Source organism: Phyllobates terribilis, unplaced genomic scaffold (assembly GCF_046119375.1).
Source record: "Phyllobates terribilis strain yellow unplaced genomic scaffold, ASM4611937v1 Scaffold_3__8_contigs__length_932513732, whole genome shotgun sequence".
NCBI classification, from domain to species: Eukaryota; Metazoa; Chordata; class Amphibia; order Anura; family Dendrobatidae; genus Phyllobates; species Phyllobates terribilis.
Window position 1 is genome coordinate 775,919,204 of NW_027362763.1, and position 576,716 is coordinate 776,495,919.

Genomic DNA, 576,716 nt, shown 5'->3' on the forward strand with positions numbered 1-576,716 from the left:
TACTGGCGCATGCTACGTGTCCTAGCAGAGAAAACGGAGGAGAGGAGTGCGTTTTTTATTTTATGTCCTTTATGCCGGCTCACACTATTATGGGGCCGCTAGGGCAGACGGACACTATTGTTAGGGGGGTACTCGGCCTGTTGTTACCCTCCAAATGGTCCAACTCTGGAAATAAAGGAGTGCATTTCTTCCATTTAGACCACACAAAGTCACAGTGAGGCCTTCATCCTTATTTTTGTTTTCTACCAGAGCTCCTGTCCTTATTTCTTTATTGATTTTTTTTTAAAAAGAGGACTTTCTAGTCGTCCTGACATCTGCTGCATTTTTCTCTGAAGCGTTCCTTTACAATGTTTTATTGGTCTTTCTGATAAAGCAAATTCTGTTAATTCCGTCCACATGGTTAGAGACTCTGGCCATGAGGATTATCTATATGACAGATATATAACTGCCGTATGCCACACAGTACATAAATAGAGGAATAATTTGATGATTGGCCAGATTTGCCCTCATTCAAGATGGCCGCCAACTGCATCGCTCACAGAGGCTGCACAAAAACTACAACTCCCATGAAGCAGCGCGACATCGACTGACATAGACGGTGGCCGGAGAGGGTCAGTGTCGGAGTATTGGTGCAGCAGACAGGTCAGACTGCGCTGCAGGTTGTAAGGATCGCGGAGATTCCAGGGACCAGACATGGACAGCTCCGGTAAAGAGCGAGAAGCCGTGCAGCTGATGGCCGAGGCCGAGAAGAGGGTGAAGTCCTCGCAGTCCTTCCTGAGGGGTCTCTTCGGGTGAGAGCAGGGAGGAGGAGGAGATGGGGATGCTGGCTGGATGCATGGGGGAGGGGGAGGGAGAGGTGTTTCCCAGCCTGAGTCTGGGATACCGTGTCAGGCCTGTCATTTATCCAGGGAGGACACTGCCCGGGAGCTTCTATCACGGGGGTAGAGATATTTCCTAGTGGATGTCTGTTATGTCCTTATGTCATGACCTGTCACCAGCAGACCGTCCTCCGGCTCCTGACGGTTGCAGCGGTCGCTGACGGTTGTGATCACATCTCGTCCGGTTCCGTGTAAATACATTGGTGGAAATCTGCGGCACTTGCATCATTCACTCTGCAGCTTTTTAATGAAATCCATGGATGAGAGTTGGTATAACGTTGAAATAAAAAAAATCTGGCAAGTGTCTGTGTGAACTCAACCTTAGGGTAGGGTCTGACGCTGCGGCTGCCATGTGCATCCCACATCCGCGCCTACCTCCATGGATGAATATGTGCACACGTTTGCAGTAACACTGGCGTATTACCTGTGAGCTCCTGCGTTCACCTCCGCTAGTGGATGTGGTGTTCAGTCACATGTGGCAACCCCCCTTTAGTGCAAGTGACGCGCCCCCTGGGCCTGTGCTGCTTCTGCTGCGCAGGGGGATACCCGGAGCCGGATCTGCTGGGGATAGTAGTCCTCGTGGCGGTGACCCGGTCCGTGCCCAGGGTGTCAAACTAAGCGGCGGAGTTTAGTATAAGATGTTATAGTGTTCGACTACGCCACCCGTTGAATGCGGTTATGAAACCGCCGCTGCAGGGCAGACCGCTGAGGCCGGTGGTACGGTTGTGCAGCGTGGATAGTATAACCCCCAACGGGAGGGGTATGGCCTCAGGGCAGCGGACGTGGATTATGGGGATAGTAGAATTGCTCGCAGGCACCAGGAACCACTCAGACGGTGCGGTGTAGTTCAGGGTCTTTACTGGTGGCAAAGGTAGACCCTCCCGGGAGTACTGGCTAGCGATCGGGGCCTGGTCAGTCCGTGAGCAGATAGGATCTCCCCTGGCCAGGCGGAGTTGTAGGCCTCCCCACTAATTGTACTCTTCCTGGCTACCTTGCTAGAAGCGGGTAAAAGTAGCCCACGTCCCTGAGTGTACCGTGTGGTCCTCACCCGTATGGCCGGTGACTCGGGGCCTTCTGGTAGCCTCCGCTCCACGACAGCGGTGCTGGTCCCTTGCGTGTGACCGTGCCTTCGGGTTTCTTGGCCAGAGGACCTGAAATCCCCTGCCGGTCGGTTTCTGCTGCTGGGTATGGCTCAGTCCCCACAGCCTCGGACTCCGTGTCCGGTGAGATCTCTTCAGTCAGGACGAGCTCTACAGCTTCCAGTCTCTGACCCCTTTTATCACTGCTCCCACAGAGCTCCTGTTGTCACTTTCCCTGCAACTGCTCCACACCAGACCAGACTGTGTCTCTGTCTCTGTCTGTGTTATTTTCTAACCCCACCTCAGCCCCAGTTTATATAGGGGAAGTTCTTCCCCTCCCAGGACTGGGCAGGAGGTGTGGCATGCACAGGATCCCTGACCAAGAGACCTCCCACCTGCTCTCAGACGTAATATTGCTATTACTGTGGTAACCAGACCCCTGGGGTTCCACACAAGCACTTTGAGGATGGGTCCACACAACCTCAGATTGTTGCCAAGATTTTAATGAAATTGTATAAGCAATGTATAATTTTTGTTACAATTTTCCAATATTCTGGCAAAAATGCTATGATTTTTCATTGATTTTGGAAGTACATGTGGGGAGTGGGGGGGGGGGGAGATGAACCATGGACACAACGTGTGAACACACCCTGAGAGCAACAGGACAACATGATGAGATGGAGCATAGCTGTCTTGTTTGTTATACCGCTGTAGCTTTGAATGTGACCTTTTGACCCATCTGCCTTGGAGGTTTCACTGCAGAATTAATAATAAAAATAAATAAATAAAAAAAAAAAAACTAGAAGAAAAAGTGCAGCACATCATGTTACTTTTTCCATTACGATGGTAGACACCAGTATTGTCAGTCCATTGAGTGCTGTTATTTTCCATCATGTGATGGATTCAGTCATTGTGTTCAGTTGTGAACCTAGCCCAAGCTATTGCTGTTCCTAACAAACTGACCATACAATCTCCCCTCTCCCCGTACTGTGTGACTGCCATGAGTGGTGTAAGCCGCTGCCAGGAATCTTTGGCACCATCTTATTTCCAATGAGCACAAAAGCTCCGCTTTCTTACCACGTCATACATGTTGTATGGTCGGTGGCTTCAGCTGATGTACCTCTGATGTATATGGCCACCTCTTCTCATTATTTATTAGGCTTTGCTTATATAGCGCCATCATATTCCGGAGCGCTCTACAGACATTATGGGCCCTGTCCCCATTGGGGCTCACAATCTACATTCCCTATCAGTATGTCTTTGGGTTTTGTAACTCAATCCCAGGTTTCTCTCTGATCTTGTGACAGTCTTTATATACAGGGATATGAGACCTTCCATGATTTGCTATGAGCCATTCATTTTCCTCTTCTGCCGCGTATGATCACATAATGTAGTCACGTGCTGATTATTTTTATAAGTGAAGCCCCTATCAATCTATTCTCTGGATATTACATAAAAACAGGATTATTGTGATGCAATGATTTCTGATGAGCGAAACGCGTTTCCAATCCTCCTTCCAGGGCGAAGACTCCTGCCCCAACCTCAGTAAGCACCGGGGATGTCAGATCTGTCTAGGGACACACAACCAATCATTATTCTAGTAGATTGTTGTTAATCCAGACTTGTAAATATACAAGCTGCTGATTTCATAAAGACGATTGAGGTCAGGAGTCAGTTCTGCTTCCATGGTGCCACCTGTCCTCACACTGAAGCTGGTGAATTTATCAACAAACTGGTGATTTTTATATATATATAGTACAGACCAAAAGTTTGAACACACCTTCTCATTTAAAGATTTTTCTGTATTTTCATGACTATGAAAATTGTACATTCACACTGAAGGCATCAAAACTATGAATTAACACATGTGGAATTATATACTTAACCAAAAAGTGTGAAACAACTGAAAATATGTCTTATACTCTTGGCATTCTCTTGATGAGCTTCAAGAGCTAGTCACCGGAAATGGTTTTCACTTCACAGGTGTGCCCTGTCAGGTTTAATAAGTGGGATTTCTTGCCTTATAAATGGGGTTGGGACCATCAGTTGTGTTGTGCAGAAGTCAGGTGGATACACAGCTGATAGTCCTACTGAATAGACTGTTAGAATTTGTATTATGGCAAGAAAAAAGCAGCTAAGTAAAGAAAAACGAGTGGCCATCATTACTTTAAGAAATGAAGGTCAGTCAGTCTGAAAAATTTGGCAAACTTTGAAAGTGTCCCCAAGTGCAGTTGCAAAAACCATCAAGCGCTACAAAGAAACTGGCTCACATGAGGACCGCCCCTGGAAAGGAAGACCAAGAGTCACCTCTGCTTCTGAGGATAAGTTTATCCGAGTCACCAGCCTCAGAAATCGCAGGTTAACAGCAGCTCAGATTAGAGACCAGGTCAATGCCACACAGAGTTCTAGCAGCAGACACATCTCTTCAACAACTGTTAAGAGGAGACTTTGTGCAGCAGGTCTTCATGGTAAAATAGCTGCTAGGAAACCACTGCTAAGGACAGGCAACAAGCAGAAGAGACTTGTTTGGGCTAAAGAACACAAGGAATGGACATTAGACCAGTGGAAATCTGTGCTTTGGTCTGATGAGTCCAAATTTGAGTTCTTTGGTTCCAACCACCGTGTCTTTGTCCGACGCAGAAAAGGTGAACGGATGGACTCTACATGCCTGGTTCCCACCGTGAAGCGAGGAGGAGGAGGTGTGATGGTGTGGGAGTGCTTTGCTTGTGACACTGTTGGGGATTTATTCAAAATTGAAGGCATACTGAACCAGCATGGCTACCACAGCATCTTGTAGCGGCAGGCTATTCCATCCGGTTTGCGTTTAGTTGGACCATCATTTATTTTTCAACAGGACAATGACCCCAAACACACCTCCAGGCTGTGTAAGGGCTATTTGACCAAGAAGGAGAGTGATGGGGTGCTACGCCAGATGACCTGGCCTCCACAGTCACCAGACCTGAACCCAATCGAGATGGTTTGGGGTGAGCTGGACCGCAGAGTGAAGGCAAAAGGGCCAACAAATGCTAAGCATCTCTGGGAACTCCTTCAAGATTGTTGGAAGACCATTTCCGGTGACTACCTCTTGAAGCTCATCAAGAAAATGCCAAGAGTGTGAAAAGCAGTCATCAAAGCAAAAGGTGGCTACTTTGAAGAACCTAGAATATAAGACATATTTTCAGTTGTTTCACACTTTTTTGTTAAGTATATAATCCCACATGTGTTAATTCATAGTTTTGATGCCTTCAGTGTGAATGTACAATTTCCATAGTCATGAAAATACAGAAAAATCTTTAAATGAGAAGGTGTGTCCAAACTTTTGGTCTGTACTGTATATATACACATACAGAATGCAATATCAGACAGCAGTGCTGCTGTTTGTGGGCAGAAGGCGACGATGTTATTTTAATTTTATACAACCCCTTTAAGAAAACAGCAGCATAGATCTATAGAGAGCATAGAAGGAGGTGAAATGTAGAAGTTGCGGTTCCAGCCATGCTCCTGACTCTGGGGACGGCCCAGGCATGTCTACAACTGATGGTCTGTTTCTATCAAGATGAAAGCAAAGAGCTTTTCCAGATGTAGCTCCTGTGACAACTTACCATACATTATTATTATTATTATTATTATTATTATTATTGGCACACTGAACCTAAAAAATGAGTATGTGTATACTCTGTCATGTATGCTGGGTTCTCTTTGTGGTTTTGTAGGTATTGGGGGTGCACAGCTTGGTGGGTGAGGATGGGGCTCAGGGGATGGTGTATCTGGTATGTCATATTAACTTAAAAAGTGAATTCAAACTGTATTATTAAAAAATATTTAAAGGGGTTTTCCCACGAACAAAAGTTCATTTTAATCAATAGATCTTGGAATAATAATAACTTCCACAATTGGATGTGTTTAAATAAAATGTTCCTGTGCTGAGATAATCTTATAAATGTGCCCCTGCTGTGTCCTGTGTAATTTCTGTGTCTGACCGTACAGGAACATGGTCTGATCATACCACATCTCCTGGACAGGGAGGAAGCAAAAGAGTATACACACATTACAGCAAAAGAGTATACAGACATTACAGCAGGGGATCACAGCTGATTCTTTTTGTGAGGTAAAATATTGTTTAAAAACAGGCAGTGAAATATTTTACCTCACAGAAAGAATCAGCTGTGATCCCCTGCTGTAATGTCTGTATACTCTTTTGCTGTAATGTCTATATACTCTTTTGTTTCCTCCCCTGCCCAGGAGATGTGGTATGATCAGACCATGTTCCTGTACAGTCAGACACAGACATTACACAGCAGGGGCACATTTATAAGATTATCTCAGCACAGGAACATTTTTTTAAACACATCCAATTGTGGAAGTTATTATTATTCCAAGATCTATTGATTAAAATGAACTTTTGTTCGTGGGAAAACCCCTTTAACATAGGTATAACTGTCCTCGTTTTAGTCTGCAGCATTTTCTTTGGGATCGTGAAGCAGTCAGTCTTGTAGACATCCTGCGGAGAACTCTGAGTAAGGCCTCATTCACACTTCAGTTTTTCACGTACGACTACTCTCCGTTATTTTCACGGATAGCACTCATATCTATGACAGTCTATGGGGCTGTTCACATGACAGTGTTTTTTTTTTTTGTTTTTTTTTAAGATCAAGTGTCTGATCAAAATCATCAATGCAAGTCTATGGGTCAGTGAAAAAAAGATGCCATCCGTGTGCTGCCTGTTTTTCACTCTTTGACTGGCTGATAGATAAATAGGAGAAGGTGGAGAAACTTTTTTTTTCTTCTCATCGTTGAAAGAAAACTGACCAAGCTCTGACGAAAATCTTATGGAAATCACTGATGAAACTTGGTCCATTTTTCTCAGACATAAAAAAAAACACGTCTGAATGAGGCCCAAATCTCCATTTTTGCTGGTTAACTACTTAGTCCAGGCCCCTCTGGCCAGGAGAGAGCACCTAGCAATCTGTTGTCCTACTGTAGAGAGGGAGAGAGGGAGAGGCTTCTCCTGCAGACATTTCTCTTAGGTCACGGCCCCTCTATCAGTATTTGGTCAGTATTCGGTCAGTATTTTTTCTCTGGAGTGGGAGCCAAAACCAGGTGAGGAACAATCAGAGAAAAGGTATAATAGAAACAGGTCACCAATTCTGCATTTATCACCCACTCCTGGTTTTGACTCCCACTCCTGAGAAAAAATACTGACCGAATACTGATAGTGGGGCCGTGGCCTTACAGTCACACACATATCAGTAAAATTGAGGATGGGGGACGTGACTGAGCTCCTGAAACACAGAGAACGTCTCTTTCATTGCAATATGATGCAAAATAAGATAAAAGAAAGGGGGGAGATTCAGGGAGGATGTGCTGGAATTATTTATTTAATTTTTTTGTACATTTCCTGTTTTAAGTGTTTCTTTAACAAAGAGGACTCAAAAGGTAAAATAAAACAATAAAAAAACGCAAACCTATTGTTCTTGAAGTATGTGCTAAAGGAAACCTGTCACTTGATTCTTGCTGCATGAACCACTAGGCTGTGATCAAGGTCTGGGACAGACTGAAATGTTGGCCTTCCTTTCTATCTCCATGTGCTGACACCTATAATTACATATTCTAGTGAGTGTCGCCATATTGTGCACTGTACTATGGTTTTTCATACTATGTCAATCAACCAGCTTTGAACCAAGATCAGCATGAATCTTGTGATTGGTACTCTTAAAGGGAATCTGTCAGGAGGTTTTTGCTACCTCATCTGAGCGCAGCATGATGTAGGAAAAGAGACCCTGAATCCAATGATGTATCACTTAGAATACTGGGTGCAACTGTTCTGACACAGAGTTTTAAGTTTAGCAATGCAGCAGAGCTGAGAACTTCCCCACCCACACCAGGCTCTGTATGTACATTGTCTGTAGACAGTGAGCTGCTAATCACAGGAGGGGGCGGAGTCAGACTAGCAAGCGTGTGCCAGCTAGTCACCGCAATGATAATCACCAGGTGATAAAACCTTCATTGTAAGTAAACCACAGCACACAGCCTGACATGTGATACATAGTTGAAATCTGTCTTTTAACGCATACCTCATGCCATCCTCTTATTACATAGCAAAAACCTGCTGACAGATTACCTTTAAATCTAACCTGTCAGCAAGTAGTGGTCAATAAAACATGTTTTTTAGATGTTCGATGTATCAATCATGAGAAATCTAGTGTAGAAGTCACCTGCAAATCATTCTGGAAGTGGGGGCTGGAAAATGCACTTAGAAGAAGCTGTCTGAGTGTATTGACACTCCCTCAGTGCACGTCCAGTCTAATTTGCATATTAATTCTATTCTAGTTTTCCTATGATAACCATTTTTAAAGGGGGACGAGTGTATACACAGCCATACCACTACATCCATAAGAAAAAATCACGTGGACAGGTTCCCTTTGACTAATTCATCGGATTGTTCCAAAACTTTCTTATAAGACAACATTGATACAGAAAGATCTGGATAAATTAGATGCAAAGATCAGACCTATATCTACAAGAAATGGTCATTGCATATTCCCATTTTTTTTTTTTTTTTACTTTTTCAGCGGAAACACAAAGATTGAAGAAGCGTGCGAAATGTATGCTAGAGCTGCCAACATGTTCAAGATGGCCAAGAACTGGAGTGGTGAGTGTCTTTTTCTGTGTGGTTTACTTTAAAGGGATTGTTAAAACCTACTTTCCAATCATGTAAGTAGGTGGAGAACTGTGTCCGAAATTTCTGGGCCAGATACTGAAACTCATTGAGCGCCATCCGTAATTATTATTACCTACTGACGTCCCTTACCATGCGATACAGTAGGTTTCTTACGTTTGTGACATTTGTTTTGTGTTTAGCATCATTTACCAATATAGGGGCATGTTTAGGGCATCGGGAGTGCGGACACTTTCTTAATAATCAATCCCCTGATTGGGAATCTATCAGAAAATGCTTTACCATTGGTTTATCGCACTGTTTCTAATCAGAAGGCTGAAAAGAACTCTTCAGATCCACTTGAGAAAACGCTTTGTGAAAAGGAAAATAAAACTCTCAAAAGCTCCACCAAAAAAGAGCATATCCTGGAGGAGCAGTTTCTGCCTGAAAAACTCTGTGTGAACTTAGCCTTAGGCCCCTTTCAGGTCATGTTCAGGAGATCTTTATACAGCTGCATCTCACTAAATTAGAATATCATCAAAAAGTTAATTTATTTCAGTTTTCAACACAAAAAGTGAAACTCATATGTTATATAGAGTCATTTCAAACAGAGTGATCTATTTCAAGTGTTTATTTCTGTTAATATTGATGATTATGGCTTACAGTCAATGAAAACACAAGTCATTGTCTCAGTAAATTTAGAATACTTTATAACAACAGCTTGAAAAATGATTTTAAAATCCAAAATGTTGGTCTACTGAAATGTATGTTCAGTAAATGCCCTCAATACTTGGTCGGGGCTCCTTTTGCATCAATTACTGCATCAATGTGGCGTGGCATGGAGGCGATCAGTCTGTGGCACTGCTGAGGTGTTATGGAAGCCCAGGTTGCTTTGATAGCAGCCTTCAGCTTGTCTGCATTGTTGGGTCTGGTGTCTCTCATCTTCCTCTTGAAAATTTCCAGGTAGACCGCTGCGCTGACTTTGGTCTTGATAACACAGAGTGGACCTACACCAGCAGATGACATAGCCTCCCCAAACCATCACTGATCGTGGAAACTTCACATTAGACCTCAAGCAGCTTGGATTGTGACCTCTCCACTCTTCCTCCAGACTCTGGGACCTTGATTTCCAAATTAAAATTGGAACTCTGGGACCTTGTGGGGTGTGTCAATGACTGCCTTCTGGACATCTGTCAAGTCAGCAGTCTTCCCCATGATTGTGGAGCCTACTGAAACAGACTAAGGGATCTTTTTAAACGCTTAGGAAGCCTTTGCAGGTGTTTTTTGTTAATTATTGTGATTTACTGAGATAATGACTTCTGTGTTTTCATTGGCTGTAAGCCGTAATCATCAAAATAAACACTTGAAATAGATCACTCTGTTTATAATGACTCTAATACAAAAAGTGAAACTCATATTATATAAAGAACTGAAATAAATTCACTTTTTGATGAAATTCTAATTTAGTGAGATGCACCTGTATGCTGTAAGCTAGAACGTGCAGGAACATTGCAGGATAGCCATGATGGAGGACATCCGAAAATGTCTGAGGAAACAATTCAAGATGTGAAACGGTGACTTCTTGCATCTCCACATAAATTGTTGCACAGGCTTTCCCAGGAGACAGGCGTGTCGTATTTCACATGTTGGCGAGCGGCCAAGAAAGGTTGTGTTTGCCCGTACAGAGTCACGGTCATTCAGGAAATGAAAGGGCCTGACCAAGAGAAAATAATTTGTTATGGTCAGTGGTTCCAGACCTTCATTGCTGAAAAAGAAAACAGTGGACTATATGTGGTATACTGATGAAGCCTGGTCTCACCTACGTGGCTACGTCAATTCACAAAACGCCCGAATTTGGGGAGCTGACAACCCACACATTCATCACGAGACGCTTCTTCATCCAGAAAAATGACAGAGAATCTCCAAGGGACTGTGGCCACCAAGATCTCCTGCTGGATGTTTTTCCTTTGGGGCCATTTGAATGGTCGGGTGTACAGTAACAAGCCATGAACATTACAGGCACTCCGAGAGAAATTCAGGCTATGACCCCAGACGTCCTGCGCAATACATTCAACAATATGGAACGGTGCATGCCGATGTGCAGGGATGCGAATGGTGGACATTTTCAACACCTCCTTTAAAACTTCAGTTTCTCATGAACCAAGGTATGTACAGCCCAAATTTCAGTACAATAGATATCTCTTAGAAGATAAAAGCCTCTGTCAGGACTGCACACATACTGGCTGGCGACCAGTCCATGTATTATCATTTATCCTATTCAGTATATCAAGGCTGCATTATACAATATATGTACTTTTTACCTTTTGTGTCTCCCCCACTTCCTCATAGACTGTAAGCTCGCGAGCAGGGCCCTCACTCCGTTCGATATGAGATATGCTTATTCTGTATTGTCTGTATAAGTCCCCCCTAAAATTTGTAAAGTGCTGCGGAATATGTTGGCGCTATAAAAATAAACTATTATTATTATTATTATTATAGAAGATTCTTAGAAAATGTTTCCCCTCTTCCTCCTGCTGCAGTCCAATCGTCCTTCTAACCAGTCACTAACCAATATAAAAAACTGAACTGAGCTCTAGCATTTTTCATTTCACTAGTACTGAATATTGTCGCTCTTTAAGTTTCTGTATCTTAAATGACATTTTATGTTATTTAACACTTAGAAGAATGGAAAATGCCACATATGGGCAGCACGGTGGCTCAGTAGTTAGCACTGTGGCGTTGGTGTTCTGGGTTCAAATCCCACCAAGGACGACATCTGCAAGGAGTTTTGTATGTTCTCCCCGTGGTTGCGTGGGTCTTTTTGATGTGCAGTTTTATCTTTGCCCCAAATTACCTCTTGGAATTATGACCAAAAAGTTAAACCTTGGTCTCATCTGACCATAACATGTTTCCCACATGCTTTTCACAGACTTTATGAAGCTTTTTTGCAAAACCTAGCTGGGCTAGGATGTTGTGTGTTTTTTTTTTTTTTTTTTTTTTTTTTTTTAAAGTAAAGGCTTCCATCTTGCCGTATTACCACACATGCCAGACATATGAAGAATACAGGAGATTGGTGTCACATGCAGTTACAACCAGTACTCACCAGAAATTTCTGCAGCTCTTTTAGTGTTGCTGTAGACCTTTTGGAAGCCTCCAAGATCAGTTTTCTTGTCGTTTCATAAATTTTTGAGGAATGTCCAGTTCACTGTAACGTCAGTGCGTGATACCCGTCCTCAGTGTTCCATGATATATCTAATGCCTTGGAAAAAAATTTTCTCCCCCTCTCTTGACTGATAATTTTTTACAATGAGATCCCTTTGCTGTGTTGTAAGCTGTTTATGGACCGTGGCTTTTGCTGTAAAATGCAGCTAAGAAAATGTCAGGAAAATCCTACTAGAAGAGCTAAACTTTATATGGGGCTAATCAGAATCACTGCAAATTATGGCAGCTGTGTACTGACTACTATTTAACATGAGTTTAATGTGATTGTCTAATTTTGAACACAACAACATCCCCAATTATAAGAGGGTGTTCACACTTGTGCAGCCACATTATTTTTAGCCAGAGACTGTTTGAAAGTGAAATCCGGACTCTGAGTAAAGGCTTCTGAATATAAGTATTTGGTGATTCCAATGGGCACAATTTCATAGAATGTATTAAAGAAGCACTCCTCCTCCTCCCATCAAAATGTTTATCCTCTTAATATATTGTCATCATATTTTATAGCACTGTGCACTTACAATTGCTCATTTTGTTCTTCTACCCAGATAATTCTTCACTTTTCCATTAGGTCTATGACATCATGGGATTAAACACTGACTAGCTGAATCCTTCTAAGCTCTTTGTAGAAAGAGGAGGTCAATTTTATTTGTATGAGTCATAAGTCACTGCAAAAGTCAATGGTAGAGGGGAGGAGGGAGCATCTGAGTCAGCTGTTGAAGAGGGGAATGATAAATGCAGGGACAAGAGACTTTCTGTTTCTACATAAAGCCGAGAAAAGAGAAGAATTAATTGAGTAGAAAAAGAAAATGAGCAATTGTAAGTACACGGTGCTATATAATATGATTGAATATATTACGAGGATAAAAACTTTGACGGGAGGAGGAGTGCTTCTTTAATTTGCTCCTTTTGTATCTTGTCAATATCATGAGTTGATCATTTGTAATTTTGTAGGTTTCATATATTTTGTATTTTGTTGTAATAACTTCTATTAGAAAGGTAACCTTTTAGGCTCTGAGGCCTGTAACCAGCAGCAATGTTATTCCAGACATGCAGCCGGCTCCAACCTACCTGAGAGATTTCCTCCATGAGAGCACACTTTGCACTGACGAGGGGCAACACCCTGAAACACCATGTCTGCAAATTGAGATTCTGGTTTGGCTTTTATCCTAAGTCATATGGCAAGGCTCTTTAAAGGGTCACTATTGACTTTTAGGATTGCTACTTCCTGTAGGTAGCACTAGATTTCTAGTTCCCTTCCTCTCTGAAGAGACAATTTGCATATTTAATCTCCCAGAGGAGCATGCATGGTGTATGAGTCTCCTCACTCTGACACGCAGGGCCTGGCTTGTCACTCTCCACAAGAGAAATGTTACCCCTCATCTCCCTGAGAGCAAAAACATGATATCTTCACATACATTCAATCCCAACCTTTCTACCGCTGATGATTTATCTGGACAGAAGGATTGTCCTGGGGGATGCTCCAGCAATATGTATAGCTACAGAAACTTGGACCCTGTGCGCTGATAAACCATCTCCTCCTATTGTGAATACATAGGATGTCCTCTAAAAAACAATTTATTGAAGGGCTCACACAGAAGTCGGCCATTGCCCTCTGCCCACTATCTTACTTTGTTTTGGTGGATTAGTGGAATGGTTTCATCTTTTAACATCCATCCAGTTAATATTGCTAAAAAAATCCCTGATTGCAGATTTCTGTATTCACGTGTAGTCTAGTACAGTTTTATGAAGAAGCAGAAAGATGACTAGAAAAGGGGCTGGGGTCACGTGTCACACCAACCGCACGAGAATCCCGGGACCACGAGTGCCGACACCGATGGAACTGCGCTGGCACGGGAGGTGAGTATAGGCTTTTTTTATTTTATCGGGGCCAAACATTTAATTCAATAAGTGGTTGTCCTAGTAGTGGACATCCCCTTTAAGCCCCCCATACACTTCAGGTAACTGTTGGCAGAACAATTGCTCTGCCGAGTGATCCTGTGTTCTATATGAGGGTTGTGAGTTATCTCTTAAAGGGAATCTTTAACCAGGTTTTTGCTTCCTCCTTTGAGAGCAGCATGATGTAGGGGCAGAGACCCTGATTTCAGTGGTGTATCACTTAATTACTGGGTTCAGCAGTTGTGCTAAAATCAGTTTGTTTTCTCTGCTGCAGATCTACCAGAGCTCTGAATGCTGAGCTCTGTATAACCCCCCCCCCCCCCCCACATCACTGATTGACAGATTTCTGTGTACACTGTGCATAGGCAGGAAGCTGATAATCAGTGGTGGGGGGGTGAAGTGCCTCCTGGTCAACTGTTGTACAACAAGACAACTAGTCTTGTAGTGATAATCTCCTACTGTAAAAACACTGATTTTATTGAAACAACACATAGACCAGTAAGTGATACATCGCTGGAATCAGGATCAAGCCCTACATAATACTGCTCTCATATTACATAGCAAAAAAAAAAAACTGCTGATAGATTCCTTTTAAAAAACAAAAGCATCATCGGTGTGAAATCAGACATACTGGATCCTTATATCCCTAACATCATCTGTTGTGGGAGAGTTTGGTGTTCTCATACACATTGGACTGTCAGCTGAACCCATCGAAATTGCTGGGTTTGCCCGACTATAGTATAATGTGTTTTGGGGTTTTTAGATATGTCTAAATGGTCTATACTGATATCTAAAATAATCATAGGAACAATGCGAGGGGGCTAAGGTTCTATGCACCCCAGTAGACCAAAGCAATGTTCTGGCTCCCTGCAGCCGTCCCTAGAGATTGTGTAGGAGTTTACTGCATCCGAGCTAGAGCTGGAACTCAATATGCCACTTATGGAAATATCAATCCTAAAAGTCAATAACGACCCTTTAACGAGCCTTGCCATATGACTTGGGATAAAAGCCAAATCAGAATCTCAATTTGCAGACATGGTGTTTTGGGGTATTGCCCCTCATCACTGCATCTTATGAGATCTGATTTGGCTGGGTGAGAGACTTGGATAACTTTGGCACTTATCATCCCTAAGAACAAAAGTATTGATCACCTTGGATTCCTATTACCTGATCCCTAGGTGTCCTGAGGGTCAGGAGGCCTCCATTCACATTGGATAATTGGTACGTTCACATACCTACTCACAAGAGGCACATGCAGCTTGTAGGGTGACCATTGTATAGTAATTGGATATATTCGTATCACCAGATCACTGAATTTTCTGAATGCCCTTATTCTTTTCTTGGAGCCGGCCAGATGCAAAACCCTTTACCGCTTCAGAGCTCTTCTGCTTCAAAATTCAGAGGTTTTACTAGTTCTCACCAGTGAATATGGCCTTCCAAAAAAAGGGGTAGAAGAAAAAATCCCTGATGACTCTCTTTTGTTATCAATGACCTTCTGAGGCTTGGGTGCAGTTGTACAGGTCGTGCTTGGTCCTGGTCAGCTCAACTCTTCTATTTCCAGAATTGAAATGTTATGGATTTGGGTCTTCAGGTTTTCTTTGGTGTTGATTTATAAATTAGGGAAGGGATTTTATTTTGCGCTGCTCTTGTAATCCGTGTCAATCTGTTTTCCAGCTGCGGGAAACGCGTTCTGTCAGGCGGCCAAACTACACATGCAGCTTACGAGTAAGCATGACGCGGCCACCAGTTTTGTCGATGCTGGGAACGCCTACAAGAAAGCTGATCCTCAAGGTAACCAGCGTGAAGGGTTCATCACGTTACCGCGTTCATTACTTATGTTGCATCCAAGGCAAGGCCGTAATACGACATAGCATGGAGATGAACAGGGCCCACGTTCTTGAACGTGGGATGGACCCTATACAAAAGCACCGGGATTAATAAACTTGGGCCATCTGAGGTGCGCTGTCCATCCCCCAAGAACCAGTCATTCTAGGGGAGGGGGTTTATGTTTTCGGGGCTTCGCTGATGCTTGATGAATTGTATTCAGCTCCTGGGCCCTTATACAGAACCTGTAACAGGGGCCCCTCATCTACCATTACTGAATATGTCTACGTCCCAGGTTCAAATGTCTTGTGTCCTGGAGAATGCATTAAAGGGTCTTTTTGTCTTAACGGGTGATGACATACCATTGGGGAGGGTCTGATCTGTGCTTCCCGCTGTCAGGGAATCGCAGCCAGTGACATTTTCTACTGTAAAAACTACGAACATGTCTAGAACCATTCCCCTATATCTGAAAGAGACTATAACAGTTGTTCTATTTGACGATGTGGCAAAAAGTTGTAGTAATTAAGACTCCTGCTACAATGTAGCAAACATTGGCATTAGCAACTCCTTATTGTGGATAATTAAAAGGATTTCCAGTTTCGGAAAGCCCTTCCTTTCTGGCACAGTTTGTTTTTAAACAAAAAACAAACAAATGGTGCTTTACTCGCCTCCCCAGGTCCAACATTACAAAACCCAGCGCTGAGTCTCTACCACTGGTTCCCTGGCTGCAGTGCTAGCGATGTGACAAGTCACAATCACTGAGCTCAGTGGCTTTGAGTAACTTGTGCAGCCTACCTGGTTGGAGCCACTGAAAGCACTGATTGGCTGCAGTGCTGTCGACATGATGTCAGTGCTGCAGACAGTGGGAGCAATGGCAGAGACTTGGTGCTTGAACCAGGGAAGGTGAGTAAAGAGTTTGTTTTTTTTATAGTGTGACTGGACAGAAGTGGTTTTCCAAAAGCAGAAAAAACCCTTTAAGGGGAATTTAGCATAATGATATCAAGCGTTTCCCATAGTGAGAGACCTGTCAATCACCTAGAGCGGCACTGGGAAGACCCGGCCAGACTAGTCTTGTCTAAATTGCGGGCAGCATGACTTGAACAGCGGATTCCCTTTAAAGGAGTTGTCCAAATTTATACACTGCTCAAAAAAATAAAGGGAACACTTAAACAACACAATGTAACTCCAAGTCAATAACACTTCTGTGAAATCTACCTGTCCAGTTATGAAGCAACACTGATTGTGAATCAATTTCTCCTGCTGTTGTGCAAATGGAGCAGACAACTGGTAGAAATGATAGGCAATTAGCAAGATACCCCCTATAAAGGAGTGGTTCTGAAGGTGGTGACCACAGACCATTACTCTTTTCTCATCCTTTTTGGCTGTTGTTTTGGTCACTTTTTCATTTTGCCATTGCTCTCACCCCTAGAGGTACAGTAGCATGAGGCGGTGTCTACAGTACAACCCACAGAAGTTGCTCAGGTAGTGCAGTTCATCCAGGATGACACATCAGTGCAAGCTGTGGCAAGAAGGTTAGCTGTGTTTGTCAGCACAGTGTCCAGAGCATGGAGCAGATACCAGGAGATGTGGAGGGAGCCATAGGAGGACAACAACCCAGCAGCAGCTACCTCTGCCTTTGTGCAAGGAGGGACAGGAGGAGCACTGCCAAAGCCCTGCAAAATGACCTCCAGCAGGCCACAAATGTGCACATGTCTGCACAAACGGTTAGAAACCGACTCCATGAGGGTGGTATGAGGGCCCGACATCCACAGATGGGGGTTGTGCTCACAGCCCAACACCGTGCAGGACGCTTGGCATTTGCCACCGAACACCAGGATTGGCAAAGTCGCCACTGGCGCCCTGTGCTCTTCACAGATGAAAGCAGGTTCACACTGAGCACATGTGACAGACGTGACAGAGTTGGGAGACGCCGTGGAGAGCGATCTGCTGCCTGCAACATCCTTTAGCATGACCGGTTTGGCAGTGAGTCAGTAATGGTGTGGGGTGGCATTTCTTTAGAGGGCCGCACAGCCCTCCATGTGCTCGCCAGAGGTAGCCTGACTGCCATTAGGTACTGAGATGAGATCCTCAGACCCCTTGTGAGACCATATGCTGGTGTGGTTGGCCCTGGGTTCCTCCTAATGCAGCACAAAGCCAGACCTCATGTGGCTGGAGTGTGTCAGCAGTTCCTGCAAGATGAAGGCATTGAAGCTATGGACTGGCCCGCCCGTTCCCCAGACCTGAATCCGATTGAGCACATCTGGGACATCATGTCTCGCTCCATCCGCCAACGTCAGGAGATCCCACAGGAGGCCGTCTGCAACCTCATCAGGAGCCCAGGCGTTGTAGGGAGGTCATACAGGCACGTGGAGGCCACACACAATACTGAGCCTCCTTTTGACTTGTTTTAAGGACATTACATCAAAGTTGGATCAGCCTGTAGTGTGTTTTTCCACTTTAATTTTGGGGGTGACTCCAAATCCAGGCCTCCATTGGTTGATAAATTTGATTTCCATTGATGATTTTTGTGTGATTTTGTTGTCAGCACATTCAACTTTGTACAGAACAAAGTATTCAATGAGAATATTTCATTCATTCAGATCTAGGATATGTTATTCGAGTGTTCCCTTTATTTTTTTGAGCAGTGTAGCTATCAATATCATATCGGTGGGTATCTGATAACCAGGACCACCACTGATCAGCTGTTGACAGGTTCGGCTGCTGCCAGATTTAATGAGACGTACACCACCACTCTCATACAGTTCCCAGGTACTGCTGATCAGGTCCATTAATTTGAAGTATAATCCTTAATGTGAATAAGAAGCGGCCACTGAATAGTGTGATAGTGCTGTGGTGTACCCTCCGTACACTGTTTACATCCGGCCGGAGCTGATGGCAGTTGATGGTGGGGGTGTCAGACCCCTACTTACCTGATCTTAATGACGTTTCTTCATCATTGTCTAAGAGATGACCACAGGTGGTAGTCTTTTGTTTCTACCTGGTATATTATTGTACATTCTATATAACAGCTCTGTTTCATTCTGGACATTTCCATTTTGACTATAATTACTTTATATAAGTGCATTATTTTGGTCACTTTGCTTTTCATTGTCTTTCCCAATTGCTAACATCAGAGGCCATCAACTGCTTAAATGCAGCCATCGATATTTACACAGATATGGTAAGGAATAATTCTATAGCTCTCCCACTGCTCATATAGATATGGGGGAACATGGGGTGTCTGTACTATAGCTGATGACTGTGTCCCCATAATGATCTGCCGCTGCCAATGTAATACGGAACGTAAAGTGCAGCGGTATGGCGATCATCCGAAGCCGGCCCGTGTATAACCTGGTGTTCACCCGAAGCCGGCCTGCGTGTATAACCTGGTGTTCACCCGAAGCCGGCCTGCGTGTCACCTGGGGTTCACCCGAAGCCGGCGTGCGTGTCACCTGGGGTTCACCCGAAGCCGGCCTGCGTGTCACCTGGGGTTCACCCGAAGCCGGCCTGCGTGTCACCTGGGGTTCACCCGAAGCCGGCCTGCGTGTCACCTGGGGTTCACCCGAAGCCGGCCTGCGTGTCACCTTGGGTTCACCCGAAGCCGGCCCGCATGTAACCTGGGGTCATGCTCTGCTTCCGAGGTGCTGACCAATATAAGGGTTTCTCCTGTAGATCACATCTGGTTTGCATGATCTGTGGTTTCTTTGTGTCTATGGTGTGTGGTTTTCATCACATGCACAGGCCGTTGCATTATAATTCAGAGCAAATCTAGAGAAAGTAGCACATTTCATCCATTATAAATGTGCTAAAATCGCGTAGGACGACGCGCCTGTTTACTGCACAGCAACACACCATATGGCAAAGGGGTTTTCTTTTAATAGCTGCTGGCCAGTATAGTATTAGAACCTTTATTTTCTGCTGGAGCTAAACCAACCTAGGGACAATGTGTGATGGGCCTAAAGGTCCTAACACACATCAGACTAAAGTCAACCAAACTCATCGATTTTGAGGGGTTTGGCCAACGGTCTAATGTGCATGGGGACTCTGGCCCACTCATGATTGGGAGAGATGGTAATCGTGCATGTGCGATTTTCGATGGTCAATCTGATGGTCGGGTGAGATGTTGATCGAGCATGTGTGATTTCAGGCTGCCGGCCGAGCGGTCAGTCTGCGGTTTTCTCTTACAGAGGAGTGCACCTGTGCTCTCTATGTGAGGGTTGGTGAAGGTGGCCGTTGGCAGATGTATGGCCAGTAATAGATTACAATTATAATAATTCCTCCACATCAATGATGGCTAAGTAATTGATTGCAGTCAACCGGTAGACCTTAAAGGGGGCAGTAGATCCAGTGAGGGGTCAGTTATGGGCTTCTGAGTCTCTACCATTAGCTTTTTGACAGCCATTATACACTCTGTAGTCTCTACTATCCTGCACTGTATTGTTTTATGTTTTCATGTTGTATAAAATCACCCTTGTGTTTTGTGCATAGTACTACATCATACCGCTAGGGAAGAGAATAATTAGCTTTGGTCTATATATACGTTTGTACTATGCAGTTTGAACCTGAACCATGTCAATGTTGCCTTATGAAGCCTATATCAATGAATATCTGCTCTTCTCTTCTGCAGGGAAGGTTTACGATTGCTGCTAAGCATCACATTACAATTGCAGAAATTTATGAAACCGAACTTGTAGATATTGAAAAGGTAAGAGCATTCTTCTAGAAAGGTGGATATGTCATCAGTGGAGAGCGCTTAGACTGTACTTACACAAGGTGGAGACGTCATCAGTAGAGAACACTTAGCCTGTACTTACCCAATGTAGCGATGTCCTCAGTGGAGAGCGCTTAGACTGTACTTACACAAGGTGGAGACGTCATCAGTAGAGAACACTTAGCCTGTACTTACCCAATGTAGCGATGTCCTCAGTGGAGAGCGCTTAGACTGTACTTACACAAGGTGGAGATGTCATCAGTGGAGAGCGCTCAGACTGTACTTACACAAGGTGGAGATGTCATCAGTAGAGGACGCTTAGACTGTACTTACACAATGTAGCGATGTCCTCAGTGGAGAACGCTTAGCCTGTACTTACACAGGTGGAGACAACATCAGTGGAGAGCGCTCAGACTGTATATTACTACAAGATGGGGACCACCAGGAAGGGGCACATTACCGCAAGATGGGGACCACCAGGATGGGGCACATTACTGCAAGATGGGGACCACCAGGATGGGGCACATTACCGCAAGATGGGGACCACCAGGATGGGGCACATTACCGCAAGATGGGGACCACCAGGATGGGGCACATTACCGCAAGATGGGGACCACCAGGATGGGGCACATTACCGCAAGATGGGGACCACCAGGATGGGGCACATTACCACAAGTTGGGGACCACCAGGATGTGGCACATTACCGCAAGATGGGGACCACCAGGATGGGGCACATTACCGCAAGATGGGGACCACCAGGATGGGGCACATTACCGCAAGATGGGGACCACCAGGATGGGGCACATTACCGCAAGATGGGGACCACCAGGATGGGGCACATTACCGCAAGATGGGGACCACCAGGATGGGGCACATTACCACAAGTTGGGGACCACCAGGATGTGGCACATTACCGCAAGATGGGGACCACCAGGATGGGGCACATTACCGCAAGATGGGGACCACCAGGATGGGGCACATTACCGCAAGATGGGGACCACCAGGATGGGGCACATTACCGCAAGATGGGGACCACCAGGTTGGGGCACATTACCGCAAGATGGGGACCTCCAGGTTGGGGCACATTACCGCAAGATGGGGACCACCAGGATGGGGCACATTACTAGATGGTTGCCGGAATTACTATATGGTGCTAATTGTAAAACAATATTACTGTATGTGGCCAATAGGGGGAAACAAAATTTGTAACAATTTAAAAAAAAAAATTAAAAATAAAGCATGAAAAAATATTTTGCCACTAAAAATGCTGTTTTATATATAAATTAAAGTAAACACAAAGCATTTTTATTATCGCCACATCCGTAACGACCCAAGCTATAAAAAAAATAAAATAAACACAGCAAAAATGTTCAGACAGTGTATACAAAAAAAATGGTATCACTAAAAATGTCACTTTGACCTGCAAAGAATGCGGCCCCCCAAATTTAAATTTTTTCCATGTGCGGCCCATATACCCAGCTGAGTTTGAGACCCCTGGCTTAGACTGTACTTACACAAGGTGGAGATGTCATCAGTAGAGGACGCTTAGACTGTACTTACACAAGGTGGAGATGTCATCAGTGGAGAGCGCTTAGACTGTACTTACACAAGGTGGAGATGTCATCAGTGGAGAGCGCTTAGACTGTGCTTACACAAGGTGGAGATGTCATCAGTAGAGAACGCTTAGACTGTGCTTACACAAGGTGGAGATGTCATCAGTGGAGAGCGCTCAGACTGTACTTACACAAGGTGGAGATGTCATCAGTAGAGGACGCTTAGACTGTGCTTACACAAGGTGGAGATGTCATCAGTGGAGAGCGCTCAGACTGTACTTACACAAGGTGGAGATGTCATCAGTGGAGAGCGCTTAGACTGTACTTACACAAGGTGGAGATGTCATCAGTAGAGGACGCTTAGACTGTACTTACACAAGGTGAAGATGTCATCAGTAGAGGACGCTTAGACTGTACTTACACAAGGTGGAGATGTCATCAGTAGAGGACGCTTAGACTGTACTTACACAAGGTGGAGATGTCATCAGTAGAGAACGCTTAGACTGTACTTACACAAGGTGAAGATGTCATCAGTGGAGAGCGCTTAGACTGTACTTACACAAGGTGGAGATGTCATCAGTAGAGAACGCTTAGACTGTAGTTACACAAGGTGGAGATGTCATCAGTAGAGAACGCTTAGACTGTAGTTACACAAGGTGGAGATGTCATCAGTAGAGAACGCTTAGACTGTACTTACACAAGGTGGAGATGTCATCAGTGGAGAGCGCTTAGACTGTACTTACACAAGGTGGAGATGTCATCAGTAGAGGACGCTTAGACTGTACTTACACAAGGTGGAGATGTCATCAGTGGAGAGCGCTTAGACTGTACTTACACAAGGTGGAGATGTCATCAGTAGAGGACGCTTAGACTGTAGTTACACAAGGTGGAGATGTCATCAGTAGAGAACGCTTAGACTGTACTTACACAAGGTGGAGATGTCATCAGTGGAGAGCGCTCAGACTGTACTTACACAAGGTGGAGATGTCATCAGTAGAGAGCGCTTAGACTGTACTTACACAAGGTGGAGATGTCATCAGTAGAGGATGCTTAGACTGTACTTACACAAGGTGGAGATGTCATCAGTGGAGAGTTCTTAGACTGTACTTACACAAGGTGGAGATGTCATTAGTAGAGAACGCTTAGACTGTGCTTACACAAAGGGGGAGATGTCATCAGTAGAGAGCGCTTAGACTGTTGTGTGCGGGAGTAAAAGCAGCAGATCTATAGTGACTGCACAGAATCCATAATACCTGGTGCAACACTGCCCTCTAGTGGTGTAAATGAAAATAAGGCTGATCCTCTTGATTCTGCATCTTGACATGTAGAACTGATACATATGGCTAGTGCAGATTCATGGTGCACGGTGCATGACATACAGTATCTTGCATGCGTGTTCACACCCCTTGGCATTTTTACCTCACACCTTGGAATTTCACTGTTTTTCTATGAGGGTTGCATCAGTTCATGTAAAGATCATGCCTACAACTGTGAACATTTTGGTTTTCTTTTTCTTGTGAAGCAAACAACAAATAGGACTAAAATAACTGAAAACTTCAGTGTGCATAACTATTCACCCCCCCAAAAAGTCAGCACTTTGTTGAGCCTCCTTCTGCTGCAGTTACAGCTGCAAGTCGCTTTGAATAAGTCTCTGTGAGCACTGGGCTTTTTGCTCATTCCTCAAGGCAAAACTGCTCCAGCTCCCTCAAGTTAGATGGTTTTCCTCTGCTGAACAGCAATCTTCAAGTCTGACCACAGATTCTCAAATGGATTAAGGTCTGGGCTTTGACTAGACCACTCCAAAACATTTACACGTTCCCCCTTAAACCACTCAAGTGTTTCTTTAGCAGTATGCTTTGGGTCATTGTCATGTTTGAAGGTGAACCTCTCTCCAAGTCTCAAATCACTGACAGACTGAAACAGGTTTTGCTCAAGAATATTCCTGTATTTCGCACCGTCCATCTTCCCCTTGACTCTGATCATTTTTCCTGTCCCTGCTGCCGAAAAACATCCCCACAGCATGATGCTTCCACCACCATGTTTCACTCTGGGGATGGTGTTCTTGGGGTGAGGAGCTTTGTTGGTTTGGCGCCAGACATAGCGAGACCAGTGCTTGGCCATTCTGCAGCTCCGTCAGGGTTACCTCTGTGCTACCTGTCTGATTAATGCTGTCTTTGCCCTGGCTGAGAGTATTGGTGGGCGGCCCTCTCTTAGCAGGTTTGTTGTGGTAGCGTGTTCTTTCCATTTATTGATAATGGATTTGATGGTGCTACAGGGGATCATCAGAGATTAGGATATTTTTTTATATGCCCACACTGATTTGTATTTCTCAACAACTTTGTGCCTGACTTGTTTGGAGATCTCCTTGGTTTTCATGGTGTTGTTTGGTTAGTGGTGCCTCTTGATTAAAGGGACTCTGTCACCCCCCCTGGACGTACCTAACCTATTAATACGGCCATAAAGGTTCTAGAATGCTTAAAATAGTCATAGAATCATAGAATGGTAGAGTTGGAAGGGACCTCCTGGGTCATCTGGTCCAACCCCCTGCTCAAAGCAGGATTCACTAAATCATCTCAGACAGATGTCTGTCCAGCCTCTGTTTGAAGACGTCCATTGAAGGGGAACTCACCACCTCTCGTGGCAGCCTGTTCCACTCATTAATCACCCTAACTGTCAAAAAGTTTTTTCTAATATCTAATCTGTGTCTCCTCCCATTTAGTTTCATCCCATTGCTTCTAGTCTTTCCTTGTGCAAATGAGAATAAAGATGATCCTTCTACAATGTGACAGCCCTTGACATATTTGTAGACAGCTATTAAGTCTCCTCTCAGTCTTCTTTTTTGCAAGCTAAACATTCCCAAATCCTGCAACCGTTCCTCATAGGACATGGTTTGCAGACCAGTCACCATTCTGGTCGCTCTTCTCTGAACTTGCTCCAGTTTGTCTATGTCTTTTTTAAAATGTGGTGCCCAAAACTGTACACAGTATTCCAGATGAGGTCTGACCAAAGAGGAGTAAAGACCGATAATGACTTCACGTGATCTAGACTGTATGCTTCTGTTAATACATCCCAGAATTGTATTTCTTTTTTGCTGCTGCATCACACTGTTGACTCATGTTCAGTCTATGATCTATTAGTATACCTAAGTCTTTTTCACATGTACTGTTGCTTAGCTCTATTCCTCCCATTCTGTATATGCTTTTTTCATTTTTATTGCCCAGATGTAGTACTTTGCATTTTTCCCTGTTAAAAACCATTCTGTTGGTTGCTGCCCACTGCTCCAGTTTATTTAGGTCTTTTTGAATCCTCTCTCTCTCTTCTCTAGTATTAGCTATCCCTCCTAGCTTTGTGTCATCAGCAAATTTAATCAGTTTACCCTCAATTCCTTCATCTAAATCATTGATAAAGATGTTGAACAATACAGGTCCCAGGACGGAGCCCTGTGGTACCCCACTTGAGACATTCATCCAGCTGGATGTGAAGCCATTTACAACCACCCTTTGAGTCCGATCACTAAGCCAGTTATGAATCCACCTAACAGTTGCCTGGTCCATTGCATACTTGGTCATTTTTTCAATAAGGATGGTGTGAGATACTTTGTCAAATGCTTTGCTGAAGTCAAGATATACTATATCTACAGCATTTCCCTGATCCACCCAGTCAGTGATTCTGTCATAGAAGGAAATTAAGTTAGTCTGACATGACTTGTTAGTTACAAACCCATGCTGACTCTGGTTAATCACTTCATTCTTATCCATGTACTTACATACATGTTGTTTAATAATTTGTTCAAAGATCTTTCCTGGTATAGAAGTCAGACTCACCGGCCTATAGTTCCCTGGGTCCACCTTCTTCCCCTTTTTGAAGATAGGAACAACATTTGCTCTTCTCCAGTCTTCTGGGACTTCTCCTGTTCTCCAAGAATTTTCAAAGATTATGGAGAGTGGTTCTAAAATTTCTTCTATGATCTCCTTCAGTACTCTGGGGTGTAATTCATCTGGACCTGGAGACTTGAACTCATTTATGTTAGCTAAATATTCCCTCACAATCTTTCTGTTTACAGATAACTTGGATTCCTCTATTCCTCTAAAAGGACAGTGAATATCAGTTGATGTTACATTTTCTTTCTGAGAGAAAACAGATGCAAAATAGGAATTAAAAAGTTTGGCCTTCTCAACATCCTCTCTTACCATTTCTCCATTTTCATCCTGTAAAAATCCTATAGCATCTTTGACTTTTCTTTTACTTTTGACATACCCCCAAAATCCTTTTTTATTGCTTTTGACATCTCTTGCAAGCCTTAATTCATTGTCAGCTTTAGCTAACCTGATACGTGCCCTGCAGGATCTGCAGACTGCATTATAATCTTCTTTAGATATGCCTCCCTCTTTCCATTTAATAAACATTTCTTTCTTTCTTTTTAGCATGTGTTTAAGTTCTGTGTTCATCCATCCTGGTTTCCTTAAATGCTTCCCATTCTTCCTACTTTTCGGGATTGTTAACGATTGTGCTTTGAGAATCTCATTTTTAAAAATTTCCCATCCTTCCTGGACATTTTTGTCCTTAAGGACATCCAGCCATTGGATCCCTCCTATTCTCTTTCTGAGTCTCTTAAAATCTGCCTTTCTAAAATCTAACCTTGAAGTTTGAGTCTTCACATGTCTTCCTCCTCTAGTTATCCAAAATTCTATAATAGCATGATCGCTGCCTCCTAGCGTCCCAGCCACCTTTATCTCCTCAACCATTTCCTCCCTGTTTATAAGGATTAGATCCAAAGTAGCAGATCCCCTTGTTTTCTCCCCTACCTTTTGGAAGATAAAGTTGTCAGCAAGAGAGGATAAGAATTTGCTTGACCTGTTAGTTTTACTTGAGAGAGATTCCCAACAAATGTCTGGATAGTTGAAATCTCCCATGACCACTACGTCATATTTTTTGGAGAACTTGGTCATTTGATACATAAAGAGTTCATCCATATCTTCAGCTTGCCCAGGTGGCCTGTAGTAAATGCCTACAATGGTGTCCTTTCCGTTGTTCTCTCCTTGTATTCTTACCCAAACAGTTTCCACAGAACTCCCAGTCTCTGAAGCTTCAATCTCTGTGCAGATATACGCTTTTCTAACATACAATGCAACACCTCCTCCTCGTTTATCAAGTCTGTTTCTTGCAAATAAGTTGTATCCTTTTAGCCTTTTATTCCAATCATGTGTATGGTCCCACCAAGTTTCAGTGATTCCAATAACATCATATTCCTTTTCCTGCGTTAGTAGTTCCAATTCTCCTTGTTTGTTGCCCATGCTTTGTGCATTTGTATAAAAACATTTTAGTTTGATTGGTTTCTCTTCCTCCCATATTTTTATTATTTAAATTGTTTTGTCTTTGTTCTTCTTTTCCACTTCCAGTAGCAGAGATCTCAATAGTATTTGTCAGCTGTATGGCTTTTTCTGGCCTTTTGCTTCCCTTCCCACATTGTTCTAGTTTAAAGCTCTCCTGATGAGTGTAGCAAGGCGACTTCCAAATACATGTTTTCCAGTCTTCGTAAGGTGCACCCCATCTCTAGCAAGTAGTCCATCGTATAGGTAATTCATTCCGTGATCCAGAAATCCAAATCCTTGTTGACGGCACCATCGACGTAGCCAGTTGTTCACCTGTAGAATCTTATTCCACCTCATTGTTCCATGGCCATCCACTGGGAGGATGGATGAGAAGACCACCTGCGCTCCCAATTCTTTCACTTTCTTGCCTAAGACTTCAAAGTCACTGCAGATGGTTTCCAGGTCCTTTCTTGCGGTGTCATTTGTCCCCACATGTATTAGCAGGAATGGGTAGTGATCTGTAGGTCTGAAGAGTCTTGATATCCTGTCAGACACATCTTTAATTTTTGCTCCTGGAAGACAGCACATTTCTCTTGAGGTTATGTCTGGTCTGCAGATAGCGGCCTCTGTTCCTCTTAACAGGGAATCCCCCATGACCACCACTCTCCGTTTATTCTTCACAACATTCTTCTTTCTCCATCCAGGAGGATTCTGAGGGCTTACAAGGTTATTCATTGCTGGCAAAGTCTTATTTTGCTGTATTTCTTCATGGTTCTCCTGCGTGAGAGCCTGGTACTGGTTCCTGAGCAGTATGGGTGCTAACTGCCTCTCGATCCTCCTGCTTCTGTGGGTCACATGCTTCCATTCCTCTGTTTCGTCAGGTGCAGTTCGAATTTCTTCTCTTTCTGAATCATGAAGAGATAATTCTGCTCTGTCTAAGAACTCTTCACCTTCCTTAATGATTTTCAAGGTAGTTAACCTCTCTTCTAGATTTCGCAACTTTTCCTCCAACAGGGACACAAGCTTGCATTTCTGGCATGTGAAGTTTGGCTTTTCCACTGGCAAGTCTGTGAACATGTAGCAGGATATGCAGCTCACCAAATGGCTCCTGGACTCTTCCATGTTCTTACTGTTAATGTTCTGAAAACAGTGAAAAAAGCTTTAAAAAAAAAAAGCTTCAAAATGGTTTACCGATGTCCTCTTTTCAGCTCCAACAGCCAAAATCCAGTGTTCTTTGAGCTCGCGGAGACTCTTCACTTACCCCAAAATGCAGTGGGAATATGCAAATTATCTCCTCAGGACTCCTCCCCTGGTTTACCGATGTCCTCTTTTCAGCTCCAACAGCCAAAATCCAGTGTTCTTTGAGCTCGCGGAGACTCTTCACTTACCCCAAAATGCAGTGGGAATATGCAAATTATCTCCTCAGGACTCCTCCCCTGGTTTACCGATGTCCTCTTTTCAGCTCCAACAGCCAAAATCCAGTGTTCTTTGAGCTCGCGGAGACTCTTCACTTACCCCAAAATGCAGTGGGAATATGCAAATTATCTCCTCAGGACTCCTCCCCTGGTTTACCGATGTCCTCTTTTCAGCTCCAACATCCAAAATCCAGTGTTCTTTGAGCTCGCGGAGACTCTTCACTTACCCCAAAATGCAGTGGGAATATGCAAATTATCTCCTCAGGACTCCTCCCCTGGTTTACCGATGTCCTCTTTTCAGCTTCAACAGCCAAAATCCAGTGTTCTTTGAGCTCGCGGAGACTCTTCACTTACCCCAAAATGCAGTGGGAATATGCAAATTATCTCCTCAGGACTCCTCCCCTGGTCATACCTGTATGCTTCATATCTGCAGTCTTGTTCTTCAGAAATCATCTTTTAATCCTTTATGTTAATGCAATTCCTTCAGGCTTTGCGGTGCCTGGAAGGGAACTCTGCCTCCGGTCTTCAATTGCGTGCCTCCCATCAGCGTCACAGGAAACTGTGACGTCTAGTGGTTGTCCCACGCCTGCACCCTGCAATTGTGATTTTCCAGTTTATTTTTCCACTCTTCTAGGGGCATTGGCTTCTTGTTTCTACTGCACAGGTGCCGGCATATACAGTAAAGGAAATAATTATTTGATCTCTTGCTGTATTTGTAAGTTTGCCCACTGACAAAAACATGAACAGTCTATAATTTTAAGGGTAGGTTAATTTTAACTTTGAGACATAGAATATCTCAAAAAAATAAATCAAGAAAATCACATTGTATAAATTAGATAATTTATTTGCATTTTGCAGTGAGAAATAAGTATTTGATCCCTCTGGCAAACAACACTTAATACTTGGTGCAAAACCCTTGTTGGCAAGCACAGCAGTCAGATGATGAGGGTTTTTGTAGTTAATGAGTTTTGCGCACATGTCAGGAGGAATATTGGTCCACTCCTCTTTGCAAATCATCTCTAAATCATTAAGATTTTGAGGCTGTCACTTGGCAACTTGGAGCTTCAACTCCCTCCATAAGTTTTCTATGGGATTAAGGTCTGGAGACTGGCTAGGCCACTCCATGACCTTATTGTGCTTCTTTTTGAGCCACTCCTTTGTTGCCTTGGCTGTATGTTTTGGGTCATTGTCTTGCTGGAATACCCAGCCACGACCCATTTTAATGTCCTGGCGGAGGGAAGGAGGTTGTCACTCAGGATTTTACGGTACATGGCTCCATCCATTCTCCCATTGATGCGGTGAAGTAGTCCTGTGCCCTTAGCAGAGAAACACCCCCAAAACATAATGTTTCCACCTCCATGCTTGACAGTGGGGACGGTGTTCTTTGGGTCATCGGCAGCATTTCTGTTCCTCCAAACACGGCGAGTTGAGTTAATGCCAAAGAGCTCAATTTTTGTCTCATCTGACCACAGCACCTTCTCCGAATAACTCACAGAATCATCCAGGTGTTCACTGGTAAACTTCAGACGGGCCTGCACATGTGCCTTCTAGAGCAGGGGGACCTTGTGGGCACTGCAGGATTTTAAACCTTTAAGGCGTAATGTGTTATCAATGGTTTTCTTGGTGACTGTGGTCCCAGCTGCCTTGAGATCATTAACAAGTTCCCCCCGTGTAGTTTTAGGTTGAACTCTCTCACCTTTCTCATGATCAAGGATACCCCACGAGGTGAGATTTTGCATGGTACCCCAGATCGATGTCGATTGACAGTCATTTTGTATTTCTTGCATTTTCTTACTATTTGCCCAACACTTGTCTCCTTCTCACCCAGGGTCTTACTTATGGTTTTGTAGCCCATTCCAGCTTTGTGCAGGTCTATGATCTTGTCCCTGACATCCTTAGAAAGCTCTTTGGTCTTGCCCATGTTGTAGAGATTAAAGTCTGACTAATTAATTTAATCTGTGGACAGGAGTCTTTTATACAGGTGACTATGTAAAACAGCTATCTTTAATGCAGGTAACGAGTTGATTAGGAGCGTCTAACTGGTCTGTAGGAGCCAGAACTCATAATGTTTGTAGGGGATCAAATACTTATTTTTCACTGCAAAATGCAAATAAATTTATCTAATTTATACAATGTGATTTTCTTGATTTTTTTGGGGGATAGTCTATCTCTCAATGTTAAAATTAACCTACCCTTAAAAATTATAGACTGTTCATGTCTGTCAGTGGGCAAACTTCCAAAAACTGCGAGGGATCAAATAATTATTTCCTTCACTGTAGTAGGTATGACTATTAAGTATTCTAGAACCCGTATGCCCATATTAATAGGTTAGGTACATCCAGGGGGTTGACAGATTTCTTTTAATGGTGTTGCAGTCTCTGTGGCCTTTCAGAAAAGCTGTGTATATACTGACAGACCATGTGACACTTTATTACACACAGGTGGACTTCCCATCTCTAAACATGCAACTTATGAAGGTACCGTATTTTTCGGACTATAAGACGCACCAGACCATAAGACGCACCTAGGTTTTAGAGGAGGGAAAAAAAAAATTTAAGCCAAAAATTTGTTCATGATGCACTTTTAAGGAGGAGGGGGTCTTCTACTGACACTGGTATAGTGGTAATGTCCCCCAATTCTGACAATATCCTCCATCCTGGTATATAGGCCCCCCCTTCCTTTTATACGTGGTCCCCATCCCCATCCTCTTATGCCTGGCATCCCTCCATCCTGGTATGCCTGGCATCCCTCCATCCTGGTATGCATGGAACACCTCCATCCTGGTATGCATGGAACACCTCCATCCTGGTATGCATGGAACACCTCCATCCTGGTATGCATGGAACACCTCCATCCTGGTATGCATGGAACACCTCCATCCTGGTATGCATGGAACACCTCCATCCTGGTATGCATGGAACACCTCCATCCTGGTATGCATGGAACACCTCCATCCTGGTATGCATGGAACACCTCCATCCTTACCCTGGTATGCATGGCACCCCTCCATCCTTACCCTGGTATGCATGGCACCCCTCCATCCTTACCCTGGTATGCATGGCACCCCTCCATCCTTACCCTGGTATGCATGGCACCCCTCCATCCTTACCCTGGTATGCATGGCACCCCTCATCCTTACCCTGGTATGCATGGCACCCCTCATCCTCATCATGCTGCACATAAAAAAAAAAATAAACACTCCTACTCACCTTTCTTCTCTCCTCCAGCGCTGCGTCCTGTCTGCCCGCACTGATCTCTACATGTGAGCTGCGCATGACATCACTGCCATGCGCGGCTCACAAGGAGAGATCAGCTGCCGGAAGTCCCTGCTCCCCACGCCGGGACTGTGTGCGCGGGGAGCAGTGACTTCACTCTCCTTCATAGCTGGCACACAGCGTAGCCACGCTGCGGCTCCTGCTGCTGCCGGGCTATAGCATGTGCCCGCTTATTAAAGGGCATGAATATTCACCCCCTCCCCACGCCCATGGGCGTGGAGAGAGGTTGAATATTCATGCCCTTTAACAGCGGGCACAGGCGATTCCGCCAGCAGCAGGAGCCGCGCTGCGGCTACACTGTGTGCTGCTATTAAGGAGCATGAATATTCAGCGCTCCCCACGCCCCGTGGGTGTGGGGAGCAGTGAATATTCATTTTCTTTAGCAGCGGGGACAGTGTAGGCTGCAGCGGGCGGCTGCTGCCTCCTGTGCCCCGCTCCTCCACCGCTACCGCTTCCCCCACCCCCCACATATATATACACCCCCTCAACATTCGGACTATAAGACGCACCCCCCCATTTTCCTCCAAAAATTTTAATTTTTCTTATAGTCCGAAAAATACGGTAATTGTTTGAATCAGAAATTTTTAGGGGCTTCATAGCAAAAGGGGTGAATACATATGCACATGCCAATTTTTAGTTATTTGATCCCATAAATTAAATGTATGCCTATATTTTTCTCACTTCACTTCACCGACTTAGACTATTTAGTGCTGATGCATCACACACAAACTGGATTACAAAAATATTTAAACACCGGTTGTAATGTAACAAAATATATAAAAAACCAAGGGGGGTGAATACTTTTGCAAACCACGGTAGATGGCACCCTCAGGCCTTGCTCCAGTCACCATCATTGCCCTAAGGTCCCATCAGCAATCTGTATTCTGCAAAGATTAGCGGATCACGTAAATAAACTCTTTCTACGAAGAGTATCTTGGTCTGTACTGGCTAGTTACAGCTTCCTGTTGAAATAAATGTAAATTAAATTGCTAAAATATAGAAATGAATCAGGTAAATGCGGTGCGATTCTTACGTTTTTTTTATATCTTTATCTAGGCTGTTGCACACTATGAGCAGTCAGCAGATTACTATAAGGGGGAAGAGTCCAACAGGTAAATGTTGTTATGGGATTTGCTATGTTCTTGCTTCTGATTGGTTCTACTAGATGTGTACAAAGCAGTTTTTTTGTTGTACTGTAGCTCCTAAACTGGAGTTAAGGCAGAAACTCACTGCTTCTGAATACTAGCTTAATAGTAGAATGGGTGACTAAATCTTGCCATGCAGTATGAGCTTCCACATAGCCTCCCATGTACAGCGCGAGCCCCCACATAGCCTCCCATGTACAGCGCGAGCCCCCACATAGCCTCCCATGTACAGCGCGAGCCCCCACATAGCCTCCCATGTACAGCGCGAGACCCCACATAGCCTCCCATGTACAGCGCGAGACCCCACATAGCCTCCCATGTACAAATATCCCATCCACATGAAAAGAAAAAAACATATACTCACCTCGCTCCCGTTCCCTGGGCACTCTGCTCCTGTCTCCTGTGCAGTGAGTCTCAGCAGCAGCTCAATAAAATGACATCATCTCTTCTGCTGTTTCACAAGCTGATTGGTGGAAGATGGAGCTGGCGGCCCCATCCTTCACCAATGTATTCACCGCTGTCTGCATCCTGAAGATGCGGATAGCGGTGACAGCGGGCGGCGGATGGACTATTGGCAGGGGAGGGTGACTGAGAAAGACAGAGGCAGGATGTGGCCCAAGGGACGCAGTTTACCCAGGTCTGCTGTACCCAATGCCAACAGATATGTTTCTTAATACCCCTATCTTTGCACCCTCTACATCCATTTTTCCAAAAATGTTGAGACAAGAAATATAATATGTAGACACCTGAACCTTGGGTCCAAGGCACATCTAGTGAAGAAACCAAACTTCCGCTGGTTTAACAACTGATTGACATTTTTGTAATATACCCCAGGATAGAATCATCTTTTATTATTATAGCCCTTGATTCATGATTTTAATTTTTATTTCTGTATATGGTTGGACTCCAATAATGTATACTCCACGGTGACCTAAGGTGAACATTAGCTTTTAGTACATTGCATTACTTTACAGTCAGAATCATAAAGCTCAGATCAGCATCAGAGCTGCCTTCACAATTCTGCATCTTCAGGGCCTTCATCAGTGTCTGCACTAAACTCACGCTGAAGAAAAAAAAGTATTGTAATGTCTTACATCTCTTCAAATTTGTCAAAAGTGCATCTGTTGCCTGGTTTGACAAATACATACATGGTTATAGCACAAAAATTTGGATAAAATATTCCGTGTTCAGTTTCTTGTGTATTTGAAATTGAATAAATCACTGTTCCCCTACCTCCTCCCTTACTCGGGTCCATAATTACACATTTGGTTATGTGATCAGATCACCTTCATATTTCAGCTAACAGACGTTGTTTGTGTGTAGAAGCTCCATTACATTTTCGATTTATTCTTTTTCATACATTATATATGAAGTCGACTAGTCCATCTTTTCAAAAATACTTTTCTGATGGCTCTTTGGGATGAGTTGAAACGTTTCCAGTAGTAGATTTTTTTTTTTCCAGAATTTCTTTTTGTACTAATAATTTTTGGACTCTCCAGTTAAAAAATTTATATTTTCTTCTTTACATTTAAACAGCCTAAGGGACCAATTCATCAAAGCTTTTATGACACAACAGTGGTGTAAACGTTTTGAAAAGTAGAGTTGTGCAAAAATGTGACTGTTTTTTTGGCATTTTCACGTTGTTTTGGATCAGCGCCGCCAAAATGGGCAGAGCTGGGGAGGGACAGGGCATGGCTACACCCCCTTGTCTAATTCATCAAATTTGCAAGTGTTTTCTATGCCATAAATGCTGACACTTACTAGAAGCGCCAAATTCATTAAGAGGCGTGCACCTCTTAATGAAGCCGTGCCATGTAGTCCGTCAAGACTGGCATAGTATCATTGTGCGCTACACCTGTCTTGATGAATCAGCCCCTAAATATATCTTCTCAGTGTCCTTCCTGACCCATACGCCCCAAGATGTCATAATGGAAGATTAACAACCAAGGATCATTATTCACTGAATATTCCAAAATTTAAAAAATTTATCTTTTCACTTCATTGTAAAATAACCTTTTTTGGGGGGCATTCCCATAATGTATAGAATAGTTTAGCCTTAAAGCCAGGGCTATGGAGTCTGAGTCGGTGCCCATTTTGGTGGAGTCGGTATAAAATGGACCGACTCAGACTCCTAAAATATATAATAAATTGGCTACAGTAGTTCAATGCAGTTTGTGGGGAATATTTTTTCATAAGAATTTGGGAAAGTTATGAAATGTCCTATAAATGTCTGTCCTATTCCTGATCTAAGGGTCTAGACTTTTAGCTGAGAAAAATGTGTCCTACCGTAAATTTATCACTTAAACATGAGCCATGTATGAGGGAGTTGTGGAGTCGGAGTCATGGAAATTGAGGAGTCTGAGTCAAAGGTTTGGCTTACCGACTCCACAGCCCTGCTTAAAGCCCCCATACACATTGGATAGATGTCCCACAGCTCTCTCCCAATGTCACCATACATGGGAATGTTTGGCTTTGCCAAGTTCTCCTTTGTTCTTTATGAGACAGTCACTGTGAGAGTCTTCTGGCAGCGGCTTATCTCTCAGAGAGAAAAGGGAATGGCTATGGGAAATCCAACGTGCCAGATCCTTCAGATGATGTTGTGGGAGAACCTGCATGTACCCATACACCTTAGACTGTAAGACTATGTTATATTCCACTGGACCCTTTGTGCTTTATTCTAATACATCTGCTAACGATCTCAAGCCCCTTTTTGAGCATTTCTTCCTCTTTCATATACAGTGGGTACGGAAAGTATTCAGACCCCTTTAAATTTTTCACTCTTTGTTTCATTGCAGCCATTTGGTAAATTCTAAAAAGTTCATTTTTTTTTTCTCATTAAACTTTACTCTGCACCCCATCTTGACTGAAAAAAAACAGATGTAGAAATTTTTGCAAATTTTTAAAAAAAGAAAAACTGAAATATCACATGGTCATAAGTGTAACATACCTGGCGGCGTCCTTGCATGGTGGTCCATCTCCCACTGTGCAAGAGGGCGCACTTGATCTCCTGTCCAGAATGTCTCTCTGGCTTCCCTCCATGCTGTCTGTTTGTGTCTGTTTCTGCTGCTTAAGGGCGGCGCCCGATCACTTCCTGCCTTTTGTACCTGCTGTGGGTCACACCCCTTGTGCGTCCTCAGCCTATTGCTGTCTGTCACTTGGTATATAGCTCAGCAGCTCCCTTCTATCCCTGCCTGAGCATAGTGTTTCCTTCAGTGTGTGCTTGCACTCTGAAGGTGCCAGGTCCCGTCTCTTGTCTCCTGCTTTTTGTATCAGTTCCCGTGTCTGAACTGAGTCCTGTATGTCTCCTGCTTTGCGGTATCAGCTCCCGTGTCTGAACTGAGTCCTTTCTGTGTTCTCTTGTCTGTCCTGTCTGAACACGCTCCTAGCCTGTTCCTCCTGCCTTCTAGGGGCCGATTACCTAGACCCGTTCCTGTATCTTGTCTGACCTGTCTGTACTCGCTCCTAGCCTGTTCCTCTCGCCTTCTAGTGGCCGATTTCCTAGACCCGCTCCTGTGTCTGGTCTGTCCTGTCTGAACACGCTCCTTGCCTGTTCGTTCCGCCTTTTAGTGGCCGATTTCCTAGACCCGCTCCTGTGTCTGGTCTGTCCTGTCTGAACACGCTCCTTGCCTGTTCGTTCCGCCTTCTAGTGGCCGATTTCCTAGACCCGCTCCTGTGTCTGGTCTGTCCTGTCTGAACACGCTCCTTGCCTGTTCGTCCCGCCTCTCTGGGGGCCGTATTCCCAGACCCGCTCCTGTATCCCTCTGCAGTGTCGGTCTCCTCCGTACACTCAGTTCCAGTCTGAACTCTCTCCTGTCCTTTACCTGTTTTGCCTCTATGTCCGTTCCCTTCCTTTTTCTGCAGAGTCTGAACTCGTACCTAACTCCTGCTTGTTGTCTCTGCAAGTACTGTGTGAGTATCTGGCTCTGTCTTTCCCTTCCTGTCTGTTCCGTGTGAACAGAGCCCTGTCCTCCCTGCTCAGCCTTGTCTGCACTCTAGCTGTGCTTGCCTGTAACCCTCTGCCTGTATTGTTCCTGAGTCCCGGTGTGTACTGGGTCCTATCCCGCCTGTGTTCCTACCTGCTAGTGCCTCCCTGTCTGCACTCTAGCTGTGCTTGTCTTTACCCCCCTGCCTGCATACCCGCCTGCCTGCATACCAGTCGTGCCTGCCTATACCCACCAGTCTGTGTGCCAGCCTACCAGCCTGTTCCTGTATTCCCCTGTGTGGGTCAACAGCCGTGTCCGGGGTCTGTCCTGGAGTAGCACCTGGTCCCTCTGCTCGGTTCCTCCTTGGTGCACTGGCGTCGTATGCCGTCGTGCGACCCTGGTCGGATCGGGTGAATACTTAGTCACGCCCCTCCAGGCATTCACTCTCCGGCACGGTCCAGTGGAATCACTACCAATCACACGCACACGCCGCTTAGCCCGGGCGTGTGCATAACAATAAGTATTCAGACCCTTTGCTCAGTATTGAGTAGAACCTACCTTTTGAGCTAATACAACCATGAGTCTTCTTGGGAATGATGCAACAAGTTTTTCGCACCTGGATTTGGGAATCCTCTACTATTCTTCCTTGCAGATCCTCACCAGTTCCATCAGGTTGGATGGTGAACGTTGGTGGACAGCCATTTTCAGGTCTCGCCAGAGATGCTCAATTGGGTTTAGGTCAGGGCTCTGGCTGGGCCAGTCAAGAATGGTCACAGAGTTGTTCTGAAGCCACTCCTTGTTATTTTAGCTGTGTGCTTAGGGTCATTGTCTTGTTAGAAGGTAAACCTTCGGCCAAGTCTGAGGTCCAGAGCACTCTGGAAGAGGTTTTCATCCAGGATATCTCTGTACTTGGCCGCATTCATGTTTCCTTCAATTGCTACCAGTTGTCCTGTCCCTGCAGCTGAAAAACACCGCCATAGCCACCACCATGTTTCACTGTTGGGATTGTATTGGGCAGGTGATGAGCAGTGCCTGGTCTTCTCCACACATACCGCTTAGAATTATCACCAAAAAGTTCTATCTTCGCCTCATCAAACCAGAGAATCTTATTTCTCATAGTCTGGGAGTCCTTCATGTGTTTTTGAGCAAACTCTATGCGGGCTTTCATATGTCTTACTCTGAGGAGAGGCTTCCATCGGGCCACTCTGCCATAAAGGCCCGACTGGAGGAGGGCTGCAGTGATAGTTGACTTTATGGAACTTTCTCCCATCTCCCTACTGCAGCTCTGGAGCTCCGCCACAGTGATTTTGGGGTTCTTCTTTACCTCTCTCACCAAGGCTTTTCTCCCACGATTGCTCAGTTTGGCTGGACGGCCAGGTCTAGGAAGACTTCTGGTGGTCCCATACTTGTTCCATTTAAGGATTATGATGGCCACTGTGCTCTTAGGAACCTTGAGTAATGCAGAAATTCTTTTGTAACCTTGGCCAGATCTGTGCCTTGCCACAGTTCTGTCTCTGAGCTCCTTGGTCAGTTCCTTTTGAGCTCATCATTCTCATTTGGTCTGACATGCACTGTGAGCTGTGAGGTCCTATATAGACAGGTGTGCTCCTTTTCAAATCAAGTCCTATCAGTTTAATTAAACACAGCTGGTCTCTAATGAAGGAGTAGAACCATCTCAAGGAGGATCACAAGGAAATGGACAGCATGTGACTTAAATATGAGTTTCTGAGCAAAGGGTCTGAATACTTATGACCATGTAATATTTCAGTTTTTCTTTTTTAATAAATTTGCAAAAATTTCTACATTTCTGTTTTTTTTCCAGTCAAGATGGGGTGCAGAGTGTACATTAATGAGAAAAAAAAATGAACTTTTTAGAATTTACCAAATGGCTGCAATGAAACAAAGACTGAAAAATGTAAAGGGGTCTGAATACTTTCTGTACCCACTGTATGTTTTAGGTCTTCTCTGATCTGATATAAGAAATATGTACATTGAAACAGTTTGTAAGAAATAAAACTTTGGAAGAAGCTGGACATTTTTTCACATTTGTTTCTCATTTCAGCTCTGCAAATAAGTGTCTGCTAAAAGTGGCTGCTTACGCCGCTCAACTGGAGCAGTATCAAAAAGCAATAGAAATATATGAACAGGTTTGTACCAGTATATCATGAAAGGGTTGGTCCACAAATAACATATATCACCTATCCACAGCATAGCTGATCAATGTGATTGCTGAGGGTCCCACTGCTAGAAAGTGAGAGCAGTGGTCCCATGTTCATTGTTGGAGTAGAGCACAGTTCATACATGCTCTTTGGCTCTCTATTGAGTGTATAATGCTCAGCTTTCCTCGTCAGTCCAATGGATGGTCATCAAGATAATGAGGTACATCAGTAATTAGTGTTTGAAGAAGTTGAACAAAGTCAGTGAAGTAAAGCCACCATTATGAGTTACAACGACACCTGTAAGGAGAAGGCCACCTTCATAGACAGAATGGGGCGTAAATACAGGACGAGGGTTGACCACTTAGGGTAGCATAATGGAGTCCCAATGATGCTACCAATGTCTATAGGAGACATTGGTAGTTGGTGCAGCGAATTCTATGAAAAAGCTTCAATCTGGAAGTTTATTTATCTCTAAAGTGAATGGTAGGCGTGGGAGAAATAAAAAAAACAGACCAATGAAACCAGTCAGGGAGCAAAAGTGTGATTCTAGCTCGCCCATACACAGGAATGGGTGCGTGGATGTGCTGGTAATATTTATGACTTTATTTAATCTTAATTAAAAATTAGGATACAGACAAGATCTGCCAGGTTTCCGAGCATAAACGGTTTTAAACTGGCTCTTATTAGTCAAAATGAGCACTGATCTCTGATACTACTAGTATTTCAGTCACCAAATATACTTAATAGGGTATTGTCATAACTTATTGTTCCCACAGGATAGGGGCTAACTGATGGCTGCCGTTCTAACACCTCCTCCCTCAGCTATCCTGAGACCTCGGCTCTGGGTCCCAAGAACGTCTTGAAGACAGTGGAGGACCGGATGCCCAAGTGCTCAGTTCATCGTCCATGTCTGCCAGAGCAGTCGGATATCTTTGGCGGTCTCATAGACAGTGAATGGAGCAGAGATCTAGCCTTCTGATTAATACAGCCCTGTTCTCAGGGTTTGCTGAGGGTCCCCACACAGCGCCATTACTCCTTAGCAGTATACCGTCATCTCAAATGCGCGAACACGGACATCTGCAATCCGATATCTGATGAAGTCCCATGAGATGATGGAGACTGAACGTTGTATCCTTGTATTGTGTAATCACATGGGATGATTCACTGCCGACAGCTTCTGTTGTATTCACTTTTTGTGTTTTTGTTCTCATATCAAAATTCTAATATTTCCTAGATCGGCACAAGCACGATGGATAATCCCCTGCTGAAGTATAGTGCAAAAGAATATTTCTTCAAAGCTGCCCTCTGCCATTTTATTGTAGATGAGCTGAATGCTAAGGTGAGGCGTACATCCCATGTATTCACTGAGGAGATCAATATAGAGAATGACCTAATGTACAGACTGAGCTGAAATTCAACAAATTCTGCCTTTCTGTTATCGAACAATGTGTGACAGTGGGGGCGAGTTACCAAAACTGTCTGAAAGTGAATCTGGCTTTGTTCTCCATAGCAACCAATCAGAGCTCAGCTTTTATTTATTTAGCTGCTGTGGAATAATGTAAGCTGTGCTGTGATTGGTTCCTATCAGATCATGTGATGCCATACTAAAGCTATATTTTCAGTGATGAGACTGACCATTGCTGGCAATATTATGGGTCAACCCTAAGTGCTGAAGCCTTGTGACCCCCTCGCTTGTTTTGACTTACTTTGCTCATAATTGAGATATTGAAGCTATTAAGACCACTGTAAATATATTTATTAACAGTATACCTCTTTATAAGGTTTTGGGACTGTCCTAAGTCAGAAAATAAGAATTTCAGTATAAATTTATGAAATTTTTTGGCCTAAGACTTAAAGAGAGTATGTGGGAGTGTTTTTCCCCGCTATGGGGTGAAGCATTTATCGTCAGTTAGCTGCTATCTATCTGCCAGTTCTGCCCTCCGTTAACCTCTCCCAGTTCAGAGCTGTCACGGACCACCCCTGCTATAGATATCCCTGCTTGCTGTGACGTCACATTGACAGAGCAGTTCCTTACTAAATGCGAGTAGTCAGCTGTCAATCAACATTACATCGGCCGTGACTCCCCGTCGACAGAGCAGAGCGGAAGAGAAGGAACTGCTCTGTTGAACTCACATTACTGAGAGCAGAAGAATCGCTGACAGGAGCGGCCTGGAGAGGTCATTGTAGGGCAGAACGGGTAGGTAGTCAGATAAGTGCTTAGTCTCATAGGGGAAGAAAAAAGTCCCATATAACTATTTTAAAAGGGTCTTCCGGTAAGTAGAAGTTACCACCTATTTACGTGATAGGTGATAACTTCTAGATCATTGGGGCTCTGACTGCTGGGACCCAAATCCATCACCAGAACTACGCACGTTTATCCTCATTAGAATGGAGTGCCGGTGCTCGTGCTCCACCGTCGCTTCATTCCTTGTCTGAGACTGCCGAAGAAAGCGAAGTACATAGGGAATGAATGGAGCAGTGGTCAGGCATACGCACTGTCACTGCATACTAATGAGGATAAAAGCGCCCCGTTCTGACATTTTATGTGAGTGCCAACAGTCAGACCCTCCCCGATCTGGTTATCACCAATCCAATGGATAGCTGATAACTTCTTCCCACTTTTAAAAAATCTGTCTAAAAGTTGTTAGCCAACCCCCTCCTGGTACGTTGAACCTACTTTTTCAACTTTTGGTGAGCATGAGGTCAAAAGTGAAAAATTTGCAACTTTTTTGAAAGTTTTTATTTAAATTTTAACTTTTTGGGGCAAAAATTGGGGTAAGATGAGTATCAAATGATGGTCACTGTTTGCGCAGCGCGGCACATATAGTACATAGCAGGGCACTTATATCAATTTATTTGCCTTTGTTAAAGCACCATTCCAGCCTTTGTTTGTTTTTCACCGATGGAGTGGCGCTTTAAATGTAATTCCCTCTCCCGGTCATTTACTTGCCCTCCGGTGGCTTCACCATTTTTCGGCACCGCTCCTGTCCTCCTGCCATCTTGTGAGTGCAGCTTCTGACTGGCCAGGAGTCAGAAGTTACATCACAAGCTCTCAATGCAAGTCTATGAGAGCCAGAACAAAGCTGTCATAGACTTGCATTGACCAGTGACCTTCATGAAACACTGGAGCAGCGAGAAGGTCGCAATCTGCAGAAGACGGACCGCAGCGGCAGCGAAAATAGATGAAAATTCTAGAAGGTGAGTATCAGACAGGGTGAGGGGACTTAAATTTTCAGCACCACTCCAACGATGAAATGGAAAAAATTGTTGGAGTGGTGCTTTAACATAAAGCCAACATATTACACTGTTCAGTGATCACACCATTCCCAGCTCCTGCTCCTAGTTTGGATGATGATCTCTCTTCCCTTTGTCAGACACATGTACAACACAGCCAATTCTATAGGGCATCAATGATCATATTAGTATGGGTTTGTGAGTGTGAAACCAGAGTACAGTGAGGAAATCCCACAAGCAGCGTCCATACATTATACAGACATGGCGGTACATTTCAATATACAGTAATGACTATACAGTACAATCACATTGTGCCATGCACTTGCTCATCTTGCCGCCTTCTGTTAGTTTTCAAGCTGAATTTTTTTTTCTTTCTTTTTAGCTTGCAGTGGAGAAATATGAAGAAATGTTCCCAGCATTTACAGATTCAAGAGAATGCCAGCTAATAAAGGTCAGTGTGCGCAGACGTGATGAGACTGGTGGGACAGATTGGGGGTTAGGATTGGGTTGGCACATCTGATTTGCAGTTAAGGACTGGTAGGGAACGTATAACCTTGCATGAACTTATCTTGTATATTTCTTCAGAAATTGCTTGAAGCTCATGAAGAACAGAACAGTGAAGCCTATACTGAAGCTGTACGTAACATTCATTAAAATAAAAAAAAATATATATGTGTGTGTTTGTTTATATATAGTAATATAGTATATATGTGTTTATATAGTACAGACCAAAAGTTTGGACACACCTTCTCATTTAAAGATTTTTTTGCTTTGATGACTGCTTTGCACACTCTTGGCATTTTCTTGATGAGCTTCAAGAGGTAGTCACCGGAAATGGTCTTCCAACAATCTTGAAGGAGTTCCCAGAGATGCTTAGCACTTGTTGGCCCTTTTGCCTTCACTCTGCGGTCCAGCTCACCTCAAACCATCTCGATTGGGTTCAGGTCTGGTGACTGTGGAGGCCAGGTCATCTGGCGTAGCACCCCATCACTCTCCTTCTTGGTCAAATATCCCTTACACAGCCTGGAGGTGTGTTTGGGGTCATTGTCCTGTTGAAAAATAAATGATGGTCCAACTAAAGGCAAACCGGATGGAATAGCATGCCGCTGCAAGATGCTGTGGTAGCCATGCTGGTTCAGTTTGCCTTCAATTTTGAATAAATCCCCAACAGTGTCACCAGTAAAGCACCCCCACACCATCACACCTCCTCCTCCATGCTTCACGGTGGGAACCAGGCATGTAGAGTCCATCCGTTCACCTTTTCTGCGTCGCACAAAGACACGGTGGTTGGAACCAAAGATCTCAAATTTGGACTCATCAGACCAAAGCACAGATTTCCACTGGTCTAATGTCCATTCCTTGTGTTCTTTAGCCCAAATAAGTCTCTTCTGCTTGTTGCCTGTCCTTAGCAGTGGTTTCCTAGCAGCTATTTTACCATGAAGACCTGCTGCACAAAGTCTCCTCTTAACAGTTGTTGAAGAGATGTGTCTGCTGCTAGAACTCTGTGTGGCATTGACCTGGTCTCTAATCTGAGCTGCTGGTGACTCTTGGTCTTCCTTTCCTGGGGCGGTCCTCATGTGAGCCAGTTTCTTTTTAGCGCTTGATGGTTTTTGCAACTGCACTATTAAACCTGACAGGGCACACCTGTGAAGTGACTACCTCTTGAAGCTCGTCAAGAGAATGCCAAGAGTGTGCAAAGCAGTCATCAAAGCAAAAGGCGGCTACTTTGAAGAACCTAGAATATAAGACATATTTTCAGTTGTTTCACACTTTTTTTAAGTATATAATTCCACATGTGTTAATTCATAGTTTTGATGCCTTCAGTGTGAATGTACAATTTTCATAGTCATGAAAATACAGAAAAATCTTTAAATGAGAAGGTGTGTCCAAACTTTTGGTCTGTGCTGTATATAAAAAAATATATATATAGATAGATAGATATAATGCTTTTTGTTTCTTGTCTTGATGTGGTTGGCCAGTTTTTCAATGAAGCAGGAAATAATTTATTCTACTTACAAGTACCATATTTGATTCATAGCTTCTATCACTTGCTTATGTGCGTAGAAGAGCTGCATGCTAGGATAGCGTACACCAAAACGGCAGCTCAGGAAAAACCTCAAATATCTAAAATTTCACAATTAAGTGCCTATGAGTTGCTGGACGATGCTATTATAGGTGCCCTTATACACAACGAACCAACACGTATATAGCACTGGGCAATAATGCCAGTGCCACCAAAGATAAAATAATCAGTTATTATCAGATAAATAACAAGATGAAAATGATTCCCATGATAGGACAGGCGGACTAATTGGGATTTTAACTGCATTATCTGCTTAAACATAATAGCGTATACACAATATGGATGCAATTTTTCCCTTTTTATTCCAGCACTAAGCACTTTTTTTTTACCTTAAAGAACAAATACAAAATTGGCTAAAGCTAATCAAAGGGTAAATGAGATATGATGGTTGTAGTCAAGAAAACCATTATTAAACCAAAATGTAATAGGAAGAAATAAGAAGAAATACTGCCCCCCAGTGCTGACACCACTCATCCGACGTGCATTTCGCCAATGCTTTGACGAGGAAACGCGTGTCGGATGAGTGGTGGCAGCGCTGGGGGTCAGTATTTCTTATTATTTCTTCCTATTACATTTTGCACATTGCAGGTTTTGCACAATTGGTTCATCTATTTAATTACTTATATTTATTTCAATAGTGTATAGCATTGATCCTTGTGATCATATTATATAGCACTTTGTACTTTATTATATGCTGCTTATACTATTTGGCACCTTTTGGATTGTACCTCGCTTCTTGGTAACTGTAATAGGAAAGCTGTGTACTATTTATATCATTATTCTGGACCCTCATATGCTCCCCTTTTGTTGGACACCCTACCCTATTTCTCTTACCTGGTTTTATTGTATTTGAGAAATAAACTTTATATTTTACTTTATATTTAGCTGATGTGTCCCCCTTCTTAGGCTGTACCCTATCTTAGAGTAGGGGTATAGACCCTGATTCAGCGATCGGTCACTTCATTTACTATGTGCAGCAGTTTTGGTACAATCACTGTTTTCTCTGCTACATATCTAGCAGTGTTCTGAATGCTGAACCCTGTGTAACCCCAACCACACCACTGATTAGCAACTTTTTGTGTACACTGTACATTGACCGAAAGCTGCTAAACAGTGGTGGGGTTACGCGAAGGAGGCACGAGGCAGTTAGTCTTGTAGTAATCTCCTGATAAAACACTGATTTTATTGAAAGAGCAACACACAGCCTAGTAAGCAACACATCGCTGGAATCCGGCTCTCATCATGTTGCTCTCAGATTATGTAGAAAAAACTGACTAGAGATGGGTGAATAAATTTGAGCAGAATTGAATTCTACTCAAATTTTGAAAAAATCCACAGATTTTGTGTAATTTGCTTCCGTGCAGATTCTGCAAAATGGCTCGCCTCTCCAACCCCTCTGTAACGCCGACGTCCCTGCACACTGCCTTCTACTTTGGCAGGGACGCTGACATCGGTCTCGCTGCACCTCCTGTGTGCCAGGGCCTGTGCATGCCTCGCAGGTCTCCTGGCAGCACGCGCTCACTGTATCTTAGAGACAGCGCGCATGCGCTCACCTGACGCGTCCCCAGCCGATGGCTGGGAGGCACTTAGTACTTAAGGCACCTTCACCTGTTGGAAGGTGCCTGAGCAACATTAGTATTTAGTTAGTCTGCAAGATGCTAAGTCTCTTTTCAGGTCCCTGTTCCTGCCCTGTTACCCAGAACCTGAACCAGTTCTGCCTTCCTGAACCTGACTAGTCTGAAACAGTACCTGCACCTGCTACCATCCACCATCCTGTATGAACCTGTACCCCAAGTCCGTCCTGTCTGATCCCACCATTTGGTTCTGCCTGAGCCAGTCCTATGGTCCTGAATCCGCGCCATCTGAACCAGCTTCAATATCCGTTCTGGCCGTAATCTTGTTCCTGCTCTACCAGCTACTCCGAGTCTGTACCTTTGTCCCTGTCTCCTTGGGGTTAGCTGCTGTGGTTCCGGGGTCTGTCCTGGAGTGCTATTTGGTGACCACCTGCAGCTCAAGTCTAACCACTTTGGCTTTAGTGAAGAACCAGGTGGTCATTTAGTTATTCTCTTCCAGGCTTTCCCCGGTCCCCAGCACAATGGGTCCACACCCACCAGTGTGAAACCCTCCACTACTCACCGCCACCCATCCGGTCCTCTCCGTATCTTCTGATCTCCTGCTGATTACGAAGGAATCTCCGGGCCTCTCGCACTGTGCCAGACATTCACATGTCAAGTCGAGGGGACCAGAGAGGTCAGCGGAGTATAACAATTTTAATAATCTTTTACATATTACGTTTGTTATGCTCTGGGGTCGAAATAGACATCAGAACACAATAAGAAACGTATTCTCAGAGAATAACTTCCTTGCAAAACAAATTTCCTGGGAAAAAATGCGTGAACAGAATTCAAATTTTGCCTGATTTGCTCATCTCTGCTGATGACAGATTCTCTTTAATATAACTCTTTAAATAACGATGCATAAGATGTGATTTTTTTTTTTTGCACATTCTCAGGTGAAGGAGTTTGACTCCATATCTCGTCTGGATCAATGGCTGACAACCATGTTACTCCGCATCAAGAAATCAATCCAAGGAGATGGCGATGGAGACTTGAAATGAAGAAGGGAATTACAGTGAATTCATGTCTGGTCCTTCTTTGCTTCGGTCTCTGCAGTTTCAATTTACTTTTCCATTTCAGTGCCAGTCTAGTCCGTAGTACAACACGATGTTAATGGCTGCATGTCATCGAGCACTGAAGGGATTTCATAGCAAATTAATTATGTAAAATGTTAGGAGGATGGAGGGAGTTCTTGTGTAAAGTCAGTAACGGAATGAGTAGGTGTAATTACTATTCTTTTAGAATTTATCCCTGGTCTCTGCACAGTGGAAGCAGCCATTATGTGGACTGTCCTAATAGTTCCCATGCCTAAAGATTATTGGCCGTGGGTTATGAACATATAAGTAGAGGAACGCAAGATTGTCGTTCTTGAAAGTCCGTTTATTACAGTACCTGGGTGGTGATATGGATGTCATTTGAGATGGTTCTTTAGCAAAATTTTATTTTTACAAAAATCTGATTACTAATGCAAAAAGAGCCAGAGAATGGGAATGACTGCTGCCAACACGATTTTCCCTCTACTGTCAGAAGAACCAGTCTACTTAAGTTTTCGACTTTTTGCTGGTTTGGATCTGAGCCTAGAGTAGGAAATTAGTAATAGAACACTCTTTCTTCTATTTTTGTTTTTCCTGCACTACTATTGAGATTTTTTTTTTTTTTTTTTTAGAAATAGATGGTAAATAGATTGCTAAAAATGAAGCTGCTTTAGGCTAGGTTCACACTGGAGTTCTGTAAGAAACAGGTTTGTCCACTGATGGACACAAACGCCATCACATGGACCCCGGCGACTATATGTGGGTCCGTTTGGTTTCTTCTTGGGTGTCCGTCACTTTTAATAGTTAAAAAAAAAAAAAAAAGCACAGAAAACAGATCTTGTGAACGTTAAGCAGTCTGACACCAGTGTGAACCTAGCCCTACGTAGGCAATGTAGCACCACAACATAGCTCATGGGTCAGCTGTGGCTACTAATTCTAGATTGCATCACTTAGAAGACATAGCTATTGTCTTATCAAGCCTTAGTCATATTCAGTATAAGGGCTTATCTGTTTAATATTCCAAATAAGTCTGTAAAATAAGATGTGTAATGTGGATATCTCCATATATTGTATACGGTCATATATCTGATCAAGGGGAGGTATGATTTTCTTGTATTGTGTTCCACTTTCAGAGTACTGTAGGTCTTACTCATGAATTAGTTTGTATTTTCCATACTTTATTTGGAAAGCTGTTTCCATAAATTTGGTTGGACTGAAATGTTGTAGAAAGGCTAATGCTATATCAAATATTAAAATGCTAAAATGAATTATATAATTATATTAAAGAAGATAAAGGTTCAAGTATAGACTTTAGGTAGAATTGTGTCTTTGATAGTATGTTGTCGGTATGTATTTCTGAATTAGACTAGGGCCGCATGGCATATTAACACATTTCCCTATAGAAAAAGTTGGCAGCAAACTTGCAGCTATTGCAAAAACAAACTTGCTTACTATAGGAAAAGATATGAGCCAATCTTTACCAGGACTCCCAAACCTTGCCATGGAGCCCAAGCCCAACCTTCTTTGTGGTGTTGAAAGGTCCTCATGGATTAAGCTGCTCTCAGAAACGCTAATCCTGTCCATAGTAATCTGTCCGCTGTAAACAGAAACCTTCGGGGAGATTTCTAAGCTAAATGCGCCATAATTCAGGCTCAATTTGTGCCAAAAACTGGCGGAAATGACTTGCACCAGATTTATTCTGTTTTAGATATTGTTCACTTTGATAGATTTAAAAAGTTTTTAGAAACATGGAGTGTTGCTTAGACAAGGGTATGGCTTAAAGGGAATCTGTCACCAGGTTTTTGCTACCTCATCTGAGAGCAGCATAATGTAGAGACCCTGATTCCAGCGATGTATCACTTAGTCTACTCGGTGCAGCAGTTGTGACAGAGTTCTTAGATGTAGCAGCGTTTAGAAAGCTACCCCACCCACACCACAGCTTTCTGTGTATATTGACAGTGAGCTGCTTATCAGAGGAGGGGGCGTGGTCGGACCACTTGGCATGAAGGAGCTAGTCTGGGCAGTGATAATCCCCTGGTGATAAAACATTCATTGTATGGAAACAACGGCACACAGCCTAATAAGTGACACATCCATGAAATCTGTGTTTCTGCCTTTATCTCATGCTGTCTTTAGACTAAATAGTAAAAACCTGCTGGCAGATTCCCTTTAAATGCCCCAAATTGCGCCATCATTTGTCACAAAATCTTAAAGAGAACATGTCGCCATGTTAAAAGTGGCCAGTTTTTGCTCTTACTTTATTCTCACTGCTCACCATAGTATCAAGTTCCGTCCTCCTTTTATAGTCTTTACGAAGGGGGCTTGGCTCGCTTGATTCTGTAGGGAGAACATGAAGAGCAGCTTAAAGACACAGCTCAGAGAATCTTGTGAGAAACGCCTTCTTGGCAAATAGATTAGCACTAAATAAAAAGGCCATATCTCGAACGGTATGGCGGATTTAAAAATAAAAAAACTTGATACTCTCTTCCACTTCTCCCCATAGTAAGAGCAAACTTTTGACCTGGTGACATGTTCTCTTGAAGGGACTTTGATGGCACAGAATAACCTTTCAAACCAAGTACAGGCTCTTGGGGCATCATAGCGTGGACAAACATTTAAGTGCATCTTCCGACTTGCTTGTTTTCCATCTATCTCCTCCCGTCTTTAGTTTGATCAAGCCAGAGCTGTCAATCAAAGAGAAGGTGGAGATAGAGGGACGACAAGCAGGTGGGAAGGTGTAATTAAATGTTTGGCCCCGTCATGATGCACTGACTGAGTGCTTATACTTGGGTTCAACAGTCATCCTGTGAATTCGGAGTCCCTTTAAGAGTAATATTTTGTGCCAAACTATGGCGCAATTTGGGGTATTAGTTCATATCACTGGAACTGTATGGAGCAGCGAGAAAAAAATAAGGGCAAAAATTGTCATCTTTTGACCTGGTGGCAGATTCTCTTTAGGTAAGCGGTGGCTTAAGGAATAGAAAGATTTCTAATATATCTAGCAAGATGTTTCATTGTGATAAATCTGGCACATGTTCTGCCTTCCTGGTTTCATTGTGATGTCCCCTATTGATAGTTGGATAAGTGGGCCGACATTATATTAAAGGGGTTGTCTTGTTGTTTTCTTCACCTCTCTCCTGCTTCTCAGCTTTCTGCTTACACTGGGCTGGTGCACACCTGACAGTTCTGACCAGCGGCATTGTCACGTCCCTGGCACAAACTCTGCACTCTTCGGTGTTGCAAGCAGAGGCAGCTTTATCTTTGCAGCATCGGAGGAGTGCAGTGACACTGAATCTAGTTAGATTCAGCCAAATTCAGAGAAGGGCTTACAAGCTTTAACAGAGAAAGCTTTCAAATGCTGCGCTCCTTGCCTAGGAGACCAGGAACCACAGATACATTGCAGAGGTGGCTGGTAACCTAGACAACAAATGGTAAACAATAAAATTAAAATTCCCCATGTTCTTAAGAATGGATAACATTTTCAATAACAAGTAAATTGCAAAGTTATTTAAATTCACAAGCAGTTTGCAATTTTTCTCCTTTAAGATGATGGGACAACCCCTTTCTGTGTGCAGTGGATAAGTCAAAGTATTTGGACATATTGATCAGGGTCCTTATAAATTTTAGAGGCAGAGCTTTGATTTTGCTTGAATTGTGCAAACCTAGCCAATCAGATCACCAGATTTTTTTTTGTTTGATAAATATTGTCTGCTTTCACTGTGCATAGGCAGCAGGCAAATTTGACCATGTTCATATGAAATTCTTTCAGGATACAGTCATTGCTCTATTATTTTATATGACCTGATTTACAATATTGCAGAGTATGTAATAAGATTTTATTTTTATCTTCTAGTATTTGTATGTGCGTTTTTCTTATTTGTTTTTGTGACCCGCGTAGCACAGCCCATTTTATACTTGGGACGTCAATTCTGAAGCCTCTTGACTGTTTCGTACTTTATTGACTTTTGTGAGATTATTTTCTTTTATGTGGTATTTTTTCATTTAGGATGATCAGAAAACAGTATTTTTGCACAGTTGTGAGAATATGCATACTACTCCGTGTCACAGTAATATGATGCAATAGTTTTTTTGTAGTCTTGTGTCTCGTCTTGTGTGTCTTAATAAACTATTAGATTTTATGGATATCTTATTAAATAGTTGATGGCATGTGTCAGCTGTTGTGCAAAATGTCATGTTGCAGTTTCCAACCTATATAAAGGACAATCTGTCTTCCTTCTCGGTGTATAATTCTGTAACCAATATCTAATAACGAAGCAGGAAATACTGTCTTTTGTGTGCACATTGTACAGTTAATAAAGTGACAGTATGCAACAGCAATAAACTGTGTTTTTTCTTTCCTTTGCTTCCTAGACACAAATCAAGCATTGAGCATAGAAAATATTAGATACAGAAATGACATAAATTTAAAGGAACATGTCATGTCCCAAAACACTATTCACCTTCAGATACAGGGGTAAATAGGGTTTAAGGAGGACCTTCTCAACTGGACATAGGATGTAATAATGGCTTCAGAGCAGAATAAAACATTTATTTCTTGTTTTTTTTCCCTCTGTTGCAGGGAGATTTTAGCAATCAATTTAATGAGTTAATTTTCGTGAAGTACAAGTGTGTATTATCAGATAGTTTTCACTGGGGGCGTGTACTTCTTCCCCCTGTATGAGGCTGACCAATGCTAAGCAGACAACAACAATCAGGGGAAAGAACACGCCCCCTCGATAGCTTAGAGCAGCCCTTATCTCCTGGTCTCACCTCCTGCATGTGTCAGTGGGGGAAAGGGGCAGTGCAGCGGAGTTTAGCTGTGTCACATTGCAAACCCTTATATCAGATCTCCTCCTTTCATAACACTGTCACCTCTGCTGTACTTCCCCCTCCCCCATACTGCCTTTCTGTCAGTAATCTCTCTTTTATATCTGCTGTGCTCACCTTGTACTCACTCCGCAGTAAGGTCAGATTAGGGTGTTGGTTGTGGCATTACAGTGATTGGCTGGCCGCACAGCATCATCAGGTCTATATCAGACCTGGCGCCGCCATGCTCATCACAGTCGCTTCAGAATCAGACAGTGTAGGGAGAGGTGCTGCTGAGCTAGGGAGAGATTTGCTTGTTTCTAGTTAGTGTAGGTGTTCCAAACTATATTAGAGACATATATCCATCTCAACAAACAGTCCTTCTGAGGACTAACCCATCTGCAGAGATATCAAGCAGGCAGTATATGTAGGCAGGCAGGGTATATAGCAGACTGCAGTGCATATAGCACAAAGGCTCTATTTCAGTTTTGTCTGCTGCTGCTGTTAGATATTTCTAGAAATAGGCCCAGGTTTCAGGGGCCAGGAATAATTTTTTTTTGGATCTTAATCCTCATTATTTGCTTAAAAAGCAATCCAGAGAACACAGTTTTTCTGCGCCATTTGCTTGTTGGCACTGCAGAATACAGCCAGGTCCTTTCCATATTACAGCGCTAAAAATCCAGCTCTATAAAACTGTGGTTTGTCCATCACATGGATCACATATAATTGTGCTGAAAATACTGCCGTTTCTGGCCTCCATTAAAAAAATTTTCAGTGTGTCAGTGAAGCAATTGACACCAGTTTGCTGTTCAAAATAGTTACTTACCAGCCAGGTATTTAAAACTGTGGTTTGTCTGTCACACAGATCACATATAAGTTCGCTCCAAATTCAGTTATTTGTAGTGAGCGTGGAAGATGTTGTCCTCCATTTAAAATGGGCAAGGCACGTGGCAAGGGACGGGGAACTGGACGAGATGGTGCATGCAGAGGCCGAGGCCGTGGGCAAGCTGAAATTGTGCCACAACAAACACCCACATCTTCTCGCTTGACCTTCCTGTCCCAATTAATAGGGGACCACAGAACACCACTATTGAACACACAGCAGTGTGAAAAGGTTATTGGTTGGATAGCAGATAATGCTTCCAGTCACTTAGCCACCACCACCTTGTCTTCCACACGGTCAAGTCTCAGTAGCTGTGAGTCTGGACCGCATATTCCTCACCCTGAACCTCCTTCCTCCCACCATGGCGAGTGCCCAGAGACAACTGATGCCACACTTGGACACTCCGAAGAGCTGTTCACTTTTCCATTTATAGACTCGGGCCTCTCGCCCAGTCCACTTGAAGTGGGGCAAGAGGAGATCGCATATAGCGATGACCAAATATTTGAGCAGCCACGGTCACACGAAGGCGACGGTGGGAAAGTGTCACAAGAGGTGGATGTTGATGAGACACAATTGCCAGAAAGTCAGGAGGAGGGCCAGAGTGCGGAAGTGGAAGACGAGCTGGTGGATGGTATAGAAACTGAACCAACCTGACAGGAGGACATGCAGATCAAGGACAGCAGCACACAAGGGGAGGGAGGCAGAGCACCCCAACAGGCAGGAAGAAGCAGTGTGGTGGCCACAGAAAGAAGGCAGGGAACCGTTCCCTGTAACACCAACACGAAGGAAGTTCCCAGTACAACTGTTAGGTCTTCCCGAGTCCAGTTGTTTTTTAAAGACTCTGCCGATAACACCAAAAAGGCCATTTGCACTACCTGCCAGGCCAGCATCAGCAGGGGCGGCAAAACGGCCAGCCTGACCACCACCAGCATGATCAGGCACAAAACACCCGACTTTGTGGGCCGAACCCCAGGGTCCAGGAACAGTGTCTGCGGGAGGCAAAACTGCTTCTTCCGCTGTTGTGCGTGTAAGGCAATCCCCTGTCCATGGTGCATGCGAAGATGCCTCCTGCCTTGCACCTGTCATTGCACACTCTCAAGTAGCAGCATCAGGAAGCACGTCCACGTCCTTGTCCCAGCGCAGTGTTCAGTTGTCCATACCCCAGTCCTTGGAATGCAAGCGCAAATACGCAGCCAACGCCCCACAGGCCACACTACTAAATTCCCACATTTCGCGACTGCTTGCGCTAGAAATGTTGCCTTTTAGGCTCGTGGAGACGGAAGCATTCCGCAACCTGATGGCGGCGGCCGTTCCTCGGTACTCGGTCCCCAGCCGCCACTATTTCTCCCGGTGTGCCGTCCACACATTACACAAGCACGTGTCCGAAAACATTAGCCGTGTCCTCAACAACGCAGTTACCAGGAAAGTCCACCTAACCACGGACATGTGGACAAGTGCTTGTGGGCAGGGACGGTACATCTCGCTGATGGCACACTGGGTTAACATAGTGGAAGACGGGACCCAGTCGGACCTTGGGACTGAACATGTCCTCCCAACGCCAAGGATTTCGGGCCCTAGGTCTATCAGGGTTGCCCCCACAGTCTACAGCTCCTGCACCTCATCCTCCTCAGCCTCCTCCTCCACTTCAGCCTCCATCTCCGAAATTACCACATCAGTCACAAGCTGGAAGCACTGCAGCACTGCCTCGGCCAATCGGCAACAGGCTGTGCTGAAGCTAATATGCTGTGACAAACCGCACAATGCTGAAGAGATGTGGACAGCTCTGAAAGAGCAGGCAGATCTGTGGCTCACACCGCTGAACCTACAGCCAGGCATGGTTGTGTGTGACAATGGCCGGAACCTGGTGGCGGCTCTGAGGCGAGGCGAGCTCACACACGTACCATGCCTGGCCCATGTGGTTAACCTTGTGGTTCAGCGGTTTCTCAAATCCTACCCATAGCTGCCGGATCTGCTTGTTAAAGTACGCCGCCTGTGTGCCCATTTTAGAAAGTCACCTACACCTTCTGCCGCCCTTGCCGTGTTTCAGCAGCGTTTGCAGCTTCCGGCTCACAGACTGGTAAGTGATGTCCCCACGTGTTGGAACTCTACACTGCAGATGTTGGGAAGGATTTGTGAGCAGAAGAAGGCAGTTGTTGAGTACCAGCATCAACAAGGCCGTCGGTATTCAGTTCAGACGACACACATAAGACCTCAGGAGTGGACATGGATGTCAGACATACAGTATGTACTATCCTCCAAAACTTTGAGGACTCCACCAAGATGGTGAGCGGCGATGACGCCATAATTAGCGTCACCATCCCGCTTCTCTGTCTTCTGAAATGCTCTCTGCTGACAATCAAAGAGGATGAATTGCAGGCAGAGCACGATGAGATGGAGCAAGTAACCATACAGGGTGATTGCACACAGCCCAGTCTCATCTCATCCCAACGTGGATCGGGTGACAATGAGGAAGAGGAGGAGGAGGAGGAAGAACAGGAACTAGTTTCAGGCGCTATGACTGTATTACCTGCACAGCTGTCATACCGTCTGTTCAGCGTGGATGGCCAGAGGACAGAGGCGGAGGAGGAGAGCATGGTCAGTCATCCTCTTGGTGAGGACATGGAAGTCTTGCCTGTTAGCAGTCTGGCACGCATGGCTGTGTTTATGTTACGCTGCCTTTCCCATAACCCTCGCGTTCTCAAAATTTTGGGTGACAGTCATTACTGGTTGGTGACACTTCTAGACCCACGCTACAAGGAGAACTTTATATCTCTTATTCCTGAGGCGGACAGGTCTACAAAAATGGGGCAGTACCAGAAGACTCTTGTTGCGGAACTATTAAAAAAATTCCCATCTTAAAACGCTGGCGGCAGAGGTCACAGTTCGTTGGACAACCAAGGAGTACAGGTGAGAGAGACACAAATGCAATCCAGCAGAGGCAGGGGAACACTGTCAAAGTTCTGGGACAGTTTTCTCAGACCCTCCCATCGCACAGGCCCTGAGGTGCAGAGTACTCTCACAAGGAGTGCAAAGTTTGGGAAGATGCTGAGAGAGTACCTTGCCGACCGTACCAACGTCCTCCGTGATTCCTCTGTGCCTTATAACTATTGGGTATCCAAGCTGGATACGTGGAATGAACTGGCTCTCTACGCCTTGGAGGTCCTGGGCTGCCGTGCCGCTAGCGTTTTATCAGAGCGGGTTTTTAGTGCCACTGGTGAAATTATAACTGATAAGCGCATCCGCCTGTCAACTGAAAATGCTGACAGGATGACTCTTATAAAAATGAACAAGGGCCGGATTGGGCCAGACTTCTCAACACCACCGAATGATAGCAGCGTAACATAAACTCAAATCCAGTGTTTTTTTTTGGGAGGTGTATTCCCATGCAATGGTAATACGCTTGGGTATACGCTTCCTGATTTTGACTATTTGCTCTTGTCCTCCTCCTTCTCCTCATCCTCATCCTCCACCACCATATCACCAGGGTGACCGTGGTCCATGATGCTACACCCACATAATTTTTTTAAAGGCTGTTTATAATGCCCGTAAAAAAAATAAATTATACAGTATGTTCATGTATACCCCCCAGTGGTAAATGTTTGTCAGCCCATACACTTAGTGCATGGGCATTACAAGTATATGAAACCCGCTCCTTTCTAATGAGAACATTTTTTTATGAGACCCTCTAAGTCTCTTCCAAGGGGCATTGGAGTGCCTCCCAACTTTTGGCAGCCCTTGCATTCACTGCATAGGCCAACACTATGGGAGACCCTCTCCTTTCTAATGGGAATTTGTCGTTACTGTGGCCCTGCTCTATGTGTCTTTAAATTGTTAGGGGGGGTTTTCCTAAATTTGGTCAGCCATTGGACTCACTGCATACCCTATAACTGTATAACAGACCCTCTCCTTTCTAATGGGAACATGTCGTACTTGTTACTGTGGCCCTGCTCTATGTGTCTTTAAATTGTTAGTGGGGTTTTTCCCAAATTTTGGCAGCCCTTGCAGTCACAGAATGGGCATTACCACTATAGGAGACCCGCTCCTTTATAATGGGAACATTTTTTTTACTGAGACCCTCCTCTATGTCTCTTCAAAGGGGTATTGGGTTGCGTCCAAATTTTTCGGCAGTCACTGCATACACAATAACAGTATAGGAGACCCACTCGTTAATAATGGGAACAACAAAGCATAGCCGGCTGATGGCTCTCTAACAATAGCGAGGGCCAACTGCTGGCCTTTTAAGAATAGTAAGGGCCGCCTGATGGCCCTATAAAAATAGGCTTTGTGACTTTCAGAGTCCCTCCATCATAAATGAAACAGGATGTGTCTGATGATAAGGTTGTAAAATGTTAAAATGACATTTCCCGGTGAATGCATTTGTCTTAAAAAATAACGTAAAAAAAACAAAACAGTAGGATCTTTTCTTTAGTATAAAAAACAGTCGCCAATGTAACCTCAATGTAATCACATTGTTCAGCTCCTGCACCTCCTCCTCTATCTCCGAAATGACCACATCAGTCACAAGCTGAAAGCACTGCAGCACTGCCTTGGCCAAGCGGCAACAGGCTGTGCTGAAGATAACATGCTTATGCTTATGTGACAAACCGCCCAGCGCTGCAGAGTTGCTGAAAGCTGTAACACAGCAGCCTGATCTGTGGCTCTCACCGCTGAACATACAGCAAGGCATGGTCGTGTGTAACAATGGGCGGAAGCTGGTGATGGAGAAATGACAGCCGGAGTAGATACAGTTTCCCTCTATGCCAGTCCTTTCACCGAGCTAAAGAATATGGCTGTGGTGAAATACAACTCCCACTGAGAAGCTGTTTCAGATTGAAAAACATTGTGCCCACCAGAGGATTTGATTCTGAGGGCTCACCTTTCTCTCCCGCTCAAGAGCCCCATAGCAGCTGCAAAGTTAGCGCTATCATGAACTCTCCTGATGTAGAAGCCAGGGCACACAAGAGGATTCTCTGGTGGGACTGTCCAACCCTGCCGAGAAGCAGTCCTGGCTAAGAAAAGTGTGGGGGAAGGTTCCCCGACACTCTATGGCTGTTTTCTTAATGTGGATAGGATGTTATGCATGTTATTTCTCAAAACGCATTGCAGATCAGGCCATTCCCCAACTCTGTAGTCATGAAATTAAATGCACAAAGAAAGATGTTTGTGTGTCAAAGCACCACCAACAAGTGCGAGTTGATGTTGGACGGGCTGCCATTGCTTCTGCAACAAGCTGCATTAGAGGACTTCCAGGGAGAAATGACACCCAGAGTAGATACAGTTTCCCTCTATGCCAGTCCTTTCACCAAGCTAAAGAATATGGCTGTGGTGTAATACAACTCTCAGCAAAAAAAGCTGTGGACTGGCTCCGTACCGTCCCTGGCCACATTCACCTGTCCACGTGTTTGTGGTTAGGCGGTCTTTCCCAATAAGTGCACTGGGGAGGGCACGGGTAATGTTGTGGGACCCGTGCTTGTGGAAGGCGGAGACGATACTGGGAGAAATAGTGGCGACTGGGGACCGAGTATGGACACCCGGCCGCCGCCTGCATGAGGTTATGAAAAGCTTCCGCCCTCTGCAGACCGCCGGGTGGAGCCACCTGAAAAATGCTCGAGTTTCCCATAGACTTACATTGGGGTCGTTGCTCGGGTCCAGCACCCGAGTATTCCAATTTGCTCGACCCGAGCAACGAGTACCCGAGCATTTTAGTGCTCGCTCATCACTACAAAGTATGCTTCCCCCTAAAGCACAATTCTACATGTTTTGGAGATGTAAATGGGCCCCTTTACCGCTTGGGTCCCTGTTTGACTACACAGGTTGCATCAATGATATGTCTGGTCCTGGTTCAGAAATGATGCTACTTATGACAAAGTAACAAACTTGGTGGCTCCAAAGGCTTTCAGAGGTTATGTGTTTGATGGTCACACAGAATCTCAGATGAGGCAAGAACTTGAATAGAGGTAGACAGTTTGTATAAACATTGGTGGAGATTACCTCTCCTATATTTTACATAGTCTGCTGGTAATCTCAGGGAATTCAACCTTATAAGGTCACAGTGTCTTTGTCACTCACAATACACCACAGCATATTCTGTCTAGAGTCAGGGGCGCTATAACATTGGTGGAACCTGTGCAGCCGCACAGGGGAGAGGTAAGGAGGCCCGTTTACACCTCCAAGCAGTTGGAATTATGCATTATGATGAGCTATTGACCAGCACAGGGGCCCTCTTCTGTCTGTGTCAGCCTCTGTCTAGAGTGCTAGCTCAGTCCCTCCCTTGGCTGGCCTTTCTTGATGGTAAAGCATTGAAGTTTTGTGCACTTCTAAGTCCTTCTTACTTATTGCCTATCTGACTCTACACCAGGCACCAGTTTTCCTTACATCTCTGTTATAGCACACTTCTGCACAGTCAGATACAGACCGTGGAAAGAGGAGTGCTATTTTAGCGGAAAAGAGTAGACATTTTCTAATCCAAGACAACCCCTTTAATAATAACCTGTCAGGTCCCTAACCGATACTATAGTTGTATAAATACAGATAACTTTAATCTGATAAGGTGTTATATGTAACTTACTAATAACACTGTAGTATTTGAAGAATGGACTAACCCTCTTAGCCTCTTCTATCGGACTAACAAATAAAGTAACACTCTGTAGCGCTAAGTATGCAAAATATATGAAACCTGAATTGCATTACTGCTCAAGAAAAATAGAAATAATTGAGAGATCTTAGCGCATAAATTGGTCAATTCATGTGTACCCGGTAGCCATGGTAAGGCGTTTCTCATTACCAGGACCTACCTAATGTGAATCCTCTCTTAGAGACTAAAAGTCTGTGTATGGGAAGGTAAGAACCTGTTGTAACCTGTTCAGTTTTCTCCTGTAATCCTACAATATCTGAATGTTGATGATTATGATGATTATGATGCAAGCTGATAATTTTCAGTAGGTTATGGGCCCAGACCACAGTGATGCAAAAAGACAACAGCTCAGCATGTACAACAGTCCGATACACAGAATTTTCTAGCGGCTCTCTGGAATATTGATGCTGAATGCTTATTATTCTGCTGCAGTCTGAAAATCTGCAACAACCCGATTCCACTTTACAAAGTATAAAAATGGGATATATTGTTCTACACACCTGAAGGGTTATTACTAGTGTTGAGCGAGCTTGCTCGACACTGCCATGTACTCGCGCGAGCATCTCACTACTCGGGATGTTCGGCGAGCACCGAGCATTTTCGGGTTACTCGGGCGGGAGCTCGGGTCTCCGCCCTGCATGTTTGGCGCTCTTTACAGAGCCAATGAACATGCAGGGATTGCTAGCCAGTCACTATAATGCCGCAGCCATGTTGGTTGTGGGCATTACAGTGATTGGCTGGCCGCACAGCGTCACCTCGAGTATTTAAAACCGGGCGCCGCCATCTTGGACACAGTCGCTCCGGATCAGACAGTGTAGGGAGAGTGCTGCTGAGCTAGGGAGAGATTTATACTGCGAAATAGGTAGTGTTGGGTCTCTAAAGCCTGCAAAATCAAACAAACAGTCCTTCTGAGGACTAATATCCATCCCAGATATCAGGCAGGCAGGCAGGCAGTATAGGAGACGCAGTGGTTATACCAACAAACACTGCATTACAGTCCTGTGTGCTGCTGCTGCTCAAATTGCTAGACTTAGCCCCAGATCTCAGGGGCCAGGAAAATTCCTTTTTTTTTCATCTAAATCCTCTTTTTTTTTTTTTTCCTCAGTCAGACTGTACAAATACCCATCTTATTAACCTTTTGGTATCCCCCCCCCCCAAAAAAAAATTGAGTGTGTCTGTGAGTGTTCAGACACAAATATATCTGTTTAAAAGAGTCTGGTTTCGGCCAGATAACTAGAACTGTGGTTTTGCAGTTCCATGGTTCAAATCTCTGTATTATCCACTTTTTTGCCTTTTTTCCATAAAAAAAAAACAGTTTGAGTGTCTCGCTGACTGTTCAGACACAAATATATCTGTTTAAAAGATTCTGGTGTAGGCCAGAGAACTAGAACTGTGGTTTTCCTCTTCCACGGTTCAAATCTGGGTGTAATCCACCTTTTTGTCTTTTTTACATAAAAAAAAACCAGTTTGAGTGTCTCGCTGACTGTTCGGACACAAATATATCTGTTTAAAAGATTCTGGTGTAGGCCAGAGAAATAGAACTGTGGTTTTCCTCTTCCACAGTTCAAATCTGGGTGTAATCCACCTTTTTGCCTTTTTTACATTAAAAAAAACAGTTTGAGTGTCTCGCTGACTGTTCAGACACAAATATATCTGTTTAAAAGATTCTGGAGTAGGCCAGAGAAATAGAACTGTGGTTTTCCTCTTCCACGGTTCTAATCTCCTTTTTATTACCCTTTTGCCATTGATAGTGCGAGTGTAAGCTATTTTACTTCATTTACAATGGGCACGGCGCGTGGCAAGGGACGTGGAACTGGACGTTCTGGTGATGGTGCGTGTAGAGGACGGGGCCGTGGCCAAGGTGAAAATGTGCCACAACCAACAGCCACATCTTCTCGCTCCCAGTTCTTGACCGAATTACTAGGGAAGCACACAACAACACCACTATTGCGAACTGATCAGTGTGAACAGGTTATTAATTGGATAGCAGATAATACTTCCAGTCACCCAGGCACCACCACCTCCGGTCTGTCTTCCACACGGTCATGTCTTAATAGCCGTGAGTCTCGACCGCATACTCCTCCTCACCCTGATGCTCCTTCCTCCCACCATGCCGTGTGTCGTCAGACAGCAACTGATCCCACAGTTGGACACTCTGAAGAGCTGTTCACTGGTCCATTTCCATATTTGGGCCCCTCGTCTGCTCCGCTTGAAGTGGTGGAAGAGGAGATCCCATGTAGCGATGGCCAAGTATTTGAACAGCCACGGCCACAGGAAGGCGACGCTGGCAATTTGTCACAAGAGGTGGACGATGACGAGACACAATTGCCACGAAGTGAGGATGAGGACCGTGGTGCGGAAGTGGAAGAGGAGGAGGTGGTGGATGATCTAGTAACTGACCCAACGTGGCAGGAGGAAACGCAGAGCGAGGCCAGCAGCACACAGGGGGAGGGAGGCAGAGTACCCCAACAGGCAGGAAGAAGCAGTGTGGTGGCCGCAGACAGAAGGCAGGCAACCGTTCCCCGTAACACCAACACGAGGGACATTGCCAGTACAACCGGTAGGTCTTCCAGAGTCTGGAATTTTTTTAAAGACTCTGCTGATAACCCCAAAAAGGCCATTTGTACCACCTGCCAGGCCAGCATCAGCAGGGGTGACAAAACTACCAGCCTGACCACCACCAGCATGATCAGGCACATGTCAGCAAAGCACCTGACTTTGTGGGGCGAACCCCAGGGTCCACGACCAGTGTCAGCGGGTGTCACCACTGCTTCCTCCGCTGTTGTGATTGTAAGAGAACCCCCTGTTGTGCGTGCAAGGCAATCCTCTGTCCATACTGCATGCAAAGATGCCCCCTTCTCTCAGTCTTCACTTGTTATGGCAGTTTCTCAAGAAAGAGCATCAACGTCCACGTCCACGTCCCACCGCAGCGTTCAATTGTCCATATCCCAGACCTTTGAACAAAAGCGCAAATTCGCAGCCAACACCCCACAGGCCACAGTCCTAAATTCGCACATTTCACGACTGCTTGTGTTGGAAATGCTGCCTTTTAGGCTGGTGGAGACAGAATCCTTCCGCAACCTTATGGCGGTGGCCGTCCCTCGATACTCGGTCCCCAGCCGACACTATTTTGCCCGGTGTGCCATCCCCGCACTACACAAGCACGTGTCCCAAAACATCTGCCGTGCCCTCAACAACGCAGTTACTGGGAGAGTCCACCTGACGACGGACACGTGGACAAGTGCTTGTGCCCAGGGACGGTACATCTCCCTGACGGCTCACTGCGTAAACATAGTGGAAGCCAAGACCCAGTCGGACCTTGGGACGGAACACATCCTCCCCACACCGAGGATTGCGGGCCCTATGTCAGTCAGAGTTGCCCCCACAGTGTACAGCTCCTGCGCATCATCTTCCTCCTCCTCCTCATGTTCAGCCTCCATCTCAGATATCACCACATCAGTTACAAGCTGGAAGCACTGCAGTACTGCCTCAGCCAAGCAGCAACAGGCTGTGCTGAAACTCATAAGCTTAGGTGATAAATCTCACACTGCTTGTGAGTTGTGGACAGCTGTGAAAGAGCAGGCAGATCTGTGGCTGAGACCGCTGAACCCACATCCAGGCATGGTCGTATGTGACAATGGCCGTAACCTGGTGGCGGCTCTGAGGCGAGGCGAGATCACACACGTACCATGCCTGGCTCATGTGCTTAACCTCGTGGTTCAGCGGTTTCTTAAATCGTACCCCGAGTTGCCAGATCTGCTCGTCAAAGTACTCCGCCTGTCAGCTCATTTTCGAAGTCGGCTACAGCTTCCGCCGCCCTTGCTGTGTTGCAGCAGCGTTTGCAGCTTCTGGCACACTGACTGGTGTGTGATGTCCCCACACGTTGGAACTCTATCCTCCACATGTTGCAAAGGATTTGTGAGCAGAAGAGAACAGTTGTGGAATACCAGCTGCAACAAGGCCGTCGATATTCAGGTCAGACTCCACACATAAGACCTCAGGAGTGGACCTGGATGTCTGACATATGTACCATTCTGACAAACTTTGAGGAGTCCACCAAGATGGTGAGTGGTGATGACGCCATCATTAGCGTCAGCATCCCACTTGTCTGTCTTTTGCAACGCTCTCTGCAGAGAATTAAAGAGGAGGCATTGCAGCCAGAGTATGATGAGATGGATCAAGAAGCCATAGCGGGCGATTACACACAGCCCAGCCTCATCTCATCCCAACGTGCATTTGGAGACAATGAGGGAGAGGAGGAGGAGGAGGAGGAAGAACAGGAGCTGGTATCATGCGCTGTAGACGGTAGTACCTGTACAACTGTCATACCGTCGTTTCAGTGTGGGTGGCCTGAGGACAGGGGGGAGGAGGAGGAGGAGGAGGAGAGCATGGTCAGTCGTCATCTTGGTGAGGACACGGAAGTTTTGCCCGTTACCAGTCTGGCATGCATGGCTGACTTTATGTTACGCTGCCTTAACCGTGACCCTCGCGTTGTCAAAATGTTGGGTGATAGTCATTACTGGTTGGTGACACTTTTAGACCCCCGCTACAAGGAGAACTTTCACTCTCTTATTCCTAAGGTGGAGAGGTCTACAAAAATGGGGCAGTACCAGAAGGCCCTTGCTGCAGAACTGTTAAAAAAATTCCCATCTGAACACGCTAGCGGCAGAGGTCACAGTTCGTTGCCCAACCAAGGCGTACAGGCGAGAGAGACGCAACTCCAATCCAGCAGAGGCAGGGGAACACTGTCAACGTTCTGGGACAGTTTTCTGAGACCCGCCCAGCTTACAGGCCCTGAGGCGCGGGGTACTCTCACAAGGAGTGGAAAGTTTCAAAAGATGGTGAGGGAGTACCTTGCCGACCGTACTAGCGTCCTCCGTGATTCCTCTGTGCCTTTTAATTATTGGGTATCCAAGCTGGACACTTGGAAGGAACTCGCTCTGTACGCCTTGGAGGTCCTGGCCTGCCCTGCCGCTAGCGTGTTATCGGAGCGTGTTTTTAGTGCCGCTGGGGGAATTATAACTCATAAGCGCACTCGCCTGTCAACTGACAATGCTGACAAGCTGACCCTTATCAAAATGAACAAGGGCTGGATTGGGCCAGACTTCTCATCACCACCAAATGACAGCAGAGTAACATAAAGTCAAATCCACTGTGTTATTTCGGGAGGTGTATTCCCATGCACCGCTTCACACCCTCACATGGGTATACGCTTCCTCATTTCGGCTGTTTTTTGCTCTTCTCCTTATCCTCAGCCTCCACCACCACTATACCACCAGGGTGACCGTGGTCCGTGTTGCCAGCATTGCAAGTTCCTCCATCCTAATTTTTGGCAGCTTTTGCTTGGAAGGCATAGGCAAAGACTATGGGAGACCCACTCCCCAATAATGGGAATAATGTTTTTAATATGCTGTACTGCATGGCTCTTGTAAGGGGCATTGCAAGTTCCTCCGTCCTAATTTTTGGCAGCTTTTGCTTGGAAGGCATAGGCAAAGACTATGGGAGACCCACTCCCTAATAATGGGAATAATGTTTTTAATATGCTGTACTGCATGGCTCTAGTAAGGGGCATTGCAAGTTCCTCCATCCTAATTTTTGGCAGCTTTTGCTTGGAAGGCATAGGCAAAGACTATGGGAGACCCACTCCCCAATAATGGGAATAATGTTTTTAATATGCTGTACTGCATGGCTCTTGTAAGGGGCATTAAAATCGTCTTGTTAAGCTACTGTGACCCCCACGTCTCTTCCAAGGGTCATTGATATTGTCTTTTTATTCCACTGGGACCTCAACGTCTCTTCCAAGGGGCATTAAAACTGTCTTGTTAAGCTACTGTGACCTCCACGTCTCTTCCAAGGGGCATTAAAACCGTCTTGTTAAACCACTCTGAACTCCACGTCTCTTCCAAGCGGCATTAAAATCGTCTTGTTAAGCTACTGTGACCTCCACGTCTCTTCCAAGGGTCATTGATATTGTCTTTTTATTCCACTGTGACCTCCACGTCTCTTCCAAGGGGCATTGATATTGTCTTCTTATTCCACTGTAACCTCCACCACTCTTCCAAGGGGCATTGATATTGTCTTTTTATTTCACTGGGACCTCCACGTCTCTTCCAAGGGGCATTAAAACAGTTTTGTTACGCTATTGTGACCTCCACGTCTCTTCCAAGGGGCATTAAAACCGTCTTGTTAAGCTACTGTGACCTCCACGTCTCTTCCAAGGGGCATTAAAACCGTCTTGTTAAGCTACTGTGACCTCCACGTCTCTTCCAAGGGGCATTAAAACCATCTTGTTAAACCACTCTGAACTCCACAGCTCTTCCAAGGGGCATTGAAATGTTGTTTTTAATTACCTCTAACCTCCACGACTCTTCGAACGGGCATTGCATTTCCTCCTAATTTTAGTCAGCTTTTGCTTTTCAATGCATAGGCGAACACTAAGGGTGACCCACTCCCCAATAATGGGTAGAAGGTTTTTAGTACACTCTAATCCACGTCTGTTTCAAGGGGCATTGCAGTTCCTCATAATTTTTGGAAAGCCTTCCATTCACTGCTTAGGCTAACAGTGTACAGGAGACCCAGTTGCTATAAATGGAAAAAATGGTTTAGTTAAGGCCCTCTGACCTCCATGTCACTTCCAAGGGGAATTGGACTGCCTTCCCACTAAATGCACTGGGGAGGGCACAGGTAATATTTTGGTATGCGCACTTGTGTATAAGGTGCACCGGGACAAATAGGGGCGGCTGGGGACCGTTTATGGACACCCGGCCGCCCCCAGGAGCTGGGGACCGTGTGTTGGCACCTGGCCGCGGGGTGGCTGGGGACCGAGTATGGACACCCGGCCGCCCCCTGGCGGCTGGGGACTAAGCGTGGACACCCAGCCGCCGGTAGGCTGGGGACTGAGTATGGATACCAGGCCGCCGACGCAGCCATGACGTGGTGGCCAGATTCTGCCTCCACATGCCTAAAAGGCCCAATTTCAAGTTCAAGCAAGCAGTATGGTATTGCAGCCTAGGGGTGGGTGGGTGGCAGGCTGCATACTTGCGTTTGCATTGCAAGGAATGGGGGAGGTACAATTGAACACTGCCCTGGGACAAGGACTTGAACGGGGATAATTGCAAGTCTGCAGCGACAGGTGCAGGGCAGGAGGCATCTTTGCATGTGCCATGAACAGGGTGCTGGCGTGCACACACTACAGCGGAATAGGCTGTCCTTCCCACTAAATGCACTGGGGAGGGAACAGGTTATGTTTTGGTATGCGCGCTTGTGTATAAGGCGCACCGGGACAAATAGGGGCGGCTGGGGACCGAGTATGGACACCCGGCCGCCCCCTGGCGGCTGGGGACCGAGTGTAGACACCCGGCCGCCAGGCGGCTGGGGACTGAGTGTTATGGGTCCGGGAGGTGGAACCTCTGTGCTACGGTGCAAGGAGGGACCCAGAGGGGCGTAACTAAGTATCAACTCGGACCAACCCTGGTCGTACGGCGGCTAACGACTCCGTGACCAGGGAGGGACCGAGCAGAGGGACCAGGTGCTACTCTGGGGATGACCTTGTAAGGGAGCAGGTGACTCCCACGGTACAGATGGCAGGGACTGACTGGAATAGCAGGTATGCACAGCAGGCAGGCTGGCGAGCAGAAGCCTCCAGGTAGGCTATCAGGTAGACACGGCAAGTGACGGCAGGAGTCTCTAGGTGGGCTGGCAGGTGGTCACGGCAAGTGACGGCAGGAGTCTCTAGGTGGGCTGGCAGGTGGTCACGGCAAGTGTCCGCAGGAGCCTCCGGGTAGGCACGGCAGGTAACAAGCGGGTAACAGGCAGGACTGATGGTCAGGCTAGCAGCGGGACCTGAGGGCTGAAGCAGAGGTAAGAAACACTGTGCAACAACTTTTGCTCGGGCACCTCCATTTTGGAGGAGGTGCCTTATATATGGGCGGGGACTCCTTAGGATGGCGCGCGCCCCCTTTAAGAGAGAGGGAGCGCACGCGCGCCCTAAGCACAGTGCCCGGGAAGCTGCGCGCGCCGGCAGCAGCAGGAAGAGGAGCGCTGGAGGACGCCGAGCGAGGAGCGCGGGGAGAGAGGAGGTGAGAGGGACGGTGTCTCTGCCTGGCAGGGGGCAGAGACGCCGATGCTACAGTACTCCCCCCCCCTTTACGCCCCCTCTTTTTTAGGCCAGAAAAAAAAATTTCAAGAAGAGGGGCATGAATGTTCTCCCTGAGTTCCCAAGTTCTCTCCTCTGGGCCAAACCCCTTCCAATCCACCAGAAAAAAGGTTTTTCCTCTTACCCTCTTGGTGGCCAGAATATTTTCTACCTCAAAAACGTCCTCAGTGGAAACCGGAGCAGGGGGAGTACCTAGATTGTTGGAAAAAGAATTAAACACATCTGGTTTGAGGAGAGATACATGGAAGGAGTTGGGAATCCGTAAGGTGTCCGGGAGTTTTAACTTGTAGGCCACTAGGTTGCTTTGTTTGAGAACTTCAAATGGACCGATGAACCGATGACCCAACTTGTAGGATGGTATTTTGAGTCGGACATGTTTGGAAGAGAGCCAGACTTTATCTCCCGGGCGGAATTGAGGCAGATCCAGACGTCTCTTGTCAGCATGTTTCTTCATCAGCTCGGAGGACTGAAGAAGTGCGGACCTAGTATTTTCCCAAATGGTGGAGAATTCGCTGACAAGAGCCTCCGCGGCAGGGTTGTCCACAGAAGCGGAGATGGGAAACGGAATCCGGGGAAGTTGACCGTAGACCACGAAGAACGGGGATTTAGAAGTAGATTCGCTCTCATGGTTGTTGTAGGAGAACTCGGCCCATGGTAGGAGCTCCACCTAATCGGTATGGTGAGCGTTAAGAAAGTGCCGGAGGTAGCTGGTAAGGATTTGGTTGATACGCTCCACTTGGCCATTGGACTGTGGATGGTAGGCAGAGGAAAAATCCAGGGTGACATCCAGTAGCTTACAGGTAGCTCTCCAGAAAGGTGAGGTGAACTGAACCCCTCGATCCGACACAATGTGGAGGGGTAGGCCATGGAGACGGAAGATATGATGGAAGAAATCCTTGGCCAGCTCCGATGCAGACGGGAGACCAGGCAGAGAGATGAAGTGGGCCATCTTAGAGAAGCGGTCGGCGACCACCCAAATGACTGTACAACCAGCAGAAACAGGGAGATCAGTAATAAAGTCCATGGCAATGTGCTGCCACGGGGTAGCAGGTACGGGAAGAGGCAGGAGGGGTCCCGCTGGAAGATGTCTGGGAACTTTGTTGCGGGCACAGGACGAACAGGCCGAGATGAAGTCTACCACATCCTTGCACAGGGTAGGCCACCAGTAATGCCGGGTAATGAGTAGGAAGGTTTTCTTTTGTCCAGCTTGGCCGGCTAGTTTAGATGAATGACCCCAGTGAAGAACCTTCTCACGATCTGGTACTGCTACAAACGTCTTACCGGGTGGAAGACGAGTCAGATCCAAGGGGGCCACATTCATCACTTTGGAGAGGTCGATGATGTGCATAGGCTACTCCTCTTGATCGGAGGACAGGAAGGATCGGGACAAGGCGTCGGCTTTGACATTCTTGTCCGCCGGGCGGAAGTGTAGGACGAAGTCGAAGCGGGCGAAGAACAAAGACCACCGGGCCTGGCGCAGATTGAGTCTTTGGGCATTCTGGAGATATGCCAGGTTTTTGTGATCCGTATAGATGATCACCGGGTATAGAGCTCCTTCAAGCAGGTAACGCCACACCTCCAGCGCCAATTTAACGGCTAACAGTTCTCGGTCTCCTATAGAGTAGTTGCGCTAAGATGAGGAGAAGAGTTTGGAGAAGAAGCCGCAGGTTACCATTCTCCCGGAAGAGGACTTTTGGGTGAGCACCGCTCCGGCTCCGGAGGAGGAAGCGTCAACCTCCAGGTAGAACTGTTTGTTGCAGTCTGGATGGTGCAGCACTGGGGCAGAGGAGAAGGCTTGCTTTAAGGAAAGGAAGGCCTCCTCAGCTTCGAGCGACCATTCCTTGGGATTTGCTCCCTTACGGGTGAGCGCAGATATGGGAGCAGTCCGGGAAGAGAAGTGCGGGATGAAGAGACGATAGTAGTTGGCGAAGCCCAGAAATCGCTGAATCGCCTTCAACCCCTCCGGACGGGGCCACTTTAGGACAGCAGAGAGCTTCTCAGGATCCATTCGTAGGCCTGTCTGGGAGATAACATAGCCCAGGAAAGGAAGAGAGGTCTGCTCGAAGAGGCACTTCTCGAATTTTGCATAGAGGTGATTCTGCCTGAGCCTAAGCAGGACCTGACGAACATCCCTCCGGTGTGTGGGAAGATCCGGAGAGAAGACCAAGATATCGTCCAGGTACACCACCACGCAAGAGTAAAGAAGATCACGGAAGATGTCGTTGACCAATTCTTGGAGGACGGCAGGAGCATTGCAGAGACCGAAGGGCATCACACGGTATTCATAGTGACCGTCCCGGGTATTGAATGCCGTCTTCCACTCGTCTCCTTGACGGATTCGGACCAGGTTATACGCCCCACGTAGATCTAGCTTGGTAAAGATACTAGCTCCCTTTAGATGGTCAAACAACTCGGAGATGAGCGGCAGGGGGTATTTGTTCTTTACCGTGATTTGGTTGAGTCCTCTATAGTCAATACAGGGGAGTAATGAACCATCTAAATTCTTGACGAAGAAGAATCCAGCTCCAGCCGGGGAGGTAGATTTCCGGATGAATCCCCTGGCCAGATTCTCCTCGATGTACTCCAACATGGCCCGGGATTTGGCCGACGACAACGGGTAAATGCGCCCACGGGGTGGAGTGGCGCCGGGTACCAGGGCGATTGGGCAATCATATGGCCTATGAGGTAGCAGTGTCTCTGCTTCCTTTTTACCGAAGACTTCTGCATAGGACCAGTAAGGTGCCGGTAGACCGGGTAAATTAGCCGGGGTAGGTGGAGGACGAGCCGGGCGAACCGGAACCAGGCAGGTCCTATGGCAATCCTGACCCCACCGGAGTACTTCACCGGATTGCCAGTTCAGCACGGGTTCATGTGTCTGGAGCCAGGGTAGACCTAGCAATAGGGAGTGAGAGAGTCCGGACAGCACATGGAAGGAGATCTTCTCAGAGTGCAGCATTCCCACCTGCAGGGTTATGGGTTCAGTGACGAGCAGGATGGTCACCGGAAGGAGTCTTCCATCCACGGAGGCGACTGACAATGGTTCAGCCAGAGGTTTGGTGGGAATCCGGTATCTCTCTATCAGGGACTGGGAAATGGGGTTTCCAGCAGCTCCAGAATCCAGGTGAGCAATTTCAAAGTGACGGTTCTCTCCCCAGGAGATAGAGACAGACAAAGTCAGGGACGGAGAGTGCTTACTTTTGCCTAGGATGACCTCTCCGAGCGGTCCTAAACACTGGAGTTTCCCGGCTTCTCCGGGCAGGAATGGATGAAGTGCTCCTTACTGCTACAATAGAAACAGCTCCCCTCGGCTCGGCGTGACTCTTGGCGAGATTTGACCATCTTGGTCTAGTCGATCTGCATAGGTTTGGGCGAGTGTGCCCGGGGAGTGACTCGTTGAGAGGCAGGTCTCTGGAAAGTAGGAGCAAGGCGAGGAAACTTTCTCTCCCGGGTAGTCTGTTTGGTACGTTCTTGGAACCGGATGTCAATCCGGGTAGCTAGTGACACCAGGTCATCCAGGGTGGTAGGAATGTCCCGACTGGCTAACTCGTCCTTAATCCGATCGGAAAGACCCTCCCAGAAGACGGACACCAGAGCCTCGTTATCCCAGGCAAGCTCAGAAGCGAGGGTACGGAACCGTATGGCATATTGGCCCACGGTGAGACTCCCTTGGCGGAGACGTAGCAGAGAGGAGGCTGAAGAGGATTTTCGTCCTGGCTCATCGAAGACTTTCCGGAAAGCAGCGAGGAAAGACGATAGCTCGGACACCAGGGGGTCCCCTCTCTCCCACAGGGGATTTAGCCATGCCAGTGCTTCCCCAGTGAGATGGGACATGATGAATGCCACCTTGGCCCGGTCGGAGATGAACTGATGTGCCAAGAGTTCAAAGTGCAGGGTGCACTGGTTTATGAAACCCCACGCTAGAGCGTGGTCGCCTCCAAAACGAGGAGGTGCAGAAAGCCGGGGCCCTGGGTTGAATGCCGTGGTATTGGTGGGCAGTGGCGCTGCCAGAGCGGGTGTTGCTCGACTTGGGGCGGACACAGGTGGTACAGACAGCGTGTCCAGGCGAGTGTTGACAGACCGCAGGTAGGTCAGGATGGTTTCCTGTTGGGATCTCTGACGAGAAACCTCCTGGTACAGGTCAGCAAGCGAAGGGGCCTGGGGGCCACCGGGTTCCATGGTCCGAGCAAACTGTTACGGGTCCGGGACCCGTGCTACGGTGCAAGGAGGGACCCAGAGGGGCGTAACTAAGTATCAACTCGGACCGACCCTGGTCGTACGGCGGCTAACGACTCCGTGACCAGGGAGGGACCGAGCAGAGGGACCAGGTGCTACTCTGGGGACGACCTTGTAAGGGAGCAGGTGACTCCCACGGTACAGATGGCAGGGACTGACTGGAATAGCAGGTAGGCACAGCATTCAGGCTGGCGAGCAGAAGCCTCCAGGTAGGCTATCAGGTAGACACGGCAAGTGACGGCAGGAGTCTCTAGGTGGGCTGGCAGGTGGTCACGGCAAGTGACAGCAGGAGCCTCCGGGTAGGCACGGCAGGTAACAAGCGGGTAACAGGCAAGTCGCAGGCAAGTAACAGGCAGGACTGATAGTCAGGCTAGCAGCGGGACCTGAGGGCTGAAGCAGAGGTAAGAAACACTGTGCAACAACTTTTCCTCGGGCACCTCCATTTTGGAGGAGGTGCCTTATATATGGGAGGTCCTCCGGCAATTGGCCGGGGACTCCTTAGGACGGCTCGCGCCCCCTTTAAGAGAGAGGGAGCGCACGCGCGCCCTAAGCACAGTGCCCTGGAAGCTGCGTGCGCCGGCAGCAGCAGGAAGAGGGGAGCGAGGAGGTGAGAGGGACGGCGTCTCTGCCTAGCAGGGGGCAGAGACGCTGATGCTACACTGAGTATGGATACCAGGTCGCCGACGCAGCCATGACATGGTGACCGGCGTCTGCCTCCACAAGCCTAAAAGGCCTCATTTCAAGTGCAAACAAGCTAGCAGTATGGTATTGCAGCCTGGGGGTGGGTGGGTGGTAGGCTGCACACTTACGCTTGCATACCAACAAAACAAAGCAGATGCTAACGTCTATCATCATCATAATGCTCCTCACCTTGGCACTCTCAACTCCCCTGATGGAGAAGCCAGGGCCCACCGGAGGAGTCTCTGGTTGTCTGGTGGGCTCATCCAATGCTGCCCTAAAGCAGGCCAGGCTAAGAAAAGTGTGGGGAAGGTTCCCGGGACAAATAGTGGCAGCTGGGGACTGAGTATGGAGACCTCGCCGCCGACGCAGCCATGAGGTAGTGGCCAGCTTTGGCCTCCTCCAAACTAAAAGACCCCATTTCAAGTGCAAGCTAGCAGTATAGTATTGCAGCCTGCGGGTGGGTGGGTGGTTGGCTGCATATTTGCGCTTGCATTGCAAGGAATGGGGGAGGTACAATTGAACACTGCCCTGGCACAAGGACTTGCACGGGGATAGTTGCAAGTCTGCATCTTCTGACACGGCAAGGATCACTTCTGATGGGCACACTTTTAGGCAGTGACCTTGGTGTCAGAGATGCTTCCAGGGGTCTTCCCCATGCTGTTCCCATGTCTTTTCAGCACTGTATGCATGTGTCACACAGCACATGGCCAGATAAGGTTGTAAAATGTTAAAATGACATTTCCCGGTGAATGCATTTGTCACGGTTGAAAGCAATACAAAAGTGCAAAAACGCATAAAAAATGCTACTTGTGAACATAGCCCAAGGTGTGGAGGAGTATTTTTGTTTTTGGTTATTTATTTTACCTTATACACAAGTCTTTACCCTGGAAAGGATGTTCCTTAACATATTTCACAGCAAAGCAGTTTCAGTTTCGTTTTTGAACGTTTTATTGTGAGCCCGTAAAAGTGGCTTAATACCTCTGACCACGTTGTTGACAGCAGTGACCTGGGGGTCAGAAATGCTTCCTGGGGCAATCCCCATGCTGTCCCCATGTCATTTGAGCACTGTCTCTATCGTTTTGTGCACTTTTTAGGCTTTCTACAGACTGCCGGAGGTGCCGCCGCAAAAATGCTCGGGTCTCCCATAGACTAACATTGGGCTCGTTGGGCTCGTTGCTCGGGTATCACGGTGAGCTCGGCCCTAGCTTCGAGCACCCGAGCATTTCAGTGCTCGCTCAACACTAGTTATTATGAATACTTGATGCAAACTTTGTGATGTGTGATTATATTTCTGTATTCCAGAATTTTGTTAATGTTTTCAGAGACTTTAGTAACAAGTTGTTAGTACTTTATCTATAACATAATAATTTATTTTTACCAAAGATTTACTTTCTCACAGATCACATGAACTGTTTTCCTTAAGTGATAGGAAAGTTTCTTGTGTACCAAACTTAAAAAGCTTGTTTTGGAGCTTTAGTAAATGTATTTTATTGAGTTTATTATACAATATCTGTATATCTGCAAAAGGATGTAAGGACCCAACCAAGGTCCAGGCCACTGTAGAATGGATTTGTAAGGAGTGCAATTGACTGTTGCCTTTCCTCCATCACAGACAGTTAACATATATATATTGCATGCTTTTTTATGAAGACACATTTGGTTTTAATTTGTTGTGTCCACTAGGTCCGGACTAACAATCTGCTCCTCTGGGCAGATTCCCGATGGGACGCTAATACAGCCTGGCCTACCTCCTTATTATCTCGCAGGTCTGTGTTCAGCAGTGCAGATGTGATTCTGTCCTCAGCACCTTGTATGTTGAGCTCCATCCTGTGCACCAGCCTCAGTATGACTGACTCCTGCTGGCACTGAATATCTCACTGGATGCAGCTGTAAGTTTCTCTGTAATTGGGGCCTGGGAGGAGGAATAGCCGCCTAAACATGGCGCCACTTCATACTGGGTTGGGCGGGGGATAGGCACACTTTTAATAAAATTACAACTTTTGTGTGGCCGCTTTTCTGCCCTGGGTTTGGTCAATAAATAACCGGGAGTATCCTGCAGGAGAACACTGGCCAATGAACGCTTTCACATCAGACTGATAAAAGAGCTGATTGGCCAGTGTTCCTGTCTTCCTGCACGGAGATCCTGTGTACCTGCTGAGCATTTGTTATATAGCGTGTGTGTACTAAGTGTAGCATCGGCGTCTGCCTCCTGTCGGGCAGAGACGCTGTTCCCCTCACCGCCGTGGTCCTGGTCTGGCGTCTTCCTGCTCCCCTGCTGCTGTGGCGCACACCGCACGCTGCTTCCCTGGCACTGTGCTTAGGGCCCACGCGCGCTCCCTCCCTCTTAAAGGGCGCGCGCGCGCCATCCTAAAGAGTCCCCGGCCAATGGCCGGAGGACTTCTCCTATATAAGGCACCTCCTCCAAAATGGAGGTGCCTGTGCAAGGTTGTTGTTCCGTGTGCTAACACTTGCTTCAGCCCCCAGGTCCCGCTGCCAGTCAGTCTTGCTCGCCAGTCTGTCTAACAGTCCAGACCGCCAGTCTGTCTACAGTCCAGCCAGCCAGTCTGTCTAATAGTTCTGCCCGCCAGTTACCTGCCGAGCCCGCCAGTCTGCCTACCAGGTGCACATGCCAGTAACCTGCCGTGCCCGCCAGCCTGCCTACCTGAAGCACCTGCCAGTTACCAGCCATGCCCGCCTACCTGGAGCACCTGCCAGTTACCTGCCATGCCCGCTTGCCTGCCTAGCCGGAGCACCTGTCTGGCTATCCGCCGTACCCTCCTGCTTGCCTACCCGGAGCACCTGTCTGACTATCTGCCGTACCTGCCTGCTGATCTACCCGGACCACCCATCTGCCTTCCTGCCGTGCTCATCTGCTGTACCGGTCAGTCCCTGTCATCTGACCCGTGGGAGTCACCTGCTCTCACACAAGGTCGGTCCCAGAGTGGCACCTAGTTCACCTGCCCGGTCCCTCCCTGGTTCACGGAGTCGACTAAGCCGCAGTGTGACGTGAGTCAGGCCCAGTAGGCACTTAGTCACGCCCCTCTGGTCCCTCCATGCACCGAAGCACAGAGGTTCCACCACCCAGACCCGTAACACTAAGTACATGTATGATGTGTATGGAATAGGCATTTGTTGTCCAGAATATGTGTGCTGTGTACTTGTATATAATGTATGTCTAAGGCCACGGCCCCACTATCAGTATTTGGTCAGTATTTTTTCTCAGGAGTGGGAGCCAAAACCAGGCTTCCCCCTCTCCCTATCATCCGGGCTCCCCTTTACCAGCTCCCTCACCCCCTCCCTTTGCATCACACGCCGGGCATCATTCAGTCATAAGATGACTGAATGGGTATACACTCGGTAAATGAGGTTTAATGTAGATTAATGCAGCTAGGACGGAGTAATCCTATCGCTGCTGCTGCATATACAGGGTGGGGCATTTATATGGATACACCTAAATTAAATGGGAATGGTTGGTGATATCTACTTCCTGTTTGTTGCACATTAGTATATGGGAGGGGGAAAACTTTTCCAGATGGGTGGTGACCATGGCGGCCATTTTGAAGTCGGCCATTTTGGATCCAACTTTATTTTTTTCAATGGGACGAGGGTCATGTGACACATCAAACTTATTGAGAATTTCATAAGAAAAACAATGGTGTGCTTGGTTTTAACGTAACTTTATTCTTTCATTAGTTTTTTACAAGTTTATGACCACTTATAAAATGTGTTCAAAGTGCTGTACATTGTGTTGGATTTTCAATGCAACCCTCTTCTCCCACTCTTGACACACTGATAGTAACACCGGAGAAAAAATGCTAGCACAGCCTGTTTCAGATGCTGCACATCTCGTATCTTCACAGCATAGACAATTGCCTTCAGATGACCCCAAAGATAAAAGTCTAAGGGGGTCAGATCGTGAGACCTTGGTGGCCATTCAACTGGCCTGACACCCATAATATGGTGGTGCACCATCTTGTTGGAAAAACTCAGGGAACGTGCCATCTTCAGTGCATAAAGAGGGCAGCACATTATCATGTAGCAATTTCAGATATCCAGTGGCATTGAGGTTTCCATTGATGAAGAATGGCCCCACTATCTTTGTACCCCATATACCACACCATACCATCAAGATACGAGATGTGCAGCATCTGAAACAACTTGTAAAAAATTTAGGCGTATCCATATAAATCACCCACCCTGTACATTAAATGGGAGCATACTCAAGACTATAGAACAGGAGAAGGACTTAGGTATTCTGGTTACAAGTAAGCTGAGCAGCAGTGCTCAATGTCAAGCAGCAGCCACAAAAGCAAACAAGATTTTAGGATGTATAAAAAGAGAGATAAAATCCCGCGATCTCAATGTATTGTTACCCCTTTTTAAATCACTGGTGAGGCCACATTTAAAATATGGGATCCAGTTTTGGGCTCCACATTTTAAAAAAGATATTCATAAGTTAGTCAGTTCAAAGGCGGGCAACTAGATTATTACAAGGGATGAAAGGCCTCTCCTATGATGAAAGGTTGGAAAAGTTGGGCTTTTTTAGCTTAGAAAAGAGGAGATCTCATTTACATGTATAAATATATATGTGGTCAGTACAAAGGACTAGCACATGACTTATTCCTTCCAAAGACCATACTAAGGACCAGGGGGCACTCATTATGGGTGGAAGAAAGGCGATTCCGGCAGCTAAACAGGAAAGAGTTCTTTACAGTCAGAGCAGTCGGACTGTGGCATGCTGACCACAAGAGGTAGTAATGGCCAACACTATAATGGTTTTTAAAAAAGAGCTGGATGTTTTTCTCAAGACACATAACATTGTGGGTTATAGTTAAATTTGTGACAAAATGTACAATTGGTGGAGGAATGTTGAACTTGATGGACCTAGGTTTTTTTTCAACCTATGTAACTATTAACCTGCAAATTAACCTCATATCTGCAGGTTGAAAGAGTTTTTCACATGACAAGTTCCCTTTAACGATACAGTATATGGAGATGTTAGAGTATAGAAACACATAGGCCCTGATTCATCAAAGTGTTTTCAGCCTGAAATCAGGAGTAAAACACTTTGACAAGTCGCAAAATTTTTGCACAACTTAAGGTTGTGCAAAAATATTGCAACTTTTTGCGTTTTCATGCCAGTTTCATCCACACTCGTGCTTGAATTATCAAAATGCAAGGAAGCATGTGAACTTGTGCTAATTGTGCAGTAACACTTTGTCATCTTTGTCCTGTCCTGTCTTCCAGCACAGGGTTAAAAATGCTGATTCCCAAGAAAATCAAACCAACCCAAGATTGTGAAAGAAATGCACAAAATACTTTTATTGGATGTTAAATTGACCTAATTTTATTACAAATCACATTATTATTATTTCATTCAGTGTCTGAAATTTAGAATCAGCCATTTACTATGGAAAAGACACTGAAAATGGCAAACCTCCGACACACGAAGAATCATGCTTCAGCACTCAGGAGAGGAAAACCCCCTGTGGAGGAAACCTCTAAGGAACCATGGCTGAAGGACTGCCCTTCCCTTGGGCTTAGAAGGTTAATGCCAACAACATGTAACAGCAAATTGTATCAGAATTTGTACATTGTATCATATTTACAGTGAGACATGATATATATCCACTATAGATTTGATAGCAGTGACATCACATAGTCACACAGGTTACACATTACATCAGCAGAAAACAGACAGTAATGAAGAAGGTCAAAGCAGCTGCCCTGTGCAAGCACCGTATGGAGAAGCCTAATACGACCTCTCCAGGCCGTACACATAAAGGTGAAGGCGCCAAGTACCGGAAGTGGAGGAGATCTGGCTGCCACATCTGTCACCCCATTGATCGCTAGGGTTAGTTTGATCTGGCTGGCTGGGCAGGATGGCTGATCTGGCTGGCTAGGTGGTATGGCTGATCTGGCTGGCTAGGCGGTATGGCTGATCTGGCTGGCTGGGTGGATATCCCCTTCCTCCCTCACATTGTGGAGTGATGAAGCTCCAGGTCTCCAGACACATCAAGTATGGTGCCTCGTACGGCTGAATGACTTGTGAATTCAGCCAGAATCTTCTTTTAGATCACAGATGTATGTGTTTATGACATCAGCACAGTTGCCATAGTCACCACAGTTGTTTATTTCTAATGCTTCATTGGCTAGAATGTCCCTCTCAGTGTTCCAAAGAATTAACCTTTGAATGACTGGCATTGTGCTTTCTCCAGAAGCTTGTAAAATAAACTTGTCACTAGGCAGGACCATTATCATTATCATATTTTAAAGTTGCCTTAACCAAAGTCTAATTAGTAAGTGCGTTTTACAGATTTAATGTGTAACAAGCACAATAATTCCCTTAAGCTGTTCTAAATGCATAAATGCACCATATGAGTACAGATCAGTCTCATAGAGAATGAATGATACAGAGGTCAATGCAGTTAGATAGAAAAAATAGAAAACCAAACAGGGGTGTTTCCTGTGACGCAATACAGCGTACACTGCAAATTAACCCTATATCTGCAGGTTAGCGTGAAAAACTTCAACTGCCACTCAATGGTTAAAATCGGTATGCAGCACTTCAAAGAGTGTAGACTAGACCTAACTGACAACTGGGCGTCACTATTCCCCTTCTCAAAGGGATGTGTTCTTACACAGTCTGATATTGGGTGGGATAATGGTACACTGCCAGACTGTTGATAGAAGAATAGTGACAATTTATTCAATTAAGGCAGCATTCACACGTCTGTGTGTCACAGTCCGAGTACACACAGTCATTCACGAACTGGCCACAGGTCTTTAGACCCGAAATTGACCTCAAGTATATACAGTATGAGGCTGTAAAGTTCAGGTCAGGAGACCTGCGGTTGGTTGGTGAATACCTGTCTGTACTCAGCCTGTGACACATACATGTGCTGCTCTCTCTCTTTCTTTGGATTTATGTGATACGTCCGTAGTAATAGGCTAAGTGCCCACGATGCAGAAATGCTGCATATTTTTTCTGCTTCTCCCTGGCAGGAAAAACGCATGCGGATTGTACATGCTTTTTTCCTGCCAGGCAGAAGCGTTTGTCAAGCGCTTTTGCATGCGGGTTATCAAGCGCTTTTCCAAGCGATTTTAGCATCACTTGGAAAAGTGCTTGACAACTTGGTCACGCTATATAAATCCATGCAACCGGCATGGATTTATATAGAGTGACCAAGTAATAGTTAAAAAAAAATAAGAATGCTAAAAAATAAAAAATAAAGATTGTACTTACCTTCCGATGGCCCCCGGTTTTTTCTCCGCTACGTCCGGTCTGTAGTATGGGTCGCGGTGGTGTGAAAGGACCTGCCATGACGTCATTTAGTCATGTGACGTCAGCGGTCGCGTGACCTGTCACATGACTAAATGACATCATGGCAGGTCACCACACCAACGCGACCCATACAACAGACCGGACGCATCGCTGAGGAGACCGGGGGCCATCGGAAGGTAAGTATAATCTTTATTTTATTATTCTTTTTTTTACAGGTACTATGGTACCTGGGTCTGGAGGTGAGTCTCCTCTTCTCCAAACCCGGGTACCATCCGCACAAAGAAACGCATATTATCCGTGTGTGCAAATGTGCTGACACGGATAATATGCGTTTCAATGCAAGTCAATGGCGGCAATTACGCTGTGTGTCCGCAAAATTAATGGACATGCTGCGTATTTTTCCGCAATGATAATCCGCAGCGGAAATTTCCGCAGCATGTGCACAACACATGCGGATTATCATTGGGGACCATGGGGCACGTATTACCAAGCGTTTTTTAAGCGTTTTCGCTGCAGAAATTCCGCAGCAAAAACGCTTGAAAAACGCACAGTGGGCACGCAGCTATAGGTGCAGCTTTGTGGGTGACCTGCTGACGAGACTCATTAGAAGATGATACCTGTGACCAAGTTGATGGGCCAATGTCTGAGATGTAAGGGTAGCTAAATGGATTTCTTCATGCAGATAAACCCATAATGGTCCTTTACTAGGAAGGCATAGTCTTTGTAGTTTGGCAAAAGTACTTCACCCTGACCAAGTTGCTACCACTTGCTTGTGTGAATCTTTACGAGTATTGTACCTCTTTGATGAGAAGCCATAGTACCAAGTCGATGTTTGTTTCCTACATAGGCTGCTGTTGTGCTTCTGTCTGATGCGTAACACCACCACAGTCGGGGAAGAATGGGAATTACTCACGATACCAACCCAAGATAAACAGTACGGCTTCAGATTTACAAGGGGGCTTTGTAGAATTCTTAAGCCATTTCACAAATCTTACTAGGATGGAGGCAATTGTGTCTGTTTATAATTCAGAAGCTTCAGATGCTTTAATGCACCACTCCAGTATTTTTCTTTACTTCAGCATTGAAGTGGTGCAACTAATCTAAATTCCCTGACCCTAGTACTATACTTACCAACTGCTGTCTTCAGCTGATCCCGGCACCGCTCTGGTCCCTCGCTGCCATTTTGTAACCACAACTTCTGATTGACTGGAAGTCTGAGGTAACGGTCACAAGCTCTCAAAATAAGTTTAGGAGACCCTCGCTCTGGCCTCGTTCCGGCTCTCGTATACTTACATTGAGTTGTAACCTCCACTGGAGAGACCCGGCAGGTCACAACCTACAGAAGACGACCAGGGTGAGAAGAAGACGGCGGCTGGTAAGTATAAGAATAGGGGCAGGGAACTTGGATTAGTGACACCACTCCAGCTCTGCAATAAAAATAAACACCAGAGTTGTGCCTTAACATTTGAGGTCTTTAGATTCAAGATCCATTGAAAAGTATCACAGCAAGGACTGTTGCAGGTTTATATGCAGATCTGGAATGCAGCCAGTAGAGGGCACCATTGTGTGAAAAATGCCATCTGGTTGGGAATTAGTATATTTATGACATACTGTATATTTGGGTTTTCATATGCAGTACAGTAGTAGTAGTGGCAGTTTCACCTCAGTGGGAAAGAAATTTACCCTAACACGTTTAACAGCTGGATACTGTGTTTTTTTCCCTTTAAAAACAAGTGCTCCAAAATACTTTAATAATCCATAGTGATGACTCTTTAAAAGCTCCTTATACATTTTGTACCATGTATGTTTCGAGGGTATGTGGTCTTTAATAACCACTGGCTAATTTAAAATTTTGTTGTAGGAAAATTCAGCAGGGGTCGCCCTGATATGGAGAGATATTCACCCCGATTTATGAGAAATTCTTGAGTGTTTTCTATAAACTACTTTCTAAGAGGTAAAGCGCTCAACCTGGATTCATGGCAGTTCATACTTGCTTAGAGCCGCTGCAGGAATAATAAGCAGCTGATCACCTGGGTCACTTATTTTATAAAAAGAGCGGTCAAGGTGAGATTATCCCTTTAAGGGATAACACATAAAATACATATTGGCCTCGATTTAACAGTGTTTATATTCTGGCGTAAAACACTTTGAAAAGTTGCAAAATTTTTGTGCAATGCGAAGCTAAACAAAAATTCTATGACATTTGGCATTTTCTCGCTAGTTTCAAGTAGCTCTGCTAAATTAGGTAGAGGTGGGAAGATGCTAGGAAAGTGTGTACATACGCCAACCTGCCAAAATCATCAAAAGTTGGGACATTTCTTATGCCAGAAGGGTTATTCCAGTCTCTGATTGGAGTAACATTTCTGTCGTGGTGCCCAGAGGCACATGCCATTGATAAGATGTGTTATTCATTAAGTGGCATGCGTTTCTTAAAGCACCACTCCAGCGTGTTTTTTTTTTTCATTATTTCACCATCAGAGTGATATCACTAATGTCTGTTCCCTGCCTGTAATTAAAATACTTAGGAGGCACCTTCTGCTCTTCCTGGCATCGCTCAGGATCCGTTCTGCCATCTTGTGACCACTGCTCCTGACTGATTGGAAATAAGTGCTAACGGTCACAAGCTCTCAATGTAAGTCTATGGGAGCCTGGCCTCGTTCTGGCTCTCATAGAATTAGATTGAGAAGAGCAAGGCCAACACACATTCTGCTTTGCTTTGTGAAAGCATGAGTCATTCTAAAGAGCCCACTGAATTTGAACATAGTCCTGTAGTACTGTAGTAGGACGCCACCATTGTAAGAAGTCAGTTCATGAAATTTCTTCCTTCCTAAATGTTTCATGGCATAACTGTGAACAGTGTAACTGAGACATGGATGCCTTTAGGAACCACAGCAACCAGAGGAGTACATAGAAATCATGGGGCCTCATAGCAGAAGTTTTAATTGGGACCCCCCCCAAAAAAAGGCAGGGTCACAGAAGAGCATATCTCACAACTTTCCAGCCTTTACATTGTAATTTTCCTCCTGCTGAACTGCTGAAGTTCCAGATACCTCTTTCATTGTCCCCATAAAGTATGATGACAACAAAAGTGCCCTCCAAACACTGTATGATACCCTCATGGTGAATTCCTCCACATGCACAGTATAATGACCCTACTGTACACCACCTCAACTCCTAAGGCAAAGTATGGTGACCCCAACACGGTATGATCCCCCATATAGCCCTACATGCAGTAGAATGGGCCTACATACAGTATAATAGCCCCACACTGTATAATGGCCCGCATTTGCCCTCCAAACAGTATTGTCACGGGGTTACCACAACGGGGTGGAGCCAGAAGACCGCAGCGTCTGAGGGCTCCTGGTCCGGCTCCGAGAAGAAGCACTTCTTCATTTTAAGACATGTTTTATTTCTTCTGGCAGAACAGGGGTTAAACGGCCATGTTGGAAATCTTGGTGCTCACAGCTGAGCTCGATTAGCCACTCCTTTTCCCTTTATAACCTGGGCTCTGATTTTAGTCCTTGTCAGAGCTAGCTTTTGCTGCATGGCTAACGGAGAGAGAGAAGTTATTATGAGTTGGAGGGATTATCAGAGACTGTTGTTTGGTTTGTGCGCATAGTAATTCCTTATCCTTCTCCATTTTGGTTTATTCCCCTACCTTCATACCCTGGTGCTTCTCTCTGTTATATGTGAGTGAATATTTTGTGTGCTTGGAGTTTTCTGTTTACCCCTGTCTGTGTAGCCTTGTTTGTTGGGTGGGTGTTCTATGGAGCACAGTAGCGCCCCCTTCCCTGGGTGGGGGAGGAGAACAGACAGAGGGCTAACTCAGGAGTTAGGGCGAGGGCAGAGGCCCTGGCATCCTCACCTTCAGAGGTATCCCAGGGAATAGGATGAACTAGGGCCCCCCATAGTGTTAAGGACAGGGTAGGAGCCCCTGTTCCTGGTCACCAACCAACCGTGCGGTGACAAGTATAATGGCCTCCACACTGCCCTACACACAGTATGATGGACCTCACACAAAGCTCTGTATAATTGCTCGCATACAGTATAATGACCACCCACATATTATAGCCTTCCATGTAGTATGCATTATACCCCCATAATCCTACATATAGTATAATGCGCTCCCCATGGTCCTCCATATAATAAATTGCTTTCCCCATGGTTCTCCATACAATAAAATGCACTCGCCATGGTCCTTCATACACTATAATGCACCCCCCATAGTCCTCTATATAATAAAATGCACTCCACATAGTCCTCCATACAATATAATGCACCCCCATAGTCCTTAATACACTATAATGCACCCTCCCATGGTCCTCCATACACTATAATGCACCCTCCCATCGTCCTCTATACACTATAATGCACCCCCCATGGTCCTTCAAACAGTATAATGCACCCTCCCATGGTCTTCCATACACTATAATGCACCCCCCCATGGTCCTCCATACAATAAAATGTACTCGCCATGGACCTCCATATAATGTAATGCACTCTCCATAGTCCTTCATACAATATAATGCAGCCCCCATGGTCCTCCATATAGTATAATGAGCCCCCCCATAATCCTCCATATAATATAATACACTCCCCACGGTCCTCAATATAATATAACGCACTCCCTATGGTCCTCCATACAATATAATACACTCCCCATGGTCCTCCATATAATATAATGCACCCCCCATGGTCCTCCTTACAATATAATGCAACCCCCATGGTCCTACGTAGAATATAGTTCACTCCCCATGGTCCTCCATACAATATAATGCACCCCCATGGTCCTCCTTACAATATAATGCACCCCCCGTGGTCCTCCATAGAATATAGTTCACTCCCCACGGTCCTCCATGTAATAAAATGCTTTCCCCGCGGTCCTCCATACAATATAATACACTCCCCATGGTCCGCCATACAATATAATACACTCCCCATGGTCCTCCATATAATATAATGCACCCCCATGGTCCTCCTTACAGTGTAATGAGCCCCCCATAATCATCCATATAATATAATACACTCCCCATGGTCCTCCATATAATGTAACGCACACCCCATGGTCCTCCATAGAATATAGTGCACTCCCCATGGTCCGGTCCTCCATATAATATAATGCACCCCCATGATTCTCCATACAATATAAAGCACCCCCAATGGTCCTCCATACAATATAATGCACCCCCATGGTCCTCCTTACAATATAATACATCCCCCGTGGTCCTCCATAGAATATAGTTCACTCCCCATGGTCCTCCTTACAATATAATGCACCCCCGTGGTCCTCCATAGAGTATAGTTCACTCCCCATGGTCCTCCATATAATAAAATGCTCTCCCATGGTCCTCCATACAATATCATGCACCCCCCATGGTCCTCCCTATAATATAATGCACTCTCCATGGTCCTCCATACAATATAATGTACTCCCAAGGTACTCCATATAGTGTAATGAGCCCCCCATAATCCTCCATATAATATAATACACTCCCCACGGTCCTCCATATAATATAACACACTCCCTATGGTCCTCCATACAATATAATACACTCCCCATGGTACTCCATATAATATAATGCACCCCCATGGTCCTCCTTACAATATAATGCAACCCCCGTGGTCCTACGTAGAATATAGTTCACTCACCATGGTCCTCCATACAATATAATGCACCCTCCCATGGTCCTCCTTACAATATAATGCACCCCCTGTGGTCCTCCATAGAATATAATGCACCCCCATGGTCCTCCTTACAATATAATGCAACCCCATGGTCCTCCATAGAATATAGTTCACTCCCCATGGTCCTCCTTACAATATAATGCACCCCCCGTGGTCTTACGTAGAATATAGTTCACTCCCCATGGTCCTCCATACAATATAATGCACCCCCATGGTCCTCCTTACAATATAATGCACCCCCATGGTCCTCCATAGAATATAGTTCACTCCCCATGGTCCTCCTTACAATATAATGCACCCCCGTGGTCATCCATAGAATATAGTTCACTCCCCATGGTCCTCCATATAATAAAATGCTCTCCCTGTGGTCCTCCATACAATATCATGCATCCCCATGGTCCTCCATACAATAAAATAAATGCACTCTCCATGGTCCTCCATACAATATAATGCACTCCCATTGTCCTCCATACAGTGTAATGAGCCCACCATAATCCTCCATATAATATAATACACTCCCCATGGTCCTCCATATAATGTAACGCACACCCCATGGTCCTCCATAGAATATAGTGCACTCCCCATGGTCCGGTCCTCCATACAATATAATGCAACCCCCGTGGTCATACGTAGAATATAGTTCACTCCCCATGGTCCTCCATACAATATAATGCACCCCCATGGTCCGCCTTACAATATAATGCACCCCCGTGGACTCCATAGAATATAGTTCACTCCCCATGGTCCTCCTTACAATATAATGCACCCCCGTGGTCCTCCATAGAATATAGTTCACTCCTCATGGTCCTCCATATTATAAAATGCTCTCCCTGTGGTCCTCCATACAATATCATGCACCCCCCATGGTCCTCCATACAATAAAATGCACTCGCCATGGTCCTCCATATAATATAATGCACTCTCCATGGTCCTCCATACAATATAATGCACTCCCATGGTCCTCCATATAGTGTAACGAGCCCCCCATATTCATCCATATAGTGTAACGAGCCCCCCATAATCATCCATATAATATAATACACTCCCCATGGTCCTCCATATAATGTAACGCACACCCCATGGTCCTCCATAGAATATAGTGCACTCCCCATGGTCCAGTCCTCCATATAATATAATGCACCCCATGATTCTCCATACAATATAAAGCACCCCCCATGGTCCTCCATACAATATAATGCACCCCCATGGTCCTCCTTACAATATAATGCACCCCCGTGGTCCTCCATAGAATATAGTTCACTCCCCATGGTCCTCCTTACAATATAATGCACCCCCGTGGTCCTCCATAGAATATAGTTCACTCCCCATGGTCCTCCATATAATAAAATGCTCTCCCATGGTCCTCCATACAATATCATGCACCCCCTATGGTCCTCCCTAAAATATAATGTACTCTCCATGGTCCTCCATACAATATAATGCACTCCCATGGTCCTCCATATAGTGTAATGAGCCCCCCATAATCCTCCATATAATATAATACACTCCCCATGGTCCTCCATATAATGTAACGCACACCCCATGGTCCTCCATATTATATAGTGCACTCCCCATGGTCCGGTCCTCCATATAATATAATGCACCCCCATGATTCTCCATACAATAGAAAGCACCCCCCGTGGTCCTCCATACAATATAATGCACCCCCCATGGTCCTCCTTACAATATAATGCACCCTCCCATAGTCCTCCATACAATATACTGCCCCCCTATGGTCCTCCATACAATATAATGCACCCCCCATACACTATTATGTCTACCAGTCACTGATTTAAAAAATAAATACAATACTCACCCCACTTCTCCTCAGTATGAGGTATGAAATGCTTGACATCTCAGAGAAGTGGGCACCCTGTAATGACTTCATCGTGCCCGCTGCTCTGACACGTCAGATGCCGAGGAAGAATGATGGGGGAGGAAGTGTCAGCTGATGCTCCCTCCAGCACCATCATTACTCGAGCTGATGCCAGAGCTCCAGCTGTCTCCGCGCGCAATGATGATGGAGGAGGGAGCGTCAACAGACGCTTCCACCCCCATCATTCTGTGCGGCCAGGCGGTGCGGGTCCTGATGGGCGGAGGGGGGGCCCGGTGCGGGCGCTGACACCGGGCCCCCCACCTCACGGTCCCCATAGCAGTGGCGTGGCCTGCCACCATTGGTGGAAAGCCACTGACAGCAACTCAGCCTTGAAATGGCACACCACATGAAGTTACATAGTATACTCTGGCTCCATAACTAAGCTGCAAGTGTAAGGCCCTTGAGATACTATTTCTAGGCTGTCTCCTTCAACTGTTACTCACACAGAGTGATGTCCTCAGATAGCTTGAACTCGACTGTAGGTGGCACGTATGAAGATTCCAGAAGAAGGTTTATTTTCCAGCTGAATTCTCTAAAATGGCTGATAGACAGTGAATGAGGAAGAAGGGAGGGGTTACTGACATCAGAGCTGCATCAGAGAGAGACAGGGAAAGAGGAAGGACAAACTTCTAAAGAGGGCAAACCTTATTAAATAGCAACAAAACAGCACACTATAACAACACAATGATAATACAATACTGTCTGTATGATTCCCAAATCATGGGACATGACAGAGTAGGGTCACAGAGAGCTGAGGTGCAAAGGGCATGCAAGTTGCCAATGCTCTTCTGTCTCAATTACTGAGTTGTAAAGGGCGCAATAAGTGACAAAAAGAAAGCATTTTGAGAACTAAAGCAAGTAGGTAGTGATGAGGCATTAAATAAATATAGAAAATTAAATAAATTATGTAAAAAACAAATCAAGGCAGCAAAGATTGAGACAGAGAGAATCATTGCCAGAGAAAGTAAAAATAACCCAAAAATATTCTTTAACTACATAAATAGTAAAAAACTAAAAAATGATAGTGTTGGCCCCCTTAAAAATAGTCTGGGTGAAATGGTGGATGAGGATGAGGAAAAAGCCAATATGCTAAATGATTTTTTTCAACTGTATTTACACAACAAAATCGCATGACAGAAAACATGATTAGTGATAGCAAAAATTCTCCATTAAATGTCTCTTGCTTAACCCAGCAGGAAGTACGGCGGCGTCTAAAAATCACTAAAGTCGACAAATCCCCGGGCCCGGATGGGATACACCCGCGAGTACTGCAGGAATTAAGTAACGTCATAGATAGACCATTATTTTTAATCTTTAAAGATTCCATAATAACAGGGTCTGTACCACAGGACTGGCGTATAGCAAATGTGGTGCCAATATTCAAAAAGGGGACAAAAACCGAACTTGGAAATTATAGGCCAGTAAGCTTAACCTCTACTGTGGGTAAAATCCTGGAGGGTTTCCTAAGAGATGCTATACTAGAGTATCTGAAGAAGAATAACCTCTTGACCCAATATCAACATGGGTTTACGAGGGACTGTTCCTGTCAAACTAATCTGATCAGTTTTTATGAGGAGGCAAGTTCTGGACTGGACCAAGGAAATGCAGTGGATGTTGTGTATATGGACTTTTCAAAAGCTTTTGATACGGTTCCACACAAAAGGTTGATACATAAAATGAGAGCAATGGGGATAGGGGAAAATATATGTATGTGGGTTAAGAATTGGCTCAGTGATAGGAAACAAAGGGTGGTTATTAATGGAGCACACTCAGACTGGGTCTCAGTTAACAGTGGGGTACCACAGGGGTCAGTATTGGGCCCCCTTCTTTTTAACATATTTATTAATGACCTTGTAGGGGGCATACAGAGTAATATTTCAATATTTGCAGATGACACTAAACTCTGCACGGTAATCAATACAGAGGAGGACAATTTTACATTACAGGAGGATCTATGTAAACCAGATGCTTGCGCTGATAAATGGCAAATGAGCTTTAATGGGGATAAATGTAAGGTAATGCACTTGGGCAGAGGAAATAAAATGTATAATTATATGCTTAATTGTAAAACACTGGGCAAAACTGTAACTGAAAAAGACCTGGGTGTATTGGTGGACGACAAGCTCACGTTTAGTGGCCAGTGTCAGGCAGCTGCTGCAAAGGCAAATAAAATAATGGGATGCATTAAAAGAGGCATAGATGCTCATGAGGAGAACATAATTTTACTTCTATACAAGTCATTAGTGCGACCACACTTAGAATACTGTGTACAGTTCTGGTCTCCGATGTATGAGAAAGACATAGCTGAACTAGAGAGGGTGCAGAGAAGAGCGACCAAGGTTATTAGAGGACTGGGGGGTCTGCAATACCAAGACAGGTTATTACACTTGGGGTTATTTACTGTGGAAAAACAAAGGCTTAGGGGTGATCTTATTACTATGTACAAGTATATGAGGGGACAGTACAAAGACCTGTCTACTGATCTTTTTACTCTGAGGCCTGAGACGGGGACAAGGGGGCATCTTCTACGTCTGGAGGAAAGAAGGTTTAAACATAATCACAGACGGGGATTCTTTACTGTAAGAGCAGTGAGACTATGGACCTCTCTGCCGCATGATGTTGTAATGAGTGATTCACTATTAAAATTTAAGAAGAGCATGGATGCCTTTCTTGAAAAGTATAATATTACAGGTTATAAATACTAGATTCCTTGATAGGGCGTTGATCCAGGGAACTAGTCTGATTGTCGTATGGAGTCAGGAAGGAATTTTTTTCCCCAATGTGGAGCTTAGTGTTTGCCACATGTTTTTTTTTTGCCTTCCTCTGGATCAACATGTTAGGCTATGGGTTGAACTAGATGGACTTAGTCTTCCTTCAACCTTAAAAACTATGTTACTGCAGAATCCAAACCTCCTTTGGCATGAACATAAGCACAAAATCTGTGCACCAGGAACTCCATGACATGGGTTTCCATGGCCGAGCAGTTTCATGCAAGCCTTACATTAGCAAGCACAATTGCTAGCCTAAAATGGAGTGGTGTAAAGCAGGATGTCACCAGAGTGGAAACGTGTTTTGTGATGAATCACGCTTTTCTAATCTGCAGTCTGATGGCGCAGTATGGCTCTGATGAATGTCAGGAGATCATACCTGCGTTGTGCCCGCCGTAAAGTTTGGTTTGAGGCTGCATTGATTATGGTGAACTGTTTTATGTCTAGTCTGTTATGAGGGGCACTTTAAGCATAAACTATAGCAACTAAGGCCACACAGCTAGCAAATAATAGAAGCAGTGAAATGTAATGACAGGAAAACAATCACAGCCTTGGGGGTAGGCTGAAATTTCTCTGACTAGATGATACTTGGCTTATGAAACATTGACCTATACTGGCAATTCAACAAGAGAAAAACAGATGCGTGCAAAATGGTGAGGTTTCTTAGATAAATATAGAATTTTGTCAATACAAGAACACACAAGAAAAATAAAAACATTTACAATTGACCCCAAAATTAAAAAAAATATACACAGGGTATAGTCACAATAGACTGGACTACTATAACCTTCCGCACACTTATTAATAAATAACTGCCATGATTCCAACAATATGACACCAATACATGATTAATAAGAATCTATAATGTAACAATTCCAAATAAAGTGCATGGGTGCAACAAAGATATGTGCCTACAAAAGTATATAAAGAAAGTAATAGGCAAAAGTAACAGTGCAATCCAAATGCAAGTAAAGCAAACCCACAAGAGAACCAATAAGGAAGAATACTTAAATAAAGTTATGCGCACATAACCTGGACCAGGTGCAGTGGGAACAGCAAGAGGGAGAACCCCTCACGTGTTTCGCCACCTCCAGTGGCTTCGTCAGGGGAAATAGGAATGTATCATTTGTGCATCTTTAATACTATATTAGATAAAGAGTAATGATAACAATTTGTGCAGAGATCAGGGAAATATACAGTACAGACCAAAAGTTTGGATACACCTTCTCATTTAAAGATTTTTCTGTATTTTCATGACTATGAAAATTGTACATTCACACTGAAGGCATCAAAACTATGAATTAACACATGTGGAATTATATACTTAACAAAAAAGTGAAACAACTGAAAATATGTCTTATATTCTAGGTTCTTCAAAGTAGCCACCTTTTGCTTTGATGACTGCTTTGCACACTCTTGGCATTCTCTTGATGAGCTTCAAGAGGTAGTCACTGGAAATGGTCTTCCAACAATCTTGAAGGAGTTCCCAGAGATGCTTAGCACGTGTTGGCCCTTTTGCCTTCACTCTGCGGTCCAGCTCACCCCAAACCATCTCGATTGGGTTCAGGTCTGGTGACTGTGGAGGCCAGGTCATCTGGTGTAGCACCCCATCACTCTCCTTCTTGGTCAAATAGCCCTTACACAGCCTGGAGGTGTGTTTGGGGTCATTGTCCTGTTGATAAATAAATGATGGTCCAACTAAACGCAAACCGGATGGAATAGCATATATACTGGAGATAGGTGTCTGGAAGTTATTACACATAACTTAATTTATGGACATCTATGGTTGATTTCATTGCCTGTGTGGATTGGATGGGTCATTACCAACATCTGGTGAGAATTTCATGTCAATAGCACCTTTAGAAATATACAGTGTTTACTTAGAAAATTGGTGCTGTATTGAATTCTTATTTCACCCGCTGTATCAGTACGTATATCACATTTTTAAAAGGTGAATTGATATAGTCACGAAAAACAAAATGTTGAGTGGACACCGGATTATAAAAAGTATCCATGTGGACAGATAAGGCAATCACCGCACAGGAAAGAACCTAATATGTGGGCTAAAGGTTAGGATATTCCTGTCTATTGTGACCATACCCTGTGTCTATATTTTTGTACTCTGGTGTGCTTTTAAATGTTTTTTTTTTTTTTGTGTGTGTTCTTGAGTTAATAAAATTACCGTATATATCTAAGAAACCTCACCATTTTGTTCTGTTTTTCCCTTGATGAATTGAATACATGCAAATTTATGTGTACAATTGAGTGTATTCTTTTCCGTTCTGATGGTGCAAGATTTGTACTTTTGGTTTCATGCCCTATACTGGCCCACCCATCCTCTGTACCTCTATGTGTCTCCATCGCAGATTACCAGCACTATACTATGCCTTATAAAATACCCCCTAGTCGGCCCATTTCTGCAAGACATCCATGATTGTGTCAAACAGAAATGGGTGGAATAAAAAAAGAGACTAGTTTGAATCAGATATAGCTATGTCTGTAGAAAGGAGGTGTCACACTGCTGATGGCTTTGTGTGAAGAAGGGCACAGTATTTCTCATCAGGACTTACCGGTATTTGACCTGATCAGAAATACTGTGCCCTTCTTCACACATGCACCATTGGCATGTAAAATGAAAAGGGGAAGGCTGTTTTCTGGACTCAAGGTTCTAATTTTCTACAATTCTGCCTATTATTATTTGAATGAAGAATTATTCTAATAATAGTGTCCACGGTTGTTTTGCTCAACACACCGACTGAGGTACATCCATTGTCAAAAGCATACAATACAGAGATCATTGCAGTCACTTTAAAAGCCACTTTCTGCAAGGAAATAGTTATATTGTTATCATACATTTTAGGAAAGCACGCATCTTAGGAAGGCTATTAATCATATTCACTCTAAGGTTGAACTACATAGACATTATACATGAGGGCGACAATCAGATTTTACAAATTCTGATGTTTATGGCTCATGTACACAACCATATTATGGCTCTGTACAAGTTCCAAATTTGTATGTAATACATCAGTCATAGCAGTGTATGGGTCCATAGCCTGTTACGGCTCTTAAGGGTTTATCCAGGACTATTTTTTTACTATGAGCCTAAAAACTAACAGGTAGTAACTAGTTGCTTGTTTTTTTTTATTTATTGTCAGTACTTGTGGAGGACATGATGCCTTGGGGGATGCATCATAATGTGGGGGAGGGCTGCAGGACTATCAAATTGTGAGTGGAGGTCCCTATACTGTGGTAGGGACCCTTACACTGAGTGGAGGGCTGCCAGGGCCATCATATTGTGTGTGGGCTCTGGGTGACATTGTAGTGTGTGTGGGGGGCCCTCACACTGCCTGGCGACCTCTGGGGGACATCATATTGTGTGTGTATGCCCTCATATGGAGGATTGTGGAGGCCGTCAAACATACATGTTGCGGTGGGCAGTGGGCAGGGCCAGTTTTAGACAAAATGGGGCCCTAGGCAAAAGTTTAAAGTGGGGCCCCAAATGCTCACATATTGCACCATCTCAGACAGAAACATTTCGGTTGTATTTATAATGCACACCCCATAGTCCTCCATATTGTATGATGCACACGCCATAGTCCTCAATATTGTATAATGCACACCCCATAGTCCTCCATACTGTATAATGCACATCCCATAGTCCTTCATATAGTATAATGCGCTCTCCATAGTCCTTCATAGAGTATAATGCACCTCGTAGTCCTTGATAGAGTATAATGCAGTCACCCCCCAGAGTATAATGCAGCCCTCCAGAGTATAATGCAACCCTCCAGAGTATAATGCAGCCACCCCATAGAGTATAATGCAGCCACCCCATAGAGTATAATACAGGCACCCCATAGAGTATAATGCAGCCACCCCACAGAGTATAATGCAGGCCCCCCATATAGTATAATCCAGGACCCCATAGAGTATAATCCAGGCCCCCATAGAGTATAATGCAGCCATCCCATAGAGTATAATGCAGTCACCCCATAGAGTATAATGCAGCCCTCCAAAGTATAATGCAGGCCCGCAATATAGTATAATTCAGACCCCCCCATATAGTATAATCCAGGCCCCCCATATAGTATAATCCAGGCCCCCCATAGAGTATAATCCAGGCCCCCATGTAGTATAATGCAGCCTCACCATAGTATAATGCAGGCCCCCATAGTATAATGCAGCCCCTCCGTAGTATAATGCAGGCCCCCATAGAGTATAATGCAGCACCCCCCAAAGAGTATAATGCAGGCCCCCCATAGTATAATCCAGGCCCCATAGAGTATAATGCAGCCCCACATATAGTATAATGCAGGCCCCCATACAGTATAATGCAGGCCCTCCATAGTATAATGTAGCCCCCCCAGAGTATAATGCATCATAGATGCCGATACAGTTGAATGCGTGATGTGGAAGGAGGGGAGGGGGGCCAGCGCTGGCATCCCCCTGACTCACGGGCAGTGTGCCACTGGTTGGGGGCCCCTGGGTGAGTTGGGGCCCTAGGCAGATGCCTATTCTGCCTGCCCCTAACGCCGGCCCTGGCAGTGGGTGTCATTATTATGACTGTAGGATCTGTTGGGGACATCATATTATGTGTGGGGGCCCTCACACTGTGTGCGGCAGTAGTGGGGACCATCATATTGTGTATAGGGGCCATAATGCTATACATAATGGAGTTGTGGGGCTGTCATACTGTGTGTAGGGCACTTTAGGTGCACTATTCTGTGTTGGGGTTACTGTGGCGGCATCATACTTACCTCCTTACCCTCCTTACATTATGATGACACCACAGTACCTCCAGCAAAGTATAATGTATTCTCCAGTGTGGCGCCCCTGAGGGTTCAGTCGCCACAGAGGTACTGCACCTCACCCAGAGATGTGGTGTCTCCTTCTCTCAGGTAAGGAGGGAGTGCTGCCCGGAACCCCAACACCCACATTCAACACTACACTACTCCAGGCCGGCTGGAAGGGCAAGATGCACTGTGTTTCCTGCTGAGCCCTGTCCCTGGCTGGAGTGGGGGGAACCAAAGGTAGGGGGAACCAGTAGTGGGTGTGGGTGGAGGAAGTAGTGTAGGGGAGCACCATTGTAGGAGGTATATAAAAAGGGAGGCCATCTTAGGGTGGCAGATGAGTGAGAGAGGACAGTCAGTCAGGGAGAAGAGCCTCGTCAGGAGCTCTGCTCCACAAGTGGGGCCTAATGATAGAGGCCCAGGAGGGGAGCAGAGGAGGAAGGCTCCGTTCTATAGAAGGGATCCCAGGGGGTACGGCGAGTGCAGGACGGCACCCGTACGCCCCGAATCTGCCAGGTGTCAGAGGGATCAGGCCGCAAGAAGGGGACCGGCCCCTGGACCAGCCGTGTTACTCCAGGTCTCGGCTGGAAAAACTGGAGGCTTCTGACTTTTATAGTGCAGTTGCCACAGCCTCATCTTAGTCACCATGAGGGTCAAGTAGGTCCGGGAACTCCAGGTTGCCCAGAGGGACTTCAGAGCACCTGAGCGGGACTGTGAGTGGGGAAGCGCAGGGCAGGAGGGAGAAGACCCAGCGTGAGAAGTCGGTCAAGGAAAGGAACATAAGGAAAGCGCGGTTCCGTCAAGCACGCCTGACTCATCTGAGGAAGAGCCGAACCACTGGTCTGGTGAAGGCAGCGCGACGTGGGAGGCTGACACCCGTACAGGGCACCTGTGGAACTTACATAAGAACTGTGAGTAAAAACTCGGATGACTGCACTGCACTGCCTCCGTCCATTATTTCAGCTGCGCCATCTCTCCCTCTGCACTACAAGCCCCAGCATCACCACCTACCATGAAACTCCACACTGCCACGGGGGCTTGCTCCACCTGTGGGAAGCCGAAACACCTCAGCTGCCATCCCATCACCCCCCGGAGGTCTGCAGCAGCACTTGTAAACCTTACCAGGTACCACAGGTGGCGTCACGAATTCTATAAATCCCCTATAAATAGAAAGCCCCTTTTTATTGACCGCCCTGGGTCACGGACCGGGTCACCGCCACTGTGATATCACCCCCTGCATCTATCGGCCCGGCACCGAGTACCCCACGGCCCACGGGTCGCGTCAGCTTGGCGTCACGAACAGGATTTCATGCCCGTTGCCATCGGGTACTGTGCGCCTTAAAGAACTGTGTCGCATACCGTGGTGAAGTTTTCCTGCCAATTGCTGCTGTTTCCCGCCATTGTCCGCCATTTTCGAGTCGCTGCGCGGGAAGAAGAGGGGCGTAACCACGGGAATCGGAGAGGCGTGACTGCTGGAAGCGAGCGAAGCTCAAGCCCCGCCTCGCGCTCTGATGCAGCACCAGGAAGCGTCAGGTCCTGGAAGGAGACCGTCGTCTGCAGAGCTGCGGCCTACCCGATTAAGGAAACAGGAGGTAGGCTACGGTTCATTAGGGAGGCGCAACCATGGCCGACGACCAGCAAAACGCCAGAGCACCGGTTAACGTTCCTGATGCTCAACTCGCTCCCGGCGCTGCTCAGGCCGGAGCGGCTGCCCCACCAGCAGGGGTCGCGATTCCAGTCATGCCCATGGCCCTGCCGTACTCCACCAGAGCAAAATGGCTTCCCCAGTTCGACAGAGACATTTTTGTAAACCGGCGGGATGTTGAGCCCTATCTGGAGCAGGGCCATCCTGACCGGAACTTGTACCCCGGTGACCGTGTCACCTACACTCAACACCACGGGGAACGCGGGTGGTATGCCCTCCAGGTATACCGCATGATTGAGGAAGGAGATGACACGCCCCCGCAGTTCATGGCTGATGACCCGGCTGGGTCAGCCAGCAAGAATCAGAAATACCCCCGGCGGGGACCCCATTACTAAGTGCAGTAAGTGGGACTGGACATTGTGTAAATAGTCACCCGTAAGGGTACCACCAGTAATTTTTTTTTTGTGTGCATAATTACCCGTCAGGGTATACAGACTTCAGGCTGAGGACTGTGAGCAGCCAAAGACTGACTTTGTACATAGTTTTGCACTTCTCAAAGTGCTCTCTATTGGTTTTATAAATGCAACCAAGTGATCTCAGAACAAAAACCCGTTTGGCATGGCGGAAGACGTGGTCCAGCACCAGGATCACTTATGCCCTGCAGCCACGCCTAGGGCCTACGTTGAGGGCTTGCGGACGGGTCCCTCATGCTGCTGACTTTGCACCTTACTAAAGAAAATGGACACCCGGTTACAGAATGTGCTGTAACCTGTTAAAGAATGTTATTAAAAGTGTTTTATAACGTTATAATAACCTGTAACGTTTAAGTGATGTGCCTCCCATAAAGGGAAGATAGTTTTATAATCTTATATGCGAATGCATTCTAAAAAAAATTTGCATGTCTAATATACCGTGTTTTGCTCAGTTCCAGCCCGCGGACGTGCTGAGGGTTCAGTCGCCACAGAGGTACTGCACCTCACCCAGAGATGTGGTGTCTCCTTCTCTCAGGTAAGGAGGGAGTGCTGACCGGAACCCCAACACCCACATTCAGCACTACACTACTCCAGGCCGGCTGGAAGGGCAAGATGCACTGTGTTTCCTGCTGAGCCCTGTCCCTGGCTGGAGTGGGCGGAACCAAAAGTAGGGGGAACCAGTAGTGGGTGTGGGTGGAGGAAGTAGTGTAGGGGAGCACCATTGTAGGAGGTATATAAAAAGGGAGGCCATCTTAGGGTGGCAGATGAGTGAGAGAGGACAGTAAGTCAGGGAGCAGAGCCTCGTCAGGAGCTCTGCTCCACAAGTGGGGCCTAGTGATAGAGGCCCAGGAGGGGAGCAGAGGAGGAAGGCTCCGTTCTATAGAAGGGATCCCAGGGGGTACGGCGAGTGCAGGACGGCACCTGTACGCCCCGAATCTGCCAGGTGTCAGAGGGATCAGGCCGCAAGAAGGGGACCGGCCCCTGGACCAGCCGTGTTACTCCAGGTCTCGGCTGGAAAAACCGAAGGCTTCTGACTTTTATAGTGCAGTTGCCACAGCCTCATCTTAGTCACCGTGAGGGTCAAGTAGGTCCGGAACTCCAGGTTGCCCAGAGGGACTTCAGAGCACCCGAGCGGGACTGTGAGTGGGGAAGCGCAGGGCAGGAGGGAGAAGACCCAGCGTGAGAAGTCGGTCAAGCAAAGGAACATAAGGAAAGCGGGGTTCCACCAGACTCATCTGAGGAAGAGCCAAACCCCCGGTCTGGTGAACGCAGCGCGACGTGGGAGGCTGACACCCGTACAGTGCACCTGTGGAACTTACATAAGAACTGTGAGTAAAAACTCTGATGACTGCACTGCACTGCCTCCGTCCATTATTTCAGCTGCGCCATCTCTCCCTCTGCACTATAAGCCCCAGCATCACCACCCACCATCAAACTCCACACTGCCCCGGGGGCTCGCTCCACCTGTGGGGAGCCGAAACACCTCAGCTGCCATCCCATCAACCTCGGCCCAGGGGTCGCGTCACCAGCAAAGTATCATACTGTGGGGGGTATTTGCTGTGGGGGCATTTTTTAGGGCATTGTACTCTATATAACGACGATGTAAGGGGTATAGTGGTAGTTGAGAAAAGGAGCTTCAGTATTGGCATAATTACTGTGTACCTGCCATAACACGTGTCTCACCCCGATTTTAAATGTTGGGAGGTATGACCCCCACCTACTATGGCAATTTTTTTTTTCTTTGGGTGGTGGGGGGGTGAGCATGTAGAGGAGGACTTTTACTACCATGATTTTTTTGTATGCCCCCTGCTCACTGCTAAGGTCTCAGTAGTAGATAACGGATGACGCATTCAGAAATGTACATAACACGTTTTGGTCATATTGTGTTCTGTCTTATAAAAGATAAGAAAAATAAAGTGGTACTATGCTTCAGTTCCTGTTATCTGAGTTTTATAGAATTTATGAAACATATAAACCAATTACACACAATATTTCCTTAAAATTAAATAATGTAACATTTCTACTAAAATTCCTTAGAATAGATACATAATGCAGGATACAGATGATAGGGTGCGACTGGTACATTAATATGTAGGGAGTGCTTTATGACGGAGGGCCAACACAAGGTCAGTCAGGAGTTAATGTATGGCTGAGGTGCGGATCTGGATCATCTTTGGGGGGAGGGGTATATAAAAAAGCTTTTCCTGCTCTGGGCTACTAACACTGTAGGTTTTCTGCACTCACACATCTTTCCGCTCCCCTCCTCCCTTTTTGGCACATGGTCCTGTGAGACTGTAGGGTTGTCTAGATGGAAATTACATTACACTTTCTTTTTCTCACTTTTAGGGGATTCTCTAAAAGGTATATTAAAATAAAAAAAATAAATGACCTAAGGGCAATGCTATATAGTAGACAATTAATGGAGATGATGTCATGTCCCATAGGGGGTCCTCTGGCACAACATTATTCCTTGCATTATGCACCAGCATTGCATTAACATTTTGCAGTTGACGGTTGGGTGTGTGTGTGTGGGGGGATTTACAAATATAAAGGTAGCAGTTTCCATATAGACAGAACATCTAGTTATAATTAATACATTTTTATTGGTGCTTACAGCCTGCACATAGAAATAATGGAGGTGATGATTTGGCTATGTTGGAGGAGGGATCTGTCCTCTGCAGTGGATAAAGTAAAATAATAGGGAAGAGGTGCTTAGGTGGCGGAATGGCATTCTACAGGGTGCTAATCTGTATTTCCAGAGGACAGAGACTGACCCTTGTGAATTAGTAAAATCCGCTACTTTGTAACAGCAGACAGGAAAAGGGGAGGGGTGCAGAAGGGGGCGCAGCTCATGGAATAAAATACCGGCTAGCAAAAATCCTTTGTTTTCTATAAATATAAAATATTTGGCACAAAGTCACCAATTCTGTTGCTAGTCACAGTCATGAGTGATAAGGCACTGTGATAGAGGAGGAGCCACAAGCTGCCAGCTATACCCTGTACACAGGGTTTGGGTGGATGTAGAAGGAGCTTTTCAGCCCTTGCTTGTATTTTGCCTTTTTTTCTTCCTTCCAGAGCTGCTGAAGACTAGAGTCCTTTTTCCCATTTCTCCACCCCTCCTCTTCCTCCCCCTTCCCAGTCTCCAGATGATGCCTCCCACTTGTGCTGCATGCAGACCCTAGTTCTGCACCTCTGCAGAGAAGGGAGGGAGGGGAAGCAGGGCTTTTATTATATTGAAATGTATTTTATTTATTAGAGGATCTCCGAATTGGACCTAGAAGACTTCCACAAGGGCTTCCTATTTTGGATTTGTAACGTTATTTATTTTTTTGCCTTTTTATTTTTCCGCTTTTTTGTCTTTTCCCTTTTTATTTGCCATCCCTCAAATGGCATTACTACATCACGAACACTGGATTACACTGTTGTGTTAGGAATATCATCTGGATTGTTTATTTAATATCTAGAGGATTATCCAAAATATTTTATCTAAAAAATGGAGAATGATCTATTTACTCCACTCCTGGAAAATTTCATGAGCAGTCCTCTAGTGAGCTGGGTAAGCAGTCCTCTGTCTTTTCCTCCACACTGATCCATGTGCTGCTATTCCTCGATTAACGTGTTTTTTTTTTCACCCCCCCCCCCCCCCTAGATTAAGACTTTTGGATCCTTGGTGAAAGGAAATGGGACTCTGCTGGATGAATATGTAGCTCTTGTGGATGGCGTTTTCCTCAATGAGGTCATGTTTCAAATGTAAGTGAAAAATTGGGGGATTTGAGCATGGGTGATAGGGTCAGAGGAAAAACTGCAGCCGTCTATTGTAGGCATAGCTGCTGCAGAGCCTCTTTTGCATGACAGCTAGGATTTGATTGTGACTGTAGCTGAATATAAGCTGTATTTATTTTTTTCTAGAGGTTCTGCAGCAGCTTTATCTAGTATTCTCTACCTTGTGGGGGAAGTTCAATCGGACTAATGCAAACCAGCTCTAGTGGAAATTTAAGAAATCTGATGCCTCCAAGGCTTCACTGTCTGGAATCCATGAGAAAAAAAAAATCAGATGGTCTATTTGCAGGTTACTTTATTGGGAGCTATACTGACAGCATTACAAAAAAAAACACCAGGAGCCTGTACCACTAAATGGGAGGATAAGAATGCTGTCATCTCCCACTGCTGACAGTGACTGCCTGATTGACTTTGACACCCATATACAATGGCTGAGGATTGAATTAAATGACCCCCGCCCCTTCTAGTTAAGCCTACAAGTGAAGGAATTAAATGGGTAATGATGAGTTAGTACTGAGGGCATGGCCGCGTAGGACCATGATATTGTGGAAAATTGATGTATGGAATTGTTATTTTTAGGAAGAATAAGTAAGGTAGGATAATCTTTATCTAACGCACAATCAGAAAACATGTGGAGGGTGAGATGGCCTGCGCTGAAAGATAAGGAAGTCCTGTGCTTCAAGCCTAGTCATGTCAGGAGGATGTGGGGGTCTCAGTTCATAACCACTGTTGTCTGTTCTTCGAGATTTATAGGCCACAGCAAAAGGGAACTGGTGAAAGTGTATGTATTGTGTTGTATCTTTTTATTAGTTGGACTCGTAATCACCCCACCATCCGACACCACCTAGCAAACATAAGTGCTAGCCTCTATCACTTCAATGGGTATTCTCACTTGCTTCTCTCTCCATTGAATTGCTTGAGATTTCTGAAAAGAGCTTAGAAGCAACGTAATCTGTTTGGGGTCCCATCAATATTGAGAATAAGGCCACGGCTCCACTATCAGTATTTGGCCACAGCCCAACTATCAGTATTTGGTCAGTATTTTTTCTCAGGAGTGGGAACCAAAACCAGGAGTGGGTGATAAATGCAGAATTGGTGACTTGTTTCCATTATACCTTTTCTCTGATTGTTCCTCACCTGGTTTTGGCTCCCACTCCTGAGAAAAATTACTGATAGAATACTGACCAAATACTGATAGAGGGGCCGTGGCCTAAGTTTGCCTCTTTCAGCATATTGAAAAATCCATCAGGTGTCAGAGCATGCTGGTACTTGTAGTTTCGCAACATATTTGAAAATATATGAAAGCATGGCCATGTGTATAGGAGAGTTAGTGGTCTGCCAAATGATTGCGTGGCTGATCGCTACCACGTGTATGGCCAGCTTAAAATGTTGAGCAGAATCCCATTGCCTGACATCAACAATGGCACACTGGCCACCCTGCCACCCCACAAAGACAACGGGGCCAATCAGGTCATTTTTACCTGAAGCTATAAATTACTCAAATTACTGTCCGCTCCACTGACCGTTTTGGCAATCAATCTATTGACTGGCTGAGTATCTTGCATTAGGTGACAGCACCATATGATGCATTATTCCTTCTCCAGGACCTCGTTGACCTTGGGTCACATCTTACTGGTAAATATTATATTTTCTACTGATTTATAATAGTGTGTTAGATGTCACCATATACAATGAATCAGGTTTGTATTTGGTTTTCAGGCCTATTTTATGTGTAATCAACGTTTTGCATACAGTCTCACAAAACACAAGCATGTAGTATAAATCAAAAATTATTAAGCCCTTTAATTTAGTCTTTGTATCCACAGCCAGCAATAGGGAGATATCTAGTACATAGATATTATTTTCCTGAGAAAGCCATACAATAAGTGGAGGAAATATGACGCTGAGTAGGACCATGCTTGTTTATTCACAGTTCTTAAAATTTTGCTTCCTTTTTCTTACGAAGGTCTGGTAGGAATTTCAGTGGCCATTTATGTATTGAGCTGCTGCCTGGGGCACTTTTGGCATTCCAGGCAAATCCTTTTGTTAATTTTTGTACTGCTAAAGGCCATACAGGTGATTTTTATTTTTTTTTAAGTAGTACAGAAAATCTACCAATAAATGACCTTTCCTTCATTAGGGCTGTATATCAAATTTATTTAATGGCCAAACCAAGGGTGGCTCGATCAGAACTAAATACATCTAAGGGCACAGTCAGACAGCCGTATAAATCGGACCAGAATGCGATGACTGGCCGCGGCTCTCCCGACCCGAGCGTGGCGGCTGCATAGAAATATATGAAGCTGTCATCCTCTGGTCAGGAGCGCCATCGGCCAGTTCGCGCATGCTGGTCCGATTTATACTGCCGCCTCACTGCGTCCTTAGGCATATATTAGTTTCTGTCACAACATCCGACTGTGATTTGCAGATGTAATACTGATGAGAAAAAATATATTTCCTATATGGTCATAAGTTTTAGCATTTTAGGCTGAAGTCACACCAATGTATGGCATCTGATGCATTATGCTAATGAACCTCGTCTGCTGCGAGCGGGAGCCGAGTGGTATGCTACTGTGCTGCGATCCTCTCGCATGAGCGGAAAGTAATTTCTCCATCTCCTCCATGGCGTGACTCGGCGTATATAGGACTGCACTGGGATGACATCCAAGTGCAGTCCAATGTTTCACAGGCACTCATAGACTTGTATGGGTGAGAGTGAATCGAATGTCGCTGCAGATCGCAGTATGCCGAATCAGCATGAGAAAATAATCGCTATTCTTAGCAGCCCCATAGAATAACACTGGGCCAAGTGCTATGCGATGTTTTATCGCATAGCACTCGTCCGTGTTATATGGTGTTGTGACTCCGACCTTGGATGAGTCCACATGCAAGTCATCATGACTGTTTTATCTGGAAAACCACATGGCCTTATTAATCAAACAACTGTCCAGATTTGCTGTAGAACCACATATCAATTTGATCTCTACTTGTGGACTCACCCCTGGGCTTCATTCAGATGTCGAATTTTATTTTTTCTGTATACGAGAAAAGCAGACCATTTTTTTCATCCATTTTTCTTGTATGAAAAAAAAAAATATCGAGCTTCTCCTACCCATTAAATAGTAAAAAAAAAAGGAAACAAAAAAACCCAGCCTGGATGGCATCCATGTTTTTTTCAAGGACTCGTTAATTTGAATGGACGTGTTTGGTCTGTTCTACAACTCAAGAAAACAAATGTTTCCATGTTGTATTTCTTTATGGACTTTGGTCTACTTAAAAGACAGATGTGAACAGCCCCATAGACCATAATGGGTACGCTGTATACAGACCGAACACGTATATGAAAAAAGATATCTGAATGAGGCCTACGGCCTGCTTTACAAAAGCATAGTCCATATAAATGTCTGTGTCCATGTTACAGCCACAGGTCCAGGCCTTACCATGGGCTTAATGACCAAAACTAAGGGCGCAACCGGACCTCAGTGCTCTGACTGGCCGCGGCTCACCCGACCCGAGTGTGACAGCTGGATAGAAATATATGAAGCAGTCATTCTCTGGTCGGGAGAGCCGCCGGCCAGTCCGTGCATTGCGGTTCGATCTTAGTACGGTTTATACGTCCGTCTCACTCCGCCCTAACGGTGGTATAGGACTCAACGATGTCATTTCGGACATTTTTCACCTACATATGGTTTCATTATTCTTGGCATCTTTGCCATGGTGTTTTTCAAAACTGCGATTTTTACCGCAGTGTGTGAATTTAACCTTGCATTTATACACGGAATTGGCTGTTTTGTTTTCTAAGAGATGAAGCCTCCTCGGTGCAAGTGAAATAAATATCTTCCACATCTATATTCAGCGTTGTTAGTGTCAGCCTGTAGATGAAATCATGTGAAAACTCATGATGCAAAGGCCACATGACGAACATGGAGATCTACAGTCTGTGCACAACAAGCTTGCACTTTCTTATAGGCGTTTCCATGGTGACTGGAAACCCGGGGCAGTGAATGCATCCATGAATTGATGTTGCACAATATACTAGTATATGGGAATGCGTTTATCCACCTCATTTATAGTTTTTCCTTCTTGTATGAGGTCTGGGATTTTTGTCTAAAAAGAAATATCTAAGTTTGATTGTAAACACGATTTAAAGACAATTTTAAGTGGTATTTTGGTATTGTATGGACAGGAAATGTATATTTTTATTATGATCCTTAGATCTCCAAGTAACGCTAAAATATAATAAATGTAGGTAAATATTATATGAATAAAGCTGGCAAACCATCGGCCCGTTGCAATGTTGTTAGAAAGACACTACAGCAGACATTACTCTTGCTCGTGGATTTAAAAAGACGCAGACATTGATTTGGCAGTAAGATTCACTATCAATACCCTATTTCTAAGGTATCAGACTTTGTTGGAGGCTATACGTCATCCACAGCTAAATCTAAACCATTACTGATGTGCAGTTACTGCCTTTTTAATTTTTCGTTTCAATTGTGATTTCACACACAAATTAAAACTGACTGTGTTGCTCATAACAACCAATCACAGCACAGCTTTCATTTTGCCAGAGCTGTTTTGAAAATTAAACCTGAGCTCTGATTGGTAGCTATGACCTAGAAAGGCTTTGATATATGAGGCCTACTATTGTTTATTTTAGGCCACGGCCCCACTATCAGTATTCGGTCAGTATTTTTTCTCAGGAGTGGGTGATGAATGCAGAATTGGTGACTTGTTTCTATTATACCTTTTTCTATGATTGTTCCTCACCTGGTTTTGGCTCCCACTCCTGAGAAACAATACTGACCGAATACTGATCAAATACTGATAGTGGGGCCGTGGCCTTAGCCAAAGTCTTGTTTCACACGTTACATATTTAGTACAGATTTTACATGTAGATTTTTTACAAATAAAATACCCAGCAATTTAGAAATATTACAACCCCTGGCAAAAATTATGGGATCACCGGGCTCGGAGGATGTTCATTCAGTTGTTTAATGTTGTTGAAAAAAAGCAGATCACAGACATGGCACAAAACTAAAGTCATTTCAAATGGCAACTTTATGGCTTTAAGAAACACTAAAATAAATGAAGAAAAAAAATGTGGTACTCAGTAAGGGTAATTTTTTCAGACCAAGCAGAGGGAAAAAATTATGGAATCACTCAATTCTGAGGAAAAAATTATGGAATCATGAAAAACAAACACACAAAAGAACACTCCAATACATCACTAGTATTTTGTTGCACCACCTCTGGCTTTAATAATGGCTTGCAGTCTCTGAGGCATGGACTTAATGAGTGACAAACCGTACTCTTCATCAATCTGGCTCAAACGTTCTCTGATTGCTGTTGGCAGATCAGCTTTGCAGGTTGGAGCCTTGTCATGGACCATTTTCTTCAACTTCCACAAAAGATTTTCAATTGGATTGAGATCTGGACAATTTTCAGGCCATTACATTGAACTTATGTGTCTTCTTTCAAGGAATGTTTTCACAGTTTTTGCTCTATGGCAGGATGCATTATCATCTTGAAAAATGATATCATCATCCCCAAACATCCTTTCAATTGATGGGATAAGAAAACTGTCCAAAATATCAATGTAAACTTGGGCATTTATTGAAGATGTAATGACAGCCATCTCCCCAGTGCCTTTACCTGACATGCAGCCCTATATCATCAATGACTGTGGAAATTTGCATGTTCTCTTCATGCAGTCATCTTTATAAATCTCATTGGAATGGCACCAAAAAAAAGTTCTAACATCATCACCTTGCCCAATGCAGATTCGCGATTCATCACTGAATATGACTTTCATCCAGTCGTCCACAATTGCTTTTCCTTAGCCCATTGTAACCTTGTTTTTTTCTGTTTAGGTGTTAATGATGGCTTATGTTTAGCTTTTCTGTATGTAAATCCCATTTCCTTTAGGCGGTTTCTTACAGTTCGGTCACAGACATTGACTCCAGTTTCCTCCCATTTGTTCCTCATTTGTTTTGTGTGCATTTCCTGTTTTGGAGACATATTGCTTTAAGTTTCCCGTCTTGACGCTTTGATGTCTTCCTTGGTCTACCAGTATGTTTGCCTTTAACAACCTTCCCATGTTGTTTGTATTTGGTCCAGATTTTAGACACAGCTGACTGTGAACAACCAACATCTTTTGCAACATTGCGTGATGATTTACCTTCTTTTAAGAGTTTGATAATCCTCTCCTTTGTTTCAATTGACATCTCTCGTGTTGAAGCCATGATTCATGTCAGTCCACTTGGTGCAACAGCTCTCCAAGGTGTGATCACTCCTTTTTAGATGCAGACTAACGAGCAGATCTAATTTGATGCAGGTGTTAGTTTTGGAAATGAAAATTTACAGGGTGATTCCATAATTTTTTCCTCAGAATTGAGTGATTCCATATTTTTTCCCTCTGCTTGGTCTGAAAAAAATGACCCTTACTGAGTACCACATTTTTAATCTTGATTTCTTTTAGTGTTTCTTAAAGCCATAAATTTGCCATTTGAAATGACTTTAGTTTTGTGTCATGTCTGTGATCTGCTTTTTTTCAACAACATTAAACAAAGAATGAACATCCTCTGAGCCCGGTGATTCCATAATTTTTGCCAGGGGTTGTAGAAAAAGTGGATGGGTTTAACATAATCTCATCAACATGCTGCATTTTTGTTTAGTGTAACATTTCTTCTAAAATTGACTTTTATTATTACTATTAATATTTTTTGACCCGTGGCATTTACATTTCTGTTGCGGAAATGTACCTTTTTGGCATTCATATTACTCATTAAATACAATGGGCTGACTTGGCACTTTTTGCTGCATTTCCCCATGAATAAGTACTGATTTTAGGGTATGTGCCCATGATCAGGCTATAGCAGCGCTTTGGATGCAACGTATATTCGCTGCGTCCAATCACGCAGGTGAATCCGCATGTGTTCATCCTATACATTTTATCGGGGAATTTCTGTTGCGGAGACTAGCGTCTCCGCAATAGAAATTGACATGCTGCTGTTCGTAAAGCCGCACCGCCGATGAGTTTACGCGGTGTCAAATAGAAGCACCGTGGGCATGGGACTTCTATAAATCCATCCACTGTTCTCCTACTGTACAACGCAGGGTTTTGGACGCAGCACAGGTGAGCTGCGTCCAAAATGCTGCTATTATGGACCGTGGGAACGTACCCTTAGAAGCGGAAATGCAGCAGATTTCAGTTTAGAAATTTGCACCAAATACTCAACGTATAACTTATCCAAAACAAGAAGTATTATTTTTCCTTCATTTTAATTTTCTATTCTTTCTGATTCTTTTGCTTAAAAAACTGCCCTAAAAACTGCAGCTGTGTTTTTCCAAAAATACCGTGACAGATTTATCAAGATTTTATATGCCAGAATAAAAAAACATACATTGGAAAAAAATGGGCTTGGTTTATTAAAACATGCATGACACTTAATAAATTTGGTATGTTTTAGGCCTCATTCACACGTCAAAGATTTTTCTGGTATGCAAATAACGGTCAGCTGTTTATCAGTATTTTAGCTCCAATTTTCATCAGTGTTTGGTCATTTTGTCAATTGTTACCATCAGTGTTTCATAAGTGATTTTCTCCTATGAAAAAAATTAATTGCAAAGCTCTTCCTACCTACAGCAATGTGAATTACAGACAGCACATGGACGACAATGTGTGTTGTCCGTGATTTCTCACAAACCCATACACTTGTATGGTTAGTTTTGATCAGCGACTCGGATAAAAAAAATGGACATGTCTCCGTTTTTTTTTTTTGCGGATCGCTCAGTCCACAAAGAAGCAGACATGTGAATAGTTCCATAGAACATATGCCAATATAGTATATCTGTGAAAAACACTGATAGAACACGTGATTCACGGACGACTGGATGGGGTCTTATTATTCTTAAGGTTTCATCCAGGCGTACATTTATCACAAACATGTTCTATCACTGATAAAACATGTACCCATTATAATCTATGGAGCTGTTAACGTGTCCATATTTTTTGAGGATTGTATGCTCACAAAAAAATCAAAGAGACATGTCCATTTTTGATCCGAGTCATGTATCAAAATTACCTATACAAGTCTATGGGCCTGAGAAAAATCAATGGCAGCACACATTGACATTGTGTGCAATTTGTGATTAACACTGCTATGGGTAGGAGAAGCTTAGCAATTTTTTTTTTCATACGGGAAAATCACTGATAAAAATCAGATTGTAAAAACTGAGATGCTGGCCAAGTTCTGATAAAAATCGGAGTCAAAATACTGATAAATATTGTACTGTTTTTTTTTTTTTTTGTGTACCAAAAAAAATCAAGGATGTCTGAATGAGACCTAAGTCAAAAACTAAAGTCTACTCCTCCTATGAAAGGATACAGATTTGTGCCAAAATGTGCAACATTTTCTTGCAACAAACTTCACCATTCCACTTCTGGCTCCCCCAAGTCCACTTTTTCAATTTTTGACAAATATGGTGTAAAACAATTGCATAAACTACTTGATAAATGTAGGCCAGTGTGTATGAAACTGCCTCGTTTACATGTACATGGAGACTTTATGTGCACGCAGGCACGGTCACACAGGCTCAGCCTTTAGATTTCTGTCCTTGTGTGTATATAATTCAGGGACATCCTTGGTAATTTATAATGTCATTAGTTACACTGTTTCTAGTTTAACTATAGACAATATATTTGCTGATGAAGGGTATCTGTAGCTGCCTAATGTGGGGGAGGTGATATAGCAGATATTCTACAAGTAATGGTTCATTTCCTAAAATATCATTGTGTCTAGACGGGTTGTACAATAGCGCCATGCTGGTCTACAGGTGCTGAGTGGTATTGCAGCACAACCCTATTTACTTTACTGGGGATGAGCTGCAATACCAGACAAAATCCTTGTGCATTTGTACTGCTTTTTGTAGCGGACAGTAGCTATGTTTTTATAATTTTGTACTAACTTTATGATGGCTAGAATCTGATTAACAAAGATGCTTTTACTATATGTTTGACTCTTGACAGCCAGAAAGGTGTATGAAGTTCTTCCGGAATTTACAACACCCTTACAATTCTGGACGGTCACAGTCTTCCATTGGTGAAAAGTCGCATTCATTTCCTTTAGCTGTTCATTATCAGGGTGTGTTGTTTGCACAGACATTTTTTATGTGTATTTTGAAACAGATTCTACTCTAAAATCTACATCAAAAGCTTAAAATACTGTTTGAATAAGCTTCCAATTGATTTCAATAGGAAAACCCTAATATAGTGCACATTGACACCCCCACCCCCCTTTTGGATATCTACCATTCAAATCAATCAGAAGTTTATACAAAGCAATCCTGAAAACTGGGCTCTAAAACCTGGGAACCCTCATTCTTGAATGAAGCAGAGGTGGACCTCCGCTCAATTAATTGTCAAGAAACTGCCAGAAATAACCGAACGCTATACTATGCTTTCTCCAACAACACCATGGACCATTAATGGAGTGCCGGTCAAACATGCACTCCTCTATTTCATTCATGACGGGGCTCTGCAAAGCCCAGATCCCAGGTTCCAGAGCTCTGTTCTCGAGATTGCTGGTGGTCCCAAATTTATCATTTTTCAAGAAGGCCCCTTTACATAGGAATACTTTTACATGCCATGAATCAGCCTGCATTCAAGGTTGGCTGATTGCATTTTTTTGCTACCTAAAAATCATTGTTGGTCAGCAGCAGAGTTGGACATATCATCGGTGCAACCTGTGCAGATGCGGAGGGGCACAAGAGTTGAGGAGGGGCCGCTTCCACATACAAACCAGGTGGTATTGTGCATTATGATGAGCTATTGGGATGCAAAGGGCCCAAATATTGTTCTTGCACAGGGCCCTCTTCTGTCTGTGTCCGCCCCTTATCTGCAGCACATCATCCCATGTAAACGGAGGATGTGTTCCTGAGAATATCTAAAACTGTATGGGGAAAAGTAATGATTATTTGATTCCATACAGTTTGCCAAGAAAGATAAAATGGAAGTGTAATGAAGCTGATGTAGGGTGTCGATCGGCGTTTGGCACTTGTTTCGGGCGGATTGTTAGCATGTGTAATAGGATCCTTTGTATATGTCTGGCAATTATCGGGTAATCTTCTTTATTTCACAGATGGTTTACTAGTTTGTACTTTATATTATTTTGTCTCTGTTGTAACAGGAAACGGCTCTCCCTTCACTGATTTCTTGTTGAGATTTACAACAGGCAATATGAAAAAGATAGAAGCACAGATGGGAGAGGAACAGCAGCCTGAACCAATGATGTGACGAGAGAGATTTCTAACTACCTTACACCCCCTGTAGATACTTTAGTTAAAGGGAATCTGTCAGCTGGTTTTTGCTGTGTAATCTGAGGGCAGCATGATGTAGGGGTTAAAACACTGAATTCAACGATGTGTCACATATCAGGCTGTGTGTTGTTGTTTACTTACACTAAAGGTTTTATCACCAGGACATTATCATTGCTGTGAGTGGCTGGCCCGCGGGCACTCATCTGACTGTACCCTCTCCTGTAATAAGCAGCTCACTATCTATAGGCTATGTACACAGAGAGCGGGGGCAGCTTTCTCAACCCTGCTGCATTGCTAAATCTGAAAACTCTGTCAGAACCGCTGCACCCAGTAATCTAAGCAAAACATCGTTGGATTCAGGGTCTCTTTCTCTACATTATGCTGCTCTCAGATGAAGTAGAAAAATCCTGCTGACAGATTCCCTTTAAGCTGTGGTCTTGAATTATGGCTCTGCTCTATTACAGCCCAGCTGAAAACCAGCCAAGGCACAAACAATGTGAAAAATTTTTTTTGTTAATATCAGCACTGATAACGTGTAAGCTTTGAGCTAATGACTTAACACTTGCTTTTAAGGTCAACACTATTTTTTTTTTTCCTATGCTGTATTTTAAACAACTTTCTCCACTTTTAAAATGTATCCCAATAAAATTCTAACGGGAACCTGTGACCAGGTTTTCTCCGTATAAAGTACAGCCACCACCAATAGGGTGTCTTTTACAGCATTCTAGAATGCTATAAAAAAAGTCCCCAATTCACTCTGCAGATCCTAAAAAAAGACCTTTTATTATATTCCCCACGATCCTGTCCAGTTCGATGGTAGTCTCTTGTCTTGATTCAGCACCTCCTGTCTTCCTACCATATCCGTCCTCCTTCCCTGCTTCGTGTGGATGACGTGCCCTACGTCATCCACAGGGTCCCCATCGCGCTCCTGCGCAGGCGTACTTCTTTCTGCCCAGCCGAGGGTAAAGCAAAGAACTGTAATGTTCATGCGCTGGGAAAAGACAAAGAGTGCCGATGACCCGTAGTTAAAGCCGATGCATGCGCACTACAGTACTTTGCTCTAAGGGCAGAGGAAAGTGGGCTTGCGCAAGAGTGTGATAGGGGGGCACTGTGTGAATGACTTAGGACACAACATGCACATGAAACAGGTAAGGTTGACAGCGATCGTAAGAAGAGAGGAGGCGCCCGATCAAGACCAGAGATGCCCATTGAACCGAACTGTCAGTCTGTGAGTATAATAAGAGGTCTATTTTGGGTTTTGCAGAGCGGTTTGAGGACTTTTTTTTGCAGCATTTTAGTATGTTGTAAAAGAGTCCCTAATGGTGGTGGCCGTACTTTATATGGAGAAAACTTTTTGACAGGTTCCCTTTAACTAACTCATTTCTAGAGCAGTTGGTCAGTAAGCAGGAGAAAAGTTCTGACATCCGTCTCTCATATGGAACTGTGGCACCCTGCTGTTCACAGGTACCACAGGACCCAAAAGGGTGCATGGATGGACTTCTCAACAAGAGGCCCTCGTTACAAACAAACACCTCCACCCTTCCACCTCATACCACCAGAGGGAGCCCAGATAGGGATATATATATATATGGAGGGTGGAGCCAGGCAGTCAGTGAGTTGTTTAGTCAGAGAGTGTGCTGCCACTGAGAGCAGTGAAGATGCAGCACGTCTGCTGCCGTATTGAGGGCCCCGAGTGTGGCCGAAGGCAGAGAGGAGAGAGGAGTTGAGGGGGCAGAGGAGCATCATAGGCTCACCCCCGAGTATACAAACCGGACACCGGGTCCACGCCTACAGGGTCCCTTTATACCCAGTAGGGATCACCGACATACCAGGAGGACTACAAGTCCCTGGCCGACTTGAAGCTAAACCCACACAGGACCAGGAACCATGAAGGCCCCAGCGCCCAGGGATAGTGGTTGCCAGCAGAGGGTCCTACTACCAAACAACAGGTGAAGGAACAGCACGACACAAAAGCTAGGCCCAGTTGCAGGCTGGCCAGGAGCTTAGAGAGAGGGAGACACAGACCAGGAGGCCTTATACCCGCTCACTGGGGAGAAGTCCTGAAGTGCACCCTTCCTACCGAGTACCCTGGACCGTACCTGACATCCGCACCAGTAAAGGTATTGAAGTGAATCCCCTGTCTCTGTCAGTTACTCCTGCTGCACCATCCCTCCTCCACCACAAGTCCCAGCATCACCACCCACCGTCAAACTCTACCCTGCCCTGAGGCCCGCTCCTCCTGTGGGGAGCTGTTCCATCCTAGCTGCCCATCAACTGCCTCAGAGGTCTGCAGCAGCGCTGGTACAAATTACCGGAAACCACAGGTGGCGTCACGATCAAACTACAAATCCCATATAAACTATCCCCTTTTTGTTGACCGCCCTGGGCCACTTACCAGGCCAGCCACTGTGACATATTCCCCCCCAGCATCCATAGGCCTGGACACCGAGTACCCCACTGCCCTGGGGGCGCGTCAGAACCAGACTCCAATTCTGTTACATTTCTGCAATGCAAAGCAAAAGTAGAGCAGTGGCCCAACCAAACCTTTCACGTCACATATTTATTCATTCATTTATTTTTTAAATATCAAAAAGACCTAAGAAAATGATGGCTGGAATCCGACTAACAAGTCAACTTTTCCTTCGTACAAGTTTTGATAAATCATTGACTTAATCATAGCTGGAATCTGATTGGCGCCTCTACTTTCCTTTGTACTAGTTTTAATAAATCCTGTTTAGTGTAAGCAATGTGCATCTTTCACATATTAGAATTTTAACTTTTTTTTTCCCCAATTTACACCATGTGGTTAGGCATCTCTTTACAGTAAAGCAATGATTAATGATTCACATAAGTTGAGTTTACAAACTAATTTTCCTTTAGACAGACAAATATACACCCGGGACCATATATATGCTGCAAACAATTATCCAGCTTGTTTGTTTCTGGCATGTGAGTGGAAACTGGGGTCTCAAAGGAAATTCAGGAAAACATAAGTAAGAGGATTTTAAATAATTTGCAGTAGACTTAACATAGTGCAGTCCTAAAATCTCTTTAGTCTCTTCCAGCTATACAATGTCTATCACAGACCTATACAGTGTTGACTATGTGTAGTTATGTTTTAATTACAGAAATGCTACTTATATTGAAACTAAATGGAAAAGGCAAGATAAAAGATAATCAGGCACTCTCTAAGGCTAGGTTCACATTGATACAGTGCTCTCTGGCGAGTGCTACATCGGGGTTTCTGTCGGAATACAGTTTTTTGTGGATTCCAATGGGTACCCCAATAGATTCCTAACGGAACCATTCACTTTAATGAAGCCAACAGAGTCACTGTGAACATTGTCTGGCCCCATCCTGGCAGTAGTCATCTTTTTCAGACATGCACAAAAACATCTTTATGCAGGATTCCCACAGAAACCCCAATGCAGCGCTCAGTGGAGATGACTTTATTAATGTGAACCTAGGCCTATTTACAACATTGCTCCTCTTTCTCCAACATTTGAACCAATGTTTTCAACCTCAATTCTTATTTTTCCAGACAACTTCTCCCAAAAATAATGGAAAGTCTTTTTTTAATTTTTTTTACAATTTTTTTTAAATTTTCTTAAGAGAAATACTGGAAAACCAAAATAAATGGTTTCTAATCTCAATGATTCTGCTTGTATTTCTTATATGCCCAGCTGAGTTGACTGTCAATGATACACTCGAAGTCGGCTCTTCACTCCCATTGAGTAGAATAGCTCTGTGTTTGCAAACTGTGAACATACTCACAAGCGTAACTTGGAAGGTCCTGGGCTACAATGTAAAATTTATAACAGAAGTCCCTTAGGGAGCACTTGCCTTGTCTTGGTAAGTGGCAGACGTACCTTTTTAGAGCCCTCACGCAAGACTGTCTGGGTGCGACTGATATCCCTGCACCCTCTATATCTATGACCTTGGGCGTACTACTGAGAATACTGATTGGCCACTGATTGTAAAATGAATGACTTCTCACAAAGATGCTTGGACTCTACTACATACAGTCATTGGCCATACATATGAGAAAGTCTTAGATGTGGATTATTTTTTCCATTATTTTTAATGTACAAAAGAAAAATCTGATAACGCTACACTTTTACCAGCATATGTAAGGTAAGAATGCAGAGTGTGCGGTAAACACCTTGATAAAATATTCATGGAGACTATAATTCACAGGGAAGGTCTGCATGCAGTCATGCATTGAGAAGAACGTTGCTATGTAGCAGGGGAGCATGTTCATGGGTCACACTGTCCTTAACGCACAGAGGATGCTGCTTTTATGGGGTCATAAATGTTTTATGGTGAAGAAACTTTAGAAATAATGGCGCATTCCTGTAGGAATCTGGAAAACAAATGGCCGGTGTCAACATGTCAGAATTTGTTTTGTGCCTCTTTCAGGACACATACTTCTATGGGATTATAACCAGCCTATTCTGTATAATTGTACATTAAAATGTTATGAGGCAAGCAGGACCGAGTTTGCCTTTTTTCATCAGTTTTGTGTTGTAAGTTCTATGGTGTGTCTTGTGGTATAGAATGTACAGTTACCTTATTTACCTCTAAAATACCCTGTGTTTGACGGCTTCCACACCCGATCATAGAAATATATCAGGTAATTGCAGTATATACACATCCCCATAAGCCAAGTATGTGCGTAACTACAATAGGTGAAGGGGTTGCAATCGCACCTGGGCCCTGGAGCCTAGGGGGCGCCAATGTTCCCTTTTGCTTATATAAATAGACCAATGCAAGTAAATACTTGCAATAATTGGGGGCTCCGTTGGAGCTTTTGTATTGGGGTCCATGAGCTTCAAATTACGCCACTGCATGTTATGTATGTAATCTTGAAAGGGGCTGTCCAGTACTGATGACCGATCCTTCACATGTTATCAATATCTGATCAGTGGAGGTCTGACTCCTGGCACCGGCTCCACCAATCACCTGTGTGCAGCTCCCATGGTTCTGGATGTATACATTGTGCAGAGCTGTAACAGCTCCGTTCAAAGTGTAGTGGCTGTTCTAAGGTACTTCAGCTCAGCTCCCATTCACGTCAAGCTGAACTTTAGCATCCAAGAACAGCCACTACAGAGTATATAGAACTGTGCCGTCTGGTCCGTACACTATGTATATCTGTCCTCCATCATAGAAGCTACAAATAGCTGATGGTTGAGGATCCCAGGGGTTGGACCCCCACCAATAAGATATTGGTGACCTATCCTATGGTAAGGCAATCAATAACTAACAGTTGGCTTAATACAGACATTCTCTTATAAGATTTTCTAGCTATAAAGAAATAAATAAATCTAGAAATAAAGCTCCTGTTTAGATGAACGGCTGGGGATGGGAGTCGCTGATATTGGTTCTCCATTTTGGCTTTTACAAAGGTTCCCTACTGGAGAACCCTCTGTGACATGTATATGTATTTATTTCTGTTACTTAGGCTAAGTGCCCACGATGCAGAAATGCTGCATATTTTTTCCGCTTCTCCCTGGCAGGAAAAACGCATGCGGATTTTACATGTGTTTTTTCTGCCACGTAGAAGCGTTTGTCAAGCGTTTTTGCATGCATTTCTGCATGTGGGTTATCAAGCGCTTTCCAAGCGATTTTAGAATCACTTGGAAAGTGCTTGACAACTTGGTCACACTATATAAATCCATGCAACCGGCATGGATTTATATAGTTTGACCATGTTTTTATTTAGTAAAAAAAAAAAAATAAAATAAAATGGTGAAAAAAAACAAAACAAAACAAAAAAAAAAACATACTCGCCTTCCAATGGCCCCCGGTCTCCTTGTCCGGTGTCTTCGGCGACTCGCGGTGGTGTAAAAGGACCTTCCATGAAGTCATTTAGTCATGTGACAGGTCACGCGACCGCCGACGTCAGTGGTCGCGTGACCTGTCACGTGACTAAATGACATACAGTAATCAGAGCCCCACATTCCAATCAGTAGAAACCATTTTGTTCTAGTTTAGATACAGGCTAAAGTAAAATGTTGGCGTGCATACAGATTTTCACTATTGAGCACATATTGATGAGTCTTACTCTCTCGGTATCTAATTACTTATGGCTTTGATGGTCACTAATTCTGAGATAAAAAGGGACAGTTTTCTTATGTAGTTTATCCCAAATACAGTGTCACTCCCAATCAAGCATGAGGACTACTAAACCTGATGCCATGTAGTTATCTATATTCATGAGCTCTGTATAACCCCTCCCCTGCCACTGATTGGCAGCTTTCTGCCTATGCACAGCCAATCAGTGGTGTGGGCGGGGTTAAAGAGAGCTCCGCATTCAATGAACTGATACATGTGCAGCAAATAAAAGTGATATTATCAAAACTGAAGCAAGCAGTCCAGTAAGTGTTACATCGCTGTAATCAAGGTCAAGGTCTCTGCCCCTTCATCCTCATTGAAAAAACCTGGTGAAAAGAAATGACACGGACTGTTTTTAACTAGTGATGAGCACAAGTGCCCGTTATTGGAGTTTGCCTAGGGTGCTCGGGTATGCACAGAGTATCCCGGGTGCTTGAGTGACATGTCCAAGTCCCCGCAGGCACATGTTTCACGGCTGTTAGACAGCGACAAAACATGCGGGGATTGACTGACAAACACGAGCAATCCCTGCATGTTTTGTGGCTGTCTAACATCTGCAAAACATGCGGCCCCAGGAACATGTCACTCGAGCATCCGCGATACTCTGTGCATACCCGAGCACCCTAGGTAAACTCCAGTAACGGGCACTTGCGCTCATCACTAGTTTTAACTAGTCCCACAGGTCTTTACTTCCTAGTCTGTCAACGCAAAAAAAGTATCTGAAAGATGTTCACTCAGCCAACCACTGGCCACCAGGTGACCCTCCTCAGTCTGTGATTGGCTGGGCATGCATTTAATTTATGGTAATTTTTGATGTATAGAAACCTATTGACACTTGGTGTGAGAATGGGAGCTGTGAGGAGAAGGATGAGGATTACATCATTTATTTATTTTATTTTTTTAATGAGTGTAAGTCCTATAATTTATATTCCCTGGAAAACCCCTTTAAATGCTAAATTGTTAATGGCGGTGTCTCTGTACTAGAGATAATGGTAAAGACTGGTCTTCATATTTTTTTTTTCTTTCTACCCTCTGATTAAAAATTACATGAAATTAATATTTGGTTATATAGCAGCATCATATTCCGCAGCTCTTTACAGACATCATTCTCTGTCCCCATTGGGGCTCACAATCTAAATTCCCTATCAGTATGTCTTTGGGGTACCCGGATTAAACTGGAGAACCCGTAGGAAACCCGCACAAATACGGGGAGAACATACAAACTCCTTGTAGATGTTGTCTTAGGTGGGATTTGAACCCAGGACCCCAGCGCTGCAAGTGCTAATCACTGAGCCACCGTAAAACGAATATCAATTTAATTAATATACATCATGAAGCCTAAAATCAAACACAATTAAGTGCATGAATAATTGCAATTTACATTTTAATGTAGGGTTTATATGAATAGTAATTGTGAATAATAATACTGATAATTTTCTGACTTTCATATATTTTGTTGTCAAAGTCCCTTTATCAATGTCAGTCACAGGGCACCTTGTAAGAGGAAATCTACATCGGATGTTGGGTGTATTTTCTAGAACGTTTTATCTTTTCTACCTCTTATCCAGTATAGAAACTATGCCAAATATGTCAGGTATTTCCCCTGAAGGTACCTGGCACCCTTACACCATGCTTTGATAAGAACTCTTGGCTTTCACTATCGGGAAGGTTAATTTTTACTTTATGGCTCGCAGCCAGGAAAGGGCATCTCTTGGCATCCTCTGGTAGACTGGCTTTGTCTGCTATTCTTAAAAGGCTCACTGTTCAATAGTGTGCAGCAGGGAATTGATTTGTCAAGACACAGTGTTCCATTTATTAATCCCTGCAGCCGCTACAAAGATCAATTGATCTCTTTCCTTTTGAAGAACCTCTGAATAATCATGATTGGGTTCCAGGACAATAATGCTCACGTGATGGGGAGTGTGAAGCATTGCTGAAAATTGAGTACATAGATAATAGATAATGATTAATAGAAGATCATATTATAATAATAATCCATTGTCTTGTCATTATTACTTTTAATCCTTTTGTTCTTTATGTCCATAAATGATCCCTGAATGATTGGTGTTGTATGGTATGTTTATATGTTCATATCTGGGGAAAGCAAAGATGTTCCTTGTCCCTCTGCTGGGATTCGTTCCTGTATTAGCAAAACGAAAGTTTACGTCAATATGGGTCTCGAATGTGCCCAAGAAAATGATCCCATGTGGGTGATCTAAGAATGAAGGAATATAATTCTATTGTTTTAATTCCTCAAACTTCCCAGTTTCAACAACTTTTATAGGGGTTGCTTACATTGACCAGAAAGACTCATAACTAAAATTAGTTATTCTTTCTTGTTACCATTTAAAGGATAACTACACCTCTGGGGGGCACTTTGTTTTGTAAATGCATGTATTCTCCATTTAAAACAATTTTTGCAATTGGGTTTCATTTAAAAATTGTATCTGTTGTTTTCAGGCTCTTTCTTGCCCATCGCTGTCTGCTGAATGAGTTAGCTGAGAATCCGTCCGTCAGCTTGTTCTGATTGTTTTTAATTCCTTTATCTGTCTTCCTAGCTGACATACTGTATGATCAGCTCATTTTTCCTGTGTCTGTAGTCATAAATTGGCTAAGAAGAGCTCAGAAAAAGACAGTTATTACCTTCCTGTTAGAATTTGTCAGTAAGCTTGTTCTAAGATAACTCATTATGCCAGGAATAAGCAGAAGCTTTAGAGACAAATAGTGCAGTTTTTAATGTGACACAATTGCAAACTTGAATAACCTGCAAGGTGTCCATATTCTTTAAGCCAGCTCACATACCATGCTTATGAGAGTCCAACCTTACCGTTAATGTAGAAGACAATGCTGATGTAACTCTTAGGCCATGGCCCCACTATCAGTATTTGGTCAGTATTCGGTCAGTATTTTTTCTCAGTAGTGGGAGCCAAAACCAGGTGAGGAACAATCAGAGAAAAGGTATAATAGAAACAAGTCCCCAATTCTGCATTTATCACCCACTCCTGGTTTTGGCTCCCACTGCTGAGAAAAAATACTGACCGAATACTGACCAAATACTGATAGTGGGGCTGTGGCCTTAGACAATTCGCTCTTCCCTTGTTCTGAATCAGGATGGGGGTGCACCTAAATTCTCACCATTGAACCGTTTTACAGCCTCTATCTATGGGGTGTATACATTCTTGTGCTATACATTCTAGAAAATACCTACCTAAAAGAGAATAGTAACTACTATGCACATAGTTTTTAGATCATTTAGCCCTGCTTGTGGTGAACTTCACTTAATCACCTGGTGTTATGTTAGAGTAGCAACTCACTTGGGATAATAGGTAAAGCTAAAAACTACAACTGACCCTGCCGGTTCCTGTACAGACTAGAGATCCTGACCCCGCAGTCCCTAGCGATTACTGTGTGAGCTGAGATATCCTTAACCAAAAACTAGAAGATGGCAACTCAGGCCTATGCTGCCTGAAAGTCCGTCGAGTGCTTCACATTCCTCCTAAAGAACCGGAGGGCAGAGCAGAGTGTCAATTACTTACAAAAAGGAAAGGGTGCTGAAATAGGAAAGATGCCAGAGTGAGTCAAATAAACCACAAAATACAAAATTAAGTATAAAGTACGTACTGTTAGATAATAAGCAGCCTACATCCTAAAATGAAATAGAAGATGGGTATAGAGTACTGAACAAAAACATAAGAGATAAACCCTAGCTAGAATTTCACTGACGGGCTTTAAACTACAGCAGAAAGTCTTTGGATGTTCAGCCAATCACCAGCAGGATATATCAGCAGGTGGGGACAGAATATAAAGCTGCACCCGAAAGGTGATAGGACATACAAATGAAAACACCTGTGTAATGCTAATCAGACTGCAGCCAAAATAACAGAACCTAAACACCCAGAGAAAAGTTGTCTGCTGTGACTCGGAGGACAGTGAAGCCGACCACAAAACAACGACTCAAGAGTTCAAACCCAGGATCATGACACCTGGTTGCTGTCAGCTGCAGCACCATGCACTGTCACAGCCAAATGTATGGCAATGTGCCTGGCAAACAATACAGAGAACATGGCAGGAGTACCATGAACCCTTCATTTAGCTGAATGGTGCATTGCCCAGAATCGAGACTGCAAACTCACTCTTATGGACAGTTTTAAATTATGCAAACTACACCATCAGAAAATGTGATCTCTGGTATTCGTAAGCGTTTTGATGTTTTCTTTATCAAATAATTCAACATTTCATATACAATTAATAATACAGGATGATGGATCCTATATATAACTAATATGTGCTGTCACATTTCCAGATTATTTTAACCTATATGCCAAGGTGCTTTAAAAAGAATGGCGCAAAGTTATATCCATAACGGAGAGTTCTTAACACACTATCGATCCAAGTTTATCTATATGCTACAAATGCTCAATGTGATTTCCCTTGGTGACACAGAAGATGTCTAGGCGGTAGTACAGTTCTGTCGAGACGCGAGCATGCATATCCTCGGATATGGACAGCTGTTTTTGTGATGCATTGTCTCAGATCGATTCACTATTGTGTGTGCCGGCCTCCAGGATCACCAGACTTAACACCCTGCAACTTCTTTCTGTGTTGATACATCAAGGACCATATTTTTGCCTTCCCCCGCCATAGGATCTGAATGACCTGGACAATGCATTACTGAAACAGTGGAGTCCATATCCGAGAATATGCCTAAACATGTCAATAATGGAAACCACTTTGCACATTTATAGTGTATTGATAAACTTGGAAAGATAGTGTCTTTTCATGTTAATACATTTATGTGCTGTCGGTTATGAATACCGAGGCTATAATTTTGCACCATCCTCTTTGAAGCACCCTGTATATATTCAGATCACAGAGCTCTGCGCTCAATTTACTTTTGTACCTGGTTGTACCCATTTTACCTCCTGTCCTAAAATTCCAAGTTCATTGTGGAGTTCAGCTGAACCTTATGTCTGTCTGGATCTGATTTCTATTTAAGGTGTGCACGCCTGTCCCAGTGGGATTGCACTCGGACGTCTTGTTTCCACGGAGATTCACAATTACCAAGGTCTTAAATTAGTTTAATTTAGGAAATGGAAGCAGAAAAACCATCTAATTTACCAGAGTGGAAGAATAGTCTGGACTCGGATTTATTAAAACATAACGGCATACTTGCTTGTATGTCTTCATATCAACTGTTATTGTATTAGTTTATGTGGATACGGAAGTTCCGTTATTACGAGTTTATGAAAAATTGTGCTCATTCACCGTCCTGCATTTATAGCGTATCTTTAATATATTGTTGTTTTTGTGTTTTATGTCTATTATTTGTATTTAGAAGCTGTGTCTCCACTTATGCATGATCCAACACTTTTAGGCTGGGATCACATGAATGTATTTCATGGCTCATATACAAACCGCAATGCCCGGAATTACATAACCCAAGCTTACAACCTAATAGACACATATGACGCTGGAGACCTGCTGTCAGGCCAGTCATTGCAGTATGTATACAAACCATGGAATACGCTTGGGCTTATGTTACACGCACGCCGCCTAAGTTCAGATAGGGGCGAGACCCGTTACATGAATTCTTTGGAATCTTGGGGGGAACCGTTACTCAGGGTGACCATAGGCTGCTGCTTCTCTCAGGCACACGATAGATTCAGTTGCTGACCAGACACATCTGACAAGAGTCTTCATAAATGGTAGAACAGTAACATTTAATGAGGCACAGCCAGTGCAATGCAAGTGTGTCTTTGAGCAACAGGCTCCAGTAATAACAGTACAATCTCCTTTACAGCACAGCAGTACACAGTCTATTATCTGGTAGCACACTTCTAGACATACACAACCACAGGCTTTTCCTTCACAAGGACTCAATAGTACACAGCATTCTTTATCCTGCATGGAGATGGAGGTGGGGAAGTGTGTGATGAGGGAGTTGATCTCTATGACAGGCTTTCTTACAGTCCTATTCTTCCTGGCCGATAATACTCCACACTGTTAGCTCAGGGAGTCTAACTGACCTTTGTTTTTCTTCCTTCCTGACCTGAATTCTGTTCCCTTGCCTTGTGTGAGATACAGATCATAAGCCACATTTCTCTTCAGCTCTGGCCAGACAGTAAACAACTTCCCCACAATCCCCCTGGGGCTCTGCTACAACACTCCCCTTCTCCTGTCACTGTGTTAACCCCTCTAGTTGCTGGATGCTTCTGGAGCACAACACTTCCTGTCTCCTGTGCTTGTGTTGCTTCTAAGGCTATGTGCCCACGTTGCAGAAATGAAGCAGAAAATTTCTGCTTCATTTCTGCAAGTCCTCTCCCGGAAAAACGCATGCGGAATTCCGCACGCGTTTATCGCGCGTTTTTCTCGCGTTTATCGCGCGTTTTCTACATGCGGAATTGCCTTGCGTTTTTTATGCATTGGACAAAGGCAATTCCGCTTGCGGAAACGCAAAATTAATTGACATGCTGCGGATTTTTGAACGCAGCATAAACGCTGCGGAAAAATCCGCAGCATGTGCATAGAACTTGCGGAATCCCATTGGGGACCATGGGGTGCGGATTACCAAGCGTTTTACAAGCGTTTCCGCTGCGGAAATTCCGCATCAAAAACGCTTGTAATCCGCAACGTGGGCACGCAGCCTTACAGTTGCTGGATGCTTTTAAAGCAGCATCACTACTTCTGCATGTCACACTGTGCAACAGCACTACTTCTGCATGTCACAAATGTGTATCTAGCATAACTTGGCTTATTTGATGTGATTCCTCATCACTATCTAATGCGTCTTTTTAGGCTCTGCCGATACGAAAAGTTTTTTTTTACCCTGAAATGTTGCAGCGTTTAATTGACAACTTACAGCTTGAAAACCAAGGTGGCACTGGGAGAGGAGGCTCCTTCCAGCTTCTCCCCTCCTGGTTGATCTTCACTGGCAGATGTGTCCCTATTTGTATGAAGAGGAGACCTGTCAGTCATGATAAACAGGTCGAGGAAAAACTGTAAGGAACTTCTAGTGGACTCTCCCCATTTTCGGACTGTTCTCTTTGTGCCAGACTGTATTTTTATCTTATTTTGTTTTCTCTAAAATGCTGCAGAATAAAATTTGGCTTTATGTAATGAGTGTTCCGGTCTGGATTTTATGCTCCTTGTGGCTCTGATAGTTTCCTGTAATAATTGTGGGCTAAATGATGTCACCAGATATGGTTGCATCCTGTAGCACAAGTCTCTCTTGTTTTGATGTGTATATCCTGGGTAGATCAATAATGTGAGAATAGGCAATTGGTAATTGATTTCTATGGGGGAATATGTTCCAGAAACCAGTTAATTCATTCCATCAACTCTATAAAGCTTTTTTTTTTCTAACAGTCCTTGGTTCTCATCCTTGAACTGGCTCTCTGATTAATTGGATGGATGACCTTCACATTGCATCTGAGCATTGTGTTAATTAACTCTTACTGTGGGTGGCACAAACATTCACTTCCACTTGCAATGATTCTGCAGAAGTCTGATCACCTCAAAAGTCTATGGCCCCTTTGCATCTATTTATTTATTTTTTTTTTTTAACAGGACCTATTTTTTTTTTGTCTAGTTTTATGCCTTCTTATTTTTATTTGTTTATTTATTCATCCAATTCATTATTTTTTTGCGTTTTTTATTTTTAAGTCTATTTTGTTTGTGCTCATCTGTGATTTTTGTTTTGTTTTCCACTTTGTGGGCAAAGTCTAGCAAGTCTAGATGTTTTAGCCTGATTCATCAACTGCAACTTTTTAAAAAGTTGCTAAATTTGGTGCAGTTTTAGGGTCCGTGCACACGATGCGTTTTTCAAGCGTTTATGCTGCGGAATTTTTGCAGCGTAAACGCTTGGGAAACGCTTGGTAATCCGTGCCCCATGGTCCCCAATGAAATTCTGCACTTTCAATGCCCATGCTGCGGAATTTTCCACAGCATTTTTGATGTGCAGAGAAATCCGCAGTATGCCCATTATTTGTGTGTTTACGCATGCGGAACTGCCATCTACAATGCATTAGAAAACGCAAGGCAATTCCGCATGTGCAAAACGCTTGAAAAACGTGCGAAAAACGCGTGTCAATTCCGGGCAAGGAGATGCAGAAATTAAGCTGAAATTTTCTGCTTCATTTTTGCATCGTGGGCACATAGCCTTACTCCAGTCCTTTCTCTGGTGTTTTTTTTTAGTTTAACAAAATTTTGGCGCAATTGTCGCGACTTTTGCTGCCAATGTTCGAAAGTGTGCCAAGTCCATTTTTGACTCTGCGCCAAATTCATGAATCGCATGCGCCATTTTGATGAATTTGGTGCCAAAAACGACAACTAATATTACAGAACAAAAAAGTGACTTTAAAAAACCCTGCAAATGATGAATCAGGGCCTATGTATTAGTCTCTAACCTAACATCCATGTTAAAAATGAGGTGATCTGTCATATCTAGTCTTTCTGTTTTTTTTTTGCCCCCTAAACATCTAAAGATGTTACAAAAGAGCGTTCAGCTGTGCAGCATTAAAGGGGCATTCCCATTTCCAAGATCCTATCCCAATATGTAGTAGGTGTAGTAATAATATTAGCAAATTAGATATGTAGTATAGTTCTTCTGATAAGCCATGCCACTTACCCCATATGCAGGACATTGCAGGAGATTGGGTATCCCCCACGGTCACACTATCAGTATCTGGTCAGTATTTTACATCAGTGGTTGTAAGCCATCACCAGGAGTGGAACGATGAGAGGAAAAGTATAATAGAAACACATCTATTTTTGACCCACTTCTGGTTTTGGCTTACAAATACTAATGTGAAATACTGACAGTGTGACTGTAGCCTTAGGGCTCATACCCATCTGCGTTAATAAAAATGGTCCGATGTTGTTCCTGAAAAGTCGGACTAGTGTCATGCGAGTACAATGCGATTTTTCTTACATAGTATCCTGAATGACATCCGATTGACATGCGAATGCAATCCGTATGCAATTCGATTTTAACATTAGTTTTCACATACAGTAATTCTGTATGTCATTTAAAGATGATAGTTTTCAAACTAAATATTCTTAAAAACATACGTGTATATAGAAATATGTGAGTGCTTTTGTCATTGCTTTGCGTGTGCAGCTTACTGTACATGTATTTAAGTAATAAATAAATGAAAAAAAATGGCATGGGGTCCCCCATAATTTTCATTAAGCTGCTGAGGGAAAGCCGACAGCTGGGGGCTGATGTTTGTTTATAGGCTGGGAAGGGGGTAATACACATGGAGCTTCCCCAGGCTATCAATATCAGCTCACAGCTGTTATACTTGGTCTTTACTGGTTATTTAAAAAAGGGGACCCTCCAAAAAAAAAAAAAAAAAAAAAAAATGACATGGGGTCTCCCCAATAATTAATAACCAGCAAAGGCTAGGCAGACAGCTGTGGGTTGATATTAATAGGCTAGGAAGAGGCCATGGATATTGGCCCCTTCCCGGAGTAAAAACATCAGCTCTCAGCCTCCCAGAAATGGGCGTCCATAAGATACGCCAATTCTGATGCTTAGCCTCTGCTCTTTCCACTTGCCCTGGTGCGGTGGCAAGAGGGGTAATAGGGTTGGGGTTGATGTCAGATTTGTATTGGCAACTGACATCAAGCCCAGGGGTTATTAATTAAGAGAAATGTCTATAAGATGCCCCCATTACTAACCTCATAGTCATATTGTAAATAAAAACACCCAGAATAAAGTCCTTTTATTTAAAATCTTGACACAAACTCTGTGAAGAAATGGCAGCAGAGAGACCCCTCAGAATCCCACCGCTGCCACCACTTGTGATGGATCCACACCTCGCCACCCACCTGACGTCACTATTACGTCAGACAGATCACGTTATACGAATCTGCCCTTTGCACCAATGTGACGTTCTGCACTCTCTCAAGGATGCGAAAGGTCAGATTGGTACACTTCTACACAGACATCCCCTGTCTACACGGGTACAGGAAGGCACCAGGGAGTGAGAAGAGGTGGCTCTCTCAGTCACTGCCGTGGCACCACACTCGCTCACACCCCTGACAGGCTGAGAGGCTCTTTCAGTAGCTCCAGTGAAACAGAGCCTAGTCGGCCTGGGAGAGCTGTCACCAGTTTCTATTAGATATAACGGAATTATATCGGGCTAGAAACCAGCCCGGTAGCGTGTTCGTTGGACAGAACAACGGATGTGAGAGTTCATGAATCGAGATAAAAGAGCAGCCCAAGGTTAAATTATATATTTAATCACCTTACGGGCACACTAGACAATACACTAATTGCATAAAGGTTATACATACACAGTGGTCAGAGTTGCAAACACAATAGTAGGGGTACAAAAGAGAGAAAGCAGTTATTAAGAGTCAGTTACCAGTCAGATGGAGGACCTGGCTTTCGGGGGAAGGGCTGCCACATGGGAGGCTTGTGGGGCCCTCTCTCTTTGTTGCAGGACTTCTCACACACGACGTGATGTCACGACCTTCCAAAGAAAGACACTGGGCTCTAGCTGCAGTGGCTCTTAACCTCTCTGGGTCACTCTCCTTACTACCTTCTGGTTGAGCCTAAGTCTCCACCCCTGGTCTCTCTCGGCTAAAACTCCCAAATACTAAAGTGGGCTATATCTCATTAATGCACAGTCCTAGGGAGCTGGTTCTGGTGTCATTGGATCCAGCCGGGCCCCTGCTACGTGTGGATACCTAGCACCGGGGCCCTAGGGGCTCCCACAAGGCTGTGCCATGTATGTCCCTTTCCCTATGCGCTGGACTGTACTGAAAGCCTGGGTAACAGTCCCCATTCCAAAAATCTACTTCGTGTATCACTGGGATGTATCGTATTCCTATAACTCGGTGTTGAATTATAATATCGTACACAAAGGAAGCCGCATGGCTGGGTCCACAGGGGGGGGGGGCATCCTGTGCAGCTCACAGCTGCTGTGAGGTATGTCACTCCTTGCCTCTCTGCCCCCTCCCTTGCAAGGAGTGTCGAATTACACTGTGCATTGAAGATCTCTATAAAACCCGCCAAATAGGGCACAATGATTGACATGGGATTATCTTGAATATTCTTCACAGGCTCCTTTATTGAAATAAACACTCCTCGTCCCCCTTTTACTCATTTTTTTATGGAAAAAGGAAAAATAATAAACCACCATATTCCTCACGTGTCCAACGAGAAGATAATCCATTTGTCCCGCGACGCGTCTAGCTCTGCTACATCTAGATCACTTGCTGAATGGTTGCATGATGCAACTATTCAACCTGGCATCCAGCAGAGACACTGAGCTGTGCATGCTAGCGCAGCCTCAGTGTCTTGCGGTGATGGGAATAAGGTGAGCGGAGTTCATAGCCAATGAACTCCGTTCACCTCACTAACGTCAGCGTGAGCACCGTGACAACTTTCTCATGCTCACGGCGCTATGAGAAAATATAGATGTCCTATTTTGGTTCTACAATATAAGCACTATAGATAGTACATGGACACTGGTAGGGCTTTAACAATGTCATGGCAGCAAATCATATACCTCCTCAGCATTGCCCCACTCACTGTGCAGTTTCTCCTCATGGCAGGCCGCACTTCACTGAGTTTGTTTCCTCCTGCACGCCTCATGGGGAATCCATCTAGCCTTAGGGGCTGGTGGCCGGTCTCTACAGGAACTTAATCCTGCTTTGCCCTGGAGAGGTCAGGTTCACCGACCTATCCTGTGCAGGGCCTTTATTAGGTGGCTCCTTCCTCCACTTCTTGCCAGAACGTTGGTTCCTACCACTGTTAGTTCATTTTTATGCTTGTCTCAGTATTCCGCTTCTCGTTAATGACCCGGCTAGTTTTCCCGCCCTCCTGACCTCTTCGCTCCTGACTTCGGCTACATTTACTGATCATGTGCTGCCTGCCGTGACCTCGGACTGCCTAACTATGCCTCTGTTTTGTCCCTCTGTACCTCGTACCATGCCTCTGACCTTCTGGTCAGCTGTTGCAGTCCCGGGGACTGCCTTGGAGTGGTGCCTGGTGACTACCGGTGGCGAGGCCTATCCTCACCATCAAAGGTTTTAGCGAACACCCGGTAGTCACTTAGTTACGCCCCTCCTAGATAAGCCCAGCCCGTGGCGCAGTGGGTCCACACCCACCAGCGTCACATAAAATATATGACAATTTTAAGTGTGGGAGGGGAGTGTAATGTACTAAGTTTGTATTAGGGTCTCAGATTTTCTCCTGCTCATCTTACGTTAGCCATCGCCTTTCTCTGCAAGGTCACATTTAGATTACAATTGCTGCAAATTTTGCAATCTAAATCTGTACTAGCTGACATCCTGCGAGACACACAGGAGTAGCTTGGCACGGGGATCCCTGCTATATGATATGGTTTCTTGTACACTATAAGACAGAACACCATATGGAGGAGGGCTCTGACAGAAGGTGCCACCGAGAGTCCCATCCATCATAACACTTGCCCTGTCTAGATGTGACTTGTTGATTAATGTATGCAGTTTAATATACTGCTATATAGTCATAAAGCATGGTTATTTTCTACTTGAAATTCTTATGGAAACTCCCGTCGAATAGAAGTACAGTGTCTTGTTCCTATGGAGAAATGTAATTATAGGGTGCAGAATGGGTTTGTATGGAAATGATTTTATTTTAGTCTTCAAAACAAACATAAACCACAAATCAGACTCCATAAAACAACTAAAAGAAAAAGAAAATTTTATACATATATTTTTTTACAATACATCAAATTATAACAGAATATGGTGGGTATAATTTAAAAGGGGTGTATGCAGTGTACAGACTCTTATTTGGAGATTTACAATTTTACTTTGTGGCAGCACATGTGAATTTGTTACTATTTGTGCAATTGTCTGCTGACTGGTGATTGGCAACCGGTAGTCTTTAGGTCACACATGTCAAACTCTGGCCCGTGGGACAAATCTGGCCAGCAGGGTGGTTTTATTTGGCTCGCGACACCAGAAACACTACCCCTATGTTGGGCCATTATTCTTTATGGAGGACTGTGTGGGGCCATTGTACTGTTTGGAGGACTATGTGGAGCCATTATTCTGTATGGAGGATTATGTTGGGCCCATTATACTGTATACTGGTTTGCCCGCGACTTTGTCCAAGTTTTTCATTTTGGTCCTCTGTGTGTTTGAGTTTGACATCCCTACTTTAGGTGGTCTTTTAGTTGCCTGTGATTTCCGGCACACAGTGCAGCAGGGTAGCAGAGAATATGTCCAAAGCTGTGCACTGCCTGTGTATTATAACATTAGTATCCAGGACTCAATGTATTTTTTGGATATGATACACATGCATGATACAAAGAGCACATGCAGCCGCCTCAATGCTTTGAACCATGGAAAGCCGCAATATGCAGGGCTCGGATGAAGTTAAACGTTGTACCTGAGGTCTCCAGCTTACTGACCTCTGTTTTAGCCTGGATATGTTTTCGAAATTGTATTCCCACTGACTCTAATATGGAAGACTGACTTCAAACTCGTGAAATTTGAGATGAAAGTGAAATCTGATCACCCATTGCCTGACTGTAATCACTCATACACCTACCGTACATCTCTAAAATATTGGTTAATATTAATTTGTACCAAATGTAATTTATTTATAGAGTGTCTGTCAGCACAAAATGACTGTTCAAACCAAGCACAAGCATTTGGTGCCCCGTGGCGTGGCCAAACCGTTTTAGTGCAACCTTCCCAAGTACTTTTTTTCCATCGATTACCACCATTCTGTGGTTCTTGTAAAGCCACATCTGTCAATCAAGGAAGAGTGCTAGAGAAAAACGAGGAGGACCATACAAGAGCAATAGGGTTTTATCCGATATATCAGTGAAGGATAGAAGGATGCGATAACTGCTCACCTTGTGAGGTTGTGTGACCTACAACAAAGTAAGTGCTTTAGGAAGTCATAGTACCAACTTCTGCAAACCCAACAGGTTGAAGAATCCAACGTAGTAATCAGGTAATGGAGAAGAGTGGGTAATTCTGCGCTGCTGGCTCTGAGTTCACTATAAAGGTCTCAATGCGGGTTCAGAATGTCTATGCAGTTTTATTCACAACGTGTTTGGAAGTTGGCAAACTTCTTCATCAGGAGAACCATAGGTGAAATCGATTTTGAGACCTTTATTGTGAACCCAGAATCAGCTGCGCAGAATTACCCACTCTTCTCCAGTACTTTAATCAAGGAAGAGTGGGCAGATACAGTAGATGTAAACCAAGTAGGTGAGAAGTTACTCTGAATTGGTTGGTCACCACACCAATGGAGTATCTAGTGCCAGTGCTTGGTGGAACAATAATCTTTTTCTAGAAGTAAAGGGAGAAACCACAAATATAGTTATTATTAATCTCGCAGGAGAAAAGACCATTCATAAATATGAAGATGTGCCCCCATAAATTGTGATTTCGGAATGACAGAAAGCTGAGTGAAAACCCGAGCGGCCTACCTATGATGGACAGACTAACAGCTAACGTTCCCTTATTTATAGCAGAAATATCTATGGATCTAGTTGGCTTGAGTAGTACAGAGGGACTTGTTAGCACCTTTTCCCCAGCACATGTGCCCCACGATGACTGCACCCTCCTTGTCTATGAGCTGATAATGATAAAAGTATCGACCATCCTCTCGCTTTCTAAGAACCTGTGAATAGAATTTTTAATAACAAGACAAAAGCTGACTCAAGGACTTCTATTTTCAGGTGATTTTTCAAGGAGAAATGCTCATTAATTGTAACAGCATTCGAGCTGAAGCCGTCTACTCGTCCTGGAAATGTTGTTATGATCAAAGAGACCTTTAACACATGTCAGGAAATAGCAGCATGATATCTTCTTTCTATAACCGGAGTAATGTATGCAAAGAAATGAAGGATTATGTGTTTCCTTAATCCCCACAGTTCTCCCCGGTATATATTAATGATTTTGTAATATCTGTGGACAAGTCATAAGAATTTAGTCAGCACTTTAAAGGGCAGTTATTTAACCCGAACCTTGTGCGGAATAACTTTTGATTTGCATATGTTCTTCTCCTGTCAATGGTGGTTGCATTAAAAATACATTTGCTTCCTAATGGAAAATGGGTATTAAAAGTTTTAAGTGATTATACTTGGGAATGAGCTTTGAAGGTGAAATAAGTGCATCTTTCCTGATAAAGAGCGAAGCCTTAATTTTTACTTAGGCTTTAATATTTCAGAATTTCATTATTAGTGATTTCCTAGTTTTCTGTTAGGTATATTAATTCTGCAAATAGCAGGCATAATCTAAATGCAATCCATCTTTGTGTGCACAGGAAATCTAAATGTCTTGCAGCTGACTTTCTATAGACTTTAAGCCTTTAGATGACATCACAGACCTTTTAGTTAGCCATGGTGAAGGGGCATAGCCAGGGTTGTGGAGTCCGAATCTGTGTCCATTTTTTCCCACTCCGTCTTCTAAAATATATAATAAATTGGGTACAGTAGTAGAATGCAGGATGTGCTGTAAATGTTTTCATGAGAATTTGGGAAAGTTATGAAATGTCCTATAAATGTCTGTTCTGTTCTGGATTTCAGCTTTTAGTTGAGATGAATCTGTGCTGCACTTTATATACATGCTTCGTAGTGAGGAAGTGCTGTGGAGTTGAGAGTCTGAGTCGGGAGTCAGAGAAATTGAGGAGTCGGTGGTTTGGCTTACGAACTCCACAGCCCTGGGCATAACTATAGTGGGTGCAAGGGGGATGCAGTTGCTCCTGGGTCCTGGAGCTAAGAGGGAGCCTAAATTTTTTTTTTGACCCATATTAGAAGACTAGAGTTGAGCAAAACAACTTGCAGGACCCTGGTCCAATGGACCCAAAGCATTGCTAGCTTCCGACTACCTGTCAACAACCTGGATTTTTCTTCTGATTAGTAGGCCCCACAACCTTATGATGTCTCGACATAGTTAATATGTCGCAGCTCATATCAGAAAGGCATCAAGGATACCAGCAGTTAGGAAGTTTGTAGTGATCTGGTTCAATTGCCATGGAGTACTGATGTGGCCACTAGGGTCTCGCAAATATTTTTTCTTTATTCTAAAAAGATCAATACTACTAATCATTTAATTACCTGGGAATTTCTTGTTTTTCCTCTCTTGTTCTTTCTTCCCTTGTACCAAAAGCCATAGCTTTTTTTTTTTGGCGACGTAGCCATATAAGGGCTTGTTTTTTTGCAGAATATGGGGGAAAAAAAAACACATTCTACTGTAAAAAATGACTTTATTCTCCCAAGTTAGTACAATTATCGCAATACCAAACTTGTCTAGTCCTTTAAAGAGGTTGTCCATTATTTTTACATTGATGACCTATCCTTAGGATAGGTCATCAATGTTTAATCGGCCAGGGTTCAACACCCGACACCCCCGCTGATCAGCTGTTATCGGTGGCGGCGGTCGCCGGCTAGAAGTACTCACTTGTGGAGCTGGCCATCTTCCGATACTGCACATCCGCCTCTTATTGATTTGAATAGGAGGCAGATATGCAGTACCAAACCTCTGCCACTGCCAGATGACGGAGCAGCTCGGCAATTGAGTATTTCCGGTCGGAGGCCACCGACACCAATAACAGCTGATCGGCGGGGGTTCCAGGTGTCGGATGCCGGCCGATCAGACATTGATGACCTATCCTAAGGATAGGTCATCAATGTAAAAGTAGTGGACAACCTCTTTAAACAAACTTAAGAAGTTGCCAGGAATAATAAAAAAAATTCTTTCAGCTCTCAAAGATAAAACATTCAATGGTTTATTTAAAGAATGTTAAAACGGAATCTTCACTTGAAGTAAAATGATTGAGAATATAAGGCATTTCAAAGGCTTCTTTGTTTTTAGTCACAACATGCCAGGGGCTATATTTCTTGTGGCTCCCCTAAGTGATCTTTGTAACCATTCTGTACATGTTACACCTAGGCTTTTCCTTATACAGGCCAAAGTTTTGGTGCCATTGTCCTGTATCTACGGTAATTACCCATGCAGAGTGGACTGTTGGCATTCCCTATTGCACACAAAACCCATATAGTGCAATTCCCAAGTATTTACAATTGAATACTCCCAACATAAAGGTATGCTTAAAGAGGATGAATAACTAAGAAATGGAAAAATGCTAGTGGTTACCTTGAATTGGAAAAGTAGCAATAATTTACACCTAATCTAATTCAAATTTAAATCCCGTTTGGAACCTGCTCCTGGTTTTCTGACAGTTCTCATGTGGGGTAACCCTTCCACTAAAACTAGCTGGATGTGTGGGCTTTGTGTCCAGGATGCTGCTGCCTCCAATATCTTACATATATCGGCTCAGCTTCATTCCTGGACTGACTTCTCCTTCCACAGCCCATGAGGGATCTCCTCTCCCTTGTGCTGACAGACACTGATCCTGAGGATGCAGTGGGAACTCCTCTTTCTCTCTACACTAAATTACAGCATATGTGATTCACCCACTCCTCCTTCTGACGGCCTTGTTTGTGATCTCCTCCCTACAATATCTACATGTATTGCAGTAGAAGTTGGTTGCCACTGTTTTTTTTGTTAATTATTGGCTTACTATCTTACGTTTGTAGCACCAACACATTTTGCTGCTCTGCCTTGTCATACTAAAACATATTAGTCTTTGAACTAATTTTCATTTTATCTGCACAAAACATATACTGTACATATGGGACTGTTTTATTAAGGAACCCCCCCATGTAGATTTAAAGATTTAACTTTAATTTGGTCTAATAGGTTAATAAGTATATTATTTATTTCTCTCTCAAAGAACACTTTTGTAGGTTATATGCTCAGTGTTTCATAAGTGAAATAATTTTAACCCCTCCACTGGTCCAGTCTGCTCAATCAGCCTTCTTAATGAATGTCCATTAATGAGCGCGCCACAATTGGCTGGCACAATTCACTTGGCTGAATTTCCAAAGGTTGATTATAAATTCAAAGTTAAAACTAAAGCAAGAAAAGTAAAGTCTTCCTCCTACTGGAAGAGGTATTAATCAGTTGAACAAAACGATGTAGACCCTACTAATCAGAAGAGGCGCCCAGGTTCCCGGCAGGGAGTAGGAAGTTCACAGTGCTCTGGTCCGGCTGTCACAGACTACCAGAATTTTGAATGACTCTGTATTACACCATTACCTCCATGAGCCAATCAATGAGCCAACACATTAAGTCGTGGAAAAACCTGGCAGCAGCTTCATCCACTATAGAGCTTTATCAATATATAGTCTTACGGTTCTGAACTGACCTGGCTTAGAGTAGTGGTATTGCAACCACTAGGGGCTGCATCGGCAGGTAGCTTAGTAAGGAATAGCCAGTGGTCGGTACATGGAAGCTGCAGTATAGTCTTGGATGAAGCAGCAGGTGAAAGAAGAGCTTGACTAAAGGCTGGGAGCTCAATAATCTCGCAACGAAGGAGGGGCAAGACCAGGTTTATATAGGGTGGCTTCATCCTGTGATTTCCTGATTGAACAATCGGGAACAACACTGGGCGGAGCCACTCAGGAACAAAACAGGTACTATTATCTAGGTTAGCAAGGAACTGTCCAGCGAGCTGAATAGCTCAGAGTGAAGAGCTGCCGCCTGGTGCACAAAAGCTGCTGGGTTTGAGTCCTGACATTTTGACACTTGCATAGCTTCTATTGGCCTGTATAGGAACAGCATGCTTAAACACACAGTATGCACCAAAGAGGAGAGAAAGCGGCTCACAGAATTTCGACAATATTTCAACAAAAAGTCTAGAATATAGACCGGATTTAGACTTCTGAGTATTAGCGAATTCCTTGCAAATACTGAACGACAGATTGACCACTGATCTCTGCTGTCATGGAAAACAGGGTATCAAAGAACCTTGTTCCCCCTTATAAAAGAAACCTGAAATATCTGATAGCTGCCTATCGTATGTCCTATAGAAATTACATGTTCTCACAGTGTTTGGTAGCCATCTTTAGCATTGTGACCACTCAGGCCATAGCATGTCATAGGTCAACAGCATATTTATTTCTGTATTTTCAGCAATATTTTTGCCAGACTATTCCTTATCTTTTTCCACACTGTATATCAACACCAATTGGTTTATTGTAAATTCTTTAAAAAAAAATCCCCTGCTTTAGAGGAAAATACACTTTTTAAAGGTTCCACATTTTCTATAAATAGGTGTCGTTCAAATAAAAACATGATGTAACCTTTTCCTACATTGGAGAGCACAGCTCTACAATTACTCTGAGGCGTCATGCCAGTAGTCCGCTTACTAGTATTTTCCAGTTCAGTCTATTGGTTGGTTTTGTGGACATTAGTGAGGTTTCAAATTCACAAGCTTAGCTTTTTCTGGCAAAATATATATTATAAAAAGCTCTGCCTTGTTTTTTTGCTGAATGTTATTTTCATCAGACATTAGCTGGGTTGTCTTCTTTGGACAGTTCTAAGTTATTACAAGAGTCCTTTGACAATAAACGTTGACCCTCAAGGAAATATCTGTTACCTATGGGGAAAAATAAGCATTACACAATGCTCGTTAATATCAATGGGCTGAATGTGTGACACGGGACAGGTCCTCTATAGCTAGACATACTTCTTGTAACCGCTTTATCCTCTGACCAGGAGATGAGGATCCTAAATAAGGGACCCAGATCTATTAATTCAGAATTGTCTAAGGATATATGAAATGAAATTATCTAAAATGTGCCCAAAGAAATCTGGCCTAAACCATTTCTCCATTTGCCTTTGTTTTTACATGGAAGAACCAGATTAAAATGAAGAATTCTGGAAAAACGCCAATATGTCCATAGATTTAATAATTTAAATCTCTGCTCCTTCTGGGACTTTCAGTCCAAAGGGCGGTCCTATCGGTGACTGACAGCTTTCCATGTGTAAATGTGCATAGCGGGATCACTGTCAATCACAGACAGGACCGCCCACTGGACTGAAAGTCCCACAAAGTGCAGAGGCTTAAATGATGAAAACACAGGATATACTGAATCTTTTCTTACAAAACTATATATCAATCTGCTCAGCTCCTCCTGCAGATTATACTTAATTTTCATAGTGACAGGTTCCTTTTAAAGATGAAGATAATTTATTTGAATAAAATAAAAGTAACCATATAATATATGCACAAAATGTGAACTATTAAGTACACATTACCAATTATAGATTATGGCCCATAGTTTTACCACATCTTAATAAGCATAATCTGATGATACCAAAACTTTAGTACATAAATAAGAACAAATACTTAAGTTACATGGACTGGCACGTCAGAGAGCCTCAATTTTCATTTTGCTTCTTTATAAATTTAGTGCATTTTTATGCCAGAAAATGAAATATCTGCCAGTAGATCTGTGCTATAATTTACACCAACTTCTGATATAAATTCTAATAAAACTGCCGGGCCTCAGGGGAGGGCTTCACCTCTCCTGCTAAACCCCTCAAACTTTTCTCAATAGCCTTGAAAATTTGAGAACTGAAAAACCTCAAAAATCACAATTTTTTTCCCCCAAAAAATTGTGTTCACCTAAATTTTGATATTTTTATGCTATAAAAGGTGGTGAACATCACTAAATAAATTCTCCTTTGTGTATCAGTGTGGGTATGAAGAAGTGTTAGTTTGAGATGTGTAAACAAGGTACATAAATTAACATCTTAATTTATGGAGCGCATTTCTAACTCTTTAATAAATGTAGTTTTTATTTTGTAACTGCCATCGCAGGAAATCAAAGGAAGTGTTCACAGCTGGGGCTCCATGTATTTTGTAGACTACACTGAGTTCTTTGCTGCTATAACTCAATCCATAATTTGAATACAATTTTGCTTGACTTTCATGCCTTTGGCACAAATATTACATCTGTTGTACAGATAATTTCAAAGAAGAAGTAATAGGATGATAAATGCCAGAGGGAACAAATAAATGAATGCTTCCCCCAGGAATGTCCATCCGGAGCAAAGTCTTTGTATTTCAGCAGATATTACTAAGTTCCATTTGCTTCGCTATTGTGATGCTTATTGTCAATTCAGAACACCTTTTATTTGAGTTTTTAAAAGAAAAATCATGAATTAGGAAATTAATTTCACGAGGTTTTACTGGTTGCAATTGATCCACTGTCCAGGGAGAATGAAACAAAGTGTTTGTATATTCGGAAAAATGATGCATCTCAGGGCTCAGGCACATGACCCATATATAGCCCATAGATTTTAAGCCTTGAAAAGGGCCAAATCTTGGGCCGAAACATTGCATCTATGGGCTAAATAAACAGCCACACTCTTTTCACTGGACTTGTTAGTCTGCAGTGTGGCCATTTTTTAGACTATATTGTAACAGTTTATTTTTTTTTTTTTGGGGCGGGTGAGAAGCGTGGAGGCACGAACCCACTATCCATATTTGCATATTCATACAGTGTATATGGATATATTTGTCTCTGGAAGTAAAATGTTTGCATTTCTTATAATTGTTATTTTCTCCAATCCCCTCCACGACAGCACCACCTGGAGGTTGCCTCCCCATCCTAATTAGGGACAGGGAACACAAGAGGTTAAATAGCCCCTCCCCTATACTATCCCCAGTATTTTCAAAGGACCACACAAGATGAATGCTTCAATAATATTTTATTAACACTAAGGGTTTTTTTCCATAAATCAAGAAAGGGCGGGAATTACCCATGCTGTTGTGGAGGGTCTTAGAAACCGAATTACCGGTAAGACATTCTATTTTCTCCAATCCCCTCCATGACTGCACCACCTGGAGCAATACCAAAGAATGAATTTTAGGGAGGGACAACCACCTGAAGGACTTTCCTTCCAAATGCTAGGTCTCTATTTGACATTACATCCAATCTATAATGTTTAGCAAAGGTATGGATGGATGACCATGTAGCCGCCCTGCAAATCTGCTCGACGGATGCGCTAGCCTTTTCCGCCCAGGAAACAGACATAGCTCTGGTGGAATGAGCTTTCAAGGATTCTGGAAGAAGTAAATCTTGATTTTTGTATGCCTCACAAATTGCTTTTTTAATCCAATTTGACAGCGTGTTTTTGGAGATTTTCTTCTCTTTTTTGGGGCCTCCATATTGCACAAATAGGCTCTGATCCTTTCTCCAGGACTCAGTCTGACTTAAGTAGAAGATGATAGTCCTTCTAACATCCAGCAAGGGAAACTCCTTTTCTCTGCTATTTGATGGATTCTGACAAAAGGATGGAAGGATTATAGGCTAAGAATTCAGATGAGACTTTGGGAAGAAATGAAGGCTCCAACTGGAGGATGATTCTCTCTTTCAACCTCCAGGTGGTGCTGTTGTGGAGGGTCTTAGAAACCAAATTACCGGTAAGACTAATTCTATTTTTTTGTCACTATATTATGTGTGGGTGCTTTTATTTACTTAATGGAACATTTGGTGTCGCAATTAAATGTAGAACTGAATTTGCAAGGATTTACTTGGAGGTAGCCGAGTAATGTAACAAATCCTCTTAGAGCCCAGTTGTCATAGATTATAGTCACAGGTTATTAATACACATTTGCAAAGAAGTGGCATTATCATTCCAAGTATAATATTCACTGAAACAGGACTGGTGTACACTGTGTCTTGTGTTACCAGATAGACAACTGTTTGTCAGCTTGTTTTTTTGATTGTTGAAGGAGCGGATATGTGTCCGGGTTTCTCTCCTGTGTTAAGGGCTCATGAACTACAATGTGCAAACCTTGAGTAATCTGAACAAAAATTAATGGGGGCCAGATGAAGTGTAATTAGAGGCGAAACAGCCGTCGCCCAGTTTGTGTCTTCACTCGTTATTCCCATGTGATCCCATCGCATCCTCCAGTGGTATGTACAGTACTTGCAGCAGAGGCAGTTTGCTGATCTTTTGAAATGGATAACAAAAAATCATGGTCAGCTACTATCAGTGCAGAGATTGTTTGGTGACGTAGGATGTATACCTGATGATGCTCCGCCAGTGCTTACAGAAAAAGCAGATCTATACTGTTTCACGTCATGTGAATATATGGGTATGGGGGTTCTGAGTGTACTGTTAGAAGAGGGGTATGACAAAGTAGGGTGCTGCATGGGTGTATTTGCCCAGGCCATTATGCCTTGATACACTGGGGTGGCTGGAAGGTCGGAAGTTTCATTCTTTATGGATGAGGGTTATGCCAAGTGTGTATGTGAGGGAATAATGCTGCCCAGATCATGAGCTACAACCACACCAGAGGTATCCTTGGAAATGTGCACACAACATTTTTTTCAGACCAGTCTGCTCCAAAACCCACCTGAAAAAGGTCCCAGAAAATGCTTTAAAGAATGAACATGTGCACTTCTATGTAAAAATGACTTGCTGTTCATATGTTTAGTCTTTTTAGTACCTTAATTACTTCCGGTTTCCAAAGAGGCCAAGCGGTTAAAGGAAATGAGCGGACCATTCTTCAGTAGGTTTCCGCACTGAAGACACTTTATACTTTATAATTCAAGGCAATGGGATGGGTCAAAATACACGTGGAAAGGTGTCTTTTTTTTAGAGTTTTGCCAGCTTTTATGATTGAAAACGGTTGTCCCTTTCTACATTGTTGAATGAAGTTAAAAAAAAAAGTCTGAAAATTGTCAGTAAAAAAAAAGATGACACAAAAATGCTCCAAAAAACCCACAGGTGGTCAGAAATGTAGACAAAACGCTCAGGAAATTACCAAAGAAACGCTAAAAAAGATGCTACAAGAAAATTACGCAGAGGTTTCCTAAAGTGTCTTCATCTGGAAAAACTCTGCTGGTTCACCCACCCGAAAAAGACATTGTGTTCACATAACCTAAGAATTGAGGCCAAAAAGTGCCACTACAGAGCTAGCCATGAGAAGGACCCCCTAGGTTTGAGGAAGTTACTGTGGCTGCTGAGAAGGGTAGGCTGTGGTGAAGCGCAAATATTTCTGTGGACCTGTGCCAGCAGGAGACGTACTGCATGGATAAAGAGACACAGCAGCTGGAATCAAGTGTGAGAGGGTTATGTCGCCCACCCGTGAATACAACTGTACCGGTTCTTTTGACATTAAGACTGTTGTGACCATATGTTCGATACCTACTGAGATGAGCTGTAACCACCAAGCTTTATTACCTCCAGGAATATAATAACTTTAGCTGCCACCTACTTGTGTCTGAGTGTAAAATAAAACAGAAGTGAGCACCAGTTTTACGGAGTCTTTCACTGTAAAACTATATATTAATTTAGTTGGATCCACCTGCTCAATGGGTTTTCAGTCTTTGTCTTGCAAAGCAGGATGGTCGGCCACGATGGAATGCAAAATAACACTAAATATATTCCTTGTTGAGTAGTTTCATATCTACAAAAAAAGTTTTCATTCTTTTACAGCTGTGTTGGTGACAAATCTTCTACTGAGAGGTCTTGTCACGGGTGTGTCAGAAGTGACAGTCGCCCTGCAGTTGGTTGCAGGAGATCTCTACATTTGGCATTACAGACAACTTCTTAGAGGCTGTCTCTAGGACCCAGCGGCTACCTCCCTCTGGCTAATTAACACCCTGGCCTGGGTGTATAAATACCTGCTGTGTTTCAGAGGAAGGTGCCGGCGATATTCATTACTACTGGTGAAGGCTTTATTAAGAGCAGTACTTCGTCCTCTCTGGAGCTTGAGGATGTGTGCGCATTTGTCTGGAGTCATCTGAAGCTAAGCAATTTCCCCCTGTTTGTCTACCCTTGTTGTCTATAGAGTTTATAGACATACATATCTGCCATTCAGGACCCTACCTCCTGCTTTCTTCCTCTAGATAATGTAGTATTTTACATTTTATGACTTGGTGTTTTCAGTGGTTACCCTACACTGTAGACCTTTAAATTTATGGTCTTTACGACATTATTAGATCAATGGGAGTCTGACTCCTCACTGATCAGCTGTTTTGCAGAGGCCATAGCAGTCGGGTGAACACTGCAGACTCTTTATTTGCACCTATTTATACACTAATTTTCATTGGACATATTGTTCTATGTGTACCAGCTGTGCTTGGTATTGCAGCTTTGTCTTTTTCACTGATCCAAAATTGATGAACTACATTAAGGATGGATCATCAGTTTTAAGAAGCTGGATTTATTATTTAACGGCCTTCGGCTCAATCTCGTGCCATAGCGACTTGATAGATGAACGATCTGTAGGAAGATCGATCTTGTGCAAGCCTAGATAGGTCCACCAGGTCTTCTCCGCTGTTATTTTGACTGTATCAAGCCATTGGGTTGCTGGTCTTCCTAAACGCTTTAAGAAGTTGTTAAGAAGCTGGATAGCCCATTTTGATCTGTTTATGGGTTAGCTTGACAACTGTATACAGTATACATAAGACTGATTACTTAGAATCCACAGTTGTCAAAACATAAAAATCAACCTTAAAGGGACTGTCTGATAAGAATATGACCTCTATAAGATGTAATAAAATGCCACTATGCAGTTACGGGTCCATTTGGACAAACTTGGCCAATCCGTGTAACCGTCATTATTTATTTGATATGTATTGTAAATTTAAAGCCAAGCTCTATTAGAACTAATGACCAGGGATTAAAGAAGCTGAACCCACAGCAATCAGCTGATCATTAGTCCAGCTTATAGTTAGGCACATTAAATATCTGTATTTCTTTGTGTAATAAACCTTATTCTTTCATTTTTCATCCATATTCCCATCTGTATGTCATCAATATGTCATCCACGTGTCTTTTTGACATCTGTATGACATCCATTTTTATTAATCAAAAATTATGCAAGACCAAGTAAAATTTCCAATGTTAATAAATGCTTTGAATTCATTGAAAACCAACGCCAGACGGGTGGTGTCCCTATGGGTTTCAAATTTTTATGTATCCATTGAATTTAATGGATGAGTCTTATTTGAAAAACTGATTAGATAAGTGCATGCTGTGATTAATTTTACACGAGGACCATCTCTTCATCTGAACTACCCCATATACTTGCATTAGTCCATGTACATCCGCGTGCAGTCCGTTTGGCACACGGTCACCACATGGACTGAAGGTACACTCATCTGAAAGAACTACTATAATGGGTTGTGGAATGGAGACTCACCAGGTCCTGAGACTCTGAGTACGGTCATGCATACATTTTACTCAAAAGCTTGTAGAGAACATGAAACTCATTAGGAATTGCTAAAATTAAAATGTAAATATTCTAAAAAATGTGAAATTAAAATAAAATGTCAGTCGAGTTCATTTATGATTGAATAGATCATTAGGAGTAAACACAATAATTAACAATGTTGAAATGTCATATAGATGTAGCAATGCCCAATTTCAGTATCATTATATGAGTTTGAACAATCTGGCTGCTTTTATTCTTTCCTTGGTGGCTCCATAACTACTAGGATCATCTTGGTAGTACACGAGATGCTAGAAATGTCTTCCAGATGGTTTCTGCTCTTGTGTGAGACTATAATTAGCGGTCTATCCATTTTGGTTACATATGGGGCCTCACTATTCATACTACCGGGACCATATGTTGTGTTTTGTTTTGTAAAGATCTGAAGTACAGTATTAATCCTGATATTTCCTCTATAAATCTGTTACTAATTATTTCAGTTATTATATTGGATTATTTCAGTTGTGTGAGTGATCATCATCTATACCAAAATACTGCAGTTAAAAGGGTTTTTCAACATTAACATCATAAATGGTTAAAATTTAAAAGTAATTATAAAACCAAGCAACGTTGTAATTTACTTCTTATTGAAAATCCTCTGCTTTCTTAAGAACAGATTCTATGGTGTACAGCTCGTTCCTATCCGAGGTGGCCAATTTCCTAGGTAAGGAGAGCAGTGCTTTCAAGATCTTTGCTATAGGCTTGCCAGTGCTGCTCTGAAATTTTCTGGATTGTTAGGCTATGTTCCCACGAGGCAGAAATGCTCCGGATTTTTCCTGAGCGTTTCTGCATCTCCCTGGCAGAAAAAACGCATGCGGATTGTACATGCGTTTTTTCAGCCAGGGACAAGCGTTTGTGAAGTGTTTTTAGCATGCGATTTGTCAAGCGCTTTCCAAGAGATTTTAGCATCATTTGGAAAGTGCTTGACATCTTGGTCACACTATATAAATCCATGCAACCGGCATGGATTTTATATAGTGTGACCAAGTTAGTTAAAAAAAAGAATAAAAATGGTAAAAAAAAAAAAAAAAAAAAAAAACATTCTACTCACCTTCTGATGGCCCCCGGTCTCCTTCTCCGGTCTCCCCGGCGGCTTGCCATGGTCTAAAAGGACCTTCCATGACGTCATTTCGTCATGTGACGGGTCAGGCGACCGCCGACGTCTGCGGTCGCGTGACCCGTCACATGACTAAATGACGTCCTTTTAGACCATCGCAAGCCGCTGGGGAGCCAGGACGCATCACTAAGGAGACCGGGGGCCATCAGAAGGTAAGTATAATGTTTTTTTTTTCATTTTAAATTCTTTTTTTTTTTTTTTTTTTACAGGTACTATGGTACCCGCGTCTGGAGGAGAGTCTCCTCTTCTCCAGACCTGGGTACCATCCGCACATTGAATCGCTTAATATCCGCATGTTCACATGTAGTCATGCGGATGTTATGCGATTCAATGCAAGTCGATGGCGGCACAAAAACGCCGCGCTTACGCAAAATAATTGGTAGTGCTGTGGATTTTTCTGCAATGATAATCCGCAGCGGAAATTTCCGCAGCATGTGCACAGCGCATGCGGATTAACATTGGGGAACATTGCAGACCTTCTACCAAGAATTTTTTAAGTGTTTCTGCGACGGAATTGCCGCTGCGGAAACGCTTGAAAAATGCATAGTGGGCACACAGCCTTAGATTCAGCCAGCTCCAGTGCCCCTGCCCCCGTGCTTCTCTGGTTCTTCAGAGGTAAAGCTGCCTCTGTTTGCAGCCGGTGTGAGCACATTGTTTGGACCAGCGGCTGAACCATGCCACTGGACTGAATGGTAAATCATTAGTAGCACCTTGCTGAAGACTGAAGGCTGTTTAGTGGTGCACTCCTGGACTGTTATGTTGAGGCAAAGCCGTTAAAGGGAACCTATCATCAGGATTTTGTACCCTAAAATAATGGCATGTATGTAAAGGCCCTTTTAATGCTGATTAAACCCTTAACTTGCTTGTAGAAAACCGTTTTGAAGTTTTAGAGGAATCCAAACCTGTGGTGGCGCACAGGCAGATCGTCTCACTGGATCTTGTGACGTCATGAGGCTCTTGCTGCACATTGCATCGCTCCATGTGCCCTAACACTGGTGTGGGATCCCGGTAGGAAAAGCAATTCACTAAAATAAGAGTGGCCTATCAGTCAGATACAGGAGGTCGGTGGCGAGCGAGGAATAGAGAGAGGCAGGAGAGTTGCAAGTGCATTGTCCCTCCCAGCTGCACTTGCAGGTCATTAGCATGTAATTTCAAAGTTGGAGTTTTCTCGAACATCAAAGCTGTTTTCTACAAGCAAGGTAAGGATTTAGCCAGCATTGAAGCACCTTTACATATATAGCATTAGTTTTGGGGTATAAAATCCTGATGACTTGTTTTCTTTAGTTTCCACTAATGTTTCATAGTTTTAAGGGTGAAGGTAGGCATACGTAAGTCCATGAAATTCAACCTGTAAGCTAACATGTTGATCTAGAAGAAGGTAAAAACCCTAGAAGGCAAAATTGCCCCCTTATTTGAGCGCAGTCAGACGGCCGTATACATCGGTCCGAGCTCAGAACGCAGTGCATCGTGTTCACTGACTGGCCGGCGGCTCTCCCAACCCCAGCATGACTGGTGCATAAAAGTATATGAAGCTGTCACACTCGGGTCGGGAGAGCCGCCGGTCAGTCTGTGCACTGCGTTGCGATCTTGGTCAGATTTATACGGCCGTCTGACTGCACCCTTAGGGAAAAAACTCCTTCCCAACTCCACTTATGGCAATCACACTAGTTCCCTAGATTAACATCACAAGATCTAGTACCTATAACCTGTGATATTATATATTTCAAGAAAGATATCCAGGCCCTCTTAATACTTATTTAGTCAATACACCATTACAACATCCTGTGGCAGAGAGTCCCATAGTCTCACTGCTCTTACAGTAAAGAATCCGCGTCTGTGATTATGATTAACCTTCTTTCCTATAGGTGTAGAGGATGCTCCCCTTGTCACTGTTGCAGGTCCAGGTATAAAACTGCACTGTCCCTTTGTAGGTTTGTACATTGTAATAAGATCTCCCGTATGCCTTCATTTTTCCATATGTGTCTATCGGCATTACCATAGGTCTGTTTTTTATTGTTTCTTTAGTCATAACTATGTAGTCAGTTTTCAGATTGCATAGCAAAGCATTAAGGGATGGGGAGAGCATGCTTTGAGGATCCATGTCTCATTTTAAAAACTATTTATTATATGGAAAACACTAATGCCTGCACAGTGAAGCAAGGTATGCTGGAATTGGGGTCAACTGGGCACTGTGCATGAAGTTGCTAGGACTGTACGGGTACTTGGTTAGACGAGAGGGCCCCCATGACTATTAAGGTATCTGCACATGTTAAGTATTTGGTACAGAAATTTTTGCATCGCTTGGCAGCAAAAACGCATATTTTTTGTTGTGTTTTTTCTCGAGTTTTTGGGGCAGATTTTTCCCCACTCAATTAATATACGTTAGGTGACCTCTGCAGCAAAAACACTGAAAAAATTGACATACTGCAAATTTAAATCTGCACTTGCAAATTTGCAAGTCAAAAATAAGCAATGTGTGCATGAGACTCCAGGAATCTCATTCATTTTGTTGTCATCAGGAAACCGTTCAGTTTTTGTGACAAGCCTGCACTGAAAAATGGAGCAAAAATGCAATGTCTGCACACAGCCTTAGGATGCTTTCACATTGCATTCCGGCACCCGATTGGTGACCCCGTCAGGGCTTATGTCTGAACCCCCTGCAAAATGGGATTCGGGGTCATAGACTATAATGGTGCAGGCAGAGTGAATGTGCGCCCTGCCGGTATCATTAAAGTCTATAACTCCATCGGCGCATAATCAGACGTTTTCAGATGTAAGCCCCGGTGGGCCACCAAACGGGTGCAATGTGAAAGCACCTCTAGAGCTAGCGTACTCTGCTTGATTATTTTCCTAATGCTGTTAGGGAAATTTCAGAGACAGACTGTATAATGTTACAGTGGTGGTTTAGAGTCTGTGTTTCTGATGATGGGTTCCCTTTAAAGAAAGATTTGTATTTATATAAATCTCTATAGAGAAAATGTTTCCAGCAAGAGAAGTACTGCATACAGTATAAGAGATTTCATCTATCTGACAATGTAGAGCATTCATAGTACAGTATATAAATATTTCATGGAGGTAAGCCACTTAGCTGAGACTCTGGATGAGCAGACAGCGTTGCATTGAGTGCTAGAGATAAGTGTCTGCCTAGCACAGTTCATATTATGACGATCTAAGCGAAACGGAAGGTAACTTTATAGTGATGTAACTAAAAATTAAAAGTCGCTGAAACTCCATAACCTAAAAAATAAAGATAAGCTAAAGGTTAGTTTATAGAGCTGCCAAGTGATAAGTATCATTTCTAAAGGGTATAATTACCATTTTCTATATAAAGTAAACTACATGATCTGCAGAAATCTTAAACTTCTCAATTTTAGGAAACATTGTCTTTGTAATATTGTGTGCAGTGGCAATATGCGTGCCTGGAAAGGAGCAGATAAGGACAAGCGTCAGTGTATAGCCACCATGTTCTGATATGAACTCTGATATTTTCTATCTTAGAACTGGAGCGTATTACTCAGTTGCCTGAGGATATTATATTTTTCGACTTAACATTATTATGTCATATTGCAAATGGTCATATTTGAGGGAACGCAGCGTTTTGTCTTCTATTCACTTACATTAAAGAGGGTAATTCATATCCATATTGTCACGATATTGCAGTAGGATTTACAGGAACAAAAGTCTCCCACCCTGTCCCTCAAGCTAGGAGGATCCTAGACTATCCCTGTTCTCCAGCTTACCCCTGATGGTGGAGATGCCGGGATCTCGTACCTTGCTATGCTCCAATATGCACGCTTATCTGTTTCCTCCCCCACCCAGGGAGGTATGGGACAGAAGTGTATTGAATAGCACAAACCTGACACACAGGGGAAAATAGACAAGGATAAAAGAAAACCACAATCCTACAAATGCACACACAAAACGACCGAGTGGGAATCAAGGGAGGAGAAGGTGGGACAAGGGGAAATGCACACAAACCAAATCCACACAGAAATCTCCTGACAACTCCAACTGACTGCTCCTAACTCTGAACTCTCCTTCAACTCCAAACCAGGAAGTGGTAAGCTATCACTGGCAAGGAAAGAAGCAAGGAAGAGGGTTCTTAAACCGCAAGTGTATGTGTGACCAGACGCCACGATCGTCTGACCCCACTCTGTCGCGGTATCTCCGTGACACATATCTTCTATTGAACTTTTAGACATCATGTGGGGATTCTTTTGTTTGGAATCCTTCTTATGAGCCAGAGTGGAGAGACTTTAACAAACTAATTTTGATGAACTCAGCCTGTCCATGTGTTACATGATTGGCCATCCATATCAATACCAATTTAAAGGGAACCTGTCGATTCATGCTGTCTGAGCCATGGGAAACCTAAATCAGACAATTGGCAGGTTTATTGCAGCTATGGCATGAACAAAAAGATAGATTTTCACATCAGCTCACCAGATCCAAACAAGGAGCTATTCACCTGTGAATCGGCCCAAGGCTTCCTCCGTGAACAATGATAATTGTAGAAAAAGGATATCCATTCCTGCAGAAAAATATTATACTGTACATCTATGAAAAAAATATTTTAATGGTATGCTCTTAAAAAACAGGTTAAAAATGTGAAACATTTGGCCTCCGTATTTCTAACGATATACTTAATCATCATAGCCTGTTTTTTAAGAGCATACCATTAAAAATAATGTTTTAATAGATATATAATATTTTCTGCTTGAGCTGGATATCCTTTTTCTACAATTATCATTATTGCAGCTGTGCACGGTGAAAAGCTGCTCCAATTTAAGGGAGCTGGAGTGTGGAGAAGGTGTCGGAGACCTGCCTCAGACTTGGCGTCCAATAGGCATTATTGTAAGGTGCTCAGGGCGGTAGTCATGGGCGAGGGGTTACTGTGTTCCCACACCCTGGCACCCTACAAGTAAATAGTGTCCCGTCTCCCTTGTGCTCTGTGTGACTTGGATAACACTCACATTTTGGCCAGAATCCTCCGCGATCCCGGATCCTGGAACAGCCGCACAGTCAACAGGAGACGCTTTGTTCTTTTCAAGTAGTTTAACTTTACTGAGCAGTCCAAGTTCAATTGTTCTTACAGCACAATACGTTGTCACCATTACGGTACCTTCAGCCTAAGCTATCCCTCTCCTCACTGGCATCTCTGGCCCTGCTGGGATACTCCACCTGGCTCCGCAGCTCTCATGAATCCCGTCCCAACTTATGTCCGTGATTTCCTGTCCGGCTTCCCCTTGTGGGAAGAGAATAAGGCAGGCTCCTCCATGCCTAGTTCTGGCTGTAGGCACGGTACTTCCCAGTAAGGTCCACTAAAGTTTGACGCCGCTGTTCTCATGCTGTCCACACCGTCTGTAATCATCCGTGCCCTCTCTAAAGCCCTGTGGCCTTGAACTTCTGCTATATATACTTACAATCTAATCTCATCTAGCACTAAGCAGGAAGTGTTCCCCGCTTTAACTAACCCTGCTCCTCCCATGTTGGGACTGTTCCCGAAAAGTTTAACCGTTACTATACTGTACCTATCTACTTCCTGAATCTATTGTGCCCTCCCCTGCACTATTCCCAACGCTAGCTTATAGCTAAATCTAAACATATGCCCTATACCTTATCCTTTTCCTATATCTAACACAACAGTACATTATATCCACATTACTTAAGTATTTATAAACCTATATAAAATTACACATCTAATATCATTCACATTACCATACATAAACTGTTAACATTAGTGGCCATAATATTCTATGCACTTAAAATACATTTTTAATACACAAAAGCACACCTGTTTTATTAGAGGGGGAAAAAAGCATGATTCTCCCTGACACACTCTAAGGCTATGTGCCCACGATGCAGAAATGCTCCGGATTTTTCCTGAGCGTTTCTACATCTCCCCTGGCAGAAAAAACGCATGCGGATTGTACATGCGTTTTTTCTGCCAGGGACATGCGGATGTGAAGCGTTCTTCACATGCATTTCCGCATGCGGGTTGACAAGCGCTTTCCAAGTGATTTTAGCATCACTTGGAAAGTGCTTGACAACTTGGTCACACTATATAAATCCATGCAAACGGCATGGATTTATATTGTGTGACCCCAAAGAATGTAAAAAAAATAAAATAAATAAATACTATACTTACCTTCTGATGGCCCCCGCAGTCTTGCTTTTCTCCGTCCTGGCTGCCGGCAGATCGTGGTACACTGAAGGACCTGTCAACGTCAGCATCGCGTGACCCATCACATGACTATGACGTCAGCGCAGGTCCTTCAGTCCACCGCGATCTGCCGGCATGGGAGGACGAGCGCAGCGGGGGGCCGTCAGAAGGTAAGTATAACATTTATTTTTTATTTTATTCTTTTTTTTTTACAGGTTCTATGGTACCCTTGTCCGGAGGAGAGTCTCCTCTCCTCCACACCCGGGTACCATCCGCACATTGAAACGCTTGGATTCCGCATGTACATATACAGTGATGGGTAATCCATGCGTTCTAATGCAAGTAAGTGGCGGCGAAAATGCAGCACTTCCGCAAAATAATTGGTAGTTCTGCGTTTTTTTCCGCAATGATAATCCGCTGTGGAAATTTCCACAGCGTGTGCACAGCACATGCGGATTATCATTGGGGGACATGGCAGACCTTCTACCATGCGTTTTTTTTAAGCGTTTCTGCAGCGTTTTTGCCGCTGCGGAAACGCTTAAAAAACGCATCGTGGGCACACAGCCTTACATTATCACTAGCTAGCTTTTCAAAGTATGTTTTTTTCTGAAACACTACAGAATTTCAAAGTAAAACATAGCTTAAAATTAATTGTAATAGGTATGGCTACCGTTCCAGAATCGGCACTTCTCCTATCCTTGGGCTGTCACTGGTATTGTTTAAACTGGTATGTCAGCCCATATAGAATAGTAGTGCTGTTTATAGAACAAAATACCCTTTCATCTAATCCTAGACAACCCCCTTTCAATTACCATCAATAAACGTGACTTTATTTACATTTATATTATAAATATAAAATACTCAATAAATGTATACATGTGTGTATGTATGTATGTATGTATGTATATATATATATATATATATATATATATATATATATATATATATATATATATATATATATATATATATATAATCAATATTATAATTTACTTCATTTATTTTTTGCAAGTAAAGCTCAGGGTCACAGGTCCTTTTTAAGCGCAGTCAAAAGTATAAACTATCCAAATAAAGGGTGTCCGCAATAGACCAAGCGTACACATTACTATGAATGCACTTATCTAGCACAGGGTTAATGTGGTTTTAGGCTTAAATGTCTGCTAGCTAAGTCTTATCTGTGGACAGATGGCTAGAAGTGAGACACAACTGGTGTCCAGTCTGGTTGGGCTCAAAGATGAAGCCATTAAGTTATCAAATTTCTATCTGGGAGATGTTGGTCAATAGGCTACTAAATATACATTAGCCCAAAGCCAAATGAGTCTGTAGGATTACATAGATTTGTAATAACAGAATTTGCCGTATTTATAGGCTGTGTTTTGTTTGTATTTTGTATGGTAATGTGCTCGTGTGTATTGGATACAATGTTTTGCTTTGTCTCACTTGAAATTGATGTAACTTGCCATAAGTAGGTTGCTCCTAAATGTAAAATAGCTGAAGGCTACGGCTTTGCTGCTGTGCAGCCTATTGACTGCTAGACAGATTTGCCCTATTTTACTAGGCTATTTGCCAGTGAGGCATTTAATTTTGCATCCACAAAAGGAACTATTCATTGCAGAGTGTGACTTGTAAGCAGGACTGGGATACCTGTTATTTTGAGGAACAGGGACTTTTGTTTGAGAAATCCTATGTAATGATTTATTCAGTTCAATCTGCAATGGCTGCAATTCACAATTTATCAGTGTGAGTCACTGTGTGTCGTGTGTGAATGGCCGCCTTGATTTACTACAACAAAATGTGTCAGTGTGTCATGATTTGCATAGCTCATTTTTGCAAAATGTTTATTCTCCTGTTACTTTGATGATGGATGCCAATCTTTTTTTTTTTTTGTATATAGTAAGATACTGTGTTTTCCCTGTATATAGCTTTGCCTTTCAGTGAGTTTTCTTGCCAATAAAGGCTGACTATCCACATTCAACAACAAAGATGACCATTAAAATCATTGTGGTGAGTGTTTGGCGGATCTATACAATGTAAATGTAGAACTCTGAACACAGATCTACTTGGATTAATGAGATTTAATGATTTAGTGTGTCAAAGAAATCCACACTTGTGTAATGTTTCAGTCCATAGGGGATGTTTCTCAAACCATGTAAATGTGATAATGACACATTGTCAAATCAACAACGTATTTATTAACAATTTCCCATGTAGAACAATCAATAATAAGTACAAAAGAAGCAGCAACCTAATTAGCACAATACACCGTGGTATTCATAGAAGTTAGGCACTGTTCACACTGCATTTGTACCACCTAAAAACAGGATTAAGATGAACCCTAGAAGAGGTCATAGGTTGCAATGACATAAATGTAGTTGAAATTAACTGGGTTTTTTTTCTGATAGTGTCTGACTTTTTAGAAGGGCACAGAAACGTATCAGACCATGTTTATGTAAAAAGAGACACTTTCAGGAAAAAATGGTTTCTCTGAACTCCTTTCGTGTCTTTGCAGTCCACTGGGGGTTCCTTCTGAATCCGTCTCTAATCCTGGAACCCTTGAATGTGCTACAGAAATGCAGTGTACACAGTGTCTTAGGTTAAGTGCACACAGTGCGTTTTTTGTGTGTTTTTTTCAGCACAGAAATGGGCCAATAACGCATTGTATACCTTATCCCATGACTTTCTAAGACATTTTGCAAGTTCTGTGTACATGATTAGGAATTTTCCTGACCGGATTTCATGTGCGGAAAAAAAAACGCAGCATGTCTATTCTTTGTGCGTTTCCGCATGCATTTTTGCCTATACAATGCATTGGAAAAAAATGAATGGAAAATCTGTATGCAAAAACGCATGGAAATGCTGTGGATTTTCCGCAGCGTTTTTGCTGCCAAGAGGTGCAGAAATTTCTGCAAGCAGTTCCTGAACATGCGCGCACAGCCTTAGTCCTGAATCTTCCCTATTAGGTATTTTATGATTACATATTCTGTTCTCTTAAAGGCAATGACCCCTTTTGATATGAAAAAGTAAATAAGTTTCAGTTCCTTCTTATATTTTGAGGCCAAATGATGTGCAGTACACAACCTGCTCCTAGTTTCAGGCATTTCCCATGTGGTCTACAGACCAAATAATATATGCATGATATGAGGTCTGTGTGTCTAGGAGACTGCTGCCTTCACTAGTTCTCATGTATTAGTACAGCATCATTTCTGTACTCAATTCCCCTTCTTCCGCCCAAAAGAAATCTCTTCCACCTTGTACTGACAGACATTGAGCAGGAAAGTGTGTGATTTTCGCCTTCCCCTGCCAAATCTGTCAAGGGTGCTTTTCTCTCTGTGCACAGAATAAACTACTAGTGCACTTCATCCCTTCCTACTACAGGATGCCATATGTGTTGTTCCTCCCCATCTACACTCATGCACACACTTCCCTCCCTCTCCCCAGTCTGATCTGCTGTGTGTTACGGTGGAGGACGAATGTAACACTGGTGAATGTGGACTCACTGCGCCACGGGCCGGGCTTACTCTGGAGGGGGGTGACTAAGCGACTATCTGGTGTTCATTAGTGCCTCTGGTGGTGAGGATAGGCTTGGCCGCAGATAGTCACCAGGTACCACTCCAGAGCAATTCCCGGGTCTACAGCAGCTGACCGGAGGGTCAGGGGTGCGGTACAGGAGGGCAAAGATAATGACCGTCAAACGGTCCGAGGTCAGAGCAGGCAGCACAGGATCAGTGTGAATAGCCGGGGTCAGGAGCGGAGAGGTCAGACAGGACGGGTAGGCAAGCCAGGTCAATAATGGAGAATCAATACAAGCAAATGCACAAACGGGACACTAGCAGACTAACTAGGTAGGAACCAACGTTCGGGCAGGAAGTGGTAAGTGGAGCTGCCTGATATAGACCCTGCTAGCATGGGATAGGCCAGGGAAGCTAATCTCTGCAGGATACAGCAGGACTAAATTCCTGCAGAGATCACCCACAACCCCCTAAGGCTAGAGTGAAGCCACATGCAGGTGCAGCAGTTCTGCATAAAGCAGCCTCGGTGGGACGACCGGACATGAGGAATGACCACATGGTGAGAGCGGCACTGGGAAGACTTGTGAGTCACAGCCATGACATGGTGGATATGCTTCCGCCACCACTGAGGGATGTAAGGGGGAAAGCAACCACATCTAGCAACAGTGTTCTGTTGGATCAGGATCAGCACAGCCAGTTGTGGAGGAGTTACACAGAGTCTACAACAGGAAAATGTTAGGAATTTTTTAAATGAAAGACAAAAAAAATTAACTTTTTAGGTAGTCTATGTACCCATGGGATGAAAAATCCCCTTTTGTATTACAAAAAAAAGTTGTACTGAAAAACTAGAATAAAAGATATTGACTCATCGAAAATTCACAAAGTTTTTTCATGTGGAATCAGGAGAGGAATCTGCTCCAGAATTCACATCAAAAACAGCTTAAACTAATCTTCCTATTTGTTTCAATGGGAAAAGACACCTATAGTGCACATGGTGCTGTTTTTGGCAAGTTGCTTTTTCACTATGGAAAAAAAAGAGCAATACAACAATTCTCAAGGTGTTAAATTAACAAAATCAGAAAAATACTTCCCAAAAGCAGTTTTTAAGAGGATTTTTTTTTACCTTATCCTTAAGCTGTCCATGAGTAGAAAAAATAGCTTGCTATTCTCCATGGGGTTTGTGTAGCATTTTAGTTTAATTGAACAGGGTTGATTGGCAATTCCAAACACGACCCGAGGACAATGGTGGCAATGTTTTAGAAATAATTATAGTACCGGTTTTCAATTGTACAGTTTCCTATTCTAGCCATGCTGATGATACTCTTTCATCATTATCTCAATACTATTGATACATCTTTCTTTCTTTTCATCACGGCAGCAGCGTTTTATTAGGTCCTGTATGTGCTGGAAAACATAACTTTTATTGGTTGCTTATGCATGTTTAAAGGGCATCTGTCAATAGGATCTACCCTCCTGAGCGGTCTATATCGGCATGTAGGTTAAAGGAAGTTGACATGTGATGACTGAGAGTCTGCTCTCATCACACACAGCTCTGCAGTGAGGTCCAAAATAACACAGTGCAGCAGAAGTGAACTTTGTCTCTTTACAAACACTTTTACATTGTCTTCTCACAATGTTTCAGCTTCCATTCACAGGCAGCCAGTGTAGCGGGAGGGGCAGCACTTGAGAGCTGACAGCACTGTGAGAAGACAAATGCAAATGTGGTTGGAAAGAGACAAAGATCACTTCTGCTGTACTGTGTTAGCTCTGCTGTACTGTGTTAGCTCTGCTGTACTGTGTTAGCTCTGATCTCACTGCAGATCAGCGCGTGATTATGAGAGCAGACTGTCAGTCATTACATATCTCACACTGATAACACCACCTTTTATTTAAATTAAGCTTTGGAGGCAGATTCTCAGGGAGATTTTTGTCCCACCCATAGATCTTATCAGCTCATTCATATATAAGAAAAATGTGGATTTTTCTGGGCTAAGACATTGAGTCGCAGATGCCCATATACACAGCTTTAGGAGGGTTGATCCTACTGACAGATTCCCTTTAACATTTTTTTTTAACGTCCTTGTTAGTGTGCTGTCTTCTGTTCTTTATTAATGTGAGGAGAGCCAGCTATATGCAATAAATAATTCTCTTAGGTATAATAAGCGATTGAACGAGTAAAAATGTACTAAAAGCTGCTCTGTAATCAATGTCCCAGTGTAATGTAATACATCTGTTTAGCTATGTCTGGCTACGTTAATTCATGAATTGACAATGACAATGCCAAGACTGCTGGATCCGCTCTCTCCGGCTGCAGATCTGACCTTATATGGTACCTGCGATTCATTGTGTCTGGGATTCGGGTCTCGGGAAATGCATCCTCTGCTATAATCACTATGACAGTGTATGGAAGCTATTTTATGTGCTGCGATAGCAATAAGAAATATTATTTATTGTGAGATATATCTTAAGTTTCAGGGTTTTTTTGTTTGTTTTTTTTATAAAGAAGTTTTTAGTAGTAGATTTGATACAGGCTTATAACATGACAACAGTAAAGGGTTAAACCTTAAGGATCATTAATGAAAATGTAGATTAGCAAGCCACTAAACTATATTTCAAATATCTCTTTATCTCCCTCCCATTTTTATGTCTCCAGTTTGGAAGAAGTGTAGCCAATCAGATGGAGATTAATCTCATTTTGTAATTAAAGGGAAGATTTGACTACAGCTTCTAAAATTAAAGTGTGTAAATTATCCAAATGGGCAAAGAAGAGCCCGAAGTGTGACTATTGCAGTAACATAACTAAGCTTGAAAGACAAGAATAAAGGAGAACCATTCTGCATAGAGTTTTCAATGGTCAGCAGTACCTGTAACTTCCTGACCCCCCACTTACATTAGGTGGGATGCTCTGGGGCTCACATTTCATCTCCAAGTTGTATGTTGTTTGAGATCATTGAATCCTTGGTGCTTTGTAGACCTTGGCTACAGAGAGAGATATTGACTTGATTGATCAAGAAATAGTTACATCCCGCAAGATCGCATGCAACTCAATGGTTTCTATTGAATTTCATGATTGCACGGAGACCTGAGAGCAAAAGGAGCCATTTTACTAAAGCGTGTGGAAGGGTTGTCTAGCCAAGCACTTTTTTTTTTTTTATGGAAAAAATTAAATAAAATTAAAAAAAAAAAAAAGCAATAAATATAAAAATATATAAAAAAGCAAAACTTTCCGACCTCCCACTGTTATTATGCTCCCTAGATTTACACTACTCTCTATTTCTGGTCATTTTTGACACGTAAGAAATGCTGCTCAGCCAATTGCTCAGTGAGGCAGGCTGCTGCTGTGGCCAGTGATTGGCTGCGGGCCGCTGCTGTGGCCAGTGATTGGCTGCGGGCCGCTGCTGTGGCCAGTGATTGGCTGCGGGCCGCCGCTGTGGCCAGTGATTGGCTGCAGGCCGCCGCTGTGGCCAGTGATTGGCTGTGGGCCTCCGCTGTGGCCAGTGATTGGCTGCGGGCCTCCGCTGTGGCCAGTGATTGGCTGCGGGCCGCCGCTGTGGCCAGTGATTGGCTGCGGCCGCCGCTGTGGCCAGTGATTGGCTGCGGGCCGCCGCTGTGGCCAGTGATTTGGCTGCGGGCCGCCGCTGTGGCCAGTGATTGGCTGCGGGCCGCCGCTGTGGCCAGTGATTGGCTGCGTGCCGCCGCTGTGGCCATTGATTGGCTGCGGGCCGCCGCTGTGGCCAGTGATTTGGCTGCGGGCTGCCGCTGTGGCCAGTGATTGGCTGCGGGCTGCCGCTGTGGCCAGTGATTGGCTGCGGCCGCCGCTGTGGCCAGTGATTGGCCGCAGGCCACCGCTGTGGCCAGTGATTTGGCTGCAGGCCTCCGCTGTGGCCAGTGATTTGGCTGCGGGCCGCCGCTGTGGCCAGTGATGGGCTGCGGGCCGCCGCTGTGGCCAGTGATTGGCTGGCTGAGCTTGCGTTGTATGGCAGTTCCTGGGTGTTGAGACTGGACCAGGGAGTAGTGAGCAGCGGTGGGGGGGTCAAAGGGGCAAATTTTTCTTCTTTTCTTTTTTTTTATACTTAGAAAAACCTTTTTTTAATTTCTTTATTTTATAGAAACCGTTCTTCTTTTGTCTACGGTCTAGATCTGATCTGGTGTTACAGCTCTTCCTCATTTGATACCATAAACAGCCTATGGGCGAGAGTATTGCTGCTCCTCCAAAGAAAAAAACAGACCTGTTTTTCTAATCCTAGTCACACCATTTTAAAGCTTTTTCTGTTCTATTAAATCTGTTCTCTGCTTTACTTGCATTTGCTGTGACATTTACAGTTTTTCCGACCTTAACAAGCATTCCTTGGTCCTATTAATGTAACTATGTACATATTGGCTCAACAAGTGAAGGAGGACAAATAATATGGACTGATTTACTATTTCACTTTACCCTGAAAATATAATTGCCTAAACAGTATTTGTGCAACAAAGAAGATCGTTGTGTTACATCATGGAACTTTCTTTTATTTTTTTTCTTGCGTTCAATTAAAAAGTCCAGTATCCAAGGAAAGTATGTGTGGAGAAGGTCCGTAGCTTCAAAGCTCAATGTTCCAATGCAAAGATTTGTGCCAGGGCTCCCATATACAATGTGCTATTTTTAAAACTGGTTCTTTGTGTTGTAAAAGAGTCTTTAGCCCTCTTGAGGCCTCATGTCCAGGTAAAACTGCTACCACTAGGTCATTTATCTTTCTATGACTGGGGTCACGCGAGCATATATTCTCTCATCTGATTCTCCATTATGTAAATCGGAGTGTGGTCTAATTCTCCTGTATGAAGAAAAGAAAACATTCTCCATCATCTTCATTGCGTTAGTTTGCGGAAATCAGACTGCACTCAGATGTCATTCAAGTGCAGACTGATGGTTCCCACTCACCCATTGACTTGCATGGCCGAGTGTGATCCGAATATTGGATCAAACTCGTACATGCTGCAATTTTTTCCCCCGAACCGGCTCTGTCCATGGAGAAAATCAGACATGTGCACGGCCCAAAAGAATAACATGGGGATGAGTGCTATCTGTCAAAACGATGGATAGCACTCATCCGATTATTACGGTCGTCTGCGCGAGCCCTAGGAAGCAGTATTGGTAGGAGATATGTTCTAATGCAATATCCTGAACTGCCATAACTCATTTTATGAGAAATACACTTCTATATAATTTATATAAGCATTTTGACAACACAAATGTGAATTTTCATCAGCTATTGCGTTAGCCAGCACCTAATAAAGGGCTTCATGTGTATGTTTAGCTCATTCTTCCCTTTTTCAGATGAGCATATTTTCAGTCTCTGTGCAAAACGGATAGCACAGGGACAGCACTGTGACCAATGCAAGTGATTGGGGTAGATGAATGTTCTTCTCTTTTCCGGATGGTACTTGCCCAGAGAACTCCAATAGGTGCTTAAGAATAACAAATGGTATACTGACTCCATCTGTACGGTATCTGTTTTCAATGGATCATTGTGATGGTAAATAAAAAATTACCGTATATTGTAGTACCGTGTTAGCCAGAAAAATCTATGCAAATACTTTTTTACTTTTTTTGTCTTTTCTGTCCAAAAAAGACAAAAGTATTCTAAGAGTGATACCTTTATTGGCTAATGGATTGATTACCAAGATTGCCTAGGAAACTGGAGTATGGCTTTTATTTTTAATTGTGGATGTAAAATTGGATGTAATATGGATGTGAAAAATGGAACCCATATGAATGAAAAAGCTTTCATTTTTCATATGCTCAACTGATCTCATCAATGACCACCTTTGATCAGCAGAAACACTGGTGAAACCTATTGCTGATGTGCCACCTGCGTCCACCTACATCCATAAGGCAAGAAGAGATGGTCACCAGTCCCTCGTGCTGGGAGCAGGGAGGTCTCGTCTTCCCGTGGTAGGGAGGAACAGTGCTAGCTAGTGTAATTTGTCCTTGCCAGTATTCTTTAATTTGTTCATAATTTGATAACAATTTGAAAACAATACAGCGTGTGCAGCCTTTACAGAAAACGCATTGGGCCTCATTTATCAAAGTGTCAAAAACAAAATCTGTCCTTGATCCCTATAGCAGTCGTAGCTTAGCTTTATTTCTTAAAGGAATTGTATAGTTTAGAAAACCTATTTTCATTAATCATTCTGAGGATCGCATAGTCATAATTGAGGTCAAATGTAAAGAGGGGTCTCTTGCTCTAGAGCATACATGTCAAAATCTGGCCCACAGGGTGGTTTTATTTGGCCCACTACATCAGAACCGCCAACCCCTATGTGGGGCCCATTGTTCTGTATGGAGGACTATGTGGGGCCCATTATTCTGTATGGAGGACTATGTGGGGCCCATTATTCTGTATGGAGGACTGTGGGGCCCATTATCCTGTATGGAGGACTGTGGGGCCCATTATTCTGTATGGAGGACTATGTGGGGCCCATTATTCTGCATGGAGGACTATGTGGGGCCCATTATTTTGCATGGAGGACTATGTGGGGCCCTTTATCATGTATGGAGGACTATGTGGGGCCCATTATACTGTATACTGGTTGGTCCGTGACTCTGTCCAAGTTTTCAATTTTGGCCCTTTGTGTGTTTGACATGCCTGCTCTAGAGGATTTGTACTGCTCAGCATTGCATTGCATTAGGCAACCTATTGATTGGAATGGTAATTATGTAATGCTTAAAGGTGTTGTGTGGTTTCATGATATTGATGACTTATCCATTTGATTGGTCATCAATATCAGATTGATGGAGGTCCGACGTCCAGCACCCCCACCGATCAGCTGCTATAACCTCCAACAACTGCCGGATATAAATACATTAAACGGAGTTGCACTGCGGAGTACTGTGGAACAGTTATTAAAGAAAGGTCATCCATATCTTAAAACCAGACATTGCCTTTAATTGTTCCTGTGGTGGCACTCCAGGGAAACTGGACACTTGTTTGCCAGGTTTCCACACCGATTACATCTGATTGCCCCATGTCCCAGTGGAGGGGGGACATTTTTGTGATCAGCATATTGGCAAAAAAATCCTTTTTAAACTGCTGTGTAAAGAGGAAAGCTGTACTCTTTCCAAAAAAACAAAATTTTTGTAAAGTAGCTATAACAAAACCTCTTCTACTCGCATTTGTTAGCATTTCTCTAACAGCAGACAATGGCTTGCTCACATATGGCGGAGTATGGCACTTATGATGGATTGATGCATACAGTACAATACTCTTGATTATACCGCACTGTGGTTATCGGCTCATGCACGCTCATGCTTCACTACCCAACAAGGTCTGTAATCTGTTTCATTATCTCACTAGTCTTCCAGATTTGGCGAAAATGTCTTTAGAGGATGGTCCCGTGTCGGTGTGCCATCTGCTCAGCTCTTAGATGGCAAGTCTGAGCAGCATATTGGCATTCATTTCTTCCACATCAAGCATATCTGGTCTTCACAGCAATGCTGTACTTGGCAGTAATTCCCTGAACCTGTGGATGGTATACGAGCCGTGCTACAGATATATCTAGAAGCCAAGCACAATCTTTGTCTTTATTGTGTTTCGTAGTCATTGTTTTATTTTAGCCCAAGTTATACATTTGTAGTGTGTGTTATGTGGTCATGCACAGAAGAGAATTTGACATCAGTCGATTGTCCGCCATTATATGCCAGTTTATTTTTTATTCTAAGTAGGCAAAATTCTATAATTATTCAATTTTAATTATTCAATATGACTTTCTAGTAGCCATATTTTTTGTCAAGTATAGGCCTTCATCTTCATATCTGGTGTAAAGACCTTGTAAGGCGGCGGTGTTCACACCGTGCAGTAACTGAGGCAGTGACACAAGCAAGTCCAACATAAGCAGCTTTTATTCAGCAAAACTTACAGGTAAACAGAAAGTCCTCCGGTTCGCAGCCGGGTTAACACAAGTCCATAACAACAGCCGGGCCGCTCAGAGCCTGACTGATGCAGACCCTTCCCAGGCGTGGGTTCAGCTGCTCACAGGCCCGCTGAGCTTTCCTGCTATGCTCCTAGCAGGTCCCAACACTCAACACTAATCCTTAGTGCAGAGTTTTTAAAGGACCTGTGGCAAGAGCCACTAGAAAACCCAGGTTGGAGGGAGGAGGCCGCCCCACTGCCTTCCTGTAGCCTCCTCCAAGAAATGAAGGCCCTGCCGGGTTCTACTAATCTGCCTTAGCCAGATAGCCTGACCAGGTCAATGCTCACCTTCATTCCTGCATTGCAGCCGCAGGTGAGTTTGTGACTGCAATGCACTCCAATGGGTTTAATAGGTCTCTGTACACATCCTGGGGGATATATAACGTCCCTCGTATACGATCCCGGTCACTGCCTCACAACCTATAGATAAATGGTCACTGTACTTTCAGATTTGATCGTATTCGATTATGTTGTATTACCCCTGAAAAGTCAATCCAGATCACCAGCCACTTGTCTCCCTTCTAACTTTCTATACACTGCCTGATAAGTGTAAGTCATCTCTAGCATCTGAGACACCAAGATGAATTACAGCAAGTGGGGACAGGTCTTTTTCTCTGTTCTCCTATTCTGTCCGTCAAGGCTTAATAGACAGTCAAGCTGTCAGTTTTGAGCAGGAAAGCAGGCATTAGATAATGACAGGAATAATGCATGCTAAGAAATGAGGGCAGAGAAAGTTCTAGCACGTATAGTACTAGCAGAATGCTTATGTAGCGTGACCACGCTAAAAGAGTGGATGGCAAGTTACAGAACATGTCGTCTTGCAGTATTTTTTATCTGACAGTAATCACAGAAATCATTGTTGACGTTTCCTAGACAAGACAATTGGTGCAAATATGAAATTGAGGAAGACTATAAACAATCTGTAAACTGATTCATCCATTGTTTTTGGCACCTGGAGAATATTATATGAGAATAAAACATTGAACAGTCTGCAAATTCAGGTAGAGCAGGGCGATTAGAGGAGCGACTACTGAGACATGTGCATGGCTTCCTATTCAATGTCACATGGATCCTAAAAACAATAAAGTAGAACTCTAATCGTGAGATGTACAGTGTTTTCTGTTATATTTCCATAATTACAATTGTCATTTTCTCATATCCTTTTTTCCTCTTTGGACGAGAAAGACATCTGTTTTGTATGTTATGTTGTAGGCCACAATGGGCGTTCTGCCAGTACTCCATTATAGTACAGCTTCCTTCCTGACAATGAATGGACAAATACTTGTGCAGACACTCACTCTTCATAGTCCAAATCCTCTAATTTATCCAAATGTTATGAGTGTATGTGCGATCCTAATAAAATAAGCCATATAGCTGGGTTTAGACCAAGGGACAGTATCATTTCACTGAAAGGGGTTTTCCATTTAATCTATATTTTACCTAATTTGTTCCATATGATTTTGTAGAACTTATTAATATAAATGTTTTACAAGTTCTCCTCCTCTGTTAAGTGCTGCCCGCTCTTTAGTGCAAAACAACAGCGCTCCTGTTCTCAAAATTGCAGTTGATAGAGGAGCAGGTGCCCAGACCTGTCCATCCACCACCTTATTTTGAAACACACATTGAAAAGCTGTTTTTGACCCATTCTCGACTCATGGTGTACACGTACGTCACACGTCAGGTGGAAGTGTACGGAGTAGGCTCAGGAGTGGAGTCCACTCCATAAAGGCAGGTACCGACTGTATTATAGAGTTGGCTTCAACTTGAGCTTCCACTTAAAGAAGCTTTCCTCCACCCATCAACATTTTTATCCTCTTAATACATTGAATTCATCACATTATATAGCACTGTGTACTTACAATTGCTCATTTTGCATTTCTACCCAGCTAATTCTTCTGTTTTCCATTAAGTCTATGACCTCATGTGATTAAAAAATGACTAGCTGAATTTTTCTAAGCGCTCTGTAGAAACAGGAGGTCTATTTTTCTGTAAGAGTCATCAGTCACTGCAAAAGTCTATGGCAGGGGGAGGAGGGAGCAGCTGGGTCATGAGGTGAAAAGAGGAATGATTTCTGCAGGGACAAGAGACTTCCTGTTTCTACATAGAGAAGAGAAAAGATAATAATTAGTTGAGTAGAAGGGCAAAATGAGCAATTGTAAGTACACAGGGCCATATAATATGATGATTGTAATATATTAAGAGAATAAAACTTTGATGGGAGGAGGAGTGCTTCTTTAAATGTACTGTCAATCTCAGGGGTCACGGATTGCCATGAATACTGAGGGTCTACTGAAAGCTCACATCGCTGCCATTTTTGTACTCCTATGAAGCCCTGCCACTAACTGGGCTTCATAAGAGAAGGTAATTTCTACTATTTGTAGCAATACTGTAGTATTGCAATGTATACTACAATTTCCCTAAGGGGCTAAGAATAAAATAAAAACGCATCCTAATTCTGATCTATGAAAATAGAAAATGAATTTACCCATACTATAAACACAGTAAAAAGAAAACCGTTTGAAAAGCCTGAATAGCCATATTTCAGTCACCACACCTCCCCAAAAAAATAAAAGTACTTTAATGGCTGTTTAATAAAACCCTTTCACTGCATTCTTGTTGCTCTGACAGCTGGGTTGTAGCACAGCTCAGCTCTGCTACACATGCAGGAAAGAGCATGATCATGTGTACTAGAGCAGAGGTCCCCAACCTTTTTTGCACCAGGGACCGGCTATAAGGAAGACCAGTTTTCCATGGCCCGGTGGGGGTGGGGGCGGGGCTTTGGTCATATGGGGGTGGGGTTATGGAGGGGTGGAGCTGTATGGGGAGGATGCTGGCGGGACCTCGGTGTACAGCGCTGCTAAGTAGCAGCATTGTACATTGAGCGTCAGTGTATACAGCGCTGCTGCTTAGCGCTACACACTGAACACCGGTACCGGGAGCCGCGTCACTGAAGCCAGTCTGCTGCCCCAGCACGCCCCACATAACATGTTCTGCCGGGGGCGTGTCAGTGAGGAGAGCCTGCCGCCCCACCCCGTCAGGAACACACCATGCTGTGCTGTGGAGGGCCGCGTCACTAAGACCCGCCCGACGCCCCACCCCGTCCTGCATAATGTTCTCTGCCAGGAGCTGCGAGCTGTCACGGCTATGGCAGAAAACATTATAAATCCACACAGAGCGAGCTCTGACCAGGCGCAGGGCCGCGGAGCTAGCTGTCAGCGGCGCCGCGGACCGGCTGAAAAACCCCAACGGCCCGGTCCTGGTCCGCGGACCGGCGGTTGGGGACCTCTGTACTAGAGGACACTAGAATATACAAGGGCGTATTATAAGTGCAAAATGTTTTACACAATGTTTGCACACCAACCCATCAGTCTGATTAACCATCACATTGAGTATTTGATGTAGATATATATTTTTTAAAAAGTAACCTTACAAAATGTTTACGTAATCATATTTCCACTAATAGCAATAACTGAGTACATTAAATAGTATATTACACTACTTCTGTTTCCCTTCTTTCCCTCTCACTCTCCTCTCCCTTCTCTCTTTTGTGTATTTTTTTTTCTTCTTTAACTCTTTTTCTCTTATTCTCTTTCGACTTTCTCTCATATCACTCATTATTTCTATCACTAATTCCCTCTTTTTCTTTCTGTCTATATCTCTCATCTCTTCATCATGAATTACACAGGAGAGCGGAGGGAGGGACCAGCAGCAATAAGGAGAAGCAGTGTGCTGCTAGGAAATGTAGTTTTAGGACTAACAATAGGATCACCCATTCAGCTTTATGGAGCTGGATGCACAGATGGGCAGAATAACATGAAAAAAGACACAATTGTAGAAGACTTGGGCTTGTACGATATATTTAACAATAGTCATGTGTCACATGCGTCTGGGTTTGAACCCTTTAGCCTATACTTTGTGGTCAGCTTCTTTGTCTCCCGAGCCACATCATATGCACCTTTTCTCCAGTTGTTTAGTTTCTGTTACCCTGAAAAGAACGAAGCAAGGATAACAAGTGTTTTTATTTACTTATTTGTCTGCCTTCTCACCTTTGGGGTGCGGCTTTATATACTTTCCCCCCCTGCTGGTATTTCCTGCTGGTGATTGTCAGTGCGTACTTAATCCTTTAGGGTATGTGCACACGATGCAGAAATGCTCAGGATTTTTTCCTGAGCGTTTCTGCATCTCTCTGGCAGGAAAAAACGCATGCGGATTGTACATGCGGTTTCCTGCCAGGGACATGCGGAAATGAAGCGGTCTTCACTTTCATTTCCGCATACGGGTTGACAAGCGCTTCCCAAGCGATTTTAGCATCACTTGGAAAGTGCTTGTCAACTTCACACTATATAAATCCATGCAACCGGCATGGATTTATATAGTGTGTGATGTCAAAAAATAAAAAATAAATCTATACTTTACCCTCTGATGGCCCCCGGTGTCCTGCTTCATCGGTCCCGGCTGCCGGCAGTGAAGACTTTAGGACCTTCCGACGTCAGCGTCACGTGACCCGTCACATGACTCTGACGTCAGCGAAGCTCCTTCATTCAACCGCGAAGTGCACGGGAAGCCGGCAGGACGCAGCGCGGGCCGTCAGAAGGTGAGAATATATATATTTTTTATTTTATTCTTTTTTTTTTAATGGTACCTGGGTCTGGATGAGAGTCCTCTCCTCCACACCCGGGTACCATCCGCACATTAGACCGCATGAAAAGCGCATCAACATATACAGTGATGCGGATTCCATGTGGTCTAATGCAAGTCAATGGCGGCAAAAGAGCAGCGTTTCCGCAAAATTAATTGACATGCTGCGGAAAAATCCGCATCATGGGCACAGCACATGCGGATTTCCATTGGGGAACATTGCTGCCCTTCTACCATGCGTTTTTCATGCGTTTCCGCAACTGCAAAAACGCCGCGGAAACGCATGAAAAACGCATCGTGTGAACTCAGCCTTATTTTGTATTTTGTAGCATGTGTTACTCTGGTATCTTTCTATTTCAGCACACTTCCCTTCTGTAGATAATTTGCACTCTGTTGTGCCCTCTGGTTCTTTAGGAAGAACGTGAAGCGCTCGACGACCTTTCATGCTCTACAGGTCTGAGTTGCCATCGTCTTGTCTGTGGTTAGGGCTATCTCTGCTCTTGCAGTAATCGCTAGGGACTGAGGGGTCAGGATCTCTAGTTTGTACAGGAACTGGAGGGTCAGTTGCAGTTTTAGTGTGTTACTAGTGTTGCTACACTATTATAACATCTTGCAGATATGGTGCTTTGTAAAAATATTGCCATTGTGGAGATTACTAATGTGTTAGGTTCACAGAAACATACATTTTTTTTTATTTAATAAACAGTGCTGCTCACCATTATTGGCACCTCTTCATTTTTTTCATAGACTTTATAATATCTTCAGAAAAATATGGAACTGTACCAAAGTTATATCCTCAGGATTTTTTAATTAGTGGTCCAATGTAATACAACAATGAAACATTGTTTTTCAACTTCCATGTTGCAATTTCAAAAAAGGAAACAGAATAAACAGCATGTGCAGCAGTAAAGTCACCCCTAATTAATACTTGGTTGCACACCCTTTTGCATTGCTGACAGCCTCCAAACGTTTCTTGTAGACATCTATAAGCTTCTTGCACTTCTCAGCTGGAATTTTCTCCCACTCTTCCTTTGTTTCCTCTGTCCACAGAACATTTTGCCAGAAGGATTGGGGTTTGTTAAGGTACTCTTTGGCAAAGATGAGTTGTTTCTTTTTTATGTCTTTTCTTTAGCAATGGTTTCTTCCTTGGCCTTCACACACAAAGCTCTGCTTGGTTTAGTGTGTGGCGTATGGTACTTGCTGTAACCATGACGTCAGACTGTTTCAGGATGGCCTTCAGGTCTTTGGATGTTTGACATGGTGTTTTTTCCACCATTCTCACCAACCTTCAAAGACAGCTCTTGTCAATTTTCCTCTTTCCTCCACATCCAGGGAGGTTCTTGACTGTTCCATGCTTAGAAAACTTCTTAATAAAATTGCGCACTGTTGAAACTGGGATACCAAGGTCTTTAGAGATGGCCTTATACCCTTTGGAAGTCTTGTGTTTGCTAATAATAGCAGTTCTGATGTCCTCAGACAGCTCCTTTGTCTTCACCATTGTGACAAAGGAAGAGGGCCTACCATGTGGCTTTTTAAAACACTGAAGTCATCATTCATTGGCAAATTTATGTAACATGGGCACCGACAATTAATCACAGGTGAATCTTTTTTGTGATTTACCACAGGCGAGTCAAAATATGTTTCCAGACTAAATTAATGTAAAGGGTGCCAATACCAGTGTTACAGCAAGCTTTAGGTTTTTCTATTTTTCCCTCCCATTGTTTTTTGTTTAAAATTATTGTTTATCATTTGCTCTTTTGAATTTAACACGAGTGCCCTATACAAAAAAACGATTTCAGTTGATTCTTTTTTTTTCAGGAGATATTCCACATTATGTACTTGATCTTCATGGGTGCCAATAACGATGAGCTGGACTGTATGCTTTTTAAATTATTATGTTCATAGCTTTTTTTCACAAGTGATCATTGTATATTTTTATATAATTTTCCAATCAGGAACATGAGTCTCTCTAGAGGAATGTTACGGATCTGGGTGGTGGAACCTCTATGCTGCGTTGCAAGGAGGGACCAGAGGGGCGTAACTAGGTATCAACTCGGACCGACCAAGGTCTTACGGCGGCTCAATCGACTCCGTGACCAGGGAAGGACCGAGCAGAGGGAACAGGTGCTACTCTGGGGACCGACCTTGTATGAGAGCAGGTGACTCCCACGGGTCAGAAGGCAGGGACTGACCGGTACAGCAGATGAGCACGGCAGGCAGGCTGACGGGTGATCCGGGCAGACGGACTGGCAGGCACGGCAGGTTACAAGCAGGAGCCTCCAGGTAGGCAGGCTGGTAGGCACGGCAGGTAACAGGCAGGTGCTTCTAGGTAAGGGGCAGGTGCTTCCAGGTAATCGGGCGGACAGAGCCCATAGACCGACTGGCGGACTGGACTGTAGACAGACTGTCGGGCTGAAGAGTAGACAAGCTGGCGGACTGGACTTGTAGTCAGGCTGGCGGACTGGACTGATAGTCAGGCTAGCAGCGGGACTTGAGGCAGAGTATAACACACAAAGCTACAACCTTGCACGGGAACCTCCATATTTGAGGAGGTGCCTTTTATAGGGGAAGTCCTACGGCCATTGGCCGGGGACTTTTTAGGACGCCCTAAGCACAGAGCCGAGGAAGCTGCATGCACCAGCAGCAGCTGCAGGGAGGCCAGAAGACGCCGGAGCAGGACCGCGGCGGTAAGGGGGACGGCGTCTCTGCCCGGCAGGAGGCAGAGATGCCGATGCTACAAGGAATAACACAAAAGATAAATATATTCAGAGAGGTGATGGAGAAAATATATTGTATACTTCCGAGCATGGGGTGAATAGAGAGTCTACACCAGAGTGACTGAATATACTTGCAAATGCCTATCCCCAACTACAGTAAGGTGCAGCTCAAAAGCAGCAAGTGCTATTTTGACAAGGGAGACAGTGCAAAAACTATGATTCATGAGCACAAATTGTTACTATTTGCTTAATGATGGTCTTTTGGTTGACTTGAGTCATTGAGGTAGATTGATACTTTGCCTTCTTGACCAGTTGGATGCAAGACCATTTCTAATGACAAAACATGATGGGATGTTTATGAAACCTGGTTAGTCATGGCAAGTATATTATAGTGGAAATTGTGAGTTTTCCTTTCGAGAATTCCTACTTTTGCTGTTTTGTTTGTATAGTTTAGTTGTGATCTGGCACAATCTGTCAAACAGAAAGATGATACAGATATAGCTATGACAGCTGCTTTTGGCATTTGAAGCTATGATCAAAGGAACTAAAATCAAATTCATAGGTCCTTTTACACAAAGCGATGACACCAAACAAGCTTTGCTGGAAATTTGTTCCCAATTTTTTTCCCAGTGAAAAATTCCCCTATAATTTTTATTTATTTTGTAGCACCTTTAATTCCAGTGCTCTGTACATACAAAAAAAAATTACACTATTTAGCCATCTTTTGGCAATACACAGCAGGGCAAAAATAAGTTTAACCAAACATGGCTAAGTGACAGATAGGTACGACGGGATTGAAGACCCTGCTCGTGAATATTTACAATCTACAAGGGAATTGGGCAGGAGACAGTAGGTGAGGGTAGAAGTTGCAGATATGACAGTGTGGTGGCAGCAGGATCATTGGAGTTTGCAGGCTTTCTTGAAGAGGTAGCTTTTCAGGTTGTGTTTCAAGGCTTCATATGACGCGCCCTGGGCCTATGTGATGTAGCGTTGCGCACGCAGGGACTACCCGGAGCCGGATCTGATAGGGGTAGTAGTCTCGTGGCGGTGACCCGGTCCGTGCCCAGGGAGTCAGACTAAGTGGCGGTATATTAGCAGTAGATGTAGGACGACTACGCCACCCGTTGAATGCAGCTATGGAGCTGCCGCTGCAGGGCAAACCGCTGAGGCCGGTGGGAGGATGGTGCAGTGTGGATGGTATAACCCCCAACGGGAGGGGTATGGCCTCAGGGCAGCCGACGTGGATGATGGGGGTAGCAGGAATCACTCAGAGACGATACGGTGTAGTTCAGGGTCTTTACTGGTGACAAAGATAGACCCTCCCGGAGTACTGGCTAGCGGTCGGGGCCTGGTCAGTCCTTGAGCAGATGGGATCCCCCTTGGCCAGGCGGAGTTGTAGGCCTCCCCAACTAATTGTACTCTTCTGGCTACCTTGCTAGAGGCGGGTAAAGGTAGCCCACGTCCCTGAGTGTACCGTGTGGTGCTCACCCGTATGGCCGGTGACTCGGGGCCTTCTAGTAGCTTCCGCTCCACGACGGCGGTGCTGGTCCCACACGTGTGACCGAGCCTTCGGGTTTCTGGGCCAGAGGACCTGAAATCCCCTGCCGGTCGGTTTCTGCTGCTGGGTAGGAGTTAGTCCCCACAGCCTCGGACTCCGGGTCCGGTAAGAAATCTTCAATCAGGGCGAGCTCTACAGCTTCCAGCCCTGATCTCCTCTTAGCACGACTCCCACAGAGCTCCTGATCTTTCTTTCCTATCACTGCTTCTCTTCTTCTCTCTACTCTTCTCCCTAACCCTGCCTCAGCCCCAGGTTTATATAGGGGAAGTCCTTCCCCTCCCAGGGCTGGGCAGGAGGTGTGGCATGCATAGGATTCCTGACCAAGAGACCTCCCACCTGCTCTCAGACATAACATTGCTGTTACTGTGGAAACCAGACCCCTGGGGTGCCACATTCCCCCCTAGTGAAATTTAGTACTCCGGGACTAAACATATTTTAGAAAAACATAACCAATACAAACAGAAACGGTACAATAGAAAAAAAAAACATATTAGAATGGTCACGGCGTGTCCGCAACCGGGTGCAGTTTTTGAAGCAAAGCAAGGTGTCCATTTCACCAAAACAGGGAGACGTAACCAGGTAGGGGTCTGTCCTGCCCCGAGTCCTTAACAGTCTTTAGTCCATTCCTAAGTTACGCTCCAACCAATTGTACAAGGATTCCCGGTAAATCCACCAAGGACTCCTAAAAATAACTAGAAACACATAATTATTTACAAGTAACAGACAGGTGACCACAAATAAAACAATTTAAACACTTCAAATTCTCCAACGTGCGGGTAACTGGCCTTTAGTGGCCCTAGTGGACCTACGGAGCTGACTGTCTGGCCCTGAACTACAGGGTGTAGGAGCTGTCAAGGGTAAACTGGGCAGCTGTCTACAGGCTTTTTGGCTCACTAGGGGTATGGCAGGCTCACTATAAGCAGAGGGTTGATCCTCCTGATCTGCTTGTGTGGAGTCTTCTGCCTCCTGGACCGGCTGTTCTTCCAGCTCTACTGGTTGCTCCGTGAGTACTTGGGATGCTGGTTGGAGGAACGTGAGGACGGGTACCACAACTGCACCATTGACTTGAGTCCAGGACCGAGGGAAGTCTCCGAGCACAGTACTAACCACATCTTCCCTTTCCTCTACGGGTCGAGGGTCTTCAAGTTCCTCTTCAGGATTCCGTAGCTGTTCGGGACACCTCTTCAGGTGATCCCGGGATACAATGGTTGTGGTTTCCCCTCCGTCTTTACTGATGGTACAGACCTTCGGGTTGTCGTGGCTTGAGGGCAGTACGATGTACGGGTCCTTCTCCCACTGGTCGTCCAACTTGTGGAGCCGTCTTTTCCTCTTCAAGACCTGCTCTCCGGGTACCAAGGGAACAGCGGGAGCATACTGGTTGTAAGTTTTCTCTTGTCTTTCCCTAGCTAGACAGAGACTTCGCTCCACGCTCTCCTGTACTTTCCGGTACTGCTGCTGCCTCTCTGTGTCCCAGTCTGCTTCCGGTGAAGTGTCCTCGGGTGTCAGGACTCCCATCTCCAGGTCAACAGGTAGCTTACCGGGTCTTGCCCTCATTAGGTAAGCCGGGGTACAGTTGGTGGAACCTACAGGGATGTAGTTGTATAGGTCCACCAGGTCGGGCAGCTTCTCAGGCCACAGACTGCGTTCTTCCAGGGGCAATGTTTTTAGAAGATCTATCACCACCTGGTTCATTTTCTCACAAAGTCCATTAGTTTGCGGATGATAGGGTGTCGTCCTGATCTTCTGGCAGCCATACAGAGTACAGAACTCTTGGAAGACCTCCGCTTCAAAGGCAGGTCCCTGATCCGTCAGCACCTGCTCTGGGTAGCCGTGTGGACGGCAGAAGTGCTGCTGGAAGGCTCTAGCTGCTGTTTGAGCCGTTAAGTCCTTGACGGGGACGACAACCAAGAACCGGGAGTAGTGATCCACGATGGTTAATGCGTAGACGTAGCCACTTCTGCTTGGGGTCAGTTTTACATGATCCAAGGCAACCAGTTCCAACGGCTGCCGGGTGACGATGGACTGAAGGGGGGTCTTCTGGCTGGCACGGTCCTTCCTTCTTAGGTTGCATGGGCCACAGTCTCTGCACCACCTCTCGATGGTTCCTCTCATGCCTACCCAATGGAACCGCCCGCGCAGCAGGAACGCCAGCTTCTTCCATCCGAAGTGCCCAGCCCCGTCGTGGTATGCCTCCATCACCATAGCTGCGTCCCTTCTTGGCACCACTACTTGCCAGATCAGTTCATGCGTCCGGGAGTTAACCATTCTGCGGCACAACTTCCCCTTGTAAAGGAACAGTCGACTCTTCTCTGCCCACAGTTGCTTGGCCTCCTCCGGAGCGTCTGGGTCAAGGCGAGCTTCTGGCTGAGTCAGCATCTCCTTCACCAGCCGGACGGCAGGGTCACTGTCTTGCGTTTCCGCCCAGTTGTAATGAGGTAAGGGGTTGAACGTAGCGGCTTGCTTACCCCTTACACGGTGGGAATACTGGATAGTCCCATGACGGTGGAACGCAGGGAGTTCGACCTCTTCCAAATCTTCTGAATCCTCACCCTCGTCCGGTAGGTTTGGCATCCTGGACAGGGCGTCCGCGTTGGTATTGGAGCGTCCTGCCCGGTATTTGATTGTAAACTCATAGTTGGACAAGCGGGCCATCCATCTCTGCTCTAGGGCACCGAGTCTTGCAGTGTCCAGGTGTGTCAACGGGTTGTTATCCGTGTACACGGTGAATCGGGAAGAAGTGAGGTAGTGCTTAAAGCGTTCGGTGACTGCCCACACCACTGCCAGGAACTCTAGCTTAAATGAGCTGTAATTCTCAGGATTTCTTTCGGTGGGTCGCAGTTTTCGGCTGGCGTAAGCAATTACCCGTTCTTTCCCCTGCTGGATCTGGGATAGTACGGCTCCTAGCCCGATGTTACTGGCGTCGGTGTAGAGGATAAAGGGTTGGCTATAATCAGGGTACGCCAGGATTTCATCCCCCGTGAGGGCCATCTTCAGCTGGCGGAAGGACTCTTCTTCCAACTTCTCCCATCTGAAGGGCGGCTTCTGGTTCTTGGCCTTCCTGGACTGGCCTATCAGGAGGTCCTGCATAGGAGCTGCCTTTTTGGTGAAACCGGGTATGAACCTTCGGTAGTAGCCTACCAACCCGAGGAACTGCCTCACTTCCTTTACACTGGAGGGGCTTGGCCATTCCTTAATTGCGGTGATCTTATCAGGGTCGGGAGCCACTCCGTCAGCACTCACCACGTGTCCCAGGTACTGCACCTTTGGCTTCAGGAGGTGACACTTGGAGGGTTTCACCTTTAGGCCGTAACTTGCCAGAGCTTCAAACACTTCCGCCAGGTGCTTCAGGTGGTCCTCGTAGGTTTTGGAGTAGACGATGACATCGTCCAGGTATAACAGGACCGTCTCAAAGTTCCGGTGTCCCAGACAGCACTCCATCAATCGCTGGAAGGTTCCTGGTGCGTTGCAGAGTCCAAACGGCATGCAGGTAAACTCACTAAGTCCCATCGGGGTGGTGAATGCGGTCTTTTCCCGATCCGCCTCTGCTACAGGAACCTGCCAGTACCCGCTAGTGAGATCCAAGGTGGAGAAGAAGTTAGCAGATTTTAAAGCAGCCAAAGACTCCTCTATTCTTGGTAAGGGGTACGCATCTTTGTGTGTGATACGGTTTATTTTCCGGTAATCTACACACATTTTCATGGTGTTGTCTTTCTTTTTGACCAAGACTAGTGGAGCTGCCCAGGGGCTACAGCTTTCCCTGATTACCCCAGCCTCCTTCATGTCTCTAAGCATCCCCTTGGCGTGTTGGTAGTGTGCAGGGGGTACGGGTCGATACCTCTCTTTTATGGGAGGATGGTCTCCCGTGGGGATGTGATGTTCTACCCCCTTGACTCGCCCGAAGTCTAACGGGTGTTTACTAAACACTCTCTCGTACTCTTGAACCACCCGGTAGACTCCCTGTTTCTGGTGAGAGGGAGTGGAGTCAGTACCCAAATGTAGTTGCTGACACCAATCCTCCATTTGTTGTTTAGAGCCGTTACCTTCCTCCGGAGAAGATGGAGGCAAGGGTTCTACGGACTGTATAGAATTCTGATTGATGGTATACAATTTGGCTAGTGTGGCATACCGGGGCAGGTACACTTCCCTCTTCCCGATATTTATTATGCGAACGGGCACCCTCCCATGGCGTACATTGACCACCCCCCGTGCTGTCAAAATGGTGGGCCTACTGTCTGAGTAAACTGGTTCTACCATTGCCTGGTAATCTCTACCTCTCAGACCAATAGCCGCCCGGCACCAAATCATCATTTCACTTTTTGGGGGCATGGCAATAGGGAAAGGGTCACACATTCTCACGCTACCAATCTCACCGCCGGAGAGTTCCACCTGTTGCCGTCGCATCAGTGCCCGGATCTCTTTTTGGAGCACTCGCTGCTGGCCGGAGCTGGCGTTCTTGGCAACCTGCTGTAAAATAAAAATCACCTCTGCAAGACAATTTTCAATTACATTAGTTCCTAGAGTTATCTTAGGGTGACTCTCGCGCTTATCAATGTCCACAATGATCAGTCCCTGGGCTGCCAGCTCGACTCTACCGATTTTTAATGGTCACCTCTTTAAATCCGATCTGTGGCACGGGCTGACCATTGCTGGCGATGATACTCAAGTCGTCGTCAGGGTAGCGGGTTATATCCGAGTCATTCCAGTACTGCTTGAAGAGCACGTACGGGATGGTGGTGACCTGTGACCCAGTGTCCAGTAGGGCACTCATAGGAATGCCATCCAGTACCACAGGCAAGACTGGACGTCCTCCCACATATTTGTCACGCCAGTTTGATGGGCCTGATGATCTTTTTCCTAGGGGTTGGCCCTCTACTCTAGGTTGTGCCAGTTTAAAGGACAGTACCTTGCCATATGTCCGGGTTGATTGCAGCGGCGGCAGATAGGTTGTCCGTCCTCGTTGTAGCGGTCGCTGGGTCTTCCTCTGGCCGGTGGGGTCCTCCTTGGTCGGCGCCACGGGATGTCCTCCGGTCCGGATGCCAGCTGGATCTTCCCTGGAGTAGAAACCTGTAAAGACTGCACAGTTCGGGTTAGCGCAGCAACGCTTTTAGCTAGCTCTTGGACCTGATGGTGCAGGTCGGGAGCCGGGTCATTGTTCAAAGCCTGCGCATCAGCTCCCACAGGCCCTGCCGACAAGGGCGCCGCCTCTTGGTGGTAAGTGGTAGTGGGGCGTCTGTGGGTCACAACTCCACCTGGTGCCGGTTCTCGGAGCACCCGGATGGCTCTGTCCTTGAACTGTGCAAATCCCAGATGAGGGTCCTGTAAGGCCATTGCCCGCAACTGGGTTCGGTGGGCATTGCAATATAAACCCTCTATAAATTGTTCAGTCAACAGCCGGTCCTCGTCTCCCACGCCGTCAGGGTCGGTCTGCTTAATGGCTCTCAGGGCCTCTTGTAGGTTTAGTGCATAGTCCCTTATACTCTCTTGTGCTCGCTGCTTGCACCCGTAGAATCTAAGCTTGATCTCGGCTGAGGTGCGGGTATCAAAGGTATCCTTCAGCCGGGTTAGTATCCCTGCGACAGTCCTTCCCCCAGGTGGCCAGGACTTTACCTCCCTTTGGGCTGCCCCAGTTAATTGGGCCACCAGGATGCTCACTTTTTGCTCTTCTGTGAGGGGGTACACCTGGAAGAGGCTATCCAGCTTTTCTCTAAAGTCATGCAGAGTATGTGACTCCCCTGAGTACTGGGGTAGCCAGGCCGCTCCCGGGATATAGGGCATGGTGAAAGGCATGACTGCAGCAGCGGTGGCGCTGGCGGGGGTTGAGGCAGTGAAGCTCTCCTCCGTATCCGACATCTTCCTCCCCCCTAGTGGACCGTGGCCTACCTTGCGATGATCCTCTTCCGTAGGCCGCGGCTCCGCAGTGGATCGTCAGGGTTGAGGACCTTCCGTCGCGCTCCTGTGACGTCGGCGTCTGCTGGGCTCCTTCCAGGACCTTACGCAACGTCCGGACGTGAGGCGAGGCTTCAGTTCTCGCGCGCTTTCGGAGTCCACGCCCCTCTTCTTCCCGCGCGGCGTCTTCAAGATGGTGTCCAAAGGCGGGAAAACTCCACGGATGGCGGGAAGAAGGCAGAAGATGGCGCCGGATGGCGGGAAAACTTCGCGGATGGCGGGAAGAAGGTAGAAGATGGCGCCGGATGGCGGGAATCTTCACCACTGGTAAGTTTGAACAGTCTTTTTCAGGCACGCAGTACCCGGTGGTTGCGGGCACGAGATCCTGCCGACTACGCCAAAAGTTGACGCGCCCTGGGCCTATGTGATGTAGCGTTGCGCACGCAGGGACTACCCGGAGCCGGATCTGATAGGGGTAGTAGTCTCGTGGCGGTGACCCGGTCCGTGCCCAGGGAGTCAGACTAAGTGGCGGTATATTAGCAGTAGATGTAGGACGACTACGCCACCCGTTGAATGCAGCTATGGAGCTGCCGCTGCAGGGCAAACCGCTGAGGCCGGTGGGAGGATGGTGGAGCGTGGATGGTATAACCCCCAACGGGAGGGGTATGGCCTCAGGGCAGCCGACGTGGATGATGGGGGTAGCAGGAATCACTCAGAGACGATACGGTGTAGTTCAGGGTCTTTACTGGTGACAAAGATAGACCCTCCCGGAGTACTGGCTAGCGGTCGGGGCCTGGTCAGTCCTTGAGCAGATGGGATCCCCCTTGGCCAGGCGGAGTTGTAGGCCTCCCCAACTAATTGTACTCTTCTGGCTACCTTGCTAGAGGCGGGTAAAGGTAGCCCACGTCCCTGAGTGTACCGTGTGGTGCTCACCCGTATGGCCGGTGACTCGGGGCCTTCTAGTAGCTTCCGCTCCACGACGGCGGTGCTGGTCCCACACGTGTGACCGAGCCTTCGGGTTTCTGGGCCAGAGGACCTGAAATCCCCTGCCGGTCGGTTTCTGCTGCTGGGTAGGAGTTAGTCCCCACAGCCTCGGACTCCGGGTCCGGTAAGAAATCTTCAATCAGGGCGAGCTCTACAGCTTCCAGCCCTGATCTCCTCTTAGCACGACTCCCACAGAGCTCCTGATCTTTCTTTCCTATCACTGCTTCTCTTCTTCTCTCTACTCTTCTCCCTAAGGCTGAGTTCACACGATGCGTATTTCATGTGTTTCCGCGGCGTTTTTGCAGTTGCGGAAACGCATGAAAAACGCATGGTAGAAGGGAAGCAATGTTCCCCAATGGAAATCCGCATGTGCTGTGCCCATGATGCGGATTTTTCCGCAGCGTGAACGCTGCGGTCAAAAATCCGCAGCATGTCAATTAATTTTGCGGAAACGCGGCGATTTCGCCGCCATTGACTTGCATTACAACGCGCCAATTCCGCAAGACAGCATCTGTACTTGCGCTATTGGCGCGTTCTAATATGCGGATGGTACCCGAGTGTGGAGGAGAGGAGAGTCTCATCCACACCCAGGTACCATTAAAAAAGCTGTAAAAAAAGAATAAAATAAAAAATAAATGTATTCTTACCTTCTGTCGGCCCGCGCAGCGCTCCCGCTTGGTTCCCGGCACTTGCAGTGAGTTGTAGGACCTGCGCTGACGTCAGAGTCATGTGACGGGTCATGTGACTCTGACGTCGGCAGGTCTTTCAATTGAAAGTTGCCGGCAGCCGGGAACTTTGTAAAGCAGGACAGCGCGGGCCATCGGAGGTAAGTATATACACTCTCTCGGGTCACACTATATAAATCCATGCTGTTTGCATGGATTTATATAGTGTGACCTAGTTGTCAAGCACTTTCCAGGTGATGCTAAAATCGCCTGGAAAGCGCTTGTCAATCTGCATGCGGAAACGCATGTGAATCTGCATGTGGATCCGCATGTATTCTGCAGGAAAAACGCATGCACAATCTGCATGCGTTTTTTCTGCCAGGGAGATGCAGAAATGATGCAGAAATTTTCTGCTTCATTTCTGCATCGTGTGCACATACCCTAACCCTGCCTCAGCCCCAGGTTTATATAGGGGAAGTCCTTCCCCTCCCAGGACTGGGCAGGAGGTGTGGCATGCATAGGATTCCTGACCAAGAGACCTCCCACCTGCTCTCAGACATAACACTGCTGTTACTGTGGAAACCAGACCCCTGGGGTGCCACACATAGTTTAAGGAAAGTCAGATGAGTCGGGGTAGTGGGTACATGGTGGCACAGGAGAAATCTTAGAGACTGTTATGTGAGAAGGAGAAAGTAGAAGAGCAGAGCAGGAGATCTTGTGAGGACTGGAGATTATATATGGGGAGAGGTCTGGAGATTAGGTCAGAGATGTGTGGAGGGGGTCAGATTATGGTTGGACTTGGAATTCATTGTTAGTACTTTGAACTGGACTTTTTGGGCAGTGGGGAGCCAGTGGAAGGATTGGTAGAGGGGAGATGCAGAAGCAGAACCAGGGGAAGGGTGGAATATTTGGTTTGCCAAGTTGAGGATTGATTGGAGGGATGCAAGATGGAAGGTCACAGAGGAAAATGTTGCTGTACTCTAATTGGGAGAGGATTATGGCATGTAACATTTGTCATTTCTAAATCAAATGTCAAATGAGAAAACACTTATTTGTCACTGATCACATCTTTAATGTGGGCAAAAAAATTAAATGATTATTGGTCGGCAGCATATCCCTTCGTGTAATCAGGAACGTGCTCTCGACTATGCAAGGGAGACGGAAAGAAATGACTTCTAAATCCTCTAATGATCATTGTTACATGTTAATGAAAGTAAATGAGCAATGATTAACTTCCTGCATTATCAATCAGTTCTTGTGGGCAATTTTTGAGCGTATTAGGAGGAGGAAAGGAGAGATAAGGAGAAATCTACCTGGGAAATGTGCCTTTCTACTAGTGCAGATTTTGGCGCCATCTCACTTTATGATTCATGAAATTAATTATAGTAAACCAATGTGTGCTTTAATCAAATCTTTATATAAATACAGATCGTAACCTTTTATATAGTGCCAACATATTCAACAGCACTTTACAATTCAACCCTTTTAAATAACCAAAACTGTGTCCCTTCTGGAAAGACGTGTCTTAATAATAGGGCATATTTAAATAATAAGGTTGGGAATTAACCTAATTATCCGAGGTAGAGCATAGAATCGTAGAGCGTGAGTATGTATTTTTATATAGTATCAGCCTTCCAGGAACTAGATCTTATATGTAAAGGGGAACAATGTTAATTTTGTTTTCAATGTGAATATACTGGGAGCAGTAAAAACGTAAAGTAGTTTGTGATTTGCTATAAATCTCCCTCCATACGTCAGCAGGTTTGTTTCACATTGAGAGTATTAATGATTGTAACCTGGCTTTGATCCTTCTTGCCAATTTGGCTTCTTCTTTGTATCCTGCTCTTGTTGTCCCTTTGATTTGCTGCTGTCAGGCGACCACCAGACTGTGTGACAATGCCTCCTGCTGACAAAACACAGTCTGATCCTTCCCACCTTCTTCCAGAATAACAAGTCTTTGTGGCTAGATGCCTTTAATTACATATAAATGATCTCCAATCACTGCATTATTGCCAGTAGGACCCAGTCCTTTGAACAGGCCAAGTAAACTAACATTTATAGATGTCACCAAAACTGGATTAAGGATTGTTCTTGTGTTTTTGAAAAATCAAATGCACCGGATAAGGGAAATATTTAGAAAATATTACATTTTTTTAAATTTTAGTTGCTGAAAAATATTTATTCTGGGTTTACTGGATTATAATAGCATGGTGGAATCATAATCACCATTTTTCAATTTTATAATAAAATACAACCTTTATCATTCTAATCCACTTTGGTCAGTGATATTATTTTAAGAATGTGGATCTATTGATTTGTATTAGGTCCTATTTTTGATATTTTATGGGATTATAATATCAGGCTCGCTGGGCATGGGTAAGCGTCCCACAATAGATACAAAGATAAAAATGTGTTGTATTAGGCTGTGTGCCCACGATGCGTTTTTGGTGCGTATTTGCAGCGCGTAAACGCTCCAGAAATGCATTGCATACCTTATCCCATGACTTCCTATGACATCCTGCAAGTTCTGTGCACATGGTCCGTATTTTTTCTGCACGGATTTTACTCGCAGAAAAAATACGGACATGACCAATTCTTGTGCGTTTCTGCATGCGTATTTGCCTATACAATGCATTGGAAATACGCATGCAAATACGCGTCAAATACGCGTCAAAAACGCATGTAAAAACCGCATGCGTTTTTCTGCCAAGGAGATGCAGAAATGCTCAGGAAAATTTCTGCTTCATTTCTGCATCGTGGGCACTAAGCCTTACTTGTAGCTTTTGATTCAGTGATTCATGCTCATGCTGCCTAAACCGCAGGCAGTATGAATTATAGCCTGGATGCATGATTGCAGCCAGATGTATTCTTTTCTGAACTGCTCCTGTGTTTCAGAGAAAATATACTTTAAAGATCCATCGCTGACCAGCACTGCAGCAGGTAATTGACACGTTTCTCCCTCGCATGTACATTGGGAGATAGGAAGATCCAGCTGGGGGCGGAGTCTGGTCAGCCTTGTCTCCAGCTATGGTACCCGGCCAGATCTTCAAAGTATATTTTCTCTTAAACGCCAAAGGATACCTTGCTGCAATCGCATATTCAGGCTGTGATTCATGCTGCCCTTTCGTTTAAGAAATTGAGTGAAGATCAGATGCCATGTTTTTGGGCCCGTCTCACACCCTGAGCTTTACAAATGAGCCTCAGACTATATTCAAATATTCTTTTCCGAGAGGAAAATGACTAGACGGCTAGTCTCACCTATTAGCAACTCGAAAAGTCCATATCAACCTTTTTAAAAAGGTTGTCCCCTACTTTTACATTGATGGCCTAACCTTAGAATAGGTCATCAATGTCTGATCGGCCGAGGTCGGACACTCAGCTGTTGGTGGTGGCGGCCGCCGGCTGTAAGTACGGTACTTTCTTGCGGAGCTGCTCCATCTACTTGTAGATGGCCAGCTCCGCAAGTAACTGCCTCCGGCCGGCTGCGGCTGCCGCTGCCACCGCTGCCGCTGACAGATGATCAGCGGGGTGCCAGGTGTTGGACCCTGGCTGATCAGACATTGGTGACCTATCCTAAGGATAGGCCATCAATGTAAAAGTAGTGGACAACCTCTTTAACAAGCTTTGACATATGACAGGATAAAAAGTCAAGCCAGGTGACTGGACATGTGTTCAATACTTATTTCACACTCTGTATCTAAGGCAAAAGTGACAGCTCTTACTGTTGACTACTGGGTATTTGCACCCTACTTGAGCACCACTTTTAAGGTGGTTATCAGGATGTATTGGGTAGTGTGTGTTGACTGCTTTATTATGTTTTCCTCCATATGTATCTCATTTTTGGTATTATTTTAGGCAATGTACACATAAAAATCCTAATAAAATGAAATTAATGCTATTATTATTTTTTTTTTTCAGAAACCCCAAAGCAGATAATCAAAAAATTTACAAAAAGATCAATAATGATCCTTCCCTCAGAATACAAAACGTATCCGTCCTGGTGAAACAAATCAAGTCATATTATCAGGTAATTATTTTTTTTTCTTCCTTACATTATTTTGTTGGCAGCTATCCTTGTCTTTGTGCTCTGTATAATTAAAGGAATTCTGTAATCTTCACACTGACTTTTCATATTAGCATGGGTACAGTTTTAGAACCCATTGGAACCTGAGTGGACCCGGTCCATCGGAGCAAGAGAAACTTGTTGGATAAAGCTTGGGATAAGATTACCCCTTTAATGTCCTACATACAACTATTTGCAGTTTTTCTATTCGTATGCACTTCAATTTTCAGAAATTCAACTTATTCTATAAGATGCTAAAAAATTATGTCAAGTTGACTTCTCAGAAATCCTTGAGGGAAAATTTTAATCTGAAATTTAAATGTTTCTTTTGCTTAGAATTTGAATTAAAAAATGTTTCTTTAAGGTGAAAATGGACGACAGTATTATAGTTTTCATTTTTCAAAAAAAACGGATTTGTAGGAGAAAAATTTTAAAGGGGTGCTCTCCATTTCCTATTTGTGAACATATAAAAAGGAGCCTTTTTTTAATGGATACACATGACCTAACATTGGCATCATGACTCCAAGAAACCGCCCATCATGAACCACCTTGTAATTCCTCCTGATGAACCAGTTTTGTGAATGGGGAAACACGTCGAGGTTGCTGTATACTGGTAGCTATAGGGGGTGTCTCCTGTTTAAGTGACTATCTGTATCTGGTCTGTGCCTTTTTGTCTACCTTGATTACCCAATATGGGTTTAATGTTATAAGTGTATACCTATATAAGAGTCTGATTAACCACAAACTGCACTTTATCATATGCACAGAAACTTTTCTTAGCAAAATGCATTAGGTAGTTGTATGAGCATTTACAAATATTTAATTTGGGAATGTATACACTTTTATAGGCATTGTACTGGACCAGAGTCTCCCCTCCAGTGAGACCTCCATCCACTTTTCTGGATGTTCTGTCTTCCCTTTCAGTTGCACTGATACCAGGGATTTATATTATTCAGGACTCCCTAGGGTCAACTATGGCAAGGCGACGGTGAGCGGGGGCGACATAACTTGTGTGCTTTTTCTAAGGTGCCAACCTCCGCGCTCAGGCAGGGTTAATCTCTAGGATGCATTATTTAGGGAAAGTATTAGGGCACCTCTCTGCCTGATCTCCATTAGTCCTGTCTTTGTGTGGTACATTATTAGGATGCCGTTAATATATTTTGGCCACTATATAGATATGTGTTTGTCGGGCAGGAATTGCCACTGATATTCCTTTTTTAAAATATTATAAATAAAGGTATATTTTGTAACAATAGGGATTTGTTCATATATCTTAGGCATGCTTTGCAAAAATGCCCCCTTTATGGTCTCTAGTAAGGGGGCTTGTCTCACAGGATCCTCTGGGGAGGGGCTGTGTTTATGCTGCTTTCCATAATTACCTTTTGAGCCATGCCCCCTTGGTAGAGACTATAAAAATAAGTACTAGATAAAAAGACCCATATCTCTGGAACCATATGGTGGATTTGCAAAAAAAAAAAATTCAAGGGAGCAGTAGAAATAAAATAATAGCAAAATTGGCCACGTTTAATCTGGTGGCAGGTCCTCTTTAACTTGGTGGCAAAAGCTTAAACTGTTTATGTGTGTGTATATATATATATATATATATATATATATATATATATATATATATATATATATATATATATATATATATATATATATATATATAAAAGTGTTACAAATGGTACCTATAAAAAAAAAAGATTTTGCAAGTCCATTTCCTATGGCCCATAAAAATGAATCATTCTAAGATTTAACGTCTGTGGCCCAGAATCTGAAGTGACGGCATGTTCCTTGTAAATAAAGTAATTTCTTTTCCGTATTGTTACATTGAAAGGCATATCTGTACGATAAATGTGGGGAAGTGAGAGGAAATCTGGACACCAGCCTGCTGCGGGGAATAGTACAATCTATTACATTACATACCTATCCAGTCTCACTGGTACATTTTCTATAGTCTGGGAATGGATATTACTGGTAATTTAATATACTTTTTCTTTTCAAGTCTAAATCTGTTTTGCTTCTGAAGCCTATGTTTTCAGTTGGGTTTGTTCCACCAATTTTAGGGTTATAAATTGGTCATAAATTAAATGCAGTGGTGGCTGCAGGGGAAAAGCGGTATTATAGAGGATTGAGTAGATTGGATTCACCCTCTATGACGTCCATAAGCCTCCGACCAACACCGCCTTAAAAGTAGATAACAAAGTTTGTAAATTACTAAATGAAAAACCATACTTAAAGGATCTGTCATTAGAAAATAACTTCCTATTTAAATCAAGTTTTTGTGTTGCAAGTATTTTTTAATTAAAAAAAGTGGCAATGTTTTTTTCACATCATGATCTGTATTAAAAAAAAATATATAATTATTATCTTGCAATTTTCCCACTGGCCACCGAGACTTTTTTAGATTCAGACTTCCTGTCCTTTCAGCATACTCATTATCATCACAGGCAGAACTACAATGATAGGTAATGGCTCTATACACAGCTGATAACACAAGATCCACCATTCACAATGGGTCATGTCATAACTCTCCTTGCTCCTCCTCCCTTCACAGTAACGTTTACACACGCTCATTAGATGCTTCAATACATAAGATAGTCTCTGAGTCAGTCTGTTGCTACAACAGGGATTATGTGTTTAGAATAGCCCCAGTGGCCAGTATGAAAATTGCAAGATTTCTCATTTTTATTTATATTTTAGATAATATGAAAAAAAAAGTCTTAATTTTGACACATTTCTGTTATGTTCCTGGCAGAAGACACTTACAAGTTAACAGATTTCTTAAGTTTTTTTATTGGTTAGAATGTATTGGTAAGCATTTATTGTACACCTCTTAAAGGGGAAGTCCAACCCTCTGCTTTTTTTTAATTCCAAAAGCATATAATGCTATAAAATAGTAAGCCTAATAACACCTTACTGATAGAGATGAGCGAACGCGAACTGCAAAGTTCAGGGTTCGTACCAGACTCCTCGTGTCCTGGAAGTTCATTTTAGAGAGAGAGAGATTTCAGCTTCAAAGTTTGGGTCACCACTGATTTATGCAAAAAAGTAAGAGGGGATATTGGGAGAGGAAAGTCAGCTCACCTGATGTATTGCAGTGTGGCATCAGTTGTATGGACAATTGCATGGAAGCGCCAGGGCAAGTATACCAATGAAAAAGAAAAATTCCAGTGTACAAGTCCTTTTTTCTTTTTGGATAAAACTTCACATTTATTTCATAGATTAAAAACGTATATACATAAGACAGGCCACGGATATGAACAAAACCAATATTTTTCTGCTGTCTAGCCTTAATCATGGTCTTGACAGCCGGCCTGTCTTATGTATATACCTTTTTAATCTATGAAATAAATGTGAAGTTGTTTTCAAAAAGAAAAAAGGCCTTATACTTTGCTGGAATTTTTCTTTTTCATTGATTTCTATGGGGTTCAGGTTGGGGTACAGTCCTGGTACCCGAACCGAACTTTGGACTAAAGTCCGGTTAAACCCGAACTTCCATTGGTCTGCTCATCGCTACTTACTGATGCCTCAGTGCTCTGGTGCCACCACATCCAGGGTCCTCTGTTCGCCTCTGCATCCTGGCTTCCCCTGATGACATTTTGACATGGACATATGCAGCAGCAGTCAGTGTGAAGTACAAACTCATCTATTGTTCAGCAACAGTAACAAACACACCAGAAGTATAAGAGGATATATAAAATATAATACAGAAGGAGGTATTCCCCTCTGGGTACATTCCTATACACCTTAGATAGCTGTCGGACGAAGATGCTTGTTATCGCTCCTGACTTCTCTACACCTTTTAACGTGTATCCAGCTGGGAGATTGGAATAAGTCACTGACAAATTCCTCTGGCGGTAGCTTATTTCCAGTAGCAACGAAAAAAGTTACCGTAGGTCTTTGAACTCAAACTAATTCTTATCTGTCCTGACATTATCTGTCTGGGGAAAGTTTGGAGGTCCCCGTACACATTAGCTGGCTCCGGGGAAATCGGCACAGCCGACATTAAAATCTACCATGTGCGGGGGTCTTTACACATCCTTATTGTCAAAATGAGAGAAGAGATGAGCACATCAATTTGGATCTAGCACACACTCCTCTTCCTGGATGGACAAGGCTTTGGGCATTTTAAAATCCACTTTAGATTGCTGTCAGAGTCCGCTGACCTCAGCAAGAATAATTACCTAATATCTATGTCCAGCAGGGTGGGCAAAGTAGAAGGTCATTAATCAGTTGGAAGAGTGCAATTTATGGATTAAAAATTAGGCATTTTCTGCCTTTTACTTTTTCATATACAAGTTATTATATAATGTAAAAATAAGAACTTCATGGATCGTGGGTTGTGAGCAAAGCCAACTTTAGGGGGAAAACTGGGCATTTGCCCAGGGCCCCACTTTGTCTAAAACCGACCCTGGTTGTGAGCGCATTTTAAAATCAGTACCTGAGGAACCAACGGAGCTGCTCTTGCTCCTGACCCTCAGGGTACATTATTCAAGCATTATATGACGCTACTACCAGGTTCAGGACCCTGACAATCGTTCTTTGTAACAGTCCTACGTCAATGATTGATTCTCCGTGATTAACTTTGGTAGAAATGCAACAAAATCAGCCCTATAAAAAAACACTCAGAATTTATTTCACCAATTTTATTTTCTATATTAAAGAATTAAAAAAATCCATGTGATTAGCAAAATGTATAACAATGGAAGATCAGAGGACTATAGACAGGAAGCGAGTGATGACAAACTCTGTAATCAGTAATGGGCGCTGTGTGTTATTCCTCTAAAGCACCTCTCTGCTTACTTTCCTGGTAAATGTGGTAAGCTGCATGAGTCACGCCAATTACAGCTGAGGGTTGGAGCTTTAAACTACAGGATACGGTTTATGATTACTGCCGCTTTTAAACCGCACTGTAATATTTAGCGCAATCCTCAGTGCTCCGGATGAAGAGCACCCCCATAACATATCATTCAGTAGTGGTAGCTAATGAATGTTCTTCATGCATCTCTGCAAACATTGGGTCCTATTAATTATTGATTTGCGTTCGCCTATTTTTCATTTCCACCTACCATGTCTGAAATCTATTTTATGTGTTCACTTGTGTTTTTTTTATCTTTGCCACTATGGGTGAAGTTTGGGGTTCTCAGATGTTTTTGGTTGATAATTCAATTGCAGTTATTAAAAGTGTTGCTGATGTATCCAGGAGTGATTCTATGTTTGGCATTTATTTTAGTCCTAATTTTGTCACATTTTACTAAATCTATGCCTTTTTGAGCAAAAAAGTTGCAAAACCGGTCATAGACAGAAAACAAACCCTTTTTTCATGAAATTCTTGAATCACAAGCACCATTTTGAAGAATTTGGCACAAGAAAAACAGACATGACTACCACAAGACAATAAAAGGAAAGTAATTAAACTGCAAAGAAAATATATATTTTTGTACCGTGTTAGCCAGTAGATAGAATAATATTTAGATTTGAGAGTCCTCAGTGGTTGATACCTTTTAATGGCTAACTGAAAAGATGGTAACAAATTGCAAGCTTTCGAGATTACTCAGGCTTCTTCAGCAGGCATAGTATAAGACAAAATCTGAAGAGTCACATATTTATGCACAATAAGACACAGAAATAATGCAATAGATGAGACAAACAAACCTCAAATGATGAAGTGGGAGCATAGTATATAGAAATATGTGATTTACTACTGACTTGGGCATGCTGTTTTTCAGTTGTATGTTACTATATTCAGCTTGAGAGGTCCTAAAAAGTCCAGTCTTTTCAAAACGGAAATTTGTCTAAGGCATGGCCCCACTATCAGTATTTGCTCAGTATTTTTTCTCAGGAGTGGGAGCCAAAACCAGGAGTGGGTGATAAATGCAGAATTGGTGACCTGTTTCTATTATACCTTTTCTCTGATTGTTCCTCACCTGGTTTTGGCTCCCACTCCAGAGAAAAAATACTGACCGAATACTGACCAAATACTGATAGTGGGGCCCTGAGAATTTTTAGCTGGACTATTGGGGTATGTGCACACGTTAAATATTTGGTACACAAATTTCTGCACCATTTCTGCATCTCTCAGCAGGAAAAATGCAGCGGCAAAAATGCACATTTTTACTTGCATTTTTGGTGCATTTTTTTCCCATTCATTAGTGTGAGTGAAATCTGCAGCGGAAACACTGAAAGAATCAACAAGCTGTAGATTTAAATCTGCACCAAATCTGCAAGTCACAAATAAGCAACGTGTGCATGAGACTTCAGGATTCTCATTCACTTTGCTGGCATCAGGAAACCCTTCAGTTTTTGTGACAAATCTGCACTGAAAACCCCCCAGCAAAAACGCAATGTGTGCATACAGCCTAAAATAGCAGATCATTGGAGGTTTAGACCTGGGTGACAGATATAGTAAAAATGCTTCCTGTAGTGGAATGACAGCAGGAACAGCAGCTTGATGTGACAACGCTAGTAACATAGAGCAGGCACTACATACCGTAATTACTGCTGCTACATTGTATCTTAGCGCTAGGCAGTAGTGATCCAATAGGAGGTTGCAGAAATTTGAAGTCAGTAAATTTGATTAGTCCAAATACCCCAGGGCCATAACAATTTAATAATGCAAAAACAAACACAATTACGAGAATGAAGTGTCCCTTATTTTAATAGTGCAGTAGCTTACTGACGAAGATTTGCAAAACGCGCGTTGGGACGGGGAACACACGGCCAGCATTACTGCCATTAAGTATGTATTAGAAGCTTGTGTATGATCAGTATTAGGCAATATATTATATCACTTTAGTATTAATTACCATTTACTGATATCACAGTTTTATGCTTCTTGTCCTAACTTACTTTGCACTATATTTTATATGGCCGTTATCCGTGTCCCCATTGTATATTCTACCCTGTCGTCTTTTAATTAATTAAAGATTATATTTATTTGAGACACTGTTCCACTGTTTTTCTGTGGTGTTATGTATGATATATACAGTGCAGTCTCCAGAATTTTCTATATGTTCTATTAGAGAGTCATTTTGTTTTGCTAGACTTTAAATGGAACAGCAGACCACATGGCTGACCACAACTCTAATTAAACAGGGGACACAAGACCCACGATTCCATGATTGATGGGGGTACAAGTGGTCAGACACGTATCACCTATGCTGTAGAAATGTAATAAGTGTTGATTATGTATGTAAAGCGCTGCGGAATATGTTGGCGCTATATAAAAAAAAAGATTATTATTATTAAATGAAGATTATGGGAAACTCCTTTAAGTCGGACTGTATAGATTGCATGTACGCTATACAAATTTGTTAGTGTGGTCTGATGGGTCATCATTACCCCATTATAAGTTGAAGTATTCATTAAAGTACTCTTAAAGTGACCAGCTGAACGTGCTCTATGGGAGAAAAGTATGCAAATTATAAATGCCAATCCACAAACTTGTCAACAGAAAGCCTGTTTTGGGGTATTTGTTCCTGATCAGTGTAGAGCACAGTTTAGATGGTTGAGTGGGATGCCTTTGATGAAACTTGGGGGAAGTACTTGTTCTCCTTAAAAAGACAAGCAAAGTATAGAGCTTTCTAGGCAGTGCTCCATGGCAGAAGAGCATGCAGATGAGTTTGTTGTTCTGAGTGAGTGAGTTGTCTTACAAATGCTGCCTAGGAGAGGTAGCTACTTGCTATGTAGGTTCTGTCTTGGCATTTTTCTCTGGCCTTGTTACAAGGCTCAATAAAGGGTCAGACATTGACTTACAGGGAGCTACCACTCCTAGGCAGTTCTTGTAGGGTAGCTTCTTTTTTTTTTGGTAATAGAGCAAATTTGGATATTCCATTGTTGTTTTGTTCTGGAGCATCAAAACAATAGTTTTAGAATGGAAAACTCCAAATTATAGAAGAGAAGTTACTTCAAATCAATCCCCACATTTACATGAAGGAGGCTGCACTGCAATACCAGGCACAACCTATGGAGAAGAGTGGTGTGGCACTGATTCTGGGGTCATAAAAAAAGCTTTATAATCTACAATCACTTTTAGGTTTAATCAAGCTTTCCAGTGACCACTTCTTAGTATTCAGTAGCAAACATTCACAAGGAAAACCAGACTCAAAATGATTTTTTTGGAGGGGGCAGTTACTGTGAGCTTTCTAACTCAGGACTAAAATGTAGATTCCTATACCCCTCCCGTCTTATAGTGCTGTGTGTGAGTAGAGACGCTGCTTTTACTGCGGATTTCTTCCTGCATGATGTTCCAGGAAACAACACAATAGACAAATGTCTTGTTAGAGCGACATGGGTTGCAGTGGGGTCCCCTGAGGCTTGTGCTCCATGACTTCCATCCCCCACTAGGTCATGAAATATACGCTTTACGATGAGGAAGTTAATTATTTTTTCTGCAATTCCATGTTTTTTTTTTCCAGTACAAAAAAAATCAGCTTTGCTGCCGAATAGTTTTGTGGGTTCAGTGATTGGAAAAGACAGTTGTTCTCGTGAGAAGATTTTATGGTTCCTCTGGATTTCACCTTCATTCTCCTTCATCTGTAAATGACACTGTGATTACTGCAGAATGATCAGATGTGTTATTGAACCCTATCGACTCCTCTGCCCCCTTCTGAGCAGGAGACTTTCCAATAATTGATCCGCATCAGCAATTTTCTAGCCGAACTATTTCCTCTGCTTTGTCCTCTTTCTGGATGAGCTTCACACAAGTCTGTATAGATGACGAAGCTTCCGTTAGTCAGTCCCCAAGAACAGAGCTGGCCCAGTTTTTATTTTTGTAGCATCACATCCTTTATCAACAGGAATCTGGTTATTCATCTATGACTGTATGCATTAGCTGGTACTTACTGGATTACACTTGTCCAATTACTACTGCATGATCTGCACGAGGGCCGAGGATAGTGAGAAAGAGACAATGCATTGGATTCTTTATCTCAAATTCCCCTTCACTTTCTTTAATGTGTGGGAGCTAAAGGTCATTAATTTGGTCTCATTTTAAAGGGTTTGTCCGGTCTTAATCTACAAGTCTGCAGTCACTCAGTGACTGCAGACTTGTGAATCCTTACCTGCGAGGATTCCGGTGCTGGGAGCGGCTGACATGTGATTTACATGGAGTTACGTGCCGACTAGATGGGTACAGCCTCGCTCAATGCGAATGTATTGAGTGAGGTCTGACACAGTCTAGTCGGAATGTGGCCGGATGTATGCAAATTACATACTTGTGGTCACATGACCGCCAGCACCAGAGATTCCTCACAGCGTGCAGTGCTGCGCACAATGTGAGGATTCACAAGTCTGCAGTCACATAGTATGACCGCAGACTTGTAGCCTAGGGCCCGGTAACCCCTTTAAGGTGGGCCTTGAGCATCCATCGAATCTATCTTTCTCTCTTTAGTGCGCATCTGTATTTTTTTTTCTCTCTCTATCATATCTATCAGACCAAAGTGGACTTTACTGAATGTTTCAGGAGTTCCTTGATGGCCAAACTATGATTCTATCCAGACAAAACAGTTGGAGATGAATACGTCTCACTCTCTTTTTGAAAATTATGGGAGTCACTGACTCTGTCCATAAGGCTGGGGTCACATGAGAGTGGAAAAAACTGGTCCGATTTTCATCCAGAAAAGTGGGACGATTTTTTTTCTCACTTGTCATCTATGTGCAGTCCATATGCAATACGTATTTTTATTTAGCAGCTATTAATCATTTCCAGGATAATTAACAGTTTCCTATGCTGCAGGATTGTAATGTATCTGTAAACATCGGATGCCGTACTGATGGTCCAATATGGCATCTTTTTTTTTTATTCTCGTACCCATCCGATTTCGGAGTCAAATGGCAGCATACTGCGATTTTTTATTTTCATGCCAATACAGCTGAAAAAAAATAAGCCGATCTGCACTGCCTCAGTGAATGACATTGGTCCGAGTGCAATCCCTTTATCGGATTGCACTCGTCTGGTTTATACGCTGTTGTGTGCGAGCCCTAACCCCCATAGAATTCAACGAAGAGGACAACTGACATGTCTACCTCTCCTGTATGTGGCTTCTAAGAGGGATCAGTTTCTCCATGTTTAAGATGTGAAATCAATTCTGCCCAGTGGCTTCACCAATTTAATATTGATCTGCAGGGATGTGTCTGAATCGGGAATTTTTTTTACTATGGATCTGAATTGGAAAACATTATCAGCACTAATTGGACAAGGGGAATGGTATCATCCAGTTGTCAATTTTATATATGCATTTTCCAGAAGATTGAGGAAAAGCACAAGGAACAGCAAAAGCTGCACTAAAATGCTATATAGGAAAAACAAGTATTTGCTAAAGTAGACATGCAAGGAGACCGCAAGCATTAAAGGGGTTTTATACTACTATAAGGGCTGTTTCAGATGTCCGTGATAATCGGTCCAATCGCAATGCACAGTCTGGCCGCGAATCTCCCGACCCGAGCATGACCGCTTCGTATATTTTTATGAAGCTCTCACACTCTGGTCAGGAGATGCGCGGCCAGACTGTGCTTTGTGATCTGACATTGGACTGATTATCACCACATCTGAAACCGCCCTAATATTGATGACCTTTACTTAGGGTATGTCATCAATATTAGATCAGTGGGGGTCCGACAGTCAGGAACTCCACGGATCAGCTGTTACAAGCTCTTGCAACAGCCAGATGTAGACATTGTTCGAGCAGAACACCACCATTCCATCGCACTGTGTAGTGGCTGCTCCCAGTTACTGCAGATCAACTCCTATTCATACTCTGAATGTTCTGTAACTGGTATCAGCTGACCAGTAGGGGTGCTGGGTGTCAGAACACCACAGATCTGATATTGAGGACCTTTCTTAATTCAATTTTAGATAGGTCCTCAATATCGTAGTGGAAAACTCTTTAATACGTGTAATATTTCCTCCTTTCATCAAAGTATCTATATCCTTAATGCAGATCTTATGCAGTGGCTGTACGCAGCCTGTATCCAGCTGTATGCCATTACTTCACATCTGTAATTGTGCTATTTGACCATCTTGCTCTCTCTATAACTCTTCTACAGATGGAATATGGTGGGTGTTGGGTATTTTGAATATCGCAGTGGAATTAGAGGAGGCTAAATCATTTGTTGGATGAAGATGATCTATAAATCCACGGCCGGGTGGTTGAGTCATTTTATTGTTTATCCATGAAGACAAAGAATAGTGTGAGCTCAAATGAACCTATCCATAAGGAAAAGTTTGGCAGCTTTGATTTAGCGTTTTGCTTTAATAGTAAGTTTTTAAAACAAGACTTTGCATTATAGACCTTTAAAATATAGTAGACGTTAATTAAACACAGAGCACAATGAGCGCGCGGTCCAGCTGCTTCACGTATCCAGTGAAGGAATGTTAATCTGTGGAATTCAGAAAGTTTTTTATTGCTTTTTTTTTTTTTTTTTTGTTTTACTCTAGTGCATTTTAGGACGCACTAAAATGATGGCTAGGGATGATATTGTGTTTAAATATATTGTAAGAATTTGATGAATAATTATTTGAACGTTCACCAGGCTACCAAGTTGTACCAGTGTGTTTATTGTCTCTAGAACAGTAGTTCTCAACTCCAGTCCTCAATGCCCACCAACAGATCATGTTTTCAGGATTTCCTTAGTATTGCACAAGTAATAATTCCATCACCTGTGCAATACTAAGGAAATCCTGAAAACATGATCTGTTGGTGGGTCTTGAGGACTGGAGTTGAGAACCACTGCTCTAGAAGTAAGTAGTAGCAGGTCAGGACTATTGTCTTATCGCCATGTTCAACACAGCTGTGCCCAATCCAATCATGTAAAGAGGGTGCATAATATTACAAAAAATGTGGGTGCTGTCTATGGGCTGAGTGTAGTAATGCATGGCCCGGTGACAAGAGTACCATTGTTTCTGCTATAAAAAAAATCCAAGATTAATTTTAAATCCTATACAACTTCTTTCATACACACGTGGTCACAATTGTTGGTACCTCTCGTTTAATGAAAGAAAAACCCACAATGGTCACAGAAATAACTTGAATCTGACAAAAGTAATAATAAATTAAAAATCTATGAAAATGAACAAATGAAAGTCAGACATTGCTTTTCTGCTTCCACAGAATTTAAAAAAAAATTAAACTCATGAAATAGGCCTGGACAGAAATGATGGTACTCTTAACTTAATATTTTGTTGAACAACCTTTAGAGGCAATCACTGCAATCAAACGATTCCTGTAACTGTCAATGAGACTTCTGCACCTCTCGACAGGTATTTTGGCCACTCCTCATGAGCAAACTGCTCCAGTTGTCTCGTGTTTGAAGGTTGCCTTTTCCAGACGGCATGTTTCAGCTCTTTCCAAAGATGCTCAATAGGATTTAGGTCAGGACTCATAAAAGGCCACTTCAGAATAGTCCAATGTTTTCCTCTTAGCCATTCTTTGGTGTTTTTAGCTGTGTGTTTTAGGTCATTATCCTGTTGCAAGACCCATGACCTGCGACTGAGACCAAGCTTTCTGACACTGGGCAGCACATTTCTCTCTAGAATCCCTTGATAGTCTTGAGATTTCATTGTACCCTGCACAGATTCAAGACACCCTGTGCCAGATGCAGCAAAGCAGCTCCAGAACATAACAGAGCCTCCTCCATGTTTCACAGTAGGGACAGTGTTCTTTTCTTGATGTGCTTCATTTTTCCATCTGTGAACATAGAGCTGATGTGCCTTGCCAAAAACTTCCATTTTTGTCTCATCTGTCCATAGGACATTCTCCCAGAAGCTTTGTGGCTTGTCAACATGTAGTTGGGCAAATTCCAGTCTGGCTTTTTTATGATTTTTTTTTCAATAGTGGTGTTCTCCTTGGTCATCTGCCATGAAGTCCACTTTGGATCAAACAACTACAGATGATGCGATCTGACACTGGTGTTCCTTGAGCTTGAAGTTCACCTTTAATCTCTTTAGAAGTTATCCTGGGCTCTTTTGTTACCATTCGTATTATCCGTCTCTTTGATTTGTCATCAATTTTCCTCCTGCGGCCATGTCCAGGGAGGTTGGCTACAGTCCCATGGATCTTACATTTCTGAATAATATGTGCAACTGTAGTCACAGGAACATCAAGCTGCTTGGAGATGGTCTTATAACCTTTACCTTTAACATGCTTGTCTATAATTGTCTTTCTAATCTCCTGAGACAACTCTTTCCTTTGCTTCCTCTGGTCCATGTTGAGTGTGGTACACACCATGTCACCAAACAGCACAGTGAGTATCTGTAACCCTATATACAGGCCCACTGACTGATTACAAGATTGTAGACACCTGTGATGCTAATTAGTGGACACAACTTGATTTAACATGTCTCCTTTGTCACATTATTTTCAGGGGTACCATCATTTCTGTCCAGACCTATTTCAGGAGTTTAATTTTTTTTTAAAGTTCTGTGGAAGCAGGGTTGAAAAGCAATGACTGACTTTCATTTGTTCATTTTCATAGATTTTTAATTTATCATTACTTTTGTTAGATTCCAGTTATTTCTGTGACCATTGTGGGTTTTTCTTTCATTAAACGAGGGGTACCAACAATTGTGACCACGTGTGTACATTGAACAGGGGTGGGCCAAGCGTAAAGCTCTTCTTTTGTCATGGGCCTATTGAAAGTTGTATGTGTTAGGTCTCATCCTGAAATAGGGTTTTCATGGCTAAAACACATACCTATTTTAGTCAATGTGGCTGAGTGGCCTGCATAAATAAACGGACCTATCCATTTTTTCCCCCTAGTCATGGATCAAACTCGCCCATTTAAGTATATGGGTTCTTGAAAAACTCAGCACACAGATTGCATCCGAGTGCTGTCCCTTTTTCATGTTTGTTTGATAGGAGGAACTAGAAAATCTCCATTTTAATCTTTCATTAGTTTATCTATTTCAAAACAAAAAAATGTTAGAAACTGACTAAACACTGATGAAAATCTCATCCAAAATATTGATGAAAATTGGTCTATTTTTTGCATATGAGAGCATTAACTGACATCTGAATGAAATCCTAAGACCATGTTCACATGTTCAGTTGCTGAAGTGGTGATGTGTTTCTGTTATATTTTTCCTCTATCATAGAACCACGTCACTACTTCTGGTGTCACCACTCTTGGTTTTGGCTTACAAATACTGATGTAAAATGCTGAGCAAATACTGAACGTATGAATGTGGCCTTAGGCTAGGGCTACACAGCGAATTGTGGCCGCTCAGCATTAAAGTGGTTGTCCGCTACTCAAACTACCCCGTCTCAATTCCTATGTTTCCCCCCACTAAAATAGTAACATCTATATTCACTGTTCCAGCGGTGTTGGCACTGGATCTCCTGATGCTCACGTGGCATTATGTCACACGATCCCTGCAGCCAATCCGCGCTGGCTTCACTCTCCCCTCCTTTGTACAAATCAGGCATCTGGAAGAAGGCAGAGCTTTGGCTGCTCTTTCAATTTCTCCAGATGTCAATTGCGTCTGTAGGAGAGGAAACTGAAGCTAGCGTTGATTTTCTGCAGGGATTGCATGACATAATACCACGTGAACTCCAGGACAGCCTGTAGCGACACAGCTGGAACGGCGCTGGCACTGGAGGTGAGTATAGCGGTTATTATTTTACTGAGGGAAACAGAAGGGTTGTCCAAGTAGTGAACAGCCCTTTTAAGATTACAAATCTTGTGCTCATAACTAATGATTGTTAATATTGTCCTACAGAAATCCAGGAAGCTTAGACTTCTGCAGACTATCGGATCACAGCCAATGCTGTTTGTTTGTTGCAACAAAATCATATTCACTATCCAATGCATGGGTTGTAGTAGCGAATCATTGAGATATTTTGACGCCAGTGTGTCAACATTTACTAATGGCGGTAGCTTCTACAGTGTATGACACTAATAAGTTTCATATATAGTTTGTGGTGGGTTCAAAGGCTCTCACAAGTAGTATGAGTCCTCTTCTTGTGTCTCCAGCTTTTGACCCTATAGGAAATTGTAATAGGATTATGTTGTAGTTAGGAACTTGTAGACCTGCCCATGTCACCCATCTAGGTAACCAGCTACATAGTCCTGTACAAGAGACTGATAACACAAACACATCTTAGAGACATATTGTCACAAGTGTGTCAGATCTGACAGACAGTCGCCCTGCAGTTGGTTGCAGAAGATCTTTTCGTTTGGCATTAGACACCTTCTTAGTTGTTTCACTCTAGAACCCAGTGGCTACCTCCTTCCTGCTAATTGACACCCTGGCCTGGGTGTGTAAATAGTTTCTCTTTGCTGCAGGATGGTGCCGGTGATACTCACATGTTTCCTTGTGAATGCTTGGAGCTATGACTGCTATCTTCCTCTGTGATGCTAGGAGGCGCTTGGAGTTATCTCTCAGAAGTTGGCTTAAGCTAAGCTACTTTCCCCCCTGTTTGTCTCCCTTGTTGTCTTAAGTTGTTAGTGGGCTTCGACTAGTGTTCATCCCCCTTTCCCTATTCAGGGCCAAGCACTAGGGAAATAAAGGGTTTTAGGTTCATGCACGGCGATTGCTGAGAAACCAATATAGGGACGTTAGTGGAGACAGGGTGATATCAGATCAGCCTAGGAGGTCTCCACTCCCCCTTTTCCTAGATTCTAGGCTCACACCTTGCGTGACACATATATGTACTGTGTGTGTGTGTGTGTGTGTGTGTGTGTGTGTGTGTGTGTGTGTGTGTATATATGTATGTATACATATATCTTTATGTAAAGTTGTCAGAGATGGATGTTAAAGGGAATCTGTCAGCAAGTTTTTTAAAATCTCATCTGAGAGCAGCGTAATGTAAGCAAAGAGAAGCTGAATACAATGATGTATCATTTAGATTACTGGCTGCAGCAGTTCTGACACAATCAGAGCTTTTAGACTTCTAATGAAGCAGAGCTGAGAAAGCTAACCCCGCCCACACCAGGCTCTCTGTGTACAAAGTCCATAGACAGTGAGGTGCTTATCACAGGAGGAGGCGTTGCCGGACTAGTGTAGTGCAGAAAGGTTAATCTCTTAGTGATAAATCCTTCGCAGTTAGTAAACTACAGCACGCATTTTGACAAGGGGGACATCCATGAATTCTGTGTTTCAGCCTCTATTTCCTGCTGTCTTCAGATTACGTAGCAAAAACCTGCTGACAGATTCCCTTTAAAGGCTTACAATGTTGAAGACCTATCCCTAGAATAACTCATCATCAGTATCAGATTGGTGGGAGTCCAACCCTAGAAACCCCCACCGATCAGTTGTTTTCAGCTGAGGCAGTACCCGAATTTAAACAGTGAGCATAACAAAACAGCACAGCTCCATACACTGTGTAGTGGCCGTTTTCAGGTACTATTGCTCAGCTCTTATTGAAGGGATCTGTAGTACCCAAAAGAGGCCGCTACAGAGGGCATGGAGCTGTGCTGTTGGGTTATAGTCACAGTTTACATTCATCCACCACCAGTGCTGAAAACAGCTGATTAGTGGGGGGTGCCAGGTGTCACATAGGTCAAGATAGGCCAGCAATATAGTAAGTCAAGAAAACTCTCTTAATGCATATGTGAGTGGTTGTTAATTTTGTCAAACATAGAGTATAGGTCACTTATTACTGAGTGTATATGCTCAAAACTACCCTACCCAGATGTATTGGTCATATGCATAGCCATTTCCAGGAGGAGGATCTGACTCACTGCATGGAGCTGTGATGATTCAGTCAATGAAGATGTAACATTTATGAGATTGTTATTTCATGTGATGAAAACACAATGACTCGCTTTTACTAAGAAATACTGTGAAACATTAACAAACGCTATCAATCAGCAAGTGTGAACATAGCCATGAAGCGCACTGCACACAACTGTGTTCTCGGGATTTCGGCTCTCATACATTAGTGAGCTAAAGATGCCTAAAGCAAAACCCCGAGCAAAACTGATCACGTGTTACATATAGTGCATGGCCTGAGGGGGAGAGCATGATACAGGGATTCTCTCTCTGGTGGACTTTGTGTCCTTGTGTTGTGAATCACTCTTTTAGCCCCATTACTCTACATAAAACCGCGCACACATTGTGCCAGGAATCTTCCCAGTTTATGGCTGTTACTTAAAATACATCTAGAGGCTTCAGATCTGTGAGGAACATCCTAGTAATCTCACAATAATGTAGTGTCATAGTTCTCCTCAGAGGCGTACAGCCATGAGGAAAACAAAGTGCTATCCTGTCTTTTTACGTATCACATGCAGTGAGGAAAATATGTATTTGATACACTGCCGTTTTTGCAAGTTTTCCCACCTACAAATAATGGAGAGGTCTGTAATTTTTATCATAGGTACACTTCACCTGTGACAGACAAATCCAGAAAATCGCATTGTATGATTTTTAAATAATTAAATTGCATTTTATTGCATGAAATAAGTATTTGATCACCTACCAACCAGCAAGAATTCTGGGACACAGACTTGTTAGCTTTTCTTTAAGAAGCCCTCCTATTCTGCACCCATTACCTGTACTAATTGCACCTTATTGAACTCATTGCTTGTATAACAGACACCTGTCCACACACTCAATCAATCACATTCCAACCTCTCCACCATGGCCAAGACCAAAGAGCTGTCTAAGCACACCATGGACAAGGATTATAAGCACCTTAACTGATACCCATTTTCTCAGGCACTGAAAGCTGTTATGGGTATAGGTGGTGGAACCTCTGTGCTTTGGTGCAAGGAGGGACCAGAGGGGCGTGACTAAGTGCCTACTCGGCCTAACCAAGGTCGCACGGTGGCTCAATCGACTCCGTGAACCAGGGAGGGACCGGACAGGTGGACCAGGTGCCACTCTGGGACTGACCTTGTGTGAGAGCAGGTGACTCCCACGGGTCAGATGGCAGGAACTGACCGGTACAGCGGATGAGCACGGGAGGAAGGCAGACGGGTGGTCCGGGTAGTTAAGCAGGCTGGTTCGGCAGATAGCTAGACGGGTGCTCCGGGTAAGCAGGCTGGTGGGCACGGAAGGTAACAAGCAGGTGCTCCAGGTAGGCTGGCTGGCGGGCACAACAGGTAACAGACTGGTGCTTCCAGGTAAGCAAGCTGGCGGGGAAGGAGTGTAGGCAGACTGGCGGGGAAGGACTGTAGGCAGACTGGCGGGGAAGGACTGTAGGCAGACTGGCGGGCAGGACTGTAGGCAGAGGGACCTGAGGGCTGAAGCAAGTGTTAACACATGGAACAACAACCTTGCACAGGCACCTCCATTTTGGAGGAGGTGGCGCATATAGGGGCAGTCCTCCGGCCATTGGCTGGGGACTCTATAGGAGCGCGCGCGGCCCCTTCAAGAGGGAGGGAGCTCGCGCATGCGCGCCCTAAGCACAGAGCCCGGGAAGCTGCGCGCGGTGCCCGCCCAGCAGCAGGGGAGCGGGAGGACATCGGACCTGGACCGCAGCGGTGAGAGGATCGGCGTCTCTGCCCGGCAGGAGGCAGAGACGCCGATGCTACAAAAGCACTTTGTTTTGTACTCTTTAACGGATGATTCAATACTATTACTCTTAAATGGAGAACTGGTCTTCCTTTAAAATCTCCCAATAAATGGTATTTTTTATTGCTATCTCACTTCTGGTTACTGGGTAGTTAAGTGAACCCAGTTTTTGTGATAGATTTTGATGTTCACACATGCCTGAATGCTCCAAAACCGCAAACTACCAAATCTTCTGCTTTTATAGAGGTGGTCAGTCAGCTTGCCAATGAACAATTAATCAAGGGCATCTGGTTGCTACTTACACTCTTAAATCCTATGAGAGGGGTAAAGGTATACTTCATTTTTTGCACATTGTTTTTTCATTTTGTCTTAGTTTTTGTAAAATTAATTAATAATGATGTAATTTGCAATGTGTTGCTCATCTGAAGTTGTATTTATCTAATTTTAAAACTTTCTAAGGACCAGATGTTTTTTATTATTCTTGATACGTAAAATCAGTTTTTCTCATGACTGTACATGTGAGAATGTGTTGTTGACCAGATAAGCAGTGAGAAAATAATTTAATATAATGGTCATGTGAATTTTAAAAAGTGAATGTGCAGTAAGTATCCTTCAGCTAACGGATTAAACAGGTTGTCTATTAGCGTAAAATAACATAAATGTACATCAGCGCTTGGCTCACCATATGCGTGGGGGGCTCAGGACCTGAGCTCTCTCCACAGATGGTAGATGCCAGCTATGTCTCTCACAGCAGCGACCAGAGCTGAGCTGTTAACCATATAATATAAAATCAAAAATACAGTGGGGAAAATACGAACCTTATTTTTTGGACTATAAAATGCACCAGACCATAAGACCTAGGTTTTAGAGGAGGAAAATAGAAAAAAATATTGAAGCAAAAAATGTGGTCATGAAGCCCTGTTATGGAGGAGGGGGTCTGCTGCTTACACTGTTATAGGGGTAATGTCCCCCAATTCTGTACTAATATCCCCCATCCTGGTATACATGGTCCCCCGTCCTGGTATGCATTGCTCCCCCATTCCCTTCCTGGTATGCATGGCATCCCATCCCCATCCTGGTATGCATGGCATCCCCATCCCTATCAAGCTGCACACACAAAAAAAAATTACCGATTCTACTCACCTTCCTTCCCTCTGCTGCCAGCAGCTGATCTCATCATGTAAGCAGCACATGACGTCACTGCCATGCACCCTCACAAGCCGACATCAGCTGCCGGAATATTCCCTGCTCCCCACGCCCGGACTATGGGTGTCGGGAGCAGTGAATATTCATTTTCTTTAACAGTGGCATAGTGTTAGCTGCAGCATGCGGCTCCTGCCTCCTATGACCTGCTCTTCTGCCGCCGCCACTTCCCCCACACTCCCGACCATCCACAGCAAGACTGTACATCTGGACTATAAGACGCACTCCCCACTTTCCACCAAAATTTTGGAGGAAAAAATGCGTCTTATAGACCAAAAAATACGGTATTTGATACACTGCAGATTTTGCAAGTTTTCCCACCTATAAAGAATGGAGAGGTCTGCAATTTTTATCGTAGGTACACTTCACCTGTGAGAGACAGAATCTAAACTCCTTAGTTTGCCTGGCTGTGTGTTTCGGGTCATTGTCATGCTGGAAGACTCAGCCACGACCCATCATCAATGGTCTTACTGAAGGAGGGAGGTTGTTGGCCAAAATCTCTACTTCTTCCTCCAAACACGGTGAGTGGAATTGATACCAAAAAGTTCTATTGTGGTCTCATCTGACCACATGACCTTCTCCCATGCCTCCTCTGGATCATCCAGATAGTCATTGGTGAACTTCAAACAGACCCGGACATGTGCTGGCGTGAGCAGGGGGACCTTGCGTGTCCTGCAGGATTTTAATCCATGACGGCGTAGTGTGTTACTAACGGTAATGTTTGAGACTGTGGTCCCATCTACCTTTCGGTCATTGACCAGGTCCTCTCGTGTAGTTCTGAGCTGATTCCAGACCTTTCTCAGAATCCTCTTTACGCCACGAGGTGAGATTTTGCATGGAGCCCCAGACCGGGGAAGATTGACAGTCATCTTGTGTTTCTTCCATTTTCTAATAATTGCACCAACAGTTGTTGCCTTCTCAACAAGCTGCTTGCCTATTGTCCTGTAGCTCATTCCAGCCTTGTGCAGGTCTACAATTTTGTCCCTGGTGTCCTTCAACAGCTCTGTGGTCTTGGCCATGGAGGAGAGGTTGGAGTGTGATTGACTGAGTGTGTGGACAGGTGTCTTTTATACAGGTAACGAGTTAAAACAGGTGCAATTAATACAGGTAATGAGTGCAGAGTAGGAGAGCTTAAAGAAAAACTAACAGGTCTCTGAGACAGAATTCTTGCTGGTTGCTAAGTGATCAAATACTTATTTCATGCAATAAAATGCAAATTAATTCTGTAAAAATCATACAATGTGATTTTCTGGTTTTTATTTTTAGATTCTGTCTCTCACAGTTGAATTGTACCTACGATAAAAATTACAGACCTCTCCAATCTTTGTACGTGGGAAAACTTGCAAAATCCCAGTGTATCAAATACTTATTTTCCCCACTGTAGATATTTCAATAATTTTTTATAACCAGTTCCTTTTTTTACACATTGTGTGAAGTGTTTTTTTTCTTCATTACTTAAGGATTTTGCTGCATGTCACCTCTAATCTGCGGCAAAATTCTGCAATGTTGACAGGCTGCAAATTTTAAATGTCAGTTTATGCACAGATAGCTTTATAGATTTGTTAGATCTCATCTGCTTTGCTGCTACTGTAATGTGCTGCAGATTCTTTGCTTGCAGATCTTTATGGCAGCAAATCCATTCTGGTGCAGATTTATCAAGCTAAATGTGCTAAACTTGTAGCATAATTTGTGCCAAACGGTCTTTCATGACCTGCACCTTTTGAATTATGTTGCCACGGGTTTACCGTGACAGAGAGGGGCCAAAAGACCGCATTGTCTGATTCCACATACTCCTGCACTGATTAGAAGCACTTCACCTTCATATTAAATGGTGCAAGTTTCTACTAGCAGTGCTGGGGTTAAAACTGTTCAGTTGAGTCTCTGAAGCTTTCCTGCTTTGATGATCTCAGCTGCTCAGTGTTGGCCACTCCCCTCTGCTATTTATACTGCCAATCAGGATTTCCAGTCTTAGTTTTATACTGCCTGGTGTGGAGTTGGTGCTGTATGTTGAGGAGCCATTTGGAGTGTTGATTTTAAAGACTGTTGCTTTGTGATTTGTCTATGTGCATATCCGCATATCCTCATCTATTTTTTTTTCCTGTTACTTTTCGGTATTGCACTTTGCTTTTTGGAGGTGCCTATTTGTATGATTGTCATTTTCATTTATCCATGTACGTCTTCCCTTATTAGTCTGGTTTGTGTATTCTTATGTACAACTACTCCCCACTTCCCTGGGTGGGGAAGGGGACAGATAAGGCTGATTCAGGAGCGTCTTCATTAGAAGTAAGCTGGAGATCAGGGATAACTAGGACGCCCTTGGTTTTAGGGATAGGGAAGGAGCCTCTAGCCCCGGGATATCAAACTAGAGTCATTGTGACATATGTGTTTTAGACACTTTCTGTGCCTTGCTTAATAAGGTGGTGTGGCTTTGCAAAAGGGACATGGCTTATTGAGAAAGGACTAAGGCATTCCATGTAAAAGAATGCGCCAAAAAATGGCCAGAATAGTGGCACATTTCTGGTACAAAGTTAGTCGATTAAAAAGTGTTGAAAATTTAGGGGCTGATTCAAAGCCAGTCTTGAAGAAGGGTCTTGGTGAAGTAGGATGCTGCCAAATTCATTAAGATGTGCACACCACTTAAAAAAAGTTGTCCGGTACTTTTTTTTAAATTGCCCAATGTATTCAGCATGTGGGCATAAGTATATCTGTAAATACCTTGTGTTGCTGATAATGCCTGTGAGAGGCGCTATCGGTGGCCGCTCACAGGCATCACGTGACCCCACGCTGACATAACGACAAGTGGGGCTTGACTCAGCGCTGGGGTCCCTGCGGTTGCTGCTGGGTTGTGGGCGAGGTTACCCCCCGTGTCACACCCAGCATCCACCGCGCGCTTTCCCAATGAATGGGGAGAGGGAGAGAGAGCAGTGGATGCTGGGTGTGACGCAGGGGAATAACCCAACCCACAACCCAGCAGCCACCAGTGGAACGAGGGAGAGGGACTCTCGGCTGCCGCCTGGACTAGTCGTGACATCAGCGGATGTCAGCGCCGGCTGCAGCTGTGGGGGTAACGTGATGCCAGTGATAGCGCCGCTCACAGGCAATATCTGCAACACAAGGTATTTACAGAGATACTTATGCCCACATGCTGAATACATTGGGCAACTTAAAAAAAAGTACCGGACAACCCCTTTAAAGAATTCAGCACATCCACAGTGGCGTGCTCCCCTGTGTGCTTTGCAAAAAATGCTGCTCCAGTCAAAAACTGGAGTAGTATTTCTGACCTAAGTTATGGCGTAACATTTAATGAATTCGGCGACCTGAAATTTGTTGTAAACACTTTGGTTAATTGGCCCTTAGTCTTAAAGTTAAACAGATTTATAAAGCAGCATGAGCCACTATAATACATCTGGTGCAATTTAAGATGGTCGAATCTAAGTTTGCACTAAGAATTAGACAGTATCTGCCCCTATGTGTGTGCATATTACCATTATTTTTATATAGGTAATAAAAATTCTGCACTTGATTTCCATCTGGCATGTTAATGTAATTGATTAGGAGTTTGAAATTGTATTTTTAAATAATATTTGTTTGCAGATATTTTACCAAAGTATCCATTACATATGTGTAACCGCTTCTTCTCTTCCACAGGAATCATTACAACAGTTAGTCATGATGACTTTGCCAAATGTGCTGATTATTGGAAAAACTCCAATTTCTGGTAAGTATACCAGTTTTCCCATGAATTATATTGAAGGGTTATTTGATAATAAATAAAAGTGTGTGTGTATGTATATATATATATATATATATATATATATATATATATATATATATATATATATATATATATATATATAATAATACACGAACAGGGACTGTGATCTAAACAGCAGACGATCTTCTTCCGAGAACGATGATCTTTTGTGCTGAACAAAATATCAATTCACCCGACAAAAAGTAAAAAGTATTGTGCTCATTGTCAGGTGATCGGTAGCTTGGCAGGAAGATTATCATAAAACGAGCGTCCTATTAACATTTATTCAATATAATCTTTCAGTTGAAATTCCAACTCCCCGATCCTTCTCTCCTCGACATTATCTGTCTAGATTCGGGCTTACAGCTTACCCCCGTGTGCGTGTCCGTCTTTCCTCCGGGACCGTCCTGCCGTCTCTCCCCTGCACCACCATCCATTACACCCCACGCTGCCCTGGAGCTAGCTCTACCTGTGGAGAGCCACACCATCCCTGCTGCCGTAACACCCTCTCCAGAGGACTGTTCCGCAGCGGCAGCTCCATTTAGCCACAATCCACAGGTGGTGTCACGAACACTTTCCCAAATCCCCTATAAACTATTCCCCCTTTTACCGACCGCCATGGGTCACGGACCGGGCCAGCTACCGTGATATCCCCCAGCAACCAGAGGCCCGGCTGCCGAGTACCCCACGACCCAGGGGGCGCGTCACAGCCTAAAAAAAAAATATTTTATATTTTTGCGTGCGTTTTTTTTTTATGCCTTTTTTTCCCAGTCAGTAGAATATAAGGCATAAGGATGAAGTTATCATCCATGTTTCCTGCACTAATTTTTCATCAGGATCATGAAAAAAACCCTGCCGTCTGACAAGACCAGTTTTGACAGCCCTTTCTCTGGGTTTCCCCTCTAAACAAATCTAGAATAATCCAAACACTTTTTAATGAATTTTAAGAATTTTTTTTAAATTCATATTAAAGTAATACAAACTAGTCACAGCAATTTATCACCAGTATTGTATGAGTGACTATTTCTACTTTTATATTTCTGGATAACCCACCCAAGGCTGGTGCTGCACGGCAACATGTCACGTTATGCTGAAATCTGTGCATCTAATGATTTCCCATGGTCCCACATTGTGACCTGTGAAAGTCGCAAATGTTTCCAAATGTGTTGGATTTTCTCACTGTCATTGTCCAACTTCTATTGCTACTATTTTAGAGCTGTGATTTCACGGTTGAAAAAAAAAAAAAGTCCAAATCGCAGATAAGTTGCAAAAATATTTTTGGTCACGCAATTTGTCTGAGAATTGCTGTCGCCAGACACATCTCGTCGTGTGACCCTAGCCTAAAGCCGACACCTAATTTGTTCCTTTATGTCATATCCACTGTATAATAGATTTTTTTTTTAAAAGCTATGAACACCCATGAAATTATTATTTTATTTCACACATTGCACCTTTTAGTTAATGAGCAAACATGGAGATAAAAGTGGATGTAAACCTACGTTCCTGAGGATCCAATATTATCATTGTGGTTTGTCCTGATGGAAGAGGTATGATTATGGATCCTCGGCAGCGCAGGTTTACATCCACTTTCAAGTTTGCTTACTATCTGTTTGCTGGATCTGCAGCAGTCGTCTTTTCTTACAAGCTAACAAAGGGGTTGTGACTTTCACAACTTTTCCAGGTGAGCAAATCCTGTTTTACGCTTTCCTCTGTGATCCAGATAAGACCCTATTGCACTTACTGTCATTTTTTATCTACATATGTACCTTTTAGTTAACAAAATTGCAGTTTCAGACTTCCTGATATGTGTTTTGCAGCCTGATCAAAATGTCAGATTTTTATCTTGTTGGAGTGCCTCTCCCTTCAGTCAGAAAAAAACCGTAATGCTTTGTTAAAGTAGAGTCCAGACTTTATTGCCCAGTGGTCGGTCCCTGATTGTCCACATCAAAAGATAATCGAAAAAAGCAAATAGCAGTCCAGCACTGGTGGATTAAAATTTCTTATAACTTTATTCTCATTTTATTAAAATCTTCATATTAATAATCATGTCAAATGTGCAAAAACTCCCAACGCATTTCAGCTTTAAACTTGCCCTTTTTCACAGTTTTTTGTAGTGTACTTAATTATATGTTCCAAATGTCCAACTGGGGGGTCTTTATGTTAGGGAGACAGGGCAAAAACTTAGGACAAGGATGAATCATCATCGCCACACAATAAAAGAAAAAAGAATAGATCTACCTGTAGCCAAGCATTTTTGTTCCCCTGATCACAGCATCAAAGACATGAAATTACTGGCATTAAAAGGTAACTTCAAATCTCAAAGAGAAAGAAGAATCTCAGAATATAAACTGATGGTGACCTTTGACACTTTCAGAGCAGGAATGAATGTGTCGCATGGATTTATGTCATTCTACATCAACTAAGGAATTTGCCCATCAGATTTGTGAGGCCATCACAACACTGGACCTAGTCACAGGACAATAAAACCTTCACACTTCTTATCCTTTAACTGCTAAAATATTTATAGCCAGAACTGTTTATCTCTCCCATAATAACTCTGCTTTCCGTCACCTATCTCATCTATTGCATTATTTCTGTGTCTTATTATGTATAAATATGTGACTCTTCAGATTTTGTGTTATACTAGCCTGATGAAGAGACCTGCGTAGTCTTGAAAGCTTGCAATTTGTTACCATCTTTTCATTTAGCCACTAAAGGGTATCAACCACTGAGGACTCTCAAATCTAAATATTCACACTTCTGCAAACCGTGTATTTAAAGCAACACGAGCCAGTCAAGATTGCAAACCTGACACGAGACGAGCTAGTGCTGAGGTAGAACATGGCAAATATAATAAATACAAAAGCAAGATCAATATTGTATACAGGATCCATTATACATAGGTCTATATGTGTGGAAAATATACTAGTATAGACAATATAATGAAGATTTCCAATCTGCTGGCTCCAATACTGTACTTTTCTGAGCTTTGCTTCTTGTCTGTAGCCTGTTTTCTGCATCCTCCAAAATACTTTATCCCCTCCCCACTGCAGATTTGTGTACATGCCCCACCCTGCTGCTAATTCTAAGGGCTCATGCACACCACCGATTACATCGGACAAGTGCTATCCATGATTTTCACAGATAGCACTCATACCCATGTTATTCTATGAGGCTGTGCACATGTCCGATTGACCAAGTAGTCCAAGGAAATAAATCGGTGACGTGTCCAGATCTAAATTGGCAAATCAAGTCTATAGGTCCGTGGAAAACATCAGACTGCGCTTGGATGTCATCCGAGTGCAGTCCGATTTTTATGGACTGACATAATGGAGAAGGTGGAGAAACCGATACCACTATGATCAAACTCTGATCAGAAAAATCAGGCCATTTTTCTCGGATGTAGAGGAAACGGTGATGTGCAACTACCATGGCATTAAGAGGTGAGAGGGAAGAGCAGACAGCTGCCAGGAGCAATTCTCACAGACTTCTAACATTTCTGCAAAAGCAATCCACTAGATGAAGGGCTTACAGACACTTATCAGTGGCAACATTTTTAATGACGACTAAGAAAGTTGCTTAAAGGGTAACCGTGATTTTAATATTTTTTAAATAAATTAATAGAAAACATGAAAATAAGAAACTTTGTAATATATCTTATTAGAGAAATCCGCCATTTTTGTTTCTCCTCATAAACTAATCATTCCTTCTCAATCAATAGGTAAAATGTGTCTTCAGTGAATTACTTAGATAGGAGATGACAGTTGGTGCTCATGAAGTTCTGTGGAGACCTGTAACAGTCGTTTTAAGAGAACTTGAAGCAGAATGTCTGTCTCTGCCTCCAGCTCCTCCTCCTTCCATCTCCATAGAATTTTAAAAGCACCAACTGTCACCTCTTATCTCACTAATGGGTAAATTTGTTTTCACTAAATGCAGATTTTACATATTGTACCCATGAATTGGGAGTGTAAGATCAATCCAGAAGGTGAAAGAAGCATATTTCTCTGATAAGATATATTACATCGTTTTTTATTTTCATGTGTACAGTCCATTTATGAAAAACAAAATTAAATTGATTACTCTTATTTTTGATTACTATTTTATTTTGCCTTTTTTCGAATCAAATAAACAATTTGAAAAACTCTGTGGCAAGGTGTACATGCCCTTTAATAATACATGTCCCCATTTTGCTTTAAATCTATAAGGCCTCATTTATCAAGAAACTTACAAAAATCTGTCTTTGTTGCCCATAGCAACCAGTTAGAGCTCAGCTTTCATTTCTTAAACCTCTCTGGTAAAATGAAAGCTGCACCATGATTGGTTGATACGAGCAACAAAGACCTTATTTTTTTTTAGGCAGTTTTGATAAACCTGCCTCACATATACATTACGTACAGTGATGATCGTGGACTTGTTTAGTATCTGAACTTTGCTGAATGAATCCGGAGCAGAATAAAACATATAATAACACATTGCCAAATTGGCAGCATTAATAGAGGGCTGTTTTAATGAGGAAGCATATTTTATTAAATGAGAAAATGTCTGCCAGATTGAGGTCATGATTCTAAAAGCTAATGATGGCGAATCTGCCAAGATTATTTAGGAGTTGAATCCAACTGATGTGACAAAGCAAAGACTGCAGACATAATTCAATAACTCTCTCCCTACTTCTCAACATAGCAGATTACATAGCTGTCAGGCGTTTGATGGTGGTAGAAAAATCTACTAAACTTATCGTATAACTAGCTGATCTGATGAAGGATTACAAGTTTCCAAGCAAACACAAGACTTCCAAAGGGTATAAGGCCATCTCCAAAGACCTTGGTATCTGAGTTTCAACAGTGCACAATGGTATTAAGAAGTTTGCCAATCATGGAACCGTCAAAAACCTCCATGAACGTGGGTGAAAGGGGAAAATTGATAAGAGAGGTCTTCAAAAGTTGGTGTGAATGATGGAAAAAAACACCATGTCAAACATCCATAGACCTGAAGGCCAACCTGGAATAGTCTGGGGTCATGTTTTCAACAAGTACCATATGCCGCACATTAAACCAAGCAGAGCTTTATGGGCGAAGGCCAAGGAAGAAACCAGTGCTGAAGAAAAGACATTAAAAGGAACGACTGATCATTGCCAAAGAATTCCTTGACAAACGACAATCCTTCAGGGAAAATGTTCTGTGGACAGATGAAACATAAATAGATCTTTTTGGCAATGCAAAGGAAAAAAACACCTTACCAACAGTTAAGCATAGTGGGGGATCAATAATGCTGTGGGTTTACTTTGCTGCGTCTGGTACTGGAGGCCTTGACCGTATTACAGGAATCATGAAATCAAAGAATTATCAAGAGATTTTAGAGCAAAATGTCCTACCCAGTGTAAGAAAACTTGGTTTGAATGGAAGATCATGGGTCCAGTAAGACAATGACCCAAAGCACACCTCCAAAAGTACACAGGAATGGTTGAAAAAGAAAAAATGGATTGTTTTAAAATGGCCAGCAATGAGTCCTGACCTAGATCCCATTGAAAATCTTTGGGGTGAGCTGAAGTCTGCCATTGTGAAAAAGAAACCTGCAAAAATTCAAGAGCTTGAACAAACTGCAAAGGAAGAGTGGGAGAAAATTGCAGCTGAGAAGTGCAAGAAGCTTATAGATGGCTACAAGAAACGTTTGGAGGCTGTCAGCAATGCCAGAGGGTATGCAACCAAGTATTAATTAGTGGTGCCTTTATTGCTGCACATTCTGTTTATTCTGTTTCTGCTTTGAAATTGCAGCATGGAAGTTGAAAAACAATGTTTTTTTGTTGTATTACTTTGGACCACTAATTAAAAAATCCTGAGGATATAACTGTGGTACATTGCCATTTATTTCTGAAGATATTGTACAGTCAATGAAAAGGGGTGCCAATAATGGTGAGCAGCACTATATAGTTCCTTGGACTGGCCAGAATTATCAGAAACAATTCCTGCAAATACAGGCATGTCCTGGGCAAGAAACGGTGGGATTTATGTAATTAGCACCCAAGAGGGGGCATTCCTAACAAGTTTGTGGCGCTTCTATAGTGATGGCGTAGCATGGTTTTCAGGTGCTCTGGTTGTGCAAGTATTGTACCCCCTAACCCAGTATTAAAACCTAGAGTGCTCCTTAAAACAAATAATGCCCCATGAGTGCCCCTTTTAGAAAGTATTATTGCCCTTAAGTGCCATCTTAAAAAGTAATGATGCTTCGTTAGTGCCTGTTTGAAATGTAATAATGCCACTTTTGTTCCCCTTTCTGCAAAAAAAATAAAGTTGATGCCTAATCTGATCAACCGAAACCTCTTCTCCCCTGCACACAATCGGCCGGCACTGGCAGCGCATCACAGTAATATCATTGGGCAGCACGGTGGCTCAGTGGGGTCCTGGGTTCAAATCTCACCAAGGACAACATCTGCAAGGAGTTTGTATGTTCTCCCCGTGTTTGCGTGGGTTTCCTCCGGGTTCTCCGGTTTCCTCCCACACTCCAAAGACATACTGATAGGGAATGTAGATTGTGAGCCACAGTGGGGACAGTGATGATGATGTCTGTAAATTGTCTGAATTGTAAAGCGCTGCGGAATATGTTGGCGCTATATAAATAAAAAGATTATTTAAAAAAAAAATATCATTGCCCTGGGAAGCTGGAGCCTTACAAGCCTACAGGAGCCTATGGCCTACAGGACCAAGAGTGGTGAGGCCGGAAGCCTATGGCTCCTCCTTTACCATAGGATCTAGCTGTATAGGTGTCATGTTGATGCCGATTTAGTTAAGTGTCACTTACCTGAATCTTTGGCTGTACTGACCCCACTTCTTAGAGGCTCAAAATTTCAAAAGAAAGAAAAAAAGAAGAGTTTTTTTTTTTTATACATATATAATTCTGTGCTCCTAAGAATGTTAACCGCCCATGTGGCTCTCTCCATGCTATGCCACAGTCCTGGAGTAGGCATGGCTCTGGAAACTAAACATCTGTACTTTTATCAGCAGTAATGTTAGTAACTATGAGCTCGAGGACAGAGTTTACAGACAATAATATTAAGGAGAAATTCAATTGACCTTCTCATATTGTCATAGAAACATTTGCCACCATCTCATTTTGTGTCTCAGGCTGTCGCTGATTTCCAGAATGTAAAAAATGAAGAGAATGCCGTTTACATGTGCCCGAACATTGGCCCGTGTACACATGGCAACAAAATGCTTGTTTGCAGCTGTTCGTATATTTTCTGCGGGCTAAGAAATAATTGTTGTTGGCAGCACATTTCCCTGTGTACACGAGGGGTTGTGCTGGAGATATGCAGCCTGTATGGGACTGAATAATTATATGAACATAATGTAGTTCATACATAGCTTGCATTGGCCCTTGTAAAATGCCCTTTAAATAAAGTGGTAGTCGACTTGTCCTAACAAAGGCCCTCTTCTGGTGCTGACTGACTGCCACCACTTCGGAAAGGAGGACTTGGTGCTCATTTGTTTCCATCCAAGGGTAACTGCACGGTTCTCAACATCTTTTTAATACCTCATTCCGGCGTCCGTGTTGCACATAATCATTGTATACATTCCTTTCACGGAAACCATACATACCCATTATAATCTATGATGCTATTCACACGGTCCATGTTTTTTCACGGATCACGTCCATGCAAAACACACCCAGACATGTCCATTTTTTTTTCCGGTATCAATGATTAAAAGGGCCAATACAAGTCTATGGGTTCATGAAAAACACGTACAGCACACCGATGGCATCTGTGTACTGTCCGTATTTAACATTGCAAGATATCGGAAAAGCTTTGTAATTTCTTTATTTCTTTATCCATCCATGAAAAACACAGATGACGCAATGATGATAAAAACGGACACACGGACTGTACACTGATGACACTCTGTTCCAAAACACTTATGACTCCGGTACCATTTTTTTTATGTGTGTTTAAACACCAATGTATGAATGCCTAAAAATAAAGAATCCAGCCAATTTAATTTAGATCTTAATGTGCACTCATTCCTTTTTGGTCCTGTCGAAAAACATTCTTATGGCCCCCACACACATTAGATACCTGTAGGATGAATGATCGTTTGAGAACAGTTATATTTCCCTGACACCCCATACAGCCAAGCCGAAAGCTCCTGTGCTCTCTGTGAGAGAGCCACTGCCAGGCTCCTATGGTAGCGACTTACCGTACATCCCGGAGAACATACGGATCAGCTGTTGAAATCCGGGGGATAGTCCGGAGGCCCCTTTGCACCTAAAACTGTTGGACGATATTGATGGGTTTAGCCTCAGTCTAATGTGTACAGGGCCTTAGTGGCTTAAATAAATTTGCATAGAGTTATTATTCTGGATATAGGTGATCAGTGGTGGTCCAAGATTACAGACTTCACCAATTGTCCTATGATATAGAAAAAGATAATCATATTCTATACCGATAGATGGAATGAATACCCGGAATGTTGTACCACATTTTTTAGTCTTGGATAACACATCCATTGGGTATTCTATGCTTGCATCTACAAGTTTTGACACCATTCCCCCTTACAGAGGTATTTTGACTACAAAGCTTTATGGCATATCTGTTGGGAGATTAACAGTCTCAATCCTTGTTTGGCAATCAAAAGCTGCCAGTATCAGCTGTATACAGGAGGAGGTATAGAAAGAACAAGTCTACTCCATTAGGTATCCCAGCTACTTGGATTTACTGAACGGAGAGTAGGCCATCCCTGTTCTTTTCAAAGGTCAGGTTCTTTGAGCTGAGACCCCCACCTAAGACATTAATAATGGTATATATCAGACATAATTTGAAATACCTCCTAACAAAATATTTACGTGCAAAATGTTAACACAACTCACTTTTTTTGGCAGAGAAAGGTACTGAAGAAATGAAAAAAATGCTTCTTCTATTGCTTGGATGTGCCGTTCAGGTAAAATTTTTCTATTCATCATAATATCAAGTGCTGCGCACAAAATTAGAATACAAATTGTGTTATATCCAAAGAACATCCGGTACATAAATCCTTCTTCTACGCCAGCAGAGACTTGGCATTAATAAGATGTGGGGCAAGGCAGATTTGTGCAAAAGTTTTAAGACTTTGGTGTCGGCTCCAACACTTGTGTTAAAAGTTGACATAGTTTAGCAAAGGGGTTTAAGCAACTGCCACATGAGACATTTACCGTTACTTACTCCAGAAATCTATGCCATGCCAGATTTGGTGTAGATTTATTATTCTGGCACACAGACAGCACAAAAGATTTATGAAATGTGTTAAGGGTTGTGTGCCTTTTAATAAATTTGGAATACACCGTATTACTCCTGCTGACTTTTTATTTAATATGAAATGCCAGTCTTAGAAAATTTACAACAAAGCTTGACTCGGCAAAGGGGGATTCTGAAAGTCGATCAGTGTCCTCCCTCAGTATAGAAATAGAAATTGCAATGAGGAAACAACAGACTTAAACTGGCCTCAATCACATTTTATATCTGCAATATAGCTGAAAACACAAATCTATTTGTAGTACGAGTTTTAATAAGTATTTCCTTCTTATAAACTTATGATCAGTCTGTTAGCACTGTGCCTCCTTCACTGGTTTTCCATGCACAATCCCCCAAATAAATGGAGCCAGATGGTCGGGAGTGCTTCTGTGCACAGAAAACATAGAAGGGGAAACAACACTATAATCAGCAATTCGGCCACTCCTTTCTCAGCATTGGTGATGGTCCAAGAAGTTTATAAAACCCTTTTATCTAAATCAACTACTCCAAAAATTAAGAGAACACTACACATCACAATATAACCCCAAATTAATTAAACTTTCGAGATTTCAATCTGCCACTTAGCAAGAATAAGCAATTGTGAATCAATTTTGCCTGCTTTGGTGCAAATGAAAGTGACAACAGGAGCGGTGGAAGGGGTAGCAGCAAGACAACCACCCATAATGGAATGGTTAGCAGGTGGTGGACATGGACGCATACTCTCTCGTTGTCCTTCCTGACTGATTTTTCTTGAGTTTTGCATTTCGCTAGTAGCATGAGGCAGAACCTGCAGGCCCGTTCTGGTTGCACATTTAGTCTGTCTCCTCTAGGATGTCTGATCTGTACGTGCTTTTGCAAGGTTTGCGGTATTTATCAGCATAGTCTTAAGGACATGGAACAGACCCAGGACATGGGCCATCACACAAAAAGAGCCAGATATGGCTGTGGTTGGGTTAACTCCTGTAGTAGGACTGGTATCTGCTCTTTTCTGTGAGGATGAACATGAGGAGCACTGCCAGAGCCCTGGCAACGGATTCAATGAGGGTGGCATGATGCCCAAACATCCTATACTGTGATCTATGATCCCAACGCACTACCATTCAACTTGATTGCCATTCACTAGAGAACACCAGAATTGGTAAGTTCGCCTTGGGGCCACGGTCATTTAACAGATGATAGCAGATTCACTTTGAACACGTGTGACAGACATGAAATAGTCTAGAGGTGCCGTGGAAAATGTTATGCCGCCTGTAATATCATCTAGCATGACTGGTTTTATGATCGGTCACTGATTGTTTGGGGAGCTACATCCTTTGTAGATTGCACAAGTCTCCAATCTCCAAAGGTATCCTGATCGAATGGCTGATAGGTACTGAATTAAATCTTGAGACCTTACTCTGGTGCATTGAGCCCTGAGTTACTCCTAATGCAGAACAATGCCTGGCCTCAAGTGGCCAGAGCGTGTAGGCAGTTCCCGAATGACGAAGGCATTAATGCCATTGACTGATCTCATTCACCATATCAGAATTCAATTGAGAACCTCTTGGACATTATATATCAGCGCATCAGACAACACCAAGTAGCCCCACTGACTGTGCACGGGCTGATTGATGCTCAGATCCAGGCTTGACAGGAGATCACTCAGCATACTATCTGCCGCCTCATCAGGAGCATATCCAGACAGTGTTAGGAGCATATACAGGCATATCGGGGCTATGCACACTTCAGAGTCATATTATGAGTTGCCATGATGAAACTCTTACACAAGTTCGCGATGCCTTTGATTTAAATTTTTTTTACTGAGATTTTTGGGGCGATCTGGGAGCCAGGCCTCAATTGGTTGATCATTTTGGTCTCTGATGACTGCTGAGAATCTCATTTTTGTTCTTAACCAGCGACATAATTTATGAGTAGATCAGTGAAGATTTTCATCTTGAATCTTTCAATATCTATTGTTTTATGATTTAAAGTAATAATGTGCCTAAGATACTTGTGGTACCACAGAATAGTATAGTGAAACATATTTCCACCGATATCTATTCTGTCGTTACCTAGTGCTCCATTGTGCCGAAAATCCCATTTTATTGATATGCAAAATAGGCTCGCTAGTGCACTGGTGTTTGTATCGTGCACTTGCAGTTCTCAGCTCCTCTTCTCTTTTCTTCATTGACAGTGAAGACAGAGGCTTTATTGTACAGCGTTACCTCTGCTCTCCACTGTAAATCAAGAATCTGGGGTAGCGCCGGTGGAGAAAAGGGAAAAGGAGTCGATGGTTGCCAGTGCACTTGTAAGTTTAATATGAATAAACATAAATTTCGTTACAACCAGGGCTGTGGAGTCGGTGTCCATTTTGGTTGATTCTGAGTTGGAGTTCTTTTGAAATGGACCGACTCCGACTCCTAAAATATATGATAAAATAGGTATAGTTGGAAATGTGTTTCCCTACCATATCCTGCAATACCTCAAGTTTCTCAGGCACATTCTTGCTGACAGGTTCACTTTAAAGGGAATCTGTCAGAAGGCTTTTGGGTGCAGCATAATATAGAGCAAGAGAGCCTGATTTCAGGCATGTGTCATTTACTAGGCTGTGTGTTGTAGTTTCAATACAATTAGTGTTTTATCAGCAGGAGATTGTAACCAGAGGACTACATCTCCCATGCAGGCAAGTCCCGCTCATTAGTGTAACCCTGCCTCTACCACTAATTAGCAGCTTGCTGACAATGTACACTGTACACAGTAAGCTGCCAGTCAGAAGTGTGAGTGGGCTTATACACAGTCCAGAAGTTTTTGCTCTTCTACATCAGACAAAACAGGGATTCTATCAAAACTGTGCCAAGCAGTCCAATAAGTGACGTATCACTGGAATCAGGCTCTCTTCACCTATATTATGCTGCTCTCCGGTTACATAGTGAAATCCTGTTGACTGGTTCGCTTTACGTGCTGCCTTATTTTTTTGAGCATTATATATAGCATATACATACCCTTTGCTGTTGAGGTGAAGGCCCACTGCCCACCACCACTGATATTATACCAGTATTAACAATGCTTCCCCTTTATTCCCCAGCATAGCCAGAAGTTGAATTGCACACGTTGTACCTGGAGGAATCGATAAATTATATTTGTAAATGCTAATATCACTCGTTTGTGTTGCAGTGCGAAAGAAAAGAAGAATTTATTGATAAAATTCAAGATCTGGATTTTGACACTAAAGCAGCTGTGGCGGCTCATATCCAGGAGGTATCATCTCGCACTTTCACGCTTCTTCTTATGTTTTCATGTTCTTCTGCACAGACTTTTATTCTGAAGCGTCTGATAGAAGTTAGGGCGCCGGACGGTCGCTATCCATTAGCTGGCGGGGTATGAAGATCACATGAATGATGTATAGAGATAAACAGCTGTACCCTGCAATTCTAACCAGTAATCTTAATACAAATGATCTGTTTAGCTCCGATCTTCAAGCACGAGGATTTGGGTTAGTTACAGGACAGCTGCTATGAATAATTCCACAACATCCTGAGGTTATGACTCGGCGCTGGCTTATTATTGCTATTGCTTGTGCCAACAGTGTAATCACAATCTGAAAAAAAAAAGTGGAAATTTATCTAGAACTAATTGAATACACTGGGCCATTGTGCCTTTAATAGCACTTATCTTGATTACGAAAAGGGAAAAAGACAAGGCAAGATGTTTTTATTTAGTAGCTCAGTTTGCAATAAGACTCCTTACAATGCTATGTGTGAATACAGCCTGAAGCTGTTATTGTCCGAACTGCTTTTCCCTGTGACACATCTGTTTTACTAAATATAATGAAAATTCTGTACAAGATTTCATTAGAACTCTGCAAAGTGATGTCCCCCTGACCTTCCTCCTGGATATTTAAAGCGGCTGTCCACTACTTTATCATTGATAGTCTATCTTCAGGATAGATCATTAATGTCTGATCGGCTGGGATCCGACACCCGGCACCCCCGCCAATCAGCTGTTATCGGTGTAGATGGCGGCAGCCGCCAGCCGAAAGTACTTGCTTGCTGAGCTGGCTATCTACTTGTAGTGGCCGCCGCAGGGTACTGCACGTCCTCCTCTTATTGATTTGAATAGGAGGCGGATGTGCAGTACCAAACCCCAGCCACTACAAGTAGACAGCCAGCTCGGCGGGTCAATACTTCCGGCTGACGGCGGCTGCCGATGACACTGATAACAGCTGATCGGCGGGGGTGCCGGGTGTCGGACCCCTGCCGATCAGACATTGATGACCTATCCTGAAGTCATCAATGTAAAAGTAGTGGACAACCTCTTTAAAAATAAATTATTGATAGTGGGGCCTCCCATTTTCTTATCAATAGAGTGTGTCTAACACTGTCATCACTGGGGAAATGGTAACCCTACAGGGTCGATTCATCATTTGCGTGTTTTTTTTGGTTATTTTTTGTCTTGCGTTTCTTTTCGAGTTGGCAGATTTTGGAACAAATTCATGAAAATGGGTGCATAATATTTGGTGAATTGAATAGATGATTATTTTTCGTTCTTTTGCTTTATTTCATTTTTTTGCATTGTTTTTAGAGTAAAAATTTGCACAATCCTTTCAATAAGATTTAAAATATGAAACATTGGAATCAACTGCTCAAAGAAAGAAAAACAAAAATTCTTAGATTTTGTAGTTTACTAGGGTACTGGAGTACAATCGCACAAAAGTTGCAAATGATTAATCAGGCTAAAACATCAGGATAACAGAAAAAAAATGCAAATGTAAATACACATAGTGTATTGCATGGTTATGTTATTGAAGGAGTGTGTTTCTCCTAGATTCTGTATATAGGGTCAGTGTACAGGTAATACAGTAATCAGCACGGACATTATACACAGGAGCTCTTTATATAGTGTTAGTGTACAGGTAATACAGTGATCACCAGTGACATTATACACAAGAGCTCTGTATATAGTGAATAGTGTACAGGTAATACAGAGATTACCAGTGACATTATACACAGGAGCTCTGTATATAGTGTACAGGTAATTCAGTGATCACCAGTGACATTATACACAGGAGTTCTGTATAAAGTGAATAATGTACAGGTAATACAGTGATCACCAGTGACATTATACACAAGAGCTCTGTATATAGTGAATAGTGTACAGGTAATACAGGGATTACCAGTGACATTATACACAGGAGCTCTGTGTACACTATATAATGTATAGTGTAAGTGTACATGTAATATACTGACTCACCAGTGACGTCTCTAGGTGAAGTCTTTCATCTTCGCTTTTCTTCTTTATCTGGCACAGACCGCCATCACTTTTTCCATCCGGGACTCTTCTCTGCAGAAAATAGCACACAGTTATCAATAGCTGATCACTTCTAGAGCACATTCCCCACTTTTTCCTCCGATTTCTACACTACTGTAGATGAAGAAAAAAAGTGACTTAGTGCCGCCCTGCACAGTAACAGGACCTCCCTTTTGTTCCTCCATGGAAGACAGTATCCTCAAAAGTAAATTATATTACAGCAGTAATGTCCCCTAATTTGCCCCTACAGTAAGTCCCCACTTGCCACCATAAACTAATAATATACGTACCTCATTCCGGCCTCCATACTGTAATTGTCACCCATCCTGGCCCCATTTATTTAATAATATCCCCCATCCTAGGCTCCCATGTATCCCCATCCATTCTGGACACCTATGTATCCCCACCCATGCTGAACCCTATGCTGCCCCATCCTAGGTCCCTATGTCCACTCACTACCCTGCCCATTCACATAGGAAAAAAATTCTTCTCACCTTCCTGCGCTCCCCTGCCGGCATCCTCTTGTGGCTTCATACTGGTGTGGTTTTTATCATGGCCGCCGACCCATCAGAGGCCTCACGCTTACGTTGGTGTGCTGCACATAGCAGTGACATTTAAAGGCCGCCAGCCAGTTGACATCACTGCTATGTGTCACCTACTGACGACAGCGACCGGCACATAGCAGTGATGTTCAATGTCCGCCTGCTTATCAGAGACCGCACGCTGACGCTCGAGGCCTATAAACATCACTGCTATGCGCCACATGACAATGTCAGCCCGCGGTGCATAGCAGTGATGTTCCCGGCGGCAATTTATGACGAAGGTTGTATGCGCCATGCGCTGAGCGTGCGGGGGTCTACCAATAAGTTAATCTACCAACATGTAGATATGAAAAATTATCTGTATATACACCATATATTTTCCAGTTAATGAAATAAGTAGCCATTCTAATACTGATGCATTTATCTGACAGTGATGTGCATATGTATATCTAGAAAATACTTATGTTATACGCACGCCACCTAAATTTTTATATACGGGCGAGACAGGTTTCATGAATTCTTTGGAATCCTGGGGGGAACCATTACTCAGGGCGACCACAGACTGCAGTTTCTCTCAGGCAGACGATAGATTCAATTGCTGACCAGACACATCTGACAAGAGTCTTTTTCAACAGTTTAACAGTGGAATTTAATCTGAAGCACGGCCAGTGCAATTCAGGGATATTACAGCAGTAATCTTCATTACAGTACAGTCTGAGTTTCTTGAGCAACCGGCTCCAGTAACAATACAGTAGTTTCTTCACAAGGCACAGTATTACAGTCTCTTCAGTAGCATAATTCAGCATAGATTTGATCTCTTAGCAGCACACTTCTATGCATACACAACCACAGTCTTTTCCTTCACAAGGACACAATAGTACACAGCATTCTTTATTCTGCATGGAGATGGAGGGGGGGGTGTTTGATGAGGGAGATGATCCCTATGACACGATTCCTTCCAGTCCTTATCTTCCTGCCCGATAATACTCTGCACTATTAGTTCAGGGAGTTTTTCTGACCTGTGTTCAGTTTCTCTCCTGATCGGAATCCTGTTCAGTTGCCTTCTGTCAGATCCAGATAACACACCACCTTTCTCTTCGGCTTCAGCCAGACTACAATAACAAGGTCCCCACAATCCCCCTGGGGCTCTGCTAAAACACTCCCTGTCGCCCGTGACTGTGTTAACCCCTCTAGTTGCTGGATGCTTCTGAAGTACGACACTTCCTGTCTCCTGTGCTTGTGTTATTTGTAACAGTTGCTGGATGCTTTTGAAGCAACATCACTACTTCTGCATGTCACACTTATATTGAAGAATAAGGATGGACAATTATATTTAATTATAGATGTTATAATCAAGTCCACAAACTTTCAAAGTGCAAGTACAGATTATAAATACATGAGACTTTGAATACATAGGTACATGATTGGAAAGTATAATAAATGTAAGGTATAAATTCATGAAAATTCAACTATGTACACACATGATTAGAAGTCATAACAAAATGCTAATTCATAAGACTTAAGATATGAGTATGTAATTGGATGGCACAACAAATGCCATGTATAATTTCATAAATATATAACAGAAAGACGCAACAATCCATAGCATGAAAGGTTGAATGAGGACATGCCACAACCCTCTTGCACCACTTCAATGCTCTTTCGCTACTGCTTCATCAGAGATGCTGACTACAGGTCTTGATGAGTTGCACCTGGCTAGTTCTGTATATAACCAGCTGATTGGAGAGGAGGTCGATCATAAGCACTGTCTCTCCATTCATTCTAAGGCTAAGTGCCCACGTTGCGGAACTGAAGCATATTTTTTACGCTTCTCCCTGGCGGGAAAATCGCATGCGGATTTTACATGCAGTTTTTCCGACAGGTAGAAGCGTTTGTGAGGCGTCTTTGCAGCGTATTTGCATGCATTTACGCATGCGGGTTATCAAGCACTTCTCCAAGTGATTATTTAAGCATCACTTGGAAAAGTGCTTGACAACTTGTTCACACTATATAAATCCATTCAAACGGCATGGATTTATATAGTGTGACCAAGTAATAGTTAAAAAAAAAGAATCAGAATGGTAAAAAATAAAAAAATAAAGTTTATACTCACCTTCCGATGCATTCTCTGCCCCGTCCGGAGTCTTGAGCGGCTCACGCTGTTGTGTGCAGGACCTGCGGTGATGTCATTGAGTCATGTGATGGGTCACATGACTCAATGACGTGGCAGGTCCTTCACACAACAGCGCGACGGAGGGAAAACATCAGAAGATAAGTATAAACTTTATTTTATTCTTTTTTTTTACAGGTTATTTGGTACCCAGGTCTGGAGGAGAGTCTCTTCTCCTCCAGACTTGGGTACCATCCGCACATTGATTCCGCATGCGGAAACGCAAAATTAATGAACATGCTGCGGATTTTTGACCGCAGCATATACGCTGCGGAAAAATCCGCAGCATGGGCATTGACATTGCGGAATGCCATTGTGGACCATGGGGTGTGGATATACATGCGTTTTACAAGCGTTTACGCTGCGGAAATTCCGCAGCATATATGCTTGTAATACGCAACGTGGGCACGCAGCCTAATAAGAGCGCCAAACATCAACTGAGCGCTTTACTTGGCAATCTTTGGGTCTCCCATTAAGAATGATTGAAGTGGTAGTGCACATGAGCAACCTCTGCTCCATTCAGCCAGGGCCCTTCAGAAACCCGGTTCTCTGGATTGGTAGGGGTCACGGTGGTCAGACCCCCATTTGCCGTGGATAGGTGTTAACCTTTTAAACTTGAGTTTAAGTTAAACTAACATTGATTGATGTGCTGAAAGGTGTAAATTCCACTTTTTTGTGCTGTTATATGCGTTAAGGTGAACTAGGCTACATCAGTACATATCTGTATTTGCATAAATAGAGCATAGATCCAGCGGCATAAACTGAGCAATTATATATTGTATTTGTCACAAATATTAACATGCAGCCCCTAGATGTCATGTGCATAAGGACGGGCATGGACCGCATACTGGACTCCATGTGGTGTCCCTAAAGTACACTGGGTTTTGAAGTATGCTATAAACCTCAGCATATTTACCTATAAAATTAGTGGTACGAGTCCGGTTTATAGAGCCCTATAGAAATTGTATTTGGGATCCATGAGAGTCAGATCCTGAATACAACCAAGTGCACATGTCCGAGATCTGGCATTTTGGTGGCCACATTTTTGTACTCATTGAATATTTAAATTCTTCTTCTTTTTTGGTCTCCCAAAGGTAACTCACAATCCAGAAAATGTATTTGATCTGCAGTTATTAGAGCCCGTTGATCTTTCCCCCGATGACCTGGAATCTCTGTTAAAGAACACGGCATTCCACTTAAAGAGGCTAGTAGATGAAAGAGACGATCAGTCGGAGGTAAGAATCACAATATACAAGTTACTTTATATAAACGATACCCAACCTATGGCTCTCCAGGTTTTACAAAACTACAACTCTCCCCATGCCCTGCAGTGTTTGGCTGGGTGGGCATGCTGCGATATGTAGTTTTGGAAAATCTGCACAGGGTATGCTGTCTATGGTTTTGAAATAGTTAACACCGATCCAATGACTTGTTAATAGGGGGGCTGTCATATAACAGCTGCTATTCCGATTCACTGCTTTGTGGAGCTTTGTCCTCTTCAGTCCAGTGATTCATTCCATACCGCTGGGTGGAGCAGAGCTCTTACTGGAGGTGCTATCATTGCACAGCAATAGACTGATATCTGCTCTTCTCCCTCTTCAGGGCTTAATAAAATGAATATTCACCATGTTATTGCAGCCATATATTTATTTATTTTTAAATTTATTTAAATTTTATTTATTTATTTATTTATTTTTATATATTAAACAATACAACATGTTGCATTAAAGTAGTTGTCCAGGACTTATATATCGATGACCTATCCTTTGGAATAAGTCATCAATCTCAGATTGATGGGGGTCCACCACCTTCCATCCTACATTGTTCTGAGCTGAGATGCAGTACCCAGGAATGGCCACTGTGTATATCCAGCCACAGCTGCTGCAAACAGTTGAACAGTGATGGTGTCGGGTGTTGGACTCCCACAGATCCAATATTGATGAGCTATGCTATGGATAAGTGCTGGACAATTCCTTTAATTAAAGGGGCTGTCTGGGCTTATCACAAAAGTCTGCATTTTGTCTATGTGACTGCAGATTTGTGAATCCTCACATTGTGTGCAGCGCACACTGTGAGGATTTTCTGGAGCTGACTACAAGACTGAGCTGTCATGTGACCACAAGTATGCAATATGCCACACTTCTACTAGACGTGCGTGGCCTTGCTCACTTCAATGGCATTGAGCTAAGCTGCGCATGTCTAGTCAGAATGCATATCACATGATGGTTTGGACTCACCCGAGAATCCTCACAGCGCATGTTGCGTGTGATGTGAGGATTAACAAGTCTGCAGGCACATAGTGACTGCAGACTTTCAAGTAAATCCCGGACAACCCCTTTAATGTCCTGATGATTGGTGATGTATGAAAAAAGACCAGAGGTGAAGCTTTAGGGGCTGAAGAGGTAGCAGTTGCTGCTTAGGGGGTCCAAAGGTCCAAAGGCCTCTCAGTCACATGGGAAGACACCTGTATTATAAGTGGCGCATGGTAGATGGGGACCCGGTTACAGATTTTGCATTGGATCCCAAGAGCTTCAAGTTTCAGCATTGCTAAAATCTCAATCCATTTTAGGCTCCCAGGAGCAAAAAGTCAGGAGTGAGAAATCCAGTCTTGTCTCTACCTTCAAAATAATTATGCAAAAGTATATTTTTGACTTCATTGATTAGAGGCATTAACGATATTTCAATAACGAGACTGTATTGCCTGTGGCATTAGATACTCGGACCCCTTCAGTGCCAGACTGGAGTAAAGGGTATGTATGCCAGATGCCTGGGCTAGGAACACGACTGATAGTGCGCTGGACCCAGCAGCACCTTCTACATAGTGAATGGAGCTACGATTTTCATCAAAGCAAATAGCAGTGGATGGTTGGGGGCGCTGTGTGTCAGACTGGGGGAACTGATATTGATCTATGCAATATTTCTGAGAACAGACACTGCACTTCTGGGTTTCTTTCGGTGCACAAGTAGGACCCCAATCCGTAGATAGTAAAAAAAAAACTTGACACTCGTATTCTTTGTGCAAAACAAATTAATTTTTAATTATTCAAAGAAATTCCAGAAATAATAAGACATTTCAGTCAATCAGACCTTAATCATCAGTCATCTGGATATGGTCGTGCTGCCTGCTGCAGCGCTAGGGATCTATTCAATATGACTGGATAACACCTTTAAGTCCAGCATGATATAAAAGAAAGGATTTCATTAAAGTGTTTTCCTTGTTTCAGAAAATCCCTGTCCCACAGCTGTAGTTTGTTTTTAAAAAACAAACTGTGTTTTACTCATCTAAATAATACTGTAGATGAAACTATTATATGGGACTTTTTTCACACTTTCTTTCAGACAATTATCGAGCTGACCGAAGAAAGGGACTCTCTTCACTTCACACCTCTGCAGCTATCTGCACAGTCTCCCTCCGGATCCCCGGGCATGAGGCGGACTGAGAGCCGACAGCACTTGTCAGTGGAGCTGGCAGAAGCCAAGGCGAAAATAAGGGGACTGAGGCAGGAGCTGTGAGTATCCATGAGATTGCGAGGAATTTAGTCATATATTGTTTTTATCATATTGTGTTATCAATTTTTTCAGAAAGAGTAATACCTGTAACCTGGATCCTTGGCGGTCCCAACCATATCAATACTTATATACAGCTATTTACTTTTTAAGATAAATCTAAATGTCTTATCTGTAGGATGTGAACTCCATAGAGGTGCCCAATCGCCCCTTCCTTCACAGGTCTTGTCCCTCTCCTTAAGAGTAAAATGGAGATATGGCTTGAAGATTGATTTGATCTCCATGTAAAATGTTATATATATATATATACAGTGGCGGCCAAAAGTATTGGCACCCCTGCAATTCTGTCATATAATACTCAGTTTCTTCCTGAAAATGATTGCAATCACAAATTCTTTGGTATTATTATCTTCATTTAATTTGCTTGCAAGGAAAAAACACAAAAGAGAATGAAGCAAAAATCAAATCATTGATTATTTCACACAAAACTCCAAAAATGGGCCAGACAAAAGTATTGGCACCCTCAGCCTAATACTTGGTTGCACAACCTTTAGCCAAAATAACTGCGAACAACCGCTTCCGGTAACCATCAATGAGTTTCTTACAATGCTCTGCTGGAATTGTAGACCATTCTTCTTTGGCAAACTGCTCCAGGTCCCTGATATTTGAAGGGTGCCTTCTCCAAACTGCCATTTTGAGATCTCTCCACAGGTGTTCTATGGGATTCAGGTCTGGACTCATTGCTGGCCACCTTAGAAGTCTCCAGTGCTTTCTCTCAAACCATTTTATAGTGCTTTTGGAAGTGTGTTTTGGGTCATTGTCCTGCTGGAAGACCCATGACCTCTGAGGGAGACCCAGCTTTCTCACACTTTGTCCTACATTATGCTGCAAAATTTGTTGGTAGTCTTCAGACTTCATAATGCCATGCACACGGTCAAGCAGTCCAGTGCCAGAGGCAGCAAAGCAGCCCCAAAACGTCAGGAAACCTCCGCCATGTTTGACTGTAGGGACCGTGTTCTTTTCTTTGAATGCCTCTTTTTTTTTCCTGTACAGTCATGGCCAAAAGTTTTGAGAATGACACCAAAATTATATTTTCACATGATCTGCTGGCCTCTGGTTTTTATTAGTGTTTGTCTGATGTTTATATCACATACAGAAATATAATTGCAATCATATTATGAGTACCAATAGGTTATATTGACAGTTAGAATGAGTTAATGCAGCAAGTCAATATTTGCAGTGTTGCCCCTTCTTCTTCAAGACCTCTGTAATTCTCCCTGGCATGCTCTCAATCAACTTTTGGACCAAATCCTGACTGATAGCAGTCCATTCTTGCATAATCAATGCTTGTATTTTGCCAGAATTTGTTCGTTTTTGTTTGTCCACCCGTCTCTTGATGATTGACCACAAGTTCTCAATGGGATTAAGATCTGGGGAGTTTCCAGGCCATGGACCCAAAATCTCTATGTTTTATTCCATGAGCCATTTAGTTATCACCTTTGCTTTATGGCAAGGTGCTCCATCATGCTGGAAAAGGCATTGTTGGGCGCCAAACTGCTCTTGGACGGTTGGGAGAAGTTGCTCTTGGAGGACATTCTGGTACCATTCTTTATTCATGGCTGCGTTTTTAGGCAAAACTGTGAGTGAGCCGATTCCCTTGGCTGAGAAGCAACCCCACACATGAATGGTTTCAGGATGCTTTACAGTTGGCATGAGACAAGACTGGTGGTAGCGCTCACCTCTTCTTCTCCGAATAAGCTGTTTTCCAGATGTCCCAAGCAATCGAAAATGGGATTCATCAGAGAAAATGACTTTGCCCCAGTCCTCAGCAGTCCACTCCCTGTACCTTTTGCAGAATATCAGTCGGTCCCTGATGTTTTTTCTGGAGAGAAGTGGCTTCTTTGCTGCCCTCCTTGAAACCAGCCCTTGCTCAAAGAGTCTCCGCCTCACAGTGCGTGCAGAAGCACTCACACCAGCCTGCTGCCATTCCTGAGCAAGCTTGGCACTGCTGGTAGTCCGATCCCGCAGCTGAAACAGTTTTAAGATACGGTCCTGGCGCTTGCTGGTCTTTCTTGGGCGCCCTGGAGCCTTTTTGACAACAATGGAAGCTCTCTCCTTGAAGTTCTTGATGATGCGATAGATTGTTGACTGAGGTGCAATCTTTGTAGCTGCGATACTCTTCCCTGTTAGGCCATTTTTGTGCAGTGCAATGATGGCTGCACGTGTTTCTTTAGAGATAACCATGGTTAAATGAAGAGAAACAATGATACCAAGAACCAGCCTCCTTTTAAAGTGTCCAGTGATGTCATTCTTACTTAATCATGACTGATTGATCGCCAGCCCTGTCCTCATCAACACCCACACCTGTGTTAATGGATCAATCACTAAAACGATGTTAGCTGCTCCTTTTAAGGCAGGACTGCAATGATGTTGAAATGTGTTTTGGGGGTTAAAGTTCATTTTCTGGGCAAATATTGACTTTGCAAGTACAGTAATTGCTGTTAAGCTGATCACTCTTTGACATTCAGGAGTATATGCAAATTGCCATTACAAAAAATGAAGCAGTAAACTTTGGAAAAATTACTATTTGTCTCATTCTCAATACTTTTGGCCATGACTGTACACTCTATGTTGATGCTTTTTCCCAAAAAGCTCTACTTTTGTCTCATCTGACCAAAGAAAACATTCTTCCAAAACGTTTTAGGCTTTCTCAGGTAAGTTTTGGCAAACTCCAGCCTGGCTTTTTTATGCCTCGGGTAAGAAGTGGGGTCTTCCTGGGTATCCTACCATACAGTCCCTTTTCATTCAGACGCCGACAGATAGTACAGGTTGACACTGTTGTACCCTCGGACTGCAGGGCAGCTTGAACTTGTTTGGATGTTAGTCGAGGTTCTTTATCCACCATCCGCACAATCTTGCGTTGAAATCTCTCGTCAATTTTTCTTTTCCGTCCACATCTAGGGAGGTTAGCCACAGTGCCATGGGCTTTAAACTTCTTGATAACACTGTGCACGGAAGACACAGGAACATTCAGGTCTTTGGAGATGGACTTGTAGCCTTGAGATTGCTCATGCTTCCTCACAATTTGGTTTCTCAAGTCCTCAGACAGTTCTTTGGTCTTCTTTCTTTTCTCCATGCTCAATGTGGTACACACAAGGACACAGGACAGAGGTTGAGTCAACTTTAATCCATGTTAACTGGCTGCAAGTGTGATTTAGTTATTGCCAACACCTGTTAGGTGCCACAGGTAAGTTACAGGTGCTGTTAATTACACGAATTAGAGAAGCATCACATGATTTTTCAAACAGTGCCAATACTTTTGTCCACCCCCTTTTTTAGGTTTGGAGTGGAATTATATCCAATTTGGCTTTAGGACCATTCTTTGTGTTTTTTTTCATTGAAGACAAATTAAATGAAGATAATAATACCAAAGAATTTGTGATTGCAATCATTTTCAGGAAGAAACTAAGTATTATCTGACAGAATTGCAGGGGTGCCAATACTTTTGGCCACCACTGTATATGTGTGTGTGTGTGTGTGTATATATATACACACACACACAGTGGGAAAAATAAGTATTTGATACACTGCCGATTTTGCAAGTTTTCCCACCTATGAAGAATGTAGAGGTCTGTAATTTTTTTCGTAGGTACACTTCAACTAAGAGACACAATCCAAAAAAATCCAGAAAATCACATCCTATGATTTTTACATAATTAATTAGCATTTTATTGCATGAAATGAGTATTTGATACAATAGAGAAACAGAACTTAATATTTGGTACAGAAACCTTTGTTTGCAATTACATAGGTCAGACGTTTCCTGTAGTTCTTGGCCAAGTTTGCACACACTGCAGCAGGGATTTTGGCCCAATCCTCCATACAGATCTTCTCCAGATCTTTCAGGTTTCGGGGTTATCATTGGGCAACATTGAGTTTTAGCTCTCTCCAAAGATTTTCTATTGGGTTAAGGTCTGGAGACTGGCTAGACCACTCCAGGACCTTGAAATTCTTCTTACGGAGCCACTCCTTAGTTGCCCTGGCTGTGTGTTTCAGGTCATTGCCATGCCGGAATACCCAGCCACAGCCCATTGTCAATGCTCTTACTGAGGGAAGGCGGTTGTTGGCCAAAATCTCGCGATACATGACCCCATGCATCCTCCCTTCAATATGGTGCAGTCATCTTGTACTCTCTGCAGAAAAGCACCCCCAAAGTATGATGTTTCCCCCACAATGCTTCACGGTTGGGACAATGTTCTTGGGGTTGTACTTATCCTTCTTCTTCTTCCAAACATGGCGGAGTTGATAGCAAAAAGTTCTATTTGGGTCTCGTCTGACCACATGACCTTCTCCCATGCCTCATCTGGATAATCCAGATGGTTATTGGTGAACTTCAAACCAGCCTGGATATGTGCTAGCATGAGCAGGGGGACCTTGCATGCCCTGCAGGATTTTAATCCATGACGGCGTGGTGTGTTACTAACGGTAATGTGTGAGACTGTGGTCCCAGCTCTCTTCAGGTCATTGACCAAGTCCTCCCATGTAGTTAGGGCTGATTCCTGACCTTTCTCAGAATCATCCTTACCCAACGAGGCGAGATTTTGCATGGAGCCCCAGACCGAGTAAGATTGATAGTCATCTTGTGTTTCTTCCATTTTCTAATAATCGCTCCAACAGTTGTTGCCTTCACACCATCTGCTTGCCCATTGTCCTGTAGCCCATCCCAGTCTTGCGCAGGTCTACAATTTTGTCCCTGGGGTGTCATTAGACAGCTCTTTGGTCTTGGCCATGGTGGAGAGGTTGGAGTGTGATTGAGTGTGTGGACAGGTGTCTTTTATACAGGTAACAAGTTCATACAGGTAATGAGGGCAGAGTAGGTGGGCTTCTTAAAGCAATACTAACAGGTCTGTGAGAGCCAGAATTCTTGCTGATTGGTAGGTGATCAAATACTTATTTCATGCAATAAAATGCAATTTAATTATTTAAAAATCATACAATGTGATTTTCTGGATTTTTTTTAGATTCTGTCTCTCACAGTTGAAGTGTACCTACAATAAAAATTACAGACCTCTCCATTCTTTGTAGGTGGGAAAACTTGCAAAATTGGCAGTGTATCAAATACTTATTTCCCCCACTGTATATACATACACACACACAAGCTTGGACTGGCCCACAGGAAAACAGGAGAATCCTCCAGTGGGCCATCACCCTCTAATATGAGCAGTACTTGGCACAATATACTTGAATCACTTGAATTGTGTTCATTTATCAATCTACCCAGTTCATAGTTATATAAATTTTTAATTGAGGATAATGTCACATTTGCATGTAGGTGAACAGTGGGGCCCTGGAGTTGGTTACCGGTGGGTCATTGGCTCCCCAGCCCGACACTGCATACACATACGGCATATATATAGTATTTTAAACCTGTATTTGCCACATAGGCTGTACAGTGGCCATACTGGCAGAGTGTAGTATTGCAACACACACAATCCAGGGTGGTACACTGGGTACCATATGTAGGCTACTATTCTCCATAAAATCTACATACATGTGGCATCTGATGGAGCTGGCCACAATTTTTTTTTCCAACAGATTAGTACATAAAGAACTTACCTATGCCTCTGTATATATAGTACATAAAAAGTTACCATATAGGAGCAACTTCTATGGGATCCCTATTGCAGCTATATACAAATTCACCTCTCCATTGCTATTACTTATTGAAAACAGCCAAATCCCTGTGAGTCGATATGAACAGGAATGACTGGGAAGAGCTGAATAAGTAGGTCTGAGGCCCTATCTCTTATGTTGCTTTTCGCCACCCTCCCTACAAATTTTGCACACAGCTGCACTTGGGAAATTAGCCCGAAGATTGCAGTTATTATGTTGATTGACACTTAATAGATAGCCTAAACATTTAACGCCAATGTGCTCTTCGTAATTTGGCGCAGGCCTTCATAGTCTGGAGATAAAAACCTGCAATTAGACACGTAAACGAATGCTGGATTTTTCCACCGCTTTGAAATCTCACCCTTTCGGGTCTGTGAGTTCAGCGCTAACTCTTGGTTTTTGCATTATTGCAGCTTTCTTCTTACGCAGTGAAGGAGTTACATTCTTGTAATCAGCCCCCTACTGTTATTCTGAGAAGGGAATATTAAATCTAATGGCCTTGTTTGTTCTCTAGAAGTCAAAAATGTATTCATTTTACCGCGCGCTTCCTCGAGCTGACCTTGAGGAGTCCTGGATTTTGTTTTCTTTTCGGTTATTATTTATTTAGTTACATTTTAGTTGATTTCTTTTGTCCTCTATAGCCGGCTATATAGTACTAATTCCCCTGTAAAATGTAAAGCTAATCTGGGAATACAGCATCTTGTTCAAGTATGGCCCCTACTTGCTTAAAGAGGACCTGTCCCCAGGTCAAAAGTGGCCAGTTTTTGCTTTTATTTAATCCTGCTGAGTATTCTGTGTTTTTTGTTGCTGTTGTTTTTCTTTTTTTTTTTTAAACCCGCCATATGGTTACAGAGATATGGGCCTTTCTATGTTAATTTTTATTGTCTTTACCCAAGAAGGCGTGGCTCACACCCGTTTGATAAAGAGCATTAAATTAACACTAAATAAACAAGCCCATATCTCTTTTTTTTTTTTTTAAATCAAATGTTTTTTTATTGATTTTCATAAGGATTTACACAAAGGAAAAAAAAAGGGAAAAAACAACAACAACCAGACAAACATTGGAGAAACCCAGTTCTCCACCCCCCAACCTTAAGAAGCATTAAACATCAGTTATTTATACATCTTGGCTCTGCAAAACCAGCAGAATTAGATGAACAAATATTTGAACATAGTAACGGCCCATAACTCTAACACCATATGGTGGATGTAAAAAAAAAAAAAATAGGGGTGCAACGGAAATAAAATAAAAGCAAAAACTGACCACCTTTGACCGGGTGATGGGTCCTCTTTTCAAAAAGAACACAACAAAACCTTGTTTTATTGAGGACAAAGTTACATCATAGAACAAAGAAACAAATCGCATTTCTCACTTCTCATTAATACTGTCTAGCAACAGTTTTACTAATTCATTTAATACCTGAACAAAAAGACAATACTCTACCGCAGACCTGGCTGTGCTCAGACATATCACACTGCTTCCATGGCAGAGTCACACTGCTTTACATGAGCTGCCAGCTACCTAGTGTTTTTCAGTTGTGCCCACACAATACAGAAAGCCAAACAGAAGCATCAGAGTTAGCCGACGATATGGTAGAACGCTCAATCATCGTAGAAAGGATTTTTCAAATGTGGTTGTTGCAAATGTAACGTGTTCTTGTGGCCCAAAAAAACAGATGTTTTTTCTTATCGCTAGTATTTTTTTTAAATACAAACAGTCCTCATATCACCCGCGTAATTCAATGCACTGTGGTATCTTTCATGTGGGATTACTGAGCACATTAGTAATATAAACAACATGGATATTAAAAGCCTTAATGACCTGTTATATATATTTTTATCATAGCAGGATGTATGGAGCGGACTCAGGAGCTGAGCCTGCTCCATACCAGGCAGATGTCGGCTTTGTTTCACTCTTCACAGCGATTTATTCCAGAATTCTCTCTTGATTATTCAGGGTCATACTGATAATCTGAAATATTTTTACTTTTTTTTGCCATTGAACAAGTGAAGAAGTCAATTAGAGGTAGTAATTGAATAATTCAGGCCCTATCCTGCTTATTCTGTATTGTCTGTATAAGTCCCCCCTAAAATTTGTAAAGTGCTGCGGAATATGTTGGCGCTATAAAAATAAAAATTATTATTATTATTATTATTATTATCCATACAAGTGTTTTGTATCTGTCAGCTTGTGACCAGAACACCGTCTGGTCTGAACTACAAGAATGACCTGATGTATATTTATTAAATGCTCAATAGCATTTCTTGATTATTGTATGTTGTACACCTGTTCTGTGTATATGTGATAATGACTCGCCCCCTGGGCCGTGGGGTACCCAGAACCGGGCCTTCTAGTGTACGGTGCTGATGGGGGTAGTAGTGGCAACCCGATCCCGTGGCTCAGGGTGGTCAGACCAAATGCTGTGGCAGTCTATTTATAGATTTGTGAATGTCCGACTACGCCACCCGTGGATTGCGGTCAAGGATGACCACCGCTGTGAGGCAGACCACTGAGGCTGGTGTTGGTGTGCAGCACAGGGGTAGGACAACTCCCCACGGGAAGAGTGTAGCCTCAGGGCAGTGTAGGTGAATGCTGGGGGTGATAGTGCAGGCCGCAATAGTAAGAGTTCAGAGTCCGCTTCAAACAGTCCAGGGTCTTTATTGTAGGGATTATTACTGACCCAACAGTAGTACCGGTTAGGAATGGGCCTGGGTGTCTGGGAGCATTCGGGCGAGCCCCACTGGTCAGGGTGAGTGTGTAGGCCTACCGTTCTCTCTCTGCCCATGCTGACTATCCCCCTTTTCGTGGTGTAATAGCGCACGTCCCTGAGCTGGCCGTGTACTTCTCGCCTGTATGGCTAGCGACTCGGGCCTTGGGTACCTTTTGCTTTCTCCTCGCTGTACTGGTCCCTCGGTGTGGCGGAGCCTCCAGGCTTCTTAGGCCAAGGGACCTGAAATCCCTCACGGGTTGGTTCTCTACTGCTGGGCGTACAACCCTGACAGCCTCGGACCCCAATGTCCGGTTGTGTGATTCTCTCAGCCAGGACCGGCTCTCGTCGCCTCTGTCCCTGGCTTGCAGTTTCTCCTCTGCCTCACGGACTCCTCGGCTACAGCTGAACTGTCCCTCCTTCTCTGGGACTAGTCTCAGTCCTGAGCTAGGTCGTCCAGTTCTCCCTAACCCTGCCCCCAGTTCCAGCTTTTATAGGGGCAGCCAGCTCCCCCTACTGGCCTGGGACAGGAGGTGCTGTATGCTAATTGTCCCTAACCAGGGAACCTCCCTCCTGCTCTCAGACACAGCCTTTATTACTTGTGACATCCAGGCCTGGGTTGACACAATAACCTTTACTAATATCCTTAGATAATATATGATCGTGTGACGTTAATGTTAATTAGGAGGAGGGATGTTGCGGTAATGCTTGATTTTAAAGGCACGTGTTTGGTACGCTAAGTTATACCATGAGTAAAAACTCCATAGTTCAAAACGCGTGGGTTTTTAAGCTTTGCCTCACACCATATCTCTCTTTGTATTTGAATTTTTTAACTGGAGTGAAAAAATAAGTATATTAGCTTTTAAAGAAGCCACTGGAGCGCATAGTGGAATATATTTTGGATAGAAGTATAATCAGTGTGTTAATACCTGCAATATACTACTACCTAAGCTGTTGATACAGATTGTTGATACATTGTACAGATACTGTACAATGTCCATAAGAAGTATTCTTCTGTATATATGACAACTGATGGAACAAGTTATTGTTAGTCCATATACAATTTGAGTCTCATAGAGATACAGTAAATGCCCCGTGCACTAGAATGGGGGACGGAGACTTATTTCAGCTCCCGGCATATGACCAGCCAGATGCCTCTTTCTATCTCGGCAGGCATCATAATGACCCTTAGCCCCCGATATCCAGAGGTTGCAGTACATATCTATGTAAATTTCTCTCTTATCTTTCAGTTGTTGGCCCTGCTAGAGTCAATAAGTGAAGTATTGTAAATTCAGATTAAAGAAGCACTCTTCTTATCAAAGTGTTTATCCTCTTAATATATTACAAGTATCATATTATATAGCACTGTGTACTTACAATTGCTCATTTTGCCTTTCTATCCAGCTAATTATTCTCTTTCTCTGCTCTATATAGAAACAGGAAGTCTCTTGTCCCTGCAGAAATCATTCCCCTCTTCAATTCCTGACCCAGCTTTGTCACCCCCCCTCCCGCTATTGACTTTTGCAGAGACTTATGAGTCATATAGGGAAAATTGACCTCCTGTTTCTACATAGAACTCAGAAAGGATTCAGCTAGTCAGTTTTTAATTACGTGATGCCATAGACTTAATGGAAAAGAGAAGAATTATCTGGGTAGAAAGGCCAAATGAGCAATTGTAAGTACACAGTGCTATATAATATGAGGAGTGCAATATATTGAGGATAACATTTTTGATAGGAGTGCTTTTTTAAAGAAGAAAATGATTATAAAGTTATAAAAGCTGAGTGCTGTGATCAGACTGCAGATGGAGTGTTCAGAATACTAATATGAATTTCTATGAAAAACAGGTCAAAACAGCAGAAAAGCCCAATACTATCATTTATGTGAAATAGGCCCAATGTTTTGGGTAGATCCAAGTTTAGTATTACGGCTATGTAATATTAAACTGTATAGTACAGATATGATTTATTCACTTTCTGCTAAGTGATAGACTTGCAATTAACACCTATGTGAAAATTATTTTCCAGTGATTTATTACTACCTATAAAATGTGCTTGGTTGGTGTCCCGGGAGGCCTGTGATTGTCTGCCGCGGCTTTTAGAAGGCATTGATTGCCAGCTACAGCTTTGTGTGATGCGAAGAATATGGCCGGCTAGAACAGTCATTGTATGTTTCCTCTTGTCTCATTTCCTTCTGAACTGTTCATTACTAAAATGGTTATAAAATAGCAGAAACGAGATCAATATTCATTTTTTTTGGATTAGAATACACAGTAAGCCATCTTATATAAACAGCATATAAATATAAGTTGAAGTGAATGCGGCTAGATGTTTTGTATAGTCATTATATCAATTTTTTTTATCAAAACCTAAGAATAAAATGACAATGTGTATTTTGGAATAGCTCTCAATTGTCCAAAAGGGGATATTCTCCAGCACCAAAGGAAGGTAATTAAACTTAGCCTTTAATTATACAGTATGACAAATTTGGCAAAATGTGCACACATAAAAAAAAAGAAAACTATAATATTTACGCGTTTCGGGTAGAAAAACCTTTTATCATAGCTATAATTTTTTTTTTTTATCCGAAACGCATAAGCATTATGTTTTTTTTAATAGGTGCACATTCTGCCAATTTTTTTATCCTACATGATTAAAGGCTACGTTTTAACTACTTTTGGTGCTGGAGAACATCCCCTTTTGGACCATTGAGAGGTGTTTGACCTGGAAGCCAGACCAGTGCATACTCCGTGCACCACACCAGACCACAGACTGTCTACTGTTTCCTTGGATACTTATCTCTAACACTGGAGTGGTGAGTTGAAATGAGACTTTTTCAAATTTTGTGTCTTTTGGGATAGTTATCCTAAAAATATATAATTATAAACCAGGAATCATTATACAGTAAAGAGAACCTGATGGGAGATTCATCCTGCTCAAAACATGACTCTGAGACCATCTGCGTCGTTGCAGTCGTGTACGTTTTACTCTGAAATGCGTTTGAGAAAACATACTTTGAAAATGCGACCAACGACTAAAAATCTGCGATGACTAGTCCGGAGCAGGTTATTGGAGGCCCCACCCTGCGCTTCTAAACTGACAGGTCTCACTACCTGTGTGTAGAGGGAAATACCTGTAAATCTAGGGGAGCCGGGCGGGGAGAAGATGCTGCAAACCAGCTTTGGACTAGTTATCCCAGGTTCATAGTCCTCGACCGTCTTTTCAAAGTATGTTTCCTCTAAAAAGCCATAGTCAGTTTCTGATTCATGCTTCCTGTGGTTCGGGCGGCATGACTCTCCCCTCAAGTTCCCTGTGAAGTCTGTGAGCGTACAGCCCTGACACAGTGTGAACTATGTCTAGGAAATATGATGATTGAAAATCTAAATTTGTTTGTTTTATTTAAAGGGAAGAAAAGACTGAACAATTCCTGGATAGTAAGCAGGAGGTCGCCCAACTGGAAGCCGAGCTCAAAAGACTGCAGCAAGAGGTCAGGGTTTGGATGCATTTGTAAATCTATTCATTAATATAATGGGGGTCAAATTTATCAAAACTGTTCCACCAATATGCCCCTTATCCTGGGTGTGGTTGGTAGGGTCGTGCCGGCAAGCCACTCTTGATTTAATTGTACGAATAGAAGGAAAGTGAACTTGGAGGGGTTGTGTCGAGAGTTCTGGTGGGCATTCGACTAGATGAGGAAAGGAGGAGTGGCCGCACATTTTCCAATGCAGGTAAGGACCTTTTCTCAGCTCTATTAGGATCGCCTATAGCAATGAATGGAGAGACCTGGCACATGCACAGCACCTTTCCATTCACTGCTTGTTTGACGCCAATTGGAACTGGGGATCAGGGAGCACCATTTTCGGAGATAGGTACGGTTATCAGAAGTGGGAACCACATCTATCAAAAATGTATGCATTATTCCAAAAATATGGCAAAAAAAGTCTCTCCTGAGACGACAACCCCTTTTTTATCTCAGGATGATAGAGAGATTATATAGGACCCTAAGGGCACATTCTTGGGACTGAAATTTTTAAGCACATTTCAGCAAATATTCTGTAGTAAAATTCAAGTAAAATTCATGCCCCATTGTTTTCAATGGGGATCTGCACAATATAAATGTTGATTTTCTTCCATAAGTGGATTTGAAATGTGCGTTATGAAAAAAAAAAAAAAAGAATTGTAGACTCTGTGGAGAAACTATATGGACTCCATGGTGGGAATTTACACACTGATTAGTCTCATTGAATTGGAGAATCCACGTGTAAATCTGAGGCAAACATCCTAGGATCAGCCTGAAAAATCTGCCCTAAGGCCACGGACCCAAAAACCAGGTGAGGAACAATCAGAGAAAAGGTATAATAGAAACAAGTCACCAATTCTGCATTCATCACCCACTCCTGGTTTTGGCTCCCACGCCTGATAGTGGGGCAATGGCCGAAGAAGAAAATCTGGACGTGTTTAATTCTTTTAGAAGACCAGGATATATATATTCCTTTTTATATATGTGTGTGCGTGTGTGTGTAATACATATATATATATAATGTGTAATAAATAAGTATATATATATATATATATATATATATATATATATATATATATAAATATAAATATATATAAATAAATATATATATATATAATATAAATAAATATATATATATATATATATATATATATATATATATATATATATATATATATATATATATATATATAAATATATATATATATATATATATTTTATATATATATAAAATATATATATATATATATTTTATATATATATAAAATATATATATATATATATATAAAAAAAAAAAAAAATATATATATATATAAAAAAATAAATAAATATATATATATATATATATATATATATAAAATATATATATATAAAATATATATATATATATATATATATATATTTTATATATATATAAATATATATATTTAATATATATATATATAATAGGAAAATGAAGACAAAGACTGAATAATGATGTAAAAAAAACAATAGTGTTGCAGAAATCCTAATTTGAACAAGTCATCCTCCTATTAGGTAATGAGGATACCGGGTGATCATTATAATGTTTAGTCATTAGTTAGTGAGGTCACAAGATGATAGAAATAGAGCACAAACCTGAGGCTGCAACTGAAAATCACTTTGTGTTATCACATTAGCTGGACTCTTAATTAGAATTAAATTATCCTATAGGGAGTTACAGCAGTGTGCAAAACTTTTAGGCACGAGTGGAAAAAATGCTGCACAGTAAGAATGCTTTCAAAAACAGAAGTTTCAATAGTTTATTTTTATCAATTAAGAAAATGCAAAGTGAATGAACCAAAGATAAATCTACATCAAATTAATATTTGGTAATGTATAAAGGGGTGGATCAGTCAGGAAATTTGATCTTGATATCTATATCTCTTTCGGCAGAACATGAAACTTCTGAATGATGCTAGATCTGCTCGACTCTACAGAGATGAGCTGGATGCACTCAGGGAAAAGGCAATCCGAGTTGACAAGCTTGAAAGTGAAGTGAGCCGGTTCAAAGAGCGGTTACATGACATTGAGTTTTACAAGGCCAGGGTGGAGGTAAGTGTGTAATAAATTCAATCAATTCTTAGATCCATTTTCTTAATGGGTTAGTAAACCTCACAATTAAATATGTACACATTGTGAAAAAAAAAGTAAATCCAAAATTTAGACATAGAGAAACAAAAAAAATCAAATCTAGAATTATAAACCTACGCTGCAAAAATGAAGAACACCATATATCTATAGTATATAAAAAATAGCAAAGATCTTTAGACTAGTAATTACTGCTCACCATTGCAGTATTACAAAGAATTCCACTGCTCCTTTACTTCTAAAATTATTTCCAAGATCTGTTTAATTCCAAAACTGGTGTACTAATACTATCTGTTGTCAATGTGACAAATGCAGATAAACTAAATCCTTATTCCATTGTATTCAGGCTCATTAACTCCTTAAAGAAGCACTCTTATCAAAGGTTTTATCCTCTTGATATATTGTAATCATCATATTATACAGCACTTTGTACTTACAATTGCTCATTTTGCCTTTCTACCCAGTTAATTCATCTCATTTCTCTGCTCAATGTAGAAACAGGAAGTCTCTTGTCCCTACAGAAATCATTCCCCTTTTTAACTCCTGACCCAGCTGTTCCCTCCTCCACCCTGCTATTGACTTTTGCAGTGACTTATGACTTGTGCAGAGAAAATTGACCTCCTGTTTCTACATAGAGGTAAGAAGGATTCAGCTAGTCAGTTTTTAATCACATGATGTCATAGACCTAATGGAAAAGAGAAGAATTAGCTGGTTAGAAGGGTAAAATTAGCAATTGTAAGTGCACAGTGCAGTATAATATGATGATTGCAATGTATTAAGAGGATAAAAATGTGATACGAGGAGGAGTGTTTCTTTAATGACTGGACTAATATATACATGTGGATTATTAGTTAAAATTGATCTTGCTTTGTTGATTTTTGTTACAAAATTACCCATTTGTAAACAAAAAGCATCCCAGCAATCCACTGATCGCTGCAGGTCAGACTCACTCATATGTGAACAACTCTAATTACTAGGTTAAAAGACATGCAGCCAAATATTTCCTTGCAGCAAATATTACATGCTAGCCATTTGAATGAATAGCCAACCATTCAACACATGGATGGGTGGGGACTGTCGGAGCAAGGACCTCTTTGTGAGAAGCTTTGGCTCGTAGAGTGAGACTCCCCTGTCAATAATGTGCATACGCTTTAACAAGGCATATGGAAGGGGGGTTATCTTGTAAAGACTTGTGGGACCCATGCTAGTTTCTTAGAAGGATATAGCTATAGTTACACTATTGAATTATATATATTCCAAATTGAGTCACAAGCCGAAGAAATTAGAGAGTCAGTTCCGTCGTCCAAAGCAAATTCTTTATCAAGAATATTGGTTTTAGGCATTTTGCTTGATAGCATGCCTTTTTTGGCCTTGTTACCTTGCATCTGGTTACCAGTTTAAAGGGAAGTTATGATTAGAAATCAGTTTTTTTGTGATAAATGTATTTTTTATTTTATTTTATATATTTACTTTTTTTACATATCACAATTTGTATTAAGAAGAGAAATCACATTTGCCACTGGGGCTTTATAAGACTCATACTTACTATTGTTTAAGGAAACAACACGTGCACATAGTCACAATGGCCAGATCCCAACTCTATCATTTGTATTGAAGTGTCTAATAATTGTGTGCAAAGGTCATTGTGAAGGGATTGGGAGCAGGGTCAGCTGTGACATCGCCTATTGTGAATGAGCTGTGTATAGAGGTGTTACCTGCCATTATAATATTGCCTCTGATGATATGGAGCATTGCTGAAAACTCTTCCTGAAAGAACAGGAAGTATCAATCTAAATAAGTTCTAGGAGGCCAGTGTGGGACTTGCAAGATTACTAATTTTGTATTATTAATTCAGATTGTGATATGTCAAAAAATAAAACATTGCCATTTTTTTAAATACATGTATCACAAAAACATTGAAACCATAGGTCATTTTTTTCTTATGATCACTTCCCTTAAACATTACATAATTTATGAACAGCTTTGTTATATGCCAGTCAGGTGACAATGTTAGACATGTTCATATATTGGGTAAGTAATTCAATGACTCCATGTAATTGATTTAGGATCAGTGATGATTGGCTTGATCGATCTGGAAATGTTTCACTCTTGACTACAATATTAGGGGGTATGTAATGAAAGATGATCATATACCTTGCAGATGCTTATTTGGCCAACATCATCTTTCTTCTGACATTTGCAATTGAGGTGGCGTGAAGACACCCCCATACACATAAGATAGAAGATTACATGGGTGACTATTCATTTGAAAGTCTGCCACATCATACTTCACTAGTAGTACAGCAGAGAATGGTCACAAATTTCCCTGCCACCAAAAGGGTTCCAGAAACCAGACCAACAGTGATCAGCTTCTTTACTAAAAGTGTTGACCTGATCAGACAACCCTTCATAAGATTTGTGTATTATTGTGTCTGTGACCAGGGCCGGCTCCAGGTTTTTCTGGGCCCCGGGCGAAAGAGTCTCAGTGGGCCCTTTTAACACATACACGATTCATGATGCACAGATACGGCGGAGAAATAAATATATATATATATATATATATATATATATATATATATATATATATATATATATATATAATTTATTTATTTATTACACATGGCCCAGCCTGCCCCCTCATCCTTCACATACGCAGACATATGCACATGCACACACGGTACGCAGACATATGCACGCACACACGGTACGCAGACATATGCGTGCGCGCACACGGTACGCAGACATATGCGTGCGCGCACACGGTACGCAGACATATGCGCGCGCGCACACGGTACGCCGACATATGCGCGCGCGCACACTGTACGCCGACATATGCGCGCGCGCACACGGTACGCCGACATATGCGCGCGCGCACACGGTACGCCGACATATGCGCGCGCGCACACGGTACGCCGACATATGCGCGCGCGCACACGGTACGCCGACATATGCGCGCGCGCACACGGTACGCCGACATATGCGCGCGCGCACACGGTACGCCGACATATGCGCGCGCGCACACGGTACGCCGACATATGCGCGCGCGCACACGGTACGCCGACATATGCGCACACGGTACGCCGACATATGCGCGCGCGCACACGGTACGCCGACATATGCGCGCGCGCACACGGTACGCAGACATATGTACACATACAGACATACACATAGATAAAACAGACAAATATATATACACAGTCATATACACTGACATTCACATACATGCACTCACACAGACCCATTACTAATATTTTTAATATGGGGATTGGGGAAGCCTCACTCACCTGTCCCCGGTCCAGTGTCCTGTCCAGCAGCTCCTCGGGTATGGGGCAGTGCAGGGCCCCCGGCGTGTCACAGACTTCATGGCCCTGGAACATCAGAGGGGCCCACTTGCGGTCGGGTCCGGGCCGCTCCCCCCCATCTGTGCAGGTCCTCCGACGGTGCTTGATTGCCGGCACTCCCCCCAGACATGGCTGCGCGCTGTGCGGCTGTGTCTGCTAGTAATGACGCGGCAGGAGCGACACACAAGCACAATTAAAGGTGCAGTGCCGTCGACCCTGCCGTGTCATTACTAGCAGACACAGCCGGACAGCGCGCGGCCATGTCTGGGGGAAGTGCCGGCAATCAAGCAGCGCCTGCGTCCCTGAACAGGTGCCGAGGAAGCGGCCAGGGCCCCGACAGTGTGTGGGCGGGTGGGTGTGTGGGCCCGGCCCCGACAGTGTGTGGGCGGGTGGGTGTGTGGGCCCGGCCCCGACAGTGTGTGGGCGGGTGGGTGTGTGGGCCCGGCCCCGACAGTGTGTGGGCCCGGCCCCGACAGTGAGTGGGCGGGTGGGTGTGTGGGCCCGGCCCCGACAGTGAGTGGGCGGGTGGGTGTGTGGGCCCGGCCCCGACAGTGAGTGGGTGTGTGGGCCCGGGCCCCGACAGTGAGTGGGCGGCTGGGCCCCTCTGATTTTCCAGGGCCCCGGCACTTGCCCGGGTACGCCGGGTGCTGACGCCGGCCCTGTCTGTGACATGCAGAGGTAGTGCTGTTGCAGAGTGTGACATGCAGAAGTAGTGCTGTTGCTTTAAAAGCATTCAGCAACTATTAGAAGTAAAACAAGCACTGGAGGCAGAAAGTTTTGTGCTCCAGAAGCATCCAGCAACTAGAGGGGTTAACACAGTCACGGGAGAAGGGGAGTGTTTTAGCAGAACCCCAGGGGGATTGTGGGTGAAGTTGTTTACTGTCTGGCTGGAACTGAAGAGAAAGATGGTGTGTGTCTTCTGTATCTCACAGGAGCGCCACTGCAAGTGAAAAGGATTCAAGTCAGGAGTGAAGCTAAGCACAGGTCAGGTAGAGTTCCTGAACTAGCAGTGCAGAGTATTGTCAGGCAGAAAGATAAGAACTGGAAGAAATGGTGTCACAGGGATCATCTCCCTCAGCAAACCCACCCCCCCTCCTCCATCTCACTGTGCTGTAAAGAATGCTGTGTTCATTAATGTTCCTTTGCATTAGAGCTGTGCTGTCCTGTACTACTGGGAAGACTGTGAACTGCTGTGCTGCTAAGGAAACTGTACTGTTTGTCACTGGAGCCTCTTGCTCATAATACTTAACTTGCACTGGCTGTGCGACTTCTTATTAAATGCTACTGTTCTACCGTTTATGAGGACTCTTGTCAAGTGTGTCTGGTCAGCAAGTGAAACAACCTATGTGTCTGTGCCTGAGGTTCAATTCCTCTGTATGCCTGAGAGAAGCTGCAGCACATGGTCTATGGTCGCCCTGAGTAACGGTTCCCCCAGGATTCCGATGAATTCATGTAACCTGTCTCACCCCTGTCTGAACCTAGCGGCGTGCGTGTAACATGTCACTAAAAAAAATGTATCATTTGGGGACATTTTAGGAACTAAAAGAAGACAATCAAGTACTTCTGGAAACAAAGAACATGTTAGAAGACCAGTTGGAAGGAGCTCGAGGACGTTCAGATAAACTACATGAGCTGGAGAAAGAGAATATACAAATGAAAGCTAGATTCCATGATTTGGAAATGGTAAGATGCCCGATTATTTTGGATAGTTTTTTCATAATAATCTCTTAATGTAGAAATTATACTTTAAGAGCATCGAGCTGGATTTATAGCAGATGACTTGTTAGATCTAAATGTATAAATGTGGCTCTGTGATCTACACTGTTACCTTGCAGCACTGGGGCCCTGATGCCAAGGAAATCATCTACATTGAGTTTGTATTTTCTTCTCATGTTTATGTGGGTTTCATTTGGTCACATATTTTCCCCAAAACCCTGCACACAAAAAACATAGTGAGAAGGAAATTGGTTCTAGTATGTGCTGTGATATGCAATGAATTTGGTATCCCAACTGGCTAAACAGACCAATGTGAATTGTCATGCTATTGGTGCTATGTGAGCAACATAAATAAATGTGGAAATAATGGATAAAGAGTATGATTCTACTGGATCAATGATCAGCAAACAAGAAATGGTAGTAACATTCAGGTAGATTCTCTTCACATTTCCAGTAGAGATTTCCGTTTTTGGTTCCTTTTTGGGACTATCAAAACTTAAACAAAATGATCCAGAACTGATTTCCGGTACTAACCACTGGACACGGACTTCTCCCGGAAGTCCGTTACAATGTTTGGAGTACCTGAGGAAGTCTGTTGCAGGGAGAGAGAGTTTTTTGGATTAAAGTTTTGGTCGGGTACCAGAACCCGAAGTTCCATGGGTCCACTCATCCCTAGTCCCTAAATTTCTTTGGTTTGACTACAGTCCATCTGCAATCTGTTTTTTTTCATATTGTTTTTCTTAGCCAGAACAAAAACGTAGTCTGCACAACTTTATTACCCAAACAGAAAAGCAGATGGCAACTAGATCTGTTTTTTAAATTTTGAAGTCTATGGATCAGAATTGTTCTTCTGTTAATGAATCAATTTTTTAAGCACGGTGAACGCCCAAAACACTATATGTGTTCATAGCAACCTTTAGTAATATCAGATCTGTTACAAACAGAGCAAAAACGGATGCAATACGGAAATCGTAGTGTGCATCTGTTTTTGCTCCTTTTGTAATGGATCCAGTTTTTTTAAGTATTGGATCCATTACACACAAACAACTGGACATGTGAACAGAGTTTTGGGGCACACAAAGTATGAGACAGTATGCTCAGGCAATGACCATTCCTGGCATTCTAAAAATAAAGAAGGCTGGTGTGCTTGATGTAGCTTTTTTATTTGTCTCAAGGAAGATCTCATCAGATTCTTTATGACCTTCCCATTTTGTATCTGATTTAGAGAAATCATTTTTATTTTTTTTAGTTTTTTTTAAATAATTTTATAGTTTTAATGTTTTCAACAAAAGGGATTAAATGCAGATGTTTTTATCAAGTGGTGGCTGATAGACGAAGAATGACAATGTGATCATTTACTAAATACTAATATAACACTTTGGTACATGTTGTGGATTGCTAAGGAAATGCTAAGGGTGAAATCCACAGTGAAAATCCACACCAAAAATTGATATGCTGTGCTTTTAATTTCTGCAGTTTTTTACTCAAAAAGTGGATGAGATTAATTCACATCTCATCGCTCTTACTATATTGTGGCTCTGCACCATGCGCCCCGTCATCCTCGTGTTATTTTATGCTTTGTCAGTTTTGCTAAATACCGTACATTTTTTATGATTCGGTAAATAATAAAGGATGTAACTCTTTCATTTCTTATTCTGTAGAAGGATATGTGAAATTATAGTATAAACCTTTTATCCATAATGACATATATACTGTGCATATTTTCTCTTGTTTTCTGAGTGTAAAACAGTTTTATATATTTTTAGGAACGAGACTTGGACAGGAAGAGGATTGAGGAGCTTATGGACGAAAACATGTCCTTGGAAATGGCTCAGAAACAAAGCATGGATGAATCCCTACATCTTGGCTGGGAACTGGAACAGCTGTCCAAAACCAGCGATCTCCCAGAAAGTAAGACGCCAGTCTACCTAATATTGTATTATTCCGGCAAAGCGCATAGGGTTCCTCAGCTTCTTCCAGCAGTCTCTAATGATGTATTGCAGGGTCATGATACTTGTAGAGATACTTGATGGTTGGCTCTTACACAGACATGTTCCTCTATAACTGAACATCTCTTTATCGCTAGTGAATAAAATATTATGGATTGATCAGCTGTCAGTCATTTCTGCAGTGGAATATTTTGATAATCTAGGGCTAGAGCATTGATATATATACTAAAAGGCAGCCATATTTGATAAAGTAAACACCCTTAAACACATTAGAGAACTGTTTTCCAAACCTGCTGATTTTCTCGCAACCAGCCAATCACTATAGTGTATGGGGGCCTCAAAGTGTCATCTGTTGGCGAGAAAAGATGGTCTGACTTGTTGAATTTTAATACATGATTCACTTGTTCTTACTGGATATAAGACACCACCAGAGGAGGCTTACTCAACCTTCCCTGTTGAAGACATGTGTGATCTTGACTAAGACAAGCATCCATGTTTATAAGGGAATCGGAAGAGATGGCTGTCGGCCAACCGAGCGTTTAGCCGATGGCTATCTAAGGTGTTTGGGCTCTTTATATACAATGTATTTTCTTGGTTAAAGAATTTATAGTACTCAATGTTCCTTATGGAGTGTTATCTATCGTTAGAGTAAAAAATGTAATACATGGTTGCATTTAAGCTGGCCATACACATACCACAGCTGTATTCATCTGACAGCTATCTATCTTGCTTCCCGCATACACATGAATGATTGACTATTATGAGTGTCGATGTGTTTTTAATAGAGAGTGTGTAGAAATCCGCTGCCAGGCGGCTCTGGCAGTGATTCTGGTGTATTGATTCAAACTGCTTGATCTATCACTCTTCCAACATCATCTTTCATGACAGAGATGGGGAAACCCCCATGCACATACATTAGATAATCAGCTGGTTCGTCCATCTTTTATCTAAAGGGTGCCTCTAGCTCACCAAATCTATATAAGGAGTTTTCCAGGACTATTTTATTTTTATTTTATGAGCCTAAGAATTTAAAGGCAGGTAGTTGCTATCTACCGGTGTGTGTGTCCGGAGCCAATCACTGCCGGCTCAGAGCGGTCATAATTGTGGGGAGCAGGCTGTCAATTGACATGACGTTGGCAGTTACGCCTCATCAACAAAGCAGCCCGGAAGAGGAAGAGCTGCTCTGTCGACGTGAAGCAACAGAATCGCCGGCAGGAGCGGTCTGTGATCGCTCTGAGCCGGCAGAGATTGGCGCGGGGCAGAACAGACAGGTAGTTAGCAACTAATTGCTTGTCAGGTCTTGGCCCCATGAGCAAAATTAAAATTGTCCTGATAAAACCATGAATACCTTGCATGCGCCTATATACAGCGCTGCGGGAGCTGCGTTCCCGCAAAGTGCCGTGATCACGTGGGCTCATGATGAGGGCCGCCGCGATCAAGTGCAGGTGTCAGGTCTATGTGAGAGCTAGCACCGATCATGGCCATTTAACCCCTGTGATGCCGCTGTCAATAGTGACTGCAAAATCGCAATGCATCGCAAAGGGATTGGGCTCCCTCTGTGCTCCCATCAGCACAATGCGATGCGATCACGTTGTGCTAATGGTCTCAATGGTTACCCCCGGTTCCAAGATGGCCGCAGGGTCCTTTAGGAAGGTGGTCTGTCAGCGCCTGCTCAAAGAGCAGGAGCTGAGATACCACCTCCCTGCCTGTCAGACGCCGATCTAATGCCATGCAGTGCAGAAACATTTCAGAGTATTAGGTCCACGATCAGGGCAGAGAAAGTTGATGTCCCATAGTGGACAATGTAAAAAAAAGTTAAAATAAAGTTAATAAAAATCTTAAAAATATTTAAAAAAAAAATCACTAAATAAAGAACAAAAAAAGAAAAAATATTAATCCAATAATTACATTTATCTGTGTAAAAAAAACTAAATAAATAAACAAAAAGTACACATATTTGGTATCTCCCGTCCTGAAGACAAGACCTATAAAACTGTCCCACTAGTTAACCCCTTCAGTGAACACCTTTAAAAAATTTTTTTATGAAAAACAAGGCAAAAAACTATGCTTTATCATCATACCGCCGAACAAAAAGTGGAATAAAACGCGATCAAAAAGACGAATGTAAAAATTATATCTCTGAAAACGTTATCTTGTCACGCAAAAAAACAAGCCGCCATACAGCTTCGTGAAAGGAAATATAAAAAAGTTACAGCTCTCAGAATAAAGCAATTAAAAAATGATTATTCTTTCTATAAAATAGTTATTGTGCAAAAGCACCAAAACATAAAAAAGGCTACATAAATGTGATATCGTTGTAATCATACTGACCCGAAGAATAAAGCTGCCTTGTCAGTTTTACCACATGCGGTACAGCATAAAAAAAATAACCCCCCAAAATTCCTGAATTGCTGTTTTTTGTTCATTCTGCCTCCCAAAAACCGAATAGAGAGAGATCAAAAGATGTAATTTGATGGCAATAAAAACGTCAACTCGTCTCTCAAAAAACAAGGCCTCACATGACTGTCGGTCGAAATATGGAAAAATTATAGTTATCAAAGTATGGCGAAGCAAAAACTTGTTTTTACAATAAAAAGCGTCTTTTAGTGTGTGACAACTGTCAATCATAAAAACCCGATATAAATCTGGTATCGCTGTAATCGCACCGTCCTGAAAAATAAAGTCGTCTAATCACTTATATCATATGAGGAACGGTGTAAAAAATAAATAAAACTAATTCTTCATCTCCTGTTGATTTGTTCATTCTGCCTCCCAAAGATCGCAGTATGTCTCTGCACACATTTATCCTGCGCTCTACGCTGAGCGCTTATACCGGTGTAAATCTCTGAAATACCTGATTCAGACAGAACCCCGACGGAAGATTCCCTGTAATGAGGCAGATGGAGGCACTGTGGATGCCATCTGACCTGTGATCCAGTGGTGTCCATCTTTTTAGGTGTGCATAAAAGCGCCTTCGGCCACAGTTTTGTGCACTTCTGAAAAGAAAGACACTGCTGAACATAGACCAGATGGAGTCCAGAGTATCGCTGCTGCCTCATTATAGTGAATGGATCCCCCAGGGGTTTCATCTGATCACGTCACTCGGAGATTTAGATGGAAACCCCGATGTAAGTGCTCCGCGTAGAATGCCGGATAAATGTGATCTAAAATGTTATATAAAATGTCCCAATAAAAGCTTCAACTCCATTCACAAAAAAACAATCCCCACTCAGGTCCATCATCTGTTAACGGAAATATTACTTCCATATTACTGGCAGCACAACGGCTCTGGAAAAGCGAAATGACTTCCCGTCCTCCAAAAGAAATCCAGCGACTTATGCGCTCCAAAAATCCAAATGCGCCCCTCCCTTCTGAGCTCCACAGTGTGCCTAAACCACATTTAGCGTCCACATGTTTGACATTTCTGTAGCAATGAGAGCCCGCCTGATTTATGGGTGCGTATCTCCAGAAGCACGAGCTGGCCGTAACGTACTGGTCACTACAACGTACTGGTCATTACAACGGCAGTTTGCAATTTTCACTCAGCAGCATCCACTGCTGCTTGTTTCTGGAAAACACCCATGGAGTCAAAATCGTCACTACACCAGTAGATACATTCACAAAGGGGTATAATTTCCAAAATGGGGTCACTTGAGGGGGATTCTGCTCTTCTAGCACGTAGAGTCTATGTATATGGAGTCCGCAAACTATTCTAGGAAAATCTGCCCTCTAGGAGGCAAAAAGTGCTCCGTCCCTCCCGAGACTCGCCGTATGGCTAAGCAGTACTGCACAACCACATATGGGGTATTTCTTCATTCAGCAGAAATTATGGGACAGATTTTGGTGCCATTTTTACCCATTTCCCAGTGTGAAAATGTAAAATCTGGGGCTAAAACAAACCTTTGGTGGTAAAAATTGAATTATTTGTTTTTCACTTCCCAATGGTATAAAATGCTGTGACCCACCTGTGGTGTCAATATTCACTGCATCCCTAGATGAATTCATTGACAGGTGTAGTTTGTAAAATGGGGTCTCTTATGGGGGTTCGGCTGATCTGGCACCTCAGGGGCTCTGCCAATGTGACATGGCACCCTCAAACCAGTCCAGCAAAATCTGAATGCCAATATGGCGCTTCTTCCCTTCTGAGATTTGCACTATGACTCAAAAGTAGTTTTCGACCACATATGGGGTATCTGCGTACTCAGGAGAAATTGCACAACAAATTTTGGGGTCCATTTTCTCCTTTCACCCTTATGAAAATGCAAAATTTGGTGCTAAAAAACATTTTTGTGGGAAAAATGTGTATTTTTTTTTCTTTTTATTTTCATGGCTCAATGTTCTAAACTTCTGTGAAACACCTGGGATTTCAAGGTATTCATCACACATCTAGATAAGTACCCTGAGGGGTCTATTTTCCAAAATAGTGTCACTTTTGGGGGGTTTCCACTGTTTAGGCACATCAGGAGCTCTCCAAACACGACATGACGACTGCTATATATTCCAGCAAAATATGCATTCAAAAAGTCAAATGGTGCTCCTTCCTTTCCAAGCTCTGCTGTGCAGTCAAACAGTATTTTTCCTCAACATATTGGGAATCTGCATACTCAGGAGAAATTGCACAACAAATTGCTTGGTGCAATTTCTCCTGTTACCCTTGTGAAAATGCAAAATTTGGGGCTAAAAAATTTTTTATGGGAAAAATTTGATTTTTTTTTTTTATTTTCATGGCTCAATATTATAAACTTCTGTGATGCACCTGGGGGTTCAAGGTGCTCACTACACATCTATACAAGTTCCCTGAGGGGTCTAGTTTCCAGAATGGTGTCACTTGTGGGGGGTTTCCACTGTTTAGCCAAATCAGGGACTCTCCAAATGCAACATGACGTCCACTAATTATGCCAGCAAATTTTACATTCAAAAAGTCAAATGCCACTCGTTCCCTTCCGAGCCCTACCGTGCGCCCAAACAGTGGTTTACCCCCACAAATTGGGTATAGGTGTGCTCAGGAGAAATTGCACAACATGTTGGGGTCCATTTTCTCCTGTTACCCTTGTGAAAGTAAAAAAAAAATTGGGTGAAAATTTTTGTGTAAAAAAAAAAAAAAAAGTAATGTTTATTTTTTCCTTCTGCATGCCATTAATTCCTGTGAAGCACCTGATGGGTTAATAAACTTCTTGAATGTGGTTTTGAGCACCTTGAGGGGTGCAGTTCTTAGAATGGTGTCACTTTTTGGGTATTTTCTGTCATAAAGGCCCCTCAAAGTGACTTCAAATGTGATGTGGTCCCTAAAAAAAATGTTTTTGTAAATTTTGTTGTAAAAATGAGAAATCGCTGGTCAACTTTTAACCCTTATAACTTCCTAATAAAAAAAATTATGTTTCCAAAATTGTGCTGATGTAAAGTAGACATGTGGGAAATGTTATTTATTAACTAATTTATGTGACATATCTCTCTGATTTAAGGGCATAAAAATTTACATTTTGAAAATTGCTAAATTTTTACAATTTTCGCCAAAATTTCCAATTTTTTTAAACAAATAAATGTAAGCAATATCAAATTTTTTCACCACTATCATGAAGTACAATATGTTACGAAAAAACAATCTCAGAATCACCGGGATCTGTTGAAGCATTCCATAGTTATTACCTGGTCTGGCCTGGTCAGGAAGGTGGAAACAGGCTTTGGTTTGAAAGGGTTAAAGTGTTATGTCCCCCTCCCCACAAAAAAAAAAGAAAAAAAGTAATCACCTATCCATTGATTTTTTTAAGGGGGAAATAACCCTTTGATAGAGTTAGACCTCCAGTGGAATATCTCTCTTAATGGTGTCCAAACTCCTTATTATTGCATATGGACAGATGTTATCCAAGTGTATTGAAACCTTTAAAGTCTTTACAAAAATATTGTTCAACAATAAATTTACTATTTTGTTAAAATATAATGTAAAAGTGGGAATTACATTACAATATATTTATTTTACATTAGATTTAGTTTTCCAACTTTTTTTCATATTTTTCTTAAATTGAATGAAGCCTAAAATGTTTTGGATACTGTGATTATGATATAATTTTATTTACATTTTTTCAATTGTGAGGTATTTTATTAACTATGCATTTAGGTTAATGTGCTATATGTGTCAAAGTGCCATTCAATTGTTCTTTAGCTCCACAGAAGTCTCTGGGACATGAAGTAAATGAGCTGACCTCCAGTCGCCTACTAAAGCTAGAGATGGAAAACCAAACCTTGCTGACTACTGTAGAAGAGCTAAAAAATGCCATGGGCTCTGCAGAAGGTGCTAGTGCCAAAATACTGAAAATGGAAAAAGAAAACCAAAGACTATGCAAAAAGGTGTGTTGTGTATGAACTGAAAAAATCGGCCACATTCAGCCTTCAGCACCAAATGGGTCTTGCAACACAAAAATGTCCTTGTTGCCCATAGCAAACAAAAATGATTAATGGGCCGGTTCATCAATGCTTTTACACCATAAAAGTGGCATAAAAGCTTTGAAAAGTCGCAAAAAAATGTTTTACGACACAGAGTTGCATAAAAATTTTGTGAGTTTGGAGTTTTTACACCACTTTGGATCAGCTCTGCCAAAATAGGTGTAACTGGGGAGAAGCCAAGCGGGGTGTGGTCACATCCACCTGTTTGATTCATGAAAAGTGCTGGCGTTTTTTATGCCAGAAATGCTTATCCAATCACTGACTGGAGTAGCTTTTCTAGAGCTGCTCACACTACTCAGAAGAGGTGCCGAATTCATTAAGTGGCATGCACCTCCTCTATTCCTTCAAGACTGGCATAGCACGAGCGTGTGCTACGCCAGTCTTGATGAATCTGCTCCTATATCCTTAATTATTTCTAGTGTATTTTTAGAAACCTAAATGGAATCTTTGATATCATGATCAAATGTGTGTTAATTTTATGAATGTATAAAAAAATGCAGTGACCTTTTCATTTTTTTTTTAGCTTGAGAAAATAGAAGCTGAATTAAATCACGAGCGACAAACCATTGAGAGCAGCCAACATCTAAGCAATGACCTTATGAAGGAGAAGTCACAGCTGGAGAAGATCATTGAGACACTGCGTGAGAACTCGGAGAGACAGGTATAGAGACAGACCACACAAGACCGGATAATCTAACTTACAGATGTCTAATAAATTTAATTAGCGAAACAAAAAAAGCATCTTATCTTGCCCCAAAGATAATTAATGACTGCTAACAATAACCATTACTAGAACTTCCTGTTAAACCTTTTAATGTTGCATTTGTCCTTATCATAGTTAATGACTGTCATGTGGCTTTCTTCAAGTTTTAAATCACAGGAAAGGATCAAATTTTTCAATAACAGAGAAGGACATTTTTAAAAAAGAATCAATATTAGTTGAGTATTATACCTTCATCACTATAGCTGAAGAGTAAAGGGAATACTTTAAAATTTTTGTAATTGCTTAACTTCTATTCTACAGGGTAAGCAATTCTTTAGCTTTTATAGAAAAATTAAACATTGAGAGTCCTCACTGGTTGATACAGTTTAATGCTTAACTGAAAAAGGGATGACAAAGAGCAAGCTTTCAAGACCACTTGGGTCTCTTGATCAGGAATGCTTACCAAAAGCTTGCTATCTATCATTACATTTTCAATATGCCATTAAAAGGAATAGGCCACTGAAGTCTGTCAATTCATATTTTTACTTTCTAGTATTTTGTATTTTCCCAAAAGATCTTACCTTTTACTAATATATTGATCATTAGTGATTAAGTCCTTGATATTTGCTCTTAATATCCCTTTATGGTAGCTGTAGTACACACTTGTTCCATTTTGCCGCATTATGGATATATAAAATTAAAGAGGGGGTGTCAGTCACGGCACATATGACGGTGAAAAAAATATAGTCACTATATTATAATGTATAAGTGCCGGCCTACCTACATGGAAAAAGTAAATGGTTAAATTTCAAGAGAATCAGATCATATAAGAAAATATACACAAGAACTGCATATAGTGAAAAAAAATATATAACTCTTTATTTGTAGAACAATACAGAAATTGCATAAAAGACTGATAAAAAAGTAGGAAACCACAAGATAGCGCCATGCACCCACAAGCAAAACTAATTAGGGAGATAGTCACAATGTGCTCCAAGCATAGCAATAGATCAATTGAATATACCCTGATACTAGTATCCTAAATCTGTGAGAACAGGATAATTCACAAACACAAGTAAAGAAGCATATGTGATGCAAGTCCTTACCTCCTGTGAGTGGTGCTGCCTGCCCCAACGCGCGCTTTGGCACACTGCCTTCTTCTGGGGGGGTCTGGGTTCTTGTGTACATTTTCTTATATGATCTGATTCTGGATATATATTATAGTATTCATATTTGTTTAATGGTCCATACTGTCTCTCCATTCGCTTGATTTCACAGGACAGCAAATATATTAAGAAATATCAAGAACATAAAGTAAATACGATGGTGCAGACTGCTATGGATGAAATACAAGACCAAACAAAGCAATTCCAGCAGCACACTGCAATCATGAAAGCATGCAATACTTTCTTAGCTCTTAGTGCACATCTTGATCAAATTGTATAAGCCCATCTGGCAATAACAAGGGAACCTCATCAGATGAGACCCTACACTAACAGACTCACCTCATTCTTGCCTTTTCTAGTTACTCACCATTATCTATAATATATTGCCTGTATATATCTATAACAATGAGGTAATTGATTTGCAGGACCGTGGTCCAGTGGTAAGGTCAGTATTCCAGGGCCACTGAAAGGCGGCTTTCAAACCAACTTCTTCCTACCGGTATCTCCAGCTCCTCTTTTTCTTAACCAGATTGGCGCAACATGTTGTGATGGGACACACACCCGACGTTGTACCAGGCCATCTAAGAGAGGAGCTGGGGATGCTACCAGGAGGCAGATTGTAGGGCTTCCTTACAGTACCTAGGTAATATTGACCTGTCTGCTGGACTAGGGGCCTTTGAATTTATTCACTCATCTCTAGTCCATACTGTCGCTCCAGATGCTTTTTCCAAGGATCTCAAATAAAATCCCACAGAGGAACCAATGGATGACAGAGTGCCTATGGCACTGTAATGAAATAATAGGAAATCCCCACACCACTTTATAGGTAGTGCATAACATATCTAGTTTTATGTTCGTGATTACTCCACTATTTTATTTTATACTTGAACTGAACACCGATCCGCATTCTATGTTTGCCTTTCAGATCAAAGGGCTCGAGCAAGAAAATGAACATTTAAACCAAACCATTGCCTCATTGCGACAACGCTCACAGATTGGGGCTGAAGCAAGAATGAAGGACATTGAAAAGGAAAATAAGATTCTTCACGAGTCCATCAAAGAAACAAGTAGTAAATTAAACAAAATGGAATTTGAAAAGAAAAAGTTAAAAAAGGAACTGGAACACTACAAAGAGAAAGGCGAGAGAGCAGAGGAACTGGAGAAGGAGCTGAACAGAGTAGAGAAAGAAAATGAACACTTACAGAAGAAAATAACCAGTTTAAACATTGTCTGTGAAAAGACAGAATCCTTAGAACAAGAGAATGTGAGCTTAGAAATTGAAAACCGAAAGCTTAAGAAAACTTTAGATAGCCTCAAAAACCTCAAATATCAAATGGAGTCGCTGGAGAAGGAAAACAACCAACTTGAGGAAGAGAACTTGGACCTGAGGAGAATTGTGGAGTCACTCAAAAGCACAAACATTAAGGTGGCTCAGCTGGAGCTAGAAAACAAGGAACTTGAAAATGAGAAGGAACAACTGAGGAAAGGGATGGACCTCATGAAAGCATCTTGCAAGAAGATTGAGCATTTAGAAGTCAGCTACCAAGGACTAGACACGGAAAACCAAAGGTTACAGAAGGCCCTGGAAAATAGCAATAAAAAAATCCAACAACTTGAAAGCGAGCTGCTGGATGTAGAGGCGGAGAACCAAACATTGCAAAAGAACTTAGAAGAGCTAAAGATATCCAGTAAGAGATTAGAACAGCTAGAAAAAGAGAATAAGCTCTTGGAGCAAGAGACCTGCCAGCTAGAAAAGGACAAAAAACAACTAGAGAAAGAGAATAAAAGGTTACGTCAACAAGCTGAGGTTAAAGACATCACACTGGAGGAGAACACTGTGAGGATCTCAAATCTCGAAAGGGAAAATAAGTTACTTTCTAAGGAAACAAGTGCATTTAAAGAGTCATGTGCTAGACTAAAAGAACTGGAAATAGACAATAAGGAGCTTGTAAAAAGAGCGACCATTGACAAGAAAACACTAATTACACTAAGAGAGGTAATCTAATGTCTAATAACATTTGTGTGCTGTACTGTAATTATATACAAGGAAAACTGGTATTTTCCATAAGGCGGTACAATGGTTAGTCTCCTCAGCACAATCGGAACCCTACTCAACACTGAAAGCAACTCCATCGCTGGCTTTGGCCATTAACCTGAGTTGTCATTCAAGTCTCCATAAAACTTTGGACACTAACTTATAGGGTGGTCACTTATAGCTGGCACAACAGAACATTTTGATTTTACTTTCTAAAGCACAGATATTTTGCATTGTATTAAGAACGTCATGGCTTTTATTTTTCTATCTCCCCATATGAATCACCGTAATGCTATTGAAAAAAAAAAGAAATTATAAGGCCAGATACAAAGCTTTTTTTTTTTTCTCAAAGATTTGTGTTAACAATAAACCAATCTCACTGAATCTGTCAGGAGGATTTCACCACCAAATCTATTTATATGCACATGTAGCTCATTCAAAGACAAGTCTAGAAATACCTTTAGCTAGCCAGTCCATTCTTCCGTTTTCTAGAAATATGCATTTTAGGCAATATACTGATGAGGGAGAAGTGCTTTCATTGTGTGGAAGCTCTTCCCAAGCCTCTGTCACTCCGGCTCTATTCCCCGCCCAGCGCCGACTCCTCTTCTTGCTTGTCTGACAGCCTCTATGTTGTATGACTTCCAGTAAATAAACTGTCAAGTCAAGTAGGATCAGGCAGCGTTGGACACGGAATAGAGCCGGAGTGACAGAGGCTTGAGGAGAGTTTTCACAAGTCCAAAGCACTTCAGCCTCATTTACATATCGATTCACACACAGATTTCTTGGTAACGGATAAATGGACTGTTTAGCTGAAGATTTAACTTTTAGTTTGAAGGATGGAATCCTGCTGCCAAATTCTATTTAAGGTGACCCTCCATCATGGGACTGAAGAGTCACTAAACACATTTAATCCTTACATCTACAGTAATAGAATCATAGAATCATAGAATGGTAGAGTTGGAAGGGACCTCCTGGGTCATCTGGTCCAACCCCCTGCTCAAAGCAGGATTCACTAGATCATCTCAGACAGATGTCTGTCCAGCCTCTGTTTGAAGACGTCCATTGAAGGGGAACTCACCACCTCTCGTGGCAGCCTGTTCCACTCATTAATCACCCTAACTGTCAAAAAGTTTTTTCTAATATCTAATCTGTGTCTCCTCCCATTTAGTTTCATCCCATTGCTTCTAGTCTTTCCTTGTGCAAATGAGAATAAAGATGATCCTTCTACAATGTGACAGCCCTTGACATATTGTAGACAGCTATTAAGTCTCCTCTCAGTCTTCTTTTTTGCAAGCTAAACATTACCAAATCCTGCAACCGTTCCTCATAGGACATGGTTTGCAGACCAGTCACCATTCTGGTCGCTCTTCTCTGACCTTGCTCCAGTTTGTCTATGTCTTTTTTAAAATGTGGTGCCCAAAACTGTACACAGTATTCCAGATGAGGTCTGACCAAAGAGGAGTACAGACCGATAATGACTTCACGTGATCTAGACTGTATGCTTCTGTTAATACATCCCAGAATTGTATTTGCCTTTTTTACTGCTGCATCACACTGTTGACTCATGTTCAGTCTATGATCTATTAGTATACCTAAGTCTTTTTCACATGTACTGTTGCTTAGCTCTATTCCTCCCATTCTGTATATGCTTTTTTCATTTTTACTGCCCAGATGTAGTACTTTGCATTTTTCCCTGTTAAAAACCATTCTGTTGGTTGCTGCCCACTGCTCCAGTTTATTTAGGTCTTTTTGAATCCTCTTTCTCTCTTCTCTAGTATTAGCTATCCCTCCCAGCTTTGTGTCATCAGCAAATTTAATCAGTTTACCCTCAATTCCTTCATCTAAATCATTGATAAAGATGTTGAACAATACAGGTCCCAGGACGGAGCCCTGTGGTACCCCACTTGAGACATTCATCCAGCTGGATGTGAAGCCATTTACAACCACCCTTTGAGTCCGATCACTAAGCCAGTTATGAATCCACCTAACAGTTGCCTAGTCCATTGCATACTTGGTCATTTTTTCAATAAGGATGGTGTGAGATACTTTGTCAAATGCTTTGCTGAAGTCAAGATATACTATATCTACAGCATTTCCCTGATCCACCTAGTCAGTGATTCTGTCATAGAAGGAAATTAAGTTAGTCTGACATGACTTGTTAGTTACAAACCCATGCTGACTCTGGTTAATCACTTCATTCTTATCCATGTACTTACATACATGTTGTTTAATAATTTTTTCAAAGATCTTTCCTGGTATAGAAGTCAGACTCACCGGCCTATAGTTCCCTGGGTCCACCTTCTTCCCCTTTTTGAAGATAGGAACAACATTTGCTCTTCTCCAGTCTTCTGGGACTTCTCCTGTTCTCCAAGAATTTTCAAAGATTATGGAGAGTGGTTCTAAAATTTCTTCTACGATCTCCTTCAGTACTCTGGGGTGTAATTCATCTGGACCTGGAGACTTGAACTCATTTATGTTAGCTAAATATTCCCTCACAATCTACCTGTTTACAGATAACTTGGATTCCTCTATTCCTTTAAAAGGACAGTGAAGATCAGTTGATGTTACATTTTCTTTCTGAGAGAAAACAGATGCAAAATAGGAATTAAAAAGTTTGGCCTTCTCAACATCCTCTCTTACCATTTCTCCATTTTCATCCTGTAAAAATCCTATAGCATCTTTGACTTTTCTTTTACTTTTGACATACCCCCAAAATCCTTTTTTTATTGCTTTTGACATCTCTTGCAAGCCTTAATTCATTGTCAGCTTTAGCTAACCTGATACGTGCCCTGCAGGATCTGCAGACTGCATTATAATCTTCTTTAGATATGCCTCCCTCTTTCTATTTAATAAACATTTCTTTCTTTCTTTTTAGCATGTGTTTAAGTTCTGTGTTCATCCATCCTGGTTTCCTTAAATGCTTCCCATTCTTCCTACTTTTCGGGATTGTTAACGATTGTGCTTTGAGAATCTCATTTTTAAAAATTTCCCATCCTTCCTGGACATTTTTGTCCTTAAGGACATCCAGCCATTGGATCCCTCCAATTCTCTTTCTGAGTCTCTTAAAATCTGCCTTTCTAAAATCTAACCTTGAAGTTTGAGTCTTCACATGTCTTCCTCCTCTAGTTATCCAAAATTCTATAATAGCATGATCGCTACCTCCTAGGGTCCCAGCCACCTTTACCTCCTCAACCATTTCCTCCCTGTTTATAAGGATTAGATCCAAAGTAGCAGATCCCCTTGTTTTCTCCCCTACCTTTTGGAAGATAAAGTTGTCAGCAAGAGAGGATAAGAATTTGCTTGACCTGTTAGTTTTACTTGAGAGAGATTCCCAACAAATGTCTGGATAGTTGAAATCTCCCATGACCACTACGTCATATTTTTTGGAGAACTTGGTAATTTGATACATAAAGAGTTCATCCATATCTTCAGCTTGCCCAGGTGGCCTGTAGTAAATGCTTACAATGGTGTCCTTTCCGTTGTTCTCTCCTTGTATTCTTACCCAAACAGTTTCCACAGAACTCCCAGTCTCTGAAGCTTCAATCTCTGTGCAGATATACGCTTTTCTAACATACAATGCAACACCTCCTCCTCGTTTATCAAGTCTGTTTCTTGCAAATAAGTTGTATCCTTTTAGCCTTTTATTCCAATCATGTGTATCGTCCCACCAAGTTTCAGTGATTCCAATGACATCATATTCCTTTTCCTGCATTAGTAGTTCCAATTCTCCTTGTTTGTTGCCCATGCTTTGTGCATTTGTATAAAAACATTTTAGTTTGTGATTGGTTTCTCTTCCTCCCATATTTTTATTATTTAAATTGTTTTGTCTTTGTTCTTCCTTTCCACTTCCAGTAGCAGAGATCTCAATAGTATTTGTCAGCTGTATGGCTTTTTCTGGACTTTTGCTTCCCTTCCCACATTGTTCTAGTTTAAAGCTCTTCTGATGAGTGTAGCAAGGCGACTTCCAAATACATGTTTTCCAGTCTTCGTAAGGTGCACCCCATCTCTAGCAAGTAGTCCATCGTATAGGTAATTCATTCCGTGATCCAGAAATCCAAATCCTTGTTGACGGCACCATCGACGTAGCCAGTTGTTCACATGTAGAATCTTATTCCACCTCATTGTTCCATGGCCATCCACTGGGAGGATGGATGAGAAGACCACCTGCGCTCCCAATTCTTTCACTTTCTTGCCTAAGTCTTCAAAGTCACTGCAGATGGTTTCCAGGTCCTTTCTTGCGGTGTCATTTGTCCCCACATGTATTAGCAGGAATGGGTAGTGATCTGTAGGTCTGAAGAGTCTTGATATCCTGTCAGACACATCTTTAATTTTTGCTCCTGGAAGACAGCACATTTCTCTTGAGGTTATGTCTGGTCTGCAGAGAGAAGCCTCTGTTCCTCTTAACAGGGAATCCCCCATGACCACCACTCTCCGTTTATTCTTCACAACATTCTTCTTTCTCCATCCAGGAGGATTCTGAGGGCTTACAAGGTTATTCATTGCTGGCAAAGTCTTATTTTGCTGTATTTCTTCATGGTTCTCCTGCGTGAGAGCCTGGTACTGGTTCCTGAGCAGTATGGGTGCTGACTGCCTCTCGATCCTCCTGCTTCTGTGGGTCACATGCTTCCATTCCTCTGTTTCGTCAGGTGCAGTTCGAATTTCTTCTCTTTCTGAATCATGAAGAGATAATTCTGCTCTGTCTAAGAACTCTTCACCTTCCTTAATGATTTTCAAGGTAGTTAACCTCTCTTCTAGATTTCGCAACTTTTCCTCCAACAGGGACACAAGCTTGCATTTCTGGCATGTGAAGTTTGGCTTTTCCACTGGCAAGTCTGTGAACATGTAGCAGGATATGCAGCTCACCAAATGGCTCCTGGACTCTTCCATGTTCTTATTGTTAATGTTCTGAAAACAGTGAAAAAAGCTTAAAAAAAAGCTTAAAAATGCCTACCGGCGCGCGGTTTGCCGATGTCCTCTTTTCAGCTCCAACAGCCAAAATCCAGTGTTCTTTGAGCTCGCGGAGACTCTTCACTTACCCCAAAATGCAGTGGGAATATGCAAATTATCTCCTCAGGACTCCTCCCCTGGTTTACCGATGTCCTCTTTTCAGCTCCAACAGCCAAAATCCAGTGTTCTTTGAGCTCGCGGAGACTCTTCACTTACCCCAAAATGCAGTGGGAATATGCAAATTATCTCCTCAGGACTCCTCCCCTGGTTTACAGTCGCCCTACCCGGTCCTCAGTATTTTCCTACTGCTGCCTCCTCCGCTCAGATTGGTGTTTTGTTCTTACATGTATTATATTTTGCTTCAAGATGGCTACCCCTATGATATGGGGAATGCGTTGGTAGGTCTAAACCATGACTTCCCTGACTTTCATATCCCACATTACAAGAACACTGATCACTGCCCTCCCCATGCTGCTGCAGGAAGAACCGAATGCCAATCTGAGCGCAGGAGGAAAACCGAGGGCACCAGGTAGGGTGACTATAAATGAGAAGTGTTTAGTGACTTTTCATTCCCAGGATGGAGGGACGTTATAATTTTGTAGGAGAAAGGAAGCACTAGTTTGAGGGATGACAGGAGGGTCAGATTTCATGGTTAACCAGAGGATATTACTCATTAAAGGAAGGAAGACAACTGTTGTCAGTTTTTGTTTTCCGTCCTTCATCTGTTTAGGACACAGCTGTCTGCTCCTATTTATTCCTCATTCTTCATCAAAAGACAAAAAAAATGAGTAACATTAATTGTGGAGAAAATACACAATTAGGCATTAGGACTTGGGTAGCGTACACACAGGGTAGCATGTGCAGTTTTTATTACTTTTCACAGGTTGGAAAGCCCTAAAACAAAATCATAACCATAAATCACAAGTCTTGTCCAGGTGCTAATGTGACGGACAGTCTCCGGTTGAAGCCCTCTTAGTTTACCCTGGGTGTTGGGGGACTCGGAGTCGGGTCCTGTGAAGAAGAGATGGAAGGCAGCCGTGGCCCGGACCCGACCCGTGCTCAGGGCCGTCACATTAAAAGGAGATGGTGTGGGCTTATCCGGGTTGAGTGGCTGGTTAACGACTACGCCACCTGTGGTGCCTGGTGAAGGGCCACCAGCGCCGCCGCAGTCCGCTGAGGCATGATGTTATGGCGGCCAAAGTTATTACTACTCCCGACAGGCGGAGCAAGGCCTCAGGGCAGAGGGACGCGAAGGAGGGGGTAGTAGTGGAGGAGAAAGGGATGCCGCGTCCCGCGGTGTGGCGCAGAAATAACAGTCCGGAGGCCATAGGGGTGAACTTCCAAGGCTTTACTCACATAGCTGGCAAAGGAAGGCGACTCCCTGCTCCCCGCGGAGTCCTGCGCTCACCAAGGACGGGGGTCCGACAACCTCCGAGTAAGTCCAGCATTTAGTCGGGACCCTACAGCAGAGTGTTCCTGAACTACAGACCGATTCCTTTCCTGTCCGTGTGTGTGCAAATAGGCCGGGTCTCCCTCTGAGCTCCTCTCAGAACAAGGGCACGGGTGGCAGCTCCACTCCGTCCGATGCCCGGTGGGATCCTCAGGGCCTACCGGGCTTTCCCGACCAGGACATGGAGTAGCAAGGTTGGGTGTCGAGGGCCGGTACCCCTCTTGCAGCCGGAGTCCCTCTGAATATATCAGGTTGGCGAGGACAGGTGGCGTACTCCGCTCCGTCTGCATCCTGCCTCGGATCCATTTGATATGGAGCCACACTCTTAGGCTCCGGGCCTTCTTGATTATGGTCCTTGACCGGGTTGAGACATTCTTTATCTGCAACCTGCCCATCGACCCCAAGGCTAAGGTACGAGGGCCGTGCCTCCCTCCCCTGCAGGTCCACACAGGATCCACTTTCAGGGTGGGAGATCACAGTACACACAGTACTTGACAGCACAAAGACCGCGTGACAGACTAAAGACTAGCCAAAGACCAAGATCAAAGATGGCTTTCTATTAAATATGAAATCTAAAGTGTAACTAACTTGTAAGTCCTCCACCCTCACCCACTAACTGGTTCCCCTAACTCTTGGTTCCCCAATCTCCCTGTAACCAGGGGAGCAGCACCTAGTGCATAATGGCTCCCTCTGGTGGAGAAATGTGGTGTTGGATGCAAAGGTTGGGTCACGACTATCACACTGGCCTTACCTCAGAGGAGGAACACCACACTCCATTAGAGAAGTGCAGCATCCCTGTGGCGGTCGAACCCTCAGGGGCGCCACACTAACTAAACAGAACAGACCCTGGCTACTCATATACAGCTGAGCTGGGCCTGACTCGGTCAAATAAAACAGCTATTGTCAGGGGCGTACATAGAAATCAGGGGGCCCCATAGCAGACGTTCTAATTGTACCGCCCCCCCCCCCCCAAAAAAAACCCCCAAAAATATATATATATTCGGCGGCCTCACAGAAGAGCATGTATAGAGCTATGTATAGCAAACACCACGATCTCCTATGAACGTCAGCTGGCTTTCGTAGGAGAATCGTCATGACAAGCACGGAGGTCTTTGACGCGCCCAGGGTATGGGGACAACTCGGCGCCCGGGCCTTGTTGTTGCCTCATCTTGGGGGATGTCACGGTGGTCGGCTCCCGGGCCCGTACACTGGGGTCACTCTTAAAAGAAAGGGGGAAGTTGTATGGGATAGGGATGTTCGTGACGCCACCTGTGGTGTCTGGTGAGGATCACCAGCCCTGCGACAGTCCTCTGAGGCTGGTGTTCAGGCAGCTTAGTTGGTGCGGCTCCCCACAGGTGGAGCGGGGCCTCAGGACAGTGTAGGAGAAGGATGCAGGACAGAGGGGACCCAGGCGGGTCAGAGGAAGAATAGGCACACTCACAACAGTTCACTTCAGTACCTTTACTGGTGGTGTTTCTGGCACGGTCCAGGGTACTTCAGGGTGAAGGGTGCATATCGGGACTCTCCCCAGTGAGCGGGTGTGGGGCCTCCTGTTCCTTGCCTTTCCTTGATAAGTTTCTGACCTGCCTGGAGCTAGGCCTAACTTGGTCTTTGTCTTGCACCTGCTGACCTGGTGGTAGGGCCTTCTGTTAGAGATCACACTCCCTGGTCTCTTGGGCCTCCGTGACTCCTGGCCCTGGTATAACAGTCAGCTCCTGGTGAACCTGGGATGTAAAGTTCTCCAGGGGTTCCAGTTATTCCTGCTGGGGATATAGGCCCCCTGTAGGCGCGGACCCGGTGTCCGGTAAATGGTTTTGGGGTGAGCTGGTTAAGCTCCTCTGCCCCCTATGTTGCTTGCTTACTCCTCTCGCCTTCGGCCACGCTCGGGGCCCTCACTAGGCTTCACACGGGCGGTAGGCCTTGCTACTCTTCGCCGCTCTCTGAGCGTCGGCACGCTCCTGGCTCACTAATCTGAGCTCACGGAGTCTGAACTCTCTCTTGAGGAACTGTCTGAGCTCCCCTGCAGACTGACCTCTCTCAGGCTCATCTTCTGCAGGAACTGGAACTAACTCTGTCCCCTGAGGAAACTGTTCTCTAGAGTCCTGACTGAAACTAAGACTCCACTCTCTGTAGACTCGGCTGCCTAGCTCCACCTTCCCTTTTTATATCCCTAACGGGCTCCCTCTGCTGGTCTGAGGTGGAAGGTGGAGGTGTATGAATGTAGTGGGGGCCTCTTGTGGAGAAGTCCATCCATGCACTCCTCTGGGATCTGTGGCACCAATGCGCAGCAGGGTGCCATATCTCCAACAGACCCCTGGCTGTCCTGTGAACCCATCAGCGTCCCGCGATCACATCACCGGAGTGCCAATGGCTGCATAGAATGACACGCCACCCTGCCAGCACGTATTTAATGGTGCTTTCAGAGATTGACAGCGACATTTAACAGTTTAACAGCCCGGCTGTTAAAGGCACATGATGGCTTAATAAATCAGCCATCATCAGCCGGAAAAAATGCAGCCTCGACTTGTGAGCCTGCATCAAAGTCAGGGACCAGACATATGACGTAAATGTTTGTCATATGTCGTGAAGGGGTCTAATGTAAAAAAGTCATTGGAATTCCTCCTTTAATATTCACCTTTAACCACATACAAGTAGTTTTTCTGTTTACCTTAAAATGTTATCAACATTTTAATTTTTAATTAACAAATCAGCAGTACACATGAAAATATGCAACTTTTGTAATATATTTTTATCAGAAAAATCCGCTTCTTTCTCCTTCATTTTTAAAACTCTCATTTCCCAGTACAGTGTGTATTCGGTGAATACCGATTTTTACATTACTGAGACAGGAGATGACATTTGCCACTGATCAGACTCTATGTAGAGGGGAGGGGGAGAACCTCTGTGTAAATTAAGATTTACATACTCATAGATCGCCGTCTTCTCCAGTATCCAGCTCCATTCCAGTCATTTTCTGAGTCACGTGACGGGAATACAGACTCTCCGGATCACGCTGCTGTCTGTGACCCAGAAGTGGATTTCACAATGTAGACCTGGAGCATCAGAAAGCAACTCCATAGACTTACATTGTATAGAGACTTCAGGCTGACACACAGAGTGGAGCAGTGGTGGAACACACTGACATTACACTATACTAACATTACACAAGTTTAGGGAATATGAAAAATTTAGGGGAGCACTTCTTTGAGAAATGCTCTTTGGTGTCTAATTAGATATTGAAAAATTGGCTGCCTAATTCGGACAATGTATTAAAAGGCAATAATTCTCCAGTAAGGTAGAAAAAGTCACTAAGATAATTGGTTTCAATCGTCTTTACCTACTAGTCAGTACCTATTGAATTACATAACTTCTTTAAATGTTTAGGATTTGGTGAATGAGAAGTTGAAGACCCAACAAACTAATAATGAACTGGAGAAACTCACCCATGAGCTGGAAAAGATTGGCCTGAATAAGGATCGACTCTTACATGATGAGCAGACAAGTGATGACAGGTGAGCACAAAAACATTTGCTTTATTTTTAAATCAGATCATATTTTTCATTGAAAGTTTTAAGTCCTTTACAACATATGCAACAAGAAATAAAGAACACTTATCTAGCGATCCACCATCAACAAGGTAAGGAAACAAAGAAGGGGTTTAAATATATTTGCCCAAAGGAGTTGTAGTCCACCCATTCATAATCCCCATCAGTTCTGCTTTGCTAACTATTATTCCATTTTTCAAATCCTCGATAAAAAACATTTGTATGTATGTATTTTGACAATAGTGTAGAGTTTTAGCTGCTATCGGGAAAGGAACAGGATCTGTTAGATCCATTTTTTTTCCTATTGATCCTAGGAGAACTCGAGAATTCAATGGATGCTGCATTATGGAGGTGTCGCCTTCTAAGCAATGCTTCTAGTGGAGAATGTGGAGCCTAACTGGTGAAATATATGGCACGCAAAGTAATTAAAGAAGTTGGCCACTATTTATACATTGATGCTTTATCCGTAGGATAGGACATCAATGTCTGATCGGCCCGGGTCCGACACCCGCACCCCCACCGATCAGCTGTCACCAGTGGCAGCAGCCGCCGCCGGGCCGGAAGTACTTATTTGTGGAGCTTGGCTGTCTACTTGTAGTGGCCGGGTCTGGGTACTACACATCCACCATTGAATTGGAGGCGGATGTGTAGTACCCAGCCCTGGCTACTACTGTTATGATCTGCAACAAATACTAAGGAAAGATAGGGGAAAACTGCCCCTACAGTAAGACTAAGCTGAATCCCTACGATGTAGCGGGCTGCCTGTTCCTAGCGAACAGACCCGCCTTAGTCCTCGGCTAGTCTGAACGAAGACCTATAGAATAAGGGGAGGGGTCCCTAAAAGAACTAAGGACTGGAACAAAAATGGGACACCTCCTAAACAGAAAAGCTGTTGCAGAACACAAAAAGACAAACTGACAAAAAGGTACTAGAGGTCCCAGAAGAACCAAGCGAACTGACAGAGAAAGGCACCGAAGCACCTGGCTAGCAAAACAGTCAAACACTGAAGTCCAGCACAGCCAAAAGGGCAGAGCTGGAATATAAAGGCAGGTGGTCACGTGACCGCAAAACACAAGATGGAAAAAACAAACAGGAGGGTTCTAACAGTACCCCCTCTTTTATGAGGATCCTCCGGATCCTCCAGGCCCAGGCCTATCCGGAAACCTCCTGTGGAAAGCTCTAACAAGCCTAGGAGCAGAGACATCATCCACCCTTACCCAGGAGTTATCTTCGGGACCAAAACCCTTCCAGGAGACAAGATACTGTAATCTCCCTCTATGCCATCTAGAATTCAAGATACGAGAAATTTCATATTCGCCGTCTTCCACCACAGGAGGAACTGTGACAGTGGAATCCCTATCTTATACATCAGCCTTTTTCAACAAGAAAAACATGAAACACAGGATTAATCTTCCAGGAAGTAGGGACATCCAACCTAACCGCAGACGGGTTAACAACCTGAAGCACTTTAAATGGACCCACGAACTTAGGATCCAGTTTTTTAGAGGGAATCCTCAACCGCAGGTTCTTTGAGGACAATCAAACCATGTCACCCACAGTAAACAAAACCTCCTTACGTTTCCTGTCAAAATACTTCTTGGACTTCTTGTTAGCCTCTTGAAGGTTGCAACGTACATTAGTCCAAACTCTTTCCAAATCACCGGAAAAGTTCTCCTCCTCCGGCACCGCCGATCCCAATTTGGAGAACGAACCAAAAGACTGATGGATGTATGATTGTTAAGAGCAAATTCTGCGAGAGGCAGAAACTCAGACCACACCTCTTGATTGTCCGCCACAAAACAACGCAAAAACTGTTCAACATCCTGGTTCTTTCTGTCCATTAGACTCAGGATGATACCCAGACGAAAATGACAAATGGACTCCCAACCTGTCACAAAAAGCAAGCCAAAAACGAGCCACAAATTGAGGTCCTCTATTAGAAACAATATCCCTGGGAACACCATGAAGCTTGACAATCTCCTTAACAAACGCCGTAGCGAGTGTCTTGGCGCAGGGCAACTTAATGAATGAAACTAAATGACACAACTTACTAAAACGGTCCACGACCACCCAGATGACAGTAAAACCCTCGGACACAGAAAGATCAGTAATAAAATCCATTGTGAGATGTGTCCAAGGTGCACTAGGAACCTCCAGAGGGCAAAGCAACCCCGCAGCAGGAGTATGTGAAACCTTTGACCTAGCACACACTGTACATTGACGCACCCACTTGATGACTTCCTTCTGCCATCCAGGCCACCAAAAACTGCGACTGATATGTCTCTTAGTCTCCGAAATTCCTGGATGACCTGCCAACCGAGACTCATGACACTCCACAAACGAATCTCTCCTAAAGATTCTAGGCACGAACAACCTCCCATGGGGAGTGTTAGATGGAGCATCATCTTGAGATTTCAGAATCCCATTCTCCAAAACGGAGTCCAATGCCGCCACCACAACTCCATTCTGTAAGATGCTCTCCTCCTCCTCGGCACCGACAATAGAAAAGAAGCTGCGAGATAAAGCATTGGCTTTAACATTCTTAGTACCAGGGATATAGGTAACAGAAAAATGTGCCCACCTAGCTTGACGGACATTCAAGCGCTTGGCAGCATCCAGATAGATCAAATTCTTATGATCTGTGAAAACCTGAATAGGAAATCTAGCGCCTTCCAAAAAATGACGCCAATGTTCAAACGCGAGTTTAATAGCCAGCACCTCCCGATTTCCAACATCATAATTCAGTTCGGTTTCCGAATTTTTTTTCGAAAAGAAGGCACAAGGATGTACTCCATCCCTGTTCTCCTGATACAAAACTGCTCCGACCCCCACCAATGAAGCATCGACCTTGACCAAAAAAGGCTTGGTTTCATCAGGCTGCATAAGGATAGGGGCAGAACTGAACCTCTCTTTGAAATACTCAAACGCTTCAATGGCCTCAGTAGTCCACTGGACCATATTCGCACCTTTCCTGGTGAGAGTGGTTAGAGGCTTAACAATTACAGAAAAATTCTTAATGAATTTCCTGTAATAATTGGCAAAACCCAAAAATCTCTGTATAGATTTCAAACCAATAGGCCTAGGCCATTCCTGCACAGCCTGAACCTTTACCGGGTCCATCTCAAAGCCCTCGCTGGAGCCCAAAAAACAAATTTTCTGCACAGCGAACTCACATTTCTCCAGCTTAGCAAAGAGTGAATTATCACTCAACAACTGCAAAACTTCACGTACACTCTGCCAATGGGACTCTAGATCTGGTGAATAAATCAAAATGTCATCCAAATACACAACCACATTCTTACCAATCAAAGGTCTCAGGATGTCATTAATAAGGTTCTGAAAAAATACAGGTGCATTGGTAAGACCAAAAGGCATCACTAGATTCTCAAAATGACCTGCCGGAGTGTTAAAAGCAGTTTTCCATTCATCACCCTCCTTCAGTTGTAACAAATTGTATGCCCCCCGGAGATCAGTTTTAGAGAACCACTTGGCCCCCACCAACTGGTTAAACAAGTCAGGAATTAACGGCAATGGGTAGGAATTGCGTACGGTAATCTTATTAATTTCACGAAAATCCAGACATGGACGTAAACCCCTGTCCTTTTTTTTAATCAAAGAAAAATCCAACTGCCACAGGCGACTTAGAAGGTCTAATGTGACCAGCTGCCAGGCTAGTCTGTATGTACTCCTCCAAGGCCTTTCTTTCAGGGATAGTCAGATTAAACAAGCGACTCTTGGGAAGAGTAGCTCCCGGAACAAACTCAATGGCGCAATCATAATCCATATGAGTAGTTAAAACTTGCGGCGACTCCTCCGAAAAAACCCTCCAAAAATCTTTAATAGGTACCGGTAATTCCCCTTTTTCCACAGCCGCAATGCGACCATTACAACATTTATCATAGCACTTCGGACTCCAAGACTTAATCACATTAGTAGACCAGTCCAGTACAGGATTGTGCAGTTTTAACCAAGGCAAACCTAGAACGACCGGAGAGGGTAAATTATCTAATACAACAAAGTCCAACATTTCTTTGTGAACTCCATTGATAGTGAGGGGAAATGCAGCAACCTTGTGAGTAATACATTTCAAGGGAGTGTTATCAATTGCAATCACAGAAATAGGTGATAACAAAGGTTTGGATTTCAATTTAAGGTTTTCCAAAAACCCTTTATCAATCACATTAAGTGTTGAACCACAATCCACAAATACCTGAAATTCAATTAAATCTCCCTGCAAAGTAGTACTCCCTGAAAGAAATACTCCTGCAGAGCATAAACAAACTATACGGGCGCAACTGACCTTTTTTTTTTCTTTACTTAAACGGAGCTCACAATTAGTGTTGAGCCACCCCCGTAGTGTTCGAGTTCGGTTCGGTTCGTCGAACACCCGTGTGTTCGCCGAACTGTTCGTCGAACTGTTCGTCGAACACCTTGGAACACCGTTAAAACCAATGGCAGGCAAACAAAAACACATAGAAACACATAGAAAACACCTTCAAAGGTGTCCAAAAGCTGACAAACTGCTCAGAAGACACAACTAACACATGGAAAAGTGACAAGTACATATAGTCATGCGAAAATAAAAGAGGTGGAGGAGTAAAAGGAGGGGGAGACACAGATATAGGCATGTCATGCCCTTCTAAAATCCAAAAAGTGAGAAGCCGACACGGCCAGTCCGCTCCTGCCCGTGCCACCTCCGTGTCGCCGGGTTTGTGCCAGAGCCGCGGTGAACCCTGATGTCCAGCCCCCCTCTCCCAATACTGGTGCCTGTCCGCTGGTGGGTCGAGCGAGCCCCCTTGTGGTGGAGGCAGCTCTAAGCTTTTTAATTTAAATTGTCTCTCTAATTTGAATGAATACACTTTAAATCCATTTACAAGGATCTATTGGAGGGCATGTCACATGCAAGCAGCCGCGTAATTCCAGCTCCAGTAGCGTCCACTAAAGCTGCTGCAGTTAAAAAGCTTTTATAAGGATCGAGCTCGGCTGTCCACCGCAAGGCATCCTACTGCCAGTCCAAGCCCCTATGCCTTAGGGTGCCTCCTGATGCTCTTCACTGAGTATCCCATGGTCCCGAAGCATTTCCTTTGAAAAAATTAAGTGTCTAAACTACAGGTGGTGTAGCTTGCTTAACAGCCGGGATAATCCGCTGACTAGCAGACACTGCTACTAGGCACAAAGTATTTCCTGGGCTAGATGCAGTTAAAAATTTGTAATTAGATACTCTCGTTGGATGCTGAGAAAGCATTCCATAGAGTCTCCTGGCACGCCATATATGATTCTCTTAAAAAGCTTGGGGTAGGGGTCTAGGGGACCCTTTTATAGCCAAAATCACGGCCCTGTATCGCAATACGTCACCTAGGCTGAAGATAAATGGAACTGTAGCACCCTGAGGGCTCGGTTGCTACAGACGTATTGCACCTCACCCAGAGGTGTGATATCTCACTCTCAGGTAAGGATGGAGTGTGGATCAGGACCCGACACCTGCATGCATTACACCACATTGCCGTGGGGCAGGGCGACCAATATGCCCCTGAGATGGGCACGACAGTCCCTGTCCCTGGCTGGAGTGGGGGGAGGGAACACTGAGGAAGGGGAACCCTGTAGTGCAGGAGCAGGGAGGAAGCAGTTCCTGGGTGCATTGAGAAGGGAGTATAAAAGGTGGGCACCATCTTAGTTCAGTGCAGAGAAGTCTGAGCAGAAGTGGCAGGGAGCAGGGGCTCTGCATGAGCTCTGCTCTGGAGGCGGGCCTAGTAACAGAGGCCCAGGCCTGGAAGAGGGAGAAGGAAGGAAGAGGAGCGGAGAAGGCTCCAGGAACGAGAAATGAAGGAATGAAGGGATCCCAGGGGTGCGGACGGGCGAGTCGCCACCGCACGCCCGAATCCACCTGCGTGGAGGGGTCAGGCCAAAGGGGGAGACCGGTCCCCGAACTAGTGGAGGCAGGAAACGACCCTCAGCTAGAAACCGGAGGCTCTGACATTTTATGTGGCGCAGCCCCTCGCTACACCCGCTAGGAAGGCACCACATAGGGTCAGGGAAACTGGCGCCAAGTTTACCAAGAGGAGGCCCGAGGCAGCCGGACAGAAGTGTTGGTAAGAAAGGCCAGACAAAGGACACACAAAGGGGGTCCTGTGAAGTGCTCCAAAGTTATCTGGGAGTTGTCTGAGCCCCTCACCTGGTGAGCACAGTACGACGTGGGCAGCCGTTACCTGCAGACGTGGTCTGGATAATAAGAACTGTGAGTAAAGGCCCTGGACTGCATCACTGACTCCGTGTCGTTACTGCTGCTGCCCTGCACCATCACCCCCATCCTCCGCATACACTGCCCTGAGGCTATACTCCTCCCGTGGGGAGTTATGCTACGCTCTGCTGCACCCACAACACCAGCCTCAGCGGTCTGCCCTGTAGCGGCGGTTCACTCTGACCGCAATCCACGGGTGGCGTAGTCGGACATTTAAACATCAAAACCACATAAATAGTTCCGCCACTGGTTTGACCGCCCTGAGCCACGGAACCGGGTCGCCGCCACGAAGACTACAACCACCAGCATCCACCAAAAAGGGTCCGGCTCCGGGTGTCCCAAGGCCCAGGGGGTGCGTCAGAACATTTTCATCACCTTTCACAATCACCAATGGGACAAGGCAGGGATGTCCTCTGTCCCCTCTCTTATACATCCTAGTGACGGAGCACCTGCTCTCATCAATTCGCCATAACCCCAATATTAGGTGGATTGAGGTGGGAGGCACCGAGTACAAGTGCTCTCTATTTGCTGATGATGTCCTAGTATATATCACTCAATCACATATATCCATCCATGCTGTTATGGCTGAAATAGATCACTTTGTTACATGGTAAAATTTTAAAATCAATGCAGCGAAGTCTGAGGCCCTCGATGTCTCCCTCCCCAAATCCATATAGGATTCCATCCAGTCCAACTTTCCCTTTGCCTGGCCCTCACAGGGTATCAAATACTTAGGAATTCCTATTCATAGAGACCTCTCCCATCTATGTTATCTTAATTTTGGGCCCTTTATTGAACAATTCCATACAGACCACGGTTGGCAAGTTAGAACTGTAAGATTCACTACGTGAACCGCTGGTGTTTTGTGGAAAAGCACATGTACACCGCGTTCCAAATTATTATGCAAAAAGTGTTTAGGAGTGATAAGGGAAGAATTTGTTTGTTTGTCAGTTAAACTCATTGATGGTGATGTGTGTCAGGGCTCTTTATATCACTGTAAGCAATTGCAGACACTTGTGCTAATTAGTTTGGCAGGTGTGTCCAATGAAAGGCAAGACTACTTAAGAAGGCTCTCTCACATTATTAAGCAGCCTACATTTTCTGCCAAAATGGGAAAGAAAAAGGATGTGTCGGCTGCTGAGAAGCAACAAATTGTGGAGTGTTTAGGTCAAGGCATGACTACAATCAACATTGTGCGATGATCAGGATGAAGTGTCTTGGCAATCAAGAAGTATGTAGCTGATTCACAGTACACACGTGTGCGTGCTGATAAGGGCAAATTGAGGACTCTTTCCTACAGGCAATTACGTCAGGTTGAAAGAGCAGCGGCAAAAAAGCCTTGTCATAGCAGCAGACAAGTTTTTGAAGCTGCTTGTGCCTCCAACGTCCCCCGAACAACAAGATGCAGGGTCCTTCAGAGGTTTGCAGCTGTGCATACGCCATCCTGTCGACCTCCTCTATCCACTTCACACAAGCAGAAACGGCTCCAGTGGGCCAAACATTACATGAAGACTGATTTCAAAACTGTTTTGTTCACGGATGAGTGCCGTGCAGCGCTCGATGGTCCAGATGGATGGAGTGGAGGATGGCTGGTTGATGGACACCCCACGCAAACACGGCTACAGCGCCAACAAGGAGGAGGTGGAGTAATGTTTTGGGCTGGAATCATGGGGAGAGAGATTGTCGGCCCCTTTAGGATCCCTGAAGGCGCTAAAGATGAACTCCATAATGTATGTGGATTTTCTCAAACAGCACTTCCTGCCATGGTTCAAGAAGAAGAACCGTGTATTTCACAGCAAGATCATTTTTCTGCATGATAATGCACCATCTCATGCTGCACATAAAACATCTGCATCTCTGGCTGATATGGGCATAAAAGGGGACAAACTTATGGTGTGACCCCCATGCTCCCCTGACCTCTACCCCATTCAGAACCTTTGGAGCATCATTAAAAGGAGTGTCTATGATGGCGGGAGGCAGTTCACATCTAAGCAACAGCTCTGGGAGGGTATTCTGTCCTCATGCAAAACAATTGAAGCAGAAACCATCCAAAACCTGACAAATTCAATGGACGAGAGAGTTCAGAAGCTCCTTTCGAACAAGGGGTCCTATGTGAAAATGTAACATCACCTAGAATAAAGTTTTGAGTTGAAAACTGTTTGATTTCAGTTTCTAACAACCTGCTAATGCTTATAATTTCAAAAATGACCATTTTTTTGGTCTTTATTAAAATGAAAAGGTTGATCGAAAAGTTTGGGGGATCTAAGAGTGTGGCAACCCAGTAGTCATGATTACTTCGAATTCTGACAATATGAGGGTCATGCTGCAGGTAGTGCAGCAAGAAGGCACTTATGTGTCTTGCGCATCTCGGAGCCCCAAAATTATTTTCCGGGCTAGATGCAGCTAAAAATTATTTTTAATTTTAAATCTGGTGGAGCTTATTATAGATGGCCTAATAGGATCAGTGCTGCACACTGCTACAAAGCCCAAATTATTTTCCAGTCAAGATACAGATAAACATGATTAGTAATTTGAAAGCTTAAAACGTTTGGTAGGGTGATTTTAACCAATCATCAAGCTTTTACTCTCCCCAGGATGACACAGGGGTAGAAAAGTCGTTTCGGATCCATGATTTGTTCATCTTTATGAACGTGAGTCTGTCTACATTATCAGTGGAGAGCCGCGTGCGCTTATCTGTCAGCACACCACCAGCAGCGCTGAACACACGTTCAGACAGAACGCTGGCTGCGGGGCATGACAAGATCTCCAAGGCGTAAGTGGCTAGCTCCGGCCATTTATCCAGATTGGAAGCCCAAAAAGAGCAAGGGTCCAGTGACACAGTCGTGGCTTCAATGTTTACTTGGAGATACTCCTGTACCATCGTCTCTAGGCGTTGACTATGTGTCAGACTTCTTGTCTCCTGTGGCCTTGCAAAGGATGGGCTAAAAAAGTGGTGAAATTATTCCGCAAAATTGATGTTACCAGCAGATACTGTGGTTCTGTTACGGTTTGAGTGCTGAACACTTGACGGTCCCACGGTTGGCAAGTTGGAACTGTGAGATTCACTACGTGCACCACTGGTATTTTGTGGAAAAGCACATGTAAGATTCTGCAACAGTCTCTGCTGATACTCCTGCATGCGTGCATCCCTTTCTATGGCAGGAATAATTTCTGCAAATTTACTTTTGTACCGGGGATCTAACAGTGTGGCAACCCAGTAGTCATGATTATTTCTAATTCTCACAATTCGAGGGTCATGTTGCAGGTAGTGCAGCAAGAAGGCACTTATGTGTGTTGCGCATCCAGGAGCACCAAGTCCCTGTTGTGTTGGTGGCGAGGTAACAATCATGCTTCCTTCCTCTGTCCTCTCCCCCCAACCTCGCACAACAGAAATGTGATCAAGGTCTCCCTCATCTGATGAGTCTTCCATCAGTTCGTCCTCCACTTCTTCCTGGGCTCCTGCACCTTCCTCACTAGTTTGGCTGCTACCATGCGCCCTGGTAAAACCATCTCCCCCACCCTCACATGCCTGCCGCCTTGGTGCTGCCGACCTTCTGGACCTTGCAGATGTTAGCCCTTCCGCATACAACTCCTCCTCCTCTACTTCCTCCACCTCCTCTTGTGCCACCACCTGACTCCGAATTCTGTTTAACATGTGCTCCAGCATGTAAATCACCGGAATAGTCATGCTGATAATGGCATCGTCAGCACTAAACATCTTCGTCGCCATTTCAAAACTGTGCAGAAGGGTGCATAGGTCCCTGATCTGAGACCACTCCTCCAGCGTGATTTGCCCCACCTCTGAATCTCGTTGGCCCAGGCTATACGTCAGAACGTATTGCACCAGGGCTTGTCGGTGCTGCCACAGTCGCTGCAACATGTGCAGAGTTGAATTCCACCGGGTAGGCACATCGCATTTTAGCCGGTGAAGTGGCAGGCCCAACGACTTCTGTAGAGATGTAAGTCGCTGAGCTGCGGGATGCGAACGGCGGAAGTGAGCACACAGCGACCGTGCCCTCTGCAGAAGGCCATCTAGTCTGGGATAGTGGGCTAAAAATTGCTGGACAACCAGGTTCAACACGTGAGCCATACAAGGCACGTGTGTGACATTGCCCCGGCGAAGGGCCGCACCCAGGTTTGCAGCATTGTCGCACACGGCCTTCCCTGGTTTCAGGTCCAGTGGAGACAACCATTCATGAAATTGGTTCTCCAGAGCTGACCACAACTCCTCAGCTGTGTGACTCACATTTCCCAGACATTTCAATGTAAAAACCGCCTGATGACGTTGAGCCCTACTGCCAGCATAGTAAGGAGGTGTGCAGGATCCCTTCTGTGCAGTTAGAAAGCTTGTGGCATGACCAGACAGGCTTTGGGTGCAGGTGGAAGACCGAGAGGAGGTTGAGGAGGCAGAAGCGGTGGAGGAACTTTGACATAAAGAGGATTGACGCACAACTCGTGGGGACGGCAAGACTTGGACAGCAGCCCCTTGTACTGCTGTCACCATAGTTACCCAGTGCCCAGTCAGCGACATGTAACGCCCCTGTCCATGCCTACTTATCCAAGTGTCTGTGGTGAAATGCACCCTGTCACACACAGAGTTTCTCAAAGAAGCGGTGATGTTGTGTGTGACATGCTGGTGGAGCGCAGGCACACCTTTCTTTGAGAAGTAGTGCCGACTGGGCATCTGGTACTGGGGCACTGCGACGGACATAAGGTCTCGAAAATCCTCTGTGTCCACCAGGCGGAAAGGCAGCATTTCTGTAGCCAAGAGCTTGCCGATGGTGAAATTCAACCTCTTAGCTTTCTCATGGCTAGGAGGAAATGGTCTTTTACTTGTCCACATCTGAGGGACCGAGGGCTGGCTATTGTGCTTAGACGGGGTTGATAAGGGTGTCCCCGGCAAACTGCCGGTCTGTGAGGAAGATGCAGGCGGACATGTTAGGTTGCCTTCATCCAAAGGTGGTGCTATCGATGTCGGACAGCGCTCCACACCAGCTGGTGTTACCACCTCCAAAGAAAATGATGACCTGCCAATCACGCTGGCTGTTGCGGGTAAAGAGGTGGCAGGTCTGCGCCCCAAAACAGGTGTGACTGCTGTCCCCCCAGTTACAGAGGATGAAGAGGCCGTGGATGCACAAGATATGGCAGACGGTGGTTGGCCCGGCCGGCTAGGCCGCATTGTAGCACACTGAGCTTCCCACTGCAACTTATGCTTCATGTCCATGTGCCGGTTCATGCATGAAGTACTCAAACTATGTATTTTTTGGCCTCTACTTAGCTTTTGCTGACAAATGTTACAGATAACACGAGTTGGGTCATCTTTATCGATCTGAAAAAATGCCCAGGCTATGCAAGGCTTAGCACCCATGCGACCTGAAGAGCCACCACGACTTGTGGTGAGAGGCAGAGTTGTGTTTGAGGATGCAGTTGTTGACGTGCTTCCAGTACTACGTCTCTGTCCAGGAAGGCGCAACCTGACCTCGTCGTCACTAGCATCTTCCTCCACCTCCTCTGCTGACCTCATCTCTTGGCTGACTGTGGGTTGACAGTAAGTGGGATCTCCGACCTCATCATCATCACCCTGTGCGTTATCACACCCGTCGTCCTCAGAGCCAACCTGTTCCTGCCCTGACAAAAAACTAAAGTTGTCGCTCCAATCAGGTATTTGAGTCTTATCATCGTCTTCCTCATTGTCTCCACCAACAGGAGTTACAGTTTGGGAATGAGGGTCTACATTATGGTCAGAACCTTCTGCGTCTGGTCCTGGATCCGACTCATAAAGATTCTGGGCATCAGTGCAGATCATTTCCTCGTCTGGATTCACAGAAGCGCTGGAGTCGACCTCTGATTCCCAGGCTATAGTATGAGTAAACAGCTCTGCAGACTCAACCATCTGTTCTACCTCATACTCAGACGGGCAGCTGGAGATTTGGGAGCTGTGAGGAAGCAAGTGCGATTTGGGTGACACCTTTGAGGACTGGAGTATTTGTGATGTTGAAGTTGATGTGGAGGAGAGCCCACTTAAAGGAGCACTTGATATCCGTTGAAGCACCTGCTGTTTTTGTGCCTCATCTGGAATTTGTAGCGATTGGCGTGGCCGTAAGAAAGGGATCTTATCACATTGTCCGCTAAAAGAAGTAGACATTTTAGTTTGGCTGGAAGATGGTCTTTCTTCTGCAGATGTTACTGTTGCTTTAACACCTACCCCACGGACACAACCTTTTTTCCCCTTCCCAACACGCCTATTCCCCTTTCCACCAGCAGCAGGCCTTTTTCCACTCATTTTGGTGGTTAACTAATTCACAACTCTGGAGTTGTTTGCACAAAAAAACAATGGATGGTAACCGAGCAGAGCTGAGTGGCCAAACTGTGGTATTAGGCCAAAACTATTGGCTGGGTTAGATGCAGAAAAAAATTATTTTGAATTTGCAACCTGATGGAGGTCAGTATAGATGGACTAATAGAGAAAGTCCGACACACTGCTAGAAGGCCAAATATTTTTTCAGAGGTAGATGCAGAAAAAAATATATTCAGTTTGCAACCTGATGGAGGTCAGTATAGATGGACTAATACAACAAGTCCCGCACACAGCTAGAAGCCCAAATATTTTTTCAAAGGTACTGTAGATGCAGATAAAAATTATTTTTAATTTGCAACCTGATGGAGGTCAGTATAGATGGACTAATAGAGAAAGTCCGACACACTACTAGAAGGCCAAATATTTTTTCAGAGGTAGATGCAGAAAAAAATATATTCAGTTTGCAACCTGATGGAGGTCAGTATAGATGGACTAATACAATAAGTCCCACACACAGCTAGAAGCCCAAATATTTTTTCAGAGGTACTGTAGATGCAGATAAAAATTAGTTTTAATTTGCAACCTGATGGAGGTCAGTATAGATGGACTAATAGAGAAAGTCCGACACACTACTAGAAGGCCAAATATTTTTTCAGAGCTAGATGCAGAAAAAAATTATATTCAGTTTGCAACCTGATGGAGGTCAGTATAGATGGACTAATAGAGAATGTCCGACACACTACTAGAAGGCCAAATATTTTTTCAGAGGTAGATGCAGAAAAAAATATATTCAGTTTGCAACCTGATGGAGGTCAGTATAGATGGATTAATAGAACAAGACCCACACACAGCTAGAAGCCCAATATTTTTTCAGAGGTAGATGCAGAAAAAACTATATTCAGTTTGCAACCTGATGGAGGTCAGTATAGATGGACTAATAGAACAAGTCCCACACACTGCTAGAAGCCCAAATATTTTTTCAGAGGTACTGTAGATGCAGATAAAAATTAGTTTTAATTTGCAACCTGATGGAGGTCAGTATAGATGGACTAATAGAGAAAGTCCGACACACTACTAGAAGGCCAAATATTTTTTCAGAGGTAGATGCAGAAAAAAATATATTCAGTTTGCAACCTGATGGAGGTCAGTATAGATGGACTAATAGAACAAGTCCCACACACTGCTAGAAGCCCAAATATTTTTTCAGAGGTACTGTAGATGCAGATAAAAATTAGTTTTAATTTGCAACCTGATGGAGGTCAGTATAGATGGACTAATAGAGAAAGTCCGACACACTACTAGAAGGCCAAATATTTTTTCAGAGGTAGATGCAGAAAAAAATATATTCAGTTTGCAACCTGATGGAGGTCAGTATAGATGGACTAATACAACAAGTCCCGCACACAGCTAGAAGCCCAAATATTTTTTCAGAGGTACTGTAGATGCAGATAAAAATTATTTTTAATTTGCAACCTGATGGAGGTCAGTATAGATGGACTAATAGAGAAAGTCCGACACACTACTAGAAGGCCAAATATTTTTTCAGAGGTAGATGCAGAAAAAAATATATTCAGTTTGCAACCTGATGGAGGTCAGTATAGATGGACTAATACAACAAGTCCCACACACAGCTAGAAGCCCAAATATTTTTTCAGAGGTACTGTAGATGCAGATAAAAATTAGTTTTAATTTGCAACCTGATGGCGGTCAGTATAGATGGACTAATAGAATGATGCTATGCCCAAAAGATTTTACTTCACTAGGTGCAGTAAAAAAATTGATATTCTATACACAGGTGGTATATCTTGCAACACAGATAGGCTACTCCACTGACTAACACACTCTGCAATAGGCCAAAAAGGATTAGCTTTGCTAGATTCAGCCAAATGCTGTGAAAAAAAACTTGCACAGCACTGGCACAGACCTGCCTGGCAAAAACTGATAGGAACTCATGTAACCTAGTACTGAAAAGGACTCCATTTACAATTAGTCTTTACTCCCACAACCTATCTATTTAAGAGCACAGACCTCCCTGATAAAAGTCGTAGGAAATGCTGTAACCTAGTCCTTAAAAGGACTGCAATCACAACTATTCCCTACTCCCAAGCTATCTGTATATTTGTGCGAAAATTGGCTTGAAATTAACAAGGTATAGCGCACACAGCAACAGCGGTGCCGTCTAACACGCAGCTGCAGCAGTGAGAAAATGGTGGCAACGGGGAAAATGGCTTGGTCTTATAGGGCAAGGACATGTGACATACACTGCCAATGACACATGCCCTTGCTTGTGTGAAAAAAAGCACTTCGCTCCGTGTGTGCGCTGCTGATAGGCTGACAGATTGCACCTCCCCACTGTAAATGCGGGAAAGAGAAAAAAAAATGGAGATCTTCATTGTTCCTGCAGAGATCCATCCCCTGCCCCTCCCCCCACCCCGCTGTACACTCAAACTGCGTATTAACATTAATTTTCATCATTACTGAGAAAAAATCCAGTTATGATTTTGGTGCACGAACAGTTATCGAACATAACCTCGAACAGCCGAATTTTTCTCAAATTGTTCGTGTTCGCCGAACGGCTCGAACACCGCCCAAAACAGCTCGAATTTGAGATTGGCGAACAGTTCGAGTAGAACAACGCTCATCTCTACTCACAATACTTAATCAAATGGTCAGCTTTAACACAATAAAGACACAATCCCTCGGCGAAACCTCCGGTCACTTTCCTGAGAGGAGAGCGACTTCGCCCCAACCTCCATCAGTCCTCCGCCGTCAGAGCAGATTTTCTGGGGACTAGGACCTGGTACTACAGGATTCTTTACCTCATTCTGCCTAAATTTCAGTCTCCTATCCACACAAACAGCTAATTGCATGGCATCCTGCAGAGTCTCAGGTGTGGGGAATGCAATTAGCAAATCCTTAACCTTTTCACTCAGACCAGCAAGAAATAGACATTTCAGAGCAGGATCATTCCATTTGACTTCTGAAGCCCATCTTCTAAAGTGTGTGCAATAATTTTTAACATCACCTGACCCCTGATTCAAACGCCTGAGTTTTGCCTCAGCAGATGAGATTCAATCAGGATCGTCATATAATAGACCCGTAGCTGAAAAAAATTCTTCTACAGACCTTAAGCATGGATCATTAGGTTGGAGAGAAAAAGCCCACCCCTGTGGTTCTTTGCGCAAAAGTGACATAATAAAACCAATGCGCTGTGATTCATTCCCAGAGGACCTTGGTCTCAAACAAAAATATAACAAACAAGCATTTTTAATGGAAAAAAAAATCTGAATTTCTTTCCTTTAGTTTTTTTGGGCTGGACATACTGTTATGATCTGCAATATGTACTAAGAAAAGCTAGGGGAAAGCTGTCCCTACAGTAAGACTAAGCTGAATCCCTACGATGTAGCGGGCTGCCTGTTCCTAGCGAACAGACCTGCCTTAGTCCTCGGCTAGTCTGAACGAAGACCTATAGCATAAGGTGAGGGGTCCCTAAAAGAACTGAGGACTGGAACAAAAATGGGACACCTCCTAAACAGAGAAGTTGTTGCAGAACACAAAAAGACAAACTGACAAAAAGGTACTAGAGGTCCCAGAAGAACCGAGCGAACTGACAGAGAAAGGCACCGAAGCACTTGGCTAGCAAAACAGTCAAACAACACTGAAGTCCAGCACAGCCAAAAGGACTGAAGCTGGAATATAAAGGCAGGTGGTCACATGACCGCAAAACACAAGATGGAAAAAACAAACAGGAGGGTTCTAACAACTACAATTAGACGGCCAAGTTCCACAAGTAAGTACTTCCGGCCGGCTGCCGCCCCTGACAACAACTACTCTATTAGAATAGGACAGGTTCGCACCCTATTCTAATGAGCTGAGTGATGCCTTACGCTCCTGCACCTGAGTTGGCTGATATAGGTAGGCATGACGTCACCAGCATGTCACCCATCCTTTTAAGAAGAAAAGTCACCAAAGTATGGTTTGAAGATGGCCAAACACCTCAACGAGACCTAACTGAATGTTCTATTGATAATGAAAATATTGAGGAATATAACAGAATAAATATAAAACCATAATAGTTCTGTCTGCAGTAGCCAACCAACGTACTGATGGTCTCCAAGAAGCAATATTCAACGTTTTTTTTTCCCTCTATAAAATGCAGTTTAACAACAAACTAATAATACACTATATACATGGTAGGTTTTATATCGAGCGACTATACACTGTATCACCGATGTTAAGTGTTTAAAGGAGGGTAATGGTATTTTGAGAAGGGTCTTAAGGCATTTAGTCAGACAAGTCCCCTGGTGATATTGGGGTTGAGGTGGCATTTATCTCATGTTAAATCACACGATGTCAAATATGTAAGAACGAACATGTGTTATTTGTGGTTCACCATTTCCCATTCTCAGAGCTCCAAACTTTCGGCCTTTTATGTAGTAACAAGGTCATGGGGTCACTTAATGAAAAGTTAGCATAATAATAAAAGCTGACTCTAATTACATGTAATCCTGACTCCTTTCATGTAGCCATTCCAGTCATTCCAATGGTGGCAGGTGAAAGTACAGATAGGATATTTGCATGAATAATAGAATACTGAATGTTTTATAATAATAAAACCCTTAATAACCCGGCACATTCACCTAGCATTTGATTTTCTAGAATTATTGCCATTTAATGCAGTAAAATAGTTAAATTGGTTGTCCCACCAATGATTTTTTTATGATCTATACCGCACATCTGCAGTATAGATCATATAAAAACAATTGGCAATTTACAACTGTTAAAAAAAGATCCAGTAAGTTATGATGTTCTTACATAGTTTGGCCCCACCAGGTCCATCTAATGAGCATTATTCTGCTGGTCGCACATGCTCAGTCACTCTTTCTACAGCCAGTTATATTCATAGAGAGTCACTGTTCACATAGCAGAGCAGCCAATAGAAATGGGTTTCTGGCAAGCCAGCAATTCCTATTGGCTGCTCTGCTATGAAAAGTGACTGAGTACACAGAGGATTGGCTGTGGGGAGAGTGACTGGGCATGTGCATGTGTTACCAGAAGTACTCAGTCGGGTGCACCTGCACTTTGTTATACACCATGAACACCAGGTGGCGCTATACCATGTAAGAAAATGTCATAATGCTTAACTGCATAATTTTTTTAATAGCATTATTTATCATAATCTATTAAATGGATGTGATACGTAATTAGGGGTTGGGAGGTGGAGTGTGGAGTTAGTGTATATTTTACATTGATTTTTTTTTTCTACTTTTTTTTAAATTAAAATATGTCACATGACTGCTGATCACTTAACTACTTGCCGACTGTCCAGCATTTTAAAAATGTCAGGGTGGCTCACTTACAACTTTGCAAGGACATTTTGAAATGTCCTCACAGAGATCGTGCAGCAGCTGGAAATCTTTTTAGAGAAGGCAGAGATGATTTATTACCATCTCTGCCCTCCTGATCCCTGTGTAAACAGGTGCTGTGTAAACAGTTTAGCAAGCAGTAAAATCTCCCCCCCTCCCATCCTAGTGCCACGTGATCGCCCGGAGGATGCAGGAGCTACTGAGTCTTAGCAGACCCAATCCAGCTGTAAAACACAGGCAGGACGCTGAATTTGCCCTCTAACTGGGGTCGATATGACTGTGAAAATCGGTAATAAAAAAATATCAATTTTAATGATAAAATGCCCCCCCAAAGGTCTTTTATTACATTTTTAGGAACACAATGTGTGAAAGAGTATGTAATATTAATAAAAAATAAAAGATCATACAGGGAAAGCTATCACATACTCTCCTCCCGCAGTGGCGCAGTTACATTACATGACATTGTTGTCAAGTGGTCATGTATCTAATTCGAGGCTGCTGATTGGCTGCAGCCTTTACTATTCCATCAGCGTGGAGATCCACTCTGAAGGAGTAATGAAGGGCTGCACCTGATCAGTGGCCATTGATTGGTTGTAGCAGTCTGGTGATATAACAATGTGTCACGTGACTCGCCAAGCGTAGAAGAGTCGACATCACAGTAACTGCGCTACTGCAGGAGGTATCGATTGTTTTTATTTTATATCGGCCACTGAGGTGATCAAAAAGTAGGCAACCCCTTTAAAGGGAATCTGTCACCAGGTTTTTCCACATATTCTGAGAGCTGCATAATGTACAGATAGAGACCCTGATTCCAGCGATTTGTCACTTGGCTGCTTGCTTGATAAAATCATTTTGATTAGAAGGAAATTATCCCTAGAGGACTAGTAAAACTGCTGCCATGTAGTCCTCCATATTCATGAGATCTGTAAAACCCCTCCACTGATTGGTAGCTTTTTGCCTATGCACAGTGTACACAGAAAGCTGCCAATCAGTGGTGTTTGCGAGGTTATACAGACCTCAGCATTCAGAATACTGGCAAATCTGCAGCAGAGAAAACTGTTTTTTTGAAAACTGTAGAATGCAACCCAGTAAGTAATACATCACTGGAATCAGGGTCTCTGTTCCAACATTATACTGATCTCAGATGTGGTAGCAAAAACCTGGTGACAGATTCTCTTTAAGACACAGAGTAGTTTTGGTGGTAAGGCTTTTGAGTACACGGTCACATGGAAATTTTTAAAGATCTTGTCTAGCTTTGAACAGCGATTCACAGTTTATGTATAGAATTATAGTATACGTTGTTTGTGTTAATAAGCACCGATGCAAAATATGTATGAGCACCAACAGGCAGCCATGAGACATTTATAATATTGGTGATGTTTTTATGTGGCAGAGGGGTCTATGGGTTCTGGCAGGCACCAGGGGGATGTGTTCTGCGCCCACCATATGGCTAAGATAGTGATAGTCCGGAGCCTTTGAGTATAAAAATAGCCACAAGTTCGTAAATTGTTTTTGATCCTCACTCCAGCGTAACTTTTTTTTGCACTTTACCCACTATGTTTCCATGTCGGCTGTACTTTAGTCTTCTTTTGCATGTGGACAGACAGGAGAATGGAGGCTTTCATGTGCTTCTGGCCACTTGTGCCAAAACAAGTAGAGTTCTAGTGTACACAGGCCCAACACTACAGGGGCGCCGAGCAAGGAATTCTTACAGCCTTGCAGATGGAGAAGGTGGGGATGCTGTGTATCAATGAGGCTGCTGTGCTTGGCTGGCTGTGAAATTGACCTTTCTTTGAGAAAATGCAAGAGATAAAAAAAAAAAAAAACCTAAGCACTGCGACTATCAGTATTAGTTATAAACATGTGTCACATAGATTTGCATTATTACTTTGAGTTCATGTTTGTTTCCCCAACTTGTATAACTTTTTTTTATGTATGTGACTTTCCATCTGGGTTTTGTACAGTCAGGCAATCACATCCTCACTAGACGAAATTAACAAGCATCCATGTTGTTAAGCAGCAGGTACAAGCTCCTGGAATCAAAAATAGAATCAACCTTAAAGAAGTCACTTGAAATTAAAGAAGAAAAAATTGCTTCTCTCGAGGCTCGATTAGGAGAGTCGGCTAATTTTAATCAACAGCTTCGCCAGGAACTGAAAACTGTGAGTGGAATATTTTCACAATTGCTAACAGCTCTGCAAAGGCCAATTTATCTTACATAAGGTTTCTTGAGTTATTTTAGGGTTTTTTCTGGGATTGGGTAGGACTGAAATTGAAGAACGATTTGGCCTTGATAAATATATGATTGTAGATTTCATTCACAGCCTGAGTTTAATGCAGCATATCATAGATTGTAAAGTTCATATGTAGTATGGGTCATAGGCTTTAACAACAATGACGTTTTTCATTGTTCTGATTAGTAGGGTTTCTGGAGGTCAGAACTTACATAGAAATCATGGGGACTCCTAGCAAAAGTCCAAATTAACTCCCTTACCCCCAAGGTCACAGAAGAGGTTACCTAGAAATGTCAGAAGATGTAACAAGCCAATGAGCAGAGCTTCTCCTTACAGTAGGTCAGCTGAAGCTGATGACATTTCTGACCAGGCCTAAAGAAGTAGGTGGATGCCAAGCAGAGGGTGGACTCTTGGTCCCCAAACTCATACGCCCCATAGGAGTTGTAATGTCTGCCTCCATTGCAGGCTTGCCAATGCTGCAGCTTCCACCTTCAATGGTCTAACTTTGATGGACTATCCTCAGGATTGACTATCAAAGTTCAAGTCCTAGAAAACTGCTTTAATATAAATATAGGGGTTATCCAGGATTAGAAAAATATCTTCCAGGACCAATGCCACTCCCGTCCAGAGATTGTGTTTGGTGTTGCAACTAGGCTCCAATGAGGTGAACACACCATTGAGGTGCAATACCCAATCTGCGGACAGGTGTGACACTATTCTGGAAAAGAGCAGCCATATTTTTCTCAACATGGACAACTCCATTAAGGACTGATACTTTAAGCTACTGTTTTATTTATAGAGAATATGCTCTTTAGGCACACAGCCCCCCACATCTACTACATAGATGTCTGTTGGATGATTGGACTCAGTTTTTCAGATTCTTTCTTAGTCTAACAAATCCTAGTTAAAGATAATTCATCTACCCAAACCACCACCTAGATTGATGTATGGCACCTCATCTACATTTATAGATTTTGGCTAAATGTTATTTTTCATCAGGTGAAGAAAAACTATGAAGCACTGAAACAGAGGCAGGAAGAAGAGAGGTTGGCGCAGAGCTCCCCTCCTCGGCCTGGTGATGACACTGGACCTGTGAATAAGTGGGAGAGGGAGAGCCAGGAGACCACCAAGGAGCTGCTGAAGCTCAAGGATCGCTTGATAGAAATTGAGAGAAACGTAGGACGTGTTTTTGGGTTTGAATATAATAGATTAATGGTGTTAATTATTAAATAGGATAATTATTATGTATGGTTCATGGGCAGCATCTATCATGGTGGATGCATGTATGTTGTATTCTAATCAGCGCTTCCATCATAGCTTGGCTTACACTAGCAGTTAGGAATATGATAAACCATTTATTAACTGAAAACGATTAGCATTAAATGCAGGGCGAGCTCTTCTAGACTGTTGCACCATGGTGTGTCACAGAATAAATAGACATAAAGGGTTCCACCTATCTGTAGGAGATAAGTACCCTAAGACTATGCTCACATCTGCATTATAGGTCCCCGTTAGCCTTCTTATCAGATTCTGGGATACTTGATTGAAAAGGACTGGTGCATGCCGCACTTTTTTTCCCAGGACAATGACAGACACTGTGGCAGAATCTGACGGGCCCCATTATAAGTTGATGGAGTCTGTCTGGTGCTATTGGGGTCCCTTCTGTGACTCTCCACTGTATTGTGGTTTCTGTTATAGTTGGAAACCATAAGGGACTCAGCCTGACTACTAAATATTAAAACTATTAGAAATCAGATTTCTATATATGACTAATGAACTTTTCACTAATTGATATTCTTACGGTTTACAGTAGAGATTGCATTATTACTAGTTAATACACTTTATTTTACCAATGTCTACATCTGAAGTCAGTCATCTTTGTTTCTTCACTCATCGTTATCACCTTCTCGGTATATCTCTGACAATTTTAATCTCAAGAGGTATTGCGGTTACAAGACGTTATCACCTATCCACAGGATAGGCAACCTCTTATAGATTTGTGGGGTCTGGCTGGTAAGACATCCCCCGGATATCACTTTTGTCTCCTCTCTGAATGGAATGGCAGTGAACACAATGTCTTAATTTTCTGCGGAGTACGTTGCTCTTCTTTCTATTACAGTCCTGTAGAGGATGCATGGAGCGGATGTGCACTGCTGCTCCATTCAGGCGGAGGACAAAAGTGCCCGTTCTGGCTATCTGTGGGAGTCTCTGCAATTGGACACCACCAATCTAGAAGTGGTCACCTATGCACAGGTTAAGTGAGAACTTCTTATAACTTGAATACTTTGTCATTACCCAATTTTTTTTTTCCTTTCTCAGAATGCCACATTGCAGGCAGAGAAGCAAGCCCTAAAAACACAATTGAAACAACTGGAAACACAGAATGATAATTTACAAGCACAGATCATGGCTCTTCAGAAACAAACCATTTCTCTGCAAGTGCAGAACACAACTCTGCAGACTCAGAACGCCAAGCTTCAGGTAACTGATAAGAATTTACATCTCGGATCATCAGGTGTCTTAGTCTCCGCTTTCTTGTCTATATCTTTAAAATGGATGTCTAAGGGGTAAAGTTTCTCCTTCTGGAAAGTGCAGAGTCGGCACAAGGAGCCATACAATACAATGCTGGGAAATTAAATATGTAAGTAGCCTCTTAAGAGGAACAAAGGACTGGAACTCTAGTGCCCCCTATTGGGGGTAGCAGTTCTTAACATTAACATCCACCCCATTTAAAGGGTCGGTATTGACTTTTAGGATTGCTACCCCTATAGGTGGCACTAGAGTTCTTGCCCTCTTTCTCTCTAAAGGGGCTAGTTACATATTTAAAATGGATTATCTGTTCTTAAAAAATAAAGCAGAACATTAATGTACACTTCTGCCCCCTACAGCTTATTCCTTGGCCCTTCCTGGGTGTACCCCTTTCACTCCAACATCACTACAAGTGCCTAATTACCATATCGATATGCATAATTTACTTATTTATTGTGTTCATATGTCAATTTTGCTTCAGCAGGAACTTTCAGACCCCTTTACTAACCTTCTGATGTGTCCTAATGCTCAGCAATCACAAGAATAAAAGTGCAAAAAACACTCTCATGAGTGTTGTGCCCATTGGGTCCTTCCAAAAAATCATGGTGTATGTGATATTGCCATGGGTGTTATTACCAAATATACACTCATGTTAATATTACCTTCTTGTGTTTTTCTATTAATAATTTAATATGCAAATTGTCTCTTCAGAGAGGAAGAGGACTTAAACTCTAGTGAAGGGTCGATATTGACTTTTAGGATCGCTGCTTCTAATAGGTGGCACTAGAGTTCAAGTCCTCTTCCTCTCTGAAAAGACAATTTGCATATTTAATTTCCCAGAGGAGCATGCATGGCTTTTAAGTCTCCTCACTCTGACATGCCAAGCCTGGCGTGTCACTCTCCACAAGGACCCCTATAAATACTTTAGGAATCTCAAAGTTACAGGGGTTGTCCGAACTTTAATAAATTGTTGAAGGAGTCTCCAGTCAGCTTAAATAGCTATTCCTGTTAGAGCTAATTATCATCTATCCACAGGGTAGGTAATAAATAGTAAATTAGGTGGGGTCCAGCCCCTTGTTCTCCCCTTGTCCTGTCATTTCAATGGAATGGTGGTTGAGCATGTGCACTGCTGATCCTTTCAAGGCCTACAGGGCTACCTCTGTCCGTCCCATAGCCTTTAAGTGTCACTGTTTGGCCACAGCCCCACTATCAGTATTTGGTCAGTATTCGGTCAGTATTTTTTCTCAGGAGTGGGAGCCAAAACCAGGAGTGGGTGATAAATGCAGAATTGGTGACTTGTTTCTATTATACCTTTTCTCTGATTGTTCCTCACCTGGTTTTGGTTCCCACTCCTGAGAAAAAATACTGGCCAAATACTGATAGTGGGGCCGTGGCCTTTAAGAAACACTCTTTTCAGACAGGCAAGCTTGGGTTTCCCCGGCATTTACCACCCATACCATCAGTGGGTGACAATTGCTTCTAAGTAGACTACAATAAATACTTCATTTTTTACAATGCCTGCGGTGCATGTTCCCAGTCACCAACATCCAGTAGCCCATCCAATTGCATCTGATGTCATCATCAGACAACTTCTTTAATTCTAATGTTACCTATGTAATTCTTTGTTTTAAAATTTATTTCCAGGTTGAAAATTCTACATTGAACTCACAGAGCACCTCACTTATGAACCAAAACTCCCAGCTCCTGCTCCAGCAGTCAAGCCTCGAAAGTGAGAACGAATCTCTAGTGAAAGAACGGGAAGAACTGAAATCCATGTATGATTTATTAGTAAAGGATCATGAGAAGCTGGCACAGGTTCATGAGCGCCAAGCAGCAGAATATGAATCTCTTATTTCTAAACATGGAAACCTGAAGTCTGCACATAAAAACCTTGAGGTGGAACACAAGGATCTCGAAGACAGGTATCTATTTTGTCAGACTTTGTACAATGCCAAGTAAAGGACCATTTACACTAAGAGATAATCATGAATGACTGTTCCTAGGAAAGCTCCTTTTTACGTTAATTATGGAGTCTAAACAGGCAGCAGATCACCCGACAAAGATTTTGCCCAAAAAATATATATATAATTCTCGGCGGTGCATCGTTATTGGTAAATGGGACCTGAGCTGCCGAGAACAATGGCAGCCTATGTGCACTGAGCATTCTATTACAAGGTTTTAAATGACCACCGAGTAGTAAATACTTACAGGTCAGCAATTGTTTAACACCGCAACATCGTCTAAGGGTGCTTTCACATTGTGTTTAGAGACATGCTTGGTGGCCTCGACGGGGCATACTGCCGAACCCTCCACAAAACGGGATTTGAACGTATGCGCCGACCGGGCCACAGACTATAATGGTGACCGCAGAGCGAATGTGCACTCTGACGTGCACCATTTTCAGGAGTGTACGCCTCTAGTAGTCATACATTCGGTAAATGGATCATTACTTGGATACAAACTATTGAGCAGGATGATAATGACCCTAAAACATGAGCTTGGGGAAGTTTTTCTATTTCTTGACAAAATGCTATATGCAATTTTATTAACATTTTGCAAAAGCAGTCTATTGCTGACCTATAATATTTTTGGATTAATTCTCTTAAAGGGATTATCCAGACTTTGAAAAAAAAGAGAAAAAGTAAAACAGATGTGATAAAATAAACTAAACTCTCCTCCTCCTCCTACCTGCGATACAGCTCAGACGTTCCAGGGGTGCTCCCAGTCTTTTTTTACAAAGTACATCTGCTTGTGCTCAACATTGCATCTACATTGCACTACATTGTTACCAGTTCAGCAATTCAATGGCCTCAGTGGTCACTTGCTGTATCATTGGCATCACCACTTGGCGAGGAGAGCCATGATGCCAGTTGTACGGCATGTGAACACTGAGACCACTGATTTGTTGCGGTGATTAAGTGCCGGACACTTGTAAACTAAGTTTGGGAACATTACAGAAGTTCCTCCTGGTTAGCTGGGGGAAAGAAAAGGCAAGTATGGCGTATTTTTTTATCTTATTACATTTGTTGTCATTTTAAAATTTCTAAGCCTGGAACCCTTTTAATAAAATAGCATATGAAATATCTTAATATCCACCCCCAAACACCATTTTTTTTAAATCTAATTTGAATATTCTGCGTAGATTATCCTTTATATTCTGTATTTCTTTATAACAATCGAATCTCTGCTTTTCTGATCTCGAAAACTTGGTTACGTTTTGTAATTCTGACTTCCTGCAGCCACCACTAGAGGGAGTCTCTTGCATATGGTGTATATGACGCGCCCCCTGGGCCAGTGCTGTTAGGGATACCCGGAGCCGGATCAGATGGGGGTTGTAGTCTCCGAGTGGCTGTGACCCGGTCCGTGCCCAGGGTGTCAAGCTCAGTGTGTGGCAGTCCTTATGATGTTACTAGATGTTCTTTTGTGTCGACTACGCCACCCGTTGAATTGCGGTCAGTACGGCCGCCGCTGCAGCAGGGTCCACTGAGGCTGGTGATGTGTGTGCAGCTTAGGTAGTATAACCCCCAAGGGGTATAGCCTCAGGGGGTCAGTTGCAGAGGATGGGGGTTGTGGTGGTGCAGCGGGGATGGAAATGAGACTCAGAGTCGGGCTGTGCAGTTCAGGGTTTGTTTACTTACTGCAGTTGTTCTGGTCACTCCGGCCTTAAGTGTCCACCCGAGCCGTGCTGCGTCCACCAGGTCCTGGACTCGGCCAACCCCCAGGTGATTCTGGAGCGTGGTCCTGAGCTCCCTTTCTGTCCTGTCCTCTTCTCTGGCCTTCCCCACCAGGGATCCACCTATGTCCGGCTCCCTCGGGCCTCTTGGTGGTAAACCCTTGTCTCTGGGTTCCCTGACCCTATTCCTGGTCTGCCTTCCGGGTGGATTTAGTGGGTGATCGTGGCAGATCGATCCTGCCCACGACCTCCGGTTCCTGGCTAAGGTGTGCTGTAGCCTCTGCCAGCTTGGGATCCGGTACCCTGTTGCCAACTCTTCACCCTCTGGTCTAATTTGGGCTCTTGGAGTTCCTTCTTTCTCCCCCTCTGGGTCTTTCTTTCTCCTCTCTCTCTCTCTTGGCCTTGGAGCTGCTCTTCTCCTCTGCTCTGCTTCTCTGACTCAACTCTGACAGACTGACTCTGATCTCAAGATGGTGCCCACCTTATATACTCCCTCTATGTGTGAGCTCAGGTGACCAGCACACAATGAGCTCCTAACTTTACCCAGGCTGCTCCCCCTATCTGCCCCTACACTACTGGGATGTTCCACCCCCCTCCCACTCCAGCCAGGAACAGACACTGTCGTACCTGCACATTTCTCTAGTGGGAGTACCATCGGTCTGTTCCCCGGAAATGGGATGTGTGTAGTGCATGCAGCTAACTGAGCTCAGTTCCACACTCCATCCTTACCCGGGAGTGGAATACCACACCTCTGGCTTGAGGTGTAATACCCCTGTAGCAGCCGAATCCTCAGGGTGCTACATTCCCCCCTGGTAAATCACAGCACGTCCTCGGGCTGTAAGATATAAACAAAAACATCCACAAACATACATTTTTTTTTTCCATAAACATAAACATATAAAACATATAAAACATCATCAGCAGCAATAAACTTTTCATATAAACATTCTTGTTTCTGGTTCCTCCGGTCACGGTGCAACTTGTGACCGGGTAAAGTGCGACAGTCTCTCTTGGAATAAAACAGTTTCCTATAAAACCGGTAGGGGGCGCTTTAGGAAGCGCAACTATATACAAGGGGATATGGCCGCTCTCAGTCCTCGGCCAGGTATTAGGGAGGATTGACCGCTCTCAGTCCTCGGTCAGTGGGAATAGGGACACACGGGGTTAACAGTTCACTCTTGGCTGGTCCCAACGGGGAACATATTTTAAATAAGTAACAGTTCTTGGTACCCCGACGGGCAACTTTATACAGTCTCTCTCTACCGTACTTCAACGACGGCGTCCTCCTGCTCCTTCTTTAGATTCTTCAGACCCGTCCGGGTCCTCTTGCTCCTCCTCACACCGCAGCTCCTCCTCCGTCAGGCGATGCACATGGAGGGCGTAGGGTCCTTTGGCACACTTGTGCCGGGTGAAGGTGACCTCGTCCCCTACATACAGGTCACGACCTCTGTGTCCCTCCGGTAGGTGGGACTCAACGTCTCTCCTGGTCACGAAGACGTCGCCTGGGGTGCGGTGATCCCTGATGAAACCCCACCCATGCTGCAGATTGAACTTTATCACAGTCCCGATGGTACGGGGACCATGCGCTGCACGGGGGTTTCTCCTGGTCCGGCTCTTCTGCTCCGCGCTCCTTATTTGGGCTTGTTGTTCCCGGACCCGCCTCTCTCTCCGCTCCCTCTCAAAGACCTCGAGCTGCCGGCGGCAGCACTCTGCACGCTCCGCTGCGGCCGCCCGAGTCTCCTGAGTGAACCCCATGAGGTCTTCTCCGGTGGGATCCCACTCAAACTGGGTCTCTTCAAGCGGGGGCGAGATCCTCTTTATGGGCTTTGGAGCCGGGATCAGGGGTTCGCACATGGCCCTTGCTTTTTGCAGCTCCAGCTGGATGTATTCCTGGGGCCATACGAAGGGCTGCCCATCCGGGCACGTATGCTGGGCGAACAGGTCCTCACCCAGGTGCGGTACTTTAGGTGTTATGGGCGCCGTGGTGGTAGCGGCGCCCGGGTTAACCAGGCCTTGCGACCAGGCCTGGGGCACCTTGAAAGTAAAGGGCACCGTAAGAACGGCGGCGCCCTGTGTTACTTGGCCCTGCGACCAGGCCGGGGGCTCCGCGGAGGTAGGGGGCGCTGTTGGTATTGCGGCGCCCGGGGGTACTAGGCCTTGCGACCAGGCCGATGGTACTTCCTGCTTGGCCACGCTCGGGGTCGAGGCGTGTGACGTCACAGGGGTCGCGGCTTCCGTTTGAGGCCTAGTCTGCGGCGGTGACGTTGCAGCGACGGGCACGGCAGGGGGTACTTCGGGCTCTGCGACGGGGAGCTGGGGCAGGCACGCGGTTTCCCGGCTCGGGGTAATGACGTCCCCTTTACCTGCCTCCATTCGTTCGGCTCCCTTCTCGGCGCCGTCTCCGGCCTTCAGTCCTCCTGCGCCATCCTCAGAGGCGGTCTGTCTCCTCGTCTCGGGTGGCGTGCTCCGCTGACGAGTCTCGGTCTGCTGGGCCATCTCTCGGCTCCACTCCGCCAACGTCTCTCGTTGCACCCGGGCCAACCTCTGTGCGAGGCCCTCCAGCGCGGTCTGTGCACACTCCCGGTCTCGGGGGAGCTGTGTTAGGATCTCCAGCAGGCCTTCTGGAGTGGCGACCTGCAACAGGCTCCTGACCACTGGGTCGGTGCTGCCTGGAGTGGCGGCCCGCATCAGGCTCCTGACCACTGGGTCGGTGCTGCCTGGCTCTCCCTCCATCTCCGGGTGTGCTTTCTCTGGACTCTCTTCCAGACGTCTTGTCTCCGGGTGCGCTCTCTCCAGACTGCTCCAGGCGACACCCATCTTTGCTCTCTTCTTCTGTCTCCGCCCACATTGAGGGTGGTCCCGGGGCAACTTTGTGATTGTCAGTTCCAGGGGCAGTTCTCTTACGCTGATGGACACTTCCAGCATCACAGTCTCTGTTGGTGGGCGCGGTTTCCGCTTTTGGCGCCATTCTTCGACCTGGCCCACGATGGGAGGTGGCCTCTTGCCACCCTCTGGCACGCCCATAATGGCGTCCGCTCCCCCAAGGCGGGAAATCTTCAGAAATGGCGGGAATTGTCTCCCAGTGGCGGGAAACTCCATGGATGGCGGGAAAAAGCTGCAAATGGCGGACAACCGGCGGGAAACGACCTGTGATGGGGCCCGATGGCGGGGACCCTCCGGAACCGGCGGGAGACTTCTTTTTGAGGTAACGGTGAACTTTTCTTCAGGCACGCAGTACCCGGTTGTTGCGGGCACGTTATCCTGCCGACTACGCCAAAGTTGACGCGCCCCCTGGGCCAGTGTTGTTGGGGATACCCGGAGCCGGATCAGATGGGGGTTGTAGTCTGCGAGTGGCTGTGACCCGGTCCGTGCCCAGGGTGTCAAGCTCAGTGTGTGGCAGTCCTTATGATGTTACTAGATGTTCTTTTGTGTCGACTACGCCACCCGTTGAATTGCGGTCAGTACGGCCGCCGCTGCAGCAGGGTCCACTGAGGCTGGTGATGTGTGTGCAGCTTAGGTAGTATAACCCCCAACGGGAGGGGTATAGCCTCAGGGGGTCAGTTGCAGAGGATGGGGGTTGTGGTGGTGCAGCGGGGATGGAAATGAGACTCAGAGTCGGGCTGTGCAGTTCAGGGTTTGTTTACTTACTGCAGTTGTTCTGGTCACTCCGGCCTTAAGTGACCACCCGAGCCGTGCTGCGTCCACCAGGTCCTGGACTCGGCCAACCCCCAGGTGATTCTGGAGCGTGGTCCTGAGCTCCCTTTCTGTCCTGTCCTCTTCTCTGGCCTTCCCCACCAGGGATCCACCTATGTCCGGCTCCCTCGGGCCTCTTGGTGGTAAACCCTTGTCTCTGGGTTCCCTGACCCTATTCCTGGTCTGCCTTCCGGGTGGATTTAGTGGGTGATCGTGGCAGATCGATCCTGCCCACGACCTCCGGTTCCTGGCTAAGGTGTGCTGTAGCCTCTGCCAGCTTGGGATCCGGTACCCTGTTGCCAACTCTTCACCCTCTGGTCTAATTTGGGCTCTTGGAGTTCCTTCTTTCTCCCCCTCTGGGTCTTTCTTTCTCCTCTCTCTCTCTCTTGGCCTTGGAGCTGCTCTTCTCCTCTGCTCTGCTTCTCTGACTCAACTCTGACAGACTGACTCTGATCTCAAGATGGAGCCCACCTTATATACTCCCTCTATGTGTGAGCTCAGGTGACCAGCACCCAATGAGCTCCTAACTTTACCCAGGCTGCTCCCCCTATCTGCCCCTACACTACTGGGATGTTCCACCCCCCTCCCACTCCAGCCAGGAACAGACACTGTCGTACCTGCACATTTCTCTAGTGGGAGTACCATCGGTCTGTTCCCCGGAAATGGGATGTGTGTAGTGCATGCAGCTAACTGAGCTCAGTTCCACACTCCATCCTTACCCGGGAGTGGAATACCACACCTCTGGCTTGAGGTGTAATACCCCTGTAGCAGCCGAATCCTCAGGGTGCTACATATACATGGAACACAACACTTGTATGCAGTAAGATTAGGATCTTAGTGGGAATTTTGCACCTTTTAATATGACCTATGTTAAAAAAGTGGACATCACTTTAACAATAAACAATATAATTCTATATTTTCTATTAAGTTTGTGTATCTAGTATATAGTCACACTATATCAATAATAATACTGTTATTTCTTATTGAAGTCCACAAGAAGTTATATAAAAACAAAACTTTTGACTATCGAAGCATAAAGTATGACGTTAGCTTCGGAGCATTAGGCTATGTTCACACTAGGCGTTTTTCACCCATTGAAAGCAATGGGCAGTGCAAAAGACGCTGCAGAAATGCAGGTATCAGGTTTTTCTGTGTTTTTAGTCAAAAAAAGTAAGTACAGCAGTATGTGAAACCCATTTATTCTTGTGATTTTCACCTGAAATGGCAGTTAGGATTAGTACAGTTTAATTAAATTAGTGATGTGTAAAAAGTAAACATTGGCTGCCCAATGTGTGCGATTGAACAATACCGGTGGCATACCAAGGTGAAATTTAAATTCAACTCAATGGCTGACCAAAGTGTGAAAGTAAACATTGTCCTACAAACTCAATGCTCTGCAAATGTTTTAGGTAAACAATTCCTGAACAATTCACCTCTCCCCACTATTACATTTGCAATTCTGGTTAATATGGTTTCACATATGTCTTGCATTGGTGACCTGTGTTCATGCTTCTGTGGTGGAAGGAAAGCTGAACTTTGGGATGCTGAAAAAAGCACCAAAACCTGCGTTTTTGACGCTGCTTCTTTTCTGCCATGAGAGCAGGTTTTGCTGCAGAAAAAAACCGCACCAAAAACTTCCTGTGTAAACATACCCTTAGTTCATTTTTTAGTTTATGCTCTGTGATTTGGTCAAATGCAGTATTATGTCTGACTGTGAGTTTGTTGGGACTGAATATGATGTTGCAGACAAGTATTACATTGTGAGGTTTCCAGAAAGCAAACTGGAAATATTTGCTTGGAAATGAAGCAGAACAAGCAGTAACCCTCCTGAGAGCTTTTCCTTCTACCATAGAGAAACCTCATATGACTACAGCAAGTGTTCAATGTCACAAAATATTGCACACACCAATATGAGCATGTAATACCTCACTGTCTTCCAGATACAATCAGTTGCTAAAACAAAAAGTTAATTTAGAAGACCTGGAAAAAGCTTTAAAAGAGGAGCAGGGAAAAATGTTCCAGGAGAACAAGGAGCGTGAAATGCTGTCGTCAGATTATCAGCGACTCACTGAAGAGCATGAGAGGTAATAGCACCAGTAAACTATTTGTTGGATACAAATTCTACACAAGGTACAATAATAGACGAATACCTGACGATTAATAAGCATGCATGGTCCCATTAGCTATGTTCTCCAGGGACATAGCTTTAGGGAGTGTAGGACCATACCCTCCCACTGTCACATATTCTTTGCAAGTGACCTGTGAACCAGGGCACAGAGTAGGCCGGACTTGTGCAAATTTTCATCATAACTGGAATTCATGGATTGCTTGGTGGACGTTCTGGGCAGATTAGAGATGAGGCCTATTAGTATGTTACAAATGTTGGGAAATAGGAGAACGGTTCAATATTGACTAAGCAGGAGCAACGGCCACACATGATACCACAAGTCTCACAAAGGGCAATCGGGTCGCACATCAAGTTACACTATTGTCCAAAAAGACTATTATTAGAGATGAGCGGACCTGTGGAAGTTCGGGTTCTGGTACCCTACCGAACTTTAGTCCAAAGTTTGTTTTGGGTACCAAAACTGTACCTGAACTTGAACCAGAAGCCGAACCCAATTGAAATCAGTGGGGACCCGAACTTCATAGCTGTAAAAAAAAAAAAAAAAAAAAAAAAAAAAAAAAATATATATATATATATATATATATATATATCTCTTCTCCTGAACTGTAAAGCCGACTTCCAGGAGACTTCTAGGTGGGTGGCATGAAGCCCGAACTTTGCAGTTCAGGTTTGCTCATCTCTACCTATCATACCATATATGTATAGTGTGTGTTTGTGTGTGTATGTGTAATATATAAGCACCTCCTTGTGTGAACTGGTGCCAGCTGCCGTAACTATAAAATATATCAAAAGAATGCAGCAGCACTCCTTATGGCCAAGATACGTCTTAACAATGAAAATATTAAATTAGCAACAAGTACTTACAAACAATGAAGGTTTTTTAGCGTATAAATTGGCCAATTCATGTGTGCCCATCAACCACGGCAAGGTAACCTCCCCCTGATGGGTAACTACTCTGCCTAACATGCCACTTTTGGGCTACAAGGCTACAACTACACGGACAAACATGTCTTCTTCTGGGCTAAAAACACCTACATTTAAAGGGCAAGCAGAGTTGTTTATACAACACCTGCTGGTTAATGGGAGGAGTGCAGAATCAGGCAAGAGGCAGTTACACCCCCTTATAGTAATGCAAAGCTTGTATCCCAAAAGTGTCATGTTAAGCAGAGTAGTTATCCATCAGGGGGAGGTTACCTTGCCGTGGTTGATGGGCACACATGAATTGGCCAATTTATGCCCTGAAAACCTTCATTGTTTGTAAGTACTTGTTGCTAAGCAAAACCGTTTAGATCTAATATTTTCATTATTTTCATTGTTAAGACATATCTTGGCCATATGGAGTGCTGCTGCATTCTTTTGATATATTAGATATACTGTAGATCTATATCTATATGTATATCTATCTATCTATATATATATATATATATATACACAGTTATATGAAAAAGTTTGGGCACCCCTATTAATCTTAAGCTTATTGTTTTATAAAAATTGGTGTTTTTGCAACAGCTATTTCAGTTTGATATATGTAATAACTGTTGGACACAGTAATGTTTCTGCCTTGAAATGAGGTTTATTGTACTAACAGAAAATGTGCAATCTGCATTCAAACAAAATTTGACAGGTGCATAAGTATGGGCACCTCACCAGAAAAGTGACATTAATATTTAGTAGATCCTCCTTTTGCAAAAATAACAGCCTCTAGTCGCTTCTTGTAGCTTTTAATGAGTTCCTGGATCCTGGATGAAGGTATTTTTGACCATTCCTCTTCACAAAACAATTCCAGTTCAGTTAAGTTTGATGGTCGCCGAGCATGGACAGCCCTCTTCAAATGATCCCACAGATGTTCAATGATATTCAGGTCTGGGGTCTGGGATGGCCATTCCAGAACATTGTAATTGTTCCTCTGCATGAATGCCTGAGTAGATTTGGAGCGGTGTTTTGGATCATTGTCTTGCTGAAAGATCCATCCCCTGCGTAACTTCAACTTTATCACTGATTCTTGAACATTATTGTCAAGAATCTGCTGATACTGAGTGGAATCCATGCGTCCCTCAACTTTAACAAGATTCCCGGTGCCGGCATTGGCCACATAGCCCCAAAGCATGATGGAACCTCCACCCAATTTTACTGTGGGTAGCAAGTGTTTTTCTTGGAATGCTGTGTTTTTTTGCCGCCATGCATAACGCCTTTTTGTATGACCAAACAACTCAATCTTGGTTTCATCAGTCCACAGGACCTTCTTCCAAAAAGAAATTGGCTTCTCCAAATGTGCTTTTGCATACCTCAGCCGACTCTGTTTGTGGCGTGCTTGCAGAAACGGCTTCTTTCGCATCACTCTCCCATACAGCTTCTCCTTGTGCAAAGTGCGTTGTATAGTTGACCAATGCACAGTGACACCATCTGCAGCAAGTTGATGCTGCAGCTCTCTGGAGGTGGTCTGAGGATTGTCCTTGACTGATCTCACCATTCTTCTTCTCTGCCTTTCTGATGTTTTTCTTGGCCTGCCACTTCTGACCTTAACAAGAACTGTCCCTGTGTTCTTCCATTTCCTTACTATGTTCCTCACAGTGGAAACTGACAGCTTTTTGTATCCTTCCCCTGAACAACTATGTTGAATAATCTTTGTTTTCAGATCATTTGACAGTTGTTTTGAGGAGCCCATGATGCCACTCTTCAGAGGAGATTCAAACAGGAGAACAACTTGCTAGTGGCCACTTTAAGTAGCTTTTCTCATGATTGCATACACCTGGCTATGAAGTTCAAAGCTCAATGAGGTTACAAAACCAAAAAAAGTGCTTTAGTAAGTCAGTAAAAAGTAGGTAGGAGTATTTAAAACAAGAAAATGATAAGGGTGCCCATACTTATGCACCTGTCAAATTTTGTTTGAATGCAGATTGCACATTTTCTGTTAGTACAATAAACCTCATTTCAAGGCAGAAACATTACTGTGTCCAACAGTTATTACTTATATCAAACTGAAATAGCTGTTGCAAAAACACCAATTTTTATAAAACATTAAGCTTAAGATGAATAGGGGTGCCCAAACTTTTTCATATAACTGTATATAGATATATATATAGTACAGACCAAAAGTTTGGACACACTTTCTCATTTAAAGATTTTTCTGTATTTTCATGACTATGAAGATTGTACATTCACACTGAAGGCATCAAAACTATGAATTAACACATGTGGAATTATATACTTAACAAAAAAGTGTGAAACAACTGAAAATATGTCTTATATTCTAGGTTCTTCAAAGTAGCCACCTTTTGCTTTGATGACTGCTTTGCACACTCTTGGCATTCTCTTGATGCGCTTCAAGAGGTAGTCACCGGAAATGGTCTTCCAGCAATCTTGAAGGAGTTCCCAGAGATGCTTAGCACTTGTTGGCCCTTTTGCCTTCACTCTGCGGTCCAGCTCACCCCAAACCATCTCGATTGGGTTCAGGTCTGGTGACTGTGGAGGCCCGGTCATCTGGCGTAGCACCCCATCACTCTCCTTCTTGGTCAAATAGCCCTTACACAGCCTGGAGGTGTGTTTGGGGTCATTGTCCTGTTGAAAAATAAATGATGGTCCAACTAAACGCAAACCGGATGGAATAGCATGCCGCTGCAAGATGCTGTGGTAGCCATGCTAGTTCAGTATGCCTTAAATTTTGAATAAATCCCCAACAGTGTCACCAGCAAAGCACCCCACACCATTACACCTCCTCCTCCATGCTTCACAGTGGGAACCAGGCATGTAGAGTCCATCCGTTCACCTTTTCTGCGTCGCACAAAGACACGGTGGTTGGAACCAAAGATCTCAAATTTGGACTCATCAGACCAAAGCACAGATTTCCACTGGTCTAATGTCCATTCCTTGTGTTCTTTAGCCCAAACAAGTCTCTTCTGCTTGTTGCCTGTCCTTAGCAGTGGTTTCCTAGCAGCTATTTTACCATGAAGGCCTGCTGCACAAAGTCTCCTCTTAACAGTGGTTGTAAAGATGTGTCTGCTGCTAGAACTCTGTGTGGCATTGACCTGGTCTCTAATCTGAGCTGCTGTTAACCTGCGATTTCTGAGGCTGGTGACTCGGATAAACTTATCCTCAGAAGCAGAGGTGACTCTTGGTTTTCCTCTCCTGGGGAGGTCCTCATGTGAGCCAGTTTCTTTGTAGCGCTTGATGGTTTTTGCAACTGCACTTTGGGACACTTTCAAAGTTTTCCCAATTTTTCAGACTAATTGACCTTCATTTCTTAAAGTAATGATGGCCACTCATTTTTCTTTACTTAGCTGCTTTTTTCTTGCCATAATACAAATTCTAACAGTCTATTCAGTAGGACTATCAGCTGTGTATCCACCTGACTTCTGCACAACACAACTAATGGTCCAAACCCCATTTATAAGGCAAGAAATCCCACTTATTAAACCTGACAGGGCACACCTGTGAAGTGAAAACCATTTCTGGCAATTACCTCTTGAAGCTCATCCAGAGAATGCCAAGAGTGTGCAAAGCAGTCATCAAAGCAAAAGGTGGCTACTTTGAAGAACCTAGAATATAAGACATATTTTCAGTTCTTTCACACTTTTTTGTTAAGTATATAATTCCACATGTGTTAATTCATAGTTTTGATGCCTTCAGTGTGAATGTACAATTTTCATAGTCATGAAAATACAGAAAAATCTTTAAATGAGAAGGTGTGTCCAAACTTTTGGTCTGTACTGTATATATGTAGCGCTTAGATTCTTGTTTTTTTCTTTGTGACCGCAAGAATAGTTGCCATAAGATTTACATAAATCTCAGGTTCCTTTAATAGACTGCAGAATAAGTCGGTATACAGAGTAGTCCCAGTTCTCATCACGTTTATGGCGTCTATTTGACAAAATTAAAATTCCAATATACCTTTCGTGTCCCCCTTAGGCTTGAATGTTGTGTCTAGTATTGCATATCTGCTCTATTAAAGAGGCACTCACATCAATGTATTTATCCTCTAAATGTTTTACAATCATCATATTATACAGCACTGTGTACTTACAATTGCTCATTTTGTCTTTCTACACAGTAAATTCTTCTCCTTTCTCTGCTCTATCTAGAAACAGAAAGTCTCTTTTCCCTGCAGAAATCATTCCCCTCTTCAACTCCTGACCTAGCTGCTCCCCCCCCCCCCCCCACCCGTCAGGGACTTTTGTAGTGACTCATGAGTCATACAGGGAAAATTGACCTCCTGTTTCTAAATAGAGCTTACAACCCCTGGCAAAAATTATGGAAATCCGGGCTCGGAGGATGTTCATTCAGTTGTTTTATGTTGTTGAAAAAAGCAGATCACAGACATGGCACAAAACTAAAGTCATTTCAAATGGCAACTTTAGGGCTTTAAGAAACACTAAAAGAAATCAAGATAAAAAATGTGGTACTCAGTAAGGGTATTTTTTTTCAGACCACACAGAGGGAAAAAATTATGGAATCACACAATTCTGAGGAAAAAATTATGGAATCACCCTGTAAATTTTCATTTCCAAAACTAACACCTGCATCAAATTAGATCTGCTCGTTAGCCTGCATCTAAAAAGGATTGATCTCCACCTTGGAGAGCTGTTGCACCAAGTGGACTGATATGAGATGTCAATTGAAACAAAGGAGAGGATTATCAAACTCTTAAAAGAAGGTAAATCATTACGCAGTGTTGCAAAAGATGTTGGTTGTTCACAGTCAGCTGTGTCTAAAATCTGGACCAAATACAAACAACATGGGAAGGTTGTTAAAGGCAAACATACTGGTAGACCAAGGAAGACACCAAAGCGTCAAGACCGGAAACTTAAAGCAATATGTCTCCAAAACAGGAAATGCACACAAAACAAATGAGGAACAAATGGGAGGAAACTGGAGTCAATGTCTGTGACCGAACTGTAAGAAACCGCCTAAAGGAAATGGGATTTACATACAGAAAAGCTAAACATAAGCCATCATTAACACCTAAACAGAAAAAAACAAGGTTACAATGGGCTAAGGAAAAGCAATCGTGGACTGTGGATGACTGGATGAAAGTCATATTCAGTGATGAATCGCGAATCTGCATTGGGCAAGGTGATGATGCTGGAACTTTTGTTTGGTGCCGTTACAATGAGATTTATAAAGATGACTGCATGAAGAGAACATGCAAATTTCCACAGTCATTGATGATATGGGGCTGCATGTCAGGTAAAGGCACTGGGGAGATGGCTGTCATTACATCTTCAATAAATGCCCAAGTTTACATTGTTATTTTGGACAGTTTTCTTATCCCATCAATTGAAAGGATGTTTGGTGATGATGACATCATTTTTCAAGATGATAATGCATCCTGCCATAGAGCAAAAACTGTGAAAACATTCCTTGAAAGAAGACACATAAGGTCAATGTCATGGCCTGCAAATAGTCCGGATCTCAATCCAATTGAAAATCTTTGATGGAAGTTAAAGAAAGTGGACCATGACAAGGCTCCAACCTGCAAAGCTGATCTGGCAACAGCAATCAGAGAAAGTTGGAGCCACATTGATGAAGAGTACTGTTTGTCACTCATTAAGTCCATGCCTCAGAGACTGCAAGCTGTTATTAAACCAGAGGTGGTGCAACAAAATACTACTGATGTATTGGAGTGTCATTTTGTGTGTTTGTTTTTCATGATTCCATATTTTTTTCCTCAGAATTGAGTGATTCCGTAAATTTTTCCCTCTGCTTGGTCTGAGTACCACATTTTTTAATCTTGATTTCTTTTAGTGTTTCTTAAACCCTAAAGTTGCCATTTGAAATGACTTTAGTTTTGTGCCATGTCTGTGATCTGCTTTTTTTCAACAACATTAAACAACTGAATGAACTTCCTCTGAGACCGGTGATTCCATAATTTTTGCCAGGGGTTGTAGAAGGATTCCACTAGTCAGTTTTTAATCAATTGATGTCATAGACCTAATGGAAAAGAGAAGAATTAGCTTGCTAGAAAGGCCAAATGAGCAATTGTAAGTACACAGTGCTATGTAATATGATGACTGCAATATATTAAGAAGGTAAAAACATTGATGGGAGGAGGAGGAGTGCTTCTTTAAATGTAAACGACTGTTAGGCTATGTGCCCACGATGCAGAAATGCTCAGGATTTTTTCCTGAGCGTTTCTGCATCTCCCTGGCAGAAAAAAAAAGCATGCGGATTGTACATGCGTTTTCCTGCCAGGGACATGCGGAAATGGAGCGTTATTCACTGACATTTCCGCATGCAGATTGACAAGCGCTTTCCAAGAGATTAGCATCACTTGGAAAGTGCTTGTGACAACTAGGTCACACTATATAAATCCATGCAAACTGCATGGATTTATATAGTGTGACCCGAGAGAGTGGTTAAAAAGAAAAAAATAAATATATACTTATCCTCCGATGGCCCGCGCTGGCTTGCTTCGCTTGGTGCCGGCAGCGATGGATTGAAAGACCTGCCGACGTCAGCGTCGCGTGACCCGTCACATGACTCTGACGTTAGCGCAGGTCCTTCAATCCACTGCAAAGTGCCGGGAAGCAAGGAGGAGCGCAGCGCGGGCCGCCGGAAGGTAAATATACATTTTTTTTTTTTTTTACAGATTTTTTAATGGTACCTGGGTGTGGATGAGATTCTCCTCTCCTCTACACTCGGGTACCATCCGCACATTAGAACGCGCCAATTACGCAAGTACAGATGCAGTCTTGCGGAATTGGTGCATTCTAATGCAAGTCAATGGCGGCGAAAACGCAGCATTTCCGCAAAATAATTGGTAGTGCTGCGTTTTTTTCCCCAATGATAATCCGCAGCGTAAATTTCCGCAGCATGTGCACATGCGGATTATCATTGGGGAGCATTGCTGCCCTTCTACCAAGCGTTTTTTAATGCGTTTCCGCAGCGTTTCCTCAGCTGCATAAATGCTGCAGAATCGCATTAAAAACGCATCGTGGGCACACAGCCTTATACCAATCACAACCATGGATTTGAGTGGTGCTGTTATTTTTGGGAGGAAAAGGGGGACATAGCCTTTTTACATTTTTGGACAACCCGTTTAAGTAGGTGATGGAAAAATCTTGTCAGTAATATAAAATATTTTACCAGCGATTAAAGAAGAATTCACCGCGAGAACTCTTGTGCCCGGTAAATTGCTGGTGCGGCTTATTTCTCCAGCTGTTTTCTTGCTGAATACAATAAATAGATATGAAATCATAGCTAGTCAGCAGGCTGGGAAGTGCTCCGATCAGCGGAATATCTTCTGCTACACGAGCCAGCTACTGAATGCTTCCTAAGTGGACACCGTGGAGAATGAGATAGTGCCGTTATTATGTATCAGGCGGAAAGGAGAACGCATAAATTGCATTGCTGGTTTTACACATGCAGCATTTTTGCAACCTTAGCAATATCATTGTATCAAAAATGTAATGTGCAATATGGTATAAGTGTTAAATATTTATGATAAAATGTACATAATTTATCACAACTTCAAATTTGCAGAATATTGTATGTCATTAGTGTGGTTCTATTTTTCTATCCTTATTTTTCTGAATTTGTCAGTGTTTTGTATTTTTAACACCTGTTTCCAGCCGACTTCTCACCAGGGACCGGATTCCACTTGTGTCCATAGCAACGCTGGCCGTAATAATTGCCGTATCACGTCGGCTCGCACAGCTCATTCGGTGACATATTCCCCATGAGGATTTGCTTCAATATGATTGTGTAATAGGCAGCGACAATCATACAAAAGACTTGCAATTTTCAATTTGCAGGCTCAAAAAAATAATAATCCTCATCTGTATTAAAAATAATATATCCTAGAATAAGCATAATGCGGCATATGCAAATGATTCCTGGGGTCTGAAGGATGTTCAAGGTTTCAGTCTTATCAATTCTCACAATAAGAAAACTAGCTGATTTCTAATTTGATCTTCAAGGGGCCCTGTTTTACCTTCAGGGGCTGCAGACAGGAGAGTTAATGGCATGCTACGTAATGGGGAATACAATGTAGCACCAAGCAAAATCATTTTTGCCCATAGGCATGTCTCCAGAAAATAATTGGTCACCTGATAACTATATATAGCAAAACTTGAAATATAAATTATGCAAATAAGTAATTATTATTGCCATTTATCGCACAGGTGAATACCATAACGACCCTTCAGAGTGAACATGGAATCACAGTTTTGACTTTACTGTTTGGAGTTGTTCTCCTTGCCTTTTATTTTTCATCAAGCCCAGATAAGCATGAAGATATGATGCACCTGTCTACATACATGATCACCTATACATTGCATAGGTGATAGTTGTTAGATCATTGGGACGGGGACTCGTGTCCACACTTAGAATGGAGAGCAAAGGAGAAAGACCTAGTCATGGTCTGGCAGCTAGGGGAGAACTGGACACCCAAGTCACTTGTTCTAGTGATGGGTAGGTGATCCTAGCGAAGGGACCCAGACTGATCAAATACATTTTCAGTTATCCAGTGAATACGGTAATTTATGTCGACCGAAAAAACCCTTAAGGACCTGTCACTTGCCATAAATGTCATCTTTTTGCCTAATGTAAATACTTCTGTTTTTATATTACGAGTCTTTGAGATACAGACCCTCTTCCTTGTATACAGATATAGTCTTGTTATCCAACTGGGAGTGGTCCTCAAATTCACACCAGCAGAGAAGAATTGAGGATCATGCCTTTTGGCTAACAAGGCCAGATTTACATACTGAGTGCAAAAAGGAAGAGAAGGCTATATTTCTAGAATGGACAAGTGCAGGACCAAAAAATAAAATAAAAATACCAGATTTATGGGGACGGTCGCACTTACACCGCCAAAAAAATCACATATTAATGGCAAGTGAGAGGTTCTCGTTTTTTTTTTAAACCAAATACTTTATATTTCCTCAATAAACTTTATCAGATCGATAACAAATACAGCAAATTAACAAGTTTTGATGTCCAATAAATCATTACCAGGAACAAATGTAAATATATTTAGTACATAGTAGTAGCCATATTAAAGATATTAGAGGTTCTGCCCACAAATGGAAAACCATACCAAATAAACCATACTTGCTGCTTGGCTACTTCTGTTTAAATATGTTGATAAAGGGCGGGTTTGAAGGCCACAAAGAAGAAAGTACGGCCACAGAAGCCCTCCTCCCTATCTCCCCTTCCGATTGGCCATCCCTCCACCAGTTAAGCCGTCGGGGAGGATTCAATCCACCTACCTGAAATTTTTGGGAATTTTCGAGGGTGATTCCGGCATATATAGATAATTTTTTTTTTAGAAGTGAGAGAAAAGTTTCCCTGCGATTTTCATTCTCAGATGGAATCGACACTTGATGATATCCTTTGTCTGGCCACACATTTTTGGGATATAAATGTGACCTTAGTCAGGAATAATCTATCTACAGTCCTTTAATATTGTTCAAGGTCAACAAACAGTAGATAATTAACAATTTTTAAGGGATTTCACAACAACTGATTTTTCAGTACTGTATCAAGAAAGTCAGGTTGTGAGTTTGAGCTGCTCTTCACCCTACTTTGATGAATGAACAGACTTTTATTCTACATTTAGTTATTCTTTCTTAAAATGTGTTTCTATAGTAGATTAACTAGATTGAATTCTATCTACGACAATACATGAACTGTGTAGAGACCAGTTGAAGGGGTTGTCTGGATCTTGTAATAGTAAATTGGTGGAGGTGCCTGGTGTCCGATCCAACTAATCTGATATTGTTGACATATCCTATGTGTAGGTCATCAGTATATTCTGACCAGACAACCCCCTAAATAGGCCAAACTAGATTTGTTTTAGCATTTACCTTTGTGCATTTGCAGCTGTCTGTAACAAATTACTGGTACCCATTATTTTAATGCAATAACACTGTAATAACAATATGTAATAAATATTGTAATCACACCAACTACAAATTCATACATGTTGCCCTGAATGATGAGAAATCCCAATTTCCGCTAACAAAATGGCAGATCGAGGACCGTACCTTGTCATGTAGCACTATTCTTAAAGCTCTAGATCAAACCCAAAAATTTCTCCCTTCAGCTCGCTTTCTAGAAATCTGTCATAGATCCTATTTAACTCCACAAAAAGGTCATAGAATGGGGCTGTACACAACCGCCATGTGTTTTAAGTGCAACTCTCCCGAAGCTAATTTTTTCCATTGTCTGTGGACCTGTCCGGTCATTCAGCCATTTTGGCTCAGAGTGCGACAGTTCACCATCACGCACTTGACAAACTTTGCTCCTGATGAGCCTCTATGGGCCATCTTTGGATATTTAAAGCCAAATAAATACACATGCTCTCAGGGGGCCCGTAAACTACTACATTTGGTGGCGGTAGCCGATATTAAAGCCATTCTGCAGGTATGGATCCACGACCAAGCTCCTCCTTTCAAGATCTTTCTAGACAAACTGTCGTTTCTGCTTCAGATAGAATGGACTGAGGCCTCCTTGGGAATCTTTCATCTCCCTGCTTCCACAACACATTCAGGATGATATTAGAACTTGTTTTCAACCAACAGTGTGGTATCAAGAGCAACTACTATTAGGAGAAGCGCCTATATAGAAATATTTTTTGGTAGAACCTCTGCACAATGTCGCTTTAAGGTGTTGGAGGTCTGGTCTGGTGTCGGTGAGCCCTGCACAACTCTCAAAGAGAGTTTAAGGTTTTACACCCATGTTGGGTGATCAATATGCAAGAGATGTACCTGTTTCAGATATATTTTCTTTTCCTCTCCCAGTTTTTGGTTTATTTTCTTTTTAAATCAATGTACTTGTGCCTAGAATAGGTATTTTGCTACCCACCATCTTATAACAGCATGGCATGCATATGATAGTAGGCTTTTGGTTAATAATTGTCACTAATATATATGCTTCGGGGAACATTTTCATTAATGTATGTACATTTTTCTATTCAATAAAAACAAGGTTTAAAATAAAAAAAAATATTGTAATCACTTTGTATTTCCTCCTTAATCCTATTAGGCTTAATCACACATATAGACAGTTATTACGTGAAAATGAAAGTCTTCAAAGTGACCATAAAAACCTGAAAACCTCATTAAACAATGGAAAACTGGAGCAGACCAGACTAGAAGCTGAATTCTCAAAACTGAAAGAGAAATATCAGAAGTCGGATATCACAGTCACAAATCTGACCAACCAATGTGAGGTGAGAATTGGGTGTCCCTCTTCTGTCGGGTATATCTCAACTAGAGAAGTCCTGTCCATGTATCCTGATAGCTGCTTCTATGCTGTCATATGCTCTATTGATAGGGTGGTCCACATATTGGTTTGTCCTTGTGTATTACTACATGGAAAATAAATGTCCACTCACAGCCGGAGTCACCGTGATCTGCTAATCAATGGATCCGATTACCTTTGAGGAGCTGTTGACCCGACCTAAGATTTGAAGAACTTCCTGCCCTTGCATCCTCTCTGCAGTACTGACAACACAGCAGAGGCCCAAAAAGGGAAGGTTAGGGTCACTATTATGAGATTTTTCAGCAAGATGAAAAACTTTCACCATGTTGCAGTTGTTTGATAGAATTGCCTCACAGCTGCCCCCATGGTTCAATCATCAATCTTGTCTTTACCTGAAGATGAAGAATCTCCTATGTTAACCTAAGAGGAATTTGATATGTAAAAAAGGAAGACATGATGGCTTATAAAACTTTCTGAAAATATTCCCCACTGTGAATCGATGTTACCCATATTTTATCTCTTTTTTTTTATCTTGCATTTATAAAAGAAGGAAATGTGCAGATGATACATCATGGCCAATCATAACTTTTTATTTTACTTTACGTTTTATGTTTTTTTTTTTCAGCTTTTACGTCAAGTTAAAGGAAACTTGGAAGAGGAGAACAGACATTTGATGGGCCAGAACCAAATATTAGCTTTACAAAACAAGACCTTACTGGATCAGAATATGGAAAGCAAAGATTTTTATCAAGTTGAGCAAAGACAGTATATGTAGGTTGACTAATTGGGATACATTTATTTCATGTTATACTTCAAAATATGTTCCCACACTTTAAGATTAACTGGATTTTCTTTTTTTTCACCTACTTCAAATCTGCAACATGTCAATTTCTCTCAAGTACGCTGAGTTTTATGTGCAGATTTTCTCCATAGAATTGCATTAGATGTGGAAAATCTGCAGGTAAAAAACACATGTAATCTGCACATGACTTTATCAATAAAATTTTGTCAAAGCCATATACTAGGAAGTAACAAAAACAAAGCAGCTTTATTTAAACCATGACATACCAAAAAGAGAGGAAAAAAAACGCAAAGTCAAAAATTAGAAAAAAAAAATAAAATAAAAAAAAAAACACTCAAAAAATGCAATGAAAAATAGTATTGAAAGTTGTGCACCCCTGTTATAGATGGTTTATCGAAGCCTATCTCTAGGGCGATGCTTTGCATCCAATGAGACTTACCCAATATAAAAAATGTATTTCTTCCCTTTATCCCTTCCTGAAATTAATTATTGCTGCCATCGCTGTCAGATGGACGTTACAGCTACAATACCAAGACCACCCAGAGATCTACACAATCGGGCTCAGATTGTTAAAGATCTTATGGTGATGGATGTTTGGCTCTTTGGAATATGAAGGTCAAAATACAATGGGTCTGTGTTACAGCTATCTGAAAGTAACTTAACAGACAAAAAACCCTTTAGTTTAATAATGATTGTATTTATTATTGTTATTATATTCTTATTTATTTTCAGGGATAAAATTAATGAGCTGAGACGGCAAAAAGAAAAACTGGAAGAAAAGATCATGGACCAGTATAAATTTTATGAGCCTTCTCCTCCAAGACGGTAAGTTACATAATGTTGTATAGGGGCAGGTTACATAATGTTGTATAGGGGCAGGTTACATAATGTTGTATAGGGGCAGGTTACATAATGTTGTATAGGGGCAGGTTACATAATGTTGTATAGGGGCAGGTTACATAATGTTGTATAGGGGCAGGTTACATAATGTTGTATAGGGGCAGGATACGTAATGTTGTATAGAGGCAGGCTAGGTTACATAATGTTGTATAGGGGCGGGGCAGGATACATAATGTTGTATAGGGGTAGGATACATAATGTTGTATAGGGGCTGGATACATAATGTATAGGGGCAGGGCACATAATGTTGTATAGGGGTAGGATACATAATGTTGTATAGGGGTAGGATACATAATGTTGTATAGGGGCTGGATACATAATGTTGTATAGGGGCAGGATACATAATGTTGTATAGGGGCGGGGCAGGTTACATAATGTTGTATAGGGGCAGGATACATAATGTTGTATAGGGGCAGGATACATAATGTTGTATAGGGGCGGGGCAGGTTACATAATGTTGTATAGGGGTAGGATACATAATGTTGTATAGGGGCTGGATACATAATGTTGTATAGGGGCTGGATACATAATGTTGTATAGGGGCAGGATACATAATGTTGTATAGGGGCAGGATACATAATGTTGTATAGGGGCGGGGCAGGTTACATAATGTTGTATAGGGGCGGAGCAGGGCACATAATGTTGTATAGGGGCAGGGCAGGTTACATAATGTTGTATAGGAGCAGGGCAGGTTACATAATGTTGTATAGGGGCACGGCACATAATGTTGTATAGGGGCAGGGCAGGTTACATAATGTTGTATAGGGGCAGGGCAGGTTACATAATGTTGTATAGGGGCAGGGCAGGTTACATAATGTTGTATAGGGGCAGGTTACATAATGTTGTATAGGAGCAGGTTACATAATGTTGTATAGGGGCAGGTTACATAATGTTGTATAGGGGCAGGGCAGGTTACATAATGTTGTATAGGGGCAGGTTACATAATGTTGTATAGGGGCAGGGCAGGTTACATAATGTTGTATAGGGGCAGGGCACATAATGTTGTATAGGGGCAGGGCAGGTTACATAATGTTGTATAGGGGCAGGGCAGGTTACATAATGTATAGGGGCAGGGCAGGTTACATAATGTTGTATAGGGGCAGGGCAGGTTACATAATGTTGTATAGGGGCAGGTTACATAATGTTGTATAGGGGCAGGTTACATAATGTTGTATAGGGGCAGGTTACATAATGTTGTATAGGGGCAGGATACATAATGTTGTATAGGGGCGGGGCAGGATACATAATGTTGCATAGGGGCAGGGCAGGTTACATAATGTTGTATAGGGGCGGGGCAGGATACATAATGTTGTATAGGGGCGGGGCAGGTTACATAATGTTGTATAGGGGCAGGGCAGGTTACATAATGTTGTATAGGGGCAGGTTACATAATGTTGTATAGGGGCAGGATACGTAATGTTGTATAGGGGCGGGGCAGGATACATAATGTTGTATAAGGGCAGGATACATAATGTTGTATAGGGGCGGGGCAGGATACATAATGTTGTATAGGGGCGGGGCAGGTTACATAATGTTGTATAGGGGCAGGGCAGGTTACATAATGTTGTATAGGGGCAGGTTACATAATGTTGTATAGGGGCAGGATACGTAATGTTGTATAGGGGCGGGGCAGGATACATAATGTTGTATAAGGGCAGGATACATAATGTTGTATAGGGGCGGGGCAGGATACATAATGTTGTATAGGGGCGGGGCAGGTTACATAATGTTGTATAGGGGCAGGTTACATAATGTTGTATAGGGGCAGGATACGTAATGTTGTATAGGGGCGGGGCAGGATACATAATGTTGTATAAGGGCAGGATACATAATGTTGTATAGGGGCAGGGCAGGTTACATAATGTTGTATAGGGGCGGGGCTGGATACATAATGTTGTATAGGGGCAGGGCAGGTTACATAATGTTGTATAGGGGCAGGGCAGGTTACATAATGTTGTATAGGGGCAGGGCAGGTTACATAATGTTGTATAGGGGCAGGGCAGGTTACATAATGTTGTATAGGGGCAGGGCAGGTTACATAATGTTGTATAGGGGCAGGGCAGGTTACATAATGTTGTATAGGGGCAGGGCAGGTTACATAATGTTGTATAGGGGCAGAGCAGGTTACATAATGTTGTATAAGGGCAGGGCACATAATGTTGTATAGGGGCGGGGCAGGATACATAATGTTGTATAGGGGCGGGGCAGGTTACATAATGTTGTATAGGGGCGGGGCAGGATACATAATGTTGTATAGGGGCGGGGCAGGTTACATAATGTTGTATAGGGGCGGGGCAGGTTACATAATGTTGTATAGGGGCGGGGCAGGATACATAATGTTGTATAGGGGCGGGGCAGGATACATAATGTTGTATAGGGGCAGGGAAGGTTACATAATGTTGTATAGGAGCAGGGCAGGTTACATAATGTTGTATAGGGGCAGGATACGTAATGTTGTATAGGGGCGGGGCAGGATACATAATGTTGTATAAGGGCAGGATACATAATGTTGTATAGGGGCGGGGCAGGATACATAATGTTGTATAGGGGCAGGGCAGGTTACATAATGTTGTATAGGGGCAGGGCAGGTTACATAATGTTGTATAGGGGCGGGGCAGGTTACATAATGTTGGATAGGGGCAGGGCAGGTTACATAATGTTGGATAGGGGTAGGGCAGGATACATAATGTTGTATAGGGGCAGGGCAGGATACATAATGTTGTATAGGGGCAGGCTAGGTCACATAACTTTGTATAGGGGCAGGCTAGGTCACATAACGTTGTATAGGGCAGGATACGTAATGTTGTATAGAGGCAGGATAGATTACATAATGGTGTATAGGGGCAGGGCAGGATACGTAATGTTGTATAGGGGCAGGATACGTAATGTTGTATAGGGGCAGGATACGTAATGTTGTATAGGGACAGGATACGTAATGTTGTATAGGGGCAGGCTAGGCTACATAACTTTGTATAGGGGAGGCTAGGCTACATAATGTTGTATAGGGGCAGACCAGGCTACATAATGTTGTATAGGGACACGGTACTTGGTGAGTTAATTTACCAACTTCAATTTTTTTTAAAGCAAGTTATATAAAGTAGAGTAAATCTTAGTGTATTTTACACTCAGGAAATTAGTATCTTGTAAATAGCTCCGTTCTCTGCCCCCAAAGGAGAGGTAATTGGATAACCTTAAAGATGAGGAAGCTAATCAAGTCTAAGAAGGATGTAAGTCGTGAACAGCTGAGATCTCTCACTCTCCCGCCTTCTCGATCGGAGTCTGGTGAAGGATTTTTACAACTTCCTCCCCTGGATAGCCAGGACAGCTCTTCTGTAGGCTCCAATTCTCTTGAAGACGGGCACCCACTTGGAGCCAAAAAGAGCAGCAGTGAGTACTGTGTTATATACTGTGTATTCTATTATTCTCTTATTATATTGGACTACGAAGGACAGTGTTGACGTTATACTTTAATTTTGCCCTGGAAAAGTTTGTCTGTTCCCCCGCATTGTCATTTGCGTGTTCTCTGTATAGGTAGACAAATCAAATGTTTTGATGATGTCTTTGATATTTTCACCGAATTTGTGGTAAATGTTGACTTAACTGTAACTTGTTTTCAGTGACCATCATCATCCACTTGACCTCCATCTACTGTATTAATGTTCCTTCACTCAGGTTATACTATGGAAACCTTTATTTCTAAAGAAATATCTTTATAAAAAAAATGGAATTAAATTGGTTTGTGGGGGGTTGTTATTTTTGCAACAATATTTTTTGTCAAAAAGTTATCGTATAGTGACACTAGGGGTGTGGTAGAAAAGCAATAGACGCTGAAAATATACTGCGCAAAACAATTTACTTATACAGGACCCGTGGGTTCTTCTGACATGTCTATTTTAGAAAATAATTGTAGCCACCATGAACAAATTCTGAGGCTTTTTTTTTTATAAAAATGTTGCACAGTTCTTCTGTTATTCCTTATAGAAATTTATGAATAAATTGACTACTGGGTGTTACCAGTTTAGGTCGTGTACCTACACAGTCTGGCATCGTCCAATCAGAGCTGACAGTGACAGTTCTTTCAGTCTTTTGATAACGGCAAAGGTAACACCCAGGTGTCAATTTATTCATAAATTTCGAGGAGGAATAACATGGGAACGGCACATCAGTGTCCATAATATGAATCGGGAATATACATTTTATAGGGTGAACCCATCTCAGGCATGTTACCTTTTAAACCCTTAAACACAATCAAAATGTCTCAAATTTCTATCTGTCCTCTTCTGCATGGTTTTATTTTCATTGTGTTTGACAATGTAACATTCACCTCTGTCCAGTCTTTATCTGTGCACATCCTACACAAGATATTAGTGTAATAATATCTACATGTCCATTTAGCTTCACTGCACTGACATTTCTTATGGGTAATAAAAGGGAGAAACCAGCCCACCACAGAATGAGTCGTCCTTGTGGATCTCATAAATGTCATATTAGGAAATATTCTGAATTACTTTGATTGTGGATGCATAATACATATAATATGGATACATAAAACATTGTGTTAAAATATAACAGTCAGTCTGGTGCAGTCAAGGACGGCACTATACAGAGTGGGGCCCTGGGCAAAAGTTAAAAGTGGGGTTTTAAATTCTCACATATTGACCCATCATACAGAAATGTTTAGGTTGCATTTACATGAGCTGAGTTCAGGCCATTAAATGAGCGAGACTGACAATATTAAAGTTGTTTGGCGCTTGTTTACCGGCCTCTTTACACAGATTGACGAAGAACAATGGGCACAGAACAATCACTAGTAGATAAATCTGTCCACATACAGTATCATGTTATCAGCAGCGCATCTGCAGTTTACATCGGGCGATGTTTTGCTGAGAACAAGGATTTTTGTTGGGCATTAACAATCCAATTACCTATGAATGAGTAGCATTTTGCTCCTTTGTTGGGCTATTGCTGACGTGTTTACACATAAAAACTGTCGTCTGCGCTGCTGGTATTTATAAATGTGAATTACACACACACACAATATGATACACAAACATTGTATGTTACCACACATATATGCATTGCATGTTACACACACACAAATTTATATACAAATAACACACACATGTATGCACAGAGCACATACGCATATATGTGTATACACATAACACATAAAAACAGACATGTATATGCAATCACATACAGACATATATATACAAAGAGTACATACAACTAGACACATGTATACACAGAGCACATACAAACACATACACAGAGCACATACATACATACAGACATGTATACACAAAGCACATACATACTGAAATATATGTACAGTATATACAGAGTTCATACAACCACACACAGGTATACACAGAGCACATACAGACATATTTATACACAAAGCACATACATACAGACACATAGGACATACATACACACATGCATACACAGCACGTAAAATACAGACGCATGCATGCACAGAGCACATACATACAAATATATATGAATACATAGAGCACAGACATGCATATAGACTCATGTACACACAGAGCAGATACATACACATGTGTACACAGAACACATACATATAGACACATGTATACACAGATCAGAGACCTGCATAACCAGAGCACATACGTACAGACATATATGTATACATTGACCACATATAGACATGTATACACAGGACACATACATACAGAGACATGGATACACAGAGCACATATCTACAGACTCGTGTATACACAGAGCATATACATAAATATAGACACAGATCAGAGCCATGAATACACAGAGAAAATACATACAGACATGCATAGATAGAGCACATATATACAAACATATATATACACACACTATACAGGACTTACCAATCTGGCCAATGGTTGATGTACGCTGCTAATCGGCTGTACTGTGGCAAACATTAGAGGTAACGTCTGGTAAGACTCACTGAGTATGCCTTAAATGAGATGTGACTAGAGTCTTAAGGCCCCGTCACACAAAGCGATGCAGCAGCGATCCCGACAACGATACGACCTGTCAGGGATCGTTGCTGCGTTGCTAATACATCGCTGGTGAGCTGTCAAACAGGCAGGCTCACCAGCGATCAGGGGAGCAGCGACATCGTGGAAAGGATCTTTCCACGATGTCCTGCTCCCGATTACCAGCCTGCTGCTGAAGCAGGAGCAGGCTCGCAACCATGATAAACAGCGGGTTACTAAGTGCGCGTGTGCCCCTAGTAACCCGCTGTTTACCATGGATACCACTCTGCTACGGTGCGCGGGAGGTTACCGTTCACCTTAGCAGAGTCGTATCCATGATAAACAGCGGGTTACTAGGGGCACACGCGCACTTAGTAACCCGATGTTTATCATGGATACGACTCTGCTAAGGTGAACGGTAACCTCCCGCGCACCGTAGCAGAGTGGTATCCATGGTAACCCGACGTTTACCATGGATACCAGCCTGATCGTTGGTCCTGCTGGTCACACACAGCGATGTGTGCTGGCCAGCGGGAGGCCAACGACCAAAAAATGGTCCAGGACACTTTGCAGCGAGCAGCGACCTCACAGCAGGGGCCTGATCGCTGCAAAGTGTCACACATAGCGACATCGCTGGTGAGGTCGCTGTTGCGTCACCAAAACCGTGACACAGCAGCGATCTCGCTATGTGAGATGGGGGCTTTACATTCAGCATTTAATTCAAGGTCCAATGGCTCAGTATTTACTGAAACATGAGGATATCACTGATACTTCCACACCGACATCTGTATTCTGTCATGTCTTTTTTTTTTTTTTTTTGTACTATGGAAAGCTACGCTTCTGTAAGAAATGGGGAAAAATGTTTTGTTCTTTAAAACATTTTTTAATGAGACTCTTTGTATAGTTTAAGTGTCTGTGTTGCATCTCATACCCATCACACACCGGTGTAAGTCTCTTGTCTCGTTGTGCATGCTTAGCTGAGAATCAGACATGCTCATTTCTGTCTTTCGTTTCAGCATTTAACTTCTTCCATGTGTTCTTCTCCTTTTCCCTCCCTTTTCATTTCTCTTTTTTGCCCCCGTTTCCTTGTTTTTGATTTTTTTCTTTCTTCCCATGCTGTGACATAAGCACTGAAAAGACTGCCCTTTATGAGGAACAGACCGAAGGATAAGGACAAAATGAAGGCCCTCTACCGTCGCTCTGTGTGTAAGACGTTAAAATGGTTCAGCTAGCTGTACTTGGCTTCCATCACTAATACCTTCAATAAGCTTGTCCCGACCTGCGCTGTCTTTTCTATCATGCCAAATACAAGTCTAGATGCCAAACAAAAGGGGAAACGACCTGAATTTGTGTCGAGTGATAAATAAGTAGGGATCTGGCATTTAGACTTTGTATCTCGTCGAAGTACATGATCAATAATACAAGCCTACTCAATGCAATGGCTGTGCGCCAGAGCATAGTCGTACATGTCCTTGTATGTGTACATATAACCATATATGTGATGGCTAGTAACAGAATATCTACACAAATTTGTAGTCAGTATAGGCAAAATCTTAAGTGGTCAAAAACATCATTGCCATACATAAATTATACATAATATATACATAAAAAATTAGTAAAGTATGTATAAAGTCTTTTCTATATAAGGCTCATTTCACATAAGCATATATAAAATTGTACAATTTTCATCCAGAAAAAGCGGAAGATCTTTCATCTGTATGGCAGCAGTGAATTAAATTTACCAAAAACAGTTTCTTCTGGTAATAATTGCAACGTATGGGTAAAAATCTGATGCTATATGCTTGATCCGTATGGGATCTGTTTTTGTTTTTTTTTGCGCACCCTTAGACTTGAATAAGCGAATGTCATCCGAATTACAGAAGAGAATAATGCATGCTGACATTTTTTTCACAAGGGTTTTTGGTCCGTGTAAAAATGCGATCACCTGAACCGCTCAAGTGAATGAAATTGGTTCTAGTGCTGTCCGTCTGAGGTCAGTTTTTTCCACAGACAGCATTGGGTCCGAAAATATGGTTGTGTTAATGTAGCCTAAGTGTCATTTACAAGCTAGTTGGGTTTCTTTGCGATTAATTTAACATACATTAGGTAGATTAGTTGTTCATACAATTCGTCAAGGCCCCGTATATAAAAATGTGTAAAGTTACAATTGGCGGATGCAACATCAGGGAGGTGCGATAATATAATCTGTACCCTTTTTCAAAAGTCAATGAATGACCTGGGTTATAATACACCACCAGGGACAGACAAATACAGTATGCCTATGTTCTTTTATTTGGTGTAAGTGCGTGTGTAATATCTGGCATAAAAAGGTTACGTTGGATGAATCCATTACCTGCACGCAGCCGAGGCATCCGTTTTGGAAGTTGAACCAATGTTAGGTTTTTCATTTGTAGCGATATCAAATTTTCCTTTTAATATCTTAATTCTCGTGATTCAGAGATGTAATTCTTCTTTTTTGTACAATGGTTCAGCCAACAAAATAGCTTGCTCTTCAGGGGTGTGAAGCTGGCAAGTCCATGCTAAATTCATACCAAAAATCTTCGTTATCCAAAAAGATGCATTTTATGAAGTGCCATCTTCTAAAAACAAGAATAATTTACAAGACAAAAAACCTGCACTGGCCATGGACCCTTTATCATTGCTTAAAGCAACCCTTATGCTTCCAAAAAGATTGTCAGTGCCTTGTTCTGATGTGCTTGTCTCCCTTTTGATAGCATAAGGTGCATTTTATAAGTCACCTGTACACAGTGGTGGTAACTAATGCATGTGGGTTCAGCCCTGCCCCTGAGGAGCTTCAGCCTGCTCTCATATAGCTAGTTCTTTGGTAACTTATTGGCTAATCAAGAATCTGTCCAACAAAATGACTGCCTCCACTGTGTGAAGGGAAGTGTAACCAACTTTGTGTTCTGCTTATTTCACCGCGTCATATCATTTTTTCATTCTTAAGCAACATAACTTGCAAGCAAGCTATGCTGCTCGTCACTGCTGCAGTAGCATGGCAAGGAATACACAACAGGCTCTAGAAATAATCTAAAAACACCACATTTACTGGAAACATCTGCTTACATTTATCATCCTCCACAAAATGCATGTCATAACCAAACTGGCTATTTGTGAACTTGTAGCTGTTTTGACCTGCAATACGCTTTTAATGCTTTGATGGCTGTCTTAACAAAGCTAGCTAAAGATGGCATGAGCAATATCACGCTGATTCATTTGCTTTCATTTGCATCCCAGCCATGAATGACCTGGTCCAGTCCATGGTCCTGGCAGGTGGACAGTGGACAGGTAGTGCTGAGAATCTGGATGGCCCTGATGAAATTCCTACCGGCAAAAGGAGGAAAGATTTGGGAACTATGGCCTTCTCCACCACAGCAATCAACTTCACAACAGCCAACCAGTCAGCCGGCATGAGAACCAAGCAGATACTTAAAAGTAAAGGTATAGGCTGTGTTTTTTGTTTTGGTATTATTACTAGTGTATAAAAATTAAGTTAAGAAAATAGTGGTCAGCAGTCATATTTCATGTTCTTGCTGGCACAAGATGAATTAGCTGGGTAGAAAGGCAAAATGAGCAATTGTAAGTACACAGTGCTATATAATATGATGATTGCAATATTTTAAGAGGGTAAAAACTTTGATGAGAGTGCTTCTTTAAGCAAGTTTGTACACAGAGTACATACAACCAGACACAGGTATACACAGAGCACATACATACAGACATATACTGTATGTACTGTATAAATAAAGCACATACAAACACATATATACACAGAGCACATACATACAGAGACATATGTATAAACAGCACACAGACTTACAGACACAATGAAGCAAAGAAGAAAAAGAAACCGAGATATTGTTTCATAATAAAATTTATTTTTTATGCATTGATATGACCAGATCTCAGTTTCCGCCTTGTCTCACTGTGAATTTCTTACCAATGGTCTTTTGTATTTCTGGTCCAATACATATATTTTTACATATTTAGGATACATGCAATTATGCATTTATTAACATGAACATCATTTACATCACTATTGTATGTGTGTGTGTGTATATATATATATATATATATATATATATATATATATATATATATATATATATATATATATATATATATATATATATATATATTGTACATCTTTTGTCTCTGGATGTTTTTTCGTAACTAGACATACAGACACGTATACACAGAGCACATACCTACAGATACATGCATACACATAGGACATACACTCACACATACATACATACAGACTTATATAAATACATAGAACACAGACATGCATATAGACACATGTATACATAGAACACAAACATGCATAGGCAGAGCACATACATACAAACATATGTATACACAGAGTACATACAGTACAGACCAAAAGTTTGGACACACCTTCTCATTTAAAGATTTTTCTGTATTTTCATGACTATGGAAATTGTACATTCACACTGAAGGCATCAAAACTATGAATTAACACATGTGGAATTATATACTTAACAAAAAAGTGTGAAACAACTGAAAATATGTCTTATATTCTAGGTTCTTCAAAGTAGCCACCTTTTGCTTTGATGACTGCTTTGCGCACTCTTGGCATTCTATTGATGAGCTTCAAGAGGTAGTCACCGGAAATGGTCTTCCAACAATCTTGAAGGAGTTCCCAGAGATACTTAGCACTTGTTGGCCCTTTTGCCTTCACTCTGTGCTCCAGCTCACCCCAAACCATCTTGATTGGGTTCAGGTCTGGTGACTGTGGAGGCCAGGTCATCTGGCGTAGCACCCCATCACTCTCGCTCTTGGTCAAATAGCCCTTACACAGCCTGGAGGTGTGTTTGGGGGCATTGTCCTGTTGAAAAATAAATGATGGTCCAACTAAACGCAAACCGGATGGAATAGCATGCCGCTGCAAGATGCTGTGTTAGCCATGCTGGTTCAGTATGCCTTCAATTTTGAATAAATCCCCAACAGTGTCACCAGCAAAGCACCCCCACACCATCACACCTCCTCCTCCATGCTTCACGGTGGGAACCTGGCATGTAGAGTCCATCCGTTCAACTTTTCTGCGTCGCACAAAGACACGGTGGTTGGAACCAAAGATCTCAAATTTGGACTCATCAGACCAAAGCACAGATTTCCCCTGGTCTAATGTCCATTCCTTGTGTTCCTTAGCCCAAACAAGTCTCTTCTGCTTGTTGCCTGCCCTCAGCAGTGGTTTCCTAGCAGCTATTTTACCATAAAGGCCTGCTGCACAAAGTCTCCTCTTAACAGTTGTTGAAGAGATGTGTCTGCTGCTAGAACTCTGTGTGGCATTGACCTTGTCTCTAATCTGAGCTGCTGTTAACCTGCGATTTCTGAGGCTGGTGACTCTGATAAACTTATCCTCAGAAGCAGAGGTGACTCTTGGTCTTCCTTTCCTGGGGCGGTCCTCATGTGAGCCAGTTTCTTTGTAGCGCTTGATGGTTTTTGCAACTGCACTTGGGGACACTTTCAAAGTTTGCCCAATTTTTCGCACTGACTGACCTTCATTTCTTAAAGTAATGATGGCCACTCATTTTTCTTTACTTAGCTGCTTTATTATTGCCATAATACAAATTCTAACAGTCTATTCAGTAGGACTATCAGCTGTGTATCCACCAGACTTCTGCACAACACAACTGATGGTCCCAACCCCATTTATAAGGCAAGAAATCCCTCTTATTAAACCTGACAGGGCTTACCTGTGAAGTGAAAACCATTTCCGGTGACTACCTCTTGAAGCTCATCAAGAGAATGCCAAGAGTGTGCAAAGCAGTCATCAAAGCAAAAGGTGGCTACTTTGAAGAACCTAGAATATAAGATATATTTTCAGTTGTTTCCCACTTTTTTGTTAAGTATATAATTCCACATGTGTTAATTCATAGTTTTGATGCCTTCAGTGTGAATGTACAATTTTCATAGTCATGAAAATACAGAAAAATCTTTAAATGAGAAGGTGTGTCCAAACTTTTGGTCTGTACTGTATACACACACACTATACAGGACTTACCAATCTGTCTCCTCTTCTTCAGTTCTTCTAGACATGACTGTGATATCATCAAAGGTCCTGAAGCACTGTCCACATTGGAAACTACACTGGTAATGATGAACTGCAATTATCAATGTAGTTTCTGCTGTAAATGCTGGGGGCCCCTAAGAGCGTGCAGGCCCTGGGCAATTCCCTAGTTCGACCCACTCCCCACAACACCAGTTGTTCATTCACAGCATCAGACAATAATTTTAAGTGAACCACCACAAGAAATGTATATCAAGAGGTATACTTTTTTTCACCTTGTGGAAAATGGATGATGTATGCTACTATACGGCTATACTGTGGAAAACATTAAAGGTAACTTCTGATGAAAGTGCTTCTTTAAGCAAGTTCATAAGCCCTCCTGAAGAATTCCATATAATTTTTTTGCTGTACTGTAGAGTCAGTACAACTCCTAAACATAGTTGATTGTCCTGTTGCTTCTGAAACAGATCCAACAGCTACTCTTGGCTGATCTGGCTCTCACTGCACTACCCCACCCTTCATTTGTTAGAGGTAGGAGGGGAGATGGTTATGCACACACTGTAGTTTGGCAGAGTTTGACAAGGGTTGAAACCATGCAAGTCTTCAGGTAGGGCAGATCAAAAATACTGTACTGTATCATAGTTTATTAGGTAGAAAAGAAAACACAAAGTAGTCTGCAGTTAAAAAGGGTCCGAGATGACACAGGTTGTGTATGAGTTTAGCTACAAAGGCTACTTCTCATGACAGATTCAACAGGGGTCCACACAATTTTCACCATTAATGTCTGTCAGCAGATAGAATAAGAGATCTTTTATAGGCTGTAGAAGGGAAATTGTTACAGAAATAAAGCTGTGAAGACCGCAGCATCCTGTTATAGGACCTCCGCATTTATTTCTGCATATTAGGGGGGCAGAAAATGAATGAAGAAATAATGATTGCAGCTTGAAACTTAGTATGACTTTTTAGCTGAGGGTAACTTCTATGATATTTAAAATATTTTACATGATAAAGGAGTCCATAGCATTGAATGCAACACTCCAGCGGTTTTTTTACATTTTATTTCACCACTGGAATGGTGCTACTAATCAGTATTCCCTGGCCCTAGTCTTAGGCCACGGCCCCACTATCCGTATTCAGTCAATAATTTTTCTCAGGAATGGGGGCCAAAACCAGGTGAGGAACAATCAGAGAAAAGGTATAATAGAAACAAGTCACCAATTCTGCATTTATCACCCACTCCTGGCTTTGGCTCCCACTCCTGAGAAAAAATACTGACTGAATACTGACCAAATACTGATAGTGGGGCTGCGGCCTTATACTTACCAGCCACTGTCTTAGGCTCTACCCAACGCTGCTCCTTGTTCCACACCGCCATCTTGTGACTGCAACTTCTGACTGACTGGAAGTCAGAGGTAACGGTCGCAAGCTCTCAATGTAAGTGAATAAGACCCTCGTTCTGGCTCTCATAGACTTACATTGAGTTGTGGCTTCCGGATTGCTCCAGAAAGTCATAACTCTTTAATGGCAAAGTGATTTCTGCCACTGTGATTCATGGCAATAAAAATCAGGCCACCGATTGCATCTTTTTCTCGCCAGTACTGGAAACATTAAGTGAATGTCCTGGGAGAGAATCAAAAGAACCAGTGGGCCCCATAACAAGTATTTAACATAAATATCTAAACACCGAGGCATTGTTTTTATATGAATCAAATTAAAAAAAAATATTATTTCTAAGGTCAAAAGCAGTCATTTGATTTTCAGTTGTGGGCCGGTCCTTTAATTTTTTTTTTCTCTTGCCAAACCTGTTCTCTCTGATTTTTGTTTTCTAGATGGTGCATCCTATGAGGATGTCAGTGGTCAAGGAGTCAACGATGATTCTTATGTGACAACTGCGGCTCTGGGTAATTATTCTTTTTGTAAACTTTTATGCATGTAATTTTGACTAGTGGGGCATATAAGCCTGTGTGGTTAACTAAAGAGTTCTGATTTCTCTGGTTAACCTTCTAACATCTTAGTATTCATCTTATTGTTTTCAGCATACAAGCATGCTAGATTGTATTTTGAATTAATTTACACTTTTTATATTGTATATATGCACATATAACTGAAAGAAATCTATAAATAGTAAAATCACAGAGTGCGAAGTGTGCCCCGATCACATTGCTTTTAGACAATGCAGAAGGACACACAGCGATGCATATTGGTTACAAATATAGGGTTCAAAACTGAACGTGCATTTAAAGGTTACCTGTCGGCTTAACTTGCCTGTATGTTTTAATAAATAATGATATTCTCAATAAAATACCAATTTTGGGCCATATTTTCTAGAACTCTAACTCTGTTTCTCAGTATGAATAAACTGACAGCTAAGGGCTCATTCAGACGTTGGTGATTTTTCTCATACGCAAAAAAACAATCCATGTTCCATCAGTATTTTTGTATCAGGGTTTCAGCAGAGTTTGGTCTGTGTGTCAATTTTTATCATCAAAGTTTGGTCAGAGTTTCATCAGTTTTTGAAAAGAAAAAAAAAAAAAAGATGAAGGTTTCTCGAAAAAGTCCATGAAAAACAGATGGCATCCATGTGCTGCCTGATTTTTTTTCATGGATCTATAGACTTGCATTGGCGATTCTGATCTGAGAATCCGATCAAGATCGGACATGTCTGTGATTTTGGGCAGACTACTCGGTCTGCAAAAATGCATGAATAAGTGAACAGCCTCATAGACTATAAAAGACTATAAAAAGTAGGGGCTCTATCTGTGAAAAACATAGAACAGTTGCACAGAATTAATGATGTCTGAAAGAGCCCTAAGGGTATGTGCAGACGATCCGGAGACTGCTGCGGCCCCGAGGCTGCAGAGAAGCCACCTCCGGCTTCCGCTCATTAAGCAAGTGTCTATGGGGAAAGCCCGCATGCGGACACGCAGGAGGAAATAGACATGCTTCGGTCTGGAAAGACGCGCCGCATGTCTGTTTCCGCAGATGAGCTGCAAACGCATAGTGGGCACTTGTGCTGCGTCCAATCCGCAGCGAACACTGATCGTGTGCACATACCCTTATGTTGCCATATTTCCTCAAAACTGTCAACGTAGATTTCACCATGTCAGACTGTGTAGGGACAATCCTGTTTGACAAGGCAAATGGCTCCCACCCACATGTCTAGGAGGAACAGGGAATGGAACAAGGTTTTTAAAGTGTCACTGTCAGGAGAACTTTTAGCAGAATGTCTGTATCTGCCTCTAGCTCAGGGATGTCAAACTCAAATATACAGAGGGCCAAAATTAAAAGATTGGACAAAGTCGCAGGCCAACCTTGATAATTTATTAAAAATGTCTACAAAGAAAGTTATTCCTTATCAACAAATATGATGAACCTTTTCATATGCAAACAAACTTAAAGGGGTTGTCCAATGAACAAAGTACATTTTAATTAATAGATCTTAGCATATTGGAATAATGTAATATCTTATGTAAGAGCAGTAAAAAGCATATAGCCCACTGGCCTAATTTAAATAAGCAATAAGAAAGGCTAAAATTCCTTGAGTAGTGCAGATAATAAAGTATGATGCCAACAAAAGTGCCTCCCAAACACAGTAAGACACTCCCAAAGTACCCTCCACATGCACGGTATGATGACCCTAGTGTAACCCACCCGGCAACCGGAAAAGTATGGTGACCCTATAACAGTATGATTCCTCAACTGTAATCCCCACACAGCTAACAATATAATGGGCCCCACATAGTCCTCCATACAGTATAATGGGCAGCACATAGTCCTCCATACAGAATAATGGGCCCCACATAGTCCTCCATACAGAATAATGGGCCCCACATAGTCCTCCATACAGAATAATGGGCCCCACATAGTCCTCCATACAGTATAATGGCCGCAAATAGTCCTCCTTACAGAATAATGGGAGCCACATAGTCCTCCAAACAGTAGAATGGCCCCACATAGTCCTCCATACAGAATAATGGGAGCCACATAGTCCTCCATACAGTATAATGGCCCCACATAGTCTTCCATACAGAATAATGGGACCCAGATAGTCCTGCATACAGAATAATGGGCCCACATAGTCCTCCATGCAGAATAATGGGCCCTATATAGTCCTCCATACAGAATAATGGGCCCTACATAGTCCACCATACAGTATAATGGAACCCACAAAGTTCTCCATACAGAATAATGGGCCCCACATAGTCCTCCATACAGTATAATGGGCCCTTCATTGCCCTCCATACAGTATCATGGCCCCACATACTCCTCCATATAGTATGACCCCCACCTGGCTTCGTGGGCCAAATATACTGACCCTTCGGGCCAGATTTCGCCCGAGGGCCAGAGTTTGGCTTGTGTGTTCTAGCTCATCCCTCCTCCTCCCCTCGCCATAGAATCTGATAAGTACCAACTTGTCTTCTCCGATCTCAGCAATGGGAAAGTCTGAACTCCTTTAAATACAGATTTGACCCATGAATTGAGAGTGAAAGATCAGTTCAGGAGCAGAATGTAGCAAATTGTAGTATTGATTGATTGGAAAAAAAATAAAAATGACGGTAACTCTTTAAGATGCTCATAGACATGAGATGACAGTCGGCCAAATGCACGTTTGACCAACAGCTATCTCTCACGACTGTCTGGTACACATGAATGCTCAGCTTTGCAGAGCATTCATGTGTTTTTATTGGGCAGAGAAGAGAAAGCTGCTGCCCGACACATCTGGCAGTGGCTTATTTCCTCTGAATACAAAAGGATTGGGCATTTAAATGTCAAATCCTTGATCATTTCCTCCCCCGTTTCTCTAAATGATAAATAAGTATTGTTATGGAAAATGAATATTTTGTATTACTTTGTGTTTTGTGTCTAACTGTTTTTCTGTATTGTCCCTTCTGTCTTCACTATCTAGTAATACATTAAACCCATTCACTTTTCCTCCTTCCGGTTTCCCTTTAAAAGCTCTTTCCAAGGCTTTATGTAATGCATTCTGGCTTTTTGTCCTTGCACTGCTGGCAGCGGGCATGCTGAGCCTGAGAAATAGTGCATGGCTCCAGTGCATTCTGTGATTAGAATGCTGAGGTTGTATGTCACCTGCTAAATGTTTGTCACCATTGTCTCAATCTTTCACCCAGCTCCCAGGCCAGCCAGTCTTGATAGTGGCAGGACATCCTATAGTAATAGTAATAATAATGCTTCACTTCATGAAGTGACAGGTATGCTCTGCTGATTTTATTTTGTTTATCACTTTTAAGTCTAAGGCATTTTAAAGAGTATGTTCACTTTTATAACGATTTTTATCGCTTTAGGCCCTTATTAACATGTCAGTATTTTTGATCAGAATTGTAAGCTATAATCAGGAGTGACTCCAAAACAGGTGTGCGTTTTTCCATTCCTGATTAAGGCTGGCACTAATGTGAGCGAGCGTGCTCGTTTAACCCTTTAACCGAGCATGCTCTGGTGCTTACCGAGTATCTTCGGCGTGCTCGTATATTATGTTCGAGTCCCTGCGTCTGCATGATTTACAGCTGGAAGACAGCCTTAACACATGTGAGGATTCCCGAACAAACATGCAATCCATGCATGTGTTCTGGCTGTCTTACAGCTGTAAATCATGCAGACGCAGGGACTCGAACATAATATACGAGCACGCCGAAGATACTCGGTGAGCACTGACTGAATACTGACATGTGAAAAAGCAAAACGTATACAAAATGAAAAATGGAACCACTTTGCAAGTAGTTTTTATCGAAAAGAATTTGAACTGTCTCCATGGTGCCAGACTACAAATAACTATATGCAGTCTGATTCTGCAGTCCTACCTTAGGTCTTTGCTAATTTATATTTGGTAGGTTAGCAAGAAGTATGGTATTGGTGGATTTAAATATGATTGCAGAATTAGACTGCAGAGTTTTAGATCTTCCCTTTAAATCTTTACTCAGCTCTGTTTGTAAACCAGTCATGCCAAGGTGTTATGTAACTGTAAAGCACTTCTTGAAGATTTGTCCTTAATATATTCTGTAAACGTCCTATGGTGGACTCTCACTTCTTACTATTGTGATATAAATTTGCCACACTATGCAGTGTTTAAAGCATATCATGATTTTGAATGCACCATTTATGTTTCCCCGTAAGCAATGATACTTTGCACCCACAATGTGCATGCTCTGTGGTAATGTCCGCTTGTTTCTTCATGGTAGGTCCTGTGTCAAGTCAAAGTAGATCTCAAAGTCACTGCAGTGGGGACTTCAACCAGCACCATGATAATGAAGTATGGTCCAACAATAGTAGTCCAGTTCAGTATTATGGTAGTCGTTTGAAAAAGTGTGCAGTATCCAGTCCTATGCTTAGACTCAAATCCTGTGATGGGATGGAAAGCTTAGCCCAGTCCAAGAAGAGGCTTGGATCACCGGGAAGTGAGATGGTATCTCTCAAGCAATTTTTAGAAGAAAGCAACAAGTTGACAGTGAGCCAAGTAAGTTAGTGAACAGGTTTCTCCTGAGTAGACTGTCTGTTTGCTTCTTGGTCCATTAAGCCTTAGAAAATATCAAGACCCTACATAACAGACATGTTCATACAAGCAGAGGTTTTCCATTCCAATTTGTTTATTATAAATCTGATTAACTTGCACATTAAGACACCATCTTCCATAAGCTAAAAGCCAGTTCAGAATTGAGATCAAGATTTTAGTAAACTGGGACTTTGCTGTTGCAAAGGAAGTGCTTCATAGGAACCCAATTTCTAAGTCTGTATTATCAGTAACTAATGAATGAACTCAAATGAATAAAATGTCATCCTTAAAGGGAATCTGTCAGGAGGTTTTTACTACCTCATCTGAGAGCAGCATAATGTAGGAAAAGAGACCCTGATTACAACGATGTATCACTTAGATTACTGGGTGCAGCCGTTCTGACTTAATCAAAATTTTTAGATTTAGCAATCTGGCAATGCAGCTGAGTGGAGAAAGTTTCCCCCGCCCACACCAGGCTCTCTATTTACACTGTTTATAGACAGTGAACTGCTTATTAGAGGAGGGGGGGAATTGAACTACCATGCATGCTGCTGTAGTCCAGACAATAATAATCACCTGGTGATAAAACCTTCAGTGTCAGTAAACAGCACACAGCCTGACATGTGACACATTGTTGAATTCAGTGTTTTAACCCCTACCTCATGCTGTCCTCAGATTGCATAGCAAAAGCCTGCTGACCGAATCCCTTTTAATGGAGGGGGAAGGAAAGCGCATGTGACAATCAAGTCATGTTATTCTCCATTTATGTGTATCTCATTAGTCATCAATTTGTAAAGATACATTAAAAGGAATATCATCAGAGATATATACAGTGGGTATGGAAAGTATTCAGACCCCTTTAAATTTTTCTCTTTGTTTCATTGCAGCCATTTGGTAAATTCTAAAAAGTTCATTTTTTTCTCTCATTAAAGTACACTCTGCACCCCATCTTGACTGAAAAAAACAGAAATGTAGACATTTTTGCAAATTTATTAAAAAAGAAAAACTGAAATATCAAATGGTCATAAGTATTCAGACCCTTTGCTCAGTATTGAGTAGAAGCTCCCTTTTGAGCTAATACAGCCATGAGTCTTCTTGGGAATGATGCAACAAGTTTTTCTCACCTGGATTTGGGGATCCTCTGCCATTCTTCCTTGCAGATCCTCTCCAGTTCCGTCAGGTTGGATAGTGAACGTTGGTGGACAGCCATTTTCAGGTCTCTCGAGATGCTCAATTGGGTTTAGGTCAGGGCTCTGGCTGGGCCAGTCAAGAATGGTCACAGAGTTGTTCTGAAGCCACTCCTTTGTTATTTTTGCTGTGTGCTTAGGGTCATTGTCTTGTTGGAAGGTGAACCTTTGGCCAATTCTGAGGTCCAGTGTTATGTTCTGCAACTTAGAACTAAGGAATAGGAGGGAAAAGCTGTCACTGTACTGAGACTCAGCTTTACCCTACGCTGCGGTGGGTGCCCTATTCCTTATGAATAGCCCCACCAAAACTCCTGCACTGAACTCAAACGAAGACCTGTAGGAAGTGGAAAGGGGTCCCTAAAAGATCTAAGGACTGGGAGCAAAAGCAGGAGGCCTCCTAACAGAAAAGTTAGTTGCAGAAACGAAAATTAAAGGAAACAAAACTGGTAGAACAAGAAGTCCCAGGATAACAATAGTCCAAAGCAAGAAGAACTAAACAAGGCTACTTAGCCAGAGCACGAGTGTTACAACACTGATGTCCAGAAGGGAATGGGAGCCAGGTGCTGAGTAATAAAGAGTGCAGAGATCACGTGACCAAGAAACCCAGCACCAGAGGAAAAGACTAGAAGCCAGCAAACCACAACAAGATGGCCGATAGAAAAACAAATTAGATTCTAACAGTACCTCCCCTTTTACGAGGATCCTCCGGATCCTCTAGGCCGAGCCTTACCAGGAAATCTCCTGTGAAAAGCCTTAATTAGCCTTGAGGCCGAGATGCCCTCGGCCTTCACCCAGGAATTATCCTCGGGGCCAAAACCTCTCCAGGACACAAAATACTGTAATCTTCCTCTATGCCTCCTGGAATCCAAAATGCGAGAAATCTCAAATTCACCGTCCTCATCAACAGGAGGAACAGTAGGCTTCGACTGCTTATCAGGCGTGTCAGGCTTCTTAAGTAACGACACATGAAACACAGAATTAATCCTCCAGGACGAGGGAATGCCCAACCTCACCACTGCCGAGTTGACAATCTGAACCACTTTGAAAGGACCCACAAATTTAGGCCCCAGTTTTTTAGAAGGAATCTTCAAACGAAGATTCCTAGAGGACAACCAAACCATATCCCCAACAGCAAACAAGGACTCCTTTCTTTTTTTGTCAAAATAACTTTTTGATCTCCTGTTAGCCTCTTTAAGGTTCAGACGTACACTAGTCCAAACCCTCTCCAAATCCTCAAATTGTCCTCCTCCGGTACAGCAGCCCCAACTTTGGAAAATGGACCAAAAGATGGATACCTGCCAGTACAACTAAAAAAAAAGGAGAACAACCAGCCGAGGAAGAAGTATGACTATTAAGGGCAAACTCCGCAAGTGGTAGAAATTCTGACCACATTTCCTGATTGTCTGCCACAAAACATCTCAAAAACTGCTCGACATCCTGGTTCTTCCTTTCAGTCTATCCATTGGACTCTGGATGATACCCCGACGAAAATGACAAATGAATTTTCAATCTGTCACAAAAAGCACGCCAAAAGCGAGCCATAAACTGTGGTTCTCTATCGGAAACAATGTCCGTGGGAACACCATGGAGCCTAACAATCTCCTTCACAAAAGCCTTAGCAAGGGTCTTGGCGCAAGGTAGCTTGTTGAATGGAACCAGATGACACATTTTACTAAACCGGTCCACAACAACCCAGATGACAGAAAAACCCTCTGATAAAGGCAGATCGGTGATAAAATCCATGGCGAACTAGGAACTTCCAAGGGGCGTAGCAACCCCGCAGCCGGAGCGTGAGAGGCCTTCGACCTAGCGCACACAGAACACTGACGCACCCATTTGATCACTTCCCTTTGCCACCCTGGCCACCAGAAACTCCGACCGATAGACTTCCTAGTTTCCGAAATCCCTGGGTGACCCGCCAACCGAAACTCATGACATTCAACAAACAACGCTCTCCTCAAGGTTCTAGGCACAAACAATTTACCACACGGAGTGTTAGTTGGTGCCGCACTCTGAACTCCTAGGATGCTATTCTCCAACTCAGAATACAATGTGGCCACCACCACCCCTCTCTGCAAAATGCACTCCTCCCTTTCAGCATTCACCGCTGGAGAGAAACTACAAGACAAAGCGTCAGCCTTAACATTCCTTGTCCCCGGGACAAAGGTTGCGGAAAAATTGAACCGGGCAAAAAACAGTGCCCACCTAGCCTGACGGGCATTCAAGCGTTTAGCTGCGTCCAGATAACTCAAAATCTTATGATCAGTGAAAACCTGTATAGGATGTCGAGCCCCCTCCAAAAAATGTCACCAATGCTCGAACGCGAGTTTAATAGCCAACAACTCACGATTCCCAACATCATAGTTGAGCTCTGTCTCAGAAATTTTTTTTGAAAAGAAAGCACAGGGATGCACCCCATCCTCACCCTCCTGGGACAGAACTGCCCCTACGCCTATAGATGAGGCATTTACCTCAACCAAAAATGGCTTGGTCTGATCTGTCTGGATAAGAACAGGAGCAGAGCTGAACCTCTCCTTCAGATACTCAAAAGCTTCAATAGCCTCAGTGGACCATTGGACAGTATTAGCACCCTTCTTGGTGAGATCAGTAATGGGTTTAGCGATGACAACCTCCAAAGTCAACCCTTGCAAGTGTTGAGCAAGCTCCTGGATGTAAACCATACTGAAGAAAATCCAGGAAGAGGAGAAGATAAAAAAACAAAACAAAAAAAAAACCTTTTTTTTTTTTTAAAAACGCGGCTGGACATACTGTTATGTTCTGCAACTTAGAACTAAGGAATAGGAGGGAAAAGCTGTCCCTGCACTGAGACTCAGCTTTACCCTATGCTGGGGTGGGTGCTTTATTCCTTATGAATAGCCCCACTGAAACTCCTGCACTGAACTCAAACAAAGACCTGTAGGAAGTGGAAAGGGGTCTCTAAAAGATCTAAGGACTGGGAGCAAAAGCAGGAGACCTCCTAACAGAAAAGTTAGTTGCAGAAATGAAAATTAAAGGAAACAAAACTGGTGGAACAAGAAGTCCCAGGATAACAATAGTCCAAAGCAAGAAGAACTAAACAAGGCAACTTAGCCAGAGCACGAGCGTTACAACACTCATGTCCAGCGGGGAATGGGAGCCAGGTGCTGAGTAATAAAGAGTGCAGAGATCAATTTGTTTTTCTATTTTTCCAACATCCAGAGCACTCTGGAAGAAGTTTTCATCCAGGATATCTCTGTAATTGGCCGCTTTCATGTTTCCTTCAATTGCAACCAGTCGTCCTGTCCCTGCAGCTGAAAAACACCCCCATAGCATGATGCTGCCACCACCATGTTTCACTGTTAGGATTGTATTGGGCAGGTGATGAGCAGTGCCTGGTTTTCTCCACACATACCGCTTAGAATTATCACCAAAAAGTTCTATCTTCATCTCATCAGACCAGAGAATCTTATTTCTCATAGTCTGGGAGTCCTTCATGTGTTTTTGAGCTTTCATATGTCTTGCACTGAGGAGAGGCTTCCGTCGGGCCACTCTGCCATAAAGGCCCGACTGGTGGAGGGCTGCAGTGATAGTTCACTTTGTGGAACTTTCTCCCGTCTCCCTACTGAATCTCTGGAGCTCAGCCACAGTGATCTTGGGGTTCTTCTTTACCTCTCTCACCAAGGCTAATCTCCCACGATTGCTCAGTTTGACTGGACGGCCAGGTCTAGGAAGACTCCTGGTGGTCCCAAACTTCTTCCATTTAAGGATTATGGAGGCCACTGTGCTCTTACTAACCTTGAGTAATGCAGAAATTCTTTTGTAACCTTGGCCAGATCTGTGCCTTGCCACAATTCTGTTTCTGAGCTCCTTGGTCAGTTCCTTTGAGCTCATGATTCTCATTTGGTCTGACATGCACTGAGAGCTGTGAGGTCTTATATAGACAGGTGTGTGCCTTTCCAAATCAAGTCCTATCAGTTTAATTAAACACAGCTGGACTCCAATGAAGGAGTAGAACCATCTCAAGGAGGATCACAAGGAAATTAACAGCATGTGACTTAAATATGAGTGTCTGAGCAAAGGGTCTGAATACTTATGACCATGTGATATTTCAGTTTTTCTTTTTTAATACATTTGCAAAAATTTCTACATTTGTTTTTTTCCAGTCAAGATGAGGTGCAGAGTGTACTTTAATGAGAAAAAAATGAACTTTTTAGAATTTACCAAATGGCTGCAATGAAACAGAGTGAAAAATGTAAAGGGGTCTGAATACTTTCTGTACCCACTGTAGGAGTGTCTAATATTTGTCCTGATCATATGGAGATCTGTGGTGTATACTATGGGCACTATATAATCATCTAGTGGTCACTATACCACACTCAAACGGTGATTAACACAACAAATTAATGAGTATCTAAAGACCATTAATACTGAGTAATAACAAGATTTTTTGCCTGACTAATCAAGTGGTCAGTGTCAGAACTGATTGACAGTAGTGTTGATTATACAGTTAGAATTTACCGGATAAAATATTCTGAAGTGCCAAAATATTTATGGCAACTTGACTGTTATTAACACCCCATAGTGACTTTAATCCACAGTGATAAAAATCTTAGTCACTGATTTTTAATGTTATAATAGTGTTTGATGAAGTTTTAATCTATAACCATTAAAAGTTGAATTTTAGTATTACTCCTATTGGATAAGTCTGTGAATTTGTGATGTGCACACTGTCACGATTTCCCTGTATTCCTTGTGCTAGTGGGAGGTCTCATAACTGCATGAGTGCGGTTTGCATACTTGCGGTCACATGCCAACTAATCTCATCCAGCTTCTCTTAAATCTCTTCTAATGAAAGAACATGAATAATATTAGTTGGCACATGACCGCAAGTATATAAAGTCATGTGTCGCCCACAAACACAGGGAATACAGGAGAATCGTGACAGTGTGTGCATCGCACACTATTACAATTTGGCAGCCTGTAGTCTTTGTAGACGGGATAACTCTTATAAATCTTGGTGCTTCCTGTTCAGTAGAGATTACATCTCAGGATTCATCTCATTATCATCACAGGCAGGATTACAATGACAGGTAACACCTATATATAGGTAACACTGGATACACCATTCACAATGGGTGAGATTACAGCTCGCCTCCTCCATCCTCCCTGCACAATGACCTCTGCACAGATCACATCCAGCATGACAATGAGGTCATTATATATTACCTCTATAATGCAACCTCTAATGTACATATATATTTTTCCATGAACCAATACACGTTTCTAAATAAAGCATAACCTGATTGTATTTTATAGATTCGGTCTGGAAGCCAAGAAGATCTATTGGATGAAGTGATGAAAAGCTTATCTAGCTCTGTTGAATTAGTAGGATTACGATCCCCATCTCGGCTGTCTCCCGCCCTATCACTGGGCGACAAAAAGACTCCAAAGCCGGAACAGATTGTCCGATCCAACTCTCACAAAGCTGAGAATACAAGATTTACATTCCCCATGGTGGCCAATGCACAGTCTCCAGATGGCGACTCTGCTATGTGTGAAGGGACTGTGTGCCCACAGCAGGCGACAAAAGATTCCCAGCAATATGCCACCTTACCTCGGGCTAGCAGTGTCATTTCTACTGCTGAGGGTACCAGCCGAAGGACAAGTATTCATGATTTTTTATCCAAAGACAATAGGTCACCTGTATCAGTTGATCCATCACCTACAAGCGAAGATGCTCCATCGTTATTGAGTGAGTACCCTGCAGACAAGCAGTGCCCTGTTTCCACTCACAGACCCCCTCCTCGTTTAGATGATCCCCATTGTTGCTCTGGGGGTGATTTACTTCATTATAATACAAATGCTGATAACACAATCAGTATGTGCTACACATCTACATGCATGCAGTTCCCATACCTTTCCCTGAACCCTGATTTGGTAAGTAGCATAAGTGGACCCCCAGGAGACAGAACCATTGTATGTTCCTCTGAGAGACCACCTTGCTGCAAGACTAATAGTCACAATGTAGATAGTAATGGCGCAGAGACCTCTTCACTTGTTTCTGAAGATAATCAAAGTATTTGGTATGAGTATGGCTGCGTGTGAAGAGGACCCGATCATCAGTAGGCATAAGAAGAGTCCAAAAACCATGATGCATGGACCGCCATGTTAAGTGTCTCTATGTCATCCGTGTACGTGTGCGACAGATGGTGATACTCAACCTATATGTAATCAGAGCTAGTAACACAGAGCACAGTGATAATGCTAGGTATGTGCAATCTACCTCAGTTTTGTCATTTTACCAGGGGGAGTTAAATGTTAAATAAATTAATTTTGAGATTTTTTTTGCAAAAATGTTATTTATTGTAAGGTATAGTCCAAACATTAAGAACAATCTTTTCTCTTACAGTGTCTGAGGTCGATATTAGTAGTTCTTCAACTTTAGTTCAGTTGACTGGAATCTATATGAAAAAAATAATATATAAACAAAAATCGATAGAAAGTGTGGCTACAATGACATGTTGAGTACCACTGATCTGTCCATTGTGTTGTGTATAATACGTAAATGCATGTTAGGATCAGTGCATGCCAAAATCCCATGTAGATCTCATTTTAGGGACTGTTTTATAGAACATTTGGCCCTGGGCAACAAGCAGAAGGCAATTGGCCCTGGGCAACAAGCAGAAGGCAATTGGCCCTGGGCAACAAGCAGAAGGCAATTGGCCCTGGGCAGCAAGGAGAAGGCAATTGACCCTGGGCAGCAAGCAGAAGGCAATTGGCCCTGGGCAGCAAGCAGAAGGCAAATGGCCCTGGGCAACAAGCAGAAGGCAATTGGCCCTGGGCAACAAGCAGAAGGCAATTGGCCCTGGGCAACAAGCAGAAGGCAATTGGCCCTGGGCAACAAGCAGAAGGCAATTGGCCCTGGGCAACAAGCAGAAGGCAATTGGCCCTGGGCAGCAAGGAGAAGGCAATTGACCCTGGGCAGCAAGCAGAAGGCAATTGGCCCTGGGCAGCAAGCAGAAGGCAAATGGCCCTGGGCAACAAGCAGAAGGCAATTGGCCCTGGGCAGCAAGCAGAAGCCAATTGGCCCTGGGCAGCAAGCAGAAGCCAATTGGCCCTGGGCAGCAAGCAGAAGCCAATTGGCCCTGGGCAGCAAGCAGAAGCCAATTGGCCGTGGGCAGCAAGCAGAAGCCAATTGGCCGTGGGCAGCAAGCAGAAGCCAATTGGCCCTGGGCAGCAAGCAGAAGGCAACTTTTTTCATGATTTCAACCTGACCTATAATGCTACTGGAATAGTATCATACACAGCCACAGAGTTATAAGAAAATCTGTCTAAATTAGCACAAGTACAAAAGACTAAAATAAATGCACCTTTCTTTCCTGCATAGACACATTTCATATCTTATCTGTCTCATGGCGTGTTTCAGAACTTATATTGATTGCTAATGCAATTACATGGGCTTTACCCCTTTAATTACCACCAAATATCCACAGATTTTATTACCAAAATCTGATATATATCTATTATGTCCTTTACTCATTAGATGTTGTATCTTGGAGATGGTTTTATTTGACTTTTGCTACAAAGCCTTCAGAATATCTCCTCTCCGGAGCTTTCCTCATATAGGACACAAGCATCACTTGCTAATTGGTGAAGCTCTGACTGCTAAGACTTCCACAGTCCTCTGAATGAAGAGCCCCGTCTCTTTTTAATGGCACCAGAAAGGCTTTTTCTATCATCTGGAGCTATTTTTCATACTTTTTCTCAGTTTCTCAATTGTAAAGTGCCAGATTTTCTTCTGTAGCCATCCAGGTGCCTGGATAGGCAAGAAAAAAAATGTCAAATGCTTTATTAATCCTTTTCAGGAGAAATTTCATTCCACATATTGAGAGGTCTATACGTTCTGTCTATGTGTAGGGGAGAAGAATCCATCCTAATGTTCCAGTAGCTGATATCAGATATGTGCATGATATTATTAGAGAAGGTCTAGCCATAAGGGGAAATGCATGAGCCTCCTGTCCACAATATCTGTATACTGCTTTCTGTTTGTGTACTTATATATATGCTATGGATAACATAAGAGCTGTATTAAATCACAAGCCATGCATATGACCAGCTGCCATTAGCCTAATTACTATTCATATCATGGATTAAAGGGAGTCTGTCCTCAGTATGGACTCCTCAAAACTACTGACACAGCTGTATAGGTAATGGGTAATATCGACTGAGGAATCTAAGAACACCCTGTATATACTCGACTAAAGTTGGCCTAATCTTCCAATATTGGTGCGATTGGCTGACAGTCTAATGTGAATAGGGGGCTTACCGACAAACACTATCAGGGAAGAGAAGGCTCTGGTCTGTTAAATTTCGGTGGTCGAACATTTGGTTCTCGGCAAGATAAACCATTGCCAATGACTCTGACACCGGGTCTCTCCTGGAGGACACAGGAAAGCTCGGCCGAGCTGAATCTATGGGAGAGTTCGGCTGACAGCTATCTAATATATATTGGGGCCTTAAAGGGTTATTTTCCCATTTTCATAGGTGGATATTGTCAGAAAGTGCTTGTGAAAACAAGCAATTTCCAATTTACTGCCTATTAAATTTTTTGAGATCTTAACACTTTTTTCTTTTGTTTACCGCTCATTGCCTTGGCGATCGACCACTGCAGCCTAGCTTGTAAGCACTGCGATGAAGTGGCCGGGATTAGAAGATAACAGTGCAGTACAGCAATCCTGGCCAGCATCAGAGCAGCACTTACTAGCTCAATAGGAAAGAGTTTGTAAGAATGGCGCATGTTCTGCTGTCGAGCAGCGATGGTCGGTCTCCAAGGTAACGAGCTGTAAACAAGAGAAAAGGGTTCACATCTCAAGAATGGCTGAAAATTGTAATAAGCCGTAACTTGCAAAATAAGGAATTAACCTTTTATGTTTTAAGCCCCTTGTACCATGATCCCGAGAGTCCCCTGTACAAACTGATCCCCAAAACCTCCCTCTCCAGAGAGACGGTGTTTACTGCCAATGAAGATCTGTTACAGCCATCACTCAAAACAGTGGGAAGGGGTTAGGAAATGTTCAGTGCGGAGAGTCCAGGACACTGCACATGACGAGACCGCATGCAGCATAAGAGTAATTAAAACCTGGGTACTTTTAAACTGCTTTACCCTTCACCTATATGTAAGGGGTCAAAACTGCTGACAAACTCCCTTTAAGATCTAGCTTTTAAAGGGAATTTTTCACTGGGTTTTGCTATATTCTCTGAGAGCAGCATGATATAGGGGCAGAGACCCTGATTCCAGTGATGTATCATTTACTGAGCTGCTTGCTGCTGTTTTGATAAAATCCCTGTTTTTTTTGCTGAAGATCTAGCAGTTCTCTAATGCTGAGCTCTGTAAAACCCCGCGTACACCCCTGATTGGCAGCTTTCTGCCTATGCACAGAAAGCTGCCAATCAATGGTGGGGGCGGGGTTATACAGAGCTCATGAATATGGAGGACTACGGCAGCAGGTTTACTAGTCCTATCTCCTGCTGATAAAACAGTGATTTTATTGAACCTACAGCAAGCAGCCCGGTAAGTGACACATTACTGGAATCAGGGTCTCTGCCCCTACATCATGCTGATCTCAGATTAGGTGGCCAAAACCTGATGAGAGATTCCCTATAAGTGTATACAATATAATGAATGTGTGTGTTTTCCATGATGTTCTTGCAACAGCATATTTAACATTGCAAAATTTGAGGCTGTAATTTAATGCTGGGACTTGCAGTTCAGAGGCAAACAGACTCATGGCTTGACACTAGAAGTCTTTAGATTGTTATCAGGCTATTCATGAAACCAGCTTGAATCCCTTGAATTAAGCCATCATTCAGACATATCAATTCATTGTAAAGCTGCTTCTCTGCATGCGTTGCCCCGCTGCTTCATCATGTAATTAAACCATTCCTCCAAATCCATCCCGCAATCAGTAAAACAATGGACTAAAATCTACTGCTTGTGAGACGTCTCATGTTTATTGAACATGGCGCTGAAAAATTAAGGGAAGCAGATTTAACAGATAATTTTCTTTTAAGAAAAAAAATGCAGAAAAAGCAAATAAACAATTCGAATAGTGTGAAAATCTGCCCACTTGTTTATAGAATGACATAAAATAGTTTTTTTCATGTTTTTTTACACCTGAAAACTGGCATAACTATGCATTGATAAATCCAACTCAATGGACCTCCTTATCAAAGCTTTCACACCAGTATTCTGGTGTAAAAAGTTTTTGAGGCGTCTGCCTCTTCCTGATCGGGAGCGTTTGACTCCAGCACACTTCCGCCAACACCCGTCTAGCCGCATCGGGTCCATAATTTCTATTTCTAGAACACACGGATTTTGCTATGTTTTCACAATGAGTATTTGGTCAGTTTTTGATGTTGCAGCTTTTCTGCACCATTTACAGCAAAAGAGATTGCCATGCTGCTTATTTAAAAAAAACAAAAACAAAACGCACAATGGGCATGAGATTTAGGCTATGTGCCCACGATGCAGAAATGCTCCGGGTTTTTTCCTGAGCATTTCTGCATCTCCCTGGCAGAAAAAAACGCATGTGGATTGTACATGCGGATTGTACATGCGGATTGTACATGCGGATTGTACATGTGGATTGTACATGCGTTTTCTTGCCAGGGACATGCGGATGTGAAGCGTTCTTCACTTGCATTTCCGCATGCAGGTTGACAAGCGCTTTCCAAGCGATTTTAGCATCACTTGGAAAGTGCTTGTCAACTTGGTCACACTATAGAAATCCATGCAAACGGCATGGATTTATATACTGTGACCGAAAGAATGGTAAAAAATAAATATATACTTACCCTTCGATGGCCCCCGCAGTCTTGCTTCGCTCGGTCCCGGCTGCCGGCAGCGGTAGAGTGAAGGACCTGCCGACATCAGCGCAGGTCCTTCATTCCATCGCGAAGTGCCGGGAAGCAAGGAGGAGCGGTGCGCGGGCCGCCAGAAGGTAAGTATACATTTATTTTTTATTTTATTCTTTTTTTTACAGATTTTTTAATGGTACCTGGGTGTGGATGAGATTCTCCTCTCCTCTACACTCGGGTACCATCCGCACATTAGAATGCGCCAATTACGCAAGTACAGATGCAGTCTTGCGGAATTGGCGCGTTCTAATGCAAGTCAATGGCGGCGAAAACGCAGCACTTCCGCAAAATAATTGGTAGTGCTGCGTTTTTTTCCGCAATGATAATCCGCAGCGGAAATTTCCACAGCATGTGCACAGCGGATTATCATTGGGGGACATGGCAGGCCTTCTACCATGCGTTTTTTAAGCGTTTCTGCAGCGTTTTTGCCGCTGTGGAAACGCTTAAAAAACGCATCGTGGGCACACAGCTGCGGAAATTTCGGATGGTACCTGGGTGTGGAGGAGAGGAGAGTCTCATCCACACCCAGGTACCATTAAAAAAGCTGCAAAAAAAAGAATAAAATAAAAAATAAATGTATATTTACCTTCTGGCGGCCCGCGCTGCGCTCCTCCTTGCTTCCCGGCACTTTGCGATGGAATGAAGGACCTGCGCTGACGTCCGAGTCATGTGACGGGTCACGCGACGCTGACATCGGCAGGTCCTTCAATCCACTGCTGCCAGCAGCCGGGACGGTGAAGCAAGACAGATCGGGCCATCAGAGGGTAAGTATATTTTTATTTTTTACCATTCTTTCGGTCACAGTATATAAATCCATGCCGGTTGCATGGATTTATATAGTGTGACCAAGTTGTCAAGCACTTTCCAAGTGATGCTAAAATCGCTTGGAAAGCGCTTGTCAACCCGCATGCGGAAATGCAAGTGAAGAACGCTTCACATTCGCATGTCCCTGGCAGGAAAACGCATGTACAATCCGGATGTACAATCCGCTTGCGTTTTTTCTGCCAGGGAGATGCAGAAACGCTCAGGAAAAAATCCTGAGCACTTCTGCATCGTGGGCACATAGCCTTATATTAATCCCATCCACTTTGCTGGAACTGTAATCCTCAGCTTTTTTGGGCATGAAAATCAAAGCAAAAAAAAAACGCACCAAATACTCATTGTGGAAATTTAGCCTAGATAGATTCCTCTTTCTTTTCATTCCCTGAAAGTGGTTTCACTTTGATCTAGGTCATGTAAAGACAGTTCTTAAAGGGGCTGTCCAGCTTAAGCTACAAATCTGCAGTCACTCTATGTGACTGCAGACTTGTGAATATGTACTATGCATACATGCGGTCACGTGATGACTAGACATGCGCGGCCTCGCTCAGTGCAAGTATATTGAGCGAGGCCGGACACAGTCTAGTCTAGTCGTAATGTTGCTGGGAGTATGGAAATCCCATACTGCTCCTGGAGAATCCTCACAGCACGCAGTGCGCACTGTGAGTATTCACAAGTCTGCAGTCACATAGAGTTACTGCAGACCGGACAACCCCTTTAATGTATTCCTGTTTTTCTCATATTTACCACATATAAATGAAGGCCCAAGGCATATGCTCTGCATGGCGTGATCATTTTTAAACCAACCCATTTATCCAGCATTTTTTACTCTCTAACCTGACCTGACTTTTCTTGATTGACCTTAATACACCCTCTATGTCATGCGCATACCAGTGCATGAGGACAAGGAACATCTTGTTGTGGGCACAGACCTCAGTGGACTTCTGTGCATTGGCCGGCCCCATATAGGAGATAGGGGATGTCACAGAAGGCATAATATATGGCAATCAGGAAAAAATGGATTAGGTTACAGATGAAACTACTTGCCACTCCTGAGTATATGCTTAGTGGACATTTCTGGCCTCGTTTATAAATGTTATGGATCATTTAAAAACTTTTTTCTACTTTGAACAAATATCATAGGAGCAGTACGTGCCCTTGACCATCGTGGGACTAATTTAGGCATAAAAAAACTCCCAGCATAAACTAGTTTGAAAAAAAACAATAAAAAAAAAAATTGAAATTTGTCAATTGTGAGTCTCTCATTTGAGACCTTCATTACTTAGCTGCCACAACCTATGCAGCATCTATAAGGAGTAACCCTTAGGAGGACCCAACACGTCCATACTGGATTGCTGCCTCGTTGATGCCTATGTTTAGTGAAATAGATCCAGTTGCTGGAAACAGATCTCCCAACATATTGAGGATCCCCCTAAAGCAATACTGAGTAGCAGCTAAACAAAATGTGATTTTCTGCCTAATCATTTCCAAACGTTAGGCCACCCATACACATTAGACTAAAGTCAGCTGAATTTGCTATTATCGGCAGTCAAATGTGTATGGGATCTCCCAACGCTCACCCGTCAGATGATGTTGGGGGAGAGAAAGATCCGTCAAATTGGATTTCCAATGGCCGATCCTTACGTTCCCCGGGAGATAAACCATTGCCAAAGGAGTCTGGCAGCGGCTTTCTCATAGAGAACACAGGAATGCTCTGTGTTCCTGTGTGTGGGGGAATTAGTTTAACCAGCGATCATTCACCCAACAATTATCTAATGTGTATGGGGGTCTTAAGTTACAAGACCTTGTTCTCTTGTACCATCTATTTATAAAGTCTTTCTTTATTAGGGAAAGACCATAGGTCAGGGATAGTTAAAGGGAATCTGTCACCAGGTTTTTGCTACCGCATCCAAGAGCAGCATGATGTAGGGGCAGAAACCCTGATTCCAGTATTATATCACTTACTGGACTGCATTCTGCAGTTTAGATAAAATACCTGTTTTATCTGCTGCAGATCTAGCAGTTCTCTGAATGCTGAGCTCTGTAAAACCCCGCCCCATCACTGATTGTGCATAGGCAGAAAGCTGCCAATCGGTGGGGCGGAGTTAAACAGTGCTCATGAATATGGAGGACTATCTGACACCAGGTTTACTAGTCCTCTAGTGATAATCTTCTGCTGATAAAACAATGATTTTATCGAACCTACAGCAACCAGTCCTGTAAGTGATACATCGCTGGAATCAGGGGCTGTGTCTCTACGTCATGCTGCTCTCAGATTTGATAGAAAAAACCTGGTGACAGATTCCCTTTGAACTACAAGTCACAGCAAACAGTGGCAGCCACTGGACAGCAACTACACCTATTACATATGGCAGGCTGAAGGTCATCTTTTACTGCAAGCTTGTATGCTGTTAATAGACGTCCATATACTAAACTTCCCTTTCTCCTACAGATGTGGAGGCAGCACCAGAAATCAGACTTTCAAAAAGCAGGTCTAGGGAGCAACCAATCCCCTAATTTAGTGACCCTGTTCAAGTGATATCCCAAGTGGTGAGTTCATTCCCCACATTGTAAATGAGGCCCTTAGAACCTCATCTACAAATGGCTTCCGACTACCATGAGCTGTGGCTATCTGTTTTACCTTTCATCATCTGCTTGCTTGCATGCCTTTTTATGCCTCCATTTTTTCATATCTAATATTTATACCTGAATTTCCACTAAAAAGAAATTATGAATTGTTTCCTTCATAAACCTAAAGATTATGACTTTTTGAGGGGAAATGTAAATGTATTTACTAGAAGAAACTCAGGAGGAAGCTTTATTGTCTGGTCAATCTGTTTTCAGATTATTGTGAAGATCTAACCAATTGTATTCTTATAATCCGATTTTTATTTTTTCCTATACAGTTTAGTATTCTGACATATCGGCCAAAATTTTATAAGCGATCACCCAGTCAGGTTAGAATTTCATATTTTTTGCCAAACAGAAGTTGATGCCACTGAATCCTAAAGGAATTTTTCTTAAACTTGCTTGATTTCTTAAAGAGGTTGTCCACTACTTTTACATTGATGGCCTGTCCTTTGGATAGGTCATCAATGTCCGATCGGCCGGGGTCTGACACCCGTCACCCCCACTGATCAGCTGTTATTGGTGTCGGCAGTCACCGGCCGGAAGTGCTTACTTGCGGAGCAGCTGCGTCTACTTGTAGTGGCTGTCGCGGGGTACTAGACGTCCGCCTCCTATTCAAATCAATAGGATGTGTAGTACCCTGCGGCAGCCCCTACCAGAAGACTGCAGCTCCTCAAGTAAGCACTTCATGCCGGCCGCCGCCAACACAAATAACTGCTGATCGGCAGGGGTGCCGTGTGTCAGACCCCTGCCGATCGGACATTGATGACCTATCCAAAGGACAAGGCCATCAATGTAAAAGTTGTCATCAACCTCTTTAACTATTTTGGCAGCAAATATGAAAGCATTTGTCAAAAAAGGGTTCTCACGTTTTAATATTTTTAATATGTCAATTTTTAGTAGATAAAACTTTACCAATGACCTCCATGGAGAAGTCCTAGCCCTCGGCAGGTTGCTGCTTCTCGTTGGCTTTGACTTACCTCTCCTTTCATTTTTCAGTCAGTGATGCCTATTAGAGCTAATGTTATGTAATGATACTGAATGTTAGAACCACTAGATTTAGTTTGTTGGACCCATATCGTGGTTGGATATGTACAAGTAAAATACGAGAAAAATAAAACTGGAGAACCGCTTTAATACTCAGTCTAGAACGTGTCAAAATTAGTATTATATTCAGTAAAATACACCTAGATATTGCTATAATTCTTAGTCTAGTACAGATATATTTCTATTATAACCAGTACATACCGTACACGTGGACCTCATTTATCAAAACTATCTCACATTAAGACTGTCCTTGTTGCCCAACAGTCTTATTGTTACATCATTTGGATAAATGAGGCCCATAGAAATTATTAGTACACTTATTGCTCTTCTATAATAAGAAGAGTCATGGCTAAGGGGCTCGGTCTCCTCTACATGCAGCAGAGTCACATAAAAGTGGACACCGCCTACTCTGTGTGACAGCTAAGGGGCCCCACCATGTCTGTCATGGCTAAGGGGCCCGTCTCCTATGTGTCACGGCTAAGGGGCCCGTCTCCTCTGTGTCACGGCTAAGGGACCCATCTCCTTTGTCTCATGGCTTAGGGGCTCGTCTCCTCTGTGTCACGGCTAAGGGGCTCGTCTCCTCAGTGTCACGGCTAAGCGGCCCATCTCCTTTGTCTCATGGCTAAGGGGCTCGTCTCCTCAGTGTCACGGCTAAGGGACCCATCTCCTTTGTCTCATGGCTAAGGGGCTCGTCTCCTCAGTGTCACGGCTAAGGGACCCATCTCCTTTGTCTCATGGCTAAGGGGCCCGTCTCCTCTGTGTCACGGCTAAGGGACATGTCTCCTTTGTCTCATGGCTAAGGAGCTCGTCTCCTCAGTGTCACGACTAAGGGGCCCTTCTTCCTTTGTGTCATGGCTAAGAGTAATCTACTATATTTTAGCTTCTTGTTACCTGAACCTATGTGAGCACATGGTTTTTACTTCACAAAAAAAAACCCACTGTAGTCTGAAAATAAAATACACTTACTGATCACCCGCTTCCCCTTTCTACCGCTGTCCGTGTCCCTTGTCAGTCTCATCGCCTTTTTTTTTTTTTTTGCGGATACGGTGCATGATCGCTGCAGCCAAACAATGGCCACAGAGTTGACCAGTGCATCACTGTCGTGGCCAGTGATTGGTTGCAGCAGTCATGCTCAGTCTCCATCAGGAGAGTGAGCAATGGGATTGGCGAGGGATCTGGCAGCAGTACTGAAGAGAAGCAGGAAGTTGGACAGGGGGGCATTTTACTTCTTTTATTTTAAAAACATGGAGGGCCTGTTTTTAAAATGAAAAAATATGTTGACAACCCCTTTTAGCATGGGGAAACACAGCGACTTTGACTATCAGAATCACTATTGCCTGGCCAAACATCTCAGTAAATGCTACATCATAACATAACAAACGTGAATTTGATTGTGTTAATTGGTAAGATATCGAGAAGGTTTGATTTCGGCGAAATAAGGCCTCGATGAACAATGTCAGTCTTGATGAGGAGGCATGCTGGAGTCAAACACTCCTTATTCATTAAGAGGCGCACCTTCTTAAAATGAATCCATTGCGTCTGAAAAGAGGCGTGCGTCTTGCCACAAAAATTTCTGGCGTAAAGTATACCAGTATGTCCTGCCCCAGCTCAGCCCTAAATGGGTGAAGCTGGCCAAAACTAGTGTGAAACCACCAAATACCACAAGACTTTTTGCAACCCACAGTTGCGCAAAAAAATTGAGACTTTACACCATATTTCTGATGAATCCAATGGGAAAGCTGGAAAACAATGGTGCAAAATAGGGTCTTACCCAGATAGAGGGTGGGAGAACAGTAGGTGCAGGGATATGATCAGCTGGCAGAGTTGTGGGACCAGAACACCATAAAAAGCTCAGAAAACCGGCTGCTGCAGATCCAAGGAAGCATTCAGAGAAAAGGATAAAATGAAGGATGGATCTTTTTCTGCGCTACCGATGACACTAATATTATGGAAGGAATCCAGGATTGTCAATGCGTTTCAAAGTTCACAGACTTTCTTCATCAGGACAAACCACATGGCAAAGAGGAGTGCATACAAGTATGAATAGACAATGAATTGAAATAAAGGCGCCAAACTGACACACGAGGTGTTAGCTGACTCGTCATTTGTCCATTTGATGAAAGTTTGTCGAAAATAAAAAAGGTAGACTTCACATGCTAGGTAGAAAAATCTAGAATTGTGTATGCTGTATGTACATGTGTGAACAAAAGTAAAAACTTTATTTAAAAAAAAATGCTCTTTTGACTTGTAAAAAGATAACATTTAAAAAAAAAAAAAATGGAGTCTGTATAAAAATGGAACGATTTCTGCTCATGAAATAGTCCGATTCTCTGCTCCATTAAATTGGTGTCTCTCCGCTCTATTCCATTTTTGAAGGCATTGTCTTATACTTGTATGCACTCCTCTTTGCAATGTGGTTTGTCCTGATGAAAAAGTTTGTGAACTTTGAAACGCGTAGGCAACTAAAAAACACAATTCTCTACACATCGCCTCTTGGATTCCTTTCTTCATCATTTTTGGAAACCAATTATTGGTGTCTTCGGCAGAGCAGAAAAAGATCCATCCTCCATTCTGTCCTTCTCTTAGATTTCTGATGAAAACACTTTGATGATTTAGAATAGAAGTGTCACAATCGCACCATCGTTATGTTGTGCTGGGGCATTTTCATATCTTCAGCCGTGCATCTACTGTCATATCCATGGTCGCCATGTAGCCCCAGCCTAAATCTGAATACTTTATTAGCAACTTTTTTTTTCCATTTTAAAATTAGTAAAAACATAAAAAAACAATATAAATTGGGCATCACCATAATTGTACTGACCCTGCGAATAAATCAGTATAATGGTGGGGTCACACTAGTGTATATTCTCTCATTCGAGAGAATCGGGACGATTATGCAAATCACACTCTGATTATAGTGTGATCCGATTCTCTCGGATGAGGAGACGATGGAGTCAGTCCGTGGAAATTAGACCACACTCAGATGTCCGATGTTTTCACGCACTCATTGACTTGCATGGCCAAGTGTGAACTGGATATCTGATCAAACTCGGGCATGCTGCCTGTGTCCGAGGAAAAAAATCAGACGTGCTCAGCCCCATAGCATAAGATTGGTCCGAGTGCATCCGATGTTTTGTCGGATTGCACTTGGACCGATAATACTATGGTCCCTAATTAGGATGCACATCCATTTGCACGGATTGGGTGTATATTCTTCTTGCTCGTGCTGAACCCCTGGCTATGACTCTGATGTGATAATTAACGCCTGTGTTCTTTTGCTTTCTTTCTCCTGCTTTCTATGGTGTATTCTATCTGTATCAATCCTTTGTTCTTCCTAATTCTCTCTCTTTTTCTCTGTGCTTTTAACTATAAACAGAGCGAAAAGTGTCCTTCAGTTTGTCATTGCGAAGTTTTCATTTCTGAAGTTAACGAGACCATTCATCATGGAACATGATGCAAGCGTTCAGCAGTAGAGCTGGAGGTGACTGACACGTCCCTTCCTTGAATCAAGGAGTTTTGTTGGAGTGAATTGAAAAAAAATAAATAAAAAATCCACAATTCCTAGAGGAGTAATAAGAACATTTCTGCACTTTGCACTGTGGTCACATCCTACTGTCCTGCTCAGGATGGAGCTGCAAGCACTCATGGAAGTAAACTGTACTTGTGAATGAACCCAATGTCTTCTGCGCCTTGAGTCACGCTAAATCACAAACCTTGCACCTATTTCTGTTTTATGGAGGGAAAAATATGGAGCTTTTTTTTTTTACATTCTTGCAAATTCCAAGCTCCACCCATAATCACTGCCTCACGTGATCCCCATTTATTGCATGGTAATGCATCCTCCGAGCATCCTACAGTGTAGTTGATATGCCCAATACACAAGTTTGTGTGCCATCCACGCATTTGTTTTTCTTTTTTAAAGCTCTAGCATACCCACCTATATTTGGGAACTATGCTAATATTATTGTGGAACATTTAAACTTCTGACCACCCTACATGAGGGCTGCCATACAGTGCCATGGATCTGGCACACTTGCCTGGTAGTAAAGCGCTTTAAATACTGCGTTGCGAGATAGTATTGTGTTTTTTTATTCCTGTAGTTCTTTGGACGTAGCTGGTGGACAATGTTACTGCACTGAAGACGGAGGATGAGCAAATGGATTATAATAATGTATGTTTGTCTGACAGCCCCATTTCCTAATCACATAATCATCTGATAGTGAATCGTCTTATAAAATATCGATTTTTCGGGTCTTTTTTTAATATAAATATATTGGCAATGCCACATTTTAATCTGATGACTTTTTGCTGTAAGGGGCTTGGCGTTAGGCCGTCCCTTGACAGCGAAGGGGTTAAAGGTAAGCGTGATTGTAATTTTGGATATGTGTGGAACTTTTCGGTAATTTTTTTGTTTCGGTGCATCCTAATTTAAACTTTTGTCTTAATATAATTATTTTCACTTGCATTTAACTATTATTCTTTTACGCAACTAAACGACGTTTAACACACATGGGATATTTCCGTTTTCTCGTTCTGTGTTATTAAAGCATTTTTTTATATATTTTATTTGTATGTAATTTTGTTGGATTATGTCCATTTTATGATGTTTTGTGTTCTATGTCAAAATGATCACCTGTAGTTCTCCAGGGAATATACAGTAGGACTAATAAAACTCTGGTCTCTTCAGTTTTTTAAGATGAGAGCTAATATTACAGGAGAACTCGACTACTTATTATTCCCTTTGCTCTAAATGAATGTTCAACATAAAATCAGTCTACAAGAGAATCAAAGGTATCATTTACCATATTTTTCATCCAGATGAAATAAAGTGTTTGGTATGCATGAACGAAATTGTATTATCACTCATTACAAAGACAGAAGGACCGAACAAATCCAAAATAACTAAAAGAAATAATCGAAAGTTAACAAAGTAGGTTAAATAGAACTAGATTTTATACTGTGTATTGATAAAAATGTGCGTAAACTTGTTTGTCCGCTATCTGTTGGTCATCATGAAGAAGGAATGTACAGCCATTGTGAATGCACCTTTTATAAAACCTGGGTTGTACAAAAACAAACTTGTAGAATTTGTAATTTTTGGGGGTAATACGTTTGAGAACTGGTATGTTGGTGTAAAAAGTGTTTTTTTTTTTAATTAAAAGAAGTTGGCTCAGTTATATACCTTCTTCTCACAATAACTTGTATTGTATTAGATATATGCAGCAAGTCTACATGTAAAGCAATGGAGCTAAAGCTTTTATAGAAGATCAGAACTCCGTGAAAAAGGGTTGTCTAGTATCATCGGTGGACAGAAACAGACAAGGGCCCTATGCAAGAACAGTATATGGGCCCTTTTCAGTCCAATAGCTCATCATAATGCACAATTCAATAAGTTTTGGAGGTGGAAATTGGCCCCTTTACCTCTTGGGCCCCTCTCCGGCTTCACAGGTTGTACCAGTGATATGTCCGCCCCTGTCTAGGATTAGAAAAACATGGCGCCTCCTGTTGGATATTGCAACTTGGTTCCATTCATGTACTTAATGTCCTGGACAACCCCTTTAAGATGTTAACTGTCCAATTCATGTTTGACCAATAAGGTGTCCGAATGAACTATTAGCAAATTCCCAAAACATCCATGACAAAGATCACAGCAAGAAGAAAAGAAGAAATCAATGAAAATACCAAAAAAATAAAAAAAATAAAACATTTTCTCCCATGTCTAACATTTATTTCATGTCTTGGGCTTTTTTAAAAATATGTTTGACAGTTTGTTTATTGGCGAATTCCAGACCTTGTAATTAATGATCTATTTTTAGGGTCATGAGCAATCAATTTATGATCGGTGGGCATCTGACCCACCAATAAATAAAATGAAGAGAAACCCTTGGTGGGTCCCAGAATCCCCCTTTATTGTTTAGGTGAGTACAATGGCATTCTTGTCTGTGTAGTATTGCCTGGTACTACAGCTTAGCCCTGTTCACTCGAATGAGCTTTGCTCCAGTACCAGGAACAGTCACTCTTGTATAGATGTCAATGAGCCTGGCTAAGCAATTAGGAGGCTTCAGTGTTTGGTGGACTTTCATTTCATTTTGATGATTATATGGGTTGTCTGGTAGTGGTAATTACTTCTTAGCTGACCCACATAAAATAAAAAACATATACTCCCTTCCCAGAACGGTGCTGTGATTCCTAGTGGTCACACGGCCGCTGATTGGCTGCAGCCTTTCAGTATTCCGTCATATCAGACGTTTGCAGTGACTGAATAGTGGAGGTTGCAGCCGATCATTAACTGCAATGTCACGTGACTACTGAAAATCACAGCTCCGACATTGCAGGAGTCTGCATCAGTTCACAGGGCACATATCTGTTTTTTTTATTTCATGTGGGCCACAATAGCAGTTTAGAAGGTGTTGTCTTCTAGTGGACCACCCCTTTAATGGTTCCCAAGGGTCAATGGGAAAGTTGACCTAGTTAATTAACATTAGTGTCCTCACTAAGCGTTATAACTATCCCCTTGTAACTCAGATATGCTTTATGATATTGTCTGCCAGAACCGCCAATCACAAGGTGTAAAGACTTAATTGCTATACGCTGTGTGGCAGAGTTATTGTGGATCTGAATATTGTTTTACTTTTTATTTTTCCAAATGTGATCTGTATAATATAGGTCCTTGACATCCCAAGCGGTAACAACTACTACGGCATGAGCTGAAGTTGCCAAAATCGCTCTCATTCCTTTGTCGTTACTCAATGGCCTGCCACTGTTACCTGTAGCTGCCTTCTGCTCTGCGCACTCATTATATGTTCTCACCCTTTTAGCTACTTTTTCTTGTCTTCTGATTTTACATGCGTTTTTCCTGCCAGGGACAAGCGTATGTCCCGCGTTTTTGCATGCATTCCTGCATGCGGGTTATCGATCGCTTTTCCAAGCGATTTTAGCATCACTTGGAAAAGTGCTTGACAACTTGGTCACACTATATAAATCCATGCAACCGTCATGGATTTATATAGTTTGACCAAGTTAATAGTTAAAAAAAAAAAGAATAAAAATGGTAAAAAAAAACAAAAAACAAAACATTATACTCACCTTCTGATGGACCCCGGTCTCCTTCTCCGGTGCCTTCGGCGGCTCGCGGTGGTGTAAAAGGACCTTCCATGACGTCATTTAATCATGTGACAGGTCACGCGGCTGCCGACCGTGACCTGTCACATGACTACATGACGTCATGGAAGGTCCTTTTACACCATCACGAGCCACCGGGGAGCCAGGACGCACCGTACAGGAGACCAGGGGCCATCAGAAGGTAAATATAATGTTTTTTTATTTTAAATTCTTTTTTTTTTTTACAGGTACTATGTCCTCTTCTCCAGACCCGGGTACCATCCGCACATTGAATTGCTTAATATCCGCATGTGCACGTGTAGTCATGCGGATATTAAGCCATTTAATGCAAGCGATTACGCAAAATTAATGGTAGTGCTGCGTATTTTTCTGCAATGATAATCCGCAGCGGAAATTTCCGCAGCATGTGCACAGCACATGCGGATTATCATTGGGGAACATGCCAGACCTTCTACCAAGCGTTTTTTAAGCGTCTTCGCGGCGGAATTGCCGCTGCGGAAACTCTTAAAAAACGCATAGTGGGCACACAGCCTAAAAGTAGGCAGACTGACTAATTACACATTTGTAGACACCTGTGATTCTAATTACAGGACACATCTTAGTTTCACATGTCCTTATATTCAAATTATTTTCAATCTTTTCTAGGGGTACCATCATTTTTGTCCAGGTCATTTTATTATTTTTTTTTATGCTGAACCACAATTAAAAAACTGTCTGATTTTCATAAGCTGACATTCAGTCAAGTTAAATTAAAAATTACTTGTCAGTTTCAAGTTATTTCAGTGACTATTGATTTTTTCTCACTTTACCATAAAAGTATCAACACTTTTCTCCATATGTGTACAAAAGTAAATTTTTGACACTATAACGTTTTGGATAAATTAAGAAATCGCAAATTGGAGTGATCCTGCTGTGCTCTCAAGAGACGGTAGGCTTTTATATTTCTTTTGTATGTCACTTGATAAAAATGATCAACAGCCCTCCCCAATAATAAGAAGGTTGTATATGGATTACATAGGACTTTTTGTTATTTTTCTCTTTCCAAGTGGAAAAAAGTCGTGAAAAAGTGAATGGCTGGTAGGATGTAGGCTCGCCTCCAATACAAAAGTCTAATATAGAAAAAGACAGTTCTGATGTGGACTAATAGAAGTTATGCAGTACATTCATAGTGATACAGTGATTGCAAAGAAGAGCCTTCCTTGATGCAATTACATCAGGCCAATTACTATATCATTATTATTTTTATTTTTTTATTTTTATTATTTTGAATATTATACATGGAAAATACACAAAATACCAGGACTCATCCCTTAAAATTGCTTTACATTCCTGCAATATTTATATCCTATCCATTGGATAGGTCATCAGTATCAGATGGTTGGGGGGCCAATGCTCAGAAACCCCACCAATTACGGTAGCTATTATCAGCTCCAGTTGCAAACGACATATACAGTGGAACACTACATTGTTGTCACACTTTTTATTGGCCGCTCTCGTGTTCTGCAGAGCAGCTCCTGTTCATTTCAATCTCCTCCTTCGCTTTGAACTTTTTTTGTCCTATTACCATCCAAACTAAGAAAAATAAAAAGAACAGTGTGTCCAAAGATATCAACCAGGCCCCTCTCCTCCTCTCAGTCCTGTCTCATTGCTGCTGACGCGCCCCCAGGGCCGTGGGGCACTCTGCAGCCGGGCCTCTGGTTGCCGGGGGATATCACGGTAGCTGGCCCGGTCCGTGACCCAGGGCGGTCAGTAAAAAGGGGAAAATTTATAAGGGATTTTAAGTGTTCGTGATGCTACCTGTGGTGTCTGGTGAGGATCACCAGCGCTGCAACAGTCCTCTGAGGCAGATGTTAGGGCAGCTTGTGATGGGACGGCTCCCCACAGGTGGAGCAGGCCTCAGGGCAGCGAAGTGATGGAGGGTGGGTTGCGCTGGGCGTTGTAGTGCAGGGGGAACAGTGGCGCCGATGAAAGAATGGACGGAGGCAGTACAGTGCAGTCATCCAAGATTTTACTCAGAATTCTTCAGACAGTCCACAGGTGCACTGTACAGGTGCAGGCCTCCCGCGTCGCGCTGCGTTCACCAGGCAGGGGTTCAATACTTCCTCAGGCAGCTTGGGGATACCTGGCGGAACCCCACTTTCTCGTGTTCCTATTTTGACCGTCTTCACACTAGGTCCTTCTCCCTCCTGCTCTGCGCTGCCCACTCTGTCCTGTTCGGGTACTCTGAAGTCCCTCCTGTCCGTCGGAGTTACACAGACTTGCTTGACACTCAGGGGACTAGAATCCCTCAGTCTTCTGGCAGATGCGGGGCGTACGGGTACCGTCCTGCACGCGCCGTACCCCCTGGGATCCTTTCTTAGAACGGAGCATCCTCCCTGCTCCCCTCCTAGGCCTCTGACACTGGGCCCTACTTGCAGATCTCCTAATGAGACGCTGCTCCCGGACTGTTCTTCTGAACTGTCCCGAGCTGTTCTTCTGAACTGCTCCCTAGAACTGACCTGCCACCGTAAGATGGCTTCCCTATTTATACTCCTACTAAAGTGCTCCCTCTAACTACTTCCTCCACCCACACCCACTACTGGTTCCCCCCTACCTTTGCGTTCCCCCCACTCCAGCCAGGGTCAGGGCTCAGCAGAAACTTACATTGCATCTTGCCCTTCCAGCTGGCCTGGAGCAGTGTAGTGTTGGATGCAGGTGTTTGGGGTTCCTTGCAGTACTCCCACCTTACCTGAGAGAAGGGAGACACCACACCTCTAGGTGAGGTGCAGTACCTCTGTGGCGACTGAACCCTCAGGGGCGCCACACTACACTGCCACTATCAGTCATTGGCAGGAGGTGGAGAGAGGCTGCCGGTACTCGCCTGCTGCCATTATCAGTCATTGGCAGGAGGCGGAGAGAGGCAGCCGGTACCCACCAGTTGCCACTATCAGTCATTGGCAGGAGGCGGGGAGAGGCTGCCGGTACTCGCCTGCTGCCACTATCAGTCATTGGCAGGAGGCGGGGAGAGGCTGCCGGTATTCGCCTGGTGCCATTATCAGTCATTGGCAGGAGGCGTGGAGAGGCTGCCGGTACCCGCCTTTCTGACTAGTCACCAGTGAGGTTTGGTCCCCAGCATGCTTATAAAGTATGTATTTCATACATGGCTGAAATCATACAACCAGCGTCTGAAACATGCTGCCTATGGCTCGGGCACCACTGTCAAACCACGTCCATTCATCTGTTTGCATGCAGAAAATGGAAGTGATCAGATGGAAATAAACCCATGTTTTCAGCAGAATTTATACAAGCCTGTCTTTATGTTCGAAAAACTTGCAGAAAACCCAGCAGACCGAGAATTTGGTTTAGGTTTAATGTTCTTTTCCAGGACGTCCCTCCTGACAGCACCATCAGGAGGTCATCCTTCATATCTTTGATAGGGACAGGAAACACACGAGGTTAAAAGGCCCCTCCCTTCACCCCCACTCCAGTGTTTTTCCTGTTCCTATCAGGGACGGACACAGAAGAGGAATATGTTACCAGGAGCAAGAGTTCCTGAAGCCGGGCGCAGGGGGATCAGGCCGGGGTCCTCGCACTCCTCCGCTCCTTCCCTCCTGCCAGAGTCCGGAGGCCAACACCCCGCTGAAACCTGGGGTCCCTCAGCTTTTTTTCCGGTGAGAGTGGAACAGTCTCCCCCGCAAAGGGGGCTCTGGGTTCCGGCAGCTGCAGCTGTGGCGCCCATGAGGGTTCGGTCGCCACAGAGGTACTGCACCTCACCCAGAGGTGTGGTGTCTCCCTTCTCTCAGGTAAGGAGGGAGGGCTGCACGGAACCCCAACACCTACATCCAACACTACCCCAGGCCATCAGGAGGGGCAAGACGCAATGTAGTTTTCTGCTGAGCCCTGTCCCTGGCTGGGGTGGGGGGAACCCAAAGGAAGGGGGAACCAGTAGTGGGTGTGGGTGGAGGAAGTAGTTTATGGGAGCACTCATACAGTAGATATATAAAAAGGTAGACATCTTAAAGTAGTTGTGTGGTTGAGTAGGGACAGTTCAGAGGAACAGTCTGGGAGCAGAGTCTCTGTAGGAGCTCTGCTCCACTACAAGGGCCTAGGACAGAGGCCCAGGAGGGGAGCAGGGAGTAAACTCCATTCTGCAGAAGGGATCCTAGGGGCGTACGGCGAGTGCAGGCAGCACCCGTACACCCCGAACCTGCCAAGTGTCAGGAGGATCTAGGCCGCAAGAAGGGGACCGGCCCCTGGCCAAGTCGTGCAGCTTCAGGCCTCGGCTGGAAAAACTGGAGGCTTCTGACTTCTATAGCCAGAAGCCAAACCCCGGCTCCAATCCCTGTAAGGTCACGCAGGTCTGTGCAACTCCGACGTACAGGGGGGACCTCGCAGGACCCGAACAGGATTCAGAGTGGGAAGCGCAGGGCAAGAGGGAGTAAGACCCAGCGTGAAGTCGGTCTAGAGAGGCACATAAGGAAGTGGGGTTCTGCCAGGTACACCCTAGCCGCCTGAGGAAGGACTGAACCCCTGCCTGGTGATAGCAGTGTGACGCGGGAGGCTTGCACCAGTACAGTGAACCTGTGGACTGTCTTAAGAACTGTGAGTAAATCTTGGATGACTGCACGGAGCTGCCTCCATTCCTTTCTTTCGCCGGCGCCATTTCCCTCCCTGCACTACAACGCCCAGCGCACCTCCATTTCATCTACACTGCCCTGAGGCCTGCTCCGCCTGTGGGGAGCCGTTCCATCTCAAGCTGCCCTAACACCTGCCTCCGAGGACTGTCACAGCGCTGGTGATCCTCACCAGACACCACAGGTGGCGTCATGACAAATCCCCTATAAAATATCCCCCCTTTTTGCACTGACCGCCCTGGGTCACGGACCGGGCCAGCCACCGTGATCTTCCCCAAAAGCAGCCATAAGGCCCGGCTGCCGAGTACCCCACGGCCCTGGGGGCAAGTCACAGCCCTGCATACTCCAACGTGCGCAAGATGGCGGAGACAGCACTTCCGGTTACAGAGGGAGTGATATGCGAGCCTCTAGTAACAGGCGTGCGTTCCACAGTGGAATGCACTTCCGGAAAATTTGAAAAAAATGGAGCCAAACTGAAAATTAAAAGAGAAACGCCTTTTTTTCTGTTGATTCACATGGAAGACAGGTGAGAAAGGTCTATTTAAGGGGGGATGGGACTAAGGTTATCAGTCAACCAGCACACCAGTAATGGCAGATGAAACCACTGGTCGTTCTGACACTCCGACTGAACCTCCAGTCCAGGTAAGTTTACTGAGTACTTCCCCTCTTCTCACCTCATTCCCATTTGTATACGGTAGTAAAAGTCTTGTGCTCCTTGTCATTTTAGGACAAGGAGACACTTAAAAAAGACTCAATGACATTAGCTCCTAAGAAAAGAAAATGCGCCGTCTGTAACAAGAAACTACCGTACACATATGGGAAACAGTTATGCTACATTAGCAAGAGAGGTCAGATCAGTAATTAGTCTAGCCTATTTAGCTGAGGGGGAAGTCCCCTCCAGAAAATATTAGCGCCCATTCTACCAGGGCTATGTCCGCATCATGGGCAGAAAGAGCAGCAGCATCTGTGGACCAAATCTGAACACCTTCTGTAAACATTATAAATTGGACATTCTATCGGGCCAAAAGATGGCCTTCGGAAGGAAGGTCCTCCAGGCAGTGGTCCCCCCCCTAAAATGTATACTCTGGTATTCTCCTGATGGTGCTGTCAGGAGGGATGTCCTGGAAAGTAGCCATTAGACCTACCGGTAATAGGGTTTCCAGGAGTACCTCATGACAGCACCCATTATATTCCCTCCCTAGATATTCCTAAATGGCTATGTGAAATTAACATAGATTGTTGAAAGGCAAATAAAATAGAGTTGCATCCATCCTGGTTGGTGTTGTACTTGAAAAATCACCTGGAGTGGGGGTGGAGGGGGGGCCTTTTAACTTCTTGAGTGTTTCCTGTCCCTATCAAGGATATGAAGGACGACCTCCTGATGGTGCTGTCATGAGGGACTCCTGGAAACCCCATTACCGGTAGGTCTAATTCCTACTTTAATCAGATTTTCCTAAAAAATGGTGACAAAACTCTTTGGGTGATGGCTAGATAACTGGGTAAGAAAAATAATCCCTGTCATAATGCACATCTTCACTGAGCGGTACAGTCCCTTCCACCCCCTAATGCTCCCTCTTCTTTTTGTATTCGCATACGAGAGAAAACTGACTATTTCATCAGGGGGTTGGATCCAATTTCCATTCATTTTTGGTCTGGGAGTCTATTTTTACCATTACTGTAGCATCCGTTTTTCTGATATGCAAAAGAAAAAAAACCTAGGCTTTTCCTACACATTAAACCGTAAAAAACATACAGCACACGGGTAACACATAGATGGCAACTGTGTGCTGTTTTCTTTCACTGATCCATTGATTGGAATTGGGTGAGTTTGATCCGTACTCCTCAAAAATGGACGTCTCCATTATTTTTTTCGGACACAAAAAAACCCAGATCTATGAACAGCCCCATAGACTATAATGCATGTGTGTTCTATCTGTGAAGACCACGGATAGTATAGATGCAGCTATTTTGACACAAATTTTAAAAACAAATCTCAAATTTGGCTATTATGTGAATACCCCCAATGTAACACACCAGGACAGTATGTCCCAAGACTGTGATCAAAGGAACCTTATAGTGGAGCAGGTAGCAGCACTGCTGTCTTACCCACCTGTACTAACTAATGGCTGGCATTTGCCAAAATAGCCTGCATTAGCGAATATTACAGTAAACACACTATCAGATGCAGTAAGGATTTCCTATTTTCCAGTAGGAGTAAGGCCCTAATGTCTCTTGTGAGCGTTGCCCTTGGGACTTTTCACACAACAATAAGGCTGCTACTAGAATGTTTCTGCAGCACATTTTCAGTCAAGTTATAGGTGCTAATGGGGGTCACCGGTATTTCCCGCTAGGCCAAAAGTCCTCCTGACAAAGTCAAGTAATGCTGTATGGGTCCTCCTCACACTGGCCGGTCCCCGTCCCGTCTGCTGCACAGCCCCGGACCAAACCCTGTACCATACACCAGCGTTGGAAGTAACGGCCCGGTTCACTCGCGCCTCCTGACCACCACAGCGGATGTCCACTTCCGGATGGCGGTCCACACCTGGTCTTTGGTGCTTGACCTGCTAAGGTCAACTATCGGGCCGTGACAGACGAGGGCTGGACCTCGGGTCTTGACTGGCGTAGTCTGAATCCCAGGCCTTGACTAGCATATTCTGGATCTCGCTAACTGGCTCACGATATCCCGCCTGTCTCTTTTTTCAAGGCTTCCCGCCTTGTCACTCTGGCTTTTTATATCAAACGCATCACAGATATCACCTGACACAGTGCTCTCTTTAGACCCATCCTTCCAGAAACATTTCTCCCATCTTTCAGTTCCGCTGGATTCCGTTTGAACAGTAGATAGCAATCTCCGTCACAACACTGGGGAACTTCATCCTCCACGGGGGCACCCCCTTACTTAACGAAAAGTAACAGCTACAAAGGTCTCAGCCGCCAGTGGTATAGAAATTAGCTGAAACATCGAGTTAAAAAAAAGGGAGCAAGCTATGTGGCATATAATGACATTCAGTAGCCATACATTAGGAAGAGAGGACTTTCATATGGTAATGTCCTGGACCCTTTTGAGCTGTACTCACACAATGGAGGTGTCTGTGCAGTGCGGCAGGTTTATTACTGGTCATGTCTGATCCTCCAGTATTATTTCTCATTGCAGAGCGGGGAATCAAAAATTCAAGTATATAATAAATTCTGCCAGCTAGGGCTGAGTCGGTGTTACATTTCTTGGGTTGTGCAGCTGTCCCTAATGTTTTCCAGATACACAAGCTGCAGATATGAATGTTCATTGTTCTCCCATGGACAGGTGGAAGCAACGCTTGAGAAAATATATTATTTTGTGACAAACTGGTCATAGTCAAGTGTAAATAACAAGATCACAATTTCACGCTATTTTGAGCCTTTATGACCATTAATTACTCAGTACTTGTTATTCATAAAAAACTTTTGAAATAAGGGCTTGTTGTCATACACTATGTGAACAAAAGTATTGAGACACCTACAGTAAGCCATGGTGACATGTGTGAAAACAGATTTTTTTTCTGCAACAGTTTTTTTTTCCGGTGTCCACACCACAACATACAATCACATTCTGCCCTGTTTTTGCTGCATTTTTCCCTTTTCTTTATGCATTTTTGGTGCTGATTTAATGCGTTTTTTATGTGATTTTTTTTTGTACAGGTCTAGTGGCATTTACCACTTAAAAATTTAATTGTGTTTTCAGGCCTCCGATCGAAGTCTATTGGGAAAAAGCAAACAGCTCAACGGCATGTTTAAATGCAATTTCCTTGAATTCTTAGGCTGGTTTCACACGTCCGTATATCTCCGGTACCGGAGATATCCGTGTCCCGTGTGTCCGAGTGTATCACTTGTGTGGCAACCGTGTGCCGCATGAGGATCGCACGGATCGGCGCCTGGGAATCAGTGTACAGTTAGCGCTGTTCCCAAGCACCAGTGCTGAACACTACCCTCATCATGGTTCTCTGCCAGCGCTACGATCCGCACCAGCAGGGACAGTGAAGAGGGTAGTAGTGTCTGCTCCCAGTGTCCAACTGTGTAAAAATAAGAATAAAATAAAAAATCATTATACTCACCTGTCCTAAGTGTCCTCCGCTGTAATCCATAGGACCGATCAGCAGAGGAGCCGGGGAGAATGAAGCACTGCAGCGAGCGGGCCCCCGGAGCTGAGCTCATGAGCGGTGTCCTGTCACTTGATGAGGGCAAACTCCCCCAACCATGCCTTTATTGATCTTGCTCTGTCCATTCGGGCATAATCATGCAGAAACAAAAAAAACACTTTTACTATAAAGGTAGAAGCTACAATTGTCCAAAATGTCTTGTTATACTGAAGTGTTAACACCTTCACGACATGTTCTGTACATGTACAGCGCATGGGGTGTCTCTCCCTTTGGCGCTGGCTCCGGTGCTGAGCCCGCACCTTTCCGGGGACATTACGGCTGATCTGATCAGCTGTCTTGTGCGTCCAATAGTCGTGGGTGGAATCGCATTAATTAACATGTTAAATGCCACTGTCAATCTCTGACAGCGGCATTTAACATGGCCGGGACAGAAGGTCGTCACTAGTCCCACTCACATGACCGTGGGTTGCCGATGTGTTGGCATGACAACCCAGGGTGTGCAGGTGACCCCTGTGGTTGTCATTGCCAGGATGCTATGAACTCCGCCCAGCGGTTGGAGCTCATAGCAAGTGAGCATTTCTGCTACATACAGGCAATCTGATAATCAGTTGTGTGTAGCACAGGCGATCAGACAATCGCAGCTTCTAGTCTCCCATAGAGAATATTGAAGCAAGTGAAAAGTAAAAAAAAAAGCTTTTAAAAATATAAAAAATATATATAAAAGTTGAACTCACCCCCTTTCACCCCTTTCAAAATAAAACAAAAATAAAAAAAAAATTCACATATTCACATATTTGGTATCATCGCGTTCAGAATCGCCCGATCTATCAATATATAAAAAGAATTAATCCGATCGGTAAACAGCGTAATGAGAAAAAAATCAAAACGCCAGAATTACTTTTTTTGGTCGCCGCAACATTGCAATAAAATGCAGTAACGGGTGATCAAGACATCGGATCTACCCCAAAATGGTATTAATAAAAATGTCAGCTTGGCGTGCAAAAAATAACCCCACATCCAGCCCCAGATCCCGAAAATTGGAGATGCTACGGGTCTCAGTAAATGGCGACTTTGGAATTTTTTTCACCACTAAAATAAAAAAGAACCTGTACACATGTTTGATATCTACAAACTCGTATTGACCTGGAGAATCATAATGTCAGGTCAGTTTTGGCATTTAGTGAACATGGTAAAAAAAAAAACAATTGTGGAATTGCATTTTTTTTTTTGCAGTTTCACCGCACATGGAATTTTTTTTCCTTTTTTCCAGTACATGATAAGGTAAAACCAATAGTGTCATTCAAAATTACAACTTGTCCTGCAAAAAATAAGCCCTCACATGGCCATATTGACAGAAAAATAAAAAAAGTTATGGCTCTGGGAGGGGAGCAAAAATGGAAAATGGCCCTGGGGTGAAGGGTCTAGGCCAACCCCTGAAAAACACTTCCATAGCAATCAGGCAGGTAACGTTCTCCTGACATTTATGAAACCCAGACTAATCAGATGGCCACATAAAGAATCTTGATTCGTCACTCCACAGAACGTTTTCACTGCTCCAGAATCCAGTGACAGTGTGTTTTATAACACTCCATCCGAATCCTGGCATTGTGCTTGGTGATATAAGGCTTGCATACAGTTCCTCAGCCGTGGAAGCCACGAAGCTGCTGGTGCAAAGTTTTTCTGTATTGGGGACTTCTATGCACTATAAACCTCAGCACTCTGTGACCCGAACCTGTAATTTTGTGGTCTACTAGTTCCTGTCTGAGTTTCTGGGGTTCCTAAATGCTTTCCTTTTCAATAATACCAGTCACAAAATTGTGCACCTGCTGGAGGAATAAAGAGGACTTTAGGGACAAATATTGACGGTAGCCACCGTATAGGTCAATATCTGACCCTTTAAGGAACCTTGATACATGATGTAGGAGGTTTAGTCCAATCTGAGTCCACTCCAAAAGGTCCAAGTACACAGACTTTTCGTCAAATGTCTCTCACCCAGTCAGTACCGTGCTCTGCACTAAGAAGGTGTAAGTAGCCTTAAACTGATGTCTGCGGATGGGTGTCTCTTCCTTTTGGACAAACCTATAATATTGCTATTGCAGACACTGATTATAGGGTGGCATTAGAGAGCTAGTTCTTCGCCTCCTGGAGGAGAGCTAGTTTGCACTCCAATGGTGACAGGATAAAAAAGCAGGATAAGGTTGGACGCCGTCACAGGAAAGATGAAAAGTGTTTATCAAAAAGTTTTATTGCATAAAAATGTGGTTCAGAACTTGTCTGGTTTTCTGCTCAGATTGGTAATGAAATGCGTTGTTTTTATGCAATAAATATTTTTGATATACTATATATTTTTATCTCTCCTGCGGTGGCGCCCAGCCTTATCTGACTTTTTCCATGTTTTTCTTTCATGTGGGGGTCCCAAGACATAATGGCCACTCATAGGTTTCTGATTTTGGGTACATCAGCCTATAGGTCTTTGCCCTAACTGGGTAAAATGCGAGGACGACTACTCTTAAAGAGAGATGCTTGGCAGATATGATCTATCACCGGCCTTCGTGTGGATATATGATATAGTTGATTCTCTGAAGATGAAACTTCTGCTTCGTAGATGAGTGCACCAATCACTTTTCTTAGGCACTTCAGTTAAATATACAAGGATCCTTACTTCCCTCATAGTCGTCTTTATCCCCTATTAACTATAAGAAATTAGAAAGCTGCATTATCGCCTTGTCTGAGGACGCCTGAGACAACGAGTCTCCAATGAATCTGAAATTAAAACTAAACCCTGAAAACAGAAAATCCTAATCTGTGTCCTATGTAGAATTGTTAATAAACAACACTCACCAGGTACTGGATATTACCTGCCGAGTATGAGAAGTGACACACATATTGATTATAAAATATATGTTTCATTGCCAATTTTTTAAAAACACACAAAATAGGAAAGGATGCTCGAAAATACACTAGGGCTCAACCATATATATATTGTCTATACAAATCTGCAACAGATACAATTCATTTACAGCCTAGGGACATAAAATGCCTTATTAAAAAAACATATTTGAAATAAGCCTCTGGTATAATAAAGTGCTATAGTGCAAATACACCTCCAATAAGACAAAGTGTAGATATGAATAGGTCTATATATGGGGCTGCACTGTGGAGCCAGCATATCGCTATATTTCAGTCTACAGGTAAATAGCATTTCAGATCATGTTTCAGTAATAATAATTGCCTAGAATAGCTTTACTTTAGCTGTGACTGTGCCTTTTTTCAATTGAATGTCACTGATTGATAGCCTTATATCTACATATTAAACCTTCCCCTTATATATGGATAGAACTTTCCTATAATGTGGCTAACACAGTTTGGCTTGTTATATATTTGCACTGAGCACTTTAGGAGAACACTACTACCTTATGTTAGTTTAATAAAAAAAATAGGTTGATTTAACTATACTAACAAATTACTGCGGCGTAGTTAGTTTCCTCATTTGCACTATATATAGACCTATTCATATCTACACTTTGTCTTATTGGAGGTGTATTTGCACTATAGCACTTTATTATACCAGAGGCTTATTTCAAATATGTTTTTTTAATAAGGCATTTTATGTCCCTAGGCTGTAAATGAATTGTATCTGTTGCAGATTTGTATAGACAATATATATATGGTTGAGCCCTAGTGTATTTTCGAGCATCCTTTCCTATTTTGTGTGTTTTTAAAAAATTGGCAATGAAACATATATTTTATAATCAATATGTGTGTCACTTCTCATACTCGGCAGGTAATATCCAGTACCTGGTGAGTGTTGTTTATTAATTGTATATTTTTGAAGTGCTAAATGGCAATATATTTTGGACATACTTTGATATAAAACTTTGTAGAATTGTGTAGTTTAAGATGACAGCGCCTCCTAGTGTCATGCACAGGAAACTCTTATTATAAGGCCTCAATCAGAAAAAAAAACAAAACCCAGTTCTCATCGGTGTGCTGGATCCAATTTTTATCCATTTTTGCTCCGTTTCTCCATTTTTGTCACCATTAAATTACAGTCTTCTCTTATGTGAGATAGTAAAAGCGGATGGCGTTGGACGGCCTGCACTGCTATTGTTTTTCACAATGGACATGTGGCGAGCCGCGTCCATAGAGGCGTAAACTGAAGTTCATGGCCCCAATTATTGCACGTCTTTTATAGTACTGGTCTTTTCTTATGGGCCAAAGGGACTTCTGCTCCTCTCTCCTTACGATGCTGAAGTTGGTTTCTTATTCGTCCAGTTTCTTATTTAGCAATTTCCTTTTTCTGTTTTTTACAGGTTTAATTACAAAAATAAAAAATTGCAATAATAAAATACAATGCAGTGAGGTGTCCTGATGTGAATACGCTTAAAAGCGCCTACAAAAGTTAGAAAACTGGCACATAAATTGGCACTGAAGGGCGTTATTGAAAGGGTTAAATGACTTTGGGCCACTGATCTCACACAGCAAACCCATAAATCAGGGTGCCCCACATCTAACTCAAGTCACTCCAGCCTGGCCCAAACAGGTTATGGGCATCACATCGGGCATCAAAGTGGGCAGACAGTCGATTTTGATGAGCTGAATAAGTAACTGGTGTTTTTCAGGGGTTAAATGACTTTGGGCCACTGATCTCACAACAGCATAACATACATAGTGATGGGCCCAGCTGGAGTGACCTGAATTTGATGCGGGCCATCATTTTGTATGTAATGGCGGTGTGAGATCAGTGGCCTAACGTCATTTAACCCCTGAAAAACACCAGTTACTTATTAAACTCATCAAAATCAACGGTCTGCCCACTTTGATGCCCGTTGTGATGCCCATAACCAGTTTGGGCCAGGCAGGGTGGCCACTAGGAATTTCGGGGCCCCATACTGTCAAAATTTCCGGGCCCCCTTGGCCCCCTGGTGGAGCATGAGGAGTATGTCACCTGCAAGCCAGTCCCCAAGAACCAAGTCCGATGGAAGTGCAACAGCCCCTTCAATCCACCCAGGCGCCACCCCTTGAACCTTGCACAGTCCCCCCGCCCAGTCTTGGAAAAACTTCACATCCTCACCAATCACACATTAACCGTTCCCATCGAACACCAGATCACACACACAGCCATCAGCTTTTATTATGGCCAAAAGATTTTTTAAGCCGCCACCAGGACAAGGAGACTCTTCTGGCTGGGCCTTACTCTACTCTAAGCTATTAACCATTTCTTAGGTATATTTTATTTATTTTTATTTAAGGGAATGTGTCACATACATTTTTTAAAGTCATTGTAACCAGATTGTGATTTTTTTTTTTTTATAATCTGTATTTCTGATTGCAGATTCCATCAATCATCCCCTCCCAACCAAAATGTATAAGCTCCTGGAGAATCCTGAGCGCGGCCGCCTGATGCTGTAATTCAGCATTTGGTTTTGCAGCATCGATCAGGGTCATCCAGGAGCTTATAAATTTTGGTTGGGGGTTGGAAGGGGGGAGGGAATGATTGCATCATACAATCACGTACTGAAATGGTGGACATATTAATACATGGACTTAAGTTACCTACTCACATAGTCAGTCGCAGCGCCCGCCGCCCAGTCGAGTAGAATCTAATGGTCACCTCAGCCTGCCCACCACCGCTACCTGCCCATCGCCACCGCCTCAGCCTGCGATCACCGAATTAATAAATGTAAACAGGGTATATTATTGCATATATATTCACCAATTATACACTACTAAAAATATCTTCATTGGTATTCATTAAAAACCAGTAAATTCTAGAATATACACCTCCAAAACATGATAACTCAAAGTGATAATATAAAAAAAATGTATCAAGTAGTCAAGAGTAAATGGGGAGGGGAGGCCAACCCATTTAGCAACTACTCGTCCCAGCCTGTCTGCGGAGGTTGGCACCCTCTTGAAACAAAAATGGCTCCCCCACTCCGCAGCCACTCAGCAGCCTCCCCTCCTTCAGCAGCCTCCTCTCCCTCAGCAGCGCCTCCTCCCTCACCATCATCCCCTCAGCAGCCTCCCCTCCCTCAGCAGCCTCCCCTCCTCCAGCAGCCTCCCCTCCCTCAGCAGCCTCCCCTGCTTCAGCAGCCTCCCCTTCCTCACCAGCTTCCCCTCCTCCAGCTGCCTCCCCTCCTCCAGCAGCCTCCCCTCCCTCAGCACCCTCCCCTCCTCCAGCAGCCTCCTTTCCCTCAGCAGCCTCCCCTGCTTCAGCAGCCTCCCCTTCCTCATCAGCTTCCCCTCCTCCAGCTGCCTCCCCTCCTCCAGCAGCCTCCCCTCCCTCAGCAGTCTCCCCTCCACCAGAAGCCTCTACTCCTCCAGCAGCCTCCCCTCCCTTAGCAGCATCCCCTCCTCCAGCAGCCTCCCCTGCCTCAGCAGCCTCCCCTCCTTCAGCAGCCTCCCTTCCCTCAGCAACGCAACACACACACACGTTAATCAGTATGTGTAGTGTGCATTAGATGTAGCGTAGATGAGAGGGTGCAGGACATTATGGCAGTGTGGCGCCCCTGAGGGTTCAGTCGCCACAGGGGTACTGCACCTCAGAATGAGGTGTGGTATCTCCTCTCCTAGGTAAGGATGGAGTAACACACAGGACCCCAACCACACACTCAACACTACACCACTCCAGTTCTGAAGGGGGCCTAAAGCACCATACTGCAGCCCAGGGCCTGAATGGAGGAGTTGGGGGGAACCAAAGTTAGGGGGAACCAAGTAGTGAGTGAGGGTGGAGGAAGCACTTTATTTTAGCACTTAATAGAATCATATATAATTGGAGGCCATTTTAATAACTGGGTCTTTAGTCGTGGGTCTTTGGGGCGGTAGGTCAGCACAAGGCTGCAGCCGGCTTAGGGGTCCACGGTTCCTGGTCTCAGGCCTCGAGACGGGGGACTGGGGCAGAGTTATAACCGGCTCTGTCCCCGGTCAGAGTCCAACCAAGAAGGCCCAGGAGGGGAGCAGAGGAGATAGGCTCCACAGGCGAAAGGATCTCAGGGGGTGCAGACGGAGCGGAGTAGCCAACTGCATACCTCATTCTGGCCCTGCCAGAGAGACCCTGCCGCAAGAGGGGGTACTGGTCCCCGATTATCTGACTTTGCACTTCACGTCTCTGTCGTAAAAGTCCGGAGGCTTATGTGGCTCTCAGGGGGATACGGACGGAGCGGAGTCACCACCTGTATGCCCTAATCTGCGTTTATCCAGAGGGACCCGGCATTACGCCACGTTCTCACCACCAGTCACCAAAAAGGGCACCCAGTCGGTCCGGGAACTACACGTTACCCACAAGGGACATCGCAGTACCAGTACGGGATACAGTGGGGGACACAAGGCGGGAGAAGTTCACAAGGAGAGGAACACTTTAGAGTGGGGGGTCCTGCAAAGCGCCCCTGAACTACCTGGAGTGTGCTGAACCCCACCCTGGCGGCCGCAGCTCGCCGTGTGACAGCAGAGAGAAGCTCTGAGCTGAGAAAGCACTACCGTGAGTAAAGACTTGGATGACTTCAAATACTGCCTCGGTCTGTTCTTTCCTCCGCGGCTCTGCACCCGCCAACGCTCTATTCTGCATACCTTCTCCTACGCTGCCCTGAGGCCCCACTCCACCTGTGGGGAGCCGCACCAACTAAGCTGCCTGAACACCGGTCTCAGAGGACTGTCGCAGCGCTGGTGATCTTCACCAGACACCACGGGTGGCGTCACGAACATTCCCCTTTCCCATGCTCCTTTTTCCCCATTCCTTCTTCTCCTTTTAAGAGTGACCCCAGGGTACGGGCCCGGGAGCCGGCCACCGTGACATCCCCCCAAAACTAACAGCAAGGCCCGGGCGCCGAGGAGTCGACCCCATCCCCTAGGCGCGTCAGCAGCACAGATGAGAGGCTGCTGGTCACTGGTCTGGTCACTGAGGGGCAGTGCAGCAGCAACAGAGCAGGTGTAGAGCCCTGTGACATGACCTGGAGGCTGCGGCAGCTTTGGCTGATAAATCTGTAGGCTGCAGAGCGTTGTGTGCAAGTCTGGGCACCCCAGGAATTTACACACTGAGAGCAGCCACGGCGGGGGCCATCATAGAGAACATGAGCACCAAGAAGCTGTGCCTGATGGAGGGCATACTGCTTGTCTTCCAAGTGCTGGCATTCCTGGTCTGGGGTCTGATTGGTGAATTCTGTACTCCAAAACTCTTCTCCTTGTGTCTGTAGCCTAGATTCTCCCTCCCTGAACCCCAGTCCACCTCCCTGGGGCAGGCAGGCAAGCTGCCACACACACAGGCAGACACACGCACACGGGCAGACGCAGACACACACGCACACACACTTATTGCCAACCGCCGTCCCCGCAACACATGTGGCACGCTGCTGCTCTGCTCCGGATTGAAGATAAGTGCGCAGCGTGTCACATGACGAGGACCATGATGCACCCGGCGGATTGAAGGTACAGTGCTCATTTCGGTCCGCCGTGTGCATCATGTGCCGAACTGTTGTCCCTAAGGGCATGGTAAGCAGAAGCAAAGAGGGCCCAAGGCCGTGGGCTCGGGCCCCCCCTTTTTGCTTCTGGTCACCGGGCCCCATACAGCAGTAAGGGCCAGACACAGGACAATGAGATGCTGGTTCTTTGGATCACATAGATAACATTTTCTTTCTATATTCCTTTATCATTTTTAATTCTAATATGAGATATCTTGTGCATTTTCAATGTATAATGTTCATTTAAATGTCTGTAGAGTCATCTCTACAAGCAGCTCACTGCTTGGCAGGAAGTAGACGATTACCACATTCAGCTTCCAGTACAGAGCACAGGGTATCTCCGGACTGCAAGTTCACAGTGTATTTACTCAATGTAGAAGAGAAAAAAGAGAGACAAGTGCACATAGTGATAGAGTATAGGGTAGAGGAAGTTAAGGGGAGGTGAGGGGGGTGCTCACCTGACCTGGTTGTGCATGTCACAACCCCATTATATGCCTGTAGAGTATACTGCTGCTGCAGTCACACCCGCGGATAGAAGGAAATCTTCATCTATAAATATATTGAGGAATAAAATGAAATGGACGTTTCTGGTTGACCGCGCTGCTGCTGGAAAAATAGTGGTTCCATGCTGTATTAGTATTGGATGGGGAAAAAGAAATTAATGCATTCATATAATAGAGAGTGTGTATGCAGCAGGGTGTATATATAGTACACAGGGTGCACAGTGACTGAAAAAAATATTCATATCTCGTGAACTTTTCTACATTTTGGAATGTCAATTTAGGTGGAGGGCCATGTCTTGGTAGGTTTGTAGTTGTGCCATACTCTTTCCATTTTTGGAGGATGGATTGAACCGTGCTCCGTGAGATGTGCAGAGCTTGGGCTATTTTTTTGTATAACCTAACCCTGCTTTACTCTTCTCCGCAAATTTATCCCTGACCTGTCTGGTGTGTTCGTTGGTTTTCATGATGCTGTTTGATCCTTAATGTTCTCAAACATACTGAGAAAAAATTGCACAGGTGAACTCAATTCACTGGGGAACACAATTTTTGTTGAATTAGATCTGACACTTGTTTTTGGCTAATTTTGGTTTCTGAATCCAAAAGTTACCCCAGTTTTTCTCTATCACAACAACTTTTTAAGCTACTAAATACCCTCATTTTGTCTCCAAAACCAAATAAAATGTATATATGGTAACTATGGAAACTAATGCAAAAATAATCTGAATGTAATGTTTATTTAAAGCTATTTTGTACCCTCCAGGACCTGGTAAGAGGTGGTCCCTTGTCTTTAGTGTCAAATAGGCAAAAACATAGGGTGAACAGATCATTCAGATAACAGGAGCAACGTCTAATGTCAAGGACCCCCCAGAGTGATTGGCGCAGGGGACACACAGCTTCACAGGCCCATTAGAATATTTATTATATATTTAAGAATTTTTGCTCTATTATTGCTGTACTTGTGCTCACCTTCCCTTTCTGTTTTCCCCTCCTACTCTTTCCCACAATGGTACTTATCAATTGAGAGTCAATGTTGTTTCAGCTGTGGTCCTCTATGAGCAAGTTTTGGAAGATTCTGTTATTTGAAAGGAAGATGCATCTTGTATCCTGATTGGTGAACTAGAGCTAGTGATGTGACTATTTCTGCATAAACGGCCCAGTTTCGCCAAAGTACGTAGTCCGTTCACGGCAAGTCACTAGTGTCCTGCCAACCCACCCTCTTTTTGTTGCGATGCCTATTAGTTGGCTAAGGCTAGGAGGACATGGTCCATTTTTGATAGTCACAGTTGATTATTTGATTACTGACAGATTAATTTATTCTATGGTTTTTAATATTTATGGACTTATTAATTAATGTTTTAACCTTTAATAAACATCGTGAGTCTATTCTTTATCCAAACTAACCTAGTCTAGTCTTTTTTTATTAATAGGTCAAAGAGAACCTGTCACCAGGTTTTGGTCACCTAATTTGAGAGCAGCATAATGCAGGAAGAGAGACCCTGATGCCAGCGATGTCACTTTCTGGGCTGCTTGCTGTCGTTTTGATAAAATCACTTTTTTATCAACAGGACATTATCACTAGTAGACTAGTAAGCCTGCTGCCTGTTAGTCCTCCATATTTATGAGCTCTGTATAAATCAATCCCCACCACTGATTGGCAGCTTTCTGCCTATGCACAGTGTACACGGAAATTTACCAATCATTGATGTGGGCGGGGTTATACAGGATTCAGCATTCTGAGCTATGCTAGATCTGCAGTAAAAGTAAACAGTGATTTAAAAACTGCAGAAGCAGCCCAGTAAGTGAAACATCTCTGGAATTAGGGTCTCTGCCCCTTCATCATGCTGCTCTTAGATGGGGTTGCAAAACCCTGGTGAGAAATTCATTTTAAGTTAATTGGTTGTATTTTTGTTGGGTTTTGTGCCATCATGCTTGTAGTACTAACAATTAGCTGGTAAAGTGCATGCACCACCAAGGTCCATCAGGAGATGACAGAAGACAACTGCTTATATTAAAGTGTGCTACATGGCAGCAGGATGCTGATTTTGCTTGTATTACTTGGACATTAAGGTTGGGTGAATAAAGAGTGCCAGCCAAAAATGCACAGTTACAATATGTCAACAAGAAAGAAACAAAGGATCCAAGGACATAATAGGTTATCTTTATTGTGAACTCTAAGAGAAAAGCAGAATAAATCCACAGATTGGAAAAATCAAACAAAAGCACAATGATGTGTGCAAAATGGCCAATCCATGTCCCAAGTCATGGACAGAAAGGAAAAACCATCCCATACTGAAAGTAAGGGTTCCCAGGAATGATACAAGAATAGTAAAAAGTACTCAATAAGTACAAAAAAACTCTTATATCAATGTAACAGAGGCAATATAGCACGAAAAGAGAATTACTAAGCATTGCAGAAAATGGCCAGCAATACAGTGCCTTCAAAATTATTCATACCCCATGAACTTTTCCACATTTTTTCATGTTACACCCACAAACCTAAATGTATTATATCTGGATTTTATATGATATGATACCAAAACTAAGTAGCATGAATTTGTGAAGTGTAAAGGAAATGATACATGGGTCTCTAAATATTTTAAAAATAATATCTCTAGTAACCATGGTATATGATAAATAGTATTATAACATAAAATATAAAAGTAATGATTTTTAAATATATGGAAACCCTAGAATTACATTGGTAATGGGAAGAGCTGGTATTTTATAGTATGTTAAGTTTTTTAATGAATTCTTGGCATATTATTATATCTCTTGTATATGTGGGTAAAAAGAATGTATTATGAAATTAAAAAAACAGCACTAAAAGCCGTCATGAAGTTCTCTGCCGTTCCTCTGGACTCTAAACTGTCACCCATGATGCCCACATCAGTGTATAGGGCAGAGCACGGCCATGAGCCGCTGCCTGGCAGGGGCCACCTGAGGTTCTGTCACCTCTGACCTCACCTGCACACGACCAACTGCCGTTTACTTTCAACTGACGGCTGAAGTGATCGGACTGAAGTCTACAGACTGGAAGATACTACTGAGAATGGCGTCTACTGGACATGGACAAGAGAGCGAGAAGCGGAAGAGAGAAGAGGATAGTGATACCACTAGATTAAATAAGATCATGAAGAAGAGGAGAGAGGCCAAATACTATGGATTGGAGGATGAAAAACCAACACCTGGATGCAGCAGAGACCCCGGAACATCCAGCCCCTACCCGAGCCTTAACATGAGCAACTTTACCGTCCATGAAACCTTGGGTAGGGGCAGCTTTGGCAAAGTAAGTTTTTATATATATTTCTTTACTAGTCAGGGTCAGGCATTTCTTTGATATCCCCCTTGCTCCATTTATGACTCTCACATGGTTGGTATATTTTGTCCTCTCTGTAATTGATTTATATGCTTCTCTTTCTTCCTTACTATCCTCTATTGGGCATTTGTCCATGTTAGGGAGAATATAAGTATATCTTTGGCTTTCCTGTGATATATTTGGAAAGTATACTTTATCTATGTACATCTATACTATTAGGAACAAAATCTAATTTTTATATACCATACCTGTGCAATATTTTGGATATATGAATTAATATTTATTCAATATTTATTTAATATTTATTGTCTATTTATACTAAAAACTCTATAAGGGGTCATATTTTCACTTGTCTTTGTTGTATATGTTTTTTATCATGTTTTTAATTAGTGGTGTTGTTTGTTCCAGTCATAATAAAATTTCCAAATCTTTTTCAACACTCTGCCTCTATATCTCATGATTTTGTATGCTTGGTGCCTGCTTTGCCCTCTTTTTTCCTGTTCTCATGTTCACTACTGCTCGGTGCTCGCCCAAGCATCTCACTGCTTGACATGCCCGGCGCACGCCGAGTATTTCCATGGTTGCTCGGCGGGAGCTCGGGTCTCCTCCCTGCTTGTTTGGCGCTCTTTAGAGCTCCAATGAACATGCAGGGATTGCATTTCCATGCACTGTAATGCCGTAGCCATGGTGGTTGTGGCATTACAGTGATTGGCTGGCCGCACAGCATCATCAGGTCTATATCAGACCTGGCGCCGCCATGCTCGTCACAGTCACTCCGGAATCAGACAGTGTAGGGAGAGGTTCTGCTGAGCTAGGGAGAGATTTGCTTGTTTCTAGTTACTGTAAGTGTACCAAACTATATTAGAGACACATATCCATCTCAACAAACAGTCCTTCTGAGGACTAATCCATCTGCAGAGATATCAGGCAGGCAGTGTATATAGCAGACTGCAGTGCACATAGCACAAGAGGCTCCATTCCAGTTCTGTCTGCTGCTGCTGCTGTTAGATATTTTTAGAAATAGGCCTAGGTCTCAGGGGCCAGGAATAATTTTTTTTTGGATCTTAATCATTGATTGCTTAAAAAGCAATCGAGAGAACACCATTTTTTGTGCCATTTGCTTGTTGGCACTGCAGAATACAGCCAGGTACTTTTCATACTACAGCGCTAAAATCCAGCTATTTAAAACTGTGTTTTCACCATTACACGGATCATATATACGTTTTCAGAAAATACTGCCATTTCTGGCCTCCATTAAAAATTTGTTTCAGTGTTTCCGTGAAGCAATTGACACCAGATTGCTGTTCAAAATAGTCACCTACAGGCCAGGTATTTAAAACTGTGTTTTCTCCATCACACAGATCACATATACGTTTTCAGAAAATACTGCCATTTCTGGCCTCCATTAAAAATTTGTTTCAGTGTGTCAGTGAAGCAACTGACACCAGTTTGCTGTTCAAAATAGTTACCTACAGGTCCAGTATTTAAAACTGTGGTTTGTCCGTCACACAGATCACATATAAGTCCGCTCCAAATTCAGTCATTTGTTGTGAGCGTGGAAGATATTGTCCTCCATCTAAAATGGGCAAGGCACATGGCAAGGGACGGGGAACTGGACGTGATGGTGATGATGGTGCATGCAGAGGCCGAGGCCGTGGGCAAGCTGAAATTGTGCCACAACTAACACCCACATCTTCTCGCTCGACATTCCTGTCCCAATTAATAGAGGACCGCAGAACACCATTATTGAACACAGAGCAGTGTCAAAACGTTATTGGTTGGATAGCAGATAATGCTTCCAGTCACTTAGCCACCACCACCACTTTGTCTTCCACACGGTCAAGTCTCAGTAGCTGTGAGTCGGGAGGGAGGCAGAGCACCCCAACAGGCAGGAAGAAGCAGTGTGGTGGCCGCAGAAAGAAGGCAGCAAACGTTCGTAACACCAACACGAAGGAAGTTGCCAGTACAACTGTTATGTCTTCCCGAGTCAGTTTTTTTTAAAGACTCTGCCGATAACCCCAAAAAGGCCATTTGCACCACCTGCCAGGCCAGCATCAGCAGGGGTGGTAAAACGACCAGCCTGACCAGCACCAGCATGATCAGGCACATGGCAGCAAAGCACTCAACTTTGTGGGCCGAACCCCAGGGTCCAGGAACAGTGTTTGCGGGTGGCACCATTGCTTCTTCCGCTGTTGTGCATGCAAGCCAATCCCCTGTCCATGGTGCATGCGAAGATGCCTCCTGCCCTGCACCTGTCGTTGCACACTCTCAAGTAGCAGCATCAGGAAGCACGTCCATGTCCTTATCCCAGCGCAGCGTTCAGTTGTCCATACGTCAGTCCTTGTAAAGAAAGCGCAAATACGCCCCTCAGGCCACAGTACTAAATTCCCACATTTCAGGACTGCTTGCGCTCGAAATGTTGCGTTTTAGGCTCGTGGAGACGGAAGCATTCCGCAACCTGATGGCGGCGTCCATCCCTCGGTACTCGGTCCCCAGCCGCCACTATTTCTCCCGGTGTGCCGTCCCCGAATTACACAAGCACGTGTCCCAAAACATTAGCCGTGCTCTCAACAGCGCAGTTGCAGGGAAAATCCACCTACCCACGGACACGTGGACAAGTGCTTTTGGGCAGGGACAGTACATCTAGCTGACAGCACACTGGGTTAACATAGTGGAAGCCGGGACTCAATCGGACCTTGGGACGGAACACGTCCTCTCGACTCCAAGGATTGCGGCCCTAAGTCAATCAGGGTTGCCCCCAAAATCTACAGCTCCTGCACCTCATCCTCCTCAGCCTCTTCCTCCTCTTCAGCCTCCATCTCTGAAATGACCACATCAGTCACAAGCCGGAAGCACTGCAGCACTGCCTCGGCCAAGCTGCAACAGGCTGTGCTGAAGCTAATATGCTTAGGTGACAAACCGCACAATGTTGAAGAGTTGTGGACAGCTCTGAAAGAGCAGGCAGATCTGTGGCTCACACCGCTGAACCTACAGCCAGGCATGGTCGTGTGTGACAATGGCCGGAACCTGGTGGCGACTCTGAGGCGAGGCGAGCTCACACACGTACCATGCCTGGCCTATGTGCTTAACCTCATGATTCAGCGGTTTCTCAAATCCTACCCGGAGCTGCTGGATCTGCTTATTAAAGTACGCCGCCTGTGTGCCCATTTTAGAAAGTCACATACAGCTTCCGCCGCCCTTGCCGTGTTTCAGCAGCGTTTGCAGCTTCCGGCTCACACACTGTTATGTGATGTCCCCACGCGTTGGAATTCTACACTGCAGATGTTGGGAAGGATTTGTGAGCTGGAGAGGGCAGTTGTTGAGTACCAGCATCAACAAGGCCGTCGGTATTCAATTCAGACTCCACACATAAGACCTCAGGAGTGGACATGGATGTCAGACATATGTACCATCCTCCAAAACTTTGAGGACTCCACCAAGATGGTGAGCGGCAATGACGCCATAATTAGCGTCACCATCCCGCTTCTCTGTCTTCTGAAATGCTTCTGCTCACAATCAAAGAGGATGCATTGCAGGCGGAGCACGATGAGATGGAGCAAGGAACCATACAGGGTGATTACACACAGCCCAGCCTCATCTCATCCCAATATGGATTGGGTGACAATGAGGAAGAGGAGGAGGAGGAAGTACAGGAGCTAGTTTCATGTGCTATAGACGGTTCTACCTGCACAACTGTCATACCGTCTGTTCAGAGTGGATGGCCAGAGGACAGAGAGGAGGAGGAGGAGAGCATGGTCAGTCATCCTCTTGGTGAGGACACGGAAGTCTTGCCTGTTAGCAGTCTGGCACGCATGGCTGAGTTTGTTACTTTCCCATGACCCTCGCGTTCTCAATATTTTGGGTGACAGTCATTACCGGTTGGTGACACTTCTAGACCCACACTACAAGGAGAACTTTATATCTCTTATTCCTGAGGCGGACAGGTCTACAAAAATGGGGCAGTACCGGAAGGCCCTTGTTGCGGAACTATTAAAAAAATTTCCATCTGAAAACGCTGGCGGCAAAGGTCACAGTTCGTTGGACAACCAAGGAGTGTAGGCGAGAGAGACACAAATGCAATCCAGCAGAGGCAGGGAAACACTGTCAAAGTTCTGGGACAGTTTTCTCAGACCCTGCCATCCCACAGGCCCTGAGGTGCGGGGTACTCTCACAATGAATGAAAAGTTTCGGAAGATCATGAGAGAGTACCGTGGCCAACCGTACCAACATCCTCCGTGATTCCTCTGTGCCTTTTAATTATTGGGCAATTGGGTATCCAAGCTGAATACGTGGAATGAACTGTCTCTTTATGCCTTGGAGGTCCTGTGGCTGCCTTGCCGCTAGCGTTTTATCAGAGCCGGTTTTTAGTGCCGCTGGTGGAATTATGACTGATAAGCGCATCCACCTGTCAACTGAAAATGCTGACAGGCTAACTCTTATAAAAATGAACAAGGGCTGGAATTGGGCCAGACTTCTCAACACCACCGAATGATAGCAGCGTAAAATAAGCTCAAATCCAGTGTCTTTTTTTGGGAGGTGTATTCCCATGCACGTCTTCACACCCACACATGGGTACACGCTTCCTGATTTTGTCTATCTTCTCCTCATCCTCATCCTCCACCACCATATCACCAGGGTGACTGTGGTCCGTGATGCAACACCCACATAATTTTTTTAAAGGGTGTTTATGATGCCCGTAAAAAAAAAAATTATACAGTATGTTCATGTATACCCTCCAGGGGTAAATATTTGTCAGCCCATACACTTAGTGCATGGGCATTACAAGTATAGGAGACCTGCTCCTTTCTAACGGGAACATTTTTTTATGTGGCCCTCTAAGTCTCTTCCAAGGGGCATTGGAGTGACCCCCAATTTTTGGCAGCCTTTGCATTCACTGCATAGGCCAACACTATGGGAGACCGTCTCCTTTCTAATGGGAATTTATCGCTACTGTGGCCCTGCTCGATGTGTCTTTAAAATCTTAGTGGAGTTTTTCCTAAATTTGGTCAGTCGTTGGACTCACTGCATACCCTATAACTGTATAGCAGACACTCTCCTTTCTAATGGGAATTTGTTGTTACTGTGGCCCTGCTCTATGTGTCTTTAAATTCTTAGTGGGGTTTTTCCTAAATTTGGTCAGCCGTTGGCCTCACTGCATACCTTATAACTGTATAGCAGACTCTCTCCTTTCTAATGGGAATTTGCTGTTACTGTGGCCCTGCTCTATGTGTCTTTAAATTGTTAGTGGTGTTTTTCCCTAATTCTGGCAGCCCTTGCAGACACAGCATAGGCATTACCACTATAGGAAACCCGCTCCTTTATAATGGGAACATTTATTTTTACTGAGACCCTCCTCTATGTCTCTACAAAGGGGTATTGGGTTGCGTCCAAATTTTTGGCAGCCCCTGCAGTCACTGCGTATGCAATAACAGTATAGCAGACCCACTTGTTAATAATGGGAACAACAAAGCATAGCCGGCTGATGGCTCTCTAACAATAGCAAGGGCCAACTGCTGGCCTTTTAAGAATAGTAAGGGCCGTCTGATGGCCCTATAAAAGTAGGCTTTATGACTTTCAGAGTCCCTCCATCATAAATGAAACAGGATGAGTCTGATGATGTCTCACACACCACATTGCCAGATAAGGTTGTAAAATGTTAAAATTACATTTCCCGGTGAATGCATTTGTCTTAAAAAATAACGTAAAAAAACCAAAACAATAGGATCTTTCTTTAGTATAAAAACAGCATCGCCAATTTAACCTCAATGTAATCACATTGTTCAGCTCATGCACCTCCTCCTCCATCACTGAAATGACCACATCAGTCACAAGTTGACCGCACTGCAGCACTGCCTTGGCCAAGTGGCTGTGGGGAAATACAGCTCCCACTGAGAAGCTGTTTCAGATTGAAAAACATTGTGCCCAGAGGATTTGATTGTGAGGGCTCACTTTTCTCCCCCGCTCAAGAGCCCCATAGCAGCTGCAAAGTTAGCGCTATCATGAACTCTCCTGAGGTAGAAGCCAGGGCACACCAGAGGATTCCCAGGGTTGGGACCGTCCAACCCTGCCGAGAAGCAGTGCTGGCTAAGAAAAGTGTGTGGGAAGGTTCCCGGACACTCTATGGGAACCTTCCCACACACGGGGAGAACATACAAAGTCTTTGCAGATGATGTCCTTGCTGGGATTTGAACCCAAGATCCCAGCGCTGCAAGGCTTCAGTGCTAACCACTGATCCAATGTGCTGCCGTTCATCCTCTAATATCTAACAGGCTGGAAAAACTTGCACCTACTGCCACTCTATCTTCAGCTCCTTTGTGAGAAACTATTGTATTTGGGCAGCCACTCAGTCTACCAAATAAAATTCCTGAGAAGGAAATTTGGGGATGGCTTCGCTACTGGTACTGGGGGCAGTGCTAATACCATGGTGTCGTAGCATAGTTTACGGGAAATATTCCAGGCTGGTAGGAGGCAAGAAAATTCCCATAGAAAAGTACCAGCAGTAATGTTCAGGGACCCACGCTTGTAGAAGGCGGAGACAACACCGGGAGAAATAGTGATGGCTGGGGACCGAGTATGGACACGAGGCATGAGGTGGTGAAAAGCTTCTGCCTCCACGAGCCTAAAAGTCCACATTTCAAGTGCAAGCAGCAGCCCAGAAATCTGGCAGTTTAGTATTGCGGCCTGTGGGTGGGTGGCTGGCTGCATACTTGCGCTTGCATTCCAAGTAACAGAAAACTAAGCAGATGGTGGTCTCTATCATCATCATGGTCTCACTTCGACACTATGAACTCTCCTGAAGGAGAAGTCAGGGCCCACCGGAGGAGTGTTGAATTTTCTGGTGGGTCCGTCCATCCCTGCCGAGAAGCAGCCCTGGCTAAGAAAAGTGTGGGAGAAGGTTCCCGGACACTCTATGGCTGCTTTTTTAATGTAGATCGGACGTGCTTATGCATGTTATTTCTCAAACCGCATTGCAGATCAGGCCATTGCCCAACTCTGTAGTCATGACATTAAATGCGCAAAGAAAGATGTTTGTGTGTCAAAGCACCACCTGTTATGTTCTGCTACCAGAGCTAAGGAAAGAGAGGAGATCTGTCCCTACGATAGAACTCAGCTTTATCCCTACGATGTAACAGGGAACCTGATCCTGCGATCAGACCTGCTAAAGTCCTAAGCTAGTCTGTACGGAGACCTATAGATGTGGGGAAGGAATCCCTACAAGTACTAAGGACTGGGAGGAAAATGGGACACCTCCTAACAGAAATAGTAGCAGACAGACAAACAAACAAAATATATAGAACACTGAGGTCCGTAGACCAAGCAAACTAACAGAGTTAGATACAGAGCACAGGCTAGCTAGAAAGTAGTTATACAATGAAGTCCAGCAAAGCCAGAAGGGCGGAGCAGGATTAAATAGGCCAACAAGGTCATGTGACCAGCAAAGGAAAAAACCTAAGAGCAAGGTTCTAACAGTACCCCCCCTTCTAAGAGGATCCTCCGGATCCCCTAGGACCAGGCTTATCAGGAAATCTCCTGTGAAACGCTCTGATAAGTCTGGATGCGGAAACATCATCTGACCTCACCCAAGAGTTATCCTCGGGTCCGAAACCTTTCCAGGCCACAAGATACTGCAAACTACCTCTATACCGTCTAGAGTTAAGGATGCGAGAAATTTTATATTCCCCGTCCTCCACCACCGGAGGAACAGAGGCAGAGGCGTCACCATCCGACACAACAGCTTTTTTTTAACAGAGAGACATGAAATACCGGATTAATTCTCCAGGAGGTAGGAACCTCCAACCTAACAGCAGATTGGTTGACAACCTGAAGCACCTTAAAGGGCCCTACAAACTTGGGACCCAATTTCTTAGAAGGAATCCTCAACCGCAGATTCCTAGAGGACAACCAAACCATGTCACCAACAGCGAACAAAACCTCCTGTCGTTTCCTATCAAAGTAGTCTTTAGATTTTCTGTTGGCCTCCTGAACATTACCACGCACATCCGTCCAAACTCTCTCCAAATCACCGGAAAAATTCTCCTCCTCAGGCACGGCAGATCCCAACTTGGAGAACGACCCAAACGACGGATGTCTCCCAGAACAACAAAAAAAAGGCGAACAACCAGCAGAAGAAGATGTATGATTGTTCAGAGCAAATTCAGCAAGTGGCAGAAACTCAGACCACCCCTCTTGATTGTCTGCCACAAAACAACGCAAGAACTGCTCAACATCCTGGTTTTTCCTTTCTGTCTGGCCATTAGATTCAGGATGATATCCGGACGAGAACGACAAATGAACTCCCAACCTGTCACAAAAGGCACGCCAAAAACGAGCCATGAACTGAGGACCCCTATCAGAAACAATGTCAGTAGGAACGCCATGAAGTCTGACAATTTCCTTGACAAAGGCCTTAGCGAGAGTTTTAGCGCAGGGCAGTTTGACGAAGGGAACCAAGTGACACATCTTGCTAAAACGGTCCACGACCACCCAGATGACAGTAAAACCCTCAGAGGGGGGAAGGTCAGTTATAAAGTCCATAGCCAAATGTGTCCAAGGAGCACTGGGAACCTCCAAATGACAAAGCAACCCCGCAGCAGGAGTATGTGAGGACTTAGATCTAGCACATATAGTACATTGACGCACCCACTTAATGACTTCCTTCTGCCATCCAGGCCACCAAAAACTGCGACCCACCAGTCTCTTGGTCTCAGAGATTCCGGGATGACCTGCCAACCGAGATTCGTGACACTCAACAAACAAATCTCTCCTAAAGGTCCCAGGCACAAACAACCTCCCATGAGGAGTGTTAGATGGGGCATTCTCCTGTGCTTTAAGAATCTCATCTTCCAAAACGGAGTCCAAAGCAGCTATCACAACACCTTCTTGTAAAATGTTCTCCTCTTTCTCAGCACCGACTATGGGAGAAAAACTGCGAGACAAGGCATCCGCCTTAACATTCTTAGTACCAGGGATGTAAGTAACGGAGAAATTAAACCGCGAGAAAAACAGTGCCCACCTAGCCTGACGGGCATTCAGGCGCTTGGCAGCATCAAGATATATCAGATTTTTATGATCCGTAAGAACCTGAACGGGAAATTCCGCACCTTCCAAGAAGTGGCGCCAGTGTTCAAATGCGAGTTTAATAGCCAATAATTCCCGATTACCAATATCGTAATTCAGTTCAGTCTCCGAAAATTTTTTTGAAAAAAAGGCACAGGGATGTAATCCATCCCCGTTATCCTGAGACAATACTGCGCCAACCCCCACAGAGGAAGCATCAACCTCAACCAAAAACGGCTTAGTCACATCAGGCTGCATAAGGATGGGAGCAGAGGTGAACCTCTCCTTGAGATACACAAAAGCTTCAATGGCCTCAGAAGTCCACTGAACCGCATCAGCACCTTTCCTGGTGAGATCGGTCAGAGGTTTGACAATACTAGAAAAATTTTTTATGAATTTTCTGTAATAATTGGCGAAACCTAAAAACCTCTGTATCGATTTCAAACCAATAGGCCTAGGCCATTCCTGTACAGCTTGAACTTTAACCGGGTCCATCTCAAAACCTTCGCTGGAGATAATGTAACCCAAAAAACTAATTCTCTGTACAGCGAACTCACATTTCTCCAGCTTAGCAAAAAGCGAATTGTCCATTAAGAACTGTAATACCTCACGTACGCTCCGCCAATGAGACTCCAGATCCGGCGAATAAATCAAAATGTCATCCAAATACACAACCACATTTTTGCCGATCAAAGGTCTAAGGATGTCATTAATAAGATTCTGAAAAAATGCAGGAGCATTAGTAAGACCAAAAGGCATAACCAGATTCTCAAAATGACCCACAGGAGTGTTAAAAGCAGTCTTCCATTCGTCACCCTCCTTCATGCGCAACAGATTGTATGCCCCCTTAAGGTCAATTTTAGAGAACCACTTGGCCCCCATTAACTGGTTAAACAGATCAGGAATCAATGGCAGTGGGTAAGGATTGCGTACAGTAATTTTGTTAATCTCACGAAAGTCCAGACAAGGACGTAAACCGCCGTCCTTTTTTTTTTACAAAAAAAAATCCAACCGCCACAGGAGACTTAGAGGGCCTAATGTGACCGGCGGCCAAACTTGTCTGTATGTATTCCTCCAAAGCCTTCCTCTCAGGAATAGTAAGGTTAAATAAACGACTTTTAGGAAGAGTCGCTCCAGGGACAAATTCAATAGAACAATCATAGTCTCTATGGGGAGGCAAAACCTGCGATTCCTTCTCAGAAAAAACTCTCCAAAAATCCTGAATAGGAACAGGCAATTCTCCCCTATCCAAAGCTGCAATACGCCCGTTACAACACTTGTCATAACATTTATGGCTCCAGGATTTAATTTCACTGGTAGACCAATCCAGTACAGGATTGTGAAATTTTAACCAGGGCAATCCCAATATTACTGGAGAAGGCAAGTTATTCAAAACTACCAAATCCAATTTCTCATGGTGAACACCATTAATAGTGAGAGGAAATTCACAGACCTTGAGAGTAATATTCTTCAAAGGGGAACCATCCACAGAAACCACAGCAATGGGGGATGATAAAGGTTTGGGTTTTAAATTGAGTCTTTCCAAGAATCCCCCATCAATTACATTCAGAGTAGACCCACAATCAACAAACACCCGAAATTCCATTAATTTTTCCTGAGCAATCGTGGAAGCAGCTAAAAATACACCCTTGGAATTTAAACAGGCAATACGGGCATGACTGACCATTTTTTTTTCTTTCTTCATACGAAGCTCACAGCCTTTAATCAAATGACCAGATTTTCCGCAATAGAAACACAAGCCTTCAAAAAATCTACGGTCTTTTTCTTGAGAGCGAGGTGCCACCGATCCAATCTCCATCGGTTCACCACTGTTAGTACACACATTCTCATAACCAGAAACTGACATAGCAGAGGATTTGCTCTCATTAACCCTTGCACGCAGTCTCCTATCCACCCGTATAGCTAATTGCATAGCCTGTTGCAAATCTTCAGGTGTAGGATAAGCAATTAGCAGGTCTTTAACCCTTTCATTGAGCCCAACAAGAAATAGACTTTTCAGAGCAGAATCGTTCCACCCTGTTTGAGTAGACCAACGACGGAAATGAGTACAATATTTTTCCACATTACCTGATCCCTGTTTCAAACGTCTCAACTCAGTCTCAGCTGATGCGACACGGTCAGGATCATCATATAATAGTCCCAAAGCAGAAAAAAAACTATCCACTGATCTGAAGCATGTATCACTAGGTTGCAAAGAAAAGGCCCACTCCTGAGGCTCTTTGTGCAAAAGTGACATTATGAACTCTATGCGCTGGGATTCATCCCCAGAGGACTTGGGTCTCAAACGAAAATACAATAAGCAAGCATTTTTAAATGAAAAAAATTCTCGGTGTTCACCAAAAAATAAATCCGGCAAACATACCTTAGGCTCCAAGAAATGTGCTCCAGGACAGTTACTCACGTGCTGACGGAGCTCGGCCACCTCCAGAGAGAGTCCCTGCAGGCGATGAGCCAAATCCTGAACCGACACCATGATGGAACAGAAAAATCTTTCCTTAGAGAATTTGCAGGCTGGACTTACTGTTATGTTCTGCTACCAGAGCTAAGGAAAGAGAGATCTGTCCCTATGATAGAACTCAGCTTTATCCCTACGATGTAACAGGGAACCTGATCCTGCGATCAGACCTGCTAAAGTCCTAAGCTAGTCTGTACGGAGACCTATAGATGTGGGGAAGGAATCCCTACAAGTACTAAGGACTGGGAGGAAAATGGGACACCTCCTAACAGAAATAGTAGCAGACAGACAAACAAACAAAATATATAGAACACTGAGGTCCGTAGACCAAGCAAACTAACAGAGTTAGATACAGAGCACAGGCTAGCTAGAAAGTAGTTATACAATGAAGTCCAGCAAAGCCAGAAGGGCGGAGCAGGATTAAATAGGCCAACAAGGTCATGTGACCAGCAAAGGAAAAAACCTAAGAGCAAGGTTCTAACACCACCGACAAGTGCGAGTTGATGTTGGACTGGCTGCCATTGCTTCTGCAACAAGCTGCATTGGAGGACTTCCTGGGAGAAATGACACCCAGAGTAGTTACAGTTTCCCTCTATGCCAGTCCTTTCACCGAGCTAAATACAACTCTCTGCAAAAAAAGCTGTGGACTGGCTCCGTACTGTCCCTGGCCACATTCACCTGTCCACATGTTTGTGGTTAGGCGGTCCTTCCCAGTAAGTGCACTGGGGAGGGAACGGGTAATGTTGTGGGACCCGTGCTTGTGGAAGGCGGAGACGATACCGGGAGAATTAGTGGCGGCTGGGGACCGAGTATGGACACCAGGCCGCCGCCGGCATGAGGTTATGAAAAGCTTCCACCTCCACGAGCCTAAAAGGCCACATTTCAAGTGAAAGCAGCTTTAGAGGACTTCCTGGGAGAAATGACAGCTGGGTAGATATGGTTTCCAAAGTCCTTTCACCAAGCTAAAGAATATGGCTGTGGTGAAATACAACTCAGCAAAAAATCTGTGGACTGGCTCCGTACCGTCCCTGGCCACATTCACCTGTCCACGTGTTTGTGGTTAGGCGGTCCTTACCCAGTAAGTGCACTGGGGAGGGCACGGGTAATGTTGTGGGATCCGTGCTTGTGGAAGGCGGAGACGACATCGGGAAAAATAGTGGTGGCTGGGGACCGAGTATGGATACGGTCGCCGCCGCCATAAGATTGTGGAAAGCTTCTGCCTCCACGAGCCTAACAGGCCACATTTCAAGTGCAAGCAGCTGTCAAAAATTTGGCAGCATAGTATTGCAGCCTGTGGGTGGGTGGCTGGCTGCATACTTGTGCTTGCATTCCAAGGAATGGGGTAGGGACAACTGAACGCTGCACTGGGACAAGGACATAGACGGTGATTGTTGCAAGTCTGCAACGACAGGTGCATGGCGGGAGGCATCTTCGCATGCGCCAAGGATCACTTATGATGGGCACACTTTTAGGCAGTGACCTGGAAGTCAGAAATGCTTCCAGGGGTCTTCCCCATGCTGTTCCCATGTCATTTGAGCACTGTTCCCGTTGATTTGGGCACTGTTCCCGTCGATTTGGCCACTGATTATCACTACCTCACTTTTCCTTCAATTATTTTTAAGTGTCAGTTGCTTGCTTTTTTCGGTATCCATTTGAGCAGTCTTTAGGGGTTGTTCAGTTTAATCCTTCTAGCACAGTGGTTTTTGTTTAGAATTATATACCTATGGTCAGTTGTATACACTAATAGCGGGTGTATTTTTCCACTTGCTGCTTTTAGTTTTTTTTATCCCCTACTTTTGAGTGAGCGAGGGTGCATTATTACTATGTAGATTATTTCACATATTGTTTCATCTGATCATCATAGTTAAATGTAGTGCTGCTATAAATGGGTTTCCTGATTCATCGAAAGGCTAAGTGGGGGGACATGGTTTATTTTCATGCCATGGTCTACTGTATATATGCTGCTATCAGGATACAATATATACTTTGACCTCCATGTTTCAGTAAACTTTACATCAGCTGCACATTGATATAAAACCAATACTGACCCAACCAGCTCAATGTGCCAACCAGTGTATGTTCTATTTGTTCCCATATGGTGATGTTGGAATACCCCTTTAAGACCTCTCCATAGAGCAGTCATTGGGTAGACAGTGCATTATGCAGATAGTTTAGCTTTGCTCTGCTATAAGGTCCAGGTTACTAGCAGACTCACAAACCACTCAGTCCATGTGTTTCTTATGCAGTACATAGCCCAGCTGTTTTCCACCTCCCATACACCTTTTCTAAGCATTCTCTATTTCTTTCCTCAGGTGGTCCTGACATCAATTCCCAGCCGAAACATCTATATGGCTGTAAAGATGGTCAAGAAAAAGAAGGTCAATGAAAACATCATTATGAGAGAGCGGCGGATACTCCTGGCCGCCAGAGACTGCCCATTCCTTTGTCACTTCTATGCCGCACACCAGTCTCGTAAGCGCGCGTATTTCATCACGGAGTATCTGTCCGGTGGCAGCCTCGAGGCTTTGATTGAGATGTGCGGCTACTTGAACATCGACAACATAAGGTGAGAAACAGGAAGCTATACCAAAAAGAGAGAAGAGCGGTGGAAATAAAAGCGAGGTTGGGATGTAGCTGGGAGAGGGCTGGCAGGGCATGTAGCCCAGGTGAGAAGAAGGTGCCAGCGATGACATTGATACTACACTCTGTTCTCTCCATCAGATTCTACACAGCAGAGATTGTATGTGGCCTCCAGTTCCTCCATGGACACAACATCGTCCACCGGTAAGTAGAACGTTCCTCCTTCTCTGTTCCCTTTACATTCTATAAATATTACCCCCAACTTTCCAGGGCCCCTGTCTGCCTATTCTACCTGACCCATTTTCCATCTCCTTATCCTATTGTCTTATTTCATTGCAGAGATATTAAGCCAGAAAACATCATGTTGGATGCAGATGGCCACATCCGTATAATTGACCTGGGGCTCGCCCAAGATGGCGTCACCTCCTCCAATAACATCACTGGAGTGACGGGCACTTTTGATTTCATGGCCCCTGAGGTGCTTCGCAAAAAAGGATATGGCACAGCAGTGGATTGGTGGAGCCTGGGGATTGTGGTATCCGAGATGGCAACAGGACGCTCCCCATTTTACACCGGCTCCGACAGCAAAATGGCTCACAGAGCTATAACCAAAGGAAAGCCTGAAATTCCATCTTGGCTGGATGCTGACTTGAAAGATCTCATCAAAAAGCTGCTGTGCAAAAATCCTCAGAAGCGATTGGGTGTGTGCGGGAACATCAGAGAGCATCCATTCTTTACCACCATCGGCTGGGAGGATCTGGAGAAAAGGAGAGCACAGCCACCATTCATACCATTCAGGCCATTTCTGGAGGACCATCTTATGCAGTGGCCGGAGGAAAAGAAAGCCTTTAACCCCGTGGCCGGCTTTAATTACGTGTCACCAAGCTGGGCCCGGTAAGATCATCCTTTTCTAAGGATAAATCCCATCAAATGTTCTTCTCACCTTGTGGCCATTATCACCATACTTGTCTTCTCCCACTGTTTCACTGTTTCTGCCAATGACCATGTCTCTGTTATTCTTAGGTGGATGAGAATATCTAGGTTGTGAAAGAATCCAAGACCATCTGGTGAGTGACCGCTGTACACACAGAACATTTATCATTATATTTGTACATTATATCTGATGTTACATAGGGGAATGGTTCATTTTAATGACCATTCCTCTAAGATAACAGAAGATCCAGGAGATAGAAGTTGTTGAAATGTCTTTCTCTTATGTCTTGCAGGATAAGCCCGTGCCAACTGCTCAGAACTTCTTGCTTCCTGACCCATACCTCATGTCTCTGCTGCTGTTTGTCACCTCGGCTGCCCGAAAACATCATCTCTCTCCATAATATCTTCATGCTGGACCACTGCCATCGTGTCGCTGCACCAGGCCCTTGACTTGCCATCCTCCAATCCTGGGCTGGCGTTTGCCATCACTCCAGCCTGAAGATCTTCTGCGCCCCCGGGAGCGGCCTGTGCTTAGTGTCCATCTCGTGAGTTCAGGAACAGTAGTCTAATATAGGCTATTATCCCTGAACTCACCTAAACACAGGCGGGGTAAGTATTTCACCCATCACCCATCACATCCACATCGCCCACTCTACCTGAAAGGTATAGGCCCCACACTACACTATAGTTATAGGCCCCCACTACATGATAGGTATAGGCACCCACACAGAGAGACATAGCACGTAGATAGAGATTTCGGCTTTTGATCCTGAGATTTAATCTGATCGCCACATTTGGGGTCAGGAAGGAATTTTTCCCCCTAATATAAGGATAATTGGCCCATTCCTCATGGCGGGGTTTTCGCCTTCCTCTGGATCTACACGGCCTTAAATAGGTTTAGTAATATATCAATAAAAAAGAATCACACAAAAGTACTGCAAAAAAAGTTTTAAGTTACACAAAACAAAAACATTTTTAGTCTAAATATATAGCAATTAATTAAAATATTTATAAGAAAAATATCACTTCCACTACTTACAGGTTAGGTATGAGCCTTTGATCCTGGGATTTATCACGATCGCCATATTTGGGGTCAGGAAGGAATTTTTCCCCCATCATGAGAACAATTGGCACATTTCTCACATGGGGTTTTCGCCTTCCTCTGGATCAACACGGCCTACAAATAGGACTAGTAAAAATAAAATAAATAAGTAGGTTCTCATATTTATAACAAAAAAATATATGAAAAAAAAAAAGATTTATTTTTTGGTTTAAAAAAATTTGTTTCCCTAAATATAAAAATATATTAGTCCAAAAATAGAAAATAATTAAATATTTGAATAAAAGAATTTGTATCACACATTAGCTTTAATAGTTGTATAAGTAATTCACATATTAGTGGCTTATTATAAATACATATATATTAAAAAAAATATTTTAAAATATAGGCAGGTTTTCAGATAATTCATAGCTGACACACATAACTTATACAGGAGCTCAGTACAAAAATATGAAAAAGTTAAATAGTTTAATAAATGTTTTAGAAATTAATTTAATTTCAAAGGTTCGGTATCAGCCCTTGATCCTGGGATTTATTCTGACCGCCATGTTTTATTTGGGGTCAGGAAGGAATTTTCCCCCCTGATATGAGGAGAATTGGCCTATTTCTCACAGGGGGTTTTCGCCTTCCTCTGGATCAACATCGCCCATAAATAGGATTAATCTAATAGATGAAAAATGTACACATATACATAAACGTAAAATATATAATATCTCCGTCTATAAATAAAATCTTTCTTTTAACCCCTACATCGTTGTTCTTGTCTTTATTTCATTGGATGTCCATGTAGTGAATGTGGGTTTAGCCCCTGAGTCTTTATTCTCCAGCACTATGGATCTTGATGGGGTCGTCTAGTCTCATGTAAGGTTTCGCCATATGAGTCAGAGGTAAAGCCCCAATGTGCTGGGAATAAATACCAAAATGATCCCTTCTGCACAAACCTCGTGCAGTAAGCGAGTACCCGACAGCAAGTGCTGAATTTCCCTACAGCGCCTCCAAAGACGAAATGAAGTATTGCACGTGGTCACCTGTAATTACTGGGCTGTCCATGGCAAACCATGGAAATTTTGAGTCCTCCAGAGCAGGAGACGCTGTTTGTTGGTCGTCTCCTTTCTGACTAACAGATGAGAATACAGAATGGGGTCCCTTCTATTACCTCAGATTCCCATAAAATGGCATTTGGATATTGAAAAGCCGGCAATTCAGCAGCGGCATACACCGGTACCCGACAATTTAGAACAGAAAGAATAGAGCATCACACATAGATTAGATAGATAGAAACATGTCAGTCACATACAGTACAGACCAAAACCTTGGACACACCTTCTCATTTAAAGATTTTTCTGTATTTTCTTGACTATGAAAATTGTACATTCACACTGAAGGCATCAAAACTATGAATTAACACATGTGGAATTATATACTTAACAAAAAAGTGTGAAACAACTGAAAACATGTCTTATATTCTAGATTCTTCAAAGTAGCCACCTTTTGCTTTGATGACTGCTTTGCACACTCTTGGCATTCTCTTGATGAGCTTCAAGAGGTAGTCACCGGAAATGGTCTTCCAACAATCTTGAAGGAGTTCCCAGAGATGCTTAGCACTTGTTGGCCCTTTTGCCTTCACTCTGCAGTTCAGCTCACCCCAAACCATCTCGATTTGGTTCAGGTCTGGTGACTGTGGAGGCCAGGTCCTCTGGCGTAGCACCCAATCACTCTCCCTCTTGGTCAAATAGCCCTTACACAGCCTGGAGGTGTGTTTGGGGTCATTGTCCTGTTGAAAAATAAATCATGGTCCAACTAAACGCAAACCAGATGGAATAGCATGCCGCTGCAAGACGCTGTGGTAGCCATGCTGCTTCAGTATGCCTTCAATTTTGAATAAATCCCCAACAATGTCACCAGCAAAGCACCCCCAGCACCATCACACCTCCTCCTCCATGCTTCACGGTGAGAACCAGGCATGTAGAGTCCATCCGTTAACCTTTTCTGCGTCGCACAAAGACACAATGGTTGGAACCAAAGATCTCAAATTTGGACTCATCAGACCAAAGCACAGATTTCCACTGGTCTAATGTCCATTCCTTGTGTTCTTTAGCCCAAACAAGTCTCTTCTGCTTGTTGCCTGTCCTTAGCAGTGGTTTCCTAGCAGCTATTTCACTATGAAGGCCTGCTGCACAAAGACTTCTCTTAACAGTTGTTGTAGAGATGTGTCTGCTGCTAGAACTCTGTGTGGCACTGACCTGGTCTCTAATCTGAGCTGCTGTTAACCTGCGATTTCTGAGGCTGGTGACTCGGATAAACTTATCCTCAGAAGCAGAGGTGACTCTTGGTCTTCCATTCCTGGGGCGGTCCTCATGTGAGACAGTTTCTTTGTAGCGCTTGATGGTTTTTGCAACTGCACTTGAGGAAACTTTCAAAGTTTTCCCAATTTTTCGCACTGACTGACCTTCATTTCTTAAAGTAATGATGGCCACTCGTTTTTCTTTACTTAGCTGCTTTTTTCTTGCCATAATACAAATTCTAACAATCTATTCAGTAGGACTATCAGCTGTGTATCCACCAGACTTCTGCACAACACAACTGATGGTACCAACCCCATTTATAAAGCTAGAAATCCCACTTATTAAACCTGACAGGGCACACCTGTGAAGTGAAAACCATTTCCGATGACTACCTCTTGAAGCTCATCAAGAGTGTGCAAAGCAGTCATCAAAGTAAAAGGTGGCTACTTTGAAGAACCTAGAATTTAAGACATATATTCAGTTGTTTCACACTTTTTTGTTAACTATATAATTCCACATGTGTTAATTCATAGTTTTGATGCCTTCAGTGTGAATGTACAATTTTCATAGTCATGAAAATACAGAAAAATCTTTAAATGAGAAGGTGTGTCCAAACTTTTGGTCTGTACTGTATATAATAAGTATAGTGACAGTGTTGGTTACTGTACTTGTCATTTAGTGTTAAAGGATTTATTAAAAAAAAATAATAGTGTTTTCATGCACCCGTCTCTAAAAAAGCCGGCCGGCAATTCAGCATCGGTACCCGACAATTTAGAGCAGAGAGAATAGAGCATCACACATAGATTAGATAGATAGAAACATGTCAGTCACATATATAATAAGTACAGTGATAGTGTTGATTACTGTACTTGTCATTTAGTGCTAAAATAAAGGATTTATTAAAAAAAAAAATTGGCGTGGGGTTCTCCATAATTTTAGTCTCTAGCGGAGGTTAAGCAGACGGCTGATGCACATGTTTGAAGCCTGGGAAGGGGGTAATACCCACAGAGCTTCCCAGGCTACTAATATCAGCCCCCAGCTGAATACATAGCCTTTACTAGCTATTAAAATGGGGGACCCCCCAAAAAAATGACATGGGGTCCCCCCTATTTTAATAGCTAGCAAAGGCTAGGCAGACAGCTAGGGGCTGATATTAATAGCCCAGGAAGGGTGCCATGAATATTGGCCTCCTCCCAGGCTAGAAACACCAGCCATCAGCCGCCCCAGAAATGGCGCATCCATAGGATGCGCCAATTCTGGCACTTAGCCTCGCTCTTCCCACTGCCCTGTAGCGGAGGCAGTGGGGTAATAGGGTTGGGGTTGATGTCAGCTTATAATGCCAGCTGACATCAAGCCCAGGTTAGTAATGTAGAGGCGTCTATAAGACACCCCCATTTTTAACCCCATAGTCAAAGTTAGAAAAACAGAAACACCCAGAATAAAGTCCTTTAATTGAAATAAACACACATTCTTTTAATGTTCTAAATTAAACCCTACATACCGTATCGCCCATTCCAGCTGAAGCCAATGTCTTCTGCAATAAAAGTAAAATAACAAACCAACCTCATCCTTACCTTTCCATGGTTCCCAGGACGGCTTCAGCTCTGCTACATTGACATGACAGGCTGGATCGTAGCAGAACGCTGCCATCCAGCTTGCCATGCCGCAGACACTGAGAAGCTCCTCAGTGTCTCGCTGTGTCGGCATCCAGATGAGCCGAGTTCATGTCCAATGAACTCAGCTCACCTCATACACGTCACTGACAGCGTGGGAGAATTCTCCTGCGCATTCGGTGCTGGCAAATTAAGTCACCGCTTGAGCAGGAGAATTCTCCCATGCTGGCATGGCATTGAGATGACAGGCTGGATCGCAGCAGAGCGCTACCATCCAGCTTGTCATCCTTCAGAGACACTCCAGAGCGCAATTGCGCTCTGCAGTGTCTCTGAAGGATGACAAGCTGGATAGTAGCGCTCTGCTGCAATCCAGCGTTTCAGAGACACTGCAGGTAGCGCTTCAGAGACACTGCAGAGCACAAGCATGCCTGCGCTCTGCAGTGTCTCTGAAGGATGACAAGCTGGATGGTAGCACTCTGCTGCGATCCAGCCTGTCATCTCAATGCCATGCCAGCGTTCTCCTGCTCAAGCGGTGACGTCATTTGCCAGCACCGCATGCGCAGGAGAATTCTCCCACGCTGTCAGTGACGTGCATGAGGAGAGCTGAGTTCATTGGACATGAACTCGGCTCATCTGGATGCCATCACAGCGAGACACTGAGGAGCTTCACTAAGGAGCTTCTCAGTGTCTGCGGCATGGCAAGCTGGATGGCAGCGTTCTGCTACAATCCAGCCTGTCAAGTTAATGTAGCAAAGCTGAAGCTGTCCTGGGAACCATTGAAAGGTAAGGATGAGGTTGCTTTATTATTTTACTTTTATTGCAGAAGATATTGGCTTCAGCTGGAATGGGCGATACGGTAACTAGGGTTTAATTTAGAACATTAAAGGAATGTGTGTTTATTTCAATTAAAGGACTTTATTCTGGGTGTTGTGTTTTTTTTAAATACTTTACTAGAAATTCATGGCGGTCATGTGTAATATTGGCGTAACCTCATGAATTTCGGGCTTAGGGCCAGCTGATAATACCAAGCTGGCCCTAACCCCTTTATTACCCAGTGAGGCACCACACCAGGGCCCTGGATGAGCTGGGTACAGCTCCAGAAGATGGCTCTTCTATGAACGCGCCATTTTCTGGGGTGGCTGCAGACTGCAATTCGCAGCAGGGGGGGCCCAGAAAGCTTGGGCCAACCTGCGCTGCGGATTCCAGCCCCCACCTGCTTAGTTGTACCTGGCTGGATACAAAAATAGGGCGAAGCCCCATGTATTTTTTTTTAAATTATCTCATAAAATTCATGAAATAATAATAAAAAAGGGCTCCCCTATATTGTTGTGCCCGGGCAGGTAGAAATAGGCATCTGGGGGTTGGGGGCAGCCCGTTCCTGGATGCTGTACCTAGCTGGCATACAAAAATATGGCGAAGCCCACGTCAACATTTTTGAGAAAAATTAATTTAAAAAAAAAAAAAGAATTTAGGGACTGCATCTTTATTAACCCCTCAAGTGGAGGGGTTAATAAAGATGCAGTCCCTAAATGTGTTTTTTTTTTTAATTTTAATGAATTTTTCACCAAAAATTTGCCATATTTTGGGGTCCAGCCAGGTACAGCAGGCAGGAACGGGCTGCCCCCAACCCCCAGATGCCTATTCGTACCTGGCTGGAAACAAAATTACAGGGAAGCCCTTTTTTTAATTATTTCATTAATTTCATGAAATAATTAAAAAAAAATTGACGTGGGGCTTCGCCCTATTTTTGTGTCCAGCCAGGTACAACTAAGCAGCTGGGGGCTGGAATCCGCAGCGCAGGGTGGCCCAAGCTTTCTGCCCCCCCCCCCGCTGCAAATTGCAGTCCGCAGCCACCCCAGAAAATGGCGCGTTCATAGAAGAGCCATCTTCTGGCGCTGTACCCAACTCATCCAGGGCCCTGGTGCGGTGCCTCACTGGGTAATAAAGGGGTCATGGCCAGCTTGGTATTATCAGCTGGCCCTAATCCCGAAATTCATGGGGTCACGCCAATATTAGACATGACCGCCATGAATTTCTAGTAAAGTATTTAAAAAAAACACAAAAACCCAGAATAAAGTCCTTTAATTGAAATAAACACACATTCCTTTAATGTTCTAAATTAAACCCTACTTAACGTATCGCCCATTCCAGCTGAAGCTAATGTCTTCTGCAATAAAAGTAAAATAATAAACCAACCTCATCCTTACCTTTCCATGGTTCCCAGGACGGCTTCAGCTCTGCTACATTGACATGACAGGCTGGATCGTAGCAGAACGCTGCCATCCAGCTTGCCATGCCGCAGACACTGAGAAGCTCCTCAGTGTCTCGCTGTGCCGGCATCCAGATGAGCCGAGTTCATGGCAGCATGGGAGAATTCTCCTGCGAATGCGGTGCCGGCAAATGACGTCACCTCTTGAGCAGGAGAATTCTCCCATGCTGGGATGGCATTGAGATGACAGGCTGTATCTCAGCAGAGCGCTACCATCCAGCTTGTCATCCTTCAGAGACACTGCAGAGCGAAAGCATGGACCCACGAAGGACCCACGTGTCCAAAACGCGCGTCGGGGTGTGCTCCGCATTCAGTTCCAGGACCGCTTATTAGGTACAACATACAGTTCCTCTACCCTGCTCTTGTCATGAATCTTCTATAACAATCATGTTGCCTATTTTCTCCCTCACATGAGGGGGCTCCATGTCTATTGTTGTGTATTGTTTTGTATTTTTCTTTTCATCATAGGGCATGTGGTGGTTGGTTAGCGTTACAATATTGTCACTCATTGACCGTATGGTCTGTATACCCATTGGTATAACTTTATCAGTATTTATTCATTATTATACACTACTATCTCAGTTGCTTTCATGTGACCAGTGGGCTAATACACACCACCCAGTGTGCATCTATTATTGGTGCTGTGCTTCCCTATTTATACATCTTTTTCATTAGGTTTTTCTTTTTTCTGACTTTGGTGAGGCGCTTAAGGCCATAATGCTCTGTATGTGTCGGCGGTCTCTGTCTATTATACACATTGTTTTTATGCATAATTTTGCAATTGATGTACTATTTTTGTCAGATTTTTTTTGAACTATCTGAATATGGGCATTCTTGTGCTTGTTGTGTCTCTGTAACCAATACTTCAATAAAGGTCTTTTATATATCATGTTGATATTCATGTTGATAATTGGACCCTACGTTCGGTGATTCTCTTGGTTGCTGTGTGTTTTAACTGAATGGTCTGTCATTTATAAATTGTCCATATAACACACAATCTTGACACGATGGGTATTTTATACTGACCAACTGGTCTTTGATGAAAACCCCAATATATGTGGCTATATCCTTGGTGTCTTTTTTGTCTATCTAATCTATGTGTGATGCTCTATTCTTTCTGTTCTAAATTGTCGGGTACCGATGCTGAATTGCCGGCCGGCTTTTTTAAAGAGATGGGTGCATGAAAACACTAATATTTTTTTTTTATAAATCCTTTAACACTAAATGACAAGTACAGTAACCAACACTGTCACTGTACTTCTTATATATGTGACTGACATGTTTCTATCTATCTAATCTATGTGTGATGCTCTATTCTTTCTGTTCTAAATTGTTGGGTACTGGTGTATGCCGCTGCTGAATTGCCGGCTTTTCATGTTTCACTGTGAGCACTGTTCCCATCGATTTGGGCAACCACTATAATGCCACAACCACAATGGCTGTGGCATTACAGTGAGTGGCAGACAATCCCTGCATGATTGGTGCTCTAAATAGCGCCAGACATGCAGGACGGGGACTCGAGGTCCCGCCCGAGCAGTGGCGAGCATGCTCGCTCATCACTATTGATTAACAGTATTACTGTGAAAAAATCCAGTTACGCTTAACTTCGGACAGCCGAATTTTTTGCAAATCGTTCGAGTTTGTGGAAGGACTCGAACACCGCCCAAAACAGCTCGAATTTGAGATTGGCGAACAGTTCGAGTCGAACACCGCTCATCTCTAGTGAGCAGTAGCTGTTACCTCACCCTGGCACTAACTGACAGCCGGCTCAGCAGTGCATCAGTACAGATTTGGCTATCAGTCATTGCCCAAGCGCGGTTACAGGAGCGTCGGTAGGCTCTTAGATTCAGGGCCAGGAGTATGAGTGCACTGCCCCGAATTTCTAGTTAGCTTTTTTTTTCATTAGAATAAATGTCTGTACAGGCACACACACATACAGGGTTTTCCTGACTCAGCCCCGCGTCACCTTCTAGATCCTCCACCCGCACCCTGGTCCTCCTTTTCGGCGCCAACTACAGAAGAGGATTTGTCCATTCATGTGCAAAGTGACTGTATAGCATTGTGAGGAGGTAGAGGAAGGGCGCGGGTGGGCTAAGGCTGTGGGGGGCAACAAGACAGTCAGCCCAGAGAAGGGAGACAAATGCAGCCCTCTCCCATCTGTGGCTGCTGTTCACAAACAGGAGCTTCTTCCCTCTGCTGTAATGCCATTACCAGCTCAGCATTAGGGCCGGCTGACAGTCACTGTCAGGGGTGCGGTTACAGTCGCCGCTCTCTATACACAGAAAGGTGCTTGAATGAAATACTGATAAAAAATCACTGTCTGAACGAGCCCCTTACGGTATGTGCACACGTTGAGTATTTCTGCACCATTCTTGCATCTCATGGCAGTAAAACACAGCCTCAACAACGTTGCATTTTTGCCACGATTTGTCAGTGCACTCAACGGGTGAAAAACGCAGGCAAAATCGCACAGAGAATGGACATGCTGCAGATTATTTTCTGCACCAAATCAGCAAGTCAAAAATACTCAACGTGTGCATGATACTTCAGGTTTCTCATTCACTTTGCTGGCATCAGGTTTTGCTAGCAAATCTGCATGGCAAAAATGCACAAAACCTGCACCAAATCTGCAACGTGTGTACACAGCCTAAGGCTACGTACCAACGATCAGGAACCAGCAGCGCTTTCAACACAGAGTATTTTCGCTGCGTTTAAAGCGCTGCTTTCTGAACACACAGGTAAATCCGCATGTGTTCATTGAACACATGTAAAGTTATTGCACCCTATACATTCTATTGTGAAAAGTAGTCTCTGCTAGTCTCTGCAACAGAAATTGACATGTTGCGGCTCGCAAACCCGCCGCCGCTGGTGAGTTTACGCAGCATCAAATAGAAGCACAGTGGGCATAGGATTTCTATAAATCCCATCCATTGTGCTTCTAGTGTATAACGCAGCATTTTGGACGCTGTACAGGTCAGCTGTGTCCAAAACACTCCAAATACTGATCGTGGGCACTTACCCTTCATGTATTTACAGCTGCTATTAAAAGACAGCGGCTGATAGTGGTTTAACATTGGGATTTAACAAGCAAAGTTTTATAATCACATCGACCCACTTGTCCTATCATCACACACAGTCCCTCATACACTCATTGCAGTATAACCACCCCCTCTGTAACATAATTGCATAAGCCACAGGTATTCATTATCTGTACTCATAGACATAGACATCTTGCAGTAATATATCCCCTATGTAGTATAATAATCACCCCCATAGGCTTATATACACAGATACACCCCTGTAGTATTATTGCCCCGTTATATAATCACCCACAACGCTTGCACTAATATCAGTCCTCACAGTATTTTTACATATATCCCTTGTAGAATAGTAAATCACCCTCTTATTGGAGTATACATACAGCGGGTGAAATAACTAATGAAAACACAGAAAAATCAATGGGGACAAATGACCTGGGAGGGATATATACATACATAAATCGAATACAAAAGGGAAGAACCCCAACAGGTATCCCTCACTAACAGGCCATAAAACGTAACTTTTTATTAATATAAGATTGAAAAAGGGTATAGAAAGTGAAACTTTAAAAATACACATGCCTCCAGTTTGCTATTATATTGCATGTGCAATGAGCCATTGCATCTATTGATCAGGTGATAGCACCCCGGGGTGCCATCATTCACAGGCAAAACAGGGCAATTCAATTTAAAATAGCAAGTCCCCCCAACGCGTTTCACCATTTACTCAGCGTCATCAGGGGCAGGGACACAAATAATAATGGCCGCCGGCTGGCATGCCCCCTATACATAGCTTATGTAGGTGTAGACCCACCAATAAGATACTGCGTGATATATTTGCAATTACCAGTCATGTTGATCGACAGCCCATGCCAATCCAAAAGCTGCTACATATCACTATCATCCAGTCACACACAAGCATCGTATTATCAATGTTGCTATGGAAATGACTTACCAATCCCAAAAGCTTGCGGTGCTACACAGCCCAATGAAGAGTCCACTCGTCACCAAAAACGTCACCATGACGACTGACACTTTGATAGGGCAACATTCAGCGCAGTACAAGCCAATCCTAGGGCTGTGACATAACGCTGTTAGCCAATCACGTACAGGTACCAAGGACCATTGTCACAGTAACAAATTACCAATCAGCTCAGTCTGCATCGCCGCGTGGACCAATAGGAGCTGCGCTCATCAGCCATCACATCAAATGATGCGGAATAATGTGATAGGGCAATTGCCTCTGTGAATACTCCGCCCCCCTGTGGACTCTCGGAGTTCCTATGCCACCGCCTATTTACACATTGTAGAGGCAATGAATGCATCATTGTTTTTACATTCAATAGGAAACTTATCAAATCTGCCTGAGTTTAGCTTTGTATTATGAATTTTAACCCCTTTCTGGCCCAAGGCGTATTAATACGTATCTGCGCCCTGGGACTTAAGAGCCAGATATGTATTAGTACGCCCAGGCAATTTTGCCCGCACACAGGCTGTGCGGGCGAGATCGCCGCCGGGTGTCAGCTGATTGTCACAGCTGCCACCCCGTGCTATGTGCTTGGAGCGGTCCCGCACCGCTCCCTGCACATTAACTCCCGAAATGCTGCGATCGAAATCGATTGTAGCATTGTGGGAGCAGGGGGGGAGGTAATCGCCGATACTTACCTCCTCTCTGGCATCCCGCAGCGTCTGAGTCCGGTCCCGGATGTTGTCATGGTGACCCGATGTCATCATGGCAACACCCGGGTCACCAGGAGGCAAGAAGTTACTTTGGTCATGCGCAGTGCGCGACCAAAGTAACTTCTCCCTGTGCGACACTGACAGGCTGCATAGCACAGGGAGCTGCTGTTCTCTATGCTATACAGCCGATCAGAATGTAAAAAGTGAAAGTCCCATAGTGGGACAATGTGTAAAAGGTTCAAAAGTGTATAATTTTTTTTTAAATATATATATATATATATATATATATATATATATATATATATAGATACAGTACAGACCAAAAGTTTGGACACACCTTCTCATTTAAAGATTTTTCTGTATTTTCATGACTATGAAAATTGTACATTCACACTGAAGGCATCAAAACTATGAATTAACACATGTGGAATTATATACTTAACAAAAAAGTGGGAAACAACTGAAAATACATCTTATATTCTAGGTTCTTCAAAGTAGCCGCCTTTTGCTTTGATGACTGCTTTTCACACTCTTGGCATTCTCTTGATGAGCTTCAAGATGTAGTCAATGGAAATGGTTTTCACTTCACAGGTGTGCCCTGTCAGGTTTAATAAGTGGGATTTCTAGCCTTATAAATGGGGTTGGGACCATCAGTTGTGTTGTGCAGAAGTTTGGTGGATGCACAGCTGATAGTCCTACTGAATAGACTGTTAGAATTTGTATTATGGCAAGAAAATAGCAGCTAAGTAAAGAAAAACGAGTGGCCATCATTACTTTAAGAAATGAAGGTCAGTCAGTGCGAAAGATAGGGAAAACTTTGAAATTGTCCTCAAGTGCAGTTGCAAAAACCATCAAGCGCTACAAAGAAACTGGCTCACATGAGGACCGCCCCAGGAAAGGAAGACCAAGAGTCACCTCTGCTTCTGAGGATAAGTTTATCCGAGTCACCAGCCTAAGAAATCGCAGGTTAACAGCAGCTCAGAATAGAGACCAGGTCAATGCCACACAGAGTTCAAGCAGCAGACACATTTCTTCAACAACTGTTAAGAGGAGACTTTGTGCAGCAGGCCTTCATGGTAAAATAGCTGCTAGGAAACCATTGCTAAGGACAGGCAACAAGCAGAAGAGACTTGTTTGAGCTAAAGAACACAAGGAATGGACATTAGACCAGTGGAAATCTGTGCTTTGGTCTGATGAGTCCAAATTTGACATCTTTGGTTCCTACCACCGTGTCTTTGTGCGATGCAGAAAAGGTGAACGGATGGACTCTACATGCCTAGTTCCCACCATGAAGCATGGAGGAGGAGGTGTGATGGTGTGGGGGTGCTTTGCTGGTGACACTGTTGGGGATTTATTCAAAATTGAAGGCATACTGAACCAGCATGGCTACCACAGCATCTTGTAGCGGCATGCTATTCCATCCGGTTTGCGTTTAGTTGGACCATCATTTATCTTTCAACAGGACAATGACCCCAAACACACCCCCAGGCTGTGTAAGGGCTATTTGACCAAGAAGGAGAGTGATGGGGTGCTACGCCAGATGACCTGGCCTCTATAGTCACCAGACTTGAACCCAATCGAGATGGTTTGGGGTGAGCTGGACTGCAGAGTGAAGGCAAAAGGGCCAACAAGTGCTAAGCATCTCTGGGAACTCCTTCAAGATTGTTGGAAGACCATTTCCGGTGACTACCTTTTGAAGCTCATCAAGAGAATGCCAAGAGTGTGCAAAGCAGTCATCAAAGCAAAAGGTGGCTACTTTGAAGAACCTAGAATATAAGACATATTTTCAGTTGTTTCACACTTTTTTGTTAATTATATAATTCCACATGTGTTAATTCATAGTTTTGATGCCTTCAGTGTGAATGTACAATTTTCATAGTCATGAAAATACAGAAAAATCTTTAAATGAGAAGGTGTGTCCAAACCTTTGGTTTGTACTGTATATATATATATATATATATATATATATATATATATATATATATATGTATATATATATAAAATTAAAGAAATAATCCCCAAAAAATAAAAAATATCTTGTACCCACAAATAAATAATCTTATGAAAAAAATAAATAAATAAGCCATTAAAAGTACACATATTTTTCTTGTCCGGAACGACCTGACCTATAATACTGTCTCACTAGTTAACCCCTTTAGTGAACATGGTAAAAAAAAAAAAAACTAAGCAAAAAATGATGCTTTATCATCATAGTCCCAAACAAAAAATGGAATAAAACGCGATCAAAATAACAAATGTAAATAAAAATGGTACTGCTGAAAACGTCATCTTGTCCCACAAAAAACAAGCTGCCATACAGCTCCAACGGCCGAAAAATAAAAAAATTATAGCACTGAGACTAAAACGATAAAAAAACAATTTTTTTTTCTATAAAATAGCTTTTATTGTGTAAAAGTGCGAAGACATTAAGAAAAAAAAACGATATAAATGTGGTACCGCTGTAAACGTACTGACCCGAAAAATAAAGCTGCCTTATCAATTTTACCACACGTGGAATGGCATAAAAAAACGAGCAAAAAAACTATTCCTGAATTGTTGGTTTTTGTTTAGTCTGCCTCGCAAAAATCGGAATAGAAAGCAATCAAAAAATGTCACGTGCCCGAAAATGGTACCAATAAAAATGTCAACTTGTCCTGCAAAAAACAAGCCAGCACATGACTCTATCAGCTGATATATGGAAAAATTATAGCTCTGAAAATATGGTGATACAAAACTAGTCTTTGCAAAAAAAAAGTTTTTTTTAGTGTGTGACAGCTGTAATTGCACAGACCCAAAGAATAAAGTCGTCTAATCACTTATACCGCACGAGGAACAGCGTAAAAAATAAACTCTAGGGTTAGGGTTGTGCTAGGGTTAGTGTTAGGGTTGTGCTAGGGTTGTGCTAGGGTTAGGGTTGTGGTACGGTTAGGATTAGGGTTGAGCTAGGGTTAGGGTTGGGCTAGCGTTAGGGTTGAGCTAGGGTTAGGGTTGGGCGAGGGCTAGGGTTGGTCTAGAGTTAGGGTTGGGCTAGGGTTAGGGTTGTGATAGGGTTAGGGTTGGGCTATGGTTAGAGTTGGGCTAGGATTAGGGTTGTGTTAGGGTTAGGGTTGTGCTAGGGTTAGGGTTGCGCTTGGGTTAGGGTTGCGCTAGGGTTAAGGTTGGTCTAGGGTTAGGGTTGGGCTAGGGTTATGGTTGGGCTTCGGTTAGGGTTGGGGTTGTATCAGGGTTGGGGTTGTATTAGGGTTGGGTTTAGGGTTGTGTTGGGGTTGGGATTTTTTCAGAAGTAAAGAAAATAAATGACGACGGTATGGCAACTAGTGTTGAGTGCAAGTGCTCGCTACTTGAGTTTGCATTGGGTACTCGGTTGTGCACCGAGTATAGCTTGTGCTCAAGTGACATGCTCGAGTCTCCGCTCCATATGTTTTGCAGCTGTTATACAGCCAAAAAAACCTCGCGGGGATTGCCTGCCATGTATGAGTGATCCCTGCATTTTTTTTTGGGTATCTAATAACTGTGAAACATGCGGGCAGGGACTCGAGCATGTCACTTGAGTACCCGTGATGCATACCCGATGCATTGGTGCATACCCGAGTACCCGATGCAAACTCAAATAGCGAGCACTTGCGCTCAAGACTAATGACAACTTATTCAATATGAAGACCTAATGTTATCAAATTCTGTGTCGTACCTCTGGGTTCAAAATGTTCGCTATACACCTTGATAAAATCCTTGAGGGGTCTAGTTTCCAAAATGGTGTCACTTGTGGGGGGTTTCCATTGTTTAGGCACATCAGGGGCTCTCCAAACGCAACATGGCGTCTGCTAATTATTCAAGCAAATTTTACATTCAAAAAGTCTAATGGCGCTCCTTCCCTTCCAAACCCCGCCGTATGCCCAAACAGTTGTTTTCCCCACATATGGGGTATCAGCGTGCTCAGGAGGAATTGCACAACAAATTTTGGGGTTAATTTTTTAATGATACCATTGGGAAAATAAAAAATTGGGATCTAAAGTAACATTTTTGTGAAAAAAAATAAATGTTAATTTTTTTCTTCCACATTCAAAAAATTCCTGTGATGCACCTGAAGGGTTAATAAACTTCTTGAATGTGGTTTTGAGCACCTTGAGGGGTGCAGTTTTTAGGATGGTTTCACTTTTGGGTATTTTCTGTCATAAAGGCCCCTCAAAGTCACTGCAAATGTGATGTGGTCCCTAAAAAAATGGTTTTGTAAATTTTGTTGTAAAAATGAGAAATCGCTGGACAAATTTTAACCCTTATAGCTCCATAACAAATAAAATTTTGGTTCCAATATTGTGCTGATGTAAAGTAGACATGTGGGAAATGTTATTTCTTAACTAGATTGTGTAACATATCTCTCTGATTTAAGCGCATGGAAATTCAAAGTTTGAAAATTGCAAAATTTTCAACATTTTCGCCAAATTTCTGTTTTTTCACAAATAAACGCAAGTGATATAAAATAAATTTTACCACTATCATGAAGTACAATATGTCAGGAAAAAACATTCTCAGAATCAGGGGGATACGTTGAAGCGTTCCAGAGTAATTACCTCATAAAGTGACAGTGGTCAGAATTGTAAAAATTGGCCTGGTCATTAACATTAACGTGCAAACGACCCTGGAGGGTAAAGGGGTTAATGTTTATATTGTTATTTATAATAAATATGTTTAAAAATAAAAATAAATGTTCAATTATTTATATCTTAGCTATACTACATAATAAGCAAGACTTCTGGATACACATATATCCAATTTAAATTGCTTACTGACACCTAAGGGTAAATATTCACTAGCGTCACCTTCTTAAGAGGTTACTAACAGGATATTATTATTTGCTTGAAATTGTAGCATCTGAGTCCTATGATAATATAAGTATGAAAGCAGCAGCATATCGGCTTATATTTTATATTCAGGATAATGCATTATAATCATGGTCTAAAAAAGCCATGATGGACGACAACCTTCTCTGTACACAAACTGATTCAGGAATAGTTGTCAGACTGTGATATTAAATCCTATAAACCTTTATATCAAACAGATCTGCTTCTCTCTGTTCTCAGATAGGACAAGGGAAATACAGAGCATAAATAAGACAGCCAAGTCACCCGCCCTTTCCCCTTTAAAAGTAAAGAAATAAAAAATCTGCATAATTGGCATCACAACATCTGTAAGGTTTATAAGGGATTGTGCAGTTGACCGCACAAACATCAGACCGCATTCAGACCAATTTTAGTTAGTCTATGGGGCCGTGCACATTTCCTTGGACAAAGCCGGTACGAGAAGAAAAAAAAAATCGCTGTACACCTAAGCTTCATCTGATATTCAGATCGCACACGGCCATGAAAGTCAATGAGTCTGTAGAAATCATTCGACTGCACTAGGATGACATCTGAGTGCAGTCCAATTTCCGTGGATTGATAGAATGGAGATGATTGAGATTTTTTTTTCTCCATTTTCTCTTGGATGAGAGAAAATATGTTGCTGTTACCCTAGCCTAAGTCTGATCTGTCAAAATATAATTAACATGTATGGTAAATGCTGTTCAGAGAAAAACATAGAAAAACCATAAGTGAGTAAAAGAAATAAAATAAATAAACTAGAATTGCGTGATTACCTTCCTTGAAAAAAAGAAAATGAACAAAAAAACAAGAAAAAGTGCTCAAAGTGGTCACAAAAAAGTAAAAAAAAAAAGTTCTCTTTACCTTGCCAACTCTTCTTCGTCATCTGAGACATGGACGCCAGCCTGTCAAAGGCCGGCAGTGACATCATATGCCGGCAATGTGCGCGCTGATGTCAACTGCTGGCCTGTGATTGGCTGGAGGCTGTTAACTATTGTAAGAGCTTTCCGCACGGTAATAGATTTAAAGTGAACGTGCGTCCGAGGATGCAAGTTCAGTTCGCTGGGGTCCAGTGAGCAAAATTGGTTTACAAATACTGACGTAAAATACTGGCCAAATACTGAACTTGACCTTCCTCCGAGATAAGCAGGACATGTGGAATCAGACTATTCCAGCTGCCCCTAATCCCATTATATTCACAATGGCAGACCTAAAACAGAATTAGTGAGGTGAGGGGGGATGTTTTGGGTCTTCTCACTTCTAATAAGTTGTATCATTTACTTATTTGGACGTCAGGTGCAGTAATGGATTTTATATTGAACAGAATATCTGGTAAGAATGGGCAGTAGACATAGAGGCCGCTCTTACCCTGCGATCCACATAAACCTGGACCCGACTGGTGTAGTTACTGGAGCAAGTGAAAAGTGCTTCGTTACAACACCCAGTGTCCCATCAAAAGTGTCCCTGAACGGCCTTCAGAATGCTGCCAAGATTTGTTTTCTCCCCTCCTTCTAAGAGACATAACTTTTTATGTTTCTGTCTCCACATGACGGCTTTTTTTTTTTGTTGCAGGACAGGTTGCAGTTTTGTTTGACACCATTCATTTTTACCATATAGTGATAAGAAAAACGGTAAAAAATGTTACTGTGTTTGAAATGTTGAAAAAAAAATACAATTCTGCAATTGTTGGTTGGGGTTTGTTTTTTTACGGCGTTCAGTGCGCGGTAAAAATGACCTGAACTCATAATTCCCCACGTCAGTATGATCACAGCGATACCAAACTTGTATATATTTTTTTTCTGCCCCCATGAGACATGGGGACAGAAAGGAGAGGAGACATGGGGACAGAATGGTGAGGAGACATGGGGACAGAATGGTGAGGAGACATGGGGACAGAATGGTGAGGAGACATGGGGACAGAATGGTGAGGAGACATGTGGACAGAATGGAGAGGAGACATGGGGACAGAATGGTGAGGAGACATGGGGACAGAATGGAGAGGAGACATGGGGACAGAATGGAGAAGAGACATGGGGACGGAATGGAGAGGAGACATGGGGACAGAATGGAGAGGAGACATGGGGCAGAATGGAGAGGATACATGGGGCAGAATGGAGAGGAGACATGGTGGCAGAATGATGATGAGACATGGGGGCAGAATGATGATGAGACATGGAGACAGAATGGTGAGGAGACATGGGGACAGAATGGTGATGAGACATGGGGGCAGAATGGTAAGGAGACATGGGGGCAGAATGGTAAGGAGACATGGAGACAGAATGGTGAGGAGACATGGGGACAGAATGGTGAGGAGACATGGGGGACAGAATGGAGAGGAGACATAGGGACAGAATGGAGAGGAGACATATGGGCAGAATGGAGAGGAGACATGGGTACAGAATGGTGAGGAGACATGAGGGACAGAATGGAGAGGAGACATGGGGGACAGAATAGAGAGGAGACATATGGGCAGAATGGAGAGGAGACATGGGGACAGAATGGAGAGGAGACATGGGGACAGAATGGAGAGGAGACATGGAGACAGAATGGAGAGGAGACATGGGGGACAGAATGGAGAGGAGACATGGGGACAGAATGGAGAGGAGACATGGGGACAGAATGGTGAGGAGACATGAGGGACAGAATGGAGAGGAGACATGGGGACAGAATGGTGAGGAGATATGGGGACTGAATGGAGAGGAGACATGGGGACAGAATGGTGAGGAGACATGGGGGACAGAATGGAGAGGAGACATGGGGGACAGAATGGAGAGGAGATATGGGGACAGAATGGAGAGGAGACATGGGGACAGAATGGAGAGGAGACATGGGGACAGAAGGGAGAGGAGACATGGGAACAGAATGGAGAGGAGACATGGGGGCAGAATGGTAAGGAGACATGGGGGCAGAATGGTAAGGAGACATGGAGACAGAATGGTGAGGAGACATGGGGACAGAATGGTGAGGAGACATGGGGGACAGAATGGAGAGGAGACATGGGGACAGAATGGAGAGGAGACATATGGGCAGAATGGAGAGGAGACATGGGTACAGAATGGTGAGGAGACATGAGGGACAGAATGGAGAGGAGACATGGGGGACAGAATAGAGAGGAGACATATGGGCAGAATGGAGAGGAGACATGGGGACAGAATGGAGAGGAGACATGGGGACAGAATGGAGAGGAGACATGGAGACAGAATGGAGAGGAGACATGGGGGACAGAATGGAGAGGAGACATGGGGACAGAATGGAGAGGAGACATGGGGACAGAATGGTGAGGAGACATGAGGGACAGAATGGAGAGGAGACATGGGGACAGAATGGTGAGGAGATATGGGGACAGAATGGAGAGGAGACATGGGGACAGAATGGTGAGGAGACATGGGGGACAGAATGGAGAGGAGACATGGGGGACAGAATGGAGAGGAGATATGGGGACAGAATGGAGAGGAGACATGGGGACAGAATGGAGAGGAGACATGGGGACAGAAGGGAGAGGAGACATGGGAACAGAATGGAGAGGAGACATGGTGCAGAATGGAGAGGAGACATGGGGACAGAATGGAGAGGAGACATGGGGACAGAATGGAGAGGAGACTTGTGGGACAGAATGGAGAGGAGATGTAGCACCCTGAGGATTCGGCTGCTACAGGGGTATTACACCTCAAGCCAGAGGTGTGGTATTCCACTCCCGGGTAAGGATGGAGTGTGGAACTGAGCTCAGTAGGCTGCATGCACTACACACATCCCATTTCCGAGGGACAGACCAATGGTACTCCCACTAGAGAAATGTGCAGGTACGACAGTGTCTGTCCCTGGCTGGAGTGGGAGGGGGGTGGAACATCCCAGTAGTGTAGGGGCAGATAGGGGGAGCAGTCTGGGTAGTGCTAGGAGCTCATTGGGTGCTGGTCACCTGAGCTCACACATAGAGGGAGTATATAAGGTGGGAACCATCTTAGAACAGGGTCTTTTGTAGAGGTTTGGTCAGTCTGTCAGAGTTGAGTCAGAGAAGCAGAGCAGCTCAGCCAGCTCCAAGGCCCAGAGAGAGAGAGAGGAGAAAGAAGGACCCAGAGGGGGAGAAGAGAGAACTCCAAGAACCCAAGATTAGATCAGAGGGTGAAGAGTTGGCACAAGGGTACCGGATCCCAAGCTGGTGGAGGGCATTAATCCTTAGCCAGAGACCGGAGGTCGTGGGCAGGATCTGCCACGACCACCCACTAAATCCACCCGGAAGGCACACCAAGAATAGGGTCAGGGAACCCAGAGACAAGGGTTTACCAACAAGAGGCCCGAGGGAGCCGGACTTAGGTGGATCCCTGGTGGGGAAGGCCAGAGAGAAGGACAAGTCAGAAAGGGAGCTCAGGATCACGCTCCAGAATTACTTGGGAGTTGGCCGAGTCCAGGACCTGGTGGACGCAGCACGGCTCGGGTGGTCACTCAAGGCCGGAGTGACCAGCATAACAGCAGTAAGTAAAGACCCTGAACTGCACAGCCCGACTCCGAGTCTCATTACCACCCTCACTGCACCTCCACAACCACCATCCTCTACACCTGACCCCCTGAGGCTATACCCCTCCCGTTGGGGGTTATACTACCTGAGCTGCACACACATCACCAGCCTCAGCGGACCCTGCTGCAGCGGCGGCCGTATTGACCGCAATTCAACGGGTGGCGTAGTCGACATAAAAGAACATCTAGTAACATCTATAAGGACTGCCACACACTGAGCTTGACACCCTGGGCACGGACCGGGTCACCGCCACTCGGAGACTACAACCCCCATCTGATCCGGCTCCGGGTATCCCCCAAACAACACTGGCCCAGGGGGCGCGTCAGAGACATGGAAACAGAATGGAGAGGAGACATGGGGACGGAATGGAGAGGAGACATGGGGACAGGATGGAGAGGAGACATGGGGCAGAATGGAGAGGATACATGGGGCAGAATGGAGAGGAGACATGGTGGCAGAATGATGATGAGACATGGGGGCAGAATGATGATGAGACATGGAGACAGAATGGTGAGGAGACATGGGGACAGAATGGTGATGAGACATGGGGGCAGAATGGTAAGGAGACATGGGGCAGAATGGTAAGGAGAAATGGAGACAGAATGGTGAGGAGACATGGGGACAGAATGGTGATGAGATATGGGGGCAGAATTGTGAGGAGACATGGGGATAGAATGGTGAGGAGACATGGGGGGCAGAATGGTGAGGGACATGAGGGCAGAATGGTAAGGAGACATAGGGGCAGAATGGTAAGGAGACATGGGGATAGAATTGTGAGGAGACATGGGGGGGCAGAATGGTGAGGAGACATGGGGGCAGAAAAGTGAGGAGACATGGGGGCAGAATAGTGAGGAGACATGGGGGCAGAATAGTGAGGAGACATGGGGCAGAATGGAGAGGAGACATGGGGGCAGAATGGAGAGGAGACATGGGGGCAGAATGGAGAGGAGACATGGGGGCAGAATGGAGACGAGACATATGGGCAGAATGGAGAGGAGACATGGTGGCAGAATGATGATGAGACATGGGGGCAGAATGATGATGAGACATGGGGGCAGAATGATGATGAGACATGGGGGCAGAATAGTGAGGAGACATGGGGGCAGAATAGTGAGGAGACATGGGGGCAGAATAGTGAGGAGACATGGGGACAGAATGGAGAGGAGACATGGGGGCAGAATGGAGAGGAGACATGGGGGACAGAATGGAGAGGAGACATGGGGACAGAATGGAGAGGAGACATGGGGACAGAATGGTGAGGAGACATGAGGGACAGAATGGAGAGGAGACATGGGGACAGAATGGTGAGGAGATATGGGGACAGAATGGAGAGGAGACATGGGGACAGAATGGTGAGGAGACATGGGGGACAGAATGGAGAGGAGACATGGGGGACAGAATGGAGAGGAGATATGGGGACAGAATGGAGAGGAGACATGGGGACAGAATGGAGAGGAGACATGGGGACAGAAGGGAGAGGAGACATGGGAACAGAATGGAGAGGAGACATGGTGCAGAATGGAGAGGAGACATGGGGACAGAATGGAGAGGAGACATGGGGACAGAATGGAGAGGAGACTTGTGGGACAGAATGGAGAGGAGACATGGAGACAGAATGGAGAGGAGACATGGGGACGGAATCGAGAGGAGACATGGGGACAGGATGGAGAGGAGACATGGGGCAGAATGGAGAGGATACATGGGGCAGAATGGAGAGGAGACATGGTGGCAGAATGATGATGAGACATGGGGGCAGAATGATGATGAGACATGGAGACAGAATGGTGAGGAGACATGGGGACAGAATGGTGATGAGACATGGGGGCAGAATGGTAAGGAGACATGGGGCAGAATGGTAAGGAGAAATGGAGACAGAATGGTGAGGAGACATGGGGACAGAATGGTGATGAGATATGGGGGCAGAATTGTGAGGAGACATAGGGATAGAATGGTGAGGAGACATGGGGGGGCAGAATGGTGAGGCGACATGGGGGCAGAATAGTGAGGAGACATGGGGGCAGAATAGTGAGGGACATGAGGGCAGAATGGTAAGGAGACATAGGGGCAGAATGGTAAGGAGACATGGGGATAGAATTGTGAGGAGACATGGGGGGGCAGAATGGTGAGGAGACATGGGGGCAGAATAGTGAGGAGACATGGGGGCAGAATAGTGAGGAGACATGGGGGCAGAATAGTGAGGAGACATGGGGCAGAATGGAGAGGAGACATGGGGGCAGAATGGAGAGGAGACATGGGGGCAGAATGGAGAGGAGACATGGGGGCAGAATGGAGACGAGACATATGGGCAGAATGGAGAGGAGACATGGTGGCAGAATGATGATGAGACATGGGGGCAGAATGATGATGAGACATGGGGGCAGAATGATGATGAGACATGGGGGCAGAATAGTGAGGAGACATGGGGGCAGAATAGTGAGGAGACATGGGGACAGAATGGAGAGGAGACATGGGGGCAGAATATTGAGGAGACATGGGGCCAGAATGGAGAGGAGACATATGGGGCAGGATTGGGAGAATACAAAGGGCGAGGAATGAGACGTGGGGTCCAGAATGGAGTACATATGGGAGCAGGATGTGGGACATTATTACTGTAGTGGTTATTTAACGGACATTATTACTGGTGTGATGTATTTTATTTTTGAGGATACTGTTTTCAGTGAGAGGGGTGGTCCTGTTACTGTACAGGCTTACAATATGTCACTTTTTTCTTCATCTGGTTTAGTGTAGAAATTGGGGAATGTGCTCTGCAAACTGCTCTACTGTAGATAACTGTTTGTTACTTTCTGCAGAGACGAGTCCTGGCTGGAAGAAGTGATGGCGGTCTGTGCTGGATGAACAAGAAGAGCGAAGATGAAAGACTTCAACTAGAGACATCACCGGTGAATCGGTGTGTTACCTATACACTGACACTATACACTACATACTATACACAGGGCTCCTGTGTATAATGTCACTGGTTATCTCTGTACTTCCTGTACACTGACACTATATACAGATCTCCTGTGTATAATGACACTGGTAATCCCTCTATTACCTGTACACTTACACTATACACTGTATACTATGTACAGAGCTCCTGTATATAATGGCAATTATGGTAATATTTGTACTGTGTTTTTTTTTATTAATGATCAGTATTGTAGTATGCATCACTATGATGGAAATATGTGGTCCAGATATGGTGTGGCGGTATTTGTTCCTTGTATGTGGCATTATTCGGTCACTAAGTGGTGGTAATATGGGGTATAGTCATGGTGTGGCAGTATTTGTTTCTTGTATGTAGTATTATTCAGTCAGTATGTTGTGGTAATATGTGGTCTGGTCATGGTGTGATGGTATTTGTTCCTTGTATGTGGTATTAGTGGTTTAATTCGATCACCATGTGGTGGCAATATGTGGTCTGGTCATAGTGTGATGGTATTTGTTCCTTGCATGTGGTATTATTCGTTCACTATGTGGTGGTAATATGTGGTCTGGTCATGGTGTGGCGGTATTTGTTCCTTGTATGTGGTACTATTGGTAGTGATGAGCGAGCATGCTCGCTACTGCTCGGTGCTCGCCTGAGCATCTTACTGCCCGAGATGCTCGGCGCTCGCCAAGTATTTCCGGGGTTGCTCGACGGGAACTCGGGTCCCCTCCCTGCATGTGTGGCGATCTTTAGAGCGCCAATCAACATGCAGGGATTGTCTGCCACACACTGCAATGCCGTAGCCATGTTGGTTATGGCATTACAGTGATTGGCTGGCCGCACAGCATCATCAGGTCTATATCAGACCTGGCGCCGCCATGCTTATCACAGTCTACTCCACAATCAGACAGTGTAGGGAGAGCTGCTGCTGAGCTAGGGAGAGACTTGGTTGTTTATTAGTTAGTGTAGGTATTCTACAATATTCTCTACATATTCATCTCAACTAACAGTCCTTCTGAGGACTAATCCAGCTGCAGAGATATCAGTGCTAGGCAGGCAGGCAGGGTATATAGCATACTGCAGTGCACATAGCAAGTTCTGTCTGCTGGTGCTTTTACAGATATTTGTAGAAATAGCCCCAGGTATCAGGGGCCAGGAATATTTTTTTTTTCTTAATCCTGATTATTTGTTAAAAAGCAATCCAGAGAACACCGCTTTTCTGCGCCATTTGCTTGTTGGCACTGCAGAATACAGCCAGGTCCTTTCCATATTACAGTGCTAAAAATCCAGCTATTTAAAACTGTGGTTTGTCCGTCACACTGATCACATATAATTGCGCTGAAAATATTGCCATTTCTGGCCTCCATTGACATTTTTTTGGAGTGTGTCAGTGAACTTATTGACACGAGGTCGGCGCTATTAAAAATAGTTACCTACAGGCCAGCTATTTAAAACTGTGGTTTGTCCGTCACACGGATCATATATAATTGCGCTGAAAATTCTGCCATTTCTGGCCTCCATTAAAATTTTGTTTCAGTGTGTCAGCGAAATTATTGACACTAGTTTGCTATTAAAAATAGTTACCTACAGGCCAGGTATTTAAAACTGTGGTTTGTCCGTCACACTAATCACATATAATTGCGCTAAAAATGTTGCCATTTCTGGCCTCCATTGAAATTTTGTTGAGGTGTGTCAGGCCAGCTATTTAAAACTGTGGTTTGTCTGTCACACGGATCACATATAAGTTCGCTCCAAAAACAGCCATTTGTAGTGAGCGTGAAAGATATTGTCCTCCATTTAAAATGGGCAAGGTACGTGGCAAGGGACAGGGAACTGGACACGATGGTGATGGTGCATGCAGAAGGCGAGGCTGTGGGCAAGCTGAAATTGTGCCACAACAAACACCCACATATTCTTGCTCGACCTTCCTGTCCCTATCAATAGGGGACCGCAGAACACCACTATTGAACACAGAGCAGTGTGGAAAGGTTATTGGTTGGATAGCAGATAATTCTTCCAGTCACTTAGCCACCACCACCACCACCACCTTGTCTTCCACACGGTAAAGTCTCAGAAGTTGTGAGTCTGGACCGCATATTCCTCACTCTGATCCTCCTTCCTCCCACCATACCAAGTGCCCAGAGACAACTGATCCCACACTTGGACACTCCGAAGAGCTGTTCACTTTTCCATTTATACATTCGGGCCTCTCGCCCAGTCCACTTGAAGCGGGGCAAGAGGAGATTTAATGTAGCGATGCCCAAATATTTGAGCAGCCAACATCATACGGAGGCGACGGTGGGAAAGTGTCACAAGAGGTGGACGATGATGAGACACAATTGCCAGAAAGTCAGGAGGAGGACCAGGGTGCGAAAGTGGAAGATGAGGTGGTGGATGATATAGTAACTGACCCAACCTGGCAGGAGCACTTGCAGAGCGAGGACAGCAGCACACAGGGGGAGGGAGGCAGAGCACTCCAACAGGCAAGAGCAAGCAGTGTGGTGGCCATAGACAGAAGGCGGGCAACCGTTCCCCATAGCACCAACACAACGGAAGTTGCCAGTACAACTGTTAGGTCTTCCCGAGTCTGGTTGTTTCTAAAGACTCTCCCGATAACCCCAAAAAGGCCATTTGCACCACCTGCCAGGCTAGCATCAGCAGGGGTAGCAAAACTACCAGCCTGAACACCACCAGCATGATCAGGCACATGGCAGCAAAGCACTCGACTTTATCGGCCAAACCCCAGGGTCCAGGACCAGTATCTGCGGGTGACACAACTGCTTCTTCCGCTGTTGTGCATGCAAGCCAATCCCCTGTCCATAGTGCATGCGAAGATGCCTCCTGCCCTGCACCTGTCGTTACACTCTCAACTAGCTCCATCAGCAAGCACGTCCTTGTCCCAGCACAGCGTTCAGTTGTTCATACCCCAGTCCTTGGAACGCACGATCAAATACGCAGCCAATGCCTCACAGGCCATACTACTAAATTCCCACATTTCCCGACTGCTTGCGCCCAAAACTTTACCTTTTAGGCTCGTGGAGACGGAAGCTTTCTGCAACCTGATGGCGGCGGCCGTCCCTCGGTGCTCGGTCCCCAGCCGCCACTATTTGTCCTCGTGTGCCGTCCCCGCATTACACAAGCAAGTGTCCCATAACATTAGCCGTGCCCTCAACAATGCAGTTACTGGGAAAGTCCACCTAACTACGGACACATGGACAAGTGCTTGTGGTCAGGGACGGTACATCTCGCTGACAGAAAACTGAGTTAACATAGTGGAAGCCGGTACCCAGTCGGACCTTTGGACAGAACACATCCTCCAGATGCCGAGAATTGCGGGCCCTAGGTCAATCAGGGTTGCCCCCACAGTCTACAGCTCCTGCACCTCATCCTCCTCAGCCTCTTCAGCCCCCATATCCGAAATGACCACATTAGTCACAAGCTGGAAGCACTGCAGCACTGCCTCAGCCAAGCGGCAACAGGCTGTGCTGAAGCTAATATGCTTAGGTGACAAATCGCACAATGCTGAAGAGTTGTGGACAGCTCTGAAAGAGCTGGCAGATCTGTGACTGACACCGCTGAACCTACCGCCAGGCATGGTCATGTGTGACAATGGCCGGAACCTGGTGGCGGCTCTGAGGCGTGGAAAGCTAACACACGTACCATGCCTGGCTCATGTGCTTAACCTCGTGGTTCGGCGGTTTCTCAAATCCTAGAAAGTCAGCTACAGCTTCAGCCGCCCTTGCCATGTTTCAGCAGCGTTTGCAGCTTCTGGCTCACAGACTGTTATGTGATGTCCCCACGAGTTGGAACTCTACACTGCAGATGTTGGGAAGGATTTGTGAGCAGAAGAGGCAGTTGTTGAGTACCAGCATCAACAAGACCGTCGGTATTCAGTTCAGACTCCACTCATAAGGCTTCAGGAGTGGACATGGATGTCAGACATATGTACCATCCTCCAAAACTTTGAGGACTCCACCAAGATGGTGAGCAGCGATGACGCCATAATTAGCATCACCATCCCACTTCTCTGTCTTCTGAAACACTCTCTGCTCACAATCAAAGAGGATGCATTGCAGGTGGAGCACGATGAGATGGAGCAAGGAACCATACAGGGTGATTACACACAGCCCAGCCTCATCTCATCCCAACGTGGATTGGGTGACAATGAGAAAGAGGAGGAGGAAGAACAGGAGCTAGTTTCATGCGCTATAGACGGTACAACCTGCACAACTGTCATACCGTCTGTTCAGCGTGGATGGCCAGAGGACAGAGAGGAGGAGGAGGAGAGCATGGTCAGTCATCCTCTTGGTGAGGACACGGAAGTCTTGCCTGTTAGCAGTCTGGCACGCATGGCTGAGTTTATGTTGCGCTGCCTTTCCCATGACCCTCGCGTTCTCAATATTTTGGGTGACAGTCATTACTGGTTGGTGACACTTCTAGACCCAAGCTACAAGGAGAACTTTATATCTCTTATTCCTGAGGCGGACAGATCTACAAAAATGGGGCAGTACCAGAAGGCCCTTGTTGCGGAACTATTAAAAAAATTCTCATTTGAAAACGCTGGTGGCAGAGGTCACAGTTCATTGGACAACCAAGGAGTACAGGCGATAGAGACACAAATGCAATCAAGTAGAAGCAGGGGAACACTGTTAAAGTTCTGGGACAGTTTTCTCAGACCCTCCCATCGCACAGGCCCCGAAGTGCGGGGTACTCTCACAAGGAGAGCAAAGTTTGGGAAGATGCTGAGAGAGTACCTTGCCGACCATACCAACGTCCTCCTTGATTCCTCTGTGCCTTTTAATTATTGGGTATCCAAGCTGGATACGTGGAATGAACTCGCTCTGTACGCCATGGAGGTCCTGGCCTGCCCTGCCGCTAGTGTGTTATCGGAGCGTGTTTTTAGTGCCGCTGGGGGAATTATAACTGATAAGTGCACTCGCCTGTCAACTGACAATGCTGACAAGCTGACCCTTATCAAAATGAACAAGGGCTGGATTGGGCCAGACTTATCATCACCACCAAATGACAGCAGAGTAACATAAAGTCAAATCCACTGTGTTATTTCGGGAGGTGTATTCACATGCACTGCTTCACACCCACACATGGGTATACGCTTCCTCATTTCGGTTGTTTTATGTTCTTCTCCTTTTCGTCAGCCTCCACCACCACTATACCACCAGGGTGACCGTGGTCCATGTTGCCATTATTGCAAGTTCCTCCGTCCTTATTTTTGTCAGCTTTTGCTTGGAAGGCATAAGCAAAGACTGTTGGAGACCCACTCCCCAATAATGGGAATAATATTTTTAAGATGCTGTACTGTATGGCTCTTGGAAGGGGCATTAAAAGCGTCCTGTTAAGCTACTGCTGTTAGAACCTTGCTCTTAGGTTTTTTTTCCTTTGCTGGTCACATGACCTTGTTGGCCTATTTAATCCTGCTCCGCCCTTCTGGCTTTGCTGGACTTCATTGTATATCTACTTTCTAGCTAGCCTGTGCTCTGTATCTAACTCTGTTAGTTTGCTTGGTCTACGGACCTCTATGTTCTATATATGTTGTTTGTTCGTCTGTCTGCTACTATTTCTGTTAGGAGGTGTCCATTTTCCTCCCAGTCCTTAGTACTTGTAGGGATTCCTTCCCCACATCTATAGGTCTCCGTACAGACTAGCTTAGGACTTTAGCAGGTCTGATCGCAGGATCAGGTCCCCTGTTACATCGTAGGGATTCAGCTGAGTTCTATCGTAGGGACAGATCTCCTCTCTTTCCTTAGCTCTGGTAGCAGAACATAACAGTAAGTCCAGCCAAATGTGTCCAAGGAGCACTGGGAACCTCCAAAGGACAAAGCAACCCCGCAGCAGGAGTATGTGAGGACTTAGATCTAGCACATATAGTACATTGACGCACCCACTTAATGACTTCCTTCTGCCATCCAGGCCACCAAAAACTGCGACCCACCAGTCTCTTGGTCTCAGAGATTCCGGGATGACCTGCCAACCGAGATTCGTGACACTCAACAAACAAATTCTCCTAAAGGTCCCAGGCACAAACAACCTCCCATGAGGAGTGTTAGAAGGGGCATTCTCCTGTGCTTTAAGAATCTCATTTTCCAAAACGGAGTCCAAAGCAGCTATCACAACACCTTCTTGTAAAATATTCTCCTCTTTCTCAGCACCGACTATGGGAGAAAAACTGCGAGACAAGGCATCCGCCTTAACATTCTTAGTACCAGGGATGTAAGTAACGGAGAAATTAAATCGCGAGAAAAACAGTGCCCACCTAGCCTGACGGGCATTCAGGCGCTTGGCAGCATCAAGATATATCAGATTTTTATGATCCGTAAGAACCTGAACGGGAAATTCCGCACCTTCCAAGAAGTGGCGCCAGTGTTCAAATGCGAGTTTAATAGCCAATAATTCTCGATTACCAATATCGTAATTCAGTTCAGTCTCCGAAAATTTTTTTGAAAAAAAGGCACAGGGATGTAATCCATCCCCGTTATCCTGAGACAATACTGCGCCAACCCCCACAGAGGAAGCATCAACCTCAACCAAAAACGGCCTAGTAACATCAGGCTGCATAAGGATGGGAGCAGAGGTGAACCTCTCCTTGAGATACACCAAAGCTTCAATGGCCTCAGAAGACCACTGAACCTCATTCAGCATCTTCCCTCCTTGTCAGAGTACCCAATGAGAAAACTGTCCCATACCTTTGACAGTGTTCCCCTGCCTCTGCTGCATTTGTGTCTCCCTTACCTGTATTCCTTGGTTGTCCAAGGAGCTGTGACCTCTGCCGCCTGCGTTGTCAGCTGGGAATTTTTAAATAATTCTTCAACAAGGTCCTTCTGGTATCCCTATTGACCATGTCCACCATGAGACCTTCCCCCCTCTGAGGGTTTTACTGTCATCTGGGTGGTCGTGGACCGTTTTTGCAAGATGTGTCACTTGGTTCCTTTCGTCAAACTGCCCTGCGCTAAAACTCTCGCTAAGGCCTTTGTCAAGGAAATTGTCAGACTTCATGGCGTTCCTACTGACATTGTTTCTGATAGGGGTCCTCAGTTCATGGCTCGTTTTTGGCGTGCCTTTTGTGATAGGTTGGGAGTTCATTTGTCGTTCTCGTCCGGATATCATACTGAATCTAATGGCCAGACAGAAAGGAAAACCAGGATGTTGAGCAGTTCTTGCGTTGTTTTGTGGCAGACAATCAAGAGGGGTGGTCTGAGTTTCTGCCACTTGCTGAATTTGCTCTGAACAATCATACATCTTCTTCTGCTGGTTGTTCGCCTTTTTTTTGTTGTTCTGGGAGACATCCGTCGTTTGGGTCGTTCTCCAAGTTGGGATCTGCCGTGCCTGAGGAGGAGAATTTTTCCGGTGATTTGGAGAGAGTTTGGACGGATGTGCATGGTAATCTTCAGGAGGCCAACAGAAAATCTAAAGACTACTTTGATAGGAAACGACAGGAGGTTTTGTTCGCTGTTGGTGACATGGTTTGGTTGTCCTCTAGGAATCTGCGGTTGAGGATTCCTTCAAAGAAATTGGGTCCCAAGTTTGTAGGGCCCTTTAAGGTGCTTCAGGTTGTCAACCAATCTGCTGTTAGGTTGGAGGTTCCTACCTCCTGGAGAATTAATCCGGTATTTCATGTCTCTCTTTTGAAAAAAGCTGTTGTATCGGATTGTGACGCCTCTGCCTCTGTTCCTCCGGTGGTGGAGGACGGGGAATATGAAATTTCTCGCATCCTTAACTCTAGACGGTATAGAGGTAGTTTGCAGTATCTTGTGGCCTGGAAAGGTTTCGGTCCCGAGGATAACTCTTGGGTGAGGTCGGATGATGTTTCCGCGTCCAGACTTATCAGAGCGTTTCACAGGAGATTTCCTGATAAGCCTGGTCCTAGGGGATCCGGAGGATCCTCTTAGAAGGGGGGGTACTGTTAGAACCTTGCTCTTAGGTTTTTTTTCCTTTGCTGGTCACATGACCTTGTTGGCCTATTTAATCCTGCTCCGCCCTTCTGGCTTTGCTGGACTTCATTGTATATCTACTTTCTAGCTAGCCTGTGCTCTGTATCTAACTCTGTTAGTTTGCTTGGTCTGCGGACCTCTATGTTCTATATATGTTGTTTGTTCGTCTGTCTGCTACTATTTCTGTTAGGAGGTGTCCATTTTCCTCCCAGTCCTTAGTACTTGTAGGGATTCCTTCCCCACATCTATAGGTCTCCGTACAGACTAGCTTAGGACTTTAGCAGGTCTGATCGCAGGATCAGGTCCCCTGTTACATCGTAGGGATTCAGCTGAGTTCTATCGTAGGGACAGATCTCCTCTCTTTCCTTAGCTCTGGTAGCAGAACATAACATCTGCGACCTCCACCACTTTTCCAAGGGGCATTCAAACCGTCTTGTTAAGCTACTGCGACCTCCACCACTTTTCCAAGGGGCATTAAAAGCGTCTTGTTAAACCACTCTGAACTCCACAGCTCTTCCAAGGGGCATTGAAATGTTGTTTTTAATTAACTCTAACCTCCACGACTCTTCGAACGGGCATTGCAGTTCCTCCTAATTTTTGGCAGCCTTTGCTTGGAAGGCATAAGCAAAGACTATGGGAGACACACTCCCCAATAATGGGAATAATGTTTGTAATATGCTGTACTGCATGGCTCTTGTAAGGGGCATTGCAAGTTCCTCCGTCCTAATTTTTGGCAGCTTTTGCTTTGAAGGCATAAGCAAAGACTATGGGAGACACACTCCCCAATAATGGGAATAATGTTTGTAATATGCTGTACTGCATGGCTCTTGTAAGGGGCATTACAAGTTCCTCTGTCCTAATTTTTGGCAGCTTCTGCTTGGAAGGCATAAGCAAATACTATGGGAGACCCACTCCCCAATAATGGGAATAATGTTTGTAATATGCTGTACTGCATGGCTTTTGTAAAGGGCATTGCAAGTTTCTCCGTCCTAATTTTTGGCAGCTTTTGCTTGGAAGGCATAAGCAAAGACTATGGGAGACACACTCCCCAATAATGGGAATAATGTTTGTAACATGCTGTACTGCATGGCTCTTGTAAGGGGCATTGCAAGTTCCTCTGTCCTAATTTTTGGCAGCTTTTGCTTGGAAGGCATAAGCAAATACTATGGGAGACCCACTCCCCAATAATGGGAATAATGTTTGTAATGTGCTGTACTGTATGGCTCTTGGAAGGGGCATTAAAAGAGTCTTGTTAAGCTACTGCGACCTCCACCACTTTTCCAAGGGGCATTAAAACCGTCTTGTTAAGCTACTGTGACCTCCACGTCTCTTCCAAGGGGCATTCAAACTGTCTTGTTAAGTCACTGGGACCTCCACGTCTTTTCCGAGGGGCATTAAAACCATCTTGTTAAGCTACAGTGACCTCCATGTCTCTTCAAAGGGGCATTAAAAGCATCTTCTTAAGCCACTCTGAACTCCACAGCTCTTCCAAGGTGCATTGAAATGTTGTTTTTAATTACCTCTAACCTCCACGACTCTTCCAACAGGCATTGCATTTCCTCCTAATTTTAGTCAGCTTTTGCTTTTCAATGTAAAGGCGAAAACTAAGGGAGACCCACTCCCCAATAATGGGTAGAAGGTTTTTAGTACGCTGTAATCCACGCCTGTTTCAAGGGGCATTGCAGTTCCTCATAATTTTTGGAAAGCCTTCCATTTACTGCTTAGGCCAACAGTGTACAGGAGACCCAGTTGCTATAAATGGAAAAAACAGTTTAGTTAAGGCCCTCTGACCTCCATCTCATTTCCAAGGGGCATTGGAGTGCCTCAAAATTTTGGGTAGGCATTGCACTCACTATATGCCCTATAACTGTGTAGCCGAACCGTTCCTTTTGTTACAGAAACATATCCTACAAGACATATGTGGTTGACTGGCCTGATATTGATGTGACTGGTCCCTGTTCCTCCTGCTCTTTCTCCTTTGCCACTACCTCATCCATCATTTATCACCTGAAGCTTTGTTTTAACGGGAGTCAAAGAACTGGGATAGTAGCAGGAAAACATCCAGCAATCCTCGGAGGAGGTAGGATATGCGCCAAAACGCTGACCAACTCAGGCCTAGCCGCTACTACATACATGCGCTGGCATTCCAAGAAAACAAAGCAGATGCTAACTTCTATCATCATCATCATGCTCCTCACCTTGGCACTCTCAACTCCCCTGATGGAGAAGCCAGGGCCCACTGGAGGAGTCTGGTTCTCTGGTGGGCTCGTCCAATGCTGCCCTAAAGCAGGCTGGGCTAAGAAAAGTGTGTGGGGGGATGTTCCAAGGAGAAATAGGGGCAGCTGGGGACCGTTTATGGTTACCTGGCTGCCCCCAGGCGGCTGGGGACCGTGTGGACACTCGGCCGCGGGGCGGCTGGGGACCGAGTATAGACACCTGGCCGCCCCCTGGTGGCTGGGGACTGAGTGTGGACACCCAGCCGCCGGGCGGCTGGGGACTGAGTATGGATACCAGGCCGCCAATGCAGCCATGACGTGGTGGCCAGATTCCGCCTCCACATGCCTAAAAGGCCCAATTTCAAGTGCAAGCAAGCAAGCAGTATGGTATTGCAGCCTAGGGGTGGGTGGGTGGTTGGCAGGCTGCATACTTGCGCTTGCATTGCAAGGAATGAGAGAGGTACAATTGAACACTGCCCTGGGACAAGGACTTGAACGGGGATAGTTGCAAGTCCGCAATGACAGGTGCAGGGTGGGAGGCATCTTTGCATGTACCATGAACAGGGGTTTGGCATGTACAAACTACAGCGGAATAGGCTATCCTTCCCACTAAATGCACTGGGGAGGGCACAGGTAATGTTTTGGTATGCGCGCTTAATCTTATGTATAAGGCACACCGGGACAAATAGGGGCGGCTGGGGACTGAGTATGGATAACTCGCTGCCAAAGCAGCCATGAGGTAGTGGCCAGCTTCGGCCTCCTCCAAACTAAAAGGCCCCATTTCAAGTGCAAGCTAGCAGTATGGCATTGCAGCCTGGGGGTGGGTGGGTGGCAGCTTGCATTAAAAGAAAACGATGCAGATGCTAACTTCTATCATCATCATCATGCTCCTCACCTTGGCACTCTCAACTCCCCTGATGGAGAAGCCAGGGCCCACCGGAGGAGTCTGGTTCTCAGGTGGGCTCGTCCAATGCTGCCCTAAAGCAGGCCGGGCTAAGAAAAGTGTGTGGAGGGGAAGTTGACAGGAGAAATAGGGGCGGCTGGGGACCGTTTATGGACACCCGGCTGCCTCCAGGCGGCTGGGGACTGTGTGTGGACACCCGGCCGTGGGGCGGCTGGGGACCAAGTATGGAAACCCGGCCGCCCCCTGGCGGCTGGGGACTGAGTGTGGACACCCGACCGCCGGGCGGCTGGGGACTGAATATGGATACCAGGCCGCCAACGCAGACATGACGTGGTGGCCAGATTCCGCCTCCACATGCCTAAAAGGCCCAATTTCAAGTGCAAGCAAGAAAGCAAGCAGTATGGTATTGCAGCCTGGGGGTGGGTGTGTGGTTGGCTGCATATTTGCGCTCGTATTACAAGGAATGGGGGAGGTACAATTGAACACTGCCCTGGTACAAGAACTTGCACGGGGATAGTTGCAAGTCTGCATCTTCTGATGCGGCAAGGATGACTTCTGATGGGCACACTTTTAGGCACTTTTAGAATAGCTTTACTTTAGCTGTGACTGTGCATTTTTTCAATTGAATGTCACTGATTGATAGCCTTATATCTACATATTAAACCTTCCCCTTATATATGGATAGAACTTTCCTATAATGTGGCTAACACAGTTTGGCTTGTTATATATTTGCACTGAGCACTTTAGGAGAACGCTACTACCTTATGTTAGTTTAATAAAAAAAATAGGTTGATTTAACTATACTAACAAATTACTGCGGCGTAGTTAGTTTCCTCATTTGCACTATATATAGACCTATTCATATCTACACTTTGTCTTATTGGAGGTGTATTTGCACTATAGCACTTTATTATACCAGAGGCTTATTTCAAATATGTTTTTTTAATAAGGCATTTTATGTCCCTAGGCTGTAAATGAATTGTATCTGTTGCAGATTTGTATAGACAATATATATATATGGTTGAGCCCTAGTGTATTTTCGAGCATCCTTTCCTATTTTGTGTGTTTTTAAAAAATTGGCAATAAAACATATATTTTATAATCAATATGTGTGTCACTTCTCATACTCGGCAGGTAATATCCAGTACCTGGTGAGTGTTGTTTATTAATTGTATATTTTTGAAGTGCTAAATGGCAATATATTTTGGACATACTTTGATATAAAACTTTGTAGAATTGTGTAGTTTAAGATGACGGCGCCTCCTAGTGTCATGCACAGGAAACTCTTATTATAAGGCCTCAATCAGAAAAAAAACAAAACCCAGTTCTCATCGGTGTGCTGGATCTAATTTTTATCCATTTTTGCTCCGTTTCTCCATTTTTGTCACCATTAAATTACAGTCTTCTCTTATGTGAGATAGTAAAAGCGGATGGCGTTGGACGGCCTGCACTGCTATTGTTTTTCACAATGGACATGTGGCGAGCCGCGTCCATAGAGGCGTAAACTGAAGTTCATGGCCCCAATTATTGCACGTCTTTTATAGTACTGGTCTTTTCTTATGGGCCAAAGGGACTTCTGCTCCTCTCTCCTTACGATGCTGAAGTTGGTTTCTTATTCGTCCAGTTTCTTATTTAGAAATTTCTTTTTTCTGTTTTTTACAGGTTTAATTACAAAAATAAAAAATTGCAATAATAAAATACAATGCAGTGAGGTGTCCTGATGTGAATACGCTTAAAAGCGGCTACAAAAGTTAGAAAACTGGCACATAAATTGGCACTGAAGGGCGTTATTGAAAGGGTTAAATGACTTTGGGCCACTGATCTCACACAGCAAACCCATAAATCAGGGTGCCCCACATCTAACTCAATTCACTCCAGCCTGGCCCAAACAGGTTATGGGCATCACATTGGGCATCAAAGTGGGCAGACAGTCGATTTTGATGAGCTGAATAAGTAACTGGTGTTTTTCAGGGGTTAAATGACTTTGGGCCACTGATCTCACATCAGCATAACATACATAGTGATGGGCCCAGCTGGAGTTACCTGAATTTGATGCGGGCCATCATTTTGTATGTAATGGCGGTATGAGATCAGTGGCCTAACGTCATTTAACCCCTGAAAAACACCAGTTACTTATTAAACTCATCAAAATCAACTGTCTGCCCACTTTGATGCCCGTTGTGATGCCCATAACCAGTTTGGGCCAGGCAGGGCGGCCACTAGGAATTTTGCGGCCCCATACTGTCAAAATTTCCGGGCCCCCTTGGCCCCCTGGTGGAGCATGAGGAGTATGTCACCTGCAAGCCAGTCCCCAAGAACCAAGTCCGATGGAAGTGCAACAGGTCCTTCAATCCACCCAGGCGCCACCCCTTGAACCTTACACAGTCCCACCGCCCAGTCTTGGAAAAACTTCACATCCTCACCAATCACACATTAACCGTTCCCATCGAACACCAGATCACACACACAGCCATCAGCTTTTATTATGGCCAAAAGATTTTTTAAGCCGCCACCAGGACAAGGAGACTCTTCTGGCTGGGCCTTACTCTACTCTAAGCTATTAACCATTTCTTAGGTATATTTTATTTATTTTTATTTAAGGGAATGTGTCACATACATTTTTTAAAGTCATTGTAACCAGATTGTGATTTTTTTTTTTATAATCTGTATTTATGATTGCAGATTCCATCAATCATCCCCTCCCCAACCAAAATGTATAAGCTACTGGAGAATCCTGAGCGCGGCCTCCTGAAGCTGTAATTCAGCATTTGGTTTTACAGCATCGATCAGGGTCATCCAGGAGCTTATAAATTTTGGTTGGGGGGTTGGAAGGGGGGAGGGAATAATTGCATCATACAATCACGTACTGAAATGGTGGACATATTAATACATGGACTTAAGTTACCTACTCACATAGTCAGTCGCAGCGCCCGCCGCCCAGTCGAGAAGAATCTAATGGTCACCTCAGCCTGCCCACCACCGCTACCTGCCCATCGCCACCGCCTCAGCCTGCGATCACCGAATTAATAAATGTAAACAGGGTATATTATTGCATATATATTCACCAATTATACACTACTAAAAATATCTTCATTGGTATTCATTAAAAACCAGTAAATTCTAGAATATACACCTCCAAAACATGATAACTCAAAGTGATAATATAAAAAAAATGTATCAAGTAGTCAAGAGTAAATGGGGAGGGGAGGCCAACCCATTTAGCAACTACTCGTCCCAACCTGTCTGCGGAGGTTGGCACCCTCTTGAAACAAAAATGGTTCACCCACTCTGCAGCCACTCAACAGCTTCCCCTCAGCAGAATCCCCTCAGCAGCCTCCCCTCCTTCAGCAGCCTCCTCTCCCTCAGCAGCCTCTCCTCCCTCACCATCAGCCCCTCAGCAGCCTCTCCTCCCTCACCATCATCCCCTCAGCAGCCTCCCCTCCTTCAGCAGCCTCCCCTCCTTCAGCAGCCTCCCCTCCCTCAGCAGCCTCCCCTGCTTCAGCAGCCTCCCCTTCCTCACCAGCTTCCCCTCCTCCAGTTGCCTCCCCTCTTCCAGCAGCCTCCCCTCCCTCAGCAGCCTCCCCTACCCCAGCAGCCTCTCCTCCTCCAGCAGCCTCCCCTCCCACAACAGCCTCCCCTCCCTCAGCAGCCTCCCCTCCCTCAGCAGCGCAACACACACACGTTAATCAGTATGTGTAGTGTGCATTATGTGTAGTGTAGATGAGAGGGTGCAGGACATTATGGCAGCACAGATGAGAGGCTGCTGGTCACTGGTCTGGTCACTGAGGGGCAGTGCAGCAGCAGCAGAGCAGGTGTAGAGCCCTGTGACATGACCTGGAGTCTGCGGCAGCTTTGGCTGATAGATCTGAAGGCTGAAGAGCATTGTGTGCAAGTCTGGGCACCCCAGGAATTTACACACTGAGAGCAGCCACGGCGGGGGCCATCATAGAGAACATGAGCACCAAGAAACTGTGGCTGATGGAGGGCATACTGCTTGTCTTCCAAGTGCTGGTGACGCACCCCTGGGCCTGTGTCGCACAGCGTTGTGCATGCAGGAGCTTACCCGGAGCCGGATCTGTTGAGGGTTGTAGTCTCGTGGCGGTGACCCGGTCCGTGCCCAGGGAGTCAGACTAAGTGGCGTTGTATTAGCGGTAGATGTTGGACGACTACGCCACCCGTTGAATGCAGCGAAGGAGCTGCCGCTGCAGGGCAGACCGCTGAGGCCGGTGGTAGGATTGTGCAGCGTGATAGTATCACCCCCAACGGGAGGGGTATGGCCTCAGGGCAGCCGATGTGGATGATGGGGGTAGCAGGAATCACTCAGAGACGATGCGGTGTAGTTCAGGGTCTTTACTGGTGATAAAGATAGACCCTCCCGGAGTACTGGCTAGCGATCGGGGCCTGGTCAGTCCTTGAGCAGATGGGATCTCCCCTGGCCAGGCGGAGTTGTAGGCCTCCCAAACTGACTGTACTCTTCTGGCTACCTTGCTAGAGGCGGGTATAAGTAGCCCACGTCCCTGAGTGTACCGTGTGGTGCTCACCCGTATGGCCGGTGACTCGGGGCCTTCTACTGGCGTCCGCTCCACGACGGCGGTGCTGGTCCCACGCGTGTGACCGTGCCTTCGGGTTTCTTGGCCAGAGGACCTGAAATCCCCTGCCGGGCGGTTTCTGCTGCTGGGTAAAGATTAGTCCCCACAGCCTCGGACTCCGGGTCCGGTGATAGCTTCCCAGTCAGGGCGAGCTCTGCAGCTGCCAGCCCCTGACTCCTTATAGCACTGCTCCCACAGAGCTCCTGATGTTCTTTTCCTATATCTGCTTCTCTTCTCTGTCTCTACTTCTTCTCTACTCACTAACCCTGCCTCAGCCCTAGGTTTATATAGGGGAAGTTCTTCCCCTCCCAGGACTGGGCAGGAGGTGTGGCATGCATCGGATCCCTGACCAAAAGACCTCCCACCTGCTCTCAGACATAACATTGCTGTTACTGTGGAAACCAGACCCCTGGGGTGCCACATTCCCCCCTAGTGAAATTTAGCACTCCGGGACTAAACATATTTTTAGAAAAACATAACAAGGTATAAACAATAATAATACAATAAGAAAAACACATAAAGATGGTTACGGCGTGTCCGCAACCGGGTGCAATTTTGAAGAAAAGCAAGGTGTCCATTTCACCAAAACAGGGAGACGTAACCAGGTAGGGGCCTGTCCTGCCCCGAGTCCTTAACAGTCTTTAGTCCATTCCTAGGTTACGCTCCAACCAATTGTACAAGGATTCCCGGTAAATCCACCAAGGACTCCTAAAAATAACTAGAAACACATAATTATTTACAAGTAACAGACAGGTGACCACAAATAAAACAATTTAAACACTTCAAATCCTCCAACGTGCGGGTAACTGGCCTCTAGTGGCCCTAGTGGACCTACGGAGCTGACTGTCTGGCCCTGAACTACAGGGTGTAGGAGCTGTCAAGGGTAAACTGGGCAGCTGTTTACGGGCTCTTTGGCTCACTAGGGGTACGGCAGGCTCACTATGAGCAGAGGGTTGATCCTCCTGTTCTGCTTGTGTGGAGTCTGCTGCCTCCTGGACCGGCTGCTCTTCCAGCTCTACCTGTTGCTCCGTAGGCACTTGGGATGCTGGTTGGAGGAACGTGAGGACGGGTACCACAACTGCACCATTGACTTGAGTCCAGGACCGAGGGAAGTCTCCGAGCACAGTACTAACCATATCTTCCCTTTCCTCTATGGGTCGAGGGTCTTCTTGCTCTCCTTCTGGGTTCCGTAGCTGTTCGGGACACTTCTTCAGGTGATCCCGGGATACAATGGCTGTGGTTTCCCCTCCGTCTTTACTGATGGTACAAACCTTTGGGTTGTCGTGGCTTGAGGGCAGTACGGTGTACGGGTCCTTCTCCCACTGGTCGTCCAACTTGTGGAGCCGTCTCTTCCTTTTCAAGACCTGCTCTCCGGGTACCAGGGGAACAGCGGGAGCATACTGGTTGTAAGTTTTCTCTTGTCTTTCCCTAGCGAGACAGAGACTTCGCTCCACGCTCTCCTGTACTTTCCGGTACTGCTGCTGCCTCTCTGTGTCCCAGTCTGCTTCCGGTGAAGTGTCCTCGGGTGTCAGGACTCCCATCTCCAGGTCAACAGGTAGCTTACCAGGCCTTGCCCTCATTAGGTAAGCCGGGGTACAGTTGGTGGAACCTACAGGGATGTAGTTGTATAGGTCCACCAGGTTGAGCAGCTTCTCAGGCCACAGACTGCGTTCTTCCAGGGGCAACGTTTTCAGAAGATCCATTACCACCTGGTTCATTTTCTCACAAAGTCCATTAGTTTGCGGATGATAGGGTGTCGTCCTTATCTTCCGGCAGCCATACAGATTGCAGAATTCCTGGAAGACCTCCGCTTCAAAGGCAGGTCCCTGGTCCGTCAGCACTTGGTCCGGGTACCCGTGTGGACGGCAGAAGTGCTGCTGGAAGGCTCTAGCTGCTGTTTGAGCTGTTAAGTCCTTAACGGGGACGACAACCAAGAACCGGGAGTAATGATCCACAATGGTTAACGTGTAGACGTAGCCACTTCTGCTTGGGGTCAGTTTTACATGATCCAAGGCTACCAGTTCCAACGGCTGCTTGGTGACGATGGACTGAAGGGGGGTCTTCTGGCTGGCACGGTCCTTCCTTCTTAGGTTGCACGGGCCACAGTCTCTGCACCACCTCTCGATGGTTCCCCTCATGCCTACCCAGTGGAACCGCCCGCGCAGCAGGAACTCCAGCTTCTTCCATCCGAAGTGTCCAGCCCCGTCGTGGTATGCCTCCATCACCATGGCTGCGTCTCTTCGTGGCACCACTACTTGCCAGATTAGTTCATGCGTCCAGGAGTTAACCATTCTGCGGCACAACTTCCCCTTGTAAAGGAACAGTCGACTCTTCTCAGCCCACAGTTGTTTGGCTTCCTCCGGAGCGTCTGGGTCAAGGCGAGCCTCTGGCCGAGTCAGCATCTCCTTCACCAGTCGGACGGCAGGGTCACTGTCTTGCGTTTCCTCCCAGTTGTAGTGAGGCAAGGGGTTAAACGTAGCGGCTTGCTTACTCCTTACCCGATGGGAATACTGGATAGTCCCATGACGGTGGAACGCGGGGAGTTCGACTTCTTCCAGTCCCTCTGGATCTTCTCCTACGTCCGGTAGGTTTGGCATCCTGGACAGGGCGTCCGCGTTGGTATTGGAGCGTCCTGCCCGGTATTTGATTGTGAACTCGTAGTTGGACAGACGGGCCATCCATCTCTGCTCTAGGGCACCGAGTCTTGCCGTGTCCAGGTGTGTCAACGGGTTGTTATCCGTGTACACGGTGAACCGGGAAGAAGCGAGGTAGTGCTTAAAGCGTTCGGTGACTGCCCACACCACTGCCAGGAACTCTAGCTTAAATGAGCTGTAATTCTCAGGGTTTCTTTCGGTGGGTCGCAGTTTTCGACTGGCGTAAGCGATTACTCGTTCTTTCCCCTGCTGGATCTGGGACAGTACGGCTCCTAGCCCGATGTTACTTGCGTCGGTGTAGAGGATAAAGGGCTGGCTATAATCAGGGTACGCCAGGATTTCATCCCCCGTGAGGGCCATCTTCAGCTGGCGGAAGGACTCTTCTTCTAACTTCTCCCATTTGAAGGGCGGCTTCTGGTTCTTGGCCTTCCGGGACTGGCCTATCAGGAGGTCCTGCATAGGAGCTGCCTTTTTGGTGAAACCGGGGATGAATCTGCGGTAATAGCCTACCAACCCGAGGAACTGCCGCACTTCCTTTACACTGGAGGGACTTGGCCATTCCTTAATTGCGGTGATCTTATCAGGGTCGGGAGCCACTCCGTCAGCGCTCACCACGTGTCCCAGGTACTGCACCTTTGGTTTTAGGAGGTGACACTTGGAGGGTTTTACCTTTAGGCCGTAGTTTGCCAGAGCTTCGAACACTTCCGCCAGGTGTTTCAGGTGGTCCTCATAAGTCTTGGAATATACGATGACATCGTCCAGGTACAACAGGACCGTCTCGAAGTTTTTGTGGCCCAGACAGCACTCCATTAATCGTTGAAAGGTTCCTGGTGCGTTACAGAGTCCGAACGGCATGCAGGTAAACTCGCTAAGTCCCATCGGGGTGGTGAATGCGGTCTTCTCCCGGTCCGCCTCTGCTACAGGAACCTGCCAGTACCCGCTAGTGAGATCCAAGGTAGAGAAGAAGTTAGCAGATCTTAAAGCAGCCAAAGACTCCTCTATCCTTGGTAAGGGGTACGCATCTTTGTGTGTGATACGGTTGATTTTCCGGTAATCTACACACATCCTCATGGTGTTGTCTTTCTTTTTGACTAAGACTAGTGGAGCTGCCCAGGGGCTACAGCTATCCCTGATCACCCCAGCCTCCTTCATGTCCCTAAGCATCCCCTTGGCGTGTTGGTAGTGTGCAGGGGGTGCGGGTCGATACCTCTCTTTTATGGGAAGATGGTCTCCCGTGGGGATGTGGTGTTCTACCCCCTTGACTCGCCTGAAGTCTAACGGGTGTTTACTAAACACTCTCTCGTACTCTTGAACCACCCGATAGACTCCCTGTCTCTGGTGTGAGGGAGTGGAGTCAGTACCCAAATGTAGTTGCTGACACCAGTCCTCCATTGTTTCCTTAGAGCCGTTACCTTCCTCCGGGGAAGATGGAGGCAAGGGTTCTACGGACTGTATGGAATTTTGATTGATGGTATACAATTTGGCTAGCGTGGCATACCGGGGCAGGTACACTTCCCTCTTCCCGATATTTATTATGCGAACGGGCACCCTCCCATGGCGTACATTGACCACCCCCCGTGCTGTCAAAATGGTGGGCCTACTGTCTGAGTAAACTGGTTCTACCATTGCCTGGTAATCTCTACCTCTCAGACCAATAGCTGCCCGGCACCAAATCATCATTTCACTTTTTGGGGGCATGGCAATAGGGAAAGGGTCACACATTCTTACGCTACCAATCTCACCACCGGAGAGTTCTATCTGTTGCCGTCGTATCAGTGCCCGGATCTCTTTCTGGAGCACTCGCTGCTGGCCGGAGCTGGCGTTCTTGGCAACCTGCTGTAAAAGGAAAATCACCTCTGCAAGACAATTTTCAATTACATTAGTTCCTAGAGTTATCTTTGGGTGACTCTCGTGCTTGTCAATGTCTACAATGATCAGTCCCTGTGCCGCCAGTTCAACTCTACCGATTTTAATGGTCACCTCTTTAAATCCAATCTGTGGCACGGGCTGACCATTGCTGGCGATGATACTCAAATCGTCGTCAGGGTAGCGGGTGATATCCGAGTCATTCCAGTACTGCTTGAAGAGCACGTACGGGATAGTGGTAACCTGTGACCCGGTGTCCAGTAGGGCACTCATAGGGATGCCATCCAGTACCACAGGCAAGACTGGACGTCCTCCCACATATTTGTCGCGCCAGTTCGATGGGCCTGATGATCTTTTTCCTGGGGTTTGGCCCTCTACCCCAGGTTGTGCCAGTTTAAAGGACAGTACCTTGCCATATGTCCGGGTTGATTGCAGCGGCGGCAGATGGGTTGTCCGTCCTCGTTGTATCGGTCGCTGGGTCTTCCTCTGGCCGGTGGGGTCCTCCTTGGTCGACGCCACGGGATGTCCTCCGGTCCGGATGCCAGCTGGATCTTCCCTGGAGTGGAAACCTGTAAAGACTGCACAATTCGGGTTAGCGCGGCAACGCTTTTAGCTAGCTCTTGGACCTGATGGTGCAGGTCTGGAGCCGGGTCATTGTTCAAAGCCTGCGCATCAGCTCCCACAGGCCCTGCCGACAAGGGTGCCGCCTCCTGGTGGTAAGTGGTAGTGGGGCGTCTGTGGGTCACAACGCCACCTGGTGCCGGTTCTCGGAGCACCCGGATGGCTCTGTCCTTGAACTGTGCAAATCCCAGATGAGGGTCCTGTAAGGCCATTGCCCGCAACTGGGTTCGGTGGGCATTGCAATATAAACCCTCTATAAATTGTTCAGTCAACAGCCTGTCCTCGTCTCCCACGCCGTCAGGGTCGGTCTGCTTAATGGCTCTCAGGGCCTCTTGTAGGTTCAGGGCATAGTCCCTTATACTCTCGTGTGCTCGCTGCTTGCACAAAGGTGTCCCTCAGCCGGGTTAGTATCCCTGCAACAGTCCTCCCCCCAGGTGGCCAGGACTTTACCTCCCTTTGGGCTGCCCCAGTTAATTGGGCCACCAGGATGCTCACTTTTTGCTCTTCTGTGAGGGGATACACCTGGAAGAGGCTATCCAGCTTTTCTCTAAAGTCATGCAGGGTATGTGACTCCCCTGAGTACTGGGGTAGCCAGGCCGCTCCCGGGATATAGGGCATGGTGAAAGGCATGACTGCAGCAGCGGTGGCGCTGGCGGGGGTTGAGGCAGTGAAGCTCTCCTCCGTATCCGACATCTTCCTCCCCCCTAGTGGACCGTGGCCTACCTTGCGATGATCCTCTTCCGTAGGCCGCGGCTCCGCAGTGGATCATCAGGGTTGAGGACCTTCCGTCGCGCTCCTGTGACGTCGGCGTCTGCTGGGCTCCTTCCAGGACCTTACGCAACGTCCGGACGTGAGGCGGGGCTTCAGTTCTCGCGCGCTTTCGGAGTCCACGCCCCTCTTCTTCCCGCGCGGCGTCTTCAAGATGGCGTCCAACGGCGGGAAAACTCCACGGATGGCGGGAAGAAGGCAGAAGATGGCGCCGGATGGCGGGAAAACTTCGCGGATGGCGGGAAGAAGGTAGAAGATGGCGCCGGATGGCGGGAAACCTCCACGGATGGCGGGAATCTTCACCACTGGTAAGTTTGAACAGTCTTTTTCAGGCACGCAGTACCCGGTGGTTGCGGGCACGAGATCCTGCCGACTACGCCAAAAGTTGACGCACCCCTGGGCCTGTGTCGCACAGCGTTGCGCATGCAGGAGCTTACCCGGAGCCGGATCTGTTGAGGGTTGTAGTCTCGTGGCGGTGACCCGGTCCGTGCCCAGGGAGTCAGACTAAGTGGCGTTGTATTAGCGGTAGATGTTGGACGACTACGCCACCCGTTGAATGCAGCGAATGAGCTGCCGCTGCAGGGCAGACCGCTGAGGCCGGTGGTAGGATTGTGCAGCGTGATAGTATCACCCCCAACGGGAGGGGTATGGCCTCAGGGCAGCCGACGTGGATGATGGGGGTAGCAGGAATCACTCAGAGACGATGCGGTGTAGTTCAGGGTCTTTACTGGTGATAAAGATAGACCCTCCCGGAGTACTGGCTAGCGATCGGGGCCTGGTCAGTCCTTGAGCAGATGGGATCTCCCCTGGCCAGGCGGAGTTGTAGGCCTCCCAAACTGACTGTACTCTTCTGGCTACCTTGCTAGAGGCGGGTATAAGTAGCCCACGTCCCTGAGTGTACCGTGTGGTGCTCACCCGTATGGCCGGTGACTCGGGGCCTTCTAGTGGCGTCCGCTCCACGACGGCGGTGCTGGTCCCACGCGCGTGACCGTGCCTTCGGGTTTCTTGGCCAGAGGACCTGAAATCCCCTGCCGGGCGGTTTCTGCTGCTGGGTAAAGATTAGTCCCCACAGCCTCGGACTCCGGGTCCGGTGATAGCTTCCCAGTCAGGGCGAGCTCTGCAGCTGCCAGCCCCTGACTCCTTATAGCACTGCTCCCACAGAGCTCCTGATGTTCTTTTCCTATATCTGCTTCTCTTCTCTGTCTCTACTTCTTCTCTACTCACTAACCCTGCCTCAGCCCTAGGTTTATATAGGGGAAGTTCTTCCCCTCCCAGGACTGGGCAGGAGGTGTGGCATGCATCGGATCCCTGACCAAAAGACCTCCCACCTGCTCTCAGACATAACATTGCTGTTACTGTGGAAACCATACCCCTGGGGTGCCACACTGGCATTCCTGGTCTAGGGTCTGATTGGTGAATTCTGTACTCCAAAACACTTCTCCTTGTGTCTGCAGCCTAGATTCTCCCTCCCTGAACCCCAGTCCACCTCCCTGGGGCAGGCAGGCAAGCAGCCACACGCACAGGCAGACACACACACACGGGCAGACGCAGACACACACGCACACACACTTACTGCCCGCCGCCATCCCCGCAACACATGTGGCACGCTGCTGCTCTGCTCCGGATTGAAGATGACTGCGCAGCGTGTCACATGACGAGGACCATGATGGACCCGGCGGATTGAAGGTACAGTGCTCATTTCGGTCCGCCGGGTGCATCATGCGCCGAACTGTTGTCCCTAAGGGCATGGTAAGTAGAAGCAAAGAGGGCCCCGGGCTGTGGGCTCAGGCCCCCTCTTTTTGCTTCTGGTCACCGGGCCCCATACAGCAGTAAGGGCCAGACACAGGACAATGAGATGCTGGTTCTTTGTATCACAAAGATAACATTTTCTTTCTATATTCCTTTATCATTTTTAATTCTAATATGAGATATCTTGTGCATTTTCAATGTATAATGTTCATTTAAATGATTGTACAGTCATCTGTACAAGCAGCTCATTGCTTGGCAGGAAGTAGACGATTACCACATTCAGCTTCCAGTACAGACCACAGGGTATCTCCGGACTGCAAGTTCACAGTGTATTTACTCAATGTAGAAGAGAAAAAAGAGAGACAAGTGCACATAGTGATAGAGTATAGGGTAGAGGAAGTTAAGGGGAGGTGAGGGGGGTGCTCACCTGACCTGGTTGTGCATGTCTCAACCCCATTATATGCCTGTAGAGTATACTGCTGCTGCAGTCACACCCGCGGATAGAAGGAAATCTTCATCTATAAATATATTGAAGAATAAAATGAAATGAACGTTTCCGGTTGACCGCGCTGCTGCTGCTGCTGGAAAAATAGTCGTTCCATGCTGTATTAGTATTGGATGGGGAAAAAGAAATTAATGCATTCATATAATAGAGAGTGAGTATGCAGCAGGGTGTATATATAGTACACAGGGTGCACAGTGACTGAAAAAAGTATTCATATCTCGTGAACTTTTCTACATTTTGGAATGTCAATTTAGGTGGAGGGCCATGTCTTGGTAGGTTTGTAGTTGTGCCATACTCCTTCCATTTTTGGAGGATGGATTGAACCGTGCTCGGTGAGATGTGCAGATCTTGGGCTATTTTTTTGTATAACCTAACCCTGCTTTACTCTTCTCCGCAAATTTATCCCTGACCTGTCTGGTGTGTTCGTTGGTTTTCATGATGCTGTTTGATCCTTAATGTTCTCAAACATGCTGAGAAAAAATTGCACAGGTGAACTCAATTCACTGGGGAACACAATTTTTGTTGAATTAGATCTGACACTTGTTTTTGGCTAACTTTTGGTTTCTGAATCCAAAAGTTACCCCAGTTTTTCTCTATCACAACAACTTTTTAAGCTACAAAATACCCTCATTTTGTCTCCAAAACCATACAAAATGTGTATACAATGGAAAATAATGCAAAAATATCTGAATGTGATGTTTATTTAAAGCTATTTTGTTCATACAAGGATACAAGGGATATATTGCTATTATATACAAAGTATATATTGTATTCCTTTCTGGTATACCCCTCTTTTGGGTATCCCAGAAAGGTTACCTCAGGCTCTCTTGATTGCTCAGGGAGTTGTCTACAGTCAAGTATCTTGCCATGAGGCTCAAGAAGTCATCTGCATTCTGAGGATCTCCTTGGGCAACCCAGCTTTACACGGACTTAAGTAGTTACGCCCAAATGTGCCATAATCTCCACCTTCAGGTTACTGTACTCTTTGGCATGCTGCAGAGCAAGGTCATAGTACACTTTCTGCGGTTCCCCAGTATGGTATGGAGCTAGGACTTCTGCCCATTGCACTGGGGTAAATTTCTTCCTGTCTGTTATCCTGTCAAAGACAGTCAGGAAAGCCGTAGGAGCTGATATACTGTATTAGGTAAACAGCTGCCATTCAGCAATTCACAAACATCAATTCAAGAGTCAACGTTCAGATAATATTATTATTTATTATTATAGCGCCATTTATTCCATGGCGCTTTACATGTGATAGGGATATACATAGCAAAAACATTTACATAATCTTAACAAAACAAGTCAGCGACTGGTACAGGAGGAGCGAGGACCCTGCCCGCGAGGGCTCACAGTCTACAAGGGATGGGTGAGGATACAGTAGGTGAGGGTAGAGGAGGTCATGCAGTAATGTGGTGGAGCGGTGGTTACTGCAGGTTGTAGGCTTGTCGGAGAGGTAGGTCTTCAGGTTATATGAACAATAGTCTATGTTTCTTAACCTACTGCAAATATATGTCTGGCATAATTAAGATTAAATGCTGTGCCGTCACATTGGGCATATCAGGTATTGAAATAGGGGGGCCAATATTATTCACAAGCCAGATGCTGAAGAAGGATAAGACATCGGTTCAAGAGGCAACTGAGAAGAGGAGAGAAAAGCCATGGTCGCCTGTATCATAGCCACTTCAGATAATGGAGGAGTAAGGGATAGGAAGCATTCAATAGGACCAGTTTCAGCCATAAGTGAAACTATATTGTGTTCTGTGGGATTCGAGAGCTTGGTGGGGCAAAACTTAATCTGTCATTGTCAATCCCCTTCTCCTTAGAGTCCATTAAAAAGGCACATATACAGTTAGGTCCATATATATTTGGACAGAGACAACATTTTTCTAATTTTGGTTCTAGACATTACCACAATGAATTTTAAACAAAACAATTCAGATGCAGTTGAAGTTCAGACTTTCAGCTTTCATTTGAGGGTATCCACATTAAAATTGGATGAAGGGTTTAGGAGATTCAGCTCCTTAACATGTGCCACCCTGTTTTTAAAGGGACCAAAAGTAATTGGACAGATTAAATAATTGTTAATAAAATGTTAATTTCTAGTACTTGGTTGAAAACACTTTGTTGGCAATGACTGCCTGAAGTCTTGAACTCATGGACATCTCCAGACGCTGTGTTTCCTCCTTTTTGATGCTCTGCCAGGCCTTCACTGCGGTGGTTTTCAGTTGCTGTTTGTTTGTGGGCCTTTCTGTCTGAAGTTTAGTCTTTAACAAGTGAAATGCATGCTTAATTGGGTTGAGATCAGGTGACTGACTTGGCCATTCAAGAATATTCCACTTCTTTGCTTTAATAAACTCCTGGGTTGCTTTGGCTTTGTTTTGGGTCATTGTCCAACTGTAGCATGAAACGACAACCAATCAGTTTGGCTGCATTTGGCTGGATCTGAGCACACAATATCGCTCTGAATACATCAGAATTCATTTGGCTGCTTCTGTCCTGTGTCACATCATCAATAAACACTAGTGACCCAGTGCCACTGGCATCCATGCATGCCCAAGCCATCACACTGCCTCCGCCGTGTTGATGATGTGGTATGCTTTGGATCATGAGCTGTACCACGCCTTCGCCATCATTCAGCTAGAGGTTGATCTTGGTTTCATCTGTCCAAAGAATGTTCTTCCAGAACTGTGCTGGCTGTTTTAGATGTTTATTTTAGCAAAGTCCAGTCTAGCCTTTTTATTCTTGATGCTTATGAGTGGCTTGCACCGTGCAGTGAACCCTCTGTGTTTACTTTCATGCAGTCTTCTCTTTATGGTAGATTTGGATATTGATACGCCTACCTCCTGGAGAGTGTCGTTCACTTGGCTGGCTGTTGTGAAGGGGTTTCTCTTCACCATGGAGATTATTCTGCGATCATCCACCACTGTTGTCTTCCGTGGACGCCCAGGTCTTTTTGCATTGATGAGTTCACCAGTGCTTTCTTTCTTTCTCAGGATGTACCAAACAGTAGATTTTGCCACTCCTAATATTGTAGCAATTTCTCGGATGTTTTTTTTCTTTTTTGGCAGCTTAAGGATGGCTTGTTTCACCTGCATGGAGAGCTCCTTTGACCACATGTTTACTTCACAGCAAAACCTTCCAAATGCAAGCACCACACCTCAAATCAACTCCAGGCCTTTTATCTGCTTAATTGAGAATGACATAACGAAGGGATTGCCCACACCTGTCCATGAAATAGCCTTGGAGTCAATTGTCCAATTACTTTTGGTCCCTTTAAAAACAGGGTGGCACATGTTAAGGAGCTGAAACTCCTAAACCCTTCATCCAATTTGAATGTGGATACCCTCAAATGAAAGCTGAAAGTCTGAACTTCAACTGCATCTGAATTGTTTTGTTTGAAATTTATTGTGGTAATGTCTAGAACCAAAATTAGAAAAATGTTGTCTCTGTCCAAATATATATGGACCTAACTGTAGAAGTCCTTGTATTTAAGTAGTATAAATCTAACTCAATAAGTGGATTCTTTCAGATGAGGTAGTAGAAGTTGGGCACAGGACCCTCCAGGACCTGATAAGAGGTGGTCCCTTGTCTTTAGTGTCAAATAGGCAAAAACATAGGGTGAACAGATCATTCAGATAACAGGAGCAATGTCTAATGTCAAGGACCCCCCAGAGTGATTGGCGCAGGGGACACACAGCTTCACAGGCCCATTAGAATATTTATTATATATTTAAGAATTTTTGCTCTATTATTGCTGTACTTGTGCTCACCTTCCCTTTCTGTTTTCCCCTCCTACTCTTTCCCGCAATGGTACTTATCAATTGAGAGTCAATGTTGTTTCAGCTGTGGTCCTCTATGAGCAAGTTTTGGAAGATTCTGTTATTTGAAAGGAAGATGCATCTTGTATCCTGATTGGTGAACTAGAGCTAGTGATGTGACTATTTCTGCATAAACGGCCCAGTTTCGCCAAAGTACGTAGTCCGTTCACGGCAAGTCACTAGTGTCCTGCCAACCCACCCTCTTTTTGTTGCGATGCCTATTAGTTGGCTAAGGCTAGGAGGACATGGTCCATTTTTGATAGTCACAGTTGATTATTTATTTGATTACTGACAGATTAATTTATTCTATGGTTTTTAATATTTATGGACTTATTAATTAATGTTTTAACCTTTAATAAACATCGTGAGTCTATTCTTTATCCAAACTAACCTAGTCTAGTCTTTTTTTATTAATAGGTTAAAGAGAACCTATCACCAGGTTTTGGTCACCTAATTTGAGAGCAGCATAATGCAGGAAGAGAGACCCTGATGCCAGCGATGTCACTTTCTGGGCTGCTTGCTGTCGTTTTGATAAAATCACTTTTTTAGCAACAGGACATTATCACTAGTAGACTAGTAAACCTGCTGCCTGTTAGTCCTCCATATTTATGAGCTCTGTATAAATCAATCCCCACCACTGATTGGCAGCTTTCTGCCTATGCACAGTGTACACGGAAATCTACCAATCAGTGATGTGGGCGGGGTTATACAGAATTCCGCATTCTGAGCTATGCTAGATCTGCAGCAAAGTAAACAGTGATTTAAAAACTGCAGCAAGCAGCCCAGTAAGTGAAACATCTCTGGAATTAGGGTCTCTGCCCCTTCATCATGCTGCTCTTAGATGGGGTTGCAAAAACCTGGTGACAAATTCATTTTAAGTTAATTGGTTGTATTTTTGTTGGGTTTTGTGCCACCATGCTTGTAGTACTGACAATTAGCTGGTAAAGTGCATGCACCACCAAGGTCCATCAGGAGATGACAGAAGACAACTGCTTATATTAAAGTGTGCTACATGGCAGCAGGATGCTGATTTTGCTTGTATTACTTGGACATTAAGGTTGGGTGAATAAAGAGTGCCAGCCAAAAATGCACAGTTACAATATGTCAACAAGAAAGAAACAAAGGATCCAAGGACATAATAGGTTATCTTTATTGTGAACTCTAAAGCCCCCGTCTCACATAGCGAGATCGCTGCTGTGTCACGGTTTTGGTGACGCAACAGCGACCTCACCAGCGATGTCGCTATGTGTGACACTTTACAACGATCAGGCCCCAGCTGTGAGGTCGCTGATCGCTGCAAAGTGTCCTGGACCATTTTTTGGTCGTTGCTCTCCCGCTGGTCAGCACACATCGCTGTGTGTGACCAGCGGGAGTAGCGATCAGGCTGGTAACTATGGTAAACATCTGGTTACTAGGGGCACACGCGCACCTAGTAACCCGTTGTTTATCATGGTTACGAGCCTGCTAAAGTGAGCGGTAACCTCCCGCTCACTGTAGCAGAGTGGTAACCATGATAAACAACCATGCAGTTTTTAAATCACTGTTTACTTTGCTGCAGATCTAGCATAGCTCAGAATGCTGAATCCTGTATAACCCCGCCCACATCACTGATTGGTAGATTTCTGTGTACACTGTGCATAGGCAGAAAGCTGCCAATCAGTGGTGGGGATTGATTTATACAGAGCTCATAAATATGGAGGACTAACAGGCAGCAGGTTTACTAGTCTACTAGTGATAATGTCCTGTTGATAAAAAAGTGATTTTATCAAAACGACAGCAAGCAGCCCAGAAAGTGACATCGCTGGCCCCTGCTGTGAGGTCGCTGATCGCTGCAAAGTGTCCTGCACCATTTTTTGGTCGTTGCTCTCCCGCTGGTCAGCACACATCGCTGTGTGTGACAAGCGGGAGCAGCGATCAGGCTGGTAACTATGGTAAACATCTGGTTACTAGGGGCACACGCGCACCTAGTAACCCGTTGCTTATCATGGTTACGAGCCTGCTAAAGTGAGCGGTAACCTCCCGCTCACTGTAGCAGAGTGGTAACCATGATAAACAGCGGGTTACTAGGTGCGCGTGTGCCCCTAGTAACCCGATGTTTACCATAGTTACCAGCCTGCTCCTGCTTCAGCTGGCTCGTAACCAGGAGCAGGACATCGTGGAATGATTCTTTCCACGATGTCGCTGCTCCCCTGATCGTTTGTGAGCCTGCCTGTTTGACAGCTCACCAGCGACCACATAGCGACGCAGCAGCGATCCCTGACAGGTCGTATCGTTGTCGGGATCGTTGCAGCGTCGCTAAGTGTGACGGGGCCTTAAGAGAAAAGCAGAATAAATCCACAGATTAGAAAAATCAAACAAAAGCACAATGATGTGTGCAAAATGGCCAATAAATGTCCCAAGTCATGGACAGAAAGGAAAAACCACCCCATACTGAAAATAAGGGTTCCCAGGAATGATACAAGAATAGTAAAAAATACTCAATAAGTACAAAAAAACTCTTATATCAATGTAACAGAGGCAATATAGCACGAAAAGAGAATTACTAAGCATTGCAGAAAATGGCCAGCAATACAGTGCCTTCAAAATTATTCATACCCCATGAACTTTTCCACATTTTTTCATATTACACCCACAAACCTAAATGTATTATATCGGGATTTTATATGATATGATACCAAAACTAAGTAGCAAGAATTTGTGAAGTGTAAAGGAAATGATACATGGGTCTCTAAATATTTTAAAAATAATATCTCTAGTAACCATGGTATATGATAAATAGTATTATAACATAAAATATAAAAGTAATGATTTTTAAATATATGGAAACCCTAGAATTACATTGGTAATGGGAAGAGCTGGTATTTTATAGCATGTTAAGTTTTTTAATGAATTCTTGGCATATTATTATATCTCTTGTATATGTGGGTAAAAAGAATGTATTATGAAATTAAAAAAACAGCACTAAAAGCCGTCATGAAGTTCTCTGCCGTTCCTCTGGACTCTAAACTGTCACCCATGATGCCCACATCAGTGTATAGGGCAGAGCACGGCCATGAGCCGCTGCCTGGCAGGGGCCACCTGAGGTTCTGTCACCTCTGACCTCACCTGCACACGACCAACTGCCGTTTACTTTCAACTGTCGGCTGAAGTGATCGGACTGAAGTCTACAGACTGGAAGATGCTACTGAGAATGGCGTCTACTGGACATGGACAAGAGAGCGAGAAGCGGAAGAGAGAAGAGGATAGTGATACCACTGGATTAAATAAGATCATGAAGAAGAGGAGAGAGGCCAAATACTATGGATTGGAGGATGAAAAACCAACACCTGGATGCAGCAGAGACCCCGGAACATCCAGCCCCTACCCGAGCCTTAACATGAGCAACTTTACCGTCCATGAAACCTTGGGTAGGGGCAGCTTTGGCAAAGTAAGTTTTTATATATATTTCTTTACTAGTCAGGGTCAGGCATTTCTTTGATATCCCCCTTGCTCCATTTATGACTCTCACATGGTTGGTATATTTTGTCCTCTCTGTAATTGATTTATATGCTTCTCTTTCTTCCTTACTATCCTCTATTGGGCATTTGTCCATGTTAGGGAGAATATAAGTATATCTTTGGCTTTCCTGTGATATATTTGGAAAGTATACTTTACCTATGTACATCTATACTATTAGGAACAAAATGTATTTTTTATATACCATACCTGTGCAATATTTTGGATATATGAATTAATATTTATTCAATATTTATTTAATATTTATTGCCTTTTTATACTAAAAACTCAATAAAGGGTCATATTTTCACTTGTCTTTGTTGTATATGTTTTTTATCATGTTTTTAATTAGTGGTGTTGTTTGTCCCAGTCATAATAAAATTTCCAAATCTTTTTCAACGCTCTGCCTCTATATCTCATGATTTTGTATGCTTGGTGTCTGCTTTGCCCTCTTTTTTCCTGTTCTCATGTTCACTACTGCTCGGTGCTCGCCCAAGCATCTCACTGCTTGACATGCCCGGCGCACGCCGAGTATTTCCATGGTTGCTCGGCGGGAGCTCGGGTCTCCTCCCTGCTTGTTTGGCGCTCTTTAGAGCTCCAATGAACATGCAGGGATTGCCTGCCACTCACTGTAATGTTGTAGCCATGTTGGTTGTGGCATTACAGTGATTGGCTGGCCGCACAGCATCATCAGGTCTATATCAGACCTGGCGCCGCCATGTTCGTCACAGTCACTCCGGAATCAGACAGTGTAGGGAGAGGTTCTGCTGAGCTAGGGAGAGATTTGCTTGTTTCTAGTTACTGTAAGTGTACCAAACTATATTAGAGACACATATCCATCTCAACTAGAGATGAGCGTTGTTCTACTCGAACTGTTCGCCAATCTCAAATTCGAGCTGTTTTGGGCGGTGTTCGAGCCGTTCGGCGAACACGAACAATTTGAGAAAAATTCGGCTGTTCGAGGTTATGTTCGATAACTGTTCGTGCACCAAAATCATAACTGGATTTTTTCTCAGTAATGATGAAAATTAATGTTAATACGCAGTTTGAGTGTACAGCGGGGTGGGGGGAGGGGCAGGGGATGGATCTCTGCAGGAACAATGAAGATCTCCATTTTTTTTTCTCTTTCCCGCATTTACAGTGGGGAGGTGCAATCTGTCAGCCTATCAGCAGCGCACACACGGAGCGAAGTGCTTTTTTTCACACAAGCAAGGGCATGTGTCATTGGCAGTGTATGTCACATGTCCTTGCCCTATAAGACCAAGCCATTTTCCCCGTCGCCACCATTTTCTCACTGCTGCAGCTGCGTGCTAGACGGCACCGCTGTTGCTGTGTGCGCTATACCTTGTTAATTTCAAGCCAATTTTCGCACAAATATACAGATAGCTTGGGAGTAGGGAATAGTTGTGATTGCAGTCCTTTTAAGGACTAGGTTACAGCATTTCCTACGACTTTTATCAGGGAGGTCTGTGCTCTTAAATAGATAGGTTGTGGGAGTAAAGACTAATTGTAATTGGAGTCCTTTTCAGGACTAGGTTACATCAGTTCCTATCAGTTTTTGCCAGGCAGGTCTGTGCCAGTGCTGTGCAAGTTTTTTTCACAGCATTTGGCTGAATCTAGCAAAGCTAATCCTTTTTGGCCTATTGCAGAGTGTGTTAGTCAGTGGAGTAGCCTATCTGTGTTGCAAGATATACCACCTGTGTATAGAATACCAATTTTTTTACTGCACCTAGTGAAGTAAAATCTTTTGGGCATAGCATCATTCTATTAGTCCATCTATACTGACCTCCATCAGGTTGCAAACTGAATCTAATTTTTTTCTGCATCTAGCTCTGAAAAAATATTTGGCTTCTAGCTGTGTGTGGGTCTTGTTCTATAAATCCATCTATACTGACCTCCATCAGGTTGCAAACTGAATCTAATTTTTTTCTGCATCTAGCTCTGAAAAAATATTTGGCTTCTAGCTGTGTGTGGGTCTTGTTCTATTAATCCATCTATACTGACCTCCATCAGGTTGCAAACTGAATATAATTTTTTTCTGCATCTAGCTCTGAAAAAATATTTGGCCTTCTAGTAGTGTGTCGGACTTTCTCTATTAGTCCATCTATACTGACCTCCATCAGGTTGCAAATTAAAAATTATTTTTATCTGCATCTACAGTACCTCTGAAAAAATATTTGGGCTTCTAGCTGTGCGTGGGACTTGTTGTATTAGTCCATCTATACTGACCTCCATCAGGTTGCAAACTGAATATATTTTTTTCTGCATCTACCTCTGAAAAAATATTGGGCTTCTAGCTGTGTGTGGGTCTTGTTCTATTAATCCATCTATACAGACCTCCATCAGGTTGCAAACTGAATATAATTTTTTTCTGCATCTAGCTCTGAAAAAATATTTGGCCTTCTAGCTGTGTGTGGGACTTGTTCTATTAGTCCACCTATACTGACCTCCATCAGGTTGCAAATTCAAAATAATTTTTTGTATGCATCTAGCTCTGAAAAAATATTTGGCCTTCTAGTAGTGTGTCGGACTTTCTCTATTAGTCCATCTATACTGACCTCCATCAGGTTGCAAATTAAAAATAATTTTTATCTGCATCTACAGTACCTCTGAAAAAATATTTGGGCTTCTAGCTGTGTGTGAGACTTGTTGTATTAGTCCATCTATACTGACCTCCATCAGGTTGCAAACTGAATATATTTTTTTCTGCATCTACCTCTGAAAAAATATTGGGCTTCTAGCTGTGTGTGGGACTTGTTGTATTAGTCCATCTATACTGACCTCCATCAGGTTGCAAACTGAATATATTTTTTTCTGCATCTACCTCTGAAAAAATATTGGGCTTCTAGCTGTGTGTGGGTCTTGTTCTATTAATCCATCTATACAGACCTCCATCAGGTTGCAAACTGAATCTAATTTTTTTCTGCATCTAGCTCTGAAAAAATATTTGGCCTTCTAGCAGTGTGTCGGACTTTCTCTATTAGTCCATCTATACTGACCTCCATCAGGTTGCAAATTAAAAATAATTTTTATCTGCATCTACAGTACCTCTGAAAAAATATTTGGGCTTCTAGCTGTGTGTGGGACTTGTTGTATTAGTCCATCTATACTGACCTCCATCAGGTTGCAAACTGAATATATTTTTTTCTGCATCTACCTCTGAAAAAATATTGGGCTTCTAGCTGTGTGTGGGACTTGTTGTATTAGTCCATCTATACTGACCTCCATCAGGTTGCAAACTGAATATATTTTTTTCTGCATCTACCTCTGAAAAAATATTGGGCTTCTAGCTGTGTGTGGGTCTTGTTCTATTAATCCATCTATACAGACCTCCGTCAGGTTGCAAACTGAATCTAATTTTTTTCTGCATCTAGCTCTGAAAAAATATTTGGCCTTCTAGCAGTGTGTCGGACTTTCTCTATTAGTCCATCTATACTGACCTCCATCAGGTTGCAAATTAAAAATAATTTTTATCTGCATCTACAGTACCTCTGAAAAAATATTTGGGCTTCTAGCTGTGTGTGGGACTTGTTGTATTAGTCCATCTATACTGACCTCCATCAGGTTGCAAACTGAATATATTTTTTTCTGCATCTACCTCTGAAAAAATATTGGGCTTCTAGCTGTGTGTGGGTCTTGTTCTATTAATCCATCTATACAGACCTCCATCAGGTTGCAAACTGAATATAATTTTTTTCTGCATCTAGCTCTGAAAAAATATTTGGCCTTCTAGCAGTGTGTGGGACTTGTTCTATTAGTCCACCTATACTGACCTCCATCAGGTTGCAAATTCAAAATAATTTTTTGTATGCATCTAGCTCTGAAAAAATATTTGGCCTTCTAGTAGTGTGTCGGACTTTCTCTATTAGTCCATCTATACTGACCTCCATCAGGTTGCAAATTAAAAATAATTTTTATCTGCATCTACAGTACCTCTGAAAAAATATTTGGGCTTCTAGCTGTGTGTGGGACTTGTTGTATTAGTCCATCTATACTGACCTCCATCAAGTTGCAAACTGAATATATTTTTTTCTGCATCTACCTCTGAAAAAATATTGGGCTTCTAGCTGTGTGTGGGACTTGTTGTATTAGTCCATCTATACTGACCTCCATCAGGTTGCAAACTGAATATATTTTTTTCTGCATCTACCTCTGAAAAAATATTGGGCTTCTAGCTGTGTGTGGGTCTTGTTCTATTAATCCATCTATACAGACCTCCATCAGGTTGCAAACTGAATCTAATTTTTTTCTGCATCTAGCTCTGAAAAAATATTTGGCCTTCTAGCAGTGTGTCGGACTTTCTCTATTAGTCCATCTATACTGACCTCCATCAGGTTGCAAATTAAAAATAATTTTTATCTGCATCTACAGTACCTCTGAAAAAATATTTGGGCTTCTAGCTGTGTGTGGGACTTGTTGTATTAGTCCATCTATACTGACCGCCATCAGGTTGCAAACTGAATATATTTTTTTCTGCATCTACCTCTGAAAAAATATTGGGCTTCTAGCTGTGTGTGGGACTTGTTGTATTAGTCCATCTATACTGACCTCCATCAGGTTGCAAACTGAATATATTTTTTTCTGCATCTACCTCTGAAAAAATATTGGGCTTCTAGCTGTGTGTGGGTCTTGTTCTATTAATCCATCTATACAGACCTCCATCAGGTTGCAAACTGAATATAATTTTTTTCTGCATCTAGCTCTGAAAAAATATTTGGCCTTCTAGCAGTGTGTGGGACTTGTTCTATTAGTCCACCTATACTGACCTCCATCAGGTTGCAAATTCAAAATAATTTTTTGTATGCATCTAGCTCTGAAAAAATATTTGGCCTTCTAGTAGTGTGTCGGACTTTCTCTATTAGTCCATCTATACTGACCTCCATCAGGTTGCAAATTAAAAATAATTTTTATCTGCATCTACAGTACCTCTGAAAAAATATTTGGGCTTCTAGCTGTGTGTGGGACTTGTTGTATTAGTCCATCTATACTGACCTCCATCAAGTTGCAAACTGAATATATTTTTTTCTGCATCTACCTCTGAAAAAATATTGGGCTTCTAGCTGTGTGTGGGACTTGTTGTATTAGTCCATCTATACTGACCTCCATCAGGTTGCAAACTGAATATATTTTTTTCTGCATCTACCTCTGAAAAAATATTGGGCTTCTAGCTGTGTGTGGGTCTTGTTCTATTAATCCATCTATACAGACCTCCATCAGGTTGCAAACTGAATCTAATTTTTTTCTGCATCTAGCTCTGAAAAAATATTTGGCCTTCTAGCAGTGTGTCGGACTTTCTCTATTAGTCCATCTATACTGACCTCCATCAGGTTGCAAATTAAAAATAATTTTTATCTGCATCTACAGTACCTCTGAAAAAATATTTGGGCTTCTAGCTGTGTGTGGGACTTGTTGTATTAGTCCATCTATACTGACCTCCATCAAGTTGCAAACTGAATATATTTTTTTCTGCATCTACCTCTGAAAAAATATTGGGCTTCTAGCTGTGTGTGGGACTTGTTGTATTAGTCCATCTATACTGATCTCCATCAGGTTGCAAACTGAATATATTTTTTTCTGCATCTACCTCTGAAAAAATATTGGGCTTCTAGTTGTGTGTGGGTCTTGTTCTATTAATCCATCTATACAGACCTCCATCAGGTTGCAAACTGAATCTAATTTTTTTCTGCATCTAGCTCTGAAAAAATATTTGGCCTTCTAGCAGTGTGTCGGACTTTCTCTATTAGTCCATCTATACTGACCTCCATCAGGTTGCAAATTAAAAATAATTTTTATCTGCATCTACAGTACCTCTGAAAAAATATTTGGGCTTCTAGCTGTGTGTGGGACTTGTTGTATTAGTCCATCTATACTGACCTCCATCAAGTTGCAAACTGAATATATTTTTTTCTGCATCTACCTCTGAAAAAATATTGGGCTTCTAGCTGTGTGTGGGACTTGTTGTATTAGTCCATCTATACTGACCTCCATCAGGTTGCAAACTGAATATATTTTTTTCTGCATCTACCTCTGAAAAAATATTGGGCTTCTAGCAGTGTGTGGGACTTGTTCTATTAGTCCACCTATACTGACCTCCATCAGGTTGCAAATTCAAAATAATTTTTTGTATGCATCTAGCTCTGAAAAAATATTTGGCCTTCTAGCAGTGTGTCGGACTTTCTCTATTAGTCCATCTATACTGACCTCCATCAGGTTGCAAATTGAATATAATTTTTTTCTGCATCTAACCCAGCCAATAGTTTTGGCCTAATACCACAGTTTGGCCACTCAGCTCTGCTCGGTTACCATCCATTGTTTTTTTGTGCAAACAACTCCAGAGTTGTGAATTAGTTAACCACCAAAATGAGTGGAAAAAGGCCTGCTGCTGGTGGAAAGGGGAATAGGCGTGTTGGGAAGGGGAAAAAAGGTTGTGTCCGTGGGGTAGGTGTTAAAGCAACAGTAACATCTGCAGAAGAAAGACCATCTTCCAGCCAAACTAAAATGTCTACTTCTTTTAGCGGACAATGTGATAAGATCCCTTTCTTACGGCCACGCCAATCGCTACAAATTCCAGATGAGGCACAAAAACAGCAGGTGCTTCAACGGATATCAAGTGCTCCTTTAAGTGGGCTCTCCTCCACATCAACTTCAACATCACAAATACTCCAGTCCTCAAAGGTGTCACCCAAATCGCACTTGCTTCCTCACAGCTCCCAAATCTCCAGCTGCCCGTCTGAGTATGAGGTAGAACAGATGGTTGAGTCTGCAGAGCTGTTTACTCATACTATAGCCTGGGAATCAGAGGTCGACTCCAGCGCTTCTGTGAATCCAGACGAGGAAATGATCTGCACTGATGCCCAGAATCTTTATGAGTCGGATCCAGGACCAGACGCAGAAGGTTCTGACCATAATGTAGACCCTCATTCCCAAACTGTAACTCCTGTTGGTGGAGACAATGAGGAAGACGATGATAAGACTCAAATACCTGATTGGAGCGACAACTTTAGTTTTTTGTCAGGGCAGGAACAGGTTGGGTCTGAGAACGACGGGTGTGATAACACACAGGGTGATGATGATGAGGTTGGAGATCCCACTTACTGTCAACCCACAGTCAGCCAAGAGATGAGGTCAGCAGAGGAGGTGGAGGAAGATGCTAGTGACGACGAGGTCAGGTTGCGCCTTCCTGGACAGAGACGTAGTACTGGAAGCACGTCAACAACTGCATCCTCAAACACAACTCTGCCTCTCACCACAAGTCGTGGTGGCTCTTCAGGTCGCATGGGTGCTAAGCCTTGCATAGCCTGGGCATTTTTTCAGATCGATAAAGATGACCCAACTCGTGTTATCTGTAACATTTGTCAGCAAAAGCTAAGTAGAGGCCAAAAAATACATAGTTTGAGTACTTCATGCATGAACCGGCACATGGACATGAAGCATAAGTTGCAGTGGGAAGCTCAGTGTGCTACAATGCGGCCTAGCCGGCCGGGCCAACCACCGTCTGCCATATCTTGTGCATCCGCGGCCTCTTCATCCTCTGTGACTGGGGGGACAGCAGTCACACCTGTTTTGGGGCGCAGACCTGCCACCTCTTTACCCGCAACAGCCAGCGTGATTGGCAGGTCATCATTTTCTTTGGAGGTGGTAACACCAGCTGGTGTTGAGCGCTGTCCGACATCGATAGCACCACCTTTGGATCAAGGCAACCTAACATGTCCGCCTGCATCTTCCTCACAGACCAGCAGTTTGCCGGGGACACCCTTATCAACCCCGTCTAAGCACAATAGCCAGCCCTCGGTCCCTCAGATGTGGACAAGTAAAAGACCATTTCCTCCTAGCCATGAGAAAGCTAAGAGGTTTAATTTCACCATCTGCAAGCTCTTGGCTACAGAAATGCTGCCTTTCCGCCTGGTGGACACAGAGGATTTTCGAGACCTTATGTCCGTCGCAGTGCCCCAGTACCAGATGCCCAGTCGGCACTACTTCTCAAAGAAAGGTGTGCCTGCGCTCCACCAGCATGTCGCACACAACATCACCGCTTCTTTGAGAAACTCTGTGTGTGACAGGGTGCATTTCACCACAGACACTTGGACGAGTAGGCATGGACAGGGGCGTTACATGTCGCTGACTGGGCACTGGGTAACTATGGTGACAGCAGGACAAGGGGCTGCTGTCCAAGTCTTGCCGTCCCCACGAGTTGTGCGTCAATCCTCTTTGTGTCAAAGTTCCTCCACTGCTTCTGCCTCCTCAACCTCCTCTTGGTCTTCCACCTGCACCCAAAGCCTGTCTGGTCATGCCACAAGCTTTCTAACTGCGCAGAAGGGATCCTGCACACCTCCTTACTATGCTGGCAGTAGGGCTCAACGTCATCAGGCGGTTTTTACTTTGAAATGTCTGGGAAATGTGAGTCACACAACTGAGGAGTTGTGGTCAGCTCTGGAGAACCAATTTCATGAATGGCTGTCTCCACTGGACCTGAAACCAGGGAAGGCCGTGTGCGACAATGCTGCAAACCTGGGTGCGGCCCTTCGCCGGGGCAATGTCACACACGTGCCTTGTATGGCTCACGTGTTGAACCTGGTTGTCCAGCAATTTTTAGCCCACTATCCCAGACTAGATGGCCTTCTGCAGAGGGCACGGTCGCTGTGTGCTCACTTCCGCCGTTCGCATCCCGCAGCTCAGCGACTTACATCTCTACAGAAGTCGTTGGGCCTGCCACTTCACCGGCTAAAATGCGATGTGCCTACCCGGTGGAATTCAACTCTGCACATGTTGCAGCGACTGTGGCAGCACCGACAAGCCCTGGTGCAATACGTTCTGACGTATAGCCTGGGCCAACGAGATCCAGAGGTGGGGCAAATCACGCTGGAGGAGTGGTCTCAGATCAGGGACCTATGCACCCTTCTGCACAGTTTTGAAATGGCGACGAAGATGTTTAGTGCTGATGATGCCATTATCAGCATGACTATTCCGGTGATTTACATGCTGGAGCACATGTTAAACAGAATTCGGAGTCAGGTGGTGGCACAAGAGGAGGTGGAGGAAGTAGAGGAGGAGGAGTTGTATGCGGAAGGGCTAACATCTGCAAGGTCCAGACGGTCGGCAGCACCAAGGCGGCAGGCATGTGAGGGTGGGGGAGATGGTTTTACCAGGGCGCATGGTAGCAGCCAAACTAGTGAGGAAGGTGCAGGAGCCCAGGAAGAAGTGGAGGACGAACTGATGGAAGACTCATCAGATGAGGGAGACCTTGATCACATTTCTGTTGTGCGAGGTTGGGGGGAGAGGACAGAGGAAGGAAGCATGATTGTTACCTCGCCACCAACACAACAGGGACTTGGTGCTCCTGGATGCGCAACACACATGAGTGCCTTCTTGCTGCACTACCTGCAACATGACCCTCGAATTGTGAGAATTAGAAATAATCCTGACTACTGGGTTGCCACACTGTTAGATCCCCGGTACAAAAGTAAATTTGCCGAAATTATTCCTGCCATAGAAAGGGATGCACGCATGCAGGAGTATCAGCAGAGACTGTTGCAGAATCTTACATGTGCTTTTCCACAAAACACCAGTAGTGCACGTAGTGAATCTCACAGTTCCAACTTGCCAACCGTGGGACCGTCAAGTGTTCAGCACTCAAACCGTAACAGAACCACAGTATCTGCTGGTAACATCAATTTTTCGGAATCATTTCACCACTTTTTTAGCCCATCCTTTGCAAGGCCACAGGAGACAAGAAGTCTGACACATAGTCAACGCCTAGAGACGATGGTACAGGAGTATCTCCAAGTAAACATTGAAGCCACGACTGTGTCACTGGACCCTTGCTCTTTTTGGGCTTCCAATCTGGATAAATGGCCGGAGCTAGCCACTTACGCCTTGGAGATCTTGTCATGCCCCGCAGCCAGCGTTCTGTCTGAACGTGTGTTCAGCGCTGCTGGTGGTGTGCTGACAGATAAGCGCACGCGGCTCTCCACTGATAATGTAGACAGACTCACGTTCATAAAGATGAACAAATCATGGATCCGAAACGACTTTTCTACCCCTGTGTCATCCTGGGGAGAGTAAAAGCTTGATGATTGGTTAAAATCACCCTACCAACCGTTTTAAGCTTTCAAATTACTAATCATGTTTATCTGTATCTTGACTGGAAAATAATTTGGGCTTTGTAGCAGTGTGTAGCACTGATCCTATTAGGCCATCTATAATAAGCTCCACCAGATTTAAAATTAAAAATAATTTTTAGCTGCATCTAGCCCGGAAAATAATTTTGGGGCTCCGAGATGCGCAAGACACATAAGTGCCTTCTTGCTGCACTACCTGCAGCATGACCCTCATATTGTCAGAATTCGAAGTAATCATGACTACTGGGTTGCCACACTCTTAGATCCCCCAAACTTTTCGATCAACCTTTTCATTTTAATAAAGACCAAAAAAATGGTCATTTTTGAAATTATAAGCATTAGCAGGTTGTTAGAAACTGAAATCAAACAGTTTTCAACTCAAAACTTTATTCTAGGTGATGTTACATTTTCACATAGGACCCCTTGTTCGAAAGGAGCTTCTGAACTCTCTCGTCCATTGAATTTGTCAGGTTTTGGATGGTTTCTGCTTCAATTGTTTTGCATGAGGACAGAATACCCTCCCAGAGCTGTTGCTTAGATGTGAACTGTCTCCCGCCATCATAGACACTCCTTTTAATGATGCTCCAAAGGTTCTGAATGGGGTAGAGGTCAGGGGAGCATGGGGGTCACACCATAAGTTTGTCCCCTTTTATGCCCATATCAGCCAGAGATGCAGATGTTTTATGTGCAGCATGAGATGGTGCATTATCATGCAGAAAAATGATCTTGCTGTGAAATACACGGTTCTTCTTCTTGAACCATGGCAGGAAGTGCTGTTTGAGAAAATCCACATACATTATGGAGTTCATCTTTAGCGCCTTCAGGGATCCTAAAGGGGCCGACAATCTCTCTCCCCATGATTCCAGCCCAAAACATTACTCCACCTCCTCCTTGTTGGCGCTGTAGCCGTGTTTGCGTGGGGTGTCCATCAACCAGCCATCCTCCACTCCATCCATCTGGACCATCGAGCGCTGCACGGCACTCATCCGTGAACAAAACAGTTTTGAAATCAGTCTTCATGTAATGTTTGGCCCACTGGAGCCGTTTCTGCTTGTGTGAAGTGGATAGAGGAGGTCGACAGGATGGCGTATGCACAGCTACAAACCTCTGAAGGACCCTGCATCTTGTTGTTCGGGGGACGTTGGAGGCACAAGCAGCTTCAAAAACTTGTCTGCTGCTATGACAAGGCTTTTTTGCCGCTGCTCTTTCAACCTGACGTAATTGCCTGTAGGAAAGAGTCCTCAATTTGCCCTTATCAGCACGCACACGTGTGTACTGTGAATCAGCTACATACTTCTTGATTGCCAAGACACTTCATCCTGATCATCGCACAATGTTGATTGTAGTCATGCCTTGACCTAAACACTCCACAATTTGTTGCTTCTCAGCAGCCGACACATCCTTTTTCTTTCCCATTTTGGCAGAAAATGTAGGCTGCTTAATAATGTGAGAGAGCCTTCTTAAGTAGTCTTGCCTTTCATTGGACACACCTGCCAAACTAATTAGCACAGGTGTCTGCAATTGCTTACAGTGATATAAAGAGCCCTGACACACATCACCATCAATGAGTTTAACTGACAAACAAACAAATTCTTCCCTTATCACTCCTAAACACTTTTTGCATAATAATTTGGAACGCAGTGTACATGTGCTTTTCCACAAAACACCAGTGGTTCACGTAGTGAATCTTACAGTTCTAACTTGCCAACCGTGGTCTGTATGGAATTGTTCAATAAAGGGCCCAAAATTAAGATAACATAGATGGGAGAGGTCTCTATGAATAGGAATTCCTAAGTATTTGATACCCTGTGAGGGCCAGGCAAAGGGAAAGTTGGACTGGATGGAATCCTATATGGATTTGGGGAGGGAGACATCGAGGGCCTCAGACTTCGCTGCATTGATTTTAAAATTTTACCATGTAACAAAGTGATCTATTTCAGCCATAACAGCAGGGATGGATATATGTGATTGAGTGATATATACTAGGACATCATCAGCAAATAGAGAGCACTTGTACTCGGTGCCTCCCACCTCAATCCACCTAATATTGGGGTTATGGCGAATTGATGAGAGCAGGTGCTCCGTCACTAGGATGTATAAGAGAGGGGACAGAGGACATCCCTGCCTTGTCCCATTGGTGATTGTGAAAGGTGATGAAAATGTTCTGACGCACCCCCTGGGCCTTGGGACACCCGGAGCCGGACCCTTTTTGGTGGATGCTGGTGGTTGTAGTCTTCGTGGCGGCGACCCGGTTCCGTGGCTCAGGGTGGTCAAACCAGTGGCGGAACTATTTATGTGGTTTTGATGTTTAAATGTCTGACTACGCCACCCGTGGATTGCGGTCAGAGTGAACCGCCGCTACAGGGCAGACCACTGAGGCTGGTGTAGTGGGTGCAGCAGAGCGTAGCATAACTCCCCACGGGAGGAGTATAGCCTCAGGGCAGTGTATGCGGAGGATGGGGGTGATGGTGCAGGGCAGCAGCAGTAACGACACGGAGTCAGTGATGCAGTCCAGGGCCTTTACTCACAGTTCTTATTATCCAGACCACGTCTGCAGGTAACGGCTGCCCACGTCGTACTGTGCTCACCAGGTGAGGGGCTCAGACAACTCCCAGATAACTTTGGAGCACTTCACAGGACCCCCTTTGTGTGTCCTTTGTCTGGCCTTTCTTACCAACACTTCTGTCCGGCTGCCTCGGGCCTCCTCTTGGTAAACTTGGCGCCAGTTTCCCTGACCCTATGTGGTGCCTTCCTAGCGGGTGTAGCGAGGGGCTGCGCCACATAAAATGTCAGAGCCTCCGGTTTCTAGCTGAGGGTCGTTTCCTGCCTCCACTAGTTCGGGGACCGGTCTCCCCCTTTGGCCTGACCCCTCCACGCAGGTGGATTCGGGCGTGCGGTGGCGACTCGCCCGTCCGCACCCCTGGGATCCCTTCATTCCTCGTTCCTGGAGCCTTCTCCGCTCCTCTTCCTTCCTTCTCCCTCTTCCAGGCCTGGGCCTCTGTTACTAGGCCCGCCTCCGGAGCAGAGCTCATGCAGAGCCCCTGCTCCCTGCCACTTCTGCTCAGACTTCTCTGCACTGAACTAAGATGGTGCCCACCTTTTATACTCCCTTCTCAATGCACCCAGGAACTGCTTCCTCCCTGCTCCTGCACTACAGGGTTCCCCTTCCTCAGTGTTCCCTCCCCCCACTCCAGCCAGGGACAGGGACTGTCGTGCCCATCTCAGGGGCATATTGGTCGCCCTGCCCCACGGCAATGTGGTGTAATGCATGCAGGTGTCGGGTCCTGATCCACACTCCATCCTTACCTGAGAGTGAGATATCACACCTCTGGGTGAGGTGCAATACGTCTGTAGCAATCGAGCCCTCAGGGTGCTACAGTTCCATTTATCTTCAGCCTAGGTGACGTATTGCGATACAGGGCCGTGATTTTGGCTATAAAAGGGTCCCCTAGACCCCTACCCCAAGCTTTTTAAGAGAATCATATATGGCGTGCCAGGAGACTCTATGGAATGCTTTCTCAGCATCCAACGAGAGTATCTAATTACAAATTTTTAACTGCATCTAGCCCAGGAAATACTTTGTGCCTAGTAGCAGTGTCTGCTAGTCAGCGGATTATCCCGGCTGTTAAGCAAGCTACACCACCTGTAGTTTAGACACTTAATTTTTTCAAAGGAAATGCTTCGGGACCATGGGATACTTAGTGAAGAGCATCAGGAGGCACCCCAAGGCATAGGGGCTGGGACTGGCAGTAGGATGCCTTGCGGTGGACAGCCGAGCTCGATCCTTATAAAAGCTTTTTAACTGCAGCAGCTTTAGTGGACGCTACTGGAGCTGGAATTACCGCGGCTGCTGGCATAAGACTTGCCCTCCAATAGATCCTTGTAAATGGATTTAAAGTGTATTCATTCAAATTAGAGAAACAATTTAAATTAAAAAGCTTAGAGCTGCCTCCACCACAGGGGGGCTCGCTCGACCCACCAGCGGACAGGCACCAGTATTGGGAGAGGGGGGCTGGCCGTCAGGGTTCACCGCGGCTCTGGCACAAACCCGGCGACACGGAGGTGGCACAGGCAGGAGCGGACTGAACGTGTCGGCTTCTCACTTTTTGGATTCTAGAAGGGCATGACATGCCTATATTTGTGTCTCCCTCTCCTTTTACTCCTCCACCTCTTTTCTTTTCGCATGACTATATGTACTTGTCACTTTTCCATGTGTTAGTTGTGTCTTCTGAGCAGATTGTCAGCTTTTGGACACCTTTGAAGGTGTTTTCTATGTGTTTTTGTTTGCCTGCCATTGGTTTTAACGGTGTTCGAAGGTGTTCGACGAACAGTTCGACGAACAGTTCGGCGAACACACGGGTGTTCGACGAACCGAACCGAACTCGAACACTACGGGGGTGGCTCAACACTAATCTCAACAAACAGTCCTTCTGAGGACTAATCCATCTGCAGAGATATCAGGCAGGCAGTGTATATAGGCAGGCAGTGTATATAGCAGACGGCAGTGCACATAGCACAAGAAGCTCATTCCAGTTCTGTCTGCTGCTGCTGTTAGATATTTCTAGAAACAGGCCTAGGTCTCAGGGGCCAGGAATAAATTTTTTTTGGATCTTAATCATTATTTGCTTAAAAAGCAATCCAGAGGACACCGTTTTTCTGTTCCATTTGCTTGTTGGCACTGCAGAATACAGCCAGGTACTTTCCATATTACAGCGCTAAAATCCAGCTATTTAAAGCTGTGTTTTCGCCATTACATGGATCATATATACGTTTTCAGAAAATACTGCCATTTCTGGCCTCCATTAAAAATTTGTTTCAGTGTGTCAGTGAAGCAATTGACACCAGATTGCTGTTCAAAATTGTCACCTACAGGCCAGGTATTTAAAACTTTTTTCTCTGTCAGACGGATCACATATACGTTTTCAGAAAATACTGCCATTTCTGGCCTCCATTAAAAATTTGTTTCAGTGTGTCAGTGAAGCAATTGACACCAGATTGCTTTTCAAAATAGTCACCTACAGGCCAGGTATTTAAAACTGTGTTTTCTCCATCACACGGATCACATATACGTTTTCAGAAAATACTGCCATTTCTGGCCTCCATTAAAAATTTGTTTCAGTGTGTCAGTGAAGCAACTGACACCAGTTTGCTGTTCAAAATAGTTACCTACAGGTCCGGTATTTAAAACTGTGGTTTGTCCGTCACACAGATCACATATAAGTCCGCTCCAAATTTAGTCATTTGTTGTGAGCGTGGAAGATATTGTCCTCCATCTAAAATGGGCAAGGCTCATGGCAAGGGACGGGGAACAGGACACGATGGTGCATGCAGAGGCCGAGGCCGTGGGCAAGCTGAAATTGTGCCACAACAAACACCCACATTTTCTCGCTCGACATTCCTGTCCCTATTAATAGAGGACCGCAGAACACCATTATTGAACACAGAGCAGTGTCAAAAGGTTATTGGTTGGATAGCAGATAATGCTTCCAGTCACTTAGCCACCACCACCACCTTGTCTTCCACACGGTCAAGTCTCAGTAGCTGTGAGTCGGGAGGGAGGCAGAGCACCCCAACAGGCAGAAAGAAGCAGTGTGGTGGCCGCAGAAAGAAGGCAGGCAAACGTTCGTAACACCAACACGAAGGAAGTTGCCAGTACAACTGTTAGGTCTTCCCGAGTCAGTTTTTTTTTAAAAACTCTGCTGATAACCCCCAAAAGGCCATTTGCACCACCTGCCAGGCCAGCATCAGCAGGGGTGGTAAAACGACCAGCTTGATCACCACCAGCATGATCAGGCACATGGCAGCAAAGCACCCGACTTTGTGGGCCGAACCCCAGGGTCCAGTAACAGTGTCTGCGGGTGGCACCATTGCTTCTTCCGCTGTTGTGCATGCAAGCCAATCCCCTGTCCATGGTGCATGCGAAGATGCCTCCTGCCCTTCACCTGTCGTTGCACACTCTCAAGTAGCAGCATCAGGAAGCACGTCCATGTCCTTGTCCCAGCGCAGCGTTCAGTTGTCCATACCCCAGTCCTTGGAAAGCAAGCGCAAATACGCAGCCAACGCCCCACAGGCCACAGTACTAAATTCCCACATTTCACGACTGCTTGCGCTCGAAATGTTGCGTTTTAGGCTCGTGGAGACTGAAGCATTCCGCAACCTGATGGCGGTGGCCATCCCTCGGTACTCAGTCCCCAGTCGCCACTATCTCTCCCGGTGTGCCGTCCCCGAATTACACAAGCATGTGTCCGAAAACATTAGCTGTGCAATCAACAACGCAGTAACAGGGAAAGTCCACTAAACCACGGACACGTGGACAAGTGCTTTTGGGCAGGGACAGTACATCTCGCTGACGGCACACTGGCTTAACAGTGGAAGTCGGGACTCAATCGGACCTTGGGACGGAACACGTCCTCCCGACGCCAAGATTTGCGGCCCTAAGTCAATCAGGGTTGCCCCCAAAGTCTACAGCTCCTGCACCTCATCCTCCTCAGCCTCTTCCTCCTCTTCAGCCTCCATCTCCGAAATGACCACATCAGTCACAAGCGGCAACAGGCTGTGCTGAAGCTAATATGCTTAGGTGACAAACCGCACAATGCTGAAGAGTTGTGGACAGCTCTGAAAGAGCAGGCAGATCTGTGGCTCACACCGCTGAACCTACAGCCAGGCATGGTCGTGTGTGACAATGGCCGGAACCTGGTGGCGACTCTGAGGCGAGGCGAGCTCACACAAATACCATGCCTGGCCTATGTGCTTAACCTCGTGATTCAGCGGTTTCTCAAATCCTACCCGGAGCTGCTGGATCTGCTTGTTAAAGTACGCCGCCTGTGTGCCCATTTTAGAAAGTCATGTACAGCTTCCGCCGCCCTTGACGTGTTTCAGCAGCGTTTGCAGCTTCCTGCTCACAGACTGTTATGTGATGTCCCCACGCTTTGGAATTCTACACTGCTGATGTTGGGAAGGATTTGTGAGCTGGAGAGGGCAATTGTTGAGTACCAACATCAACAAGGCCGTCGGTATTCAGTTCAGACTCCACACATAAGACCTTAGGAGTGGACAAGGTTGTCAGACATAAGTACCATCCTCCAAAACTTTGAGGACTCCACCAAGATGGTGAGCAGCGATGACGCCATAATTAGCGTCATCATCCCGCTTCTCTGTCTTCTGAAACGCTTCTGCTCACAATCAAAGAGGATGTATTGCAGATGGAGCACGATGAGATGGAGCAAGGAACCATACAGGGTGATTACACACAGCCCAGCCTCATTTCATTCCAATATGGATTGGGTGACAATGAGGAAGAGGAGGAGGAGGAAGAACAGGAGCTAGTTTCATGAGCTATAGACGGTTCTACCTGCCCAACTGTCATACAGTCTGTTCAGAGTGGATGGCCAAAGGACAGAGAGGAGGAGGAGGAGAGCATGGTCAGTCATCCTCTTGGTGAGGACACGGAAGTCTTGCCTGTTAGCAGTCTGGCACGCATGGCTGAGTTTGTTACTTTCCCATGACCCTCGCGTTCTCAATATTTTGGGTGACAGTCATTACTGGTTGGTGACACTTCTAGACCCACACTACAAGGAGAACTTTATATCTCTTATTCCTGAGGCGGACAGGTCTACAAAAATGGGGCAGTACCTGAAGGCCCTTGTTGCGGAACTATTAAAAAAATTCCCATCTGAATACTCTGGCGGCAAAGGTCACAGTTCGTTGGACAACCAAGGAGTATAGGCGAGAGAGACACAAATGCAATCCAGCAGAGGCAGGGAAACACTGTCAAAGTTTTGGGACAGTTTTCTCAGACCCTCCCATCCTACAGGCTCTGAGGTGCGGGGTACTCTCACAAGGAATGCAAAGTTTGGGAAGATGCTGAGAGAGTACCTTGCCAACCGTACCAACATCCTCCGTGATTCCTCTGTGCCTTTTAATTATTGGGTAATTGGGTATCCAAGCTGGATACGTGGAATGAACTGTCTCTCTACGCCTTGGAGGTTCTGTGGCTGCCCTGCCGCTAGCGTTTTATCAGAGGGGGGTTTTAGTGCCACTGGTGGAATTATTACTGATAAACGCATCCACCTCTCAACTGAAAATGCTGACAGGCTGACTCTTATAAAAATGAACAAGGGCTGGATTGGGCCAGACTTCTCAACATCACCGAATGATAGCAGCGTAAAATAAACTCAAATCCAGTGTCTTTTTTTGGGAGGTGTATTCCCATGCACCTCTTCACACCCACACATGGGTACACGCTTCCTGATTTTGGCTATTTGCTCTTCTCCTCATCCTCATCCTCAACCACCATATCACCAGGGTGACTGTGGTCCGTGATGCAACACCCACATAATTTTTTTAAAGGGTGTTTATGATGCCTGTAAAAAAAAAATTATACAGTATGTTCATGTATACCCCCCAGGGGTAAATATTTGTCACCCATACACTTAGTGCATGGGCATTACAAGTATAGGAGACCTGCTCCTTTCTAACGGGAACATTTTTTTATGAGGCCCTCTAAGTCTCTTCCAAGGGGCATTGGAGTGACCCCCAATTTTTGGCAGCCTTTGCATTCACTGCATAGGCCAACACTATGGGAGACCGTCTCCTTTCTAATGGGAATTTGTCGTTACTGTGGCCCTGCTCTATGTGTCTTTAAAATCTTAGTGGGGTTTTTCCTAAATTTGGTCAGCCGTTGGGCTCACTGCATACCCTATAACTGTATTGCAGACTCTCTCCTTTCTAATGGGAATTTGTTGTTACTATGGTCCTGCTCTATGTGTCTTTAAATTCTTAGTGGGGTTTTTCCTAAATTTGGTCAGCCGTTGGCCTCACTGCATACCTTATAACTGTATAGCAGACTCTCTCATTTCTAATGGGAATTTGTTGTTACTGTGGCCCTGCTCTATGTGTCTTTAAATTCTTAGTGGGGTTTTTCCCTAATTTTGGCAGCCCTTGCAGTCACAGCATGGGCATTACCACTATAGGAAACCCGCTCCTTTATAATGGGAACATTTATTTTTACTGAGACCTTCCTCTATGTCCCTTCAAAGGGGTATTGGGCTGCGTCCAAATTTTTGGCAGCCCCTGCAGTCACTGTGTATGCAATAACAGTATAGCAGACCCACTTGTTAATAATGGGAACAACAAAGCATAGCCGTCTGATGGCTCTCTAACAATAGCAAGGGCCAACTGCTGGCCTTTTAAGAATAGTAAGGGCCGTCTGATGGCCCTATAAAAATAGGCTTTATGACTTTCAGAGTCCCTCCATCATAAATGAAACAGGATGTGTCTGATGATGTCTCACACACCACATTGCCAGATAAGGTTGTAAAATGTTAAAATTACATTTCCCGGTGAATGCATTTGTCTTAAAAAAATAACGTAAAAAAAACAAAACAATAGGATCTTTCTTTAGTATAAAAACAGCATCGCCAATTTAACCTCAATGTAATCACATTGTTCAGCTCATGCACCTCCTCCTCCATCACTGAAATGACCACATCAGTCATAAGCTGATAGCACTGCAGCACTGCCTTGGCCAAGCGGCAATAGGCTGTGCTGAAGATAACATGCTGAATGCTTAGGTGACAAACCGCCCAGCACTGCAGAGTTGTTGAAAGCTGTAACACAGCAGCCTGATCTGTGGCTCTCGCCGCTGAACATACAGCCAGGCATGGTCATGTGTGACAATGGGTGGAACCTGGTGACGGAGAAATGACAGCCAGAGTAGGTACGGTTTCCCTCTATGCCAGTCCTTTCACCGAGCTAAAGAATATGGCTGTGGGGAAATACAACTCCCACTGAGAAGCTGTTTCAGATTGAAAAACATTGTGCCCACCAGAGGATTTGATTGTGAGGGCTCACTTTTCTCCCCGCTCAAGAGCCCCATAGCAGCTGCAAAGTTAGCGCTATCATGAACTCTCCTGAGGTAGAAGCCAGGGCACACCAGAGGATTCCCAGGGTTGGGACCGTCCAACCCTGCCGAGAAGCAGTGCTGGCTAAGAAAAGTGTGTGGGAAGGTTCCCGGACACTCTATGGCTGCTTTTTTACTGAGGAGGAAACACACGCAAACACGGGGAGAACATACAAAGTCTTTGCAGATGTTGTCCTTGCTGGGATTTGAGCCCAAGACCCCAGCGCTGCAAAGCTTCAGTGCTAACCACTGATCCAATGTGCTGCCGTTCATCCTCTAATATCTAACAGGCTGGAAAAACTTGCACCTACTGCCACTCTATCTTCAGCTCCTTTGTGAGAAACTAATGTATTTGGGCAGCCACTCAGTCTACCAAATACAATTCTTTAGAAGGAAATTTGGGGATGGCTTTGCTACTGGTACTGGGGGCAGTGCTAATACCATGGCTTCGTAGCATAGTTTACGGGAAATATTCCAGGCTGGTAGGAGGCAAGAAAATTCCCATAGAAAAGTACCAGCAGTAATGTTCAGGGACCCGCGCTTGTAGAAGGCGGAGACAACACCGGGAGAAATAGTGATGGCTGGGGACCGAGAATGGACACGAGGCATGAGGTTGTGAAAAGCTTCTGCCTCCACGAGCCTAAAAGTCCACATTTCAAGTGCAAGCAGCAGCCCAGAAATCTGGCAGTTTAGTATTGCGGCCTGTGGGTGGGTGGCTGGCTGCATACTTGCGCTTGCATTCCAAGTAACAGAAAACTAAGCAGATGGTGGTCTCTATCATCATCATGGTCTCACATCGGCATTATGAACTCTTCTGAAGGAGAAGCCAGGGCCCACCGGAGGAGTGTTGAATTTTCTGGTGGGTCCGTCCATCCCTGCCGAGAAGCAGCCCTGGCTAAGAAAAGTGTGGGGCAAGGTTCCTGGACACTCTATGGCTGCTTTTTTAATGTAGATCGGACGTGCTTATGCATGTTATTTCTCAAACCACATTGCAGATCAGGCCATTTCCCAACTCTGTAGTCATGAAATTAAATGCGCAAAGAAAGATGTTTGTGTGTCAAAGCACCACCGACAAGTGCGAGTTGATGTTGGACGGGCTGCCATTGCTTCTGCAACAAGCTGCATTGGAGGACTTCCTGGGAGAAATGACACCCAGAGTAGTTACAGTTTCCCTCTATGCCAGTCCTTAATACAACTCTCAGCAAAAAAAGCTGTGGACTGGCTCCGTACTGTCCCTGGCCACATTCACCTGTCCACATGTTTAAGGTTAGGCGGTCCTTCCCAGAAAGTGCACTGGGGAGGGAACGGGTAATGTTGTGGGACCCGTGCTTGTGGAAGGCGGAGATGTTACCGGGAGAATTAGTGGCGGCTGGGGACCGAGTATGGACATCCTGCCGCCGCCGGCATGAGGTTATGAAAAGCTTCCACCTCCACGAGCCTAAAAGGCTACATTTCAAGTGAAAGCAGCTTTAGAGGACTTCCTGGGAGAAATGACAGCTGGGTAGATATGGTTTCCAAAGTCCTTTCACCAAGCTAAAGAATATGGCTGTGGTGAAATACAACTCAGCAAAAAAGCTGTGGACTGGCTCCGTACCGTCCCTGGCCACATTCACCTGTCCACGTGTTTGTGGTTAGGCGGTCCTTACCCAGTAAGTGCACTGGGGAGGGCACGGGTAATGTTGTGGGACCCGTGCTTGTGGAAGGCGGAGACGACATCGGGAAAAATAGTGGTGACTGGGGACCGAGTATGGATACGGTCGCCGCTGCCATAAGATTGTGGACAGCTTCTGCCTCCACGAGCCTAAAAGGCCACATTTCAAGTGCAAGCAGCTGTCAAAAATTTGGCAGCATAGTATTGCAGCCTGTGGGTGGGTGGCTGGCTGCATACTTGCGCTTGCATTCCAAGGAATGGGGTAGGGACAAGTGAACGCTGCACTGGGACAAGGACATAGACGGTGATTGTTGCAAGTCTGCAAGGACAGGTGCATTGCGGGAGGCATCTTCGCATGCGCCAAGGATCACTTATGATGGGCACACTTTTAGGCAGTGACCTGGGAGTCAGAAATGCTTCCAGGGGTCTTCCCCATGCTGTTCTCATGTCATTTGAGCACTGTTCCAGTCGATTTGGGCAATTTTTAGGCCCTCTGCAGACCGCCGGGGGGAGCCGCCTGAAAAATACTCGAGTTTCCCATAGACTTACATTGGGCTCGTTGCTCGGGTCGAGCACCCGAGTATTCCAATATGCTCGACCCGAGCAACGAGTACCCGAGCATTTTAGTGCTCGCTCATCACTATTCTTTACCCATATTTGCTATTTTATCTCCATTCTTTATCTTCTGTAGGTTTTCGTTATCTTCTGTAGGTTTTCTTCTGAAGTGTTCTTCTCTGACTCTTCATCCTGGTGCTTCCCTGCCCCATGATTATTTCACATATTGTAAACAAAAACCACTGCGTTAGAAGGATTAAACTGAACAACCCCTAAAGACTGCTCAAATGGAGACCGAAAAAGCAAGCAACTGACACTTAAAAATAATTAGAGGAAAAGTGAGGTAGTGATAATCAGTGGAGACCGTTCGTTCAGTTTACCACCGATAGCAGCTTGAACTGTTTTACATAAATCACAGCACAAATAGCGCGGGTGTATACCGACACAATAGTCACATCGAGTATATACACACCCCACTGATGAAAGAAATAGCAGTGTCAGTGTTTCCGAAACGCGTAGGGAAGAAGTACGGCACTTCCATACATCCGTACTTCAGAAGCAGTGTGACGTCACAGGCCGTCTACTCCAGCTCGCGGTTCAATTCAGTTTCAGGTCAGTCACCGGCCGGGACTCCTTCATTTCACCGCGCATCAACGATCAACGCTTCCAACACAGGTTATACAGGACTGTACACCAAAGCAGTGAGTTTTAATATGGACTATTATCTTGTTAGCATTTGTGTGATTTAGGTTTTGCTGTTTGCTCACCACAAATTCATTGCAAAATGAGTGTTTAGCTCCTGGTGTGTATACTGAATGTGACTATTGTGTCAGTATACACCCGCGTTATTGTTACTACGCATGCCAAACAGGTTACTTTTTTGTAACAGAACATCACTACTCATTTTCTTATTTGCTAATAACCTGGTTGGTTTACCTGTAGATGTTTCTAGCAGTCATTGAATAGATTGGCCTTTCTCATATTTGTGCTGTGATTTATGTAAAACAGTTCAAGCTGCTATCAGTGGTAAACTGAATGAACGGTCGCCACTGATTATCACTACCTCACTTTTCCTTCAATTATTTTTAAGTGTCAGTTGCTTGCTTTTTTCGGTATCCATTTGAGCAGTCTTTAGGGGTTGTTCAGTCTAATCCTTCTAGCACAGTGGTTTTTGTTTAGAATTATATACCTATGGTCAGTTGTATACACTAATAGCGGGTGTATTTTTCCACTTGCTGCTTTTAGTTTTTTTTTATCCCCTACTTTTGAGTGAGCGAGGGTGCATTATTACTATGTTGATTATTTCACATATTGTTTCATCTGATCATCATAGTTAAATGTAGTGCTGCTATAAATGGGTTTCCTGATTCATCAAAAGGCTAAGTGGGGGGACATGGTTTATTTTCTTGCCATGGTCTACTGTATATATGCTGCTATCAGGATACAATATATACTTTGACCTCCATGTTTCAGTAAACTTTAAATCAGCTGCACATTGATATAAAACCAATACTGACCCAACCAGCTCAATGTGCCAACCAGTGTATGTTCTATTTGTTCCCATATGGTGATGTTGGAATACCCCTTTAAGACCTCTCCATAGAGCAGTCATTGGGTAGACAGTGCATTATGCAGATAGTTTAGCTTTGCTCTGCTATAAGGTCCAGGTTACTAGCAGACTCACAAACCACTCAGTCCATGTGTTTCTTATTCAGTACATAGCCCAGCTGTTTTCCACCTCCCATACACCTTTTCTAAGCATTCTCTATTTCTTTCCTCAGGTGGTCCTGACATCAATTCCCAGCCGAAACATCTATATGGCTGTAAAGATGGTCAAGAAAAAGAAGGTCAATGAAAACATCATTATGAGAGAGCGGCGGATACTCCTGGCCGCCAGAGACTGCCCATTCCTTTGTCACTTCTATGCCGCACACCAGTCTCGTAAGCGCGCGTATTTCATCACGGAGTATCTGTCCGGTGGCAGCCTCGAGGCTTTGATTGAGATGTGCGGCTACTTGAACATCGACAACATAAGGTGAGAAACAGGAAGCTATACCAAAAAGAGAGAAGAGCGGTGGAAATAAAAGGGAGGTTGGGATGTAGCTGGGAGAGGGCTGGCAGGGCATGTAGCCCAGGTGGGAAGAAGGTGCCAGCGATGACATTGATACTACACTCTGTTCTCTCCATCAGATTCTACACAGCAGAGATTGTATGTGGCCTCCAGTTCCTCCATGGACACAACATCGTCCACCGGTAAGTAGAACGTTCCTCCTTCTCTGTTTCCTTTACATTCTATAAATATTGCCCCCAACTTTCCAGGGCCCCTGTCTGCCTATTCTACCTGACCCATTTTCCATCTCCTGTATCACTGGGCACATTTCTTATCCTATTGTCTTATTTCATTGCAGAGATATTAAGCCAGAAAACATCATGTTGGATGCAGATGGCCACATCCGTATAATTGACCTGGGGCTCGCCCAAGATGGTGTCACCTCCTCCAATAACATCACTGGAGTGACGGGCACTTTTGATTTCATGGCCCCTGAGGTGCTTCGTAAAAAAGGATATGGCACAGCAGTGGATTGGTGGAGCCTGGGGATTGTGGTATCCGAGATGGCAACAGGACGCTCCCCATTTTACACCGGCTCCGACAGCAAAATGGCTCACAGAGCTATAACCAAAGGAAAGCCTGAAATTCCATCTTGGCTGGATGCTGACTTGAAAGATCTCATCAAAAAGCTGCTGTGCAAAAATCCTCAGAAGCGATTGGGTGTGTGCGGGAACATCAGAGAGCATCCATTCATTACCACCATCGGCTGGGAGGATCTGGAGAAAAGGAGAGCACAGCCACCATTCATACCATTCAGGCCATTTCTGGAGAACCATCTTATGCAGTGGCCGGAGGAAAAGAAAGCCTTTAACCCCGTGGCCGGCTTTAATTACGTGTCACCAAGCTGGGCCCGGTAAGATCATCCTTTTCTAAGGAGAAATCCCATCAAATGTTCTTCTCACCTTGTGGCCATTATCACCATACTTGTCTTCTCCCACTGTTTCACTGTTTCTGCCAATGACCATGTCTCTGTTATTCTTAGGTGGATGAGAATATCTAGGTTGTGAAAGAATCCAAGACCATCTGGTGAGTGACCGCTGTACACACAGAACATTTATCACTATATTTGTACATTATATCTGATGTTACATAGGGGAATGGTTCATTGTAATGACCATTCCTCTAAGATAACAGAAGATCCAGGAGATAGAAGTTGTTGAAATGTCTTTCTCTTATGTCTTGCAGGATAAGCCCGTGCCAACTGCTCAGAACTTCTTGCCTCCTGACCCATACCTCATGTCTCTGCTGCTGTTTGTCACCTCGGCTGCCCGAAAACATCATCTCTCTCCATAATATCTTCATGCTGGACCACTGCCATCGGGTCGCTGCACCAGGCCCTTGACTTGCCATCCTCCAATCCTGGGCTGGCGTTTGCCATCACTCCAGCCTGAAGATCTTCTGCGCCCCCGGGAGCGGCCTGTGCTTAGTGTCCATCTGGTGAGTTCAGGAACAGTAGTCTAATATAGGCTATTATCCCTGAACTCACCTAAGCACAGGCGGGGTAAGTATTTCACCCATCACCCATCACATCCACATAGCCCACTCTACCTGAAAGGTATAGGCCCCACACTACACTATAGTTATAGGCCCCCACTACATGATAGGTATAGGCACCCACACAGAGAGACATAGCACGTAGATAGAGATTTCGGCTTTTGATCCTGGGATTTAATCTGATCGCCACATTTGGGGTCAGGAAGGAATTTTTCCCCCTAATATGAGGATAATTGGCCCATTCCTCATGGCGGGGTTTTCGCCTTCCTCTGGATCTACACGGCCTTAAATAGGTTTAGTAATATATCAATAAAAAAGAATCACACAAAAGTACTGCAAAAAAAGTTTTAAATTACACAAAACAAAAACATTTTTAGTCTAAATATATAGCAATTAATTAAAATATTTATAAGAAAAATATCACTTCCACTACTTACAGGTTAGGTATGAGCCTTTGATCCTGGGATTTATCACGATCGCCATATTTGGGGTCAGGAAGGAATTTTTCCCCCATCATGAGAACAATTGGCACATTTCTCACATGGGGTTTTCGCTTTCCTCTGGATCAACACGGCCTACAAATAGGACTAATAAAAATAAAATAAATAAGTAGGTTCTCATATTTCTAACTAAAAAATATATGAAAAAAAAAAGATGTATTTTTTGGTTTAAAAAAATTAGTTTCCCTAAATATAAAAATATATTAGTCCAAAAATAGAAAATAATTAAATATTTAAATAAAAGAATTTGTATCACACATTAGCTTTAATAGTTGTATAAGTAATTCACATATTAGTGGCTTATTATAAATACATATATATTAAAAAAAATATTTTAAAATATAGGCAGGTTTTCAGATAATTCATAGCTGACACACATAACTTATACAGGAGCTCAGTACAAAAATATGAAAAAGTTAAATAGTTTAATAAATGTTTTAGAAATTAATTTAATTTCACAGATTCGGTATCAGCCCTTGATCCTGGGATTTATTCTGACCGCCATGTTTTATTTGGGGTCAGGAAGGAATTTTCCCCCCTGATATGAGGAGAATTGGCCTATTTCTCACAGGGGTTTTTCGCCTTCCTCTGGATCAACATCGCCCATAAGTAGGATTAATCTAATAGATGAAAAATGTACACATATACATAAACGTAAAATATATAATATCTCCGTCTATAAATAAAATCTTTCTTTTAACCCCTACATCGTTGTTCTTGTCTTTATTTCATTGGACGTCCATGTAGTGAATGTGGGTTTAGCCCCTGAGTCTTTATTCCCCAGCACTATGGATCTTGATGCGGTCGTCTAGTCTCATGTAAGGTTTCGCCATATGAGTCAGAGGTAAAGCCCCAATGTGCTGGGAATAAATACCAAAATGATCCCTTCTGCACAAACCTCGTGCAGTAAGCGAGTACCCGACAGCAAGTGCTGAATTTCCCTACAGCGCCTCTAAAGATGAAATGAAGTATTGCACGTGGTCGCCTGTAATTACTGGGCTGTCCATGGCAAACCATAGAAATTTTGAGTCCTCCAGAGCAGGAGACGCTGTTTGTTGGTCGTCTCCTTTCTGACTAACAGATGAGAATACAGAATGGGGTCCCTTCTATTACCTCAGATTCCCATAAAATGGCATTTGGATATTGAGTTTTCTAAACTGTTTAAGAACATTAAAAGTTCCAGTGCAACTTCAGTCACCGCTCAGTATAGAGTGAGCAGTAGTGTTGAGCCACCCCCGTAGTGTTCGGGTTCGGTTCGTCGAACATCGGCATGTTCGTCGAACGGTTCGTCGAACACCCTCGAACACCGCTAAAACCAATGGCAGGGATTGTCTTCCACTCACTGTAATGCCACAGCCATGGTGGTTGTGGAATTACAGTGGTTGCCCAAATCGATGGGAACAGTGCCCACAGTGAAACATGAAAAGCCGGCAATTCAGCAGCGTCATACACCGGTACCCGACAATTTAGAACAGAAAGAATAGAGCATCACACATAGATTAGATAGATAGAAACATGTCAGTCACATATATAATAAGTACAGTGATAGTGTTGATTACTGTACTTGTCATTTAGTGTTAAAATAAAGGATTTATTAAAAAAAAAAATTGGCGTGGGGTTCCCCATAATTTTAGTCTCTAGCGGAGGTTAAGCAGACGGCTGGGGCACATGTTTGAAGCCTGGCAAGGGGGTAATACCCACGGAGCTTCCCAGGCTACTAATATCAACCCCCAGCTGAATACATAGCCTTTACTAGTTATTAAAATGGGGGACCCCCCAAAAAATGACATGGGGTCCCCCCTATTTTAATAGCTAGCAAAGGCTAGGCAGACAGCTGGGGGCTGATATTAACAGCCCAGGAAGGGTGCCATGAATATTGGCCTCCTCCCAGGCTAGAAACACCAGCCATCAGCCGCCCCAGAAATGGCGCATCCATAGGATGCGCCAATTCTGGCACTTAGCCTCGCTCTTCCCACTGCCCTGTAGCGGAGGCAGTGGGGTAATAGGGTTGGGGTTGATGTCAGCTTATAATGCCAGCTGACATCAAGCCCAGGTTAGTAATGTAGAGGCGTCTATAAGACACCCCCATTACTAACCCCATAGTCAAAGTTAAAAAAACAGAAACACCCAGAATAAAGTCCTTTAATTGAAATAAACACACATTCTTTTAATGTTCTAAATTAAACCCTACATACCGTATCTTCCATTCCAGCTGAAGCCAATGTCTTCTGCAATAAAAGTAAAATAATAAACCAACCTCATCCTTACCTTTCCATGGTTCCCAGGACGGCTTCAGCTCTGCTACATTGACATGACAGGCTGGATCGTAGCAGAACGCTGCCATCCAGCTTGCCATGCCGCAGACACTGAGAAGCTACTCAGTGAAGCTCCTCAGTGTCTCGCTGTGTCGGCATCCAGATGAGCCGAGTTCATGTCCAATGAACTCAGCTCACCTCATACACTTCACTGACAGCGTGGGAGAATTCTCCTGCGCATTCGGTGCTGGCAAATGACGTCACCGCTTGAGCAGGAGAATTCTCCCATGCTGGCATGGCATTGAGATGACAGGCTGGATCGCAGCAGAGCGCTACCATCCAGCTTGTCATCCTTCAGAGACACTCCAGAGCGAAAGCATGGACCCACGTGTCTGAAACGCGCGTTGGGGTGTGCTCCGCATTCAGTTGCAGGACCGCTTATTAGGTACAACATACAGTTCCTCTACCCTGCTCTTCTCATGAATCTTCTATAACAATCATGTTGCCTATTTTCTCCCTCACATGAGGGGGCTCCATGTCTATTGTGTATTGTTTTGTATTTTCTTTTCATCATAGGGCATGTGGTGGTTGGTTAGCGTTACAATATTTTCACTCATTGACTGTATGGTCTGTATACCCATTGGTATAACTTTATCAGTATTTATTCATTATTATACACTGCTATCTCAGTTACTTTCATGTGACCAGTGGGCTAATACACACCACCCAGTGTGCATCTATTATTGGTGCTGTGCTTCCCTATTTATACATCTTTTTCATTAGGTTTTTCTTTTTTCTGACTTTGGTGAGGCGCTTAAGGCCATAACGCTCTGTATGTGTCGGCGGTCTCTGTCTATTATACGCATTGTTTTTATGCATAATTTTGCAATTGATGTACTATTTTTGTCTGATTTTTTTTTAACTATCTGAATATAGGCATTCTTGTGCTTGTTGTGTCTCTGTAACCAATACTTCAATAAAGGTCTTTTATATATCATGTTGATATTCATGTTGATAATTGGACCCTATGTTCGGTGATTCTCTTGGTTGCTGTGTGTTTTAACTGAATGGTCTGCCATTTATAAATTGTCCATATAACACACAATCTTGACACGATGGGTATTTTATACTGACCAACTGGTCTTTGATGAAAACCCCAATATATGTGGCTATATCCTTGGTGTCTTTTTTGTCTATCTAATCTATGTGTGATGCTCTATTCTTTCTGTTCTAAATTGTCGGGTACCGATGCTGAATTGCCGGCTGGCTTTTTTAAAGAGATGGGTGCATGAAAACACTATTATTTTTTTTTTATAAATCCTTTAACACTAAATGACAAGTACAGTAACCAACACTGTCACTGTACTTCTTATATATGTGACTGACATGATTCTATCTATCTAATCTATGTGTGATGCTCTATTCTTTCTGTTCTAAATTGTTGGGTACTGGTGTATGTCGCTGCTGAATTGCCGGCTTTTCATGTTTCACTGTGAGCACTGTTCCCATCGATTTGGGCAACCACTATAATGCCACAACCACAATGGCTGTGGCATTACAGTGAGTGGCAGACAATCCCTGCATGGTTGGTGCTCTAAATAGCGCCAGACATGCAGGACGGGGACCCGAGCTCCCGCCCGAGCAGTGGCGAGCATGCTCGCTCATCACCATTGATTAACAGTATTACTGTGAAAAAATCCAGTTACGCTTTGGTGCACGAACATTTATCGAACATAACCTCGGACAGCCGAATTTTTTGCAAATCGTTCGAGTTTGTGGAAGGACTCAAACACCGCCCAAAACAGCTCGAATTTGAGATTAGCGAACAGTTCGAGTCGAACTGTTACAGCATCCTGGCACTAACTGATAGCCGGCTCAGCAGTGCATCAGCACAGATTTGGCTATCAGTCATTGCCCATGCGCGTTAAAGGAGCGTCGGTAGTCTCTTAGATCCAGGGCCAGGATCATGAGTGCACTGCCCCGAATTTCTAGTTAGCTTTTTTTTTCATTAGAATAAATGTCTGTACAGGCACACACACATACAGGGTTTTCCTGACACAGCCCCGCGTCACCTTCTAGATCCTCCACTCGCACCCTGGTCCTCCTTTTCGGCGCCAACTACAGAAGAGGATTTGTCCATTCATGTGCAAAGTGACTGTATAGCATTGTGAGGAGGTAGAGGAAGGGGGCGGGTGGGCTAAGGCTGTGGGGGGCAACAAGACAGTCAGCCCAGAGAAGGGAGACAAATGCAACCCTCTCCCATCTGTGGCTGCTGTTCACAAACAGGAGCTTCTTCCCTCTGCTGTAATGCCATTACCAGCTCAGCATTAGGGCCGGCTGTCAGTCACTGTCAGGGGTGCGGTTACAGTCGCCGCTCTGTATCCACAGAAAGGTGCTTGAATGAAATACTGACAAAAAATCACTGTCTGAACGAGCCCCTTACGGTATGTGCACACGTTGAGTATTTCTGCACCATTCTTGCATCTCATGGCAGTAAAACACAGCCTCAACAACGTTGCATTTTTGCCACGATTTGTCAGTGCACTCAACGGGTGAAAAACGCAGGCAAAATCGCACAGAGAATGGACATGCTGCAGATTATTTTCTGCACCAAATTAGCAAGTCAAAAATACTCAACGTGTGCATGATACTTCAGGTTTCTCATTCACTTTACTGGGATCAGGTTTTGCTAGCAAATCTGCGTGGCAAAAATGCACAAAACCTGCACCAAATCTGCAACGTGTGTACACAGCTTAAGGCTACGTACCAACGATCAGGAACCAGCAGCGCTTTCAACACAGAGTATTTTCGCTGCGTTTAAAGCGCTGCGTTCTGAACACACAGGTAAATCCGCATGTGTTCATTGAACACATGTAAAGTTATTGCACCCTATACATTCTATTGTGAAAAGTAGTCTCTGCTAGTCTCTGCAACAGAAATTGACATGCTGCGGCTCGTAAACCCGCCGCCGCTGGTGAGTTTACGCTGCATCAAATAGAAGCACAGTGGGCATAGGATTTCTATAAATCGCATCCATTGTGCTTCTAATGTATAACGCAGCGTTTTGGACGCTGTACAGGTCAGCTGTGTCCAAAACACTCCAAATACTGATCGTGGGCACGTACCCTTCATGTATTTACAGCTGCTATTAAAAGACAGCGGCTGATAGTGGTTTAACATTGGGATTTAACAAGCAAAGTTTTATAATCACATCGACCCACTTGTCCTATCATCACACACAGTCCCTCATACACTCATTGCAGTATAACCACCCCCTCTGTAACATAATTGCATAAGCCACAGGTATTATTCATTATCTGTACTCATAGACATAGGGGATATATTACTGCAAGATGTCTATGTAGTATAATAATCACCCTCATAGGCTTATATACACAGATACACCCCTGTAGTATTATTGCCCCGTTATATAATCACCCACAACGCTTGCACTAATATCAGTCCTCACAGTATTTTTACATATATCCCTTGTAGAATAGTAAATCACCCCCATTACTGGAGTATACATACAGCGGGTGAAATAACTAATGAAAACACAGAAAAATCAATGGGGACAAATGACCTGGGAGGGATATATACATACATAAATCAAATACAAAAGGGGAGAACCCCAACAGGTATCCCTCACTAACAGGCCATAAAACGTAACTTTTTATTAATATAAGATTGAAAAAGGGTATAGAAAGCAAAACTTTAAAAATACACATGCCTCCAGTTTGCTATTATATTGCATGTGCATTGAGCCATTGCATCTATTGATCAGGTGATAGCACCCCGGGGTGCCATCATTCACAGGCAAAACAGGGCAATTCAATTTAAAATAGCAAGTCCCCCCAACATGCTTCACCGTTTACTCAGCGTCATCAGGGGCAGGGACACAAATAATAATGGCCGCCAGCTGGCATGCCCCCTATACATAGCTTATGTAGGTGTAGACCCACCAATAAGATACTGCGTGATATATTTGCAATTACCAGTCATGTTGATCGACAGCCCATGCCAATCCAAAAGCTGCTACATATCACTATCATCCAGTCACACACAAGCATCGTATTATCAATGTTGCTATGGAAATGACTTACCAATCCCAAAAGCTTGCGGTGCTACACAGCCCAATGAAGAGTCCACTCGTCACCAAAAACGTCACCATGACGACTGACACTTTGATAGGGCAACATTCAGCGCAGTACAAGCCAATCCTAGGGCTGTGACATAACGCTGTTAGCCAATCACGTACAGGTACCACGGACCATTGTCACAGTAACAAACTACCAATCAGGTCAGTCTGCATCGCTGCGTGGACCAATAGGAGCTGCGCTCATCAGCCATCGCATCAAATGATGAGGAATAATGTGATAGGGCAATTGCCTCGGTGAATACTCCGCCCCCTATGGACTCTCGGAGTTCCTAAGCGCTCGTCATGATGATGCAACGCATTGTGATTGGATGAGATCTCAGCCCAATCCCTGTATCTGAAAAGACATAGAGCTATGCCACCGCCTATTTACACATTGTAGAGGCAATGAATGTATCATTGTACTTACATTCAATAGGAAACTTATCAAATCTGCCTGAGTTTAGCTTTGTATTATGAATTTTAACCCCTTTCTGGCCCAAGGCGTACTAATACGTATCTGCGCCCTGGGACTTAAGAGCCAGATACGTATTAGTACGCCCAGGCAATTTTGCCTGCACACAGGCTGTGAGGGCGAGATCGCCGCCGGGTGTCAGCTGATTGTCACAGCTGCCACCCTGTGCTATGTGCTGGGAGTGGTCCCGCACCGCTCCTTGCACATTAACTCCCGAAATGCTGCGATCGAAATCGATCGTAGCATTGTGGGAGCAAGGGGGGAGGTAATCGCCGATACTTACCTCCTCTCTGGCATCCCGCGGCGTCTGAGTCCGGTCCCGGATGTTGTCATGGTGACCCGATGTCATCATGACAACACCCGGGCCACCAGGAGGCAAGAAGTTACTTTGGTCATGCGCAGTGCGCGACCAAAGTAACTTCTCCCTGTGCAACACTGACAGGCTGCATAGCACAGGGAGCTGATGTTCTCTATGCTATACAGCCGATCAGAATGTAAAAAGTGAAAGTCCCATAGTGGGACAATGTGTAAAAGGTCCAAAAGTGTCAGAAAGTGAAAAAATAATAATTTTTTTTAAATATATATATATATATAAATATATATATATATACAGTACAGACCAAAAGTTTGGACACACCTTCTCATTTAAAGATTTTTCTGTATTTTCATGGCTATGAAAATTGTACATTCACACTGAAGGCATCAAAACTATGAATTAACACATGTGGAATTATATACTTAACAAAAAAGTGTGAAACAACTGAAAATATGTCTTATATTCTAGGTTCTTCAAAGTAGCCACCTTTTGCTTCGATGACTGCTTTGCACACTCTTGGCATTCTCTTGATGAGCTTCAAGAGGTAGTCACCGGATATGGTTTTCACTTCACAGGTGTGCCCTGTCAGGTTTAATAAGTGGAATTTCTTGCCTTATAAATGGGGTTGGGACCATCAGTTGTGTTGTGCAGAAGTCAGGTGGATACACAGCTGATAGTCCTACTGAATAGACTGTTAGAATTTGTATTATGGCAAGAAAAAAACAGCTAAGTAAAGAAAAACGAGTGCCCATCATTACTTTAAGAAATGAAGGTCAGTCAGTCCAAAAAATTGGGCAAACTTAGAAAGTGTCCCCAAGTGCAGTTGCAAAAACCATCAAGCGCTACAAAGAAACTGGCTCACATGAGGACCGCCCCAGGAAAGGAAGACCAAGAGTCACCTCTGCTTCTGAGAATAAGTTTATCCGAGTCACCAGCCTCAGAAATCGCAGGTTAACAGCAGCTCAGATTAGAGACCAGGTCAATGCCACACAGAGTTCTAGCAGCAGACACATCTCTACAACAACTGTAAGAGGAGACTTTGTGCAGCAGGCCTTCATGGTAAAATAATTGCTAGGAAACCACTGCTAAGGACAGGCAACAAGCAGAAGAGACATGTTTGGGCTAAAGAACACAAGGAATGGACATTAGACCAGTGGAAATCTGTGCTTTGGTCTGATGAGTCCAAATTTGAGATCTTTGGTTCCAACCACCGTGTCTTTGTGCGACGCAGAAAAGATGAACGGATGGACTCTACATGCCTGGTTCCCACCGTGAAGCATGGAGGAGGAGGTGTGATGGTGTGGGGGTGCTTTGCTGGTGACACTGTTGGGGATTTATTCAAAATTGAAGGCATACTGAACCAGCATGGCTACCACAGCATCTTGCAGCGGCATGCTATTCCATCCGGTTTGCGTTTAGTTGGACCATCATTTATTTTTCAACAGGACAATGACCCCAAACACACCTCCAGGCTGTGTAAGGGCTATTTGACCAAGAAGGAGAGTGATGGGGTGCTAAGCCAGATGACCTGGCCTCCCCAGTCACCAGACCTGAACCCAATCGAGATGGTTTGGGGTGAGCTGGACTGCAGAGTGAAGGCAAAAGGGCCAACAAGTGCTAAGCATCTCTGGGAACTCCTTCAAGATTGTTGGAAGACCATTTCCGGTGACTACCTCTTGAAGCTCATCAAGAGAATGCCAAGAGTGGGCAAAGCAGTCATCAAAGCAAAAGGTGGCTACTTTGAAGAACCTAGAATATAAGAGATATTTTCAGTTGTTTCACACTTTTTTGTTAAGTATATAATTCCACATGTGTTAATTCATAGTTTTGATGCCTTCAGTGTGAATGTACAATTTTCAAAGTCATGAAAATACAGAAAAATCTTTAAATGAGAAGGTGTGTCCAAACTTTTGGTCTGTACTGTATATATATAAATTAAAGAAATAATCCCCAAAAAATAAAAAATATCTTGTACCCACAAATAAATAAACTATTAAAAGTACACATATTTTTCTAGTCCGGAACGACCTGACCTATAAAACTGTCTCACTAGTTAACCCCTTTAGTGAACATGGTAAAAAAAAAAAACTAAGCAAAAAATGATGCTTTATCATCATACCGCCAAACAAAAAATGGAATAAAGCGCGATCAAAATAACAAATGTAAATAAAAATGGTACCGCTGAAAACGTCATCTTGTCCCGCAAAAAACAAGCTGCCATACAGCTCCAACGGCCGAAAAATAAAAAAAATTATAGCACTCAGACTAAAGCAATAAAAAAACAATTCTTTTTTCTATAAAATAGCTTTTATTGTGTAAAAGTGCCAAGACATTAAGAAAAAAAAACTATATAAATGTAGTACCGCTGTAAACGTACTGACCCGAAGAATAAAGCTGCCTTATCAATTTTACCACACGTGGAATTGCATAAAAAAACAAACAAAAAAACTATTCCTGAATTGTTGGTTTTTGTTTAGTCTGCCTCGCAAAAATCGGAATAGAAAGCAATCAAAAAATGTCACATGCCCGAAAATGGTACCAATAAAAACGTCAACTTGTCCTGCAAAAAACAAGCCAGCACATGACTCTATCAGCTGAAATATGGAAAAATTATAGCTCTGAAAATATGGTGATACAAAACTAGTCTTTGCAAAAAAAAAGGTTTTTTTAGTGTGTGACAGCCGTAATTGCACAGACCTGAAGAATAAAGTCGTCTAATCACTTATCACTTATACCGCACGAGGAACAGCGTAAAAAATAAACTCTAGCGTTAGGGTTGTGCTAGGGTTAGTGTTAGGGTTGTGCTAGGGTTGTGCTAGGGTTAGGGTTGTGGTACGGTTAGGATTAGGGTTGAGCTAGGGTTAGGGTTGGGCTAGCGTTAGGGTTGAGCTAGGGTTAGGGTTGGGCTAGAGTTAGGGTTGGGCTAGGGTTAGGGTTGTGATAGGGTTAGGGTTGGGCTATGGTTAGAGTTGGGCTAGGATTAGGGTTGTGCTAGGGTTAGGGTTGTGCTAGTGTTAGGGTTGCGCTAGGGTTAGGGTTGCCCTAGGGTTAGGGTTGGTCTAGGGTTAGGGTTGGGCTAGGGTTATGGTTGGGCTGGGGTTAGAGTTGGGGTTGTATCAGGGTTGGGGTTGTATTAGGTTTGGGTTTAGGGTTGTGTTGGGGTTGGGATTTTTTCAGAAGTAAAGAAAAAAAATGACGACGGTATGGCAACTAGTGTTGAGTGCAAGTGCTCGCTACTTGAGTTTGCATTGGGTACTCGGGTATGCACCGAGTATAGCGGGTGCTCAAGTGACATGCTCGAGTCTCCGCTCCATATGTTTTGCAGCTGTTATACAGCCAAAAAAAACTCGCGGGGATTGCCTGCCATGTACGAGTGATCCCCACATTTTTTTTTTGGGTATCTAATAACTGTGAAACATGCGGGCAGGGACTCGAGCATGTCACTTGAGCACCCGTGATGCATACCCGATGCATTGGTGCATACCCGAGTACCCGATGCAAACTCAAATAGCGAGCACTTGCGCTCAAGACTAATGACAACTTATTCAATATGATGACCTAATGTTATCAAATTTTGTGTCGTACCTCTGGGTTCAAAATGTTCGCTATACACCTTGATAAAATCCTTGAGGGGTCTAGTTTCCAAAATGGTGTCACTTGTGGGGGGTTTCCATTGTTTAGGCACATCAGGGGCTCTCCAAGCGCAACATGGCGTCTGCTAATTATTCAAGCAAATTTTACATTCAAAAAGTCTAATGGCGCTCCTTCCCTTCCAAACCCCGCCGTATGCCCAAACAGTTGTTTTCCCCACATATGGGGTATCAGCGTGCTCAGGAGGAATTGCACAACAAATTTTGGGGTTCATTTTTTAATGATACCATTGTGAAAATAAAAAATTGGGATCTAAAGTAACATTTTTGTGAAAAAAAATAAATGTTAATTTTTTTCTTCCACATTCCAAAAATTCCTGTGAAGCACCTGAAGGGTTAATAAACTTCTTGAATGTGGTTTTGAGCACCTTGAGGAGTGCACTTTTTAGAATGGTTTCACTTTTGGGTATTTTCTGTCATAAAGGCCCCTCAAAGTCACTGCAAATGTGATGTGGTCCCTAAAAAAATGGTTTTGTAAATTTTGTTGTAAAAATGAGAAATCACTGGACAAATTTTAAACCTTATAGCTCCATAACAAATAAAATTTTGGTTACAATATTGTGCTGATGTAAAGTAGACATGTGGGAAATGTTATTTCTTAACTAGATTGTGTGACATATCTCTCTGATTTAAGCGCATGGAAATTCAAAGTTTGAAAATTGCAAAATTTTCAACATTTTTGCCAAATTTCTGTTTTTTCACAAATAAACGCAAGTGATATAAAATAAATTTTACCACTATCATGAAGTACAATATGTCAGGAAAAAACATTCTCAGAATCAGGGGGATACGTTGAAGCGTTCCAGAGTAATTACCTCATAAAGTGACAGTGGTCAGAATTGTAAAAATTGGCCTGGTCATTAACATTAACGTGCAAACGACCCTGGAGGGTAAAGGGGTTAATGTTTATATTGTTATTTATAATAAATATGTTTAAAAATAAAAATAAATGTTCAATTATTTATATCTTAGCTATACTACATAATAAGCAAGACTTCTGGATACACATATATCCAATTTAAATTGCTTACTGACACCTAAGGGTAAATATTCACTAGCGTCACCTTCTTAAGAGGTTACTAACAGGATATTATTATTTGCTTGAAATTGTAGCATCTGAGTCCTATGATAATATAAGTATGAAAGCAGCAGCATATCGGCTTATATTTTATATTCAGGATAATGCATTATAATCATGGTCTAAAAAAGCCATGATGGACGACAACCTTCTCTGTATACAAACTGATTCAGGAATAGTTGTCAGACTGTGATATTAAATCCTATAAACCTTTATATCAAACAGATCTGCTTCTCTCTGTTCTCAGATAGGACAAGGGAAATACAGAGCATAAATAAGACAGCCAAGTCACCCGCCCTTTCCCCTTTAAAAGTAAAGAAATAAAAAATCTGCATAATTGGCATCACAACATCTGTAAGGTTTATAAGGGATTGTGCAGTTGACCGCACAAACATCAGACCGCATTCAGACCAATTTTAGTCTATGGGGCCGTGCACATTTCCTTGGACAAAGCCGGTACGAGAAGAAAAAGAAAATCGCTGTACACCTAAGCTTCATCTGATATTCAGATCGCACACGGCCATGAAAGTCAATGAGTCTGTAGAAATCATTCGACTGCACTCGGATGACATGTGAGTGCAGTCCACTTTCCGTGGATTGACAGAATGGAGATGATTGAGATTTTTTTTTCTCCATTTTCTCTTTGATGAGAGAAAATATGTTGCTGTTACCCTAGCCTAAGTCTGATCTGTTAAAATATAATTAACATGTATGGTAAATGCTGTTCAGAGAAAAACATAGAAAAAACATAAGTCAGTAAAAGAAATAAAATAAATAAACTAGAATTGCGTGATTACCTTCCTTGAAAAAAAGAAAATGAACATAAAAACAAGAAAAAGTGCTCAAAGTGGTCACAAAAAAGTAAAAAAAAAAAAGTTCTCTTTACCTTGCCAACTCTTCTTCGTCATCTGAGACATGGACGCCAGCCTGTCAAAGGCCGGCAGTGACATCATATGCCGGCAATGTGCGTCTGATGTCAACTGCTGGCCTGTGATTGGCTGGAGGCTGTTAACTATTGTAAGAGCTTTCCGTACGGTAATAGATTTAAAGTGAACGTGCGTCCGAGGATGCAAGTTCAGTTCGCTGGGGTCCAGTGAGCAAAATTGGTTTACAAATACTGACGTAAAATACTGGCCAAATACTGAACTTGACCTTCCTCCGAGATAAGCAGGACATGTGGAATCAGACAATTCCAGCTGCCCCTAATCCCATTATATTCAGAATGGCAGAACTAAAACAGAGGACATGGATGTCAGACATATGTACCATCCTCCAAAACTTTGAGGACTCCACTAAGATGGTGAGCGGCGATGATGCCATAATTAGCGTCACCATCCCGCTTCTCTGTCTTCAGAAACGCTCTCTGCTCACAATCAAAGAGGATGCATTGCAGGCGGAGCACGATGAGAAGGAGCAAGGAACCATACAGGGTGATCACACACTGCCCAGCTTCATCTCATCCCAACGTGGATTGGGTGACAATGAGAAAGAGGAGGAGGAGTAAGAACAGGAGCTACACTGTGTGCAGAATTATTAGGCAAATGCATATTTTGATCACTTTGATACTTTTTATACATGTTGTCCTACTCCAAGCTGCATAGGCTTGAGAGTCAACTACCAATTAAGTAAATCTGGTGATGTGCATCTCTGTAATGAGGAGGGGTGTTGACTAATGACATCAACACCCTATATAAGGTGTGCTTAATTATTAGGCAACTTCCTTTCCTTTGGCAAAATGGGTCAGAAGAGAGATTTGACGGGCTCTGAAAAGTCCAAAATTGTGAGATGTCTTGCAGAGGGATGCAGTAGTCTTGAAATTTCCAAACTTTTGAAGCGTGATCACTGAACAATCAAGCATTTCATGGCAAATAGCCAACAGGGTCGCAAGAAGCGTGTTGGCCAAAAAAGGCGCAAAATAACTGCCCACGAATTGAGGAAAATCAAGCGTGAAGCTGCCAAGATGCCATTCGCCACCAGTTTTGCCATATTTCAGAGCTGCAACGTTACTGGAGTATCAAAAAGCACAAGGTGTGCGATACTCAGGGACATGGTCAAGGTAAGGCAGGCTGAAAAACGACCACCTTTGAACAAGAAACATAAGATAAAACGTCAAGAATGGGCCAAGAAATATCTTAAGACTGATTTTTCAAAGGTTTTATGGACTGATGAAATGAGAGTGACTTTTGATTGGCCAGATGGATGGGCCAGAGGCTGGATCAGTAAAGGGCAGAGAGCTCCACTCCGACTCAGACGCCAGCAAGGTGGAGGTGGGATACTGGTATGGGCTGGTATCATCAAACATGAACTTGTGGAACCTTTTCGGGTTGAGGATGGAGTGAAGCTCAACTCCCAGACCTACTGCCAGTTTCTGGAAGACAACTTCTTCAAGCAGTGGTACAGGAAGAAGTCGGAATCGTTCAATAAAAACATGATTTTCATGCAGGACAATGCTCCATCACATGCATCCAACTACTCCACAGCGTGGCTGGCCAGTGAAAGTCTAAAAGAAGATAAAATAATGACATGGCCCCCTTGTTCACCTGATCTGAACCCCATAGAGAACCTGTGGTCCATCATAAAATGTAAGATCTACAGGGAGGGAAAACAGTACACCTCTCGGAACAGTGTCTGGGAAGCTGTGATGGCTGCTACACGCAATGTTGATCGAAAACAGATCAAGCAGCTGACAGAATCTATGGATGGAAGGCTGTTGAGTGTCATCATAAAGAAAGGTGGCTATATTGATCACTAATTTTTTTGGTTTTTGTTTTTGCATGTCAGAAATGTTTATCTCTAAAGTTTGTGCACTGATGTTGGCTTACCTGGTGAAAATAAACAAGTGAGATGGGATTCTATTTGGTTTTTATTAAGTTGCCTAATAATTCTGCACAGTAATAGTTACCTGCACAAACAGATATCCTCCTAAGATAGCCAAATCTAAAAAAAAAACACTCCAACTTCCAAAAATATTAAGCTTGGATATTTATGAGTCTTTTGGGTTGATTGAGAACATAGATGTTGATCAATAATAAAAATAATCCTCTAAAATACAACTTGCCTAATAATTCTGCACACAGTGTAGTTTCATGCGCTATAGACGGTACTACCTGCACAACTGTCATACCGTCTGTTCAGTGTGGATGGCCAGAGGACAGAGAGGAGGAGGAGGAGAGCATGGTCAGTCATCCTCTTGGTAAAAACACGGAAGTCTTGCCTGTTAGCAGTCTGGCACACATGGCTGAGTTTATGTTGCGCTGCCTTTCCCATGACCCTCACGTTCTCAAATTTTTAGGTGACAGTCATTACTGGTTGGTGACACTTCAAAACCCACGCTAAAAGGAGAACTTTATATCTCTTATTCCTGAGGCGGACAGGTTTACAAAAATGGGGCAGTACCAGAAGGCCCTTGTTGCGGAACTATTTAAAAAATTCCCATTTGAAAACGCTGGTGGCAGAGGTCACACTTCATTGGACAACCAAGGAGTACAGGCGATAGAGACACAAATGCAATCCAGCAGAGGCAGGGGAACACTGTCAAAGTTCTGGGACAGTTTTCTCAGACCCTCCCATCGCACAGGCCCCGAAGTGCGGGGTACTCTCACAAGGAGAGCAAAGTTTGGGAAGATGCTGAGAGTACCTTGCCGACCGTACCAACGTCCTCCGTGATTCCTCTGTGCCTTATAATTATTGGGTATCCAAGCTGGATACGTGGAATGAACTGGCTCTCTACGCCTTGGAGGTCCTGGCCTGCCCTGCCGCTAGCGTTTTATCAGAGCAGGTTTTTAACTTAGTTTTTTTTTTAAGGTTGAAGGAAGACTAAGTCCATCTAGTTCAACCCATAGCCTAACTTGTTGATCCAGAGGAAGGCAAAAAAAACCCCATGTGGCAAACACTAAGCTCCACATTGGGGAAAAAAATTCCTTCCCGACTCCATACGACAATCAGACTAGTTCCCTGGATCAACGCCCTATCAAGGAATCTAGTATTTATAACCTGTAATATTATACTTTTCAAGAAAGGCATCCATGCCCTTCTTAAATTTTAACAGTGAATCACTCATTACAACATCATGCGGCAGAGAGTTCCATAGTCTCACTGCTCTTACAGTAAAGAATCCCCGTCTGTGATTATGTTTAAACTTTCTTTCCTCCAGGTGTAGGAGATGCCCCCTTGTTCCCGTCTCAGGCCTCAGAGTAAAAAGATCAGTAGAAAGGCCTTTGTACTGTCCCATCATATACTTGTACATAGTAATAAGATCACCCCTAAGCCTTCTTTTTTCCACAGTAAATAACCCCAAGTGTAATAACCTGTCTTGGTATTGCAGACCCCCCAGTCCTCTAATAACCTTGGTCGCTCTTCTCTGCACCCTCTCTAGTTCAGCTATGTCTTTCTTATACACCGGAGACCAGAACTGTACACAGTATTCTAAGTGTGGTCGCACTAATGACTTGTATAGAGGTAAAATTATGTTCTCCTCATGAGCATCTATGCCTCTTTTAATGCATCCCATTATTTTATTTGCCTTTGCAGCAGCTGCCTGACACTGGCCACTAAACCTGAGCTTGTCATCCACCAATACACCCAGGTCTTTTTCAGTTACAGTTTTGCCCAGTGTTTTACAATTAAGCATATAATTATACATTTTATTTCCTCTGCCCAAGTGCATTACCTTACATTTATCCCCATTAAAGCTCATTTGCCATTTATCAGCCCAAGCTTCTAGTTTACATAGATCCTCCTGTAATATAAAATTGTCCTCCTCTGTATTGATTACCCTGCAGAGTTTAGTGTCATCTGCAAATATTGAAATATTACTCTGTATGCCCCCTACAAGGTCATTAATATGTTAAAAAGAAGGGGGCCCAATACTGACCCCTGTGGTACCCCACTGTTAACTGAGACCCAGTCTGAGTGTTTTCCATTAATAACCACCCTTTGTTTCCTATCACTGAGCCAATTCTTAACCCACATACATATATTTTCCCCTATCCCCATTGTTCTCATTTTATCTATCAACCATTTGTGTGGAACCGTATCAAAAGCTTTTGAAAAGTCCATATACACAACATCCACTGCATTTCCTTGGTCCAGTCCAGAACTTGCCTCCTCATAAAAACTGATCAGATTAGTTTGACAGGAACAGTCCCTCGTAAACCCATGTTGATATTGGGTCATGAGGTTATTCTTCTTCAGATACTCTAGTATAGCATCTCTTAGGAAACCCTCCAGGATTTTTTTTTAAACCAATTATTTTTATTTAGGTTTCAAAAATTTACAGCAAACAGTTATCAATATACATATAACAATTCACATAACGTGTAGTAATACAGTCAAAACCCTCTCCCCCCTCCCCCCTCCCGCCAATACTCCTTATGCCGGGCATACCTGGGAACATTGACAATCATATTACCGCCATCCATGCGGACCATATTTTCCCAAAAGTTCTCTCTCCATGCCTCCGCCTGTAAATGCTTTCCTCTAAATGCATTACCGTACGTGTCTGAGCAATAAATTCCCTCCTAGTGGGGGGTTCCGAATCTGTCCATTTTCGTGCTATTAGTTTGCGTGCCACATATAGCAATCGCGCTATCGCCACTTTGTAATGTTCTGAGACAGGTATTCCATCCACCTCCCCCAAAACACACAGCACCGGGTTTCTGTCAATTGTACATGTATAAGCCCTCTCAATTTTGTTAACAACGACCAACCAATAAGCCACTAGCCGCGGGCATGACCATAGCATGTGTAGCAGTCCGGCCTGGTCCGTGCCACATCTAGGGCAATTGGAATCTCCCCTCAAGCCCGCCTTGTACAGGCGCAGCGGTGTTTTGTATGTCCTATGTATTATGTATAATTGGGAGATCCGTGCCTGCTCGCTTAGAGAGATCTTCGGGACATATTCTAGAATTGCCTCCCATTGTTCTGTTGTGAGGGTACCCACCTCCCTTTCCCATTTACTCTTTGCAATGAAGTGATTTCCCCCCAGATAGGAGTGCAGTAGGTCATGATATAGGCTCGATATGACTCCCCTCGTCCCTCCCTTCATGCACACAGAGTCTAGTACAATGTCACCCTGAACCGTCATGGCTCCCAATCCACACTGTGCCCTCCAAGCATGTCGAAGCCTATAGTATTGAAATCCCCACACCAAAGGCAAATCAAATTCTTCTCTCAATTTCTCAAAGGTCTTCAGGTCCGTTCCACTCTGCAGCTGGCACACATATCTCACTCCTTGCGCCTTCCAATTGCCCATTTGACACAGCTTATTAAGTTCCGGCAGATGTTCATTGCCCAACACCGGTGAGTACTTAGTCAGCCCGTCCACCCCCCACCCTCCAGGATTTTACCCACAGTAGAGGTTAAGCTTACTGGCCTATAATTTCCAAGTTCGGTTTTTGTCCCCTTTTTGAATATTGGCACCACATTTGCTATACGCCAGTCCTGTGGTACAGACCCTGTTATTATGGAATCTTTAAAGATTAAAAATAATGGTCTATCTATGACGTTACTTAATTCCTGCAGTACTCGCGGGTGTATCCCATCCTGGCCCGGGGATTTGTCGACTTTAGTGATTTTTAGACGCCGCCGTACTTCCTGCTGGGTTAAGCAAGTGACATTTAATGGAGAATTTTTGCTATCACTAATCATGTTTTCTGTCATGCGATTTTCTTGTGTAAATACGGTTGAAAAAAAATCATTTAGCATATTGGCTTTTTCCTCATCCTCATCCACCATTTCTCCCAGACTATTTTTTAGTGCCGCTGGTGGAATTATAACTGATAAGTGCATCCGCCTGTCAACTGAAAATGCTGACAGGCTGACTCTTATAAAAATGAACAAGGGCTGGATTGGGCCAGACTTCTCAACACCACCGAATGATAGCAGCATAACATAAACTCAAATCCAGTGTCTTTTTTTCGGAGGTGTATTCCCATGCACCTCTTTCACACCCACACATGGGTATACGCTTCCTGATTTTGGCTATTTACTCTTGTCCTCCTCCTTCTCATCCTCCACCACCATATCACCAGGGTCACCGTGGTCCGTGATGCAACACCCACATAATTATTTTAAAGGGTGTTTATGATGCCCGTAAAAAAAAATAATTATACAGTATGTTCATGTATACCCCCAGGGGTAAATGTTTGTCAGCCCATATACTTAGTGCATGGGCATTCCAAATATAGGAGACCTGCTCCTTTCTAATGGGAACATTTTTTATGAGGCCCTCTAAGTCAATTCCAAGGGGTATTGGAGTGCCCCTCAATTTTTGGCAGCCCTTGCATTCACTGCATAGGCCAACACTATGGGAGACCCTCTCCTTTCTAATGAAAATTTGTTGTTACTGTGGCCCTGCTCTGTGTCTTTAAATTCTTAGTGAGTTTTTTCCTAAAATTGGTCAGCCGTTGGACTCACTGCATACCCTATAACTGTATAGCAGACCCTCTCCATTCTAATGGGAACATGTCGTACTTGTTACTGTGGCCCTGCTCTGTGTGTCTTTAAATTCTTAGTGGGGTTTTTCCTAAAATTGGTCAGCCGTTGGACTCACTGCATACCATATAACTGTATAGCAGACTCTATCCTTTCTAATGGGAACATGTCGTATTTGTTACTTTAGCCCTGCTCTATGTGTCTTTAAATTCTTAGTGGGGTTTTTCCTAAAATTGGTCAGCCGTTGGACTCACTGCATACCCTATAACTGTATAGCAGACTCTCTCCTTTCTAATGGGAATTTGTCGTTACTGTGGCCCTGCTCTATGTGTCTTTAAAATCTTAGTGTTGTTTTTCCTAAAATTGGTCAGCCGTTGGACTCACTGCATACCCTATAACTGTATAGCAGACTCTCTCCTTTCTAAAGGGAATTTGTCGTTACTGTGGCCCTGCTCTATGTGTCTTTAAATTCTTAGTGTGGTTTTTCCTAAAATTGGTCAGCTGTTGGACTCACTGCATACCCTATAACTGTATAGCAGACTCTCTTCTTTCTAATGGGAATTTGTCATTACTGTGGCCCTACTCTATGTGTCTTTAAATTCTTAGTGGGGTTTTTCCCAAATTTTGGCAGCCCTTGCAGTCACAGCATGGGCATTACCACTATAGGGGACCCGCTCCTTTATAATGGGAACATTTTTTTTTTTACTGAGACCCTCCTCTATGTCTCTTCAAAGGGGTATTGGGTTGCGTCCAAATTTTTGGCAACCCTTGCAGTCACTGTATACGCAATAACAGTATAGGAGACCCACTTGATAATAAAGCATAGCTGGCTGATGGCTCTCTAACAATAGCGAGGGCCGACAGCTGGCCTTTTAAGAATAGTAAGGGCCGTCTAATGGCCCTATAAAAATAGGCTTTATGACTTTCAGAGTCCCTCCATCATAGATAAAACAGGATGTGTCTGCTGATGTGTCACACACCACATTGCCAGATAAGGTTGTAAAATGTTAAAATGACATTTCCCGTTGATGCATTGGTCTTAAAAAATAATGTAAAAAAACCCCAAAACAATAGGATCTTTCTTTAGTATAAAAAGCAGTGTCGCCAATTTAACCTCAATGTAATCACATTGTTCAGCTCCTGCACCTCCTCCTCCATCACTGAAATGACCACATCAGTCACAATCTGACAGCACTGCAGCACAGCCTTGGCCAAGCGGCAACAGGCTGTGATGAAGATAACATGCTTAATGCTTAGGTGACAAACCGCCCAGCGCTGCAGAGTTGTTGAAAGCTGTAACACAGCAGCCTGATCTGTGGCCCTCACCGCTGAACATACAGCCAGGCATGGTCGTGTGTGACAATGGGCGGAACCTGGTGACGGAGAAATGACAGCCGGAGTAGATACGGTTTCCCTCTATGCCAGTCCTTTCACTGAGCTAAAGAATATGGCTGTGGTGAAATACAACTCCCACTGAGAAGCTGTTTCAGATTGAAAAACATTGTGCCCATCAGAGGATTTGATTCTGAAGGCTCACCTTTCTCCCCCGCTCAAGAGCCTCATAGCTGCTGCAAAGTTAGCGCTATCATGAACTCTCCTGAGGTAGAAGCCAGGGCACACCAGAGGATTCTCTGGTGGGACTGTCCAACCCTGCCGAGAAGCAGCCCTGGCTACGAAAAGTGTGGGGGAAGGTTCCCGGACACTCTATGGGTGCTTTTTTAATGTGGATCGGACATGCTTATGCATGTTATTTCTCAAACCGCATTGCAGATCAGGCCATTGTCCAACTCTGTATTCATCAAATTAAATGCGCCAAGAAAGATGTTTGTGTGTCAAAGCACCACCGAGAAGTTCGAGTTGATGTTGGACAGGCTGCCATTGCTTCTGCAACAAGCTGCAATAGAGGACTTCCTGGGAGAAATGACACCCAGAGTAGATACGGTTTCCCTCTATGCCAGTCCTTTCACCGAGCTAAATACAACTCTCAGCAAAAAAAAGCTGTGGACTAGCTCCGTACCGTCCCTGGCCACATTCACCTGTCCACCTGTTTGTGGTTAGGCGGTCCTTCCCGGTAAGTGCACTGCGGATGGCACGGGTAATGTTGGACCCGTGCTTGTGGAAGGCGGAGACGATACCGGGAGAAATAGTGGCGGCTGGGGACCGAGTATGGACACCCGGTCGCCGTCAGCATGAGGTTGTGAAAAGCTTCCGCCTCCACAAGCCTAAAAGGCCACATTTCAAGTTCAAGCAGCTTTAAAAAATTTGGCAGTATAGTATTGCAGCCTGTATACTTGCATACTTGCGCTTGCATTCCAAGGAATGGGGTAGGGACAACTGAACGCTGCACTGGGACAAGGACATGGACGGTGATTGTTGCAAGTCTGCAACGACAGGTGCATGGCGGGAGGCATCTTCGCATGCTTCAAGGATCACGTATGATGGGCACACTTTTAGGCAGTGACCTGGGAGTCAGAAATGCTTCCAGAGGTCTTCCCCATGCTATTCCCATGTCTTTTCAGCACTGTATGCATGTGTCTGATGATGGGTCACACACCACATGGCCAGATAAGGTTGTAAAATGTTAAAATGACATTTCCCAGTGAATGCATTTGTCTTTGTTGAAAGCAACGCAAAAGTGCAAAAACGCATCAAAAACCCTACGTGTGAAGATAGCCCAATGTGTGGAGGAGTATTTTTGGCTTTGGTTATTTATTTTGCCTTATATACAAGTCGTTACTCTGGAAAGGATGTTCCTTAACATATTTCCCAGGAAAATCCATTTTGGTTTCGTTTTTGTATGTTTTATTGTGAGTCCGTAAAAGTGGCGTAAAACTCTGACAACGTTGTTGACAGCAGTGACCTAGGAGTCAGAAATGCGTCCAGGGGTTTTTCCCATGTCATTTGAGCACTGTTCCCATCAATTTGGGCAATTTTTAGGCCCTCTGCAGACCGCCGGGGGGAGCCGCCTAAAAGTCCCATAGACTTACATTGGGCTCGTTGCTCGGGTCGAGCACCCGAGTATTCCAATCTGCTCGACTCGAGCAACGAGTACCCAAGCATTTTAGTGCTCGCTCATCACTAGTCATGAGCAGTGTATGACCAAAGTATCTTCTGCATCTGCAGCACTGACAGCCTGCATAGCACAGGGATGGTGCTCCATCCCTATGCTATGCAGGCGATCATAATAAAAAAAAGGGTAAGTCCCATAGTGGGACAAAGTATAAAAGTAAAAAAAGTATCAGAAAGTGAAAAAAAAAAAAAAAAAATTAATTTTTTTTGTAAAAATATAAAAAAAATAAATAAAAAAAATAATCCACCAAAATAAAACTATAATGTACCTATCAATAAATATTATTATGAAAAAAAAAAACAATAAAAGTACACATATTTGGGATCGCCGCGTCCGGAACGACCTGACCTATAAAATTGTCCCACTAGTTAGTCCCTTGAGTAAACACGGTGAAAAAAATAAAATAAAAAACAAAGCAAAAAACAATGCTTTATCACAAAACAAGCCGCCATACAGCTCCATCAGCCGAAAAATAAAAAAGTTCTAGCTCTCAGAATAAAGCGATGCAAAAAAATAATTGTACCTATAAAATAGCTTTTATTGTGTAAAAGCGCCAAAACATAGAAAAATGATATTAATGTGGTATCGCTGTAAACGTACTGACCCGAAGAATAAAGCTACCTTATCAATTTTACCACACGCGGAACAGCATAAAAAAACAAAACAAAAAAAAAAACAATTCCTGAATTGTTGTTTTTTATTTATTCTGCCTCCCAAAAATCGGAATAGAAAGCGATCAAAAAATGTCACGTGACTGAAAATGGTACCAATAAAAACGTCAACTCATCCCGCAAAAACAAGCCATCATATGACTGTCGGCCAAATTATGGAAAAGTTATAGCTCTCAAAATATGGCGATGCAAAAACTAGATTTTCCAAAAAAATGCGTCTTTTAGTGTGACAGCTGTCAATCATAAAAACCCGATATGATTCTGGTATCACTGTAATCGCACCGAACCAGGAATAAAGTCGTTTAATCACTTATACCGCATAGGAACGGCGTAAAAAATAAACTCTCGGGTTAGGGTTGTGCTAGGGTTAGGGTTGGGATTTTTTTCAAAAGTAAAAAAAAAAAGATGACGATATGGCGACTAGTATTGAGCGCAAGTGCTCGCTACTTGAGTTTGCATCGGGTGCTCGGGTATGCATTGAGTATCGTGGGTATTTGAGTGACATGCTTGAGTCTCTGCCCCATATGCTTCGTGGCCAAAAAAACCTCGCGGGGATGGCCTGCCATGCACGAGCGATCCCCGCATGCTTTTTTTTGGGTGTCTAATAACCGTGAAACATGCGGGCGGGGACTCGAACATGTCACTCGAGCACCCGCGATACATAGTACATACCCGAGTACCCGATGCAAACTCAAGTAGCGAGCACTTGCGCTCAAGACTAATGGCAACTTATTCAATATGGTGACCTAATGTTATCAAATTCTGTGTCGTACCTCTGGGTTCAAAATGTTCACTATACCCCTTGATAAAATCCTTGAGGGGTGTAGTTTCCAAAATGGGGTTACTTGTGGGGAGTTTCCACTGTTTAGGCACATCAGGGGCACATCCGCTAATTATTCAAGCAAATTTTACATTCAAAAAGTCAAATGGCGCTCCTTCCCTTCCGAACCCTGCTGTATGTCCAAGCAGTGGTTTTCCCCCACATATGGGGTATCGGCTTACTCAGGAGAAATTGTACAACAAACTGCATGGTGCAATTTCTCCTGTTATCCTTATGAAAAAAATTGGGGGCTGAAAAACATTTTTGTGGGAAAAATGTGTACATTTTATTTTTACGGCTCAATGTTATAAACTTCTGTGAAGCACCTGGGGGTTCAAGGTGCTCACCACACATCTAGATAAGTTCCCTAAGGGGTCTAGTTTCCAAAATGGTGTCACTTGTGGGGGGTTTCCACTGTTTAGGAACATCAGGGGCTCTCCAAACGCAACATGGCATCTGCTAATTATTCAAGCAAATTTTCCAATCAAAAAGTCAAATGGCGCTCCTTCCCTTCCAAACCCTGTCGTGCGCCAAAACAGTGTTTTTTCCCCACATATGGGGTATCTGCGTGCTCAGGGGAAATTGCACAACAAATTTTGGGGTCCATTTTTTCCTGTTACCCCTGCGAAAATAAAAAAAATTGGGTATAAAATAACATTTTTGTGAAAAAAGTTAAATGTTAATTTTTTTCTTCCACATTCCAAAAATTCCTGTGACGCACCTGAAGGGTTAATAAAGTTCTTCAATGTGGTTTTGAGCACCTTGAGGGGTGCACTTTTTAGAATGGTGTCACTTTTGGGTATTTTCTGTCATAAAGACCCCTCAAAGTCACTGCAAATGTGATGTGGTCCCTAAAAAAATGGTTTTGTAAATTTTGTTTGAAAAATGAGAAATCGCTGGTCAACTTTTAACCCTTATAGCTCCCTAACAAAAAAAAATTTGGTTCCAAAATTGTACTGATGTAAAGTAGACATGTGGGAAATGTCATTTATTAACTATTTTGTGTAACATATCTCTCTGATTTAAGGGCATAAAAATTCAAATTTTGAAAATTGCTAAATTTTCGCCAAATTTTCGTTTTTTTCACAAATAGACGCAAGTGATATCGAAGAAATTTTACCACTATCATGAAGTACAATATGTCATGAAAAAACATTCTCAGAATCAGGGGGATCAATTGAAGCGTTCCAGAGTAATTACCTCATAAAGTGACAGTGGTCAGAATTGTAAAAATTGGCCCGGTCATTAACGTGCAAACCACCTTGGGTTGTAAAGGCGTTAACCCTTCAGTCTTGCTCCGACATTGTATTCTATGGGAAGTATTTTCGCAACAAGTAGGGGACAGACAGAAGAGAATATGCAGAGGTGCAATGTTTTCAGTCGTACAAGACTAATATAACAACAGCAGAAAATTCAATGCCAACACATAAGCACCAAAGAAAGCATTCTTCATTTACACATCCATGAATATTATGCATTTTGGAGAATAGAACAAGCCTAGAGTTAATCATCAAAGTTTAGCATTATAGGATCATGACCCGTCTTTTTCAAAAAGGTGATAAATTCCTCTGGAGTCATCCCCATTGTTGCAGAATTGGTCATGGGATGGAAATAGACCCTCTCATGGCCGCCTTCTAAAAACTTAGAATCCAGGACAAACTTGACATCTCCTTTGTCATCACAGAAGAGGGCGAGTGGGGTGGCACAGCCCTGACCCACTTTCAGTTTTTCAATCATGGAAGCTTCATCTGCAAACCTGAGGTTTCCGCTTCCAACGTTCAACTTTTTTGCTAGATCGTTGAGGTTTACTTGGCGGTCGTGGAGCACAGTGACCAGCCAGAGCCCTTTCTTCTTCTTATCTTTCAAGAACAGGTTTTTACTATGTGCCCCGTTTAGGTGCTGGACGTGTGGCATCATTTCTTCCACTGTAAAGACCTGGAAGACAGAATTCAATACAATTACAGGGGTTGCCCAGGTTTGGCACAAAAGTCTGCAGTTACTCTATGTGGCTGCAGACTGGTGAATCCTCAGCGCGCCCATTCCGGATTCTCTGGGGCTGGAACTGGGCGATCATGTGACCTCTAGTATGTGATCTGCATACTCTCTGCCACATTCCGACTAGACATGTACGGCCTCGCTTAGTACAAGTGGACTGAGTAAGGCTGCGCACGTCTAGTTGGAATGTGGCATGATTTTTTTCTCAAAGTAAAATGTAAAAAACTGCAGTAGCGATGCTGCTATAGTAAGATCAGATAGGCAAAGAGCCGCAATCTCAAAGCACCGTATGCCCTGGTGCAAATAATAATGAAATGATAAAAAGAAAAGAGATGCGCTGCAAACCACTCATAAAATACCAAGGGAGTGATTCCTACCTGTCTAAGAGAAAATGGTAGTCCAAATGAAGATATACGCATGCAGCTTCCAGGGGTCCTTTGAAGAAGTCACAACTGCAACTAGAGGTGATGGACAAGTGCAGGAGTCTGTAGAACAAGCCGTGAGTGTTGCAGAAAATGGGTTCAAATAGCGTATTAACGCCGGAGATAGAGGGCTGCAGAGACTCTCAGAGATTCAGGCTTTCAGGTACATTCCGCCGTTGCGCTAGTTGGATACAGGGATGAAGATCATGCGTGAGAAGAACTGCAGACAGCCTGATAGATGTGCCGGCCAGTCACACCCGCAGGACCGCTGATAATCAAGGATGTGAGTGCTTAGTATCTGTGTGATGTCAAAACAGCTGGGGGATTCCACTGAGGAGAAAAAAGTCCAGCGCTTAACCGACGCGTTTCCGAGGTCACGGCCTCCTTCGTCAGGGATTTGCAGACACAGGGTGATCCCTTTTATATATAGGCAGGAGGAGGCCGTGGTAGGAAGGAGGCGTTAATACGCTATTTGAACCCATTTTCTGCAACACTCACGGCTTGTTCTACAGACTCCGGCACTTGTCCATCACCTCTAGTTGCAGTTGTGACTTCTTCAAAGGACCCCTGGAAGCTGCACGTGTATATCTTCATTTGGACTACCATTTTCTCTTAGACAGGTAGGAATCACTCTCTTGGTATTTTATGAGTGGTTTGCAGTGCATCTCTTTTCTTTTTATCATGATTTTTTTCTCACTTGTCATCCGTGTACAATCAGTTTTTACAGTAACAGCTATTAATCATTTAAGGAACATTTACAGTTTCCTACGTTACAGAACTGCAATATATTTGTAATAATCAGATGCTAGACTGTGACTTTGGATTATTTTCCTCGCACTTAGGCTGTGTGCCCACGTAGCATTTTTCAAGCGTATATGCTGCGGAATTTCCGCAGCGTAAACGCTTGAAAAAAGCATGTATATCCGCACCCCATGGTCCCCAATGGGATTCCGCAAGTTCTATGCACATGCTGCGGATTTTTCCGCAGCGTTTATGCCGCGTTCAAAAATCCGCAGCATGTCATTTAATTTTGCGTTTCCGCAAGTGGAATTGCCTTTGTCCAATGCATAAAAAACGCAAGGCAATTCCGCATGTGGAAAACGCGTGATAAACGCGCGAAAAATGCGCGATAAACACGTGCGGAATTCCGCATGCGTTTTTCCGGGAGAGGACTTGCATTTATGCAGCAGAAATTTTCTGCTGCATAAATGCAACGTGGGCACATAGCCTTAGACTTGAATGGGTGAGGCTCATCCGATTAAGGCTATGTGCCCACGATGCAGAAATGCTCAGGATTTTTTCCTGAGCGTTTCTGCATCTCCCTGGCAGAAAAAAAACGCATGCGGATTGTACATGCGTTTTTCCTGCCAGGGACATGCGGATGTGAAGCGTTCTTCACATATATTTCCGCATGCGGGTTGACAAGCGCTTTCCAAGCGATTTTAGCATCACTTAGAAAGAGCTTAACAACTTGGTCACACTATATAAATCCATGCAAACGGCATGGATTTATATAGTGTGACCCCAAATAATGGTAAAAAATAAATCTATACTTACCTTCCGATGTCCCCCGCAGTCTTGCTTCGCTCCGTCCTGGCTTGCCGGCAGCTCGCGGTACACTGAAGGACCTGCCGTCACATGACTATGACATCAGCGCAGGTCCTTCAGTCCACCGCGATCTGCCGGTAAGCGAAGACAAGGACACCGGGGGCCATCAGAAGGTAAATATCATATTTATTTCTTATTTTATTCTTTTTTTTACAGGTTCTATGGTACCCGGGTCTGGAGGAGAGTCTCCTGTCCTCCACACCCGGGTACCATCCGCACATTGAAACGCTTGGATTTCGCATGTACAGATGCAGTGATGGGTAATCCATGCGTTCAAATGAAAGTCATTGGCGGCAAAAACGCAGCACTTCCGCAAAATAATTGGTAGTGCTGCGTTTTTTTCCGCAATGATAATCCGCAGCGGAAATTTCCGCAGCGTGTGCACAGCACATGCGGATTATCATTAGGGAACATGGCAGACCTTCTACCATGTGTTTTTTAAGCGCTTCTGCAGCGTTTTTTCCAAGCTTTCTATAGATGGTTTTTAGGGAAAAAAAATACACAAAAATATTCCTCAGTGTGAGGGCAGATGCAGACGAGAGTATTTTCGGTCCGAGTGCGATGTGACAACACATTGGACGGCATTCAGACCCATGTTACTCTATGGGGCCGTGCACATGTCCAATTTTTGCCTCAGACTGAGTCTGTTCAAGGAAAGAATCGCACCATGCCCAATCTCATCCGAGAAATGTAAATTCTAAGTTATAACAGAAAGGATCGTCCATTTTAGTACTTGAAGCATCTAGTCCCTGATATCTGTGTGTTGTGCCATTAATATATGAATTAATAACTTGGTGTTACCATCCATTTGTCAAAGGGGTGTATACTTATGATGAACGAGACTGTCAGAACTGATAAGTCAGTATCAGAAAGGTCACTCCCAACTAGTATTAATAAAGTAATTTTTTAAAAATTCCCAGCAGGAATACAGAGGGAAAAGAATTGTAATTATTTTGGTAGGAGAGGTGACGCTGAAACTGTGATTGCAGTAGGCATTAGGACCAGCAGAGGGCGCTATGCACAACATAAACTTTACACAAAGTAAAACATAGAGCTACAGCGCCCTCTGGTGGCAACAATTATAACACAACGTGGCACAGACGGAGCAACCTACACTCCACGTGTAACACACCACAACCCCGGTGCCGGTGTATTAGACGTTCACAGCCATGCCTGCATTACGTGAGGTGACCCCGTGCAGCCCTGACCCACCTCCGGGTGCTCCACACACACGGGCTGGATCCCCAGCTCCTGGAGATACTGCTGCAGCTCATCCCTCAGAGAAGACATGTTGTTACTCTGCTGCCCCCTGCTGTTCAGTCATGGGGGTGCTCTTTCTTTTTTTTTTTTTTTTTAAATTACAACTTTATTACATACAAACTGCAAACAAAAATATTGTGTTGGATTATAAGCAACTATGAGACCCCGTATACGGTTACGACGTGTGCTGCGTATTTTTTATGTACTGACGTATCAAGGTCGCTGTTTATCGCAGTGCAGGTCTATGAGATAAACCCCTAACAACATCAACAAGGCTGGGGCTAAATCTCTGGCCGCAAGGTCGATCACAGCTTAATGGAAGTGGAGGCGGTCATGGACGACCCACGAGATAGTGTGTGGTGTGAATTCTTCAAATGATCCAAGTATTTTGCAGCAATTTGCACGTGGCATCGCGACCCCGCTCACACTGCGCTGGGATGTAGCAGCGACATGACACGATTTTTTTGTCTCGTGACATATTGTCAACTAAAGTCATAGAGTAGCCCCAGACTACAGAACGATCGCACACCTCCACGCCCCTCAGGATCTCGCATCCCCGAAGATCTCCAAATTAAAAGGTTATTTTCATTGTATTAAATGAGCAGAGATGCAAAGTCCTTGTAAAAATAAGCAACTTTGCAATTTTGTAAGGTTACTGCCGATCGCTGGACTCAGCTTTATTCATTCTAATTCATCATCACCAATGATCCCAGTAATTGGCTGCAGCGCTTATCTGCACTATAGTTCTGACATCACTGCTGCAGCCTGTCAACAAAGACCAGAACTACAGCAGAGATACTTTACTGGAGCCTTTCCAATTATCCCCCAGGTGAAGCCCAAAGGCAAAAATTAATTATACATGGAAAACCCCTTTAAGAGAACTCGACACCAGGTCAAAAGTTGCTAATTTTTGCTCTTATTTTATTCCCCCTGCTCCTCTGAGTATTCTGCCTTTTTTTAAAAAAAAAAATCTGCCATACGGTTGTAGAGACTAGGGGCCTTTTTATTTTGTGCTATTTTTTCTGGCATTTACCAGGAGGCAGTACTGACAGATAATAATACAGAGCAGCCTGAAGACATACCCCAGAGAATCCTGTGACATGCCCCCTTGTGGCCACTTTTACCCTGGTGACAGGCCCCCTTGTGCCCACTTTTACCCTGGTGTCAGGCCCCCTTGTGCCCACTTTTACCCTGGTGAGAGGCCCCCTTGTGGCCACTTTTACCCGTGACAGGCCCCCTTGTGGCCACTTTTACCTGTGACAGGCCCCCTTGTGGCCACTTTTACCCTGGTGACAGGCCCCCTTGTGGCCACAATCACCCTGGTGACAGGCCCCCTTGTGCCCACTTTTACCCTGGTGACAGGCCCCCTTGTGGCCACTTTTACCTTGGTGACAGGCCCCCTTGTGCCCACTTTTACCCTGGTGACAGGCCCCCTTGTGCCCACTTTTACCCTGGTGAGAGGCCCCCTTGTGGCCACTTTTACCCGTGACAGGCCCCCTTGTGGCCACAATCACCCTGGTGACAGGCCCCCTTGTGGCCACAATCACCCTGGTGACAGGCCCCCTTGTGCCCACTTTTACCCTGGTGACAGGCCCCCTTGTGGCCACTTTTACCTTGGTGACAGGCCCCCTTGTGCCCACTTTTACCCTGGTGAGAGGCCCCCTTGTGGCCACTTTTACCCGTGACAGGCCCCCTTGTGGCCACTTTTACCCTGGTGACAGGCCCCCTTGTGGCCACAATCACCCTGGTGACAGGCCTCCTTGTGGCCACATTTACCCTGGTGAGAGGCCCCCTTGTGGCCACTGTTACCCTACGCTGCCTTTTTTTTTCTGAACTGTTTTTTCTTAGCTTTTTTTATTTTTATTTTACACACAGGGTCCAATTCATCAAAGCTTTTACAACCGAACTCTGGTGTAAAAAGCTGTGTAAACTCGCAAACTTTGGTGCAACTTTAAGCTGTGCTAAAATGTTGCGACTTTTTGCGTTGCTCGTTGTAGAATCAAGGAGATCCAATACGCTGCATGTGAGGAACAGTGCGGTTTAATCTATACGCATTTTGAAATATCTGACTTCTTCATCAGGAGACTCAGGAAGATCTGAATAAGTCAGAGTACTTAGAAACGCGTATAGATTAAACCGCACTGTTCCTCACATGCCGTGTATTGTATCTCCATTTATTCTACAACCAGCAGCGCAGGATACCGGCATCTTCTATTACCTCAATATTACGTTGGATCCTCCAACCTGGGGAGGTGCAGCTGGATATAATATCCTCAAACTCTACTAGTGTTGTATCTCACACTACCGCATCAGGTGGGCAGTGCCTCATTACTCCCCATATTGTTGTCTGGATAACACCCTATTCCGCTGAGTGTCCCCACAAATCTTTCACCAGCAGGGACTGGAGTAAGATTTCTAGGAAGGTGCAGGCCACTCGTCCAACGCTGATTCATTACGAGGACTATGCCTCTTAAATAGAGATGAGCGAACCAGAACTGTAACGTTTGGGGTTCGTACTGGACACCTACTGTCTTGTGCTGAATACAGACATCTCTCTGGAAGTCTGTTTTAGTTCGGGTCTCCATTGACTTCTATGGGGTTTGGGTAGAGTACTGTTACCTGAACCGAACTTTGGACTAAAGTTCGCTCGAACCTGATCATCCATGGGTCCACTCATTCCTACTCTTAAATAATCAGGAGCCTTGCACTCCAGCACACCCTCCATCACGACCACCATTAAGATGGCCGGCCTTGATGAGTTGGGGCTACGCTGTTCTGCAGCCTTTTGACTTGTCACACTTTAGGATGTGAGTGTGTAAATCATTTTTCAAGCCGGTCCGCACCGAAACTCTGCCTGAAAAAGAGCCCAGAACAGGCTGACAGGCATCTCTGCTGTATATGTTCAGTTTTTGAGCATCTTTTATCTGCTTCAGAAGCAATAAAGGTTACATGAAGAGACCAAAGATGCCAATAAAAGGCAAAACCACCACCGCCTTATCCTGTATCCTGAAGGGTTATCTGCTTGAAGAACTAGGCGGCTGCGCATAACCGAACAGGGCTCTGTTGGTGATGGCTAGACTCAGGGACAGGGCCTGGCCACATGTACAGGTGATGGCCACACGCAGGGACAGGGCCTGGCCACATGTACAGGTGATAGCCACACGCAGGGACAGGGCCTGGCCACATGTACAGGTGATGGCCACACGCAGGGACAGGGCCTGGCCACACGTACAGGTGATGGTCACACGCAGGGACAGGGCCTGGCCACATGTACAGGTGATGGTCACACGCAGGGACAGGGCCTGGCCACATGTACAGGTGATGGCCACACACAGGGACAGGGCCTGGCCACATGTACAGGTGATAGCCACACGCAGGGACAGGGCCTGGCCACATGTACAGGTGATGGCCACACGCAGGGACAGGGCCTGGCCACATGTACAGGTGATAGCCACACGCAGGGACAGGGCCTGGCCACATGTACAGGTGATGGTCACACGCAGGGACAGGGCCTGGCCACACGTACAGGTGATGGTCACACGCAGGGACAGGGCCTGGCCACATGTACAGGTGATGGTCACACGCAGGGACAGGGCCTGGCCACATGTACAGGTGATGGTCACACGCAGGGACAGGGCCTGGCCACATGTACAGGTGATGGCCACACGCAGGGACAGGGCCCGGCCACATGTACAGGTGATGGCCACACGCAGGGACAGGGCCCGGCCACACGTACAGGTGATGGTCACAAGCAGGGACAGGGCCCGACCACATGTACAGGTGATGGTCACAACCAGGGACAGGAGCCGGCCACACGTACAGGTGATGGCCACACGCAGGGACAGGGCCTGGCCACACGTACAGGTGATGGTCACACGCAGGGACAGGGCCTGGCCACATGTACAGGTGATGGCCACACGCAGGGACAGGGCCCGGCCACATGTACAGGTGATGGCCACACGCAGGGACAGGGCCCGGCCACACGTACAGGTGATGGTCACACGCAGGGACAGGGCCTGGCCACACGTACAGGTGATGGTCACACGCAGGGACAGGGCCTGGCCACATGTACAGGTGATGGTCACACGCAGGGACAGGGCCTGGCCACATGTACAGGTGATGGCCACACGCAGGGACAGGGCCCGGCCACACGTACAGGTGATGGCCACACGCAGGGACAGGGCCTGGCCACATGTACAGGTGATGGCCACACGCAGGGACAGGGCCCGGCCACATGTACAGGTGATGGTCACAAGCAGGGACAGGGCCCGGCCACATGTACAGGTGATGGTCACAACCAGGGACAGGGGCCGGCCACACGTACAGGTGATGGTCACAACCAGGGACAGGGGCCGGCCACACGTACAGGTGATGGTCACAAGCAGGGACAGGGCCCGGCCACATGTACAGGTGATGGTCACAACCAGGGACAGGGCCCGGCCACATGTACAGGTGATGGTCACAACCAGGGACAGGGGCCGGCCACATGTACAGGTGATGGTCACAACCAGGGACAGGGCCCGGCCACATGTACAGGTGATGGCCACACGCAGGGACAGGGCCCGGCCACACGTACAGGTGATGGTCACAACCAGGGACAGGGGCCGGCCACACGTACAGGTGATGGTCACAAGCAGGGACAGGGCCCGGCCACATGTACAGGTGATGGTCACAACCAGGGACAGGGCCCGGCCACATGTACAGGTGATGGTCACAACCAGGGACAGGGGCCGGCCACACGTACAGGTGATGGCCACACGCAGGGACAGGGGGCCGGCCACACGTACAGGTGATGGTCACACGCAGGGACAGGGCCTGGCCACACGTACAGGTGATGGTCACACGCAGGGACTGGGCCTGGCCACATGTACAGGTGATGGCCACACGTACAGGTGATGGCCACACGCAGGGACAGGGCCTGGCCACATGTACAGGTGATGGCCACACGCAGGGACAGGGCCCGGCCACACGTACAGGTGATGGTCACAAGCAGGGACAGGGCCCGGCCACATGTACAGGTGATGGTCACAACCAGGGACAGGGCCCGGCCACATGTACAGGTGATGGTCACAACCAGGGACAGGGGCCGGCCACACGTACAGGTGATGGTCCCAACCAGGGACAGGGGCCGGCCACACGTACAGGTGATGGTCACAACCAGGGACAGGGGCCGGCCACACGTACAGGTGATGGTCACAAGCAGGGACAGGGCCCGGCCACATGTACAGGTGATGGTCACAACCAGGGACAGGGGCCGGCCACATGTACAGGTGATGGTCACAACCAGGGACAGGGCCCGGCCACATGTACAGGTGATGGCCACACGCAGGGACAGGGCCCGGCCACACGTACAGGTGATGGTCACAACTAGGGACAGGGGCCGGCCACACGTACAGGTGATGGTCACAAGCAGGGACAGGGCCCGGCCACATGTACAGGTGATGGTCACAACCAGGGACAGGGCCCGGCCACATGTACAGGTGATGGTCACAACCAGGGACAGGGGCCGGCCACACATACAGGTGATGGCCACACGCAGGGACAGGGGCCGGCCACACGTACAGGTGATGGCCACACGCAGGGACAGGAGCCGGCCACACGTACAGGTGATGGCCACACGCAGGGACAGGAGCCGGCCACACGTACAGGTGATGGCCACATGCAGGGACAGGGCCCGGCCACACGCAGGGACAGGGGCCGGCCACACGTACAGGTGATGGCCACACGCAGGGACAGGGGCCGGCCACACGTACAGGTGATGGCCACACGCAGGGACAGGGCCCGGCCACACGCAGGGACAGGGGCCGGCCACACGTACAGGTGATGGCCACACGCAGGGACAGGAGCCGGCCACACGTACAGGTGATGGCCACACGCAGGGACAGGAGCCGGCCACACGTACAGGTGATGGCCACACGCAGGGACAGGGCCCGGCCACACGCAGGGACAGGGGTCGGCCACACGTACAGGTGATGGCCACACGCAGGGACAGGGCCCGGCCACATGTACAGGTGATGGTCACAACCAGGGACAGGGGCCGGCCACATGTACAGGTGATGGTCACAACCAGGGACAGGGGCCGGCCACATGTACAGGTGATGGTCACACGCAGGGACAGGAGCCGGCCACACGTACAGGTGATGGTCACAAGCAGGGACAGGGCCCGGCCACATGTACAGGTGATGGTCACAACCAGGGACAGGGGCCGGCCACACGTACAGGTGATGGTCACAACCAGGGACAGGGGCCGGCCACACGTACAGGTGATGGTCACAAGCAGGGACAGGGCCCGGCTACATGTACAGGTGATGGTCACAACCAGGGACAGGGCCCGGCCACATGTACAGGTGATAGTCACAACCAGGGACAGGGGCCGGCCACATGTACAGGTGATAGTCACAACCAGGGACAGGGCCCGGCCACATGTACAGGTGATGGCCACACGCAGGGACAGGGCCCGGCCACACGTACAGGTGATGGTCACAACCAGGGACAGGGGCCGGCCACACGTACAGGTGATGGTCACAAGCAGGGACAGGGCCCGGCCACATGTACAGGTGATGGTCACAACCAGGGACAGGGCCCGGCCACATGTACAGGTGATGGTCACAACCAGGGACAGGGGCCGGCCACACGTACAGGTGATGGCCACACGCAGGGACAGGGGCCGGCCACACGTACAGGTGATGGTCACACGCAGGGACAGGGTCTGGCCACACGTACAGGTGATGGTCACACGCAGGGACAGGGCCTGGCCACATGTACAGGTGATGGTCACACGCAGGGACAGGGCCTGGCCACATGTACAGGTGATGGCCACATGCAGGGACAGGGCCCGGCCACACGTACAGGTGATGGCCACACGCAGGGACAGGGCCTGGCCACATGTACAGGTGATGGCCACACGCAGGGACAGGGCCCGGCCACACGTACAGGTGATGGTCACAAGCAGGGACAGGGCCCGGCCACATGTACAGGTGATGGTCACAACCAGGGACAGGGGCCGGCCACATGTACAGGTGATGGTCACAACCAGGGACAGGGGCCGGCCACACGTACAGGTGATGGTCACAAGCAGGGACAGGGCCCGGCCACATGTACAGGTGATGGTCACAACCAGGGACAGGGGCCGGCCACACGTACAGGTGATGGTCACAACCAGGGACAGGGGCCGGCCACACGTACAGGTGATGGTCACAACCAGGGACAGGGGCCGGCCACACGTACAGTTGATGGTCACAAGCAGGGACAGGGCCCGGCCACATGTACAGGTGATGGTCACAACCAGGGACAGGGCCCGGCCACATGTACAGGTGATGGTCACAACCAGGGACAGGGGCCGGCCACATGTACAGGTGATGGTCACAACCAGGGACAGGGCCCGGCCACATGTACGGGTGATGGCCACACGCAGGGACAGGGCCCGGCCACACGTACAGGTGATGGTCACAACTAGGGACAGGGGCCGGCCACACGTACAGGTGATGGTCACAAGCAGGGACAGGGCCCGGCCACATGTACAGGTGATGGTCACAACCAGGGACAGGGCCCGGCCACATGTACAGGTGATGGTCACAACCAGGGACAGGGGCCGGCCACACATACAGGTGATGGCCACACGCAGGGACAGGGGCCGGCCACACGTACAGGTGATGGCCACACGCAGGGACAGGAGCCGGCCACACGTACAGGTGATGGCCACACGCAGGGACAGGGCCTGGCCACATGTACAGGTGATGGCCACACGCAGGGACAGGGCCCGGCCACATGTACAGGTGATGGCCACACGCAGGGACAGGGCCCGGCCACACGTACAGGTGATGGTCACAAGCAGGGACAGGGCCCGGCCACATGTACAGGTGATGGTCACAACCAGGGACAGGGGCCGGCCACATGTACAGGTGATGGCCACACGCAGGGACAGGGGCCGGCCACATGTACAGGTGATGGCCACACGCAGGGACAGGAGCCGGCCACACGTACAGGTGATGGCCACACGCAGGGACAGGGCCTGGCCACACGTACAGGTGATGGTCACACGCAGGGACAGGGCCTGGCCACATGTACAGGTGATGGCCACACGCAGGGACAGGGCCCGGCCACATGTACAGGTGATGGCCACACGCAAGGGACAGGGCCCGGCCACACGTACAGGTGATGGTCACACGCAGGGACAGGGCCTGGCCACACGTACAGGTGATGGTCACACGCAGGGACAGGGCCTGGCCACATGTACAGGTGATGGTCACACGCAGGGACAGGGCCTGGCCACATGTACAGGTGATGGCCACACGCAGGGACAGGGCCCGGCCACACGTACAGGTGATGGCCACACGCAGGGACAGGGCCTGGCCACATGTACAGGTGATGGCCACACGCAGGGACAGGGCCCGGCCACATGTACAGGTGATGGTCACAAGCAGGGACAGGGCCCGGCCACATGTACAGGTGATGGTCACAACCAGGGATAGGGGCCGGCCACACGTACAGGTGATGGTCACAACCAGGGACAGGGGCCGGCCACATGTACAGGTGATGGTCACAACCAGGGACAGGGCCCGGCCACATGTACAGGTGATGGCCACACGCAGGGACAGGGCCCGGCCACACGTACAGGTGATGGTCACAACCAGGGACAGGGGCCGGCCACACGTACAGGTGATGGTCACAAGCAGGGACAGGGCCCGGCCACATGTACAGGTGATGGTCACAACCAGGGACAGGGCCCGGCCACATGTACAGGTGATGGTCACAACCAGGGACAGGGGCCGGCCACACGTACAGGTGATGGCCACATGCAGGGACAGGGGGCCGGCCACACGTACAGGTGATGGTCACACGCAGGGACAGGGCCTGGCCACACGTACAGGTGATGGTCACACGCAGGGACTGGGCCTGGCCACATGTACAGGTGATGGCCACACGTACAGGTGATGGCCACACGCAGGGACAGGGCCTGGCCACATGTACAGGTGATGGCCACACGCAGGGACAGGGCCCGGCCACACGTACAGGTGATGGTCACAAGCAGGGACAGGGCCCGGCCACATGTACAGGTGATGGTCACAACCAGGGACAGGGGCCGGCCACATGTACAGGTGATGGTCACAACCAGGGACAGGGGCCGGCCACATGTACAGGTGATGGTCACAACCAGGGACAGGGCCCGGCCACATGTACAGGTGATGGTCACAACCAGGGACAGGGGCCGGCCACACGTACAGGTGATGGTCACAACCAGGGACAGGGGCCGGCCACACGTACAGGTGATGGTCACAAGCAGGGACAGGGCCCGGCCACATGTACAGGTGATGGTCACAACCAGGGACAGGGCCCGGCCACATGTACAGGTGATGGTCACAACCAGGGACAGGGGCCGGCCACACGTACAGGTGATGGCCACACGCAGGGACAGGGGCCGGCCACACGTACAGGTGATGGCCACACGCAGGGACAGGAGCCGGCCACACGTACAGGTGATGGCCACACGCAGGGACAGGGCCTGGCCACATGTACAGGTGATGGCCACACGCAGGGACAGGGCCCGGCCACATGTACAGGTGATGGCCACACGCAGGGACAGGGCCCGGCCACACGTACAGGTGATGGTCACAAGCAGGGACAGGGCCCGGCCACATGTACAGGTGATGGTCACAACCAGGGACAGGGGCCGGCCACATGTACAGGTGATGGCCACACGCAGGGACAGGGGCCGGCCACATGTACAGGTGATGGCCACACGCAGGGACAGGAGCCGGCCACACGTACAGGTGATGGCCACACGCAGGGACAGGGCCTGGCCACACGTACAGGTGATGGTCACACGCAGGGACAGGGCCTGGCCACATGTACAGGTGATGGCCACACGCAGGGACAGGGCCCGGCCACATGTACAGGTGATGGCCACACGCAGGGACAGGGCCCGGCCACACGTACAGGTGATGGTCACACGCAGGGACAGGGCCTGGCCACACGTACAGGTGATGGTCACACGCAGGGACAGGGCCTGGCCACATGTACAGGTGATGGTCACACGCAGGGACAGGGCCTGGCCACATGTACAGGTGATGGCCACACGCAGGGACGGGGCCCGGCCACACGTACAGGTGATGGCCACACGCAGGGACAGGGCCTGGCCACACGTACAGGTGATGGCCACACGCAGGGACAGGGCCTGGCCACATGTACAGGTGATGGCCACACGCAGGGACAGGGCCCGGCCACATGTACAGGTGATGGTCACAAGCAGGGACAGGGCCTGGCCACATGTACAGGTGATGGTCACAACCAGAGACAGGGGCCAGCCACATGTACAGGTGATGGTCACAACCAGGGACAGGGGCCGGCCACATGTACAGGTGATGGTCACACGCTGGGACAGGAGCCGGCCACACGTACAGGTGATGGTCACAAGCAGGGACAGGGCCCGGCCACTTGTACAGGTGATGGTCACAACCAGGGACAGGGGCCGGCCACACGTACAGGTGATGGTCACAAGTAGGGACAGGGCCCGGCCACATGTACAGGTGATGGTCACAACCAGGGACAGGGCCCGGCCACATGTACAGGTGATGGTCACAACCAGGGACAGGGGCCGGCCACATGTACAGGTGATGGTCACAACCAGGGACAGGGCCCGGCCACATGTACAGGTGATGGCCACACGCAGGGACAGGGCCCGGCCACACGTACAGGTGATGGTCACAACCAGGGACAGGGGCCGGCCACACGTACAGGTGATGGTCACAAGCAGGGACAGGGCCCGGCCACATGTACAGGTGATGGTCACAACCAGGGACAGGGCCCGGCCACATGTACAGGTGATGGTCACAACCAGGGACAGGGGCCGGCCACACATACAGGTGATGGCCACACGCAGGGACAGGGGCCGGCCACACGTACAGGTGATGGCCACACGCAGGGACAGGAGCCGGCCACACGTACAGGTGATGGCCACACGCAGGGACAGGGCCTGGCCACATGTACAGGTGATGGCCACACGCAGGGACAGGGCCCGGCCACATGTACAGGTGATGGCCACACGCAGGGACAGGGCCCGGCCACACGTACAGGTGATGGTCACAAGCAGGGACAGGGCCCGGCCACATGTACAGGTGATGGTCACAACCAGGGACAGGGGCCGGCCACATGTACAGGTGATGGCCACACGCAGGGACAGGGGCCGGCCACATGTACAGGTGATGGCCACACGCAGGGACAGGAGCCGGCCACACGTACAGGTGATGGCCACACGCAGGGACAGGGCCTGGCCACACGTACAGGTGATGGTCACACGCAGGGACAGGGCCTGGCCACATGTACAGGTGATGGCCACACGCAGGGACAGGGCCCGGCCACACGTACAGGTGATGGTCACAACCAGGGACAGGGGCCGGCCACATGTACAGGTGATGGTCACAACCAGGGACAGGGCCCGGCCACATGTACAGGTGATGGCCACACGCAGGGACAGGGCCCGGCCACACGTACAGGTGATGGTCACAACCAGGGACAGGGGCCGGCCACACGTACAGGTGATGGTCACAAGCAGGGACAGGGCCCGGCCACATGTACAGGTGATGGTCACAACCAGGGACAGGGCCCGGCCACATGTACAGGTGATGGTCACAACCAGGGACAGGGGCCGGCCACACATACAGGTGATGGCCACACGCAGGGACAGGGGCCGGCCACACGTACAGGTGATGGCCACACGCAGGGACAGGAGCCGGCCACACGTACAGGTGATGGCCACACGCAGGGACAGGGCCTGGCCACATGTACAGGTGATGGCCACACGCAGGGACAGGGCCCGGCCACATGTACAGGTGATGGCCACACGCAGGGACAGGGCCCGGCCACACGTACAGGTGATGGTCACAAGCAGGGACAGGGCCCGGCCACATGTACAGGTGATGGTCACAACCAGGGACAGGGGCCGGCCACATGTACAGGTGATGGCCACACGCAGGGACAGGGGCCGGCCACATGTACAGGTGATGGCCACACGCAGGGACAGGAGCCGGCCACACGTACAGGTGATGGCCACACGCAGGGACAGGGCCTGGCCACACGTACAGGTGATGGTCACACGCAGGGACAGGGCCTGGCCACATGTACAGGTGATGGCCACACGCAGGGACAGGGCCCGGCCACATGTACAGGTGATGGCCACACGCAGGGACAGGGCCCGGCCACACGTACAGGTGATGGTCACACGCAGGGACAGGGCCTGGCCACACGTACAGGTGATGGTCACACGCAGGGACAGGGCCTGGCCACATGTACAGGTGATGGTCACACGCAGGGACAGGGCCTGGCCACATGTACAGGTGATGGCCACACGCAGGGACAGGGCCCGGCCACACGTACAGGTGATGGCCACACGCAGGGACAGGGCCTGGCCACATGTACAGGTGATGGCCACACGCAGGGACAGGGCCCGGCCACATGTACAGGTGATGGTCACAAGCAGGGACAGGGCCCGGCCACATGTACAGGTGATGGTCACAACCAGGGACAGGGGCCGGCCACACGTACAGGTGATGGTCACAACCAGGGACAGGGGCCGGCCACACGTACAGGTGATGGTCACACGCAGGGACTGGGCCTGGCCACATGTACAGGTGATGGCCACACGTACAGGTGATGGCCACACGCAGGGACAGGGCCTGGCCACATGTACAGGTGATGGCCACACGCAGGGACAGGGCCCGGCCACACGTACAGGTGATGGTCACAAGCAGGGACAGGGCCCGGCCACATGTACAGGTGATGGTCACAACCAGGGACAGGGGCCGGCCACATGTACAGGTGATGGTCACAACCAGGGACAGGGGCCGGCCACATGTACAGGTGATGGTCACAACCAGGGACAGGGCCCGGCCACATGTACAGGTGATGGTCACAACCAGGGACAGGGGCCGGCCACACGTACAGGTGATGGTCACAACCAGGGACAGGGGCCGGCCACACGTACAGGTGATGGTCACAAGCAGGGACAGGGCCCGGCCACATGTACAGGTGATGGTCACAACCAGGGACAGGGCCCGGCCACATGTACAGGTGATGGTCACAACCAGGGACAGGGGCCGGCCACACGTACAGGTGATGGCCACACGCAGGGACAGGGGCCGGCCACACGTACAGGTGATGGCCACACGCAGGGACAGGAGCCGGCCACACGTACAGGTGATGGCCACACGCAGGGACAGGGCCTGGCCACATGTACAGGTGATGGCCACACGCAGGGACAGGGCCCGGCCACATGTACAGGTGATGGCCACACGCAGGGACAGGGCCCGGCCACACGTACAGGTGATGGTCACAAGCAGGGACAGCGCCCGGCCACATGTACAGGTGATGGTCACAACCAGGGACAGGGGCCGGCCACATGTACAGGTGATGGCCACACGCAGGGACAGGGGCCGGCCACATGTACAGGTGATGGCCACACGCAGGGACAGGAGCCGGCCACACGTACAGGTGATGGCCACACGCAGGGACAGGGCCTGGCCACACGTACAGGTGATGGTCACACGCAGGGACAGGGCCTGGCCACATGTACAGGTGATGGCCACACGCAGGGACAGGGCCCGGCCACATGTACAGGTGATGGCCACACGCAGGGACAGGGCCCGGCCACACGTACAGGTGATGGTCACACGCAGGGACAGGGCCTGGCCACACGTACAGGTGATGGTCACACGCAGGGACAGGGCCTGGCCACATGTACAGGTGATGGTCACACGCAGGGACAGGGCCTGGCCACATGTACAGGTGATGGCCACACGCAGGGACGGGGCCCGGCCACACGTACAGGTGATGGCCACACGCAGGGACAGGGCCTGGCCACATGTACAGGTGATAGCCACACGCAGGGACAGGGCCCGGCCACATGTACAGGTGATGGTCACAAGCAGGGACAGGGCCTGGCCACATGTACAGGTGATGGTCACAACCAGAGACAGGGGCCAGCCACATGTACAGGTGATGGTCACAACCAGGGACAGGGGCCGGCCACATGTACAGGTGATGGTCACACGCTGGGACAGGAGCCGGCCACACGTACAGGTGATGGTCACAAGCAGGGACAGGGCCCGGCCACTTGTACAGGTGATGGTCACAACCAGGGACAGGGGCCGGCCACACGTACAGGTGATGGTCACAAGCAGGGACAGGGCCCGGCCACATGTACAGGTGATGGTCACAACCAGGGACAGGGCCCGGCTACATGTACAGGTGATGGTCACAACCAGGGACAGGGGCCGGCCACATGTACAGGTGATGGTCACAACCAGGGACAGGGCCCGGCCACATGTACAGGTGATGGCCACACGCAGGGACAGGGCCCGGCCACACGTACAGGTGATGGTCACAACCAGGGACAGGGGCCGGCCACACGTACAGGTGATGGTCACAACCAGGGACAGGGCCCGGCCACATGTACAGGTGATGGTCACAACCAGGGACAGGGGCCGGCCACACGTACAGGTGATGGCCACACGCAGGGACAGGAGCCGGCCACACGTACAGGTGATGGCCACACGCAGGGACAGGGCCCGGCCACACGCAGGGACAGGGGCCGGCCACACGCAGGGACAGGGGCCGGCCACACGTACAGGTGAGTGATGGCCACACGTACAGGTGATGGCCACACGCAGGGACAGGGGCCGGCCACACGTACAGGTGATGGCCAAGACTACTTCTCGCCAGTTAGCTCCCATACATGTCGGTGACAGAGAAGCCCCCTGCCGTGTGAACCTCACGCTCTGTACCACTAATGACAGGTGATTAGTTCGGACATGACGCTTATTTCTTCCTTCCACACACAATGATGGTTTTATTCCAGGAGCGCCGCGGCCATTATGTCGGGGACGCGCTCATACTAACGCGAGACATTAGAAGCCTTATTTTTTACCCCCTAGCAGTGACGTCATCGGCTACTCCAGTGCTATTTGCATATCATACGTTGATTGGTAGAGAACTAAAAAATGGGTGTGGTCAACATGCAGGAAAGAGTTCGCCTGGGTTACCGTATATCTCCTTCACTTCCGGTACGCACCGTAATCATCCGTGACGGAGCGACACAGTGCGGCGCTGTACCGGATTAGACGGTACAGCCGCGAGGTACGTGGTCACACAGCAGTCACACGGGCGCGGCTGTCAGCTGCAGGCGTCAGTGCGATCACTGGGGGTGTCTGTGCTGGGAGAGGCGCTACACCTGGGCCTTTTGGTTGCAGCAGCTGATATTCAGCCTCAGTCTACACATATCACTAATGACCTAGCACAAAGCCTGGAGCCTACAGTCACGTGTCTGTGGAGGTCACATGATCTATATTATTACTACCACTACTATATGGCACCTCGAGGTGCTGTGAATGTACAGGAGCTAATACAAGCCGCAGCAGTACATGGAGTATAAGTGATGGCACTGACAGTAGGGTTATTTGTTACCTATAAATCGTTTAAAGCCTTGAACCAGGGGATTTAACATCCATATGATAGTGGAAAACCTGCTGATCACTGAGACCCCCCGCAACGCCGAGAGTGGCAGTGATAATCTCCTGCTGATAAAACACTGATTGTATTGCAACAGCAAAACCCAGCCTAGTAAGTGACACATCCCTGGAATCAGGGTCTCTGCCCCTATATAATGCTGCTTTCAGATTACAAAACAAAAACCTGCTGACTGATCCTCTTTAATACAATTATGAAGTCTAGGGGTAAATATTTCTGTAAGGCCACGTTCACACAGCAGTATTTTACATCAGTATTTGCAAGTCAAAGCCAGGAGTGGGTGATAAATACAGAAGTGGTGATCTGTTTCTATTATACTTTTCCTCTGATTGTTCCTCTCCTGATTTTGGATTACCAATACTGATGTGTGAACGTGGCCTAAGAGAGGTTGGTCCGCTCCCGTACCAGCCCTAATAATCTACAGGATGCCCAAACAACTAAAGTTTAAAGGAGAACCTCACTGAGCGCTGACTGCGCATGGACCCGGTGCCGCCCTAATGATTGGAAGCGAGTGGCTGGCGGGAGGCTATAACCTCATTTTCTCTCTGTAGCTGCACCTGTTTCTGGGACTTTGTGAAAAACAAAAAATGTACTGAAACACTAACAGGTGGGTAGTTGCTACCTATCAGCCTGTTGTGCACAGACCGCTCCTGCCGGGGGATTCTGCTGACGTCACGTCGACAAAGCGGCAGCTTCTTTTCTACCCTGCTCTACTGACGGGGCGTGACTTCCGACATTATTTTGATTGACAGCCGGCTCCCCCAGTTAGGCAGCAGGAATCCAGCTGTCAATCAGAATGATGTCGTCAGTCTTGCCCTGTCGACAGAGCTGAGTGGAAAAGAAGCCTCCGCTCTGTCGACGTGACGTCAGCAGAGGCAGCTGATTTCCCGGCAAGAGCGGTCTGTGACCAGTCTGTGCCAGGGAAGAACGGCGCCGTGCACGACAGACAGGTGAGTACCGACTGTCCGCCTGTTATTGCTTAGGCACATTTTATGTTTTTCATAAAGTCCTGGGTATATTCTTTTAAAATGTTTATTCACCTGCAGATTATCACTATGGCTGCAAGTAAATATCGTTTTTTTTGTTCTTTTTGCAGACAGGTTCCGTTAAGTCACAGTTTTTACACTTTTGACAAACTCCATTAAAATCTGAATGATAAAGACTCATACCCCCGACCCTATAAATGTTCTATAGTTGAATACTAGGCACATCGTGAAAATATTTCCCAGTGCTTTATGCTCATTGGCACCTTCATGCACTCTCATTAAAACATAGAATTGCCTAAAAATTGCATAACTGGTCATGTTTGTGGCTAGAGGTTTCTCCCAAGCAGACCCTGAAACCCCAAAATCCTGATTAAAATGAAACATTGAGATGTGCAAAGTTAATACAAGTGACTGATCACACAATTACCAGAAATATTAATGATGGAAACTCCATGAGCCAGAAAACATCAGAGCCAAAGTCATCCATTGTCCTACATAGAGGTGGGGGGGATTAGATCTGCGGCTGATCATTATCTCCCTCAGTGGGGAAAAAAGAACCCCCTTCCTAAATCTGACAATCGGAGAGGGTAATCTCCCCTTGCATCTGTAAGAGGGGGTGATAACATGTAGAAAAGTTCCTGTTTGCCTCTCCATCACTGGAAGACGTGATCCCCCAATACACATTAGATGGCTGCCGGCCGATCGTCCAACCGGCATCAATCTCAGCCGTCTCTTCCAGGCACAGGAGCGCTTGTTCTGCTGAGTGCTCCTGTGTTCTCTACGAGTGAGCCACTGCCACATGTCTGGCAGCGGCTTTTCTCTGTGCCAACAAAAGGACTGGCGGTCTGAAATTGGATTTATCGGATCCTTAACCCACCCTGACAATTGTCCAGGCTCCCATACACATTAGACTATTGGGCAAAGCCGTTGTGATCGGCAGGTTCGGTTGACATTGGTCTAATGTGTATGGAGGGGTGAGAACTTTATAGGAGGACAGACAATAACCAGATGTAAGCATTTTCTTTTCTTCATTGTAAATGGTATTTACCATCGTTGTCCTCATCCACTATGCACGGTGGAAGTAATTTTGTACTTTTGGCCTGCTGTAGTTGTCATGTTTGCGATGGACATGACTAATAATGGTTCTTGATAGTTGAGCATCATGCACAAAGTATGGTCAATATCTAGATTGATTTAGACCAGTGGTCCTCAACCTTTCTTACCTTGCGAGTCACATCCAGGGCCTTCTAACACACACCGTAGTGACACCCAAAACCCTCATTACCAGTTTAATGACAACCTAATCTTCCCCACAGAAAGCACACCGACATCTTCTACCCCCTCCCTTATAGGCAGTATACTTATATCCATGGAGTTATCAATTTACACCTATTCAATATTCTTACATTAAGCACTCCCTCACCACTATTGTGTCCAGCTTCAGACATCCTCTAACTGGCAGTAACACCCTATCTCCAGCTTACCCTATTTATCACCCCTTTCCCATCAGTATATGCACAGCCAGATCTGCTGTTCTGTGCAGGGCTACTCACAAGTCACCATCTGGAGACCTGCTCTTCATAGCTGTTTGCTCGACCTGGTGCTAATGCGCCAAGTTGGCAGAAGGTACATGCCACACATAGTTAACCTGTGAGCTACATGTGTCTCAAAAGCCAGAAGTTGGGAAGCCCTGATCTAGACTATGACAGTGCATATGGCTCGATTGTCCCTATATACATTGTGTGTTATTGATTGTGGTTCTTTTTTTTTTTACCAGGTTAGGACAAGTCTGCTATGATGGAAAGCACGGCTGTTTTGCTTGAGTCCAAATCCTTGCCTGTCCACCTTATGAATGAAATGCATCAACTTCGTATCCACGGTCATTTATGTGATGTGACCGTGATAATAGAACATCAGGGGTCCAGAGTAGAGTTCACTGGCCACAAATCTGTCCTCGCTGCCTCCAGCAAGTACTTTAAGGAGGTATTTATGAATGAGACTGATGGTGGTGGCACCATTGTATTAAATGAGATATCTACTACTGACTTCTCCTCATTTCTGGAGTTTGTGTATACAGCGAGGATAGAAGTGTTTGAAGACCAAGTGCAACGGATGATTGATATTGCCGACAAACTGAAATGTGCTGACCTTGCAGAAACTTGCATGCAGCATAAAAAGCAGCTAGAGGATTCGGTTTGGTTGGACTTGCAAAATATTGTTGAATCACAAGAAACTGATGAAGACATGCAAGAACTCGCAAACTCTGTCCAGGAGATCCAAAACAAGGAAGAGGTCCTAGTAACCATTAATACCACCAGCTTTCCTAATCCTCCCGAGGGAAAAGGTGGAAGTGAGTTGTGTCCAGAGTCTACCTCAGATGATGGAAATAATGCTGAGGAAACACAAGATCCCTCAAAACTTCCGAATCCCAAATCAAGAAGGTCAAGTGGTCGCTTGGCCGGCAAAAAAGCTGTTGTCGAAATTCCTAAGAAAAAGTACACGCGTCGTCTGCGAGAGCAGCAGGATAGTGAAGAAGTCGTTTCCTTGTTGAATGGCCTAGGTAATGAAGGAAACTCGTGTAGTGAAGAACCCATGGATGAGCAGACGGACTGTAGTATAAAGGCAGAAGATGATGAAGACAGTCCGTGTGAGCTAGATGAGGCTGATAAGAAATCTAATGAAGAAGGGCACAAAACTGGTGAAGGCTTTACGTGCCCAATCTGTGGGGAGAACTTCACAGATGAAAAAACTTACTTGAAGCACTCCAAAGAGAATCATGGCGGCTCTGAGGAGATTTATCTTTGTGAGATTTGCAGTCAGACATTTGCAAATAGGTGTAATTTGAAAAGCCACCAACGTCACGTGCACAGCAACGATCGACAATTTCCGTGTGAACTTTGTGGTAAAAAGTTTAAAAGGAAAAAAGACATCAAGAGGCACATTCTGCAGGTCCACGAGGGCGGAGGAGAGAGACATTTCTGTCATTTATGTGGTAAAGGATTAAGCTCCAAGACTGCTCTGAGGCTCCATGAGAGAACGCACACAGGGGACAAACCCTTTGAATGTAGCCAGTGTGACGCCAAGTTTTCCCAGACGTCTGCACTGAAGACGCACATGAGGTAGGAGCTGCTCCACAGCAATGGTTCCTATACTACTAAATACATGGAAGTCTCTGCCACATTTTGGAACGTCTCCTCCATGCTCCTCCTGGTACTGGAAGTATATGTCATGCTGTCTTTAGGTTATACTTTTTTGTCACCTTTGCTTTATAAATGGGCGCTCCCAAAATCACAGCATCTTATCTTGTGATCGGTGAGACCTTCAGCAATCAGACACATGGCTTATCCTGCGACAGGTTGTGATTATGGGAACAGACCTAAATCCTAAAGGCCCCGTCACACTTAGCGACGCTGCAACGATCCCAACAACGATACGACCTGTCAGGGATCATTGCTGCGTCGCTATGTGGTCGCTGGTGAGCTGTCAAACAGGCAGGCTCACCAGCGATCAGGGGAGCAGCGACATTGTGGAAAGAATCTTTCCATGATGTCCTGCTCCTGGTTACCAGCCTGCTGAAGCAGGAGCAGGCTGGTAACCATGATAAACATCGGGTTACTAGGGGCACACGCGCACCTAGTAACCCGTTGTTTATCATGGTTACCACTCTGCTACGGTGAGCGGGAGGTTACTGCTCACTTTAGCAGGCTCGTAACCATGATAAATATCGGGTTACTAGGGGCACACGTGTCCCTAGTAACCCGTTGTTTATCATGGTTACCACTCTGCTACGGTGAGCGGGAGGTTACCGCTCACTTTAGCAGGCTCGTAACCATGATAAACAACGGGTTACTAGGTGCGCGTGTGCCCCTAGTAACCCGATGTTTATCATGGTTACCAGCCTGATCGCTGCTCCCTCTGGTCACACACAGCGATGTTTGCTGACCAGCGGGAGGGCATGACCAAAAAATGGTCCAGGACACTTTGCAGCGATCAGCGACCTCACAGCAGGGGCCTGATCGTTGCAAAGTGTCACACATAGCGACATCGCTGGTGAGGTCGCTGTTGCGTCACCAAAACCGTGACACAGCAGCGATCTCGCTATGTGAGACGGGGGCTTAAGTCCTAAATCTTAAAGGGTTTATTTATCACAAATTTGACAACTGGGACTCCCAAGTGAGGAATCTAAGTGCTTTGCTCCTCATATTAACTTAAAGCACCACTCTGTGTTTTTTTTTTTTTATTTCACCAATGCATGTTTCCTGTGTGTAGTAAAATAATTACAGGTGGCCGTTTCTGTTTCCGGTGCCACAGTGGTCCTGTCCTGCACCTCGTGACCATAGTACTGACTGGCCAGATCACTCCAGTATTCGCTGGGAGCACTTGAAGCCACGTCTTAATGCAAGTCTATAAGACTCAGAACAAGGCTCTAATAGACTTCCATTAATTAAAGGCGCCTGCTGACGAGCAGATGAAAAATCTTTCGAGTTCATCCAGTAAAGTCAAACAACTTTTTTCTCATTTTCATCAGATTTTAATCCATGTGCGTCTGTTTTTTTATGTCAGTATGCTATCCGTGTATGAACCGTTTTCATATAAGTACATTAAAACATGTACATGATCACATACAGTTTTCTAGGTTTATAATAGAAATCTATCTGTAAAAATTGGATGCCACTCTGATGTCCAAGTGGGATCCGATTATTATTTATTTTTTTCTCGCATCCATAGCTGAGTGTCATTGGAAACTTGGATGGAAGTAGTGCGTACTGTGATTTTTTTTTTTTTTTTTTCGTCTCATGGACAGTTGGACTGCGAAAAAGAATCATTCATCTAAACATCCCTATTTAATAACACGGACCAGTGTGCTGTCCAAATAAAAATTGGATAGCACGTGTCGGATTTATATGCTCATCTGCACGCACCCTAAGACATAGTGACCGCTGTGACTTCTGACCAGTCAGAGGTACGGTCACAAGATGGCGAAGAGGGATCGGAGTGGCACCGGAAACAGTAGAAGACAGCCACAGGTAAGTATTTTACTACACACCGGAAACATACAGTACAGACCAAAAGTTTGGACACACCTTCTCATTTAAAGATTTTTCTGTATTTTCATGACTATGAAAATTGTACATTCACACTGAAGGCATCAAAACTATGAATTAACAAATGTGGAATTATATACTTAACAAAAAAGTGTGAAACAACTGAAAATGTCTTATATTCTAGGTTCTTCAAAGTAGCCACCTTTTGCTTTGATGACTGCTTTGCACACTCTTGGCATTCTCTTGATGAGCTTCAAGAGGTAGTCACCGGAAATGGTCTTCCAACAATCTTGAAGGAGTTCCCAGAGATGCTTAGCACTTGTTGGCCCTTTTGTCTTCACTCTGCGGTCCAGCTCACCCCAAACCATCTCAATTGGGTTCAGGTCTGGTGACTGTGGAGGCCAGGTCATCTGGCGTAGCACCCCATCACTTTCCTTCTTGGTCAAATAGCCCTTACACAGCCTGGAGGTGTGTTTGGGGTCATTGTCATGTTGAAAAATAAATGATGGTCCAAGTAAACGCAAACCGGATGGAATAGCATGCCGCTGCAAGATGCTGTGGTAGCCATGCTGGTTCAGTATGCCTTCAATTTTGAATAAATCCCCAACAGTGTCACCAGCAAAGCACCCCTACACCATCACACCTCCTCCTCCATGCTTCACGGTGGGAACCAGGCATGTAGAGTCCATCCGTTCACCTTTTCTGCGTCGCACAAAGACACGGTGGTTGGAACCAAAAATCTCAAATTTGGACTCATCAGACCAAAGCACAGATTTCCACTGGTGTAATGTCCATTCCTTGTGTTCTTTAGCCCAAACAAGTCTCTTCTGCTTGTTGCCTGTCCTTAGCAGTGGTTTCCTAGCAGCTATTTTACCATGAAGGCCTGCTGCACTAAGTCTCCTCTTAACAGTTGTTGAAGAGATCTGTCTGCTGCTAGAACTCTGTGTGGCATTGACCTGGTCTCTAATCTGAGCTGCTGTTAACCTGCGATTCCTGAGGCTAGTGACTCGGATAAACTTATCCTCAGAAGCAGAGGTGACTCTTGGTCTTCCTTTCCTGGGGCGGTCCTCATGTGAGCCAGTTTCTTTGTAGCGCTTGATGGTTTTTGCAACTGCACTTGGGGACACTTTCAAAGTTTTCTCAACTTTTCGCACTGGCTGACCTTCATTTCTTAAAGTAATGATGGCCACTCGTTTTTCTTTACTTAGCTGCTTTTTTCTTGCCATAATACAAATTCTAACAGTCTATTCAGTAGGACTATCAGCTGTGTATCCACCTGACTTCTGCACAACACAACTGATGGTCCCAACCCCATTTATAAGGCAAGAAATCCCACTTATTAAACCTGACAGGGCACACCTGTGAAGTGAAAACCATTTCCGGTGACTACCTCTTGAAGCTCATCAAGAGAATGCCAAGAGTGTGCAAAGCAGTCATCAAAGCAAAAGGTGGCTACTTTGAAGAACCTAGAATATAAGACATATTTTCAGTTGTTTCACACTTTTTTGTTAAGCATACAATTACACATGTGTTAATTCATAGTTTTGATGCCTTCAGTGTGAATGTACAATTTTCATAGTCATGAAAATACAGAAAAATCTTTAAATGAGAAGGTGTGTCCAAACTTTTGGTCTGTACTGTACATTACTGATACCTATCCGATGGAGAAATAAAAAAATAAACCCAGAGTGGTATTTTTAAGTGATTTTAGAATATTCTTTAACACCCAGGTTCTCATACGGATAATTTTGTCTCATCCATTTTAAAGGGGTCATCCAGGACAGTTTTTTTTTTTACTATGGGCCTAAAATGACTGTCAGGTAGTTGCTAACTACATTGAGATACTGCTTCATTCACAAGGGGTTTGTACCACCAACACCACTAATCTATCCCAGCCAATGGGACACCCACCACTAATGAGAACAGTGGTCCCATTGGTTGGGAGTGTTGTTAGTGGAACAAACCCCTTGTGAATGAAGCAGTATCTCGATGTAGTTAGCAACTACCTGACAGTCAGTTTAGGCCCATAGTAATAAAAAACTGTCCTGGATGACCCCTTTAAAATGGATGAGACTAAGTATGAAAGTATGAAATAACGTATTTGTCGTTTGTTAATTAGTGATGAAGAGTCGTTGGGTGAATCTGGACCTGCCAAGTGTTTGGCAGAATTATTGCTAAGTCCCTTTTCCCCTAATTAACGTGGATGGCGCCTACGCCTTCATCCATAGGCCGCTGCTAGCTTTTTGTGGGTAGAGAAATCATTGTGGGTCTGTGCATCTTATAGATTGAGACCGATGCAAGTGCAGAATGACAATAATTGTTTGTCCAGAAATGGGAAAGCCTGTGGATGACGTCAAAGGTGTCCTCTGTCACACAAGAGAAATGGGGCTGACGTATGGGCGATTCTGACCGAAACTTGGAAGCTGGCGATCAATAAGTTTGGAAAGGTGTTTGGATGACCTATGTTGTGGTGAGAAGTATTTATCAGGACATGTGCTATAACATCTGGTCTGATATATAAAAAAAAGCATAAGCAGTCCACCTCGACTTCTTTATGTCTACATTCGAATCCACCTGAACGTACTTCCAAGTGCAAGAATTCTGTCGGCTCCCGGGTGTAAGCTGTCAGTACAGAGGAATACATGCAGTGCACTCCATTACTTGTGGTATAAAAATCCATATTGTTATTGTAGATCTATTAAAAACATGATGCAAATGTACTGTGACTGTACAGAGTGAGTGTGCCTTCCTTTCCAGCGCGTTTCACAATCTCAGGTTTTTACTCATGGCGTAGTTTCAGACATTCCAGAACTTCATGACACTAGGCCTTGAGTGAAAACCGGAGTGTTTGCAACGCGCTGGAGAAAAGCCACACTTCTTACAGGCACAGTGTGTTTGCAGCATGTTTTTAGTGGCTCTATGATGAAAAATATTTTTTATTTTTTTAGCCCAAGTGCTGGAGTGGAAAATCTCACGGCCCATGCAGAAGTGATAGTTACAGAACTACTGGCGGGTGTTGTCTGGAGGACACAAAGCGGGGATAGATCCCAAATTTGGATGAATATATTGGGCTACTGGAACCTTTGTACCCCCTATATACAAGACCCTAGGCTTTTCTTGATGTGTAACATTTTATATATCCAGATATAATCTTGCTTTTGTATTTATTTTCCTTAACACACAGAATCCACACTGGAGAGAAACCCTTTGTCTGTGAGGAGTGCGGAGCTAAATTCACACAGAATCACATGCTCATTTATCATAAAAGGTGTCACACAGGTAACCAGAATCATCCACTATTAACGATAATCTGTATATGGTGCCAACATATTCTGCAGCGACGTACAACTGGAAAAGTAACAAACAAGTAAAATAAAAAGTGATAATATTAGCACATCTATTATAAAACTGGACGCCAATAATATGGGGGCTAATCTGTGTCTACTGTAGACACACAGAGCATGCTCACAACTATTCAGCTGATTAAAGGGGTTGTCTCGTGTTCCTATCTTCAGGAGTGCACTGCTACTCTACCTCCCTGTTTCCTGCCTGACTGGGAGCAGTGCGCTCTCAACAAATGACAGTTCAATCTGGCGGCTGACGTGAAGCGGCCGTGTGTTATCTTTGTATGGAGCGGACTCAGGAGCTGACCCTGCTCTTTTCAAACGTTTGTGATTGCCCTGATACATAGCCAAGACCCAGCAGCTACTGATGTGATTGCAGTTAGCTAACTCTGATAGAATTAGTTTAACCTCTTAACTGCTGCAGTCAATCATGATAGCGGCATTGAAGAGTCCTCACTATGGCTGTCGTCACTTCTGACAGCCATGGGCACCCCATGTGACATGATCGAGGGTAGGGTGCTGATTGGTTGCTGTGGCACAATACACTACAATACTATGGTATTGCAGTGTATAATATTGGCAGTAAAGTGACTGCAGGTTCCCTAAAGGGACTAATTAAAACATGTAAACCCCCCCCCCCAAAAAAAAATCCAAAAAATAATTGTCCGATCCTTAAAGCATAACCATCGTTTTCATAAATCAATAGTACATGTGAAAATAAGAAACTCTATAATATATCTTATCAGAGAAATGAGCTTCTTCTCTGCTAGAATTGATCAGTCATTATCAAAATTCTAAATTCTGAGGTAAAATCTGTATTCAGTGAAGAGACTTTCCCATTACTGAGATAGGAGATGGCAGCTGCCACTGATTAGATTCTATGTAGATCATACATGTCAAATTCTGTCCCGTGGGCCATATCTGGCCTTCAGGGTGATTAATCAGGTTTAATCATAATCACAGACGGGGATTCTTTACTGTAAGAGCAGTGAGACTATGGAACTCTCTGCCGCATGATGTTGTAATGAGTGATTCACTGTTAAAATTTAAGAAGGGCATGGATGCCTTTCTTGAAAAGTATAATATTACAGGTTATGTATACTAGATTCCTTGATAGGGCGTTGATCCAGGGAACTAGTCTGATTGTCGTATGGAGTCGGGAAGGAATTTTTTTCCCCAATGTGGAGCTTAGTGTTTGCCACATGGTTTTTTTTTGCCTTCCTCTGGATCAACATGTTAGGCTATGGGTTGAACTAGATGGACTTAGTTTTTAAGGTTGAAGGAAGACTATGTTACTATGTTACTATATTTGGCCTGCGACACCAGAACCACCACCCCTATATGGAGCCCATTATACTGTATGGAGCACTATGTGGGGCCCATTATTCTGTATGGAGGACTATGTGGGGGCCATTATTCTGTATGGAGGACTATGTGGAGCCCATTATTCTGTATGGAGGACTATGTGGGGGCCCATTATTCTGTATGGAGCACTATGTGGGGGCCCATTATTCTGTATGGAGCACTATGTGGGGGCCCATTATTCTGTATGGAGCACTATGTGGGGGCCCATTATACTGTATGGAGCACTATGTGGGGGCCCATTATTCTGTATGGAGCACTATGTGGGGGCCCATTATTCTGTATGGAGCACTATGTGGGGGCCCATTATACTGTATGGAGCACTATGTGGGGGCCCATTATACTGTATGGAGCACTATGTGGGGGCCCATTATACTGTATGGAGCACTATGTGGGGCCATTATTCTGTATGGAGCACTATGTGGGGGCCCATTATTCTGTATGGAGGACTATGTGGGGGCCCATTATTCTGTATGTAGGACTATGTGGGGCCATTATTCTGTATGGAGGACTATGTGGGGGCCCATTATTCTGTATGTAGGACTATGTGGGGGCCCATTATTCTGTATGGAGGACTATGTGGGGGCCCATTATTCTGTATGGAGGACTATGTTGGGGCCCATTATTCTGTATGGAGAACTATGTGGGGGCCCATTATTCTGTATGGAGGACTATGTGGGGGCCCATTATACTGTATAGAGCACTATGTGGGGGCCCATTATTCTGTATGGAGGACTATGTGGGGGCCCATTATTCGGTATGGAGTACTATGTGGGGGCCCATTATTCGGTATGGAGTACTATGTGGGGGCCCATCATTCTGTATGGAGGACTATGTGGGGGCCCATTATACTGTCACTGAATACAGATTTTACCTCAGAATTGAGAATTTTGATCATGACTGATCAATAATGGCAGAGAAAGAAGCAGATTTCTCTGATGAGATATATTATATATCTTATTTTCATGTGTACTATTGATTTATGAAATAAAAATTAAAATGACAGCTACTCCTTAAGGAGTTTAATCAATGAGCCCTTTTTTTCTGTCTCACGACCATGATCACATAACATTTTTTCTTTACAATTGTACACATGGAAAGCTCCTGAGTATACGCTATAGGCTTCCATTGTCGTATCGAGACCATAGAGGGCCCTTCTGGCCACTGACTGGTCCATATATGTCGGCATACTAAAAGAGGCATAACTAGTAGACTACATTACACAGGCTTCATTAATATATGTATGTAGTAGAAGTATGTGTGTGAACTGCTCCATAGTGATCTGGATGTTTTCTCTCGCCTGGTGCTGACATAGGAGAGAGGCCTTTCATGTGTGAGACCTGTGGGAAAAGCTTCGCCTCCAAAGAATATCTAAAGCATCACAATCGCATCCATACCGGAGCCAAGCCATTTAGGTGTGACATCTGCTTCAGGACGTTCGCGCAGAGGAATTCTCTCTACCAGCATAATAAAGTGCACACCGGTAACACAAATATATCTTCTGTCTGGGAGGAACCTGTCAAGTGTCTCTTTATTTGCTGATTCAGATGGCTTTCAGAATAATCTGTGTGTATGAGGATTGACGTTGTTTCTGGTCATTATATGACTTGTATCTGCATTTTTACCAGTTTTCCCCTCTGCAGGTTTTATCTCTAATTTTCAGTGGGGGAAGACTAGGTGGTGTGATGTCTCCAATATACAGCACACAGAAAAGAGGAGATCTGCTTCCCGATCTCTTTGTAGCAGATAGAGGTTCAGCAGCAGCCTGGAGGACAATATAGAGGTTCAGCAGCAGCCTGGAGGACAATATAGAGGTTCAGCAGCAGCCTGGAGGACAATATAGAGGTTCAGCAGCAGCCTGGAGGACAATATAGAGGTTCAGCAGCAGCCTGGAGGACAATATAGAGGTTCAGCAGCAGCCTGGAGGACAATATAGAGGTTCAGCAGCAGCCTGGAGGACAATATAGAGGTTCAGCAGCAGCCTGGAGGACAATATAGAGGTTCAGCAGCAGCCTGGAGGACAATATAGAGGTTCAGCAGCAGCAAGGAGGACAATATAGAGGTTCAGCAGCAGCCTGGAGGACAATATAGAGGTTCAGCAGCAGCCTGGGATACAAGATAGAGGTTCAGCAGCAGCCTGGAGGACAATATAGAGGTTCAGCAGCAGCAAGGAGGACAATATAGAGGTTCAGCAGCAGCCTGGAGGACAAGATAGAGGTTCAGCAGCAGCCTGGAGGACAAGATAGAGGTTCAGCAGCAGCCTGGGAGACAATATAGAGGTTCAGCAGCAGCCTGGAGGACAAGATAGAGGTTCAGCAGCAGCCTGGAGGACAAGATAGAGGTTCAGCAGCAGCCTGGAGGACAAGATAGAGGTTCAGCAGCAGCCTGGAGGACAAGATAGAGGTTCAGCAGCAGCCTGGAGGACAAGATAGAGGTTCAGCAGCAGCCTGGAGGACAAGATAGAGGTTCAGCAGCAGCCTGGAGGACAAGATAGAGGTTCAGCAGCAGCCTGGAGGACAAGATAGAGGTTCAGCAGCAGCCTGGAGGACAAGATAGAGGTTCAGCAGCAGCCTGGAGGACAAGATAGAGGTTCAGCAGCAGCCTGGAGGACAAGATAGAGGTTCAGCAGCAGCCTGGAGGACAAGATAGAGGTTCAGCAGCAGCCTGGAGGACAAGATAGAGGTTCAGCAGCAGCCTGGAGGACAAGATAGAGGTTCAGCAGCAGCCTGGAGGACAAGATAGAGGTTCAGCAGCAGCCTGGAGGACAAGATAGAGGTTCAGCAGCAGCCTGGGAGACAAGATAGAGGTTCAGCAGCAGCCTGGAGAACAATATAGAGGTTCAGCAGCAGCCTGGAGGACAATATAGAGGTTCAGCAGCAGCAAGGAGGACAATATAGAGGTTTAGAAACCTGGGGAACAATATAGAGGTTCAGCAGCAGCCTGGAGGACAATATAGAGGTTCAGCACCAGCTTGGAGGACAATATAGAGGTTCATCATCAGCAAGAAGGACAACATAGGGGTTCAGCAGCAGCAGCACGGAGGACAATAACCAGCAGTGTAACTATAAAGCCCCACTGTCGTGACAGCCAATGCTCACGTAAAGCTACAGCTCTGTTTTATGTGCCTCTACAGTTCTCTTCTTTCCTTCTTATTCTATGGGCAGCATGTAACCTGATTCCTTTAATTTTAGCTTTATTTCAAGGTGAATAAAGGAAGAGGAAAGTAGAGAAAGTGGCAATTTTTGTTAATAAGATATTTTGCATAATTTGTTCACATCTTGGTGATTATAGTTTATTGACAGTGACCATTTACCTGTATTTGTATACTTAACACTGTCACGACAGTCAATTTCTGTTTTCGTTTTTTCCTCCCCTTCTTCCCAGAGCCATAACTTTTTTTATTTTTCTGTCCACGTAGACATATGAAGGCTTGTTTTTTGCCGGACGAGTTGTACTTTTGAATGACGCCAATCATTCTACCAGATAGTGTACTGGAAAGCAGGAAAAAAAAAACAATTGGGGAGAAATTGACCTCACAATATGATTCTCATCAGTAAGATTACAGTGATACAAACATGTCCAGTTTTTTTTTATTTTTATTTTAGTAGTGTAAAAAAGCAGAAGTTTTTAAAAAAAAAAATTGAAATTTTTTTTGAAAAGACAAATTTTTGGGTTGTGTCGCTATTTTCTGAGACCTGTAACATTTTAATTTTCTGATCGATGGAGGGGTCTGGCGGCTTATTTTTTGCAAAGCAAGACAACGTTTTTATTTATACCATTTTAAGACATCGTTTTGATCACTTGAAGCAGCATTTTTTGTGTTATTGCTGCGACTGAAAAAAACATAATTTTGGCGTTCTTGAATTTTTTTCATTTGGTGTTTACCAATTGGGTTAATTGTTTTTATATTTGATACATCAGACTTTTCTGAATACGATGAAACTACATGTGTATTTTTTTTATTATAATTTTTAATAGGGTGAAAACGGGGGGTGGGGGTAATTTAAACTTTTTTATGGTTTTTGTTTTTTTCATATTTTTTTTAAAACACTTGCTGTATATAGCAAAAATCGCGGTCTCCTTTGAAGCCTTGCCACAGGCTGGGTTTCAAGGGAGCTCTGTAATGATCAGCACGGAGGTCTTCAACAGACCCCCCCAACTGTCATAGCAACTCATTGGCGACCCGCGATCACGTCATGGGCGCTTAGAGTGGCGTGTCCCCATGCCCTTGCGCTGTTAATGTCGCTGTCAGGACCTGCCTCTAACAATCGGCACCCACGACTGTTAGAGGCAAGTCTTGGCTGTAACACACAGCCATTACCTGTTGAGTACGAGGAAGGCTCACCCCGTGAGCCCGCTCCATACACCCACTTCTGACTTGTGCCGTAAATGTACAGCGGTTGTCGTGAAGGGGTGAATGTATGATTTTTGTTTGGCATTAACTCTCATTGAATGAATAGGGGGCCATTGTGTTTTTTTTTTTTTTTTAAAGTGTTTTCGCCAGAAATCTGGCATAAAACACATTGATAAGTCCCAAAAGTTTGAAGCCACAGCTTATCTAATTCATGATATACCTTACAACAGAAATCTTATTCCATTCCCTGACTGGAGTAAGATTTAAGGTGAGGGGCACATGCCACTTTTCTCTTTCTCTGGCGTTTCTGACTCCACAAGACCCACTCGTCAAGACCGACTTCATGTCCAGCGCTGATAAATAGAATAAGATAACTGTTAAGTTGAGACTCTGAGCTGGAACCAGGGAGGGTGAGTTAAGCACAACATATTTTTTAAAACAAGCTGCAGTCGGGGGACACAGGTTTTCTGAAACTGGAAAAAAGTAATGTCTCATAAAGTCCACTCGTTTCCTCTACATAAAGCAGGCAGTGTAAATCTGCAGCCTCTGCTTTGGCTAGCTGTAGGTTCCCTATGTTATATTTTGTGTTCTATTTAAGACACTCCTCGTGCGTGATCCATATGTTTGTCAACTCAGTGACCAAGATGTTACCCACATTTGGATTTTAGAGATTTTTGGTCTGTTCTGTTTGCTTTTCTCATGGCATAGTTTTATCTTTAGGAGATACGCACCACAGGTTCTGCTTGGGACAGACTTTTTGAACCAGAAACATGAATATTAAGGCAATTCGTACAAAACATTACGCTTTTTCACAAGGTGCGAGATGTCTAGTTTTAACAAGTATATAGGAATAGAGTATAACAGATGCCCAGGCCACCCCCCATTACATTCTGCCTATAAAAATCCATGGAAACAGGAGCTGAGTGTTGGGAGGGAAAAACAGAGGAAGAGAAACACAAACTGTGATCCTTCTTTCTAGTAAGTTTTTTACTTCATTCAGAGCTGGATTCACAGTTACACAGTTGGTCAGTGCCTCTGTATAATATCGTCCATTCTGCTGCTAAGGCTGTGGTGCAGACAGATAGTGGAGCAGGATCTCTTCTTCACTGCTGTTTATTGAAGACATTATAGCAGATAGTCTCCCCCCCCATTAGCTCAAAAGTACAAATTAGAGCTGGAGCCTGCATAAGGAAAACCTGGTAAAAATGCAGGATACAAGTCACATAATGGCATGATAATGTTATTTCTCACGTACATACTTATAAACGGTTATCCTCAAAAGTCGTTAGAAAAGGGAGGTAAGCTTAAAGGAGACTTATTTACAGCAATATGTATTTTTGGTTAATTCTGTATAATATTCTTCTTATTAGGAGAACGTCCGTATTGCTGTAATCAATGTGGAAAGCAGTTTACTCAGCTGAACGCACTCCAGCGGCACAAACGGATCCACACAGGAGAGAAGCCATTCATGTGCATTGCATGTCAGCGGACCTTCACTGACAAGTCCACCCTCCGCAGGCACACCTCCGTAAGACCTTTGTTCTTCTGTGCCGGACCATCTTAACAGTATATAAGGGCATTTGATAGCCTGTGGCTCTTTTTTGCACAGTGCAGTTTTGTTGGTTTTTTTTTTTTCCTTCTTTCAGTAGCCAAAACTAAGAATGATTCCAAGAAAGTCAAATTTATAATTTTCCGTCGGGTCTTCCTTTTCCGTCGGGTCTTGCTTTCCGTTTAGGTTACACTTCTGATTTTCAATTAGGGGCAGCATAGTATGAGGACAGGTCCACTTTAAATTGTATATCGGACATTCACTCCAAAATTGGCTGCGTTATTTAAACGTTTCTCTAAAATGTAGACTAAGGGTATGTGCACACGATGCAGAAATGCTCAGGATTTTTTCCTGAGCGTTCCTGCATCTCTCTGGCAGGAAAAAACGCATGCGGATTGTACATGCGGTTTCCTGCCAGGGACATGCGGAAATGAAGCGGTCTTCACTTTCATTTCCGCATGTGGGTTGACAAGCGCTTCCCAAGCGATTTTAGCATCACTTGGAAAGTGCTTGTCAACTTTACACTATATAAATCCATGCAACCGGCATGGATTTATATAGTGTGTGAATGTCAAAAAATAAAAAATAAATATATACTTTACCCTCTGATGGCCCCCGGTGTCCTGCTTCGCTCGGTCCCGGCTGCCGGCATTGAAGACTTTAGGACCTTCCGACGTCAGCGTCACGTGACCCGTCACATGACTCTGACGTCAGCGAAGGTCCTTCTTCATTCAACCGCGAAGTGCGGGGAATCAAGCAGGAGCGCTGCGCGGGCCGTCAGAAGGTGAGAATATATATATTTTTTATTTTATTCTTTTTTTTTTTAATGGTACCTGGGTCTGGATGAGAGTCCTCTCCTCCACACCCGGGTACCATCCGCACATTAGACCGCATGAAAAGCGCATCAACATATACAGTGATGCGGATTCCATGCGGTCTAATGCAAGTCAATGGCGGCAAAAGAGCAGCGTTTCCGCAAAATTAATTGACATGCTGCGGATTTTTGACCGCAGCGTTTACGCTGCGGAAAAATCCGCATCATGGGCACAGCACATGCGGATTTCAATTGGGGAACATTGCTGCCCTTCTACCATGCGTTTTTCATGCGTTTCCGCAACTGCAAAAACGCCAGGGAAACGCATGAAAAACGCATCGTGTGAACTCAGCCTAAGGGGTCTGTTTCTTTTACCCCATCATTCTTCTCTACAGCCTGTGTCCGGCTGGTGTTGCAGCTCGGCCTTATTTGAATGAATGGGAAGAGCTTTATTATCAGATACATGTGTGTACTGTAGCCCTTTTTTATGGGGACAAATAAGCAGAACTTTCTTTGTAAGACTGGAGCTATGTAGTGACTTTGGACCCCACATAGTTTACCTTGTGAAAAATCGCTGTCTCTGCTGCATTGCAGCATAATGCCGGTGATCTGCAACAAGCAAGTCGCATAAAGTCAGAAGTAGTTGGATTTTTTTGCAGTACCTTGTCGGCTGCAATGTGACCTCCTTCACCTGCATTAGGGCTTCACATGACTGTATTATCGGTCCAAGTCCTGTTTTTCGAATAAAAAACAAACAAACAGATCACCCTCGGACCAATGATATTCAATCGGGCAGTGCAGATGAGCGTTTTTATTTTTTCATTTTTTCACTGACTGAATCTGCATATGAAAAAAAATCGCAGTGTGCAGGTTTTCTGTAAATTGGGTCAAACTCACCCATTCAAGTTTACGGATGGGTAAAAAAAAAAAAAATTGTATGCCGTATGGATCCACAGTACAGCATCTGATTTTTATGGGTATATTGTAATTTTGTAACATAGGAAACTATAAATGATTACCATATTTTTCGGACCATAAGACTTACTCCCCCACCCCCCCCCCAAATTTGGGAGGAAAATGGGGGGTGCATCTTATGGTCTCAACGTAGAACTTACCTGATAGTTGCGGTGGTGGTGGAGCGGGATTGCAGGGCCCTCTGTTCTCCCTCCTTCAGGAACCCGGCGGCGGCCGTAGAGATGAGATGCTGGGGGCCGGTGAGCGGCGTGCCCAGCTTTCTGGTGTGTGTGGCCATCTTTCGGAAGCTGTGATCTACAGGAAAATGGCCGCTCAAGCCAGCGCATGCGCAGACTGGTAGCTTGGGTGGCCATTTTCCTGTAGATCACAGCTTCAGGAAGATGGCCGCTCTGCCATGCCCCTAGCCAGGCACCGGCCCCCAGCTAGGCGCCGGCCCCCAGCAACAGGACAGAGCGTTCTTTGGCCATGCGACTGGTACGGCCAAAGTCACCATGTAGTCCAAGCCCAAAACGAACAACTCCTGTTGGTGTTCTCACAGATTATGACCGTATCACTGGTGATGTGATCCCCTCTATGAGCTCTTATAGTTTTCTCTGTCATATTATTTATTACAGATCCATGATAAAAATACACCCTGGAAATCATTCCTTGTTGTTCTGGATCCAAAAGCAGAAGAAGGGCAGAAATCAGATCTCACTGAAGATGATGGTGAAGAGTCTCCAAAGCCTGCAGAAAAGCTGACTTATTCGGAAAATGGTCACTACCAGAACCTGACAGTGGTGCCAGGAACTGTAGATTTATTACAAGAAAACAATACTACCTCTATTCTAGGCTGTAAGACGGATTGCACCATAATACCTCAAGAAGTGTATATAGCCACAACACTGAGCCACCTGACTGTCCTCCATACGCAGTCTGAATCCATACAGGCAATGGTCAACCTGGAGTAACCACTCCTGAATGCTGCAAGTAGATAGGGATGTGGTGACAGCGGCAGGGACCAGAAGAGTCCCAGCACCAGTCTTACCGTTTTACCAGTGTAGGATATATGAACGGTTTGTCACCAAGGGAAGGCTCCATTTTTTTTGTATGCAGACTATTTTAGTTGTTGTTAGTTCATTATTCTAAATGTCATCTCCATCTGCTATAAATTTCCATTCCAACCGGTGATGTGTGTGTTTTTCTTCAGTGTTGCACATCAGTATAATGTCCATTTCCACTGAGCAATCACTAGCCAAATAAAAGATCTGCGGGTCTCCAGGAGGACTCCACAATGGAGCGGATAGTCTTTTATTTGGGTTGTGTTCTTATACAGCACAAAGCCCCTTAAGTCAATCAGAGCTCGTACAGGGGATATTCCGCTGACCTGGAGCAGAGTTTCTTTATAGTTCTAAACCAGATTCATTGTATTTAATTAGTTATTCAAAGTACCCCCAAAAGTTCTTCCATTAGAGATTATTAACTCCTGACTACAGGTTTAGGCTATATTGCTTGAAAGCTGACATGTCTGGTAGTATATGGTAAATATTTTTCCACCTCCAGTAATCAAAAAACGGATCCGTTTCAAATGGGAGAACAACGGATAGCTAATTAATATATCTGTTTGCCACAGACTGTAATGTTAAAAAAAGATACGGACAATAAAATTGTCTCTGGACAATTTCATGCCAACGAATTGTTGCTGGATCTATTCTAATGGTGATTACTACACATGTGAACGTAGCCTAAGATGTGAGATTCTTAGTGCACATTTTAATAACTTGTATGAACCCCTCTGCCATGTCAAGGCGTTTTCATTCAGATGGGTCCCTACACTAAGGTCAAGTTCCCACGATGAGTTTTTTTCTTTGTGCTATGTATTTTCGCTGCTTAAAAAAACCCAGCGTTTTACAGTTCCAGCAAAGTAAATGTGATTTATAAAAATTTCATTCTCACACTGTGTTTTTTTTATATATACATGTAGTGTAAACTGATCTGCGGTCCATGTTTGAAATCTGCAACATGTGAATTTGTCTTGCAGGTATGCTGAGTTTTATATGCAGGTTTTCCCCATTAGATATGGAAAATCAGCAGGTGAAAAACGCATTTGTGTGTTTCTACTGCAGAACAGGGCTGTGGAGTCTGAGTCTGACGACTCCACCGACTCCACAGTCCTGGGTAGAAATGCTCTAAAACGCATGTAATCCTCACATGACTGTATCAGTAAAGTTTTGTTAAGGCCAAAATGCCAGAAAGTATCAAAAACAAAGATTTATTTAAAACATAACATTCCAAAAAGAGACAAAAATCACCATGAAAAAATGCATGTAAAAACCCTGCAAGTAACTTAATTTAACTAATAGGTACACAAACCTAAAACATTTGCCAAATACTCATCACAGGAACATATCCTCAGACTTTAATTAGAATAATTTACTCCACATATGCAGACTAGATCCCAGAGAGCAAGACTGCTGTAACCAAGAGTATATAAGAAAGTGATCTGTGATATATAAAGTGTTAGTGTAGTGGACCATCTGAATACGGCCTTTGAGTGGCTGATGGGCTTACAAATGACATTACACAAGCCATGTTTCCTCTTACCTCCGATCTCTGTGTCCAAGCTCCTCTTCACCCCGGCCTTTTCTTGTTCCTGTCTCAGCAGAAATCATAGTTCAGGTCCTGTGGCATGAGTAATTTAGTATAAGCCATCTGCCACCCTGCTAGCACAGGTTTCCAGTGATTCGGGTTTCTGTTGTTTCTTCACTTCTCTACTTACCCAGCTGGTAATAACTAGGGTGTGCAGCCATTTCTTGATTTACCACAAAATCCATGGTGCCTGCGTCGCTGCCCGTAAGGTCCAAATATGCTGCGGTGTCATCAGGGCTTTGAGACTTCTTCTCATGGGGTACCATCGGTCAATCATCTCACTGCACAAAGTAACAAACATGGAATTGCTGTGTTGCCCTTTGCCATGGCTTCATTTTATTGCAGACCAACCCGGAAATCAGTCTACTCATGTGCCACCTATGGCAATGACGGCGCCAATGCCTCATCAGATTATTCAGACACCTGAGACAGGCGGTGGGGCCGCTGGTTTGGAGGAGAAGACCCAGTGCACAGTCCGCCCTCTGTGCACCTAAATCTAATTATCAGAAAACATCCAATCCTGATTAAAGAAGAACCACAAGGTGGATTTATTCACCAAAGGTATCAATACAATCAGTATTACAGCGCCATTGTGGTAATGCCATTACTTAACATTGGAAAATCATGCTGACAGGTTCTCTCTAAGCAGTCTTACTCCTATTGATCAGCAAATATAGCATAACTTGTAGCTGATGGAAAATTCCTGAAATTTATTACTATTGAATCCTATATTAATCTAGACACAAAATGTATATTTACATTAAAGACACCAGTAAAATAAATGTAAGCTTTTTCATCACTGGAAAGACGGTAACATGGTCTCTGTGTTGGAATAAAATGATCAGATTTAATTTTAATACATATTCTAGAGTGGAGTAGCTTGAACTCTTTCCACACTGTGTTTGCACCTTTTGCCGGAGGTAATATGAGGCCGATGGAAGGCTCTGTTGTATGACGCTCTGTTGTATGACATTCTGTTATTTAGATTGTACATAGGCACCAATTGTAAAAATGTATGCCATGCAGTATATATTTTTTTGCAGGATGCTTTTGACAAAAGAGCTAGTAGCTAACTTATCAAATGTGTAATGCAGACACAAGTGTGGGCAATGTCCTGTTTTGTTAAAGGCCTAAGTTGCATTGCTCCCCACTTGGTAGCACATGTTTCCAGTTACAGGAGCTTCTCACAAAATTAGAATATCATCAAAAAGTTAATTTATTTCAGTTCTTCAATCCAAATAGTGAGACTCAAATTATATAGAGTCATTACAAATAGAGTGATCTATTTCAAGTGTTTATTTCTGTTAATGTTGATTATGGATTACAGCCAATGAAAACACAAAAGTCATTATCTCAGTAAATTAAAATGTTTTTAAAGTCTGAAATGTTGGCCTACTGAAATGTATGTTCAGTAAATGCACTCAATACTTGGTCGGGGCTCCTTTTGCATCAATTACTGCATCAATGCGGCGTTTGGGTGAAATTATATCCAATTTGCTTTTTTTTCCTCTGTTTTCTCATGCTGTTCCAATACACACAAAGAAAATAAACGTATAACAAAACGTGTAATTGCAATAATTTTCTGGGAGAAATTCTTTATTTTCTGGAACAATTTCAAGGGTGCCGACAATTTCAGCCATGACTGTGTGTTGTGTTTAAAGACTTGTAATCTCTTCAGATCCTCAATATTAGGATAAAGTCTTAGTCTGTTACCTCTGATTTATACATAGTTACAAAAAGAAGCAAGATCAGATGATGCTAAATATATCAACCGGAAAGTACCGTATTTTTCGGACTGTAAGACGCAGCGGACCATAAGACGCACCTAGGTTTTAGAGGAGGAAAATAGAAAAAAAATGTAAGCCAAAAATATAGTCATGATGCACTGTTAAGGAGGAGGGGGTCTGCTGCTGACACTTATAGGGGTAATGTCCCCCAATTCTGTTAATATCTCCCATCCTGGTACATATGGCCCCCTTCTTCCTGTTATACGTGTCCCTCATCCCCCATCCTGATATGCATGGCACCCCAATCCACCATCCTGGTATGCATGGCACCCCAACCCTCATCCTGGTATGCATGGCCCCCCTCATCCCTCTTCCTGGTATGTATTGGGTCCTTCATCCTGATATGTATGGCCACCCTCACACCCATCCTGGTATGTATGGCACCTTCATCCCTCTTCCTGATATGTATGGCACCTTCATTCCTCTTCCTGGTATGTATGGCACTCTTCATCCCTGTATGTATGGCCCCCCTCATGCCTCATCCCTATATGGATGGCCCCCCTCATCCCTCTTCCTGATATGTATGGCACCCTTCATCACGCACAGAAAAAAAAAAAATATACTCACCTCCTCTCTCCTCCATCAATGTGTCCCGCTCTGCCTCCTCAGGGTTCTCACTGTGTGAGCTGCGCATGGCGTAAATGCCATGCGCCCTCACCTGTGAGATGCTATGCCAGAATAGTCACTGCTTCCCACGCTGGGACTGTGTGCGTGGGGAGCAGTGACCATTCATTCTCCCTAATAGCGCGCACACTATAGCTGCAGCGCGGCTCCTGCTGCGCTCGGATGTCAGCGTGCCCGCTATTAAAGGCCATGAATATTCACCACACCCATGGGCGTGAGGAGCAGTGAATATTCATTTTCTTTAGTAGCGGATACAGTGTAGGCTGCAGCAGGCGGCTGTTGCCCCCTGTGCCCTGCTCATTCCCCGCTGCCGCTGCCCCACCACCACCCACAGCCACAGAAGAACATATGTTCGGACTATAAGACGCACCCCTCACTTTTCCAATTTTGGAGGAAAAAAGTGCGTCTTATAGTCTGAAAAATACGGTAATCACTGCACTAAGCAGAGAGTAACTGGCTGCTGCCAACTGAATGTTTTCACATTCAAATCCATCAATCCAATTGGTTATTTATTGCTGCAGTTACATGGTGACAAATGAAGCTAGAATTTAATAACTGACAGTGAATTCTCATTCCTTTTTTCAAATGGTATTAGCATTGGGAATTAAGATGCTATACAACAGTGTTGTAGCTGTTTGTTCTGACTCAAAAAGTCAGATTACGGGATCAGCAGTGAAGCCAAACTGTGGAACTTGGCTCTGCACGACGATTGTGAGCATAATCAATTCCGTTTATTACCTATTTGTGAGCAGTTTCTCATACCATTTACAGAAAAACGTAGTTCCCATTGGAAATTTTCTCACAAACATGTTATAAAATGTTTAGTTATTATGTCTTTCTCAGGGTACTACCCATAACACTGTTTCTCAGAGCCTTTGCATGTGAGATAAGGTTCACTTATCAGGTCAGGTGATAAATGTCTGGCTGCTGGGGGGGTCACACCACTAGGACCCCCACCAATCACTAAGATGGAAGTCTTGATCCCTTGTTCTTCCATATGGGGGATAAGGAGAATGAGTGCTTGGTCGCTTGGTCGAGCATACGCAATGCCACTCCATTTACTGTAAATATGACCAGTGGACATAGCCGAGTGATGTAATATATCTCTGTACTCTAATCTATCTCTGTGAGTCTTATAGACAATGAATGAAGCATTGCTCATGCTCAATCATGTCACTCCATTCTATCTTGGAAGAAATCATCCTAGTGATTGGTGAAAGTCTCAAAGGTAGGACCCCCCGGTAGTCAGACATTTATAGCCTATCCTGTAACTTCTCCAATATTAAAGAAGTTGTCCACTACAACTCATTCAATTGAATAGGAGGCGGATGTGCAGTACACTGTGGCAGCCACTACCATTTGACGGCAGAGCCCCGCAGGTGAGCACTTCCGGCCGGCGGCCGCCTCCGGCACCAATAACACCTGATTGGCGCGGGTGCCCCGTGTGGGACCCCGGCCGATCATACATTGATGCCCTATCCTACGGATAGGACATCAATATAAAAGTAGTGGACAACCCCTTTAAATAAATGTGTGTTGTGTTGCACAATTATTATAGACAATGTTGGCATTCAAGGGTTGGATATTAGTCACTAGAGTTGTTTCCTCATATGAAATGGCAATTGGTGTAGTAGACGCATGGTAATTGGATCAGATAACTAACGTAGGTACTGTACAGCAGATGTACAGTACAGACCAAAAGTTTGGACACACCTTCTCATTTAAAGATTTTTCTGTATTTTCATGACTATGAAAATTGTACATTCACACTGAAGGCATCAAAACTATGAATTAACACATGTGGAATTATATACTTAACAAAAAAGTGTGAAACAACTGAAAATATGTCTTATATTCTAGGTTCTTCAAAGTAGCCACCTTTTGCTTTGATGACTGCTTTGCACACTCTTGGCATTCTCTTGATGAGCTTCAAGAGGTAGTCACCGGAAATGGTTTTCACTTCACAGGTGTGCCCTGTCAGGTTTAATAAGTGGGATTTCTTGCTTTATAAATGGGGTTGGGACCATCAGTTGTGTTGTGCAGAAGTCTGGTGTATACACAGCTGATAGTCCTACTGAATAGACTGTTAATACAAATTCTATGGCAAGAAAAAAGCAGCTAAGTAAAGAAAAACGAGTGGCCATCATTACTTTAAGAAATGAAGGTCAGTCAGTGTGAAAAATTGGGCAAACTTTGAAAGTGTCCCCAAGTGCAGTTGCAAAAAACCATCAAGCGCTACAAAGAAACTGGCTCACATGAGGACCGCCCCAGGAAAGGAAGACCAAGAGTCACCTCTGCTTCTGAGGATAAGTTTATCCGAGTCACCAGCCTCAGAAATCGCAGGTTTACAGCAGCTCAGATTAGAGACCAGGTCAATGCCACACAGAGTTCTAGCAGCAGACACATCTCTTCAACAACTGTTAAGAGGAGACTTTGTGCAGCAGGCCTTCATGGTAAAATAGCTGCTAGGAAACCACTGCTAAGGACAGGCAACAAGCAGAAGAGACTTGTTTGGGCTAAAGAACACAAGGAATGGACATTAGATCAGTGGAAATCTGTGCTTTGGTCTGATGAGTCCAAATTTGAGATTTTTGGTTCCAACCACCGTGTCTTTGTGCGACGCAGAAAAGGTGAACTGATGGACTCTAGATGCCTGGTTCCCACCGTGAAGCATGGAGGAGGAGGTGTGATGGTGTGGGGGTGCTTTGCTGGTGACACTGTTGGGGATTTATTCAAAATTGAAGGCATACTGAACCAGCATGGCTACCACAGCATCTTGCAGCGGCATGCTATTCCAGACGGTTTGCGTTTAGTTGGACCATCATTTATTTTTCAACAGGACAATGACCCCAAACACACCTCCAGGCTGTGTAAGGGCTATTTGACCAAGAAGGAGAGTGATGGGGTGCTACGCCAGATGACCTGGCCTCCACAGTCACCAGACCTGAACCCAATCAAGATGGTTTGGGGTGAGCTGGACCGCAGAGTGAAGGCAAAAGGGCCAACAAGTGCTAAGCATCTCTGGGAACTCCTTCAAGATTGTTGGAAGACCATTTCCGGTGACTACCTCTTGAAGCTCATCAAGAGAATGCCAAGAGTGTGCAAAGCAGTCATCAAAGCAAAAGGTGGCTACTTTGAAGAACCTAGAATATAAGACATATTTTCAGTTGTTTCACACTTTTTTGTTAAGCATATAATTCCACATGTGTTAATTCATAGTTTTGATGCCTTCAGTGTGAATGTACAATTTTCATAGTCATGAAAATACAGAAAAATCTTTAAATGAGAAGGTGTGTCCAAACTTTTGGTCTGTACTGTAGATGACCTGTCATATATGCTGATACAGTTTATCCTCCCGTGTGTATTTTTATATTAAAGAGTCGTATAATGTACTAGAGAAGGGCACAAACCGTATCCTGGCATTTTACTGGTAGATGTTCGCCATGTATCCCACTACCATAGTTTGAGATATTCCATTGATGTTAAAGCTGTGTATATTTGGGGATGAAAAACACAAGAAAAATCAATTTGATAACAGACAAATGGGACACAGCACATACAGTTTTGTTTAATCTTTTTATGGCCCCTATACTATAAGTTAAGTCCTCCTCACACTGGGAAACCGGCCTTTTGCTGTTGATAAGACAGACATAATGTAGATGTAAAATGAGAAAAAACTTGTAATCAGCTCACCCAAGGTGGATCATGGTAGCATATAATCCAAAGATGATGCACGGAATCAGCAGGGCCAGTATCCCCGGTATAGGATAAGCATAGTATATGCCTATGAATAAGGACATCTCTGTCAAAAATGCATAAGGTTTTCTACTTGTTTTTTCTCCCTCTCCCTTATTTTTTGATATGCTATTTTAATGACACTTTAATACATTTTTATATTTTATTTTTTTGTTGGTGCTGGAATCTTTTTCCTTGTAATGTAAATGACCAGAAGGGGACACAGTTCAACAGATGGAGCAGGGCACAGTGTGGTCCTGAGTGGGTAGTCAGCCGGGTTGAGAAAGAGACAATGTTCTCTGTATTGAGAAAGGGAATGTGTTCTCATTATTTCTTGTTTCCTGTCAATGTCTTATACTATGTTTTCACAAGAACACGGACTACATCCATGTACACAATATAAAGCTGTGGTATCTCTCACACTCATAATAACATAATTTGCAGAAATCATATTGGAGGGGGTGACTGGCCACAATTGTGATGAATTTATAAAAAAATCTGCTGCATTTTCAATTGTCAGATTTTTCTATTTTTTTTAATTTGCCTTCTATGAACTGCATTTTATTTGTGCCATGAATTTGCCTAATTTTTCAAGGAATCCATATACATTAGAAAAATGTTATCTTCCATTTGCTTCAAAAACACAAAAAAGACAAAACCTAAGCAATTTTCATTTACAATATTTTATATTTCACTGAAACCTATACAGTAACAACTTAAGCAAAAACTTGTGGGGTCGTCATAAACAATGGGGGACCCTTAAACAGTGGGGGGGGGGGAACGCTCATATATTATAGGGACTACTGGGGCCATATACAATATAGGGACTACTGGGGCCCTCATACATTATAGGGACTACTGGGGTCCTCATACATTATAGGGACTACTTTGGCCCTCATACATTATAGGGACTACTCGGGTCCTCATACATTATAGGGGACTACTCGGGCCCTCATACATTATACGGACTACTGTGAGGGCCCTTATAAGGTGTGGGGTCCATTATACAGTTTGTGGGATAATGTGGGGCCCATGATAGAGTATAATAGATAATGTGGGGGCCATTATACAGCTTGGGAAGCTAATGTGAGAGCTATTTTACAGTATAGGGGCTAATGCGGGGGCAATGATACAGTTTGGGGGCTAATTTGAGGGCCATTATACAGTTTAGGGCTTGCTTTACAGTGTGGGAGTTAATGCGGGGGCTATTATACAGTTTGAGGGCCATTATACAGTGTGGGTTCTACTGTATGGGCTATTATATAGTGTGATGGCTTCTGTGGGGATCATAATACTGTGTTTAGGGGGAGCTGTGGGGAAATAATACTGTCTATTAAGGAGCTGTGGGTCCACAATTCTACAGTTATATGAAAAAGTTTGGGCACCCCTATTAATCTTAAGGTTAATGTTTTATAAAAATTGGTGTTTTTGCAACAGCTATTTCAGTTTGATATATGTAATAACTGTTGGGCACAGTAATGTTTCTGCCTTGAAATGAGGTTTATTGTACTAACAGAAAATGTGCAATCTGCATTCAAACAAAATCTGACAGGTGCATAAGTATGGGCACCTCACCAGAAAAGTAACATTAATATTTAGTAGATCCCCCTTTTGCAAAAATAACAGCCTCTAGCTGCTTCCTGTAGCTTTTAATGATTTCCTGGATCCTGGATGAAGGTATTTTTGACCTTTCCTCTTTACAAAACAATTCCAGTTCAGTTAAGTTTGATGGTCGCCGAGCATGGACAGCCCTCTTCAAATGATCCCACAGATGTTCAATGATATTCAGGTCTGGGGACTGAGATGGCCATTCCAGAACATTGTAATTGTTCCTCTGCATGAATGCCTGAGTAGATTTGGAGCGGTGTTTTGGATCATTGTCTTGCTGAAAGATCCATCCCCTGCGTAACTTCAATTTTGTCACTGATTCTTGAACATTATTGTCAAGAATCTGCTGATACTGAGTGGAATCCATGCGTCCCTCAACTTTAACAAGATTCCCGGTGCCGGCATTGGCCACACAGCCCCAAAGCATGATGGAACCTCCACCAAATTTTACTGTGGGTAGCAAGTGATTTTCTTGGAATGCTGTGTTTTTTTGCCGCCATGCATAACGCCTTTGTGTATGACCAAACAACTCAATCTTGGTTTCATCAGTCCACAGGACCTTCTTCCAAAAAGAAATTGGCTTCTCCAAATGTGCTTTTGCATACCTCAGCCGACTCTGTTTGTGGCGTGCTTGCAGAAACGGCTTCTTTCGCATCACTCTCCCATACAGCTTCTCCTTGTGCAAAGTGCTTTGTATAGTTGACTGATGCACAGTGACAGCATCTGCAGCAAGTTGATGCAGCAGCTCTCTGGAGGTGGTCTGAGGATTGTCCTTGACTGATCTCACCATTCTTCTTCTCTGCCTTTCTGATGTTTTTCTTGGCCTGCCACTTCTGGCCTTAACAAGAACTGTCCCTGTGTTCTTCCATTTCCTTACTATGTTCCTCACAGTGGAAACTGACAGGTTAAATCTCTGAGACAGCTTTTTGTATCCTTCCCCTGAACAACTATGTTGAATAATCTTTGTTTTCAGATCATTTGACAGTTGTTTTGAGCAGCCCATGATGCCACTCTTCAGAGGAGATTCAAACAGGAGAACAACTTGCAAGTGGCCACTTTAAGTAGCTTTTCTCATGATTGCATACACCTGGCTATGTAGTCCAAAGCTCAATGAGGTTACAAAACCAAAATAAGTGCTTTAGCAAGTCAGTAAAAAGTAGGTAGGAGTATTTAAAACAAGAAAATGATAAGGGTGCCCATACTTATGCACCTGTCAAATTTAGTTTGAATGCAGATTGCACATTTTCTGTTAGTACAATAAACCTCATTTCAAGGCAGAAACATTACTGTGTCCAACAGTTATTACATATATCAAACTGAAATAGCTGTTGCAAAAACACCAATTTTTATAAAACGTTAAGCTTAAGATTAATAGGGGTGCCCAAACTTTTTCATATAACTGTATATATAGAGGAGCTGTACATTGCGGACTCAGTGGACACTATTAAATGATAAGTGGGCAATTAAGAAGCATTATTGTTATATAGGCATTCAGAGTATTGTGGCCGTCAGAGGGGCAAAATGTGGACATTGTTTTCTAAGGCATTTGCACAGGGCATTAATATTTTCAAAGGGGCAATTTTACCATGTAGAGAGCACAAAGAAGGCATTTTATTATGTAAGGGACACTGCCTTATTATGTAAGGCAGTAAGAGGAGCCTTGTTTTACTTCAGCAAAGGAATTGACAAAGTATATCATAACATCCTTATTGAAAAAATGATCAACTATGGAATGAACAAGGCAACTGTTAGGTGGATTCAAAACTGGCTTAGTGATTGGACCCAAAGAGTGGTCATAAATGGTTGCACATCCAGTTGGAAGAATGTCTCAAGTGGGGTACCACAAGGCTCTGTCCTGGGCCCTGTGTTGTTCAACATCTTTATCAATGATTTAGATGAAGGAATTCAGGGTAAACTGATTAAATTTGCTGACGACACAAAACTAGGATGGATAGCTAATACTAGAGAAGAGAGAGAGAGGATTCAAAAAGACCTAAATAAACTGGAGCAGTGGGCAGCAACCAACAGAATGGTTTTTAACAGGGACAAATTCAAAGTCCTACATCTGGAATACTGCGTCCAGTTTTGGGCACCACATCTTAAAAAAGACATGAAGAAACTGGAGCAAGTTCAGAGAAGAGCGACCAGAATGGTGACCGGTCTTCAAACAATGTCCTACGAGGAGCGGTTAGAGGATTTGGGAATGTTTAGCTTGCAAAAAAGAAGACTGAGAGGAGACTTAATAGCTGTCTACAAATATCTGAAGGGATGTCACAGTGTAGAGGGATCAGCTTTATTCTCATTTGCACAAAGAAAAACTAGAAGCAATAGGATGAAACTGAATGGGAGGAGATACAGATTAGATATTAGAAAAAACTTTTTGACAGTGAGGGCGATTAACGAGTGGAACAGGCGACCACGAGAGGTGGTGAATTCTCCTTCAATGGAAGTCTTCTAACAGAGGCTGGACAGACATCTGTCTGAGATGGTTTAGTGAATCCTGCATTGAGCAGGGGGTTGGACACGATGACCCTGGAGGTCCCATCCAACTCTACCTTTCTATGATTCTATGTTATTGTGCCAAGCAGCAGGTGTAGTAATAGGGACACAGCAGCGGCTCAGTATTGGGGTATCAGTAGGATGCGGAGGTTGTGCAGGTTGGGAATAAATGGGGATGGTGGAATAGATGGGGATGGTGCTGGAAAAGTTGCCATGTTGGTCTGGGTCAGATAGTAAAGCCGTGAAAAATGAACCACTACGTCAGAAGGAACGTCCGCTGTCAGTCACCATCGACAGCATAACTGTAATGTGATCACTTGTATATTCTGCAGGACTGGTATCTACCACTATATGTCACCATATGGCGGTAATATCAGTGTGCCACTGTAGTTGTACACACGGTTACCTGGTTAGGGGCCCACTCAGATGTTTGGGCCCCCACTGAGCTGAACCCCTAGCTACGCCTCTTACTTGGGCCCTGGTGTACCGGTCCTTTTGGCCCAAATAAGAAGAATAATACTATTAAAGATCTGCGATGTCTCACAGTCCTGTTGGAGATTTTGCATTGAAGCCCATGAGCGGGAAGTTACGCCTCAGCTAAAGACTCCAGGGAAAAGGAAGGAGCTATGAATAGTCAACTGCAAGTCCCATACAAGCAGAGTAATATAAGTGCATACAATGTTACAAGCACCACGTTTGGGAATATAGGCAAGGTGGAACAGTATGTTATCACTCATTTTATGTAACCTCCTAACTGAAATCTTGTGTAATAGGTAATATTAGGTGTTGTGTTGAGGTCATATTTTGCACATATGTGTTATGCATACATGCATATTTCTCTTTCAGTGGTCAATGAGACGCAATAAATTATTTTTAAAACTTTTTTTTTTTTTTACTGGACCCTTAGTACTAACATGTGAACACTAAAATGTTTCCTGATCCTTAACAACATCCACCGTCTGGATGCAATCATTCCATCACAGGACTTGAAGGAACAGACCTGACACTTCAAATGAAACCTATCATTTGTACCACATGCTGGGCGTTCTGTGTCCTGACCCCAAGTGGGATGTTTTACATTAGATTATAGCTTTCACCATGAAATACTATTCTCAATACATTGATGAAAGTAAAAAAGATCAGTATTTTTATATAGTTGCTGCATGATTTTGCAACAGAGGGTTTATGGTTCTGACAACTATTATAGGAAATAGCCTTATGGTTATGTTTTACAGCAAGTTCCTATCCTTAGGATTCATTCATAATTATTCTCAGGCCTCGTTCACACAGGACTGCTTGTTGCAGTTTACGGACAGATCCTGTAGGTTGGCACATTTAATCCCTGAAAAGCCATAGACATCCCAGGTGCTGCCATATAATATCTCCCACCAGGCACTATCCTGTATTCTCTTCTAGAGTCGTGACTAAAAGTTTTAAGACCTGCACAACTTTTCATTTTCACAAATTTTTCTGGTTTCGTGTTTTTTAAATATTTTAGTGGGATGTTTCTATGGTTACTGAAGAACAATTATCAGCATTTCATAGGTTTTTAAACTTTTATTGAGAAATACATCAAAGTTTATGCAATGACTTCACATTTACAGTGTTGAGCCTTATTTTTCAAGACTTCTATAGTTCTAAAGGGGCTTCATCAGAGAAAATAACTTTGCATGAAGTCCAGAGATTGGACTGTAGAGGACTGGGGTAAAGTTATTTTCTCTGATGAAGCCCCTTCAGACTGCTTGGAACATCTGAAAGAATGATTGTCTGGAGAAGAAAAGGTGAGCGCTACAATGAGTGCTATGTCTGCCAACAGTAAGGCTTCCTGCGACCATTCATGTGTGGGGACTTTTCATCCATGGAGGGGGTTTACTCACAATTTTGCCTAAGAGAACTGCCAGGAATACAGAATGGGATCTAAACGTCGTCCAAGAGCAACTTTACCCAACGATCCAGGAGCAATTTGGTGAGGAACAATGCCCTTCTCCAGCATGATGGAGACCATGTCACAAGGCAAAAGTGATAACTAAGTGGCCCAGTGAATAAAACATTGAAATTTTGGGTTCATGGCCAAGAGACTTCCTAGATCTCAATCCTATTAAGAAGCTGTGGTCAATCCTCAAAAAGCTGGTGGACAAGCAATAACACAGATTCCTGACCGCACAGTGTGTGAGCACAGGAGTTGCCTGCTATTTATTTTCATGCAGTAGTCTGGTCCGGAAATCAAACTGGACTAAAATATGCTACGATTTCTTTCACACAAACCTGAGATCCGTGTGAAAAATGGCCTATGCTGGCACATAGAGTTCATGTGTGGTCCGTTTTCTACATGGACAGCTCAACGACTGAAAATACATTTGTCTGAAATTACCAAAATAGGCAAGGAGTTAATGTAGTTCTCTATTTTACCAGTAGATGGCAGCAAATATTAACATATAAAAATTGTCAAGTTGGAGTCCTTGTATATAATATTTTAATTGTTTAATTTTGTGGTTACTTTCGGTTGTTTTTTAATTTCTAATATTTTATGTCAATCTTTTTTTATGCCCAATTACTATCACATGTATTTTGTTCTTTACTTAAAAAGTTACAATTTATTTCTTGAAGTAGTTTCCTGTGAAAAAAGAATGAAAGCCTATATTGATTGGATCATTGTGTGATTGTTGGGTCGGATCCCTGAGATCCTAATTGATTATCAGCATGAAGTGATGTGGATTGATTCATAGGCCTGGGCATAGCCACACAAATACGCAGAAAAGTCGCTGAGCATCAGCAGAATTGGACACAGACAGTGGGCACGGGCCTTTGCTATACTAATGTCTGTGCCAGAGTAGTGTGGGAAGGGTTTACAGGGTTATTCCCGCAATTGCATTATTTTTTACTTAGCACAGTATCAGTATAACTATTGTTAAAATCGTTTTCAAATTGTTAAAAATGTATAAAAATGTAAAAAATTAACTATTACCCATGTTGCTTAGGCCTCATTTAGACGTCCGTATTGCACGTACATGTTCTGTGCATATTTTTTATTGATAGATCATGTACCCATTCTAGTCTATGGGGCTGTTTACATATCCGTTTTCTTTTGTGGTATTATGGATGAAAAGTGCCGTTACAAGTCTATTGGTACATGAAAACACATACAGCACACAGATGGCATCCGTGTGCTGCTCCGCTTGACTGAAAAATACCTGCAGAAAGATTTAGCAGACTCTGGAGTTGTGGTACATTGTTCTACTGTTCAGAGACACCTGCACAAATATGACCTTCATGGAAGAGTCATCAGAAGAAAACCTCTCCTGCGTCCTTACCATAAAATTCAGCGTCAGAAGTATGCAAAAGAACATCTAAACAAGCCTGATGCATTTTGGAAACAAGTCCTGTGGACTGATGAGGTTACAATAGAACTCTTTGGCCACAATGATCAAAGCTATGTGTGGAGAAAAATGCCCACAGAATTTCAGGAAAAGAACATCTCACCAACCATTAAGCATTGGGGTGGATCAATCATGCTTTGGGGTTGTGTTGCAGCCAAAGGCACGGGAACGTTTCACGGGTAGAGGGAATAATGGATTCAATGAAATTTCAAAAAATTCTTGATGCAAACATAACACCATCTGTAAAAAAGCTGAAGTTGAAAAGAGGATGGCTTCTACAAATGGATAATGATCCTAAACACATGTCAAAATCTACAATAGACTACCCCAAACGGCTCAAGCTGAAGGTTTTACAATGGCCCTCACAGTCCCCTGATCTGAACATCATTGAAAATCTGTGGCTAGACCTCAAAATAGAAGTGCATGCAAGACGACCCAGGAATCTCACAGAACTAGAAGAACTTTCCAAAGAAGTTGAAACACTCTTGTCTGGCTACAAAAAGCATTTACAAGCTGTGATACTTTCAAAAGGGGGTGCTACTAGGTACTAACCATGCAGGGTGCCCAAACTTTAGCATCAGCCCATTTTCCTTTTCATAATTTTTAAAATGTAAAAGATGAAAATATATTTATTTATTTTTTTCCTAAAATACAGAGGAAATGTGTCATCTTTAACTTTAGGCCTTTTAGAGATCATTTCATCTTTAACTTGCTTAACTGTTCACAATAACAGTAATTTTGACCAGGGGTGCCCAAACCTTTACGCGCCACAGTAAATATATATATATATCTTACTACATAAAGAGCTTAATATTGAGGGGAGTCTGATTAACTCTAGCTCTGCCATTACCAACACAGCTTCTAGTGATCTGTTCTTTTCTGATTACCGTATATACTGGAGTATAAGCCAACTTTTTCATCACATTTTTTGTGTTGAAAAAGCCCCCCTCAGCTTATACTTGGGTATATACTCGAGTATATACATTCTGGTGGTGGATAGTGGTGGTGAGGGGGGTTGCGGCGGCAGAGGAGTGGGGCACACGCAGTAGCCACTGCTGCAGCTACCACATGTGCCCGCTGCTAAAGGTAAATGAATATGGGTGTGGAGAGGAGTGAATATTCCAACACCTCACCTCGCATGGGCTGCTCAGACGCTGACATGAGCTGCTGGCAGAACAGGACGCAGCGCTGGAGCAGAGAGGCGGAAGGTGAGTAGAAGTGTTTATTTTTTTTCACATGTGCAGTGATGGGGGGCCATGTATGCCAGGATAGGATGGTCATGCATACAAGAATGGGGATCATGTGACTCACCCCCAGGGCCGTGGGGTACTTGGCAGCCGGGCCTTATGGCTGCTTGCAGGGGATATCACGGTGTCTGGCCCGGTCCGTGACCCAGGGCGGTCAGTGCAAAAAGGGTATATCTATAGGGGATTTGTCGTGACGCCACCTGTAGTGTCTAGTGAGGATCACCAGCGCTGCGACAGTCCTCTGAGGCAGGTGTTAGGGCAGCTTGAGATGGAACGGCTCCCCACAGCTAGAGCAGGCCTCAGGGCAGTGAGAACGATGCAGGTTGCGCTGGGTGTTGTGGTGCAGGGGGAGCGATGGCACAGCAGAAGTAACGGACAGAGACAGGGCATTTGCTTCATTACCTTTACTGGTGCTGTTGTTAGGTACGGTCCAGGGTACTCCAGGTGAAGGGCGCACTTTTGGACTTCGCCCCAGAGAGCGGGTATAGGGCCTCCTGATCCGTATCTGTCTCTGTGTATGTTCCTGGCCAGCCTGCAACTGTGCCTAGACTATGTGTCTTGCTTTTCCTTCACCTGTTGCTCAGAAGTAGGACCTCTGTGGAGAAATACATCCATGCACCCTCCTGGGTTCTGTGGCACCAATGCAGAGCAGGGGTGCCACATTCCCCCCTAGTAAAACTCAGTACTCCTGGACTGAACCATTTTTTTGAAATCAGGATAAACAATAACATTACATTTCTTCCCTTTATGGGAGGCACATCATTTTAAACGTTACAGGTCTTGTTACATTATAAAATACTCTTCATATAAAACATTTTTCAAGAGAGTTCCTGCACCAGGGTGCAACAGCAGCAGAATGAGGGACCCATCCGCAAACCCTCAACGTAGGCCCTGGGCGTGGCTGGAGGGCATAGATGATCCAATCCTGGACCTCGTCTTCCGCCACGCCAAACGGGTTTTTGCTCTGAGGTAATGATTGTACTTATAAAACCAATAGGGTGCACTTTAAGAAGTGCTAAACTATTTATAATGGAAAGTTCTTAGGGAGATCACTGTCCTCTTCCCTACTGTCTCTATACCCTTACGGGTACCTAAGAAAACACACTATAAAAAAAAAACATGTTCAATACTGCAACTCTGCACCCGTTCGGGTGACTATATACAATGAGTCCGGTCCCATTTACTGTTCCTAGTAATGGGGAACCCCTCATGGGGTACTCCTCATTTTTCCCTGACCCAGCCGGGTCGCGAGGGACTTCCTGCAGCGGTGTGTCCTTGTTGGCATGGTACACATTCAGGGCATACCAGCCACGTTCACCATGGTGCCGGGTGAACGTAACATGGTCTCCCGGATACAGGCTCCGGTCGGGATGGCCTTTCTCCAGCTCGGGCTCCACATCCCGCCGGTTGACAAATATGTCCCTGTTAAATTCGGGACTACGGATGAAGCCCCACCCAGCCTTTAAATTGAACTTAACGATTAGGCCCTATTCGCGGGGGCTGGGGTGGGCTGTCTCCTCCTGGCGGACTTCCACTTTGGCAGCCTTGTCACGGGCCTCCAGGCGTTCACTGCGCGCTTCCCACGCGCGTCGCTCCCTTTCCAATTGCCGGAGCTCCCGCCTGCAGAACTCTTTCCTCTGCAGGGCGGCGGCCTCGGTTTCTTGGGAGAACCCCATCAGGACCCCCCCCCGGTTGTCCCAGCATAACTCCTCTCCGCCAGGGCAGACAACCGGGGGCGCTGGTATTGGGAGGAGCGGGCACTGCTGCTGATCCTCAAAGGGGGCGGACCAGTCAAAGACCGGCGCGCTGTATAGCCACTCTAGTGCCGAAGGCGGAGGTGGCGGGAGGGCTTCGAGCAGTAGGCCCGCTGCTTCAGCGCCCGGGATTAGAGGTTCCGGGAGGGCACTGCATGAGGGATCCTCCTGTTCAGCTCACGGAGGTGGAGGTTCCGGGAAGGCTCTTGGGGGGGGTTTTTCTGGTTCCGCGCCCGTGGATGGAGGTTCCGGGCTGAACAACTGTTCCAGCCAGGGCACGGCAGCATATGGCGGGGGCTGGGGAAGGAGGCCCAGGAGCAGGTCGGCGCTGGCAGCGCCCGGGACTGGGGATTCTCTCCTACCTGCTCCTGTTCTCCACACGGCCTCCTGGTTTTCTGCGAGCTCCGCCGGGGCTGGTGAGCGGCTGCTGGTGTCCGGTTTCACTTTCCGTCGCGCCGCTAACTTTTCCAGCAGCTCGCTTTTCCATCGGGCAACCGCTGCCTGCTGGGCTCGCTCCACCTGCTGGCCCAGCTCAAGGACCTCGCTCTCGAGGAACTCCACGTCCTCCGGGGACAACTTCTCTACATCTCCCTCCATAGTGAGGGGGGTGACTTGGTGCTGCGGCAGGCCAGAGGCAGAGGCTGGGCTTTTGCTCCCTTCCATCCTGGCTGCCGGGTGCGGTCTGGCTAGACGGGTCGAGACCACACCCTGTCTTTATTCCTTTTCTCCTCCTCCGCTCCTCTTTTGGGGGCGGTCCCATGGCGATTTGCTGTCGGTCACTCCCCGTGACGGCCTTCCTGCCTTGACCGACACATCTATGTGGACAGTCACTGTTGCAAGGGGCAGGGTATGCTTTTGGCGCCATTCTGGGACCCGGCCCACAATGGGAAGTTCCATTTTGTTGTCTTTGATCACGCACATAATGGCGCCCGTTCTTCTGGGGCGGGCGCCACATTCAATGTAGTAAAACAGTCCTTAGGCACACAATACCCGCTGATAACGGGCTGGTCACGCACCCTGTTTGTGACGCCAAGATCTGACTCGCCCCCAGGGCCGTGGGGTACTCCGCAGCCGCGCCTTATGGCTGCTTGCAGGGGATATCACGGTGGCTGGCCCGGTCCGTGACCCAGGGCGGTCAGTTCAAAAAAGGGATATTTATAGGGGATTTGTCGTGACGCCACCTGTGGTGTCTGGTGAGGATCACCAGCGCTGCGCCAGTCCTCTGAGGCAGGTGTTAGGGCAGATTGAGATGGAACGGCTCCCCACAGGTAGAGCAGTCCTCATTGCAGTGAGAACGATGCAGGTTGCGCTGGGTGTTGTGGTGCAGGGGGAGCGATGGCACAGCAGAAGTAACGGACAGAGACAGGGGATTTGCTTCATTACCTTTACTGGTGCTGTTGTTAGGTACGGTCCAGGGTACTCCAGGTGAAGTGCGCACTTTTGGACTTCGCCCCAGAGAGCGGGTATAGGGCCTCCTGATCCGTGTCTGTCTCGGTGTATGTTCCTTGCCAGCCTGCAACTGAGCCTAGACTATGTGTTCTGCTTTTCCCTCACCTGTTGCTCAGAAGTAGGACCTCTGGTTGGTAACCACTTTCCCTGGACGTCGGGGCCTTCGTGGTTCCTCGTCCTGTTGGTGTCTAGCTTCAGGTTTGCCAGGGACTTGTAGTCCTTCTGGGATTCCGGTTATCCCTACTGGGTGTAAAGGGTCCCTGTAGGCTCGGACCCGGTGTCCGGTTTGTATAACGGGGTGAGCTTACTATGCTCCTCTGCCCCCTAAGCTCCACTCTCCTTTTCTCCTCGCCGTCGACCACACTCGGGGCCCTCACTACTCGGCAGCTGGCGTGCTGCGTCTTCACCGCTCTCTGAGCGTCGGCACACTCTCTGCTCACTCAGAGCTGTGTTCCTCTCTGAACACTAATCTGGAACTAACTTCTCACAGACTGAACTGAACTTGACTCAACTCCAAACTAGACTCTAAACTAGACTCGAACTAACTGAGCTGCCTGGCTCCACCTTCCCTTTATATATCCCTAACGGGCTCCCTCTGCTGGTCTGAGGTGGTAGGTGGAGGTGTATGAATGTATTGAGGGCCTCTTGATGAGAAGTCCATCCATGCACCCTTCTGGATTCTGTGGCACCAATGCGCAGCAGGGGCGCCACACATGCATACCAGGATTGGGGATGAGGGGTGCCATACATAGCAGGATTGGGGATGAGGGGTCATACATAGCAGGATTGGGGATGAGGGGTGCCATACATAGTAGGGTTGGGGATGAGGGTTGCCATACATAGCAGGATTGGGGATGAGGGGTGCCATACATAGCAGGATTGGGGATGAGGGGGCCATGCATACCAGGATGGGGAAATTTACTAGTAGCTGCTGCATTTTCCACCCTCGGCTTATACTCGAGTTAATACGTTTTCCCAGTTTTTTGTGGTAAAATAAGGTGCCTCGGCTTATACTCGGTGCCTGCTTATGAAATACATATTTAAATGTGGGGAATCCAGAAATGTAATTAGATTTTTTTTAAAATTGGAAGTAATTCCAGAAATATGAAGTTTTATTAAGGGATTGTTACCAATGGTTTTCTTGGTGACTGTGGTCCCGGCTACCTTGAGATCATTAACAAGTTCCGCCCGTGTAGTTTTAGGCTGATCTCTCACCTTCCTCATGATCAAGGATACCCCACGAGGTGAGATTTTGCATGGTGCCCCAGATCGATGTCGATTGACAGTCATTTTGTATTTCTTCCATTTTCTTACTATTACACCAACAGTTGTCTCCTTCTCACCCAGCGTCTTACTTATGGTTTAGTAGCCCATTCCTGCTTTGTGCAGGTCTATGATCTTGTCCCTGACATCTTTCGAAAGCTCTTTGGTCTTGCCCATGTTGTAGAGGTTAGAGTCTGACTGATTAATTGAGTCTGTGGACAGAAGTCTTTTATACAGGTGACTATGTAAGACAGCTGTCTTTAATGCAGGTAACGAGTTGATTAGGAGCGTCTAACTTGTCTGTAGGAGCCAGAACTCATAATGGTTTGTAGGAGATCAAATACTTATTTCTCACTGCAAAATGCAAAAAAAGTGATCTAATTTATATAATGTGATTTTCTAGATTTTTTGGGATATTCTATCTCTTAATGTTAAAATTAACCTATCCTTAAAATTATAGACTGTTCATGTCTTTATCAGTGGGCAAACATACAAAAACACAAAGGGATCAAATACTTATTTTCCTCACTGCATATATATACATATATATATGTCCTGTACACAGAATGTTAGTGCAATACAAGTGGTTAATGGTGGATGATGGTTAGTGGCATATTCCCAACCACCTCACAAATGTCAGAGACTTATGTGAATGGTTGATGTGATATAATCACAGCCATATCACAACAGGATCACATGACAGCACTCCAGAAGATTAAGAAGGAGACACTTATACAAATTTAAGTGCATTACAAAGTTGAAGAGAGGGATAGAGAGGCAACAATGGAGATGAGAAGTCTAAAAGCTGACAATCCCTTTAATATATAGGCTAAGTCCAACATTAGGCTTCTAACTTGAACCTTTGTGACTTATTTTCATTTACTTTTGCCTCTCTGTGCTTTTAGCTGCACACATCTGAAAGGGAAGACCTCTTGTTCTCTGCTGAAACTTAAAATATTTGTCTGTAACAGAAGACAGTTTGCTGCAGAAGCGCCGGAGAACAGTGCAATGATGAGTGTCTGCAGGCAACAGTGAAGCATGGTGGAGGTTCCTGGCTTGTTTGGGGCAGCATTTCAGCAAAATACTGTTGGGGATTTTGTCAGGATTAATGGTGAAAAATACAGACAGATACTTATCCATCATGCAGGGCCATCAGGGAGGTGTCCGATTGGCTCAACATGTATCTGCTACAGGACAATGACCCCAAATGTACAGCCAATGTCATTGAGAACTATCTATAGTGTAAAGAAGAACAAGGAGGCCTAGAAGTGATGATATGGCCCCACAGAGCCCTGATCTCAGCATCACCAATGTAGAGTCAGAAGTCCAAGGTGTCCCAGGAGCCATTTTTAAAATGATAATGTCAGATGCATGTTGCTTGTGCTACTGTGGGAAATGTTTCTCCCATCGAATACCTCTGGGACGTCATTGGTCAGCAATTACAAAGGAAGCTGCCGGCAGTGGATCTTGATGAGTTGCCCAAGTGCACGCAATGCAGCAGAACATTCCTCAGACAACCATTAATAACCTCATTCATAACATTGATAACAAGCCAATGAATTAAAAAGCGGGAATTTGTGCATGTGGCGCTCATACTCAATTCTGAATAATTTGACATCCTTTGAAAATTTCATTTTCATTTTTTTCATCATTTATATCATTAACATGTCTATCCATCCTGTGATTTCCAGAATGCAATCTCTTTTCCTTCTTGGTGTTGTAATTTCAAAGTCGAGGAGTGTATATGTGTACTGTACAGCTATAAAATTATTATGCACAATTAAAAGGCAATTTAGTATTTTGATCATATCAGATGATGTGTATTTGTGTAAAGAGGGAGGATACAACACCCTTTATCAAGGTGTGCAGAATTATTAGGCGGCTTGTTTTCCTCATGCAAACTAGACCAAAAAAAGATTTAACTGACTTTGAAAAGTCAAAAATGGTTAAAAATCTTAAAGAGGGATGCTGCACTCTTCCAATTGCTAAGATATTGGAGCATGATCACAGAAACATCAAAAGTTTTGTTGCAAGTAGTCAACAGATTCACAAAAAAGTGTTAAGTATAAAAGACGCACATTACCTGCCAAAGATTTGAGAAGAATTAAATGTTAAGCGACCAGGAAGCCATTATCCTCCAGTGCTGCCATATTCCAGAACTACAACCTCCCTGGAGTGCCCAGAAGTACAAGGTGTTCAGTGATCAGACACATGGCCGAGGTGAGGCAGGCCAAGAGTGTGCAAAGCAGTCATCAAAGCAAAAGGTGGCTACTTTGAAGAACCAAGAATATAAGACATATTTTCAGTTGTTTCACACTTTTTTGTTACGTATATACGGTAATTCCACATGTGTTAATTCATAGTTTTGATGCCTTCAGTGTGAATGTACAATTTTCATAGTCATGAAAATACAGAAAAATCTTTAAATGAGAAGGTGTGTCCAAACTTTTGGTCTGTACTGTATTTCCATGTAAAAGGATCTCAAATTATTGCCTATTCTATGCCAAATCATAGTGCTGCACTGAAATGAATCATATATCTTAATTATTCTATATGGATGACCTCCACAAAAATAATATACAATTTCTGTGCAAGGGGCTAAATAATATTCAATTGTGGCTAGATTAATTGTTATAGCCTTTTATCCCCATATATCGGTCAAATTCTGACCTGTAGAGTACTGCCATATAGTTGAATAGCCTAATGTACTGTTGATCGCTCTGACACAGTTAATTTGTAGGAGCCACCAGCATATATTTTCACAGATCGCTCTAGTAACTGTGCGGTCTCATAGACAAACCGTGTGTATGGTAATTGCACACACAGTTAGCCCAACTAGGGGTTCAGCTAGGAGGTGCCCTGCGGCTAGATGGAGGAAGCCGCCGGTACACATGTAGATAGACCGCACGTGTAACTTTGCGGCCCCCTGAGCTGATCGCGTGCAGGTGGTTGCACTCCACACGCGATCTATGCTGCCAGAGGTAATTAAGCTCCAGCAGAACGCACCAGCAATCTGCTGTTATTGTCAGTCGGCACAATATAAGGACACGGGAAGTACATAGATAGGATAGGAACAGGGCATTGCGATCCTGTGTATATGTGTTATCACATTACTATCTCAAGACAAACGTCCCTGACGCGCGATTCGCCAGGGGTACTCACTGCAGTCTACTCAATTTTAAAGGGGATTTCTCAACTTCTTAAATGGGTGAAATTGGAAATTGCTTGTAAAAAACACCAACTTTGCTATTTACCTCTTTATCAAGAATGAAGAGCTTTTTAATTTTATTGTTAACTGCTTTTTGACTAAATTATCAGGTAATTCTGCAGTCTATCAACAGTGGCAAGGAGCTCAGCATTTTCAAGCTCTTTGCAATAGAGCTAGCAAGTGCTGCTCTGGTGATGGTAGAATCACTGAATTACAATTACAAAACTGCTTCTGCTTCAAACATCATAACGTCCACAGTTTGGGCCAGTAGTGCAACCATGCAAATGGTCCAACCTGCCAATTATCAGCAGTGCCTTGCCCCTGGCAAACAGGAAGACAATAGGCAGGGGAGGGTGGGTTCTTACAGACAGAAAATGGGCCAACCGGTTTAAGTGAATGGGATTAGGCTACAATATCATGTTCAATCATTGCCAAAAGTACAGAACAATGGTTAGTACACAATGACGGGAACAGGTCGTTCACTGAAGCCCCTTCAGTCAGTTGGGGTTTTGCTTGAGTACAAAAGATGGTCCCCCACTGATATTAATGGTCTATCCTAAGGAAAAGACATCAATATTTTAGTACCAGAAATCCTCCAATTTGTGAAAGAAAAAAATTGCTATAAGTTTAAGGATTTTATTTGCTCTCTTTATAACAATTTCTTTTCGTGTATTTCACTCTAGTCGAGTCCTTGACTCTCTTCCTTTATAGTTAGATTCAGTTGAGTTGCTCCAGGCTTTATGCCAAAGGGAAGATGTTGCTCACAGCACCAAGGAAACCCAACCCGGTGACTGGAGCCATCAGTGATCACATTCATTGGAAAATATCTTAGACTTTTTAAAATTTCACTTACACTTCCAAAGAAAAGGTCATTGCTTTTGGCAAAAGAATAAAAGAAGGATTTAAGTGATGCCTTTGCCTCACAGGAGGAGATTTTGTAAGAGTAATATAAAATGTGAACATTTTGCAACTATTGCTCTGGAAGAACATCAGTGTACTCCAAAGGATAGTTTTCAGTGCCTAGACTGAGTAAAGAAAGCAGTGAATACTACGTATACTAGATGAGTCATGTATGTTTCATCTAAATACCTCATCCGCACAAGACCCATAAAAGGCATTGAAAGGGGTCATTTAGTTGTTGGAAAAATTCTAGCTGATGAATAGGCGGTAAAATAATAAAACTGTTTTACTCACTTGTTGAATCCTTTGTCTGTCCAGTGACAATTCTATGTTGGAAAAAATTTAGTATAACATAGAGATGAGTAATGGAAATCCCTACTCTTTTTGTGTTTAGGGGTCAAGCAGGTTGTCCTACTGATAGCTACTAGTGATGAGCGAGCACTAAAATGCTCGGGTGCTCGATGCTCGGGTCGAGCATATTGGAATACTCGGGCGCTTGACCCGAGCAACGAGCCCAATGTAAGTCTATGAGAAACTCGAGCATTTTTCAGGCGGCTCCCCCCAGCGGTCTGCAGAGGGCCTAAAAATTGCCCAAATCAATGGGAACAGTGCTCAAATGACATGAGAACAGCATGGGGAAGACCCCTTGAAGCATTTCTGACTCCCAGGTCACTTCTGTCAACAACGTTGTCAGAGGTATTACGCCACTTTTACGGACTCACAATAAAACATACAAAAACGAAACCAAAATGGATTTTCCTGGGAAATATGTTAAAGAACATCCTTTCCAGGGTAATGACTTGTATATAAAGCAAAATAAATAACCAAAAACAAAAATGTTCCTCCACACCTTGGGCTATGTTCACACGTAGCGTTTTTGATGCGTTTTTTCACTTTTGCATTGCTTTCAACCATGACAAATGCATTCACCAGGAAATGTCATTTTAACATTTAACAACCTTATCTGGCCATGTGGTGTGTGAGATATCATCAGACCACATTGTGTTTCATTTATGAAGGAGGGACTCTGAAAGTCACAAAGCCTATTTTTATAGTATAGTCGGCCCTCACTATTCTTAGAGAGCCATCAGCCGGCTATGTTTTATTGTTCCCATTACTACAGAGTGGGTCTCCTATACTGTTATTGCGTATGCAGTGAGTGGCAGGGCTGCCCAAAATTTGGACGCACCCCAATACCACTTTGAAAATTTGGATGCACCCCGATACCCCTTTGAAGAGACTTAGAGGAGGGCCTCCTGAAAACAATGTTCCCATTATTAGGAAGTAGGTCTCCCATTGTGTTTGCCTATTCAGTGAATGCAAAGGTTGCCAAAAATTCAGAGGCACTCCAATGCCCCTTGGAAGAGACGTGGAGGTCAGAAGGCCTCCTGAAAACAATGTTCCCATTATTAGGAAGTGGGTCTCCCATTGTGTTTGCCTATGCAGTGAATGCAAGGGTTGCCAAAAATTTGGAGGCACTCCAATGCCCCTTGGAAGAGACGTGGAGGTCAGAGGGCCTCCTGAAAACAATGTTTCCATTATTAGGAAGTGGGTTTCCCATTGTGTTTGGCTATGCAGTGAATGCAAGGGTTGCCAAAAATTTGGAGGCACTCCAATGCCCCTTGGAAGAGACATGGAGGTCAGAGGGCCTCCTCAAAACAATGTTCCCATTATTAGGAAGTGGGTCTCCCATAGTGCTGGCCTATGCAGTGAATGCAAGGGTTGCCAAAAATTTGGAGGCTCTCCAATGCCCCTTGGAAGAGACGTGGAGGTCAGAGGGCCTCCTCAAAACAATGTTCCCATTATTAGGAAGTGGGTCTCCCATGGTGCTGGCCTATGCAGTGAATGCAAGGGTTGCCAAAAATTTGGAGGCACTCCAATGCCCCTTGGAAGAGACATGGAGGTCAGAGGGCCTCCTCAAAACAATGTTCCCATTATTAGGAAGTGGGTCTCCCATTGTATTTGCCTATGCAGTGAATGCAAGGGCTGCCAAAAATTGGGAGGCACTCCAATGCCCCTTGGAAGAGACGTGGAGGAGGGCCTCATAAAAAAATGTTCCCATTATTAGGAAGTGGGTCTCCCATTGTGTTTGCCTATGCAGTGAATGCTAGGGTTGCCAAAAATTTGGAGGCACTCCAATGCCCCTTGGAAGAGACGTAGAGGGCCTCATGAAAAAAGGTTCCCATTATTAGGAAGTGGGTCTCCCATAGTGTTGACCTATGCAGTGAAAGCAAGGGCTGCCAAAAATTGGGAGGCACTCCAATGCCTTTGGAAGAGACGTGGAGGAGGGCCTCATAAAAAAATGTTCCCATTAGAAAGGAGCGGGCCTCCTATACTCGTAATGCCCATGCACTAAGTGTATGGGCTGACAAACATTTACCACTGGGGGGTATACATGAACATACTGTATAAATATTATTTTTTTACGGGCATCATAAACACCCTTTAAAAAAATTATGTGGGTGTTGAATCACAGACCACGGTCATCCTGGTGATATGGTGGTGGAGGATGAGGAGAAGGAGGAGGACAAGAGCAAATAGCCAAAATCAGGAAGCGTATACTCATGTGTGGGTGTGAAAAGGTGCATGGGAATACACCTCCCAAGAAAAGACACTGGGAAAAGACACTGGATTTGAGTTCATGTTACGCTGCTATCATTCGGTGGTGTTGAGAAGTCTGGCCCAATCCAGCCCTTGTTCATTTTTATAAGAGTCAGCCTGTCAGCATTTTCAGTTGACAGGCGGATGCGCTTATCAGTTATAATTCCACCAGCGGCACTAAAAACCTGCTCTGATAAAACGCTGGCGGCAGGGCAGGCCAGGACCTCCAAGGCATAGAGAGCTAGTTCATTACACGTATCCAGCTTGGATACCCAATAATTATAAGGCACAGAGGAATCACGGAGGACGTTGGTACGGTCGGCAAGGTACTCCCTCAGCATCTTCCCAAACTTTGCACTCCTTGTGAGAGTACCCCGCGCCTCAGGGCTTGTGCGATGGGAGTGGCTGAGAAAATTCTCCCAGAACTTTGACAGTGTTCCCCTACCTCTGCTGGATTGACGTTGTGTCTGTCTTGTCTGTACTCCTTGGTTGTCCAATGAAGTGTGACCTCTGCCGCCAGCGTTTTCAGATGGGAATTTTTTTTAATAGTTCCGCAACAAGCACCTTTTGGTGCAGCCCCATTTTTGCAGACCTGTCCGCCTCAGGAATAAGAGATATAAAGTTCTCCTTGTAGCGTGGGTCTAGAAGTGTCACCAACCAGTAATGACTGTTACCAAAAATTTTGAGAACGCGAGGGTCATGAGAAAGGCAGTGTAACAAACTCAGCCATGCGTGCCAGACTACTAACAGGCAAGACTTCCGTGTCCTCACCAAGAGGATGACTGACCATGCTCTCCTCCTCCTCCTCCTCTCTGTCCTCTGGCCATCCACGCTGAACAGACGGTATGACAGCTGTGCAGGTAGTACCGTCTATAGCGCATGAAACTAGCTCCTGTTCTTCCTCCTCCTCTTCCTCATTGTCCCCCAATCCACGTTGGGATGAGATGAGGCTGGGCTGTGTGGAATCACCCTGTATAGTTCCTTGCTCCATCTCATCGTGCTCTGCCTGCAATGCATCCTCTTTGATTGTGAGCAGAGAGCATTTCAGAAGACAGAGAAGCGGGATGGTGATGCTAATTATGGCGTCATCACCGCTCCCCATCTTGGTGGAGTCCTCAAAGTTTTGGAGGATGGTACATATGTCTGACATCCATGTCCACTCCTGAGGTCTTATGTGTGGAGTCTGAACTGGATACCGACGGCCTTGTTGATGCTGTTAGTCAACAACTACCCTCTTCTGCTCACAAATCCTTCCCAACATCTGCAGTGTAGAGTTCCAACGCGTGGGGACATCACACACCAGTCTGTAAGCCGGAAGCTGCAAACGCTGCTGAAACACGGCAAGGGCGGCGGAAGCTGTAGGTGACTTTCTAAAATGGGCACACAGGTGGCGTACTTTAACAAGCAGATCCAGCAGCTCCGGGTAGGATTTGAGAAACCGCTGAACCGCGAGATTAATGTGGCGCCCCTGCGGGTTCAGTCGCCACAGAGGTACTGCATCTCACCCAGAGGTGTAGTGGCCCACTCTCAGGTATGGAGGTGTACTGCCCGGGACCCACCCACCTGCATCCAACACTACACCATTCCAGACCAGCAGGCGGGGCAAGATGCATGAGTACAGTGCTGAGCCCTGTCCCTGGTTGGAAGTGGGGGGAACCGAGAGAGGGGGAACCATGTAGTGGGTGTGGCTGGAGGAAGTAGATCAGGGGAGCAACGTCAGTAGGAGTATAAGGAGGGAACCATCTTGTAGGAGACAGGACAGTCTGAGGAGAGAGTCAGAAGAGAGAGAGAGTGTTGGGAGCAGGAGCTCTGGAGAAGCTCTGCTCAGCAGGAGTGGAGAAAGAAGCAGGGCCCAGTGAGAGAGGCCCAGGAAAGACTAAGAGAAGAGGACGGGAGAAGAGGGAAGGCTCCAGAGACAGAGGGGATCCCAGGGGCACGGTGAGTGTGGAAAGCCACCCTTGTGCCCGAATCTACATGGACGTGGAGGGATCAGGCCGCAGAGGGAACCGGCCCCTAAACTGGTGGAGAACAACCAGGCTCAGCTAGAAACCGGAGTCTACTGTACTTTCAAGGTGCAGCTGCCCACTACCAGAATTATATCGCCGAAAAGGTGGCCGCATAGGGTCCAGGGCACTGCAGGTTGCCTGACAAGATCCGAGGCTACCGGCTTGGGACACTGATTGTGAGGCGCAGGGCAGGAGGGTGAGAGCCAGCGCAGGAAGACGACCGAGGAAAGCACATTAAACGAGGTCCCATTAAGTACTCCTGAAATACCTGAGAGATTGCTGAACCCCTTCCTTGGTGAATGCAGGACGATGTGGGAGGTTACACACTGGCGCTGGTAACCTGGAGTCTTGAATAACTGAGTAAAATCTGAAGAATGCACCACACTATGTCCTAGAATTATTGCTGTGCCATCACCAACCCTGCACTACACTGCACCAGCAGCATCTACCTCAAATCATCACTACACTGCCCTGGAGCTTAGCTCTGCCTGTGGAGAGCTGAACCAACTCTGCTGCGTCACCATCAGCTCCAGAGGATCTGAACGGGAGCGGCGGCTCCATATAGCCGCATACCACAGGTGGCGTCACGAACATTAACTCTAAAAACTTTATTCTACTTTATTTCCCTTTTATTGACCGCCCTGAGTCACGGACCAGGTCACTGCCACTGTGACATCCCCCAGCACAGACCGGCCCGGCTACCGAGTACCCCACGGCCCAGGGGGCGCGTCATTAAGCACATGGGCCAGGCATGGTATGTGTGTGAGCTCGCCTCGCCTCAGAGCCACCACCAGGTTCCGGCCATTGTCACACACGACCATGCCTGGCTGTAGGTTCAGCGGTATGAGCCACAGATCTGCCTGCTGTTTCAGAGCTGTCCACAACTCTTCAGCATTGTGTGGTTTGTCACCTAAGCATATTAGCTTCAGCACAGCCTGTTGCCTCTTGGCCGAGGCAGAGCTGCAGTGCTTCCAGCTTGTGACTGATGTGGTCATTTCGGAGATGGAGGCTGAAGAGGAGGAGGGGGCTGAGGAGGATGAGGTGCAGGTGCTGTAGACCGTGGGGGCAACCCTGGTTGACCTAGGGCCCGCAATCCTTGTCGTCGGGAGGACATGTTCCGTCCCAAGGTCCGACTGGGTCCCGGCTTCCACTATGTTAACCCAGTGTGCCGTCAGCGAGATGTACCATCCCTGCCCACAAGCACTTGTCCATGTGTCCGTGGTTAGGTGGACTTTCCCGGTAACTGCGTTGTTGAGGGCATGGCTAATGTTTTGGGACACGTGCTTGTGTAATGCGGGGACGGCACACCGGGAGAAATAGTAGCAGCTGGGGACCGAGTACCGAGGGACAGCCGCCGCCATCAGGTTGCGGAATGCTTCCGTCTCCACGAGCCTAGAAAGCAACATTTCGAGCGCAAGCAGTCGTGAAATGTGAGAATTTAGTAGTGTGGCTGTGGCACCCCAGAGGGTCTGGTTGCCACAGTGGTAGTAGTACCATGTCTGGGAGCGAAACAGGGGTTTCCTGGTCAGGATTACACTACATGCTACAGCTCCTGCCCCAGACCAGAAGGGGAGGATCCTGCCCTATATAACTGGGTCTGGAGGCGGGGTTAGCTTAGTCAGTCGGTTAGTTAGTTAGTTAGTTCAGTGTCAGGAGTCAAGTAGGACATGAAGGAGCGAGGAGCCGAGGACTGGAGCTGGCAGAGCTCGTCCTGGCCGGAGACATACAGAGAACCGGACACCGGAGTCCGAGGCTGAGGGGATTACATACCCAGCAGCAGAAACCGTACGGCAGGAGATTGTAGGTCTCCTGGCCCCATCAGAAGCCCGGAGGCTCAGCCACATGAGAGGATCCGTGCCACCACAGAGGAGCGAGGAATACACGGGATCCGAGTCGCCAGCCATACGGGTGAGCATAGCACGTCACACTCAGGGACGTGGGCTACAACACAACTATAAGCGGGATAGCCAAAGAGTACAGTCAGAACGGCAGGCCTACAACTCCACCTGGCCAGGAGGATTATACGATTGCTCCCAGACTCACCAGGCCCTCATCCCTAGCAAGTACTCCCGTTGTGGCCTATATAATTGCCACCAGTAAAAGACCTGGGACTGCACTATCTGACTCCGTGTCCTTATTAACTGCCTGCACCATAACCACCATCATCCATACACGCTGCCCTGAAGCTCCACTCTTCCTGTGGGGAGTCACATCACCTTGCTGCACATACCATCAGCTTCAGTGGACTGCTCCGCAGCGGCGGTTCCCAATAACCGCATCCCACAGGTGGCGTAGTCGGACTATATATAACGGACACCCTTAGACTACCCTGGTTTGACCGCCCTGGGTCACGGACCGGGTCGCCGCCAGCGTGACTACAAACCCCAGCATCTACAGGCCCGGCTCCGGGTACCCCCACGACCCAGCAGGCGCGTCAACTTTGGCGTAGTCGGCAGGATTTCGTGCCCACGACCACCGGGTACTGCGCGCCTTCACGGACTGTGTCGCAAACCGTGGTGAAAATTTCCCGCCATCAGCTGCCGTTTTCCCGCCATTGTCCGCCATTTTCGGGTCGCCGCGCGGGAAGAAGAGGGGCGTGATCGCTGAAAACGTGTGAAGTCCAAAGCCCCGCCCCACGCACTAACGCAGCGCCAGGTCCTGGAAGGAGCCACCGCGAACGCTGATGTCAGACGCGTGCGACGCCAGGTCCTCGACGGAGCCCATCGCCTGCGGAACTGTGGCCTACAGAAGGAAAGAGAAGGAAGGTAGGCCACGGTTCACTAGGGGGGAGGAAGACAGCCGATATGGAGGGAACTTCAACCACCGGCGCGGCCGCTGCCGCCGTAATGCCATTCACCGGGGGCGGCGTGGTTGCCCCAGTACTCAGGAGAGTCGCACACTCTGAGTGACTTCAAGGAGAGACTAAGCAGTTTATTTAAAGTATACCCCCTGTCCGAGGAGCAGAAAGTGAGCATCCTTATAGGCCAGTTGATTGGTGCTGCCCAGAGAGAAGTAAAGTCCTGGTCAACCAGGAAGAAAGGGACTGTAAAAGAGATACTGGCCCGCCTAAAGGACACTTTTGACACCCGTACTACAGCAGAGATAAAGATGAAGTTTTATGGGTGCAAACAACGGGCATAGGACAGTGTACGCTTTGAACCTGCAGGAGGCGCTGAGGGCCATCAAACAGGTAGACCCTGACAGTGTGCGTGATGAAAACAGACTGTTAACTGAGCAATTTATTGAGGGTTTACTGTCCAGCGCCCACCGAACCCAGCTGCGCATAATGGCTCTGCAAAACCCTGACTTGGACTTTGCTCAATTTAAGGACAGAGCCATCCGGGTGCTACGAGAACCAGCACCAGGTGGCGCTACAGCTCACCGCCACCCAGCTATCACCTACCATCAGGAGGTGGCACCCTTTTCCCCGGAGCCTGTAGGAGCTGATGCACAAACTCTGAACAGTGCCCTGTCAACAGACCTGCACCATCAGGTCCAAGAGCTAACTAAAAGTGTCTCTGTGCTAACCAAAACTGTGCAGTCCTTGCAGGTGTCTCCCAAAGGAAAGATCCAGCTGACTTCCAGTCCGGAGGACTTCCCGTGGCGCCGACAGGACGGACAACCCATGCAAGGTACTGTCATTTAAACGAGAAAAACCTGGGGCAGAGGGCCAACCCCCAGGCATAAGACCACCAGGCCCATCAAGCTGGCGAGACAAATATGTGGGAGGACGACCGGTCCTACCTGTCGTGCTGGACGGCTTTCCAATGAGCGCGTTGCTGGACACTGGATCCCAGGTGACCACCATCCCCTACATTCTTTTCAAACGGTACTGGACTGACTCTGACATTACCCGCCATCCAGATGAACATTTGAGCATTTATGCCAGCAATGGTCAACCCGTACCTCAGGTGGGGTTCAAAGAAGTGACCATAAAGGTTGGCAAAGTCGAGCTGCTAGCACAAGGACTGATTATTGTCGACATTGATCGCCGAGAAAGTCATCCTATGATAACTTTAGGCACTAATGTCATTGAAAATTGTCTTGCAGAAATAATTGTCTTGTTACAGCAGGTTGCGGAGACCAGCAGTTCCAGCCAGCAGCGGGTTCTACAAAGAGAGATCAGAGCCCTGATGAAAAGACAACAGGTAGAACTGTCTGGTGGTGAAATTGGCAGTGTTAGGATGAGTGACCCATTCCTTATTGCCATGCCCCAAGGCCGGGCAGCCATCGGTCTAAGGGGTAGAGATTACCAGGCCCTGGTAGAGCCTGTCTACTCTGACTGTAGGCCCACCATTTTGACAGCCAGGGCGGTGGTTGATGTCCGCCATGGGAGAGTGCCAGTCCGCATCCTGAACATTGGGGAAAAAGAAGTCCATTTGCCCCGGTATGCCACCCTAGCCAAGCTATTCACTGTCAATCAAAATTCTATAAAGACAGTGGAACCCTTGCCTCCATCCCAACAGGCGGAGGATTATGGCTCCAAGGGACAAATGGAGGACAGGTGTCAGAAGCTGCATGTGGGCACTGACTCCACCCCTCCACACCAAAAACACGGAGTATACCGGGTGGTCCAGGAGTATGAGCGGGTCTTCAGTAAACACCCACTCGACTTCGGGCAAGTGAAAGGGGTTCAACACTATATCCCCACGGGAGACTACCCACCAATTAAAGAAAGGTACCGGCCTGTACCGCCAGCACACTACCAAAATGCCAAAGGGATGTTACGAGAGATGAAGAAGGCTGGGGTAATAAGAGACAGTTGTAGCCCCTGGGCAGCTCCATTAGCTCTTGTAAAGAAAAAGGATGGCACAATGAGAATGTGTGTAGACTACAGGCAAATTAACCGCATAATTCATAAAGATGCATACCCGCTAACCCAGGATAGAGGAGTCACTAGCTGCGTTAAAATCTGCTAATTATTTCTCTACTTTGGATCTTACTAGTGGGTATTGGCAGGTTCCTGTAGCAGAGGCGGATAAGGAAAAGACCGCATTCACCACCCCGATGGGCCTGAGCGAGTTCAACTGCATGCCATTCGGGCTCTGCAATGCCCCAGGAACCTTCCAGCTGTTGATGGAGTGCTGTCTAGGACATAAGAATTTCGAGACAGTCCTCCTGTACCTGGATGATGTCATAGTATACTCCAAGACATATGAGGATCATCTGAAGCACCTGGTGGAAGTGTTTGAAGCCCTGGCTGGCTTTGGCCTGAAGGTGAAGCCATCAAAGTGCCATCTGCTGAAGCCCAAAGTACAGTACTTAGGACATGTGGTAAGCGCTGACAGTGTAGCACCAGACCCCGACAAGATCACCGTAATCAAGGACTGGCCGAGACCTTCCACCATTAAAGAAGTGCGGCAGTTCCTCGTGTTGGTAGGCTACTACCGAAGGTTTATACCAGGCTTCACCAAGATGGCGGCACCTATGCAGGACCTCCTGATAGGCCAGTCCAGGAAGGCCAAGAACCAGAAGCCACCATTGAAATGGGACAAGCTGGAAAATGAGTCCTTCACCAGGTTGAAGATGGCCCTCACAGGAGACGAGATCCTGGCCTACCCTGACTATGGCCAACCCTTCATCCTTCACACGGACGCGAGCAACGTGGGACTGGGAGCGGTGCTGTCCCAGATCCAACAAGGCAGAGAAAGGGTAATAGCCTACTCCAGCAGGAAGCTCCAGCCCACAGAAAGGAACCCAGAAAACTACAGCTCCTTCAAGTTGGAGTTCCTCGCCGTAGTCTGGGCCGAGACAGAGCGCTTCAAGCATTATCTCGCCTCCTCCAAATTCACCGTCTTCACGGATTATAACCCGCTGACACACCTGGACACTGCAAAACTTGGTGCCCTGGAACAAAGATGGATGGCCCGACTGTCTAATTACGAATTCACCATCAAGTACCGGGCTGGGCACAAGAATGCAGACGCAGATTCTCTGTCTAGAATGCCTAACTTGCCATATGGGGGAGAAGATCCGGAGGAGCTGGAAGAGATAGAGATCCCCGCATTCCACCGCCATGGGATAAAGCAGTGCTCCCATTGTGTGAAGAACAGGTGCTCTGCCGACAGTGAGGCCACATTTAATCCATTGCTCCACCATGGATGGGCAGAAACACAAGACAGTGACCCGGCTGTCCGCCTAGTCAAGGAGTTGCTGACATGAGCTGATGCGCACCCTGATGCTCCTGAGGAGACCAAGCAGCTGTGGAAAGAAAAGAGCAAGCTGTTCATCTATGAAGGGAAGCTGTGTCGAAAGAACTGTCAACTCCCGGACACATGAGCTGGTCTGGCAGGTGGTAGTCCCGAGGCGAGATGCGTCAATGGTCTTGGAGGCGTACCACGATGGAGCAGGACATTTTGGATGGAAGAAGCTGGAAGTCCTGCTACGTGAACGGTTCTATTGGGCTGGCATGAGGAAAGCAATCGAGAGGTGGTGTCGAGAATGCGGACCATGCCACCTGAGAAGGAAAGACCGTGACAGCCAGAGGGCTCCCCTGCAGCCCATCATCACCAAGCAGCCACTCGAACTGGTAGCCCTGGACCATGTGAAGCTATCCCCAAGCAGGTCAGGCTATGTCTACGCTCTCACCATCGTAGACCACTACTCCCGGTTCCTGGTAGTAGTGCCAATCAAGGACCAAACGGCTCAGACAGCAGCCAGAGCTTTCCAAAAGCACTTCTGCCGCTCGCATGGTTACCCAGAACGTGTGCTAACTGACCAAGGTCTGGCCTTCGAAGCGGAGGTATTCCAGGAATTCTGCAACCTGTATGGCTGCAAGAAGATCCGGACAACGCCTTATCACCCCCAGACCAACGGGATGTGTGAAAAGATGAACCAGGTGGTGATAGACCTACTGAAGACATTGCCCTTGGAGGAACGCAGTCTGTGGCCAGAAAAGTTGCCAGACCTGGTGGACCTCTACAATCATATCCCAGTGAATTCCACCAACTGCACACCTGCTTACCTGATGAGAGCCAGACCTGGTAAGCTGCCCATCGACCTGGATATGGGAGTCCTAACACCAGAGACTGTCTCCCCAGATGCAGATTGGGATACTGAGCGGCAACAGCAATACCGCAAGGTACAGGAAAGTGTTGAAAGAAGTCTGTCCCAAGCAAGAGAAAGGCAAAAGAAGACTTACAATCAACATGCACCTGCTATTACCCGGTCACCGGGAGAGCGAGTCCTAAAGAGGAAAAGGCGACTCCACAAGCTGGATGATCAGTGGGAGGAAGAACCGTACACCATTCTACCCTCAAACCATGATAACATCAAGGTGTGCCTCATAAGTAAGGAAGGAGGTGAAACATCAACAACAGTTTCCAGAGACCACCTGAAGAAATGTCCCGAGCAGCTGCAACATGCTAAAGAAGACCAAGATATCCCTCGACCCGCAGAGGAAGTGGAAGAAATGGTCAGCACAGTACTCGGAGAATTTCCCCGGTCATGGACACAAGTAAATAATGCCATTGTTGTGCCAGTCCTTACATTTCTCCAACCAGCCCCTCAGGAAGCTGAAGAAGTCCCAGTAGAGTTGGAAGAACAGTTGGCCCCTGAGGCAGAAGATTCCTCATCAGCAGATCAGGAGAATCTACCCTCTGCTAGTAGCGAACCTGCTGTACCCACGGTAAGCCAAAGGACACGTAGGAAATTGCCCAACCTACCAGTGTCACCTCAAAGTACCAGTAGCGCAGTTCACGCTGAACCCGCCACACCAGGGGTAGATACAGGGGACCAAGATAGAGCAATGACAAGTAGTGAACTACGTAGATCTACCAGAATTACCAGAGGTCAGATCCCTGCTCGTTGGAGGATTTAAAATGTACAGTATAAATGTATTAATGCCAATGTTGACATGTTTCATATGTGCACTTAACCTGTTTTCCCAGTTACCCGAAAGGGTTCAAAGACTTTTTAGGTTATGGACAATGGATAACCAAAAACTCTGCTTGTAAATAGTTGCACCTGTAAAGTGCCCCTTTGTGACAGACCACAGAACAAAAACCCGTTGGAGGTGGCCGAAGACATGGTCCAGCATCCGGATCATCAATGCCCTGCAGCCACCCCAGGGCCTCCGTGGAGGGTTTTGGACGGGTCCCTTAAGTTACACCTTGCCCAGTGGAATGGACACCTGGTTGCAGATTATACTGTAACCTATCAAGGACTGTAATGTTTGTAAATATTCCTAATGTACCTTGTTTATTGTTACCTGTTATTTTTGCAAAATATGTTCAGTCCCGGAGTACTGAAATTTACTAGGGGGGAATGTGGCACCCCAGAGGGTCTGGTTGCCACAGTGGTAGTAATACCATGTCTGGGAGCAAAACAGGGGTTTCCTGGTCAGGATTACACTACATTCAACAGCTCCTGCCCCAGACCAGAAGGGGAGGATCCTGCCCTATATAACTGGGTCTGGAGGCGGGGTTAGCTTAGTCAGTCAGTTAGTTAGTTAGTTAGTTCAGTGTCTGGAGTCAAGTAGGACACGAAGGAGCGAGGAGCCAAGGACTGGAGCTGGTAGAGCTCGTCCTGGCCGGAGACATACAGAGAACTGGACACCGGAGTCCGAGGCTGTGGGGATTACATACCCAGCAGCAGAAACCGTACGGCAGGAGATTGTAGGTCTCCTGGCCCCATCAGAAGCCCGGAGGCTCAGCCACACGAAAGGATCCGTGCCGCCACAGAGGAGCGAGGAATACACGGGATCCGAGTCGCCAGCCATACGGGTGAGCACAGCACGTCACACTCAGGGACGTGGGCTACAACACGACTATAAGCGGGATAGCCAAAGAGTAAAGTCAGAACGGCAGGCCTACAGCTCCACCTGGCCAGGAGGATT

General features: G+C 44.5%; 4 protein-coding genes across 11 annotated transcripts; 3 read left to right on the forward strand and 1 right to left on the reverse strand.

Annotated features, from left to right (window-relative positions):
- The first annotated feature begins 565 nt into the window (after positions 1-565).
- LOC141257588 (beta-soluble NSF attachment protein) lies at positions 566-47,640 on the forward strand. Its single transcript, XM_073672266.1, has 11 exons — positions 566-791; positions 8,530-8,609; positions 15,408-15,524; positions 18,692-18,738; positions 20,185-20,262; positions 32,881-32,936; positions 38,955-39,039; positions 40,286-40,390; positions 42,668-42,736; positions 42,871-42,921; positions 46,881-47,640. The coding sequence occupies exons 1-11, from the start codon at positions 694-696 to the stop codon at positions 46,983-46,985; spliced, it is 891 nt and encodes a 296-aa protein (XP_073528367.1). The 5' UTR covers positions 566-693; the 3' UTR covers positions 46,986-47,640.
- A 52,410-nt stretch (positions 47,641-100,050) lies between these two features.
- Positions 100,051-354,600, forward strand: CCDC88A (coiled-coil domain containing 88A). 8 transcript variants are annotated; one of them, XM_073672269.1, is made up of 33 exons: positions 100,055-100,491; positions 100,585-100,685; positions 182,355-182,463; positions 205,808-205,877; positions 214,785-214,843; positions 218,326-218,409; positions 224,265-224,405; positions 226,510-226,679; positions 238,463-238,544; positions 240,492-240,650; positions 245,564-245,710; positions 247,510-247,654; positions 253,853-254,037; positions 254,657-254,794; positions 256,928-257,998; positions 267,819-267,946; positions 287,902-288,043; positions 289,115-289,291; positions 290,435-290,596; positions 292,289-292,566; positions 299,951-300,094; positions 312,124-312,310; positions 312,968-313,113; positions 313,877-313,969; positions 317,217-317,431; positions 321,154-321,231; positions 323,284-323,487; positions 327,913-327,984; positions 331,213-331,293; positions 332,278-332,552; positions 339,071-339,506; positions 347,943-348,040; positions 352,542-354,600. In XM_073672269.1, the coding sequence occupies exons 1-32, from the start codon at positions 100,429-100,431 to the stop codon at positions 348,005-348,007; spliced, it is 5,607 nt and encodes a 1,868-aa protein (XP_073528370.1). In that variant the 5' UTR covers positions 100,055-100,428; the 3' UTR covers positions 348,008-348,040; positions 352,542-354,600. The 8 variants fall into 8 exon arrangements, with proteins under 8 accessions (XP_073528369.1, XP_073528371.1, XP_073528370.1 ...); XM_073672270.1 differs by lacking the exon at positions 347,943-348,040 and having other exon boundaries at positions 100,054-100,491; positions 352,542-354,598; XM_073672271.1 differs by lacking the exon at positions 321,154-321,231 and having other exon boundaries at positions 352,542-354,599.
- Positions 354,601-497,871: 143,271 nt separating this feature from the next.
- LOC141258330 (prolyl-tRNA synthetase associated domain-containing protein 1) lies at positions 497,872-503,331 on the reverse strand. The gene is made up of 2 exons (XM_073673340.1): positions 503,199-503,331; positions 497,872-499,896 (listed from the first exon to the last, which is right to left on the reverse strand). The coding sequence occupies exons 1-2, from the start codon at positions 503,274-503,276 to the stop codon at positions 499,465-499,467; spliced, it is 510 nt and encodes a 169-aa protein (XP_073529441.1). The 5' UTR covers positions 503,277-503,331; the 3' UTR covers positions 497,872-499,464.
- A 14,909-nt stretch (positions 503,332-518,240) lies between these two features.
- On the forward strand, positions 518,241-539,117 carry GZF1 (GDNF inducible zinc finger protein 1). Its single transcript, XM_073672276.1, has 6 exons — positions 518,241-518,375; positions 521,529-522,870; positions 527,981-528,075; positions 530,818-530,985; positions 535,227-535,384; positions 537,809-539,117. The coding sequence occupies exons 2-6, from the start codon at positions 521,546-521,548 to the stop codon at positions 538,142-538,144; spliced, it is 2,082 nt and encodes a 693-aa protein (XP_073528377.1). The 5' UTR covers positions 518,241-518,375; positions 521,529-521,545; the 3' UTR covers positions 538,145-539,117.
- The last annotated feature ends 37,599 nt before the right edge of the window (positions 539,118-576,716 follow it).

Excerpts from the sequence above, each read along its gene's own strand:
- LOC141257588 (XM_073672266.1), top strand. The coding sequence starts at position 694 with ATGGACAGCTCCGGTAAAGAGCGAGAAGCCGTGCAGCTGATGGCCGAG. Across the intron at positions 15,525-18,691 it reads CAAGAAAGCTGATCCTCAAG|AGGCCATCAACTGCTTAAAT; the intron begins GTAACCAGCGTG and ends TGCTAACATCAG. Across the intron at positions 42,922-46,880 it reads GTGAAGCCTATACTGAAGCT|GTGAAGGAGTTTGACTCCAT; the intron begins GTACGTAACATT and ends GCACATTCTCAG.
- CCDC88A (XM_073672268.1), top strand. The coding sequence starts at position 100,429 with ATGGAGAATGATCTATTTACTCCACTCCTGGAAAATTTCATGAGCAGT. Across the intron at positions 205,878-214,784 it reads TGGAAAAACTCCAATTTCTG|AGAAAGGTACTGAAGAAATG; the intron begins GTAAGTATACCA and ends TTTTTTTGGCAG. Across the intron at positions 321,232-323,283 it reads CCTCTACCGTCGCTCTGTGT|CCATGAATGACCTGGTCCAG; the intron begins GTAAGACGTTAA and ends TTTGCATCCCAG.
- LOC141258330 (XM_073673340.1), bottom strand. The coding sequence starts at position 503,276 with ATGTCTTCTCTGAGGGATGAGCTGCAGCAGTATCTCCAGGAGCTGGGG. Across the intron at positions 499,897-503,198 it reads TGTGTGTGGAGCACCCGGAG|GTCTTTACAGTGGAAGAAAT; the intron begins GTGGGTCAGGGC and ends TCTGTCTTCCAG.
- GZF1 (XM_073672276.1), top strand. The coding sequence starts at position 521,546 with ATGATGGAAAGCACGGCTGTTTTGCTTGAGTCCAAATCCTTGCCTGTC. Across the intron at positions 528,076-530,817 it reads TCATAAAAGGTGTCACACAG|GAGAGAGGCCTTTCATGTGT; the intron begins GTAACCAGAATC and ends GTGCTGACATAG. Across the intron at positions 535,385-537,808 it reads CCCTCCGCAGGCACACCTCC|ATCCATGATAAAAATACACC; the intron begins GTAAGACCTTTG and ends TATTTATTACAG.